Consider the following 576,716-nt stretch of genomic DNA (forward strand, 5'->3'; position numbering starts at 1 on the left):
GATTGGGTTGTTGTAGTTTTTCATTTAGTTTAATCACAGGATATATAATACTAAGAGATACCTAGGGCATCTCCTGTGTTGCAGACATGGTCTTTCTTACCTCTGTTATGGAGTAGCAGCCCAGTTTTCCCTTGGTAGTCGAGATGAGTCACCCCAACCAGCAAAGTAACTCCCTTCTTTGCCTATTGATTCAGAGGCATGAGGAGCCCAAAGTGGTGGGGCAGCTGGTCTTAACTCCCAGTTCAGTGGAATCATTGTTGTGTGTCCTTGTGGAAGCATTCCTCCCTTTGGGACTAAGCCCTCTAGGCCAACAGAGCATAAGGTCATGGGAACGGGAAGCAAACATTTTGCTAGTGAGTCACCAGGGATAATTTGAGTGGTGCCATTCCTGTTTCTACCCGATTCCTGGACCCATGAATCCTGACTATGGGAGAAACAACGCCACATACTGCTCTAGCCCTGCAAGGCATTGCCACGTAACTGACCCTGTAACTGACTCTTCTAAAGGCCATTCAACTATTCATCAGGCCAGCGGCTTTGGGATGGTAAGGAACATGGTAACACCAGTGAATTCCATAAGCATGGTCCCATTGCTGCACTTTTGGTGAGTTCCTTTATCAGAATCAGTGCTGTGTGGAACACCATCATGGTACATAAAAGAAAGCATTCTGTAAGTCCATGGGTAGTGGTTTTAGGAGAAGCATTAAGTGTAAGGAAGGCAAACCCTTATCCAGAGTGTCTATTCCAGTAAAGACAAAATGCTTCCCCTTCCGTGATGGGAGTGGTCCAGTGTAACCAACCTGCCACCAGGCTGATCACCCTGGGGAATGGTGCCGTAGAGGGGGCTCAGCGTTGGTCTCTGCTGCTGGCAAATGGGTTATTCGGTGGTGGCCGTAGCCAGGTCAGCTTTAATGAATGGAAGTTCATGTTGCGGAGCCCCTGCACAACCCCCATTGCTGCCACCATGGCCACTTTGTTCATGAGCCCATTGGGCGATGAGACAGGGGTAGCTGGGGAAAGAGGCTGACTGGTGTCCACAGAATGGGTCATCCTATCCACTTATTATTAAAATCCTCCTCTGTTAAGGTCACGCTTTAGGGAGCATTCACATGGGATACAAATATCTTCATGGTTTTTGCCCATTCAGAGAGGTCTATCCACATACCTCTTCCCCAAATTTCTTTGTCACCAATTTTCCAATCATGTTCTTTCTAAGTGCCTGACCATGCAGCCAAACCATTGGCCACAGCCCATGAAACGATATGTAATCACGTGTGGCCATTTCTTCTTCCAAGAAAAGTGAACAACCAGGAGTACTGCCCAAAGTTCTGCCCACTGGGAGGAATCTCCTTCACCACTGTCCTTCAGGAATGTCCCAGAGAGGGGCTGTAGTGCTGTAACTGTCCTCTTTAGGGTGGTGTCTGCATGTTGTGCAGAACCACCTATAAACCAGGCCTGAGACTTTTCTTCCTGTCAACTGATTGTAGGGAACTCCCCATGAGGCCATAGGTGCAGGAGAGAAGGCAGTGTAGGGGGAGAGAAGGCAGTGTAGGAGTGGGGGCCGTGGACATTTGGGCCACTTCTTCATGTAACTTACTTGTGCCTTCAGGACCTGCCCGGACCCAATCATATATTGTATATACTAATTCCATTTGGTGATGGAGTGTTGCTGTGCACGCCCAACTTTATGACTGGTGGGTCACATATGCCTAGTTCATGATGGGAAGCTCAGGTCACATGGTAACTTGGTGGCCCATGGTCAAGTGTTCATTCTCTACTAAGGCCCAGTAGCAGGCCAAGAGCTGTTTCTCAAAGAGAGTAGTTATCTGTGGATGATGGTAGGATCTTGCTCCAAAATCCTAAAGGCCTGGGCTGCGATTCACTTATAGGAGCCTGCCAAAGGCTCCAAACAGCATCCCTATCTGTCACTGACACTTCAAGCACAATTGGACCTGCTGGATGGCATGGCCCAGGTGACAGAGCAGCTTGCACAGAAGCCTAGCTCTGTTGCAGAGCCTTCTCTTGTTCTGGGCCCCACTCAAAACTAGAAGATTTTTGGGTCACTTGGTAAATGGGCCAGAGTAACACACCCAAGTGACTATGTTGCAGCCCAAATCCAAAGCGGCCCACTAGGCACTGTGGCTCATTTTTAGTTGTAGGACGTCCGGCTACAACAATTTACTCTTCACCTTAGAAGGGTTATCTCAACATGCCCCATGCCACTGGACCCCTAGAAATTTCACTGACATAGAAGGCTGCTAAATTTTGTCAGATTTATATCCTACCTTCTGATGTGTAAATGCCTTACCAGTAAGTCTAGAGTAGTTGCTACTTCTTGCTCACTAGATCCAGTCAGCATAATGTCATCAAGTGTGATGGACCAGTGTGATATCACATGGAAAGGAAAGGTGATAAAGCTACGTGCAAACTAAATTATGACATAGCGCTGGAGAGTTGTTATACAACTGTAGGACAGTGAAGGTGTATTTCTGGCTTTGCTGGCTGAAAGCAAAGTGCCTCTGGTGGGCCTTATGGACAGGGATGGAGAAGCATTTGCTAGGTGAATAACTGCATACCAGGTACCGAGGGATGTGTTAATTTGCTCAGTGAAACCACATCAGGTACAGCAGCTGCAGTCGGAGTCACCACCTGGTTAAGCCTGCAATAATCCACTGTCAATTCTCCAAGATCCATCTGTCTTCCACACAGGCCAAATAGAGTTGAATAGGGATATGATGGGAATCACCACCCCTGCATCTTTCAAGTCCTTGAAGGTGAAACTAATCTCTGCAATCCCTCAGGAATGCAGTACTGCATTTAGTTTACTATTTTCCTAGGTAGAGGCAGTTCTAGTGGCTTCCATTTACAATTTCCCACCATAATAGCCCTCACTCCACAGGTCAGGGAAACAATGTAGGGATTCTGCCAGCTGCTGAGTAGATCTACTCCAAGTATGCATTCTGTGACTGGGGAAAGAATCATAAGACGGGTTTGGGAACCCACGAGGCCCACTGTGAGACAGAGCTGAGCTAAAACTCCATTGATCCCCTGACCTCCATAAGCTCCTACTCTGACTGGCGGACCAGAGTGGTCTCCTGGAAACAGTGTCAGTTCAGAGCCACTGTCCAGTAGTCCCCCAAAGATCTGATTATTTCCTTTTACTCAATGCACGGTTACCCTGGTAAAAGGCTGTAGGTCCCTTTGGGGAAGGCTGAGAGAAAGATTAACAGTATGAACTTTTGGCAGTGTTCCTCAAGGAGACGTGGGCTCACCATTCCAACTTTCAGGATCCTATTCGTTCCCCATCCATGCTCTCTCACTTTAACAGGGGACACACCCTGTAAGGCCAGGAATTCAACTTGTGTTGAAATTCAGCCAGTTGCAGGATGAGATTCTGGGTTTGATTTTCAGCAATCTCAGCCCTGCAACTACAGGAGATAAGGGTCTCCAGGGCACACCTAGAAGCTTTCAGGTCATTTATGTGGCTCTTGTGCTGGGAATTCAAATCCTTGAGCTGGTCTTTACTTTCCCCACTTTGTAGAGCAACATTAGGAGCAACCAGCCAAGCTCATTATAGTCATTAATTTAAGAAACATGTTCAAAAATACAGAGTCACCCAGATCCTTGCTTCTTATGAGTGGTTGATTATGAGTATCCACTGGTAATATTTTGTGTATCTCTATAAGCAGTTCATGCCATGGAATATCCGTGCTCTCTTTACTACTGGGATAGTCATTAGTGTCTCTAAAATCTAATCAGATTAGAAAGCCAATTCCAGAAACCCCAGAACCAATTCAGAAATTCATCCTTAAAATTCTGTTCCTCTAGGGGCTTCCCTGGTGGCGCAGTGGTTGAGAGTCCGCCTGCCGATGCAGGGGACACGGGTTCGTGCCTTGGTCCGGGAAGATCCCACATGCCGCGGAGTGGCTGGGCCCGTGAGCCATGGCCGCTGAGCCTGCGCGTCTGGAGCCTGTGCTCCACAACAGCACAACGGGAGAGGCCACAACAGTGAGAGGCCCGCGTACCGCAAAAAAAAAAAAAAAAAAAAAAGGAAAGGAGAAAGGATAAAGTACTCAGTATATGGCCTTAGGAACACTGGTTATCCACTTGGTTTTTCCTCTTGGCCCACAAATCCTAAAATAGTATCTGACACTGTTCTCCCCCACCACAGAGAAATGCACTTCAGAAACATGTTTCCAAAAAATGTTGCTAAGGGTTTTATTTCTAACAAGAGGAAAATAATAAAATAAAATTAAAATAGGCTTCAGTTGGAACCAAGTTTCTTGTTTTGCTTTTTTTTTCTTTTGAACAAATTAATTACACACCAACAATCTTCTTTTATTACAACATGAACCCAGGAGGAGGAAAGGAGACAGGGCAGGACATGGAGGGAAGATCAAGGTGGTAGTGAGGACAAGCACCAAAAGCTTTCTTCAGATCACAGGGAGCCCTGCTCAGCTCCCCAGCCAAATTCATTTAAAATAAAAAACTGTGAGCACAGCTATGTGAAGTTTCCTCCTCCTGGGTGGAACAGTCAGGGGAAGGGAGGAGAAGGAGGCAAAGGGAGGAGGGAGGCAGGAGAAGGGGGGAAGGAGGAGAAAGAGTGAAAGGGAGAGGTGAGGTTAGTGTAGCATGGCCTGGCGAGGGCCACAACTGGGGAGAGAAGGGAGAGGAGATTCCCCCAGTTTGCATATGCACTGGCCGTGTCTCTGGAATGGTGCCGGCCCAGCCCCAGCCACCCCCCTGCCCACCTGCCCATCTGTCTATCTGCCTCAGGTGTCTGGGAATGCTGGTTAGAGGCTACCAGGGAGGGGGACTCCAGGGGCCGGCCCCCAGGAGCTGAGGTCTGAACAATACCTTGGAGTCAGAATATAAAAGTCAAGGGACTCGGGGATGGGCTGGGGTGGGGGGGTGGCCATCCCCCCTACTCGCCCACCTCCCAAGAAGCAGGCCTGATGGTCAGAAAGAGGATCCTTGAGGCCAAGGGGTCTCTGTTGGGGTCTGTGCTAGGCTCAGCCACTGTCACAATTGTTGCTGAGGCGGCTGCTGCGGGCAGGGCACGTGCAGCCGGGGAGTCAAAGTGGAGAAAGGGGCCGAGGAGCCTGAACTGGCCCCTAGCGCCGGCTCCAAGCCATTCTGGTTCTCCTGGGTGCCGGGGCTGTCAGTGGTGGGCAGGGGTGGGCCCTCACCCCCAGTCTCCTCCTCCAGCTCCTCCTCCTCCTGGGCCTCCTCGGCCTCTGGCCCTGAGCTCCGTACCCTCTTTGGCTCTAGCTCCTCTCGGGCTGGGTCATCGCCCTCCCCACCCCGATCCACCTTCCGCCGCCGCCGCCTCTCCAGCGCCCGGCCCCGTGCTCGGCTCCCATGGCGCTCTGCCTTCTCCAGCTGTGATCACCAACGGGCAAAGAGAAGTGCGGGACAGTGGTCAGGCCTGGGCTCCCTGCCTGCTTGGCCTGACCTCCCATCCCTGCCCATGATCCCTCCTCTCCTCACCTCCAGAAGTGTGCGGATCCGCTCCAGGTTTGGAGGCTGCCCAGCCTGCAGCAGCTGCCAGATGCTGTGGTTCTCATCCAGGGTCACCTCAAGCAGATCCCCCTCCAACATGAGCTCCTCCAGGGGGGCCCGGGTTGCCTCAGGCAGCTCCAACACAGGGCCAGTCAACTGTGGCAACAGCGAGGACAGCAGCTCCAGGTCTGAGGGGTTGCGGGGACAAGCTGGGTTAGAGGCTGCTCCCGGTCGTACCCCCCACGACAGAGCCGAGGACCACGTGGGTCACTCTGGTGAAATCCAATAAACAGCCTACCCACACCTAAACCTACCTCTCTTACCTGAGCCCTCCCCCGGGGCTACCTTCTCGGGACTGGTCATGCTGTCTCCATTCTCCAGCAACCCCTGCACCTGCCGAAGAGAGCAAGGACAGGTAGCGGTAACTGAAGAACCAGGCCCGATTGCTCCCCCACAACCTCAGACTTGGGACCCTCCACCTCCGGGAGGAGGGCAGACACAGGCTGCCGGCATGGAGCATTGCAGGGATCTGGAGAGGAGGCAGAACGGGGCAGGGAGGCCAGGCCAAAGGAGACCAAAAGTCATAGAGCAGGGACAGGGCTGGAGCCTAAGTAAGGGTGAGGGCTAGGAGACAGGAATTTGAGGGCGAAAGAGCTGGGCTGTGCAGCTCACCTTAGGCATATCCTTGCCACTGCCTTCTCTGACAGGGTCAGAGGCAGGGGCTGAAGGGTAGGTAGGGGGCTCCTCGGGCCTGGGTTCAGCCTGCAGCCGCTGGCGAAGCTCGGCCAGCCGTCCCAACACAGCAGTCACATCCTCAGAGGCCAGAGCCTGCCTGGCACGGCCTTGCCAGCTGATGGCCCTCTCTGTGAGGCACTGCAGGGCCTCACCCTCAGGCAGCCGCACAGGCAGTCTCTGCAGCGCTACCAGCAGTGCCAGGATGGTCTCCAGGCGTGGGCGCCGTGAGCGCATGCACAGCGGACACAAGAATTTGGTGTCCCACTCCCACCAGGCCAGCAGTGGGGATGAGGTGGGACTGGGCCTTGGGGAACTGAGGAGGCGGGGTACCGACACACATCGCCCATGGAACCAGTCCTGACACAGGTCACACTGCAGAGCTCCCACCCCAGCTGGCACCTGCCCACACACACAGATGGAGGTTGCAGAGGAAGCTGTGGTCGATGATGCCAGTGGACTGGGCTTGGCGGAGTTGGTGCGACGCAGCTGCAGAATTCCCTCCTTCTCCTTCTGTTCCCCCTCCTTGAAGGCCACGATCTGCCGTGCCCAGGACAGGGGAGGAGAGGTCAGCACCCCAACCCTCCTTCTCTGGCACCATGAATACCCCATTCCCAAACCAGGAGAACTGAGGCCCAGGGAGCAAGCAGTCTGCTGCTCATGGCCACCTGGCTCAGACACTATTGTCACCAGGCTCTTCTCCCCATCTGGGCCCAAGCTCCTTACCACAGAGCCTGGGTCCCTGAGGTCCTGCGCAGACAGCCCCAGCAACTCTGTGTCAGATTTGTACAACCCCAGCTCCTTCTCCATCCACCGGCTGCGCTTGGTGCTGTCTGAGCCGGCGTCTGCACATGGGCAGAGCACCTGAGGCAAGCAGACAAAGGAGGAATGTCCAGGCTTCCCCTCACTCCCACCCCCTCCCTCCCCTGCCCAGCACCCCCAAAGCCCCACTCATATGAGCTGTCTCAACAGCTGGGCCAGAGGCAGGAGAGGCTGTGGGTCAGGGTCCTAGGCCTCACCTCCAGCAGAGTGTAGCAAGAATTCTTCTTGAGAAAGGTCTTGGAGGCCTTCTCCCTCCAGGAGTGCGCCGTCAGTACCTGCAGCTCTAGCTGTCTCAGCTCCTCCAACCCCACAGGTAGGTCCCGGCCAACAGCCACCAGGCCCTCCAAGTCATCCAGGCAGGGGTAGTGATCACCATTCTGGGACAGGGGCAAGAGAAAGCTCAGTTCAACTTGCCAACATCTATGATGCTACTCTGTGCCTGGCCCTGAGCTGGGAAGACAGACTGGAATCAGTCTTGAGGCAGAAAAAACAGGGATCATCCTAAGGAAGGCACACCCACCTGGCTCTCTCTTACAACTCCTACATCCATTGGCTCAGCCTCTGGATATCCAGTCAGTCCCCAGGACCACCAGACTAGTTATTTTGTTGTGGTTTGCCTCTTCTATCCTCCCTGCCCCCCACCATTCTCATCCTAACCAGCATCCTAACTTCCCTCAGGCCAGCCTTGCAACCCTTCTTCACAATGCTCACCAAGCACGTTTTGCCTCCTCACGATGTGCTGTGACCCCTTCCTCTCTCTAGCCAACCCAACTCAACCCAGCGCAAGGCAATGTATGCCATCTCTCCCAGCTGGACTGAAGGTGTCGGGTAAACGGGGCGGGGGCGGGGGGGGGGTGTGCAACAGGGTCCTCACTTGGATCTCGTCCACATCAGCAATCCAGGCCCGGGCCTTAGCAAGAGCCTCCTTGAGAGCCTGGATGTTGGGCAGGTGAACAGGGATGTTTTCTGCCTCATGAATTATGGCCTCAAGCGTGGCTGGTGGATGCTTCTGCCTAAAGGTAGGGAAAAGAGAGGCCTCAGTGTGGGGTGGTCTGCCTAACCAGAAGCCCAGCCTGACTTCCAGATACAGCGATATGAGCCCCTGGGGCTGCTGCTTGGGCCTATTTGCTTGTATTCTGCCTACGCATGGCTGTCAGTCCCTGCTTGCTCCAGATTGCACGCACCCAACTTCTGCCATACCTCCATGCCTCTGCTTGTCCACCAGTCTGTCAGCCTGTTGGCAGTGCCTACACACACAACCTGCAGTATTAACCTGGTGCTGCACTTTGTCAGATTGTCCCATGCATGGTGTCTTTCTACTGACACCTGTCCATCTGCCTTTTGGTACTTGTGCTTGTGAGTGTGTGCACACGTCAGCCTGTGGAGCTAGTCCTCTATATAGCTCTGTATCTGTCCATCTCTGCTTCTCCGTAAGACTATCTCTGCCTCTACGTGTACTATGGAGTTTAAAAAAAAAAAAAAGATAGGAAACAAAAAAGGCGAGGATAGTCAATACACCAACACAGGAGTCTGGTGCCCAAGGCCACCCATGGGAATCATCTTCAGCTTCTCTGCTAAACTTTGAAGGTTGTGGTAGAGCAGGGAGGGGAAGAAGCTAGACCCACCTGGCCTCCAGGCAGAGATGGGCCTTCTCCTCCCAGCGTTCAGCAATGGTCAGTAGCTCCTGCAGTTCAGCTCGGGCCTTGTCCACAGCAGGGCTAGGGGCTACACTGGCACCCGCGACCAACAGTCCCCGCATGACAGCCAGGGTGCCCCTTCGGGCTGAGGGGGCCAGTGTGCGTTTCATCTCATCCAGCCATCGCGCCTGTTCCACCTGCCGCTGGAGCTGCTGGGCCTCAGGTACCTCCACCCCCAGCTGCCGCCCTCTCTCCAGCAGGGACTGCAGGAGCCCCGGACTGGAGGGCAATGAGGCCAGGGCCTCACGGGCTTCAACCTGGTAGGCTTCCACCTGTTCCAGAATACCCTACCAGGACACAGATAAAGAACAAAATCCTCAGCAGGGCTCACACAGAAGTTCCACCACTACGTACCCCTGCCCTACCTACCTTCTTACCCTCCAGTAATTGCGAGGAGAGCCTAGCACGGGCTGGGCTCTCTTCCTTTGCCAGGCCCTAAGCAGTGGTTCCCAACACTCACTGCCCGATAGAATACCCTGTGGCATCTGTTAAAATGCAGATCTCTGGGTCCACTCCTTGAGATTCTTAATAGGGGTTGGTCAGGAGCCTGTGCTTTATTTAAGTCCCCAGAGGATTTTGATGTATAGCATCAGGAGACCCTCTGTCCTAAAAATGCTCTGCTATGCTTGGCCTTCTCACAATCTCTACACTCATACTGGTGTCCACTGCCCTCTCCATCCCACTCCTCTACCTTCCTGAACTTGACTCAGCTTTCCAGGCCCACAAACATCCTTGTTACTTCCTTTCTCCTCTTCCACCTCCACCAGGAAACCTTCCCTTGACTATGCATCCTGTACCTGTACCCTTGTCACCTGCCCCTCAAATCCCATTTCTAAGAGGCAATTTGCTAAAAACCCGTTGCCTCTTACCTCCTGTTATTCTCACATGTGCATCCTGTCTTGCCCAAATACTTGCAACTTTTGAAAGAAGCCAAGAATGGCCTACTGCTCAGGTCCCCCAACCCCCCACCCCGATCCCTCAGCAGCACTTCAAGTCCACCCTTCCTCACCTTGACATCCCCAATCTGGTGCATGGCACAAGGCAGGTTGTTCATCTGGTCCAGAAAGGCTCGGAGCTCAGCCAGGGTCATCTGTAGACCAGCCACCCTGTAGGGGCTATGGAGTTTCACATGTAGGGTTTCAAGTCCAAACCCAGTCCCCTCCCTCCATCTCTGTGCTAAGGCCCAACACCTTTCCTCATCCCTGCCCACCTTGACCTCTCATACTTCACAGTTCCCCACAAATGCCCAGGTTAGAGGGAGGGTTTTAAGATACATGCAAGTTCATATGATAGGGGGAAAGAATTAGAAGAGAGGAATATGTATTTGGTGGGGGAAGCTTAGAAATTGATGGTAACAGAAGCTGGACAATTTTAATCCATCTTCTACTGTGAACTCTATGATCAGTTTATGCTTCTGTGTCCTTTTCTTGTCCCTAAACCTCCCACAACACCTCCCTGCCCACAAAATCCCTCAGCCTCTCTGAAATCAGTACCTTCAGGTACTGATAAAAAGAAACATTCCTAGCTTTCTTAGCACTGGGGCGCTCCCCTCCATTCTAGTTGCCTGGTCTCCTTGCCCTCCCCAACGCCTCCAACTGCAGTGCTTGTCAGCTTCCTGCTGATGTCATCTGCCTAATGGTACTCAGAGTCCACCCCTCCCCCCGCCATAGTCCTTCTCCTAGGTGCTGGCTCCTCAGCAGGCTACCTGTGCCCAACGCCTCATGCTTCCATACCCAGCTTCCTGGCCGCTGACCAGCCCCAGAGCCCGGGACACGCAAGCCTCTGCCTCGCTCAGGCAGTTCTTTAGTCGCTGCAGCAGCTCACTGTTAGGAAATCTCCGCTCACGGGCCTCAGACTCTAGTGCCCTCAGCTCTTCAAGGCCTGGAGAGAGAATGAGAGCAGCAAGGAGTAGGCAGTATTGAGTAAAGGCAGAGGAAGCGGGTGGGGGAGTACAGAAGAAAAGGGAATAGAACTTGCCTGTGGAGTCCCTCCGTCCCCCCATCACTCACTGCGCTTCCGCCCATCCTCCACCTCCAGGGCCACTCGCACTTTGTTGGCCCAGGTGTCAAAGGACTCAGCCCGGACCTTCAGCTTATGGAGCATGGCAGGGAGCTCATCCAAGGTGTACCGATATCTGGAGGAAGAGGGCAGGGAAGAGCACATCTGGCCCAGTTCTGCATCCCCCTCCTCAGCCCACTTCCTCCAGGTAGGCCCCCTGCTCACCGCAGGTACTGCCGGCTACTGGAGCACTTGCAGAGGTCATTGATGTGGGAAAGGCAGACAAGGCCGTCTGGGCAGTCATAGCAGGCTAGGGCTGATAGAAAGCACGTGGTCTTGCACTTGATGCACTGGCGCTCATCATCCGGGAGCAGCTCAAAAGCCTCTCGCTCAGCTTCCGTGATGCCCTGGGGGTGTTCATTATATAGAACAAGAAGAGGGCTGCAGAAACCCCTAACTCAGCCACCACTGAGCCCCACAGTAGACTCACTGAGCCCCACATTAGACTCAAATCTGTGCTAAGAGCTGTGGGGGAGACAAAACTCCACAGAGCACACTGCCTTTGTGAAGTCCAAACTCTCAAAGCTGGGGGAATCACATGAAGCAGGGTAAGATCAGTGTGGGCTGAGAGGGAGAAAAATCAGGTAAGATTCAGATCAGCAGAAAGGACCTTCGGGGTGAGAGAAGGTGAGGAAAGTGGTGGACCAAGGCACCAGAGAGATGGCAATATGTGGAAGTGGCCAAGAGAAGTGCCATGTACTGGGGAATAATGCTAGCTTCCAGGCACTCAGCGCCCACTGTGTTCCAGGCACTGTGCTGGCTGCTTTATCAGCACACTGCACACACATCTATAACTTAGAGAAATAAACTCTACGTGCTTCTGTTCAGTGTTTAAAGATACAATTTTTCCCCCCCAAAAAACATGGCCTCCAAACCTAAGCCAATGACTTTATCTGTTGATTATATGAAGAAAAAGCAATCCCTTCCAAAAATGGAGGAAAAGCCAGCTATCTTGGAGTAATTGAAAGACAATATAATGCTATACATTATGGGCAATTTTAGGGATTTTAGAGGGAAATTTTGATTCTAACGTTTTTGTCTTCTATACCAACCTAACTTCTGCGTAAGTCCATTGTACATTACAAATCCCGCTCCGCCACAAATGCGCTCTGCACATTACAAATCCTGCTCATAAGATGAGTCCACTGCACATTACAAACCTAGCTGCGTTGATATTGAGTAAATTATTTAAACCTCTCTGGGTTTCAGTTTCCCTGCTTTGTGAAATGGAGATAATAGTACTATCCTCATTGGGTCGTTATGAGGATTAACAAAGGTAAAGTGACTAAGGACTTAGAAAAGTATCTTAGCACTTAGAATAGTGGAACTACAAAAGGCCCTGAACAGCCAAAGTAATCTTGAGGAAGAAAAACAAAGCTGGGGGTATGAAGTTTCCTGATTTCAAACTATATTACAAGGCTGTAGTAATCAAAACAGTATGGTAATGGCATAAAAACAGACCAATGGACAGAATTAAGCCCAAAAATAAACTCTCGTATATATAGTTAACTAATATTTGGCAAAGAAGCCAAGAATACTCAATGGGGAAAGGATAGTCTCTTTGATAACTGGTCCTGGGAAAACTGGATAATCATATGCGGAAGAATGAAACTGGACCTTTATCTTATATCACTCACAAAAATTAACTTGAAATGGATTAAAGACTTAAACATAAGACCTGAAACCATAAAACTCCTAGAAGAAAATATAGGGAAAATGTTCCTGGACATTGGTCTTAGCAATGATTTCTTGTACATGATACCTAAAAAGCACAAGCAACAAAAGCAAAAATAAATAAGTGGGACTACATCGAACTAAAAAGCATCTGCACAGCAAAAGAAACTATCAACAAAATCAAAAGGCAACCCATGGAACGGGAGAGAATATTCGCAAACTGTCTATCTGCTAAAGGGTTAATATCCAAAATATATAAAGGAATCATACAACTCAACAGCAAAAAACCAAACAATCCGAATAAAAATTGGGCAAAGGACCTGAATAGACGTTTTTCCAAAGAAGACATACAAATGGCCAATAGGTACATGAAAAGATGTGCAACATCACTAATCATCAGGGAATGCAAATCAAAACCATAATTATCACCTCACACCTGTCAGAATGGCTTATTATCAAAAAGACAAGAGATAACAAGTGTTGGAGAGAATGTGGAGACAAAGGAACCTTTGTGCACTGCGGTGGGAATGCGAATTGGTGCAGTCACTTTGGAAAACAGTATGAAGGTTCCTCAAAAAATTAAAAATAGAACTACCATATGATCCAGAAATCCCTCTTCTGGGTATATATCCAAAGGAAATGAAACCAGGATCTCAAGGAGATATCTGCACTCCCATGTTGACTGCAGCATTATTCACAATAGCCAAAATATGGAAATAACCTAGGAGTCCATTAGTGGATGAATGGATAAGTATGTGGGATGTGTGTGTGTGTGTGTATTCATACATACACATATAAAATGGAATATTATTCAGCCATAAGACATAAATCCTGCTATTTGTAACAACATGGATGGACCTTGAGGACATTATACTAAGTCAAACAAATCAGACAAAAAAGACAAGTATTATAGGATATCACTTATATATGGAATCTAAAAAACCCAAACTCATAGAAACAGAGTAGTGGGAGTTCCCTGGTGGCCTAGTGGTTAGGATTCCGGGCTTTCACTGCCAAGGCCTGGGTTCAGTCCCTGGTCAGGGAACTGAGATCCTGCAAGCCAGCTTGCAATGCAGCCAGAAAGAAAAAAAAAAGAAAGAAACAGTAGCATGGTGGTGGCCAAGGGCTAGGGAGGTAGGGAAAATATGGAGACGCTGCTCAAAGGATACAAACTTCCAGTTAGAAGATAAATAAGTTTGGGGGATCCAATGTACAACATGATGACTATAGGGGGGGAAAAAAGAATAGGTGCCCAACAAATATTTACTGATATTGGCTCTAATCTTCAGATAAGGATACCTATTTCACAGGCCTGTCTCATTTTGCTAAGGAGGAAACTAAGTCTCAGAGAGAGTAACTTGCCCAAAGTGAGAATCTGTCTGCAGCCTATTTTGATTCTGAAGCCAGAGAATGCTGCTAAAAGGTTGAAGCCCCTAGGTATTCTTGGATCATGGACTCCTTTGAGAACTGGATGCAAGCTATGAGCCCTCTCCCCAGAAAAGGACTCAAACACACACACACACAATCTTTTACAGAATTTATGGGGTCCAGAACCCTTCTCCTTAGGTAAGGGCCAAGTGTAAAGAATTCTGAGTGTTAGGATGGAAACATCTTTTCCCACCTTGCTTTGACTCCTTCTGTAGTGTAGCACAGCCCCAGAGTGATCATCCAATAACAGTACTGAACAGAGAGAGCAAATGATGCCTAGAAAAGCCCAGGGGCTCACCAACTAATACCACAGACTGACAGGCCCCAGACTTCCAACACTTACCATAGCTGCAATTCTCCTTACAACCCATGCTCATAGGAAAGTTATAAATGAGCTTTAAAATAAGAAAGTATTACCCTAACTTTTCTTATTTTAAGAAAAGGGATCCAGCAAGGGATTCCTCAGGACCAGCATTCCTTTGTAATCCTATGGAGGACTCTCACTAAGTCAACTCCCTAACTGGACAAGTTTGGAGCTTTAAAAAGGCAGCTGGGGCTTCCCTGGTGGCGCAGTGGTTGAGAGTCCGCCTGCCGATGCAGGGAACACGGGTTCATGCCCCGGTCTGGGAGGATCCCACATGCCGCGGAGCGGCTAGGCCCGTGAGCCATGGCCACTGAGCCTGCACGTCTGGAGCCTGTGCTCCGCAATGGGAGAGGCCACAACAGTGAGAGGCCCACGTACCACATTAAAAAAAAAAAAAAAGAAGGCAGCTAAACTACATGAATAGCGGTGCCACTCATCTACAAACCAAACTGACATGTTATGAGAAATCTATTAAAGGAAGACCGCCTTCTACTCAGTAATATTAACCTAGTTTGAGCTACTGAACTATATGAGTGTAATAAAATGGCATTTCTTAAGAAATGTTCCATATTTCTATCATTTTCTTCATGTACTAATATTACCAATAATAGCATCTGCTACACTGCAAGTGCAGCAATAGATGCTTTGACATAAATCACCTTACTCAAGCTTTACAACCACCCTGCAAGTGAGGTATTTATTCCCATTTTACAGAGTGGGAAAGTGAGACTATGAGAGGTTAACTAACTTGAAAAGGTTATCCAGCTTACCAGCAAGTGGGGGTTTCATATGTCAGTTGGTCTTGGGTTATTTAAATAATGATGCAATAACATCATTAGCAATAACAGCACCTGCTATGGGTCACTTACTTAACAAACATCTTAAATCCACTCAACTGTCCCAAAAAAAAGCACTATTATCATCCCCATTTTTTTTCAGATGGGGATACTGATGCTCAGTAAAGTAAATTAACTTACTAACAGTTATTAGTAAATGGTAGAGAATGGAATTGTAGTTTCCAATCCAGATGTGTCTAGTTCTTTTCACTACTCCCTAAGAGAAGTGGCTACATCTTCTACTTCTTCCTCCCCCCCACCTCTGCCAGACTAGGGCACCCAATCCAGGGCACTCTCCCCACCACCCACCTTCTCTAGCAGGGCCTTTCGTAGACGCCGCTCCTCCTGAACCATGATGAACATCTCCTTATGCACAGCTGCTGCCAGGTTCAGGTCCAGCTTCTCTGGACAGGCAGCCATCTTGCAGATGAGTTCCTCATGGGAGAAGACACAGTATCTTCGGAGCCGGCGGTAGTGCTCAATGCACTGGCGCCCAGCTGGCAGCTGTGGACAGGTTCAAGGTTGAGTATGGCCAAGTCTGGAGGCGATGGTGCCTCAGCCTCCCCACAACCCTCCTGCTTCTCCCTGCCATCCCATCACACTCCAGACTCACCCAGTCAGCAGTGCAAAAGTTGACAGCCTCAGCAAAGTTGTAGCCTTGGTTAAAGCCACTGTGGTAAGCACGAGGGAAGGTAATGACAAATTCTCCTGCACACTGGTTTGTGCGGACAACCTGAGGAAGAAAAGCCAAGGTCATTGAGACAGAGATCTAAGTCCAGGGTTCTTAAGGAGAAGAAGGAAAGTCTCAGGGAACACAGTCTGACAACAGATTCCCAGACCCTCCAACTCCGAAAGAAAGGACCATTGGTCTCTGCTCTCAAGGTTTTGATTTGTGATGACAGGAAAATTTGAGTCAAAAGCAGGAAATGTACATATACCAAAATATTTCAACTTCCCTAATAATTTTTTTTTTTTTTTTTTTGCGGTACGCAGGCCTCTCACTGTTGTGGCCTCTCCCGTTGCGGAGCACAGGCTCCGGACGCGCAGGCTCAGTGGCCATGGCTCACGGGCCTAGCCGCTCCGCGGCATGTGGGATCTTCCCAGACCGGGGCACGAACCCGTGTCCCCTGCATCAGCAGGCAGACTCTCAACCACTGCGCCACCAGGGAGGCCCCCTAATAATTTTTTAAAAATTCAAAACATCACTTTTCATTAAGCTGGACATGTTTTTTCATTAATTTTTGTTACCAGTCATGTAAGCAGTTTCAAGAACCAAGTGGTTCTGTAAGATTTGTTATAAAGTCAGCAGACCCGGGGCTTCCCTAAATAACATGCTTCTAGACTATATTAAAAATAGCCTTCTATGTCTCAATTTGCTTACTTTTCTGTGTATGTATTAGTAATTTAATCCCAACCTTTTGGACAAGTGTCCAACTTTCCTCTCTCCTATCACTTTTCACCTTTCTGTAGCAGTCTCTCATGGAGCCTTATGATCTGTTTCAATTGGGACCAGCTGCCCTCCCTGGATTGTCACTCTCCCACGACAGATCTCCTGTTTCCTAGATCCCATGTCTTCCTCTTTCTTGGTTTGTTCCTTTGCTGTGCTTAAGCACATCGTCCAACAGCTTCCTGAGAAATGGTGGGAAGAACTTTTTAAAAAAATGCCTCTATTCTACTCTCAACCTTGATAATCTGACTGCCCATAAAATTCTAAGTTGAAAATCATTTTGGAAAAAAAAAAAAAGAAAGAAAGAAAATAATTTTGAAGGCATGGCTCTAGTCTTCTAGATTCCAGTGTTGCTTTTGAAGTCTAAAGCTGTTCTGACTCCTAATGTTTTGAATGAAACCTGTTTTCTCTCTCAGAAAGCTTGTAGGAGTCTTCTGGTCCCATTGTTTGATATGAAAATTCACCAGGTATACCTTGGTGTGGATCTATTTGCATTCATGTACTGGGTAGGCCCTCTGATTCTGGAAACTGTCATTCAGTTCAGGGAAATTTTCTTGAACAATTTCTTAACAATTTGATCCTTTCAGTTTTCATTTATTCTCTTTTCAGAGAGAATTATTTGAATATTGAACCCCCAGAACAAATTCTCTAACTTTTTCTACCTTTTTCCATCTTTATCTTTCTATTCTATTTTCTGGGAGATCTCCTTAACTGTTTATCTTCTAAGCTTTTTATTTTTTTTTCGTCTTCCACTTTTGCTATCTTAATTTTCGTTCTCAGCATGTTCTTTTAAAATAGCACCCTGTTCTTATTTTATGTTTGCAATATATGCTCATCTCTGAAGGTATTAATAAGGTTTCTTTTCCTTTTCTTTTTGAAGTTTACTTCTCCCTGCCTAGCCTCTGTTTGTCCAAGCTGCTTTTTTACTATTTGGTTCTACTTTGTTTATTCTAGAATTTTCTCAGTTGTCTGTTAATCTGTGGCTATCTAGTTATATTCAAGAGTAAGAAATGAAAAGGCTAAATGAAAGTTCTGAGTACAGAGGTGAAGTTTGTCAACTGTGAGCCACTGTAGAGTGAAACCACTTAGTTTGGGAAACTCTAGGTCTTTCCTTTTGGGCCAGTCAGATTCCCCAGAGAAAACTCCTATTTTTTTGCCTGAAGGAAAAAGGTCTGGCTTGCTATTGTTCTAAGAGCCAAGTGGAGGAAGATGGCTGGGAACCTCAGCATTCAGTAGGTATACAGTGAATCCTACTAGTTTCACTATACTTCTACTCTCAACTGTACCTAGAAGACCTCAATCCAGAGATCTATTTCAACCTCTTTGAAAGTAAATCTCACAGTCTTTTGCTAGAGTGAGGGAGGGTCACGTTTCCAGCTGCCCAGTGTGGGTGAGGATCCCATAGCTGCTGCTTTTTAAAAATATTTATTTATTTATTTATTTATTTTTGGCTGCTTTGGGTCTTCGTTGCTGCGTGTAGGCTACTCTTTGTTGCGGTGCTTGGGCTTCTTATTGCGGTGGCTTCTCTTGTTGTGGAGCACAGGCTCTAGGCGCGTAGGCTTCAGTAGTTGTGGCATGCGGGCTCAGTAGTTGTGGCACACGGGCTCAGCAGTTGTGGCACACGGGCTTAGTTGCTCCGCAGCATGTGGGATCTTCCCAGACCAGGGCTTGAACCCATGTCCCCTGCACTGGCAGGTGGATTCTTAACCACTGTGCCACCAGGGAAGTCCCTCCCATAGCTTCTTATATAAATATGAACCAATCTTTATTTTTACCCCATTTGTCTTTACTCCCTGGTCTTTACTCCCTGGAATGTCTGCTGCAACCAACTACTGAACCCTTGGGGGGTACTGAGGTATAAATCAGATTGGTTCTCAGATATTCCAGAACTGGCTTAAGATTCAGTTTTCTTATTTGTTTCCTAGTTTCAAGAATTTTGTTTATCATTGTCTCTTTTCTTGTTTTCCCCATCTCTGTGATTTTTTTTTTTAACCTTAAAAAAAAAATCACTGTGGCATTTTGTGAAGTTTCAGTAAGGAATGGAAGTAGCCATGTGTACGTTTAATTAGCTGTCTTTACCAAGAAGTCTTGCAAAGTTTTTTAAAATGAACATTCCATGCTGATGAAGACACAGTGAAATAAGTACAGTGCTGTTATGGGGACCAATAACTTCTCTCTGGAAAGCAAAATCGCTGACACATAACCAAAAACCTAAAATGTTTATAGCCTTCAACCCAACAATTCATCTGCTAGGGTACTAGACTAATGAGGAGAGAATCAGCATCCTAACAATACTGAATCTGCACATTTATTCAGGCCATGTATCAGTTCCCACCTCCAGTACATTTTCTTCTCAAATCTTTCCCTACTTAGAGGCAACATCAGTATTTACTGCTTGTACTACTGCACTGGCCCCCATTACCAACCACTAGAATTGTCTTCCCCAACCAAAATGCAAACCTGATTATGTAATGTCCCTGTTGAGAACCCCTCACTTGAATCCCCATAACTACATGATAAAGCCACGGCCCCAATAGGCAAACTCTTACTCTTCCTTCAAGTGTCACCACTTCTACAAATGCTTTCCTGACCTCCCCCCGCCGCCCCTACTTCCTAATGACCCAGTCTGTTGTCCTTTTGTAGCACCTCTAATATTTTATTCCAGTTGTTTACTCACCTTTGTCCTCTACTCAACTGCACATGACTAAAGGCAAGGATTAGTTTATTTGCTTTCAGGGTGCTGACCAGAGGTCCTGCACACAGAGGGAGTTCTAGCAGTATTTGCTGAATGATCTAGTCCCAGCCTTAATTTTACAGATGTGAAAACTGAGTCCCACAGAAGCCTCAAGTAGCAGAGCCAGAAATAGAACCTAATGCACCCTCATTTTGGCAATGTCACTTTACTGTTTCCTATGCAGTTTTTTTTAGAAAGCTCTCCTCACATTCTGCAGCTATTAAAAAATGACCCAAAAGTCCATCAACTGGTGAATGGACAAACAAAATGTAGTATATCCATACAATATAATATTATTCCATCACAAAAGGGAATGAAGTTCTGAAGCAAGCTATAACATAGATGAACCTCAAAAATATTATGCTAAGTGAAAAGCCAGACAAAAAAGACCACATATTATTCCATTTATATGAACTGTCTAGAAAAAGCAAATTTTTAGAGTTAGCAGATCAGTGGTTGCCTGGGACTAGGGGTTGGAATGAAGAGTGACTGCAAAAGGGCACAAGGGATCCTTTTGGGGTGATGGAAATGTTCTAAGACTGGATTGTGGTGATGGTAGCACAACCCTGTAAATTCACTGAATGGTGCATTTAAAATGCGTGATTTTTATGGTATGTAAATTATACTGCAATAAAGCCGTTTTTCAAAAAAGATGGTTATAAATAGTTCATGGTGAGGAAGTAAAAAATTATTCTAGACGAGCATTGTCCAATAGTAATATAATGCCAGCCACATATGTACTTTTTAAATTCTCCAGTAGCCACATTAAAAAAGTAAAAAGAAACAGGTGAAATTAACTTCAATGTATTTTATTTAATATATCCACAATATTATCATTTTAATGTGTAATTGGTATACAAAAGTACTACTGAGATATTTCTCATTCTCTGTTTCATACAATGTCTTGAAATCCAACATATGTTTTATACTTTCAGTACATTTCAGCTGGGACTAGCCATGTTTCAAGTGCTCAATAGCCACATGTGGCTAGTGGCTACCAAATTGGACAATGCCATTCTAGATGATCAAACTTAACAAAAGAGATTATAAAATCCATACACTGATTACTGTCATGTCAAAACTTACATAAAAAAGATGGAAATGTAACAAAATGTGGAGGATATAGAGATGACCTCTCTACTGCCATTTTTTGGAAAGGGGGGATGTTTCTTTTATAATAAAAATACTTATACTATATATCTCTATAAAAAGAAATGGCCCTCTCTCACCAAAGGGGAAGATGGGTGAGGTGGGGGGGGGAGTGCGGCCAAAGATAGCTCTGAGGGACCTCCAGCTGGCTAAACTGCAGCCTGCCGACATGTGAATATGAAAATCAGATGTCCTGGATTGAGGGGATACTGCCAAGTCCAAAGAGCCTGGAGATGCTGGGAACTACCTATAGGAAGGGCCTGGCAGACAGAGGGTGGGGTGGTGAAACAGCAGCTGGCCAGAGAAGCTGGGGAGCTATGAGCAGGAGAAATGCTGTGAAGGTGGAAGCAAAAAAGTCTGTGATAAAAGTTTTTTAAGAAGAGGGCTTCCCTGGTGGTGCAGTGGTTGAGAGTCCGCCTGCCGATGCAGGGGACACAGGTTCGTGCCCCAGTCCGGGAAGATCCCACATGCTGCGGAGCGGCTGGGCCCGTGAGCCATGGCCGCTGAGCCTGCGCGTCCAGAGCCTGTGCTCCTCAACGGGAGAGGCCACAACAGTGAGAGGCCCGCGTACCGCAAAAATAAATAAATAAAAAGAGATTAGAATTGAATGAATATATATATGTGTGTATATATATGTATGTATGTATGTATGAATCTTAGCTGTCTGAATCCTTAAGGAGAATCCTCTTCTACTCTTATAATTCTCCTTGACACTGTGGGAAAGAACTGATGCTGTGGGTCAGGAAGAAAGGAGTCTGAGGAAAGGTCAGACCCAATGTCTACTTGTGAAGAGCATAACTTGAAGGGCCCTTGGTCATTGCTACATCTTGAGTCCAGTAATTCTTTTTTTTTTTTTTCCCAGTAATTCTTAAATGAGGTGATGCAGAGAGGGAAAAGGAATGCGTTTCCTCTAATTCCCTAGATATCTCAAACCTTGGTTAAGTATCACTAAAATGCATAATAAAAAGTATTACTCATAGGTTATATAGTATAGCAAAACAAGCTGAAGGCAAGAAGAAATTCAGGCAAGAACCACTGACCTACTGTACAGATGACCAGGGATTTCAAGGAGATATTAATTCAATATGTACTGACTGCTTACTGTCCCACGCACTAGACTAAGCAGTAAGGTAGCCAAGGATGGTTTTGGGGGCACGGGGTTGAAGGGAGTGGGGAGGAGTAGCAGCACAGAATGAATAAGACTGAAAGCAGAGGTGGAAGATGTACTCATTCCTGTTTCTACAGGACTGTTGATCAGGTTATTTTAAGATCCACACCAGAAAACTGGCCGATACTATTCAATGTCAGAAATTCCCAGGAATATAAAGCCCCTTATAGGTAAGCCAGGATGTATACCCACAGTGGGAGAGAAGTCCACAGAGAAGGAGAACAGGACAAGTCAGGACTCTGGGTTCAGCTTTTTTTTTTTAAATGCTGAAAGATATTGGCACCTTTTTTTTTTTTAGGTTACTTCCCCCCACCCCGTCCCAGCTTTACTGAGATATAGTTGACATATAACATGTTGGTGTACAACATGTGGATTTGGTACACTTATATATTGCAAACTAATTACCACCACAGAACTCTGACCTGTTAAATAAATAAACAGACCTACCCACTGCTCCAAGAAGGGTCACAATATGAAAAGGATAGCAGAGACTGCTAGTTGTCCCCTTATATTCATTCTCACCCTCTTTCTTAATAGCATGACCTCCAATTTGTAGCTGGTACATGACCATCCTTAATAAAAATCAGATTGTCCAGTTTTCCTCACAGCTAGATGTGGCCATGTGACTAAGCTGTGACTAACCAGAGGTGAATGGAAATGATGTGTGCCCTTAAGAGTAAGGAGACTTGTCTTGCCCAGTCCTTCCTCTATTTCCCTTTTCCACTGGTGGAAGCCATCCCTAAGGTGTTGCCCTCAAACATCAGGCCCAGAGGGCTCACCATCACATTGTATCTCTAATCACTATTATTTCTGTCAAACCTATAGCCTGATTAAGACAGAATAGGAATGAGAAAGGGGCAGGGGTAGATTCCAGACAATGACCACCACCACCACCACCACCACCACAAAGGACACCACTAACTCATTCCTACACCTTGCCCTATTTCCTGGACACTCACCGGCACACCATGGGACATGAGGGTATTGGGATTCATGAGGGTGACAAGTTGGTGCAGAAGGTCAGGCTGGCTATCAAAGAGCTCAGGTGTCAGCTTCTTCATCACCTCTTCCAAATGTTCTGCTGCAAGTGAGGGTACCCCATACCAGGTCTTCGGCTCACCCCTGGCCAAGCAGAAAGGAGACATGTAGAGTGGACACACCTATGGTACTGAAGGAGCCCACCCTGACTGCTTCCCTGGCTCACCAGGACCCCACTCACCAGTGGAGGTAGTTAATGGAGTAACTCCAGTGATCCTCAATATGCCAGCAAAAGGCTGAGAAGACCATGCCCACGTAGAGCCAGGGCACCTTCATGCCGGAGATATCTGCATTGATGTGGCACAGTACGGACTGCTCCAGCACCGGCATCACATTCAGGTTCCAACCACTAGTAGCATACTCCTGTCAGGTCAGGTATTTGTGGAAAACGGATGAGAGTTTTGCTAAGGAGTGGAGATCTTTAGCCCAGGGAACCTTAATTTCGAGGTCATAGACCTTTCTGAAACATCTAAGAAATAATATAGGTGTTCTTCCCCCTGCCTCCGTCAAATGCATACACACAAAATTTCAATCCACTTCACTTTACCTCAATTTTAGGGAGGTTTATAGATGTGCCCACCCACCAAAATATCTGCAAGTTAAAAGCCCCTGCTCTGGACCAAAATGCACCCTTCCCTTGATACAGGCCTAGGGCCTCATTATTTCCTGAACTTACAATCCCAGTCCCTGAACACTTCTTATGAATGAGCCAGGCACCCTGCCAGGTACTTCATATACCTTCTCATTTAATTCTTTTTTTTTTTTTTTTTTTTTTGCGGTACGTGGGCCTCTCACCGCTGCGGCCTCTCCTGTTGCGGAGCACAGGCTCCGGACGCACAGGCCCAGCGGCCATGGCTCACGGGCCCAGCCGCTCTGCAGCATGTGGGATCCTCCCAGACCGGGGCACGAACCCGTGTCCCCCGCATCGGCAGGCAGACTCCCAACCACTGCGCCACCAGGGAAGCCCTCTCATTTAATTCTTATAAAATTTGTAAAATGGATACTGTCCCCATTCTACAGACAAAATAAACAGCCAATATCATGGCTGGAGATGCCATGCCAGATATTAGGCTGTGTTCTTTACACATATCATCCCATCTACATCTCACAGCAACCATATAAGGTAGGCATAATAGTCCCCATCCTATAGAGATACTGAGTCTTTCAGATACTAAATGACTTGCTTAAGTCACAGAGCTGACATAACCATGAATCACCTACTCACCTCCTCCTCAGGGGTTAGGTGCCGCTTACTGTCACTGACGGGGAAACCGCTACCAAATTCTTTGGAATGGATGTCAGCCCCATACTCAACAGTCACATCTTCCTCAATGCTATTCACCAGCCGCCAGAATTCCTTCTCCACGAGTTCTGTGGGCACCATCTAAGGAACAGGGGTAGCAGATGACCATGGCCCATCATATCCTGGCCCCACTGACCCAGGAGAGCTATTGACCATCAGGCACCTATGACCCTAGCCCTGACACTACCCCAGCCCTCCATCACCTACGTGTACGGGCATGTTGAAGTAATCGGCTTTAAAGGAGTCAGCCATCTCGCCAAAGCTCTGCAGAGTGTATTCCCGGGTAGCCTGCTCAAAGCCAAAGGCTTCGGGGGGGCGCTTACACTCCTGAAACCCAAAGGAGAACACGTCACCAAGGCAGAGGCAAAGAGGTGGAGAATCCTCAAAAGCGGAGCTGGAATATGGGGTAGGAGTCAGAAGGAGAACAGCCCTAGGTCTGTACTGAAGGCCCCTGAGGCAGGTCTCACGTCATAGCTCTACCTTTTCCTCCTAGCACTTGAGCACAGTTAGTCTCTTCATTCCCCACATGCACTTCTACCATGCTCTTGCTCTTCTCTTCCTTTAGGACTTTACTATCTAAACCATGGGCTCTGACTTAAATATGCTACCCCATGCTCTTCTGCCAGTATTTTTTCTCTCAAGATAAAATGTGACTTTATACAGGATGCTTAGAGAAGTTTTATGCCCAGACTGGAACTACAGACCTGGGAAAATGACACTGAATATTCTAGTAGCTTGGAGGATGGGAAACAAAGGCACCAACTCCTAGTGTCAAACCCCACACTATTCCTGTTCTTTACACTGTCTCAGAAGACAGGACGTGTGTCTAACTCACTTTGTATCTATGTTCGTGGTTTTAGATGAGAGATGTATGTACCCCAGTCAGACACACCTTCTGCTCATGTCTGAAAACTAAAAGTCAATCTGGTCCACTGGCCCACAACCACTTAGAGAAGAGAGCCAAGTAGACCTGACAGTCTGTTGTCTATGATACTTTTGGTATCCAAACTCCTCCCTAAAGGAATCCCCACCACTACCAAGGCAATTATGCACTGCCCTGGTCTCTTTCCTCATTTGTGTGTGTCTAGTGTGTGTGCACGTGCACACCTGGTCTCTGTGACCACAGTTGACAGGGCAAGAAACTGTCAGCGTCTACTCTCCAGAAACCGAGGGAGAGATGTAGACAAGCACCCGGAATTTGGATCAAGGTAGGAGGCTCATGAAATGGAACTGAAAGACTTCCCAGGCCTCTTAGCCCTCACTGCAGCTACAGCTGCTCTCCTCACTGCCTCTCTTGCACTAGGTACACTATCCCCATGTATCCTTACTCCTGCACTCCTCCATCCCCCAGTCTAGAAAGCCTGCCCACCTCTTGTAGTTAAAATCTACAACACTGCAAACCAATCTAATTATCACAACAGAAGGAAAATACCTAAATAAATATTATACCCACATGATGGACCCCCTACAAGGAAAAAAAAAATCATACCCATGAATAAATTTAATAATATAGAAAAATGATTATAAAGTAACAAATGAAAATATACAGTAAGATCCCAAACTTGTTAAAGATAGTTATATATAGGCAACAACGAAAAGATGAGAAGAAAATATACCAGACTATTAACAATGGTTGTCTCTAGGTGGTGAGATGATAGGTAATTTGTCTATTTTCCAAGCTTTCTAAAAGAAACAAAGAATAAAAAACTTGGAAATCAAAAGAACATTTTTTTTCATATTCCTGTCCTCCAAATCTCATTGCTGACACCTTCCCTGATTACTACCCTTAGTCACTTTCCTGTCCTCTGAACTTCTACATCTGAATTTCTAACACACAATTTAACATCTGATTATATGTCATCACATATGATCTGTCTAATCATGACTCTCACCTCCCGGGGTGGTCCGAGAGCTCCCAGAGAACACAGGCTGAGTGTCCTCCTTTTCTTTCTCCCAAAGTTCTGCCCAACCTAGCCCCACCCCAGGGACCCAAAACATAAGACTGTGGCTGAGCTAGAAGGCTGCTTTCAATAAGACCGGATGAAGGAAGGCAAGGATAGCCTATGAGGCAGACATAGACTGGGGCTGGGAAGTCCTTACCGCCATGACACACTTTGGGCACCGCCAGACACCCTTGGGAATCTCAGGCAAAGGAGGCAGCAAGCAGAAGATGTGGTAGTTGTCATCACAGCCATCACACAGCAGGAGCTTGTCGTCCTCATCCCCTCGGGAACACATTCGGCATACATATGACTCAATCTGCCAGGGGAGGGAGGCAACAGTTCATCAACCTAAGCCCTGTCCAGCCTTTCAAACATCAGACTCCTCCAGACTGCACCCTAGTCCACAAAGATCTCCATTAGAAACCCACCTTGCCTGCTGGCTGGATCATTCATGGCCCTGTACAGGTTAGTCATGCTAGGCCTGGAATTTAACTGCATGCACGTACCACCTCCCCAAATAAACTAACTGTAGAGCTGTGACAGCAGAGTCTTTATCATTCAGTCCTGAATCCCCCATTTTTATTCATTCAATACTTACTGAACACTTATGTGTTCAACATTACGCTGGACTCTTCAGTACAGCGATAAATGAGACATGGCATCTGCCTTCTAAAGGCATACAGTACTCCAGAGGCACAAGTTCATAAAAATTAAAGGGCAGTGTGGAAACTGCCAACAGCAGCCCATAAAAGGGTACTATGGAAACCTAAAGGAGGAAGCACTCGAATCAGCTGGAGATAAGGAGGAACAGCCTTGAGAAGAACTTCACTGAAACGGTGACACTTGAAACTGAGACCTGAAGGCAAACTGGAATTTGGCAATGGGGCAGAGCACAGGCGAAAACTCTTCCAGGCAGAAGAAACAGCATGTACAAAGGATGGGGAAAGAAAGCATGGCACATCTCAGGAAAAAAACAAACATACCTACAAGCAGTTCAGTGTGGCTATAGCAGAAGGAGTAAGGTGGGCAGTGCTGGGGAATGAGGCTAGAGGTCTGCAGGGACTGGATCATGCATTGTAATGAGGAGCTTAGCCTTTATCCTGAAGCAATGGAGAGGGAGTCTCCTCCTCTGCACCCTTCCAGCACTTCATGTTGACAGCACTTGATCACCCTTTCTTGTTCTTTGTTCCATGTGAGTTGGCCTTGTTTCCCCAATTAAGTGAGCTACCTGAGGGCAGGGCCCACCAGGCCCACTTTTCTGCTTAATGCCACCTGGTCCAGTGCCATGCTGGGGAAATGCTCGTTGAAGGGATGAGAAGCAGAGCATTAGGAAGGCAGGGCTAGGTCCTTACAAACTGGGCATTGCTGTGGTTCCTCCGCAGCCTCATGGTCATCTTGGTGCAGGGCTCTGGGCTGTGACTCAGCTCCTCCTTGCTCTCCAGGAAGGTCTTGGGTGAGGGTGACTCCACCTTCACGTCCCCGCCTGACTCCTCCTTCACCACTATGGTGGGGGGGCACTCGGGCCCTTCCTTATCTGGGAGAGAGGAGAATGGCTCTAAAGTACAAGTCTGAAAGTCGCGGCCCAGGCTCCTCTCCCCTGGTGAGGCCATTCTTCACACTGCCCCAGCCTGTCAGGCCTCACCTTTTTTCCGCAGAGTCTTATCCTTGGCCATGAGGCCCAGGCCCATCATCTTGGGGCCTGCCCCATAGATCTGAAGCTTCTTCAGCTCAGGATTCTTTTCAATGTCTTCCTCTGTGGGTTCCGGCTGGAAGGAAAGAAGGAAATGAATCAAGACTATCTTGGGCAGACTGCCCCATCCTAAAAGAACAACAGCCTGGACTCTACCACATGAGTTCATGCCAGGGTGGAGGCATAGGTGGGCCCAGGCAAGAATTCAGATTGCTTTTTGGAGACTGAGGGTAAGTGAACTCCCTCCTCATTCCTCTCTTGGAATGGAATTAAGATGGGATCTGTTTTTCCAACTGTAAAATGAGAATATTAACTCCTATCTCACAGTTACAAGGGGTTTGAGGAAAACATATATAAAGAAATCTAAGTATTTGAATCTACCAATAAATGGCAGTGACTAATATGATCTGGTAAATTACATGCTTCGGTGAGCCCAGGGACAGTGTGTATCTTGTTCTCTGTTGTATCCCCAATGCCCAGAAGAATGCCGGCACATAAGCTTCTTCCTGAGGCTAAGATATAGTTATAAGGAGAAAAAGAAGAGTTCTTCCCCTATGAGCAGAGTGAGTCAGGAAAGGAACAAGGCAGGCAAGAACACCAGACATAGGAAAGATATTATACAAACAGATCAAAACCCAGCTCAGAAGCTCAGCTGAGAGTAGAGGAAGAGCAAGAGTGAAGCCAGAAAGAGGCACACTACTGCTCAGAACTCAGAGAACCAAGAGAAGGGAGAGTGGAACAGGGAAGAGAACCTTGGTCAGAGGGAAGGGAGAGGACTCTTCACCACCAAAGCTCCAAGTTAGAAGAAGGGAAGTACTCACATCAGGCTGTAGTCTCTTGGCTCGCCGGCCATAGCTGTTGAACTTGGAGGGCTGCACAGACTGTCGAAGGGGGATACTGTGGGGTTTGTATTCCTTGTCCTTCTCCTCATTATCAAATGGACGTGTGTTGCACTGCTGGGGACAGGTGAGGGGTAAGGGTCAGGGCATGGGGCCCCAGCTCCCAACAGCAAGGACCTCCCTTTACCCTCACCCAATAGCAACCAAAGCCGTGGTTTCACACCGCCCGCCACCCACCCACCCAACAGGCCCTGCTCAACTGGCCACTGACACCAGCACACACTTTGGGAATTCTTCTCATGCCTCTGCTTATGCCATCCCTCCTTCCAACCCCCTCCCCGCAACCATCTCCCCAACTAAACCAAACTCCATCTCTTCCCAGACCTCTCCAGGTCTCCAGTCCACTCCACTGAACCAGTTCCATTAAGAACAAGTGTGGAAATTTGCATCTGGCAGGGGAAAGCCTACTCCCACCCCGGCTCGGCATCCTTACCACCAGGTTGGCTCCAGACTGGTACATCTCATAGGGGTAAACGATGCGTTCATAGTGGGAGCGTAGCAGGGAGCCAATGTTTTTGCCTGGTGGGTAGTTGAGGCGTTGGGCCACCCGAGCCCATCGACGGTCCTTGCAGATGGCTTCATAGCCACCTTCCTCCACCACGATCTGTAAGGACAAGCAGAAAGGGACGTGGATGTGCTGTATGTATGTACAGAAAGGACAACGAGGACAACTCCAGCCCCTCACTTCACTGGAGGCTACCCCCTCCTACCTCCACCACTCAGACTCAAATTGCAGCCAAGAGATGCCAAGAAGTTCTGATGACAGCTTGTGTGCTACCAGGCTGTGCCCCTTCCACTGTAGCCTAGAGATCCAATATCCAAACCAAGGTGGCCCCCAGAGTACCAAGGATATTAAGGTGTGGGGTGGGGAGGGGTTTGAGAAAAACCTGTTCTTACTTTGCTGAGGCTGTAGAGGTCCAAGATCCGCCGTTCTACATTGGGAATCTTTAAGGAGGAGCCCTGGATTTCCCAGAATTTGGCAATCTGATCCAAGTAGTTCAGTTTCACTCTCGTCTGGGCCTGGAGAAAAAATGGCTCAGAGAGGCCGGCCTCCCCCTCTACCTGACCCCTATCTTCTGGCCTAATCTTAGGGGAGGAGAAGGGATGCAGAGCAGCCCACTACCCAGGGCCTCTCCCAGTGAACTGGATCCCCAACTCTAGGTAGCACCTCGCCCACCTCTCTTATCTTTGCCACCTTCCAGGCAACAGGAGAAGCCCAAGGTCCCAAAACAGAGCAGGTAGAGTCATAACAGCCAAAACTTTACATATACTCTTTCTCAATCTCCCTGACAGGGCTGTAGAAGTATTGTCATTTCTTTTACAGAGAGTCCCTGCTTCCTCAAGTCACACAGCAGGTACCAAGAGATCTGAGTGTCAAATAACGTACGTATTTGCTTTTCCTCTGCTAATAATCTGCTGTATAGTCTTGAGTAAGTCAGTTCTATTCTCTGGACCCGTTTTCTGATTATGAGGGAAATAAAAAACTGCCCAGTCCACTCACCCCAGAAGGGTAGACTTATGAGAGGAACAGTGAATGCCCTCTGGAACTTTGGAATTAAATCTAAGCTCTAGGCATGTTTCAGAGAATGAAGGCTCCAAAAGAAAACATTCACCTCTTCACATGCACCATGAAATTTGTTCCATGGTAGCTGAAGGGTGAGAGTGTATGCTAAAGATAGAATGGCCTAAAGAACTGAGATGGTGTACCAAAGCAGCACTGCCACCTGGCCTACCCAGGAACCAATGTGGGCCAAAGATTCTAGGAACAAGGCATGTACCATGCTTTCCCGAAATCTCAGTGACCCAAGAAGGGCTCCCCAAGGCCCCAAGTCTATAACCACCTCACCCTAATCAGAAGGCCTAGTTCTAGGGAGAACTGGGTGAGTCATTATCATTCATTACCTTGCTCTGATCCCATTAGGGGGAAACAGGGACAGTTCTTTCACAGATGAGGAAAAGTAAGGTCTATTTGTGGAAAGGAACACCCTATGGCTCCTTTGCTATGAGAATCCCTAAGGGGCCAGGAACCCTACTCCCTCCACCTCAACCCCTTAGCTTTCCAACCTTGGCCCATCCCTGTCCCTCCCCCTCATTAGCCAGCACTATCTCTCTAGAAAACCTGTCCCTGTCCCATGGTAGGCTACACCTTGTCCTAGCTATACCCCAGCAGATCTGGTCAGATCCATTTCTCTAAGGACCTTGTACCCCATACAAGAGATGATTTTTGCCCTGACCAGCACAGCACCTAGACCGACTCTAGAACAGTGATTCTCAATGAGGGGCAATTTTGCCCTCCAGGGGACATTTAAGTAATGCCTAGAGACATTTTTGGTTGCCATAACCGGGAGAGGGTACTATGTGGGTAGAGGCCAGGGATGCTGACAGACATCCTACAATGCACAGGACAGCCCTCCACGACAAAAAATTACCTGGCCCAAAATGTCAATAGTGCCAAGGTTGAGGAACTGTGGTCTAGAAGACAAGTACGCTTTTAGGTAACGGGTATTCGGTTGGGCCTAATAGTCACCCCCACACCCCCAGACATCTAGTAAGGCTTGAGGATACATAATAATGAGGGAGAGGAGTGGTAGCATACCTCTACCCTACACCTTCCATGGGAAACTCCAGAACTTTACCTCTGGAACTGGCTTGAGGGCATCTACTCTCATTGCCCTGGGGCATTCTCAAGTCCTTAGTGGAGAACCTCATCTTACCCATGCAAAGGGCCTAGATTTCCTGTATGGAACATAAAGGAGAGGGAAAAGCCTACCTGCCTGACTCTCTGTCCAAGTTTGTAACCATTCCAGCTTCCTCACAGACCAGTTCTTGTGTTGTTCCTACCCATCCACCTCACCTCCCACCTTACCAAGCACCATGGAAGAAAGGTAGGAAGCACAGGGTTGTAGATGAATTGGATAGATGAGGACACATTCAGCTGGCCAAGCAAGAAAGGGTCTCAACCAGCCCCATGTTTCTCTTTTGTTGACCCAAGCAGGGTAGGTTAGTTGACAGGGGAGCTTCAGAAGTAGCAAACCTTTGTGGGAAAGGGCCACCCCCAGCCTTGGGGCTATCAGATTTGGGATGCTAAATGCTCCTGCTCTAGGTTACATTCAGAGCTCTAAAGCTTCCTCCATGCCCTCCAGGCAATTTCACAGAAGAGAGAACAAAGGCCTAGTTAGGTAAAGTACCTTAGACAGAGAAGGTAGGAGGGAAGTGGGATCAGAGCTCAGGTATCCATTCTCCCAACCCCACCACCAGTTGCTAGTCATCTTACCTCTAGTTCATTCAGCCTCTGGATTCGGGGAGTAAACCTGAAGTTGTCCACTTCTACAGCAAAGGGTGGCTGCCAGTCCTGAGTGGGTACAGAGGAAAAAAGGGAGTTGGGTTATTCCAGTATAGTGCAAGACCAGAGGGGCGCCAAAAGCAGCTCAGCACCCCATTCATGCCTTCCCAGACCTCTAGCCACATCAGACCTTTTAACCTGGCAAACACCCAACCCATACACACACAACTCACTACAGGGCTTTAGAAGCCCCTCAAGTCCACATCCAATACCCCATGCACATACCCTAGGAAATGTCTTCAGAGTCCCTGCAACAGTACAGTGCTAGGATTTTAAGAAATAGAGAGATGGGGCCCAAAACAGCTGACTTCAAACTCTCCCTATGCCCATATTAACTCCTCATCCCCTAGGCATAGGACACACAGTCTGGAAGTACTGGAAAGCACACAGGATCTGGAGTCAGAAAACCTGGGTTCATGTTTTAGCTCCACTACTTACTAGCTAAGGGATTTTACCTTTCTGAACCTGTTTTCTCAACTGTAAGGTGGGAATATGAACTCCTGCCCTGGCTTCCTCATAAGACTGATATGAAAATTAAACTGGTTTTCAAATGAAAATGTTATTCAAAAGAATCATCATTAAGACTTGACATCTAAGGCTGACCTCACTACCCAATACATATGCAGGGTAGCTCATCTCCAATTTGGGCAGAATTTAAAGGTTTGGGCCTTTAGTGTCTGTTCTCTCAGTTTAAAAGGCCTGAGATAGACACTGCAGGGAAGAGCAAGGAACAAGGAGCAAGAATTTGCAATACTCACCTGGTCAGAAAGGCTTCCTGTGGGTCCACTCTCAAACACCTGCCCAGTACAGGAAGAGGCAGGGGAGGAAGCGGGGAGGGGTGTCCTAAGTGCTGGGATGCACCACTGACTGTGGTAGCAAAGAATTGGGAGGATTTGGGGAGAAGGAGGGAAGTCAGGGAAAGATAATGAAAGTGGGGGAGACTCTGTCCTGCCAAGTCAGAGCTTGTTGTGTCCTGCCCAAAGGGCAGCTGTGAAAAGCCTTCTTCCCAATGCCCGCCTGCCCCCCCCCCACCACCACACCCCACGCAGTCCTTTCCTCCTCAGAACCCTGGCTCCTGCTTGGGTGGTGAAAAGAACCTCGAGTAACCTAGACCAGTGCCCTCATTTAATGAATGGAGAAAGTGAGGCCCAGAGAAGAAATATGATTTCTCCAGAATCACATGCTGAGTTAGTGGTAGAGCCAAGACTAGAACCCCTGTCTTCTGACCTCCAGTCCAAGGCTCTTTGCACTACACCAGGCTACGACTGTTCACGCACATGTGCATACATATGGAAGCGGGGGAGGAGGATGGTAAAAGAGAAGAAAAGCTGTTGGCCTCTTCTGTACACACACTTTGAGAAAAGGGGCCAGGGACTTCCCTGATGGCGCAGTGGTTAAGAATCCACCTGTCAATGCAGGGGAATGGGTTCGAGAGCCCTGGTCCGGGAAAATCCCACATGCCGCAGCGCAACTAAGACCGTGCACCACAACTACTGAGCCTGTGCTCTACAGCCCACGAGCCACAACTACTGAGCCCGCGTGCCACAACTACTGAAGCCCGCGTGCCCTAGAGCCCATGCTCCGCAACAAGAGAAGCCACTGCAATAAGAAGTCCGTGCACTGGAATGAAGAGTAGCCCCTGCTTGCCACAACTAGAGAAAGCCCGTGAGTAGCAACGAAGACCCAATGCAGTCAAAAATAAAATAATTAATTTTTTTTAAAAAAGAAAAAAACAGAAAGGGGCCAGAGGACTCATACTTGCATGCACACATATTCCCCCCGCCAAAGCAGGTAGCAAACACATGGGACTCAGTGAAGCTGGGGCAAAAACAAACAAACAAACCCAACAACGACAAAAAACCCTCAAACTAAAATGATATGGCTCAAGCCCAGACAAGCTCCCCATGCCCTCTTGCCTCCCATCAGTAGGGCACTCCCTCAGCGCAGGTAATCCAGGCAGAAAGGTGCTCAAACCCCAAACTCCAGGCACCTTTCTTTCCTGCTGAATCAAGTTCTAGATAAGAATAAGCGCAACATCAAGCAACCTGACAGGAAATGGCAGAACTGAAATCCTAGAGCAGGAGCTGTGCATGCAACAGATAGCTGGGAAAGGTTCAACAAATCTCCCTGCCTGGCTCTCCCTGGGACCTACAAGCTCCCTCATCCTGCCTTCAGTCCCATACTCCCATGTGCCAAATACTCACTACGTCATGATGGTGATAAAAAGGTTGGCTACCTGATGCAGGAAGCAAGACCCTTCCAAGCTCCCCTGCGTCTACTCCAGTATACCAACACTCTCCTCTCACCCATCTTCCCCAAGAGTAGCAGTCACCTGCCTAGCAATTCAGAATCCAAATGGCCCTTCAGGCAAACCTTCAATTTCCAAGCACCCACTCATACAAAGGTTCTCACTCTGGGCCCAAGCACCACTTGGGTGAGTGCTTTAAATTCCAGCCAGAAGTCCTGGCTGCCTAAAGGAGGCCTAGGAGCAGCCCTACCGGAGGGGAAAACAGAACAAAAACCAGAGAGAGCCAGGTCTCCTGGATTAGAGGGAAGTACAGTGTTGGGGTAGAGAAGAGAAGCGTAACAAAGGACGGCCCCCTGCAGGACACACACACACACACACCCCAGGGACATGTCACCTATCCCACCCCTGGTCCCCCAAAGAAGGGTAACAATACCCACACAAGGCCAGGCTGCCCCAAGAAGTCCAAGATAGAAAAATGGGATAGAAAATTCAAGCCTCAACTACCCCTTATGGCAGATATGCCTCTTTCCCACAGGCCTGCCGGGCCACTTCAGGGAATGCCTCCTTGATGCTGTCCAGGACTCCAGCCTCTCCTTTCTGCTGGCCTTCCCGACCTCTCACTACCCACTGCCACTTCCTCACCATGGACAAGGAAACCTCAGAGATCTGTGGCCAAGCTCCAACAAGGAAGAAATCAGCTTACCCAACACCTCTCAGAGGATCCATCTGAAACCAGCCTAGATGTATGGCTGAACACCAGAAAGCACCAAGTTGAATAAGGAGGCCTATGGTGCCCTCCTCAGGTGGCAGCAGGGTTTCCCATTTGGTTTCAGCCAGGAGACACCTACTCAAAAATACCCTGTTGCAGACAAACTCAATTCCTGCCCTTGGAATCCCAAGTGGTGACTGAACAACGCATATCATCATTTCCCCTCCATGCTAGCAAGGTGGCAGCCTATCCTAGCCCTTGGGGGACTTCTCCTGGCCTGAAGCCAGGCCTAGGAGCAAAGATATGCCCTTTGTCACTGACATCTGGGAATCAAGGGTTCCAAAGGAGGCAGACTTCCATCCGTCCATTCTGTTTCTGGGAGTCCAAGAATATCCTATTCTCTGGGACCTCCTACATCCTGGGACAGGTCAGAGTAGAAATCTTCTGGGAAGGACTCATATACCCCACTCCAAACTGACTGGTCCAAGACTCTCCACAGAAGTCAAGCCTGGGCGGTGATGTGCAGGAAAGGCCCAGATATTGCCTTCGACTAGGAAAAGAAGGGAACAATTCCCTGAACCCATCTCAGGGGAGCCAAATAGAGCCTGTGAGACTGATTTCCTGACTGGCTTACCAGCCCAGAATATTATCATAAATGGACTGGCCTGGCAGGGTGTGAGTAAATATGAGTCAACCCACATAGGAGCAAACCAATGACCACATCAAACACCTTTGCAGTCACAATAATTACCACTTATCTAGTGCCTACTACACACAGACGCTACCTAGTTTAATCCAATTCTCGAAATAACCATTCATGGGACCCATTTCACAGGCTCAGAGAGATTACGTTACTTGTCCAAGGTCACAAAGCTGGTAAGCTGCAGAGTGGAGTTCTGAACTAAGATCTATCTCCCTTCAGAGCTGTGATCTTTCCATTACACCACACTGCCTGCCTGAAGAGAAATGATGCCAGTAAATGGGAGAAAAGCCTTATTTAGAGCAGCCTTGACCTAGGTGGTTTGGGGTAACCAAGAGATGTGCGGGGTGCCTCTCTGGGAACTCTCCCCGGGGCCACTAGGCATCCCTGTCTTGAACCTTACTAGGAGTAGTTCTGAAGGGCGGGGTGGGAGTTGGGGGGTGGGGGGTGGGTCTCCGACTTAGGGCCCTCACACCACGAAAGGACCCCTGGCCCCAGCACCCTTTCTCCGACCCGCGTCGCATCCACAACGGTCCCAGCCACCCCATCTCCCCACAGCTCGAGCTGCCCTCCGCTCCAGACTTCTCCGCCCGCTACCCTAGTTCATCATCCCCGGCCTGGTCGCCGGCGACCACCAGCCCAGGGCCTTACCGCGGGTGGGCGGATCTTGCAAATGCCCGACTTCTCGGCGATGGGCCTGATTTTCGCAATGTAGCCGAGAGGGTCTCGGAACTCTGCCCAGCTAGGCTCGAACACCGGGCACTCCGGCGGCGGTAGGAAGTCGTCAGACCCCGGCTCCATGGTGGGCCCTAGGACTGGAGGGCTCGGACGGCCCTTAAGGACTCATGGCGGACGCCGCTGTACGAAGCCGAGGCACTGCTCGGGGACTAGGCCCTAAGCGGGGCGGCCGCCGCCCGCCGAGGGCCTAGGGGGCGTGTAGCTGCCGCGCTCTGAGAGGCTCAGGCTGACGTTACTGCTACCACCTCTTCGTCCTGCTCCGTTCCTTCCAAACTCTGCCGCTGCCTCGGAACTACCGCAGCCTTCAACACCACAGTTACCTCCCAACCACCGCGGCCTTCATCGCCGCCGCCGCCATCTTGGTTTGTCAGCGTCTCCCCCCTCCCTTCACCACAACAAACCAGATCCCTCCGCAGGGTGTCCCTCCGAGCCTCGTGTAACGTGCGTGAGGCCAAGCCCTAGGGAGCCTTCATCCCGTGGAGACTGAGCTGAATCGGCAGGCGTGGGTTCCCTATCAGGAAGCAGGAACTCAAAAGTGCTTCCCAGACTGAGAGCAAATAGTCCGCCTCAGCGGCGGAGGAACAAAGTGTAATTAACTGCCGGATCCTCTTTCCGGTGGACCGGCGGTGCACGTTTAAAGGCCAGTGCTGCGCATGCGCGTTATGGAGACAGACCGGAAGAGGAGTTGGCGTTGGTGGGTGGTGGGTCCGAACTGGCACCCCCTCGATGACCTCAGCCCTGGCGCGAGCCCCGCCCCAACACGCTCTCTTTCTCCCGGGTCTTTCCGGTGTGGGCCACAGAAGGCGGCTTCGGGTGCCTGACTGCAAGGCACCCTTCTGCAGGCCCGCAGATTAGGAGAGGAGTACACAGCTCCCAGCTCTAGGCGCTGATACCTCTGGGGCTTTGAACGAAGGAAGTCGGGATGCTGCTCCCTCCCCGGGGATTGCGGATTTTTTGAATCCTGGGTCCCGAGGAGAGGAAGAAAATATTTATTTTGTCCAAGTTTGCGTGTAGAGACCTCTCAGAGATGGGGCTTCCATTCTTAACCCCAAAGAGTCATTGTCAGTCAGCATTTGAATGAACACTTTCACCTGTTATGTGTGCACTTTTATCGTGTCCACATTTGTGGCATGTACACCTACAAAATAAGCCTGAGTGTATCCTACCAGTGCCCACCGTTTGAAGCACCTACTGTTTGCCCATTTGTGAGCCTACAGTGTACTTATCAAATATTTGTGTACATGGATTGTATTTATTGTGTATAGCCTGTCTTGCATTTGAGTACCTACTATGTGTACATCTGCTCCTATTGTGTGCATGTTTGTGAGCAGTTTCTGAATAGGTTTATTGCATCTACTTTGAGTATCAGACCAGTACTTTGCCCATATGTCAGACGTCTACTGCATTTGAGGAGCTCTAAGTTATTCATCAGTTGTGGGCCTACCACATGTAGTATGAACACCTACTGTGCACATATTAGTTACATACATGCTGATAACGTGCTTATTTTGTGTTCCCCCATCAGACTGTGAATTCCTTAAGGGCAGGGACCTTGTGACCTTATACATCCTTAGCACTTGGCATGGTAAGCAGTACATTAATGTTGAGTAAACAAAAGAAAAATGAATATTTTTGAGCAGCCTTAGTATATATTGACTAAAAATAATACATACTCTTTGCAAACATTTCCTGGATATATTAAGCATCTGCTGTAAGCTTGAATATGTTTGAAGGTGATGGAGAGTGTCATTCCTCCATTCAGTTAACTGTTTCTAATCACATACCATGTCCCAGTTAGGTATATCATTCTGCCTACTTCACGACTGAGCTAAGGGCATCCGCTCTGAGGGAGTGGGGAGCACTGGTAAGAGCTCACACCCTGGAGTCAGAGAGTCCTGATTTCTAGTCCCACCAGCTCTGCCATTTTCTAATTATGTGCCCTTGGGTAAGTCCCAACTTATGTAACTGAATGATGTTGTATGGAGATGATAATCCCTACCTTGCAGGATTGTTGTACAGTACCTGGCATATAGAAGGCCCTCAGTATCTGTTAACTGTTATTTTTACTTCTGAGAGTCAACAATGTGTCAAAACCCATTAAGAATCTCCTTTGTGTCAGGCATTGTGCCTAGTGATTTCAGATTTTTTTTTTACCACCTGAACCCTTAGATTGCCTTGAATGTTTGGAACCTTTATCCCTACTTGTCTTGTGAGGAAACTTGTCCCAAGTGATACATATAGTAAGTGACAACTCCTTTCTAGTTTTCTAGGTGTCAGGGGAAACCTCAACCCTTCTCCACCTGAAACACAGGTGAATGACCCAACTGAACAACTGTCTGGACAGGAAACAGAAAGCTAGGTGAGGTGATGCTAATAACAGTAAAAAAAAAAAAAAAAAAAAAAAAAAATCACTAGTCTCTCACATGTGTAAGCATTTAACAGCCCACATAGCTCTTTCATACCAATTATCTCCCTTAATCTTTGCAACAGTCTTGGGAAAGATGTAGGTCAATTTACCCATTCTGTAGATGAGGAACCAAGTTCCAGACAGATTAAACAACTTGCCCACTGTTACACGGGAAGTTGCTGCCTCGGGGTCAAATGCTCTTCCTGTCATTTGCTCCTACCAGTGATAGAACTAGGCAGGAGAAGGGTGAGGAGAACAAAGAAGATAAAAGAATATGCCAAATCCTAGGTTAAAGGAAGTTTGGCCTTTCCATCTTGAGGCAGCTCAGTGAAGGGCAAAGAGCATGAATTAGGAGTCAGGAGACCAGGTTTGGGGTCTCAGCTCAGCCTAGCCTTCCCAAAGCCTTCTCTGAGGTCCTTAGCTGGGACACCACCCGCACCATCCTGGAAGGGCAAATGGAAATTGCATAGAGTCTTTGAAGCCAGTCAGATCCAATTCATTCATTCATAAACATTTATCAAATTCCTACTATGCACCAGGCACTCTTCTGGGCCCTGGGAATATAATGGTGACCAAGACAGACATGGTCCCTGCTTTCTTGCAGCTGACATTCACCTACTGAGATCTACCAAGTACCTCACCTCCATGAACCTTGATTTTCTCATTTATCCAATGAGACTATGTAAACCCTTCCTCACAGGGTAGTTATGAAGATTAGAGATCATGATAACTACCATTCATCAAAGGCCAGGTGCTATGAAATAGGTATTGGTATCCCTGTTTTACAGATGAGGAGACCGAAGTTCAGAGAAGTATAAACTTAAGCAAGTCACATGGCTAGTAAGTGGCAGAGTTCAAACCCAAGTCTGTCTGACTGCTGTACAATTCTGCCTGTAAAAATCTCAGATGGTGCCCCCTCCCCCCTCCAAACCACAGGTGCTCAGGAAATGGAATCCTTTCTCAATCCTTGGATCTTGCTGGAGACCTGCCTGAGTCTGGGCACTGCAGGGTTAAAAACTGGGACGCACCAGGGAGCTCACCCTGGACTGGGGGTTCGGTTGGCCTCACCCACCCACCTGGAAGAGAGGGTCTGGCATGGAACTGGTACGGAGCAGTGATTGGAATGCTCAGCTGTGCTCTCGACCACACTCAATCCATCCACGTTTTCTGGATGAACTGTACAGTGACTTTGTGCCTCACTTTCTTGATTTGTAAAATAGGGTCCCTTCCAATTCTGAAGTAGGTATGAGCTGTGAGTTCTAACTCCTAAATAGCTCTGAAATTTACCCCCTCCTCCCCATGCCTTTTTCTAATCTTCTGCTCCCCATGAGAGCCATTTACTAACTCTAGCCAAGATTATTAAAAGAGCCTCCTCAAGATATCAAGGTCTCTATGTGAATTTATGGAGATAAATATATATATATATATATATATATATATACACACATAGAAAGAGAGAGAGAGAGAGAGAGAGAGAGATGCATATTATGTGCTTAATACATATGCATGACAATAAAATGATATATTCAAAATAATGATAATTCCAAATGAATTATGATAGTAGTGGATTATAACTCATTAAAATAAGAATCCGTGACTCCACACTGATAGAAATAAATAAAATGAGGGAAAAGGGAAAGCTCTTCCTTCAAAGAATGATGGAGTTAGAAAATCATCAATAGATGCTCAAACTTTTTCCAAATAAAAAAGCAAACCCTGAAAACGTAGCTATAACACTTAGTGCCCAAATCTTGGTTCCTAGATGCCATTGTCAACCAGGCATTTCCAGGTCTCCTTGGAAAAAATGGTTGACTCCAGGGCTGGGGCAGGGAAAGTACAAGATGAGACTGGAGCATCTTGTGGTGCCAGAAAACAAGGAAGTGCTCAAGGAAAGATGGAGACCTGCCAAAAGGACACAGGAGCCAGCTTGGAGGGCCTCTTGCTGGCCAAATCTGGGACATTTTGAACATCAAAATAAAGAATGACATTAATGTGTTATAACTCACTGAAAATGATAGACAAGCATGGTCCATGAGAATATAAATACATAAACATAGGAGAAGGGAAAGCTCTCCTTTACACTGGAGAGCCAACTAATCCATGTCAAAAGAATGATGGCATTGGACAGTCACCATTTGGCAACCTCAAGAATCATCAGTAAATGCTAAAACTAGTGAGTGAAAGTTTGAGGAGTAACAAGACAGTTACATAATGCCAATGCATCTCCCCTCAAGATACTCATTAATTACGGAGGGAAAAATAATAGCTTTACAACAGAGACACTACGTAGCCCAACGTGTCACCTGGTCTTTCTTCAGCTTCTACGGAGACCCTGGAGGCGCGAAGCCTGGGTGAGAAAACCTGCTGGCAACAGAGGAATGAGGATATGGGGGCTGCTCACCTCTGCTTTGGGATGTGCCATGCCCACCACCTGGGCTGCCCTCTCGCATTTCTTTCTCATTATTCTGCTAACATTACATACTCGCACACCTCCAGGCTTTTGCACATGCTGCTCCCTTTGACAAATGCCCTCCTTTACTGGGCTAATTCCTACTCACCCTTCAAGACTCAGCTAAAGGAGCGGTTCCAGAAACGCTTACCTGACCCCTGCCCCAAGTTGGGTTTTCCCTTTCTTTGTGCTCCCACACATGCTGTGCTTCCTTCTGGGACTGCACTTATTACTATATTGTATTGACATCATCCCCCTAGGCTGTCTACTTCTGAAAGTCTTGTCCTGCATTGTCCAATATGGTAGCCAGTACCCACATGTGGCTATTTAAATTTAAATTTAAAAATTCAGTTCCTCAGTTCAGTTGCAACCAGCCACATTTCAAGTGCTCAATAGTCACATGTGGCTAGGGGTTACCATACTGGACAGCACAGGTATAGGACATTTCCATATTCACAGAAAGACTTATAACAGGACAGCACTGGTCTAGATAAAGATAAGAACTCCGTGAGATTCTAGGACCTTTGTCCTTTCTTGTGTGTCATCCCTCCTCATCCACATTGCCAAAGAGATTGGCAGTAGAACGTTTGAGGACAGCCAGTGAACTCCTTGTCTTCAGGTCCTCAGGGAAATGGGGAGGTGAGGAGCCCAACACCCCTCCACAGCCTGGATGGTGAGCCTCCAGGGAGAGGGGGAGGGTCGAGCAGGGATGGCCCAGTGCTGGGACTGCAGTGAGGAAGGGAGGAGGAGGAGAAGGTAGGAGAGAGCTGAGAGAAGCATGAGGGGGTTCCAGAGGGGCCTGAAAGCTTGCATCAATCAATAACTCAACCAATGCCAAGATACTTTAAGATTTAGCTTAGAAAGAACTATTCATTCATTCAAATCAACAAACATTTTAGTGTCATCTGTGCTGTGCCAAGCACTGTGCTGGGCAATACTCTGGACAGAGGTGATTCAGACCAGTGTCATATCTGTGCCAGCTATGGCCTAGTGGGGAAGATAGATAATGATGTGAGGGATCTCAGAGAATGTGATCAAGGGCACTTTGTGAGGGATGGGTCCTTTAAGGCCAGCTCATAAGAGTGAGAAAACCTTCATCAGGGATGTTAGGGGAGTACATCTGGCAGCGGGGAAGGCACAGGTAAAATACTGAGTTTGGAAATTACACACAGATCTTTTCAGGGAGTGGTGAGTGGATGGCCAAAGTGTAGGCGAGAAATGAGAGGATTACAGAGATTGGCCAGGGCCATGTGGTGGAGGACTTCCAACGTCAAGACAAAGGAGTTTGTACTTGTTTCTGTAGGTGGCCGAGAACAGCTGACTGTGTGTCTGGCAGGAGGTAGGCATTTCACATCCATCTATTAACAACTGTCTTGTAAGACTATTATCCGTATGCTACAGGTGAAAGACCAGGCTCTGAGAAGGTGACTTGCCAAAGGCAACAGTCAAGTCTGACTGAGTACTAAAAGCTGAGCTTTGGGAAGACAAAACGAGCATCAAGCTGAAGGTGGGAGAAGTGGGAACAACCAAAGGCAGTCCAGCTTGGTCCACCAGGGAAGAAACAAAAAAACTGCTGACTGGACTTGATTCTGGACCAAATGCTTAGATGGCCCCAACTGCTGCTTTTGCTTAAATGTGCGTATGAGGAAGAAAACAAAGACATTGATCCCAGCTGCTTAAGAGTGGGGCCATCCAAACTGCTCCCTCTTAGAGGCCATTCCACACTCTAAGAAGGCCCTCCAAATATTTACTGACTGCTGCTTCTGGGGACCCTGCTGACCCTAACCAAGAGCCAGTGTCCCCCATTCCTCCTAGGCTCTGCCGAGACCCAGGACATGATTAGTGGTGCTGGAAACATGTCCATTTTATAGGGAGGCAGTTTTGGGCACTGGAAAAGGGCCTGGACTAGAAGTCAGGAACGCCCCATCCTGACTTGCTGTGTGACCTTGGGAAAGACCCTTCCATTCTCTGGGCCTGACCCTTCCTCTGTAAACTAAACAGAGCTCAACTATTTGTTATCTAACATCCCAAGTACGTACACAGAGCTCTTAAAATGGATGTATCTAGCCCTCACTTCCTGGCCCAGGTCACCATCCGCCCCCCCCACACACACCCTTAAGGACACAAATGTGGCCCAGCTGTGAGGAAGGAGAGAGGGCTCCAGGGCAAAGCCTGGCCAGTCACAGGAAGGGTGAGAATAGATGCCACAAGAGTAGAGGAAGTATCCAACCTGTGAAAGCAAGAGAAGGGAACTAACTTGCTGAGCACCTACTCCATGCTGGCTGCTGGACATTCGTTACCTCATGCCTTCATCACAATCCCACGTGGCAATGGCTTATCATCCCAAGTTTTCAACTGAGGAAACAGAGACTCAGTTTCCCGAGGGCGCTAGGAAGGGGAAGCCCCAGGATCTGAACTGGATCAACTCCAAAGCCCAGACCCTTGCCGCTCTGCTCTGTCATGCAGATCGTTAATGAAACGAGACAGGAAAACCTCCCTCACCCCCACCTCCCACCCAACCAAAGCATCTCACCCACCCAGTTGCCTGAGCTTCTACCATCAGCGCCTCACCTCCCTGGGCTAAGGCCTCTCTCCCGGGTCTCCACTGTGGGGGAGGGGGCACAAGTAGGAGGCAGAGGCGGGAGGTGAGCACAAGGTCTTTTATGAGGCATCAAATATACATTCTTATATACAAGGAGGAAAAAAGACAATGCCTAAACCCCAGCTCCTCTCCATACAGCCCCTCCCGCTGCTGCCCTTCCCCACCCCCAAGCCCTGGGGTCCCTGGCCCTTCATACAGCCAGGGTCTATCTGTCTGTCTGTACTGCAGCCCATGGTGGAGAGGGGAGAGGGAGGCAGGAGCTGAGAAAGGAGCTGGATATGCGGGGCAAGAAGAGGAGCTGGGGCTTGTAAAAAATATATTTATAATAAATAAACAGGGCTGTAAAAGGGCTGGAGAGGCAGCGGAGAGTTTGACGGACAGAAGGACTCAGGCATCCTGGCTCCCAGCCCCCACTTTGATGGCTCCAATCTCTGCCTCAGGAAGGACATCTCAGGCTCACGGTGGCCCTCTGGGAGCCCCTCTCCCCAGGGCTGATGCTGGGTGCCCTGCCCCAGCAAGGTGTGTGTGGGCAATATCTATAAAGTGCATTGTCTTCAGCTGTAGGTGGGGTAGGTGTGAGGGAATGGGGGGCATGCAATATGGGTGAGGGAGGGCAGCGCCCTTCTCATCCCAGACCTGAGCCCCCCCGCCCCAAACCTGTCTGGACTTTGATCAGGATAAGAACGTTGCAAGGAGAGGCAAGGTCCTGAAGCTGAAGAGGTCTGGGCTGGGGCCCACTGGAGAGAGGGCAGAGATTGGCTCCAAAGAGGACGCACTGCCCCACCTGGGGACCAGCATAAGTGGGGGCCCACCCACCGCGTGCACTGACGCTCCATGTCCTCCAGCAGGTGGAGAGACACATGGAGGTGCGTGGTCAGGCCCTGAGGTCAGAGAGAGGGCCGAGCCAGCTGAGGTTTGGCCACAACTCTACAGAGCTCCCTCCTGGCCCTACGCGGCCAGAGGTGCCCTGGGGAAGCCTTCACCCTCATTGTTCCCGACACCTGCCCTTCCCCACCAGCCAGAGCTGACAGGGAGCTCACACTGGCCCGGAGGTCTGAGGCCACCCAACTAGACCTCCAGGGAAAGGGAGGGGGGAGGGTGAAGAGAGGAAAGAGGACGAGGATCTCTGAAAGGTCCTCACCACTCCCCAGAGCTTGAGAGCCTTGCGTATAGGCTTCAAGTGGCAAGGAGTCTCGAATCTGGAAGGAAATCCCATGGAGACTGTTGGGGGTTAGAGGAGGGGTCCCAAGGCAGGGAGGCAGTGGGGAGGAGGACATGTCTATGTGTATATATGTTTTGGAAAAACTGAGGAAGCAGAGAGGGTGTGAGGCCCCTCTCCTGCAGATTCCCCAGACCTCCCTAGTCCCCAGCTCACACTCTCCCTTCATCAGACCACGGTGCTGATCCGGCTTGGCTTGGCCTTGGGGTTTGCAGTGGGTGGGTTGGCCGTGCCAGGGGGCCCAGAGGCGTGCAGTGGGCCGTGGGGGGAGGTGGGCGGCAGGGGCGAGTGTGGGGTGTGGGGTGAGGGTGGGGGCAAGGGTGGGTAGGAGGGGTGGGGTGGGATGGGTGAGTGCGGTGACAATGGTGACTGGGGGTGGTGGGGGTGGGAGTAGGAACCCCCTGGTGGCCGGGATCCAGGGCCCCCAGCGGCCCCTGCTGCTGGCATCATCTGTGGGTGGTGGCTGAAGATGAAGTGCTTGGGGCCCTGTTTGTGGGCTGGAGGGTGCTGGGGGGCAGGACTGTACAGGGGCAAGGGGGAGGTGGGCTGGTGCAGGGGGTGGCGGCCATGTGGAGCAAACTGAGGGTGTCCTCCGGCCCCCCGTCTGGGAGCTCTGCCTGGCCGGCCCAAGGTATAGTGCTGGGGGCCTGGGACTGGGCCATGGGCATGGAAGTGGCGATGCGGCCCCACGGGAGGAGCTGAGGCAGGAGGCGGTGGAATGGAGCCCAGCTGCGGGAGGGGCGGGGGCTGCTGAGGAGGTGGGGGGAGAGGGGGCTGCTGAGGTGGGAGGTAGGGGGGCGGGGCCGGGCCCGGTCCTTGGCAATACTGGGCATGCAGGGCCTGGAGCTTGGACTGCCCATCAGGCAGCACCCCCAGGCCGCCGTGGCTGTGACCGTGGTGGTGGTGGTGGTGGTGGTGGTGGGTGGAAGAAGCAGATGAAGAGGAGGCAGAGGCCTGGCCTGTTGGCGGTGGTGGCATCTGGAAGGGCCCCTTGCCCCGCTTGCTTCCAAATAGGGAGCCCAGGAAGGATGAGGAGTTGGAGACGGGCCTCTGGCTCTTGTACTCCTCTGGCGGCGGGGGTGGGGGCGGAGGTGGCATCCTCTGGTGAGGGCGTGGACTGCTAATAACAGACCCCTGGAAGGGGGGAGGGGTGGAAGTCAGGCCGGTCTAGATGTCCTAAACCCCCAACCCTAAACTCCACCCGGTCCCTGAGGGCTGGAGCTGGGGAGACAGGGCCCTCCCACGGCATAATGAAAACCAAGTCACAGTCCTGTACTTGTACATGGAGCGCCCCCAGCTTGCAGAGCTCTGCTGTCACATCCACTATCTCATCTGAGCCTCAGCTGGGAGAGGAAGAGTTAGCAGTACCTCCTCCTCATCCCCATTTTGCAGACAGGGAGCATGTTAGGCCCAGAGAGACAGAGTGACTTGCTCAGGGTCAAAGAGCAGGACTTGGAGGTAAGAGCTTCTCTGGGCCCAACTCCAAGGGCATCACTACTTGGAGTTGGCCCTGGGGTTGAGAGGGGGCTTGGGAGAGTGGAAGATAGACTGAGAGACAGGCAGAGTGAGGACAGACAGAGTTGAGGACAGATTGAGAGAGTGGTTGGCTGGGAGAAGTAGCCGCAGGGTTCCCGGCAGGGAAGAGGGGGAAGCAACAGGTCCCCTCCTCTTCTGGGGCTCCGCGGGCGGCGGGGCAGGGCTCATGCAGAGGACAAGTGGGGCAGGAGCTGGCACTTACTTCGATGGTGCTGTCCAGCGATCCCACGCTGTTACGCCGCCCCCGCTTCCCTGCACCCACAAGCAAGGAGCCCAGCGTCAGAGCAGCAACCCCCCCTCCCCACCCTGCTGGGCTCCAGAGCTGGGCACCAGGTCTGGGCCCCTCCCGGGGACAGACACCCCTATTCCCTTTCCCCCGCTGAAGAGGGGGAGGTGGGGAGGAGGAGAGGTGGAGGAGGAGGAGCGAGAGGAGGAAAAGATGGAGGAGGAGGAGAGGTGGTGCTGGACAGACAGAAGAGGAAAGAGAGGAGAGGTGGAGCGGCGAGAGAGCGGGGCTAAGACTGTGGCCCCATTCGCGCTCCCTGGCCCAAACCCTGGGCTCCGCCTGTTCTGACCCGGCTCCCAGGCCCCCTGCGGCACGGCACCCAGGGCTCTGGATGAAGGCAGGGTGCGTGCACGTGTGGCGGGTGCAAGGAAGGCTGGCAGTCAGTGATAGGAGGCGAAGAGGACACCCGGTCCCACGGCTCCCCAGCCTGGGCAGGGGCCCCAGGAGACTTGCCTGCATCAGAGAGGTCTCGCAGGGAACTGCTGAGCGCTCCCCGTTTGAGCCCATCGCCTGCCCCATACGTGTCCTCCAGACTGCTTCGGGCCAGCGTGCCATTCACCGAGTCCTTGGCCCCTCCGGGCTGTGAGGCGTTAGGCCGCATCATACCTTTCTGCTTCTCCAGCTCCGCTGGGTGGCAGGTGGGGAGACAGGGAGCGAAAGTCAGGGACAGGAGTGAGAGGCCACCTGACTGACCCCAGCCCTCCGTGGGCCTTCCCCCTCCTCACCTGCTCTGTCCTCAGGCCTCCTGCTTCACCCCCTGGACGGCCAAACCTCAGCTACATCTCCTAAGCACTGCGGCGCCCAGCCCGTCTCGTGCCATCTCCTCTGGCTCAGTCTCCCCTTGTCCCTCTCAGTGTCTGCTGCTCCGGCTCCTCTCCCCTTCCCTGCCTGGTCTCCCAGACCACCCCTACCTTTCAAAACTGAGCTTTACATTGGCTGCTTTGTTCCCAGGAGGGGCAGGAAGGCCCTTCGAGCCTATAGTGAAGGGCACTCACTCCAGAGCCTTCTCCATTCTCAGATACCTTGTTCCAGAGCAGAGGGCTCCTGGAAGGACAGGAGCAGGAAACCAAAGGGAATCAAATCATCTATCATGTGCCAGCAGTATGCTGGGTGCTATGCGTACTCGATCTCTCTCAATCCTTACACCAGTTCAGAGGTAAGTATTAGTAGCCAGTTTTCAGAGGAAGAAACTGAGGATCCAAGAAGTCACAGAGATTGCCCAGGGTCATACAGCTGGAAGTGGGGGAGGCGACATTCTGGAAGCAGGTCTGCCTGAGTACAGAGCCCATACTCTCAGCCTTACACTCCTGCCTCCTTGCGGAGGTCACGGAGACTTCTGTCTATCACCCTCCCCTCAGCCTGGCATGCTCACCCTCTCTCTGAATGTCCCCAGGGTCTCAAGGATCTGGTGAGCTGAATGAGTGACCCTGCCTTGCTGAGGAGCACAGCAGACCCTGGAACTGTGAAGGCCTCACCGAGGAGCTGTCCGCCGCCTCTGTCTCTGTCTATGTCTTTCTCTGCCTGCCTCTTTCTCCTTAACACCATGTTACTTAACTGTGACTGCTTAGCCTGGAGAAGAGAAAACTTAGAGGGCATTGGGAGGAATGAGATGTAATCACTATTTTCCATCATATATGAGCAAAATGACTTGATATGGCCCCTGGAGGCTGGGAGGATGGGTCACCAGGACTCAGCTCGGGAACTAGAATGTGGGGAGAGGAAAGGAGAGGCTGGGATGGGGGCTAACATTTGTTGGACACCTAGGATGTTCAACACTCATGTCCTACGAACATGTAGGACACACATTCCACCTTATCTCATTGAATCTCCACAACTCTGCGAAGGAGATTTCACCACCCCAATTTCATGTATGAAGAAATTGGGGCTCAGAGAGTCAGGCACCTTGCCCCAGTTTACCCAGATAATAAGTAGCATACCTGGCATCTGAACCTAGAGTCCTACCTCCAATACCCTGATTCTTTTCCCTGCTGCCTTTCAATAGAAGGAAGAGTTGGCTCATAATTAGGGCTTGGAGTAATAATCTGAGCCCCTTGTCACTGAAGCTATTCAAGCAGAGGCTGAAGTGTTCCTGGAATGAGGGTAGGAAGGTTGGACAAGCTAACCCTCAACTCTGAGCTTCTCAGAGGACAGGATTCTTAGTGTTTGCAAGGCACTGTATCAGGAGACGGGGAAGGAGACGTGGCTGGGCTACTCACACTCCACGCGGTATTTCTCCATCTCCTGCACCTCAGCGATGGATTCTCGCAGGTCGGATGTGAAGCGCAGCCGGTCCTGGAGGCTGGGGGCATTGAAGATGATGAGGACTTTGCGCTCCCCGCCAGGTACTGCAGACAGCAACTTGATCCCAAACTGGTAATCTGTGGGGAGAGGGGAGGTCAGGCACCTCTGTCAGGACTGAAGCAAGGTGGCTCATATGTGAAATAATTTTTTCTAATGTCCAACTCTGACCCAGCCTCTTCTCTGCATGAGCATCAGCAGCAGCTCCCCTTTGCTCCAAAGCCCCCAAACTCCTGGTAATCATGGCCCTGGGTTGTAAAGGCAGACCGAACTCTGGCTGCTCTCTAGAACCCCTTTTCTCATGCCTCTACCTCTACTCACATTGCTTCTGCTGCCCAGAAGGCCACCCATCAAAGCTCCTCTGGTTTAGTCCTTCAATGCATACCATGATCGCCATGCCTCTGGCCCACCAAAAAACATACATGCTGCAGTTCTCTGCCAGACCATAGCTCCCCAGGGCACAAGTCATACTCCACCCTGGCCTGTCTTACATCCTGGGACCAAGTAGGTGCTTTGGAGACCTTAGCCCAGTTGTAAAGGAGTCCAAAAACTGGAGGTTGGTGTGGAAAAAGGATGAGCATGAGGGCCACGGCAAAGACTCTTGGGATGCTGGGATCCGAGAAGGGACTCACATGAATTCTGGAAGAGCTGCATGTGCATTTCCACGAGGGGAAAGGACTGACGGAAGCTGTACGTCACCAAGATCTTCTTCTTCTGGAAAATTTTGGTGACCTTCGGCAGGGGCGGGGAAAAAGACAAGAGGCAGGGTGTGGGGTGGGGAATTTCCACATGGCACCTATTGCTTGCAGCTGCCCTCCCCTCTACCCCACTGCCACTAACAGACATATACACACAAACACACATACCCACAAGCTGGGGCGAACTGAAGCTTGTGAAGCAGAACAGGAAAGACGGGAGAAAAATGCAAGTTCCTGATGTAATGATGATGCACAACAGGCACTTTCGATTTTTACAGGAACTAACTGAATGCTGCTCCCTCCAGGAAGCCTGTTCTAACACCTCAATAGATTTCCCACCACTTTCTGAGCTTCCAGAGTGCTGGTTCAGTGCCTTTCACTGCTAGGCTTTAGGAGAGTACTCTGAGTGTGTGATTGCTGGACTGGGAGCGCCAAGAGGAGTCTGGTTTTCATGTATCTTGCCCACCTGGACCAGACCCGGGGCACATTAGCAATCTTCAATAAAGCAATGTATAGAGTTAACGAGTCTTCTTCTCAACAACCAAGGTCTTTGTCAAGTACTTGGGCACTCTGGACTGAGCTAATATAAGTTGTAAACACCTCAGACCACCTGCAAATGGTGTTTAAAAGCACATGATTTGATTTCAGGATGGTTACAGTGCACAGTTATGCGAAGCATCTTTTTAGCCCTTCAGACTGTGAGCTTCCCGAGAACGAGGACCGAGTCTCCCTCATCTCTGGGAACCCAGTGCCTAGCATGGGGCTGGGCACCCACAGGTTTCAGCACATGATGGATGGTGAAACATTTACTCAATACCTGCGTGGGCCAGGCCCTCCTCTGGGTTAGGCTAGTCCGCATCTAACCTCTTATTTCATCCCCATGACAACCCTGAGATAGGGATTAGCTCTACTTCATAGAGGAGGAAATAAAGGCTCAGAGAGGGCACTGGAGGAGCTTCATCTAAAGCAGCAATTCTCAACTAGAGGTGACTTTGCCTTTCAGAGGACATTTATCAATGTCTGGAGACATTGTTAGTTGAGGAGTACTACTGCTACCTAGTAGGTAGAGACCAGGGATGCCGTTAAACCTGCTGCAATGCACAGGACAGCTCTCACAACAAAGTATCCCACATCTGCCCCAAATGTCAATAGTGTCGAGGTTGGGAGACCTGCTCTAAAGGACAGAAGACCAAGGGAGGACAGGTCACTGTCCTCAAACCCCTGAGGAGCTGTCTCAGAGCAGAGGGAGAACACTTGTTCTCTGTGATCCCAAGGGTTGAGTGAAGATTATTGAAGGAAACCCACTGGGAGACACAGATTCTAGCAGTCAGAGCTGTCTGAACGGGAAACTGGCTGCCTTGGAGGAAGGCAGCCTTCTGTGCCTGCACTCATGCAAATAGAGGGCCATGCAGGAAGCTGGCTCCTGCGTGGGGCAAGAGGTTGGACAGGAGACCCTGAACTTCCCTTCCCACTTGCAGAGTCCTAAGAGTCCTAGTTCTAAAAGACACACGTCTACACTGGTGATGAGCTCGGTTTTAAGAATCACTTCAAGCTGCCCGACCACCGGAAGGTTTCAGACTGACCCCAGGGTCACAGGTTCACTTCCTCCAGCCAACTCACTGGGCTATTGAGGTGGGCAGGGACTTTTTCTACCACTTCCCAGATTGTAAGCCTGTCATCTGCCCTGGTTCTCACATTTTCTGCCCCCGTGTGGCTGCCACTACCTCCAAATGGATCCTCCAAATGGTGAAGTAAAGGAGGGGCTGAGGCACTCAGATCACATGGCAGAGCTCCTTACCTGCCACGCCTCCACCCACCAATGTTAATATGGTTCACACCAGACCCGGGGTCCAGGCTCACCACCTTCCCTCCTTCTCCCCTCAGTGCTCATACCACAAGGAGATCGTTGAAGAGGAAGACCTCTCGCTGATGCAACCCTAGCCTCTGTGGGCGGTTTGGATCTGGCACCTCATAGAGCTGGCAGCAGCAAACCAGTCGACGGTGAGGAAGAGACAGGACCTAGATAGGCATGAAGAAATAGGTGTCCGCAAGGCCAGCCCACCAGCTTCAGGCATCTTAACATTAACTGCAAGAGGAAGTTCACCTCTGGTACATATCACTGTCACTGTGACACACGAGTCTAAGCAACTAAGCCTCGGCTTATCTTTGTCCCGGCAGCTCCCTGTGTCTGGAATGCCTTTCTTGCCCAGCTCCCTATGGCCACATTCCACCCCTCCTCCAAACCCCAGTTCTAGGGTTCTCTTTTCCAAGAAGCCATTCCTGATCTCCCTGGGCTGAAAATGACCTCTCCCTCCCGTGTACTCCCCTAAATTAACCTAACTATAAGGTGAAGGTATTGTGTCTTTGTCTGACACCTCCCCACCCGGTCTGGGAGTGCTTCCAAGGACAGAGATCACATCTTATTCATATCTGTGTCCCCAGTGCCAATCGAAATGCTGGGCTCAGTGGAAAGGCACCTGTAGATGTTTGTTGACTAAAAGACTAGAGTGTGTTCTTGGCTTTGGTCATCAGCTAATTATTATCTTGGCTGCTCACTCGGGATGGACAGGCAAAACCAGAGGTGTGAAGGATGCTAATGTTTATACAGCACCCATGATGTGCCTTGCCATGTGCCAGATGCATTCCCATAGAGCATCTCACTCAACCTGCCCCACCACCCCTAAGGAATGCATCACCACCCACTCCATTAGGCAGTTGAGGGGAGCCTGGGGCTCAGAAAGGGGCATGGACTCACCTCCCAAACCCTGTCCCTTCTGCAGTCTCCCAAGGCGCTTACCGGTTTCTTGCCCACAATCATGCGCTCCACGGCCTGCACCTGGGACACGTGGTCGTCGTTGGTCCGCAGCTCACGCCCCTGGATGCGCTGGTAAATACCCACCAGGAGGTCTCGGGGGATGTCTTCACCGTTGTCAACCCCTGGGTGGAGGGAATACACAGGAATATATAGTATACATGTGGGGAGTGGGTGGCAGGGATTCTCCACAACACCCCACACCCAAGCGTGGGCCATAAAAATGGCCAGGACTGGAGGGAGTGGGCACCCTCGGTCCCTTGGTCAGGATCGGGCCAAGAAAGGGGCCCTTCAAGATAGTCAGTTGCTTTCTTCCCCAAGGTGGGGATTTTATCTAAACAACTCAGAGTACAGTGTGACTAAAACAATCAGACACTTTTTTTGGCCTTTCTAACTAGCAAAAATAATGTTAAATGATAATATCCAGTGTTAGTAAGAGTTCAGGGAAGCAGGCAGATATACTGACGTTAACTATTTTGGAAGGTAATTTGGCAAGCCTAAGTATTCAGTGATTCCTCTTCTAGGAACCTACTCTAAGGAATTACTCAGAAATATGTCCAAAGATATATGTATAAGTACAACTTATGGGAAAAATTTGAAACAACCTAAGTTCTAACAGCAGAATACTTAAGTAAAGTTGAGTATACCTGTTTCATAAAATAATTTACAGCTATTAAAAATTTGATGTTTATCAAAAAAGCATGAGAAAATTCCTGTAGCAAGTTAAGTGAAAAGAGCAAGATAATAAATTGCATGTACAGCCTGATCTTAACTGTAGAAAAAGTTACATATGCACAGGAAAAAAAGACTAGAATACACCAAAATATCAACCATGGTTGCCTCTAGGGGGCAGAATTTTGGATGGTTAAAATTTTTAATAACTTCCTATATTTCTAAAATTTCCAGAATGAGCAGGTATTTATTTCATTTGTTTGTTTGCTTATTTATTTAATAATTGGAGGGGGAAATATATACACATATACATACATATATAAAATATGTATATGTATACACACATACATATACACACATATACATACACACACACACACACACACACACACACACAAAGAGAAAGAGAGAAAGAAAGAGAGCTAGAGAGAGAGACAGGGAGGGGGGAAGGGAGAATGGATGAAATGAATGAAGGAACAAACGAACGACTAATGGCAGGATTCTGGGAGACAGCTCCAGATGGCCTCTGATCTGTCTAATTCCCTCCTCTCAAGTCTACCATCCTTCTGATTGTCTGCTGAGCGAAGCCCACTCACTCTTCTCTCTAAACCTTCCGCTAAAGAAAATGTTTTCTCCTTTGGAAATGCCACACCTCCTCCTTGGACACCAGGTGCTAAAGGAACAGCCTTCATCACACCGCCTTTTTACCTCAGCTGCCAGAGAGCTTAGAGCCCAATTGTGCAAACCGCGACAGTCAGCAAATTTGTCTTGTCTGTTTGTTTTTCCTCAATTATACTTCCCTCTTTCATTTCTGTCTAAATAATCCTAACATCTGTGCCATTTTTAGTAGGCTGCTCTTTGGTGAGAGGCAGGGCTTGACATCGATACAATAAACTGAGAAAAAAGGTCAAGGTGACGCCTTTCATCTGGCACTCAAGGCTGCTGGATACTGCTTCCAACTGACCTTACCAACTGGATTGTCCACCCCCTCTTGATTGTTCTCCAAACAACTTAACGTTTTCCTACCTCTGTGCCTTTGTTATTCTTACTGCTAGGTAAGCCTCCTCTATCACTGTTCCATCACATTATCTGTGCCTTCAAGAACCACCTGAAAATGAAAATACTGCTTCCTCCAGGAAGCATGTTGGAGGTAGGCTCTCTCTCCCCTGAGCTCTGACTGTACTTTTGGCCTGACATCACAGTTCACTTCCTGTCTTGTGCTGGGTATCTCTCCCACAAACCGGGAGCCCTCTTAGGGTAGGGACTGTGGCAGATGCCCCTCCCCAGTCCTTAGCGCCCACCACAGGGACTGGGACACATGAGGCACCCAGTGTCAACTGCCTGGCTGGTTGGTGGAGTGAATAAATGAATGCATAAGTGGAGGAAAGGGTACCTAAAATAAACGAGTCTTTATGGGCATAAATAAACAAGGGAGGGAAAGAGGGAGTGATGAGTAAACAGACATGTGAGTGAATCAGTGTAAGTTCCGTAAGAGCCAGGGCTTGTACCTCCTGTTCAGGACCTCCTAATCAGTCAGTATTCAGTGTGGGAATGAATGGATGGACAAATGACTATTTGAGTGAATTAACAAGTAAATGCTGTGGGCACATCCAGCCTTGGCAGAAATTCAGGTTAATTTCCAGGGAGGAGATGTGATCTCCCTCTTCCTTCCCCACCCCTGCCACCCAGCCCACTTTCCCTTCCCAGGTAAAAGATAGGGAAAGCTGATGGGGAGGTCTGGGGTCACCTCTCAGGTTCTTGATGAAGTCATCTAGTTTCATCTTGCGTTCAGCCTTGACGCTGGGACTGTACATGTCGGTATTGAGGAGGATGATGGCAAAAGCAAGGATGAAAATGGTGTCTGGATTCCGGAACTGGCGCACAAGAGCTGGGTTACACACACAGTACCGCTGGCTGCAGGACAGGAGGGGTCAGGGCCAGGGTCAGGCACCAGTAACCTCCACCTACCCACTATCCTCCCATCTGGCACCACCAACTCCTTCCTCCAAGACATACTCCCAAACCCTTTGGGTCTCTCGTCTTTCTTCAGAGTTTCCTCAAGACTAGCATGTAAAAATCACAACCGCTACCTTTCATGGAGTTTTGTACATTATCTCATGTAATCCTATCACAGTCCTGCAAGGTAGCTAGTAGCAGCCCCATTTTACAGATGAAGTGACTGAGGTCCAAAGTGGTAAGGTAACTTGCCCAAGGCAACAGAGCTGATAAATGGTGAAACCAGGATGAAAATGCAGATCTTTCTGACTACAAAGCAAATCCTTCTCCCATGTTGGGAAACAAGCTCTCAGTAACTCTTCTGTTTCTCCTCTAAATACCTCAAAGTGGTGGAGCCAGGGTTTATACCCAGGTCTGATGCCTGATCCCCGAAGCATTCACAGAGGAAGATAATAGTTAAGGGCATGGGTCATGGAGTCAGACACACGAGTTCAAATACTGGTTCCACTGCTTATTCACCACATGACTCTGGGCTAGTTACTTACCTTCTCTAAACTTCCTATTTCTCATCTGCAAAATGGGAATAATAAGAGAAGCACCTACCTCACCAGGTTGTTGTGAGTATTCACTGAAATAATCACGTAAAGTGTCCAGCTCAGTACCCAATATCTGGCGAGCACAGTATCAGCTCAGTGAATATAAGCTGTTGTTGCTGATGCTGTTGTCACTTGTTGGATGCCCATGTCCCAGATGCTGAGCTGGATACTTTAGGCACATTACCTCTGATCCTCACAACTGCCTTGCAAGATAGGATTTATAACTTCCATTTTCTGGTTAAGAAAGTATAACGCTCAGAGAGGTGACTTGTAGACACGTCCTACACTGCCCCCCAAAGTAGGGAAGGGCAGCTTCAGGAGTGGGAAGTGGGCACACCTGAAGGCTTCGATGAGTCGTTCCACTTTCTGGGCCTCACCCTGAACCCGGATATGGGATTGGAACTTCCGGAGTGCATCATCCAAATCCATGGAGGAGAAATCCATCTCATCCACCACACAGCTGAGGAGCAGAGAAGGGTGTGTGGAACTCTCAATTTCCCTGCAGAAAACCTCTGACCCACCCTGACCTGCTCCAATGAACCAAACCCCCCACTGATAGACTTCCAAAATCTGGACCTGTGGCCTAAGCAAGTACTTATGAGGATAGAACGTCTGAAATGGAATCCATCCCAAAAAGTCCAGGCCAGACACATGGTTACTAATGGTCTGTTCCGTCAACCCACTCATATCAGGGATGGGAAAACTGAGGCTCAAAGCAGGCCAAAGGACAAGCATGCCTTGCCTGGGGCCACCCAGAAGACTTTAGGACTAGTTCCAAGAGAGATCAGATCTCTTTGCGGCAGAGAGGTATGGGAGCAGGAAGGTCTATTCATCCTGTTTTGCAAAGTTTATCTCCCTCCTGCCCTCCTTTTCCAGGAACCCCTGGCCCAGTCTGCCCCAGCCTGGGGTCCTCACTCCAACACATCTCTGTTGAACTGCTTCTGCCGGTTCCCTAGGAATTCCCCTATCATCTGTCGGCTCAGGCCTTTCCGTTCCAGGATGAAGTGAGCCACTCCCACCGGCGTGTCTGACAGGAAGCCCCGCTCGATCAGATACTGGATACCCTTCTCTGGCTTCCTGCAGAAAGAGGGGAGGTAGATGAGATGACTGTCCTCCTGGAACTCTGCCCCCGTCCCATTTCTTGAACTAATTTTGGGCCCAACCGTGTCCTCAGAGAACTAAGGAAGTCGAATATATAACTTGGTCCACTCCCTTCATGGTACAGGTGAGAAAACTGAGGACCAAGGAGAAGAAGACAGTTTCCCATTTCACAGTGCTTCAAAATTCCAAGGTATCCTCAACCCAACTTCCTCCTGCACTGGAGCCACACTACAATTGAAAGAAAATTAAGATCTAATGAGAGCCTGCTGTGTGCCAGGACCTTTGATATTCCTCACAGGCACCGAGGAGTCCTGGGAGAAAGCCTGAGTTCCAGGCTAAGTCCTTCTCCCTGAGTCACAGACCCTCAGAGTAGGAGAGAAGTGAAAAGATTACTTTGTCCTCATCCCACATCCCACTCAGACAGGTATCACGCAGCCTCTGTGAGTGTTTCTATAGACAAGCTGCTCCCCATTTTCCACTAGGTCATATCTGGGTCTGAGCTATCCCATATTCAGAACCCCAGAGCCTTAGGGTCCTACGAGGCTAGAATTTGGAAGACTTTGGTGCCACAGGAGTCTCAGATCCATCACTTACTACGCATGACTTGGGACAATTCCCTTTACTTCTCCAAGCCTCAGTTCCTTCTCTATAAAATAGGGACACGACTGCCAACCTTCCTGAGTTATCCTGAGAACTAAATATAGAAGGCCGTGTCTCATAGGCTATGAAGATGTTAAGCATTTGTTTTCTAATTATTTTCTCATCAAACGTCACACTCCCATTCCATTGCTAAGCACCTGGCACAAGACCAGGTACCTAGAAAGAGCTCGGTCCTGGTCACTGACTAGTCCAACACAGCACCCTGCCCCCAACACCTCAAATATCCACACCCTGCTAGTTAATAGATAGAAACACTGAAGCCCAAGGAAGGGACACACCTTGCCCAGGGCTACCCAGTGAGTCTGGCCCAAGTCTCCCGTTTCTGAGAACAGGGTTCTTTATACACCACATCGCTTCCCTACCAAAAATGGAAGGTGGGCAACCCAAAGTTCAGAATCCATCCATCCTATAGACAGAGAACTAGGGCCCAGAGAGGGAAGCATCTCACCCAAGATGACACAGCCAGTCAGAAGCAGAACTAGGACCAGAACTGCCTCTCATGGGGGTGGGGGCAGCTTTCTACTATTGTCACCCTATTGCCAATTCTTTTCCCTGAACAGCTGAAGAGAAACACCATCCACAAAATGAGAGGATAGTGGCAGCAGGATCACTGCCTCCAGGGGTCAAAGTGTCCGCAGCAGGGTAGGAAGGGGTGAGGGAGTGGGAACGGGAGCACGTACTTATTGAAGAGGTTGAGGCCGATTCGGTAGTGCCGCCTCTGCACCACGTCATTGTTGAAGGCTGGCGAGTCCCAGCTGTGCCTGGTCTCCCGCTGGTAAGTCTGCTTGCACAGGCCGGTGGCTGGAGGCTCCCTCAGGCTGTCCCGCGAAGAGGAGCCAGAGCTGCAGTTGATGGTCTCGTTGGAATTGCTGGAGCTCTCAAGGCTCTCATTATCTCCACCATCAGAGTTCTCGCCTGCTGCCTCGCACTTCCCCAACCTCCGACCCCCAGCCACACCACTGGGCCCAGTGCCACTGTTGGGGGCTGGTGGCAGGGGCCCTGGCGGGGCTGGGGCTGGGCCCTCCGGGGCTGGGTAGTGGCGGTGTGGGATCGGGGCCCTGCCTGGTGGCCCCTTGTGCTTCAGGGTCCCATGGGGGCTGCAGCCATCAGCCTCATACACGAGCTGACGGTGGACAGAGCCGCGATCTGAGCGGTCACTCAGGTCCACGGAGCTGTCACTAGGAGGCTCAATAGTAAGCAGGGGAAGGTGGGCAGCTCGCAGCCGGAAATCCCGGCATTCCAAGCACCCAGGACCCCTGCGAGTGCCTTCCTCACGGCTACCATCTTCCCGGGTCCCTGGTGGCACTGGTGGAGGAACTGGTGGGAGAGGGGCGGGTGCCCAGAACTCAGGCCGGCCCTGGGGTGGGGGCTCTGTGCTGGGCAGTCGCTCAGGGGATGGCGGGGGAACTGGGTCATCCAAGTAGAGGGGAAGGTCACTGAAGGATGTGGCCGAGCTGTCCTCTTGCTGTTCCTTTGACTCTCGCTTCTCCAGCTGGGCTGACCCTGGCTCCTCAGACATGGGCCCCGATGGGTGGCAGTTCAAGGCCTCGTCAATGGATTCAGCCAGAGACTTTACCTGTATGGGAGAAAAGGGGAGGAGGGAAAGGGAGGAAAGATGAAGGATGGTGGGATGGTGGAAGGGTGGGAATGAGGGAGGGAGGGAAAGAAAAAGGGGGGAATCTTCCTGGTGGGGCAGCCAAAAAAAGGGCTTCCCCTCCCCGACCTCCACAGATTCTCTGCAGCATATAAAATAACTCCCAGGGAGCCACTGTGAGCTCACAGGAGCTGGAACTAATGCCCACAAGTTCCCTTCTCAGATATCCCAATACCTCCTTCATGTCCATGTAGACCCAAGCCAAATGCCACCTCCTCCCTGATCCAAGCCACATTCCTGCCTCTGCCTTCCCTTAGGGTAAACCAAAATCCCAGCTGCCTCTGGGCTCCCAGAGCCCTCTGTCTGGTTCTCTCTTAGGAAATCCATAATATTTAGCCTCGAGAATCTGGACCATGGCTGGTAACTCTGCCTATGGTTTTCAGCCTCCAAACTGGCCCCTAATGATCCCTGCCTCCTGGTATTCACACCCTCGTGTACCATAGTATCCCAGGGTTGGTCTATGGGACTGACAGCATCCGGCAGCAGTGATGGGATGTCACTTCTGAGATTAGGTTATGAAAGACTGCAGCTTCCATCCTGAGCACTCTCGCTCACTTGTGCTCCCTCTCTTAGACCCCTCACTCTGGGGAAAGCCACACCGTGAGCAGTCCTATAGAGAGGCCCACGTGGTAAGGCCCTGAATCCTCCTGCCAACAGCCAAGAAAGTGAGCTTGGAAGCAGACCCATCAGCCCCAGTCAAGTCTTCAGAGACTACAGTCCTGCCCTACAGCTTGATCACAGCTTCATGAGAGACCCTGAACCAGAACAACCAGTCAAGCCACTCTGAGATTCCTGGCCCTCAAAAACTATTTGTTGTTTAAGCTCCGTCTTTACATTCAGTTTTAAGCTACTAAATTTTGGGGTCATTTGTTATGCAGCAATAGATAATGAATACACTTCTCCATCAGACTTGAATAGCACTGAGAGTTGGGCCCAGGCCAGATTGTGAGCCCAATGCTCCATTACCCCCTTGAGGGATGGGTCCAGGCCAGGTTTCTCTCTTTTTAGCTCAGCTCGACACACATTGCTTGACACAGAAGAGATGTTCAATTAAATGTGTTGTATGAATGAATAAATGACTGATTTAGATCTTCCCTTTAATACTTCTTTCCTTCCCTCTACCCGCCCCTGCCCCCCCCCCCAACACACCTCCAGGGAAGCATGCCCAGGTTTATGGCAGGGCCAGATCACAGAGGTTAGAGCAGAATAACTTCTTCTCTTATAAACTTTCTTTTATTCATTCATTCAACAATTTCTGCCAAATACCTCTTTGGTTTTAGGAAGGAAACTAACATGTACTTAGCAGCTACCATGTACTACGTGCTTTCAGATATACTACCTAGCTGAACTGAACCTTCCAAACAGCTCTAAAAAGAAGGTCTTATCTCTATTTTATTGATCATGTTTCAGTGGGGTTAAACAGTTTGCCCAAGGTCACATAGCTCGGAAATAGCAAAACTGGGATTTGCAGCTGATCAGCTATGCTGACACACCACAAGCCTAGAGTGATCTCCTACCACTATCACTGCCGGTTACATTCCCACCCTTTCCTGCTTTTGCTGATGCAATGCCTATGCAAGCAACACCCTCCCGACTATCTCTAACTTGCTAACTCTTAACTGTCTACTAAGGCCCAGGTCCAGTGCTGTTTCCTCAAAGAAGCCTGCCTGGTCCTCCCAGAAGAAAGTTTCCTCTCCCTCCTCTGGGTTCCCATGTGATCCCTTCTCATGGCTCTGAGCACATTCTTTCAGGAGACAGTCCTGTGCACATGTGTCTGCTATTTCCTACTGGCTTGGGGAGATCCTTGAGAAAAAGAACCCTGGCCGGTTCACCTGTCTCCCACATGGCGCCCAGCACAGAGCCTGGTCCATGGTCGTATGGTATAAGGGAAACCTTTGGAACCAGTCAGAGCTGAGTTCCAATCCAGTTTGGAAGTCACTTCACCTCTCAGGGCCACAGAGCCTCAGTCTCCTCCCCTGTAAAACCAGGATAACAACACCGGTCTGGAAGGTCATTATGAGGCATATACAGCACCTGGTACAGAGTAGGAGCTCATCACCTGTTAGGCCTTTATCTGATAGTGGCTCACGTTCCAAAGAGTGAGAACTTTAATTTTCTTATGTGTTCTAGACACCCAGATTTTTAACTTGCTTGTTTAAACGATATAATTTTTCTCTTGCCAATCCTTTCTCATTATTCTCACAGTCCCTACGCAGATGGTAGCTATTCGTTGTTATCAAAAGCTTGTTGGGCAACTTCTTTCGGTTTGAAGTACAGGTAAAAAGGCGTAGGAGTAGCCAGAGCACAGGGATGGGGAGGAAAGGCCCTTTTCAGGGATGCTGACCTGTTTGGAGAAGGAGTCCTCAAGCTCTGTGATGTCATTAGAAAACTCTCCAGATGTGGTGACGGAGCTTCCCCCACCATCGATGCCCCCTCCACAGGAGCCTCCATATGGGAGCCCCCGTTCAAGCCGGTGGCTCCGGGCACCAGCCATGGCACCCTCGTCCAGCGAGGCAGGCTTGCCCTCGAAGTACGCGGGGTTCTGTGCCTTCTCATATTCCTCAAAGGAGAACTGCATCCGCATGTTGGAAAGGATGATGCGGCGGGACATGCGGCTCTCTGAAGCTGAGCTGCGGAGCCGCTCAAAGTTCTTGTTCATGCGGTACTGACGGAAGGCCGTCTGGATGGTCCTGGCAGCCCTGCGGCTCAGGAAGGAGCCCCCATACTTCCTCTCCAGCATTTCCACCTGGCAGGGGAGGGTGGAGGGGAACAAGGTCAGAAACTCACTACAGCCTCCTCATCTCCCTGGGCCTCAACCACACCACCGCCCGAGTCACAGCTAACTGCTTACAGCTGCCTGGATGCGCCAGGCTGGGTTCTCAGTGTCGTGTTCTCACTTTAATCTCAGATAGCACATGTCACACGGGACTGAACTGTGGTTTTTTTTTTTTTTTTTTTTTTTGCGGTACGTGGGCCTCTCACTGTTGTGGCCTCTCCCGTTGCGGAGCACAGGCTCTGGACGCGCAGGCTCAGCGGCCATGGCTCACGGGCCCAGCCGCTCTGCGGCATGTGGGATCCTCCCGGACCGGGGCACGAACTCATGTCCCCTGCATCAGCAGGCGGACTCTCAACCACTGCGCCACCAGGAAAGCCCCTCTTTTTTTATTTACAAGAAGTAGATGTTCAGTATTTTAAAATAAGAAAAGAAAAAACACAGAGAAGCCAAAAAAGGAAAGAAAGGAAGACATAAATTGAAAGCAAGAAGGAGAAAGAGAGGGGAAGAGAGGGAGGGAAGAAAGGAAGGAAAAAAGGAAAGGAGGAAGGAAGGAAGGAAAGAAAATTGAAAGAGAGAGGAAGAAAGGGGGGAGGACAGGGGGAGAGGGAGGGAGGGAGGGAGGGAGGGAGCGAGGAAGGAAGGAGCGAGGAAGGAAGGAAGGAAAATTGAAAGAGAGAGGAAGAAAGGGGGGAGGACAGGGGGAGAGGGAGGGAGGGAGGGGAGGGAGCAAGGAAGGAAGGGAGGAAGGAAGGAAGGGAGGAAGTTTGGTTCACCTAAAGTCCCAACACCTGGCATAACCACAATTACATTTTGGGATATGTCCTTCCAGTTTTTTTCTTTTGTACATTAGTATTTTGTGTCCCCTGTTGTAGCTAAACAATACCTTGTGTGATACATGTGATATTTTGTAACACACTGTTCTGAACTTGTCAATTTATGTGTGTGCTTCTCCCCTTACACTGAGATTTTTGAGGACTAGGTCCAGGTGTTTCATCTTTACATCTCCAGTGCCCAGCATGGAGCTCCCTCAATGTTTGCTGAGTGAATTCAAGACTCAGTGGATGGATGGTGAATGGGTCAGTGAGGCCCTAGTAGGGTGAAGGGTTCTGGAGCCAGTCTTCTCCTGTTCTAGTCTCACTATCCCTCCCTGGACACCACCTTTGAGTGCCACATTCCAATCCCTCCCTTGGTCCTCTCACACCCCCACCCCCACCCCCACTCCCGGCCAGAGCCATCTCGTCGGCACCTTCTTGTCCTGCAGGTCCGTGGAGAGTTCATAGCTGTCCGACAGGGCCTTGGAGCGCTTTATCTCCTCTTCTTCCTGCTTCCTCAGGGCAACACTGGCTGGCTGGAGGCGAGCCCGCTGAGCCCAGGGAAGGCCCACCCCAGCAGGGGGGCCCCCCATGTGGCTGCTGGTGGGGGGCAGCTGGCTCAGCCGGTAGGGGGGTTGGCTCCCGGGACTATCAACCGCTGTGCTCAGGTCACTGCCTGGGGCATCACCCTCCACACTGTGGGGATGAGATAAGATGAGCCAGGATGTTGAAACAGGAGACAGGGCTGCTGGGCCAGACTGAGAGTGGGTGGACCAGATCCCTTCCCACAACCCCATCCTCCCCAGCGTCCTCACAGATACAAGGACCCCAATACTTAAAGGCCAGAGGGGAGTCCTACCCCCCCAAGTAGTCTCCTCACTGCCCTCACAGTCCTGTCCTCGCCCCTTCAGCCCTGTCCCCTCACAGCTCCATCCTTTTAGACTCCTTTCCCTCCAGCCATGTCTTCTCACAGTCTTGTCCCCAGTCCTACTCTACTCTCACAGCCTGGTCCCCTCGTGGCCATGTCCCCTCACAGCCTTATCCTCAGACCAGTTTCCTCCCACTCCTGTCCCCTCAAGTTCCTTTTTCTAATCATCTCAGCCCCTTAACAGCTCCATCCCCAAACCCTTCCTCCCCCGAGGGACCAATTCCCTTGTATCTCCACCCCCCCAAACCTCTTCCCCTCACAGCTCTGTCCCCAAGAGGAGACAAGACGAGACATGCATCCCTCCCAGCCCTATCCCCAGCACCACCCCCGATCAGCACTGTCCCCAGGCCTGAGGCCCACTCCCACATCCTGCACATCTAGGCTCTCCCCTGCTCGCCCAGCCCTGCCCCCTACAGCCCTGCCTCTGCCCTCAGAGGCCTGGACTCCGGGCTTGGCCAGTTCCCAGGGTTCCCTGGCCGCCAGGACATGGGCTCAGTGACAGTGGGAGGCACCTCCCATCCAGCATCCTCACAGGTAAAGAGCTGCCCTGTGGGGCAACTTCCTTGTTCTCCTCATGGCCTCCTCTGTTCAGCTGGGGGAGGGGGACAAGGGTCTCAAGGCTGAAGAGTGGTAGGAGCTGGGCACTGGGTCTTGCCCGCCCTGGTTACCCGGAGCTGTTGTTCTGCCACACCTGCTCCCACGGTGCCATGGCAACCAGGCTGCCAGGGAACTCAGGTGGCGACAGAGCCCAGGCGCCCTGAGCTGGGCAGGCACGATGAGCAGCCGCAGAGACAGGAACACTGGAGGGGGGTTGGGAGGGGGCGACAGGCAGGGGGAGGCATGGAGGGGGTTGTGGGGAGAATAGATGTGGCTGAGGCCGGCAGGCACGGGGGTGAGGGGGCTCTTGGCTGGCGAAAGGGTTAAGGGGCCATTCCCCAGCCCCTACTTGCAGAGGCCCAGGGCGCAGAACCAGAACGGGGGCAAGCTGGGGTGGGTGGAGGGGGGCTCCCTACCGTTTCAGGAGCTTGAGCTACAACGGGCCTGCCAGCCTGGCAGAGAAGAGCACTTTGGTCTGGGGGCTGGGTGTGGTGGGTTACAGCGTTGGCGCTGGCTCTGTCCTGGTGGAGGCTCCCGCCCACTGCTCACCCTCTACCCTCCTAAGTGTTAATCTGCTACACTGTCAGGAGCGGGCGGAAACAGACTGAGGGGCTGCCCTGCCCAGATGCTCTCTCCTTCTGGTCCTCTGGGGCCTGTGAAGTCCCCCTTCAGGGGTCAGACCCAGCCCAGCGCCCCCCAGGCATCTAAGATGCTCCTCTTCGCCCCTTCAGGACTGCAGGATCCTGCCCACCAACCTCTCAAACCTCTCCCCTCCCAGCACATGGTTCCCAGTTTTGATCAACTGTCGTCTCCTTTGTTCACGAATCATCCATGGTTCCCACTGCCCACAAGAGATAGCCCAAGTTCCTTATTGTGGCATTTGAGGCTTCTCCAAGATACAGTAGCTAATGTTTAGTAAGGCACTGTTCTTACCACCTCACATTTAATAACTTTAATACTCTTCAAAACAACCCTATGAGGTAGGCATTGTTATTCGTCTTCATTTTACACATAAAGAAACTGAGAGGTTAGTAATGTATCTGTAGTCACACAGCTATTAATGATACAGCCAGGATTCAAATCCAGGCAGTCTGACTCCAGAGCTCACAGTCTTAAACATTAAGCCATACTGCAGGGTTGGCTGCCAGCCCCCCACCCCATGAACCCTTCCCTCCAGCCAGCCCAAATCCTGTTTCTCCCCAATACTCCTGTCCTTTCCACCTCCCAAACTGCTCATACAGTACTTTCTACCTGCAATGCCATCCCTATCATCTTCTGCCATCTGCAATCTGAGAACCCCCCCACACCCTAGTGCCATCAAGATTCAGGTCATATGCCACCACTAAGAAGCCCTCCCGAAGCCCACCTCTAGCCAGAAATGATTGCTGATCCTGTTCAGGGCTCCCACACACAGCACATGTCTGTCCTTCTTTTTATGGAGCAGGTTAGCTTTGGCAAAGCGTGACAGCTATTTGTGTTCCTGACTCCCAGAATCCCAGCACAGGAAGAGAATTTGGTAATCTCTCCGCTAGCACAGAGCACAAGGCCTGGAACAGAGTAGGTGCTCATTGAAAGCTTCTGGAGGGAGGAAGTCAGTGAATGAGCTCTGGCGGCTGCGGTAATATATCCTCTCACCTGAACTTTGACCTCAGCCTCCAGTCTCCTCGTCCCAATCCGTTCTCCATCCTGTGGCCAGAGAGAGCTTTCCAAAGTAGAAATCTGACCATTTTGCTCCCCCACTAAAACCCTTCCATGGCTTCTCATAACTCATTCAACAAACAACAACTGAACCCCTTCTACATGCCAGGCACAGTGCTAGGTGCTGGAAATACAATTGTGAGCAAGACGTGTAAGATTTGTTCCCTCGTGGAAGTGACATTCTAGTGGGAGAAGAAGACTATAAATATATACTATCATTTCAGGTAGAGAGAAGTGCTAGGAAGGAAAATACAGCAGGGTGATTAAAGGTGCTGTTTTAGACGCAGTGGTCAGGGAAGGGCTTTTTGAATAAATGGCATATAATCAGAGCCCTGATGGAAGTGAAGGAGTGAGCTGTGTGGTTATCTGACACGAGAGCAGTCCAGACAGAGGGTAGAGCCAGTGCAAAGGCCCTGAGATAGAACTGTGCTTGGCATGTTTGAGGAACAGCCAGGAGGCCAGTGAAGCTGGAGCAGAGTAAACGAGGGGAGAGTGATAGAAGATAAGATCAGAAAGGTAATTGGGGCAAAATTGTGAAGGGCATTGAGCCCACGAAAAAGACTTTGGCTTTTGCTCTGATTGAGATGAGCAGAGGAGGGGCGTGATCTACTTAGGTTTTACAGGAATAATCATCCATAGGATAACCTCCAGCTTCCTTACCATAGCTGAGGATGGTTCTCCTGACCGGACCTCTGCCTCATATACCTTCTGCCCCTTTACCCCAACCTGGCTACCTCCTGCTCACCCTTCAACATTTAGCTCGGGTGTTCCCTTCCATGCCTGCCTGAGCCCTTCACACAGGATTGCTTACAGGCCCCTCCTCTGTGCTGCCATAGGACCCTAGAGTCACCTCTATCCCTAGGGCAAAGGCATTAATTAGCTCATTGAAGCCTTACAATTTACTGAGGCAGGCACCATTAGCCCCATTTTATAGATGAGGACACTGAGGCAAGAGGTGATGTAAACTTGCTCAAGGTAACACAGCTATTAAGTGAGAAAGTCAGGATGCAAACCCAGGGCCTAGGCTGGCTTCTCATGACATGACATCTTGTTGCCTATCCCCACTTCTAGCCCCATGCTGCCCCTGGCCCTCTACCCTTTGGCAGTTCTCCTCTCCCTTCTGTTTTGGTTGCAAAGGTAATAGTGGCAGGGAGGTCAGGCTGTCAACACAGCCCCCCAAAAAGGACAGAGCTGGAGGGCATCATACACACTGCTAAAGAAATGGGACCTGGGGACGTGGGATCCCTTAACTCAGAACTCCCAAACACTCAGCGCACTTACAGCGCACCTTCCCTGCGTCAGGCACTTTCTGCACATTATTTTAACTGCGTGGCAAATGCTGATCACATGGAAAAATCTCTCTTCTCTTTCTTACATCTCACATAGACTCATATTCATTCTCTCTCTCTCTCTCTCTCTCACACACACACACACACACAAACACACACACAGAGAACATGTTGTGCAATAAGAAGCTGGGCAGACCTAGGTTCAGGTCCTGACAGCCATTTATCCGCTGTGTGAGCCTGGGTGTGTCCCTTTACCTCTATGCACCTCAGTTTCTCATCCGCGTGGAGCTCAAAATGCAATTCCCTCTTTGGATTCCTGCACTTCAGAAAGGGCCTGGGAGATCTACCTCTCTGGGACTCCTCCCAGCCGGGAACAGGAGCAAAGAAAACACACACACGCGCACACGTGCACCCATGTGTGCTGTCTGCTGGGCTATTCTGTGAGGGAAACTGGGGAGCATCCTCTGCAGCGGGGGGAATAAATCACGTTACACAACTAACCACAGTATAAAGCTGAAAGTTCTCAGGGCTGGGGAACGGAGGAAGTGCTAGGAGAGCTCAGGAGAGATTCCTCCTGCTGCGGGGTGGGGCAGGGGTGCTGAGCGGAATAAAAATAAACTCGCACTTACAGCGCACCTTCCCTGTGTCAGGCATTTTCTGCACATTATTTTAACTGCATGGCAAATGTGAAGGAAGAATTAGGATTCCAATTTGGCAGGTGAGGAGAAGGCTCTGAGGGGGAAAGTGATGCCAAAGGTCTCAGGACTAGCAAGTGGCAGAACAGGGATTCAAAGCCCAGAGCCTGTGCTAGTTCCCCTGCCTCGAAGGCTTCATGGGGCAGTGGTGGGGTGGGGGAGCTATTGAATAGGGCCTTTCCTAGGAGGAGTTGGTAGAGAGAAGGAGTGAGGGACCTTGTGAGCCAAGGCATTACGATGGGGAGAAGCGGGGCAGAACGGGCAGTAGGGATTTGGGGTGGCCTGCCCTTGGCGGGGGCACTGACCCACTCTGGCTGCTGCTATTAATGGGAGGTATCTCTCTCTCCTTCCCTTTATTGGCACTGACCGGAGCCAGGCAGCCGGCAGGGGATGGGATCAGGATGCAGTTGCCATGGAAATGAATGGGGGCTGTTGCTATGGATACCATAAGATGAGGGCAAGAGGAAGCTAGGGATGCTGAGGACTATCCCCATGACAACTTGGGCTGAAAGTGGGGTGGGGGGGACCGGAAGTGAGACAAGAAAACAAGACAAGGAGGTCAGCACACCTAGATGAGGCCAGGGGCATTGGGCTCTGGAGGAAGACTGGGCAAGGAGACCAGACCCAGCGGGGGGTGGGGGCAGAGGGGCAGAGGGATTCCAGTCACCTCCCTCTCCCCCGACAGCTTTTCAACAAGCTGTTTCTGCTGTCCAATCCCAGCGCCACAAAGACTCCAAACCTGAGGCCAGCCCGGCTTGGCACAGGGACTGGCAGGGGAAGAGGAAGCCATCGGAGGGGCTGATTGGGTACCCAGCAGGCAAACATAGGCTTGGGAGCACACAGATCAGGGTTTCAATCCTGGCTCTGCTTCCTTTGCAGCCCTAAATATAATAGTTGTCATTTACTGAGGACGTACTTTTAGCTAGGCCCAGCAACTCTGCAAGGTCTGGGTTGTTCCCCTTGAAGGGGATAACACAGATGAAGAAACTGAGGTACAGAGAGATGAAGTAATTTGCCTAAAGTCTCAATGCTCAGCAGTGGTGGTGCCAGGAGTCGAATCATCGCTCATGCCTGTACCCACCAGCCCAGCACTGAGCAGCCCCTCTGAGGCAGAGTCCTTGCATTCTCCAGCTCCCTGTGCCTTCCCACAGTGGCACACAGAGGGCCAGATGCTGAGTAAATATTTGTGGAGTGTGTGAGTGAGGAAGCGATCCAGGAGGAAGCAGGAAAGACTGAGGTTAGATGGAAGAAGTACCTGACTTTGAGAGCAATGACTCACTGGTTTGGCTGGCCAAGAGTAGAAGATCCACAGAACTGGGATGGACTTTTCGAACCATCTAATTCCACAGATTCAAATTAAGGCTCAAAAAATCTAAGTGACTTGCTTGCTCAGGGTCACACAGGACAAGAACCCCAATCCCCTATCTTCCAGGCCAGCGTAACTTTTTAGCTGAATCTGTCCAGTGCCCACCCCCGCCCCCCGGCACCTTTAAGCTCCTAGATGTTGGTGGCAGCAGGCTCCTTGAACTTTCTAGGCAAGGCAAGCTGATCCACAGCACCACGCCTGTGCCCAGGCTCTTACTGCCCAGGATTTCCTCCCTCTCCCCTCTACCTGCAGCCTTTGTCGGTCTGGCTGAGCTTTTCTGAATCTTGTGGCGCCCTGAGCCAGCCAGCCCTCCTGGGAAGTTGGTTCTGACTCACTCCCACCCCCCACAGAACCTGACAGGGTCAGTTATCCCCCCTCTATGTTTTGTGCACACTCATGTCACCGGCCGTCCTTATCACCGGCTAACTTGAGATTCTCTCTTGAAGTGTCCATTCCCTACACTACTCCCGTTTCCCATGGGCAGTGGCCTGGTATAATTCACCTCTGTGGACCCTCCCTATGCCCAGGCCAGGGCCCAGCAGCCACCTTGGTCCCCTAAGACCACAGGTGGCAGTCATGTGTGTCTGTGTGACCATCCTGTCTGACAACTGTCACCCTAAAAGCCACAGCACCACATGCTCAAAAGCCACTGACACACATTCTTGTGATTATCTCCACCGGGGCACATGCAGAGAGACTGCCAGGCACAGAAAGTTGCCACCTCACACAATCAACCTCACACACTCAGAATCCCTCACACCCAGCCTCACACAATCACATTCCCTCAGATACACAACAGTGCACAGCCTCTCACTCTTCTCTCACCTGCCAGCCTCATGCACACCCGTGCACAGGCACACACATTTCCCTCACAACAGATAGAAACCTTCCCCTTTCCCATAGCACAGGCCCTCAGCCAATTCAGTTGCCTACACAGGAGTCTACACCCCCATGGCTCCCACAATGGCTATCTGACCTTTCGTTGAGCCCCTGTGCCCCCTAACTTGTTTCTATCTCCAATCAAATGAAGGGTAGAATGGTCTCCCCCTCCACAGCCACAGGTCACCTAGACTCACACGCCCAGCTTGAACCAAGCAATGTATGTATCATTCCCCAACACAACCCCTGGGGCTTTCCACCAGGTTTTGGTCCATGCTGTCTCTGACTCCTTAATGCCTCACCTCTCAAACCATCTATCCAAACCCTTCCCGGCCGTCTACTCTTGCCCCTGTTCCTCCAGCAATCCTTGGACACCACCACCCCCAGCTCATCTTGACATCTCCCTACTCTTTGGGCCAGGAACATATTTTGCTCATTACTGAAGCCATATCTGCTCAATCACTTCTGCCCTTCACACCCTGCCTACTTTCCCAAAGGAATTCTCATCTCCCCTGATAGATGGAGAACTTATGGAGAACACAGCCACTGTCTTACTTTCGGTCCCTCACTGTATTTAGCTTGAAACCTTGTACACAGTAGGTGTTTGAGCAATGCCTTCTGGAAGAGTAAATAAAGGAGAGAGGAAGAGAGAGGGAGGGAAGAAGGGAGGGGAGAAATAAATGAGAATTTGAATGAGTGAGTGAGTAGCTGAGTTGAGTGCCTAAGTGAGTCAAGCAACGAGTGAAGAGTGAGGCGAGCCTCTGGAAAACTACCAGGGCATGTGATGGGGATGCTGAAGGGAGGGGGGAAACAAAGGAGAGGAGGGACTCTCACCTGGGCCTTAATCAAAACAAGAGCCTCCAATTAGTACACACTTGGCAGCTGTGCACTAGACCCTATGCTGAGCTCCTTGTGCTTTTTCTTGCTAATCCTCATGACAACGCAGAGAGGTAGATCTATTCTCACTGTACTTGGGAAGAAAATGAAGCTCAAGGAGAAGAAAATACTTGTTCAAGGTTATACAGAGAGTAAGTGGCAGAACCATAAGGTAAACTCAGATTTGTCTAATGAAAAAAAAAAAGGCTCAGAAAGGGAAAGCAGGGGTATGAGCCCACCTGGGAATCTCCTGGCTTTGCTCCTAACACAGACTCATCATGGAAGGTGTGGGTTCTACAGTGCATAGAGGACACCTTCTGCCTTCCTGCCAACAGCCTCTGGGGATTCTTAGAACTAGCTTTTGGCAGGTGCAGGAAATACTTAGGGTTATTGCATCTGGGGGCAGTGGCTTTCCCTCAGACTCAGAGATCCCTAAAGCTGTAGAATCAGAACCTTGAAAGTACAGAATCAAGGACTATTAACATCACAGAATGTTAAAATCACACCATCAGAATTTTTTCTAAATGGTAGAATCATGAAATCTTAAAACCACAGTATGGTAGAATCCCCAAATCACAGCGTCATAGAAAGAGAAACCACAGAATTGGATGGAATGTGTCACTGAATTACCCTCTCTTAAAGTCATGTAATCATAGTTTCTTAAAATTGTACCATCTCAGATTCACAGAATGTCAGAGCTGGAGGAGCCCTTGGAGATCCTCTGGTCCAGACTCCCTCCTCCTTTTACACATGGGGAAACTGGGTAGCAGGGAGGCCAAGCAACGTGTCCAAGTTGACCAGCTCGCACCACCTCAGGCTGAAGAAGGCGCTAGGCTTGCACATGGTGAGAGCGCCACATCATTCATTCATTTATTGAGTGCCTTCTGGGTGTTGACAATAAAATCAAACCCTACTCTCTCTCCCAGCCCCTGTTCCCAGCCCTGGATAGGAAAGAAGGTAAGACCCTGGTGGGGATGGGGAGAGGGAAGTGGGGTGGGGTGGAACATACATCAGACAGAGAGAAGAGATCAGCTTTTATTGATGGAAATTCTTTTGTACACAGCGACACGCACTCTGAAAGGCCTTTTCCTCCTGATCATATTTACAGAGCGCTATGGGAGTGGCAGGAGGCACGGGACAAGGCCTCCAAGCAGTAGAAGAGATGGCAGCAATGGCCACAGCGAGGGAATGAGCAGGCTGGGTCCCGACCCCGTCTGGTCCTCTAAGCCCTAGGCACCCTGCATCTCTGTTTGTGCTCACAGAGGACAGAGGTAGGTCCTTGGGATGTCATTTGGAGACCTCTCCAGGAGTGGCAGGCTCCAGGGTGCCTGGGAAGTGGGGTGCGGGTATGGGAGGGTCCAGGTTTCAAGCTCCAAGCTCCAAGCTCTGCTGCTCCCACATTTTAGTCAGACCTAGGGCTCCAGCCTTTATAATTTGGGGGCTGGAGTCCAGGGGAGACAGCAGTGAGGGTGGGAATTCCAAGAAGGGGGTGGGTGAGGACGGGGCACTATGCCTGCCCATCTGGTTCCTGAAGCAGGGACGGGGTCCCATGGGGGATCGAGGGGGCAGGGGGCAGGGGGCTGGTTAAGGCTTTTGCTTCTGCATAGAAAATGACCCTTGTCCTCTCAGTTACCGAGAGGAGGGACTACTGCACTCGGAGGCCGGACAGCAGAACTGATGAGCGTCTTCCTCTTCCTCTTCCTCAGTCTCCTCCTCCTCCTCCTCTTCCCTGGGGCCAGGAAGGGCAGGGTAGAGGCCACAGGCGGCGGGTGACAGAGAGAGGCAGAGGCATTAGTTTGCAGAGCAAGGGAGACACAAGAAGGGCTGGAACCAGGGAGGTAGGGCTAGGATGGGGGTTGGAATGGGGAGGCCAGTGTGACCAATGGGGCCACATCCATCTCAGTCTCCAAGCAGCCTGTTGCTGGTCCCCCTCCTGGAACGGCCCTCCCCCACACTCAGGCTGGGCTCAGGCTTAAGGTTACACCCAGAGTATGTAAACTCCCTTTCTGACCTGACAGGTGCCCAACCTTAATTTTAACATAAATAGTAGCAATCAGCTCTCTGCTGGCACTTTGCATGCATCATCTCATTTAACCCCTGCAACAACTGTGCAACATTTTAAAGATGAGGGAATTCAAGCTCAGAGAGGTTAGATATCTGCCCAAGGTCACACAGCTGGGTGAGCGGTAGTCAGGATTTAAACCTGGAAGTTCTTGGAGCTCCAAGTCTCAGACTCTTCCCAGCAGGTCCTTTGGGTGAACTTGGTACTATCTCTAGAAATCCACTGTGCCCTTGAAGGACAAAGATTTGTATTTCCTGAAGGCTTCAGCGTCGGGAATGTAGGAGATGCTTAGAAATGGTGCGTGGAAAGTCCACAGCTTTGGAAGCAAACAGACCTGGGTTCCAAGGCCAGCTCTACAAGTGCTTCTAGGCTGCGGCCCCAGGCATGTTAATGCCCCTCTTAGAGCTTCAGTTTCCTCATCTGTAAAAATGAGGCTTATGATGCCAACCCCACAGGATTGTTCAAAGGACTGGAATACATGTCAAATGCCTGGCAAACAAGAGTGATGGGAACATGGTGGTGGTTATTGTTAACTGCTCATGAACTGAACCTAATTACCAAGGTGGCCGTTTGCACCCACACAGAAGCGCCACAGCGGCGGGGAGGAAACATTGCAGGAACAAGCACCTGTTCCTCGGGTCCTGCGGAGCAGTACCAGGGGCCAGTCTGCATGTGGCAGTCACTGGAGCTGGACTACATTTTCATGGGGTGGATGGACAGGCAGGAGGGCTGGGGTGGGACCAGGTGTCTTGGGAGTGAAAAGGATGATCTTCTAGAGATTTCCAAAGAAACAGTCTCAGCCCACTCCCAGACCCCCTTGGCTCAGGAGATGTAGGAAATATGGAATCCAGGATGCTGGAGTATTGGGAAGACATGGGAAGGAAAGAGAAGGCAAGGGAAGGCACTGCTGTCCAACTGACAGACAAGCGCGTGCAGGGGTGCGCACGCGGGGACACACACACACACACACACACACACACACACACACACACACACCCTCCTCATACTCAGAGCTCCCTCTGACACATTGTTCCACAGAGTCACTGAGTCAGCAAAACCACATGAACCAGTGCTCAAGTCCTGGGCAAGTAGCTCCTCCTTTCAGAGTCTCCCATTCCTCATCTATAAAAGGAGAAGGAAACTCCACACCTCTCAAGGCTGTCATGAGGAACAAATGATCTTCCAGTCCCTCTGCTCACTCCCCTCCTATCCAGGCCAGGCCCCTGCTACCCTTCACCCTGACACTGCAGTCACCTCCTGATTTCTTCTCCCTACTCTCTTGGACCACATTAGCCTTCCTAAAGCCCACCTTTGAGTGTGAATCTCTTCTGCTCAGACACCCACCTTGGCTCCCCTTAGCTTCCTGGATAAAGTTCAGATTCCTCTACTTGGCATTCAAGGCTCCCCCACCATATGGCCTCACCTGGCCTTTCCTGTCAGGTGGAAAAAGCCCAGGCTTTAGAGTCAGACAGACCTGGGTTTAAATATCAGCCCCACAACCTACTAGCTGGGTGACCTTTAGTCCATTTCTTCACCTCTCTAGGACTTATTTTCCTTATCTGCAAAATGAGGAAATACCTATTCTGCAGGATGTGGTGGGGATTAAATGAATTCAAGTATGTAAGGCACCTGCCACAGGGTAGGTTTGGTGCCTCATACGTGGTAACTATTACTGTTACTGTCAGCATCAGTGCCATCAATGTTATACCACCCAGCCTTCATCAAACTAGCTTGTTCGTTATTACATCAGCACGTCCAGCCTTTTCACGCCTCTATGCCTTTGCTGACTGTTTCTTCCTTCTGCACAGAGCTTTGCCTGTTGAAATCCTGTCTGAACTTCACAACCCAGCTCAAATGCTGCTTCCTGCAGGAAGTCCTCCCTGACTTCCAACCAGAAGTATTCTTTGCTTCCTCCTAGCTCCAGCATCCGTGCTCTTTGTCAGGGATCTCCATGTGTTGCTTTGAACTTTTCTGAAGCATTTCTTTCACTAATCCCCTCAACGCCCTTGAATTCCCCCGACCACCACTATCTCTGCTTTCCTTCCCTGTGAGAAAAAGAGGGCCCCTATACTATTTAAGGCCAGTCCCTACACCCAGGCTCTGGAGCCCACCCCTGCTACCACCTCCATAACAATCATCCCCTCTCCCTCCAGTATTTCAACCTCTCCCTCTCTGTTGCCTCCTTCCTACCAACATTTATAGAAGCTCAAGTCTCTCCCATCTGGGAATAAAAACCCTCGATCTGCCCCCACATCTCCCTCTAGCAATCAGTGTCCCTCTCTCCTCTTCACAGCTAAGCTTCTTGAGAAATTCGTCTACACTGGCCATCTCCACTTCAGTACCTCCCACGGGCTCTTCAACCCACTGCAATCTGCCTCGTGCGCCCACCAAGCCACAGAAACTCTTCTTAGTAAGGTCGCCCAGGACCTCCCACTGGTTAAAGCCAATAGACTCTCTCCCACCCTCATCTTACTTCCCCCAGCTGTAACATTTGCCACTCTTAACAAGCCCCCCCGTGCGCAGACGGCTCTTTCCTTCCTCTGCTTCCGTGAGCCCACTCCCTGCTGGTTTTCCTCCTACTTCTCGGACCACCCCCAGCTCCTCTTCCTCTCTCCATTCCTTATGTACCTCTTCCCCAGTTCTGCTCTGGTCCTCTTCTCTTTCATTCCACACTCTCTGTCAGTGATCTCATTCCATTCCATAACTTCAGGTATGGCTGAGGACCCCACATCTCTCTCTCTAGCATGGATCTCTCTCCTGGGTCCCAGACCCATCAAGCCTAATTAATGCTTGCTGGAAGCTCCACCAAGATGGCCCTTAGGGCCTTCAGAGTTCACAGGGACCTCTAATGCAGCATCTTACCGCTGCAAACCCGTCCTCCTGCATTTCCCACCTTCGTGAAAGGCACCACCACCCAGGGGCCCAAGCCCAAAACACACCTGGAAGTCACCCTAGGTTCTTCCTGTTCCCTTACCAAGTCAGCCACTGAATCCTGATGATTCTACCCCCTAAATAGCTCTAAAAGACTACACATGATCTGGCCTCTGCTAACTCATCATCTACTCCCCTTGCCCCTCGCTCACTCTTTCTCCAATCGTACTGGTCTCCCTGCCGTCCCTCAAACATAACAAGCACACTCTTGCCTCAGGGCCTTTGCACTCGCTGGAACATCATCCCCCAGATAGGTGTGGCACCAGACACATTCTGTATATTTAGTTGCTTATTTATTTAGTATCTGTCTCACCCATCGTAAGATCCATCAGGACAGGCATCTGTTTTGCTCAGTGCTATATCCTTAATGCCCAGCACAGTGTCTAGCACTCGATAAATATTTGTTGAATGAATGAATCCATTGCCAGGCCTGAACACGGGCAACTCACCGTGACCATCCTCAGTCATCTCCACCCCCAACTTCCACCCCCATTATCTATTCAGTCTCTCTGACTCCAGCTCTCTCTTCTACCCCATCACCTCTCAAATCCACCTCCTCTGCTCCATCCCCACAGCCACTACCTCAGCTTACCTCTCTTGGATTACTGCAAAAGCCTCCTCCCTAGTCTCCCTTCCTTCTAAAATGCTAATTTGATCATGTTACTTTCCCTCCTCAAGAACTGCTCATGGCTCTCCAGCTGCCTACCACGAGAAAGGACCCTGGGCTCCCCAGACAGCTGTTTGAGGCGTGTCTAACCTCCGCATCAGTGTTCAGCCTTACCATTTCTCACCTCCAGGCCTCTGTGTTCACTCTCAGAGCATCCTCTCCCATCTCTACCACTCAAAATCTTTACAGACCCTGGATGACTGGCTCAAACACGACTTTTTTCAGGAAAATACCTGACTCACAAACCAGAAGTAATTCCTCCCCCAAATACATAGAGAAATAAGTGTCTCCAGTGTCACTCAGAATCTCCGAGAACCAGGAGTAGGATGGAAGTTAGTAATTATATCTGAGACCACGGACTTTGGGTGCTGGGCGAGCCTTAACAGAGGTTCCCTTCTCCTCCTGCACTATTACCCTGGACTCATGTCCCTCTGGCCCTCTGCTAACACTGATCCATCCTTGCCTCCTCCCTTTCTCTCACCTGCTGTTGGGTCTATCTCTCAAAGAATTTAGATTCCATAATTTGAAATTAAAATGGTTCTTTGCGAATGGTGCCCACGGGAATAGTGCAACATAGTAGCCCTGCTCCAAGCCACTTCTTCTATGCCAATATCCCAGTGTAGGCCTTCCAGCTGGCCTCCATGCATACGATCCATTTTTCATACCGATTGCTAATGTGATATGTCTAAAACACAAATTTTACCAAATTTCTCTCTTATTTAGAATCCATTCACATGATACTTCATCACCAGCAACATTGGTTCTTAACCTTTTTTGGAGGAACCCAAAACCCTTTAGGCATTTAATGAAAGCCACAAACCACCTCCCCAACAGAAAATGCACACAACTAGACACACACAACATTTTGCATTCAATTTCAGGAGGTTCATGGGCCACCTGAAGCCATTTGGGACCCATGCAACCCAGGCTCGTAACAAACCTCTGGCTCTTCCCAAGAACATCCAGGTTCTTTTGCATATGCTGTTCCTTCTGCCTGGAACATTCTGCCATACTTCACCCTTCTGCCCCTGACTGCCTCTGACTCATCCTCTAAGACTCAGCTCTTAGGCTGAGTTGACCTGCACCAGCCCTAGGTGGGGCCAGATCTCTTCCACTGGGCTTCCACAGCAGCCCCCCCACCCTGTGCTCTCCTCTGTCATAGCCCTCCTCAGTCTCCCCAGCTGACTGGGAATTTGTGGAAGGCAAGAACCATTACCCAGCATAGGCCCTGCTGTAGCAGAACTCCCTAAGTGTCTACTGAAACAAACACTAATAACAGCTACCCTGTTTTGAGTACTCATTATGTGCCAGGCACTCAACAACATGAATACTATTTATGATCTCTTCTACTCCTCAATAAATAAACCCCATGATGTTGGTATTCTTTTTAACAGATAAGGAACTAGGCTCAGAGATGTGAAGTGAGTTGTTTAAGGTCACCCAGTTAGTGAGTGACAGAGGCGGGATTGAATTGAGACATGTTGACACCAATGCAAGTATTGGTCCACCATGCTTCCCTGCCCTGCACTGTGAGATTAGGAGATGGTATCAGTAGCAGAATAGGACCAAGAACCAGGGTCAGAATGCCCTCTGGGCTCCATTTCCCAGGGCCGCCTACTCTTATTTTCCCTCCTGTGTCACCTTCATGTCAACACCAGGGACCTGGCTCTCTCTCTCTCTCTCTCTTTTTTCTTTTGGCCATGCTGCGAGGCTTGCAGGATCTTAGTTCCCGGACCAGGGACTGAACCCGGGCCCCAGCAGTGAAAGCACCAAGTCCTAACCACTGGACTGCCAGCGAATTCCCTGGCTCTCTCTTCTTACGGTGCGATCCCCTCCATCCCATGTACTACTCTCAGCCTCCTCATCCCAAAGCCCCACTATGGTCAGGCGCATCCTTTGTTCCAGAACCATCCCTAGACACGTACAGCTTTTAGATCCAATCCAATCCAAGGCTACATATTAGCTACGAGGAAAACAAGACATGGGTAGTCCCTGCCCTTCAACAGTTGATAGTCATCCAGGAGTTTTACATGTACCTTCTCCAATCCCAAAATCAGCCCTGAGAGGTAAATAGGCATTGTCCTCATTCCACAGATGAGGAAATAGAAGTTCAGAGGCTTGCCGAAAAGTCAAGCTTGGAAGTAGCCGAATTTGGACTTGAATAAAGATACTGACCCAACTATTTTCCCCCATTAGGTCATCCTGCTTGAAGAGCCAAAAAGTAGGCAACCATTTCCGGCAGGATTGGGGGATAAAGGAAAGCTATTACTTTTTCAAGACTTAGTACACATGTCCCCTCCTGTAGGGGACAGGTGGGGTTAGGTACCCCTCCTCTGGCAGCCCTCTGGGCCTACTTCTGTTCTATCCCAAACCACACTATGCAGTCATTGTCTATGTGTCTCTCTCTCCCTTCCAGACTTGAGCTCCCTGACTGTAGGACCAGATACAGCTCATTCCCATATACCACCAAGGTTCAACACAAGGCCTAACTGAGAGCAGGCAGAACAAATGCTTGCTGAATGAATCAGGTGGTATTTGAGCAAGTTATTAAAAGGAAAAACAACAGGTGGATACAGGAAAAAGGTATAGAGGAGGAAGGAAACAAGTTAGTAAAGGCAAGGAAGTGGGACCAAGAAAAAAGGCCAGTAATTTTAAAGTTGTGACAGGGTATGTATAACATTTTTTTCATTGTTGTTATGGGGGTTTTCTTTTCCTTACAAAAATGGGATCATACTATAAGCCCTGTTCTGCAATTTGCTTTTTTCATATAACAATAAGTCTTAGAGGTCTTTCCAGGTGAGTATCTAGAGATATATCTTTTTCTTTTGATCTGCTACAGAGTATGGATGGATCATGAAGGAAAAGCTGTTTCCTACTGATGGACATGTAGGTTGTTTTAATTGCTTGCTATTATAAACAATGCTGCAGTGAACATCTTTGCATGTGTCTGAAAGTAGTTTTGAAGGATTCCTAAAAGTTGAATTGCTGAGCAAAGGGAATGAACATTTTGTTTAAAATGTAGATAAAAGTTATTTCCGTGGCTTTAACATTTTTATAAACTGGCTAAAAATAAAGATTATTCCTACTCATATAATCCTGTCTTTATTTAAGAAGCATATATCATGCAACCTTTTCATTAAGAGTTGGTTGAGAATGCTACCCTACAAAAGGGCGTGTGATAGAGTTGCACAGTATGGCTTATGTTTGCAGTTGGGGTTGGGGTATTTTAGAAAAGGCTTCTGGCTGGCCAAATTGGGGTCTACCTAGTAGTAAAACTCTAGAGAAACCTAACTCTAAGACATAGTTCTCAGCTTGGAAGTATATGCACATTTAAGTTTCTGGGGGCAGCTAACAAACTGGTCCCATAATAAAATGAAACCAATTCGTACTCTTATCAAGGAATATGAGAGATTCTGTTTCCTCACAACCCTTTCAATCTTTTAAATTTTGGTACTTTAAAATTAGTACTTCGCTGTTGTTTTAGTTACATTTCTTTGGCTATCTGTAAGGTTGAACATCCTTTCTCATTCATTAGCTGTCTACTTCTTCTCTGAATTGTCAAATCACGCTATTTCTCCACTTTAAATGGGTAGGGCACCTTTCTCTTATTGATTTCCAGGAGATGATATAGACAGATGTCTATGTAGCAAATACTTTCTTCTAGCCTGTTTCTGTTTTAACTTTGTGTATAGTATCTTTCTCCACACAGAAGTTCTTAACTTTAATGTAGTTGAAATTATTGCTCTTTACTTTATGGCTCCTGAGTTCTTAAACCCTGATCAGAAAGGCTTCTCCACCCTGTTATAAAAATATTCTGGATTTTCCTCTGGTACTTTTACAGCTTTATTTTTTGCATTTGTTTTTGTACAAGGTAGGGATTTAACTTAAATTTTTTCCAAATGGTAGCTAATAGTCCCATCCTATTTACTGACTTCCCACTGATCTGAAATGCATTCTTTGTCACAAATTAAATTCCCATATGAATATATGGGTTTGTTTCTAAATTCTCTATTTTGTTCCATTTATGTATTCCTCTATTTCTGTGATGATATAATATTTGTAATTTCTGTAGATTTATGGTAAGTTTTTATATCTAACGGGGCAAGTCCCCCCTCATTGTTCTTCTTTTTCAAAATTTTCTTAGTAATTCATGGGCATTTACTCTTCCAAATGAACTTTAAAATCCAATTGCACAATTACCAAAGAAAATACCACTGAAATTTTAATGAGAAATACATTGAATCTTTTGATCAAATTGGGGTAAAATGTCATTTTAAACCATATTGAATTCTTCCCATCCAAGAATAGGATATGACTCGTGATTTATTCAAGTCTTATAGCCTTTGACGAAATTTTAGTTTTCTACAGAGAAGTATTTTAAATTTCTTATAAATTCGTAGGAATTTTATCTTTTTTTTTTGCTATTGTGAATGGGAATCTTTTTCTATTATGTCTTCTAATTAGTTATTGATGGTATTTAGAGAAGTTGATGGTTTGGGTGTATATTTATCTTGTATCTACCCATCTCACTGAATTTTCTTATTAGTTCTAATAATTTTTCCTTTTATTCTCTTTGATTATCTAAGTAGACAACTATATCATCTTCAAATAATGCTAATTCTGACTCTATTTCTGATATTTATACCACTTATTTCTTTTTTTAATCCCAATGATTAAAACTTCCAGAAAACACTGGTTAGTGACAGTGATAGTAGTCATCCTTATTTTGTTCCCAAATTGAATGGAAATTTATCTAGCACGTCATTGTTACATTTGATGATTGTTTTTGGTTTCTGATAAAAATTCTTTCCAAGTTAAGGAGGTTTTCATTCATTCCTAGTTTACTGTACTAGTTATCTATTGCTGTTTAACAAATTACCCCAATGCAGCAAGAGATAACTAAGGCACTAAGGGTTTTTAAATCAAGAATGGATGTGTGATTTTGTCAGATTATTTTTTCAGCATTTATGGAGATAGAGTAAAAAGATTGTAAAACTATTAGCATAATCAATTACAATAACAGCTTCCCTAATGTTGAACAATCCCTGCACTCCTGGGACAAACCTTCACTTGTCACGATACAGTCTTCTTTTAATATACTGATGGATTCAGTTGGAGAATCTGTAATTTAAAACATGTGTTGCTCTATTAATATGTGAGGTTAGACTATAGTTTTCCTCTTTTTTGTCTAAACCTGTCCAGTGATACCAGCCTTCTAGAATGAACTAGGAAGCTGTCCATCTTTTCCTATTAGCTGATCTTTCAATATTGGATAGAACTTCCATGATACCTGAATTTCCATAATACCAGCTGGGCCTGGTACCATTTCTGAGGAGAAAACTTTGACCATCTTTTAAACTTCTTCTATACTGTTCCATTCTATTCAGGTTTTCTGCCACTCCTTAAGTGATTTTGGTAATTTATATTTTCCTAGAAAACCACCCATCTCATCTAGATTTTCACATTTATTGGTATAAAATTACACAAAGCATTTTCTTATGACTTTTTCATATACTCTGAATCTGTGGTTAAATCCCCTTCATCATACCTTATTTTATTTATGTTTTCTTGCCTTTTTCTCAATCATAACTGCCAGAGGAGGGTCTGTCTAGTTTGCTGGTCTTTTCAAAAAACACCTCTTAGCTTATCAAACCTTTTGTTTTCTATTTCATTAATTTCTGGTTTTATATATAGTAATTACTTGATTCTGCTTTCTTTTGGTTGTTCTTTTTCTAGAACTTTCTAGACTCTTGATCAGAATAATTAGTTCATTTAAACTGTCTTGTTCTCTAATAAAAGCATTTAAGACCACGAACTTTCTTCTGGGAACCCCCATGGTCATATCCCATAGGTTTTGATCTATGACATTCTCAATTGACATTTATTCTAAATAGTCCACAAATTCCATTCTTATTTCCTCTTTAACACAAGTATTTTTAAACTTTCAAATGGACCTAGCCTTTTTGCCATTGCTATTAATATTTTATTTCATTGCATTATAATCAGAAAATGTAAAATGTGTTTTCAAATTAACTTGGAAATAATCTCCTTCCCCAAAAGTATAAGCAGATTGTTCTCTCTGTCTCAACACCCTTCCCCATCCTATCCAACTGACAAACTCTTACTCATCCTACAAAACAGCTCAAATGTTATATATTCTAGGACCAACCACTCCCACTTCGGGGGGGAAGGTATCTAGAGAAGGATTTTTAAGGAAGGACAAGCTACAAACAGGCTGTGAATGTCCTCTTTGGTCTTCTGGCCTGGTCCCCCAGTCACTCTCCTCACACGCTCAGACACCCATTCCACAGTCACTCCAGAGGCTAGAGGGAGATGGGGGAGGGGCTGGCAATGATATTGATATTTGTCTGGAGGGGTGAGGGATTGGGGGAGGGGTGGGTCTAGCTCTTACCTGCTCTCTGCCAGCCTGCCTGAGGGGGTAAGCTTCATGGAGTCAAGGACCTGAGTAGGACAGCAATACTGGTGTAGAGTATGAGACGCTGTGGACCTGAGAGACAGCAAGAGACAGAGAGAGAAAGAGAGACAGAGAGAGAGACAGGGAGGGAGGGGAGAGGCAGGGTGGGGAATGGGGACAAGGAGGCGAAAGTGAGTGGGGTAGGGGAAAGGGGAAGACTGGGAGGAATGGGTGGTGGAGGATAGGGAATGGAAGAGGAGGGGTGGGAGGGAGGGAGGGAGAGGGGGAAGGCAGGAAGGAAGGAAGGAAGGAAGGAAGGAAGGAAGGAAGGAAGGAAGAAAAAAAGAAAAAACCACAAAGTCAAGAAAGAGAGGACGGCACTCGAACCACAAACAGAACACAACGACAACAGGGGGCAGCAGAGACGAAAGAGCTGGGCTGGGCCTCCTGTGTTCCAGGTGACTCCGTGGGGACCTCGGCCTCAGAGACACTGGGACACCACAGTAGGGAAGGGGGAAGGGAGCCCTCCTCACACCAGACGCCACGGGTAGGGAAGAGGGGAGAGGGAAGGGTGGATGAAAGAGAAAGGGAAAAGGTGTATGGGGGGGTTCCCCCTTAGAGAAGACCCCTCACAAGAAAGGAGGGAGGGATGGGGAGAAAAGAGGCTCTGGGTCCAAAGTGGGGGAAGAACCCAGGCCAGGGCGGGGTGGGGGTGGGGGTGGGGGGGTGCAGGAGACACTGGAGGAGGAGAGGGAAAGAGACAGAGAGAAACCGAAAGAGACAAGACAGAAAAGGAGAAAGACAGAGAAGGAGGAAGACAGTGAAAGGGCGAGACAAAAGACACAGAGAGAAGACGGGGAGAGGCAGAGAGTGCCAGAGCAAAGGACAGGAGAGGCGAGGGCGGAGGAGAGCTGACAAGGTCTCAGTGGTCTTGGTGACAGGATGGGACTCGGGCTGAGTGGGCGAGTGGGGCCCAGCGAGCCAGAGGACAGGGTGGTTCTTTGCTTCCAAGGCCAGTGCTGCGCCCCCAGCCTGGGGCAGGGCCCAAGCTCCGCCCCCCAGCGTTGTGCTCCCACCCTTAGCGTGGGGTCCAAAGGCCCCTCTGCCTCCTGCTTCCCACGATTAAAGTCCAGAGAAGGGGAAGGGGGAGGAGAGACAGCAGGGTAGTGAGGCCGAGGGCCCTGTCCCTGCCCTACGCAGCACAGGGCAGATACTGGGAGTGAGTGCCAGGTCAGCCAGCCCCTGCCCCCCACGAGCCCCTGAAGGCAGGTTGTGGTCAGGGCCTGGCCATTCAAGAGCCGAAGTAAAGGCGGGAGATGTGGCTGCAGGCCAGGCCAGCTGCCCACTATCTCGCTTGCTGCGAATTGGAGAGGATGCCTAAATCTTAGAACCTTAACAGAGAATCCTGGAATCTGATACTCTTCTTATCAGAGCCTCTGGAATAATTGTCATCAGCAGAATGACTGTTTCTCAAGTGCCATCTAAGTGCCAGTCACTGGCCCAAGTCCTTGACTCATTAAACCTGAGACTCAGAGACCCTTAGGCTGCTGGAATGTTGGTATCAGAGAGTCTCAGCTGTTGTGGACAGCCCCGCAGCACCAGGCTAGGAGCCAGGGCAGCCACCAATCACACCCCTCACAGGCCACCGACTGCGCTGCTCAGGGCTCCAGGGTTCTTACAGAGCTGGGCACCCAGATGCCCCTGGGCTCACCCACTTGAGCTGGCTCCCTCCCCCAAGCCAAAGGCCTCCAAGAATCCAAGAGGAGAGCCAGGAACCAGGAAGCCAGGAGGCTGCTGAATCAGCAGCCCAGGGACCAGGTCCAGGCCTGGGCAGGAAGGGAGGGGGTCGGGCTGCAGGGTTGGGGGTGGGGGCCAGGTTCCTACCTGCTACTCCTCCCGGGGGGCTCCATGGGTCTGGACCTGTCCCGAGGGCAGGCCCCCTGGCCAGGGCGGTGCCTCCACCGCTGTTGCCACCCCCTCCTCCCCAGCCCTTCCCTAGAAGGAGGAACCAAGGAGGCGGGGCCAGGCCTGCTGGGCTATAGGCCAGACTGCAACTGGAAACTTTGCTCCTTCCCCTGCTCCCCCAGGAGGGCTGGGAACTCCTAGTACGAGGAAGCAGCTTTGAGAGCTTGAAGTGACTCCTCTCGGCCAAACCTCAGGCTGTGCTCACTATATGCACCTCTGTTGGAATCTCCCCAAGTACCCTGTCAAGTACATGTCACTAGCCCTATTCTCCCGAAGAGAAAATTGAGATGTAGAAACATTAAGTAACTCGGCACAGGTAATAGAGCTAGTAAGTAGCAGAACCCCAAGATCAGGACCTGGTTTGGCCATTCCCAAATCAGGACTCTGTCCCCTTGGCCATATTGCTGCCCTGTGAATACAGAAACCTTTCCATAGAAGCTTTTCACAAACATTTTCATCTTCCACAGAGTTAAAGAGACTCTGTGTGGTGGTTATGCTGGGATGCTCCAGTTCAAGTAAAATTCAAATCACCCATCTGGGGAAATCAAGATGAGGGCCCAGCCGATTTCTTGACCATTGCAATAAGCTCTCACTTTCTTCTGCGTTGTTTTCTGAACTGGCTAAGAGAAATGCTCCCTGAAGAGAAAAGCAAAAATCAGAAGACACGCCATTCACAACCTATAGGCTGTTCTTCCAAGGAAATTGGCCCACCTGATTTTACAGACGGGGAGAGGGGAAGAGTCTTACTAAAGTTCATACAGCCAGTCAAACTAGAATCCCCATCGACCTACCACAGTAATCTCTCTCTCCTCCTTATGTGGGGGGCTGGAGAAAGGGGACAATTTGGAGGATTTGAAGGGTGTGGGGTTCCTGAAGAGTACCCCAGATCCAGCTCAGAGGGCTCCTGTCCTTTCACAGCCCCAGAGCCCAGGTCCCTGGCTGTTCTGAGCAGAAGGCAGCCCTGGGAGGGGCCAGGGGGCCAGTGATCTAGAAGGAATAGGAGTTGACAGGCAACAGGCCAGCCTTCCTGCCTTCCTGCCTTCCTGCCTCCCTGCCGGGGCAGCTGGTTCCTCTCAAGAAAGCCAAAGCTGCTGAGAGAGATAGGCCCTATGGACCACCGCAAAGTTGGCATCTATGGGCTCTTCATGGCCTCTTCTCCCTCTGCCCACCCCCTAAAGCCCCTTGGTCTTCAAGGCTCTGGTCTCAGCCCCTGCTTTTCTTTCTCTCTCCCTCAGGAACTCTCTTGGCTCTTGTGGCAGCCACACCTTGTGCCCATTTGCAGTTATTGTCCTAAGGGTGGCACCTGTGGCCCAAACCTTCACCTTGGCCTGGCAGAAGTTGAGAGACAGAAATTCTAGTCCTGGCCCTAAGGCTGATGCTGTGTGACCTTGAGCAAGCCCCTTCCCCTCTCTGGTGAGGCAAAGGGCTTACATTTTGGTGCCTGGCAGAGCTGGATACAAGTCCCAGCTCTACAACTTTTCAGCTGGGTAACCCCTCTGAGGCACGGTCTGTTCATCTATAAAAGGTGAGTGGCAACTCCTATCTCACAGGTTCTTGTGAGGTTTCAATGAGACACATATGCACATGCTGAAAAGTCTCAGTCTGAGCCTGAGAGAGTATGATCCTTCTCCCAGGGAGGTACGGGAGACTCTTGGGAAACCTGTTTGTTTCGGGCAGGGGAAGATTTCTAGGAAGATACCTCTTCATATGGGCCACTCTTGGAATTCAGGCATATCTGAGCCTGTTGGGGCGACTCATGTGATAACCCTCTAGGGGCTGAAGGGAAGAAGGAGCGAAGGGTGAGGAGCCTGACCCAGCCGCAGGGCACTGGCAGGGCCTTCGTTCACTTACACTACAGATCCTGTGAGCCAGGCACTGAGCTGGGTGACAGATACGGCAGTGACTAAGGGCAGTCAATGTCCCGATCTCATGGAGCTCATATTCAAGTGAGAGGAGACAGACATTATTCAACCACTAATGGAATTAAGCTGGGCAAAAAGTGGAGGTAGTGGGGGAGAGTGTTCCAGGCAGAGGAAACAACTTGGGCAAAGGACCTGAGGTGGTATTTCGAGGAACTACAAGGAGGCCAACGTGGCTGAGTGGCAAAAGCAAAGGGGAGATGAGCGAGACTGGAGATGTAGGCGGGGGCCCAATCATGCAGAGCCTGGAGGTCCTGATAAGGTTTCAGTATTTATACTAAGAGGAATTTGGAAGCCTGTGGTTCACGGATAGGCCTGGGGCGGGGAGTGTCTCTGAAGCCCCTAAAGTTGTATGAAAAATATGAGTGAGTATGAGTGCATTTCCGGGGAGAACATTGCTTTCATTAGATCCTCAGATGGGTTTGTGATCCCAAAAGGGCAGGGGAACTCCTTATATGAGTCCATTCACTAAGTGCTGACTATGAGCTAGTGTCAGGCATCCCAGGACCTTCTGTGAGCTGCCCCTCCCCACCACTTCCCCGTGGTCTCAGCCTCCCCCCACCCCACCTTCAACCTGTGCTCCACCCAAACAGAAGCGCCTACAATTCTCTGCCACACTCTGCTGTCCGCCCTCACCTTTGCCTCTGCTCAAAAGACCATTCCCCACCACCCTGCCCCCAGTGCCACCTCCCCACCTCGTTAGCTCCCCCTTGTTCCTCACAAGTCTGCTCAGAGGTGGTGCCCTCTGGGAATCTGACTCTGGGATCCCTCCCCTGTGTCCTTCCCACCCTGCGTTTCTCCAGCGCTGTCTATTCACATGCCGTTGCCCCTTCTGGTCCAGGAGCTCGGTGGGGACAGACACCATGTCTTATTCATTCCAGTGTCCCCAGCATCCGGCACAGGGCACCTAGTCAAACAGGTCAGCAGGTATTGAGAGACAGACAATCCACACTGAGGTAGAGGCTGCAAGATGGGCTGCTGGACACTAGAGGGCACTGTGGCCACTGGAATCCTGGCCTGCCGCTGGCACTAGCCAGGCTGGCCCAGGCTGGCCCCTGGGACCAGGCAGGCGGGGAAGCATGGAAACTCTGCTCCTGGGTCCTGCAGCTCCTTGGCTCTGGGTCTAACTGACCGGGGTCCCAGTCCCAGCTTCCCAATTTACCTTCTGCCTCCTTTCCAGATTATCTCTCATGACAGTGCCATCCCACTGCAGATACAGTTACAGTTCTTCACGAATTCAAGTACCAAACACTGCTCCACAGCCCTGGCACACTTTTTTCTCTGTCTGCAACACTCTCCACTTCACCTCACACACACCCCCACCCCTCACCAGGCTAACTTCTACTCATCCACCAAGTCACAGTTTAGATGTCAGCTTGGAGAAGCCTCCCTGACCCTCAGGTTGTGTTGGGTACACTTCTGAGGTTCTCCCACAGCACCCTACACTTCGCCTGTAATTGTCTGTTTCCTTATCTGCTTTCCTACCAGACGGTGAGCTTCCTCAGAGCAGGATTCTATTATTCATCATTGTATCAACTGCATTTAGTTTAGCACAGTGCCTGGCACGTTGTAGGTACTCAAGAAATTGTCCCATGACTAAGTGGATGGATGGATGGACAGATGGATGGATGACCTCGGGCAAGTGACTCTACCTCTCAAGGTTTCAGTTTCCCCCTCTGTAAAGTGGATCCCATCACCCTTACTTGGCAGAGCTGCCAGGAGGATTAAAGATAAGGTGTGTGGAATGCTCCTTAACAGTACCTGATACATAGTACACATTTTCTGAATCAAAGCATTTATTAAGTTGAAGGAGGCTTTGCCCTGAGCCTGGGATGATCTCTCCCACTCAGGCTTACCACCTATATGTGGAAGATGGACTTAACAATAATAAGAAAACTATCCTTTTTATTAAAAAATAACAACAGCACCTGCTATGTGCCAGGCCAGAAGTAGGAGCTCCCTAAGGAGGTGGGCAGTCTCCAGTCTCAGCCAGAGGATGCAAGGCCCGGGCCGAGGTCAGAGCCATGGGCATTGCCCCTACATCTGGAGAACAGTCATTACGTGCACAGCTGGTTCCAAACTCTTTACTCATAGGTGAAAACCTGTCTAAGGTTCCCTCTGTAATTAATGTAAAAACTGCAGGGTTTGTATTAATGGAAAAGTGAGCTCGAGCGTCAAGTTGATAATATTGATAATGTATGCTTGTAATTCTATACTGAAGATAACTATAAATTCAGTCACTGCACTAATAAAATGTGAAAATTCCTGAAACAACCAAGAACTTGGTAGCAGCTGTACCATGAGTAGCATTATGCCAGTTGTTCTGAGACTATGAAAATCACCGCACACTGGTGGCGATGGTAATATTCACTGTGCACTTAAAGGCTGTTTGGGCACAAAATAAGGGGAAAGTTTTAGATAAAACAGGGTATTTTGATGCAAGAGCATGGAACTTGAAAGCATAGTGAGCTAAGGTCAACTTGCATTAGAGTAGGAACCAAAACCTTGATGGACGAGCAAGCTTATAATCGTGGGCCTCTGAGCAGACTACTCCCCAGGCTCTGACCTCGCTTGTGAACACATAAAAGCTGTGGGCACTGTAGAAGAAACACCAAGTCCAGAGTATTTGACCTCTACGCTCACCCACTTCTAGGAGAATCCACTCCCACCTACAGCCCCTTGCCACCTCGTTTACCACAGGATGGACAGAAACAGTGCTGTCCCGTGGGGGTGGGCCCTGAAGCTGGAAGGTCACATAGCTTCTAGGTTGGTGGCCACATCAGGCCACCTGAGAGCAGAGGAAGTCAGTCCAGAGAGAGGAGTCAGTGACAAAGAGATGACAGGGACCAGGCAAGTCATGAAAGATGGAGAGAGACAACGTATGAGCCAGGGAGATGCAGAGATGCAGAGAGAGAGAGAGAGAGAAAGAGAGAGCAATTTTCCTCCTTGACTTCTTGGTCCCACTTCCAGTTGGCATGAGGCCTGGCTATACGTCATTTACTGCTCTTAGATTCTGTGAGATGTAGCCTCACAATAGTCTCCCCCCCCCACCCTTTATTCTTGAGCGCGTTTGAGTGGGTTTCAGTTCCCTGCAACAAAGTGTACCCAGACTAAGACAAGGGAAAATTGGGGATGTAAGTGCAGGGCTTGCATAAGCAAAAACGCATAAAGAACACTTAGGTAGGGAGGGGTGAATGCAATTATAAAGCATTTGTGTTTGTTCACCCAAATGCTCCCTCATTTCCTGACAGTTGCGACCACAGATACATGCTAAGTCGCACACTCACATACACTGACATTCAGTGGACACCAAGACAAATGCAGCAACAACCAGATCTGCTTCTATGCAGACACCCTGCCGTGCATGGACACCCACCAGCACGCAGCGCTGCCCCTGCGTTCCTCACACCCGCACAGATGTGAAGCCACACCAAGAACACAGTGGTGCTGCCCGGGAGGCTTGGGCCAGGAACCGAGGCTCAGGCTCGACTGGGTTCTGAGCAGCCTCCCTCCCCAGCTGCCAAGTGACTCATCCCCAGGGCTGCTAATTAAAGCCAGGACAGAGGGGACAGAGAGGAGGGGAGGGAAAGAGAGAGAAGGCAAGTTTATTTTGGTGCCAATCAGGCATGCAGCCAGCTTAGGGGTCACCCACTTCCTGGGGCTGGGCCAGGCCGGGGCAGGGAAACACTAACAGGAAGGGGAAGGAGGACCCCCTTACCCCTTCTTGCCCCTCGTGAGCTTCCTGGAAAAAGGTAACTCCTTTGGGAAAATTACCCATCTCCCTCCCCCCCCCCACCTCCCTCCTCCTCCATCCCATAGTCAAATTCAAGTTCTACCCCCTCCAGCCTCTTGTCCTTACAACTGGCTTCTCCTCATCAACGCACTCCCATTTGGGCTTGCCAGAGCTGGCTCATCTGTGTCTGTAGCCCGCTTCCATCTCCCCCATGGATCACCCAACACAGGCCTGGTACACAGGGAATGCTCTGTTCGTGCTTCTGGAAAACAACTGGGTTAACCCCGGTATAGCATGGTGACCGCAACTCTGATGGTCTGGATTCTGATCTGAGTTCTATGGGGGGGAGGGGGTAAATTATTTTAACTCTGAAAGCCTCAGTTTCCTCACCTGTAAAGTGACTAGAATATATACTCTATAGGATTATTGTGAAGATGAAGTGAGAAAACACAGGTAAAGTGCCCAGCATGGTGGCTAGCATATATGGGCTTTAGCTATCACCTAGCAAGTGCTGCTACCGCTGATAAATTATGCCCTGCCTCAGGCCTGGGGTAGCAGCAATTATACAGAGCTGAGTTCCAAGCCTGGCTCTACCACATAGGACCCGGGGGAACTCTGACAAGCCACATAAGCTCTCAGAGCATTGGCTCATATGTAAAATGGGGATTCACAATATGACACCATAAATTTACTGTAATGATTTGAGCCTGTCAAGGGGAGCCCAGCTCTCAGAAGTGGCTCCATGCATTGCAGCAGCGATTACTAAGGATAGCAGGAGGAGCGCAGACCTGTGGGGCCGAAGAAGCCCAGGAGCGAGGAAGCAGTCAGGGTGGACTCGGGCAGCCAGGGAAGGCATCCCAGAGTGCACAGGGCTGGAGTTGGACCCACCAGAGCCAGAGAGCATTCAGCAGGCGGTAAGTGACAAGGTTCCAGGAAAAGGAAGTGGTGGGAACAGAGAGCTGGGCAGGGCAGGCAACCAGGCTGCGCTGAACAGAAGGCAGCACGCAAGGGAAGATTTGGAAGCAGCTGGGGCAGCTCTGGGGACTGGCAGTGTCTGGACATGTGGATGGGGGAGCCATGGAAGGTCTGTGAGGTCTCAGCTACCCCAGATTGCCAGGAGGTCAAAACAAGAAAAAATCTTAGAGATTACCTAATCCAAACTCCCGTTGGACAGATGGGGGCACTGAGGCCCAGAGTGGGAGGCCTCCTCTGGGAACAGAGCCAGCGTTGGCTCCTCCTCCCACTTCTCCTCCCGACAGCAGCGGCTCCTGTTGCCATGGGGACGTCCCTGGCTCTGCGGGTGTCAGCAGCTCCCCCACCTCCTCCCTCCTTCCCTAGCAACAGGCCACCTCCTCTGGCTCTCATCCTTGCGTGCCTGTCAACCCCGGCCTGGTCCCCAGGGCCCCCAAGTTCCAGCCAGACCCTCACTGCAGCGGTAGCACCTCTAGGCCTGGGCTCCCTCCTCTTCTGGTGGCGGAGGTATCAGCCCCTCCTGCCCCTCTGTCTTCAAGTTCTGCACCTCTCCACATATCTCAAGCTTGACTGCCCCATAAATGACAATGCATTGGGTTAGGGGATGGCGGAGGGCACTACAATATGTTGAGCCACCATTTTATGCTGAGCATTGCTTTAAGTTCTCTCATCAATCCAAAGAAGTCAGAATTATTGACCTCATTTTACAGATGAGGAAAGTAAGGATCAGAGAAGCCAAGTGACTTTGCAAACAACACACAGCTAGGAAGCAGGCTCTGCTGAGAGCTAGTTTGTGACCTTGAGCCATCGCCAGTCCCTTTCTGGACCTGGATTTAAGGCGCCTGTAGGTCTGACAACTTCTCATGGATCTACAGGAAGTCCAGGCACCTTCCTCTGCCCACAGCCCTTTAGCAACACCAGCTGTTCAGCTCTAATTAGACTCCACACTTCCTCTGGCACCCCATACCTGGAAGCCCTCATGCCTGGGCCCTGCTACGGGGGGTTTTCAATCCACCGACCCTGCTCATTCCTTCCCATTCCACTTCCACAGCAGCCGAAGTCTAGCTCCTTTCCTTCGTGTTCCTTCTACCCTCCTAAACTTTCCCCTCCACACACACAATGTTTATTAGATGACAACCCTGGGGCTCCAGGGGGGAAAAAGATCTGTTCAAAGTCACATAACTAGAAAGCGACCTGGCCATAAATGGAACCCTTTGCCCAGATCCAGCTGCTGCCCTTTCTGTGCTACAGAGCCCCACCTCTCTCCTCCAGCCTCCCCCGGCTCCCACTGATGACAGAAGGTATCTGTGACCCAGTCCCGACCAGACCAGTTCTGAACTTTAACACTTGCTCCTTTCCTGCCCAGATCTGTTTTAGCCCGACTGACTGCCCCCACCCAGCCCCCCTCACCTCCGATGCCTGCTGGTTTCATTTACAGGGATGCCCTCCTTACACAGTCTGCGTGTCAGTCCTCCATGACCCAGCTCAGACACCACCTTCTCCAGGAAGCTCTCCCTGACCCCTAACTGAAGTGAGCTCAAGAATTCACATGCGGGTCCTGAGAGCATCCTCAGATGACCCCACCCAGCTCTGGTTCCAAGTTAAAGGATCTTCCCACCATATTTGCAAGATTTTGCCCCACAAGTGCTATTTTAGGCCCCTTCCACAGTCCAAGTTTGACCCTTGCTTCCACAGTTGCTGAGTCTGCAAGGTCCCTGTAGCCTCCTTGACTGTAGGTCCAGGGTGGATGTCGGGAAGTACATCTCAGTAAAACAAATACCAGCTTTGGCAGCAGACAGCCCAGGGTATGAGTCAGAGTGATGCCATCCTGCCCCATTTCTCTTATTTCCTTGGGCAAGGCACTGACCCTCTGTGGGATCTCATTTTCCTCATGTGTAAATCAGAGATCCCAATCCATGCCTAATAGGGCTGTTGTGAGCATTAAATAAGATCATATTCAGAGTTCTTAGTATGTGAGGAGCAAATGATAACTGCTATGATTACTAATATTAGGATGAGGATGAGGATGATTATTATTATCTGCAAGGCTGTCGAAAGCTCCTGCAGGGATGGCATGGGCAGGGCTCTGGGCTTGGTGCCAGGCAGACCTGGGTTTGAATCCTGGCTCAGCCATAAATAAGTTGCATGGCTGTGGGCAAAACCCATAACCAGCCTGAGCCTCAGTTTCCTCAACTGTAAAATAATGATGATAAGGGCAGCCCAGGTTCCACCTACAGTGTCACTGGGAGGATCAAACAAAAGAAAGTCCCTGACAACTTCTGTAAGTTGTAAAGGCCCAACGTACATCATCATATGATTTATGATCATAATAACTATTAAAACCCTGAGCTATAGGTCCTAGGACCTCCCCTGTCGGGAAGAGCTAGAGACGCCTTCAGTCGCATTCCTTGACAAGTCGCAGGCATATCAACGGGGATGCCTGGGAGCCTGTGCTCAGAGTCAGCCCAAGCTGTCTTTCTCCAAACCCACAGTGGGGCACTGGGATCAGTGTCCTTTGCTAGACCAGTGCCTTCCTAAAGGCTAGGACAGGCTATTCCCAGGCCATACTCCTTGGCTGCATGCCAGGACTAATTGCATCTCATCATATACCCCTTGCCTGGACACTAGGCCTGACTGTATCTACCACACTTCCCCTGCTTTCCTGCTGGCCGAAGTGTGCTCCCATCCCACAGCCCCTACCTTGGCCCAGGGCACCAGTGTGCTCATCCCATCCCCCCTGCCTGGGATGCAAGGACACAGCATGTCTCATTATGCACCTCCGTCTGGATGCTGGGATCCTCTGCCCCCCTCCCATATCCACTGCCTGGATGCCAGGACCTGGGCTGCTGCATATGGTTGGACAAGCAGTGCCTTGCACAAGGGTTCACAGCCAAGAGGGCATGAGTCGCGGCTGAAGTTCAACCTGTGCTCTACTCACTGAGCCGGGAACCCTGGTGAGGGGCTGCAGGAGCCCTGTGGAAAGGGAACATTCCTCCAACTGATCCACGCAGTGGGTTCTACTCTTCACATAGGTGTTATATATGTTAGTTGCAGCCCTGGCTGGAACCGAGTGAGCCCATCTCATGCCTCTGCTGCCTGGACCCATCTCATTTCAGAGGCCAACTGCATCACCCCTGGCCTGGATGCTCTCTGACTGGGCCCTACCCTGAGCCCCGCATCATTCCCACATAGTCCCTATCCTTGACACTTGTGTTTTCATGAAGCTTCTGTTGGGTTAAGGCCTGGGAAATGCACTAATAGTCCTTGTCCCTAACCCCAGTTTTACCCCCAAATGGCAGATTGATCACACCCTGAAAACTTACTGATTGATGCTTGTAAACCTTTTTCACCAAGCATGCAAAAAAAAGGGGGGGGCACTTGTTACACTTAAATATAAGGTATATTTAAGTGTAACATTACCTTAAATATAAGGTATATTTCTAATGACTGGAATGTGTCACATCAAAAGTCCATCCAAACCACACTACTCAGGGCTAGTGCAGGTCAGGGTGGAGCACAAACGCCAGACCAGGGAAGCCCCGTTTCTATCGTGTCCCCTTCTCCCGGGAAGGGAGGGGGAGAAGGTCCCGGGTCCAGAGCTGACCTCTCTGCAGGTCAGCTTTCCCATCTAGGTAGCTCCCATGAGCCCCTCCAGTGTTCAGCTGAGCCCCCAAATCAGCTAGGGTCAGAAAGACTAAGGAAGAGTTTTCAACCCCCTCCCTATGCTTGCCTCCTCCCCACCCCTAATACCAGTGGGACAAAACCCCTGGAGTTGGCCCCCGCCCCTCCCATGGATCCCGAAGTGACAAGCCAGAGTCCCCCACCCCAGTCCCTGCCCCAACTCCCAAGCACTACTAAAGAAAGGAGGTACTGACCTGACTGTTCTGGAATTCTCACCATCAGATCTGAAAGAGAAACAGAGAAAAAACCCGACAGTCAGCATATGCCCTCTACTCCTCTCCTCCCTCTGCCCAGCCCTGACACCTAGTACGCATCGTGAAAATGAAGGGTAGGGCATTTCGTGCAGAGAGAATGGCCAGTGCATAGGCCATGATGTGGCGGAGGGCCTGGCCAGTTGCTGGGACACGGAGGAGGACAGTGTGGCCGGGGTGGAATAAGTGAGGGGAAGAATGGTTGGAGGTGAGGTCGAGGAGGTGTCAGGAACCAACCATGTTCTAGCCTAGTGGGTCATGGTGAAGAGCCTTCCTCGGAGTGGCTGAGAGGCAGCCTGCAGCGGTGGCCAGGGGCAGAGCCCGAGGTTTAAACACAGAGAGACCAAGCCTCAGATACTGGCTCTGCCACTTACCAGCCCTGTGACCTGGGCAAATCACCTCCCTGCTTGGAATCTGAGCCTCAGTCTCCTCACTTGTAACACGAGGCCAATCCTTGCAGGGCTGTTGGGATGATTAAGCCCTTTGCAGCCCAGCAGACAAATGCCAGGTATTATTAACAACATAGAAAAGGCTTTGCCAATTGCCTGGTCCAACCTGCTTATTTTCTGGATGACAAGAATGAGGCTGAGAGGGGTGAGTGAGTCAGCTGCTGGGCTCCTTTCTACTACATTGGTCTGCCTTTTTCATTGTGAGGCCCCCTCAGAGGCAAAGGAAGGGCAAGAGAAGAGAGTGGCACTGGGGACAGCTTTGAGGGGACAGAGAATGAGTGAAACCCGACCCACACCCACTCCGGCTGTTCCTCCCTAAAAGAATGTGTGTGTGTGTGTGTGTGTGTGTGTGTGTGTGTGTGTGTGTGTGTGTGTGTGTGTGTGTGTGTGTGTAGGGAGGAACAGTGGAACTGTCCTTGGGGGTGGGGAAAGGGAGGAAGAAGGACCAGGGCACTTGGAAGAAGCGGGGAGAGTGTGTGAAGTGGCTTCCCTGTCCCCTCTGTCCTCTTCTTCCTCCTTTTCTCCCCTCCCTCCCCCACCCCCACTCCCACTCCCACTGCAGACGTCGGAGGAAACAGAGATGAACACATCACAGGCTCTGTCCTCAGGTGAGAGAACCAAGAAGGGACCTTAGTGAGGGGACCTGAGTGGGGGGAGAGTCGTCTATGCTGATTGCAAAGTGAGAGGGACACGCGGGGAGGGGAAAGTGAGTATTTGTTGGAAGAGTGAATGGAGCACCCACCGGCCAGGTGGGGCAGGCAAGCATCTGGGTGCAGGAGCGCAGGCAGTGGGTGAGGCCAGTGCTTCCAGTTCTGCTACTTACTAGCCATATACTCCTAGGGAAGGCACTCCCCGATGTCCAGCCTCAGCTTTCTCACTTGTAAAATGACATGACAGGGGAGGGGAGGGGGGCAGGAGGGTGGGGTGGCTGTGAGGTTCAGCCTGGCACAGTGGACAACAGTGGGTCCAATCGTTAGCCTTTGCAGCCCCCTAAAGGGACAGAGGAGCAGGGCCACAGAGCACCTTTTCACATTTATTAAAACTTTCCATCTCACTCTGCAGCAACAAGATTTCTTCTCAGGCCTGGCTCAATTATTCGCAGGTACCAGATCAGGTGGGCTTAATTCAATGACTCCCCAACTGTCAACAGAATGGAAGTTAAGCCCCTCAGCCTTTCTCCCTAACACAAACCCTCTGCTCCAGGCAGGCTGGTCTCCTCGCCACCCCACCCCAAAAACCCCAGCACACACGTATTCAAACTACTATATACCAGGCCCCGACTCAGGAATATAAACCCTCAAGTTGCTCACAGACTGGCCCCTTGCCTCAATCTATTATACTTCAGAGCATAAGCCACATATATAATCGTCTCCATTGGCATGTGAACAATCACCGGGCACCTACTATGTACCAGGCAGGGTGGCAGGCTCTTTTGGTACATGACCTCCTTTGATCCTGCAAAGTGGGAATTACTCATGCAATTTTAAGATGATGAAACTGAGACTCAGAGAAGTTGAAATGATTTGCCCCACGGCACACAAGTAGGGGCAAAGCTTGGCCTGGACCCCACAGCTCGTGCTCTTACCACCACGCTCCACTGCACCAGCAGCTCAGTGCTGGGCACTTACGCATCGTTAAGGTGAGTTCCCTTATCCTCGTCCCCCAAAGTCAGGACAGGCACTTCCTGACAGGCTCTTTCTTAGGAGAGATTACCAGATATGTACTTCTGCTCCAAAAGCACTTCTGTATGATGTTACAGTCCTCAAGATGGCAGCTACGGGGAGCAAAAGAGCTCCACGCCATGAGGCAGAGTGAATTAGCCAGCTCTCCTCACTGTGGACTGATTCTTACTAGTTCGAGGGTATACAGCATCTTATGACCCTCAATGCGGGGGTGCATGCCACCTCAGGGGTTTACAGGCTCTTATGCGTTTAGTATACAAATTGTTATTTACATCTAGATAACCATCATCATTAACACTGTGCTATCCTACACCTCTTCAGGACTAATGCCCAGCCCAATGGTCAATCCACCCCTTACTCCATGAAGCTGGACCACCATTCTTTTGTGAAGTAGCACAGACGTAGAAAGAATGCTGGGCTCTATTATGGCTCATTCCCTAACTGGCAGCATAGAATTGGAGAAATCACTGCTCTCTGGACCTTGGTTCGTCATCTATAAAACAAGGGGGCTGTGTTAGTTGAGTTCCAATCTTCAGGCCCTAAGATACTTAGTGTCTTCAGAATCCCAAAGTTTCTCTCTTTTATCAATTGGGTTCAGCTACCTATGGGTAGAAACAAAGACCCAGGGTACCAGACCTCCCTTTATCAATCCATGTCAGGAAAGGAGATGGATTTCTCCTGCTACTCCTATGGCTTTCTCCCAATGGAAGGCCACTTCAGACCCCAGGGTTCTCAAAAGGCTTGTCTAAGCCAATTCCCATCCTCAAGAGTAATGCTCAATAAACAGTAACTGATTGAAGCCTATGAGTATAGTGACCATATTTTCTGAACCAAAAACGCAGGCATGTAATGAGACCAAGGATTCTGACGTTGCTGCTTCCAGGTACAAGGGGCAATCTGGCAGATGGGAGAATAAATGGCAAAATATCGACAGTTCTTGAACCTTTGGGGGACTTATGGCGACAACAGGGCAGAATAACTCAAAAGAATATAAGCCTTTGAGTTGCCATACTGGGGTTTCTGCTCTCACCTCCTGACTGGATTCCCTGCCTCTCATTTTGACCCTCCAAGCTATCTATAAACAGTGCCTGGGAACACAATAAGGTGCCTCTCTCCCAAGAACCTGGAATTGGATAAATAAGGTTGTCCTCTGAGACCTAAACTAAGAAACAAAAAATGCATCAGAAACGAGATATGCAAAGTTACGTGAGAAAGAGAGACTGTTTCTCAAGCCAGCATTTGAGCAACATGTCTACAAAATCAGGTGTCCAACAGAAAGGTGATTGGACACGAACAGAAGTACATTTTTTAATGGAGACTTGAAGAGCTGCTGTGTACAGGGCTCCTCCTAGAAGTGTCCTGAGGAGAAAGAGGTGGGTACCCTGGCCCAGGGATCATACAAGTCTCTCTAAAAGCTGAGAACCAGCCCTGGGGCAGCCAGGCAACTGATCTCCCAAACATCAACTTGTCTAACTGCAAGTCTCTTCAATGGGCAACCACCTTCTCTCACTGGCTGCTAAAGGAACATCTCTCAAGCACAAATCAGTTGATGTGGTTCTGCTGCTTCAAACATTCAATAATTTTCTCACCGATAGTTTTCCCACAATTTTCCCACAAACTTCCGTGCCAGTCGAGCCCAAACTCTCCAAAGCTCTAAATCTTACTCCGCCCTCCCATCTACTTTCTTAGAACATTTGGTATTTGTTCCCTGGAACACTCTTGCTCCCCTTTATGTTTTTAAAAATTATTTTAAATTTTATTAAAGTGATATGTAAACTAGTTTAAAAAGTCAAATTCTGAAAGGATCTTAAAAATAAAAGTTTCCTTTTCAACTCTCTTAGTTACCTTTTTCTGAGTTTACTTTCATATTTCTAAAGTATACGCTTATATTGCTAATCCATTTTTGGCATTTTTGTGTGTGTGTGCCCTTTCAATATTTTTTTTAACCAAAGTAATACATGCATATAGATTTTCAAGTCACATAGTACTGCAAGGATTAAAACAAAACAAAACACACAAATTCCCCACTCTACCCCTCCTCACCCCCAACTCCCACTCTCAGAGACAAACTGTTTTCAAGTCTTTTAACTACTTTTTCGGGTATTTACCTCCTCATTTCTAAGGAACACATGCGTACTTCTATTTCTTGATTTACTTTTTTCAGTTCTGTATATCATGTACTGAATTCCTACCGTGCAGAGAGAGGGTGGGGCTCCCTAACACACACAACCACCTCTAGCCCCCAGTTCTTATGTGGGTGCACCGTCCTTCCTTCCCATTCTACCACTGTAGTTATAGCACAAAGTTTTGGTTAAATCAATATTGGTGGCTTACATTATTATGACTGCATTGATATTAATAATGAGTAAATCATTTGCTATAATTACATTTTCCTTCCCATACAACTTTTTCTTTTCCCTGGTGTTGATGACTATTCTTTTTTTTTTTTTTTTTTTTTGCTTGCTTAGTTTTTTTCATGTATATGATCAATTCTCCCCAAACTCTGTGAGTAGTGCATTTCTCTTCTCAATGTGTTCTGACACATCAGGTAATCCATCAGATTTTTTTTTTTCCTTTGAGACATCATTCTCGCTGCAATCCAGACTGGTTGCTCTCCAGGCCTGCACAAGGTTGCCCATAGATCTGCTCCCTTCTCCATCACTCTGGGATTCCCTTCACCTGTCTTCTGTGTTAATTTCCTGTTTCCTGGATTCCTTGGCCTTTTTTCTGAGTTTATGCCTGCATTTTGCTGGAGCACATTCTCCAGTGCTTCCTGAGAAAGGAGGCCTAGGACATAAAATCTTTAGCTCTCCTTTGTCTGAAGATGTCTCTATTGCACCCTCACCCTTGATTGATAATTCAACTGAGTATAGGCTTCTAGGTTGGAAATTATGGTCTGTCAGAATTTTGAGAACACTGCTCCATTGCCTCCTAGCTTCCAGTGCTGCTGTTGAGCAGTCCAATGCCATTCTTTTTCCTGATCCTTTGTACATGATATATTTTTCTTCTGGAAGCTTTTAGGATCCTCTCTTTATCCCTGGTATTCTGAAATTGCGCTGTGGCATAACTTGGTGGGGTTTTTCTTTAATCATTTATGTTGCTGGTTACTCGGTGGGATATTCATTCCTTTAGTTCTGGACTTGTTCTTGTATCACGTCTTTGATCCTTTCCTTTCTGCTGTTTCCTCCATTCTCTATTTCTGGAACTCCTATTGTTGGATGTTGCAGTTCCTCAACTGATCCTCCCGTGTTCTCATCTTTTCTCTTCTGTTGTCCATCTCTTTGCCTTGTTATTCTGCTTCCTAGGATATTTCTTCAACTTTATTTTCTAATCCTTCTCTTGAAATCTTTATGTTGGCTCTCACTATCTTAAATTTCCCAGGTTTCTTCCCCTCCCTTCATTACCTCTGTTCCTTCCAAGTTTTTTGGTTTGTTTGTTTGCTTTTTGGGTCATTCTTGCAGGTTGATGGGCTTCCTCAAGTACCCTTGTACTATCTGATCATCTCTGGCTACCTAAGGCTTGTTTTTTTTTAATGCCAGTTACACTGAGGTTTAATTTACATAAAATGAAATATACCTACCTTAAGGATCCTTGGCTGGTGAGCCCCGGCAATCAGTTCCCATGACGGGAAGCTCTGTGTGTAGATGGAGCTGGCCAGGTGATGGGCTTCACTACAGAGTTTATGGGCTGAGAGCCTGTTCTTTTGTTGGAGGACTCCCACATGTCATCTTTTGGAGGGCTCTGTCTGGGGCCTTTCAGTTTCCCCAGAGAAGAATCTTTTTCTGTCTCATGTGCTCCTGACTTTGGTGTTCTGGAAGTAGGCAAGTGGAAGGAGGCTGGGGTTCCACTGCTTTAGGGTACAGATCCCTTTGCTTGCAGCCCTGTTTCACCCCCATCCTCCACTGTGCCTGGTGTCCCCAAGCCTGGAGGCTCCTAACTTCAATTTCTCCAAAGAATCACCCTCCATCTATAGAGATGGAGCTGGGGAGGGGTGTCCCGACTGAAAGGGGTCGGGGAGGGGCCAAGAGGGTCTGTTCACAGACTTTCAATATTCTCCTTGCTTTCTGCAGTTCCATGCCTCATCCTGCCTTCTGTGCTTCACGGGACCTCTGATTCCTGGGGCTTGCTGGGTGGAATAGTTTACTTCTGGTCAGCACCCCAGACCTTGTGTTTCTACCTTTTTTATCCTTTACTCATATTTCAGTGGGATTTGGGGAAGCAGCAGAGATAAAGAAGTTTACTCAATTAGTTGTGTTTAACAGGAAGTTCCCCTTTGTATTCCAGCCAACTCTTATTCATCCTCCGTGACTCATTTAGGCAAGACCTCCTCCAGGAAGCTTATCTTAATGTCCCTAAGTTGGATGAGGAGCCCCTCCTCTGTTCTCCCACAGGCTCCTTTTCTTGCCTCCATCACAGCTCTGATCAAACTGTTTTGAAAGTGTCCGTTTCCATGCCTGATTCTCCCTGCAGACTGAGGCCTCCTGGCAGTCTGGGGCCACGTCTTAGTCATGCCTGTGCCCCCAGTTCCCAGGGTCTGGTCCACAGGGGTACACAGTAAATATGTGATGATGGGCTTCCCTGGTGGCGCAGTGGTTGAGAGTCCGCCTGCCGATGCAGGGGACACGGGTTCGTGCCCTGGTCCGGGAACATCCCACATACCGCAGAGCGGCTGGGCCCGTGAGCCATGGCCGCTGAGCCTGCGCGTCCGGAGCCTGTGCTCCGCAACGGGAGAGGCCACAGCAGTGAGAGGCCCGCGTACCGCAAAAAAAAAAATAAAAAAGTGATGATGGATTGAATTAATAAATGAATGACTATACGTATGAATCAGACCCAGCCAGAGGGACCATCTAGAAAGGGAAATAAGCGGAATACAACTGTTCTTATACAAGGCCAGTTCCCTAAAAGCTCTAAGTTCCCTAAAAGCTGTATGTGCAAAGATGCCTACTGCAGCATGATTTAAACCTGTGAAGGACTTCCCTGGTAGCACGGTGGTTAAGAATCCACCTGCCAATGCAGGGGACACAGGTTTGAGCCCTGGTCCGGGAAGATCCCACATGCTGTGGAGCAACTAAGCCCATGCGCCACAACTACTGAGCCTGCGCTCTACAGCCCGCGAGCCACAACTACTGAGCCCGCGTGCCACAACTACTGAAGCCCGTGTGCCTAGAGCCCAGGCTCAGCAACAGGAGAAGCCGCCGCAATGAGAAGCCTGTGCGCCGCAATGAACAGTGGCCCCGCTCGCTGCAACTACAGAAAGCCCGCAGGCAGCAGCAGAGACCCAGCGCGGCCATAAATAAATAAACAAACAAACAAACAAATAAATAAAAACCAGTGAAAAAAATAGGCCCAGCATGTTGAGAGGATGGTTAAGTACATTATGGTATATCAGTTGCCATTAAAAATGATGCTTCTGAAGAATATGCAATTACATGGGGAAATGTTCAAACGAACAAAGCAAGAAAAAATTGTATGTGCTGTATTATTTCAATCAGATGAAAAGAATGCAGAGAACAGGGAAATACATCAAATGTTCAGAGTAGCTGCCTCTGTGTGTTGTAATTATGGGTAATGTTTTTCTCCTCTACTTTTCTAAGTTTTTATAAATTTTCGAATGGAAGAATGCATTAAGTGTATACTTTTAAAAATTTCCTAAGAAATGAAGTATCCTGAGATACTTATGAACAAAATATTGTGAAGGGGACCCAAGGGTCTGTGTACACTTCTAGCGGCACTTGCTGGAAAGGCTCCGTTCTTCACTGGCCAGAGACCCGGAAGGCCCAGGCCCATGGAACCCCAGCCCCACTGCAGCCCCCACCCCCACTGCAAAGCAGGACCTAGTTCAGGAAGCCAAAGGAGGAGGATCACAGAGCCCAGCTTTTTACAAATTGCAATATCATAGGCTGTACTGGGAAACAGAAGGTTTACCCTACACTGGACATCACACTTCAGAGGCCTCTCTCTGTGAGGTAAAGGGTCTGTGGGGCCAAGAGAATATGCCCATCAGGATCTCTGGCCCTCTCCCTTCTAGACTGCACTCAGGTACCTGGAACCCAGAATTCTCTGTCCATATTTCTTGAGCTTACTTGCAGGAATTGTGTGGTCTTATTATCCAGGTCCATCTGCTAGGCCCAGTGGGTGGTCAATGGGAAGGGAAAATAGACAGGGTTTGGATGTGGGCTGGGGTATCCATACACATCTCAAAGCTCCATATGAACTACAGGTGGGAAGAGAAGGGGGAAGGGCCAATGGCCTCAACTGGTACCTTGCATGGGCTGCACAAACACAGAGGCAGGCAGGTCCGTAGGTCCCTAGGCCTCAAGGTTGGTAGAAGGGCCTACCTTGAGTGTTAGACAGATCTAGGTTCAAATCCATTTATTTGCTGTGCAACCATGGATGAGTCCATTCCCCTCTCTGAACCTCAGCTTCCCCAACTATAAAATAGGTATAATAATTCCAATCTCAGAGAGTTGTTGTGAGGCTTGCTGGGGGCACAATGGCTTAGAGGTTATGAGCACAGGCTTTGGGTCAGACAGGCCCAGGTTTGAATCCCAGCTCTGCCCCTCCTAACTATGTGATTTACATCTCTAAGGCACAGTTTGCTCACCAATATGATAAAGAAAATAATAGCACTAACCTGATAAAGTTGTTGGAAGGATTATGGTTGTAATGAGTATGTAATAACATTAGAAAATGCTTAAATGAGAAAAGGCTGCTTTTATTAATGGGTGTGCAAATATTGGCTATGGTAGGATTGACCAGACTTCTGCACTCCCATCCTCCTGCCCAGCTTTATTTTTCTCCATAGCACTTACCACTATTTGACATATTTTTGTATATTCTTGTTTATTTGTTTCTTTTCTTTCCCCACTCCCTACATTCACACACTAGAATGTCAGCTCAGCAGGAGAGAGGTCTGTTTTGTTCACTGTTTCCAAGTGCCTGTATCAGTGAGAGACTGAAGATGTTCCTCAACAGTCGAGTAGATATCTGCCATGTAGACAGGGGTAAAAGGTATTCTTGGCCAAGAGAACAGCCAGAATATAGGCATGGACCCATAAAGAAGTCCACTTTGCCGAGGGTATCCTAGATACTTCAGTACAACTTGAATGCAGGTCAGGAAGGGAACAGAGTGGCTAGAAAGATGAGTGGGGAAAGCGGGAGGGGGGAGGGCGGGGGGGGGGCAGGGGGATGAATTGGGAGATTTGGATTGACTAATATGTATAATATTGTATAAAATACATAACTAATAAGAACGTGCTGTAGAGCACAGGGAACTCCACTTCGCTGCACAGTAGAATTTAACACAACATTGTAAAACAACTATACCCCAATAAAAAATAAATAAATAAAAACTAAATTTAATTGAAAGGTGAGCGGGGCTGTGGCCTGACCCAAAGGAGCATGCGAGAGCTTCCCTAGACCACAGGTGGTGTGAAAACCAACTTGTGACAGCCAGGAAGTGGAAAGGCACTAGGGGAGAGGCAAAGATGCCTCCCAAGTTCAACTGTCACCTAAATCATGATGATGTGAAAGGCCAAAGTTAAAACCTTTTGAAAGATAATTCAGGTGGAGGGAAGACTTCTTTCTAAGGGGCCATCTGAGCCAAGAATCAGACCTAGAAATGACAAATAGGCAAGTATAGAAGTCATGTGGATGAGGTAATAGTGACATGCAAAAAAATCTTAAAAGGTTAATTAAAGAGAAGAAAAACTAGATGAACCACAGAACAAATCAGAAACCTTGTTGGATAATGTAACCATTTTCAGCATTTTTCACATGATATTGAATGGATCCACATGATCCACAGGCCAAGATCGTGGTGGGGAAACGAAATGAAAGCCCATGGTGGTTTCAGTTGCTAGTTATCTTTCTGTTGATGATTACTCTTCCTCTAGTCCTTTGTTACCACTACTCATTGAAAAGTCCTGGGATGACAATGACGATGATGATGATGATAAAGATTGCTGCATCAGAGGAAATATCTGTCTATCACTTTTCAAATTTCTTTTTCAGAAAATAAAGAGGCAAGTATCACTTCACATTTTTATTTTAAAGAAAAGAAAGACAGGCAGAGACTACAACAAAAACAGCATTGAACACCAGGCAAGAGTGTGAACCTCATTGTATAATTGCCAGGAAGCCCCTGGGGGTCTCGAACCAAGCAGTGACAAGGTCAAATGCTGCCTTCCTAACCTCCCGCCCCTTTCAATCACTAAAGCGAGCTTTATTTGGTCCTTAGCATCTCTGCCTTCTAATAATCCAAAAAGAATAAAGTGATTATTAAGCACCTACAATGGTCCAGGACTTGTGTTATCTTCATAACAGCTGTGCAAGGTCATTATTATTCTTCTCATTGTATAGATGTGAGAACTGGGGCTCAGAGTAGCAACGTGATTTACCTAGAGTCACACGGCCAATAAGTAGTGGAGCCGAGACTCAAGTCTAGGTTTGTATGATTCCAAAGCCAATGCTTTTCACTGCTACAGCTGTGGCTTCCTTCTGTCATGCCAGAGCTAGGCAGCACTTCATCTCCCACAGCTTGACCTCTCTCCCTCAACTGGCTCCAAACTCCCCTCCACACCATGAGCATTCAGGGGGTGCTTCTGGAAGAGACAATCATTCAAGGATGGAAGGCGGGGCACCAAAAAGGGAAGGTGGGGTTAGGCACAGGTACTGCAGCCCAAAGCAGCTCAGCACTATCACAAAAAGAGAGAGAGAGAGAAGGAAAATGGAACTGGCTCTCCAGCCCTCCCTTCTTGCTTCCCTCTGCTGGCGGCAGAAGGATGGAGGTTCAGCCATGATGGCAGAGAGAGTGGGCGGAAGGGGAAGCAGCAAGAGCAGCCTGCTATTGCAGAAGCCTCAGCTCAGCCTCAAAGCCCCCTCCTGTGTGCTTGGGGCCCATCTCTGGCCCACCTGCTCCCACTGCCTAAGCAAAGGAGGCTAGGCTGTTCTCCAAGCACCCACCCAATCCTGCCAAAGCATAGCTTACAGCAGACCCAGACCCTCTCAAGTCACAGTGAGGGCACCCTGAGAGGTGGAGGGACTAGCCCGGGGGTTCAGAGGAAGGCAGTGGCAGGATGGGGGTCAGAACCCAGGTCTCCAGTCCCTCAGCTGAGGGCTCTCTTGATTGCGTGGTCTAGATGGCAGAGGTTGAGGAAAAGGGGTGCTCAGGAGGCTGCCACAGGAAGGCTTATGACAGGGCTGGAGCCAGAGGCAACACATGCCAAAATGAGGCCATACAGGGTTGGGTATTTTGGGGGTTGACTAATAATTTCCATTCTCAATCTGGATTGAGAAAGCAAAACAACCACTTTTTAAAAGTAGCTTTAGCCTTAGTTTGGACCTCAAGAGCATAAATCTTTATCTCTCTCTTCTGTCAGGACCCTGCTGAAAAGAATGTGAAGGAATAAAATAAGGTAAGAAATCATAACAGTGAAGAGGATGGGAGAGGGTGATATCAATGGGTGAGCGATTTCAACCAATTTCTGGGAGCGAAAAACAAAGAGAAGAGTGTTCACAGTTGAAGGAGGGCCAGCAACGCCACTCAGGGGGTTGCAGCTGGAGAGGGAGCCAGTCAGGCCAGCAGAGGCCCAGAGAGAGTCCAGACTTGAAGATGGTAGGTACAGGGGAGGGTAGGAGCAATCAGGGGCTGAAAACGGGGGGATAAACTGAAGGTAAGTACACGAAATCCTTCCCTGTGCCCCCACTGACAACTCCCAGATCCAAAACACAAGCTGCCTGGCTTTCATCCCTAGGCAAAATATCAAAGGAATTAAACTATCTGGGATTACTCAGGGCACCTAGTGGCATGTTGGTGCTCCCAGAATAAAGTGCTTTTCATTCTGGCATTTGGGGGGCACCCATTACAACTGCCAGCTCCCCGGCGGCTCACCTAAAATAAAGCCAGCAAGTGGACAAGTCAGCTGGATATACAGACATCTCACTTTGTATCAACTCATTCACAAACTATAAAATAGAAAATATGAGAGAAAAGGTGAGCAGCATAGAGGATCAATCCAGGAAGTTCAACATCCAATTAACAGACATTCCAGAAAGAGAAAACAGAGAAAATGAAGGGCAGGAAACTACCAAAGAAATTATGTAAGAAAAGACAAGGTGCATCAAGTTGAAAGGGCTCACTGAGTACCAGGTAGGGTTAATGAAAAACAGACCTTGAGCTGAGTGTTGGTTTTATAGGTGTGTTTGGCTTGTGGAAACTTGACCATGTGATATGAGCACTTTTCTGTATACATATTTCAGTATGAAGTTTTTAAAAAAATCCCCCTCCTAAAAAATTTTCAAATAAAATGTCCCCAGAAGATGTGCTATGATTATCCTGTGGTTTCAAGGAACACCACACAACAGTAAGTTTAAGTAAGTACATAAATAAATAAATAAATCGATAAGGTGGAAAGTCCTGATCCAAATATGAAACAAAGTAACAAGCGGCATGACTTTGAGCAATTCGTAGAGCATAAGAAACGAAAATTCATTTGATCTTGATGCTAGGAAAATTTTCCTGGGAGTACAGAGGTTGGGACAGTGGACCTGTGGGAAGTGAGGTGTAATTATAGTACACTATTTAGCCCTGCAATTAATAATATGACATAGTCATAATCACATAAACACCGTGTATTGGTGGTCAACTTTTAAAGTCAATCTGTCCAGAAAAGCACTGAAGACCTAATTATTGTTACATAACAGAATGCAAATGTAGTCAACCTTGCTGGATGCAAAAGTACAGAACACAGAAAGTGGGAGGTGGAAAGGTGGAGGAGAGATGGAGGGAAGGATGGTGCACTAATAACTATATCTTACAAACTGAGTGGTCAAGAGATACTGTGGAAAATTGATGGAATAAGAAATTACAGTCTAAGTAGTATCTAGCAAAGTTACAAAGGTAACTAATAGAGGAACCAAAATAGTAATATAATTATTAAAGTTTGGAAGGGGGAAAAAAGAGTCAAGTGTTGTAAACAAGCTAAATTCTCACTTGTCATAGTAGAAAGAAGTCAATAGATGATGTTTAAAGTTGATAAATGAAGAAATAACCGACAAAGGATGTTTATTTGGAGATACGAAGTCACCACCAGAAAGCCTCAATGGTAAAAGTGGTCACCTCTGGGGGCTGGGAAGTGGGGGGCAGGGAGACATTGGCTTACTAGTATGCATGTCCTTGTGTACTATTTGCCCTTTTAAAATTATGTATATGGGGACTTCCTTGGTGGTCCGGTGGGTAAGACTCTGTGCGCTCCCAATGCAGGGGGCCCAGGTTTGATCCCTGGTCATGGAACTAGATCCCACATGCATGCCACAACTAAGAGTTCGCATGCCGCAACTAAGAAGTCCACATGCCACAACTAAGGTCCCGAGTGGTGCAACTAAGACCTGGCGCAGCCTATATAAATAAGTATTTTTTTTAATAAATAAATAAATTATGTATATGTACTGCTTTGATTTAATTTTTCAAAACAAGTCCCTCCTCTTTCTTTGGACCTCAGTCTCCCACACGGTCCATATAAAATGGGGAGGTTGATGACTCTAGGTGATGCGAAGTCTTGTTCTCCAAAATCCATGCTTCTTTCTAGAGCAGAAGCAAGACACGCCAGTGAAGGACCGACTCTTTCCTAACTAACCCCTCGACTCCTCACAGTATCATAATCATCCGTTACAGATGCCTTCTCAGGTGCCCCAGCCTGCACCACCCTCTGGTCGTCTTCAAACCCCACCATCACCAGTCCAGCCTCACCAGCCTTCCATTCATTCAACTATTTACACCCATTAGTTATTTATACCTGCCTGAGTCACAAAGGATTTGAGGTGGCTTACTCTAATAACACAGATAAGGAAAGAATAAAAATTGAACTAGAAAATAAGAGCTCAGAAAAAGAGATCAACAAAGATGCTAGAGCTGTACTTCAAATTAACTGGTAGCTGAGGCAGAAAGCAAGATACAATGAGCCATGACAGCCTCATATTAGGAAGGAGGAAATATACCAGTTTTCAGGGGAAGCAAACCTTTGCCGAGCACTGAATTCTTCAAGTCATTGTCCATTGTCCATGGGAGATTTCATGAAGGAGAAGGAAATGACTGTTTTTGATTTGTTTTGTTTTTGTTTTATTAAACTTCAAGCTGTCCTATTGTAATGATGTGCTATCCAGATCTGGATGAGTTATCTCCTATAAAAACTGAAGAATCCTAGGTAATATCATGATTATGAAATGAGGTATAAGAGCATATGTTTTGGCACAATCATGAATTATGTCATTGCTTTTCTTCCCCCGGAAATGACTATTTATTGAGCACCTACAAATATCAGGGGATGCCATTCAAATGATCTTGGTCAATCCTGAGAGATGGGCATTGTCATCCCATTTTACAGATGAGGAAACTAAAGCTCAGAGAAGGTAAAATGACCTAGCTGAGGTCATCCAGTTGGTTGGGGCAGAGCCGAGATTCAAACTTAGGTCTGTCGGTCTCCAAAGCTCATTCTTTACGTATCATACCGGGGGCCTCAAAACAAAGCCACCCAGGCTAGAGACACCCTGCCTAAGGCAATGGGGACACAGTGATGACACAGGCCCGCCCTCTTCCATGAAAACAGAAAAAGGGGGATGACAGGCCTTGCTGTCAAGCCAGAAACTGCCTCTGAGCTGCCTCAGTTACATTAAATGAGGACCTGCAAGGCAGAAAGCAGCAAAAAGAAAGCTGGGCCTGGGTGGAGAAACGGAAACCACAGACCCCAGCTATGAATCTACCTGATCTGATTTCTGAGGGGCTGAACCAGAGCAGAGGGTCTGTCTGCCACTGAAGCAAGAGATCCTTTACTTAGGTGATGCATACTCTTTACCGTTTCCTCCCCAGCAAATCAGCCAGCCTCCTGGAGGCCTGGTTTTCTCATCTGTAGGACAAAGATAATGATCCCTACAACCTTCACAGGATTTCAAGGCATAAAATAGCACATTTAAGGAATGATGCTTTAAACACTGGCATTAACACTAGAGTGACTTTTCTAATCAGAGCTCTTCTGCTCACACGTTGAGTGGCCTCCTACAAGTCCTTTCTTTAGGCTTCAGTCTTCTCATCTGTAAAATGAACATCCTGATTTTTAAGGGTCCCTAAAGCTGGAAGGTTCTTCACGTTCATGCTGATATTATTAAAACCCTACTGGTCATGAGTGGCTGCACTCCCTTCTGTCACAGCACTTATCAGTGTGTTGCCACTGTCTTTCTCCCCCAGTAGATTATCTCTACTCCCACCACCCAAGTTCAGGCCTTATCACTTCTCATCTAGACTGTCGCACAGCTTCATCACTGAATGCCCTCCAGTCTATCTTCCAAATTGCCCTGTAGTAGGATCTCTCCAATACACTGCTCTCAACACGTCACCCCGTACTCTACAATACACACCTCTTCCCTCAGCTTAGAACTCTATGTTGGTTCCCAATTTGCAACAGAATAAAGCTCCTTATCCCGCTACTCCAGTGTCCTCATGATCTGCACCAGCCAAGTCGTCAGACTCTTCTCTGGATCCTCCCTGCCTCCCTGTTTGTGCTCTAGTTTGTACTGACCTGGTAAAAGTGTTCCCCTCCTCACCTCCACATACCCTGCTGGTCTCATACTTCTGTACATTTGCTCGTGCTGTCCCCTCCGTCTTGACCTCCCTTTGGTTCCCAATTCCCACTGACCCACATGCCGTCCTTCTTCACCTAGCTAGCCCCTACTCATCCTCCAAGCCTCAGATCAGGCATCACCTCAGTCTGGGTAGATGTCCCTCCTTTGGGCACCCGTGGCCTCCCGTGCTCCCCTCTGGCATAGCACACAAGACACCACGTTACATTTGTCTTCTCCACCCAACTGTGAGCTCCCTGAAGCCAAGAAGCATATGCTATTAATCACGGAACTCCCTGCCTGCAATAGCACAAGCTGTGGCACATCCCAGGTGCACAATATTCACTGGATGGCCCTCTATCTCTCAGAAATGTGATGAGCTCGCACATGACCTCTCGCTCCTGCCCTTCCATGGCACGGAATTTTGCAAAATTATCATTATTAATAATAAAAATGCCTATCACCAAGTAAACACACACTCTCTGCTGAACACTTCTCTGTCATCTCACTGAATTCTCACAACAATCATGACAAGATGGGTCATTTATGAATTGTCTAGCATATCAGATGTACAGTTGTGAGGCATGCCTCCCAGTTTTGTAAGGAAATTTGGGGGAAGGAAGAAATTAGGTACTTTTTAATCACAGATATAATGACAATAATTCTAAAGTGGTTCTATAGAGGAAAATATTGGTTCTATTCAGGTGAATGCAGTATATTGCATCTGGAATCCAGTAGAAAATCACAAGGCCCAGCCAGATATGCAATCTTATTATCCCTTAAAATATATATGTGTGTGTGTGTGTGTGTGTGTGTGTGTGTATCATCACATAGCTACAAAGAAATACATTTGATATTAGTGAAATGGTACATATCAGGTGATAATTGTGATAAATTTCCCTCTAAAATGTTAGAGGAATCATCGTGATCTGTCGTGTAGCCCTGGCTTGTCATGTTTGTTTTAAAAAGGATGTGATGAGACAATCTTGGCTGGGTTGCTTTGTCTGCTACACTCCACCTCTAGAGGGCAGGGCAGCCTCACATATTGTTTTCCACCCTTATCCCTTGGTTTTTTCATCCTGATCAGGACCTTGCTGGGTGTGCTTGGCAGCCAGGAAACTTTCTGATATATTTTTGTGGGGCTGGGGGGAGGCGGGCAACAGGAATCGCACCCATCAGAAAATACAGTTTTATCCCCATTGACTACTTGAGAAAACGGAGGTTCTGAAAGTTAAGTGACTTGCCTAGAGTCACAGAAATTCCTCCTTCCCACGGCACCACATTTTTCTCCAAATGCGAAGGTCCCAGAGAGCAGCTCCTAAGTGCTTAAGAACAGGCGTCCCGGGACTTCCCCAGCGGTCCAGTGGTTAAGACTCTACACGCCCAATGCAGGTGGGCACGGGTTCAATCCCTGGTTGGGGAACTAACATCCCGCATGCCACACTGTGCAGCCAACACAAAAAACAGGCATCCTTGCGTGAGTGCTTTTCAACATGGATGCCTGGAGAGAGACCTGACACCACAAGGAAGTGAGGGTAACTAGCAAATGATCTTGCCCTAAATGACTTACCACAACAGAGGAATAAGTCATTTACTCCTCATTCCTCCCCATGACAAGTGTTGATTCTTCGGCCAGGGAACATAGCAGAGAATGAGCTAGAAGGGCTGTGTCTTATTCTGACTCCAAGACGCCGTGCCTAGCCCAGGGTCAGAGCCCAATAAAGATTTGATGGGTAAATAAGTAATTTCCCACTGGATGAGGCAGAGGGCACACAGGTCCTATGCAGGCCTCTTTGCTCCTTTCAGGACAGAAGATCCCGCACTAAGGGAGAAGAACATGGTATGACATGGCCATGGCATGGGAGGGACAGGTAATGATGAGCAGATTGGCCTAAATGTCTCTGAAGTCTCATCTGACTCTGCTACCCTGACATCCTATGAACTGGGAGACTGGTGAGTGGGAGGAACACAGAGGGCAGAGGCCAAACAGCTCCAGGGAGCATGAGGGAAAAGCCACAGAGAAGCCAAGAGAACCCTGAAGTTGAGTCATCTCTCTCTACAGGAGTCCTGAAAGGAAGAACACCTTAGGCACCCCTGGCCATTAGTGCACCGGGACTTAATCTGACAATCATTTGTCTACTCAACATTTACTGAGCAGCTACTATGTGCTGTGCTATGTTTTTCCAAGCTTCTAGCTCCTTCAGTTACACCCACAGCACCTAGCAGAGGGACTGACACAACGTGCACATGATATATGTGTATGAAATCTTAATCTGACGGAGCCCTCAAGCTAGTAGAGATGACACGAGGTGTAAACAAATAAAGGTATAAAAGGGGGCAAAGTGCTCATTTCAAGGGTCAGGGATAGACCTGTGCACAAACACGGGAGAGGCAACAACAGTGGAATGCAGCCTGGGCACTGGATGGAACAGCCCAGGAGAAGCAAACAACATGAGCAAAGACCCAGAGGCTCTCAGGAGGCTGAGTGGGCTGACAATGGGGCACACAGGCCAGTCTGGCTGGAACTCGGTCTGTGTGAGGGGGACTGTAAAAAGATGAGAGGAGAAAGGTGAGATCCTAAAGGGTCCATGCATGGCAGGCAAAGCAGTCTGAACCTTCTCCTGCAGGCAGAGACAGCAGGAAACTGCTGGAGCCCCACAGAAAGCTTGGTCTGTCTGTACCTCATCAGGGGCCCGAGGGAACAAGAGCAGGAGGGCATCGATTAGGAGACTGTGGTCAAAATCCAAGAGGCTATCAGGAGAGGAAGCTTGACTCAAGCAGTGGTCCCAGGAGCTCTGCTGGGGGAAGCCCAGAGCCACATCCAGAGCATCTTTACCGTCTTCACACCCGCCTGCAGGAGGCATTGGTGGACCAAAGGCTCAGGAGCCAGATAGTTCTGGGCTTCATGCAGTTGTGTAACCTTGGGCAGGTCATCGCACCTCTCTGACCTCTCATTTCCCTGTCTGAAAAAAGAGGATAATACCAATATCCACCTGGTATGGACTCTGTGCAAATGAGATAAGAAGCAACATGGAATGGTGGGTGAGAACGTTGTGGATGGACTCTGGAGCCTGGCCACCTGGGCTCCTTCTAACTCCTTCTCAGTTCTGCTACTTATTCACTGAGTGACCTTGGGGAAGTTACCCAACCTTTCTGGGCCTCGGTTTCCTCATCTGTGAAATGGACTTAATAACAGTATCTACATCAAAGGTTTCATATGGCGATTGAATGAATTAATACACAGAAGGCACTTAGAACAAATAGTGCTTGGCACACAGTAAATGCAGGTTAAAAAAAGACGTTAGCTATTGTTACATAAAGCCACATAGGGTGGTGCCTGGCACGTAGAAGGCTGAGGCTCACTCAGCACATGTGCGGCCCCTTCTCCATGCCCCAGGCCTCCCCTGTGCTCCCAGCAAATTCAGAGGCCACCAGAGGCAGAGGTGAGATAGATGAAAGAGTAGCAGAGGGCAAGCCTGGGTCCGGTCTTCCTCCCACCTCCCCCTCCATCCTCCACCCACTCTCTTCAAAGTCCCCTGCCCAGGTCTTAGACCAGTGGCCTGGCCTCCACTCCTCACTGCCCTTCCTACTCATTTTGTCCTAAGCACCGGCACTACAGTGGGTCAGGCTTGGTCCCCTGTGTCTTTGGTCAGGGAAGGGGGTGGGAGGGTTCTCAAGCGCAGAGAGTCTGGTGTTTGCTCAGCCTGGGGGCCCCTCCTGCTCTGTGCACACAGCCAAGAAATGTTTGTGGATGACAACAGCCCCATTCTCGCCCCAGATCTAGACTGAGAAGCAAGATTCCTCTAATTCTCATTCAATTCGACATTATCATTGCCTCCCACGTGAGTATAATGCTCCCAACACAGTGGGGGGAGAGAGGGCAATGGTATTCCCTCCTGGGAAGAAGGAAAGACCCCCACCCCCCGCCCAGGAAAAGTGCCCAATACCCCAAAGGAGACAGACTTCCCCAGGGCCCCTCCCTGGGCTCCCTCCCTCCCTCCCAGTGCCCTCAGCCCCTGTGGGGAGCGCACTGACACTCCAGCGCACACACAAGACAACCCGGCAACTGTGCCTAGAGCCTAGACCACGCATTGTCCTGGCTGCTGAGAACACCAGGCCAGTCCTGCTGGTTGCTGTCCCCCAACGCAAGCCAGCCTGCTGGCGGGGGGGGGGGCGTGCAGAGGATGAAGAGTTACCACCAAACCAGCTTCAGCCCACCACCGCCTACGGCAGAGCCGGAGCTGGGCCCAGGCAAAAATCAAGGGAAATGCAGCTCTCTTCAGCGTGGAGGACTCAGCAGTGGCCCCCAGCACGCCTGTAAATCATTCCAGGTGCCAGAACGGAAAGGGGGGGGCCAGGCCAAGATCAACAACGAAAACAGAGCTCTTCTCTAACCATGGGGAGTGGGGGTGACAATTCCAGGGAAAAAGACCTAAGCATTGCAGACCAGCAGCTGCTAAAAAAACAAACAAGCAAGCAAAGACCTCATGTACAGAGGCCCAGTGGCCAGAAGGAGGTCGGGCCTCATCGTGCGCTATGCTGCACTAGAAAGGCCACACCCAGAGCACAGCAGAAGGCAGACTGGCATCCGGGAACCTGTCCAGAAGAGACAGTGAGGGAGGATGTGGGAATCCTGGGGGGATGACATAGGTGGGGGTGGACATGACAGCTGCTATCAACTGCGGTAGAGGGCAAGTTCACAGGCTCGGGAGTCTGTCTCACAGATAGTGTGACCCCTGGTGTGTTACTTCACTTCTCTGAGCCCTCGGTTTCTTCAGCTGTAAAACGTGGGTTGTGGTGACAGACGGACAGCGTCGCTGGGCAGAGGGGCCCTTCAACAAGCAGCAGCTGGGCCCAGGCCCCTCTGTCCCCTCTTCCTCCACCAGAGGGAGCCTGGGGACCAGGAGCGCCCAGCATGTACCAGCTCTACCTAGCCTCCCCCAATGCTGCAGCCTCTGCTGCTCAACACCCACCCTGCCTGCCCTGGCTTCCAGCGGCAGCCTCTCACCCACTCCTTACAAACCCAGAACAGGCCTGGCAGGGGAGTAGCTTGCAGCAGCTGTGGCGACAACAATGGCTAGTGCATCAATACGCCCTCCTGACGCCTGGTCGAGAGAGAGGGAGGGAGAGCAGAAAGAAGGGAGACAAGGCCTTCTGCCCTCCCCCATCGACTCCCCTTCTCATCACTCATCCCAGAGCAATCTCCCCTTGCTCAAATCCTCCAGATACCTCAGGCTCTCCTGGCCTCTCCCAGTTGGTGACCTGGCCAGGTCCTGAGGCCAAGAGACTCCTTCAGGCTGGAAAGCCCCAGTGGAAAAATAACAGGCCTCGGAGACAGGTGGACTTGGGTTCTAGCCCCAGATCTATTAGGAACTGGCAGTGTAATCTTGAGCATGTTCCCTTCATTTTTTTGGAGCCTCAGTTTCCCCATCTCTAAAATGGAATTGCTAGTGCTCACTGCACAGGCCCTGTTGTGAGGACCAAAAGAGGTAATAATGGGTGTACAATCAAAGTACCGTCTAAATTCCTGTATTAATCCAGTAGGAAATGTGAAGCAAGGGAATCCAACAAACAGCCTGGAGGGTGCACAAAAAGAGGGAAAGACCGAAAGGCAGGCCTGCCCAGATGGCAGAAGCACAGAGCTCAAGAGCAAACAGGCTTCCAGCCAGCCAAGAGATTCAGACCCACATCTGCAGGATGGAGAATCTGAGAAGAATGGAATCCTAGAATTTGGGAAGACCCAGGTCATTTCATTGGGCTTTCCACCAGTTCAGGAATTATGCTTTCTCCGGCCCTCCCCGACCCCCTTGAGGCAGTCCACTGCATCACCAGACAGCCAGGTTGGAAAGTTCTTCCTGATTTATCCCAAAATTTCCCATTGCTCCTGGTTCTGCTCCCTGGAGCCACACATAATGAGGCTGCTTCCTCTGTCACAGGTTTGACCACTCTGGAAAAGTCTTCGGCAGCCAGGCTAAAGGACCACAATGCCCATACAGTCTCCCTCTGTCCCCACCCCATCATGGCCCTCTCCTGAAAAGGCCTTGCTTGGTCAGTCGACCTGGCCCCTCCCTCCAGTGTGGGGCCCCAAGCTGCACACAGTCAGTCCTCCTGGAATGGGCTCCCAGCAGCCCTGGCTGGGCAGAAGAGTCCATCTCCCTCTGGGGCAGCCCACACCAAACCTCAACTGAGGGTGCACTGCAGTGAAGCCCAGCCGAGCCCTTGAGCTGCAGCTGCTGCTCCTGGGGCCCAGCCATCTCAACCCAGCACCCCAGCCTGCTGCCTCACCACGGGGGAGTTGCAGAGAGCTGTCTCCCGGCAGATTTCCTGAGGCAGAAGGCTTCCCCACCCCCAGCCCAGCCTCCAAGAGACACTCCACTGGTTGTGGCACATGGTAGGACCAGCTGAGCAGTGAGAGGAGGGGGAAAGCTGTCCATTCGCTAGAGGACTTCAGACTTGCTCTGTAGTGGTGGCTGGATTAGTCATAGAACCATCAAATCTAAGCTGGAGGGGCCCTTAAAGAGCATTCAAGGCAGACCTTGCCTTTTAAAAAGATATGGGAGAACTGATGGCCTGAGAGAGGAAGGGACTCAGTCAAGGTCACAAAGCCAATCTGCAGCAGAGCTGGAAGGGGAACCTGGGTTTCCTAACTCCCAGGTCAGTATTGTTTCCAATCCAGCAGAAGAGAAATCAGGGAGCCTTTAGGGCAGCCCTGTGAGCCTGCACGCCCTTGACTCTCTTGGCCTGACATTTATCCCAACCAGCTCACCGTGGTATCTGCATGGAAGAAGTGGACCCAGCCCATGCCCCACCAACCCAATAGATGTTGCCAAGGTGTCCCAAATAGGCAGACACACAGACCCCAGCACAGAAACTGGCACTGATCCAACAAGAGGGAAGATCTGTAGACTTCCCTTGCTGGTATGCTCTTTAATTGGGTGGTTTTTCCTTGAGGGTGGAGAGGGGGTGGTCTTTGAGGAACTAGCCAAGGGCCGGGCCTCCATCTTTGCTCCCCGACCAGGATGTGCTGCAGTTCCCCTCAGAGGGATAAGAGCCTCCAGCAGCCATTCTGGTCCCCACCTGCCTCTCTGCGAAAGGATGGAGCTGAGGCCGCCAGAGGAGATCAGATCAGGCCTGTGCTCAGGACCCGCAGAGGAGACCCGAGGTGGGGGGGGCCTTTCTTTCCCTTGGGGCTCTGATCTGACACCGTCGGAGACAATAAAAATCCCAACCGGCACATCCAAATAAAATAAATAAATGAAAAGCCATCCTCTGGCAAGGATACAGCGAGGGGGTGAAGAAGTGGAGGGGGTGATGACTGCTCCAGGCCCTCACTGGCCACGGTTTTGAGAAAGAAGAGACGCCTGCACTCATCGGGCCAACCCACTCTGGGGTAGCTAGAGAAGGGGTGTCGGCTGCACGAGGGGGACCCGGCTTCTCCCGGCAGGTTGGGACTGGAGAGAAGGACATGGAATCAGGCACCGGCTTCTTACTTTACCAGCCGTACAAGTTGGAGAGGGAACTAGCGGGGAAGAGCCAGGGAAGACAAACACGCGTTCCTTACTTTCTCTGGAGGGTTGTGGCCGGGCTGGTGCTGGTACTGGTACTGTGGCCGCCGCCGGCCCCGGGGCTGGAGCTCCTGGATGCGCCACGGCTCAGCTGGCCCCGCTCTCGTGATGGACGGGGCCCCACGCCCACCGCCGCCGAATAGCCGGATTCCTTCTCGCGGCCCGGGTGCGCTGGCCCGGCCTCCCGCCCGCCACGCTCGCGACCCAGGGCTGGGTTCTCGTGGTGCAGGTGGCACTGGGCCACGTCGCGCTCGCGGGCAGAGTAACCAGCAGTGTCCTGGAGTGGGTAGGAGGCGTCCCGCTCCTTGTCCCGATACACAGCCTCCCGGTTCTGATAGGCGCCGTCCCGGTTCGCGTAGCCCACGTCCCGGGCCGCCTGGTGGAACTGGCTCTCCCGCAGCTCGCGGTGGTGGAACTGGGTCTCGCGCAGGTTCTGGTACTGGCTCTCGCGGCTCGGGCTATCCCGCGCGCCGTGGGGGTCCCGGTGCAGCTCCCCGCGGTGCAGCTGGCTCTCCTCTCTCAGGTCGCGGTTCTCCTGGGTGAGCTGGTCCAGCTGGCCCTCCAGCTCTTCGATGCGCCGCCGCTGGGTCTCCAGCAGCTGCTGCTGGCTCTCTATGATGTTGTTCAGCTCCAGCAGGTACTCCACCGCCCGGTTGGGGCTCTCGGATCCCGGGCCGCCCGGGGGACCCGACCCCGCCTCCATCCTGGCGGCCCAGGGGCAGGGGAAGGGGCAAGAGAGCCCGGTCCCCGCTCGCTCACGGCGCCACCCTCCCCCGGGCCCAGCCGGGGGAGGGGGCCGGCGGGACGCGAGGGCGCGCACCGGGCTCGAGGGCCCGGGGGCCCGGGGGGGCCCGGGAGACAGCGCTGGGGCAGGCGGCACGGGGAGCAGGAGCTGAGGCTGCCGCTGCCGCTGCCGCCGCCGCCGCCAACCGCCACGGCTCTCGAGGACGCGGCCCACGGCGCTCCGCCCGCTGCGCAGTCACTGCGCAGCGCGGCCGCGCGGGACCGCCCCGACCGCCGGCCCGCCCCCCGCCCCTGCCCCCACCCCGCGCGCCCGGCCCGCCCCCGAGCGTCCCACCTGCCACCGCCGCCCGCACCCGAAGCCGGACCCGCCCCAAGGCACCCGGGCCAGCCCCCTCACATTCCACCGGTCCCAGAGTCTTCCCTTAATGCAGCCTAAAGAAGCCCTCCATCCCAGTCCGTTCCAATGTCCCTTGGGTCCACCAGGCCCAAGATCCTCGTCTAAGACCTCCCAGAAAACTCCATCCCAGGCAGCTCCCAGGTCTAGGCATCACACAGACTCCCCATCCCCTGGGTCTGCCAATCCCAAGTGTCAGATTCCCCATCCCATCCAACCCCTGGACCTCCTACCTCAGGTGACCTCTCTCTAGTCCACAGCATGGGCAGTCCCAGGATCTCCCACCCCAACAAGCCCTGGGACACCCCATCACAGCCAGTCTTAGGATCAAAGCCCCATTCATTCATTCAACCCCCATTTTCTGCTCTCCTTTGGAAATGCTCACCTCCATTTACTCCATCACCTCCATCCAATGAAACTGTACCCATCTTTCAAGACTTATATGCCACCTTACTGAAGCCAGCCCTGGTCTCCCCAGCCAGAATCGCTCGCTTCCTCCACACGTCTTTTGTGGCACTTGTGGGACAAGTGGAACTCTGCTTTATAGCGCATTCGTTTTTGTTCTTGTGTCATGTCCTCTGCCAGACCAAGCTCCTTAAAGCCAGAAACATGTCTTCATTCATCTTTGTGAGCAGGTTGGGGTAGAAGAGAAAGCTTGAGTTTTACAGTCAGACAGAACTAGATTTAAATTTCATCTTCTCTCTGAACTTCCATTTCCCTATCAATAACACCTACCTCACAGGAGTGGTCTTGGGAAACAGCATGCAAAAACATTTGTCACAGAAAAGATAACACAGAAAATGGAAGAAAATATTTGCAAATGATATATCTGAATATGTAAAGAACTCTAAAAGCTCAACATCAAAAAAACAACCCATTTTTTAATGGCCGAAGGACTTGAATAGATATTTCTCCAAAGATATACAAATGACCATTAACCACATGAAAAGATGCTCAACATCATTAGCCATCAGGGGAATGCAGATCAAAACCACAATGAGCTTTCCATCGTAACTTAAAGGGAATCTTTCACAATGTCCAGAGCCCTTGATATCCTGAGATGAAGGAGGATGTCCTTAAATTCCTTGCAGCAGGAACCCACTTAGGTGGCACCAACCTTGACTTCAAATGGAACAGTATGTCTACAAAAGGCAGTGATGGTATCTACATCACAAATCTAAAGAGAAGCTTCTGCTTGTGACTCGTGCCACTGAAAACCCAGCTGATGTCAGTGTCATATCTTCCAGGAATACTGGCCAGCAAGCTGTGCTGAAGTTCGCTGCTGCCACCAGGGCCACTCCTATTGCTGGCCGCTTCGCTCCTGGAATCTTCGTTAACAAGATCCAGGCAGCCTTCCGTGAGCCACAACTTCCAGTGGTCACCGATCCCACCGCTGACCACCAGCCTCTCACAGAGGTGTCTTATGTTAACCTGCCCACCATTGCTCTGTGTGACACAGATTCTCCTCTGTGCCACGTGGACACTGCTACCCCATGCAACAACAAAGGAGCCCACTCAGTGGGTCTGATGTGGATGCTGGCCTGGGAAGTACCATGCATATGTGACACCATCTCCCATGAGCATCCACTGGAGGTCATGCCTGATCTCTCCTTCTACAGAGACCCTAAAGATATCGAAAAGGATAAACAGGCCACTGCTGGAAAGGTGTGACCGTGGAAGAATTTCAGAGTGAATGGACTGCTCCAGCTCCTGAGTTTACTGCTACTCAACGTGAGGTCACAGGCTGGTCTGATAGTATGTTGGTGCCCTCTGTGACTATCCAGCCGTTCTCTGCTGAAGATTGGAGCACTCAGCCCACCATTGAAGACTGCTCCCAATGCTCAGGCCACTGAATGGGTAGGAATGACCACTGGGTAGTTTGAAGCTGTTCTTCCATAGGCTCTTAAACAGAAAATGGAAATAAAGTTGTTGAAAAATAAACATCAGTTTCTTAAAACACACACATACAGATGCCACTTCACACCCACTATGATAGCTAAAACAAAAAGGACAGACAAGGAGAAGTATTGGTGAACCTGTGGAGCAATTGCTGGTGGGAATGTAAAATGGTTCAGTTGCTTTGGAAAACAGTTTGGAAGTTTCTCAAAATGTTAAACATAGGGTTACCATATGACCCAGGAATCCACTCCTAGGAATATACCCAAGGGAAATGAAAAGTGTTTACACGAAAACTTATACATGAATGTTCATAGCAGCATTATTCATAATAGCCAAAAAGTGGAAACAATTAAATGTTCATCTGTTGATGAATGGGTAAACAAAATGTGGTATATCTACACAGTGGAATATTGTTCAGCCATAAAAAGGAATGAAGTTCCAAAACATATAAACAGCCCATCCAACTCAATGTCAAAAAAGCAAAATAATTTTTTAAATGGGCAGAAGACCTGAATAGACATTTTCCCAAAGAAGATGTACAGATGGCCAACAGGCACATGAAAAGATGCTCAACGCCCCTAATCATCAGAGAAATGCAAATCAAAACCACAATGAGATGTCACCTCACACCTGTCATAATGGCTATCATCAAAAAGACCACAAATAACAAGTGTTGATGAGGATGTGAAGAAAAGGGAACCCTAGTATAATGTTGGTGGGAATGTAAATTTGTGCAGCCACTGTGGAAAACATTATGAAGGTTCCTCAAAAAACTAAAAATAGAACTGCCATATGATCCAGCAATTCAACTCCTGGGTATATATCCAAAGAAAAGGAAAGCATTACTTCGAAAAGGTATATGCACCCCAATGTTTGAAGTAGTATTACTTACAATAGCTAAGATATGGAAGCAACCTAAGTGTCCTTCAACAGATGAATGGATAAAGAAGATGTGGTATATGTACAAGATGGAATACTACTCAGCCATAAAAAAGAGTGAAATTTTGCCATTTGCAACAATATGGATGGACTTGGAGGGTATCATGCTTAGTGAAATAAGTCAGACAGTGAAAGCCAAATACTGATGATATCATTTATATGTGGAATCTAAAAAATAAAACAAAGCAATGAATACAACAAAACAGAAACAGACTTACGGTTATAGAGAACAAATTAGTGGTTACCAGTGAGGAGAGGGAAGCAGGGAGGGGCAAGAGAGGGGTAGAGGATTAAGAGGTACAAACTACTATCTATAAAATAAATAAGCTACAGGATATATTGTACAGCACAGGGAATATAGCCAATTTTTATAGTAACTATAAATGGAATATAACCTTTAAAAATTGTGAATCGGGCTTCCCTGGTGGCACAGTGGTTGAGAGTCCGCCTGCCGATGCAGGGGACACGGGTTTGTGCCCAGGTCTGGGAAGATCCCACATGCCGCGGAGCGGCTGGGTCCGTGAGCCATGGCCGCTGAGCCTGTGTGTCTGGAGCCTGTGCTCCGCAACGGGAGAGGCCACAACAGTGAGAGGCCCGCGTACCGCAAAAAAAAAAAAAAAAAAAAAAAAAATTGTGAATCACTGTATTGTACACCTGAAACTTATATAATATTGTAAATCGACTATACCTCAATTCTTAAGAAAGGAGTGAAGTACTGATACATGCTAAAACATGGATGAACCTTGAAAACATTATGCTAAATTATGCTAAAGGAGACACAAAAGTCCACATATTGCATGATTCCATTTATATAAAATTCCAGAATAGGCAAATCCATAGAGACAAAAAGTAGCGTAGTGGTTGTCAGGGGCGAGGGCATGGGTTGGGGAAAGAAGAGTGACTGCTATGGGGTTTTGGGGAGGGAGAATGAAAATTTTCTAAAATTAGATGGTGGTGATGGTTGCACAACTCTGTTCATTAAAAACCACTGAATTGTACATTTTAAAAGGGAGAATTTTATGGTATGTGAATTGTATCTCGATAAAGCTGCTTTTTAAAAACACTTTGCACAGAGTCTAGCATGTAACAGCAACTACAGTAATAATAACACATCTATGGTGCTTACCATGTGTCAGGCACTGTGCTAAGTACTTTACATGCACGAACTCAATTTGCATGACAATCCTATGAGGTAGATAATGTTATTACCTCCACCTTACGGATGAGGAAAGTGAAACCCAGAGGTTGAATGACTTGCCCAGGGTCACACAGAGGCATAGCCAGGATGCTCAGATGTTTCCTCCTCATTTCTCTGTATCTTTCCTTATACTCTGTACAAAATAGGTGCTCCATAAGTGTTAAATTAATATATCCATCAAATACTTTTATTCATCCAGCAAACATTTACAGAGCATTTATTATGTTCTAGGCAAACCTGCATTCCCATCCCTGTCCCTGCTTCTCTCATTCAGATTCTCTGCGAGGTAGGAGGCAGATGGGTATAAAGTTTCAGTCACAAAATATTTATTGAGTGTTTACTATGTGTCAAGTAGTATTCTAGACACTGAGGATATACCAACAAACAAAACAGACAACAGTTCCTAACCTCATAGAGCTGACATTCTACTGGGGGAGAGAGACAATAAAGAAATAGAATAGGTAGAACATGTTGGATGGAGTACTGGGTTGAATAGTATCCCCCCAGACTTGATGTCCACCCTGTGAATGTGATCTATTTTGGAAATTAGGGTCTTTGCAGATGTACTCAAGTTAAGGTGAAGTCATATTCTATTGGCATGGGTCCCAATCTAATGACTGGTGTCCTTAAAAGAAGAGGGAAATTTGGACATAGACACACACACACACACACACACACACACACACAGGGAGAGAGAGAGAGGGAGAATACAACGTGAAATGGAGGCAGAGTTTGGAGTCTCCAAGCTAAGGAAAACAAAAGATTGCTGGCAACCACCAGAAGCTAGGAAGAGGCAAGGAAGGATTCTTCCCTCTAGCCTTCATAGAGAGCATGGCCCAATTTCGGACTTCTAGCCCCCAAAACTGTGAGAGAATAAATGTCTGCTGTTTCAAGCCACCCAGTTTGTGGTACTTTGTTACGGCAGTCCTAGGAAATGAACCCAGATGGTGCTAGATGCTCTGGAGAAAAACAAAGCAGCAAAGGATGATGGAGAGCTCTGGGCGAATTACACATGGCCTGTGCCCTAAGGGAGCTCCCAGCCTAGTCAGATTACAATCCTAAATCACACACAGGACTAACAAAATGGAATGTGCAAAGAACAAAAGTGGAGGCACCAGGAGTAGGGTGCTGGGAGGTCTTTATGGATGTGAAGGTATTTGAGCTGAGCTGAGGATTTCAACAAGTGGAAGTGGTAGAGCTGAGAAACACCTGTTGAAGGGAGCCACATGCCATGGCAGGAAAGAAACAGAATCGGGAAAACTGTGTGTTTAGGGAACCACACGTAGTTTGAAGAGAGAAGGAGAAGTGCACGCGTGCGTGCGTGCAATTGTAAGAGATAGAAGGAGATGGGAAGACATGGCTTGATTCCGCTTGGAGAAGACTCCAAAGCCAAACTAGAGCATCTGGACCTTCTGTTATAGGCAATGAAAAGTCATGGAAGGTTTTTGAGCAGGAGAGGAACATGCTAGGAGGGGAGGGGTTCCTGGACGTGGACATTAAGTGTACCGAATATTACACACTACAAAGTGGGTTTTTATTGGTTCATTGTTGTCGTTCACCAGAGACTGTGGCACTACCTTTTTTTCCTGCCTGCTGCCTCCCAGAGTCGTTTCCCAGAAGCCTCGGTCCCTCGTGTGATTGTTGCAATTCCCCTTACCCCAGGGCCAGCTTTGCCAAGGAATGCAGAGCTAAAGCAGGAAAGAACCCTGAAAACCACATCTCACTGCTGCCAGTATCCAGTCAACAAGAACTCATCATGATGATGAGAGCCATGAAATATTTTCCTCAGATTTGAAGGCGGCATCTGTTCAAATTGGTTTTTCCTATTGGATTCTCACAGCTCTACCACAAGCAGATCTTCTCCTATACTGTTAGCTGCCAGACACAAGATGGGAAAATAAAATTTTTTTAAAAAATCATCAGTCTTTTCCCTCAAAGACTTTACAGTCCAGAATATCCGACCTGAAGCTTAGAGTGCTTAGAGATGAACTCATTTTTCAGATGAGAACACTGAGGACCAGAGAGAAATGATTTGCACATAATTGCTGTGTGACCACTAGGCTATAACTCCTTACTTGGGCTATTTCCTGAGGTCTGGTATTCCAAAGAGTCTTAAGATCAAAGACTGTAAAGAGAAGAATGGTAAGAAAGTGACCATCTGTAAGGCACATAGAAGGAAAAAGGAACAAAAAAAGAAGGCTCATCCCTGTGGGGATCCCTAAAGAGATAGCGGTGCTTAAAACTGAGACAGCATTTTGCTAATTAATTAATTATCCTTCCAGCCCCTTTCCCCCTAGTGGGGGAAGGGGCAAGATGTATGTAAAGTACCAGTCAGCCTTTGAACAGTCTCACAGAAAGCAATCCTAATAGGCCAGTCTGGGTTTCGTTTAAGGAAAATTTTCTCTCTGAAGATGATTTGTAAGCTCAAGTCTGTCAGAACATAAAACCACGTAACCCAATGCATTTCCAATTTTGTCCTAGCTGCCATAAAACTTCGAGCCAAATTCAGAGTCCAATTATAATCCAGTTCATTTTAGGTACCTGGCAACATCTATTTGTGCTTCCTTTACATGGTCTCTGGTCTGTTTTCTTCCACATTTTTATCCCTAATTGTCTTTCTTTCATGTTGTAACTGATGAGTTGCCTAATATCCTCTTTAAAGTAGATGGGATATAAATCTTACATAAACTAAACTATATTACAGATGCTAAGGGGATTTGAACCAGTGAAGAACATTTGAAGGAACAGAGGATATTAGGCCTAGAGGAGAGCACGCTTATGAAGACATGATTCCTGGCTTCAAATATCCAATAGGCTGTCAGTGGGGGCAATGTAGTGGAATTATTCTGCTTAGCTCCAAAGGGCATAGCCAGAAGCAATGGGTGAAAATTACAGGGAGACTCCCAGAGGGAAGAAACATCTCATAGGCGAAGCCTAGTGAAGAGGGTGAGTTCACCATCAAAAGGAGGTCTTCAAATAGTGGCCAGACGGATTCACTTGGAGGGTCTATTGCCTAGGGAATGTAAACACTGGATAGAGGGGTTAGATAAGCTGATGTTAAAGGCCCTTTGCAGCCCTGATATATGAACACAGTTCTAGATGTAGAAAAGAAGACTGGGGGGAGGGGGCAGGTGGGGAGAGGAGAGAGGAAAGAAAGAAACAAAGGTTCATGGAATTCTGAAACATTCTCCCCAAAAGCAGCAAACCCTAACTGCTCCTGAGACCCTTGTAAAAGGGAGAATGGTCCATAAACAGAACTCAAGTCTATATTTCCCCAGTCCTATTCTATGTGACGCCTATAAGGCAGGAGAAATGGAAGCATCGCTCCACTGTTCCCACTGCCATCTAACCAGCTGGTATTCAAGGAAGAGCGGGTCAAGACTGTTAGAGATAGAAGGGGCCTTAGGAATTTTGGAACCCCAATCTTTCATTTTAGAACCAAAGAGAAAGAGGGCCAGAGAGTGGAAGGAGCCTGTCTGCCTGTCAGCCACTTCACCTGACCCTGTGCTGCTGAAGGGCAGAGACCACTTTGTTTACCTTTCAATCCCCCAGCCCAGCCTGGCCCCAGGTCCTTGCACATGATGTGTGCACAGTAAGCAGTTGGAAAATCGAATTACCCAGAAGGGATGGAACCAGAAGTTAGGTCTTTAGACCTCCAACCTATGATGATTTCCATGACCAAATTTCATCCAATTCAAGTCCCCGGGCATTTATTTGGCATCTCTGTATGCCAGGCCTGGAGCTATAGCAAAAGATGAACAAGAGGCAGGTTGTGCCCTGAAGAAGCAAACGGCTCCTCCTGGGAGCTGGGCTCTTCCCCTCTCAGGCCCTGCACACCTGCTGTTCTTTTGGCATAGAAAGCTCTTTTCTGCTGCCTTTGCCTACTTACCGCTTATTCATTCTTCAGATCTCAGTTCAAATGTCAGTTCATCAGCAGCGCCTTCTCTCACTCCCAGATGAGGCAGATCCCTCTGATATATGCTTTTGGTGAGTCCTCCTTCCTTGAACTTAGCAAGTGTGTAATTACACATTGATTTGTGTGGTTCTTTGTTTGCTTCCCTCCTACCTCCCTCACTAGACTATTAGCTCTACAAGGGCAGATATTCCGTCTGTTTTGCCCCCCACTGTACCACGAGTCTGGCAAAAAGCCTGGGACATGGTAGGTAAGCAGTAAGCAATCCATGTTTGTTGAATGCATGAATCAACAATCTAATGGAGTATATAGATAGACAAATTACAACTACAATTTGATGTGATGACAGCTATAAGGTAATACAGTAATCAATTCTTTATTTATTTATTTTTTAAATATTTATTATTTGGCTGCACCGGGTCTTAGTTGCAGCATGGGGATTTTTAGTTGCAGCATGCAGGATCTAGTTCCTTGACCAGAGATCAAACCTGGGCCCCCTGCATTGGGAGCACAGAGTCTTAACCACTGGACCACCAGGGAAGTCCCACAAATCAATTCTTTAGGAAGGAGAAAGCCAGCTCCTGTATCAATGGAGCTGGCCTGGTGGAATGCATATACTGCCAGGTAGTCAAAGCATGCAAGCATAGCACAGGGAGATCAGCTCAGTGCTTTGTGACCACCTAGAGGGGTGGGATAGGGAGGGTGGGAGGGAGGCTCAAGAGGGAGGGGATATGGTGATATACGTATAGCTGATTCACTTTGTTGTACAGCAGAAACTAACACAATGTAAAGCAATTATACTCCAATAAAGATGTATTTTTTTAAAAAGCATGCAAGCAGCAAAGCCTTGTGAATGTTCCTGTTGTGTTCAGACAAGCCAACACTATGTGCCAGCATCTCCTATGTCACCAGTACCCTGAGAAGCAGGGTAGTTCTGCCACAGTGAGACAGACTAGGCAACTGGCTGCTGGTTGGGGTTTGGACACAGTTGGCAAAGTCAGACCACGTGGGGCTGGCAAGGCCAAAAGGAAGCTCCTGGAATTCAAGGTCCACAGATCTTTCTGTTCCTCAGTGTTCTCTACAAGAGAAAGCCTGAGAGGATTGGTTGGTCCTGGAATGAGGGGACACTTCCGTACCTTTTCTTTGGTGGGGGGTGGTTAGACCTACTCCCAGGCATAAGAGTGTGTTGCCCTCTAGTGGTAATAATAATGGTAATGATAACAATAATGATAGTGATAATAACAAGTAGGGGATGTGGGACTTGCTGAGGTGACCAACTATACCAGTTTGCCCAGGATCGTTTCAGCGCTGAAGTTCTGCTTCCCAGGGAACCTCTGAGTCCCAGGCAAAATGGTACAGTTGGTCATCTAATCCCTTGATGGTGTTCAACACACTCTGGATACACATGATCTCATTAGATGGCTCATAACCGCCGCCCCTCCCCGCCCAAGGCCAGGATTCAGGCTCCACAAATCTGTAGAGCTTTAGAGATTCTGCTTATTTTCCAGATAAGGAAAGACGGCCCAAGAGAAAGGAAGTAACTTCCTTTTTCAACATCACATTACAAAATGGCAGAACTGGGATCAGCATCTAGGTGTCCAGACCCACAACTCCGTGCTCTTGGCCTCTGCCTGGCATGTCCTCACCTACTTTATCAGTTTGTCTCTGTCCCACATCCTCCAGGAAGACTTCTGTAAATTACTCACCCCTTAATTCTTTCAGAAAGCTTCCCCCTCTGAAAGCCTGAAACACTCATTTGGCACTTAGCATGTGCTATAAGTACTGTTTTTTTTTTTTAATCCTTTAAATGTATAACTAGAAAAAAGAAAAGCTCCTCAGCTCCCCACCCCCAGCCCCCGGCCATACTGGAGAGGAGAGCAGCCTCTGGGTAGAAGAGTCTCACGGGTGCCCATAGTTTGTCCAGGGCCCTGAGGAAAGGGCATTTGGCATTGCAGAGCAAGGAAAGAAGCAGAGAAAACCTTTTGCAATCACCAGGTGGGATGAATTTGAGAGCTAAGAGTTGAACAGAGGTGAGAAGGCGCCCCTGCAGCCTCAAAAGGAAAGAAGAGAGTGAGAGCCTTCCTCGCCCTAGTGATACTATCAGGGAACGGACCCTAGTTTTCTTGTTACCAGAATTGCAGTGTCCTTCTCTGCTCCCCTGGTCCCTGACAAGGACCCCCAAATCGGCTCTTGCCTCTCCCCTCCACTGAGACAAATTTGCAAACTCCCACATCTCTGTGGAAACGGCAGAGAGCAGGAGAGAAGAAAAAAGGAGAAAAATCCACCCACATGCCAACAAACTGGAAAAAAAATAACCCAGGCCTTGTCTCACTCAGCTGTTGGCTTGCTGCTCCCTCCCACTGTGGCGGCTGCTCCTGCCTCCTGGACAGGGACCTGGCTCTGTGCAGTCTCCCTTCCCACCCTGAGCTGGCTTGTGTCAATCCCCTCCCTCCGCCCAGCTATGGGGAGAGAGGGTCTTGGAGCCCAGCGTAGAAGAGCTGGAAGGAAGGACTGATAGAGCCACCAAATGCTTGTGGCCAACTACAAACTCAGTTCCCATCACTGTTCTCCCAAACCATGCAGGGGACCCTCTTCTCATCCCAGGGAAAGAAGTCAAGGAGCTCTCCCTCACCAGGCAACTTTTTCCACAGATGCTGTCCCCTGCCTCCTGCCAACCCGTTCCTTCTGCTGCCTCTCTCTACCATTTCATTTCTACATTCTGTCTGCAGTCTAACCAACTCCCTCTACTCCAATCTTTTCATGTCCTACCCTTTCTTCACCTTCTGCCCCAGTTCTGGGAACCATATATTTTTAAAAAATGGATGTGCTGATAGGAAAGGAGAGCTCTGGAAATCATCACTATTAGGAACTATTGAGGAAAACAGAGATGCTTAGCCTGCAGGAGAGATGATATGGGCTCAAAGAATTATGGAAAGATGGAACCACAAGGACCTTTTTGGATAACATTGTCCAACCCTTCATTTTCTGGGTGAGGTGACTGAGACCCAGAGATGGAAGAAGACCTGGGCTGTCATGAAGAAGAAGGGACAACTTTGGTCTGTGGGCCTCCAGGAAACCGAAAGAGAACCAGCGGGTGAAAGCTATGAGAAAGTAGATTTAAATGACAGTTTTGTTTCTTCCTTCCAAATCCCTATTCCTGTTATTTCACTTCCTTCCCTTACTGTGCAGGATCTCCAATTCAATGCTGAACAAAAGGGTTGACAATGGGCATCCCTGTCTTCTTACTTATCTTAAAGGGAAAAGTTTCAGTGTTTAACCATTATATATGTTTGCTGTAGGATTTTGGAGGATACTTTTTTTCGGTTTAAGAAAGTTCCTTCTTATACCTAATATGCTTAGAACTTTTTTTGTCACTAACTGGTGTTAAATTTTATCAAAGCCTTCTCAGCATCTTTCGTAATGATCATATGTTTTTTTTTCTCTTCTAATCTGTTTATATGGTCAAGAATGCAGTGCTTAGCTCAAGAGAAAGATGAAATTTCTAACACAGAAAACCATCCAAAGAGCCATCGGCTGCTTTATGGATCAAAGTAGTCAGCTCCAAGTCACTGGAAATGTTCAAACAGAAGTGCAGCCATTCAATAAATATTTAGGTGCCAGACTCTGTTCTAGATGCTGACAGTTCGGTGATGAAGAGGGTCCCTGCTCTCCTGGTGGTCACATTTTAGAGAAAGGATGACAGATACAAACAACCAACAAATACAGGAACAGGATCATTTCAGAAAGTAAAAGTGCTTTGAAAACAAATGAAAATAATGTGCAAAGGTAGTGTGACTGGGTAGGGCTGGGGAACAAGATTAAATAGAATAGTCAGGAAAGGTCTCTGGGCAGATTTGGGATATATTTTTACCTGAACAGCACTATCAATCAACTTGATCACATTGTCACTTACAGACTACAAGATTAAATAGAGTAGTCAGGGAAGGTCTCTCCGAGGAGGTGACAGTTGAAGTGAGATTGAATGACAAGAAGGCAATCATTTCAGGAAGATCCAGAGGCATGGCATCCCAGGCAGGGTGAAACACAAGGGCAAAAGCCCTAGAGTGGGAATGAGCTTGGTGTATTCAAGGGATTTCAGGAAGAAGTCTGACTAAAGAGAGCAAAAGGAGAGACTGGTACTAAATGAGACAGGAGAGAAATTCTGGAGCAAGCCTGTGTAGGACCATGTCAGCCATGGGAAGGTGTTTATTTCAAGTACTGTGACAAGCCATTAGATGGTTTTGAGCTGGGATTGACATGTCTATGATCATTCTGTCTGATGTGTGGAGAATGGATTATAGTGGGGGCAAAACTGGAAACAGGTAGAACAGTTAGGAGGCTAACGATGAGACCAGTTAGGAGGTCTAAGCAAGAGACCATGATAGCTTGGGCTAGGATAGTGATTATGGAGAAAGATAAGTGGAAAGATTTTGGATCTGTTTTTTTTTTTAACATCTTTATTGGGGTGTAATTGCTTTACAATGGTGTGTTAGTTTCTGCTTTATAACAAAGTGAATCAGTTATACATATACATATATTCCCATATCTCTTCCCTCTTGCATCTTCCTCCCTCCCAACCTCCCTATCCCACCCCTCCAGGCGGTCACAAAGCACTGAGCTGATATCCCTGTGCTATGCGGCTGCTTCCCACTAGCTATCTACCTTACGTTTGGTAGTGTATATATGTCCATGCCTCTCTCTTGCTTTGTCACAGCTCACCCTTCCCCCTCCCCATATCCTCAAGTCCGTTCTCCAGTAGGTCTGTGTCTTTATTCCTGTCTTACCCCTAGGTTCTTCATGACATTTTTTTTTCTTAAATTCCATATATAAGTGTTAGCATACGGTATTTGTCTTTCTCTTTCTGACTTACTTCACTCTGTATGACAGACTCTAGGTCTATCCACCTCATTACAAATAGCTCAATTTCGTTTCTTTTTATGGCTGAGTAATATTCCATTGTATATATGTGCCACATCTTCTTTATCCATTCATCCGATGATGGGCACTTAGGTTGTTTCCATCTCCGGGCTATTGTAAATAGAGCTACAATGAACATTTTGGTACATGACTCTTTTTAAATTATGGTTTTCTCAGGGTATATGCCCAGTAGTGGGATTGCTGGGTCATATGGTAGTTCTACAGCACTATCAATCAACTTGATCTCACTGGCACTTATAGACTACTCTTTCCAACAACAGCAGAATGTACATTCTTCTCAAGCTTGCAATGAATGCTCACCAAGATAGTCCATATTCTGGGCCATAAAACACATTTTAACAAATTTAAAAGAATAGAAATCATACAAAGTATGCTCTCAGACCACAATGGAATTAAACTAGAAATCAGTAACAGGAAAATTTCCAGGAAATCCCCAAATGTTTAGAAATTAAACAATATATTTCTAAATAACATATAAGTCAAAGAAGAAGTCTCAAGAGAAATTTTTAAATATTTTGAGTTAAATGAAAATGAAAAATACAATTTATGAAAATTTTGGGGCTTGTGGAAAATCCCAAACAATCTACCAAAAAAAAAAAAAAAAAAACGCTTCTGGAGCTAATGAGGGTGTATATAGATAGCAAGGGTACAGAATACAAGGTCAATGCACAAACATTAATTTCTTTCCTATATGTCAGTAGTAAAAATTAGAATTTGAAATTTTAAGAAAATGGTACTACTTAACAGTAGCTGCAAAACAATGAAATAGGTATAAATATAATAAAATATGTATAGTATCTGAATGTGGAAAACTACAAAACACTAATGAAAGGAATCAAAGAAGATCTAAATAAATGGAGAGATATTCCATGTTCATGGATAGGAAGTATCAATATTTTTAAAATATCAGTTCTTCCCAACTTGATCTATAGATTCAACATAATTTTGGTCAAAACCCTGCTAAACTATTTCATAGATATAGACAAAGTGATTCTAAGGTTCATATGGAAAAGCAAAAGACCTAGTGCAACCAAAACAATACTGAAGAAGAACAAAGTTGGAGAATTGACACTACCCAATTTCAAGATAACTACAGTGCCAGAAGCTACAGTACACAAGACAGTGGAATGGAATAAATTTTAAGGTAGAGCTAAAAAACTTGTTGATGGAGGGATGGGGTGAAGAAAAGAAAGGAATCAAGAAGGACACGATGGGAGGAAGATTGGGTTAGATATCTTTAAATATTTCTTCCAAACTTTGTTTTAATAAAAAGCTGTAAGGTCGATGATTCCTTGACCTGACCCACGTATTTCTCCTAACCCACTATAGTTATACTTGGGGCTGGGGTCTCCCTAGTTATTGACCCCATACCTCCAATCTCAGCTCCCCCCCCACTCCCCTTTCCTCTTCTTTGGAGGGTATGCTGGGGACTCTGCAAGTAAGAGCCAATGAGCAAGGTGAATGCTGCAACTAGTCTTTTTATTTATTTATTTATTTATTTATTTTTGGCTGTGTTGGGTCTTGTTGCTACGTGTGGGCTTTCTCTAGTTGCAGTGAGGGGGGGCTACTCTTTGTTGTGGTGGCGGGCTTTTCATTGCGGTGGCTTCTCTTGTTGCAGAGCACGGGTTCTAGGCACGGAGGCTTCAGTAGTTGTGGCTCACGGGCTCTAGAGTGCAGGTTCAGTAGTTGTGGCGCACGGGCTTAGTTGCTCCGTGGCATGTGGGATCTTCCCAGACCAGGGCTCGAACCCATGTCTCCTGCATTGGCAGGCAGATTCTTAACCACTGCACCACCAGGGAAGTCCTTCATCTAGTCTTTATTCTAAGAGGCTTCAAGCTCTGTGGTCAAAGTCCGATTACCCTATAATTAATGTGTTAATGAAGCAAGAGGGAGAAGGTGGGGAAGAGAAAGAGGAAGAAAAGGAGAATGAGGAAAAGAGAAAAGGAGAAATTGAAGAAGAGATGGGAGGGAAAGGAAAAGAGAAAAAATAAATGGTCTGTTGGCAGAAAGGGGAGAGAGGAGCAGGCCTTTATGGCACACAGGAGGCCCCTGAGGCAGAATGCACCCAGCCCTGCTAGCCTCAGTCCATGTCCTCCGCAATAGCCCCTTCTTATTTGTGGCCCTAAGAGAGCAGAGAGACTGTTATATGGAGAAGTAGGTCTTTGTAGTGACTGCATGTGGTCAGAGTGGGCGGGGTGGGGGGGATGAAAATAAATGGATGGATTTAGAGCAATGGTGTTTAACTTTTTTGTTGAGTCACAGGCCTGTGTAAGAATATAATGAAAGCTACGGCTTGTACACTCTCCCTAGAAAAATGCTAATACACACAATCATACCAAATTTTGCCTGCAATTCAGCATGTGCGTGGATCCTTTGAAACCTTCCAGGGTCCACGAACTCTTGATAGAATTCTGAACAATAGAATATTTAGGAGGTAAAAATCAGCATGATTAGTGAGTGGATTTCATGTGGTAGTTAACAGAGTGAGTCAGAGAGGAAGTCTGGATTTATGACTGAGGTGGCTGGATGGATGATGGAGCAATTCACTGACACAGAGTAAAGAGTAGAACCAGGAGAGTGTGGTGTCACAGAAACCAAGGGCAAATCATCTTCCAAAATGGAAGGAATGGTTAACATGCCAAATAGTACACAAAACAAAGTCTGAAAACCAACCACTAATTTAGCAACAAGATCACTGGGAGTCTTGTAGAGAACATGGAGTGGTGGGGGTGGATGGAAAATTACAACGGGCTAAGAAGGAAGGAGTGGAAGACAAAATGCAATGGGTTAAGAGGTGATTAGAGGAAAAAAAGATAAAAATGAAAACAGTGAACAGGAAGTATGGACAGGAGTGCAAATAATGTTCTCAAGCTGTTCGCCCATGACAGTGATAGAGATACACTGCAGAAGCTAGAGGATGATGAGGTGTGCTGAGGCAGTGTTGTTGTTATCTTTTTGTGTGTGTGTGGTGAGAACATTTAAGTTCTACTCTCTTAGCCAATTTCAATTATACAATACAGTGTTATCAACTCTAGTCATCATGTTAGACATTAGATCCTCAGACCTTCATCATATAGCTGAAAGTTTCTACCCTTTTACCAACCTCTCCTCATTCACCCCCTCACCCCCCCAGCCTTTGGCAACCACTTTTCTACTGTCTGTTTCTATGAGTTTAACTTCTTTTTTTTTTTAAGATTCCACATGTAAGTGATACCAGGCAATATTTGTCTTTCCCTGTATGGCTTATTTCACTTAACATAATGCCTTCAAGTTCCATCCATGTTGTCGCAAATGGCAGGATTTCCTTCTTTCTCATGGCTGAATAATATTCCAGTGTGTGTGTGTGTGTGTGTGTGTATCACATTTTTTTCATTCATTGATGGACCCTTAGGTTGTCTCCATATCCTGGCCATTATGAAAAATGCTGCAGTGAACATGGGAGTGCAGATATCTCTTTGAGATCCTGTTCTCATTTCCTTTGGATATATACCCAGATGTGGAATTGCTGGATCATAGAGTAGTTCTAGTTTTAATTTTTTGAGGAAGCTACACACTGTTTTCCATGGTGGCTGCCCAATTTACAGTCCCACCAACAGTGCAAAAGGGTCCCCTTTTCTCCATATATATCTTCGCTGACATTTGTTATCACTTGTCTTTTTGATGATAGCCATTCTAACAGGTGTGAAGTTATATCTCACTGTGGTTTTGATGTGCTTTTCCTGATGATTAGTGATGCTGAGCACCTTTCATGTACCTGTTGACCATTTGTATGTCTTCTTTGAGAAAATGTCTATTCAGTTCCTCTGCCCATTTTGTTTGGGATTTTTGCTACAGAGTTGCATGAGTTCTTTATGTATTTTAAATATTAACCCTTATCAGATATATGATTTGCAAATATTTTCTCCCATTCTGTAGGTTGCCTTTTCACTCTGTTGATGGTTTCCTTTGCTGTGCAGAAGTTTTTAGTTCCACTTGCTTATTTTTGCTTTTGTTGCCTTTGCTTTTAGTATCAAATCCAAAAAACTCATTGCCAAGACCAACATCAAGGAGCTTACCCCCTATGTTTTCTTCTAGGAGTTTTATGGTTTCAGGTCTAATATTCAAGTTGTTAATCCGTTTTTAGTTGATTCTTGTGTATGTTGTAAGACAGGGGTCCAGTTTCATTCTTTTGCATGTGTCTATCCTGTTTTGTCAGCACCATATACTGAAGAGATTACTCTTTCCCCATTGTGTATTCTTGGCTCCTTTGTCACAAATTACTTGACCAATATATGCATGGGTTTATTTCTGTGTTCTCTGTTCTCTTCAATTGATCAATGTGTCTGTTTTCATGCCAATAACATACTGTTTTTCTTCCAGTTTAATTGAGATATAATTGACATACAGCACTGTATAAGTTAAAGGTGTACAACATAATGACTGAACTTTTAGGGTCTAATAGCATGCTGTTTTGATTACTATAGCTTTGTAATATAGTTTACAATTAGGAAGTGTGATGCTTCCAGCTTTGTCCTTCTTTCTCAAGATTGCTTTGGCTATTTAGGGTCTTTTGTAGTTCCAACAAATTTTAGGATTGTTTGTTTTGTTTCTGTGAAAAAAAGATTTATTGGAATTTTGATGAGGACTGCATTGAATCTGTACATTGCTTTGGGTAGTATGACCTTTTTAATAATATTAATTCTTCTAATCTATGAGCATGGAGGATCTTTCCATTTTTTATGTGTCTTCTATTTCTTTCATCAATGTCTTATAGTTTTCAAGGTACAGATCTTTCATTTCCTTGGTTAAATTTATTCCTAGGTATTTTATTCTTTTTGATGCAATTGTAAATGGAATTGTTTTCTTAATTTCTCTTTCTGATACTTCATTGTTGGTGTATAGAAATGCAGACGACTTTTGTATATTGATTTTGTATCCTGAAACTTTACTGAATTTGTTGATTAGTTCTAACAGTTTGTTTGTTTGTTTGTTTGTTTTTGTGGAGTCTTCAGGGTTTTCTATACATGATATGTCATCTGCAAATAGAGGCAGTTTTACTTCTTCCTTTCCAATATAGATGCCTTTTATTTCTTTTTCCTGCCTAATTTCTCTGGCTACAACTTCTAGTACTATGTTGAATAAAAGTGGTGAAAGTGGGCATCCTTGTCTTGTTCCTGATCCTAGAGGAAAAGTTTTCAGCTTTTCACCATTGAGTATAATGTTATCTGTGAGCTTGCCATATATGACCTTTATTATGTTGAGTACATTCTCGCTACACCTAGTTTGTTGAAAGTTTTTATTTATGAATGGATGTTGAATTTTGTCAAATGCTTTTTCTGCATCTATTAGGACGATCACATGATTTATATCCTTCATTTTGTTAATGTGGTATATCACACTGATTGGTTTCTAGATGTTTAACCATCCTTGCATCCCTGGAATAAATCCCACTCAATCATGTTGTATTATCCTTTTAGTGTGGTGTTGAATTCAGGATATTGACCTATAATTTTCTTTTTTTCTAGTGCCTTTATCTGGTTTTGGTATCAGGGTAATGCTGGCCTCATAAAATGAGATTGGAAGTGTTTCCTCCTATTTTTTGGAAGAGTTTGAGAAGGATTGGCATTTATTCTTCTTTAAATGTTTGGTAGAATTCACCAGTGAAGCCATCTGGCCTGGGGCTTTTCTTTGTTGGAAGGTTTTTGATTACTGATTAAATCCCCTTATTGGTAATTTTTTCTATTTCTTCATGATTCAGTCTTGGTAAGTTGTATGTTTCTAGGAATTTATCCGTTTCTTCTAGGTTTCCCAATTTGTTGGAATGTAATTGTTCATAGTAGTCTATTATGGTCCTATGTGTGTCTGTGGTATTAGCAGTAATAACTCCTCTTTCATTTCTAATTTTATTTATTTGGGTCTTCTCTCTCTTTTTCTTGGTAAGTCTAGCTAAAGTTTTGTCTATTTTGTTTATCTTTTAAAAAATGGCTCTTAGTTTCATTGATCTTTTCTATTTTCTTTTTTGTTTCTATTTCATTTATTTCCACTCTGATCTTTATTTCCTTCCTTCTACTAACTTCGGACTTAGTTTGTTCTTCTTTTTCTAGTTCCTTGAGGTGTAAAGTTATATTTTTTAAATTTAAGATCTTCTTTCCTAATGTAAATGTTTATCATTATGAACTTCCTTCTTAGAACTGCTGCATCCCTTAAATTATAATGTGCTGTATTTGCATTTTATTTGTCTCAAGATATTTATTTCTCTTTTAATTCCTTCTTTGAGTCATCGGTTGTTCAGTAGCATGTTGTTTAATCTCCATATATTTGTGAATTTTCCAGTTTTCTTCTTGTAATTGATTTCTAGTTTCATATTATTGTGGTTGGAAAAGATGCTTGATATGATTTCAGTCATCTTAAATTTATTAAGACTTTTCTGTGGCCTAACATATGACCTATCCTGGAAAATCTTCTATGTGCACTTGAGAAGAATGTGTATTCCAATTCTGTTGGATAGAATGTTCCTGTGTTGTTCTTAAAAAAAACAGCTTTATTGGGGTATAGTTACATAGCATAAAATTCACCTGCTTTAATTATACAATTCAATTAATTTTAGCATATTTACAGAATTGTACTACTATCACCACAGTCCACTTTTCGAACATTTCTATCTCTCCAGAAAGATCCCTTGTGCTCATTTATAGTCACTCCCCATCCCCACCCCCAGCCCCAGGCAACCACTAATCTACTTTCTGTCTCTATAGATTTGCAACTTTTGGAAATTTCATATAAATTGACTCATAATATGTGCGGTTTGGGGTGTGTCTGACTTCTTTCATTAAGCAAAATGTTTTTAAAATTCATACCTGGAGTAGCATGTATCAATACTCTATTGCTTTTTATTGCCAAATGGTATGGATATATCACATTTTATTCATGCATTCACCAGCTGGTAAACATTTGGGTTGTTTACACCTTTTGGTTATTATAAATAATGCTATGAATATCCAAGTACAATTTTTTTTTTTTGTCCAAGTACAATTTTTAATGCAGATATATGTTTTCATTTCTCTTAGGTAGATACCTAGGAGTAGAGTTTCTGGGTCACATGGTAAATTTATGTTTAACTTTTTAAGAAATGGAGGCAAGTATTTTTAAAATAGAGGTAAAGGACTTCCCTGGTGGTACAGTGGTTGGGAATCTGCCTGCCAATACAGGGGACAGATGTTTGAGCCCTGGTCCAGGAAGATTCCACATGCAGCGGAGCAACTAGGCCCATGCACCACAACTACTGAGCCTGCACTCTACAGCCCACGAGTCACAACTACTGAAGCCTGTGCACCTAGAGCCTGTGCTCTGCAACAGGAGAGGCCACCACAATGAGAGGCCCATGCACCGCAACGAAGAGTAGACCCCACTCACCACAACTAGAGAGAGCCCAAGCACAGCAACTAAGACCAAACATAGCCAAATAAATAAATAAATTTATTTTAAAAATAATAACAAAATAAATGAATAAAGGTAAAATGCACCAAACAGAAAAGTAAGCATTTTAAAGTGTACAGTTCAGTGAAAATACATAGATAGTGTTGTGCAACTACCACTTTTATCTAGTTACACAATATTTTCATCACCCCCAAATGGAAACCCTGTACCCATTAGCCAGTCACTCCTCATTCCCTCTTTCTGCCCAGCCCCTGGAAACAAACAATCCACTTTCTATAAGAATTTACCTTTTCTGGACATTTCATGTAAGTGGAATCATACAATATGTGGTCTATTGTGTTTGGCTTCTTTCACTTAGCATAATTTTTCAAGGTTCATCCACATTGTAGCATGTATCAGTACTTCATTCCTTTTTATGGCTAAATAGTATTCCATCATATGGGTATACCACCACTTTGTTTATCCATTCATCAGTTGATGAACATCTGGGTTGTTTCCACCTTTCAGCTATTGTGAATAGTACTGTTATGAACATTCATGTACAAATATTTGTTTGAATACATTTTTTCAATTTTTCTGGGTATATACCTAAGAGTGGAACTGCTGGGTCATGTGGAAATTCTATGTTTATCTTTTAGAAAAAGTGCCAAACTGATTTCCACAGTGGCTACACCATTTTACATTACCATCAGCAATGTACAAAAGTTCCAATTTCTCTAAATCCTTGCCAGCACTTATTTTCCTTTATTTTATTAGAGCCATCCTAGTGGGTGTGAAGTGGTATCTCATTGTGGTTTTGATTTGCATTTCCCTGATGATTGATATTGTGAATTTTTTCCCATGAGCTTCATGGTCATTTGTATATCTTCTTTGGAGAAATTTCTACTCACGTCCTTTGCCCGTTTTTCAATTGTGTTGTTTATCTTTTTGTTGTTGAGTTGTAGAAATTCTTTATATATTCTAGATACAAGTCCCTTATCAGATGTATGATTTGCAAATATTTTCTCCTATTCTGTAGGTTATCTTTTCACTTTTTTAAAAAAAGATTTTTAAAAATATTTATTTAATTTATTATCATTTATTTTTGGCTGCATTGGGTCTTCGTTGTTGTGCACGGGCTTTCTCTAGTTGTGGTGAGAGGGGGCTACTCTTCATTGGGGTGTGTGGGCTTCTCATTGCAGTGGCTTCTCTTGTTGCGGGGCACAGGCTCTAGGCGTATGGGCTTCAGTAGTTGTGGCACGTGAGCTCAGTAGCTTTGGCTCGTGGGCTCTAGAATGCAGGCTCAGCAGTTGTGGCGCACAGGCTCTGCAGCACGTGGGATCCTCCTGGACCAGGGCTCGAACCCGTGTCCCCTGCATTGGCAGGCAGATACTTAACCACTGTCCTACCATGGAAGCCCTCTTTTCACTTTCTTGATGGTGTTCCTTGATGCACAAAAGAGTTTTTTATATAAAGTCCAATTTATCTTTTTTTCTTTTGTTGCTTGTGCTTTTGAAGTCATATATAAGAATCCACGGCCAAATCCAAGGTCACAAAGATATACACATGTTTTCATCTAAAAGTTTTATTATCTTTGTGCTTGCATTTAGGTATTTTATCTGATTTGAGTTAATTTTTGTATATGGTGTAAGGTAAAGGGTTCAACTTCATTTATTTTGCACGTGGCTAACCAGCTACCCAGAACCATTGTGGTGAGGCTGTTCTTTCCCCCACTGAATGGTGTTGGCATCCATGTTGAAAATCAATTGACTATAGATGTTTGGGTTTATTTTGGACTCCAAGTTCTATTTAATTGATCTATATGTCTATCCTTATGCCAGCACCACACTGTTTTGATTACTGTATCTTTGTAGTAAGTTTTGAAACTGGAAAGTGTGAGTCCTCCAACTTTGCTTTCCTCTTTCAAGACTGTTTTGGCTATATGAGGTCCCTTGCAATTCCATATAAATATCAGGTTCAACTTTTCCTTTTCTGAAAAAAATGTCAATGGGATTCTGATAGAAATTGCATTCAATCTGTAGATGGCTCTGGGTAGTATTGCCATCTTAACAATGTTAAATCTTTCAATCCATGAACATGGGATATCTTTCCACTTATTTAAGTCTTCTTTAATTTCCTTCTGTAATGTTTTGTAGTTTTCAGCATGCAAGTCTTGCAGCTCCTTGGTTAAATTTATTCCTCTGTCTTTTATTCTTTTTGATGCTATTATAAATAGGTTAATGGCTTTTTTATGATACAAGAGACTTGAACATGTTTAAAGCCTGAGTCAACAGAGAGAGAGATACTGAAGATACAGGAGGGAGAGGGGAAACTGATATATCAAGGTTTTCCTGAGTGGGGAATGGGGCACGGAGCACCAATGGAAGGATTAGTCAGCATGAAAAAGGGCACCTCTTCCACTGTGACAGGGGGGAAAGAGCAAGGATAGGTCAGTTGGGGATGCTTACGAGTTTGCAGGTAGTTTGTGGCAAGAAGTTGAGAACATTGCTGTTTGGGGGTTTGTATTTTAAGTGCAGTAGGAAGTGAAGTGAGGAGGGAAGGGAGCGGAACATGTAGGAGGGCTGAGGAAATGAGGATTTAGCAAATCTGCTGTGGAGGCTTGGAGAGCAGATCAGGGAAACAAGATTTCCAGGGCCCAGTAGAAGTTGGGGACCATGACTTTTAAGTGGCTCCCATCTGAGCAATTGTGTGAGCCTAGGATTGACACAGAGAAGGTGGAAAGTTGTATTGATCTGGGGTTGAGGATGTGCTGGAAAAACAACAAGGCATGTAATTGAGGGCATTATTGGCTAGAGAATGGCAGTTTGGGTAAATTTCCACTTTTCAGGGGAGAGAGGTAAGTTTCAGTTAAGTCAGGAGGTAAAAGTTGGTCAGTGAAGGATCTGAAGACTGGAGTGAACATTTGTATTTTGGCTGCTCAACATCGAACACTCTTCCTATTTGGGAGGAAACCCAAGATAGGTTTGGAGGCAGGGCCCTACCATGCACTACTGAAACCAGGGAAGGCGGCACATATTTCTTCTCCCCATCCCCTGGTGGCTAGTGAATGGGCACATGACCTCAGCATGGCAAATTACATGATCCTGCCTGGACCTTTCAGTGTTGAAGGAGCCATACAAAGTTATGCTGGGTCAATTAATGATATTTTCAACCAGCTGCTGGAGAGTTAAAAATCTGATAGTATAGCAATAGTATCAAGGGATAGCAAGGTCCAGCTGTAGTGAAAAGTGTTAGTTGGCAACGGGGGCAACAGCGTCATCCTATCAAACAATTCCTGCAGCAAAATCTTTGCTGTGTCATATCATGCCACTCTTGGTTCCTGACCCTGCCTGGTTCTCCAGGCCTCTCATGGAACCTGTGGATTACTTGATGCCCTTTTCCGTTATTCATGATAGGTAGCTTATGCTTTGATAATAAATAAACCCCAAAACTCAATGACTTAATACATATGAGTTTATTTCTTGCTCATGCAAAATCTATTGCAAGTCTAGTGGTTTTTCAAGACAGCTCCTTTCCAAGAGGTAACTCAGGGATACAGGCTGACATCTTGTGGCTGCCTCATCTAGCACCTGAGGCCCCCTGGTTGCCATAGCAGAAGAAGAGGGAGCAGGAGGACTGAGCACCAGTTCTAAAATGCACAGCCCATTGGCCAGAACTAGTCACATGGCCCCATCCAACTCTAAAAGGACTGGAAATATGGGGGAGCTTGTGGATATTCAGCAAACAGTAAATGACTCTGCCACATCTTCCAGTAGTTTCATATTCTGCTACAGTTAACCAAAGTTATTACTAATACTGTTTGCAATCAATACCCATGCCTAGTAAAGGATATAGGTGGTTAGAGCATTTAAAAATATATATCTTTGGGCTTCCCTGGTGGCGCAGCGGTTGAGTCCGCCTGCCGATGCAGGGGACATGGGTTCGTGCCCCGGTCCGGGAGGATCCCACATGCCGCGGAGCGGCTGGGCCCGTGAGCCATGGCCGCTGAGCCTGCGTGTCCGGAGCCTGTGCTCCGCAACGGGAAAGGCCGCAACAGTGAGGGGCCCGCGTATCGCAGAAAAAAAAAAAAAAAAAGTAAAAATATATATCTTCATTTTTCCTGATTATAAAAGTGATACATACATGTTTTAAAAATTTGAACATTACATAAACATTTAATGTAAAAAGTAAAAAGTCCCTCACAATTTCACACCCCCAAGATGACTGTTATTAATAGTTTGTTATATAGCCTTTCTCTATATATTTTTCTATGCTAAGAGTAATGTTATATCAAAACTAGGATCATACTATAGTTACTATTTGCAAGGGCCTTCTTCACTTAACTCTGTATATTTGACCTTGTTCCAAGGCATACAGATCTAAACTTTTCTTGTTCTTCCCCCCGTTTTAATTAAAAAAAAATTTTAATTATACAGGTATTGATAATATAGGAGTAGGTTATCCTTTTAAATTTTTTAAAGCTTTAAGGTGAAGCAAAAGTTCTTTTTGACCACCACCCAATTCTAATTTCTTCCCTGCCTTTACAAGTGTTTGAATGACTCCATTATATGAGTGCAACATAATTCTGCAATTCCCTTTCAGTGGACAATCAGCTTTTCCTTTTTACTGTGGGTTACATGCAAATATTTTTCCAAGTTTATCCTTCAACTTTACTTATAATGTCATTCACTAAAGTTTACATTTTTCTATGGTTAAATTTATCTATCCTTACATTGTTATCTGGAAAAAAAGTGAGAGGCAGAAAAGTACATATAGTATATTACCATTTGTGTCAGAAAGGAGGAAATAGGAATAAATATTCATATTTGCTCATACTGGCATAAAGAAACATTGATTGAATGAATGAGCAAGAAGTTAACAGAAATGGTTACCTATAGGGTTCAAGGGGGAAAAGGTGAATGGGGACAGGGTGCAAGCAATGCATACCAGTGTACACTTATTTATACAGTTTTTATTTTTTTAACTATATGCATTAGACTTCCTATTGCTGCTGTAACAAATTACTACAAACAGAGTGGCTTAAAATAACACAAATTTATTATCTTACAGTTCTGAAGGTCAGAAGTCTGAAATGAGTCTTTCAAGGCTAAAATCAAAGACTGCAATCCTTCTAGAGACTAGGGGAAAATCATTTCCTTGACTTTTCTAGTTTTTAAGGCCACCTGCATTCCTTGGCTCATGGCCCCTTCATCTTCAAACCCAGTACTATAACATCTTCAAATCTCTCTCCTTCTCTCTCATCTCTGCATCTGTTGTCACATGTCCTTCTCTGACTGACTCTCCTTCCTCCATTGTGATTACACTGATCCCATCTAAATAATCCAGGATCATCTGTCCATGTCAAGGATCTTTTTAGTTCATTCCTTTTTAGTACTGAGTAATACTCCATTCTCAGGCTGTACCGCATTTTGTTTATCTATTCACATGTAGATGGGCTTTGGTCCAGGGTTTTTTTGTGATTATGAATAAAGTATGGGTAGTTTTTGAACATTTACATTTTTGATACATCTGGAATTTATTTTAGTGTAAGGAATGAGATAGAGGTCCAACTCTGTTTTTGCCAAATCACAAGCCAATTATCCCAACACCATTTATTGCATAATCTAGCTTTTCACGGATGATTTAAAATATCATCTTTCAACATACTAAATTCTCCATAGACTACTTTTTTCTTAACTTACTATTGTATTCCATTAATCTAGCTGTCAGTTTTGAACCAATACCACTGAATTTTAATTCCTGTGCCCTTTTAATGTTTTTCAATAATTCATAAGACTGGTTGGTACTCAATTTTTTTTCAGAATTTCCCTAGTTATTTCTAAACGTTTATTTGTCTAAAGAGATACACTTCAGAACTTTAATGTCAATTAAAATTGTTTGGATTGAATTAAATTTATAAATTAATTTGGGGAAAATTCACATGGTCTGTCCATCCAGGTACTAGGTATGTCCCTCTGTTCAAATATTTTATATCCTCCAGCGGAGCTTGTTAGCCATATGATGAGATTCCCAGAGGGTACGGTAGAAAGGTTTTAGAGGAAGAGAGGCAGTTCAAGTTTGGTTCAAGGGAGGGAAAGCACAGAGTTGTATACAGGAGAGAATATATGATTAAAGGAGCATCTATAAAAGATGGTTACTGTATTAGTTATCTATTGTTGAGTAACAAGGAATCACAGCAGCCTTTATTCATCTCGTAGTTTCTGTGGGCTTAGCTGGGTCCAGGCCCTCTGTTGGATCCTCTGTTTCAGGGTCTCTCACAAGACTGCAATCAAGTTGGCCAGGGCTGGGGTCTCTCTCATCTGAAGGCTTGATGGAGAAAGGATCCACCTCCAAGATCATCTGTTTGTTGGCAGACTTTCAGTTCCTCAAGGACTGTCGGACTGAGAGACTCAGTTCCTGGCTGGATGTTGGCCTTCACTTCCTAGGCAGATGAGCCTCCCCAGTATGACAACTTGCTTCATCAAAGCCAGCAAGGGAGAGGGTCTGCTAGCAAGATGGAAGTCACATTCCTATGTAAGCAATCCCTAAGTGACATCCTATCTCCGTTGCCACATTTGATTGCTCAGAAGTAAGTCAGGTCAGCTCACACTGACCTAAAGGGAGGAGATTTTTACACAGGGTGTGAATACAAAGAGTCAAGGATCATTGGGAGGTCATCTCAGAGGCTACCTGCCACAGTTACTAAGAAATGTAAGGTATGGTAGGTTTGGTAGCATTAGCTAACAAAACTTGTGAAAGGAATGTCCCAGAAGCCCCCTGGTACATGGGGATAAAGAGGGACACAGGTCTTCAGGGTTCTCCTATAATCTAGATCAATTGCATTTCCAAGAGAATTGCGATCTCTGGTGGAAGAGGAGACTCCAGGTGCATTAGGCCAGCTCGATAATAACCATTTCCATTTCTGTAGCACTTCACGGTTTACACGTCTGCTTTTGGAGCCATTATTTAATTTGATTCTCATGACAACCTTATGAGGTAGCCAGGTTCAAAGAGGCCACATGGCCACCTCAGATCTCACAGTCAACGGGTGGCGGAGCTGAGACTAGCGCCCCAGTCTTCAAATTCCTAGCCTGTTACACCAGAGTGTCTTCTCCCAAAACACAAAGGTATGCTGTTTTTCCTCTTCAAAGGCTTCTCCTATCATCTTCCTCCCTCTCTGGGTTCTTATTGTGGCTCAGTTATTATTAGTCAGTCAGTCAACCTTGCTGCACCTTCCAGAATTACTGTGGGGATCAGAGGTAATGTTGTAAAGTTCTCAGCCCACTGCCTGGCACACAGTAAGTTCTCACTAAATGGAAGCTATTATCTGCTATTATTTTTTCAACTCTTCCAGGCCAGCCTCATTGCCACTCACCTTCAGTTCTGCTCCTTCCCATGAATCTCTGTAGTACCACATCTCAAGGTAAAACTTACTTTCAAAAGACATCAATACCCAACAACTTTTAAAAAAATATTTTTTCTGATCTAATATCTGATCTGATATTTCCATAAGGGTGTGTGTGTGTGTGTGTGTGAGAGAGAGAGAGAGAGAGAGAGAGAGAGAGAGAGAGAGAGAGAGAGACAGAGAGAGACACAGAGAGACAGAGACACAGAGACAGAGACAGAATGCACAAATGCACAAGTGCATGCTCTTTGACTAACACTCAACAACTTTTACAGGCAGTCATTGCCCATCTACCAACACTTCCAACAGGGAGTATTTGGTTGTCAGTGGTGTGGCTTCAGCTTTCTTTCCCCCTAAATAAAAAACCAAACTCTTAAAATATAGGTATAACACCTAATGCCCAAATCTTGGTTCCTAAATGCCATTCTCAACTGAAAAGGAAAGGACCAGGTCTTCTAGGGAAAAATGGTTGATTCTTGGGCTGGGGCAGGGAAAGAGCAAGATGAGCCTGGAGCACCTTGTGGTGCCAGAAAACAAGGAAGTGCTCAAGGAAAGATGGAGACCTGCCAAAAGGACAAGGAGTCATCTTCCTGCTGGCTAAATATGGGATATTTTGAACATCGAAATAAAGAATGATCTTAATGCATTATAACCCACTGAATATGATAGACAACCATAGGTCCATGAGGATATAAATAAATAAATGTAGGAGAAGGGAAAGCTCTCCCTTACACTGGAGAGCCAACTAATACAAGTCCAAAGAATGATGGCATTGGACAGTCACCATTTGGCAACCACAAGAATCATCAGTGAATGCTAAAACTGGTGGGTGAAAATTTGAGGAGATGAGGATATATATATATATATATATATATATATATATATATATATATACATATATATAATCTCAATGTATCTCTCCACAAAATATTCACCAATGACAAAGGGGAAAATAGTAGCTTTACAGTGGAACAACACAAATAGTCATCATGTGCCTCTGATATGATGCACTGAAAAGGACACAGCATCCCTTCTGTGATATTCCTACCAAAGTAAAATCTAATCATGAGGGAACATCAGAAAAAACCAAATTGAGGGATAGTCTAAAAATATCTAGCCTGCACTCTTCAAAAATGTCAGTGTCAGAAGACACAAAGACTAAAGAACTCTTCCCTACCGAAGGGAACTAAAGAGATATGATAACTGAATGCACATGGTTCAGTTTTCTTTTGCTATAAAGGACACTGTTGAGGAAACTGGTGAGCTCCAAATAAGTTCTGTAGAGTATAATTATAATAGTATTGTATCAGTGTGAATTTCCTGATTTTGATGATTGCTCTGTGTTTATGTAAGATAATTTCTTGTTTTAGGAAAAACACATTGAAGTATTTAGGAGTAAAGGGGCATCACGACTGCAACTGACTATGAATTAGTTCACAGGAAAAAAATATATATATATGAGACAGAGCGAGAAGTAGAGTAAGATAAGTGTAGTAAAATGTTAAGATTTGAGGGATTTGGTTTTTTTTTAAATAAATTTATTTATTTTTGGCTGTGTTGGGTCCTTGTTGCTGTGCGCGGGCTTTTTGTAGTTGTGGCAAACGGGGGCTGCTCTTCGTTGAGGTGCGTGGGCTTCTCATTGCAGTGGCTTCTCTTGTTGCGGAGCATGGGCTCTAGGCACGAGGGCTTCAGTAGCTGTGGCACGTGGGCTCAGCAGTTGTGGCTCGCGGGCTCTAGAACGCAGGCTCAGTAGTTGTGCACGGGCTTAGTTGCTCTGTGGCACGAGGGATCTTCCCAGACCAGGGCTCGAACCCCTGCCCCATGCATTGGGGCAAGCAGATTCTTAACCACTGAGCCACCAAGGAAGTCCCCATTTGAAGAATCTGGATTAAGAGTATACAGCAGTTTTTTGTACTATTCTTGGAACTCTTCTGTAAGTCTGAAATTATCTAAATAAAAATTTAAGAGAAGAAAATCCTAATTTAAAAAACACAGTTAAAAAACATTTACAAAAAACCTAGAGCTAGTATCATACCTAGTGGTGAGAAACTAGATTTTTTCCCACTAAGATCAGGAAAAAGGCAAGAATGTCTGCTCTCATTATTCCTTTTCAACCTCACACTGGAAGTCCTTGCTAATGCAATAGGCAAGAAAAGGAATTAAAAGGTATACAGATTGGGAAGGAAGAAATAAAACTGTCTTTGTTCACAGATGACATAATTGTCTGTGTAGAAAATCACAAAGAATCAACAAAAAGATGGCTGGAACTAATAAACAATTACAGCAAGCTTGTAAGATACAAGGTTAATATACAAAAATCAATTGCTTTCCTATATACCAGCAATGACCAATTGGAATTTTAAATAAAAAACCCAATACCAGTTATATTAGCACCAAAAAACTAAACACTTAGGTATAAATTTAACAAAATATGTACAAGATCTATATAAGGAAAACTATAAAACTCTGATAAAAGAAATCAAAGAAGATAAATGGAGACATATTCCATGTACATGGATAGGAAGACAATATTGCCAAGATGTCCGTTCTTCCTGACTGGATCTATAGATCCAATGCAATACCAAGCAAAATCCCACCAACTTATTTTGTGGATATCGACAAACTAATTCTAAAGTTTATCTGTAAGTGCAAGAGATCCAGAATAACCAACACAATATTGAAGGAGAAAAAGAAAGTCTGAGGGCTGACACTACCTGACTTTGAGACTTACTATAAAGCTCCAGTAATTGAGACAAATGTGGTATTGCTGAAATAATAGACAAATAGATAAATGGAACAGAATAGAGACCTCAGAAATAGATCCACACAAACATAGTCAACTAGTCTTTGACAAGGAGTAAAGGCAATTCAATGGAGAAAGGATAGTCTTTTCAACAAATGGTGCTGAAACAACTGGACATCCACATGCAAAAACATTAATCTAGACAAAGACCTTACACCCCTCACAAAAATTAACTCAAAATGGATCATAGGCCTATGTGTAAGATGCAAAACTATAAAATTCCTAGAAGAGAACATAGAGGGAAAATCTATGTAACCTTGAGTTTGGCAATGACTAAAAACAACACCAAAAGCACAACCCATGGAAGAAAAAATTCGATAAACTGGGCTTTGTTATCAGTGGAAGACACTTAAAAAGAATGAAAAGAAAAGCCAGAGAATAGGTGAAAATATTTGCAAACGACACATCTGATGAAAGGCTGGTAATCTGAATATACAAAGAACTCTTAACGCCCCCCCCAAAAGAATCCAATTTATAAATGGGCACAAGATCCCAACGGACACCTCACCAAAGAAGATATACAGATGGCAAATAAGCACATGAGAAGAGGTTCAACATCTATGCCATTAGGGAAATGCAAATTAAAACAACAATAAGATACCACAAGAGACCTATGAGAATGGCCAGAATCCAGAACACTGACGTCACCAAATGCTGGTGAGGAGGTGGAGCGACAGGAACTCTCATTCGTTGCAGGTGGGAATGCAATATAGTACAGCCACTTTGCAAGACAGTTGGGCAGTTTCTTACAAAACTAAACATACTTTTGCTGTACAAGCCAGCAATCATACTTCTTGGTATTTACCCAAATGAGTTGAAAACATGTCCACACAAAAACCTGCACACGAATGTTTATAGCAACTTCATTCATATTTGCCAAAACTTGGAAGCAAGCAAAATGTCCTTTAGTATTTGAGTGAATAAATAAATTGTGGTACATCCAGACAATGAAATATTATTCTGCGATCAAAAGAAGTGGGCTATCAAGCCATGAATAGACACAGAGGAACCTTAAACACATATTACTAAGGGAAAAAAGCCAATGTGAAAAGATTACCCATAGTATGGTTCCAACTATATGACACTCTGGAAAAGGCAAAAGGATGGAGACAGTAAAGAGATCAGTGGTTTCCAGGGCTTCAGGGAGAGGAAGGAAGGGGTGAATGGGTGGAACAGGGGATTTTTAGGGAAACTACTCCGTATGACACTGTAGTGGTAGATACATGTCATTATATATTTGTCAAAACCCATAGAATGTGCAACAAAAAGGGTGAGCCTTAATGTAAACTACGGACCTTAGTTAATAAAAATGTATCAGTCAATTATATCTCAATAAAGCTGGAAAAAAGAAAAAATAACAATGCATCATCATTGGTTCATCAATCGTAACAAATGTACCACACTAATGCAAGATGTTAATAATAGGGGAGACTGGGTTGGGTGAGGGGGGTATATGGAAACTCTCTGCACTTTCCATCCAGTTTTTGTGTAAACCTAAAACTGTTCAAAAAAATAAAGTCTATATATAAAAAAAGGAATGAAGTATTGATACATATTACAACACGGATGAACCTGGAAAACATTATGCTATGTGAAAGACGTTAGTTGCCGAAGGTCACATACTGTATGATCCCATCTATAGGAAATGTTCAGAATAGGAAAATCTACAGAGACAGACAGTGGTTTCCTAGGGAAGGGGAGATGGGGGCTTTGGGGGTGACAGCAAATGGGTACAGGTTTTTTGGGGGGAGTAAGGAAAATATTCTAAAATTGATTGTGGTGATGGTTACACAACTCTGGATATACTAAAAGTCATTGAATTATACACTCTAAATGGATGAATTGTCTAGTGTGGAAATGATATCTCAATAAAGCTGTTAAAAAATAGAAACAGCTATGCACACAAAGAACACACAGGGAAGTGCTAACAGTGGAGATCCCCAGTAGAGAACTGGGGAACTGAGGGTGGGGTGAGAAAGAGACTTATTTTTCACCGTGTACCTTCATGTGTCATTTGAAGGTTTTATCCTGTGCGTGTTTAACATAATCCTAAGTTCCCCTCGAATACTGTTTCCAACAAGCCTACCTTGCTTTTCCTAACTGCATTCAAACAACTATCTCTCTCAGCTCGGTCCTTTGTGACCACCTAGAGGGGTGGGCTAGAGACGGTGGGAGACGCAAGAGGGAGGGGATATGGGGATATATGTACAGGTATAGCTGATTCACTTTGTTATAAAGCAGAAATTAACACACCATTGTAAAGCAATTATACTCCAATAAAGATGTTAACAAAACAAAACAAGACAACGATCTCTCTTATGCTATCTCTCAAAATAAGACACAGAGGAAATCAAACCTAAAACCTGGCCAAACAGTTCTAAAGGAGGAAAGAAAAGTAATAAAAGGAATGCCAAAACCCATGCAGAAAGGAGTTCCATAAGTATACCCACTCAATGGAATATCGTGCGGCTATTTGAATGATGTTTATAAAGACTTTTAATGGGGAAATGCTTACGTAAAAATGGCAATATAGGGCTCCCCTGGTGGCGCAGTGCTTGAGAGTCCACCTGCCGATGCAGGGGACACAGGTTCGTGCCCCGGTCCGGGAAGATCCCACATGCCACGGAGCGGCTGGGCCCGTGAGCCATGGCCGCTGAGCCTGCGCGTCCGGAGCCTGTGCTCCGCAACGGGAGAGGCCACAACAGTGAGAGGCCCGCGTACTGCAAAAAAAAAAAAAGTCAATATATAATTGACTATACAGCCTGATCTCTAATATGGTTTTTAGGCCTAGAATACACCCTAAATGCACCAAGATGCTAACACTGGTTTTCTTTGGGCAGTAGGATGTGGCTTTTTTCCCCAAATTTTCATCAATGAGCATGTATTACTGTTGGAGGGAGGGGCGTTTATTTTGTTGTTTGGGGACTTCTGAGCAGAGGGTGAGAGAGAAAGAGAGAGAATGTATACATATATATATATTTTAATAGAAGCATATAAAAATATATTTTTTAATGGAAAGTGCCCAGTGTGGGTCCGGCATTCTAGCTCCGGACCCTCCAAGGCCACACTCCACCCTTTCTTTCAAAGCACAGCCCCCACCGGTCCCTCCTATCGGCCAGGCCTCTCTCAACCCAGCCACTCTTGTCCCAACCCCTTGCTGAAGCCATGATCCATTTCGCTTCTGAACTTTCCTCATCCCCTTTCACTGTGAAGCCTGACATTCCTATGCAAGTCCTGCCCTTGCTGCTGATTAGGTGTCTAAACTTCTGTAAGTCACTTCCTGTCTAGGAGCCTCAAGTTCTTCAGAGATGAACCGGGATATTAAGTTTCCACATAAAGGAGCTGCTGTGACTGTTAAGAGGTTATGTATAGCAAGACCCAGCAAGTAATAGAAGTTCAATAAACGTTCACGCTCCAAACCCCCGCCACCCCGCCTCGATACGTCTTGGTGTCACCACAGCACAAGGTCACAAGTAGGTGTTCAGGATATGATTTCTTCTCTCTCTCCTGCCTTGACAATTGCTTCTCTAAGACGCCGGTTCGAGGCATGACTCCACCATTAACTACCGCAAATCTGTTGTCTAAAGGGGATGTTGGGGACAATGTGGAAGTGACTTGGAGTTGATCAGAGTTGGAGTCTCACCATTGCTGTACTTAGCTGTGTGGCTTTGGCAAGTCATCTAAGTCTCCCTGTGCCTCACTTTATTTACCTATAAGGGGGAGGGGAAATAAGAGCTCCTGCCTCGGTGGGTGCCCTCACCTTCTATCCGCACTGCACCCCGTCTCTCCCACCACACCTCACCTCCCTGCTCACTTGGCTGGTTTGCCTCACCCTGCGTCAGCTGGTGAACCAAGCCACGCCCCCTCCCGGAGCAACCACGCCCCGGAGCTGAGAGGAACCTGCCAGAAAAGAGGGACTTCACGCAAGCCCAAAACTTTTGGGCAGGAGTGCACAACCACGGAGCTGAACCCAAATTTCGTTCGTCATTCAACCATTCACGCACCTGAATGCATGCGATGAATATTCGCTAACCCTTCCTCTAGGACCAGACAGGTGCTGGGCTTTGCTGGAGACAGAGTCAGCTGCCCTCTCGGAGCTTCCCATATGTAGGAGAGAGAACCCCAGACATCAATTCCACAAAGGGCAGGGCAGAGTGGAGCTCTGGGGGCTGTGGGAGCCCAGAGAACAGGATCCAGTCCTGCTTGGGAATCAAGGAAGGCTCCTTGGATGAAGTGAAACTTGAGGTGAGTTCATTAGGTTTGGGGAGTCATTGTGAAGGGCCTTCCATGCGGGAGACATTGCACAGACACCGAAGGGAGAGCCTGGTACATTGAAGGACCCACGTGTAGTCAGTTCAGTGGCCAGAGCACAGTGTGTGAGGCCAGGGTGGCAAGAGATGAGGCTCGAGAGGCTTGGCAGGGGCCAGAACTGTGGGTGGCCTTAACTGCCCAACAAGGAGCTAGAATTTTATCCTTGTGGGGGGATGGGGTGTCACAGAAGGAAGTGACGTGTTGACTTCTAAACCAATGTGGTCTCACTGCTAGTGCCCAGAATAGTAGGTTAAAGGCGGCCAGTCTGGAAGCAGGGAGCCGGGGAGTAGACTTGGGGTCATTCATGTGAGAGGTGTTGAGGCTGGAGCAGGGCAGTGGCAGAGGATGAGGAAAGAGAGTGGAGTATTTGGGAGACAGAAAGGAGAATCAGCAGGACTTGGTGAGGGATTGTCTTTGAGGAGAGAAGGGGAGTTTGGGCTGCACGTAAAGCAGAGGAAATATATAGCACATGTGCCAGGGAGTGATTGAGATCATGGTGGGAGGAACTCTGAGGGCTGAGAATTCAGCGTGGGATAGCAGGGGCAGAAACACCTTTCTGGAGGAGGAAGGGTTCAGGTTAAGACTCACCGTGTGTCCTTGAGCCAGTCGCTTTATCTTCCTCTGGTCCTTTAGGTTCCCACCTGCTAAATTGAGAGACAGAGAATGATTATTGTGAGGAGTGAATCACATAAAAGAATGTCCAGGAGGTGCCGAGCCCTGTGGGTGATTTGGAGGGGGAGATGTGGGGCAGGTGTGTTTGATCCACGGTGAGGTGAGTCTGGGCTGCCATTTGTGCGACAGCATTGCCATTGGCAGTGGGAAGCACCTACTTACAGAAGAAGGAGGTGTGTGGGGAGGGGATATTGTGACCTGAACACATGTGTGTTGGATTTGAGAGCATCAAAGGCCAAGGCAGTCAAATCACTCTTACCCTGGGAGGCCGTATCTTGACAGTCAGGAGCGAGGGACTTCTCTGAACAGTGAACCCCAGACTGCTACTTCCTCAGGAAATACCTAGACCAAAGCCTCTGGGTTCAGATCTCAAGTCGTCACCCGAGTTGCCGTGTGAGCCTGGGTCAGTTCTAACCCACTTTGGGTCCCAGGTTTTCCATATGAACAACAACGACGATAAAAGCATATGTGTGTTGGTGGAGAGGTGGATGAAATGTTTTCAGAGGTCCTCTCCAGGTTTGTTATGCTTCAGTTCTATGACCCTGAGCCCTTTTTAAAAAAGTCTAGTCCTGTCTCCGTCCCTGACTTACTGTGTGGCCTTGAGCCAGCTGCTGAACCTCTCTGGGCCTACTTTCACACCTGGAATATCAGGAGATTGGGCAAGAGAGTCTCCAACATCCAGTGATTCTCCCTGGAGGATGCTCACCCTCTTCTCCAGCTGAAAGCTTCAGACAAATCAGAGGAAAGTGAGGCGCTGGTCACAGACGACCCCCTCCTTCCAAACCTTCCGTCTTCTCCCTACTGTCAGGAGCTTGCAGCACCAGCTCGCTTGCCAAACTTGTTGCTATGACAACGGGTTACAAATAACTCAGAGGCAGACAAAGATTTTAACCCAAGAGCTGCTGCGCCAATGGGTTCTTCCTCTCTCCCCACATCAGACTGAGGGAACAATCTGACAAATTCTTTGGGATCAAATCACTCACCTGCTCACAAGCCTGCCAGGGCTCCTCGGTGTCACAAGATTAAGTTCTGGTGTCTGAGGCCCTCCTGGAACCTGATTCAAATCCCTCCAATTACATTTCCCACTTGCTCCCATTAAAAAGTAGTCACTCCCATTTTTGAGCACCTACTGTCTGCCAAGCCCTGTGTTGGATGCTTTACATACCGTAGCTAAGAAAATCTTCCCAGAATTCTATCAGATAAACATTATTATTCCCATTTTGTAGAGGAGAAAATTGAGGCTCACGGACGTGACTTGAGTAAGGAGGTCAGCGAGTCAGAATTCAACCTCAAATCCACCAGATTCCCAAACCTGGGCTCTTTTCATTGTGGTTCACAAATGTTGGTCTACACACTTGGGGCATATTCAGACAATCTGGGGCAGTTAAAAATTCAGATTCTAACTTCCATTCAAGAAGGTGGAACACGTCTGTCTCCTCTAACTCCTGAGACGTCATAAATAAGAGTAAAGGAATCATGTGTATAAACCCACATCTCCAAAGAAAACTGGAGAAGTTTCCATCAATCAGGGAGAGATTTTAGCAAGTTTCTGGCAAGCAGAAAGGGGCTGGAGGGGTGGTACTGAGAAAGCCCATCAGGGAAAGGTGAGGCACAGTCCACACACGGGAGGGGATCCATGAGAAGAGCACTGGTCTATCCTGCAAAATTCTGGCGAGGCGGCTGTGGTGCAGAAAAGGTATCCTGACAGTGGGAGTGAAGTGTGGAGCCCCCAGCAGGGGGAGAATTGAAAGTACGTGTTGGAACAGTTGACTCCCCCACCCTCCCTCTAACCTTCCCTGTGCTCGTGGGTAGAAACCACAAGAGCCAAACATCTATACTCAAGCAGAAAACAGAGAGTTCCCCCAAAGAAATCAAACAGACCCAGAGCAAAGCCTCCACTTTCTGGACATAGAGATCCTCCAGCAGGTGGTCCCCACCCAGTCACCTTAAGGGGAAATTTAATAGCAGACTTGACAAACCCCTACTCCTTCCACAGGCTCCCAACCAATCAACTTTTTATTGATTTCGTCTTAAATCAATGGGCTGAGAGGTTTGAACACTTGTGGGGAAATATGCTGATAGGTTTATGAACTAACTGATGAAACAAACGGTAAAAGCTAAGGCTGGGCACATTCCGAGTGGAAAAAAAAGAAAAAACAACCCAAGCAATTATTAAATTCAGTAACACACCTCAAACAAGGCCGAAGCCCCCCCCCCCAAATCCAGGTAATAATAGTACAATTCTTGGCTCGGTTGCAGCTACTGATTCGCTAGGAATTGGGATATAAACATATTGGAAAAGTGAAGGGAGGGAAAATAGGAATGTGTGTGTGGAGGGGGATAAAATCTTCTTCTACCATAACAAGCTGTCAAAAGATAATGTCTCAAATTGCTAAGTTAAGAAATAGTAGCATAAGCACATAATAGAGAAGCATGGTGGTCCTTCAGTGAAAAATCCTTTCAGCTACAAGTAACAAAAAACCCAACTGACAGTGCCTTCAACACATATAGCATTATTTATTCATTTGTTTATTTATTTATTTTTCAGGAAGTTAACTTATATTTACAAAAGTGTGGCATGTGTTCAGCTGCTCAGTGATGCCATTAAGGATCCAGGCTCTTTCTAACTTTTTCTTCCTTAATGTGTGGAGTCTACATCCTCATGTTCATCCCCTCATGATCACAAGATTTCTGTCACAGCTCCAGGCAGCACAGCTATGTTCAAGGCAGAAAGAAGAAGGAAGGGGACATTGTCAGATATGTGTGTCTCAGGAAAACAAAAGCCTTTCAGAAGGCCCCAGCAAACATCTGAGGGCCATAACTGGAACACATAGCCATCTCTAGCTTCAAGGGGGGCTAAGAAAGTATCTGACTCTTCAGCCTCTGAGTGGGAGATGGCAAGGGAGAAGGGGGTTTTGGAGTAGTAAGTGACAGAAGAAAAAGCCAAAGACTGGCAAAATAAAGTTCTTGCCTCTAGGGAGCAGGACTTGCAGTGGGAAGGAGTGGGACAGGATATTGCTGGGGTTTATTATAAGCTCTTTAGAACACTTTTATTTTTCAACTATGCGCAAGTCTTACTTTGATGAAAAGTAAAAACTTAGAAATAATGTGCTATGGTTTCTATGAAAGAAAAACATTTAAAAAATAAAAACTGGTGGCAGTTTTCTGTTTCCAGAGAAAAGGACATCCATTCACCTTAGAAGCAAACTAACCAGAATTGGGTCTTTATTGGGCTAAGGAATCTCGGGTATCCACACACTGATCTTACAGAAAATTGTGCCATCACTATTAACCTGAATGTGGCTGCTGGAAACCAGTACAGCACTGTGTAGCAGTCACATGGGTTGACTGTGGTTAGACAGTCCTGGTGCAATTTCCTGTCTGCCGTTTTATTGGCTTTGTGACCCTGGGCAATTGACACCTGGGAGCCTCACTTTTCTTCTTTAGGGAATGAAGGTAATCCAAGTGCCTGGTTCAGAGTAAGCACTCAGCAAATGTTACCTACTGTGATACAAATGTTAAACGTCCTGAGCAGTGACATAATTTGGGTGTACTACAACAGTATTATGCTTGTACTGAGTTCGTTTCTCTTTTTTATTTTTTCTTTTTGTCCTATTCATGGGCTTGGACCGAACTGTCCCTGAAAATTATTTTTTGTTCCTGAGAGAAGTGCATGCATATTTTTGCCCAGGCTTATGCTCACAGGAGATACGCAGTTTGGACCATCAAAAAATGTGCAGGCTTGGATTGCTGTTGGCTCCTATTGGAGGACGGACCATAAAAGGAACTAGTCTGGATTATTGTTTCCACAACATATATTGCTATTTAACATTAAAGACAATCCACCCTATGAAATGTGCTGCTGACTACTGTGATTGCCTTGTGTAGGACACAGGGACCAGGTCACCACTGTGGGAAGTAGGTGTGAGAATATCCCAGAAAGAAAATGGATATGGGCAGTGTCGTGCTGGTGCAGGAAATACAGTTGGCCTGGGAGTGGGGAACAGAACAGTGACCTCCTCTCTCTGATGTCAAGGTGAGAGCTGGAGATCTGGCCTCCAGGTAGGGAGCATATGGCCAAAAACCATCCAGTTGGTGGATAATAATCTTTCCCACACATGATATCAGGCTAGGGGGCTAAGGAGAGGGACAGCCAATAAGCGGTCCCTTTCAGAGGAGCGTGGGTGACATTCTTGTGGAGAGGTAATATCTGGTATCCATTTACAGTTTTCCTTTGTGGCCTGGTAATTATCATCTGTTATCCCCAAGACTCCTGTAAAATTCTATTAAGCACACATACAGAGAAGATATTGCATCCATTAAAAAACAAAACAAAACAAAACGATGCTATGAAAAAGGCATCTTTGGAGAATAAGAAAGAGTGCTTAGAAATTTTAAATGACTGCCAAAAATAAAAATCTTCAATAGAAGATAAAGTCAAGAAAATGTCCCAGAATGCAGAACAAAAAGGCAAAGATATGGAAAATATGAGAGAAAATAAAAAGACAATCACCCAGGAGGTCAAAATCCAACTAACAAGAGGTCTAGAAAGGGAACAGAGAAAATAGAGGAGAGAAAATTTGCAAAGAAATAAAACAGTGATTTCTTAGAGGAGGCGGACCTGAGTCTTCAGATTGAAAAGGCCCAACCACCAGGTGCCCAGTAAAACAGATGAGGAAAAAACACACTTTTGGGCTCATCGTGATATTTCAAAACACTTAAGTATGAAGGGAAAAAAATGTAAGCTTCCAGAGGTAGGGAAAACAGGTCGCCAACAAAAAATTAGAACCCAGCTTCTAATCAGCAACACTACATGCTAAAAGCAATATGTGCAACATTCAGAGGAAAAATATTTTTAACGTAGAATTCTAAAGACAAACTATCATTCAAATATAAAGGTAAAATAATGCTACATTTTCAGACATGCAAAGACCCCAAAATTTACCTTCTTAGGAAGTTACTTGAGGATGTTCTCCAACAAAATATGTGACGTATCAGTCAGGATTGTTGGATGCAAGTAAGAGAAGCTGACTCTAGTTAACTAGAGCAGAAAAGGGATTTATTGCGAGGTCATTATTGTAGCTCACAGAAGTCTGGAGAATCGGGCAGGAGAAGCCACAACTAAGGCCATGCTGGGGGGACAGCTGGGTTTGAATGCTGCTACTGTCACTGCTAGCCCCACTGCTGTGACCCCTGGACATGACCCCAGCATCACATGCCATTGAAGATGAACTCTAATCATCTTTCTGTCTGTTCTCATTTATTTGTGGTCACCTTCAGCATTGTGTTAATCATGCTCTTCAGTCCATGGCACATTATTTTCATCAGTCCATTCAAGGCTCCTTTTTTGCTTGATTTCATTGTAGTATTATTTTTCCCTGTCAGTCCCCACCCCACCCCAACTCCCACTCTCCTGCCCACTTCAGTGAACAACTCCAGTGTTTGTCATGTATATACACTTCCAATCCATCTTCCACAGATCTCCTTAGATATATGCACAGCCATCATATTATACAGTGTTGTTTTACATTTACACAGATGGTATTATGCTGTAAGTCTCATTCTCTTTTTCACCTTTTCCATTCAACACTGGGTTTTGGAGACCTATCTATGTGACTATATGTAAATTTAGCTATTTTCTTTTTACTGTTTTATATATTCCATCTTATGAATATATCAGTTTGCTTATCCAGTCACACGTGATGGTCACCTGGGTTGCTTCCAATTCTTCACTATCACAAACAGTGCTGCAACAAACCACCTCAACTATATTTCCTTAATGACCTGTGTAAGAATTCTCTGGAGTATATACCCAGGAGTGCAATTGCTGGGTCGTAGGGTATACACCTACTGAATTTCAGGAGGTACTGCCAACTTAGTCTCTGGAATACCTGTACCAGTTTACACTCCCACCCACACTTTTCCTTTTCCTCACATCCTCATCAGCACTTGATAATATCTGACTTTCTACATGTTGCCATCCTTTTATTGATTTCTCAATGTTATTTTAATTTTCATTTCTTTAATTATTAAGAGAGTTGAAAATCTTTTAATATATTCAAGTTTCCTCTTGGGTAAATTCAAGTTTCTCATTCTGTTACTCTTCATATCCTTTGCCTATTTTCCTATTGAGTTTACTATCTTCTTTTTCTAGTTATTAATCTTTTGTCAGTTTTGCTCATTGCAGATATATTCTCCTAATCTGTCATCTACCTGTTAATCTTGTGTATTTCTGTCTCCTTTGTGTTGCTTACTCTGGATTCAAAGCCATGAACAGAGTATCCAGCCCTTGCTGCCTGGTGGGCAGGGAAAGGAAATCTGACCACCTTCAGTTTCCATAGAGGAAGTGGGGGCCTGCCTTCCACCGAGACTCACATGATGGGGAATCCCCCCAATCAGGATGGAGATTTAGATACTAGGCAGTCAACAGAGTTCACTCCTTTGGTTGGCCAACATCCACATATACCCTTCTTCCCAGACTTACTCTAAAAAAACGCTTTCACAATATAGTGCCTCATATAACCAAAAAATGCACTCATTCCTTCTCTGAAGGGTGAGACCAGCAAGTATAAGTTATAATGGTTTCTGGTGCAGGTGATATAAAACCCAACTCAAACTGGTTTAAATAACACAAGCAATTTATTGGCTCGCTTAACCGACAAGCCCATAGGTGGGGAAGACTTCAGGCCTGGTATGATCAGGAATATGGTTCCATTTCCCTGTAATTCTCTTGGCTGTGCCTTCTCCATTTGTCAGCTCCATCCTCAGGTAGGCCTTCCACATGTTCACAAGATGGTTAATAGCAGCAACCAGGCTACATGCTTCTTTGTTCATGTCCAAGGGAAGACAGGCTACCTCTTCCCTCAAAAACTGAACAAAAGCTTCATTGTGACTGGATCATCTCTGAACCAATCATCACTGTGGCAAAGGGGAGAGAGAGATTATCCATAAAGTTCTATACCTAGAGCTGGCAATGGGGTCAGTCTCACTCAAACTGCATAGTTGTTGTACAATGGGGGAGGAGAGGAATGGATATTGGAGAACAACTACAAAGTCCACTACAAAGGAGTAAACTAAGAAAGAGGAAGATATGGGGTCCAGGAAAGATTGGGTCCAACCCAGAAGAGTAATGAAGGGACGTCCCAGGATGACAGTTGTGCTGCAGGCCTATAGAGCAATAAGTCCAAATTGGAGCAGAAGACGGAGGGCTCCAGGAGGGAGGTATCTGGGAAAAAAGGGGATTCAAATGATTTTATACTTTCCTTAAGAATTTGGAACAACTTAAGAAGGAGATAAAGTCAGACAATGCAAGGAAAACAGAAAAGCAATTAGAAACTCCAGGAAAAAAAATTGTATAAGAAAAGAAATGTAATCCAAGTACACTGATTGGAGCATTAGGAACAACATTTACATAATCATAATAACATAAACATTTTATTGACTTTAAGCTTTTAGAATGACCTGTCAGCAAAGTATGGATGACTTAATTTTGGTTATAGAACAGAATGTAAATATTATTAATCTTGTTAATATAGAAGTAAAAGTATAAATGTTAATAGATTGAAAGAGGGAATATAAGTCTATTACTTAAAGGTACAAAGGTAAGAAATAGAGGATATATAACTAGTGATATGTTTATATTGGGGCATTGGAGGAGGGCAGTTGGGTGGTATTAATAAGCAGGAAGTCAACAGATAATGTCTGAAAGTGATAAGTTGATAAATAGAAAAAATTGTATATTATTTAGAGATATGAAGATTATTATCAGAAAAGTAAAAAATAAGCAGTTATAAGTAGACTAGTAGATTTCCAGGACAAGATAGTAGACTTACCACATGTTTATCTCCACTCCCACCTGAAACCTTGCTAAAATGATAGTAAAGGAATTTTAAAAAAGTATAAAAACACAATGATGAAGAGAATGTCCATCAGGAGCAGATCCATCAGCAAAAGAGAGATTCCAACAAATGTCTGGAAGATAGGAAGTAAATGGAGAAATGGTGACTGATGAAGCATGGTGGAGGAAGCCACAGCCTGGAGTATGCATGGAGGTGATGTCACCGAGGAAGGAGTTGATCTTTCTCTGTAGAAGCCTGGAGTGTCTTGGGTCTTAACAATGCCAGGTATGGTATAGAGTGGGAGTGAGATGTGGGGCTGAAAACAGGGAGATTAACTGGAAGGCTGTATATCAAACTGTTAACCCACCACCCTGTGTACAATTCACAGCAGCCAGGTGTCTACCCATTAGGCAAAACCAGAGGTTTCTTATTTAAGGAAACTGAACAACCTTGGAGAAAAGATCTTTGCATTTTGGCACAGCATAGTAGTCAGCTATTCTCCAGTCATCCTAAAGGTAAGCCACCAGTCACCTAGCTCTGTACCCCATATACAGAGCTTCCAATCAAATTTTATTGCTACATTCTTAAATATGAGTAAACAACTATAGATCACTGGGTATTTGAGAAAAGACTACAAATTGAAAGAGATCAAAATACACAAATGAGGGAAAACAAATCCCAAAGGAAATAAATATTTCAAAGAACACAATGAAATATAAAAATACCTCTATTATTCTCAGAAAGATTCAAGATAATAGTGCATCCATTAAACAAGAACAGGATGCTATAAGAAAGGAAAAGATAACATGAATGGATATTTGGAAATTTTAAAATGTGATTGGCAAAATGAAAAGGAATGTTAATAGAAGAGTTGGAAAATAAAGTTAAATCTTCTTCCAGAAAGTAAACAAAAGGGAGAGAGAGAGAACTAGGAATGGAAGGGAGAGGGAGGGAGCGGGGAAGTGTGGCAGCAGTTGAGAGAACAGATAAAAATACAAAAGATCAGTTCAGAAGGTCTAACATCCAACTTCAAGGAGTTCCAGGAGAGAACAACAACAATAACAAAAACAAAAACAGAAAAGAGGAATGTATCAAAGAAATAATATAAGAGAATTCCCGGAGTTAAAGAACTTCAAAATGAAGGGACCTAACCAATGACCATCACAATGAATGACAAATCCCCAAACTTAAACACATAATTAAGAAATTTTAGGACACCAAGAATACAGTTTTAAAAAAATAACTATTTAAAGGTGTGTGGGGGAGTGGCTGGAGTAAAAGTACTTTTCCCTATTCTTCTCCCCAAGCACAGCTAAAATTCTGGGATATTACATATAAACATAAGAAGACTGAGAGGTAGAGAGAAGGCAAACCTCCCGGGGACCTCAGTAGCAGAGGAGCAACATGGTAGTGAGTTCCCTTGGTTTGCTTTTTGCCTCATATAGCCAAGACTTGGTGCTGGAGAAGATGGCAGTTAGATAATAACCACTCTACTCCAGCCAAACACAAAAGAAAAAACTGTGGCCCCACCAGCAAAGGCCAAGTGGGGAGCCTAGACTTCTACCTTTGCTGGCTATAAAGAATAACTCTTCCCCCTTCTCACTGGGGTGCTGTCAGAGAAGGCTGTGTGGGGAGCCAGAACTACCACCCTCACCCAAGAATCATGAGGAAACCCTCCTTCTGGGGTGTGAACAGAGATTGAGTGAGGATCCTGGACTTCTATGCCCATCTGGTAGTAACAAGGCAGTGTCCCCTCTTTCACTGCTGGAACAGTGTCTAAGGAGACAAGCTAAAACAATTAAATAATCCTCGTATTGGACTTCCCTGGTGGCACAATGGTTAAGAATCTGCCTGCCAATGCAGGGGACATGGGTTCGATCCCTGGTCCAGGAAGATTCCACATGCCATGGAGCAACTAAGCCCATGCGCCACTAACTACTAAGCCTGTGCTCTAGAGCCCGCGAGCCACAACTACTGAGCCTGCGCGCCACAACTACTGAAGCCCGTGTGCCTAGAGTCTGTGCTCCTCAACAAGAGAAGCCACTGCAATGAGAAGCCTGTGCACCGCAACGAAGAGTAGCCCCCGATCGCCACAACTACAGAAAGCCTGAGTGCAGCAATGAAGACCCAATGCAGCCAAAACTAAATAAATAAATCAATTTATTTTTTTTAAAAAATCCCCGTATTTAACACCATACCCAAAGTGCCCAGGCTTCAATAGAAAATCACTTATGTTATCAAGAACCAAGAAAATCTCAACTTGAATGAGAAAAGACACTCAATAGACTCCAACACCAAGATGACAGAGATGTTAAAAATCATCTGACAAGGGTTTTTAAGGAGACATCATAAAAATGCCTCAATGTACAATTAGGAATATGCTTAAAACAAGTGGAAAAACAGAAACTGTCAACAAAAAAATAGAAGATATAAAGAAGAATCAAATGGAAATTTTAGAACTGAAAAATACAATAACCCAAACAAAAACCTCAATGGATGGGCTAACAGCAAAATGTAGGGGACAGAGGAAAGAATCAGTTAACTTGAATATAGAACAATAGAAATTACCCAATCTAGAAAACAGAGAGAAAATAGACTGGGAAAAAAGTGAACAGACTCAGGGACCTGTGACAGTATAAGAAAAAATATAACATTCATGTCACTGAGATCCCAGGAGAGAAGAAATAGAGATGGGTAGAACTATGTAAAAGCAATTAGACTCAGACTAATATTAGGCTTCTTATCCTCAAAATTGGATGTTAGAGGAAAGTGGAGCAACGCCTTCAAAGTTCTATGGGAAAATGATGTTGAACCTCAAACTTTAGGGGACATCCCTGGTGGTCCAGTGGTTAAGACTCTATGCTTCCACTGCAGGGGGCATGGGTTTGATCCCTGGTCAGGGAACTATGATCCTGCATGCTGCATGGCCAAAAAAACCCAAAAAACAAACAAACAAAAAAACCCAAAACAAACTTCTGCCGAGTATAAGAATGGAATATGGATATTTTCAGATATGCAAAGACCCAGGAAGTCTACCCCCGACACAACCTTTTTTGAGAAAGTTACTTGAGGATGTATACTATCAAAACAATGGAAAAAATAAACAAAACAAAAACCCTGGGAACCAGTAAACAGTAAATATAACCAAGGAAAGCTGTGAAGGAAAGTCTCAAAATGACAGCCATGCATCAGGCCTAGAGAGCAACTAGTACAGATTTGAGAAAGGAGATGGAGGGCTCCAAGAAGAAGGTCTTTTTCTTTTTTGGTGGGGGGGTGGACTTGATGTACTTAATGTGATAGAGATTTTGGGAAAGAAAAAAATGGAATATATGAAAAAGTAAAATAGTGAAAGAGAAGCAAAGAATTAGAAACTTCAGGAAAAATGAAAAACTGCTACAAGGAAAAAATTATAAAAGTACATAATTGGGACTTTCCTGGTGGTGCAGTGGTTAAGAATCCACCTGCCATTGCAGGGGACACAGGTTTGAGCCCTGGTTCGGGAAGATTCCACATGCCGCGGAGCAACTAAGCCCACGCACCACAACTACTGAGCCTGCGCTCTAGAGCCTGCAAGCCACAACTACTGAAGCCTGTGCACCTAAAGCCCATGCTCCTCAACAAGAGAAGCCACCGCAATGAGAAGCCCACGCACCACAACAAAGAGTAGCCCCCGCTCGCCACAACTAGAGAAAGCCCGCGCACAGCAACGAAGACCCAATGCAACCAAAAATAAAAAAATATAAATTTATTTTTAAAAAGTACATAATTGGCTCTGCAATGAACAATTAGTCATATTAATATAATAACTGCTTATTGCTTTTAAACTTTTAGAATCAAACTATTAAACTGTAGACAAAACACACAGAAAAAGCCTTAATCATGTTTACAGAACAGAATTCAATGTTACCAACTTTGACACATAAAAGACCAGATGACAGAAGTTGAGAGGTTGAACTGTGGGGAAGAAAGGGAAAAGATATTCTCAGCTAACAAAATTCTGGTCAAGAAAAATTGTCTCATGGAACAAGGAATCACAATGTTGCTTAAATTCAGAAAAGTATCTAATAGAGAAACTAAATTATATTAGAAGCAGGAAGGACAAGAGTTGAACTTGGTGTAAATTATCTAAATCCTCATCTGTCATAGCAGGACATCAATGGGTAATGCCTGAAACTGATAAAAGACAAATCACATGGCATAGTATTTAGATATGGAGATAAAAATCAGAAGAAATAACTAAAAGTGGTTGCTAATAACTAAAGGTGGTAGAACGGTGGTGGGGATGTGTGGGTCAGTAGACTCTTTTCATTTCCTTTTGTACTAATTTGAGTTTATTGATTTGTTTTCTGAACAACGTGCATGCATTACTTCTATTTTAAAATGAAAGTGTATTTAAAATTAATTTTTAAAAGCAGAAAAAGGACACTCCTCCCCACCACTTACTCCCTCCCCGCAAATTCCCTTGTCCCTGCAGACCTAATGGCAGCAGAATTTACAAATATTTGAGAAACCTTGCAGTCTCCCTTCCTGCCTCTCCCTTAAATGTAGCTCTACTGCAGTCAAACTTGAATATTCGTTAGCCCAAGCTTGCCATACTTATGCTCATCTCCTTGCTTGGAAAAAAAATTACTCCTTATCTCCAGTAGTTGGAGTCTTCCTTATTCTTCAAGGCTCAGCTCAAATTCTACCTCCTCCAAAAAGTCTTCCTTAGTCCCCTGGCAGAACTTCCTTCCTCCTCGGTGACTCCCGAGTCTTCATTCATGCCTCTAGTTATGACACTTACATGTTGTTTCTTCAAGTATGTTATTCAGGTCAATGTTTCATGCCCCCACCATCCTTCAAAGCAGCTATCAGAGTGATCTTCCTAAAATACCAATCTGACTCTGTCACTTCCCTGCTTCAAACCCTTCTATGGCTTCCCATTGCCCATAGAATCAAAGCTAAGCTTGACTCCCTGGCTTCCACCATTTCTTCCACTGCTCCCCCCAAAATCCATGTGCTTTCACACTCTTTATGTAATTTTGCTTAGGCAGCTCTTCTGCTTGGAATATTCTTTCCCCCATTTCTCCATGGTAAACAGCAGCTCTTCCTTCAAGACTCAGTTCAAGTACCCCCTTCTCTATAAAGGCTTTCCTGATTACTCCCTCCATCCCACCCCACCCTAAGGAAGAACAATCCGATGGTCTTATATTCTCTACTCTGCCTCATCTAGACTTCTGTTAGATCATTTGTCACAGTTGGTGCACTTATCTGCTTACTTATCTGAGTCTCCAGGTAAACTGTGACTTCCTGGAGTTCAGGGAGTATATCTCATCTCCAGAACCAAGCACAGGGCCTGACATGCAGCAGGAACTCAATGTATGCTTGCTGAACAAATGGATGAAAAAGTTATGACCGAGTGAATACTGGAAAGAAATGAGCAAATGCTTATATTAATGCATGAATGAATAAGTTAATAAGTGAATGAATGAGTTATACATGAATAAGTGAATAAATGAATGATGACCAGATGAATGAATGAGAAAAAGAAGCCAATGAGTAAATGATTGAAAAGTGCCTGTGCCAGTGAGGGTATGAGAGAAGAATGAATAAATTCCCACCTCTGTGTCTCGGTTCAAACCCACCTGGAAGACCTTCTGCCCTGCTTTTCACCCATCTAAAGTGCACGCCACAGAGTTAACCTCTTTTAGATTACAAGGAACAGACACACTCAGGTTAGTGATGGAGATTTATTGAAGCATTCACAGGGAAATAAGGAAGACAAAAACAGCTACACAGGCAGCCTCACAGAACAGAAACTTGAAAATGGTTCATGATCCAAAGCAGCTCTAGAGCCTGGCTTATCTTGTCACCCCCTCAGCTGCAGGCATCTGTTGCTCCCTTCTCTAGTGCTTCCCAAAATGGTGACTCAACTTCTTTCTGGCAGTATTTATACTCCTCCTACTGCTACTGACTACCTTTTCTCTGCTCCCCTCCTCCCTAGCCCATGGCCTTCAGGGCCTCAAAGCTTCTGGGCCTCCTGGCTCCTACAGCTTCCTGGCTTCTGGGGCTTCAGTTCCAATTAATCCAGGGCTTCTATGTGCTGTAATTTCTGCTTGCCTTGTCTATCCTGCTGCCTCTTTGATTCCTGATGCCTTGCTGCCACGTGGTTGCAGCTACCTTGTGGCTCTTGCAGTCTCATCGCTTCTGCTGCCTCATGGATCTTGTCTGTTCAAGCCGTATGCTGCTTCGTTAATCTCACAGATTCAGGGTTTTGTCTCATGATTTCTGTTCCTCATGGCTACTGCTACATCGTGGCTCCTATTGCTTCATGGCTTGTGCCCTTTTGACCCATTGTCTTGCTGCTTCATGGCTTCTGCTACCTGTGGCCCCACATTCTAATGATGTCTCATTATTTCTGCAGCTTTCTCCTTGCTTTCACTGTTCAGTTTCTGACACCCTTCATCCACCACCACTCCTGCCTTGATAAATTCTAATTAACTGTTCACTTCTTCTGAATGCCTCACATTCAACCTCCCTGAAAAAGCATCTGATTGTTTCATATATTTGCCATCCGATACAGCCCATCACTAGGAGGCAGAGTTCTTACATCAGTCCACCTAGTAGGCCACTGGCCAGCTTAGAGACTGGCTGTCCTTGAGTAAGATACTACCCCAACTTAACCATCTGTGGCCAGGACTGTGAGGTCACATGGTACAGAACATGGCAACTCATGCTTAAGAAACCCCTTAGAAGGGACTGTGGGCATGGCAGGTCTGCTGAGGGCTTCCAGAAGGGGGCAGTGTAATTGGCAAGCTGCTTCTTGGGCTGTCCAGTACATCGACCTTCAAGGCCAACCTAAGTCCCACCTTCTCCATGGCCTCCTCTCCCTGTCCTGATCTGCAATGGGAGAAATCAAGGCTCTAGGGGCAATGTGGAAAGGGAACTTAGGTTCCAGTTCTGGCTCCAACACTTCCTAGTAGAGGGGCCTTGGGCAAGTTCCCTCCCCTCTGAGAGCCTCAGGAAGGGGTTAGACAAAATCCTAAATTCACTTACAGGTCTGACATCTGGGTATCTCCCTTTAGGTTACTGTATAAGGGATATAAGTCTTATCTGGGGAAGCCCACAAAAACATCTGAGGTAGGAAAGAGGGAGTCAGAGTCCTGGCTTGGAAAAGCACAGGAGGTGCTTAGCCAAGATTTATTGAACTTGATGAATGAATCAATGGCGGGGGGGGGGTGGGGGGGTGGGGGGTGGGGCGGGGGGAGACCACACAGCACACAAAGAATGTTTACCTAACTTGAGGAATTCCAGTTGCTGAGGAGGCTGGAAGGAGATTCTGAGTCAGATGGGTAAGGAAGAAGAATGACTGAGATAGGGTAGGAATCTTGGCTATTAACGAGTATTCATTCTATCCTCTCAGTCACCCTCCACATCCAATAATCAGTCACCAAGTCTGCTTCATCATCTTCCTTTAACAGCTCATCTCCAATCCATTCCCACTGCCCTTGCCCTTGAGTGGGCCTAGTATTTTCAACTGTTCCCTAACTAATGTCTCCCCTCTCTCCCTCACAAATGCATTCATTCATTCAAAAACTATTTATTAGGTGCCTGTTTGGGGTCACGCACTGTGCTTTTTGCTGGGGATATACCAGTAGCAGGATAACCCCAGGCTGACCCTTGTGGTGCTTACAGCTTATTCAGAGAGACAAAACAAGCAAATATAAAACAGTGTGAGAATTGAACAAGGAAACTACAGGCATGGGAGCATACAGCTTGAGCATCTAACCTAATCTATTTCCACACTGGCTGGCCAGAAAGGGGTTTGTTAAAATCACATCTTATCTGGAGTCTCCTCTGCTTAAAACTATTTCACGGCTCCCCTGCTGTTTCCAACCCACAATCCCCAAACCTGGCTGCACCCTGGAGTTGTGTGCAGACCTCTATAAGCACTCCAGATCCTAAGGCCCCCACTCCAATTATGGAAATTGAATTTTTAGAAGTTGGGGCCCAGGATGCCCCAAGATGCACAGCCAGTTTGAGAACCACACTGTCCTACGAGGTAAATCTGCTCTGTAGCCAGGCTCTTACGACCCTCTTCAGATCTGGTTCCTGACTACCTCTCTAGCTTCATTTCCTGCTGCTTTTCCCCAGCCCAGGAAACCTTAAGCTTCCGTATTTCTGAATTGCTAGGATGTTTCTTGCCTTCAGGTCTTCGTGCATACTGTTCTAACTGGAAACTCCTTCCACTTCCTCCTCAACTGGCTAATTCCTGCCAGTCCCCCAAGAGTCAGCTCAGGTGTCACTTCCTAGACTAGAGGACGTCTTCCCTGAACCTCTACCTAAGCTAGATGCCCCTCCTTTATGCATGCTGCTGTCAGAGCACTGATCACACTGCTTTATGAATTGCCTCCCCAACTAGACAGTGAGTTCCTCAAAGACAGGAGAAAGATTTGACTCATGTTTGTGTCCCGAGACTAAGGCTACCGGGTCCAGAACATAAGGGAGTCAACCAAGTGTCCTCCAACTAGCCCTAGGGATTCTCCTTAGATCCAGCTGGCTCTTGGAAACACACCATGGTGTCTGCTCTTCTCTGGGCACAGCCTGCACTGAGCACGTGTTGCCTTGTGATGATAGGAGGTGGTGTGGCACAAGGGAAAGCACTGGGCAAGCACAGAGGAGATCCCGGTGGAAGTCTAGGCTCTGCCAGCGAACCACTGGAATCTCAGACAAGTCATCTCACCTCTCTGATCCTCAGGATTTAAATCTTTTGGAGCACTTCTGTTCCTATGTGCCAGGGTCTTATCCTAAGGCATCTCATGTAATGCTTTCTACCTCGTGAGATAGGGATTAGTTACTCAGATTATCATCCACACCTACTGAATTAGATTTCCAGGGGTGGGACCAGAGCAAGGAGCTCCACATCCTTTGGACATGGGGGTGCAGCAGGGAACTGCTGCTTTTCATTATAAGCCCTTCTGTACTATTTTATTTTCTAACTGGTGTATATATTGCTTTGATTTTTAAAAAGGAAAAAGAGGGAGTTCCCTGGTGGCCTAGTGGTTAGGATTCCAGGCTTTCACTACCATGACCCGGGTTCAATCTCTGGTCAGAGAACTGAGATCCTGCTAGCTGCGTGGTGCAACCAAAAAAAAAGGAAAAGGAAAAAGCTTCGCAGGTAAGGTTGATAACCACCCTTAGAGGGGAGAAAGCTCAAGACTGAATTGGAGGGTGTGGGTTCAAACCCTCACTGTTATCTGGTAGCTGGGTGATTTAACCTTGCTGGGCCTCAGTCTCCTCATCTGCAAAGTGGGAAGAATAGCAATCACTTTTTAAAAAATTAATTAATTAATTAATTAATTTTTGGCTGTGTCGGGTCCTCGTTTCTGTGTGAGGGCTTTCTCTAGTTGCAGCGAGCAGTGTCCACTCTTCATCGCGGTGTGCGGGCCTCTCACTATCGCGGCCTCTCTTGTTGCGGAGCACAGGCTCCAGATGCGCAGGCTCAGTAGTTGTGGCTCACGGGCGCAGTTGCTCTGCGGCATGTGGGATCTTCCCAGACCAGGGCTCGAACCCGTGTCCCCTGCATTGGCAGGCAGACTCTCAACCACTGCGCCACCAGGGAAGCCCAGCAATCGCTACCTTTAAAGTCCTGTGATAATCTACATGCCAGCCAAATTGCTTCAGATATATTTCATTTCATCTTCCTTACACCGCTGCAAGGTAGGTGTATATTATCTGCTTTCCTACATTAGGAAACTGAGGCTCAAGGAGGTGAACTAACAGGTTCAAGTTTCTACAGCTAGTATTTGAACCAGGGTGACTCCCCAGTTGTGCTGTTCCACATATGCCAGCATTTCCCAAATTACAGCACACATACCACTAGTGGTATGTGACTTCTTTGGTTGAACACAGACAAATTTATTTTGTTTTGATAGCTATCCCTTTTAATATGTATTAGAAAATACATACTTATTAGCACATCTCACCCATGGTTTCACGGTTATCACTACTCAGGATGAAATGAAGTAGATAACGATATTAGACCCAAGACAACCTCAAGAAAAATACTGAGTAAACAGTACAGAAAGGCAATTTGGAAGTATCTATTAAAAACAAAAATATAAATAACCTACGATTCTGTAATTCAACTTGTAGGAATCAACCCTAGGTAAATTTTCACACACGCACACACGATGCTCCTGCGTAGTATCCTTATAACAGCAAAAACAGAAGTCTTACTGTCTATCACACGAGAAATAGGTAAATAAAATGTGGCAGAGTCACATCATGGCAATTTACATAACAATTACTAAGGGTGAACTGCATCTACATTTAGCAACATGCATATATCTCAAAAACATTGCTAAGAAAGAAAACTGCAGAATGATTCAATATACCATCTGCATTAAACACAGTATTTTCAATGAATTCATACGTAAAAGTCTTAAAACAAAGTCAAGATGGATGTACAACAGACATTATAGGAATTGAGAGGGGGAGGGGGAATGGTAGTCGAATGAAGTTAGCTTTATTTGCAACAATCTAATTTCTTAAAAAGAAAATGGATTCATGCATTACTTGGATAATTAGAACTATTTAACTTTTAAAAAGAAAAAATGTAATTACAGATCGGACAAGGTGATGGTCTGACAGTATACATGAACAAGCAAAGACCAACCTCATGGCAGCAGACTGCACTGCCTCTGCACAGTGCCTGCAACTAATGCGGTTAGTTCCCAGAAGGAACATTACACACAGCCAGGATGCGGCCCAGGCTACCTCTCCCCTACTTCCTCACAACCCAGGTTGGGGCTTAGGCACCCAGTTATCATACATGATTGAAGCGATAGGGTTCCTTAGGTCCTCCACTTACCAGGTAAACCCCATCAATGCCCTGGAACTTTCCCAATAACCAGGGCATTCAACACTTCCCAGATTTGGAGGCTCCTTCTGTCCCTAACAACTGGGATCAGAAGCCCTCAGGGGTTAGGCATGAGAAGGCTTGGATTCTGAGGGGTTGGCACCTAGTGGGCTCCAAGCAGGGATAAGGCCTCCAGTGAGGAGTTTGACATCATTAAATCCTACGAGGTAGGTAAATACTGTTAGCCCCATTTTACAGTTGAGGAAACAGGCACAGAAAGGTCAAATGACTTGCCCAGTGTCAAGCTAGTAAGTGATAAAAAAAATGGGACTAGAACTGTCCCTAGAGCCTAGGCTCTGCTCCTAGCACCCAACCAAATCCTACCAACTTGTCAAGGTCCAGCTCAAATGTGACCTCCAGGAAGCCTGGAGCTGATCATCCTCTTCTCAAATTCAAAGCACCTATACATGATTCAGCTAACCACAGGAACTCATGAACCCACTAGCATCTCCTTAGTAGGAGGGTAGAGATCATGTCTGATTCAGTTCTGTATTCCTAGCATAGAGTCTGACAAAGAGGGTGTTCAGTATGTATTTGATGAACACAGGAAATGAATGAAAGCATTAATGAGTGAATGAGGGTGGTTTCACGTAACGGCCTGAATCCTGAGGTCTGGAATAACTATGCCCAGCGCCGGGGTGCTGTCATACTAAGCTCTCTTGGAATCAAATTCAGCCTAGGCTCCTTCTAAAATGGGTCTCCAATATCTTTATTATTTTGCAAACACACCCACATGCGCACATGTGGACACATATACACACATGTACATACCACACACAAGCAAAATGCAGGGGGCCCAAGGAATCCATGATTATGGGTGACGGGGTAAGGTCCAGGGTGGCGGAAGGGGGGATGGACAGATGGCCCTGTTCAGCTCAGTTCAGCTCAGCACCTCGTTCCAGAGGTCAGGATGCTCCCTGAAGCTCAGGAATTTTTGCTCCAGAACTAACATCACCTCTGTTCCTCTTCATGCTTGACAGCAGTGCCTAAATCCCATAACTATACCAAACAGGGACAGGAGGTAGGGAAAGGTTGGGAGCCAAATATCCAGAGATTGGGAGAGGCGTAACTTAGGGATCCAGACCGGGCAGGAGGGCAGAACTACTGCTACTGCTCATTGGGGTTGGGGTTGGCATCTGGGTACTTGGTGAGGTCGAAGGTCAGGACTTTGCTGATCACACAGTCCCCTTGCTGAAGGAGGAGGGAGAAAAAGAAAAATAAAATTGTAAGGAGAGAATTAAGAGGGGTCAAGTGCCCCAGGATTGTGGGGCCTCAAACCCTCCTCCCTACATACCTGCCCAAAGCCCAGGCAATGGTTCTCTGGGTATGAGAGGATGTGCTCAGTCCCATGTGCCTTTCCTGCCTATCTCTGCACTCTCCTCCTTTTCTCTGCTGTCTGGCTGCCTCTGCCTCGCCTTTCCACCTGTCCCCAAATGCAATGGCCCTGCCCAGCTGAGCTGGCTAAGCCTCCAGGGCAGGGCTCCAACAAGCCCAGATGGCCATTCAGGACCTGAGTCCCTATGCTCCCCCACCCCTGTGCCCCTCCACTGCAGCCTTCCCTTCCTGCCCTGGGAAGTCAGGCAGGGAGTGGGGCTGGCTCCTGAGCCAGGACCGCCCTACCTCGGGGTAGACTCCAATGAGGCTCTCAGCCTTGGTGTAGAACTCCTCCTTGAGAGAAATGACGATGGCCTGGAAGTTGCAAGTCGACTGCTCCTTGATGTAATTTGCTACCTGTGGGAGGGGCCATGGAGCACTTAGCAGGGCTGAAGCCCTAACACTCCCTGTCTTATCCAGTCAGAACCAGAGGCAGATGGGGTGGGGTACGGGGCGGAGGGTTGGGGGAAGAGAGGCTGAAAGGAGGCCACTGACTAGCACAGGGCGGATGACCCTAGGCCCAGCCTCCCAGGCACAGAGAAGAGGCTGCAGGAATGGCTAGGGCGCACTCAGGAGTTGTTCCCTGAAACCCAGCCCCGACCTGGGGGCCTCCCTCCCGGGCCCCACTTTCCTTGCACCCACCTTGCCAATGTTGGTGTTATCCAGGGCAGCATCTATCTCATCCAGGACGAAGAAGGGGGCTGGCTTGTAGCTGGGAGGGAACCAGTAGGTGAGCTGACACTGATGGGGGCAGGGGCGGGGCATGACAGCCCCAGAGCCCATCATACAGGCCAGCACCCCCTTCCATTTCTTCAGAGATTAAAAAACCCAGGTCTGAATGTTGCCTGAGCCCCTAAAGCCCAATATACCAACTGAGTCCTCCTTTGCATCCAGCCCTGCGCTCCAGGATCCCACAGAACAGAAGACATGATCCTCTCTGGAGCCTCCAGGTTGGCTGGGGAGATAAAGCTGTCCTAGGCTCTGGCCATACTGACCAAGCTACCTGGAGGTCTACCCCACCCACTCACACCATGTCTCCCTGCCTCTGCACATGCTGTACCCTCTGCCTTGGAATGCCTACTGGTCTCTCTGGCTAACTTCTACTTATCCTTTGCATTTCCTGCTCAAGTGTTGGCTGCCCTTGAAAGGCTTTCCCAGATTGGGTTGGTGGCTCTCCTCTGTGCATCCACCGCTCACACGCTCACCCGGTTACAACATTTAGCTCACTGTTTGTTTACACATCTGGCTTCCAGTAGACCATGAGCTCCTCGAAGACAAAAACCATGTCTGACTCATCTGTGTCCCTAATCCCCCAACAAGGTCTGGTACAGAGCAGCCCTCAAGAAATGCTCACTGAATGATGCTGTACAATCAAGCACTAAGTTGTGGGGGGGAGTCAGATTCAAGTACTGTTGGCATTCAGGAGGGGGAGGTCAGGGTATGCCACAGTGGTTGAAGCAGGCTTCCTAGAGGAACAGGAGGAAGAGAATGAGATGTGAAGGGGTGGAAGGTGATGGCCAAGCTAGATTTGCATGAAAAGGGCTTATGAGCCAGCAACCATGTAAGCAAAAGCCTGGAGGTGGGACTGAATACATGCAGGGGAAGGCATGCTGAGTGGATGAGGTTGGATTGGGAAGACAGGTCCAGGAAACCAAGGCCAGATATGCTGTAGTCGGTAGGGAAACAGGGATTCAATCCAGAGTCCACCAGATCATCTTCACCTCGGCATAACTTTGCATATCCTTGGACCCCAGAGCCTCCAGTGGCCTCAGTACAGTCTCCACCAACTGCCCTGGAGGGGCACAGCCATACCTGTGGATGGCAAAGAGCAGTGCCAGAGCTGCTACTGTTTTTTCCCCCCCTGACAAGTTGTCCATGGGCCGGAAGCGTTTGCCAGGAGCTACACAGTTGTAGTTGATGCCATCCAAGTAGGGCTCCTCAGGGTTCTCAGGGCCCAGGAATGCCTAGGGTGAAAGGAGATGGGTCAAGAGTCTGGGTCTAGATGGGGATGAGGACAGGAAGCCTAGAGGGAAGGGCAAATGAGGATGGGTAGGGGCTAGTTGGGTAAGGGGCTCCAGCCTACCTGGGCACTGCTGTTACGGGACAGGGCCTTGTAGATCTCATCAATGTTGGTGGCCACTGATTCAAAACAGGAATTGAAGCGGTCAAAGCGTTCCTTCTTGATCTGTTCAAATGCCTGTTTGGCCTTCTTGGCTCGCTTTCGGGCTGCCTCAAACTCTGCCACAAGGGAAAGACAGGTGACCCCTCAGTACCCAGGCTCTGCCAAGGCTGAGGACCATGCCCTGGCAAAAATGACCTACAACTGACAATCCACAGAGCAGGGACATCCCACATGAAGAGGAATGCCTGCGGAGGGGCCCAGGAAGACAGTTCCACGATCACCTGTATCCAGTGGGCCAGCCACATAGTGCAAAGGAAGAAACATGGGCTCGCAGCCACATAACATGGATTCTTCCCTGGGCTCTACCAGCAACGAGCTGTGTGACCTCAGGCAGGTCACTCATTCTCTCTAAACCTCAGCAGTTTTCTACTCTATAAAACAGGTGTGATAATCCCTACTGTTTAGGGCTCTTGGGAGTTTCGAGCAAGAAAGCACGTAAAAACAGGAGCTGTTGTGATGTATAACAGGCCCTTGCCATACCTCTAGCCTCCTGCCTTCATCTTAGAACCAAGAAGAAGAGGAAACCCTTACCGTCTGAGGTTTCCTGGAACTTGTCTCGGACACTTTCCAGCTTTTCCATGGCCTTCATGTTGGGGGCAGCAATACGCTGGAGCACACTCTGCTGCTCATTCAGCTTCTGCTGCAGTGTGTTCATCTCCTGCTTGATCTCCTCCTCGGCCTGGGCATCCTGCAAATCCCAGGCCCAGCAACATCAAGAAGGGCCAGGCCCCTACAGAGATACCTGATCCGGGCGGGGGCCTGGGGACCTACTCCCACGCAGAAGGCAGGTTCTTTTTCCCTAACCCTGCTCCTCTCATCAGGTCCTGCCAACAGTAACCATTCCCACCGTCCCTAGAAATTACAGGCTGACGTCGCTTTTCTCATCTCTAGCCCTTCCCCCAGGCCCTGTCAACCTCTCCATCTCTCAGGAGGAGCAGCTGGTGGTGCCCCTCTCTGGCTCTCAGCCCAGGCCATGAGCCAGCGCCATCCCAGGGTGACCTAGAGGCTCCCACACAGGCTGGTCTGGACTCCACTTACAGCTCTACAACGAATAAGGCAACTCATGTTTTCTGCTCAGATCACCACACCTGAGCAAATTCCATTTGAACTTGGTTTTAGGTCTTATGGATATTGTGATGCATGTCTGGGCTTGTGCCTTTCTGCCACTTTTAGTCAATAAATATTTACTGAATGCCTTCCAATGCCAGGCACTGGCCACTCATATCCTGTGAGTCATGGCTCCTGTGTTCATAGAGCTCATGGACTAACAGAGGAATGCATATAAGCAAACAATCAGAACATTGTATGGTGAATACCCAAACAATGATAAACAGATGGTGACGGGTCAGCACACAAGAAGGGCACCTAACTCAGACACTGGGGCTAGGGAAGGCTTCCAGGAATATTTTTAAGCTCAGGCCCATAGGATGAATGGTGAGGACAGAGAGAAGGAACAGTCTTCTATGCAGACAGGAGTATCACATGCGAGACCAGGGTTTATTCATGGTTCATTCAAGGAAATCAAAGAAATTCAAAAAAGTAATCAACTTTAATGAACTTCAAAAGCCAAACAGGGGAATTCCCTGGCGGTCCAGTGGTTATGACTCAGCGCTTTCACTGCCCAGGCCCAGGTTCAATCCTCGATCAAGGAACTAAGACCCCACAAGCCACACAGCACAGCAGAAAAACAAAAAGGCCAAACAAATATGCAAAGGGCAATTCAACATGGCAACAGTAGCAACTGTGTGTGTGTGTGTGTGTGTGTGTGTGTGTGTGTGTGTGTGTGTGTGTGTGTGTGTGTGTGTGTGTGTGTGTGTGTGTGTGTGTGTGTGTGTGTGTGTGTGTGTGTGTGTGTGTGTGTGTGTGTAAGCACACACGTGCCTGTCCGCTAGGCAAAGAGACAAAGCTGGAGGCACATGAAGAAGCCCAATGATAACAGGTCTTTTAAGAAATTTGGACTTTATCCCAAGGGAGGTGAGGTACCACTGAATGATTTCAAGCACAGGAAGGACATGAATATATATATATATATATTTTAGAAAAGCCTTTCTGAACATCTCTCTCTATATATATGTATGGAGTGATTCGTGGATACAGTATAAAGGTACACAATAGAATGCTATCTTTTATCTAAGAGAGGAAATGTGAATAATTTACATACAAATATATTTGTATTTTAAAAATACAACAACAACAAAAAGATAATCCAAAAACTAAAATGGTCACACATACAGGAAGGGGGGTGAAGTTGGACAGGAAAAGAAGCTAAACTTCTCTTCACATACCTTGTATTATACTTATGGTTTCAGAATCAAATGAAGAATTTACATAATTATAAAACAAAATTAAACTGAATCAAAATGTGAAAGCCACTGGGTAAAAAAACTGTTGGGGAACAAGATACTGACAAGATGCCAAAGAATCACCCTAAAGATTCCTTATTACTTACAAAGGTAAAAGTGTATGCTTAGCACTGAGATCTGGCAATTGATACCTTAACTGAGGATCAAACCTACCATCATGAATAGTGGGATACCCTAACACTATGTGCCTCCTGGCATGATGCAATATAAAGTACACAGTGGGGAGTTCCCTGGCGGTCCAGTGATTAGGACTTGGTGCTTTCACTACCATGGCCTGGGTTCAACCTCTGCTCGGGGAACTAAGATTTGGCAAGCCACGCTGCACAGCTGGCGGGGAGGGGGAGCACACAGTGAAATATTTTTGCCAAAAAATTACTTAACCCAAATCTATCAAGCCTCTAAAATAGTTCAAACTTCCAATTCATAGGAAACACAAGGTTAGGTGGAACAAATTAAACAGAGTAATGAAAGGAAACTGACATATCCATAATGTACCCATAACATATCCTGTTCTTCGAGACAACATGTAGACTGTTCAAAAGACCGATGTTATGAAAAAAAGTGAGGGGACTGTTCCACATTAAAAGAAACTAACTAAATAAAAGAAACTAAAGAGACAGAACAACCAAAAGCAATGCATGAATTTGATTGGGTCACAGCTTAAAAAAAGCAAACTACTACAAAAGACACTTTGTAACAACTAGGAAAATTTGAATATGGGTGGAATACTAGACATAAAATTATTAATTTTCTTAGGTATAAAATTGAACTGTGGTTATGGAGGAGAATCCCTTGCTCCAGCATGCTGAAGAATTTAGAGTTGAAGTCTACAACTTCCTTCAAAAGGTTCAGCAAAAACAAAAAAAGTGTGCAGTACAGAGGGAGGGAGAGAGTCGAGAGATAAGAGAGAAAGCAAACTGGGAAAATGTCCATTGGTCAATCTAAGGTGAAAGGCATATGGGTGTTCAACTGTACTATTCTTTCAGTTTTTCTTGTAGGTTTGAAAAGTTTCAAAATTAAACTTGGAAAAAATAAAGGAGAATAGTAAAAAGCAAAATCCTTTAAAAATTGAAAACTAAACAAAAGAAGTCTGACTATATATTAGCTGGTTAAACACTCAGAAGATTCTTTCAAATCACTTTAAAACATAGGAACACGACTATCCATGCTCAATGAGCCATTAGCTTAATGAGCCATTAGCATCAAGGAAATCTTAAATAGCATTCAATAATTGAATTGTTACTAATAATATCTTATTATGAGTTTCTACATATATGATAGGCTAAAGTAAATATACTATTGAATACTTGCTAGAAACCAGATTTTTAGCAAGAATAATTGGAAACTCAAACATAAAATCAATGTTAAACTGTGAAAATTACAATTTCAATTGGAAGTATCAATATGAACTCATGATACATTTTTCCCTCAAATAAAAAATGCATTTTGTAGCCCAGTCTACTGAAAAGTTCTAGAAGCACCGAGCAACCAAGCAGTCATGAACATTCCAGTGTCCAGATGGTAGTTGCTAAATAATAGCATTCCCTACTAAAAGAAGTCAGAGCTTCTCAGAGAAATGGCTAATTCCAGATCTGGGGTGGGAAACGTAAAGGATGAGCCTGGACATACCAGAAAGCAAGGAAGATATCAAAGACTACAAGAGGGGACTTCCCTGGTGGTCCAGTGGTTAAGAATCTGCCTTCCAATACGGGGGGGCGGGTTCAATCCCTGGTCAGGGAACTAAGATCTCACATGCCACGCGGCACAGCCAAAAAAAAAAAAAAAAGACTACAAGAGTTGTGTCAAAATTATTCAGAAGCCAACTTGAACGAGTTCCCACTGGCCGAAGATACAACACCTTTATGCAATGAGAAGGATAATAACCACAAGAGTGCAACACATCAAATGTGTTTAAATCCTTAAGTTCATAATAACATGAAAACAACTCAGTGGACAAATCTTGAGAATGCCAAAGAACCAACTCATTATTTTATAAACTGGTAAATAAAGGGAAAGAATCAAGCCATATATCCTGCCTTTCCTATACAAACTACCTCAGGGTAACCAAATAATTGACGGAGGAAATCTCTTTACAGTATTCCAGCTAATAAAGAAATGATAGAATAAGATGACCATTTTGCAACCCCTGACAAATTATGTAATGGATCTAGGCAATAATCATCATGGCTGCAAGCCACACAAAAAGAGCCAATGACCAGACATTATAAACCTCCTGATGGAAGTAATGACGTCATATGAAGTAGTCTTGACCAAAATAAACCCCAAAACTTGAATCTAATCAAACCTCTAGATCTGAGCTGTCCAATACAGTGGTCACAAGCCACATGTTACTACTGAGCATGAAAAATGCAGCTGGTGTGACTGAGGAACTAAAGTTTTAATTTTACTGAATGCTAGCTAATTTAAATTTAAAAACTGATACTCAATTCAGTTACTACAAAACTTCTAAGTATATTTGGAACAACTTGGGTATGTGGTTCTCCTTTTTCAATTGTAAATTTTAGGATATCTAAATACAGATCAAGTATTTCTGAGTAAAATTTAGCATCCAAATTGAGATGTGCTGGAAGCTTAAAATAGATAATGAATTTTGAAGACTTAGTACAGAGATGGTTAAATTTCTCATCAATAATTTTTATACTGTTTACACATTGAAATGATCATTCTTTTGGATATACTCGGTTAAACAAAATATAGTATTAAACTAAATTTCATGTTTTAAAAGTTACACATGTGGGCGATACTGTATCTCTATTGAACAGCACTAATCTACATCTAACTACCCACTTACAGGAACTATGGGGGACAGCAGAACTTATTTTTTTTTGCTTTGTTCTGGGGGAACATTTTAAAAACCACAGGATACAATCAACAAAGTACAGAATGTAGAAAATCCTTCAGGAGAAATGAGCGAATTTCTTCAACAACAGTAAATATTGCAGAGAAAAATAAAAACAGACAGAGGGGGAACTTTTGGATTAAATGAGACTTAGGAGACATCATCAACCAATCACTATATCAATCATCTATCTCTCTTTCATCTTACTTGACTCCCAGTTCAAGCAAGCAAACTGTGAGTGTGTGTGTATAACAATCAGGGAAATGTGAATACTAATCATAATATTATTATTAAGGAATTATATAATAATATATAACTCCAATGTTAAGTAATTGGGTTTTTTGTATGATAATGATTCTAAATATTTTTAAGAATTTTCTCTTATAGAGATACATTCTGAAATATTTACAAATGAAATGACATGGTGGCCAGAATTTTTTAAATAACCTGGGGGTGGGAAGGGGAGGATGGAGTGTGGGGGGGTGCATATGAAACAAGTTTGGCCATGAGTTGCTAACTGCTAAAACTGGTGATGGCCACATGAGACAGCACTGTACTATTTTACTTCTGCATATGAAATTTTCCATAATAAAAAATCTAATAAGAACAATAGCAAAACTCAACTTGAAGTGGCTCCCTCTGGCCAAGAATGGGACAATTTGAATATCAAAAAGAAAAATGACTCCAAATAGACTGAAACATACCAAAAGACATTTAAACACTTAAGTTTATAATAAATATAAATTAGAAACCTCACTGGTCACTAACTTTAAAGGTTACAAAGATAACCAACTCATTCTGAAAGCTGGTAAATAAAGGCAAAGAATTAAGTATTTATTCTACCTTTTCTGTACTAACTGAATTTCAAGGGAACTAAACAGTTGATGTGAGAAAGTTCTTTTTTAGAAATCAAATTAATAAATGTAGGAGGAATGAAAGAATCAGAAAATTACCATTTTGCAGCCCTTAATAGATGTAGGCAATGATCGTTCATTAATAGCTGCTAAAACCAGCTGTGAAAGGCTGATAGGGAACTTTATAAGATTGATGGGGCTAACAACACCTGAACATGGTGATCATGATTGTTTTTCCTTTTTTAACTTTACATTACGTAAATTTTTAAACATTCACAGAAATGCAGAGAATAATACAATGAACCCCACGTACCCAGCTTCAATAATTATCAACTCATGGCCAATACTCTGCCATCTATACCCAATTTCTTTCTATATTCAACTATTTTAAACCAAATCTCAAATGTTTCATCCATAAATACTTCAGTATGTACCTCTAAAACAGGGTTTCTGCATCTCAGCACTAATGATATTTTGAGCCAAATAATTTGTTGTTGTGGGGGCTGTCCTTTGTGCACTGTAGGATGTTTAGCAGCATCCCTGTTGTCTACCCACTGGATACTGGTAGCAACCTCTGCCCCAGTTGCGACAACTAGCTGTGACAAGAGTATCTCCAGACATTACCAAATGTCCCCTGGGGAGGCAAAATCTACCCCACCCATTGAGAACCACTGTTGTAAAAGGTAAGGACATTTTAAAAATAAAACCACAATACCATTATCACCTAAAGATATTAACAGCAATTCCTGAACATCATAAACTATCTGGTCAGTGTTCAAATCATCCCAATTGTGTTAACATAAAAATTTTTTTACAGGTTTTTTTCAAAGCAGGTTCCAAATAAGGTGCCCACATTACAATTGGCTGATACGTCTCTTAAATCTCATTTAATCTATAAATTCCCCTGCCTTTCTTTTCTTTGCAATGGATTCAAGGGAAGGCCACACATTGTAATTGGTTGATTTGTCTCATAAGCCTATAAAAGTTCTCCCTTTCTGTTCATTTCTTTCTTCCCATTTATTTATGGAAGAGACCAGGTCTTTTGTCCTTTAGAGTTTCCCACAGTCTAGATTTAGTTAACTGCATCCCTGTGCTTTTACTTAACATGTTCCTCTGGCACCAGTGTTTCATATAATTGGTGGACATAAAAGCTTAATCAGATCCTTGTTTGAGTTTTTGGCAAGAATATTTCATAGGTAGTGTTGAGCATTCATCAATCTTACCATTACAAAGACAGAGAACTGACATTCAGTGTCTACTGATGCGATGCAAAAGGAAGTTCATGAGTACATGGTACCACTTATGATATATTCTTGCCAAAAATAAAAAATGAATCTGAATCCAATCAAACCACAGATTTAACTACCAGTTTATAGGAAACACAAAGATGGAAGAACATGTTAAAAAACATCATGGGACACAATCAGCCAAATTCAGAGTATAGAAAATTGTACAAGACCAATGACCCAGTTTCTTCCATAAATAGCAAGAAAAAAATAAAAAGGGATAAAAAAATGTTATAGACCATAAGAGACCAACTTTAACACATGGACCTCACTTGAATCCTGATTTAAACACAGAAATTTTTTTTTTTTTTTTTTTTTTTGCGGTATGCGGGCCTCTCACTGTTGTGGCCTCTCCCGTTGCGGAGCACAGCCTCCGGACGCGCAGGCTCAGCGGCCATGGCTCACGGGCCCAGCCGCTCCGCGGCATGTGGGATCTTCCCGGACTGGGGCACGAACCCGTGTCCCCTGCGTCGGCAGGTGGACTCTCAACCACTGCACCACCAGGGAAGCCCAGAAAAAATATTTTTAAAAAAGATATTTATGGGACATTCATGGAAATCTAAACATTTATTGAATATCAGGTGACATTACAGAGTTAGTGCTAATTTTTTGGTATAATATCATGGTTACATTTTTTAAAAAGGAGTCCTAGAGATATATACTGAGGTAATTATGAATGGAATATCTAGAATTTGATTTAAAATGTGCCAATCAGGAGGGGGAAGGGTATAAAAAACAGGATTGACCATATGTTGCTAATTATTGAAGCTGGATGATGGGTACCTGGGGTTCATTGTATCATTCTCTCTACTTCTGTATCTGTTTGAAATTTTCCATAATAAAAAGGTTAAAAAAAAAAAAATCAAGTCCCCCTGCCTGGCTATAAGGAAAGACTGGAAAGCATCAGAAACTATTTAGAAGGCTCCTACAGTAGTCCATGTGAGTGGTGAAAGCAGCCTGAACTACAGAGACAGTGGAAACAGAGAAAAGTAGAATTCAGTAGATATCTGGAAGGTAGAATTGACAGGGCTTGGTAATTCACTGAATATGCAAAGTGAGAGAGAGAGTTAAGGACAAGGCTCAGATTTCTGGTTTGAACCTGGGGCTGGCACTGAAGAGAAGAGGCCGATTTGGGGAGGAAGGCTGGGGTTTGAGGTACCTGTGGGCCCTAGCACAGAGATGGCAGCTGAAGCCAGGGGAGTAGAGGAGACACCCAGGATGAGAGCACGCCAAATGAGAAGGAAAGGATGCCTGGGACAGAGCCCTGAGGAACCCCCGAGGTCTATCTGTTCACTGTACAGGAGCCTGTTCTCCATGTATCTGGGCTGAGATGTGTACACAGGTGGAAGGGGAAGACTGGCAACAGGCAGGGATGGGGGCAGCTGGGGGTGGAGGCGGAAGATGTGCCTGTGTCTGTGTGTGCATATTGGGGGAAGCCATGGATCACAACTCCACCCCGCCCCGCCTTGCCAGCTCGCCCCTCTTTCCAGACATGGTCTGTCTCCACAGGGCCCCCAGATGAGCTGACCCTCTCTCTGGACAGCTGGGAGGATGTACCCACTCCCCGAGGCTGAGCCTCACCTTCAGATCCTCACACAGGTCGCCGTAGTCAATCTCGATGAGGGCCTCTCGTGCATAGATATTGGAAGTTCGTTGGGAGCCACTCACTGAATCCTCCCCCTGGGAGCTACCCTGCAATGGCGAGAGGGAGAGTCAAATGGACCCGAATGGCCATAAGAGCACTTGCTCCTCTAGAGGGGGCTGAGGGGCTCCTTTGCAGCCTTCGATGTCTTTGAGAAGCACCTTGCTAGAAAGTACTTGTGGCAAAAGGAAAAGCAGCTCTGACAGCAGAAAGATCTGAGTTCAAAATTGGGCTCTACCGCTGACTAACCGTGTGACCCTGGGCAAGCCATGCTGTTGCTTGAATCCTCATTTAAACACACAAACCCTCATCTGTAACACAGGACGATGCCTGCCTGGCAGGGCTGTGCTTAGGATTAGGAGTAATTATATCACATGCTACCATGATGCCTGGCACACTGCCAGTGTTCAAAATATTTTGCTGAATTAAATGGAAATGCTATTTGGGAAGAAAGGAGGGAGAAAGACATGTGGGACTGAAATACATGTTCAGGTCAAAGACAAGATATCTGCAAACCTCCTCTCAGTTAACATTCCCACCCCCTTGCTACCAAGCTTCACTTCCAGTGGATAAAATGCCTTGGCTCTTCTATTGGCTGGTGTCCCTCCCTTTCCCATAACTAAGCTTCATCACCTCTGTATTGCTGATGTCCCTTACCCAACTCTCTCTTGGCCAACCTCCCTCACTGCAGCTAAGTTACCATCCCTCAGGTCCCTCAATTCCACCTTCCTTTGCTCTTGGCTAATGTCCCTCAATTCCCACTCCTACCAGTATCCATCACCTGCTGGAACTATCTTAGCTCAAGTCCCTAAGGTTAATGAATGACTTCCTCTTCTCCTGGCTTACCTCCCTCACCACCTACTGACATGCAGCCCTACCCCCAACAACTTCCCTCTCACACCAAGGCTATTACCTTTCACCTCACCTGCCTTCACAGCCTCACCCTGCCTCATCTCCCCTGCATCCCTCCTTTTGTCTCTCACCACCTGCAACCACCATCCTTTTCTCTCTCTCACCTGCCCTCCCTAGCCACCTTCATCCCCCATTCCTGGTTATGTTATTCACAGCCCACACCCACCACCAGCCTTAATACTCACCTCTTCCTGACTAATATCGTCCATGGTGCCCTTAGACAGTGGCAACTTGATGTCTTGCATCTTGCAGGCCTGTAGCAGGTTGTGGCGGTCACTGCGTTTCTGTTCAAGCTTGGTCTCAATGGCTGTCACCTCCTTCTGTAAATGGGTCATTTCCCTAAGAAGATCCAAGGAGATAGGTGAGACCCAAATCCAGCAAGCTGCCCGTACTACGTACTTCCCCCAGGCCCAGGCCTGAACCCACTCACTTGTTGGCGCCCCCCAGTTTCTTACGAATCTCCTCCATCTCATGGTTCTTGTCATTCACCTCTGACTTCTTGGCCAGGTGCTGATTTTTCAGGTCTTGTAGCTGGGCCATGGTCTCATCTATGATCTTCATGTGTCTTTGTTCCTCCTGGTCCCAGCACGGTGAACAGGACAAGAAGTGAAGGCTTTCCCCAGCTCACCTTGGGATCTTCTCCCATTGTCCCCACCCTTTCCACCAGACAGTTTGCTGGAATCTGTCTTCAATGAGCTCTGCTTTTACAAACCCCATCACCCCTCTGAGTTCTTTTACCTTCTTCCAAATTATTTTGTTGACCTCCCCTTACCCCAATATACAAGTTGCCTGCTGTAGAAAACTTCAAAGTATAGGAAAAGTATGAAGTAGGAGGAAAATAAGAAATTACTTGTAATCCCACCAGCCAGAGAGAACCAATTAACATTTAGCCTATTTCCCCTCAGCATTACTTATGGACAGGTCTACATAGTTGAGACTAGATTGTAATTAAAAGTCTATATTCTGACTTAATGTTATTTAAGCATCTTTTCCACACCAAGACTACTGTCATGAGCAATAACATCAATGTTTTTAAAACACCCACAAAAACAATACTGTGTACTTTCCATGAGTACATATATATGAATGCAAAAGTATTTAAGTAGGGCTTCCCTGGTGGTGCAGTGGTTGAGAGTCTGCCTGCCGATGCAGGGGACACGGGTTCGTGCCCCGGTCCGGGAAGATCCCACATGCCACGGAGCGGCTGAGCCCGTGAGCCATGGCCGCTGAGCCTGCGCGTCCGGAGCCTGTGCTCCGCAACGGGAGAGGCCACAACAGTGAGAGGCCCGCATACCGCAAAAAAAAAAAAAATTAAAAAAAAAAAAAGTATTTAAGTAAATGCCTATAAGGTCTGGAAGAATACACCCTACGTGAGATTAGCCCCAGGAAGAGTAAGGGGACTGGGATTGAGAGTGGTCAGTCAAAGGGGACTGTCATCTTACCTATTATGTTCTGATTTTTTTTTAAAGGAGAATGTTTTCATTTTGATCTGAAAGTCACAGAAGGGGACATATCTGCAACTTCCTCTCAAATGGCTCATAAGAAATAATATACAGGGCTTCCCTGGTGGCACAGTGGTTAAGAGTCCGCCTGCCAACGCAAGGCACACGGGTTCAAGCCCTGGTCCGGGAAGATCCCACATGCCGCAGAGCAACTAAGCCCATGTGCCACAACTACTGAGCCTGTGCTCTAGAGCCCAGGAGCCACAACTACTGAGCCCGTGTACCACAACTACTGAAGCCTGCTCGCCTAGAGCCTGTGCTTCACACCAAGAGAAGCCACCGCAATGAGAAGCCCACGCACCGCAACGAAGAGCAGCCCCTGCTTGCCACAACTAGAGAAAGCCCATGTGCAGCAATGAAGACCCAAAGCAGCCAAAATATTAAAAAAATAATAATAATAATTTTTTAAAAATTAAAAAATAAACAACCTGGGGGACCTCCCTGGTGGTGCAGTGGATAAGACTCCACACTCCCAATGCAGGGGGCCTGGGTTCAATCCCTGGTCAGGGAACTAGATACTACACGCATGCCGCAACTAAGTTCGCATGCCAGAACTAAGGAGCCCGCCTGCTGCAACTAAGACCCGGCACAACCAAATAAATAAATAAATAAATAACAAAACAAAAAACAAAAACATCAACCTATGTGCCAGCATTTTGGATTTCCTCATGTATTACTGAGGAGAAATGTATTCTGAAGACTCTCAATGCATGGTGCCATATGGCCTAAGAATGCTGGTTTTGTGCATCATGGCCAGTATCCTTTTTTAAAAAAAAAAAAATCTTGGGTGATGTGATAGGAAACAAATTACACATAATTGTTCTAATTTGCATTCCTTTGATTTCTACTAAGGCTAAATTATATATACGTGTTTATGGGTTATTTGAATCTCTTCTTGAACTGTTTGTGCCACTTACTCATTTTTTCTCCCTATTTAGGTCTTGGTGTTTTTCTTATTTAGAAGAGGGCTTTATAAAGTATGGATATTATCTCTTCCAATTTTTCCTCTTAGCTTTTAGTTTAGTTTTTCATGGTCTCCTTCCTTACCTTTTTGAGCTTTTCTATCTCATTTTCATCTTTTTTCACTGTCTGCTCCCACATGTGTACTTTATCCTGGTCCTCCTTCAGTTGGTTCTTTTCAAAATCCAATTGGATGCCCAAGCGAGTCTTCTGATTCTCGAACTCCAAACTGTGGGGAGAAAGGAGAACTAGGCCTAGGGCACAGGGACACAGTTACTGCTGAATTTTAGTCACCACTCAGCTCATCCACATAAAACTGTCCCCTGAAGTTACAGAACTAAGTTCCTTGGCCTCGCTTTGTAGATATGGCACAAGGCAGAGGAGATTGGGCCAAACTCCATGAATCCTCCTTTAAACACTGGAGCCTTCATTCTGAGTTCCTAGAAGGAGGCACAAAAAGGTCCACCTGAACCCACCAGCTATGATAATTCCTATTTATTAAGCTTCTATGTAATTTACATACATTACCTCTAATCCACTAATGAACAGCTCCACAAGAAGGCATTATTATCCTAATTTTACAAATGAGGAAACTTGGGCCAAGAGGTAAAAGACCTTGCCCAAGGCCACAGAGCTGGCAAAGTGAGATTAGATCCCAGGTGTAAACACCAAAATCTGGGTTTCTTCTCCTGGCATCCTTGCAATATAATGTGGTGGGATAAGGGGACTGGCATCTCAACTCTGCCATTTACTAGTAATGAATCTCAGACAAGTTAGTCATACTCTCCATGCCTGTTTCCTCACCTGAAAAATGGAAATAATAATAGTACTTACCTCAGAGTTATTGGGAGTTAATATGTATAAAGTCTTTAGAACCATGCCTGGTACACAGTAAGCACTCAACAAATTTTAGTTATCATCACCATCTCCAGGTATACTGGCTGTATTCAGTTCATATTCAGTTCATGGGCTTTCACTCTTTCCAACTACCCCCAAACCCCCGCATACACCCCTGCCCCAACATTCCAGAATCTCTAAAGGGCAGAGCTTGGGTAGTAAAAAAAAAAAAAAAAAAAATGGAGAAAATAGATTTCTGCTAGTTCCCTCCTCCCCATCTCTATAGAAACTCAAGAGTATGTAACCAGCATATGCAGATACTAGCAGGACAGGCCGGTCTAACTTCCAACTGTCCCTCCACCCCCCAATATGGTGTGACAGATGCTGCCAGATGTCATGCTAGCAGCTTAAACCTATTAGTCACTATAATCCAAATGGAATGTAATTAACTCTATAATTTTGAGCTATGCAATTTTAAGTTCAATCTCCTAAGCGTGACTCACAAAGTCTTCTGTGATCTGGCCCCTGCTGACCTCTCCAACACCTCCGCCTTCCTCCTGACCCCATTTTTCTGCTCCAGACATTCAATACTTAGTTTGCAGAACATAGTATGCTCTCTCACACCTCTGCGCATGCTGTTCTCACTGCTTGGAACTCCTTTCTTCTGTCTACTGCCTGGTTGGCTAAATCCTACTCACTCTACAGGTCTCCAGTTCATCACTCCTTGGTCTATAAAACCTTTCTTCACGATTGTGAGCAGGTTCTTAGTTTCTATTACAATTTGTTGGGTTCCTCCCTTTTTGGTGTAATCATACCCCATAGTCCATAAAACACTTACGATCGCTGTCTGTACAAGACCTTTCCCTTTTCTCCTTTGGTTCAATCTGATTTCTACTCCTATTATCTTCCCTACAGTGAGCATGTACACCAAAGTGACATACAGACATACATACACACACATACATACACACACATACATACGTACGTATATAACCTTAAAAATGCATATCCTTGTAAAATGTTGTTTTGTTTTTAAATTTATACAAATGTACAGTGTTATAAATTTATCCTATTACTGCCTGTAAATCTAGTTCTTGTCTGAACTGCTACACAGTATTCCATAGTCTGTATAGTCATCACATTTAACTTATACTTCTCTGCAGTGATGGCCGTCTACATTGCCACCAATGTCCCACTATTACAAATTATGCCAAGATGAACAACTTTGAATGTGTCTCTTTGTCACCCTGTGGCTAAGACCCTCTCTGGGATATAGACTCAGGAGTGGCTTTGCTAAGTCATTGGGCTCGTGTAGACTTATTTTCACCAAATACTGCTAGATTGTTTTAATTCGCATTTTCTCTAATTAGGAATGAGATGGAACATCAATTCACAGTTATTAGCCATTCGAGCTTCTCTTTCCATGAAATGCTAATACATCCTCTCTCCATTATTCTACTGGGTCTCTAGGTTTTTATTTTTCCTTTTGTTGATTTGCAGCTCCTTGAACATTTTCCTCTGTATTTTCTATCTACCTCAAGTACAGCATCATTCTGAAACTGCTGATCTACTTGTTTGTCTCCCTCATTACTCCAAAACTCCCTGAGGACAGGAACAGTCTCTGATTCAATTCTATATCCCTTGAGCCTGACTTGGGGGTAGGAGAGCAATGAACAGTTACTGTATGGGTGATGGGCTAGACGAACTGCTGACTGAAGCCCTGGGTCCAGGGGGTGACCTCCTTCAGACAGACTGTGTCATGTTCATCTATCTTACCCTCATCTCCCCACCCTCTCCAATACCTAGCACAGGACAACTGGGCACAAGTAGGTATTCAAACAAGGTTTGTTGAACAAATGAATAAACTAAAGTGGGAAAGAAAGGAGAAACTTGCTTTGTTCTTACTATTCTTCCAACCTAGAACTTTGGTCCTCCTCTCCCACATCACCCATCAGGACAATGACAATAATAAAAGCTAATATCTATTGGGAGTTCCCTGGTGGTCTAGTGGTTAGGATTCAGTGCTTTCACTGCCATGGCCCAAGTTCAATCCCTGGTTGGGAAACTGAGATCCTGCAAGCCACATGGCGCAACCAGAAAAAAAAAAAGCTAATACCTATTGCTCTTAGTAGGTGCAAAGTATCATGCTAAATACTTTATAAGGATTAAGCCCAACCTCTGATCCACCCCAACAATTCTATGTGATAGGTATCACAATTATCTCACTTGACGCATAAGGAAACTAGGGCTTAGAGAGGTCAAGTCACTGCCCAAGATAAATGAACCATGGAGCTGGGATTTTAACCCAGGTAAACCACGTTTAAAGCTGGTACTCTTAATCCCTATACTGTGCCACATGCTTCCATGATGTCCCTGTTAAGGCTGACCTACCATAAATGCCCATCGCTGTAAAAGCTGCTCCCTGCCTTACGATGGCATTTGACTTCCCAGATGTCAGGCTAGGGGCTCAAGGGCACCCCAGTCTCCCCTTCTAACCACACTTCCACCTACCGCTTCTTGGCGATTTCATTCTGCCGCTTCACCTTCTCTTCCTCAAACTCCCGGATGTTGCGCACACCAATCTCCCGACAAAACTCTTCAAATACCTCATCCTCTACCTGAGGGGAGAAGCAAGGGAGAGAAAAGGACCTCTGGGTCAGAGTGCTGCTTCCAGCCTCAGTCCTGCCCTGATGCACATGCTGGCATGGCTCATCCTCTACCAACCTGGTTCATCTTCTCCTTCAAGTCTTTCATTTCCCTCTCTCGACTCTGGATGATCCTCTTGATATCATTGATTCGAGGCCCAAAGTTGGCTAGCTCACTCTCCAGCTTGGACTTTTCCTGAAGGAAACAGGGTTGAGAGGACAAAAGAGACCAGGATCCTTGGAGAAAAAGAGCCACCCTGAGTATACTGGCCCCATGGACAAAAAGGGCTAACTCGCCACATGCTGAGAGAACCTGACTTAGCACTGCTGTTAAGGCTGCATCATCTCTCACTTGGACCATCACATGGCTTCCTCCCTGGTCTCTAGTCAGCCAACTTCAATCCAAAAGGCTGGGCACACAGTAAACATCATTACTTACAGGCCCACACTCCCTCATCAATAACCCCTGGGGCCAGATATGTTTTGGAATTCAGACTTTTTGATTTTAGAAAAATGATACATATACTACATATTACATAACACCTCCAGGGTTAGCTGGGGAAGCACCCATAATCAAACACATTAATATATCTATAAAAGTACCCCCACTCACAGGGACTGAAATATCTGTAGCTCACTTTGAAAACTTTCAGAAGAAACTCAAATATTTGTTGAATGAATTAGTTATGTTAATAGCACCTAACATTTACTGAACATTCACTGGCTATGAGGAATCACTCTAAATACTTCACATATATTAACTCATTCAATCTTTGTAAGGACCCTATAATTTTACCTCCCACTTTACAGATTAAGATGAAAAAATTGACACTGAGAGGTTTATTTTGTTTTTTTTCCTGTTTTGTTTTGTTTTTTGAGTATTTGCAATACATATGCTTGACAAAGATATTGTTTCTGGAATATATTTTTCAAAAAACTTACAAATCAATACAAAAATGAGCAAAAGATTTGAACAGATACAACACAGAGGTTTAGTAACTTGCCTAATGTCATACAGAGCCAAGATCTGAACCCCTGCTTGTCTGACTCTATGCTATGGCTGGTTCCCCAAAGCAGTTCCCCAAAGGAAGTGGGACAAGTTCCCCACCCCCAGAAAAACCTAGGCCAGGAATGTGAGGATGGCCTTTGGCAAACAGGGCTGAAGGCCAGGCCCCACCTGCAGATTCAGGGCCAGATGTCGTGTCTTGGTCTGTTCTAGGTCACTCTGTGAGTACTTGAGCCGCATCTGCAGTCCGTGGGCCTGAGACTGCACCTGACGTAGTTCTGCCTCTTTCCGCTTTGCCTTCATCTGCTCCTAAAGTGGACGAGAGGGGCTAGGTGGTAAGAAGGTGGCCGGCTGGCCTGGGCTTCGGACCCCCATTCCTAGGGACAGCCCTGCCTATGGCTTACCTTCAGCTCTTCTGTCAACCGCTCTTTCTTCTCTTTCAACTTGTCTACTGCTTTCTCATCCCAGCGCCGGGCCTTGGCCTTCAGATCACTAGCCCCGCCAGAGATCACCCCTGACTTCTGGAACAGGGTCCCATCCAGTGCCACTGTCTACACACAGCAGGGAGAAGAGAGGAGAGGGGAGAAGCTAAACAGAGGAATTGCCAATACTAAGCCTGTCCAGCTCCAATATGGGCAAGGGAATCCATACCTTGTGGCGCTGGTGGCCTCCAAAGGCAATGCGGCGGGCATCCTCCACATTGTCACAGACAAGGGCATTGCCACAAGCGTACTGCAGGGCCTTTTTGATGTGAGGTGGCTCATAGCGAATAACGTCAATCACCAGCTTGGCCCCCTTCAGCTCCCGGAGTTTCTCATCTGTAGGTTTCACCTGTGAGAAGAAGCTCAGTTAAGTGGCAGAACACGGAGGGCTAGGAGGAGCAGCCCTCTCACACTGCCCCGACCCCATGACCACCAGCTTCACCTCCAGGTAATCAAGAGGCAAGAAGGTCTCAGGCTCCCCACGCTGCTCCTTGATATACTGAATACAGTCCCGGCCTGTCTTCTCTGAGTCCACGATAATGGCATCCATGTTCTTACCCAAAACCTTCGTTACTGCAATCTGATACTTCTTTTGTGTGGGTTGGCAGAGGTCAATGAGGCGGCCGTACTAGGGAAAGTCAGAAGAGAAAAGTGAAGCATGAGGCTTTTGGGAGATGGCTTGGGAACCCCAATTCCCAGCTTGGAAGGGGGTGGGAGCAGGTCAGAATTTCTATCAGGAACACAGCCCCCACACTACGGAAGAAAAACCTACTCTGGCTTTAAAGCAACAACAACTTCAGGCAGTCATGTCTGAATCCAAAAATCATCTTTCTAAACCTCACTTTTACCATTTCGCAGACCACTGCCACCCCAGGCATTATGCCAGAGACCCTATATGCATTATATCAAATTCTCACAAACACCCAGCAAAGTAAATCTCTTTGTTCAGTTCACTTCCCCCATGTCTCCCAAATCAACCATGGTTCCCTAAGAACTATCAGATAAAGGGTAAGATCTTTAAGGGCAGTGACTGAGCCTAACTCCTCCTTATCAACTCCCCAGCAGTGTCTATAGGAAAGATCAGGAAATAGTTGTGGAACTCAATTAAGTTGAACCCAGGGATGGAATTACAGCAATAGAGGAATAATATTTAGGGAATCTGGGGACTCAGGATTTGGTTTAAGAGGCCAAGAGATCTGATAAAGCCTAGTGAATGAGCTGGTTGTTACATGCCAAAGAAGCTCATACTGAAGCCTGCACAGAGCTACTTCCTGGGAGCTAATTCCTGCCCTGTGGCCCCTTCCCTTCCCAAAGCCCTCTCCAGTTTCCCCACCTCCCACAAAGGAGTGGACACAAGCAAGACAAAACTTTCAGGAAGATACAACTGGTGTGATGCAAAGAACACGAGGTTAAGAATCAGAACAAGTTGGGTCTGAACTGCAGTTTTTTTTTCTTTTTTTAAATTTTATTTAGTTTGGCTGTGTTGGGTCTTCATTGCTGCACGCAGGGTTTCTCTAGCTGTGGTGAGCGAGGACTACTCTTCGTTGCGGCGCACGGGCTTCTCACTGCGGTGGCTTCTTTTGTTGCGGACGGGCTCAAAGCACGCGGGCTTCAGGAGTTGTGGCGCTCGGGCTCTAGAGCGCAGGCTCAGTAGTTGTGGCGCACGGGCTTAGTTGCTCTGAGGCATGTGGGATCTTCCTGGACCAGAGATCGAACCTGTGTCCCCTGCACTGGCAGGCGGATTCTTAACCACTGCCCCACCAGGGAAGTCCCTGAATTGCAGTTCTTATACTTATAAGCTATGCTGTTTTGAGCAAGTCATTTAACCTCTCTGACCCTCAGTTTCCCTAGCTGTAAAAATGGGATTAGCAATCCTGTCCTCACAGGGCTGCTGTGAAAATTATCTGACAGTGAGTGTGAAAGTAAGTGCTCAGGAAATGAGTTCCCTCTCCACTCTTACCACAGAGCCAGGGTACAGGCGCTTGATGCTTTCCATAATTTCTGCCTTACGCTGTTGGCGGCTGCTCTCCTGGCGGTCAATGCGTGCATCCCCCAGCTGCTCCATCACCTGGTTCAGCTCCTTATTGATCTCATCAATTCGCCGCTTGGCCATCTCCACCTCCTCTGTCAGCTCCCCCTCTAGCTTCTTCTGCTCCTCGAGGGACTGCCTACAAAGTAAGGAAACACAAGGGTTACCCTGGCTGGCCAGAAAATATTCCTGGCCGAGAGGGACTCTGTGGGTCCTGCCTGGAGAGAGGTAGGACAGGAAGGGTTCACAAGAACAGGCCTGGAAGTAAGAGGGAAGGTTACAAGGCCACATACTTGCTAGTTGTGATGTATTCCTCCAGTTTCTCAATCCGCTTCTGATTCTCTTCAATCTCCCTCAGCTTTTGCTTGATCTTGGCCTGGGAGAAAGACAAATACACTACATCACCATAGGCTGAGTAAGTTAACTCCAAGACCATGGGGCCCTGGCTCATCCCCCTCCCCATGTGCCTGCTCATCCAAGAGCCCAACAGTCACGGACAATGGGTCACTAGTGCAGGAGGCCCATTAAAAAGCAGACACACAGGGACTTCCCTGGTGGTGCAGTGGATAGGAATCCGTCTGCCAAACAGGGAACATGGGTTCGATCCCTGGTCCGGGAAGATCCCACATGCCGCAGAGCAACTAAGCCCATGAGCCACAACTACTGAAGCCCGAGCACCCTAGTGCTCGTGCTCCGCAACAAGAGAAGCCATCGCAAGGAGAAGCTGGCATACCGCAACAAAGAGTAGCTCCCATTCGCCACAAAATGAGAAAGCCCGCACGGCAGCAACGAAGATGCATCGCAGCCAAAAATAAATCAAACTAAATCTTAAAAAAAAAAAAGCAGACACACAGATGGTGTTCAATGTGGCTCTGCTAACTGATGGGGTCACCCTGGGCCCTATGAAACCCTCTCATAGGTGTTCTACCCAGCCTGGGCTAACTTCCTCACCAATCAAGACAGGCTCAAACCAAAAAAGTGTGGGCTAGACTGCCCAGGTTCACGTCCCAGTTCTGCCACTTAATAACCTTAGGCAAATTACTTCACCTCTGTGCTGTACTTTCCTCATTTGGAAAATGAGGAATTAAATGACTGCATACATGTAAAAAACAGTGTCTAGCACACAGTGTTTGCTAGATGTTAGCTATTGTCATTACTGTTAAGCTATCATTACTTCCTTTTCTCTGGACCATCATTCCTAATCTTGTACAGCATGCCCACCTCTGTCTCTACTTTCTTCCGCTCTTCCAGATCCAGCCGGTCCTGGTCGGCCTTCTGGTCTCGATTGAACTTCTCAAGCTCCTGCGCCAGGGTAGCTGCTCTCTTGCTGGCTTCTTCTTTCAACCGGTGGTATTTCTTCACCTGTGTCAGGGACAGGGAAAGAGGACAGGGATGACCAAGTCAGTCCATGTCAGCCCAGCGATCTCTCTACTCCCGCCCCCCCAACCCCCGCCCAAGAGCTTACCTGATTCTCCTCCAGGGTCAAATCTCTGCCCTGACTCTGACTCTCCTCTTCCATCCGTTCCTCAAACTCCTGCCGGGCTTTCTCCACTGACAGCATCTCCTTTTCCAGCTCATCCATGTCACCTTTACGCTTCTTGTAATGCTTCTGAGCATTCTGTAGGGACTTCTTGGCTGCTTCCAGCTTCTTGATTTTGTGGGAGGTATTCTCCTTGGCTTTGATGTACTGAGGCCGCTTCTGGTTCAGCTCTGAGTCCTTCTCCCTTTTGCCAGAGGGGAGGGGGAAACCAGTTAGCACTGTGGGAGAAGGGAGGGTTCCAAGGCTTTTTAATCCAAAGGGGGCCTAAACTCCAAGCCTCAGGGAAGTGCCTAAAAGAACAAGGGCCTGATGCCCCACAGATCCTCAAAACAGGGGCTATTCCCTAGAAATGCATTCCAGCCACTCTATAAGGTAAAGCTACCACCCCTGCCTCAACCCTAGCCAGGCCAGGGCCCTCAGTAACAACTCCCAAGAGTAACCTGTGTTCACGTAATCTGACTTAACCTTTTCAAATTTCTGTCCTTTAAACTTCAAGCTCCAGTTTTCCTCTTCTAGGAAGAGACTACCAGCCACGAGTGGCTTCCCATCACTTCCTCTCACTTGGCAAAGCCACCACCCCTTTCAAGTTCTCATCTTCTGAGTACCTATCCACCCGGAGTCTGAGTACTTAAATACTCTATTTGTCTAAAATGCAAGTCAACAAATGTGTCTGATTCTAGCCAAAGCAAGTCAAGGGGAAGACAGAGAAACTAGTACAGGCACTGGGCTCTGGGCTCAGAGGAGCCCAAGGAAACAGCACAGCCTCTTGGCTTTCCACATGTCACATGCCCAGGCCTGCCACTTACTTGATCTCCTTCTCAATCTGCTGCTGTTCCCGCATCATTTTGCCCAGCTCCTTCTTCTTCTCCTTCAGCTCATCCTCTACCTTGTCCATCCGCTTCTTGTCCTTCTCAATCTCCTTGTTCTTAGAGGCCAGTTCTTTGTTGAGTTTCTCGATTTCCACTTCATTATGATAAAGTTTGAAAAGTTGCAACTGTACCTGAGCTCGCACCACCTCATCCTTCAGGCGCTGGTAGCGGTCAGCCTGTGCAAATAGGGGTGTGGAGGCAGGGGTGCATCAGTAAGGCACTGGCTTCAATCTGGCCTCTCAGAGCCCAGAGGCAACCTGGCCACCTACCTCTTCTTTTTCTTGTTTGGCCTCCTTGCGTTCAGCTGCGATGTTTTTTTTGCGATGGTAATTAAACTGCGTGTCCTCTTCAGCTTTCACCATTTCCTTTTTTCGCTTGTCATATTCCTGGGCCAGCTCCCCAGAGCGACTGATCTCTTCAAAAAGAGCTGTCCTCTCTTTGGGGTTCTTCATGGCAATAGATTCCACAGCGCCCTAGTAAAGGTCAAAACACTCTCCCCACTTAGACCCTAGCCAGCCCAGTTCCCGCTACCCACTCCCACTCAATCATTCAGAAAAAGTTCACTGATCCCTTCCCCACACTGGGTGCCACATTTCACCATTGAGCTTTGAGGACATATTCCCTGCCTTTTGAGGTACATGGGGAACAGAAGAGATAGAAGCAGAGACAACACCGTGTGTTACGTGCAGTGACAGCAGTAGCACAGAAAAAGAACTAAATGAAGCTTGAGTGTAGGAGACTGGTAGGGGTACCTATGTAGGAAGGTTTCCCAAAGGTGACATCTAAGATGAGTTTGGAAGATGAGGAAGAAACTAACCAAGAAAGTAAGAGAGGGGGCTTCCCTGGTGGCGCAGTGGTTGAGAGTCCGCCTGCCAATGCAGAGGACACGGGTTCAGGCACTGGTCTGGGAGGATCCCACATGCCGCGGAGCAGCTAGGCCCATGAGCCACAAGTACTGAGCCTGCGCGTCTGGAGCCTGTGCTCCGCAACGAGAGGCCGCAATGGTGAGAGGCCGCAATGGTGAGAGGCCCGCGCACCGCGATGAAGAGCGGCCCCCGCTCGCTGCAACTAGAGAAAGCCCTCGCACAGAAACGAAGACCCAACACAGCCAAAAATAAATAAATAAATTTATAAAAAAAAGAAAGTAAGAGAGATGAGGTTATTTCACGTAGAGGAAAATTAATATTGCAAAGGCCTGCAGGCTAAAGAAAGCAGGTGAATTTGGGGAACTGTAAAAGCCTTAATTAGGCTGGAGGGCAGGGCTAGAAGGGAAGAGTAATGGCATATGAGGCTAGTGAGGTAAGCAAGAACCAAAGGGTGGTGTTTCATGAATGACAGGAGTTGGATTTCATGCTAAGGCAATGGTTCTCAAACTTTAGTGTGCATCATAATAACCTGGAGAGCCTGGGAAAACACAAATTGCTGGGCCCCACCCCATAGTCTCTGCCCCTATAGGTCTGGGGTAGGGCCTGAGAATGTGCATTTCTAACATGTCCCCAGTTGATGCCGATCTGGAGACTACAATTTGAGAACTGCCATCAGAAGGCAATGAGAAATCACTGAAATGTTTTAAGGAGAGGAGGGAAAGAAACATATTTGTGCTCCCATAAGATGATCCTGGCCTAGGGGATGAACAGGAAGGGGCAAGACTGGAGTCGGGAAGCACAGTGAGGAAGCTGTTACATTAGTTCAGGGGAGAGATGATGAAGCCAGAGATGGAGCAGGTCCAGTGGGGATAGAACAAAAAGCAGGTAGCCAATAATTGTTAAAAATGCCCACCTGGAAGACGAGGAAGTTACGAGCTTTGATAAGAATGCCCAACTTCTCTAATTCCTCACTGTACTCATGTAGCTGGACCACTTTGTTGTTGATCTTGTACTCAGAGGAACCCCCTACAAGACAATGCATGAGTCAGCCGAGGGTTAGGCCTCCCTCCTACCCCAACAAACTAGTCTAGCCACCCCCCGATGCCCGTGGACCCAAGGAGAACCTCTGGCCAGCCTCACCTACCAACAATGACACGGGCAAAGGTGCGGTCCTCAGCACCCTCCTCAGAGTAGACCATGCTGACAAAGGCCCGGTTGGCAGCTGGCTTGCCCACAGGAGCTCCATGGATCAGGTCCCTCAGGGTCTTTACCCGCAGGTTGCTGGTTTTCTCACCCAACACAAAGCTGATGGCATCCATGAGATTTGACTTACCTAAGGGAGGACAGGACAAAGTAGAGGAGGGGAAGTCAGGAAGAAGGGGAGAGGAAAAGGAATAAAGGAGACATTGACAAGAACATAAATGTTCCCTAATCACTCAGTGCACAGACTAACAGGAGGACAAAATACTGCTTTGCCCCTGTAAAGGCTAGGCCTGACCAAAGCCCTGGATCAAAGGCTTAGAAAAACAGCTCCTTTGCAGTTACCACTTACAGCAGCCAAAAACTAGAACCCCATCTAAGGAAATGGTATATTCACAGAATAAATCATTCTACAACATTTTTTTTTTTTTTGGCCATGCCGTGCAGCCTGTGGGATCTTAGTTCCCCAACCAGGGATCGAACCCACGCCCCCTGCATTGGAAGTGTGGAGTATTAGCCAGGGAAGTCCCTCTACAACCTTTGATGACATGGGAAAATACCCACAACAGGAGAAACAAGCATGATACAAAACTCAACATAGTTTGATCTCAACCAAGTTTAAAAAAAAAAACACACAGGGGCTGAGGGAAGGGGGAAAATGCAGAGCTGTTATTTGATGAGCATAGTCTCAGTTTTGCAAGATGAAAAAGTTCAGAAGATTGGATGCACAAAAATGTGAATATATTTAACACTACTGAACTGTACACTCAAAAATGGTTAAAATGGTAAATTTTATGTTATGTGTATTTTAACATAATTTTGTTTAAAAAGGCATATTCCTATAGTGATACATGAAGCAGACAGCATCACCTATGAAGTATCTTACCAAAAATATTTGACCTGAATCTAAACAAACGTTTAGACCTACCTTCCAGTTTATAAGAAATACAGTAGTTAGAGAAACATGGTAAATGACACCATGAAGAAACCTTAAGACAAACACAGAATGTGGGATATTCTACAAGACAACTGGTCTGGTCTTTTTGAAAAGTCAATGTCTTTTAGGGAGAACCATTCCAGGATACAGAGATTACTGAGACAAGCAAAGGCAGCACACAAACTTTGACTGGATTCTGGTTCCAAAAAAATCCCAAAAAGACATTTTGGGGAGCAATTTGGGAAGCTTGAATATAAACTGGATAACTGATGACATGAGGAAATTAATTCTCTCAGGTATGATAATGGTATACTGGTAAACAGGAGAAGAGTGATCTTAGTAGATGAATGCTGAATCCTTTAGGGGTAAAACGTCATTATGTCTGCAATTTACTTTCAAATGATTAAGTAAAACACAGGTGTAAGTTTGAAAAGTTTCATAATCAAAACTTGGGGGGACTTCCCTGGTGGTCCAGTGGTTAAGAATCCGTCTTGCAATGCAGGGGATGCCAGTTTGATCCCTGGTAGGGGAACTAAGATCCCACATGCCGCGGGCAACTAAGCCCGCATGCCACAACTAGAGAGCCCACGCACTGCAACTAATGAGCCCACGCGCCTCAACTAGAGAGAAGCCCACACACCGCAACGAAGAGCCTGCACACTGCAACGAAAGATCCTGCATGCCACAACTAAGACCCAATGCAGCCAAAAAATAAAAATAAAAAACTTGGGGAGAGGGAAAGGCATAAAAATATAAACAGTATAACAGTGATCATTTCTGGGAAAGAAAATAGGTAACAAGTCAGGGAAGGGAGAGAATCTTCTTTTTTACTGTACATCCTTTGGAATTTTCTGAATTTTATACCATGTGCATATATTCACTATTCAAATAAATAAGGTTTTTAACGTTAAACATGATTATCTTTTCAGTAGTGGAGTCACAGTTTTTACCTTCTCTATTTTAGACTCAGAAAAAAATATATTAAAAAAAATTTAGACTGGGGTTGGGGGTAGGGAATAGTTTAATCTCTATAAATTCTATCTCAAGATTCCCCCCAACATGCTATCTGACCTTGAACTGAGGACCTGATTTCTAAAACCCTTCTACCCAACTATAAAAATGGCAGCCCAGGTCCTTCCACAGAGGCAGTACAAGACAGTGATTAAGAGCTTGGGTTCTAGGGGCTTCCCTGGTGGCGCAGTGGTTGAGAATCTGCCTGCCAATGCAGGGGACACGGGTTCGAGCCCTGGTCTGGGAAGATCCCACATGCCGCGGAGCAACTAGGCCCGTGAGCCACAACTACTGAGCCTGTGCGTCTGGAGCTTGTGCTCCACAACAAGAGAGGCCCGCGCACCGTGATTAAGAGTGGCCCCCGCTCGCCACAACTAGAGAAAGCCCACGCACAGAAACGAAGACCCAACACAGCCAAAAATAAATAAATAAATAAATAAAATTAAAAAAAAAAAAAAGAGCTTGGGTTCTAGTCCAACAGACCAGGTTCTAATCTTAGTTTCACCACTTCTTAGCTGACCTTCCTTTCCCTCACCTGGAAAATCTGAAAAACCAAGACTCATGGGTAAAAGCATCTAAAACAATGGTTGGCACATAGTTCTCTGTGGGAGTGGCAGGAGCACAGGTATGACAGGCACAGGTTCTGATCCTGGCTCTGAGAATCAAGTGTGCAAGTGATCACAACTCTTTGTGCCTGGGTCTTCTCATCTATAAAACAAAGATAATGGTATCTCCCTCCTAGGGTCACTGTGAGAATTTAAATGTAAAGTGTCCTAATAAATAAAGTACTTGCCACACAGTGAATGCTCAATAAATGGCAATCCTATCCTAACCAGGTCTGGACTCTTAGCTTAGTCTCCCTCATCACAGCAGGACTAGCACATCATGCTGACCAGGAGTCAGCCTTTTAGGCACCCATTTCCAACTTTTGGGCTTCTCCCATGCTCTCCAAGGATGGCAAGAACATCTCACAACCAAAGGCCTCCCTACTCGCAATCATTCAACATTGTAAACATTTTTATAACAAGCATTATGACCTGAACGACGATATAATGTTTCAAGGAATGTCTTCTTTGGGGCACTCCATAGACCAGTGATGAAGATACAAAACAGAACAAACGTTAACATGTAGCAAGTGTCTACTATGTGGCAGAGAGAAATTCACTGAGGGGAATCAAAGAATGCTTTGTGGAGCTGGGCACTGAAGAATGGGGTCGGATGTAAGCCTGACATCTACTCGAAGAATGAGGAAGAAGGCGGTCTCTTCCCCCTCCCCCACTTTCCTTTGATTATAAAAATGTAGCTCAACTTAATCCTTGGAGCAGAGCTCCCTCACCTTCCCACTTGTATCCCTCACAAGCATCCTATAAATCTACTTCTTGCCTGTCAAAAAAAAAAACACAGGGTACGGGAGGGCCAGTCAGACCAAGGGCCTTTTCGGAATACCTGGGTATACAAATTTACCCATGTTGAGGAGACTGAATGCCAAGAGGTGCATCTCAGCTCTTTCCACAGGGGCCACCACACCAAAATCCTAAGAAACTGCAGTGGAACCCCAAGCATTAGCCGTCTAGGCCAGTAGTTCTCAAATGAGGTGGGAGAGGGTGGAGTGATTTTGCCCCTCCCCCCTGGGGACATCTGGTAATATCTGTAGACATTTTTTTTTTTTTTTGCGGTACGCAGGCCTCTCACTGTTGTGGCCTCTCCCGTTGCGGAGCACAGGCTAGGGACGCGCAGGCTCAGCGGCCATGGCTCATGGGCCTAGACGCTCCGCAGCATGTGGGATCCTCCCGGACCGGGGCACGAACCCGTGTCCCCTGCATCAGCAGGCGGACTCTCAACCACTGCGCCACCAGGGAAGCCCTGTAGACATTTTTGATTGTCACACCTGGAGGGGGTGGGGGTGGGGTTGCTACTGTCACCTAGTGGGTAAAAGCCAAGGATGCCACTAAACATCCTACACCTTACAATGCCACTAAACATCCTAGTGGGTAAAAGCCAAGGATGCTACTAAACATCCTACAAGCACGGACCCCACAGCAAAGCATTATCTCACTGGAAATGTCAATAGTGCTGCTGTTGAGAAACCCTGCTTAAAAGAGAGCCATATCTAGGCAAGACTCCAGGGAAGGTCATCAGTTACAGCTACTTCAGCAAGAGCAGCCCCTCAGGCTAGAAAGTGATTTAGCTGGAACACCTCTGAGGTGAAGGAACACAGCAGGATTCCAAACAGACCTCTAATGTCCGTAGATGGGAGGACTCCATGGTGTATAATTTAGAGATGGGGAATTTAGATATGAAATAGAGGCCTTATCTGACTACCCTTTCTTTCCTCCTTTGCTTCCTTTTTCTTTCTTTTTATTTTTTCTCCCAGTTTTAACAAGATGTAACTGACATACAACACTGTATTACTTTCAGGTGTACAACATGATTCTGTATTTGTATATATTGCAAAATGGTTGCCACAATAAGTTTAGTTAGCATCCATCACCTCACAGTTAATCTTTTTCTTGTGACTTTTTAAAGATCTACTTTAAAACATACAAAATATACAATACAGTATTGTTAACTAATGACCACTCTTCCTAAAAAGCCATCCAAGTCACTCTATCACATCACTGTATCACATCAATCCTGCACAGCACTTATCACAGCCGAAAAATAACTTATTTCCTCCTTCATTATCGTCTTTCCCCTCTGGAATGTAAGTTCTCCGAAAGCATGGCTTATTCTGTTCTCCGCTGTTTCCACAGCACCTTGACTGAATAACTCCTTATAAAGCAGTAAGCATTCAATAAATTTGACGAGCGAATGAGTTCTGACTTTTGATGGTTTCAGTGGTAAGAAAGGCATGCCTCGAATTCGAGGCATCCCGACCTCTCAGTTGAGGCCGGGGAGTCGAGACCCCAAGCACTCCGGAGACGCGAGCACGGAGTCCGAAATTCAAAAGTGCCGCCTCCAGAGAAGAGTTTTTAAAAGAAAGAAAAAAAAAAGGAATTGGAGTGTACCAACGCGAGGCGGGAGGGGGCACTGGGATGAAGCAGAAGTACACCGTTTGGCCCGGAAGCTACGGGAGGGCCACGAGCGGTCCTACATCTGCAGAGGGGTTCAAACAATGCGTGGAGGCCGGATGCAGCTGCTCCGGGGAGGAACTGCGTGGCCAGCGACTGGCAGCCGGCTCCGGACGCGCCACTTTTGGCTGCAGGGGGCAGTGGGCGGGGTAACGTACACTTCGGCCCGTACCACTCGGGCCGGGAAGGGGGTCGCACAAAGAGCGGGCAACTGACACCTGGGGAAGAGGTTCGCGTCAGAGCACCCGAGCGGGAAAAGCGGGTCCAGGTCGAACCCCTCAGGAGGGCAAGGAACCTGTTAGGGTTCGCGACATTTCAGGCTGCACAGGCTGGTTTGTACTACTGTGCAGCCGGATAGGGGGGGTCCAGGCTGGGACGTTAAGGAGGGCCGCAGCCGGGTTTATCTCACCAGAGCCATTGGGTCCAATGATGGCGGTGAACCTCTGAAATGGTCCGATAATCTGCCGACCCTTGTACGACTTAAAGTTCTCGATCTCAATCAGCTTCAGGAAACCCATGACCGTGGCGGCGCCGGCGGCTGTTAGAAAGGCCGCGCCGTACGCCCGCGAACTGGGATAGCCCGCGCGGGAAACACCGCAGTGCAGGCCGGGCGGACGGCAAACCTCGCGATAATAAGTCCAGGCCTAACGGGATTTTCGGCTTCCGGCGCGGGCGGGGCCTTCGGGCTGACGTGGAGGTTTTCTAGATCCGTTGCCAGGGCGCGAGGTTACGACAGGCGTTTGGGCTCCTCCCCACTTTCTCGTCGCACGGCAACGCAAACCGCCGCTACACCCAACATAGTCTTGGAGGAGGCAGGCGGGGCCGGGAGGAATCTGCAGCTGTTGGGATGAGGGAAACCTGAAGGAGCAGATCCTTGCGGAGACAAGCCAGGAGTCACAGCAGGATTATGCCCTCCAGGGCAAGAGGAAGGTGGGAGCTCGGCTGCGGCTTTTGCCTGGCCGGCGGGAAGGCTCAAACAAGAACGGGGTCGGGAATTGGAAGGACCCCAGGGAGCGGAGGGCTGTACAAGAAGGAGGGGCCAGCGGGAGGATTCCGTGTTAGAGTTCAGATCTTGCTGAGAGTGGAGTAGGGTTGGAAGTGGAGTGGGGTGGGGTTATAGGTGGGATGGGGTGTGAAGGGGGATGGGGCGTGGATGGAGATGAGGATACTCTGGAGCGACTGGGATACGGGCTGGGGAAAACTATGGCCAGAGGTACTGTCCCTATCCCCCGCCTCCCTCCTGTTTCTCCAAGCAGAGTTCAGAGACTGCCGCTATAGCTGCTATAGTCTTGGACCTGATGCTAGACCCAACCTGGAGCTTCAAAATTGGGACTCCTTGCTGAGAAAGATATTTTGTGTGAACCCCTGGGAGTCAGGGTCCCTAAGCCAATGCTCTCCACCTCTACCCTTCTTCCTTTCTCCCCACTTCATCTCTCTCTCTCCATGCCTCACCCCCATCTCATTCCCTCCTCTCCATCCCCCTCTGCCGTCCCTTGCTTCCTCCCTTCCTCTTCTCTCTCTGCCCTCCACCCCTATCAACCGCCCTGTTGCCCTCCTTCCTCTCTTCTGCCTCTGCCCCTGACTCTGCCCTTTCTGTCCCTTCCCCTCTGTTTCCCATGTTTCTATCCCTCTCCTCCATCCCCTCATCCCCCATCACTTTATACCTGCTTTTTACTAAGCCATGGCCTTAGCAGTCCAAGAGGCTGTCTGTGGAATCTTCCCCTTCAGTGTGACCTTATATTGTGGTGACAGATGGAATGAGTAGGCTGGCATTGGTGCTTAGACTTAGACATGAAAAGGGTCTGGTGGCTGCCACAGCCATTCCTGTAACTATTTTTTAAATGATGTCTGGAGGCTGGGAAGAGTCTTAAAATCTTAGGACAAGTCCAGGAAAGTGAGAAAGCTTGGTTGATGCAATCTAGTAAATGAAGTTTAGTTGGGAGAAACAGTCATGATCAGGCTGAGGGGATAAAATGACCAAAGGACAGCAATCTCATATAATTGACAGGAACTACTGTTCCATTTAAGATGAAATGGAGCTCGGGGGGAAAAAAATCAAATTGGATCCCTACTTCTCACACCATATACAAAATGCAATTCCCAAATAGATTAAAAACTTAAATGAGAAAAGCAAAACTTTAGAAATTTTAGAAGAATATATAGGAGAATATCTTTATGACCTCAGGGGATTTCTTAAATAATAAAAACTTTTGAGCTTAAAGGAAAAGATTGGTAAATTTGACTACATTCAAATTCCTCCAAATTACAACATAAAGTGAAAAGATGGTAAGTGCACACAGAAAGCTTCTAAAGTATTGATACTGTTCTATTTTCTGGGTTCTGTGGAGGGTTCACAGGTGTTCATTTTGTTGTTATACTTCATAACTTACATGTGTTAACCATATTCTTTTGTGTGTATCAACTGTTACCATAAAATTATTATAAAATAATAATAAAGTGAAAAGACAAGCCACAAATTGGAGATATTTGCCACAGGTAAACTAAGAAATGATTAGTGTGTAGAATACAAAAGGAACTCCTAAAATTAATAGGAGAAGGACAAACTGATTTTTTTTAATGAGCAAAAGATATGAATGGGCACTTCACAGAAGAGAAAGAAAAATGGACAAAACACACATGAAAAGATGTTGCAACCTCATTAGCAATAAGGAAAATTCCAATTAAAACTGATAATTATAATTTTATACCCACAAGTTGGCAAAAATTAAAAAGTCTGTAATATCCAGTGTTGCTGAGGATGTGGAGTGGCTAGAGTTTTTATACACTATAGTGAAAGTATAAATTGGTACAATCTCCTTGGAAAACAACATTATCTCGTAAAGTTTAAATAGGCTTATGCCCTATGATCCAGCACTTCTGCTCCTAGGTATATGCTAGGGAAACTTTTCCACCTGTATATATGTCTCTTTTAATCTACAAGTTCTTTCTCTTTTCCTCTTGCAATTAAAAAATAAATAAACTGGGTTGTTTGTGCTGCTGGGTTGTTTGACTAGAGTCCTAGTCTCTCTTGAACCCAGTTCAGTCAGGCCCCACCAAAAATGTTCTAATCAAGGTCATCAGCAACCCTCCCCTTCAAATTAGTCAGTTCTCAGTCTTCATCTTACTTAACCCATCATCGGTTGCCCACTCTCTCCTCCCAAAAGCACTTTCTTCACTTGGCTTCTCAGGCATTCCCATTTTTTCTCCCACCTCACTGGCCACTCCTTAGCCTCCAGTGCTGGCTCCTCCTCTCCCTGTCTCCCCTGAGGCATTCTTAACTATCTACAGTCCCTTAGAGATCTCTCACTGCCTCATAGCTTTAAATTCCTTATATCAGTCAGGATGGGCTAAATTATGCTGAGGTGACAAACAACCTCAAAATCTCAGCAGCTATATGTGGAAGCTAATAAATACAACAAACTAGTAAATATGACATAAAAGAAGCAGACTTACAGACATTGAGAACAAACTAGTGGTTACCAGTGAGGGGTAGGGGCAATATAGGGGTGAGAGAGTGGGAGGTACAAACTACTGGGTGTAAGATAGGCACAAGGATGTATTGTACAATATGGGGAATATAGCCAATATTTTGTGATAACTGTAAATGGAAAGTAACCTTTAAAAAACTGTTTAAACGTGTGTGTGTGTGAGTTGTGAAAAAAAATAATATCTACTTCATAGAAATATTAAGAAGAATACTAGTAGGTCAAAAATAGTCAAATATCAGCATTTTTATATGGTGCAACCTAATAAATGAGTTACTAATACAACATGCTTATAATTGCATGTTTACAGTAAATACTCAGTAAATGTTAACTGTGATGACAATAAAAAAAAGACAATCATAGGCTATATAAAGCTTAGTAAAAATATGTGCTACATAAGAACAAATTGTTTCTGACACAGGCCCTGAGAAAGCCTTAAGTGATCTATTTTTGTTTATTTTTAGTTTCAAGCTATGTTATGGGTGGGTGAGGTTGCTGGTTAACTAAATTCCAGTTAGGTAAGGTCTTGCTATACAGAAGCAGAATAATAAAATTATTTTTTAAAAACTGTTTAAAAAAAAAAAACCTAAGGACAACCAATCCAAACAGCCACCTAGGCTTTCTCAAATAAAGCAAGCGCTTCAGCTATAGCCAATCAAATAATTTCCTTGCTTTCCATCTCTTCTCTTTAAAGATCTTTCCCTGAACTCTTCTTAACCACTTCTGGTTTGGCACTGCCCGGTTTGTTTTTTGCTCAGATAAACTCTTAAAAAATGTTTTTTTAAGTCTCAGCAGTTCATAAAAACAAAGATTTCTCACTCCTGCTTCTTGTCCACTGTGGGTTGGCTACATCTCTGCTCTGTCATCACTCCAGGACTGAGGCTGAAGGGGCAGCACTCACCTGGGACATTGCCGGTCCCACAGCAGAGAGTGAAGAGAGAAAGTGGCTATAATGTAATGGCTCTTAGTTCTGCTTGGGAATGGCACATGTCAATTCTCACATTGCAGAGGGCAAAGCAGATCATGTGGCTAACCTTGAGGACAATAAGATAAGGATATAGAATCCTTCTGTAAGGAGGAACAGCAATTTTTTTTTTTTTTTTTTTGGCCACATGGGGCTTCTGGGATCTTAATTCCCAACGAGGGAACAAGGGATCTAACCTGTGTCCCGTGCAGTGGAAGCACAGAGTCCTAACCACTGGACCACCAGGGAATTCCCAACAGCAAATCTTTTTGAACAATAACAAAATTTACCATACTATATGTATGCTATCAGTGGGTATCTAATCGACCTCTCAAACTCAACACTTCGAAACTGATCTCCAGATCCTCATCCCATTCTGTTCTCCCCACACAGACTATTCAGTTGATAGCAACTCCTCTGACTGCCCCAGCCAAAATCCTTCAAGTCATTCTTAACACTGCTCTCTCACAGCACATCCAACCCATCAGGAAGTTCTGTTGGCTCTGCCTTCAAAATATATCCAGAATCTGACCACTTCTTGCTACATCCACTGCTAACAACCTGGTGTGAGTCATCATCATCTCTTGCCTGAACGACTGTAATAGCCTCCTGTCTGGTCTCCCTGCCTCTAGTCTTGCCTCCCCTCCCCTCCAGTCTCTTCTTAACAGAGCAGCCAGAAAGATCCTTTAAAAATCAAAGACAGGACACATCACTCCCACTGCTCAAAATCCTCCAATGGCTGCCCATTTCTCTCAGAGTAGAAGCCGCAGCCTTTACAATGGTCTATAAAGTCCTACATGCTCTGCACCCCCCCACCCAATCTCTCTAATGTCATTTCCCACTCCTCCTTGCCTCCCTGCTGTCCCCTTGAACGTGTGCCTCTTCTGTCCACCTTAAGGCCTTTGCACTTGTTCCCTCGGCCTGCAGTGCTCTCCTAGTTATCTGCATAGGAGACTCTCTCACCTTCTTCAAGTATTTGCTCAAATATTACCTTCTCAGTTATGCCTCCCCGATGTCCATATTTAAAATTGCAACACGCCCCCCACTTCCTTGGCACTTCCAATTCCCTTTATCCTGCTCTATATTTTTTCCTGAAGCACTTATTATCTTCTTACAAACTATTTAATGTACTCCCCACTAGAAAGTAACTTTCACAAGGACTCAGATTTTTGTCACTTTTGCTCCTTGATGTCTCCCAAATGCTTAAAGGATCATCTGACAGTAGGTACTCCATAAATATTTGTTAAATGATAGAATGAACATGGGTGAAAAAAGCAAGATGCAGAAGAATGCATACTGTGTGATATTCCATAAAATTCTGAGACAAGAAAATGTTTTAAAATATTGTTCAGGGAGTTACGCACACACAGTACATTAATGCATATTAGTAAGGGAATGGTAACATTTTGGATAGTGGTTATCTCTTAGGGTAAGGATGAGGGAGGAGAGACATAAGACCCTTCAATAGTATTGATCATTCACTATTTCTTAAGTTGGGGAGTTGGTTCATGGGTCTCTTTTATCATGCTTCCTAACTTACATATGGCTTATATATATATTCTCCTGTATACATCAAATATTTTAGTTACAAAATGGTTAAAAGAGAGAGAGAGAGAGACTGGAACTAGTTATACAAGGAGTTGAAGAATGGTGTTCCAAACAAAGGAACATGGTGTACAAAGGCCCTGAGGTGGGAACAGTTGTAGTGTTGGAGGACTTGATAGGAAGCCAGTGTGCCTGGAGCACCGTAAGCAAGGGATAGGGAGGCATGAGATGAACTGGAGAGGTGTGCAGGAACCAGATCTTGAAAGCCCACAGTAAGGAGTTTGGATCTGATTGTAAGTGCAGTAGGAAGCCAGTGGAGGATTTTAAGCAGGTGCAAGACATGATCAGATTTAAGTTAGCAGAAGTGGTTTGGGCTGTGGCTTTGGCTGGCTCACGTGCCAGAACTGGGCCTCCCAAAACATGAAGGAACACAGGCAAATTTAAGCCCTCTAGCCTTTCATTTGACTGGAGAATAAGTAATAAAAATAAAGGGGGAGTGGTGGTGGCATTTACTGAAACGGGGAAAACTAAGTAGAACATAATGTAAAAGGGATGTTGTAAATGAGTTTGAGACTTGGAAAGGTGAGCAGGGGTCAGATCATGAAGACTCATAAATCTGGCAAAGGGGGTTGGACTTTATCTTGTAAACACTGGGGAACCATTTGCTTTAAAGCTGCCTTTAAGGGTTTTAAGCTGAGGCGTGCCATGGTCAGATTTGCTTTCAGAAAAATCACTTTGGTAGCCAAGGCAGAGAAAGAGGTAGAGAGCATAACACTAGAGCAAGGGAGGCCAGTAAGGCTCCTGGGAATACTGTCTGGCACCAGTTTGTGAGGCCTGAATTAGGGTGGTGACAGCAGAGATGGAGAACACAGATATGAAATATGTCAGGAAGTAAAATCAGTAGGAATCAATAACTGGTAAGATACTGTGGGGAGAATGGAATGGGGGTGGGGGTGTAGTCAAGGAGGATGGTTAGCACTGATTGGCCATTCACCTCACTCTTGCTCCAGATGTATAAGGTAGACCCACCACCACATCCCAAGGAGGTGGCAGCCATAGAGGCTAGAAGAAATCAAGAAAAGGAGCAACAGAGCCAATTCTTCAATGTGTGGACCAGAGAAATGCGGGTGAGTGGGCAGCAAGGACTTTCTCTGGACCAGGGGCCACCTCACTCTTACACCTGGAGAGGAACATAGCAGTGCCCATCACAGCCCCTCCCTGATTCAAGCAGACTGTAGGGCTAGAAAGGAAGGAGGAGGGTGAAAAGGCACTCACCCCCCACGTGTGGGAAGAGCCTGGGAAAGGGGACTGGGGGTGCAGGGGAAGAGACTGGGGTTAGAGGAGCCAGTGACAGCTGACTTCTCCAGTCAGCTCTGGGCCAAGTGGCCTGGTTCTCAAGAGACAGGCAAATGGAGCCGAAAGAAGTCTATAAAGAATATTTGGGGGCTTCCCTGGTGGCGCAGTGGTTAAGAATCTGCCTGCCAATGGAGGGGACATGGGTTTGAGCCCTGATCCGGGAAGATCCCACATGCCGCGGAGCAACTAAGCCCATGTGCCACAGCTACTGAGCCTGTGCTCTAGAGCCCATGCTCCACAACAAGATGCAATGAAGAGTAGCCCCCACTCGCCATAACTAGAGAAAGCTCACGCCCAGCAACGAAGACCCAATAGCCAATATTTTGTCAGCCATAAATAAATAAATAAATATATTAAAAAAGAAAAAAGAATATTTGGTATTGCATGCATATGCCTAAACTCTTTCTGGAAGGCTACATAAGAAACTGTTAACTGTTCCCTGGTGGTCCAGTGGCTAAGACTCTGTGCTCCCAATGCAGGGGGCCGGGGTTCGATCCCTGGTCAAGGAAATAGATCCCGCATGCCACAACTAAAAGATCCCATATACTGCAACGAAGATCCTGCGTGCTGCAACTAAGACCCAGTGCAGCCAAATAAATAATAAAATAAATAAATATATTTAAAAGAAAGAAACTGTTAACCAGCCTGAGGGACAGAGATGGGAGGGACACTTACTCTTCACTAAACTGTATTCCCTTTTGCACTATTTTGAAATGTTTTAAATGAATTATAATCAAAATAAAGAGAAAATATTGACAGTTTAAGAAAAAATAGATTGCTGGCTGGGTGGATGAGTGGTGTGACCGAGATCTAGTTGGTAAGCGTTTCCTCAGGGCCTGCTCTGTGCCAAGCACTGGGTTGGGCAGTAGGGATACAAAGCTGACTAAGGCCCAGTCTCTGGCATTAGCAGGCTCACAGTCTGGTGTAGGAGATAATCAATAGAGGCAAACTTCATTATAGTGTGGGCAGTGGGCCCTAGATTCTATAGGAGTAGCACCTGCTGGAGGGGTCAGGAAAGTGAAGTCTGAGCTGGTCTTAAGGGATGAATAGGAGTTTGGGTAAAGAGGGGAGGAAAGAGTGTTCCAAGTGGAGGGAGATGCTGGAGCAAAGGCTATCAGTATGAAACAGCCTAAGATGTGCAGGGAACTGTAAGCAGAGCTTCTGAGGGTGGGAGAGGGGAAGAGGGTGAGATGAGGCTGGAGACAGAGGAAGAGGCTAGACCACTGAGGGACTTACAAATCATGCTGAGATGGTAGAACATTATCCAGTAGGTACTGGAGATCCTATAGGAGGATTTTGAAGCACGTAAATTCTGAGCAGTCTATGTTAGAGCATTCGAGGCCCACTGCTGGGCCCGTACCTTGATTTAACTCATTTCTTTGGGATCAGGTGGATGCTGAAGCCCTGAACAGCCAGGTGGAAGAGAAAAAGCTTAGGAAGGCAAAAAAGCAGAGCAAGGTGGCAGCTTATGGTAAAAGCCCAAGGCCAGGGACCAGCCAAAGAAGAAAAGCAAGGGCCGAGTGGGATAAGGCAGGGCAGTTCTGCTTCGGAGTGGGGCCTGAGGCCTGGGGTGTGGTAAGACAAACCAGATTGACCTTTGGGAACAGTGGCTGTGCTGAGTGGGCTCTGTCCCTCCCCTGGGGCCTTCTCCATGCCCCTACCCACCACCCCCAGGTACCAACCAGGTGCAATATGATGTGGTGGCTCAGATACTACAGAAGGAACAGGCAGAACGGACAGGTCGGCTGGCCAAGAAAATGCAAGTTTCGGAAGCAGAAGCAGCAGCTCAAGAAAAGGCATGAACTTGACTTTTGGGATTCAGACCGACTCTGGAGGGAGTTTCCAGCTCATCTTGGTGACAATGATCCCCACTGGGGCCCAACCAGCCTGCAGTGCTTCTCTGGGGAAGATTTGGACAGGGCCATATGCCTGAGAATGCAGCAGGAAGAGTTCATGCACAGCCTGGAGAAGCCGCTGCAAGAGCAACAGCAAGCCAGAGTTGAGGAGAACTGTGCAGGTAAGCAGCGGGGCCCTCCAGGCTGTGACCTGAGGCCTAGTGGGGAGTCATCCTGAGCTGGATACAGCGCCCAGAAGACCAGAACTGTGTGGGGAGGTCCAGTTACCCATAGGGGCTGATGCTGAAAGGTTAGACTGAGCAGGCCCCAACCTCCCTGACTTCCTTCATCAACTGACAGTATAGCCACTGATCCCCAATCAGCCTGGCACTCCATTACCTGGAGGCAGCACAGTGAAGACAAACCTAATGGCTCTGCTGCTTACTAGCTGGTTTGGGCAAATGAATTTTCCTCTCTGTGCTTCAGTTTCCTTATCTTTAAAATGAGGAAATGAATCCATACCACAAAGAGCTCGTATGAGAATGAAATGAGATACTGTAAGTAAAGCACAAGCGTCAGTGCTCAATAACCAGTAGCTATTATCAATATTACTATGACATCTGTGGCTACGTCCCCCTTTTCCATTAGAGTAAGCCTTTCACAGGCAAGGACCATCTCTTATCTACTCACACTGCTCACCTTTAAAACCACCCCTGTTATAGCACCCTGTTCTGTTATACCGCTTATCACAGAGGTAACTAAGTATCTGAAAGTATTTGTGGAATGTCTGTCTTCTCTCCAAAATGTCAGCTCACTAAAGATGAACCACATATCTCATTTCCACCCCTATATCCCAGTTGCCTAGTACATTGTCTGCCACAGTGTCAGGAGCTCAATAAATCATTGTTGAATGAACAATTGACCAAAGTAAACAAGAAAGGCACCCTACCCTCCAGGAACCCACAGAACCATGCCTTCCAGAAAATCAGTGTAGAGTAAGAGGAAAAGATACATGCACAAGTCATTTACCAGCACATATCTATACTTTAACGCTGCGTTAGGTACTATGAGCGATACTGTGATAGAAGTATATATAGGACACGGAGGAAACATCAATATGGGAGTGGTCAGTTCTCACAAAGGAAAGGAGGCAGGGTAGGGGGTTTGCACAGGCCCGCTGTCAGGAAGCAGTTTGGGAAAGTTGGGTACAATTTCGGCAAGGTAGAGAGTGGGAATGAGAAAAGGTCATTCTAGGCAGAGCAGGTAGCAAAAGGAAGAACTAACCTTTGCTGAGCACTTACTGTGTACCAGACACTGTGTCAAGCTTTCTACCATGTATTAACTCAATTTATCCTCACGACAACCCTATGAGGCAAGTACTAGTAGTATCCCTATCTTCGGTGGAGGAAACTGAAGAACAGAGATGTTAAATAACTTGCCCAAAATCATACAGCTAGTGGGTGATGGAGGCGGGAAGTGCGGGAAGTGAACTCAGGCAGGCTGGCTCCAGAGCCTGCACTCTTGACTGCTATGCCACACTTGCTGTCAGTCACCATGAGAAACTGGGAACTCAGAGGCCAAGGGAGAAGTTTCAGAGAGGGAGTCATCAATAACGTCAAATGCCCCAGAGAAGTTCAGATAGGAAAAGAATGAGACTTGAAAATGAGATTTGGTAAATGAGATTTGGAAATTAGGAGTATTTGGTGATTTTTGTCAGAACAGTTGCAGTGGAACCAGGGGCCAGCTGCCCAATGGCAGCAGGCAGGTTTACGAGAAGGTAGAGCAAGGCAACAGGGACAGCAGAATGCTGGGAGAGAGTCTGTGTAATGTCATGGAAGGAACATGGGCTGATTCCTCGAGAGATCCGGATTCAAATCCCAACTTACTACTTGCTGGCTGTGTAACCTTGGGCATTTTACTTCACCTCTGGACCTCATCTGAAAAATGGGGCTTATCTTTCCTCTCTGGGTTGCTACGAAGAGTGAAATGAAACAAGGCACCCCTATCCTCCCTTCCCCCGCCCTCCAGTCTCTGAAATCTGTGTCCCTGTGCCTCTCCAGAGCCAACCCCTCAACCTATGCTCTGGACCCCATTCCCCCTGCCTCCCACACAGGCTGTGCTCCCTTAGGTACTCCCCGCTGGGTTCTCAACACTTGCCCTTCCACTGGCCCCTTCTGTGAAGGCTGTAAGCATGCTTGTGTCTAACCCTTCTTAGGAAAAAAACAAAAGTCTCCCTCCACTCTGTGATTCCTCTAGATGCTGTGAGCTAGCTGTTTTCCTTTACAACCATACTTTCTGAAAAATCTGCTTCCACTTGCTCTTTCCTTCTGAACTTTCCAGTCACACCTCAACCCCTGAGATTTCATTTCTCCCCACACAACTTCACTGACACTGCTCTTACTAAAATCAATGCCCTTTGTGTTATCAGGTACAAGAGGCTCTGTTCAGTCTTTTCTCCTTGACTGGGACTTTCTTGCTACACTTGACTATGATCACATCTTCCTTCTTGAACCTCTCTCTTCCTTGGCTTCTGTGACAGCACATTCTGCTTGTAGCTCTCCGATCATTCCTCTTCTGTCTGCCCTTTATGGATTCCTCTTCCTTCTACTTCTTCCTTCTTGAGACTCTGTCCCTGGCGCACTCCTTACCCTGCATACTTGCCTCAGGCACCCTCGGTCCTCATTCTGGTTTCAGCTAAAATGTCGCCACCTCTGTGCTGAGGACTCTTTACCTGCAGAATCAGATATCCAGGTGCCTGCGGACCACCTCCAACTCAGCTTCCTAAACAATTCATCAGTGCTCCCTAACCTGCTCTAAATTCTGTATCCTCTAGTTCCAGTGGTGGCCACACGATGCATGGAGTCATCCCAGCCAGGACCCTGGAAAGCATCCAAGTCTTTCTTCTCCCTTACTCCCTCATCCAATCCATCAAGTACTGCTGATGTAACCTCCATATATTTCCCCTCCATCCTTTCCATCACTGGCCTGGTTTGAGCCCTCCCAACTGGCCTACTGCCTTAGCCTCCAAGATGGCTTCCCTACATCAACTGTCTCCCACCAGCCTGACTGTCCTCTATACTGGCCACCAAAAGGAGCTTTCTAAAATGCAGATCTGTGTCACCCCCCTTACTTAAAATCCTTCCATGTTCCCCACCACCTTCAGGGTCAAGTTTTTAGTCCTTAGTCTGGCCCCTGTAGAGCTCCCTAGTCACTTGCATTTTATGCTCTAGGAAGAGCAGACTATTTGTAATTTAAGATACAGACCATGCTGTTTCTTGGCTTCCTTCATTCATTTGATAAATATTTACTGAGCACCCACTATGTGCCAGGCTCTGATGCAGGTGCTAGGGCATGGTAGTGGATAAAACAGACAAAAATCCCTGCTTTCACAAGGGTTACCTTCTAGTGAGGAGAGAGACAGGCAATAGACAAAAATAATTAAGTAAAATGTAGGGTATACTGGATGGTGACAAATGCTAGGGAGAAAAATAAATCAGAGAAGGAGGATAAATGTTGGGGGCAGGCAGGTGGCAATTTTAGGTAGGAGAGACAGAAGGCCTCACTGAGGCGGTAACATTTGAGCAAAGACCTGAGGGAGGCAAAAGAGCATGAGACAAGAGCAACGTTTATTGCAAATCCCTGAGGCAGGAACGTCTGGCATGTTCTAGAAACAGCAAGGAGACTGGTGTGGCTGGATTGAAGCAAAGTTTCAATACATTTGCTCATGCTGTGCTTGCAGCCTGGAATGCCCTTTGCCCTTTCTGACTATATGCAACATGTATTTCAAGGATCACCTCCTCCTGGAAGCCTTCCTCTCACCCAAAGCTCTCTTAATGCCCTACATACATCTCTGTCATTGCCCTTACCACATTGTGGTATGATGATCTACATTTGATCCATCTCCTCCATTAGACAAGGAACTCTCTGAGGACAGGATCTAATTCATTGGTATCCTCAGAACCCAACACATGGCCCTTAGACTGAGGCTCAGAGATGAAATGATTTCCCCAAGGTCACACAGCCCAGAAGCAACAGAGCTGCATTGAGACTCCGGTCCATTGGAGGCATCTTTCAGTGAGGGACCTGAGAAATTCTTGTTGCTGTCACTTTGGTTATCCCTGGCCCCAAAGAGTACCTCCTTCCACACATCCCTCCAATGAGGACATTACCCCCTTCCGAAACATACATACACATACATCCACAAAGCTTGCTGAACAAATGGCTGAATGAGTGAACCAGAAATGCAGCAAGCCAGTACAGTGCCCTGACCATATTTCTCTGTGTAGATATGCTCAGTGAACAGCTGCGCCTAGCCATGGACTTGCAGGCCACCCAGCTGGCCAAGCTGGAGGACTGCTGCCACAAGGCCATAATGTCTGCCATGGCCAACGCCAACAAGGCCCAGGTACGTATGGCCAGAGCCATCCAGTGCACCCGGCTCTCCCCAGTCCCCTGAACAAAGTCCTGGGGAACCTCAGCCACATCTTTCCCCTCACAACCCTTCTTGAATCAACACCAGCCCTCTCATCTACCTGAGGATTTCCTCCTTCACCCAAGGGCCCTCTTAGGGCAGACGGTCCCCTTCCCCACCTCCAGACTCAGGATGACCTGAGAACAGAACACTGCCCTCCCTTCCCCAGCCTCTTAGTCTAAGGGCTTCCAGAGGGCAGGGGAGTTCCCTGCCCATTTCACCCCTTCCCCCACCTTAAGTCACTCAAAGGCCATGCAGTATCTGTTCCTTCTCTCCCTGAGATGGAGGAGAGTAGGGCCATGTCTCCCCCTCCCCTGTGACTGAGAGTTCCCTGAGGTTGGGCATCCAAATGCTCACATTCGGGGGCCCCACCAGGTAGCTAAGATGGCTAAGCAGCAGCGCCGTGAGCATCAGCACCAACAGGAGGACAACCTCATGGAGAACCAAAACCAGATCACAAGTGAAGTACTGACTGAGAACCCCCAGGTCGCCCAAAACCCTATGGCTCCCCACAGGGTCCTGCCCTATTGCTGGAAGGGCGTGATTCTAGAGCAGAGAGCTGCCATCAGGAAAGTACAGGAGGTGCAACACCATGAAAAGGAGGCACAGCGCCAGACCGAACAAGCACTGGATACCAAATGGGAAAGCCAGCCCATGTGCTTGGCCCAGGCAGCAATGGAGCTAGAAGAGCAGGAGAGGGAGCTGTGTGCTGAATTTCGGAGGGTACTAGGCTCCTTCAACCAGCAGCTGGCTAAGGAGCAAAAAGACCAGTGAGTTCTAGGGGGTGGCAGCAGGGATGAATGCCAAGGGAGGGTGGAGACGGATGGCAAGGGCCAGGGAGAGAGGGAAGGCTCATCACCTGAGGCCTCTGGATTTCTATCTGAATTCAATAATCTACACCAATCAACCTACAGCCCAATATCACTTGCAATTCAACACCAGCAGCCGCTGAGCTCTGGATGGTCATCTCTCCCTCCTCCATCAATCAAGCTCACAGAGGCTGAGTCAAGAGAGGAAGATGCTCCATTTCCCAGTGGGAGAGCTGAGCCAGCACCCCCACCTTTGACCCTAGGTAATAAAGTTATTCACTAAAATCAAGGCCACGTGTTGTAATAGGACACAAAAGGTGTGAGGTACTGCCTTTCCCGCCCCACCCCTGGGCTCTGAGCATGCAACCCTGTCAGAGTCTTCACCCATTCACCTTTCTTCCCCATGCCAGTTCCCCCAGCACACAGTGCTGCTCGCTCCCCTGTGAGAAAGAGACTTTATTAGGCACGAAGGGTGACTGGTGGGCAGAGGTTACAAAATGGCTACTGGGCTTCCTCCCAAGCTGGAGTAGAGTACTCCAGGAAGAGGAGGGACAGAGGAGCCTGTGTTTTCTCTGCCTTCCCCCTTCAAGGCTGCATGCGGATGGCCCCATCCAGCCGGATGACCTCTCCATTGAGGAATGGGTTCTCGATGATGGCCTGTACCAGATGAGCATACTCAGCAGAGTCACCCAGTCGGCTGGGGAAGGGCACCTGGCTGGCCAGGAAGTTGCGCACTTTATCTGGGAGGGTGGTCAACAGCGGAGTGCCAAATAGGCCTAGACAAGACAACCAGAGTCAGAGACCCACCCTCGCTTTCATATTTACCTGGTCCCTCCTCACCTTAACCCTACTTGTGGTGCTTCCCTATGCCCAGAGATAGAAGGCTGCTGCTGTTTAGATGGTAAATACCTTCCCCTCTCAATTGCCCACAGATCCCATCCAATCCCAGGTGTGGCAGGGAGGGGATATGTCTACCTGGAGCAATGGTCATCACCCGGATGCCCATGGGAGCCAGATCCCGAGCAATGGGCAGTGTCATGCCCACTATGCCCCCCTTGGAAGCAGAGTATGCAGCTTGTCCAACCTGGAGAAGGAGTGGAGGTCACAGGGGGAAGGGGCCCCAACAAGTCACCAAGGCACAAGCCTTGCCCCTACTCACACACCTGGCCCTCAAAGGCAGCTACACTGGCTGTGTTGATGATGACCCCACGTTGGCCTCCCTGGTCTGGTTCATTCTGGCCCATCTCACCAGCTACCAGGCGGATCACATTGAAGGTGCCTATGAGATTCACCTGGAGGACCAGTAGAAACATGGTGTAGAACCTAAAGCAGAAGCAGTCTTTTGTCCCCTAAAAGCTTTGGGGACACCCACAGCCAAATACTTCTTACTACTACCCCTGGAGAACCTCTAAGGCCTTACATTGAGAACTCGCTGAAAGTCCTCCAAGGTATGGGCCTGGCTCTTCTTTAAGTTGTATGTCTTGCTGGCCACTGCAATGCCTGCACAGTTGACTGCGACATCCACACGGCCAAACTTTTCTTTTGCTAGAGTCAGGGCTGCTTGCACGTCCTTCTCTGAGGTCACCTTCAAAGGGAGAAGTGGAGAAGGTATTCATCTCCCATCACACACATACCACTAAATCTTGAGGAGGGGAGGGCAAGGCAGGTTCACTCTTTGAGTGACAAGAGAATTGTGTAAGCAAGGGAGAGGCCAGGAGAAAGAAAACTCAAGAGTGGGACAAAGGTGAAAATGTTAGGTAATACAGAGCAGTGTTTCAAAACATTTTTGAAATCCATACCCTCTTCTGATAAATTCACATACCCCTGGAGATTCTCAACTGCTGTGGATCAGAGAAGTTTTGAGAATTATTGATATGAAGATAAACTAGCTTTTTTGTACCCGTACCTGCTAAGATAATTTCGTCAAGCTTTACTTCCTGTAGTTTGTTTCATGAAAAGTTTTTTGACTTTGTAAATATAAAATTACAGGGCACAATATGCATTTTCAAACTATACATACTTCCTTGAAGAGATTCTGATATGGCCAATTCCCAACCCCTCCGTTGTGAAACCCAGCTTTAGAAATTCCTTACCGCAGGCGTTTTGAAAATGGCTCAGGCCAAAAGGGAAAAGGAGATGGGTCCACTGCCCACATAGACGGTACCCTTATGAAAAGGGACCCCATGGGAGAGGTGAGGTAATCCCACTTACGTCCGCTGGGGCAAAGGCGCAGTTCTTCCCTAACTTCTTGGCCTGGGTCTCCCCATCCGAGTTGGGCAGGTCGAGAAGTACAGCAGTGGCCCCCTGCCCCACCAGTCGCTCCGCCGTGGCCAAGCCGAGGCCCGAGGCTCCACCGGTTATTACGGCGACCAGACCCTGTGAAGAGGGGCACGGTCAACAACTATACTGTACAGACCACCCCCACCCTTGCATCTGCCCATTTTCCAGGCTTCTGCGAGGGAGGCTCCTGGTCACCCCTGCGGTTTGACCCAGATGTGCCTCCTCACTTTAACGATGGGACCTCTGGGTGTCTCATACCCCAGAAGCCCATCCAGACACCCCGCATGCACGTGCCCCAGAGAGTTGACCTTCACCTCCCGAGGCCAACCGCCGCAACAGCAGGCCTCGATAAGAGTAACCCTTTCTGCCAGCACCGACCTCTCCCCCCTAGTTCTACGGCCGCGCCGTCCCAGCAGGTGCAGCGGGGCAAGAAGCAGGGACGAAGACCCGGTTACCTTCACGCTCCGACACGCAGCAGCCATTTTGCGCCGGCCTCTCTACAAGCAGGACTGCCGGGCGCTCGCTGGTTGGCCGAGGCAGAGCCGCGGGGCGGGGCCGGCGAGACTGGCTGTCCGCGGCTAAGGACAAACGGCGAGTGCCGGCGGCTAGCGTCCAAGACCCGAGAGCAGGCCCAGGCAAGGTCCCGGCCGAGAGTTATTTCACCCGGGGGAGAAAACAACGAGTAGCAGCATCGCACCACCACAACCTCCGGCCTTTGGGCAGACGGCCAGCTCCGCTGGGGGGAGGGGGACAGGAGATTGAGCATGTGTACCTTACTCCTCGGAAAAAGCCTCCATTCAACATTCATATGTTTATATCTGAGAGACTCCTATATGCCGGGCTCTGTGCGGGGCACTGGGGATAACCAGAGGAATAATAAAAGGTTCATGCCTTACAAGAGGGAAGTTGGAAAAAGTTCAATTGGAAAAAGAGATAATTACAGTACAGACACACGAAGGAAGGGACAAAGAACCAGATTCTAGAACCCAGACATGGATATCCAAAGATGGAGATTCTGAGAGCCATGTACAGAGAAACATGTCGAGGAAGAGATTGAGAGGAACAGAGATGACCGACAGATTCTCAGAGATATGGATGTGGGGAGCCATTAAGAGAGAAGCTAGGAGACAGACATTCTGATACAGCTGCTGAGAAGCACAAACCCAAAGAGGCATAAACAGAGAAGCCAAAAACATCTTTCATCAGGTCAGCCTTTGCTACTGTCTTTTTTGTCTAACCTATTTTAAACCCCAAAGCCCAGATGAGATTGGAAACATTTCAGATTGGACCTCAACGAGAGACTGTCATTTAAGACCCAGAACATCCTAGAACATCTTTTAACCAGTATCCCAATTAGAATCCTGAGCCCACCTAATCTATCTAATCTGATTTCTTTCTATGGAAGTATACTTCTCCCCAAACCAAGGTCTTCAGACCATAACCTTAGTCTACATTTTCAGCCTCATTCGGTTGTATGTTTAATCTATCTGAAATATCTCCCTTTGTGTTTTCCCATCCAGGAAGACTTCCCTCTGGGCCTCCTAAATGTTGACCACCGCCACACTCATGGTCACTACACCATATTCATCAAAGGATTTAATACCAGATTCACAATCTTTCTAACAACATGAAGCCCCCCAGCAGTCTATAGCACTCTTCACTGAGCCCAGTATGCTCCAACCACAGTGCCCTCTTTGTGTTCTTCTTTGCTTGTTTTTTAATTTTTATTGGAGTATAGTTGATTTACAATGTTGCGTTAGTTTCAGGTGTACAGCAAAGTGAATCAGTTACACATATACATATATCCACTGTTTTTTTAGATTCTTTTCTCATATTGGCCATTACAGAGTATTGAGTAGAGTTCCCTGTGCTGTACAGTAGGTTCTTATTATTTATCTACTTTATATATAGTAAGTAGTGTGTATATGTTAATCCCAATCTCCCAATTTATCCCTCCCCCCTGTGTTATCTTTGAATTAGCTATTCCCTCTGTTTGGAATGCTCTCCCCCGATCTTTGCATGACTGTATTTGTTGCTGTTGTTGTTGTTGTTGTTTGGTCATTCAGAGCTAAGCTTAAATGTCACCTCCCCTCCCGGAACTCTCAAGCTGTAAACCACCTAGTTACTATCCCATTGGCTTGGAAGATGTCATCAAGAGGACGTGACCTGGGCTTCCCTGGTGGCGCAGTGGTTGAGAGTCCGCCTGCCGATGCAGTGGATGCGGGTTCGTGCCCTGGTCTGGGAGGATCCCACATGCCGCGGAGCGGCTGGGCCCGTGAGCCATGGCCGCTGAGCCTGTGCGTCCGGAGCCTGTGCTCCTCAACGGGAGGGGCCGCAACGGTGAGAGGCCCGCGTACCGAAAAAAAAAAAAAAAAAAAAAAAAGACTTATTTAATAAAGAGATCTGCATTCCTTAGGACTTATGCTTAGACATATTAAAAAGAGGACGTGACCTCTGGTTGACCACAGAGCTGGACCCAGGCATTGGGAGACTCCTTACCCCTCCTCTGTCCTTGGAATAGATCCACCATTCCCACAGGTGGAACTGTTTTAAGGACGCAGTCTTGAAAGAGTAAGGTGTTGAGACCATCTGGACTGAATACATTACTGAACCCCCTTAACGCCTCTATATAAACTTTTAAGATTCTGGCAGGTGGGTGTGGAGATCTATTTGCCTTTCGGCCACCCAAAACAAACCTTGGAAGTTCCCTTGCTCATTAAATCTGCCACCTACCAATGCGGAGTGGTCTGCCTCTTTCTTCAGTTTCTCCTTGCCCTCCCTGTTCAGGGGCCAGTTTTTGAATCAACACATTGCATGTTTGAATTCTCTGCATAGCACTTACAGGCCCATCATCTTTTTTCCAAACTTGGGGCCAGATATGCTTTGGAATTCAGAATTTTTTCAATTTTAGAAAGGAAGACATGTACCCTATATTACATAACTCTATATACCGCATATAGTCTATATTACATAACTACTTAGAAAGGTCTGGAGCATCACTTATAATTGAACATTAATTTCTAGAGTCAAAAGTATGAAAATTCACACTGAGTGACTCAAGACTACAAATAACGTCATGCTACTTCAGATCAGGTTTTGTCACCTAACGAGTTTGGGCTCCAAAGTATGAAAAAACAACCTATACTTTTCAGAACTTTTGGCATTGTGGAATTGTGCCTCAGAGGCTTTTGAGTCTTGTCTAACCTGGCCTCGTCTGTGTGTGTATTTGTGTTGTTCTCCCTGTGCTGGAAGGTAAACCCCATGGCAGCAGGGTCTTGTCCTGCTGGTTTACCTCTTGGCTACCTAATGCCAAGAACACTGCCTAGCGTGTACTAGACACTCAATACAAATGAAGGAATGAATCAATCAATCGATCAGCCAATCTTGGAAGAATTTGCTGGCCCAACTTCATGATTCTTTCATCTGCTCAGCTCCAGGGACTTTCACCTCCTCTCTACTTTAACCACCTCTGTCTAAACCGCATTATTAACCTTGTCATGCCCTGGAATGACTCCCCCACATCTACACACCACTGTCTCTCACTCGGACCGTGTTCTCCCTGTCACCTCAGGTCTCCTCCTCTCCACCACTTCTTTTATCTCCTTGAACCCTGTTGATCTGTGGACCTTTCTATTTTCTCCAGCCCAGCAGCCTCTTCCTACTTTTCTTCTGGACAGTGTAGACCCTCTCTCATTCCTCCTCTCTCTTTACCATTCTCACCAGTGCCCTCAACCCATTTACCCCTTGGCATTCTACCAATTCACCTCCTTGACTTTTCAACAAAGGCTCTGAAGCCAGAGGTCTGGGTTTGAATCTCAGCTTCATCATTTACTAGCTGGATGACCTTGGGCAAGCTACTTTACTGTTGTGCCTCATTATCCTCTTCCATAAAATGAGTGTAATCAAAGCACCTCCCTCGTAGGGTTGTTAGGAATAAATGAGTTAACAACTACATAAGGAAAAGAAAAAGGTACTTAAAACAGTACAGGGCCTTTAGGAAGAGCTATGTAAATGTTAGCTACTGTTACTCTTCAGAGCAGTGTCTCTTAGCCTTTTTTATGCTAAGAACACTTCTGGCAATCTGGTGAAGTCTAAGGAACCCCTTCCCAGAATAATGCATGCATGAGATAAATAAAGAGTACGAAAGAAATACTATTACCAAAATAAGAAAGACATCTGTAATGTAGTTATATAAGTGCTTCTTTATTAATACATTAAATACCAAACTCTATCAACAGGTCTAGTGACTACCATGATTTCAAATAGTGATGTAATTTTGAGAGATCTGCAACAGCCATGATATGCTATGAAAATCTGATTTCTATTGGTTACAAAGCCACGGGTACTGCTAATACTACTGTAGTTCGTTACCCACATGCCCTAGAAGGACATGCTATATATCTGTTGGTGATAGTGAAAATAAAGATGCAATTCCCACTCCCACCTCCAAGTCCATGGGCTCCTTGAATTCTCTCTACAGACACTGAAAGGGCTGTGGACCCTGGGTTAAGAACTACTGCATTTAAAGCAAACAGAGGCTATTGGGTGAACACTTCCTCTCTTTTCACCTCCAACCTTGTCTCTACCCACACTCTTCTTTCCTTGGGTCTCAGAGAAGAGAGGTCCTGTCTGAGGCTTGCCCTTCCCACTGGGCTCTGGATCCCAACCCCTCCCACTTCCTTGGGGATTTGTGCCATTGAGCATCCCCTCTCTTATTGTTCGCGCCTCTGTCTGAAGATAATTAGAAAATAGGGAACAGGACTTCCCTGGTGGTCCAGTGGTTAAGACTCCACGCTTCCACTGCAGGGGCATGGGTTCGATCCCTGGTCGGGGAGCTAAGATCCCACGTGCTGCACCACATGGCACCGCCAAAAAAAAAAAAAAAAAAAAAAGGAAACAGCGCAAACTCAACTTTTGCACACACTCATCAGTTAGGGTGCATGAGGGCCAGAGGTGAGCAAAGAGTCATGTCAGGGACACCAGAACCAGCAACATCCAGCATTACCCAGGGGGTATTAGCTCTACCAGGAGGTGAGCGAAGAACAACAGTGGTCTTCACTCCTGGGAGATAAAAACCACAGGATAACCCATTTACCCCTCGTGGGTGCCTGCAGTTATCCCTGCAAAGGCAGAGCTGCACTAGCTCCGACTCTGAGGTGACATTGGCAAATATAAAGGCCCCCAGCTGATGAGTATGGAGAGCATCTGAAGGTGTGCCTGTAATTTCCGAGTGAGTTGGGGCACAATTCAAATGAATGGCTTAAATTCTGAAGGAGTGTGTGGGATGTGAGAATGACTGTGATGTTTATCTGAGAGCATGCTGAGGACGCATGCTAGCTGAGTGTTTATCATTTGAAGAAATGGGTCTGATGTCTAAATGAGCCTGTTTGATGCCAGCCTAAGGTCATGATGACTTTACCTGTGTCCAAATCAATGGTCATTGTTCAGCCTTTGTGTAATCAGGACTTTCTGGCTGCATCTGACATGGTCGATCACTTCCCTCTCCTAGAAACCACCCCTTGGCTTCCATGACACCTCACTTTCCTGGTTCCTCCTGCTTCTTCTTGGCCTTCTGCCTGAGTTCCTTTTCTGGGGAGCTCATCCATCTCCTGGTTTCAATATCGCCTCTCTGCTGAAGACTTCCTAATCTCCAGGCTTACCTTTTCCACCAAATTTCAGAATGAGATAGCCAATTATTTGCTGGCCCCCTACACCAGATGTCCCTTAGGCACCTCCAACACATGTCCTAAACTAAACTCAGTCCTTGCCTCCAACATTTGTTCTATCTCAGTTGGTAGCAATACCATCTTTCCAGACTCCAAAGCTGGACGCTGGGAATGATGCCCTCTTCACTCCATCTAATCAATTGCCAAATCCTGTTGATCTAACTCCTACATACATCTTAAATCTGGCACTTCCTCTCTCCCATCTTCCTACTATCACTGTCCAAAATCTCTTGCCTGTACTATTATAACTAGTGAGATCCCACTGTTGTCACTCTTAAAAGGATCCTCCAAGAAGCCAGAAGAAACCTCTTCCTAAAACTAAAATTTTATTATGTTACCCCCTCCTTGCTTTAAACCCTTTGAGTGGTTCTCCCCCACTTTTAGGGCTCTCCATAAGTTGCTGCATTCTGACTGTCTGACTTCAGCCTGTATAACACTGTACTTTCCAGCAATGACGAGTGACTTGATACCCCCCACAGTAGTGCTGCCAGATGAGATACAAGATGCTCAGTAATGAAATTTGAATTTCACATAAACAAAAAATAATTTTTAGCATAAGTATCTCCCATGCAATATTTGAGACATACGTATACTAATATTATTTGTTAATAATTAAAATTATTTGTTATTTATCTGAAATTCATATCTGAGTGGGAATCCTCTATTTTTAGTTGCTAAATATGGCACCCCTACCCCACAGATAACCTCCAGGATGGTGAGATATTCCTCTTCAGGCTCCCACGGCTCTCTATGCCCACCTCTGAACCAATACAATACTTACACTCCTGAGAGATCAGGGATGTATTCTTATCTCTTTATCCTTCATTTGCCATACAGGGCCTGGCGCAGAACAGACGGCAGTTTGCTGAGTGAATGAATGCATATGTGTGACATCCCAATAAACCTGCATCATTTGGTGGAATCGATGTGTTGTGATCAGTACACAGCATCAGTTCCACTTGTAGCTACCTTCCCTTCACAGACTTGGAAGAATTACCTCATGGTTTACATATCCACCCAGCAGGCGAGCTAAAAAGCTGGGAGTCATCTGCAGGCTTAGTGAAGCCATCACATGACCAGTTGGGTTTGTTTTTTGTTTGTTTGGAGGGGAGGAGTGGGAGGGAGACAACAGTATTCTGGCAATATGGAGGTCGAGGAAGGCAAAGAGGACGGGAGCAAGGGAGAAAGTGGGGAAGGAAGGGAAAGGGATGTGGACAGCCGGTGGGAAGGCAGGAAAGCGAGCAAGTACGCATGAAGAACCAGGAGAACCAGGAGCCAGCTGGCGCCGGAGCGAGCAGTGACAGCCGCCGCCCGCAGGGGGCGGGAGCCGGGAGGAGGGAGGCTCCGGCAATGCGGGTGGAAGCGTTCTTCTCCCTCCGGGCTCCTCATCATCCCTCCTCCAGGCGGCGCGGAACCCCCCCCCCCCCCCCCACTCCTGGTCAGAGGCGAACACAGGGGCTGGCCCTCACAGGGGCTGGCCCTCTCAGGGCCTCCCAGCTCTCCAGCTAAGGACTTAGACTAGTTTCTCCAACAACTCTGCCGGCCCCCAAATCCCCTCCGCGCCCGCCTGGGTCGAGTTAGGAAAGACTCGGAACAGAATAAAGGGTGTGAGGGAGATGAGTCAGCCCGGGCGGGGCGGCAGTGCCAGTGAAACCCCCGCCAGTGTGACTGGGCGACACCCAGAAGTGGGAGGCCCGCGGGGGCAGGGGTGCCCATTCCGGGTGCGAGACTTTAGAGGCCCTATCTGTGATAAGTCTTGACCATGCACCCACTGAAGGGGCGGCTGGAGGCTGTGGGATCTGGGTCGAGTCTTCTTCGTCTTCCGGCCTCAGTTTCCTCCGCAATCAAGTGGGAATACGAATACTCGCTTTATCCTAGTGTATCATGTCTGGTATAAAAGGTGTCAGTCAGTAGTAACTGTCGTGCTTAGTGCTTGTGCCCTCCACCCTAGGCCACCTGCGCCATGTGAGACTGTCCCATTGGCGGGGATATGGGACACAATGGGGGAGACCCTGATCCGTCGGCACAGGTAGCCCAAAGGTGGCTCAGGCCCCCAAAGAGACTGGCGAAGGGGCTCGTTAGGAGGGAACCCAAAGAGTCCAGCGAAGGGGATTGGCAGGGGACAAGTTCCCCTTTTATTTCTGCCACTCCCAGGTGGGGAAGAAGAGTCGCCTGCTCTGGAACCAAGTACTGGATGGCGATGTACAGGCTGCACCCACTCTAAGCAAGTGAACAGATTCAATATGCTTGTTACTCATTCTTTTTCTTTATTAGAGGGGCTGCTAGCTAAACGGAAGGATTCACACTAAGATTCCAATACGGGGCTGTCCTATAGTCCTGACTGAGTGTGGGAAGACCGGACCCAGGGAGAGGAAGGAGGGCGGCAGGGGGCTCGGAGATGGACAAGTATAGTTTCGCCACCACCCACTCAGCCCATCTCCCCTTCTGGAGCGGTGCACAGCATCTGCGCATGCGCCATCCCCCCCCCGCCCTCCAGCGGGGTCGAGCTGGCCTCCGTGGAGGTGCTGTCCGCGCATGCGCGGCCCCCTCATGAGCTCCCAGTGGGGTCGGAGAGTCCCTTGAGGAGCTGGAGGTGCGATTGAGGGGAGGATTGCGGCCCAACTCATAGGGGGTGGCTGTTAGGAGATGTGGACAAAGCGGCGTGTGACAGCGACAGGTCACAGAGAGAGGAGGAGGAGAAGTGCGGCCGCTCGGGGCGGTTTAGGCAGGCGCAGAGCCCTCAGAGGTAGACAGGCACTAGTGGTTGCTCCTTTCTCCCGGATTGCAATTTGCGGGCCCCTGGGGAGGCAGAAAACCAGAAGACGGAAGGGGGTGGGTGTATTAGACCCGGAGGAAAGCCCTCTCGATCCCGTCCTCACATCTCCATGCCCTAGAAGGGACTCAATCTTAGGTCCAGTGGACCCCAGATCATCCCCCCGAAGAAAAGCTAAATTTGGACAGTAACCGCGCCGGACCCCACCCCCAGTCTTTCGGTCAGTTCCAGGCGCTCACACCACTCTCTGGGGGACTTTGAGTCGAAAAGGGGGTCCCTGGGGCAGGGCAGGGTTGAAAATTGCTGTGGAGTCGTCTCTGTGGCCTAGGAAAACCGCTGCTTCCTCACTGGCCACTGAGGTCGAGGAAGATCCCAGACACGACCAGCCAGCGCCTAGAAGAGTGACTTCAGACCACCGATCAGGCAGTGAAGACTGAAGGAGATTCAAATGGCCCAGTGGGAGACTGGGTTAATGACTCTGACCTCTGACCCCCAGACCCCTGTAAGGAAAGGGAAGGAAGCCTTCGGCTGCTCCAGCTGCAGGTGTGAAGTCACCGAGGCTCCAGGGACCTTGAAGCCTGATGCTTCTTATGAATGAGGATCCCTAGGCCCGGTCACACTATTTAACACTTATATATGATGTTATATATGGTGTTGTGTGTGTTGTCGTGAGGACTAACAAAGTAAATACACTCAAAGTGAGTGTATTTACTTTGTTAGTCCTCAAAACAACGCTATGAGGTAGGGATTACAATCATCCCCAGTTTACAGATGAAGAGAGTGCTGAGAAGTTAAGCCACTTTCCAAAGTCACATAACTAGTAAGGAGCAAAGCAGGACTTGAAACTCAAGGCAGTCTGGCTCCAGAGTCTGCACTCCTAAGAGCACAAGCTATAGGCTCTGGGTAAGAGGCCAGATAATAGAGACCCAGTAAAAGGTCAAGCTTGGAACTCGTTTCCTGAGCATCTTCTCTCACACTATTGTGTTTCTCTCACCCCATTTCAGTCTTCGCAACAATCCTGTGAAGAAGGAATTGCTTGGTAACGGAGAAAAAGAGAGGTTCCATGTCCTGCCCCAGATTACACAGATAGTAGTTGGACCAAGTTGATGAAGCAACTTTTTTTTTTAATGAAACACCTTTTCATTTATTTATTTACATATTTTTGGTTGCGTTGGGTCTTTGTTGCTGTGTGTGGGCTTTCTCTAGTTGCGTCAAGAGGGGGCTACTCTTTGTTGTGGTGCGCGGGCTTCTCATTGCGGTGGCTTCTCTTGTGGAGCGCGGGCTCTAGGCACGCAGGCTTCAGTAGCTGTGGCATGTGGGCTCAGTAGTTGTGGTGCACAGGCTTAGTTGCTCCGTGGCATGTGGGATCTTCCTGGACCAGGGATCAAACCCATGTCCCCTGCAATGGCAGGCAGATTCTTTCTTTCTTTCTTTAATTAATTAATTTATTTATGGCTGCATTGGGTCTTCGTTGCTGCGCACGGGCTTTCTTCTAGTTGCAGCGAGCGGAGGCTACTCTATGTTGCAGTGCATGGGCTTCTCGTGGTGGCTTCTCTTGTTGCGGAGCACGGGCTGCGCGGGCTTCAGTAGTTGTGGCATGTGGGCTCAGTAGTTGTGGCTCACGGGCTCTAGAGCGCAGGCTCAGTAGTTGTGGCTTGCGGGCGTAGTTGCTCCATGGCACGTGGGATCTTCCCGGACCAGGGCTCAAACGTGTGTCCCCTGCATTGGCAGGCGGATTCTTAACCACTGCGCCACCAGGGAAGTCCTGATGAAGAAACTTGATTCAGGTAACAAGTTAACCAAGACAAATGATGAGACTAAAATCTAGGTCTCCTGTCTCACAATCTTGGGGTCTGTATGGTCAGACCACTGAAGATGGCTGTTCTCTTGCTCTCTGTACATCCCCTGCTCTGCCAGTGCCTGCTTCACCTATCCCCTACTCACATGACTGATCTTCCTACATACTTGCCCCAAGCCCCAGCTACTGACGAATGTTCTTATCAGTGGGGCAATGAGGGGCATGCTCCTCTGCTAGTTTCCCTGGTAACCGATGAGCCAACCTGACGTCAATTCCCCCTATAACTGGCAATCTCCTCTTCCCCCGGAGCAAAGATTGCAGCTATGTCCTGCCCGCCATCCGCAGCACACGGTGGGATGTCGCTCCAGGACCTTGCTTCAGACATGTAAGATCCCCCCATCCATTAAACCACTGATGTCCCTGTCTCAGACTCTGGGCTCTTTCTTCAGTCTTGAAGCTGGGCAAGCACAGGGCTTATAGGTCTGCGGGGTGCAGCCCAACAGGGTCTTTTTACTATATGCATTTTAACAAACATTTATTTGTTCATTCAGCAAATGTTTGTTGTGCCTGTCATTCTTGGAGACACTTAGGATTCAGCAGTGAACAAAACAGACGTGGTCTCTGTCCCTGAGTCTCTGAGGGAGGGTGACGGTGGAGAGTGTCAAAGATCAACAAAGTTGGACTTTAGTTAAAGCAGTGAAAACAGATTTTGTTCAGTAACTACTGACAGTAGGGGAAAGAGCTGAGCTCCGTTCCAATTTGTGCAGCGTGTTTTAAAGGGAGAATGAGAGAGGAGGGAGGAGAAGGAAGCAGGGGCTCAAGTAGAGTGAGGGAAGTGAAAAATTACAAAAAGCAGGTAAGAGGGTTGGTCAGTGTAAGAGCAATTATGTTGCTCAAAAACTAGGTTCGCCTCTTGGTGGGTGTCAAGCCAAAAGATACAACCAAGTCAAAGAGCAGGAGAAGGAAGGATTTATTACTTGCAGCAAATAAGGAGAATGCTGGGGATTTTTTCCAAAGCGGTATCTCCCTGAACAGCAAAATTGGGGAAGTTTTAAGCTAAGGGTGCATGCATATTCATGAAGGGGATTGGGTGGTGTATGCATACACATGGAGGGGCTTGAGCAGAGGAGATTTCAGCATAGAATTGGGGCAAAGGTCATCAGAGTCCAAGCTATAGTTGAAGTCATGACATCAGCAAAGGTCAGCATCATCATCCTTTAGGTTCCACTTGATCTGGTGGTTGAGCACCCGAGGGGGTTTGAATTCTGCAAAACAGCTCAAGAAAGTGCTTCTGGCTAATCTTTACCCTTGAAACAGAACTGGGAGTCTTTACAATTGATTTATTATCTTTGCTATTATTACTTCTCTTGCCTTACAACAGTTTGTTCTTTTGTTCCCTTAAGATCATTATTACTGAGACCTGTTCAAGGGCAAGCATTGTGGCCAGGCTTAGATCACAAAATGGTTTAGGCCTAAAATGGCTTCTCTCTCTCTTTTTTTTATTGAAGTATAGTTGATTTACAATGTTGTGTTAGTTTCCGGTGTACAGCAAAGTGATTCAGTTATACATACATATATATTTTTTCATATTCTTTTCCATTATGGTTTATTACAGAATATGGACTATAGCTCCCTGTGCTATACAGTAGGACCTGTTGTTTATCCATCCTAGATATAATAGTTTGCATCTGCTAATCCCAAACTCCTAGTTCTTCCTTCCCCCACCTCTCCTCCCCCTTGGCAACCACAAGTCTGTTCTTTACATCTGTGAGTCTGTTTCTGTTTCATAGATAAGTTCATTTGTGTCATATTTTAGATTCCACATATAAGTGATATCATATGGTATTTGTCTTTCTCTCTCTCTCTCTCTTTTTTTGGCATGCCGCATGGCTCGAGGGATCTTAATTCCCCGACCAGGGATTGAACCTGGGCCCTCGGCAGTGAAAGTGCCGAGTCCTAACCACTGGACTGCCAGGGAATTCCCTGTCTTTCTCTTTCTTGATTTACTTCACTTAGTATGATAATCTCTAGGTCCAACCATGTTGCTGCAAATGGCATTATTTCATTCTTTTTTATGGCTGAGTAATATTCCATTGTATACATATACCACATCTTTTTTGTCCATTCATCTGTAGATTGACATTTACGTTGCTTCCATGTCTTGGCAATAGTAAATAGTGCTGCTATTTCTCTGAATATATGCCCAGGAGTGGGATTACTGGATCATATGGCATCTCTTTTTAGTTTTTTGTTTTTTGAGTGAAAGCAGATTTATTCAGGGAAATACATACTCCATAGACAGAGTAGGCCATCTCAGAAGGTGAGAGCTCTTTTTAGTTTTTTAAGGAACCTCCATATTTTCCATAGTGGCTGCACAAATTTACATTCCTACCAACAGTGTAAGAGGGTTCCCTTTTCTCCACCCTCTTCAGCATTTGTTATTTGTAGACCTTTTAACGATGGCCATTCTGACTGGTGTGATAAAATGGCTTCTTTTTTTTAATAGTTTTTTATTTTTATTAATTATTTGTTTATTTATTTATTTTGGCTGCATTCAGTCTTCATTGCTGTGCACGGGCTTTCTCTAGTTGAGAAAATGTATTTTATTTTGCTTTAAAAATGTTTATATCTTTCTGTTGTATATTTATTTTATTATCTTCTTTTCAAATGTGCAGAAAAGTAAAGAATAGTATAAAACACCCCCAGTTTTTTTTTAACATCTTTATTGCGGTATAATTGCTTTACAATGGTGTGTTAATTTCTGCTGTATAACAAAGTGAATCAGCTATACGTATACATATATCCCCATATCCCCTCCCTCTTGCATCTCCCTCCCACCCTCCCTATCCCACCCCTCTAGGTGGTCACAAAGCACTGAGCTGATCTCCCTGTGCTATGTGGCTGCTTCCCACTAGCTATTTTACATTTGGTAGAAAACACCCCCAGTTTTATCAAACCTTCACATTTTGTCATAGTTACTTCAGATTTGGCTTTTAATTTTTTATCTATTTAATTTTATTATTTTTCCTTTTGGCCACGCCCCTCGGCTTGCGTGATCTCAGTTCCCTGACTAGGGATTGAACGGCACTGAAAGCACCGAATCCTAACCACTGGACCACCAGGGAACTCCCCAGATTTGGTTTTTTAAAGAGAGCATTAACAGTACAGTTGAATCCCCCTCAGCAATTCCCCAGGCGCATCCCGTTCTTCCCCCAGTGACCACTGTCCTGAATTAGGAATTTTTCATGTCCATGCATGTCTCATTATTTTGCAAACATGATATAGTCTTTTTTTTTTTTTTTTTTTTTTTTTGGCTGTACTGCGCAGCTTGCAGGATTTTAGTTCCCTGAACAGGGATCGAACCTGTGCCCCCTGTAGTGGAAGCTCAGAGTCCTAACCACTAGATCACCAGGGAATTCCTGATATAGTCTTGTTTCGCATGAGTGGTATTAACACTGTGTGGCCCCTATGCTGGTCGTGCAGCTCTAGATATTCCCTACATCTCCACAGAGCTCTCTAGCACCCAAAGAACTTTAGGGTCCAATATTTCCTGTGCTCCTCACACAAGCCTCTTAAGAAGGCAGAACAAGTGTTATGATCCCCCATTCGACTCAAGAGGAAACAAAGATCCAGAGTGAAGGGCCAAGACCACAAAGGGGCAGAGGTCCAGGCTCGCTGCAGGCTTTCCCAGCTCAGTGCGGTTTCCACTACTCAGTTGCCATGCGGGTCGTATCAACGCAATAAGTATGAACGACTGGAGAACAAGCCAGTGAGAGGGAGAGGAGAGGAGCGTGGAGACAAGGGTAGGAAGGAGGAAAAAATAAAAGGGCAGAGCCGGTGGTGAGAGCTGTATGGCTTTAAATCTACCAGTGGCTCTCAACCTTGACCACTCTTTGGGATCGCCTGGGGAGCTTCAAGAAACACTGATGCTTGGAACCCTCCCCCAGATGTAACCGGCCTGCCAGGCGTCCTGAGCAGCAGGATGTTGAAAAGCTCTCCAGCTGATTTTTTAATGTATAGCCTAGGTGAGGACAATTGACTAAGCAAAACAATTTGTCAGGCAGTGAATTGGTTGAGGGGGTGGTACTGAAAGGCTGGCTTGTTAATCTTAATGAGATCTTAGACCTCAAAGCCTGGCTTGATAATACAATGTAAATAAGGTATTGAGATCTTAGCCCTAGAGTCTATGGACAGAAATGGGCTAAAATGAAATAGGTGATATAAACCGGTTTCCTCAGTGATGTTCATACTAGTCTTAGATTATTTTGTTCAGTTATCAGGGCTTTAACTTGAAGGAAGGGAAGACCAGCAATTTTCAGAATGAATACCCCCACAGAGTAATAGAATTCGTCAAACATTCTCTAAGTACTTCCTTTGTTCAGGGTCTGTGCTATAGGGAAGTAAGAGAGATGGAAAAATCACAATCCTTGCCCTCCAGAAGCTCAGACTAACTGGCAACCCAGACAAATATACGACAATTAACACAATGTGCTGAGTGTTAGAAATAAGTCCAAAGTGTGAGGGAACAGAGGGCAGAGAATACCTAACTCTACCTCAGGGAGACTAGCAGAGGGGCTCAGAGTAGGCTTCACAGGAGTGCTGCATGAGCTGGGTCTTGAAGGATGAGTAGGAGTTGGTTAAGTGTGTGGTTGAGGCTGGGGGTTTGGAAGAGCATTGCAAAGGCTGAGGCATAAGTGCGGCTGCAGGAGGGCAAATAGTTTGGTATGGTACAAGCACAGGGAATAAATATGTGGTGGGGGAGAACTTTATCCTGTAGGCAGCAGGAAATCATCAAATGGAGGAGTGTGCGGAGAAAAGCAAGGTCCTTATGGAGGCGAGGGCATCTAAATTAGGTCTTGGAATATGAGCAGAAATTCAACAGGCAGGGATGTGGGATGGAGAAGAAGTTTTCCCAAGTCGGGGTGGGAGTGGGACGGGGAATAGTGTGAGCAAAGGCGTGGAGGCAGGAATGAGCCTGACGTGTGTCAGGTGCATTGAGGGAATCCATAATCTGGTAGGCATGATCACAATCATCTGGGGTGTCGTTTAAAAATGTCAATGCCTGGGCTCCACTAACCCACTTCCCTAGAGATTCTGATTTGTATGGTCTGGGGTGGGGGTGGGGCCCAGGCCTCAGTATTTTTTTAAAAATCCCTGTGATCCTAATACACAGTTGGGCTTGAAAGCCACAGCTGTAGGGAAGTTGTTGAGGACACGGGTGGGAAGGTAGGCTAGAGCCAGATACTTGTGATGATAAATGAGCTAACGTTTATTGAATGTTAACTATGCGCCAGACACTCCATTAGTCCATTTTATCCTCATAACCCTATGAGGATAGGTACTATTATCCTGTGTTGCAGGTGAAGAAAGAATAATTTGACCAAAGTAAGTGGCAGGCAATCTGGCTTCAAAGCATATCCTTGAAGGATTTGTATTCCAGGCCAAAGAGCTTGGGTTTTCTTCTGTAATCATCTTTATTAGTTTAGTGAGTATCTGTCCAGAATACCTTTATGCATGTACAAACAAGTATGAATACATATTCCCCCTTTCTTACACAAAAGGTAGCATACTAGATACACTGTTTTGCATCTTGCTTTATTAACCATATATCCTGGAAATCTTTACAAATCAATACATAGAGAACTTTCTCATTCTCTTTTTACAGTTCCTGAGCATTTCTTTGTGTGTATGTACCATAATTTACTTATTCTTGAGTTGTCCTCTGTTTCTAACTATCAAAATGCTGTCATGAATAATCACATATGCATTGTTTTGTACATTTCCAGAAATGAAATTGCTGGGTCAAGGGGTATATGTGCATTTGTAATTTCAATGAATACTGCCAAATTTTTCTCCATAGGTCCTGTATTATTTTGCATTCCTACCTGCAGTGTATGACAGTATGTAGGCACATTTTTTTTCATGAAATAAGTTTTACTAATCATTTCAAAGGTCAAAAAAATTGAAAATTTTCTAGCAGGACTGATCAAGAGAAAGAAGTGAGAATTCAAATTACTAACACCAGCTATAAAAAGTAGGATATCACTACATATCCTACAGATATATGAAGGATAATAAGTAAATACAATAAACAACTTGAACAATTTGATATCTTACATAAAATGGGCAAGTTCCCCGAAAATAAAATGACTAAGATTGACATTAGAAGAAATAGAAACTCTTAATTGTTCTATAACTGTTAAAGAAGTTGGATTCAACAACATTCCCCCACAAAAAACTCTAGGCCCAGATGGCTTCACCAGTGAATGCTATCTAACATTTAAGGAGGAAATATCAAGCCTCCATGGTTATTTACAGAAAATGGAGAATAAGGGGATATATCTTACCTCATTTTATTTCAGCTTACTGTGACCAAAACTTGATTGTCTATACCTTCTCATGTTCATTTGGAGAGCTGTGTTTTTCAAGGAATTTACCTATTTTAATCTAAATTGTGAAATTTATTTGCATAAAATTGTTCATAACCATGTTTTAATACTTGCAATGTCTATAAGATCTGTAGTGAGGTCCTTTTTAAAAAAAAATTTATTTATCTATTATTATTTTTTTGGCCACACTGCACGGCATGCAGGATCTTAGCTCTCTGACCAGGGATCGAACCTGTGCCCCCTGCACTGGAAGCATGGAGTTTTAACCACTGGACTGCCAGGGCGGTCCCCTGTAGGGATGTCCTTTTTATTCCCGATATTTGTTATTAATATCTTCTCTCTTTATTCTTGATTAGTTTTTCTAGGTCTTTATCAATTTTTTTTATTTTTTAATTTATTTTATTTTTGGCTGTGTTGGGTCTTTGTTGCTTTGCGTGGGCTTTCTCTAGTTGCGGCGAGCAGGGGCTACTCTTCGTTGAGTTGCGTGGGCTTCTCATTGCAGTGGCTTCTCTTGTTGCGGAGCATGGGCTCTAGGCACCTGGGCTTCAGTAGTTGTGGCACGTGGGCTCAGTAGTTGTGGCTTGCGGGCTCTAGAGCACAGGCTCAGTAGTTGTGGCACACGGGCTTAGTTGCTCTGTGGCATGTGGAATCTTCCCAGATCAGGGCTTGAACCTGTGTCGCCTGCACTGGTAGGCAGATTCTTAACCACTGCACCACCAGGGAAGCCCTTATCAATTTTTAAAATAAGTTTTCTAACAACCAACTCTTGGTTATTAATATATATTTTTTGTACATTTGTTTTCTATACTTTGTTTGTGTTTGTTTTCTGTACTTCCTTTTTTTTTTTTTGAATGTTAACTATGAGCCAGACACTCCATTAGTCCATTTTGTTTTCTGTACTTCCTGTTTTTTTTTTTTTTGTTACTGCCTTGGAATTTCAGGCTTTTCTTTTCCCAACATATGCACTCAAGATTATAAAAATTTCTTTAAGGACCGCTTTGGCTGTACCCCCTAGTTTTCTAATTTCTAATTTGATTTCTACATTGATCCTTCTGTTATTTAGTGATGTACTACTTAATTTCCCAGCAGTTCTGGATTTTCTAGTTATCATATTGTTATTTATGATATCACATATTTCTACTATGATCAGAGAATGTGCTCTGAATTATTTCAATACTTTGAAATTTATTAAGCTTACTCTATAGCTCTGGATATGGCTAATTTTGGTAAATGTTCTATATGCATTTCAAAAAGTTTATTCTGTTTTCATTGGCTCTGGTGTCCTGTATATGTCAAATGTTTCTTTTAAAGGTGGGTGTTTTTCTTCTTTTAATTTTATTTATTTTTTGGCTGTGTTGGGTCTTCATTGCTGTGTGTGGGCTTTCTCTAGTTGAGGCGAGCGGTGGCTTCTCTTGCTGTGGAGCACGGGCCCTAGGCTCACGGGCTTCAGTAGTTGTGGTTTGTGGGCTCAGTAGTTGTGGCACGAGGGCTCTAGGGCACACGGGCTTCAGTAGTTGTGGCATGTGGGCTCAGTAGTTGTGGCTCGCGGGCTCTAGAGTGCAGGCTCAGTAGTTGTGGCACACGGACTTAGCTGCTCCGTGGCATGTGGGATCTTCCTGGACCAGGGCTTGAACCCATGTCCCCTGCATTGGCAGGCAGATTCTTAACCACTGTGCCATCAGGGAAGTCCCTATGTCAATTATTAATAGTTGTTCAGGTATTTTATATCCTTCCAGATTCATGGAGTGGAACTGGAGATGTTTGGGTCTAAGTTCTTATTTTTTATATTGAAGTATAGTTGATGTACAATGTAAGTTTCAGGTGTACAACATAGTGATTCAAAAATTTTAAAGGTTATACCCCATTTATAGTTACTGTAAAATATTGGCTATATTCCCTGTGCTGTACAATATATCCTTGTAGCTTATTTATTTTATACATAGTAGTTTCTACCTCTTAATCCCCTACCCCTCTCTTGCCGCCCCTTCCCTCTATCCACTGGTAACCACTAGTTTGTCCTCTGTATCTGTGAGTCTGTTTCTTTTTTGTTATATTCACTAGTTGTTTTATTTTTTAGATTCCACATGTAAGTGATATCATACAGTATTTGTCTTTCTTTGTCTGACATTTCACTTCATAATACCCTCCAAGTCTCTCCATGTTGTTGCAAATGGCAGAATTTCATTCTTTTTTATGGCTGAGTAGTATTCCATCGTGTATATGTACCACATCTTCTTTATCCATTCATCTGTTGATGGACACTTAGATTGCTTCCATATCTTGGCTATTGCAAATAATGCTGCTATGAACATTGGGGTGCATGTATCTTTTCTAATTAGTGTTTTTGCTTTTTTTTCAGTTAAATACCCAGGAGTAGAATTGCTGAGTCATGTGATAGTTCTATTTTTGTTTTTTTGAGAAAGCTCCATGCTGTTTTCCATAATGGCTGCACCAATTTATATTCCCAACAACAGTGTACAAGGTTTCCCTTTTCTCTACATCCTAACCAACATTTGTTATTTGTGGTCTGTTTTTGATGATAGCCATTCTGACAGGTGTGAGGTGAAATCTCACTGTGGTTTTGATTTGCATGTCTCTAATGATTAACAATGTCGAGCACTTTTTCGTGTTTTTGATGCACTCCTACTTCCAGAGGTACCTGATACTGTTAATTTTGGAGTCTTTTGGTGATTCCACTTTCAATATTATGCTGATTTTTATCCTCCCACCTGCTAGTATATAATTTTGCTTTCTCTGGTCTGCTATATCTATTACCACTCATCCATATGCCTCCCACATACCAAATTACATTCCAGAATTTTCTTCTATAATTCTTTTTGTCCTTATGGGTTGAAGTCTTTTTTTTTTTTGTAGGCACAATTTAAAGAATTACTTAAATTTGGAATAGGTGATATGCATTTACTTCAAAAATGAAGATTAAAAGGTGTGCAGTAGACGGACTTCCCTGGTGGTCCAGTGGTTAAGACTCTGTGCTCCCAATGCAGGGGCACAGGTTTGATCCCTGGTCAGGGAACTAAGATCCTGTATGCCACACGGTGTGGCAAAAAAAAAAAAAATGTTGTGCAGTGGAAAACTTCCTGCCATCACTGTCCATCTACCTGATGTCCACCTTCCCCAACATTAACATTATTCTTTTTTTTTTGCCACAAGGCTTGTGGGATCTTAATTCCCTGACCAGGGATTGAACCTGGGCCCTTGCCACTGAGAGTGCAGAGTCCTAACCACTGGACCACCAGGGTATTCCCTAACATTATTCTTTATTAATAATATTCTAGTGTTTTCATTCTCTCACCACACACACCCCGCCCCAACTCTCTCTCTCTCATAGGGATTTAAAAAAATTTATTAATAGAACTTTCATACATACACAAAGATAAAGAATAATTCTGAAAAGGAGGAACAGTCTGAGTCCTATGAACTGTCAAAACAACCACACTGGAAACACTGGGAATAGAATCCAATGTGAGTAGGAGGAACATAGTGTTAAAGGAAAAAGAAGGTCCAGATAAAAGTGAGGGAGGAGAACAGAAACCCCAATATCTCAGAGAGCAAGTACCCATAGTTTTGAGCTCTTTACAAAAAATAGAAGAGGGAGCTATAGAGCCATGAAGTTAAAAAAGCCATCCTGAACCATGCTTCCCTTCTAAACATTCAAGAAAATTGATTTCATATAAAAGAGAGGAGGTCAAATCCCATATAACGTTATTATAAGAAAAAAGAGGATAAGGAGCAGAATAACATCCCTATGGATAATGAGAGAATGCCAGAAAGACATGCCTACGAAACCAATGAAAATTCCATACTGGTATTTCCAAATGAGCTAAGAGATTAACAAGTGATACAAGATATGAAAAAACAGCATAAATCAGAACGTGAAAAATCCAGCAATCGGACTTCCCTGGTGGTGCAGTGGTTAAGAATCTGCCTGCCAATGCAGGGGACATGGGCTTGAGCCCTGGTCCGGGAAGATCCCACATGCCGCGGAGCAACTAAGCCCGTGCGCCACAACTACTGAGCCTCCGTGCCACAGCTACTGAAGCCTGCGCACCTAGAGCCCATGCTCCGCAACAAGAGAAGCCACCGCAATGAAGAGTAGCCCCCGCTCGCCGCAACTAGAGAGAGCCCGTGTGCAGCAATGAAGACCCAACGCAGCCAAAAGTAAATAAATAAATAAATATTAAAAAAAAGAGAAAAATTCAGAAATGAAGTGATAGAATTAAAGAATTAGAAACAAAACAAAAACTCGTTTCAGAAACAAAGACTAAACTAGAAGGAATGTAAGAACAAATAAACACAACAGATAATGGCTTAAGAGAAATAGATGAAAAAGAGGAAAGCTGTTAAGATAAAAAATAAATGAAAAAGGGACTTCCCTAGTGGCACAGTGGGTAAGAATCTGCCTGCCAATGCAGGGGACATGGGTTCGAGCCCTGGTCCGGGAAGATCCCACATGCCACAGAGCAACTAAGCCCGTGTGCCACAACTACTGAAGCCCATGTGCCTGGAGCCCGTGCTCCACCAACAGGAGAGGCCACCGCAATGAGAAGCCCGCCCACTGCAATGAAGAGTAGCCCCCCTTTGCCACAACTAGAGAAAGCCTGCATGTAGCAACGAAGACCTAACGCAGCCAAAAGTAAAATAAATAAATAAATAAATGAAAAGACTTCTGGTTTCAACTTGGACATGTAAGGAACTGAAGAAAAGAAGCTCCCATCCTTACAACAAGAAATAAGTTGGACAGAGAGCAAATTAACAACAGTGTGAACTCATCAGAGAACTGAGATCACAGGACAGATGGTCATCCTGAAATCTGGAGAGAAACTAGTGCCTGCAGGGAGACACAGGACCAGAGCATTTGCTCACCTGGGGCAGAAGCCACTGGAAGCTATATGAGATGAAAGGAACATTAAACCAGAAATTTTGACAGTTTGCCGGAGGCTGAGTGCAGGCTAGGGAGAGAGTGTGAAGCTTCTGGGGGCTGAAGTGCAGGTTTTTACCTCAGGAACCCCACCAAACTCTCATCGGAAGGATAAGGGAGAATCTGGAGAAAGTTCCCTCCCTGGCCCCATGGTGGGAGGAGGGAGACAGCAGCCACAACACCAGACCACCTACACTGTCCCCTTACCTGCAGGGGACAGAGTAAGGCTTCTAGACTGGCTAAGGGGCAGTGTCCCAGGTGTGAGATCTCTTAGTTCTTTGGGGATCTGTGTCCTAGGGCGCAGGGTCCATGAACTGTTTGGGGCTCTGCTTCTCAGTACGTGAAGACTTTGAGTACTTTGGTCTATATGTCCAGGGTATGAGCCCTCTGAAGTATTTGGAGGTTGCTGACCCACAGTCTGAGGTTCTGAGATGTTTGGGAGTCATTGCCACAGGATGTGAGGTCACTGAGATATTTGTGTTTCTTTGTCTCAGGCTGTGAATTCCTTGGGATGCCTGGGGGTCTGTGTCTGAGAGTGTGAGGTCTCTAGGCTGTATCTCAGGCTGTGAGGCCTCTGAACCCTTTGGGGTTCTACTTCTCAACGTGTGACATCTCACACTTCCTAGCTTGTGCAATCTCTGAGCTGATTTGTTTTTGACCATGGCATGAGTTCTCTGAAGTCTTTGTGGGTCCATTTCCATGGTTGTGAGGTGTTTGATATTTTGAGGCTTGGCGTTCCTGACTATAAACATCTCTGTATTTTTGAGGTTCTCTCCTTGAATTTGAGGCCACGTTGCTGTTCCAAGGTGGTGTTTAGCCATGTGTCAGGTTTCTGAGCCGATTTAGCAATTATGTCCAAAATGTGAGGTCAATAAGCTTTTTAGTCTCTTTGCAGGATGTTAAGTGTACAAGTAATTTTGGGAGTCTGTCTTCCAAGTTGTGAAATCTCAAATGCTGATGGGGGCATTTTATCATACGGTGATACTAGGTGTTTAGGGGCTCTGTGTCCCAGGGTGTGAGCTGCTTGAGGGCCTTCGTCTATGTCATGATATCTTTAATCTGTAGTTTATTTTATTTTTTTAATACTTATTTATTTATTTGGCTGTGCTGGGTCTTAGTTTTGGCACGCAGGATCTTCGTTGCCGTGTGCGGGATCTTCAGTCTTGGCATGCGGGATCTTTAGTTGCAGCATGCGAACTCTTAGTGTGGCATGCGAACTCTTAGTTGTGGCATGTGGGATCTAGTTCCCTGACCAGGGATCAAACCCGGACTCCCTGCATTGGGAGCGCGAAGTCTTAGCCACTGGACCACCAGGGAAATCCCTAATCTATAGTTTGATATGTAGAGTCTCAATACCATGGTGTGTGGTATCTGAGTTACTTGCGTCTTTGTTCCACAGAGTGAAATCTCTGAGCTCTTCTGTGTCAGGTGTGAGGTCTCTGGGCTTTTTGGGGATCTGTGTCCTAAGGTACGAGGTCTCTAAGTTGTTTGGTGTCCTGTTTTCTTTTTTTTTTTTTTCTCTCTTTTCTTGGCCACACTGAGCAGCGTGTGAGATCTTAGTTCCCCGACCAGGGTTAGAACCCTTGCCCCCTGCACTGGAAGCGCGGAGTCTTAACCACTGGACCGCCAGGGAATCCCTGGTGTCCTGTTTTCTAGGTTGTGAATTCTTCAAGCTGATTGTCCATTTTCTACCTGGGTTTGAGGCCTCTGAGCCCTTTGTGCTTTTGCTATCCAGGGTGTGGGGACTCTAAACTTTTGTGAGACTCTCCCTGATGGTGAGGTTTCGATATTCTGTGGGTCTGTGTCCCTGAGTATGGAGGCTCTGATTTTAAGGTTTTCATTCCTGGTTCCTGTTCAGAGGTATGTTTCAGGCCTCTGAGCTGTGCTGATTTAGTACCTATGTCCAGAATGTGAGGTCACTCAGCTGTCTGGGTTTCTGTTCAAGATGATAGTGCCCAAGCAGTTTGTGGGTCTGTATCCTTGGATGTGTGGCATCTACAGGTGTTTGGGGGATTTTGTCATAGAATGAGATGTCTCTCCTCTGTTTGGGATCTGTTTCCAGGATGTGCTGTCTCTGTACTCTTTCTAGGGCTGTGTCTCTGGGTGTTAAGTTCTCTATGATGCTTTTGTGGAGATGGGCCACGTAATGAGGATCTTTGAACTGATTTAAGTTTTCTGTCTTAGGATCTGATGTTTGTGTTCTTTCAGGGTTTCTGTGTCCCAAGGCGTAAGGTCTCAAATCTGTTTGGGATTCTGTGTCCATGGTATGAGATGTGTAGGCTTGGGGTCTGTGGCCACCATATGTGGCCTATGAGCTTTTGGTGGATCTGTGTTTCAGGGTGTGTAGTTTCTAAGTTGTTTGGGATAGATCACCAACTGAGAAGATCACTGGTGTGAGATACCTCTGAGCTCTCTGAGGATTTGTGTCTTATGTGTGAGGTGTCAGAGGTGATTGGGGCCTCTGAGGTTTAAACAGGCAGGCTTGTGTCAGGGTTGGAGGTCTCAGAACTCTTGGGGACTATGTGTCTAATGTATGAGGTATCTAAGTTGTTTGCTGCTGTGTTTTGGAGGATGAGGTCTGTGCTATTGGTGGTCTGTACCCCAGGTGGTCTGAAATTCCTGTACTTTTGGGTGGGTCTTTGTCCCAGGGTGTGAGGCACCTGGGGGATTAGGGGGTTATGAATTTTGGGGGTTCAGTCCATGTGGGAGGTTTCTGAGATTTTCACGGATCTTTGTCAGGATTTGAAGTCATAAAGATTTGGGGGAATGTTTTCATGGTGACTTGTCTCTGATATGCCTAGGTGTCTGTATCCATGGGTGCAAAGTCTTTAAGATGTTTTGGCGTCTGTTTTTTAGCGTGATTGGTTGGGGTACTAGAGGGAATGAGCTGAAGCAATGGGAAGAAGTTGTCTGAGAGTGGGATGCATGAACTTAATATTGTACATTTTCCAGTTTGGGTGATGATGTCAAGGTTATTTCTGTGGGAGTGAGTGACTGAGAAGATCACTGGAGGAGAGAAAGTCAAGGAAGAGAGGCCAAGTCTCTGTGTGGAAATGGAAGGGTCATTTAAATGGAAATGAAATCAGTAAGGTTCAAGGGAGGGGTGATATTGGAGAGAGGCATAGCAATCTAGGAGCTAAAATTCCACAGAAATGAGAGTTGGTAGATGACTTTGACCAAACTGGGACTCTTGTAACATGAGCATTGAAACTGAGGAGCTTTGGGGGGAGGGATAATATAGGGGTAGGGGAAAAAAGGGGTATTATGGGATTATATGAAATTATGGCTGTGAAACTTCTTTTTATACAAATTTATTTATTTATTTTTATTTTTGGCTGCATTGGGTCTTTGTTGCTGCATGCAGGCTTTCTCTAGTTGCGGCGAGCGGGGGCTACTCTTTGTTGCAGTGCGTGGGCTCTAGGTGCGTGGGCTTCAGTAGTTGTGGCTTGCAGGCTCTAGAGTGCAGGCTCAGTAATTGTGGCGCACGGACTTTGTTGCTCTGTGGCATGTGGGATCTTCCCGGACCAGGGATCGAACCCGTGTCCCCTGTATTGGCAGGTGGATTCTTAACCACTGTGCCACCAGGGAAGTCCCTGTGTGAAACTTTTGAAAATTATAAAGCACTATAGAATTTAAAGAGTCTTTCATTCAATAAAAAAAATTTTTTTTTGAACTGAGGGGCTTTAGGACAAAGGGAGGCAGAATTGTTTGAAAGTAATCTCTGTGTAACAAGGATTTTAAAAATAACTCTTATACTGAAGAAGGAATGATGGACTCTCATCACTTTGCACACCACTAATGAAGCAGTGGATCCAGGCAATGACTATCTAGGGCCACAGCATCACAAGAGAGAACCGGACGTACATGCTTCCTGATGGAAGACCTCACAGCACCACCTATGAAGGATTCTTGCCCCAAAACTGAACGTGTAGAAGGTCAATTTCTAGATCCAACTACCAGTTTATAGGTCTCCAGGCGTCAGAAGAACATGTTAAACTAGACCATAGGAAGCAGTCAGCCTAATAATCCAGACTTCCTTCAGGTCTCCGCTTGAATGTCACCTCCTCAGTGAGCTCTGCCCTGACCATGTCATATAAAATAACAAGGCCTCCCTATCTCAACGACCCGGCACTCCCTCTCCCTTTGCTCTGATTTGCACTCAGTATCATCATCTGAGTTTCTTATTTTTATTGCTCATTTATTATTTGTCTCTGTCTTGTGAGAAAGTGACATTCATGAAGGCAGGGGCTTTGTCTGGTTACTGTGTTGTGTGTCCCCAGCAGCCAGAACATGGCCGGGTACAGAGTTAAGCAATGCATAAGCATTTGTGATGTACATGCATGCATGAATGAATGGATCTGGCAGAGCATCAGAGCAGTAGTTCTAGCCCAGCTCAGCGCTCATGATAATTCTCCCACCTGCTTTCTGTTCATCAAAAGGCCCTTCTCCCCACCCCAAGGATGTTAAGGCAGATGTGGGCTCACAGCTCATCTTCAAAGGCTATTGTACCTTTTGTCATAAGACATACTTCCTCAATCCTAACACAATAAATATAACTTCTGCTTCTCTTTTCCTGGAGTGGGGGTAGGTGTGGAATAAAATTCTATCAACAACTTTAAAAGTAGTTAAAGCAGGTGACCCCTGTGATCTTAGAATATCGAGACAAATGTAGCCATTCCTGTTGATATTTGGATGATAAATTCTTATGGTAAATGCAACCTGGTTTGAAGGGGTAGTCTGTAGGAAGATGAATTGTCAAGAAGAATACACCACATTGATATGGGTTGTCATTAGGTCCCATAATTGTGACTTGTCAATGAAGCATCATCCCCAACTGGACCTACAGAACATTGTGCTGGAGGGTCGTGGGCCAAATCACTAAGTTCCTTATTAATTCGTTTCAGCGCCATAGTCTGTGCTTTTCGTCTGACTCCTCACTATCTTGGTGTGTGCTCAAAGGTCCGGCCCAAACTCTTGATTATCCGGGCTGCTGGGAAGGGTTGCCTCTTCATCTCACACCAGCTCTGCCAGACATAGGCACAGAGGGGCTGCGGGGTCCCTCAAGCTGAGGCCTCGTCCTCCTCCCCACCCACCTGACAGCTGCTGCATCCCTGACCCTATGGTGCTCATGCACACAACACGAGGTGATGGTATTTTTCAATACTATCAAAAGGTTTGATTTTTTTTTGTTTTTTTTTTGGTTGCACCCAGTGGCCTGTGGGATCTTAGTTCCCCAGCCAGGGATTGAACCCGGTCCTAACCACTGGACCGCCAGGGACTTCCCAAGGTTTGATTTTTTTTTAAATATAGAATTAGGCTTTTTATCTTGTGTCATGTAACCATCTATTTCCTTACCACCAATTTATTTTAATTTTGGATTAAATAAATGATTTGGATTAAATAAAAAAAATTCTATCAACATTCTTTAGGTGAATTCCTAGTACATAGAGTTACTTGAGCCATAACAAGTCCATTGGGGAATTTCCTTTTTCTCTACTCTAGAACAGTTTATATCGAGTTTGAGACAAAGTGATGGAAGAATATTATCTAGAGCTGCACTGTCTAATATGGTAGCCACTAACTACATGTGTCTATTTGCAAATAAATTAATTAAAATTAATTAAAAGTATTTGACACATGCTACAACATGGATGAATCTTGAGGAAATTATGCTAAGTGCAATAAGTCAGTCACAAAAGGACAAATACTGTATGATTCCACTTATATGAAGTACCTACAGTGGTCAAATTCATAGAGACAGAAAGTAGAATGATGGTTGCCAGGTGCTGGGGGAGAGGGTAATGGGGAGTGATTGTTTAATAGGTACAAAGTTTCAGTTTTGCAAGAGGAAAAGAGTTCAGGAGACGGATGGTAGTGACGGTTGCACAGCAATGCGAATGTACTTAATACTACTCAAATGTACACTTAAAAATGGTTAAGATGGTAAATTTTATGTTATTTTGTATATTTTACCACAGTAAAAAAATTAAAGTAAGAATTCAGTTCCTCAGTCACACTTGCCACATTTAAGTCCTCAATAGCCATATATGGCTAGTGGCTACTATATTGGACAGTGTAAAAATAGAACACTTCCATCATTCAGAATGTTTTATTGGACAGTGCTGCTCTAGAGTTATGGGAGAAAGCACTGGAAGAACTAAAACCAGAAAGAGGTTGAAGAGGTATAAATGGTTGTCTCTGGGCCTGAAATATGGGGTGAGCAGGGTCATGCAGAAACCTTGTTTTTCACCAAAAGTCCCTCAGGACTGTGGGACTTATTCCCATGTTCATGAATTACTGTGATGAAAATGTCTGAAGGTCGAAGGGTACAAAATTTCACTTATGAGTAAATTCTGGGGATATAATGTACAGCGAAATGACTATAGTTAACAATACTGTACCGTATACTCGAAAGTTGCTATGAGAGTAGTTTTTATGTTCTCACCATAACAACAACAAAATGGTCATCATGTGAGGTAAAGGATGCATTAACTAACCTTATTGTGATAAGCATTTCACAATATATAAGTGTATCAAACCATCACATTGTACTTCTTAAACTTACACAATATTGTATGTCAGTTACATCTCAGTAAAGCTGGAAAAAATGTCTGAAGGAAAACCCACTCCCCCAGGCCCCACCAGAGAGTTAGATTCCTTCCTCCTTCCCCTTCTTTCCTCCTCCTCCTCTTTCCCTCTTTTTTTGCTTTCTTTTTTAAATTGAGGTGAAGTTCACATAACATAAAATTAACTATTATAAAGTAAGCAATTCAGTGACAACTAGTATATTCACAATATTATGCAGCCACCACCTCTATCTAGTTCCAAAACATTTTCATCACCCTCATAAGTAAACTTTGTACCCATTAAGCAGTTGCTCCCCATTCCATCCCTGCTACCCTCCCAACCCCTGACAACCACCAATCTGTGTTCTATCTCTGTGTATTTACCCATTGTAGAATCATACAATATGTGACATTTTATGTCTGGCTTCTTTCACATAGCATACTGTTTTCAAGATTCATCCACGTTGTAACATATATAGTATGTACTTCATAACTTTTTATGACTGAATAATATTCCTTTGTATGTATATACCACATTTTGTTTATCCATTCATCTGTTGGTGAATATATGGGCTGTTTCCATATTTTGGGTACTGTGAATAATTATGCTATTAACATGTATGCATATCTATTTGTTGAGTACGAGTTTTCAGTTCTTTTGTGTGTCTACCTAGAAGTGGAATTGCTGGATCAGGTGGTAATTCTATATTTAGCTTTTTTGTTTGTTTGTTTAGCTTTTTGAGGAACCGCCAAACTGTTTCCACCGTGGCTGAACCATTTTACATTTCCACTAGCAGTGTACAGGGGTTCCAATTTCTCCACATCCTCACCAACATTTATTTTCTGTTTTTTTTTTTTTTTAAATTATAGCAGTCATATTGGGAATGGTACCTCATTGTGGGTTTGATTTGCATTTTCCTAATGATGAAAGATGTTGAGCATCTTTTCGTGTGCTTTCTAGCCATTTGAATATCTTCTTTGGAGAAATGTCTATTCAAGTTCTTTGCCCATTTTAAAAATTAGATTTTGTTGTTGTTGTTGTTGACTTGTAAGACTTTTAAAAAATATATTCTGGATACTAGACCCTTATCAGACATATGATTTGCAAACACGTTCTCCTATTCCGTAGGTTGTCTTTTCACTTTCTTGATAATGGTCTTTGATCCACAAAAGTTTTTAATGTTTATGAAACCCAATTCATCTATTTTTTCTTTTGTTGTCTGTAATTTTGGTGTTATACCTAAGAATCCATTTTCTTTTTTTTAAAAGAATTTTTATTGAAGTATAGTTGATTTACATGTTAATTTCTGCTGTACAGCAAAATGATTCAGATATATATATATACTTTCTGTTTTTTGGGTTTTTTTGGCTGCACCACGCAGCTTGCAGGATCTTCCCCGACCAGGGATTGAACCCGGGCCATGGCAGTGAAAGCCCAGAATCCTAACCACTAGGCAACCAGGGAACTCCCTATACATTCTTTTTCATATTCTTTTCCATTATGGTTTATCACAGGTGGCAGGTGCTTCCCACCCAGTGGATCACCTGACTCTTGCAGTGCATGTCTTGGCCTATAGGAGTGGGAGGGGAGAAGATTCTAGATCACAATCTTCTTGCTATGTCTCTCTTTCAGTCAGAGGTACAGACACAGCCCCCTGAGTGACCCAGACACACCCACGTACAGTGACCATGCGTTGCTCACACACCCATGGCACACAAACCCAGACATAGGCACACACACTCTGGCACATGGCAACAGCAAACACAGACACCTGCAGATACAGTCACCCAGAGACACTCAGTATAGTGACCATTAGTCACTCACAAAGAGACACAAATCCCATAGAGACCCACATGCCATGTGGACACACAGCCCGTGAGCACAGGTATGAGCAGAGCCCATGCAGGCTAACACACAGCAATGCCAAACCAAACCTATACAGACACAGTCACACAGGTACATACACAAGCGAAGGTGCTGAGAAACAAAGGGGCATGCAGACTGGGGTCACACACACCCAGAAGTAGCCATAGAAATTTTCCTAAAACACACTGTCAGACACAGGTACACAGAATGGAATATAGTTTTCACATCTGGTGATATCCAGTATGTCTCTTTTTGGGATGTGGCAATCATTAGTGATCACTGCCTGGATCTATATTTTCATTAGGAGATAGGCTGTAGTGAATCCAATGAAGTAAGAGAGGTACAATCAAACATAATTATGGACCATAGAATTTAAGCTGGGTAAGGAGGAAAGTGAGGACATGAGAGAGGTCTGGAACAGGAAAAAGGTAGTGGCATCAATAAATTCTGGGTCCTAATGGGGTTGAAGGGTGTGATGGTTAATTTTATGTGTCAACTTTACTGGACCATGGGGTGCTTCCTGTTCCCACACCGTGTGCTCTGCTGGCCCAGAGGCCTTAGCTCAAAAGGGAGGAATGCTTCCACAAGGAGATGCAACAGTAATTCCATTGAAATGAAAGTTAAGACTGCTGCCCACCTCTTTGGTCCTTTTGTGTCTCTGAATCAACAGTCAAAGAAGTGAATTACTGTGCTGGCTGGCGTGAATCCTCACTACCAAGGGGACATTGGACAACTACTTCACAATGGAGGTAAGAAAGAGTATGTCTGGAATACAGGTGATCCCTTAGTATTACCATGCCCTGCGATTGAGGACAATGGAAAACTATAACAACCCAATTCAGGCAGGGCCACTAATGGCCCAGATCCTTCAAGAATGAAGGTAAAGAACCACAACAAGCTGAGGTTCTTGCTAAAAGCAAAAGGAATATGGGATGGGTTGTGGAAGAAGGTGGTTATGAATACCAGCTACAAGCGCATGACCAGTTACAGAAATGACGACTGTAATTGTGAGTACTTCCTCCTTATTTTGTGCTATACTGAATTTTTGTGCCCCTCAAAATTCATATGTTGCAACCATAATCCCCAATGTGTTGGACTTTTTTTTGAAATTTTATTTATTTTTAAAATAATTTTTAAATTTTATATTGGAATATAGCTGATTAACAATGTTGTGTTAGTTTCAGGTGTACAGCAAAGTGATTCACTTATACATATACATGTATCTATTCTTTTTCAAATTCTTTTCCCATTTAGGTTATTACAGAGTACTGAGTAGAGTTTCCTGTGCTATATAGTAGGTCCTTGTTGGTTATCTATTTTAAATACAGCAGGGTATACATGTCAGTCCCAAACCCCCAATCTATCCCTCCCCCCCACCCTTCCACACTGGTAACCATAAGTTCGTTCTCCCCAGTGTGTTGGACTTTGGATGTGGGGCCTTTGGGAGGTAATTAGGTCATGAGGGTGGAGCCCTTATGAAAGGGATGGGATCAGTGGCCTTATAAATGAAACTCCAGAGAGCTCCCTTGCCCCTTCCACCATGTGAGGACACAGTGAGAAGATGAACATCTATAAACCAGGAAGCAGGTCCTCACTGGACACTAAATCTACCAGCACCTTCATCTTGGACCTTCCAGCCTCCAGAACTGTAAGAAGTAAATATTGTTTGTAAACCACCCAGGCTATGGTATTTTTGTTATAGCAGCCCAAATGGAATAAGACATTTTGTTATGAACGTGTGTGTGTGTGTGTGTGTGTGTGAAATATCCTTTTCTTCCCGCTTGTATTCTCTTATCATGGAACATAAGATGTATTCACTTTATATCATAGTATTTAAGTATCGTTAACTTTACATCATAGTATTTAAGTTATGGGATATCAAGGAGAAGATTAAACATCACCCAAGGACTTTACCTCCTCTTTTGGGGAAGGAGTTAGTGCATTTTTGGTGTACGCAGGATAGCTGAATCATGTTAGGTAGAAGGATGACCTTGTTATTACCTTCATTTGGAGATTAAGTATGACTTAAGGAGATGTGTATGTGTGTCAAGTTGACAAGGGGTGGACTTGTGATGGTTAATTTTATATGTCAAATTGGCTGGGCCATGGGGTACCCAGATATTTAGTGACACATTATTCTAGGTGTTTCTTTGAGGGTGTTTTTGGATGAGATTAACATTTAAATCAGTAGACTGAGTAAAGCAGATTGCCCTCTCTGATGTGAGTGGGCCTCATCTAATCCATTGAAGGCCTGAATAGAACAAAAAGCCTGACTCTCCCCACAGGTAAAAAAGAAATCCTCCTGCCTGACTGCCTTTGAAGTGGGACATCACCTTTCCCTGCCTTTGGCTGTGAACTGAAATATCTACTCTTCCTGGGTCTTGAGCTTGCTGGCCTTTGAACTGAAACTACACCAACAGTTCTCCTGGTTCTCAGGACTTCAGGTTTGTACTGGAACTACACTATTGGCTCCCCTGGCTCTCCAGATGGCTGAGTCACCACCGTGAAGATCTTGGGACTTGTCAGCCTCCATAATTGCATAGGCCAATTCCTTATCATAAATCCCTCTATATAAATCCTATTGGTTCTGTTTCTCTGGAGAACCCTGACTAATACAAAAGGAAAGTGAGTTGGAAGAAGAGGTGGTGGTCAAAGAGTGAGAGCCTTTTTTTTTTTTTTTAAAGATTTATTGTTTGTTTGTTTATTTATTTATTTACTTATGGCTGCGTCAGGTCTTAGTTGCGGCATGCAGGATCTTCGTTGAGGCATGTGGGATCTTTCGTTGCGGCGCACTGGCTCTTCATTGTGGTGCGCAGGCTTCTCTCTAGTTGTGCCGTGCAGGTTTTCTCTTCTCTAGTTGAGGCGTGCAAGCTCAGTAGTTGTGGCGTGCGGGCTTAATTGCCCCGTGGCATGTGGGATCTTAGTTTCCCGGCCAGGGATCGAACCCACGTCTCCTGCGCTGTAAGGCGGATTCTTTACCACTGGACCGCCAGGGAAGTCCCAAAGAGTGAGAACCTTGAAATTGATATTGTAGAGAGGCTGCACTTAAAGTTATCCATACAGGTTAGGGTATAATGATGGGAGTGGGTGGCTGAAGGAGGGTGGGCACAATATTAATGGAGAAGAAGAGCTCATGGAACAGAGAAGCCAGAGGTTTGGAATGTGTATTTTGAATCCACCATCATGTAGATTTTGAAATCACCAAGGTTCTGAACAAGAGAGGAACTGGAGAGAGTGACAGTGAGCCAGGGGAAAAAACCCTCAAAACCTAAAGAGGAGTGATGAGGGGTGTGGTAGATGACTGTAACAAAGATGCAGAGAAGGCCTTGTAGACTGAAGCTTGTGCCTCAGTCTGGAGGAGGAGCTAGAGGACTTCCTGAGTAGGAAGGGAACATGATCTGGGGGCTGTGTGTGAAGTGCAAGGACATTTATGCCTCCTAGATCTGTGGTCTGAGAGCTGTGGGAGCGAATTCACTGCTCAAGAGGACTGCACTATTGTCCAGGAAGATTCATGTTCCCACTAGAGTGAGAAGGCAAACTCAACCTTCAGAGAAGAGGTTGAGGATGGAGGGATTCTGCTGATGACTAAGTGTGAGTTCCAGAAGGCAACATCTCAGGAGATGGGTCAGAAAAGAGAGTTTGGGGACTTCTGTTTCCAGCCATGATGCAGGAACAGGGACTAGAGTTAGTTTCTTGCCTTAAACAACTAAAAAACCAGATAAAATAATATGCAATGGTGGTTTATAGATATGAGACAACAGGAAACATGGGACCATGTTTCCTCAGAGAAGGGAAACATGAATAAACCATATAATTACCTGGAGAGAATTTCCATGTGCAGTGCAAGGATGTGGCAGGGAGGACTCAAAAGGAGCCTGGTGGTCTCCCTGAGTTTAGAAGACACAGTTAAGAGTTTGTGGAGGTCACAGCAGCTAGAATTTGCAGGACAGGTCAGAGTGCTATGGAAGAGAGAGCTGCGCACAGAGAGAAAGCTGTGGAGACCTACAGACGGTTCCCTTCAAGTCTTCAACAAAGTACCGATCAGCACGCCTATGTGATAAAACTGCCTGAGGCCAAGGAAAGGCCACTGAAAAGGATCTGGAGGAACAGTCCTCAGAGGCAGGAATAGTTCATTTCCAAATCAGCCTGAGTGGAAAAACCTCCTCAGAAACGTATTGCCTCAGTACTAAAGTAGCTCTAGACTAACAGTCAAATTAGCCCTGGACCAAAGGCTCTTCAGGTCCTGCCTAAAAAAACTTAAAAGCAAGCCTCAAAAGTATTAAATTGATTAACTGTGTCCTAGAACAAAGCCCACCCCCGTCTCCCAAATTTTTAAGTACCAAAAATTTAAAAAAAGCATTCAGCAAGGTAAAATTTACAATGTCTGACATCCAATAAAACAAAGAAGCAGGGCTTCCCTGGTGGCGCAGTGGTTGAGAGTCCGCCTGCCGATGCAGGGGACACGGGTTCGTGCCCTGCTCCGGGAAGATCCCACATGCCGCGGAGCGACTGGGTCTGTGAGCCATGGCCGCTGAGCCTGCGCGTCCGGAGCCTGTGCTCCGCAACGGGAGAGGCCGCAGCAGTGAGAGACCCGCGTACCGAAAGAAAAACAAAGAAGCAGGAAAATACACCCATAATGAGGAGAAAAAGAATTCATAGAAAATGACCCAGATGAGAGAACCAATAGACAAAAGGACACTAAAACAGCTATTACAAATATAATCCATACGTTCAAGAAGGTAGAGGAGAGCATGAGCAGGTCTGAAATACAGCACCCAAGGAAGACCTTACTCTGCCCTTGCTCCTCCCAAACTGAGATCCAGTCCTTGTTGGAGATAATATGGTCGTGGTTCTCTGAGTGGTGGAACTTGCTGGAAATCTGCTTTCTGGAACTTGGCAGAAATCCACCCTCTAGGGTGCCAAAGAAGGTTGTTCATGGGGAGGTGTGTCATCAGAGGCACTCTGATACAAAACTACCTGAGGGAGGGTGCGGGGGTGGGGGGGGTGGAGGGAGTGGCCGGCCACTAGGCACTTCTGGTTGTTATGCATGTGCGTTGCAAGAACTGGAGAATGAAGATGCTGCGTGAGTGCTTCAGAAGCCGGGGGCAAACTGCTAGTGAGCTGGCTGATGGGGGATTCCAGGGAGGAGCTGCTGGCCACTGGGTGCTGGCGGTCACCACGCACTGCAGGAGCCAGGCACTGGAAAATGTGTGGGTGCTTCAGGCCCCCGGTGCTGGAGAAAGCTGTGTGTGCTGCAGGACCCTGCTGAATGGGCACCCCAGAACCAGTAAGCAAAACCATTTTCCACCTTGCAATGCCTCTCTAGCTCCCTCTACTGGCAAAGCTTCAGTGCGGGTTGGCAAAGGAAAAGATATTTAAATGGACCAGATCCATTTGCGCAGAGCAGGCATAAGGAGTGGATTTGAAGCCAAGAGGCAAAAATCAGTAAGTGGCACAGTCTACCGCTTTGACTACTCAGCTTCTGTGTGCACCCTTTTTGAATTCTTGCACAACAAAACAATTTTATTTCTTCCTAACAAGATATAACTATTCTTCTCGTAAGAGAGGAAGTTATCACTCTCTCCCCCAAATGAGGAGACACCACACAGTTCCAAAAGTCATTGTATCCATTACTGGCTGTTAGTTATTCCTCAAATTTAGTCACAGTTCCACTGATATTCTATTATCTAAGGACTAAATTGTAAAATTAACTTCCAACAACTATTTGTACATAAAATAAAAATGATATAAAATAAAAATGGGAAGGAGAGAGAAAAAGAAAATGGCTAGCATATAAAAATAAATACATAAATATAACAAGCAGAAAGAAAATTGGCAAAACTACAATAATACTCATTTCTGTATTTGATCATGAGGCTGTAATCACCATCGATGTCTTCTTTCTTCTTTCTTCCACTATCCATTCTGTATTTCCCCCTGCCTTCTTCCAGAACCTCAGATGCTTTTTCACCTGATGGAGTGACTCAAACTTTTATTCCTGAGTTCTCAATCATCCTGCCAGTTTTTAGTTGCTGTAGTTCTCTATTACTTCTTACTATTGGGCATGGAAGTACTAAGAGGCACACTACAGGAAGTACTATGAGGCACACTAATAATCCTCTGGGTTGCAGACATAGTCCTCCTTGCCTGTGTTGTATAGCAGCAAATCAATTTCCCCTTGGTAATGAAGATCAATCATTCCAGCCAGTAAATTAACTCCGCTCCCCCCCATTTTTTTTGCCTGTAGTTTCATTGGCATAGAGCCTAAAATGTCTCACCTTCCCATTCATTGATGTGCCTCCTGGTAGAGGCCTCTCCCACTGGCAGAGAAGACTCATCAGAATTTAGGGCACAATGCCCCCAGCTTCATTAGGGTCTTCCCACATGTACCCATTCTATCTTACAGGATCCTATTCCTTCCCCATCAGTGCCCTCAGTTTAATAGTAGACACCCTGAGAGGCTAGGAGTTCAATTTGCATTGTAATTCAGCCAGTCACAGGATGAGATTCTGCATTTGATTTTTCAGCAGAAGACTGATCCCAGCTCAAAGATAGTCAGGCAGTGAGGGAGTGAATTCTCCATCACTCAGCCTTCTTGTTCTATTCAAGATTTCAGTTGACTGGATGAGGCCAATTCACATTGGGGAGGGCAATCTGCTTTACTCAGTCTACCAAGTCAAATGTTAATCTCATCCAGAAACAGTCTCAAAGGCATACTCAGAATAATATTTAACCAACTATCTGGGCACTCCATGGGCCTGTCAATTTGACACATAAAAATCAGAGGGACTTGAAAGTGAAATTAAGAAAACACTTCCATTTACCATTGCAACAAAAAGAATAAAATACCTAGGAATAAACCTACCTAAGGAGACAAAAGACCTGTATGCAGAAAATTATAAGACACTGATGAAAGAAATTAAAGATGATACAAATAGATGGAGAGATATACCATGTTCTTGGATTGGAGGAATCAACATTGTGAAAATGACTCTACTACCCAAAGCAATCTACAGATTCAATGCAATCCCTATCAAACTACCACTGGCATTTTTCACAGAACTAGAACAAAAAATTTCACAATTTGTATGGAAACACAAGAGACCCAGAACAGCCAAAGCAATCTTGAGAAAGAAAAATGGAGCTGGAGGAATCAGGCTTCCTGACTTCAGACTATACTACAAAGCTACAGAAATCAAGACAGTATGGTACTGGCACAAAAACAGAAATATAGATCAATGGAACAGGATAGAAAGCCCAGAGATAAACCCACACACATATGGTCACCTTATCTTTGATAAAGGAGACAAGAATATACAATGGAGAAAAGACAGCCTCTTCAATAAGTGGTGCTGGGAAAACTGGACAGCTACATGGAAAAGAATGAAATTAGAACACTCCCTAACACCATACACAAAAATAAACTCAAAATGGATTAAAGACCTAAATGTAAGACCAGACACTATAAAACTCTTAGAGGAAAACATAGGCAGAACACTCTATGACATAAATCACAGCAAGATCCTTTTTGACCCACCTCCTACAGAAATGGAAATAAAAACAAAAATAAACAAATGGGACCTAATGAAACTTAAAAGCTTTTGCACAGCAAAGGAAACCATAAACAAGATGAAAAGACAACCCTCAGAATAGGAGAAAATATTTACAAATGAAGCAACTGACAAAGGATTAATCTCAAAAATTTACAAGCAGCTCATGCAGCTCCATATCAAAAAACAAACAACTCGGGCTTCCCTGGTGGTGCAGTGGTTGAGAGTCCACCTGCTGATGCAGGGGACACGGGTTCGTGCCCCGGTCCGGGAAGATCCCACATGCCGCAGAGCGGCTAGGCCCGTGAGCCATGGCCGCTGGGCCTGCGCATCCGGAGCCTGTGCTTCGCAACGGGAGAGGCCACAACAGTGAGAGGCCCACATACCGCAAAAAAAAAAAAAAAACCAATCCAAAAATGGGCAGAAGACCTAATAGACATTTCTCCAAAGAAGATATACAGGTTGCCAACAAACACATGAAAGAATGCGCAACATCATTAGAGAAATGCAGATCAAAACTACAATGAGATATCATCTCACACCAGTCAGAATGGCCATCATCCAAAAATCTACAAACAATAAATGCTGGAGAGGGTGTGGAGAAAAGGGAACCCTCCTGCACTGTTGGTGGGAATGTAAATTGATACAGCCACTGTGGAGAACAGTATGGAGGTTCCTTAAAAAACTAAAAATAGAACTACCATACGACCCAGCAATCCCACTACTGGGCATATACCCAGAGAAAACCATAATTCAAAAAGAGTCATGTACCACAATGTTCATTGCAGCTCTATTTACAATAGCCAGGACTTGGAAGCAACCTAAGTGTCCATCGACAGATGAATGGATAAAGAAAATGTGGCACATATATATACAATGGAATATTACTCCGCCATATAAAGAAACGAAATTGAGTTATTTGTAGTGAGGTGGATGGACCTAGAGCCTGTCATACAGAGTGAAGTAAGTCAGAAACAGAAAAACAAATACCGTATGCTAACACATATATATGGAATCTAATATATATATATATATATATATATATATATATATAGTCATGAAGGACCTAAGGGGAAGACGGGAATAAAGACGCAGACCTACTAGAGAATGGACTCGAGGACACGGGGAGGGGGAAGGGTAAGCTGGGACAAAGTGAGAGAGTGGTAGTGTATATATGGACATATATACACTACCAAATGTAAAATAGATAGCTAGTGGGAAGCAGCCGCATAGCACAGGGAGATCAGCTCGGTGCTTTGTGACCAGCTAGAAGGGTGGGATAGGGAGGGTGGGAGGGAGGGAGACGCAAGAGGGAAGAGATATGGGGATATATGTATATGTATAACTAATTTACTTTGTCATAAAGCAGAAACTAACACACCATTGTAAAGCAATTATACGCCAATAAAAATGTTTTAAAAAAAATCAGAGGGACTTAGATATACAAACTAGCAGAGATCAGAGTTGCCAAGATGGGAAACAAAAATTCTGTGAGTGAGTTATAAGATGTACTACTTAGAGGGACCACTCCTAATTCTACCCCTTGATTTCAGGACCCATTTATACTGGCTATGGGGGGAGACAGCACCATATAATGGTCTCTGATTCAAAGTATATACTGCATCCTATAAAACAGAATCCCATCCTTTTAGGGTGTTGTTTCCCAACTAGCATCATAACTGAGTCTTCAAAGCTAATCCAGAAACTCAGTTCACAGCAAAGGACGTGTAGCAAAGTGTTCATGCCTATGGAATTAACTGGTCTTACCACATACAACATCATCTAGAAGCAGCTAGCCTAACTGAGAGGTGGAATGGCTTTGAAGACTTTGAGATTAGTGTCTTTATAAGAAGAGACATGAGAGAGCCCTTTCTGTCCACTATGTGAAGACACAGCAAGGAGATGGTTACCTGTAAGTCAGGAAGAGGGATCTCACCACAAACCAAGTTGGCCTGCACCCAGATGGTGGAACTTCCCAGCCTCCAGAAGTGTGAGAAATATGTTTCTGATGTTTAAGCCACCCCATCTATGGTACTTCTGTTATGGTCGTCTGAGCAGACTAATACATATGGGCCCATTGTTTCTTTTACCAAACACTGGAGAGGATGGTGAAAATGGCTAATTGATAGGCAGAGAGCACATCATTTTATCCACCCAATTATTAAGAGTCTCCTCTGCATGTATGCCTTTTGGTGGGCATTCGCATGGGACACAAATATCTCCACTGTCTGTGTCCATTCAGAGGTCTGTTCACCTCTCTCCTCACTAGACTTCCTTGTCACTAATATTCCAGTCCTGTTCCTTCCAAATCCCTGACCACACATCAGCACAGATCTATACTTTTGGCCATCTCTCACTCTAGACACAGTGGACAATGAATATACTGCTCTGTGTTCTGCTCACTGGAGAGGATTTTCCTTCACTATGGTCGTTCAGGGTCACCCCTGAGTAGAGCTGTGATGTGCATCTGTCCATTTTCAGATGGTACCAACATATCATGCAGATGCGTATGTAAGTCAGGCTTGAGTCTCTTCATCCTCAGTTAACTGGTCATAAGGAATGCCCCATAACATCATAGACATCAACTGAAGGAGAGGAGGCAATACAATAGGAGTTGGTGTCAAGAGTCTGAGCCACTTGCTCAGGCAACTTACTTGGACCTTCTGGACCTGCCCAACTTGGTCTCTTCTATACCATTTTCATTTGATATTAGATTGCTGCTACACATGGCTTATTTATGGCCCTATGGCTGTGTGGATCACACAAGACACCTACGTGGGGATCTTAGGCTGTATGGTTACCTGCTATCTCATGGTTAGGTGTTCAGTCTCTGCCAAGGTCCAGTACTAAGCCAGCAGCTGTTTCTTAAAAGGAGAATAGTTATCTGCAAAAGAGGGCTCAAATTGCTCTAAAATCCTGGAGGCCAACACTGTGATTCTTTCATTAGTGCTTACCAGAAATGTCATACGGCATTCTACTTTGTCATAGACACTTCGAGTATCATTGGATCTGCTGGATCATAAGGTCCAACGTGAAGAGCAGCTTGTCCTGCAGCCTGAACTGCAGAGCTTTAGCTTGTTCTGGCCCCATTCAAAACTGGAAAGCTTGTGGGCAACTCTGTAGATAGGTTCAAAGTAACACACTCAAATGTTCTTTCCAAAATCCAAAGAAGCCTGCAAAAGTATCTTAGTCCGTTCAGGCTGCTATAACAAAATACCACAGATTGGGTGGCTTATAAAGAACAAACACTTAGGGGCTTCCCTGGTGGCACAGTGGTTAAGAATCCACCTGCCAATGCAGGGGACACGGGTTCAAGCCCTGGTCCAGGAAGATCCCACATGCCGTGGAGCAACTAAGCCCATGTGCCACAACTACTGAGCCTGCGCTCTAGAGCCCACGAGCCACAACTACTGAGCCCACATGCCACAGCTACTGAAGCCTGCATGCCTAGAGCCTGTGCTCTGCAACAAGAGAAGCCACCACAAAGAGGAGCCCACGCACAACAACGAAGAGTAGCCCCCGCTCTCTGCAACTAAGAAAGCCCGTGCACAGCAACGAAGACCCAATGCAGCCAAAAGTAAAATAAATAAAATAAATAAATTTATATAAAAAAAGAACAAACACTTATTTCTCACAGTTCTGGAGGCCAGAAGTCCAAGATCACGGCGCTGGCAGATTCAGTGTCTGGTAACAGCCCGCTTCGTCATTGACAGCCATCTTCTCACTGTAACCTCACATGGTAGGAGTGAGGGAGCTCTGTGGGGTTTTTTTCATAAGAGCACTAGTCCCATTCATGAGGGCTCCATCCTCATGACCTAAGTACATTCCAAAGCACCTCCTAATACTGTCACACTGGGAATTAGGATTTCAACATACGAATTTTGGGGGGGACACAAACATTCAGACTATAGCACAAGAATTATACCTCTTTGTGGTAGAAGGTGTGAAGTGTGGCAGCTTGTCTTTCCCCTTGGAGGGAATTTTCAACATGCTCTAGACCATTTATTCCTAGAGACTTCATTGAGGCAGCAGGCCCCTGAATTTTTGCAGGGTTTATATACAACTGTATTCATCAGGCTTCTCCAGGAAAACAGAACAAAAAGGATGTGTATATATTAGAGAGAGCTTTATCTTGAGGAATTGACTCATATGATTATGGAGGCTACCAAGTCTAAAATCTGCAGGGTGGGCTGTCAGGCTGGAGACCCAGGGAAAAGCCAATGTTGAAGTTCAAGTATGAGGGCCATCTGCTGGCAGAATTCCTTCTAGCTCAGGAAGGTTAGTTCTTCAGCTGATTGGATGAGGCCCACCCACATTGTGGAGGATGATATGCTCTATTAAAAGTCAACCAATTTTTTTTTTTTTTTGGCCACGCCACGCAACATGCGGGATCTTAGCTCCCCCACCAGGGATAGAACCCGTGCCCCCTGTAGTGGAAGCATGGAGTCCTAACCACTGGACAACCAGGGAACTCCCCACCAATTTAAATGTTAATCTCATCCAAAAAAATCACCTTCACAGAAACATCCACAATAACGTTGGACCAAATATCTGGGCACTGGCCCAGCCATATTGACCCTTAAAGTTAACCAACACTTTCATTCTTACTAAGGCATCTAAAGTATTTGTTACTTCCTGCTCACCAGATCCAATCAACATGTCATCAATGTAGTAGCCCAGTGTGATGTTTTGTTGAGTGTCAATGTTATGGAGATCTCTGCAGACTGTATTATGGCAGAGATCGAGAGATTTGACATAGCCCTGAGGCAACACCTTGAAGTTATACTGTTGTTCTTATCAGGTAAAAGCAAATGGTTTCTGGAAGTCCTTGAAAATTGGTATGGAGGAAGAGTCATTAGCCAGGCCAATACCTGCATACCGAGTTCCAGGGGTTATGTTGATTTGTTTCAGTAAATATACTATAGCTGGAACAACAGCTACAATTGGAGTCACCATCTGATTAAATTTATCATAGTCTATGGTCATTATGCAAGATTCATCTGACTTCTACACAGGCCAAACTGGTGAGTTAAATGGAGATGTGGGAGGTGTCAGCACATCTACTTCTTTAACTTCTTCTACAGGGCCATTAATCTCTGCATTCCCCTAGGGATGCGTTACCACTTCTGGTTTACTAACTTTGAAGGGAGTGGAAATTCACTTCCATTTAGCTCTTCTTACCATAATGGCTCTCATTATTATCAGCAAGCTGATGTGGGGATTATGCCAGTTTCTAAGTATGTTTATTCCAGGGATAAATTCAGAAATTGGAGAAACAACTACAAGGTGGGTTAATGGACCAACTGGGCTCAATGGGAATCAGATCTGAGCTAAGACTCAATCACCTGACCATCGTAAAGCCCCCCACTTTTACTGTTGGGCCACAGTAGCATTTAAGGTCCCCAGAAATTAGTGTCAAATCAGAGCCACTATTTAGTAATCCTCATAAGGTCTGGGTATTTCCTTTTCCCCAATGCTCACTCACTCTATTAAATGGCCACAGGTCCCTCTGGGGAAGGCTTGGAGGAAGATTTACAGTATGTTCTTACAGCAATGGTACAGGCTGCTTCCTCGAGTGGACCTGGCATCTCCTTCAATCAAGGGGCTCTGGGTCAGTGAACTGACTTCTGAAAACAGTGAGAAGCTGACTCTCCACTGTGGTGACTTGAGTCAGATTTTTAGCCACTAGATCTAGAACTTTTCCTATCATATAGATTGAGTGATAATCTAGTAGGCTATTTATTTTATCTATTTTATTTTATTATTTTATCTATCTATTTTATTCCTAGGGACATCATGATCAATTTGCCTGTACATCCATGCTGCCCTTTACAGATGTGCCCACTTTGTCTTTGGCAGTTAAGTGCTGCTACTTGGCCTCAGCTTCTCTGGGTTTCCATCATCACCATTGAAGCCAGGAAACCTATCTTAGCCTGTTCTGGCTGCTATAACAGAATATCATAGACTGGTGGCTTATTAACAACAGAAATTTACTTCTCACAGTTTTGGAGGCTGGGAAGTCCAAGATCAAAGCACTGGCAGATTCAGTGAGGGCCTGCTTCCTCATTCATAGACGGCTGTCTTCTTCCTGTGTCCTCACATGGTGAAAAGGGCTAGAGATCTCTCTGGAGCCTCTTTTATAAGGGCACTAATCCCATTCATGAGGGCTCCACTTTCATGACCTAATCACCTTCCAAAGGCCCCCATCTCCAAATACTATCACATTGGGGATTAGGTTTCAGCATATGAACACGGCGGCGGGGGGGGAACATATTCAGTATATAGCATTCTGCCCCTGACCCCCCAAAATTAATGTCCTTCTCACATGCAAAATACATTCATTCCATCCCAACAGCCTGAAAAGTCTTAATTCATTCCAGCATCAACTCTAAAGTCTAAATTCCAAAGTCTCATCTAAATATCATCTAAATCAGATATGGGTGAGACTCAAAGTACAATTCATCCTGAGGAAAATTGCCCTCCAGCTGTGAACCCAACAAGTTATGTGCTTCCAAAATACAGTGTTAGGACAGGCATAAGGTAGACATTCCTATTCCAAAATGGAGAAATAGGAGAGAAGAAAGGAGTGACAAGGGCCTGAGCAAGTCTTCTTTGGCCAGGTGCTCTGCTCTCCAGGCCCACTGGGGTGGTGGCCCACCTTCCAGATACACTGGGGTGAAGCACAATGGTGTGGCTTTGCTGGGCAAGGGCTGGACCCGCAAGGCTTCAGACAGCCAGCTCCCAGGTTGTTCTGTGCCACGGCCCCATGGCTCTTGCATCTGGAGTCCTGAGCCTGCAGCTCTGCCAGGAGGCCCAGTCCTTTGAAATCAAGGTGGAGGCACCATGTCCCCTTGGTTCTTCTGGATGTAGCCCATACCACCCCAGGCCGCCGGAGCTGCACCTGGGGCAGTTGGGGAGCCCAGTGCCGAGTGCAGTAGCAGAACCCACCACCACATGAGGCGGTGCCGGGCAGTGTGCCAGCGGCTCCTACTTTGAAATTACTCTGCCCCCAGGGCCCTTGCACTCTGGGCCTGTGATCAGAAGGGCAGCCCTGATGATCTCTGGATTGTCTTCAGGGTCATTCTTCCCCTACGTCATTCCTGGCCTACAGAAGAGAGCAACCACAGAGCTTTCCAAGTTTGCATGTGCGCTTCTCACTAATGCTTTCTCAATGTCTCGGTGAAAGTAGTGTCTTCTGAGCCTTGTCATGGAACATAGTTGGGGATTGCATTCAAGTCATACATGATAAGTTCTGTCCAACACTCCCATTACCCAAAGCCTTTGGATTCCCTCCTCCATATCATGCCAGGACACCTCTGGCATCTCAACCTCATTAACTGTAGGCCACAATTGAGTCTCAGTTTCAGTTAGCCAACCAAGTAAACCCTTAGAGCATGTGCTGACACATTAAATCCAGAATCTCTAGTAAGTGTACCTATATCAATGAATTCTGCCTAATCTAGAGTTATATTCTGCCCTCCTTCATCTAACACCCTTAGAGTCCTCTTCTGCATATATTCCCCAGATTTCTGCCAATATATATTAGCAAAGTCTTGTGATTATTTTGGTGTATAAGCACTTTCCAACTTGGTCATAGTGTGCACTTGTTCCCCTGGACCATGCTGAGATTTGACCTCAGTCATGTGTCTATCAGCAGTAGGGGTGGTTGTGGTGGGTCTTGAGGAGAATGAGTATCCCTTTTCAAGGCACCTGGACCAGGTGAGTTTATCACAGCATTTTCAAGGAGAGAAAGGTTAGTTTCGGACACTGAAGGGCAAGCTACTTCCATTAGTAAGGAAGGCTCAGAGTGACTTGGTAGTTCAAGACTGTGAGTTTCATTTGGGACCAAACAGATGTCCCCATTCCAAGTTTCAGGATCCCATTCTTTAACAGTCAATACCATAACTTTCACATGGAAAATTGTCAAGACTGTGAATTCAACTGTCGTTGTAATTCAACAACTTATACAATTAAATGTTGTGTCTGATGTTCAGCAATATTAGCCCTGCTGCTAGGCATCATGAAAGTTCTCTGGTTCTTAGGCTGTGACTTGAGCTGAGAAATTAACAGACCCAAGCTTGTTATTTTTCTCTTTGTAAGCGCTCAAGTGCATTCAAAATAATCTATCCCCCATCACGGTCTTCATAGTCATGATCATGGCCATAATAGTCAAGTGCAGCAGCCATTTCAGCTTCCAGGGAATGTGCTTCAGTTGGCACTTCATCACAATCAACCATAGGTTGATTAATTGTGATGCAACGGCATGCCATGGATTACTAGCATCCATCTCTCATTGGCAAGGAGTTCAGCACCGTGCATAAGCCAGAGGTGTGAACAAACCAATCTCAAAGTCCAATCTTTGCAGATCTCTTTCCTGGCACCACTCCTGGTAACAATTCTGTATCAGTCTGAGTCCTATCTGGAGAGAGGAGTAACACAGTAATTTGAACAGGGAAAGTTAATATAAGGAATTACCTATAACAGGGGATTGGAATAATGAGGGATTGGTTAGTGAGATGTGAAGAGAATTCGAAAGAATATAGAAATAGCAGATATAAGAAGTAGTCACAAGGGAATTCCCTGGTGGTCCAGTGGTTAGGACTCGGCACTTTCACTGCCGAGGGCCGGGTTCGATCCCTGGTCGGGGAACTAAGATCCAATAAGCCATGCAGTGTGGCAAAGGAATTAGTCACCATCCCTAGGCTGGCATAGAATGCCCCTGGGGCTGAGATCCAGATCTTGTTGGAGAGGCATGACTGTAGTTCACTGCAGGGCAGAGAAGTCATTGTGGTGCTGCATTGGTGGAACTTTCCAGAAATCTGCCTGCTGGGAGGCAGGAGAAAGCTGTTCACTGAGTGCTGCTGGCCTCTGTGCACCGCAAGAGCCAGGCCCTGAGGAAGCTGTGAGTGCATCAAGATCCAGAAGCATTCTTCTTGCTACCAAACTGCCTGAGGGTGAGTTCTGGAGGGAGAGGAAAGCTGCTGATCACTGGGTACTACTGACCACCATGCATGGTAGAAATCAGGCACTGGAAGAGTTGTGAGCACTGCAGGAGACTGATTCTAGAAAAAGCCATGCAGAAGGAGCCTGTCAAGCGAACATGCAGGAGTCAGGAAGAAAACCCCTTTTCCTCTTGCAATATCTCTCTAGCACCCTCTACTGAGAAAGTTTCAGTGCCAGCTGTCAAAGGAAAAACAGTTAAAATTGCTTCATTATCACAGAAGAGGCAGAAAGGGTGAATTTGAAGTTGAGAGGCAATAAATTGATAACCAGCACACCATGGGTCAAACAAGAAATCCTAAGAAAAATTAGAAAGTATTTTGAATGAAATTAAAGTGAAAATATAATGTATCAAAATATATGGAATGCAGCAAAAGCAGTGCTTAGAAAGAAAATTATATGCTTATTATTAGAAGAGTAGTCTCAAACCAATGACCTCAGCTTCTACCTTAAGAAATTATGATAAAAAGAGGAAATCAGGGCTTCCCTGGTGGCGCACTGGTTGAGAGTCCGCCTGCCGATGCAGGGGACACGGGTTCGTGCCCCGGTCCGGGAATATCCCGCATGCCGTGGAGTGGCTGGGCCCGTGAGCCATGACCGCTGGGCCTGCGCGTCCGGAGCCTGTGCTCCGTAACGGGAGAGGCCACAGCAGTGAGAGGCCCACGTACCGCAAAAAAAAAAAAAAAAAAAGAGGAAATCAAACCTAAAGTAAGCAGAAGAAAGAAAATAAGAGCAGAAATCACTGAAGTAGAAAACAAAAAAAATAGAGAAAAGCAAAGAAACCAATAGTTGGCTTTTTGGGAAGATCAATAAAACTGATAAACCTCTAGCCAGATTGATGAGGAAAAAAAGAGAGAAGACCCAAATGCCTAATATTAGGAGTGAGATTTTGGACAACACTACAGATCCTACAGAAATTAAGATAATAATAAAAGGATATTATTTATTTTTTTAATTTTATTAAAGTATAGTTGATTTACAATGTTGTGTTAATTTGTTGTGTACAGCAAAGTGACTCAGTTATATATATATATATATGTATATATATATGTATTCTTTTCCATTATGGTTTGTCACAGAATATTGAATATAGTTCCCCTGTGCTATACAGAATGACCTTGTTGTTTATCCATCCTATATATAATAGTTTGCCTCTGCTAATCCCAAACTCCCATTCTTTCCCTCCCCTACCGCCCCCCTGTCCTGGCAACCACAAGTGTGTTCTCTATATCTGTGAGTCTGTTTTTGTTTTAAAGATATGTTGATTTGTGTCATATTTTAAATTCCACATATAAGTGATATCCTATGGTATTTGTCTTTCTTTTTCTGACTCACTTCGCTTAGTATGATAATCTCTAGGTCCATCCATGTTGATACAAATGGCATTATTTCATTCTTTTTGATGGCTGAGTAATAGTCCATTGTATATATGTACCACATCTTCTTTATCCATTCATCTGTCAGTGGACATTTAAGTTGTTTTCATGTCTTGGCTATTGTAAATAGTGCTGCTGTGAACATAGCGGTGCATGTATCCATTTGAATTATAGTTTTGTCTGGGTATATGCCCAAGAGTGGGATTGCTGGATCATATGGCAACTCTATTTTTAGTTTTAGTTTTTGTTTTTGTTTTTTTTTGCAGTACACGGGCCTCTCACTGCTGTGCCCTCTCCCGTTGTGGAGCACAGGCTCCGGATGCGCAGGCTCAGCGGCCATGGCTCACGGGCCCAGCCACTCCGCGGCATGTGGGATCTTCCTGGACCGGGGCACGAACCCATGTCCCCTGCATCGGCAGGCGGACTCTCAACCACTGCGCCACAAGGGAAGCCCCTATTTTTAGTTTTTTGAGGAACCTCCATACAATTTTCCGTAGTGGCTGCACCAATTTACATTCCTACCAACAGTGTAAGAGGGCTCTCTTTCCTCCACACCCTCTCCAGCATTTGTTCTTTGTAGACTTTTTAATGATGGCCATTCTGACTGGTGTGAGGTGATACCTCATTGTAGTTTTGATTTACATTTCTCTAATAATTAGCGATGTTGAGCATCTTTTCATGTGCCTATTGGCAATCTGTATGTCTTCTTTGGAGAAATGTCTATTTAGGTCTTCTGCCCATTTTTCGATCGGGTTGTTTGTTTTTTTGTTGTAGAGTTGTATGAACTGTTTGTATAGTTTGCAAATTAAGCCCTTGTTGGTCTCATCATTTGCAAATGTTTTCTCCCATTCTGAAGGTTGTCTTTTTGGTTTGTTTATGGTTTCTTTTGCTGTGCAAAATCTTGTAAGTTTGATTAGGTCCCATTTGTTTATTTTTGTTTTTATTTCTATTGCCTTGGGAGACTGACCTAAGAAAACATTGGTACGATTTATGTTGAAGGAATGTCATGAAGAGCTTTATGCTCATAAATTTGACAATTTAGATAAAATAGAGACATTCCTTAAAAGACACAAGCTACTGAGCTCACTCCAGAAAAAGACAATCTGAATAGCTACGTCTTTTTTTTTTTTTAATTTATTTTTGGCTGCATTGGGTCTTCGTTGTGGTGCGTGGGCTTTCTCTAGTTGTGGCGAGTGGGGGCTTCTCTTCATTGCGGTGTGCAGACTTCTCATTGTGGTGCCTTCTCTTGTGGCGGCGCACAGGCTCTGGGCACATGAGCTTCAGTAGTTGTGGCACATGGGCTCAGTAGTTGTGGCTCGCGGGTTCTAGAGCGCAGGCTCAGTAGTTGTGGCACATGGGCTTAATTGCTCCACGGCATGTGGGATCTTTCTGAACCAGGGCTCGAACCCGTGTTCCCTGCATTGGCAGGTGGATCCTTAACCACTGTGCCACCAGGGAAGTCCCTAGCCATATGTCTTCAAAGAAATTTATTTCATAGTTTAAAACTTTCCTACAAAGAAAACCCCATGCCCTGATGGCTTCACTGGTGAATTTGACCAAACAGTTAAAGAAGAAATAATAGCAGTTGTACACAAACTCTTCCAGGGGATAGAAGAGTCATGTATTAATTTTCTATTGCTGCATAATAAATGACTACAAACTTAGTGGCTTAAATCAATATCCATTTATTATCTCAGTTTCTGTAGGTCAGAAGTCCAGTATAACACAACACTGTCCAATATAAAATAAAAATTCTTTAAAAGTCCAGTATAACATGACTCTGCTCAGTATAACAAGGCTGAAATCAAAGTGTTGGCCAAGCCAAGATCTTGTCTGGAGGCTCTGGTGAAAAATATGCTCCCAAGCTCATTCTTGTTGTTGGCAAAATCCAGTTCCTTGCACTTGTAGGACTAAGGATCTCACTTCCTTGCTGACCATCATCTGGGGCTGCTTTTATCTCCTAGAGGCCGCCCACATTCTTTGCCATGTGGCCCCCCTCTGTCTTTGGGACATCAACAGTGTGTCAAATACTTCTTGTCCTTCTGATTTTGGACCTTTATTACATCTGCAAAATCCCTTCACAGCAGTAACTAGATTCATGTTTAATTAAATAACCGGGAGAAAGTATGTGTACACCAGGGGCTGGAAATCTTAGGGGCTGTCTTAGAATTCTGCCTACCACAAGGAAGGCATACTTCCCAACATATTCTATGAGTTCAGTATCACCCTGATCTTATATCAAAACCAGACAAAGAAATCCCAGCAAGTTATTTTATGGATATCAACAAACTGATTCTAAAATGTATAATGGAGAGGCAAAAGATCTAGAATAGCCAAGTCAATACTGAAGGTAAAGAACAGAATTGGAGGACTGATGCTACCCGATTTCAAGGCTTACTATAAAGCTACAGTAATTAAGACAGTGTGGTATTGGCAAAAGAATAGACAAACAGATCAATAGAACAGAGGAGAGAGACCAGAAATAGACCCACATAAATGTAGTCAACTGATCTTTGACAAAGGAGCAAAGATAGTCTTTTCAACAGGCTGTTGACACCTGTCAGGATGGTAATTATCAAAAACAACAGCAACAACAATGACAAAAGACAACAAGTGTTGGTGAGAATAGGGAGGAATTAGAACCCTTGCACACTGTTGGTGGAAATGCAAAATGGTACAACTACTATGGAAAAATGGTATGGCAGGTTCTCAAAAATTAAAAATAGAACTATCATAGGATCCAAGAATCCCACTTCTGGTTATTTATCTGAAAGAATTGAAATCAGTATCTCAAAGAGATATAAGCACTCCTATGTTCATTGTAGCACTATTCATAATAGCCAAGATGTGTGAAAAGCCTAAATGTCCACTGACAGGTGAATGGATAAAGAAAACATGGTATATACATACAATAGAGGGACTTCCCTTGTGGTCCAGTGGGTAAGACTCCAAGCTCCCAATGCAGGGGGCCTGGGATTGATCCCTGGTCAGGGAACTAGATCCTGCATGCATGCCGCAACTAAGAGTTCGCATGCCTCAACCAAGATCCCACATGCCGCAGTGAAGATCCTGGCGTGCCGCAACTAAGACCTGGTGCAGCCTAAATAAATAGAAATATTTTACATACAATGGAATACTATTGAGGCTTTAAAAAGAAGAAAACTGCAATATGCAACAACATGGATGAACTCTGAGGACATTATGCTAAATGAAATAAGCCAGTCACAGTAAGACAAATACTGCATGAATCTACTCATATGAGGTATCTTAAGTAGTCAAATTCATAGAATCAAGGAATGGAATGGTGGTTGTCAAGGGCTGGGGTGAGGGGGCAATGGAGAGTTACTAATCAATGGGCGTAAAGTTGCAGTCAAACAAGATGAATAATCTTTAGAGAGCTACTGTGCAACATTGTACCTATATAGTCAGCAATAATAATTTTTACACTTAAAAAATTGTTAATGGGGTAGATCTCATGTTAAAGAGTTCTTATCACAATAAAATAAATTGTGCTGAAACAACTGGACATTCACAAGCCAAAAAAGTAATCTAGACACAGAACTTACACCGTTCACAAAAATTAACTCAGACCCAAATGTAAAATGCAAAACTATAGAACTCCTAGAAGATACCATAGGAGAAAAATCTAGATGACTTTGGGTTTGGCAATGACTTTTTAGATAAAACAACAAATGCATGATCCATGTAAGAAAGAATTGACAAGCTGGACTTCATTAAAATTAAAAATTTCTGCTCTGTGAAAGACACTGTCAAGAGAATGAAAAAACCAGTTGCAAACTGGGAGAAAATATTTGAAAAAGAGATATCTGGTAAAGGACTATTATCCTAAATACACAAAGAATTCTTAAAACTCAACAGTAAGAAAATGAACAACCCAATTAAAAAATGAGCCAAAAACCTTAACAGACACCTCACCATAGAAGACATACAAATGGCAAATAAGTATATGAAAAGATGATCCACATCCTATGTCATTAGGGAAATGCAAATGAAAACAGTAATGGGATGCCACTACCATCTATCAGAATGGCCTAAATCCAGAATGCTGACAACACCAAATGCTGGCTAAGATGCGGAGCAACAGGAACTCTCATTCATTGCTGGTGGGAATGGAAAATGGTACAACAACTTTGGAAGACAGTTTGGTAGTTTCTTACAAAGCTAAAGATACTCTTACCACATCATCTGGCAATCACACTCCTTGGTATTTACCCAAAGGGATTGAAAACTTATGTCCATACAAAAAACTGCACGTGGAAATTACCAAAACTTGGAAGCAACCAAAATGTCCTTCAGTGGGTGAATAGATTTATAAACTGTGGTACATCCAGACAACGAAATACTGTTCAGTGCTAAATAGAAATGAGCTATCAAGCCATGAAAAGATATGGAGGAGCTTTAAATGTGTATTACTAAGTTAAAGAAGCTGATCTGAAAAGCTATGATTCCAACTATATGACATTCTGGAAAAGGCAAAACTATGGAGACAGTAAAAAGATCAGTGGTTGCCAGGGGCTAGGGGGAAGGAGTGAGGGATAAAGAGGCAGAGCACAGAGGATTTTTAGAGAAGTGAAAATACTTTGTATGATACTGTAATGGATACATGTCATTACATATTTGACCAAACCCACAGAGTGTACACAGCACGAAGAGTGAACTCTAATGTAAGCTATGGACTTTGAGTGATTATGATGTGCTAATGTAGGTTCATCAATGGTAACAAATGTACCCCTCTGGTGCAGGATGTTGTTAATGGGGGAGGCTATGCATGTGTGGGGGCAGGGGGTATATGGGAAATCTCTGTACCTTCCTCTCAATTTTGCTATGAATCTAAAATTGCTCTAAAAATAAAAAAATCAAAGAAAACTACAGATCAATATCCCTCATAAACATAGATACACAAATGAATGGATAAAAAAAGATGTGGTATATATATTTACAATGGAATACTACTCAGCCTTAAAAAAGAATGAAATCTTGCCATTTGTGACAACATGGATGAGGGTATTGTGCTAAGTGAAATAAGTCAGACAGAGAAAGACATATACTATATGATTTCACTCATATGTGGAATATTTTAGAAAAACAAAATAAATGAACAAGCAAAACAAGAACAAACTCATAGATACAGAGAACAGATTGGTGGTTAGCAGAGGGGAACAGGTGTGGGGAGAGGGAGAAATGGGTAATGGGGGTCAATTGTATGGTGATGGATAGAACCTAGACTTTTGGTGGTGAGCATGCTCTAGGGTATACAGAAGTCAAATTGTAATGTTGTACACATGAAAATTACATAATGTTATAAACCAATGTTACTTCAAAAAAAAAGAGAGGAGTAGACAGTTGTGGGGATCCTTTCACAATGTATATAGATATAAAATCATCATATTGTACACTTTAAATACATTACAATTTTATTTGTCAATTATACCTCAATAAAGCTGAGAAAACCCCCACAGATACATGAGTTTTTAAGAAAATTCGAGCAAATCAAATCCAACACAATATATGAAAAAGATAATACATAATGACGAAGTGGGTTTTAATCCCAGGAATACAAGGTTAGCTTAGCACTTGAAAACCAATCAATGTAATTCACCATATTAATGAACTAATAAAGAAAAACCATATGATCATCTTGATTGATGCCAGTAAAGCATTTGACAAAATCCAACATCCATTTCTGATAAAATAAAATAAAAAAGAAGCAATAAACAATCTCTTAGAAATTTGGGGGCTACTTTAATCTGATAAAGGGCACCTACATAAAAACTACAGCTAATTTCATTCTTTTTTTTGGCCATGCCGCGTGGCTTGCAGGATCTTAGTTCCCTGACCAGGGATTAAACTTGGGGCCACGGCAGTGAAAGTGCTGAGTCCTAACCACTGGACCATCAGGGAACTCCCTCATTCTTTTTTTTAATTGAAATATAGTTGATTTACAATGTGTTAATTTCTGCTGTACAGCAAAGTGATTCAGTTTTATATATATATTCTTTTTTTAATATTCTTTTCCATCATGGTTTATCACAGAATATTGAATATAGTTCTGTAGGCTGTACAGTAGGACCTTGTTTATCCATTCTATATATAATAGTTTACATCTGCTAATCCCAAACTCCCAATCCATCCCCCCACCTTGGCAACCACAAGTCTGTTCTCTATGTCTGTAAGCCTGTTTCTGTTTCATAGATAAGTTCATTTGTGTCATATTTTAGATTCCACATATAAGTAATATCATATGGATGGGATGCTTTAATCCTTCCTTCCTTCCTCTCCTCCTCCCTCCCTCCCTTCTTTCCTTCCTTCCCTCCTTCCCTCCTTCCCTTCCTGATGCCCGCTTACCTGGGGCTGCGGCTCTGGCCGAGTCCACGGGGCCAGGCCCTCAGGCTGCTCTCCCACTAGGTGGTATGCTGTTTAATTTTAATTTTATACTGTATTGGAGTATAGTTGATTAATAGTGTTGTGTTAGTTTCAGGTGTACAGCAAAGTGATTCAGTTATACATATTCATGCATATATATTTTTTTCAAATTTTTCCCATTTAGGTTATTACAGAATATTGAGCAGAGTTCCTTGTGTTATACAGTAGGTCCTTGTAGGTTAGGCTGCGGGATCTTAGTTCCTTGACCAGGGATCGAACCTGGGCCCCTGCAGTGAGAGCATCAAGTCTTAACCACTGGACCGCCAGGGAATTCCCTAGGCTGTTTATTTTTTTTTTAAGTTTTATTTATTATTTACTTTAATTTATTTATTTTTGGCTGCATTGGGTCTTAGTTGCAGCATGTGGGATTTTCTTTGAGGCATGTGGGATCTTTCATTGGGGCACAGGGCTCTTCATTGTGGAGTGCAGGCTTCTCTCTAGTGACATGCAGGTTGTCTCTCTCTAGTTGTGTTGTGCAGGCTCCAGGGTGCGTGGGCTCTGTAGTTTGCGGCACGCAGCCTCTAGTTGAGGTGTGTGAGCTCAGTAGTTGTGGCCTGCGGGCTTAGTTGCCCCGTGGCATGTGGGATCTTAGTTCCCCGACCAGGGATCGAACCCGCATCCCTTGCATTGCAAAGCGGATTCTTTACCACTGGACCACCAGGGAAGTCCCAAAGCTGTTTATTTATTTATTTATATTTATTTATATATTTTTAACATCTTTATTGTAGTATAATTGCTTTACAATGGTGTGTTCATTTCTGCTTTATAACAAAGTGAATCAGCTATACATATACATATATTCTCATATCTCTTCCCTCTTGCGTCTCCGTCCCACCTTCCCTATCCCACCCCTCTAGGTGGTCAGAAAGTACCGAGCTGATCTCCCTGTGCTATGTGGCTGCTTCCCACTAGCTATCTATTTTACATTTGGTAGTGTATATAAGTCCATGCCACTCTCTCCCTTCGTCCCACCTTACCCTTCCCTCTCCCCGTATCCTCAAGTCCATTCTCAACGTCTGCATCTTTATTCCTGTCCTGCCCCTAGGTTAGTCAGAACCATTTTTTTTTATTTTAGATTCCATATATATGTGTGAGCGTACGGTATTTGTTTTTCTCTTTCTGACTTACTTCACTCTGTATGACAGTCTCTAAGTCCATCCACCTCACTATAGATAACTCAATTTCGTTTCTTTTTACGGCTAATATTTCATTGTATATATGTGCCACATCTTCTTTATCCATTCATCTGTCAATGGACACTTAGGTTGTTTCCATGACCTGGCTATTGTACATAGTGCTGCAGTGAGCATTGGGGTGCATGTGTCTTTTTGAATTATGGTTTTTTTCTGAGTATATGCCCAATAGTGGGATTGCTGGGTCATATGGTAGTTCTATTTTTAGTTTTTTAAGGAACCTCCATGCTGTTCTCCATAGTGGCTGTACCAATTTACATTCCCACCAACAGTGCAAGAGGGTTCCCTTTTCTCCACACCCTCTCCAGCATTTATTGTTTGTAGATTTTTTGATGATGGCCGTTCTGACCGGTGTGAGATGATATCTCATTGTAGTTTTGATTTGCATTTCTCTAATGATTAATGATGTTGAGCATTCTTTCATGTGTTTGTTGGCAATGTGTATATCTTCTTTGGAGAAATGTCTATTTAGGTCTTCTGCCCATTTTTGGATTGGGTTTTTTGGGTTTTTTTTGATATTGAGCTGCATGAGCTGCTTGTTAATTTTGGGGATTAATCCTTTGTCAGTTGCTTCGTTTGCAAATATTTTCTCCCATTCTGAAGGTTGTCTTTTCATCTTGTTTATGTTTTCCTTTGCTGTGCAAAAGCTTTTAAATTTCATTAGGTCCCATTTGTTTATTTTTGTTTTTATTTCCATTTCTCTAGGCGGTGGGTCAAAAAGGATCTTGCTGTGATTGATGTCATAGAGCGTTCTGCCTATGTTTTCCTCTAAGAGTTTTATAGTGTCTGGCCTTACATTTAGGCCTTTAATCCATTTGGAGTTTATTTTTGTGTATGGTGTTAGGGAGTGTTCTGATTTCATTCTTTTACATGTAGCTGTCCAGTTTTCCCAGCACCACTTTTTTTTTTTTTTTTTTTTTGCGGTATGCGGGCCGCTCACTGTTGTGGCCTCTTCCGCTGCAGAGCACAGGCTCCAGACGCACAGGCTCAGCGGCCATGGCTCACGGGTCCAGCCGCTCCGCGGCATGTGGGATCTTCCCGGTCCGGGGCACGAACCCGTGTCCCCTGCATTGGCAGGAGGACTCTCAACCACTGCGCCACCAGGGAAGACCCCAGCACCACTTATTGAAGAGGCTGTCTTTTCTCCATTGTATATTCTTGACGAGGCTGTTTATTTTTAATTGTGGAAATACATGCTCACCATGAAAAAGACAGCAAAAATGCTGCTACTGCCTCCACCAGCGCCGCCACCATCACCACAATAATAATAATACAGATAGGGAATTCCCTGGTGGTCCAGTGGTTAGGACCCTGAGTTCTCACTGCTGAGGGCCCAGGTTCAATCCCTGGTCAGGAACTAAAATACATTACAAAATGACCATCATGTTAAGTCTAGTTACCATCTCTCACTATACAAAGTTATTACAGTATTACTGACTATATTCCCTATGCTGTATGTTAGTTTCCTGTGACTTATTTTTCTAGGTTGAAGTTTGTGTCTCTTAATCCCCTTCACCTATTTCGCCCAAACCCCCCCACCCCCCCACCCCCTCACCCCCACCCCCCTTCCCTCTGGCAACCACCAGTTTGCTCTCTGTTATCTGTAAGTCTGTTTCTGTTTTTTGTCTTCCTATTTTTTGACCACGCTGTGAGGCATGCAGGATCTTAGTTCCCCGACCAGGGATCGAACCTTTGCCCCCTGCGGTGGAAGCATGGTGTCTTAACCACTGGACCACCAGAGAAGTCCCTGTTTCTGTTTTGTTTTGCTTGTCTGTTTTGTTTTTGAGATTCTATATATAAGTGAAATCACACGATATTTGCCTTTCTCTCTGATTTATTTCACTTAGCATAATACCCTCTAGGTCCATCCATGTTGCTGCAAATGGTGTTATTTCGTTCTTTTTTATGGCTGAGTAATATTCCATTGTATACATGTATCACATCTTCTTTATCCATTCATCTGTTGATGGACATTTAGGTTTCTTCCTTGTCCTGGCTATTGTAAATAGTGCTGCAATGAACACTGGGGTGCATGTATCCTTTTGAATTATAGATTTCTCTGGGTACATGCCCAGTAGTGGGATTGCTGGGTTATATGGTAGTTCTATTTTTAGTTTTTTAAGGAACCTCCATACTGTTCTCTATAGTAGCTGTATCAATTTACATTCCCACCAACAGTGCAAGAAAGTTCCCTTTTCTCCACACCCTCTCCAGCATTTATTGTTTGTAGATTTAAACAAAATGTTTTTGTTTATTTTTGGCTGCATCAGGTCTTAGTTGCGGCACACAGGATCTTCGTTGAGGCATGTGGGATCTTTTGTTGTGGCGCGCGGGCTTCTCTCTAGTTGCGACGTACAGGTTTTCTCTTCTCTAGTTGTGGCGTGCAGGCTCCAGAGCGCATGGGCTCTGTAGTTTGTGGCACGCAGGCTCTCTAGTCGAGGCTCACGAGCTCAGTAGTTGTGGTGGGTGGGCTTAGTAGCCGCGAGGCATGTGGGATCTTAGTTCCCTGAACAGGGATTGAACCCTCATCCTCTGCATTACAAGGTAGATTCTTTACCACTGGACCACCAGGGAGGTCTCTGTTTGTAGGTTTTTTTTATTATTTATTTATTTATTTTAGTAAATTTATTTATTTATTTACTTTTGGCTGCGTTGGGTCTTCGTTGCTGCGTGCAGGCTTTCTCTTATTGTGGTGAGTGGGGGCTACTCTTTGTTGTGGTGTGCAGGCTTCTCATTGTGGTGGCTTCTCTTGTGGAGTATGGGCTCTAGGCACACGGGCTTCAGTAGTTGTGGCACACAGGCTCAGTAGTTGTGGCTCGCGGGCTCTAGAGCGCAGGCTCAGTAGTTGTGGCGCACAGGCTTCATTGCTCCACGGCATGTGGGATCTTCCCAGAGCAGGGATCGAACCCGTGTCCCCTGCATTGGCCGGCAGATTCTTAACCAGTGAGCCACCAAGGGACGTTCCTGTAGATTTTTTAATGATGGCCATTCTGACCGGTGTTAGGTGATACCTCATTGTAGTTTTGATTTGCATTTCTATAATAGTGATGTTGAGCATCTTTTCATTGTGTTTGTTGGCCATCTGTCATTTGTGTTTCTTCTTTTCTGAATTGCCTTTTCATGTCCTTGGATGTTTTTCTGTTGGGAAGTTTGTCTCTTAGTGATTTGTAAATAAAAAAATATATATACAGTAAGGATTAACCCATTGCCTGTTAGAGATGTATTTTTTCCTAGATTGCCGTTGCTTTTTAATTCTTCTCGTGGTGTTGCCAATGTTTTAGTAGTCAAATATATCAGTCTTTTCCATTATAATGTCTTTTGTAGTTTTTAGTGTTAGATTTTCCATATCCCAGATCACTTGTTATTTGCCCCCAAAAATAAGTTCACGTTTTTCACACTTGAATCTTCCATTTGGAATTTATTTAGTGTGAATTGCAGAGCAAACTTTCTATTTCTCCCCCTTCCAATACTTAGGCAAGTTTCCCAAACTTAACATTGACAAAGCTATTCCTTCCCCAACTGGTTCTTGGTGCTTCATTTTCTCTTTACAGTAGACCATAGCACACTGAATAGTCATGGCTTGAAGCCATTCTCTGTCAGGTCTGCTCATTTCAGCTTCCACCTTGCTTAGCATGTCTGTTTTCCAAAGTCTCAAGGCCAGCTATACTTGCAAATGAAGACAGTAAGCCTGTTCATTTATTTGCCTCTTTTTATGCTTCTCACACGAGTTTTGCAGCATCCTTCTTCACATGGATCCCAAACACTGCTTCTTAAGATTATTCCTAGGTATTTTATGTTACTGTTGTGAAGGGAATCTATTTCCTGTTGTTTTCTAACTGGTCATTGCTTGTATTTGAGAAAATGTTTAATCCTGCTACCCCTGCCTATCGAGTCTTTGTGTATCCATTGCTCCCTGAACTTTCCCAACACCTAACCCCTTCCCTTCAGTGAGTTTTTGGAAAGCAGTGACTTCTCAGTGTTGTCAGTACATGGTAAGCACTCAGTAAAAATGTTTGTTGGGTAATAATTGTTTCTCCAGCCAAGACATATTATGTTTCATAAGTATAGAGCCATACATCCCAGTTTATCTGGGTTTGTTTGCACTTGTGGCCCAGCATAATTTTTTTTTTTGGTGGCTGTGCCACGTGGCATGTAGGAATCTTAGTTCCCTAACCAGGGATTGAACCCGCGCCCCCAGCAATGGAAGCATGGAGTACTAACCACTGGACCACCAGGGAAGTCCCACAGCATAATTAATAACACCCTTTTTATTTTAAAATTTGCCCAACTTTGGATGATAAGTTATATGGTCACCCTAATTATAAGAAAAGGGGACTATTTTAATAAGGAGATAACCAGTAGTAATTGTAACACACACATCAGTGGAGGGAATTATTAGGGGGCAAAAAGAGACATGTTTAATCATATCATGAAAGCAGCTATTAATTAGCCTTCACGTAGAATTAGGCCTGTTATTGACTTCCCTGATACCTGCCTCAAATTCATTTGGAACTATTAAATTGTCCATCTCAAAAAACTTACTTTGAAATACCTCAGGTGTAGAAAAGTTATAAAGTATTATAGTATTATAAGAAATACTTATGTACCCAGCACCACCCAGCTTAAGAAATAAAACATTTAATTTAAGCCCTCTGGGTAATGTACCTCTTCCCAACTGCATCCCCTTTTGTCCCCCATAGCTCATCCTGAACATCATGCAGTACTGTCATACTTATGCATGGGCTTCCATACTCTTCATACATGTGTTTTTTCATGTTCTTGGTACACATGTACGTAGTATTGTTTTGCAATTTTTAAACAGGCAGGTCTCATACATTTTTGCTTATCTTTGAGATTGTGTATGTTGATATATGCAATGGATATTTTTACTATTGTACAGGATTTCTTTATATTAATTTATCAGATTATACTTGTTGGACAATAAATGTTTACACGAATGTTTTGTTCATTATAACCAGGCCTCTTGCTGGACTCACTTAAGCTCTAATAACTTTTGATTCTCTTGGTTTAGCAAAATAGTTTCTCTTCAACAGCTATACCTTGTTTCCTGCTTTATGGAAATGGCTAGAACTTGCAGAACAGTGTTAATGGTGATAATTGACCACTTTATGCTTGCAGTGTGATGTTGACTGTTGGTCTGATGCTACCTTATCAAGGTAGTATCTTTACAAGTTACCAGGAATAGTTACTGTTGGCAAATGCCTTTCATCTACTGTCAAAAGGTTTTTCTCTTTTGACATTGAGGTGATGAATATCCCATAGGCAAATCATACTCAGTCACATTAGGTTTTTGTGGTATGCCATTGAGTTAGATTCATTTATTTCCTTCAGGATTATTCCATCTGTACTCCGAACTTCCACACCCGACTCCCAACCCTTGCACCCCTTTCAAATTTAAATGGTCAGAGCTTTATTCTACTTTGATTTCTCAAAGAACCAGTTCTTAAGTGTATTGATCAATTCTACTGTATTTCTGCTTATTTGTTCCTTTTATTTTAAAGCCCTGGTGGACTCCCAGCCTCATCTCAGGCCACTATCCTTTGCTCAAGCCTTGCCCTATCAACTGGACTCTTGCTGCATTGAGCTAGATTACCCTGTTCTTCTTAATCTTCACTCTCACACAGACTTATGATTCAACCCAAATGCCACTGACAATAGAAAGCCTTTCCTGATCTCCCAGGCTAGACCAGGTACTTGTGCTGGGCACCCAGATCCCCTTCAAAACTGATCTGTCTCTATCCCTTGACTAGAAGCTCAATAGGCCGGACAGGGTTGATTCATCTGTCTTCTCAGTGGTCAGGAGGGCCAGGAACAGACAAGTGTGAACATTGGAAGGAAAAAAAAAAAAAGATTAGCTGCCATTTGCATCAGGACAAAGGGATCAGTTTAAGGACAGACACACCACTGCTTTCCTAGATCCACACTTTGGGACATGGTCAAGGGGAAAAGAGAAGTAGAGCCTGGGAGAATGAGAAAAACCACACAAAGCAAGTACCACTTGAGGTTATTTTTCTAACTGAACTTTTATTACTTTTTTCTTTGAAGGCTGGAACCATCAAAGTCCTTAGATCAACTTTAAGTGCTGGATGGAGTAAAAAAAACCACAAAAGACTGTTGGGCGATCTGTGAACAGACTGGCAAACAAGCAGATGACAAAACAAAACCAAAAAGGATGGAAAGACTGTTCTGGGGAGCTAGTCAAATTATTTGCTTATGAAAATTTGTTAGAAATAAACTAAAACATTAATAAATGAAATCAAAATTTTAAACTGAGCTCCAGGCTTGAAACTGTTATAAAGGCTCAGGAAATAGAACCTTCAGTTGGGTTGAGTGAATTCTCTTACAACCTGCTGGTTTGTTCCCCTAGAGCAAGGCGATGCTTTGTCCTTGGCTGCAATCTCTAACACCATCACCACCCCCAAGTGCAGATCCCATTCTGAAAAAGATCCCCCCAGTTCCTGATGACTCTGAAGGAGGAGGATGCACCCATGTGGTGACAGAGATGGCTTTCTGGAGAGTCCACTGGATTTCTTCTCCAGCCATCTAACATGTGCTCAAGAGGGTTTATTTCTTTTTAAACTTGAAAAAAACTCCATTGTGAAAAGTGAGTTATGAAGAGTGCTCTTTATTTGAAACCTCCACAACACAGACGCCAATCTTGTCTCGCATTGAATCATTAGCTGTGCACATCAACACATTCCAAGCACAAATTAAGAAATGCAAACAGAACAAAAAAATATATATATATATAATTTTTTCCCCTATCCAAAGGTTTCAAGTCTCAATGCAGCAAATCCTTCTGAACACAGAATCTGAGGAGCACACTGTTCAAACAGTTGGGACAAACGGGTCCCTGTAAAGGCTATTGCCTTTTCAATACATGGGTGAGGGATCCTGGACGGCATGGAACGGGGAGAGGAGGTGAGAAAAAGGGAGCGGGGAGAGAGAATGAGCAGGAAAGGGGGAACGGGTATGCGCTGGGGAAGATGGGGCAGCTGGGACACACACATGGTGAGTTGGTGGATTTTCACTTATTGGTTTTTGACATTTTCTTTCTGGTTCTTTTTTGTTTTCATTATTCCATTTCCCCCCATTCCCAGGTCCAACAATGGTAGAAAAACCCCACAGTGGTGGGCGGGGCCTTATTAGGCCAGCCCAAAGCCTTCAGAGCACTCCTGGATGGCCAATAGTAGCATGTGGCGGAGCTTCTCAAAGCTCTCATAGGCAGGCAGGTCCAGCTGATTAAAACTAGGGAAAGAAGAAAGATCAATTCATGACAAAAGATGATAACCAAATCTGTGTTCCCATGGTGCCCACTTGACTTTTGCTTGTAGACTCCCAATCCTGTCCTAGCCTTGTCTGCCCTCCTCTAATCTGGCCCCAATACTGGCCACCAGGCACCTAAAACATCATCTGACCCTGTCACTCCTCCTTAAACACCACGGCCCTACATGAAAGCTCCAAGGAGGTATTCAGGGTCACTGGTCACCCCTGCCGAGTTCTTTAGCATTCTGCTCGTGCAACTCCTTGCTCTGGCTACGTTGAGCCCTGGAATACACCTTGTTCTCACATCGCAGTGTTCACCTGCAATGTCACCCCAGCCCCACTGTGAGTCTGGGCCAGCTTCTCATCTCAAATATCATCTTCTCCACAAAACCCACCAAATTGTGAGTTACCCCAGGTCCAGGGTACCCGGGGCCAGATTTGCGCTCCTGACCACGGGTAGGGGCCTAGAAGTAGCAAATATGCAAATTCAATCTAAATGCTGAAAAGGAGAACAAACCCTTCCTCTTACCATGTGTGAGCTGAAGGCAGGCGGTCTGTGGACCTGTCATCTCGATGGATCTGAAACTTCTGAATGCCATTCATGCCTTCAAGGGCAGCAAAACCTTGCAGGGGCACCTTGGAAGTACCCGTGACAAACTGGAGGAACTTGGCACGGTCAGCTTGATCGAAAGAACGCAATGCTCTCCAGAACCACTGGATCTACAGGAATGAACATAAGAAGCCAGTGTTAGGTAGAGAGTTCTTCGAAGAAAGGGGGATGGGATTTGGAATGTTAGGCAAGTCTCTTCTGTGAGACAGGTTTCAGTTCCTCCATTCACAAGATGAGCAAGGAGATCACCTGAAAACTGAAACTCCAGAAGAGTGAAGAGTTAGGTACAGGTAAGCTGTCACTCAAAACTCCCTTCCCCTAAGAGTACTGGTTTATTTGGTGTCATATAAACTAACACTGCTTAAAGATATAGGAAGGGATGCCAGCAGCAGCTCACCTGAATAGAGTTGGACTGGTACTTGTGGTATTCAGTGTTGGATTTCAAATCGTCAATGTCGATTGTGGGCAGTCCTGATATGAGCAGCTCTAACTCCTGCTCAGTGAAGATGGAAATGAGGCGCTTTGGAATGATCTCATAGAAACCTTCTAAGAAAGCCGCCAGCTGTTTGCGGATGGCTCCTGGGGAGAGAACCAACAAGCCACGTGGCATCTGAACTCATACAACTGTTAGAGGTCAGAGATCCCCAATCTGGCAGGATGCTGACTGATCTGCCTACCTCACCTACCACTCTGTTTCTAGGCCCCCATATGAGGGTGGATGAAGGGAAATATTTTTTGGTCAGGTTTTTGGACTCCTTTTATGCAAGGCATTTGTGGCTGGCATAGGGGAAGAGAAGAAACAATGTCTGTGAAATGAGTGAGGCCTGACCTTGCCCCATACTGAGCAACTAGGGGGTCTAACGGACATTTCCCCTACCTGTCATTCTCATCTGGCACACCAGGTGTACATACTCCTTCTTATTCTCCTCTGTTACCAAGATGTTGGCCCCATTGGGTTTGAGGTCACGAACTTCACACACTCCAAACTCTTGGACCTAGAATACCCAAAACCAATAATATGAATCAGGCTTGGTCTAGGATGGAACTTACATAGATACCTGGAAACACACCCTAAACTCTTTGCTGAATCCTGGGCAAGGAGATGCAGCAAGGTCATAAAAAACAGTGACTTTCCTCATGAGCTCATAAATCCCTAATAGGGAAAGGCCAAGGGTTTGGTCCTAAAACATACGGAAACTATCAATAGTAAAAGGGAAAAGGGCATGGATAACATACATAATGTAACACAACAGAATCTTTATGGAAAGCAATTTGGGCGAAGAGTAACCTTGAAATTTGTTTTTCATTTATGTCTATTTGTACAATTTTTCTAGAGTGAACTGACTTTGGGAATGAAGAATAATGTACTAGAGCATTTTTTCAAAATATAGAGGAAACTAGGAAACAGCCTGGATTGTTTTACAAATTCTGGTTTTTCTGTTTGTGCCATCTCATGCAAATACCCACTGTTCTCTGCCAGATGGGGAACGGGGAATGTGACTTAAGACATCAAGATGCTTCCTTAGAAGCATTAGAGGTTATCCAATGCCAGTTCAAGGACAACCCCATAATGGGTTTCCTAGACTAGCTGGGATGTGCTATGGTCAGGATCTCCGGACCTACCTCAGTGCTGAAGGTGAGGTCGTAGCCTAGTGTGGAGACATCATTTTCCAGCAGATAAACCAGGCCCTGGTAGAAGTGGTAATCTTCGCTCTCCATGTCTGTATATCTAGATAAACAAAATTAGGGCCATGGGTTGGGGTGGAGGACAGGCAGCCTAGTGATGGGACACAAGAAAAGGGACCAGATTTCCAGGACTGAAGACAGTCCCAGGTTTGTGCCACCTCCTCACCTGACAGACTTGCCCAAGATGTGTTTGTAGAAGGACCGAGTAAAGTAGCACTCCAGGAGGCGGTTGTCATATACAGCTTTGGCCACGATGCGTCCGACAAACTTGAAGTAGCTAAGGTGGTTGGGGTTGCAGTGGGAAGATGGATTGATGGTGTATGTGACCCGATCACCAGGTGAGGTACGGAACAAGGCATACATAGGGTTAAACATCTCCCGAGAGATGATCATATACCACTCCCGCAGGAGCCCTCCAGCATCTTGCCCTTCTTCTCCTTCAAACACTATATACCTGTATAAGAGAGCAGAAACAGGGATGTGCAGAAAGCCCAGGACAAATCCATTCTTTTGCATAGCATGACCTGAGAGAGCGACTGTGAAGGAGTAGCTGGGAGACTGGGTGGAGAAGACGGGTGACAGTTCAGTGAGATTATCTAAGCTGGATTCCTCTTAGGAATTCCTACTGGGGAGGGCAGCACCTCCCTAAGTTCCCCTGCACATTTGGGCCCCAAGTAAGCCTTCACTACCACGTAGGGAGGGTCCCAACCCTCCCATCCTATTTATTCTCTGCTCTGGGCTCTTACAATCGATTCTTCATTTCTTCAGGGGATTTCCGGTGCAGCTCACGATAGGAGTCTTCAAACACGTGGTCACGGCGGACGTGCACAGCCATGTCTTCTTTCCGGAGCCCCTCATCCAAACGCTCCAGCTCTTGGCGGAAATATCTTGGGAGGTAGGAAAGGAAGGAAAGTAAGATTAGGAGTGGCAGAGTAAACTTTTGTTTGCCTGATTAGGATGAAGATCCGCAGTGATGTTCCCCTCATCCTCCAGACACTTTGATCCCTCCAGTGTTTGGGAGAGGCAGGTCATTCACTACCAACTCTAAATTTTTCCCATCTCCATCGAATAGGGGCCCACAGACATTATGGCATGGAATTTCTGCAATAAGCAGGTAAGCATGTGTAGGTGCACAGGAAGGAAGAGAAGAGTAAAAAATGACAGGAGTGTTGTGGAGGCTCGCCCCCCCATGAGCCCTGCTGTGGCTACCTACACCTCCTGTATTACCCCAAAGGAAGGACCGGGACTTTAGAAATCATGTGATTAAACAAAGGCTTGCATTTCTCTGATGAAGAATGGAGACTGGGTTGGAGAAGGCCAAGGAGTATTTAGGTACAATGATTGTCCATGGCACAGATGAGTCTCTCCCCGCCCCCCGACCCCCCAGCACCATTCTAAGGGCTGCCACCAAGGGAAACTTCTTTCCCTGAAAACATCATCCCAGGAGAAATTTTGGCTCCTTTCTGGGAGAGGAGATACCATTTAGAGAGTTCCCATCCCCCCAACACCAGGGCACATACTTGCGCTTGACATCAAAGTCGAGGACACGAATGTAGTCTACCAGGACAGCAAAAGGCCCGTCAGCAAGGTGGGTGGTGGACTGCCGTAGGATCTGGTTTAACACAGTGCGATGAGTCTCTGGGGGGAGAAAGGACAGCAGGAATCAGCACATCATGGGTCTCAGAAGAATGAATGAAAGCCAACCAGCCAGCAACTCTCTCTTCCTTGTTTCAGGGGAAAAAAACGTAGTGTGGCACACAAGGACTTCCAGATCCAGTCCTTACCTCACTAGCCTCACTTTCCAACACACACACACACACACACACACACACACACACACACACACACACACACTCACTCACTCTCTCTCTCTCTCTCTCTCTCACCCTGCAAATCAGCTAAGAACAAAATGTATGAATTGACCCTGTAAAAAAAATGAAGCCTTCTACATTTGGCGGCCTAAGAGTTCTCTGTACCTGCAAAGCGAAGAAACTTCTGTGTGTCAGGGGGCAGGCTTGATGAGATGTGCATAGACGAGGGCTCCCGGGAGAAGAATGGGTCAAGGGAGGAAGGAGTGGCTGGGGTTAAGGGAGCAGGGGAGAGTGGAGGAGGCTCGTCCTTGATGTGTGCCAGCTGGCTCTCACGGGTGTCTCGGACAGGAGGCTTGCTCTCCCGCTCTGTGGCATGGACCAGAAAGAAGGCCTCGACGGCAGGCTGTAGTACTGGGGGTAGGAACGATAGGATAGTGACAATTTACTTTATAAACTTCAACATACAAACCTCTTCCCCCCTCATAATCAAATTTCAAAAGTACTACATGAAAAAGTAATGAAAACTTGCAGGAGAAATATAATGGTGCCACAGAGGAAGTCAGAGCTTCCAGAGAAAAATGGGATAGGCAACCAGTTATAAAGATTCCCCCTGTCTAAAAAGTAAAAGATACCAGCTACCAAAAGAGAAGGCTAGTCTTTTTTCTGACAATGAAGTCAGAGAAAAAAAAAATCCTCTTCTTTAAACTCCTATTATGGAGATCCGACGGAGAAGAGTAATCTGGAAGGAAGAAAATTAAGCTGGCAGAAAGGGCCCCAGAGCAGATCAGCGGACCTGGGCTCTCCCTCAGGCCACAACTCACCTAGCACCGCATGCTGGTCATGGGATTCCTCCAGTTCCTTTAGGCACTCTCCCAGCATGTCCCATAGCTCATCTAAGCTCAGTTGCTCGCTGAGCAGGGGTAACTCAGGTGGCCTCTCCTCCTTCTCCTTCTCCCCCTGTGGAGTTCCATCTGAGCCTAGTGGGCACAGAGAGGAGAGACTGGGAAGCCCCTGAGGCTTTTCCTTCATTCAGACCAAATGCACAGGCCATTAGACAGATCAAGTAAATTGGTCCACTGGCCACTGAGTAATTGAGTGACATCTGAAAGCAAGCTCTAGTCCTATACTGGATGGCATTTCAACTTAAACTGAATAAAATTAATACAAGAAAAAGTTTGTCTAGTTGCACTAGACACTTTTCAAGTGCTCAATAGCTACATGTAGCTAACGGCTACTGAAGGAAAATTCTACCAGACAGCATTGGTCTTCTCATTGCCTTACTAGCTCCCAGAAAACCTATGGATTATTAAATGATTTAATATATTTTAAAAACTGGATGTCCTATGACAACACTATCCCACAGGAATGTGTTAAAAGGGTGCCAAAAAGCATTCTATATGAAATTAACCTTGAGAAATGCTGATAATAATAGCATCCACTGTGTGCCAGGTACTGCTCTAAATGCTATATATACACGTGTTAACTCAATCCTAACTATGAATATCCCTATTTTAAATGAGGAAACAGAGAGGTTTGCCTCAGGTCCCAGAGATAGTAAATGGGGAGACAAGACTCAAACGTATGCTGTCTCCACACAGTATCATCATAGTTTCTTGTTTCTTTACTACAGAAATTGCAGTGTGTGCTATGATTCTCCAATGAGGACCAGGTGGTGATGGTTAGTGATCTTAGTTGATTGGTACGGGCCTATCAACATACAGAAACCAGGGTTCACTTGAACAAACTGGAAAACACTGAGCTTATGTATGTTGGAAGGAGGGGATCCAGCAGCCATTCCATGAAGACTGGTTCTCCCTTTTGTTGGGCTGGAAATGGGAAGTAGTACTGACCAATGGACTGAGTATCTTGAGCACTGGGAGATGGCTGGTCCACATCCATGGGTGATTCCTCCCTTCGGACAGATGCCTCTGACTGGCTTGACTCCGACTGGATAAAAGGGAGACAAAGTCACATAAAGGGTGCAACTCTGCTTTCCTCAGGGACAGGCGAGAGGCTGTCCTACAATCTCTCACATATCATAAGCTTGGAAAGAAGCCTCCCATGTTTTCCCATATGGAAAGAAGTTTCCTTAGGTAGCTCTCCAGGACAAAACAATGGCCTTCCCACCTCCTTTGCTGTCCTCCACCCTGAGCTAGCAAGTTTTTGCAAAGAGCTCCCTGGATGCCCCATTTGCCTCCACTCTATTCCAGGCCTGTGTCCAGTCAGGCACCATCCTCCTGGACTTCAAGACTTCTAGGGACAGTTTACACACGTATATATACCTATATATAAAACTCAGATGGGCAGAAGGTAGGTTTACTCTTTGTTCCTTTTTGCTCACAAAAGGGGAAATAACGGCAAAGAATTAGTGCAATCTTTGATGGGTGGGATTGGCTTTTTAAAAAAGCCAACATCTGTCCTATCAGGTGTGGGAAAGAGACTGGGCAGAAAAAATACTCCAGAATAATAGTTCTCTATCCCTTTCTACCCTGCCAGAACTACAGCCCTTAAATTCTAGGCTGTTCCCAGCATGCTCAATGAAATCACACTGTATAACAGTAATTACAGACAAAGAAAAAATAGGCCTCAAGATATTCTTATTTCCCGGGTCTTGGGAAGGCAACTTGCATGTTGTTACAAGGACAGGAAAACAATGAGTGCCACAGCATATATACATGATGCCAGGCTTTCCCTACAGCCACTCTGTGCTGAGATCCCAACAATGAACTGACTACCTAGGAACCTGAAAAGGCTTCCTCCTAAAAGTGCCCAAGTGCCTGGGTGCCAAAGGAGTATGAAGAATAGAGGCAGAGACCAGGGTGGAGGGATCAGCCATAGCCAGAAGAGGCTGTTTGGGATGTGTACCAAGCTTGGGGGACTTTCAAGGGCAGGATTCCTGACGTGTCTCTGAGGTACTTGCATTGTTCCATGAGACTGAAAAATCTTTTATCATGAATCCCCTCAGAACCCAGACACTTAGCATTATGCAGTTTGCAAAAGCGCCACTGTTGACTGGATAGCTGGGAGTGGGGTATGATGGCCAAGCTTTAAATCAAACCAAACCAAACCAATAAACAAACAGTAAAGAAAGCACCAAGAGAAAGTAACCCTGTTGCCCAGAAGCATTCATATAGCAAACTTAATGCAAAAGCATACAAGGTAAGGGCAATGAAACCCCACTGATGATGTGGTGGGGGAGGGAGGAGAGGCAAATGAATGAGGGGCCACAGGCATCATGCTAACCGTTGCTGCTTGTTGCTGTCTCCGCGCCCTTTGACCCTCACGTACCATTTGTATAATGGCATCAGCCTCAGCCTCCAGCTGCCGAACAGCTGCCTGGATGCTGCTAGCTGAGCCTAAACCGGAAGAACCTGGGAGAAAGAAAAAAGAAGGTAAGATGTAAACTGTAGAAAGAGAGAATGCTCAATATTCTCTCCCATCTCCTGGGCCACCACAGGGCACCTTGCCTTTGAGCTTTAAGCTCAGGCAGTCTCAGAATGCTCATCGTAAGGCACTAAGAACTACCTTTACAGATAAGGGCAGGTGACATGGGGCTGGGCAGACGGATGGTGGCAGGTGAGAGAGTTCTGCGGGACAGGGGGAAAGACATTGGATTTGGCATGCCATAGCTGAGGCAACATGGCTACAATATTTTAGCCAAGAGTGTTCAAGGAAGCAGAGAGGAGACAAACTCAGTGAGTTAAATCTTGTTCACCAAAAGATCTGTCCCCAATTTCCTTGCCAGATTTCCATTCCCCTTTAATTCCCACTTGCCCTAGTGAAATTTCCTATGTAGACGGCTTGAGTGAGATACAGAATGCAGCCACCAACATTTTAAGATAGGATCATCATTTTCCTTAGAAAAGATCAAACAGGAAGGAGACATGACATTAAGTCCTGCCCTCCAGGGTCTCTTGTTTTTCCACCACCAACCTTGCCCCTCAACTGGACACCCCAGTTCCATACCTAGCCTGCCTGTCTGCTTGGCTTTCTTGTTAGCTCGGCGTGTGTCGTCCCGGAGCTGGATGATGACCTGCAGTACCCTCAAGAAGAACTTCTGGGTAGATGTCTTGGATGTCAACATGGACATAGAAGGCAACTGGAGCTCCCGGCCACCCAGAGGTCGCTTCTGAGATGCCACGATTACCACATTCTCAGCCATGTCAAACCTGGAGAGTGTAGAGGTGGCTTGCGTATACTGAGAGCATCAAAGCATCAACACCCACAGCAGGCACGGCTTTCTTGTGTCAAGCAGGGGGTAAGGAATCTCAGAAGAAAATCACACAAGTAGGAAAAATAGGGCCGGGTGTGTACAGGACAGAAACAAAATCTGTCCAGTGAAGAGGGAAAAAATAACCAGGAAGCCAGGAAGAGCCACTTTTCAGAATGTCCCTGATCCCAACCCCACAGCCAAATGGGCAGCTGCCACCTACCTGCTCTGCATTTTGCCTTTCAGCTTGGTGGTCTGTGGCTGCTCCTCAGGCAGGCCATCAGGGGAGAGGGTCTCACACTGGGCTCGCCGCTGCTGTTCCAGATTGTATTCCCGTAGTTCAGCCAGAAGGGTTCCTGGGCAGGCAGAGAAGCCAGCAAGTGTTCAGAGACTTCCCTAATGAAGCAGTGAAAAGCCAAACCTTTCCAAGAAAACTTCCTAGGTGCTTTGCTCAGCTGCACTGAACCTGGAGTAAGCAGAAATTTTGCTCTGTTCATTTTACTATGTGTGCTCACAGATCAACTAACTGCTCAGGGGCCACTGGTTTATCTAGCCTTGAGAATTTGCTGAATCTACAAGAAATAACAGCTCAGTGCAGAGGGGAAAAAGTATCTCTTCTGAAGCCCGTATACCTCTCAAACTTCTTAGGTTTTTGTGGTAATCTCAGGCAAATTGCTTAACCTCTTTCCCAATTTGCTTACCCATCTTAATAATGGGGCTCATACTGCCTAACCTCACAAGGCTGCTTTGAGAATTAGGAGATAACTGTCTAGCAGAGTGCCTAGGATACTGCCTAACCTATGGATGTTGAATAAATGGTGGCAGTCAAGAAAGATCAGAGGCCTCTTTTGGAAGAACTCTGTAATTCTCATGCAACAAAGAAGATCCTAGGTCACACAGTTTAATTGACTCTCTTATCACCTCAGCTCCAGGGATGTTTGTGAGAAGGAGATAACTACACAGGTGGTTGAGATCTAGGGAGACCCATGATTGGGATGGGGGGTGGGAGAGAGCAAAGAGAGTCTCTATGCTGAAAGCAAATCTGGCCCCACTCCTTGATTCAGTCACCCCGTCACCTGGGTTTTAGTTTTCTTCTTGGTGAAACAGGAAGACTGAAACTAGATAATTTGCAAGTATTCTTGGAATTTTTGTACCCTCAAAACTGCACAAAGGCAGAGGGTATTATTCTTTCAATTCCCGAGCCTGAATGTAGCATAGGTGCATCTCTGAGGTGGCGAACTGCCTCAGCAGGCTCATCATAGGGCTCTTATGAGTGCCCAGAATGGAAAAGCAATGTCGGTCCTATGGGTGCTCATTTTCCTTCACTAAGCACCAATTACCAGCTGTGTGCCGGGGATTGGGAATGTAGAGAGAAGACCAGCCCTGCTCTCAGAGAACTGGGCAGAGGAAAACAGATGACAACCTAGTATTTTCAGTGCTGTGACAGAAGAGCTCATGGGGCTGTGCTACAGATGCATAGAGGAGTTTGATTCAGCCTGGGGGTTCAGGGAAGGCTTCCATAAAGAGATGACACCTAAGTGGAGGGTTTCAGAAAAACAGGGTGCTTTACTCCTATTATTACCTATCTGTTTACAAAGAGTATAACCCAGATGGCGGGCTCCATTCAGTAGCAGCTTCAAAACAGTGTCCCGCGTCCCAGGGTCCCCCCGAGAGAGCTGCAGTAACACATTGGCTGCATCCTCTAGGCCTTCTTCAGAACAAGAATGGGATGTCAACACCTGGGAAAAAGAAAGGAGATGGGGTGAACCCCAACTTGAGAATTAAAACATTATCTATCCCAGTCAACTCTTTCTCCCCCAACCAGAGGGAGGTCAGAAGAGCTTGGACTCACCTCCACAGAGAGCTGGAGCTGATTTTCAGTGAGGCCAGAGGATACCATCTTAAAGTCTGTGCTGCTGCCGATATCACCCACCTTCGCTGGAGATTTGCTGGCCTTAGTAGTAGTAGAAGCTTTGAGGAAACAGAACACTGTAAGCCTCTGAAACTCACATGCCAGAGACTTAAGTGGCAGAGCCAATCGCTGCACTGCCCAGGGCTTCAAAATGGAAAAGTAGTGAAAATGAAGATCCACCCCACATAGCCAAATCCAAATGACTTGGGATACCAAGGACTCTTATGACTGTACCTTCTAAAGTGACAAAGAATCCCAGATATTTCTCACAACTGTTCCCCTACCATCAGAGGGCCCTCTGAAAGCCCCCCTTCCTTCAAAATCTGTTTCTTCAAATGATTATTAGTGTGCCACAGGGCTCATTCCCTTCACTTCCTGGGGTGGCCTGGCTACTTGATTCTACCCTGATTCCCACTGTATCCTGCCTGCTCTTGAACTGCTTCCTCTGAGAACTGGCTCCCTCAACTAGGCTAGAAAGACTGGGGATTCTTTAAAGACAGGGACTTTCTCCCCATCCTCCTTTTTGAGCTTAGCCTAGGGGAAGCCACATTCAGTGGTCTCCACAGGAGTGGTGGAGGGGGGAGGGAGGGGAAAATGGAGAGAGAGAACTTGGACCAATGAGGGTGAGAATTAACACATTTGGCTCTCACAAACACAAACCACGCTGATCGCTGTCATTTAGGGAGGAATACCTGGGTGGGGCAGAGTTGGGGGTGAGGTGGGTGTACACACCCCACAGCTCCCAGCCTATATCCATACTTACTTGAAACAGTAGTGGTAGAAGTCGTGGGGGTAGTCACTGTGGTTGAAGCGGCTACAGCAATGGTGGATATAGTCGTGGCAGCAACCAGGGACGGAACAGAAGTGACAGGGATGGTTGCAGCAGGGGGAGTGGGTGTGCTGGAGGCAGCAGTGGTAGTGGTGGTAGATGTGGTTGAGGTGGCAACAGTGGTGGAGGAAGCACTGTTGCCAGAATTAGCCTGTGCTTCCGACACTTTGTTTTCTGGGAGAGCAATTGAGATGAGAGAAAGGAGTCTGAGGAGTTTCTCAGTTAAGAGAGAGCTCCGGCGGATGACTGGGTGTGACAACATGTTCATGAGCTGCCCCAGTGGAGAGGCCTCGAGGCTGTATGGGGAAGTTTCCCCCTCACCACCAGCGCTCACTGGCACTGACTTCACGGAGTTCTTGCCTTTCCGGCTGACATTCATGTTGTCCAGTTTTACCAGTAAGTCCCAGAAGTCTGTGCAAATGCCACTGCTCGTGGACTGTGAAGAGCATGGGCTGCAGGCCTGCTTACTGCCCCTCTCCCGATCACTCTCACAGTTTGTTTCTTTGGTCCGCTGCTGTGTGAAGTGGCTGGGAAACACCTGCCAGGAAAAGAAGGACAGGCTTGGTCTAGGAGGTCTACACAGAAAATGTCTTGTGACAAGGAAAGACAACTGGCTCCTAGACTCTCCACTCCTTTGGACAGCTTTAGTAACACTGGAGAGATGTAACATAGGAGTTTTATCCAACTGATGTTGTGAAGCAGCCTAGAGAAACTAACAAAAGCTCTGTAGGGAGACAGACGATTAGCAAACTTTTCTGAACATCTATCTCTATACTTAGAAAATGGGGAGGATACCTACACGGCTGTGCAAAATTGTTGAGATTACCAGGCATTTTGCATAGTGCCTGGTATAAGGCAGGCCCTCAACAAATGGCAGCAAAGCTTATGAAAAAGAGGACTGAAAAAAAAAAAAAGATAAAAAAAGGACTGAATTAAGTTCTAGGTCCAGCCAGCTCCATCACTTACTAGCCACATGACAAAGCCACTAAAGATTTCTGTATCCCAGCTTCTTCATCTGTAAAATGGGAACCATGCAGACCACTGAGGGTTGTTTGATGGCTGAATGAGACAATGCATAAAAATTGTGAAGAGTGAACACAAAAACCCCACAAAATTATTTACTGGACAACCTCCCAGAAACAATACAGGCCTCAGCACCAATGATGAGGACCTGGTAGCTCCCTCAGAGTTCAGATTTCACTACACTATGGCTGACAACCATCTTCCATCCCCAGGAGTTGGGTTCCTCCAAGCTCCTCACCTTGGCTAATTGAATGAGTGTATCCAGAACGTGTCTGCAGACAACAGGAGCAGCCTGGGGGTGGATGTGGACAGTGGAGCCACTACTTGCATGCTTCTCAGTATGTTTGCGCCCCCCTGAACGCTGGATCTGGAATATATTAGTCCTGCAGCCTAGGGCTGCATCCATGGATACTGAGAGCCAGGAAAGCTGGTTGGAGCTCTTAGACTCCATCTTGTGTAGCAGGTCCAGGGGCCGGTTCTCATGGCTGCTTGACCCGCAGCTCTTGCTTGACTTTTTGCCCTTTTCCTCACTTGAGGAGAGCCTGGGTGTTTCAATGCAAAGCTCACTCTCACTGCTGCGCTGCAAGATGGAGAGCAGGCTTCGGATGACCCAGTGGCGGGTCTGGGCATGGTAGCAGAGATTTCTCAGTACTCGATGTAGACGGCTAGTATTGAGCTTCGGCTCATCCACAAAAAGTAGGACCAGGAGACAAGAGAGGGCTTCGTGATCCAGGAGGAGCCGTCCTCGGAGGCGTAGGAGAGTGTCCACATTACTGCCAGAAGGCCTGGAACAGAGCATGGTTTCTGGGTAATACTTCGGCTAGAGCTCTGGGATCAGGCATAGGCCTAAGGGAGGGGGATGAGCTGGATACATCCAGGAGGCTCGAGCAGGGAGGGTGTCCAGTCCAAGGACTCTTAAGGATTCTTAATAGTAACAACAGCTGTCTCCTTGAGTGCCTACTATGTTCCAGACACCCTACAATATCTGTAACAGCTTCCTCATGGGGCTCCTGTAAAGACTAGAGAACCACCCAATTTTGAGATGATGAGCAAGAGGCTCAAATAGGTTAAGTGACTTGTCCTACCATCACACAACGATTGAGAAGAGAGCAGAGATTGCAGCCCAGGTCTGTATCAACTGCTAAAATTGGACTGCCCATAAAGTCCTAGGACACAATGCTTACTTTGGCTTTCTATAGACTACCAGGAGGTTGCCTGCTGAATAGGGACTGATCACTCTACGCTCTGGCCTCGTTAATAATGAACTCTTCTGCAGCCTAGATATTGTAATCTCAAGGCAAGCGGTTCTCACTGTTTTCCTATTTGTGTGGGAGGCAGGTGGCTTTCCTTGTAACCACAGCTAGAGCCTGCTGCCTGCCTACCTTACTTTGTGATTATGGTCTACAGTAGCTACACTAACCAGAAGTGTGGCTTTCTGAAGGGGGAGTCCAAAGATCTGGCTTCCCCAATTCATTCAAGTAAACATCCTAGAGAGGTCATTCAGCCTCTCCACCTATAAATAAAGGGAGTTGGACTAGTAGTAGACATGGAAGGTGGTATGGCAAGGAAAAAAAGACAGGCAAAGGGTACCTATTATGGCTGCTGCTACCCCCCATCTGGAAGGTGCCGCCTCTCTGCACGGCAAGCCGAGTGTATTGGACCCCACGGTTGCCACTCAGGCGACTGGTGAAGGCTGGAAGGAAAGAAAAAGGAAACTGAAATTGGGGAGGAGGTGTGTGCTGAGCTGGGTCCAAGTAATACAAAGGGGAACAAAGAGTCTCATGTGGCCAAAGCCAGACATTCCAGAGCCCTCCCACTTGCCTCCCTCTGTACCCGGGCTTCGAAGAATGGCAGAGAGTGCAGAGGTGCTGCTGTGCCCAAAAAGCCGCTCATGCATGAGCTGCCTCTGCCGGGCTTCTTGCTCTCGCCTCAGGGCTTGAGCCTCAGCTGCAATGTCAGGTGGCATCACGGCCAACACGCTGTCCTCCATGTCCTCTAGGACACTACGGCGCAGGTCTGAGGGCAGAGTCTGGATGAAGGTCACAGGGTCCATGGGGGTGTCTGAGCTGGCATTCTGTGCCAGTTCCCGTCGCTGTTGCTCAGCTCTCTGCTGTGCCAGTACCTACAGAGCAGGAGGAGTCAATGGGGGCATACCCACAGCCAGGTAGCCTGGCACCACCAGCCCCCCCGCTCACATACTTCCTCCTGGATGGCTGGAGGCAGGGCAGCCAGGAACTCAGGGCTCACTTCGGTCACACCAGGATTCCCCACCACTGCAGGAGCTGAGCTATTTGTCGAGGGGGCAGTCCGCGTTGGTGGACGAATGCCCAGCTGGTTCTGTAGAACTTCTCGGCGAATGTCATCAGGGAGAGCGGCCAGAAAAGAGGGGTCCACGCCTTCGGGAAGACTAATACCTGAGGGGATATGCAAGATGTGAAGGGACTCTCACTTCTACTGAAGCCTAAAGATGTACTTGGATCAAAGAAACCCATGGCCTTGGATGAGGGAGACCAGCTTTCTCTGTCCTCATTTCATGCCAAGGACACAGGGGACAGAGAGAAGGCCCACCCACCCTTCCCTAGGCTCAGAACAGCTGTTATATGCCAAGTTCTGTGTGTGCACTGTCACTTAACCTTCAAGACCCCACCATGTAGCTATCATCACCCTCTCAGTACCAATGAGGATCAGGGAAGTTAATGGCTCCAGGTCCCAAAAGTAGGAGGTGGCAGAGAGGGGATTTGAGCTAAGATCAGTCTGACTCCAAAGGCCTGGGTTCATTCCATTGTGTAGCATCAGCTTCCTCTTACTGCAGGCCCTCCCCCCATATATATGCCACCCGCCATCTGGATGGAACGGTTCGACTGGTGGGCATTTCCATGCCAAGGGTTACTAGAAGCCTAAACAGCCCCAGGATGGCCTGAGCACACATGAAGCTCACCTGCTAGAGGATCTTCTTCTTCACTGCTTGTTGAAGGCAGTGGTTCTTCTAGGATTCCCCGGGAATCTGCTCCAGAAATGGCCACGGCAGAATCTCTGGTGGAAGAACTCTCAGAGGATGCAGGGGTAGAGCTAAAGGAAATCATTTTCAGGTTCTCTGTATTATATTTTCCCACTTATAAAATATTCCTATAGTACCCCCTTTCTCACAGAAGCCAAGTTGATTTCCCCAGTATACAAAGCATGTGTACTGGTTACTAAGTATGAACGTGGCTTGAAATACCCACCAACACACCCTGCCCTCCTCTCACTCACACAGTGCTTACCTGTCCTCAGGGGGCTGGGTAGGTTCCCCTGACCCATCACTCCTGCCTTGCACTTCTGTCACAACTGGTGGGGCATCCCCAGGAGTGGAGCTGCCTGCTGTGGGCTGCTCAGAACTGCCAGGTGCTGAGGTGTCACCCACAGCTTCCTCCAGGGTGCAGGAAGCCAGGCTGCTGGTGTCCATGGGAGAGCCTTCCAGTTGACTGCTGACAGCTGTCAGAGCATCAGAATCTTCAGCTCTCTCTGGGGAAAGAGAGGCTAGGAGGAAGTCACATGGAGAGGTTAGATCTCTGCTTCGAAGAGGGGGAGGCTGAATTAAGAAGCAGCCAGATCAGACTTCTCACTTCTTCACCTTCACTTCACGCTGGCCTGATGCTCCCCCCTCAATCTCATTTGCTTTAAAAAACTCATCTCAAGCCCTTTCTATTATCTGTTGAACATTTATGGTGTTCCAAGCATGCCTGTGAAACATCTTCTCTAGGCACCCAAGGTAAGGGATCCTGTCACTTTCAGATTTCCTGCAGGCATCATTTACACAAGCTCTTTGGTTCTGCTCGTCTAAACAAACAAGGTTCCTTTAAGGCAAAACCCCCTACACCCTAAGGTTTTTCCAGAGCACGTCACAGGCAGTATAGTAAAGAGCAGGAACGGCAAACAGGCTTGTTTACCCTGTTGGAACACTGCTGAGAAGAATTTTGAGGCCCCATTTCAAACCAGTGGGAAATAGTGCCATGAGATAAATGGTGTTGCCAGGATGGGAGAGCTGCTAAGTGTGCGGTCACGTGCTTGCCCATTCCTGGAAATGTTGAAGAAAAGCAAGCTTCAGAGTTACACAGATCTGGATTTTAATCACAGCTCAACCACTTACTGAGTGACCTTGGGCTAATTATTTCACTTCTGAGTTTCAGTTTATTCATGGAGATGACACCCTCTACTTTGGATGATTGTTTTTTAAAGAAGTTAAATAATAAAATAAGCATGGCATGATAGCCAGGAACAGAGTGATCACCTCAAACTGTTGGCACCATCACTAGTATCATTAAGACACTCCGATGTATATATAATCACTTGAGGACACAGAGAAGAAACCTCAACTTTAGCTAAAAAGGTAATGTGCAATGTGAGACCCTACTATGAGGGCTTGAGCTTCTACTTTAGAAATTCTCTAAAGTAAGAGAGTAAAGAGAAACTACAAAGATGTCCATTCTTCCCCCCTGTTCTACCCCTACCCGCAAACCTTGAAATTCTACTCACTTATAGTGGGAGCTGGGGATAGCTCCATCTGAGTTGTTTCTGCTTCTCCACTTGGCCTTGTGGGACCCAATTCCTCTGGCTCTACAGGCATCAATAGCTGGGTAGAGCTTCCCGCTTCTCCAGTCGGGGACTGCAGCTCTTGAGGAATCTCTCCCAAGGCTGGTGGGGGTGGGAGTGTTGGTTGCTGTTGTGAGGGCTGCAGAGTGACAAGGGTCTCCTTGGGCTCAGATGTAGCTGCATCAGTTGAAGATGGGGTTGTTGGGTAGCTTTCAGGCATGGGAGTCCCATCTTTCTCGGAAAGAACGACAATGGGGTTGTTAAAAGGCAATCAGCCAAGGACCGGGGGAGCCACTCAATCAGCACATGTGGCATGACAAGTATCCCACTCAGTCAGTGATGCAGGATTCCCCTCAGTCACCAACTGCTCCTAGGAACAGCTCGTGGCTGTTCTGGTATACTCAGGATGAGGGCTAAGGCACAGTGCTATCTTAGTCCCAAGAACCAAAAGATCTGACTCTTTGTAGATCCCTATGAATTAAATCCATTCTGTGCCCTGGGTGGAAGGGGGAGAGTTCAAGTCACTTTATAATACTTGCCTCACCCTAAATACCACCTGTCCCCTTCCACCTCCCTTTTCTTGCAGTCCTGATTATCCAAGGAACATCTACAACTCTGTCTGATGGAGGCAATGGTGTTAAGACTAAATGTGAATATGCAACACACCAGGGAAAGTAGTAAGTTGTATAGTTATCTTCTAATTGGGGCTTAAAATCCCTACCCCACAACAATACAACTTACTACCTCACCCCGGCATGAACAGAATCCTCTAGCAAGGGCAGTAGGCAAAAGGCCATTTTACCTGATGACAGACCCTTTCAAAGACCTTCTACCAGATTCAGGGCACCAGGACACCTACCCTCTTTCACTGCTTTAAAAAATACTGTGTAGGCTTTGGTACAATCATTTCCCAACTCAAGTGCCAAAGGAGACAGAAGGTATAGGGAAGCAGAAGAAAGTTCTGAGGAAATAGGGGTGGGGGAGACATATAATACCATATGGACCAGTTATTAGAATCACAAAATGGCTACTGACGTTAGGAAAATTAGGAGAAATAGAAAGCATATAGTAGTAATACCAGTTAGCCCACCGAGCTACCTTCCCCAAAAGCAGATTGCTCAAGGCAACATTATTAGACTTTTAGATTCCACAGACCCACGAAATTTATAGAAAAAGGAAAAAATAAAGAGACAAGAGACTAACACAGGATCACCAACTTTTAATTTAGCCAAGAAAAAAATCCCATTAATATCATTTAATAAAAATATTTTGATACCAAAAAAGTAGGAAATACATAATCTCTGTAATTTATAATAGTCCTTTAAATTGAACAAACTCGGCTTTTTGAAAAACTCATTAAACCTCCCTTATTCTGTTCATTTCCACTGAGGACTAGCATTTAGGAACCACTGTCATCAGGTGTTCTCATTAAGCACCACACCATGGGGGTCAGTAAAGGGGACAGGACACATGGCCTCACTACACATGCCAGAACGCAGTACAGCATAATCAGAATGAGAACCTAAAAACACAGCACGTCGGAGGGGAAGTGCACCACCGTGGGAAAGACAGTAGACTGTATAGTTATCTCCAAGATGGGGTATGACCCTAAAACTATACAATCTACTACCTCATCCCACAGAGCACCAGTGTTCATCTTCAGCCCACCTGGGCCAGCTATTTGGGTCAGGATAAAAAACCAATCAATTAGCAAGAAGGGGAAAAGGGAGGGAGAGTTACCTGAGAGGTTCTGTTCAGTGGAGTCATTTGTCTTAGATGTAGTACACTGCAAAGAAAAGGGACAGACCAATGTGGGACTTTGCAAGCACATGAGATAGAGGTCAACTTTAAAATAGTTGCCATCTCCCACATATGACACATATGACCTGGATGGAAGATGGGCACTTGAGCATGCAAACATACCTCTAATTTCTCTAATACATACTCATGCTCAAGGATTGCTTGGGGACAAGGGAGAAACTGTCAGGGGGCTGACTAAACAAGGAGAGGAAAGGATAATAAAAACCACATTGGAGATGGGCTTGGACATAGGACATGACCTGAACACAATCGTTGAGACAAGCAAGAAATTCTTAAAAGTTTCATCTACATATATTTCCCTTCCTTGAGCTCATTTTGTACACTCTGGCTTTTTCAATCATATGCCAGGCTTATTTCCTATCCCTTTACATGTGCTTGAAACAACGTTACTATTTATTAGGCAAAAGTTCTATACAAAGGTATATTTGTTAGATCAAGCTTGTTATCATTAATTGAACATTACAATATCCTTTTAAATCTGATGCCCTGTTGAGTGCGGTATAATAAAGTCTTTCACTCAAGTTTTTTAGTTTCCTCGTATTTTTATCAGCATTTACTTCATTTATTTCAAAGCTATACTATTCAAGGTTCCAGAAGTTTCAGAAAAACCAAAATCATGTTAGAGATTTCACAAATTGAGCCCTAGAAAATGACATGTGGTCATGGGGTTCAGGGTAGGAACATTTTCTCTGATCTGAAGCCTAAGCCCAACTTATTCAAATGTTGGAATGGAATCATATTGGTAAGGTTTCCCTGACACTTAAGAAGGCAATCCACCGAAACGGAATTGAACCATTAAGAGCATGGGCTTAGTCAAGGTCATTGTTCTTGTCTAGCTGTAGTCACTGAAAGTAGAGACTGTATAGTGTAACTGGTGAGTCAGGAGCTGCTCTGGTTCTGGCTCCAGTTTTCCCCAGCAAAACACCGGAGAAACAATTTTCCCTCTGGGTTTGATTTCTTTTCCCCTAAAAACCATTCAAGTGTACAGTGAATTTGAAGTGGATCATTTCTCAGTTTCAGTGTGAACGTCCTAGAATCTTCAATGACTCTTGGGGCCAGCCACATGTATGCTAAAACCGTGGGAAAGTTAAGGCAGACATAGCCAAAGATGAATCCTCCCAGCTCTTGGGAATCACCTGTGCACTCTGATCCCTGTTCTCCTTATCTTCTTTGCCTTTGTCGGTTATCTTTGTTTCTTCCTCAGCTAGCTGTTTCCTGCGTTTCTCCCGCCTTTCTTCCAGCTCCTCATCCCTCAGGAATTCCAGGTGATTGACAATGGGCACTTTAACAACTGGACCAAAGAAGCAAAGATCGGAGGCTGCTCAGGGGAGGTGGGGGAGAAAGCCAAGAGGCAGAGCTTGGGGCCACAGAGAACCAGGGAAACAACTTTCCATGCACTGTCCCAGCCCTGGAAGACTCACTACTGCCCTGATAACCGAACTGCCACACACCTGAAACACAGTCATGCATGCTCTCAGCATCAAGAACTTTGCATTCCTCTGTCCAACGGGTCAGGGCTGTGGGGATGCTGGACAGGGTCCCTGTAGAGAAACAAAGGAGAGTGAGACTCTTGGCATTGTCATGCATCAATTGATCCAAAAATTGCAGTATTTCCCTAACAGGACCCAATGTCTATCACAAGGTTTGGAACATCATAGGTATCCAGATATAATACGGTTTTTATTGCCCTTGGCTAAATCACTGAGTGGTTCTGGTTCCTATAAAATGGGATTTCTCCAGGCAGGGCAGATACTGTTCTGCTTTCCCTCAGCAGGGAAAAAGAACCAGACAAACGTTACCCTCTCTTTCACCACATAAACTTGCCTGCTTGGCTGGTAGCTGTACTCTGATCATGGAAAAAGTCATCCAGTAGTTCATCGTCAGACCGGGCGATGATGTGGACGTCATCGTTGCCCACTAGGAGGCGGGCCCGGCCTCGGCTTTGTAGGGGAAGGCTGCTGCTCAGCTGAAGGATGTCAGCAGCAGCAGAGGGACCAAGCAACCTGTAGGGTGATGGTGGGGTACCATGGTCACTGTACATCCACAGGGACACTGCAAACTGTTATTGTGAGATCCTTTCTGTATCCTCTACGAAATGCATGACATTATTATGGACCTGATCATATTGCACATAAGTCTTAGTTACTTTTCTAACTACTCCATCAGTTTGCAAACTTGTTTTGGGCTAAGGTTGCATATTACTCCATAGTTCTTGGAACAGAGTGAGCGTCACTGATAATACCAGGCACTGTGTTAGGGTATAGTATCTCTCTTATACACCCACTACCGTCTGTGCATTGACCATTATGATAACTATATTCCTTCCTTTCACTTCTAAAATTGTTTCTCCCTAGTGGGAGAAACTCTAAGCTAAAGGGCAGGGATCCTGTCCTGACCATATCTTAAGTGCTAAGTGTTTGGCGTATGAGATGCTTAGTGACTGCTGACTGTATGTACAGGACACTTAAGCAGAAAAACATGTTATACAATTTGGTATTCTCCCAAAGGCTGCACATATAATCCACAAAGAAACAGGACAAATACATTATCTGTGTGTGTGACAAGAGCATTATCCCCCCAGGTCAAGACAATGCTGAAGCTCACCGAGCCCAACAATCTTCCTTGTAACTCACCTCTGGAGTATAAGAGGAGGATTGGGCTGACGATTCCCAGGGTAGTGAACGTGAATGGTGTGGCCTGTGTTGGCCGTCAGCTGCCTCAGGGTCCTCTGACTGCGCCCAATGCCCTGGGTGAGACGCGTTGTAGAAGAGCCACTGCCCAGCGTCAGGGAACTGTGGTCTGCATGGCGTACCATCAGTGGGTGGGTGGTAGGGATATTTCCTGGGGATGGGGGGATGTCTGCTGCAAGGACAGTATGCGAAGGGGTCAGTGCCAAAAAGAAATTTCTTCTGTGGTTGTTCAAGCAGAACCATGTCTCCTGGGCCTTACTTCCTCACACGGAAACCTGAGCTTTGTCCTTTCTCCCTCATTCCCACGCCTTATCTACGATCACTGACACTACCATGGCTTATGCCACCATCTCTCACCTAGATACTGCGACAGCCTCCTAAATAGTACTTGCTCCCAATCCATTCTCTATACTAAGCCACAGTGATGCTTGTAGGCCCCTCAGAAACATGCTGTTCTCTCCACCTTGACGACTCCTCTCCCCCTTCTTCACCTGCACTTTTGTTTTTGGCCTAGATATCACTTTTTCTGATTCTACAAATGGGTCTAAAAACCCTTTACTCTGTGCTTTCTTACCATACTACAATGTAATGCCTGCTGACTCATAATTCCTAATAGACCATAAGCTCCTATGAGGGAAAAGGATTGTTTTCTTTTTTATTGCCGTATCCCTAGCACCTAGGACACAGTAGGCACTCCTCAAATATTTGTTCAATTTGCTGAATGGACAGAGGCTCAACTTAATAAGGAAGATTGATGGAAATCACAAAAATGCAAAGAAAATCACAAAATAGAAAGTATCTTGAAAATTATGTAATCCACCCCATTTTTTTTTTCTTTTCACATTTTTCATTTACAGGTGACAAACTGAGGCTCAAAGGTGACAAACTGAGGCTCAAAGAGGTAAGAGACTACTTGGCCAAGACAACAGACCAGAACAGTTCAGTGTTTTCTGCTATATCATGCTTGTGATTTGGGAGTAAAGACCTGCCTTCTCAAGACAGCTTGGTTTTAAGAACTGGATGCTAAAAGGGAACTCTGACGTTGATGGGGGAAGAGAGAAGAGATTCACTCTCTCCTCCGAAAAGATGCATTTTTGATGAACAGAGTGAATGTGTTCAAATCTACTCCCCAATGCCAAGCTCAAAGGTGTCTACCCAAACTCTCAAGATCCAGTGTTACAGACATAAGGATTAGTGATTGCCCTATCACTGTAGCGTACACATGGGTGCCTGATGCAGTCAGCCTTGGTCTCACTTTTTTTTTAATTCAAGCAAATCATCAAGTTGTCCAGGCTCTAAAATGGCTGGCTGCCTGTTTACTGAGGTGGAGAGAACAAAAGGAGCCTCTCACAGTTCCTCCTTCTAGGTATACACTTACTGAGAGAGATGGATTCAGATATCCCTTGCCCCAGGAAGTTGGCATAAGAAAAGAGGTGCTTTCTGTATCAGATTGATAGCTGCTCTAGTTCAGGGTATAAGAAGCAAGAGATAAAACCCAGCTGAGCCCCTGTGTCTTACTAGCACTGGAGAACATGTTGTCAAACTCAATGATGAGATCATCCTCCCGGTCAAAGCGCTCAAATCGGACCAAGGGAGAAGCGTTCATATCAGGGTAATCCTCATCCAATTCCATTTCAGAGCCATCGTCGTCATCGTCTTCATCTCCCTCTTCACCTTCATCATCCTCCTTAAGGGGAAAATAGGAGATGGAGAATTGCTGGAGGTAAGGATTTTCTGAAGTCTGGTGTCATGGCCACATTTGCACATGAGGGAGGGAGGCGTTGAGGCTAGCAACCCAGACTGTTGGTTTTCTCCAGCTGTGTGTTCCCATGGAAGAGGACGTCTGAACCAACCCAAACACAGTCCCCCCTCACCTGATCATCTTCCTCATCTTCCTCCTCCTCCTCCTCTTCATCCTGACTATCATCCTCATCCTCGTTACTGCCACTGCTGTCCTCTTCCTGAGTGTGCTCCTCCTCATCCTCAGGGTCCAGGATATTCATGGAATCTAAAACAAAGGGAGCACATTGGAGGACTATACTGAGTAGCTAGAAAACAGGCTACTGTGCAGGCCAGCAGATTGAGTGGGAAGGCGATGGGGTATTTGACTCTAGGAGAGGAAGAACCAGATCTGGGGTGATGTACAGACTTAGTGAGCCAGCCCCGATTTCCTGAGAGTGCCAACCAATGCATCAATATGCTGAGCCATGCGGCTGAATGTGGAGGCTGGCTATAGGGTGGTGCTTGAGGAGCCATGGTCTAGGACTTGGCCAAGTCTGTTGGTGCCCCCTTGCCTTTCCAGCCCTACTTTGCTACTGACTGCATCCTGTTGGTAAGAAGGAATCTGGAGCGATGATAGCAGGTGGGTGAGAAGAAAGCGAACCAAGTAAGAAGTGACAAACTTTTGGGCAAGCAGTAGTTAACATGTTATTTGAAAAACTGGCTGAGGATAAAGTGGATGGTGTATGTCAGCGCATGCAGACAGATGCTTCCTTATTCTGCACATGTGGGCAGCTGCCTCCAGGAAAACCCTAGTATAGTGTCTGTCAGACGTGCAGGGCAAGAAGGGAGGCCTTTCCGGCCTCGGCACTCTCACCTTCTCGGTTGGCCTGCAAGGTGGAAGCTTGGCTGAGGTTGGAAGGAGCTTCATCCATCAGCACGTCCTCTTGTGATTCATCCTCTCCACTTCTGCTCACTGAAGGTTACAGAGCAGAGCCTTCACTGAACAACAGAGGACTTCCCTTTCCAGATTGGGTGGGCCTAAAGTAGCTATGTACACCCAGCAGATATCCACTATTTTTCTGGATGAGGAAGACCTGGGTTCTCTGCTGTTGACTAGCTAGGTGAGCTTGGCCAGTCACTTTACCTGTCTGAGTCTCAGTTTCCTCATACGTAAAATGGGATGATCACATCTGCCCTGCCAATCCCACTAACTGTGAAACCACAGAGGATAATGGGTGTGAAAAAGCCTTGTCAAGTTTAAGAATACATGTCTACTTCTGTTTATCCTTTGATTTTCTTCATCAATAAAATAAAAACAAGTAACATACCCTTGGAGCCAGGTGACAGTAGAGTACCTTTGCTGTTTTTCCTGGGTTGTAAAAAGCAACTTTTTTACAACTCAGCTGTAAAAGTTGTAAAAGATCCTTAGGGAATGATCACTCTTTTTACACTACTGAGACTTAGAGGCAGAAAGCTCCTGGATTCACTGAAGAACTGAAAGGAAAGTACTTTCTCACCCTACAGCCTCCATAGCCTCCTCTAGGCCTCCATGAATAAACACTCTTGATGTGCCTGTAGCCTCCTCTAGGCCTCCATGATGTGCCTGATGTATTATCTATACTGATGGCCACCCCCTCCACCTCCCCGACACAGGCAACACTTCAGACCAGCCACAGGTCTGTAGATGGCTTGTGAATTTCTCATCTGTAAGACTGTCAACATCAAGACAAGCAGCAATCTAGGCTGGCTATGAGCCCTTAGGCAGAGCTGAGCAAGCAGATGATGAGAAAAAGGGTCCTCCCGAGAGAGACTGAGGCAAAGGAAGAGGCTATACTCAGTTCTGGGGCTCTCACCTATAATTGTACTGTTCCCAGATCCGCCATCCCTCTCAAGCAACTCATCTATCAGGTCCTCCAGCTCATTCTCAACCTGGAGAGAAATAGAACATATATATGGATGCACACAAGTCTATCATTGTGCTGGTGCTCAACCCTAAAAAAAGCCAGCAAGGGGGCATATATTTCTAGGATAATATGTGACAGAGGATGTTACAGAAACACCACACACTTGGTGCTAAGAGCACAGCAACTACCACGTGCTGCCAATCCACACTCAGACTGCCCTTCAAATGGGTCCATCCCAGGTATCTGAGACCAGATTAAGTCTTTATACTCTTCAGGAATTCAGGAATACACGCAGATCTCCTTAGAGCTAGCAGCTCAGGACTGTAGGCCCCATTTCTTACCATTGCTACCAGCTCCAGAAATTACAATGCTTTCTTTAGGGTCTGTAGAAGACTGCCATTTGAATGCCCCAGTGAGAGCTGGTGCTATAGGCACAACAGTGATGTTAAGGAGCGTCCATTAATGACCAGAACCAAGTAAATCAAAGACCCTAGGCCCAAAGGGCTCAGGCCAGCTTTCTATATCAACATTTCACCCATGCCTATGTTTTCTTGTTGGGATCTACGCCATTTTATAGATAGTATATGGCATCCTGGCTCTGCACCCACCCCTCATTTAATACAATTCAAACACATTTACTGAGCATCTACTAAGCATTATCATCTGTGCTCCTCTGCAAAATATACAAATGAATTAGGCAAGGATCTAAAGTACTCACCCACCCACACCACTTGGGGGTTTGGTTCAGCACCACAACAGGGGTATGCTGGGTGATCTGCCTCCCTACCTGCATCTCTTGTGAACTGAGCACCTCAGGCTGCCCAGCAATCACCACTGAGTCGGTTTCAGCCTCCCCATCCATGATATCCCCATCTGCCACCTCTGTCTGAGTGACATCATGATCCTCCTCCTGCACTTCTGCTTCCCCAGGCTCGCCTGAAACAATCAACCAACCAGCAAAATAATCAAAGGGTGCCTATGTGCAGGGCACCATGAGACAAGCGTAAGACAGTAAGGTCCCTTCCCTGGGCAAATTTACAAGTTCTCAGAGAATACATGAATGGGTGACAAAGGAAAAGACAAGGCTACGTGTGAGGATAGCCAAATAAGGCTGCAATTTTAAGGAATTCTTTGTGGGGCAGATTCCCACGCCACTATGACAGATCTGTGGAAGGCCAGCAAGTTCCCAGGGAAACAATACCAAGCTAGAACAGTTGTGATGCCATGCCCATAAAATAACTACACCCACCCGGCCAGCTCTCCAGTCCATTGGCTGATTCCCTACCTGGGTCCTGTTGGTTGCTATTAGAGTCTTGAGCAGCTCCTTGGGCATCCTGCTCAGACTTGCTCTTGCTAGAAGCACTCTTGCTGCCAAAAAGGCTACTGGGCTGGTTCACAATCCGGGAAAGTGTTTCCAAAGGCTTCAGAGCAGCATTGACTGTGTTGGCCATGTTGGGACTGAGATAAAGGAAGATACAGAGATGAACTGAGCACAGAAATCCATACTAAAAGGAACCAAGGCTCATCAGAGTAACAACTGATCCCAGGAATGGGACATGGAAGGTACAAGGTGAGCCTGAGACATCTTGTTGTGCCAGAAGGCCTTCAAAAGCAAGAAGGCTTTAAAGAATTAATGGGGTCATTACCACAGGCCAAACCTTAGCATCAAAAAGAATAATGATGGTAATAGATTATAACACATTAAATATAATCTGCAGCCACAGGGAAACAAATGCAGGCAGAAAAAGGTCTTCATTATATAAGAATGCCAGCTAATAAACAGGAATGAGAGAATCAGAAAACTATCACTGCAACCAGCAATGTTAAGTGATCTAGGTAAAGACCACTAGTGAATGCTAAAACTAGTGAGTTAAAAATCTTCAGGGCATAGGATATTCACGTGATCTTCACGTGAACTTAAAGCATCACCTCACGGATAATTTGTTAATACAAAGTGGAACTCTAACCATTAACTATGTGATCAAACTTAGTATCACCCAATAACGGGACCAAGTGGCATTATGCGTCTCCTGATGTGATGCACTGAAAAAGGCAAACATCACCTATGTAGTATTCTTGCCAAAAAAAGTTTACCCTGAACCTAACCATAAGGAAGCAATTAGACAAATCCAGACTATGGGATGTTCTATAAGACATTCGACCTTCTGGACTCTTCAAAACAGTCAAATGTCAAAAAAATAAGAGACACGTGGCAATCAAATACAATGAATGATGCTCTCTGGATCCTGGATCAACACACTCACCTCCGGGATATAAAGACATTCTTGGAATAATTGGAGATAGATGAATATGAAGTACATAGTGAGTATTATTATATTAATGGTAAGCTTCTTAGAGGTGATGACGGTATTTTAGCTATGTAATGGAATGTTTGTTCTTAGGAGACACATGCTGAAGTATTCAGAGGTTAAGCATCACGTTTATAACAAATTTCAAATGATTTACCTCACGAAAAGAGGGGGGGGGAACTAAGGCAAATAAGGACAGAATGCTAACCACTGGTTAATCTAGGTGAGACATACAGTGCTCATTATACTGTGAGCTCAAAATTTTTAAACATTTAAAAAAACTGATGAGGTTGTTATCAAATGAACAAAGAAGTCAGTTTGAAGAGGTCCCACAAGCCCAAAGGTGTAATGAAAAAGAACATGAAGAATGAGCATGAAAAGAAGGATAACTGTAGTGATCCAAGTAATTCAATCAGATTTTAAAAATCAAGGAAAATTCATGAGTCCATAATACTACACAGAAAATAGAAAGCCAGAGCTCGTATTTGAGGTGGAGTTTAATCCATTTTTGACTTTACTCTGAAAATTGGTGACTGAAGGGAAAAAATTAAGTTTTTATCCTGGCTTTTTAGTAGGAACTGTATTATAGGGTAACCAACTTTCCCTCTTGAACTGGAGCTAGAATCACAGAAATATAGCAGCTAATAATGTAGAAGGAATGACAGAAATTACAAAGTTGTCATCGATAACCCTCTAAGAAATTAAAAGACACAGGCAAGGATTATCAACTGGTGTTAAGACCATTAATTAGGTATATGGTTGATAGGGAACTAGACATTTGTACAGTGCTGAAGTAATAACACTGTTATTTTCTGGTAAGAAGGAGGAAAATGTAACAGTACAATGATGATTATCACTCTACCCTAGTGGTCAATCTTATCATGATTAATGGTAGTTCAAAGAGATGCATTTCCCCATGATACAATATGAAATGTACATCATCATCTATGATATATCCTAGCCAAATAATGTTTAAATTGCTCCATTAAGCCTCTACCTCTAAGCTTACAGCAAACAGGGAGTAAAAGCAACAAGTTAAACTACACTTCGTGGAACCAAGTGGACCAAATCTAGGAAAACATTCTACAGGTCTGATCACTTCAATAAATTCGTTCATGAACAACAGCAATAAAATGAAGATTAAAAAAATTAAGGACCTGTATTAGAATAACAGAGACTCAGAGGACATAACCAGATGTAATACAAGGTCCATAATAATCTTCTTACAATAATTAAGAGGGGGGAAGCTTGGGAAAAAACTACTGATACAGACCAACTCATGAGTTTGTGGCAAATGAGAGAATTAAGGCCCAAAGAAAGGAAAGTGCCTTGCTTAAAAGCAACAATACTAAGAACTCAGGTTCCCGCCTACATCCAAACTCTTCCTATCACACTGGCTGCTAATTACTTATCTGGCAAGGATACATGAAATACTAGGCAAATGGACAAGTATGAAGCACGATTAAGAAGAGGGCAAAAGCCTGGTGCTGGAGGTCAGGAATAATTTTACCTGGACAGGTCCAGGCTGTGAGGCACTCTGGCCAGGTCATTAACCAGTCCCTTCTTCAGGAAGAGTCGAATGATGTTGTTCATGCCATTGTGTTGAGTCTTGGCTGTTGCACTGCTGTAGAAACTGGAGGTGGAGGGGCAGGACTCCATGATAGTACTGATGATACACATCACTGCCTGAAGCCTAGGAGAGAAGTTTGACATCTCTATCACGTGAATACAGCCCATTCTTAGGCCACGTCTTCACTAACTTGCCTCAGATAACCCTCCTGGTTTCTTCTGTGTTTCCTTCTGGAAGTAACATCTAAACAAGTAAGAAAGAACTCACTCCCTGGGTGGAGGCATTCTTCATTTTCTTTAAACATAATTTGAAAAAGTAAAGTTGAATAACCCCCTCAACTTCTTACTTGAAGACCCTAGAAATATAATGAAAACATCCCTTTGTTTTCTCTAAGCCGTTTACCCACCTCCTCCAAGTGTCATTAGTACTTTGGGTATTTGGTAGCACTAGAACTATCTGAGAGAACCAGAGAATGTACAGTGCCAGGATAACCAGAACTCTTGTTCAAATGCAAGGAATCTATGGGACAAGAATGAAGTTAGGGGATGCTACTGGTTATTAGCACTAAGTCAGGCACGGATTTTACCTGGCATGTTTCTCTGTACTCTCAGCCATAGCCAGTGCCCTTCCCAGGGCTGCTTTTACTTCATTCACAAGGGCCACCTGGGCATCTGTGCCACTCCCTGCGGCAGCCAGGCTTGCGAGGAATAGGCGGGCCAGGGCAGGTGTATCCTTGTCTTCTGCATTCTGGGTATGTGGGAGGAGGTGGTCCAGGACAAAAGCTAGCACACTGCAGTCCTGAAAAGTCATTAATCGTGACATTTACTCACAAGCACAATTACGCCATACTGTTTGCACATCAACAAGGTACACGCATACAGAACTGATCCTTGGAGTCATCCAGTCAATGATTATCAGGCCCACTTTATAGACGAAAAAACCAAGACTTAAAGGTGCAAGCCAAGTGAGTAACAAATCTTGAGTTTATGCTTCCAAATTCCATTCATTTTTCACAAGCTTACACATCTTCATTAATCTGAGGCCTAAAGAAATGTGGCTTGCCAAAGAACTTAAGTCAATGGCGATGATTCAAACCTTGATCCCTAATTCAGTGCTACAATTACTCCAGTTTCTAATTAAATTGTAGTATTTACTGAAACCTACAATGTGCCCAGGACCCCGGGCTAAAAATTGGCAGGGGTTGAATGAGAAACACACAGCACAGTCACAGATATGGATATGCAGAAATAGTTAATGCAGTGTTACTTATCAAAAAAGGCCCAATAACAGGGAAGGAAATTAAGTCAGACTTTCCCTCTCCCTCTAAAAATGATTTCTGCCCTGATAATTCTTTATCTTAGAAAGAAACTTAGTTCTGTTGTCATTCAAGTAGATTTTGGATCAAAATGCAGTGGCGATTTTGGAACTAGATAGAGATGATGGTTGCACGACACTGAATGTAAAATGCCACTCAACTGTATACTTTAAGATACTTAGTTTTATGTGCATTTTACCTCAATTTAAAAAATGCATTGAAGGGACCTCCCTGCTGGTCAAGTGGTTAAGACTCCGAGCTCCCAATGCAGGGGGCCTGGGTTCGAGCCCTGGTCAGGGAACTAGATCCTGCATGCTGCAACCAAGAGCCCACATACTGCAACTAAAAGAGCCCGTGTGCTGCAACAAAGACCCGGTGCAGCCAAATAAATAAATAAATAATTTTAAAAAATGCATTGAAGAATTCTAGGCTCTGGGTAATAAGATAAGGTGACCCTGTTAACTATTAGAAATAAAAATTTCCCAGTAGTGAATAAAATACAAAGTTAAAACAGTTTTCTGAAAAAAAGTGTAACATTACCAGTAAAAACTGAAAAAAAAAAAAGCCTTGCAATTTGGGCAACTGAGTGGATTCGTGCAACCATGACTGAGTGGAAGGAATCTGGATTTGAAACCAGAGACCTGGGCTCTAATCCTAGTCTTGCTACTCTGAAGTGTGGCCTTGGGCAAGTTACTGACCTCTCTGAGCCTTCTCTTCTCTCTGTTAAGGGGAGCAATACCAACAACCTTGCAGTGCTGAGGTGAGGATTATCAATAGTATCTATAAAGCACCTATGAGTACCCAGTACCAGTAAGTGGGTGACTTGACACATATTAAAGCAGATACTTAATAAATTTGCAATTAAGTGTCTTATTCCATAAGTATGCTATTATAACTACAACTGGCATAAATGAGTATAAGCTTTGAAATAAACGCCTAATGTATACTTAATACACACATTCCATAAAGGGCTTATATCCAGAATATATAAAGAACTCAGTAGAAAATAAGAATAAAAGACTTGGACACTTCACAAAAAAGAATATACAAATGGCCAATAAAGACAGGGAAATTTTAACCACAATGCAATACCAGTATGAACCTACTAGAATGGTTAAAATGAAAAACAGGAATACCAAGTATTGGCAAGGAGATGAAATAATCCAAACACCCATATGCTGTGCTGGTGATAATATAAATTGACACAACTGCTCTGGAAAATTTGTTATCAGTTGCTAAAGCTGAACAGACCAGCAACTCCACTCCTAGGCACATAGCACCCAACAGAAATATATGAACTCACGTATGAACGTGTGTTGAGTGTGTGTGTATAAATACACACACAGACACGAACTTATGTATGTACCAAGACATTTGTATGAGAGTGACTGTAGCAGCACTACTTTTAATACTTCCAAAAGGAAAACTAGCCAACTGTCAATAAGCACTAGAATGGATAAGACTGTGTTACATTCACACAATGGAATGCTATACAGCAATGAAAATAAACTAAAACTACACACAAAGATGTAGTTGCAAACATGTTAAGCAAAAGAAGCCAGACACAGAACATACTGTAAGATTCCACTTATATAAAGCACAAACCCAATTCACGAACACAAGATAATGGTGACCTTATGGAAGTTCAAAGGGGAAGGGGAGATGTGCAAAGGTGTGAGTGGGATTAGTTTTTGTGGAGTTTCTAATGTTGAATTTAGTGGTAGTCATCCAAGAAAAATTAACTGGTGAATCACTTAGGAGTTGTGTATTTTTGTATGCATTTTAAAAGCTTGCATTAAGATAAAAATAGCTTAAAAAATGGCAGCTGCTGTCATAGATTCTTTGTCTGCAACATTATTGCCCCTGTTCCATTCTCACACCCTTTACTGCTTACTAACCATAAAATAACTATGTGACCTCCAAAACAAGGTCTCCTTTATGAAAAAAACCTCCTTGGGTACCCCTTTTACATATATGGGAACATGATATGGTTTCTTAAAGTGTCCTTTCACTTGAAAAATCCAACCTGAAGATAATTCTGTATCAGGACATATAAAATATGACTTCATTCTTTCCCATGCTCTACTGATGAACATTTAGGCTTTTCTTATATTCTATTTATTACCAATACTATTACCACATCAGGTGTCTTTGCACAGGTGTGAGTACATCTGGAAGATAAGCTCCAATACTGTGTACTTCATTTATTCTCCTGTCTCCTAGATACCTTTACCTAGGTGATCCACAGATACCTCTCAAATTCTATATTTTCTCTTCAAACCATTTCCTCCTCTAACAAAAGGAATAAAAAAAAACCAAAACAAGAAACATCTCTCGAGTCCTTGATTTCACCTTTATCCTCCAAATCCCATCTCGTCCATTTCTACTGTTAAAACATCTCTTCAACTCATTCATTTCCCCCACCAACTTCATCAAGGTCCTGTATTACCTAGACTACTATATCAGCGTCCTGACTGGTCTCTCTGACTCCAACCTTGCCTTTTGCAGTCTCTAATAAGGCAGACCAAGTGATTTTCTACAAAACAAATTAACAAACTACATCAACTCACTCCCTGCAAATGAGCCTGATGGCTCCACATCATGGAAAAAAAGGCCTAGCTCTTTAATGTGTCTTAAGAGGCCTCTGCCTCTCTCATCACTGGGTTAGCATGCACGGGCTCCTAGCAAAACATCCAACACATAGCAGGTATCCAAATGATTAACAGTATAAAATATTAAGCAGAAATTAGAAATCTTACCTCTTTGATCAGCTCAGACTGGCCCACAGTATAGCTGTAGTTGGCAATCAGGGTAGCAATACCAACATAGGATCTCACCAACTCTGCCAGAAGCCGAAGAATAGTGGAGGTGGGCATTAACGGTTTGCTGCCCTTGCCTTTCTGCTTGCCTTCCTCAGACGCCCGGTCCCCTTCTTTATCTTTCTTCCCATCCCGAGACTCCTCCGGAGTTGAAGCTGTTGAGAAAGAGCCAAACACTGGTTCAATTCCACACTGGAATATTGGCAAAATCAAGTCTTAGGTGGAAAGGATACTTCAGGCCACTAGTACAAATTGAATGCCCTCCTCCTACTGCAGTGGAAAGACAGATAGCTAATATGACACAGGTCTCAGATGTGCTCTACGGATATAGTTACAACAGACAGGCTTTACCCAACTGTTCGCACATCTTCCGCCATTTCCCTCCTCTTATACATTTTATGTTCCAGAAATACTGTACTAATGGTAGTTCTCCAAACATGCCTTGTATACACTTTTTACCTCTTCTTCCCACATGTCTGTGTGGCACACATTTACTTAATCTAGCTAAGCTCAAAAGATGATCTCCTCTATAAATGCTTTCCTGCTTCATCCAGGCATACTGACATGCTATCATTATCACGTGCCCACTATATCTTATCCCAGCACGCCTCCATTCCAGCAGTTATCTTGTACTAAAAGCATTGCATGTCACCCTCACTAGACAAAATTCTTTAAGTGCAGGGAATGAGTCTGATTCATTTTGGTGTCTACTATAGTCTGCCACATAGTGGGCAATGATGCTTCCCTTGAATGATACTGCCATCACCCACACTATACACTACATATGAGCAGTAAGTCCACCAAAATGAGTTAACCAATATTTTACCAATTATTAGCCTTTTAAGCTTATCCTCCAGGGACTAAACTGGCATTAAGTACACCTCAACTTAGATTTCAAAGATCCTTCCTGTCAAGGAGGAGCTCTTGAAAGGTCTCATTAGAATTGCTTCCACATGACATTTCTCTAATTCTTGGCAAGTAGCCAATGGGCTCTGTTGAAACTGCTAGAAAGTAAGAATCCACCATATAAATCTTGTAGCCAGAATAGTGTCACTGGCACCAAAGTTCTATAAGCTAGCATGGACGCTACCAAAAGAAATATACGGAGAGGTTTAAAGAGTAGAACTAAAGGATGTTACCACAGCAACCACTACTGGGTTAGTTAAGTTACAGTTCCATTAACTTTATTTATTCTATATTCCCCATGTTGTACAATATATCCTTGTAGCTTATTTTATAACTAATAGTTTGTACTTCTTAATCCTCTACCCCCTATACCATCCCTCCCCAATTCCTTCTCCCCACTGGTAACCACTAGTTTGTTCTCTGTATCTGTTGAGTCTGCCTCTTTTGTTATATTTACTAGTTTTTTAAAGATACACACATATATTTAAAAATTTATTTATTTTTTGGCTGCGTTGGGTCTTCATTGCTGCACGCGGGTTTTCTCTAGTTACGGCGAGTGGCGTCTTCTCTTTGTTGTGGTGCATAGGCTTCTCATTGCGGTGGCTTCTCTTGTTGTGGAGCACGGGCTCTAGGCACGCAGGCTCAGTAGTTGCGGCGCGCAGGCTTTAGTAGTTGTGATGTGCAAGCTCAGTAGTTGCGGCTCGTGGGCTCTAGAGTGCAAGCTCAGTAGTTGTGGTACATGGGCTTAGTTGCTCTGCGACATGTGGGATCTTCCTGGACCAGGGATCGAACCCATGTCCCCCGCATTGGCAGGAGGATTCTTAACCACTGCGCCACCAGCAAAGTCCTACTAGTTTATTTTTTTAGATTCCATGTATAAGTGATACCATACAGTATTTGTCTTTCTCTGTCTGACTTATTTCACTTAGCATAATGCCCTCGAAGCCCATCCATGTTGCTGCAAATTTCATTCTTTTTAATGGCAAGTTCCATTAACTTTGGCATATAATGAGGAGTGGGTGCAGGGCCAGGATGCCATATACTATGAAATGGAATAGATCCCAATAAGAAAACGTAGGCACACGTGAAATGTTGATATAGAAAGCTGGCTTTTGGGCCCAGGGTCTTTGATTTACTTGGCTCTGGGTCATTAATGGACACTCTTTAACATCACTGTTGTGCCTATAGCACCAGCTCTCACTGGGGCAATCAAATGGCAGTCTTCTGAAGACCCTAAAGAAAGCATTGTAATTTCTAGAGCTGGTGGCAATGGGGCCTACAGTCCTGAGCTGCTAGCTCTAAGGAGATCTGCATGTATTCCTGAATTCCTGAAGAATATAAAGACTTAATCTGGTCTCAGATAACTGGGATGGACCTTTTGTTTACAGAACGCTGTGCTCACCCCCGAGAAAGTTCACTTACGCAAGTAAACGTGACAATTATGCCTGTATTCCCCTATTGTCTGCCCAGGACACTCCGTTTCTTCAAGCTGTCTTCTCAAGAAATAAGAACAAGAGAAAAGCAAACCATTACCTTCTCCTTGGGCTGTCCCAGATGTGGAAGTCTCAGTGGAGGCACCATCTGCAGCAAAGACCTGACTCTATGGAGGAAGAAAACTCCTGAGCCATTATTAATTTCAAAGAGAGTTGTCCCCAAATGGCAGGACTCCTTTTCAGGGTACTGGCTGTAAATGTTATAGACTCTCTTTATCTTTTAACCACCTTTTCCTTCTGTATACTATAATCCGTGGGAAGCCATCATTATAAACAGCGACTGGAAGCTTGAGGGGAAAGGGAACGGGGGAAGATGAGAATGAAAAATGAATTAAAGAAACATTTCTAATCCAAGGAGAAAAAAGAAAATCCCAGGGACAACCCGATCTTCATTTTGAGGCAACAGATAATTTATAGATACATCAAAATTAGTACCTTTGAAATATCCCTGGCATAACCCTATATCCTGTAGTAGGTACTGAAAAGGGAGAAGGCAGATAGAAGGCTGGAGCTGACTTACATTAATGGAAAATCCTGGCTGTGTGTCAAAGTCACTGCTCTGACGGGTAAGTGACCGGTACTGCTGGTATACATCATCACCCATGTCTTGCAGGAGCTGGCCAACCTCTTGAGTCATACCCCCAGGTTTAGGATCAGATTTGTCTGCTAGAAAAATAAAAACAAAACTCTTTAGACTGTGCAATGTTAATGACCATCTGGTAGCCTGGTCAATTTTGCTCCAAGTTGCTACAAGTGTTTACAAGGTAATTTGCTAGGCTTTGATTTAAGAATGAGAAATGTAGAGAGAGCATGGTTGAAAGCCTCATTCTGTAACTAGTTTTGTGACCACAGGCAATTTACTCTCCTCACTGTCCTTAGCTGTCACTACTAAGCTTAAGTGAACATACCTGACATTTTGCCTAGTACAGTGAGAGGTCAATAAATGGTTGCTATATATAGCTAAATTATTATTATTATTATTTTGGGGGGAAGGAGGGTTTAGGAGGTGGGGTAAAGCAAGGAGCTCTATAAGGATTAGAGTAATGTATGGATGAAAAGCACTAAAGTAAAGACTCAGATTTTCTTGACTTGTTAAATGCACTATTCATCAACTTTTGGCAATTCTGTGGGACCTATCAAATAAGTATGTCCTGAATAAAATCCAGAAGGATCTGACTGGAATGGAACTTGAGTTCCAGGCAATTCATTCATGACTTTCCCAATACTTAAAAGCAGCACCTTAACTAAGGACAAAAGATAGGGATGGTGGTCTCAGAGGTCAGGAAGCCTAGCCACACCTTCTAATATTGTTCCCAGATCTTTGGGCAACAACTATGTTTTGTTTCTGAGAGTGAAAACATTGGAGACTTCTTGGTATTTTATTTTCAACCTGCTCAACCTGCTTATTATCTCTTTTTTTTTTTTTTTTTTGCGGTATGCGGGCCTCTCACTGTTGTGGCCTCTCCCGTTGCGGAGCACAGGCTCCGGACGCGCAGGCCCAGCGGCCATGGCCCACGGGCCCAGTCGCTCCGCGGCACGTGGGATCCTCCCGGACCGGGGCACGAACCCGTGTCCCCTGCATCGGCAGGCGGACTCTCAACCACTGCGCCACCAGGGAAGCCCTCTCCTTTTTAATCTTTGTTCATTCTTTCCTCTGTATGGGATGTACTCTCATACAAAAGATTCTGGCAATCTCCTTATCCTTATCATTCATACTGTATGACTATTAACTTCTTCAGAGAAGTGACTATGTGTCTTATTCATCTTGATTCCCAGAGAGTGGGCAAATACTTGAGTACTCACTAAGCCATGAGTTAGCTGAAGTGACCTAAACAAAGTGCCCAGCCTCCTCAGGTGGGCTAGTTACATACCTTCCTCTGGAGCATGGTATGCAGCCAAGGCATTTAGCATGTCATAGATCACTTCCTTGATAGTATCAGGAATGACAGGCAGAGGTGAGGGCTTCAAAGGGGTTGTCTTCACCAGCTGTACAGCATTAGGGCCTTTAATTCTAAGATTCTCAAATTCATCATCTGAAGCTAAGCCAAAGTGAGACAGGGAAAAATTAGTTAATAATGAACGGGTACCTACATTTGGTTACTGATAAAGACTCAGAAGCGGGGGGGCCACTTCCAAACAATGTTCAAGTAGTCTACTAGAAAATCTGGCTTTTACCTTCCCTAAATCCCACAGGATTTCATACAGCAATATCAAATAGTAAAAAAAAAGAGTATAGGCTTTGGAGTTGGGGACACTTGGTTTTGAAATCCAGTTCTGTTATAGGATCATGGCCAAATTATTTCAACAAACCTCAATTTTCTCATTCTTGAAAATTTGAGGATTAAAGGAGACCATACATGAGAAATGCCCAGCACAGAGCCAGGGTGGGGCTGCCAAAATAAGTAGTCCCTTTTCCAACTTTTTTTTTTTTTTTTTTGCGGTACGCGGGCCTCTCACTGTTGTGGCCTCTTCCATTGCAGAGCACAGGCTCCTGACACGCAGGCTCAGTGGCCATGGCTCACGGGCCCAGCCACTCCGCGGCATGTGGGATCTTCCCGGACCGGGGCACGAACCCGTGTCCCCTGCATCGGCAGGAGGACTCTCAACCACTGCGCCACCAGGGAAGCCCCCTTTCCCAACTTTTAATTTAAAAAACAAACCAACCAACAAACAGAAAAAACCCCAAAGCCCCACAACCCCACAGAAAAGTTGAAAGGTTAGTACAAAAAAATCCATATACTTTTCATCTAGAATCACCATTTGTCCACCCCTAAATATGTCTACCTGCATCTAAGATCAAGGATATTTTTCTACATAGCCAGAATACCATAATACCCAAGAAATTTAACACAGATACAATTATATTATCTAATATATAGTAACTGTTCTAACTTCTCCAAATCTCCTTTATCTAGATTCAGCATCCCATCAAGGTTGGTGGTTTTCTCTCATCTCCTTTTATCTAGGAGATCCTTGCATTTTTCCCTTTCACGACATTAATATTTTGGAAGAGTCTAGGTCAGTTTTTTTATGGAATGTCTCACAATTTGTACTTATCTAATTGTTTCCTCATAATTATAAGTCAAACATTTTTGGCAAGAATACACTGTGATTCTTCCTACTGTATCACATAAGTCACATGTCCATTTGTCCCTCAATTATCACTCTATCTGTAAACCATTCACTGTTTACATTCACTGTTGTCACATCAAGCTAAGTTATTTGAAGGCAAGGACTAGACTGAATGAGTCCTTGGAATCTCTGGCAGGAATTACCACAGGGCAAGGACCAGAGAAGCTACTGAACTACCCCTGAATTGACCCACTTGATCAACCAGCCAATGTCCCAATGCTTGCCTAAGGAGGTTTTCCAAGTTATAGGCTTCCTCACAGAAAATTTTTGGAGTTATACTAAGCCACAGACCTCAATGTCTCAAAGGCTAAGAGAAGGGTAAACTTACCAGTTCCTGAGCCTCGAGGGGCTGGAAGGGCAATGCGGATACAGCAGTTGGCCACTTCTGTGAAAATGTCTGGATTGCGGCATGCGGCTGGCCCAAGGACACGAAGGATGTAGTTGATCTCCCGAGAGCCGAGGCTGCCAGATACAACACCAGAGGTAGTGCTACCAGCTCCACTTGTAGCTGCTGAGCGAACAACCTAGTAAAGAAAGGGAGAACACTGCTGATTAAAGACCACTTTCTAAAACACAACTGCATTCAAGGAAGAGCTACCAAGGATTAAAATACCAACCAAGTTCTGCCTCAAGACAGTGGATGACAGCCTTTGATCTTTGGGAGAAAGATACACTTGGTCTTTCAAGTCCTATTCCTTCCCAATTCAAAAAATGTGGCTTACAAGAAAAGTTACAGCATTCAGCATACCCCCAAAATTATCAACTATTAGACTAGATGATACGTGACCTTTATATAAAATGGGTAACGTATATAGATCATTGATCATCCAGATTATGGCTCCCAAATTTAAGTGCTAGCTCCTAGCCTTCCCAAATGCCATCCCGATTTTAAACCAGAATGGTTCAAACTCTAAAAATATGTAATACTGACATCCACTTAGTATGTAAGAACAAAATTAAATGCTTTCTTTATGTTTCAAAGTCAATAATCAGTCTTGGATAATGACAGCCAGGAGATATCAAACTACTTATGGACTGTTTGCTTTGATACCACAGGGCTTAGACATTGTCATGCTTTTGTTCTCATAAAATGACTTGTTAAATCATGGAAAGTATAGGAAAGTATAAAGAAAATAGTTCCACTGTATTTTCCACGATCTATTGCTTTGTGAATTATGTTCATAAAGGTAAAAATCTTTTGGACTCAATGCTTTTCTTACCAAATTGGTCATGCTCTTCCGTTTAGCCTAACAACTTCTACATCTTGCCTGCCAGGCTGCAATCGTAAAATAACTCCCATTTTTTAAATACAGAAAAGTGTAATTCCACTATGTGCCATCGTTTATTCAGTCCTCTGCTGGACATTAGATCTCTAGTCTTGATATTACAAGTAATTCTACAGTGAACATTCTTGTATATGTACTTGGCATACTTGACTTTAGTTATCAGATAAATTCTTAGCCACAGAATTTCTAGGTCAAAGGATATCTTAAACTGACAGTACCAAATTGCCCTCCAATGTGGTTGCACCAATTTCCACTCCTACCAAAAGTAAGAGTATGCCTGGTTCTTCACACCCGTACCTGCAATGGACATTATCAAGCATTTACATTTTGCTACTTGATACGTTAAACCTGCCACTGATCTTCCTTTGTTTCCCACACCCCCAAATAAAATTGCCTTTAAGCTTACAAAGTTTTCTGTCATCCAAAAAGAACCTATATTTTTTCATAGCATTTTAAAAAGTTGTATAAGCTTTAAACATTTTAAGTATGTTTGTTTTTAAGTCAGAATCCTGTCTGTATATAGTTGTTTCTTCTCTGTTGGGCTGTCTCCTGACCCTGAATCAGTGTACATGTTGTCTTTAACAGCCTTCTTTTGGTTTTGCTCATGTCAGGTGAAATCAAACAGGCTGGCTAAAGAAGAACTGTCTGAAGAATGTGAGATATATACTCATATACGCATAGAAGTATGAAGCGGCACCACCTTTCTGGCAAGCAAGCTAAAAAACAATATATACCTTTTGATCCAATTTCTAAGCATTTATAAGAAAAACGACCTTAAATGTGACAAAGCTATGCACAAAAATACAAATAGCAACACTATATATCAACTTGGGAAACAATGTTCCAAGAGAGGAAATTGAAAGTGAAGTCAGTAGCATTCACCTGATGATTGCTGAGAAAGAAGTAGGAAAGAGTTTGTAAAAGTACTGTGGAGAAAAAGCCTTATTGGTGAGATGTTAGCCCCCAATCCCTCTGCTGATGTCTTAAAGTTGATGACATAAAGGTTTTTATTTTTCTAACTGCTTTGTTATTTCTTCTACTGCTTTATATGTTTCCTAAAATAAACAAATAGACCTCAGTTTTCTCATGTGCACAATGCATATTTGTAAAGAGCTTATCACAGTCATAAACATTCCAAAAATTTTACTACGGCTGACCCTTGAACAACATGGGGGTTGGGGTACCGACCCTCCATGCTGTCGAAAATCCACGAATAACTTACAGTGGCCCTCCACATCTGAGGTTCTTTATCTGTGGATTCAACCCACTGTGGATTGTGGTAGTACTATAGTGTTTACTATTGGAAAAAAAATCTACATATAAGTGGAACTGTGCAATTCAAACCTGTGTTATTCAAGAGTCAACTGTACTTTTACAACCCCAAAACACAACGTTTGGAAAACAGGCTCTTGGGTGAAGTACTCCTATAAGAGAATGACCTTTAAAACATGAACTTGGTAGAGGGTATCCTAGTTCCTTATTAACAAGTTTTGGAGGACACGGGGAGTGGGAAGGGTAAGCTGGGATGAAGTGAGAGAGTGGCATGGACATATATACACTACCAAATGTAAAATAGGTAGCTAGTGGGAAGCAACCACATTGCACAGGGAGATCAGCTCAGTGCTTTGTGACCACCTAGAGGGGTGGGATAGGGAGGGTGGGAGGGAGGGAGAGGCAAGAGGGAAGCGATATGGGGATATATGTATAGCTGATTCACTTTGTTATAAAGCAGAAACTAACACACCATTGTAAAGCAATTATACTCCAATAAAGATGTTAAAAAAAAAGTTTTGGTTCAAGAAACCTATATTGCTAGAGAGGACTTTCTAGATAAGAGCTATCACTATAGTAAATTTAAGGGTAAAAAATGTATTTTCTAGTACCTTTTAAATGTCACTCAATGGGATAATGAGTGACCTACCATACCTAAGCAAGCACCTGAGCACACAGTTGGGAAATTTTGCTGGGCAGAGCATATCATCTGTAACACCTAGCTATATATACTTGATGAAGAATCGGAAGTCTATCTGCTCTGAGAGCAAGGAGAACAAGGTATTATGTAAAGCTAAACCAGCATCGGACACCAGAAAAACTCACCTTTTCCATGGTATGGCGGAGGGTGCAGGGGTCCTCAATAATGTGTCTTAAGAGAAGGGTGACCAGGGGAGTAAACCCATTGAAGCCTGAACTCTGGGTCAAATTCAAGATCATGCGGGTACTCTTCAGCTCTGCAAACATCATGGCATATTTGTGGTCTCGGGTGAGCCTCAGGCAGAGGCGAAGGGTGGCATGCAAAGTGTCTGGGTCCACAGGGACCCCTAGCATGCTCACACAGGCCCGGATTAAAACAGTCACCATATCCTCTGTCAGGCCCTGGATCAGGATCTCCCCAATTTTTGTTTCTTCCAGGCTTGTCTCCTTTTCAGTATTTGTACTGTCTAGGGCCAAGGGGGTATCTATAAATGGGAAAGTAAGTGTTCAGACAGTTAACTTGACATTTCCTCCCATCCTCTCCCTCTTAAGGTCCTATTAAGAGAAACAGACCAAATACCAATTCAAAGACCAGATGAAAAGGCACATAAAGAGGACTGTGTATCTTTAAGTCACCAAGCAATCTGATGGATAAGAAATCACTCATGATGAAATCTGGCCAGAATTTAAGCCATAAAGGCACACTAGCTTTGTGTAAGACACTCCTTGAAAGATTCACAACTAAAAGTACATACCATTGGCTTTATTTTCTTTACGTTTGATATCCATTTCTTTGCTTTCTTCCAATGTCTTCTCTAGTTCTTGCCCATTGCTGTTTTTAGAATTTTTATTCAGCCGTGGTACCCTCAGGAGTGTCAGCATCACCGGGCGCCGGTTCCCTGTTTCCTCATTAACCTAGGAATTCAAGCAAAAACATCTCTACTGAAAAAAGAATTGTAAGGGGGGTGGGAGAGCTGGAACTCTGTAGCAAAATGCTGTAACAGGAAGGAACCTTGGCAATTTATCCCACCCCTATCATTTACAGAGAGAAAGCCTGAAGGTCCTCAGAAGAAAAGTGGCATACACAAGACCCTACAGCAAATTATAAACTTTCCAATAGAGCAGACTCCATCCCCAACCACTCCCTAATCCTTGACTGAACACTTAAAATCATTTCCGGGTGGGACAGTATCAAATTGCCACAGACTCATGGCCTAACACATGGCTGTAAGAAGACTCAGTTCTCTGAAAACTATACCCCATTTAGGAGTGGTAATACTGTTCTTATAACAGGACTGCTGGTTCAGGAAGAAGCAAACGGAAAGGCATACTCAGCACCTTCCCCTCTTTTCAACCAAGTTTATGGCATTGAGTGAGCATGTACCTGCACCATTGTAGTGAACTGGACAGTGTATCTTCTTCGGCCTGCTGTGAAACGCACACTTGTCTCTCCAGATTTCCAGGCGGAATCAATAGTGCTATTGTTGCTTGCACTGTAACTACACCAACGTCCAGAGCGGTCATCAAACCAGCGCCAGTTGTTGTTGTTGGACTGTAGGTACTAAATACAAGAACACAAAGTTTCATTGTACTTCCTTACAAGGTTGATTGTTAGAAGAAATAGTAATTTCATCAGTGTTCATTGCTAAAGCGAACCCAAGAAAAAGAAATATATTGGACATTTTAAATGTTTTGCAAACCAAGAGAGAAGTTTTTATATACCTTAACCCTCGCATTCCTAAGCCTCTCCATAGGCACAAAACACTCTATAAATACCCTTATCCTGTGATGCTCTGCTTTCCTTTTGTTTCCAACTATTTTCCACAAAAGGTAAACATTTTAGATGTACTGGAGCAAAACTTCTGTTTCTGGGAAGGTACTAAGATGATGTGGCGTATATAATTTGCGTATAAGGAGCACTTGCTTTTGGAGGAATCCTTGCACACTCAGTCCTTCACATAAAAGAAGAGCCACTCCTCCTCTGGAGACAGAACACTTCTTTAACATTTACTTCCAGGGTAAGTTCTTAGACCCTTTAGCCAGCAGCTCCATTAAAAAAAAAAAAAAATTCTAACTCCCAATTCAAAAGAAAACTCTAGCTATCAAGATCCCTCAAGAGATTTATGCCTTGATCAGAGAGCTTTACATTTTTTTTTTTTTACCACTATCCCATATTCTCTTCTGGTCTATTCTTGCCTCAAGAAACTGAGCTGTTCTGCTCACCACATACACCATATTACGTACCTTAGTCATTTGGGCTCTCCTTTTTGAGGAGATGGCTGTCTTTTCATAGAAATCAATCAGAAGCAACACTGGGGTGATCCACCTAAAACAGGAGAAATGATTTACTCTGGGCAAGCCAGAAACCTGCACAACATGGGAAAATTTATCTTGATTTCATCAGGTACCTCACAATTTTCAAACCACAAAAGGTATCCAAGATTTGGCCCGTACATGACCCAGAAAACTCCCTGATTCAAGCCCTAAGCTTGAGGGCCCAAATCCCCAGGGCAATAGAAATGAAAACAAGAGAGATTACAGGGTCACTCACTTTGGGGTCTGGACTTCCTTTTGTTCCTTGGCGGCCTGTAGGCAGGGCTGAACCACTTCCAAGAGTTTGATTAGGACATTAAGGATGCCACTAGATTCAACCACCCAAGCACAAGGTAGCTTCAACTCCTGATTGATTAATCAAAGGAAAAAAAATAAAACAAATACCAGCTTCTACTCAGTATCAAGGATTAGCATGGTATAGAACATAAGAGCGAACGCTAATAGAATTGGTTGAATTCAAATTCCATTTCCACCACTTACCAGCTATGTGGTCCGAGATTAGTTACTTAAATTCTCTAGGCCTTGGTTTCCTCAAGGGTCAAAGGGAATAATTTCTATCTCCAAGGTAATTGTGATACACTGTGCCAAAACAGTGGCTGGTACATTAGTATGTGCTTAATATGGAAACTGTTACTAGCATCATTAATATCATTAAGAACTGTTACCTACACTAGTTGAAAAGCTTCTGATTTACAGAGAACCTTTATAACCTTCCAAGGAAGATGGAATAATTAAACACAGCAACATACTTAATGGTTCCCCTTACAAGGGCTACATAAAGTGTTACTGATGTAACAGGAAATCACTGGAAGTAATTTAAATGGCTGACAATAGGTAGTTATTTAAACTAGGGGACATCAAAAAAATGGAATATATACATGACGTGGGAGAATATTTGTAACATAATACTGAGAGAAAAGAATACAAAACTTTCTAAATACTCTGATCCCAACTGTTTAAATGTACAGAAAAAAAGACTAGAAGAAAAATATTAGGCTGTCATTTGTGAGTTTATAAAAAAGGGGGGCTCATGAGTGATTTCTTTATATTGTAATGTTTTGGGGGACCCCCAGCATTCAGTCCTTTGCAACATTTCCCACAAGTATCTATTCACAAGTGCTATATAATAAGAATCACCACTTTTATCACAAAGGAAAGCCCTGAGACTGTAGACACACAGACTGACACATATATTGGACTTAACTCCTGAGTTGCTATAAGGGTTTACTCCATTAAATCCAGGTTTTACCATTAAACATGATAAGCTAAGAATGAAGAATCACTTGTTCAAGGTTAGGTGCCTCCTAATTCCTATGATGGCTGGAACAAGAACATGTCCTGGCCAAGCCATGCTTTACCTCAAATAATCTGCTGACTGACCAGGTAGGAAAGAAGAGTCAGATTCTATCTGAAACCTATTACCAAATTTCCACATCCTACCCCATTCTTTTTGGCTGCTTGTTTTCCTCAGAGAAGCCAAAAATATTCCACAACTTAACTGCTAATAGTCATTCTAAGTACTGTCTTATAATTACACCCCATCCCCCAATCCTCTAAGACCCAATTCAATTAACATTTGTTCTGAGAAGCCCTCCTCTCATTATCCAGAAGTGATGCATACTGCCCCCCCCCGAACTCAGATAAAACTGTTTATGCCATTCACGTGGCATAGAATGCTGTATTTTGTACTTAATTGTGTACGTTAAAGTCTATTAGAAGCTGTAGGCTATGAAATGCAGACATGTCCTACATTTCTCTCTACCTTCTTCAATGTCTCAAATGGTAAGTGTTTGATGATTCTTTGATGAATGAATCACAAGGACCAAAAGGTCTAAATCTTACCTCAAAAAGCAGTGTTAAAAGCAAGATTCTAGTAGCCAAATTGGAGGCCTGGGGCAGGGTGGCCATCTGACTGATCCACTCTGACACTGTTTTTGTGTCACTCGTTGTCAGGGGAAGAGCGGCTTTGATCAATACATCAGCAGCTTCCCACACCTAGGAAAGCAGAAAAGTGGCCAAGTCAAGAACTGTAGATTGAGTATGATGAGGTATGTCAAAACATTCTCAACCTTGTAAAATACTCCCTCCACCTCTAATACATTCACTGAAGGAGGGGGGTAAATATGAACATATTTACTATAGGGTGTCTGTATCAAAAGATGTATGCTACTAAAGGAGCGCCTCTAAAAAATTATTTTCTTAGGCTAGATTACAAGAAGTCTAAATTAGAAGTTAAAGAAAATGAATATTTTTAAAAATTTTCTGGTGCATATATAGTCAATCCCACAAAGGTTCTACCAACTTAAAATCTTTCACTACACCCGCCCCAGAATTATCATTAAAAACAGAAAACAAAAATCCCAGTTAGAAACATTGGTCTTGCTTTAGTATGCATGTTAAAAATTTCTTGTAATGAATTTTATGTAATTGCTCTTGTCTATTAAGGTTTTAGTTTGCTTAAAATCACTTCTATAAGCTCTTAATATAGATTAAAGATAACTAAACATTGGTCATATCTTGTGGGGGGAAGAAAAAAGGTTTATTCAGTTTGCCTTTTACTCTTGTGATGTTTCCATACACTAAAGCTATGTTTACATACAATACTTACTTTCTTCCTCTGTCTCTAAACTTAAAAAAATATATAAAACAAGATTCCAATGATTTAAATACATAAATCATAAAAAATAGTAAAGGAAATAAAACCAAAATGCTAACTGGCTATGTGGGAATTTAGGGTAATTTATTTCTTATTCTACTTCAACAACTAGCATACATTAATTTCATAATGAGGAAAAACACTGCTTAAAAAAAGACAATAGGTCACAACTACTCATTAGGATGGGGACTCATCTGTCAAAATGGTTGTTGCATAGGAGGAGAGGGAAAAACATTTATTTAGGCCAGAGGGCCTAACTTGGCTCAAGAGTGAGAGACATTTTTGACATTTTAGATGAATCTAAGAAGAGATACCTAGAAAAAGAGAGCTTTGTTTTTTTCTTTCAAAGATATTTTGTGTGTGAAGCAGTTAATTCATGTTTTGCAGGAAAACACTCAAGAAAGAGCTAGATTACTAGATCTACAGAATTCAAAGAAAGAATACATCCATATCAGATAAAATGCAAAGATACTGATTAAAAAAATAAAAAAAGAAACCAGGTTTTGATAGATGGCAGGAAAACCATTTTACATACTCCCCTCTTCTGGCCCCTGGAGAACTTACCTGATTGACTACTTGCTTCAGAATCATGTCTCGATAGTCTGCTCCATTACGTTTGATTGCAGTCATGATCAGATCACACACCCGGTACACTGTGTCTGGGAGCTCATCAAGAAGGTGAAAGCAGCCTGGCAACATGGTATCTGTGAAAGTGTGGAGTTCATCTTGCTCCAATGGATCAGCATCCTGGAACTTCTCTAGACATTTAGCCTCTTCCTCTTCCTGCTTTTCCCGAGCTTTCCGTTCCTCCTCCTCCTTCCGGCAAGCAACTTCCTGGAGGCAGGGAAGGAAGAAAGTGAGAAGACTCTAAAAATGTATCTGCCCTACCATATGAATATTCTCTACCTTCTCCTCAAGCAGGTGATACATTCGTTAGAGTGTGGCAATGAGTATGAGGGCAGCCACACAGGCTAAGGCAAGACAGGCGAAGGACACCTCCAATCCTCAAAGCACTGGCAACTTATGTGCATCATCCTACATCACCCCCCACAAATAGCATTGGTAGACATTGTGCTGCATTCTCTGCAGGTATGGTAAACTGAAGTAATTATTACCTAGATTCCTAGGTAATAAAGACAGCCAAGTTTGGCCTAATGGGTACTACCAAGGACATTTTGGGCCTCTTATTTGACAATAAATATTAATGCTTCATCTGTTTCACTTAAAGCTTCAGGTCAATGTAATGTAGATTACTGATGGCAAGGTTGGGATGAATGAGTATTCACACATGTCTTTGTTTACACTTTAATTCGACCAATTACTCTGCAGTAGTAGCAGAAAGTTCATAGAAATACTAAGATTAATGTGTCAGACCCTCTTGGAAGCCCCGTTTCCTAGTTACCTCAGGTGACTCTGCCCTTTGATCCATTGGGATATCCTGTCCCAGAGACATGGCAATTGCTCTCATCATCTGGTCCTCTTCAGACATACTCAGATCCTAAAGAGCAACAACAGAAATTCCAGCAACTACACACACTCCAAGGAACTACACACACAACTCATAAGGAACCAGACATCCTGTGTTCAAGCTTTAGAGAGGAAGAGAAGGGGCTCTGAATGCTGCTCTCTAGAGTCAAACTCAATTAGCCTTACCTGGTCACTTATGAGAACGAGAGGGAAAAATCACAACAAAATTAAATATAGGAAAGGAGCTTCAATGTGACCACCTATTTGGCATCTCACAAAAGAGAGCCTTCCTATTACTTTCTGATTATGCATAATTTAAGAGTTCCTCTGCAAAGTCCAGTAATTTGCATGACTAGGAGACAGAAAGCTTCTGCTCCTTATATTCTAGAGCTATTAGAGTTAGCATACAAAGAAAATTTCGGCACGGAGAAGTAAAGCACATCAGCAGCCAAACCAATGCCATGAAAGATTAGAGCCCCTGAGCCAACTCACCCGAACAACTCCTCCCATGATCGGAGGAGGGTGGGTTAGAAGGTACTCTGTGGCCTGCTCCATGGTGCTGGTGTTCAACAGGGCCTCCATGGCATGTTCTCTTGTGAAGCCCATGTCCATGAGCTACAAAAAGAAGGCAGGATCTCAGAACCATGGTAAAAGAGAAATCCAAATGCATTTTAAAAAGAGGAATCCTTTTAAGATGTAAACAAGTTTTCCTAACTTCGTATGAACTGAGAACATTTATAAGGTAAGGCAGTTAGATAACATGAATGATCCTTTCTGCCTGGTGCCTCCATACTATTTACATAGAGCTACACATTGAGGCAAGGAGCCAAGGTGATTCTCAGTTCCATCCTTTAAGAAAATTCACCTAGATGGTTATTATCATTAGGAAGATTATTCTAATTCAAAGACTGAGACTCACACACAGAAGCAAAACTGGGTCCCACTTTTCTTAAAGACAAACTGGCAACAGAACAAGAGCCTGAAAAACTGACCCAGGAAATCTACAACTAGGAAATAATCATGAGATGCATAGAAAAATTTGTAGAAAAAGAAACTATACATCACAGCTTTACAACATCAAATAATAAGAAAATCAACATATCCAGCAGTAAAAGAATGATTAAGAAGTAAAAAAGACCCATTTTCTTAACGACAGCAGTATAAGCCTACATACTGTATGATGTTACTATGTAAAAATTAGGCATAGAACTAAGTGATGAAAAAAAGGACATGACTATTCTGTGTGGTGATATTAAGAATGCCTTTAAAACGTATTTGCTATATTTCTAACTTTTCTTTAAGTGAGCACTTTTAACTATTATAATAAAAAAAGTTGCATGTACATATAGAAGACATGTTTGAACAGGACTCTAGATATAAAGAGAACACATATACATACACACAAATTGCAAGAGGAGTATGCTAAATGCTGTTTGAGACTGAAATGTGAGGATCTAAGTGCACCCCCCCCACACTTCTAGCCTCCAATATTTTAAAATTTAAAAATGAAAACAAAAGTTTTGTAGGTGACTAAGGTTTCCGAAAGCTCTTGATGGAAAATAAATTTGGGCCACAATATCCCTTCTCTTTATAGATTAATGAGAAAGTAGCTGAGGACAGTTTGCCTCCAAAGAACATGGCAACCACAGCCTACTGAGAATATGTAAAAGACTTCCAATACTAAACAATATGCTTGGGAGGACACAAATCTTTTACCTATTAGGAGTATTGAAACTATTCTCCAGCTTTCTCAAGAGAAAAAAATAAAGAGTAAAAGAGGGAACAAATTTAAACCTATCCCCTAACAGGACCAGGCATTAAGAAACTTAGAAACCCCACAAGCAGTATACTCTCCGGGGCAAAGTCTTGATCCTGGAGTGTGAGGCCAGAACCCCACCTGTTGTAGTTGTTGCTGGTTGACTTGAGGTTCCCGGCGGGAGCCACCTTCCTCTTGTCCTGTATCCTCTTCTCCTCGAGACCCCTCCTTCTCCTTGCTCAGTCTCTCTCGAATGACAGGTTCTCCTCGGAGGATGTGGCACAGGATGGCCAGCATGGACTCAGCCATTCGCCCACCATACACCTTCAAGGGTTTCCGGTTCCACAGGTTCTTGATGCAAGTAAAGGCTGCCTGTAAGTCATTTGAAAGGCTGTGTAAAGATCATTTTGTCTCAATTCAAAACCCCAAGAAGAATAAGTCAAAGACTTATGAGACAGTCCTTCCACAGTCAGTGCCAACAACAAAATCCTAGGCAGTACTGAGGTTGGGGGGGCCCAAGGAAGTACAGAGAAGGGGCATTTAACCCAACCTGGAAGTACCAATCTGAAGTTTACAGTTCAAATGTTTACACCACAGAAAATTATCAAGTGGTCTCTATCCCATTCTGCAAGGCAGCCCTATCTGGGAGTAGGAGCCAGTGGTTCTCTACCGAATCGAGTTATTTCACTAAGGAGGACAAAACAGAGTGGGAGCTACCCAGTTGGCATGAGAAATTGCTCTTGGTTTTAGAATGCTAACTACTCACTTTCTGAGTTACCACAAGGAAGCGGAGGGCACTGAATTGTGGAAAGTTCTGAACACCTCCAGGCAATTTGGCAGGCAGTGAATGTGGAGATTCAAGCACCGTGGTGGGATTCACCATCTTTTCCACCAGCATTAGCCAGGCATCTAGGAATTCTCCTGTGCCATCAGGTAAGTCTGAATGTTCTAATCCCTCTGCAACAGGAACTTTGCCTCCCATGGACAGAGCCCAATTGAATGTTCTAAATTCAAATAAGAGAAAGTATAGAGATAGAATATTAGTATTTTAGATTGGGGATGGGGAGAGAAAGGGACACATTCGAAAGCTTCCCAGTCCCTCCTCTTGGAGCTATTGCTTCCAGTCTGTCCAACATTTATTAGCTTTACCGCCCCCCCCCGCTTTTTTTTACTTTAAGTATAGCTGGTTTACAATGTTGTGTTAGTTTCTGGTATACAGCAATTCAGTTATATATATATATAAAAACTTCTTTTTCCTTATAGGTAATTACAAGATGTTGAATACAGAGCTTTACCTTTTATTTGGGTTTTTATTCCAGCTTTATTGATATATTATTGACATATATTTGTTATACACATATATGGCAAAATTACTACCACTTCTAGCTTTACTTTTAAAGCCAAAACAAACAAAAACCCCAAAGTGAAACTTAGCTTAGAATCTTCTGATCAAAAGAAGCAGAAAAATGATCATATTCAGAGAAACAGCAGCAAAGGACAAGTCTATTAGAAAAATATGTACCAGACATTACAAGCCAAATGAAGAAAAACAGAGACCCTTACAAACATTCCTAGGACAGGCTGAATCACACCCTCCAGGAAGATGGAGATACATACAGTTAGTTCCTGAAACGTGAAAGGGTATACCCAATGGCTGTCTCTATGTATCTCACTGTCACAGGATAGGTGGCTTAGAAAGTTGTGGGCTGCTAAGGCACACAGAAAAGACCAAACTCCAAACAATGCTTCTCTGTAAAGCAACATGATCCTTACTCAAAAAGAGCATTGTGGCCTCCAGAGCAGAGAAATTTCTGCAGCATGAGGTGGTAGGGATACTTCCTCTCATCAAACAGCATTGGGGATGTAAAACCAACTGAACAGATGAAGAATGTCAGCCTGGAAGAGGGAAAAAGCAAAAAGTTAACCTTCTCTGAGGCAGACACAGAAGCGATGGGAAATTCAAGTAGAAGTCAAAAGTAAAATTTAATATTGCACTGGGTGACTAGTTTGGATATTAAAATTTCTAAGGCAGGGCTTCCCTGGTGGCGCAGTGGTTGAGAGTCCGCCTGCCGATGCAGGGGACACGGGTTCGTGCCCTGGTCCGGGAAGATCCCACATGCCGCGGAGTGGCTGGGCCCGTGAGCCATGGCCGCTGAGCCTGCGCGTCCGCTCCGCAACAGGAGAGGCCACAACAGAGAGAGGCCCGCGTACCGCAAAAAAAAAAAAAAAAAATTTCTAAGGCAAAAAAGGGTGACAGTTCCCACCTACTAGTAAATACGAGGTTATTGGAATGCAGTTTGATTACAAATGCTTTTAAAATTTCTATATCTTAGACTAGGCAGAACCAAAACAAGTAGCTTAAACAGTATTTGGGGTACACATTTAAGAGTAAAACAAGGGACCTCCAAGTCCTCTAATTCAGTGGCTCACTCTACATTCAAGTGGAGAAGGAACCAATTAGATTCTGCATCTCAAGCGGAACCTCACCTGAAGCGTGGAGTAGGTGTATATGGTGGAGGCTGCCAAGATAAGCCCTTTGTGAGGAGCTTAGTGAGAGCTGAGGCCGTTGATCGAGCAGCGGGTGTTGGTGCTGTGGTGGTGCTGGCAGCATGATGGCTCCTTCTCTGGCGGACAGGAGACCCCACACAAAGTTTAACAAGGAGTCCAAATAGCTCAGCCAGTGCTCTGCCTAATCTAGAGGAAGCTGGAACCCAAAAGTCAGAATAAGGCTGTATAGTACTTTCAGAATGGTTTCATTATAACAGACACATTACTGTTAATACATTTTAATGACTGACTACTCCCTCCCACTCAAACATTCTATGGAACACCTGGACTTGTCTCTACATATGATATCTGAAAAGGAAGCTCCACAGGGAATAAATGCCTCTTTTGAAGGCAGGAGACAGAGAAGTATGTTGGCATTCAATATATAATAAATATGAAAGACAAACAAGATAAGCACTCACACTGTTAGGAGATATAAACTGAAACTACCTTTGTAGAAAGCAATACACAATATGAACTTATTAAGTAAATGATATATCTATGTATTGAATTATGGAGTCACTTAAAATGCCTACAGAGAACTTTAAAAATGGCAAAAATGCTAACAACTTAGACCAGAAAAGAACATCTGTAATATACTAGTAACGTCTCATCACAACATTAAATGTATGGTCCCCAAAGGAAAAAAGATTGTTAGGAAAAGCATAAAAACTTAAAAAGCGGTCTTCTTATAAAAATCTTGTAAGGTGTTAGGTAGATTACAAGTATTTCAAATTTTCATCTTTGTAGGATGCTTTTTGGTATATACTGCTGAACCAAAAAAGCAGAATCCTGGGGCTTCCCTGGTGGCGCAGTGGTTGAGAGTCCGCCTGCCGATGCAGGGGACATGGGTTCGTGCCCTGGTCCGGGAAGATCCCACATGCCGCGGAGAGGCTGGGCCCGTGAGCCATGGCCGCTGAGCCTGCGTGTCCGGAGCCTGTGCTCCGCAACGGGAGAGGCCACAACAGTGAGAGGCCCGCGTAACGAAAAAAAGAAAAAAGAAAAAAAAAAAAAGCAGAATCCAAATATAAACATGTAAAGGAGATGTACAGAAAAAGGGAAAGAAAATATATCTAAACACATTATATTTGGGCAATTTCCTTGCTTTCCTTAAAACATTTCTCTGTACTTTTTCTATAGTGAATATTTATTACTCTTAAAATCACAAATGAAAACGCTGTCACAGAATGCCTGAAATAAACATTATTTCATCACGATTCAGGTCTGAATCAAAGCACATCTCTTAATTATATACATGTATATATGAACCCACTGTAAACAAATAGGCTCTACTTGAACTGGTGCCACATATCGTACCCCAAAAACTCAGTAAGCTCTGAGATATACAGCATAAGAAGAAAGGAACAGGTCTCTTCTTTTTCCCAATCCACCCAAATTAGGATCTCCCAATCCTAATGAGGGATCAGGCTACAGATACTCGCACTGCCTGGCTGGAGGTTGGGTGGGCCTAGACTCTGAAAGCCTAATGCATGTACACATTAAGTTTGTACTTTTCCACCACCGTTTTCAGGTGAACAGACAGCAAAGTGGCTCAAAGGTAGTCAGCAAGGATAAAAGAGAAAAACAAAAGGCCAGTAACCACAGAGAAACAGACATCAAAAGCATGGGCTGGGCCCACACAGAAACCCCAGAATGTGCCAAGGTCACAGAGGTCTAACAAAGAAAGGGGAGATAAACATTAGCATCTTCTTGGATGGTCAGTTTTCCTTCAATTTGGGGAAAGTGGCAGTAGACTTTCAAATTAAAACAAAGGAGCAGAATTAAACAAGTTAAAACAGAACATAAAATTCAAGGGGGTTTAAAGTAACAAATGGAAACACCAAAGGCCAAGTTTTGCTTGCTTTTGGGCAGAGCCCCCAATTCCCAGGAGTTGTCTACATTTTTCCTTCACATTAAGGTGTCAGAAAGTGGCAAATGTACAAAATTGGTAGAGGTACAGAACATAGAAAATAGGCTCCCCACTGATTTTACATTAAGGGGCAAAAGATGGCAAAGACAGATCAGTGCACATCTTTATTCACTGTTTTGGTTGCACCACACAGCACGCGGAATCCTAGTTCCCTGACCAGGGATTGAACCTGCACCCCCCACAGTGGAAGTGCAGAGTCTCAACCACTGGACCGCCAGGGAAGTCCCCAGTGCACATCTTTAATGTGGTCTTGCATCATATTACTGTAGTCTCCACAGAGCTGGCAAAGTAACTACTACAACACAGATCAACTATGTCACTTGCCAGCTACATCTGAGGGACAGAGAAAGGAAAAGGAGACTGAGTGCAGTAGCCAGACAGGTAACAGGAAAGCAGGAGGGCTTAATATTAATACCACAAAAGCCAAGAAAGGAGTATTTTGAGAAGGAGGTGACAGGTCAACCATCATGCTGCGGAAAAGTGAGAAGTGGACTGAAAAGTATCCAATGGACTTAGCAACAAGGAGGTTACAGATACCTTGGTGAGACATTTCAGGGAAACGGTAGGAGCAGAGGTTATTTGCAGTAGTAGAAGAGTGAGCAGGAAGAAAAGGAGGGGTAGACTTGGCTTTCAGAAAGCGATTCTCTCATCTCTGTATCCCTAACAGTTAGTACAGAGCCTGTCACATGGCAGACACCTGAAAATGAGCCACCAAGTTTAAAACTTCCTTAAAGGAAACAATACAGCCATACCAGGCTCTAAAAGGGAGCAGAAGGAAGAGAATCACTCACCTGACAATAACGGCTTGATTTGCTTGATTCTGGCAGCCATGGCAGGTGTAATTTTAGATTTGCCCTTAGAGTCTGAAGCAGTAGGTTCATCTGTCTCCATAGGAGCCAGCGTGTCACCATCAAGCCCAATGCCTTCCAACAAGCCCTGGGTAGAAGCATCCATACTTCCAGTGGTTCCATCCTGTTCCCCATCTGTAGACATAAGAGGGGAGCAATAAGACCATGTTGAGCCAGCACTCACCTGGTTTCTTGTTCTGAAGAGTCCAAAGAAAGAGCTATCTATAGTGCTTGTTACTCTTTAAGTGTCCACAACTTCCTAAATCTGAAAAGAAAAAACCACAAAACTGTACTTCTTTCCCTGGAGTCCTTCTAAGTAGCTAACACTGACATCTTCCAATGAGAGCATGTTAAAAGTCTTAACTTTCAAGGACTACCTTGGAAGACTGTAGGCACACTGCATGACCCAGAAACTTCACATAAACTACAGTGTGTGTGGTGACCCCATGCACTCAAGGCGCACACCCTGCTAGAATTTTAGAGCTCGTTAATAAACTCAATTTGGACATCACAGATTACCACTGGAGAAATATATTTCCTAGAATTTAAGATTTTTGTATATGAATGTGAGATGAGTCTTTTCTGGGGGGGGGCGTGTGCTCTTGACCTAAGAATCAGCATTAGGCAAACTATAAAACACATCAAATTTTCTGTGTAATATTCTGGAAAAACTATGTGGAAATGAAGACACCTTTGTTAAATGTGTGAAAGAAACTGCTGGGAAAAAATGTATCTAAATTGTTATGCAAGGCAATTCTTTGACTGCGAGTCTAATTTCGTTCTTGGTTTTTAGTAAATTATTTTATTCTTTCCTTGACTTAAAGTTGGTATATTTAAGACTCTGACAAAATTTGTGATTCTAACATTTGGTTTCATCCATTTTCGTGTATATTTTATTAATTCTGTCCCCTTCCTCCACAATACAATAATTAGCTGTCATATAAATCCTTATTTGTTGTTTCAAAACTTATGTCTGCTTTTTTTATTAGTTCCTTATCATTTTCTCTATCTTTAGCAATCTCAATACAATTTTTAAGCATACCTTTTTTCTAACATCTTTATTGGAGTATAATTGCTTTACAATGGTGTGTAAGTTTCTGCTTTATAACAAAGTGAATCAGTTATACATATACATATGTTCCCATATCTCTTCCCTCTTGTGTCTCCCTCCCTCCCACCCTCCCTATCCCACGCCTCTAGGTGGTCACAAACCACCAAGCTGATCTCCCTGTGCTATGCGGCTGCTTCCCACTAGCTATCTATTTGGTAGTGCGTATATGTCAATGCCGCTCTCTCAGTTCATCCCAGCTTACCCTTCCCCCTCCCCGTGTCCTCAAGCCCATTCTCTATGTCAATGTCTTTATTCCTGTCCTGTCCCTAGGTTCTTCAAGACCATTTTTTTTTAGATTCTATATATATGTGTTAGCATACGGTATTTGTTTTGCTCTTTCTGACTTACTTCACTCTGTATGACAGTCTCTAGGTCCATCCACCTCACTACAAATAACTCAGTTTCATTTCTTTTCATGGCTGAGTAATATTCCATTGTATATATGTGCCACATCTTCTTTATCCATTCATCTGTCGATGGACACTTAGGTTGCTTCCATGTCCTGGCTATTGTAAATAGAGCTGCAATGAACACTGTGGTACGTGACTCTTTTTGAATTATGGTTTTCTCAAGGTATATGCCCAGTAGTAGGATTGCTGGGTCATATGGTAGTTCTATTTTTAGTTTTTTAAGGAACCTCCATACTGTTCTCTATAGTGGCTGTATCAGTTTACATTCCCACCAACATTGCAAGAGGGTTCCCTTTTCTCCACACCCTCTCCAGCATTTATTGTTTGTAGTATTTTTTTTTTTTTTTTGTGGTACGCGGGCCTCTCACTGTTGTGGCCTCTCCCATTGCGGAGCACAGGCTCAAGACGCACAGGCTCAGCGGCCATGGCTCACGGGCCCAGCCACTCCGCGGCATGTGGGATCTTCCCGGACCGGGGCACGAACCCACGTCCCCTGCATCGGCAGGCGGACTCTCAACCACTGCACTACCAGGGAAGCCCTGTTTGTAGATTTTCTGATGATGGCCATTCTGACTGGTATGAGGTGATATCTCATTGTAATTTTGATTTGCATTTCTCTAATGATTAATGAGCATTCTTGCATGTGTTTGTTGGCAATCTGTGTATCTTCTTTGGAGAAATGTCTATTTAGGTCTTCTGCCCATTTTTGGATTGGGTTATTTGTTTTCTGGATATTGAGCTGCATGAGCTGCTTGTATATTTTGGAGATCAATCCTTTGTCAGTTGCTTCGTTTGCAAATATTTTCTCCTATTCTGAGGGTTGTCTTTTCATCTTGTTTATGGTTCTCCTTTGCTATGCAAAAGCTTTTAAGTTTCATTAGGTCCCATTTGGTTATTTTTGTTTTTATTTCCATTTCTCATAGGAGGTGGGGTCAAAAAGGATCTTGCTGTGATTTATGTCATAGAGTGTTCTGCCTATGTTTTCCTCTAAGAGTTTTATAGTGTCTGGCCTTTCATTTAGGTCTTTAATCCATTTTGAGTTTATTTTTGTGTATGGTCTTAGGGAGTGTTCTAATTCCATTCTTCTCCATGTAGCTATCCAGTTTTCCCAGCACCACTTATTGAAGAGACTGTCTTTTCTCCATTGTATATTCTTGCCTCCTTTATCAAAAATAAGGTGACCATATGTGCATGGGTTTATCTCTGTGATAGGTTTTTATACACAGAATTATCTTCACTGTTTTCTTAATAGTTTATCAAATTCATTTTCTCCTTGATGCAGAGTATAGGAGAAAAAAACTTTCTAGAAAAGCTACTTTTATTAATTTTAGGTTTGCTGCATTACGGTCAGAAGATTGTATTGGGTGGGCCAAAAGGTTCGTTCGTTTTTTCCCATAAGATGGCTCCAGTAGCACTTAGTTGTCTTTAACTTCCTTCAAAACAATTTTGTTAGATTTTATGTGACAGCTGTCATATCAGCACACATTTAAAAAGAGACTTATCAAAATTGGTGAATTTCTGTGTAGCCATTTTAATACTGAAGATGGGAGGGGGAAAAAAGCAACATTTTCAGCATATTATGCTTTATTATTTCAAGAAAGGTAAAAACGCAACTGAAATGCACAAAACGATTTGTGCGGTGTATGGAGAAGGTGCTGTGACTGATTGAATGTGTCAAAAGTGGTTTGCGAAGTTTCATGTTGGAGATTTCTCACTGGATGGTGCTCCACTGTCGGGCAGACCAGTTGAAGTTGACAGCGATCAAACCGAGATATTAGTTGAGAACAATCAATGTTATACCACGCGGGAGATAGCCAACATACTCAAAATATCCAAATCAAGCACTGACATTCATTTTTGCACCAGCCTGGTTATGTGAATCGCTTTGATGTTTGGGTTCCACGTAAGTTAAGCGAAAAAAACAATTCTTGACTGTATTTCTGCATGCGATTCTCTACTTAAACGTAACAAAAATGTTCCATTTTTAAACAAATTGTGACGGGCGATGAAAGTGGATATTGTACAATAATGTGGGACGGAAGAGATCGTGGGGGCAAGCGAAATGAACCACCACCAACCACACCAAATACCGGTCTTCATCCAAAGAAGGTGATGTGTATATGGTGGGACTGGAAGGGAGTGCTCTATTATGAGCTCCTTCTGGAAAACCAAATGATTGATTCCAACAAGTACTCCTCCCAATTAGACCAACTGAAAGCGGTACTCGACGAAAAGTGTCCAGAATTAGTCAACAGAAAACGCATAATCTTCCATCAATGTAATCCAAGACCATATGTTTCTTTGATGACCAGGTAAAAACTGTTACAGCTTGGCTGGGAAGTTCTGATTCATCTGCCCTATTCACCAGACATTGCACCTTCGGATTTCCATTTATTTCGGTCTTTACAAAATCCTCTTAATGTAAAAAATTTCAATTCCCTGGAAGACTGTAAAAGGCACCTGGAACAAGTTCTTTGCTCAAAGAGATAAAAAGTTTTGGGAAGATGGAATTATGAAGTTGCATGAAAAATGGCAGAAGGTAGTGGAACAAAAGGGTGCATACGTTGTTCAAAAAAGTTCTTGGTGAAAATGAAAAATGTGTCTTGTATTTTTACTTAAAACAAAAAACGAAGGCACTCTTTGGCCCACCCAATGTAATTTCTGCTTACTGCATTTTGCAACTTCTATTGTAATATAACATAAAAGCTATTTTATAAAACGGCACTGTCCAAGAGAAATATAATGTGAACCACATATGTAATTAAAAAATCTCTAGTAACCACTTAAAAAGTAAAAAACAGCTATAATTTTTAATACATTTAACCCAATATAATAAAATTATTTTAACATGTAATCAAATATAAAAATGACTGAGCATACATTTTTAAATTAAGTATTTAAAAAAACAGGTATCAGTGTTATGCTTACAGAGCATCTCAATACAGACATTAAGTTTTCATTAATCGATCTATATTTATATTTCATATAATTTACTGGGGAAAAAAAGATTCACATACCCAAGTTTTCCAAACATACTTAAAAGTCCTCCAACAACTGAATAGAGTTAATAGTTGTTATATTTAAATTAATAGGGGCTTCCCTGGTGGCGCAGTGGTTGAGAGTCCGCCTACCGATGCAGGGGACACGGGTTCGTGCCCTGGTCCGGGAAGATCCCACATGCCGTGGAGCGGCTGGGCCCGTGAGCCATGGCCGCTGAGCCTGCGCACCCGGAGCCTGTGCTCCACAATGGGAGAGGCCACAGCAGTGAGAGGCCCGCGTACCGCAAAAAACAAACAAAAACCCCAAACAACAACAACAAAAATTAATAAAAATTCAGTTTTCTCCATCCAACCTATGACTTCATCTTAACTACATCTTCAACAACCCTATTTCCAAATAAGGTCACATTATGAGGTGCTGGGGGTTAGTACTCCAACATATAATTTTTGGGGGCGGGCACACAATTCAACCCATAACACCCTCCACTTAACAAGAGGGGAGAGAGAGAAAAAGAGAGACAGACAGACAGACGGGGTGGGTGGTGGGTGGAGGTGGGGGGGAGTGTGAGGCAGCACGCACAAGGACAAGAGGAAGGAAGGAGGGAGAGCGAGGGAGCAAAGAAGAAAGAAAATTCAGTTTTTTAGTTGTACTAGCCACATTACAAGTAGTAATGTAAAATAGCCACATTACACGTGGCTGGTGGCTACCATATTGGACAGTGTGGGTCTAAAGTGCTCCACAGCCACTTAGAATAGTCATTTACCATTTTAACGTAAGAAATTAAGCTTCTGAAAAATAAGCATACAAAAAATTAAAGACCCACTATAATCTTTGTTACTGTAACTTCTAAGAATCAATCTTACATTCTCAAAAAAACTACATATAAAGATGTTCAGTTTTCAAAATAGTACATTAGAAACTTAACAGGGAATGGTTAATTCATGGTACCTTTACATGGCACTTAATATTAAGTGAAAAGAGACCTGTAAAATATTACGTCTAAGATAATCACAACTATGTTAATAAAACATACCTTCAGGGAAAAAGATTAGCAGATATTTCCAAAATATTTTTTGTGGTATAAATATCGGTGATTCTTCTTTCTACTACATTTTCTAATTTTTATCATTGTGGGTATGTATTTTTTTAATAGAAAAAATAACTGAAAATAGTTTAATTTTAAAATAAATAATTAAAAATTAATGAATGGAAAAAACTGAAGACTACAGATGATAGACCTATAAAGACAGAGACAGACAGAACTTAAGAGAATTAATGGCTAGGATTTTAGTTTCTTGGAGTTACCTGATCTTTTTCCGCCCTGGGTCGTACCTGCCTTCTCATCCTTTGGAACCAGTTTCTGCATGTCCGCCTGACCAAATTCACACCCAGATGGCAGGCTGCAAGAAGAGAAACAGTGAGCAAAAAAACCTCTGATAACTCATCTTTTTAATGTTGTGCTTGGTCTCTGACCTGCTTGGCTGACACTATCCCCCTCCTATAGCAGGTAAGTTAACCTAATAAAACATCTGCAATGACGGAATTCCTGAGGTAGTACTCAACAGGTTTCCAACTCAACTCTTTATATCTGGCTAACAACAGGACCAAACTGTAAACACCCACCATGCTGACACAGCATAATTGAGATATCAGGTCAAAGATGACACATTTGTAAGGAAGTCCTTTGGCTTATAAGTGGGAAGGACAATGCTATTGGTTAAATGTGTGTCTCCTCAAAATTCAAATGCTGAAATCCTAATGTCTGATGAGATGTATTAGTAGTAAGGCCTTTGGTAGGTGCTTAAGTCTTAAGAGTAGAACCCTCATGAATGGAACTACTGCCTTATAAAAGAGGCTCCAGAGAGATTCCTAGTCCCTTTTGCCATGTGAGAATACAATGAGAAGTCTGCAATGTGGAAGACAGCCCTCACCCAACCATGCAGACTTCCAGCCTCCAGAACTCTGAGCAATAAATTTCTGTTGTTTATAAGGACCCAATCTGTGGATTTTGTTATAGCAGCCCGAATGAACTAAGACAGACAAGGAGGCCTGTGAACTCTTTACCTTTCTATCCTTGACCAAAGTAATACCCCAGGCTCACTAAGCTTAGTTTTTCTGTTAGCAAAGACAACAGAGATAGTAAAAGAGATGACCATTTCCTTACCTGTTTGGGGTACACAGGGAGAGAAGGACAGTGCTTTCCCACACCAGGGAACAGTATAACTGGCTCAGCTTGCTCAGAACACTCAGACCCAACTGAGAGCCCCACTGGTTTACGGAGATGGAACGAATTTCACTCTGTAGCCAAAGTAAAAAAGGTGATCTTTGGGATGCCCTCTGAACATTTATATTCAAAATCAACTTTTAGTTATTTACAAGGGATAAGGGATTCTACTTTTCCTTCCTTACTATTCTCAGAGTTGTGTACTTCATCAAAATTTCCACACTTAAGAGATCATAGTTCCAGAGGGTATTCTTGTACAATATTTACAATATGTCTCTAACATCCCTTCTCATTTCTTCTTTGTAAAGTGAAAAACAGGAGTCACAGGCAACTCTGTTCTTCTAAATGGAAGAAACAGTTTTATAGACTCATTGGCAGCTTACTAATTTTTTTAGATGGTGAGGGGGCTTGTTATTTCCTGTTTATTTCTTTATTTCAATCAATCAATCAAATCAGTCCCTAAAGCTTTTCTGTGTAATTTAATTATTTTCTAAATAGTTTATAATTGTGCTTTTCACTTAATTTGATCCAAAGAACACACCCTAGCTCAACAGCATAAAACAGGGCTGCTAAAAATACGACACCAATAATCTTTAGACTTGATTACTTGACAACTAAGGGTGGCAAAACTGTGAGCACTCAAAAAACAAATAAACAAACCCCCCCCGCCCCCAAACTTCAACTTTCTGGAACCATAAGAGGATCCTCACATGGAGTGCAAACATAAGGTTTGATATTTAGGAAATCTTTAGTAATCTGTTAATCACCATTAACTTAAATGTTCTGTGGTCACATTTCCTTCTTGCCATCTTATTATCAAGCCTACAGGCATTTGTAGAAAGATTAGGAAGTAATACGGTCAGATGAGCATCCAATTGAGCCTTGTCTGCTAAAAGGAGTGACTATACATCCCTAAGGCCTATATGGATGATACAGATCTATTAATACCTGTATTTATCTCAATCTCTTTCACTCTCAAGAAGGTCCAGTTCACAAAACAAGTTATATGGTCACCCAACTTCCAATGAAAAAAATACTAAGGGGAAGTGAAACTAGACAGCAACTTGAAGCATAAATTTAAGTCATCCACCCAAAAGAACTCACCCTAAAACTGTTCTTCCAGCAGCTCGCCTACGTAGAACTGCTTCTAAGTACACTAAGATGCCACGTATATACCCTAGGTATTTTACCGACTTTAAGCCAACATAATTCTTACCTGTCCAACTCTACAAGTATGAACAAACATCATGATGTAGGCGTGGGCAGCAGTGAGCGCATGCAGTAGAGGTGTGGCTTGAGCTGAGAGGGTAGCATCAGCGACATTGCCAGCACAAGCCAGTTCTCGCAACAACACTGAGCCCCCAGGGGATTCTATTGGGCGGTGTAAGGGCTCCAAGGAGGAAAGAATGGAGTCCAACTGAAGGAGACCCTCCTGAAGGACTTTGGGTTCATGTGACAGTGTCTGAAATAAGAAGAATAATTACAGCATTAATGTACAATGAACTTCATATGCATGTCTTAATAGTCACAGTGAAAGAAGTGGAAGACAAGTCTCACAAATTTCAGACCTGGCCATGGTCTTGCACCTGGTAAATGGTGAAGCCAAAACATGAACGAAGGTATGACATACCTAAACGCCTTTTAGAGCAACACATTACTTCTCTTGAATGAGAGGCTTTCAAAGGTGGTAGGCCAATCAAATTTAAAAGATTGTGATGGCCAAACTGGACTACTGTTACAGCAAGGACTCCATGCTGTAAGATTAATTCCAAATTTTGCACAACAGGGAGCAATGTTATTAGGCAAGGTTCCAAAGCATGGAAATGAACCACTATTACAAATGTTTTTTTCTTACCACAATAAGAGAGACAATTCTAGGATAGGCATCAGCTAGGCATTTTATTTTGGAGACAACTCAAGGATTATATGGCCCCTGCAATTTCTTTCTGAGTAGGAAGAAAAATCTTGACAGTGAACACTATCACTTGCCATTCAAAGATAGGAGAACTTATGTGCTTTTCCTATGGCTTTAAATAAATCTATCCACCCTCACACGGTATCTTACAGGTAGGATAAAGATGGAGCAGCCCTTTCCCCCCTCTCTCTCATAAATAGCACTTAATTAAATATTTTCAAAAAGGAAAGCAGAATAAAATATCAAATGCAGATGTCACAATTATGGATCTTTCCAAGTCCGCAAGAAATTGGATTTCTGATTTTTAGCAGAAATTACTTATCATTGCACAACTCAGCTAATAAATAAGCTTCACAGATTTAATCCAATTCCTACAGAAATCCCAATGGCTTTTTTGCACAAACAGAAATATCTCTCTTAAAATTCATACAGAATCTCTAGGGACCCCAAATAGATATAGCTATCTTAAAAGAGAACAAAGTTAGAGGTCTCACATCCCCAGATTTGCAAACTTACCACAAAGCTACAGTAATCAAAAGTGTAGTACTGGCATAAAGACAGACATCAACACCAACAGAAGAGAGAGCCCCAAAATAAACCCTTGCATATATGGTCAAATGATTTTTGACACGGTTGCCAAAACAAGGGTACAATAGGGAAAGGACAATCTTTTCAACAAATAGTGTTGGGAAAACTAGATACCCACATGCAAAAGAATGAAACTGAACCTTACCTTACACCATACAAAAAATTAACTCAAAGTAGATCAAAGATCTAAATATAAGAGCTAAAACTATAAAATACCTAGAAAAAGCCATAGGATAAAAGCTGCACGACACCGGATTTGGCAGTGATTTCTTAGTTATGACATGAAAAGCACAGGCAATGAAAAGTAAAAAGCAAAAACTAAACAACAAAAAACCCCCCACAAAAAACAAACTGGACTTCATCAAAATTAAAACCTTTTTTTCACATCAAATGACACTATCAACAGAGTGAAAAGCAACTCATGGAATGGGAGAAAATAATCTGCAAATAATTTATCTGATAAGGGATTAATATCCAAAATATATTAAGGATTCTTACAACTCAACAACAAAAACAGACAACCCTATTAAAAAATGGGCTCTCCCTTTTCCTCAGAAGCTCTAGGCTGATGAGAGAAGGAAAGCATCAGGCAATTGAGGGGAAAAAATAGTGCCAGGCTATCTAGAGAAGAGTGAAGAGAGGCTCCAGGCCAATGAGAAGAATTAGGCAAGAAACACACAGATGTGCCAGCCTTCTGAGAAGCACCAGCCAGCAACACCTTACCTCTTTAAACTTGGAGGAACGGCTTCATCTCTACCCTTCTACCTCAAAGGGAATCTATGCCAAAATGCTCCAGTGAATGGAGGACACACTTGGATTTGTGAACTGAAGTGATACGCAGAATCTCTGAGCCTTGGTTGTTTGGAAGATTGAAAAATCTTGTTCAGCATGGGTGACCACCAAAAAAGCAATCTAAAGCCATCTATTTGTCACAACTGAGACAAACTGGGGAGTTTGTTGTCAAATAAAATGTACTGTTCCGGAAAAAAAAAAAAATGGGCAAAGGCCCTGAACAGACATTTTTCTAAAGAAGACATACAGATGGCCAACAGGCACATGAAAAGATGCTCAACATCGCTAATCAACAGAGAAATGCAAACGAAAACCACGAGATCTCATATCACACCCATTAGGTTGGCTAGTATGAAAAAACTAGAAAATAACAAGTATTGGTGAGGACGCATAGAAATCAACCCTTGTGCTTTGCTGGTTGGAATGTGAAATGGTAGAGATGTTGTGAATAATACAGTATAGCAGTTCCTCAAAAAATTAAAAACAGAACTACCAAATGATCTAGTAAATCCTACTTCTGGGTAGATAACCAAAATATCTGAAAGCAGAGTCTTGAGTATGATTTCACTTTCAAGTCAAACTCAGAACCAGAGAGTAGAACGGTGGTTGCCAGGGGCTGGGGGAAGTTGCAGAGATGTTGGTCAAAGGGTATAAACTTTCAGTTATAAGATGAAAAAGTTCTGGGGATCTAATGTATAGCGTGGTGACTATAATTAATAATACTGTATTATATACTAGAAATTTGCTAAGAGAGTAGATCTTAAGTGTTTTCACCATACAAAAAAGCAGGGTCTGGAGAACACACCCATGTTCGTAGCAGCACTATTCATAAGAAGTGGAAGCAACCAAAATGTCTATCAATGAATGAATGGATGGATAAACAAAATGCAGTTTAAACATACACTGGACTATTCAGCCTTAAAACAGGAAGAAAATTCTGACATATGCTACAACATGGATGAATCTTGAGAAAATGCTAAGCAAATTAAGCCAGTCATAGAAAGACAAGTACTTCATGAATTCAACTTACATGACATACCTCGAACAGTCAAAATTCAGACAGAAAGTAGAATGGTGGTTACCAGGGGCTGGTAGGGAGAGGGGAATTGAAAGTTGTTGTTTAATGGGTGCAGAATTTCAGTTTTACAAGAGGAAGAGAGTTCTGGAGATGGGTTTCACAACAATGTGATGTACTAAACACTATTAAACTATACACTCAAAAATGGTTAAAGCGGTAAATATCATGTTATATCTCTTTTACCACTACTTAAATAAAGCAACTTCATTTTTGGGCAAAATTTGAGCAATGAACTACAGGTCAATCATGCTTAAAATACACAACTATCAAGCCTGAGAAAGGAAAAAAAAATACATGGCTAAACAAACCAGACTGTGTTAAAACCCACTTCCAAAGCTTTCTTGCAGATTTATTTTCCCTTCCAAAAAACTCATATGTTAGAACTATATACCAAACTCAGGAACAAAGAACACACACTTTGACTTTTCAATGAGAAATAACGTAGCACACTATTATTAGTCACAAAATCCACTTACAGTACATAACCGCCAATTTCTTCATTATGTTTTAGTTGAAGGGGAGACCACAGTAAAAACACGTATACAGAAGTATTGCAAAATTGATTTCTAAAAGAAATGAAAATATTTGGCCAGATGCTTCTTACCAATATGGATTTGCAGACACCTGCAACAGCCTGACAGGCTGCAGATGTGGGAAAGTCAATGGGCAGATTGGGAAGACCCAAAATGGTAACCAAAGGCAAGAGTCCTTTCTGATTCACAAATTCCTGGCAGTGGTCATCGGTTGTATTGTTGCTCAGAATAGATTCCACAAATTTCATCTAGGTAATAAAAATTAAAAAAAAAAGTTAGAGCCTGACACTTGGAACTAAAATGCCAGCTTGGAATTAGGACAGGGGTAACCTTATAGTCATGAAATCAGTATTTTCTAGAATATCAAAACCTCAGGTAAGCAGTAATAGGTATATGAAATGACCCCTAAACATCCAGAAAATAAGGAATTACAACTTCTTCCCAATGTATCTTTTCAGCCACACCTAAAGTCACATAATCTGAGAAGCACAGAGAGGTTAAATGACTTGCTCAGGGCCACACCATGAATTAGTGGCAGAATCAGGTCTAATTTCTTAATTTGCTCATTTAGTGATTCTTAAAGATAATGTGTTGCCTCTCCCCTAGAAGCAAACATCACGGATACTTTTCTTCAAATGTGCTCATAATGCAAATGAAACCTAGAACTCTGGAAGTGATTCAGACTAAACAGAGCATTTTGTAAGGGTAAGAAAGTAAAATACGGGAAACAAACACACAGGCAAAAGAGAAACCATCTCTGGAAGTCTGGAAGTGCTTACTGGGCTAGAACAAATGCTAAATGGGCTTCCCCTTATAGGTAAATAACTCTGGGAAAATTCAAACTCTTCCTTTTTTCCTGTGAGACACACAGAAGTTAAAAGAAAACACCACATTATTATTATTATTATTATTATTATTGGTAAAAGAGAAGTTAATGAGAAAAAATGGCAAGTAACGGGAAAAAAATATGCTGGGATGCACTCAAAGAACATAATACTGGACTGGTCTAACAAAGCCCATTCTCCTCCTGTTTGGATTCCAAAGGGGAATGAACAGAAAATTGGGAATATTAAAAAAGGAACTGTTAGCTAATTTTTGGCAAATCACACAGAACAAGGTTTATACATCTTTCCCCGCTGCTCTCTGCACTTGAAGGGCCCCAGTGAAAATAAACACAAGTCATCAGACTATTTGGTAACCCCACACATTTTCCAGAAGAGCACACACCTTTACTCAGATTGCCCTACCATTAATCTTACCACATTAAGGATGTAATCCATGAGGGGAATAGGAATACGTTCCTCTGTACCAACAACCCTGTTAAGGGAGAAAAGAGTGAGTTTCACAGAAATTCACAATACCAATGCAAGAGAACAAAGCGAAGAAAAGGAAACCGTGAAATTCTAGTCCTTTCTCTCAGTTAGACTTATAGCCTTTAGTATATAGCACAGAAAAAAAAAAAAGAAGGAAAAAGAAAAGAGCTGAAATCAATTCTGAAGGTAGCTTTCCTAGCCTGAGTAGGTTGAGAGCACAAAAGGAAAAACCAAGCTTTCACAAACTCAGCACTTATACATATCTCAAAAGAAATTATTCTATTTTAGGCAAACTATTATAGGAGGAATTCATCAATATGAAAATACTAAAAATAAGCATGTTCAATTAAGAGACTATTTAAATATTTGCTTGAAGAAAGGAGCTAGGCAAAGAAACAAATACATAAACATCTTACCGTGTTCTTGCATCAGATTTAATGTTATAGAGAGCAGGAAATGGAATTTAATTTTGGTCAAGATTCCATGCTTAGATTGGTAAACCATTCAGAAAAGTCAAAGTTGGTCAAAGATGAAGGCAACACCCAAGGTCTCCTTCTCTAACAACCTTTTCCTGAACTACCCCAAAATTGTGATCAGGTCCTTCTGCTTCAGATGCTTCAATGATGCATTGAAGATAAGAAGGCTGCAATAATGCCATAGCTGCAGAAAATGCAGCCTTTAGACCAATGGCTACACCTTGGCTTTTGTAAGAAATAAACAGAGGGAAAAACCCCACAAAGTATATTGAAATGAAACAAAATCTACCTAAAAGATAAACCCTAGAAAAGGACAAAACTTGAGTTGAATAAGAACATTTTAGATATAGGCCCTTGGGAGAAATTTGGGAGAAAAGGGCAGAGATAGAAGAAGGGAGAGGTAGGGGGAGAAGGCAGAAAAATTGGCAAAAAATAATTTCGTCTCTGAGCAAGATAAAATGTGAACAAAGATTTGCCAGGCATGGGGATATGTGGCAGCAAAACAGAGACTAGGCAATAGGCAAAGAGAGTGGAGAGGCATGACGAATGGCTTTAGAGCTAAAATATCTCGAGCTAGGGCTTGGGTAGGATGTTGTGAACATGCTCAATGAAGAATCTGGGGAAGAACTTTGTACAAAGGGAGGACCTATACATAAGCCAGGAGTGAAATGATTCCATGGGAAGATTGCAAACCCTTCCCTGACTGTAAACTTCCTCCGCAGAACCACTGCCACATTCCCTGCTACTTACACCAATTATCCGCCCCAGCTTGACTGCACTTCCTTGGGAAGAACTCAAGAGATCCATCTCTACAGCTAAGAAGTACAGGTATGGCTCTAAGCCCAGGGAGATACCTGCCCCTTTGCAGAAGCCAAATATAATGGTAAAGACTCAAAGCACCATCATGAAATGTACTTTCTTCATTTGCTAGATGGAAGTTGGAGGGAACAAGAGAGAAAACAAACCAACAGTGGTTCTTAAACTCCAGGAATGAACTTGTTCAGTAACCACTTTTCTCCCCACCCTCATCTTTTTGGCTTCTAGGCTCAGGGCATCATATAGGAATAGTAAAAACGATCAACTTTCTTCAGTAGAAATCCCCCTACCACTAGTTTTAAGAAAAGTCATTCTAATCCTAACCTGATATGAAACTTTGACCCATAGCATCTTTGAAACAATGAAAGACTGCATTTCCATGAAGAATGAAACAAATTTATCTTAACTGTCAAACTAAAAACTGCCGCCTCGCCGCCTTCTCCAAAACAGACACACATTCCCAAACTTAATTTTAACTCTAGTCACTTTTACATGGGTATTTATGATGTTGGAGCCCTTAATCAGATGTGGAGGAGAAGGATTCCAATTGAGTGTCATAGTACACGGGTACAGGACAACAGATCTCATGTTTTGGGGTTTTTCGGGGGTGGGGTGGAGTGGGGGGAGGAAAATCAGGTCTCTCTTACCACTCCTGAGGAGACACAGCTGCCTTTGGCAAAAGAGCCCTCCCAGTGGGCCACAATTCAGGGAACAACTGCTTCTCTGCATTTGATGCCTTTAAAGCCCAGACAGTTGCTATTCAAGTTCCAAAGACCACATGGATATATATAACCCATTTCTTTCAAGTTGTTCAGGGTAGGTGGTTAAGTTAGGCAAAATAAATGGAATCAATCACAAAAATAAACCATGGTGCCCCAACTGAAAACCTTGGTTACTTACTGGCAAGTATATTCACCCCCAGCAATATCAGTTTTGCTGAGCTCAAACAATTCAGAAGGCAGAAGAAAGAGGCCAAAAGCCAAGTATTTAGAACTACTTGTGGTGAATGCCTTTGAATGTACAACAGAACTCCATGTATTTGGGGTAGACTGTAATGCCTAAGTTTCCTTATTGCAGATTTGTAGCACAAAACCACGTGTCTCAAGATCAAATACAATCAATCATTTTACTCAATGCTAGCTGCTGATTTTGGGGACAAAACCAAGGGAGAAGAACACTGTCTTAGTCTGGAAAAAAAAACAAACTCAAAACTTCGTCAACAGGTGAGTGGATAAATGCTGTAGTATATTCATACAGTGGAATACTGTTCAGCAACAAAAACAACATACTGATAGACACAACATGGATGAATCTCAAAAATACGCTATGCAACAAAAGCCAGAAACAAGAAAGTACATACATTAGATATGATATACATATAAGACTCTGTTTATTCTATTTATACGATGTTCCAGAACAGGCAAACTTATTCTGTGAATGACAGAAATAAGATAGGTAGCTGCCCCATTTTAGGGTAGGGAAATAGGAAACTTAAAATCTGTACCATTTACTGTATAGGAATTATACCTCAATTAAAATTAATGGAAAAAATTACTCATGCGTGTATTTAAGGCATTGGAAAACAGATGTGGGCATGGGAGACCAGAATTTGTTCGGGAGTCCCATTGAAGAATTTTGCGTTGGGTGGGGGAAGGATACAAACAAGACTTTTGGGGAGAGGGGTGGCACACACTGCAAATTTTTCAAAGCCACTTTCCCATATTGGCAGAAAGTACATAGCAACTCCCACCATAACAACTACCTGGGATAAGGAGATAAAAGAATTTTACCTATAATAGGTAGTGGCTTTCAAAATGTAGGTTGAGTTTAGATAGTCTTTTGTGTTCCCTTCCAGCCCTAATAATCCACGTAATGACCCAATTGAAGCTTGTGAAGGTGGCAGAAGTGGAAAAGTACATGTGTCAATATTTGTGAGATTCTTAGATATGTTATGTGAATGAGGTGCTGATGAACACCCAGACCATGCAGAAGAACATCAATACCATGGAACAGCAACTATTAGAGTCCTTTGCAGCTTAGAAGCTACATATGACTAATACTATGATACAGTATTAATGTTGTGGGTCTAGATTTTAACTATTTCTTCATTCTTGTTCATGTTTCATTAGGCCCAGATCTCTTGGCATTTAAGACTCAGGGACTCCTTAATCTAATACTCTTGATTCATTTTATCAACTCAATAAATAAACAGTTATTAACTGATTACCTACTATAAACAAAGTGATCGGGATACACTGTTGAATGAGACATTGTTCCTGCCTTGGAGAACTATATAGATTAGTGGGGGAAACCATTAGAATATATAAATGATTTTTAACAAAACTGTTGGGAGAACACAAAAGATCAACTTCCTATTTAGAGGTTAAAAAAAGTTCTTTTAAGAATAAGACATTTGGGCTTCCCTGGTGGCGCAGTGGTTGAGAATCTGCCTGCCAATACAGGGGACATGGGTTCGAGCCCTGGTCTGGGAAGATCCCACATGCCGCGGGGCAACTAGGCCCGTGGGCCACAACTACTGAGCCTGCGCATCTGGAGCCTGTGCCCCGCAACAAGAGAGGCTGCGACAGTGAGAGGCCTGTGCACCGCGATGAAGAGTGGCCCCCGCTTGCTGCAACTAGAGAAAGCCCTCGCACAGAAACGAAGACCCAACACACCCAAAAATAATAAATAAATAAACTTAAAAAAAAAAAACAAGAATAAGACATTTGAGCTAGACTTGTAGGAATTTGGTAGATGGAAAAGAAGGAGATAGATAATTTGGGGATGGGGGATAAATATGAATAGAATATACAGTGACTCATGATATTCCAAGAAAAGCATGCAGAGTGAAGACATATGAGGGCTTGAGAAAATGTCAATTTACCAAGGCAGCTTAAAATCTGGGCATGTTAGACAAAAGGTATTAAGAAATCCAGGTAGAAAAGTTATATGCAGATGAATGTACACAGCTTGACTCAAAACCACCACCATTACTAACATTCAAGAAATCCATCCCTAGTTTGTAGCCAGGAACAGGAATCCTATACCAGCAGGACGGCTGACAATCAAGGATGTGGCAAAAAAGCACTAAGATTCCGACTCCTTTGCAAATAAAGTCCTGCTTTCTTTTAGGGTACCCTCCTTTTCCAGAAAGAGAACATTTTTTGTGTGTGCGCGTGTAAACATTTTATTGACACACAACATACAAGCAAAAGGTGCACAAACTTAAGTGAACAGCTTGACAGTTTTATACAAATTGAACTCACTATGTTACTACCAGCACTCTAAAACACCTCCTCTCAGAAAGACAACATTTTAATCAAAACAGAAGATGGTGCTAGATGAAGGCAGGGTTGCCTTCTCAGACAATGAAAATATATCTGCCCAAGAAAGCAACATACTTAAAACGTAATGCCTCCCCTCCAAAAAATTCACACCAACAGGCTCATTACTTTCTAGAGTTCCAAGAGGGCATACCTGTTTTGGATTCTAGACCTTCGCTCCTGCTGTCTACTCCACCATAATCTTCTCTTAAGTCCCAAGCCACCCTTTGAGATGAGCTCAAACCCATTCAAATCCACACCTAAATAAAATGCTCATGCTTTTCTCAGAACTACTTCTATATATACACCAAAAGAGCACTTATTAAAGAATGCATGACTGTCCAGAGGGATCATGCCCATTTCGAGCATGAAGGTGATTAAGAGTTACAGCTACAGCAGTTGCTTTTCATCCCTTGCATGCGAACACTGTAAGCTCGAAGAACCAGGTCTACCAGCAGTCTTTAAGCTCACCCCCCCATCCCCATCTCACCATCCAGGTAATCAATTTTCATGTAGAACAAACCTCAAATAAATAGAAGGAAAATCTACTGTGCCTAGTTACAATCATATAGTACATTCCAAAGCCTTCTGATGTATCTGGAATGAACAAATGAAATAAACAAAAACAGAGACCAACCAACAACAAATCCCTGTAACTCTTATGAACTTCTTAGGAGATAGGCTTCAAAAGTGCAATGTGTTTAATCTATGCTCACTTATGGAAAACAATCAAGCAGTCAATGACATGGAATACCAAATCAACAAAGGGAAATCCTCTGAAGAAGGCCTTTTAATTTGATATACTGAATTCTGATTGAATTTCATGAACAGCGTTTAAAAAAGAAAGCTTGCTAAAGCAACCAAAACAAACACCAAAGCACAAACGACACACAAGGGTCAAAGAAAGATAAATTACAGACATTTAGGGCCGGAAGAACCTTATAACTGGATCTAATCCAACTCCCTCATTTTTACAGATGAAAACAACATGCTCAAGATCACAAGGCTAGAGAACCTGTCTTGTGAACACTTACTGCTGATTAGGCTCAGTTTCATTCTGCTGGGTAGAATTAAAGCTCTGCATGGCCTGTACTTCCTCTTCCTCCTCATCCTCACTAGAGGCCTCTTCTGCAGCATGATTAGATCTTGGGGGAGGAGCAGTGGCAGTGCCATCTGCCTTCTGGATTGATGGCTTCTGACAGATGTATTTAGGGTCTCTTCCAAGGTTACAGATTTCTTCAAGTAACTGAAAGGCAAAGGAAACAAGATTACTTATTAGTAATTAAGGAATGGGGAGATGACTAACATTTTTGGAGCACTTTCTATGTGCTATATACAGAAGTGCCAAAACACTTTATATACACTATTCCTGGAATATAGTCATTAATTTCATTTTACAAACAAGGAAACTGAAGTTCTGTGAAGTTAAATAACTTCTTCAGGGTCACATGGCTGTTAAGTGACTGACTGATTGATGTGACCCCATGTTCTAATTCACCAACCACCAGTAACTCATTTACCAGTTTCAACAATCCTAAGAGGCAACCGGCAGGGCTAGTAAATGTGGAAAAAAAAAAACCCCAAAACAAAAACCAAGCAACAAAGATTAGAAAGGGTAATATGCTTTTACAAACAGAAGCTAAGCCTTGGCAACTTCTTAATATCCTGTATAAGAAAGCAATACTTAAGTGACTTTTTTGGGGGGTGGGGTAAAGGACCAACCCAAGGACTTGGAGAAAATGAGGCAGAATAATCCTCTTATAGGCACAGTCTAAGAATCCAAATGACCTCCAGTAGGTCTTGCCTTTTCCTAAAAACTCCCACTTCACTGCTCTCTCATGCCCACGGTCACAGCCGTATCACTTCCCACCTTGATGATCGCAGTCGTTGCATCTGTTTTGAGGGTTGGCTGATGTCTCATGAGCTCATCAACAGCACTCCCGAGGTTGGAGGCAGTATCCCCTTAAAGTCAAAAATGGAATTGTTAGAAAGACTGAAGAAAACAGAGCTTGGGCTATTTTTTTTTTTTTTTTTTTGGTGCCAATATAAGGAGGAAAGAAGAAACTGAACTGGTTGTTGTGATTTTCTAATGCCATGCTTTCTCAAATGAATTCACACCAACCTCTGCAACCAAATCACTGGGGAGGAGGAAAGAAATTTATCAGTCTAGTAAACACATTTTAAAGTAACCATGTATGCTACATTCTACCGTAGTAATCTCTACTGTCAAGGTCTGAACTAGTATTGTAGGGTGAAGAGAGAACGAGAAACGAAAGAACCATAAACCATTAACCCTGACTGCCCCGGTAAAGAATGGTAGTGGCTAAAATGCTACAGTGGTGACAAAGCACATTTTTGAAAACTGGATTCTTTCTGGAACCCCTCCTTCTTGCTACACCTCAATGATCTGGTCTCAAATACACTGAGAAGGAAATCTATTAATTTGTGACTATCTTAGGGACTTGGATATTAGAACAGAAGATTACCAGGATCTCCTGTTGCTGAAGACTAGATGGTGGACCTGAAAATCTACTGCTGGTTTTCTAATACCTATTTCTCACCAGCATTGTAACAGTACATTTAACAGTGAACTGTTGAGAAGCATGGAAATATTATAAGCAGAGGTTAAGGATGAAGTATTCTTTTCTCCCTGCAATAGACTATATGGTGATAATTCCCATTAAGCTTAGCACACCTAGCCAGACACATGATGAAGTGAGGTCAAGGAAGGGTTTCCTTGCCAACTGGTGGCTTGATAATCACCTAACTCTTGGCACAACAGCCAACCAATTATTTATTTAAAGGCAAATCCTTACTTACCTAGAGGATCGGAACTCCTCCTCCTCCGCATGGCTGGGAGGTAATCTGGAGACAGAAGAACTTTGAAGAGACGTTCAAAAGGCTGACACTGTACAAATGACTGAAGACCTCGGGCATTCAAGCAGAGTGCACTGAATACATTTGGGAGGGAGCCAAGGACTTCACGGGTAGCAGGAACCTAGAGAGAAAATAAAGTGAGCTTGAAGACATCTGAAAGAGTCCAGGTACAAAGTTAGGAAACTTTGGCCAGGGGTACTACACAGAGAGATCAAACGGATCTTGATGACCAGGTCCAAAGGTTTCTTTCTTTTTTAAAAACTTTTAATTTTACATTGGAGTATAGTTGATTAACAGTGTTGTGATAGTTTGCAGGTGTACAGCAAAGTGATTCAGTTATACATATACATGTATCTATTCTTTTTCAAATTCTTTTCCCATTTAGGTTGTTACAGAATATTGAGCAGCGTTCCCTGTGTTATACAGTAGGCCCTTATTGGTTATCCATTTTAAATACAGCAGTGTGTACATGTCAATCCCACACTCCCTAACTATCCCTTCCCCACACCCTCCAATAATTTCAATACTACACGTAGAAAACAAAAGATAGGATTTTCATGCCATAAGACTGCTTTTCAAGTGTGTGTGTGTATATGTCTGTATATTTTATGGAAAGGGGTATGCATGGAACATTCTTTACAGATCAGCAGAAAGGTCTCACGTCTTTGATCAGCAGTGCATGCAGCATGACATCTGTCAATCCATTGTCCTGGAGTGAGGAGAGCAATGATGGTTCTTGAAATACAAACACAGTCACCACTTCAGTAGCTAAAAAAAGGATGAAAGATATAAGAAACTGAGAGATTCTTCACAGGTATTAAAAGCAAAACTTCAAAGGCTCAAACAAAACAAAATAACAAAAAAAAACAAACCCAGAGCTCAATGTACAACAATTTAATCGCGTGCATGAGCTTAGTAAAAGTACTAATATTGCCCATCAGAGATTGATCACCATTAGGAATTTAGTGACTACTCTTCAAGATTTTTATGGGGCAATGTATAGGCATGACAGTTATAGTTAGTAATATTGTAATGAGTAGTGGAAATATGCTAAGAGAGTAGATTTCAGGTGCTCTCATCACACAAAAAAGGGAAACTATGTGAGGAGATAATGCTTGACTGTAGAAATCATTTCACTATGTATATCAGATTATGTTGTACACCTTAAATATATAAAATTTAAGAAAAAATATATAAATAAAACCTGAAAATTTCAAGATTTTTATGAGCATATTTTGATAAGAATGAGGTTAACTTGTTTTTTCAATTGTAATATGCACCATATAATCTCCTTTATCTTTCCCACGTCACTACAACTCATTCAATTTGAATGGCTGCATACTGTTCTACTAAATACATGTACCACCATGCATATAAACCAGTCCATAATGGTAAGAATTGATAAACCTAAAAATATACCCTTTTTTGTCTGCTTAAGCAGGAAAAAATGTAACATGGCAGTGTGTGTTTGCTGGGTTAAAGTGAATGTAAACTTACTGATGAAAATGGACAAAATGTCTTCTAAAAAGCCCTTTCAGCAATTTAAAAATACCATCAGCAATGTTAAGAATCCTTGGGTAGGGACTTCCCTGGTGGTGCAGTGGTTTAGAATCCGCCTGCCAATGCAGGGGACACGGGTTCGATCCCTGGTCCGGGAAGATCCCACATGCCGCGGAAAAAAAAGAGTCCTTGCGTATTAATCTGACCAATTTTTGACAGTATATAGAAACGTGCCTTAAGACTACCATTAATGCAAATATGGCAAAAAGAATATGGAAAAAACTCTATGCAAGAGAAGACAGTACAGCATTAATGCATTCATTAAAAAGTAAACAAAAGAGAAACTAGAAAAAACAGAAGAAAGTAGAATTTAGTGAAATTGCAAGCAAAATGCACAAATAATTAAAACCAATAACCAGCCCTCTGAAAAGACTGAAAAAGCTTACAAACTTAAGGGAAATCTAATAAAGAGAGCAATATATATTAGCAATGAAAAAAAGAGATTTAACTGGATTCAGAACAAATAAAATTTTACAAACTGCGTGTTAACAATGAAGTGCAATGCTTTTGTAAGAAAATGTCATAAAAATCGACTATCAAGAAATGATAGCAAAGCAGACTAGACCATTACAAGAATTTTTAAAAAATACTGCCAAGTAACAGAAAGGAACCAACCCAACAATTTTAGATGTGTTATTAAACCTTCTAGGAGCAATTAAAACAAGGCTTCCTAACTCATTTAATGAGATTTTTAAAAGTTTCATTTTAAAACCTGACAAGGAAGGCACATGCACATACAATATCCATAAACCATGTATAAAACAAACTCATAATTGCTGATGCCTGAGATCTAAAAGAAACCAGAGGATTTTCAGTTCATGATGGTCAACAGAGCACCTCTCATCAAATGCTATTGAAATGGCAGATATATGACAATTACTGGGACCAACAGTTGTCAATGGCCTTTGGTATTTCTGATGAGCTATAAACTTATGGAAAATTTAAGTCCTTTTTTTTGGGTTTCTATTGGTGTATGATAGACCCTTCAATAGACTTCCATTCGTACAAATGTCTAAATTCTAAGGAGCTATTAAAATTGAGTATTCATAAACTAAAATTAGTGTTCTATTAGAGGTTACTAAGACATCAAGTCTGTTATTTTAAGGAGGTCTAACTATTTAATATAATGCTATGTCATAATGCTACTGTGCAACGGGGACAGTTTAAGCCCTCTTTTAAAATTAATAGATGATTAAGAATTTGAATGAACACACTAAAACCAATTAGTTCCAGATGGAACCAAGCAACTAACTCCTAAAAGAAACAACTCTTAAAAAATTTATGATTAAAATCAAATTCTAGGGCTTCCCTGGTGGCGCAGTGGTTGAGAGTCCGCCTGCCAATGCAGGGGACGCGGGTTCGTGCCCCGGTCTGGGAGGATCCCACATGCCGCGGAGCGGCTGGGCCCGTTAGCCATGGCCACTGAGCCTGCGCGTCCGGAACCTGTGCTCCGCAACGGGAGAGGCCGCAGCAGTGAGAGGCCCGCGTACCGCAAAAAAAAAAAAAAAAATTCTAGAAACCACAAAACCCATAAAACAGCAATAATCTAAGACAAAGGGTCTCTGAAAAATAAGGTAATAGTTGGCGATCAAAAACATTTGTAAGGAATTAAAGATTTGACAATGCAATAGGCATCTTGAAAGATTATAAAGAAATTCTCTCAGAAAGTAAGTGACATGAGATCAATATGGTAGTCTAATTAGCTAAACCACAGGGTTTCCAGGAGAGAACATGTAAGTTAAAAGGAACCAAAGGAATTTCCCTGAAGCAGGAAAAAATATTTAGATTTTTAAAAGAGCCTAACCAAGTGCTATGAGGGAACAATGAAAAGAAATAGAACTAAATACATCCTGGTAGGGCTTCCCTATTGGCGCAGTGGTTAATAATGGACAAAAAATGGACAAAATGTCTTCTAAAAAGCCCTTTCAGCAATTTAAAAATACCATCAGCAATGTTAAGAGTCCTTGGGTAGGGACTTCCCTGGTGGTGCAGTGGTTTAGAATCCGCCTGCCAATGCAGGGGACACGGGTTGCATCCCTGGCCTGGGAAGACCCCACATGCCGCGGAGCAACTAAGCCCGTGTGCCACAGCTACTGAAGCCTGCGTACCACAACGAAGAGAAGCTCCCGCTCGCTGCAACTAGAGAAAGCCTGAACACAGCAATGAAGACCCAACACAGCCAACCACCGCCCCCCCCCCGCCAAAAAAACCACAAAAAACAAAAAAATACGTAAATTTATAAAATAAATGAATACATCTTGGTAAAGTTTGTGAACTTCAAGGGTAAAGAGAAAATGAAGTTACCTACAAAGGAACAAAAACCAGTTTAACAACATGGTTATTTACAATATGTAACATAAGACAGTGGAGAAACGTCCACAAACTTCTTAAAGGAAGTATAACACCCTAAAGATTACCCAAAGAGGTACTCTAACAAAATTAAAAAATGCATCGAAGAGAGGGAAAGCCAAGGGTTACTAAAAAGAAAACAAAGAGAATGCTGAAAAAGAAGTGACGTTAAGGCAAGCTAATGGTCTTATTTTGTCCATTTTGGCAGAGGATTTTAAAAGTTTAGATGTCGATAAAACAATATAAGGATAGCAATTACAAAAAAGAGGAGTAAGAAAATTAAGATTCAGAATATGAAAAAAGCACCAAGAATTTAGAGCCTCCGGCTTTTGTCCTGCAGATAATTTACCTAACCAAGTGACCTTGGTTTTCAAGACTGTTTAGGGTACTTGGAATAGGACATAAAAGCACAGGGACATACCTTTGTTGAGTAGAAAATCCAGTAAAAAGGGGATTTCATTTATATTATGGATGGCAATCACACGTGATAGAGCCTGCTGGAGAGTTGCTGCTTTCCACCCCTTGACTGCGTCACTCTTGATAAAGGATGGGACTTAAGAGTCAACTCAACTTGAGAGCTGACTGTAGTCATTTTGGCACTGGAGAACACACTTCAATAATGGTTATGTCCATTTTCCATGTTTATAGATTCCTGGGTGGTAGCTAATGGCCTCACTGTTTATTTCTGGTCAATGGGCTCAAAGTAATTATCCCATTCAGGATCATGCCCTATGGGGCCTTCCACATTGGGGATATATTACTGCTCATACTTTGCATATTACAATTGAAGTTTCGTGTCTCAACTCATGCTAAGGCCACCAAAGAAGAAGTTCATTTTAATGCCACAGCTGACTAACTTGCTCACACTTTTTAAATAAGCTCAGATATTACTACCTGTCCTTGGTTCAGTGGGTCCATGAGATGTCCAGTCACCGCAGTCCCCAGACCCTTAAATATGGGCTAAACACCATGGCATCCCCATGACACTGGCCTTAGCCCAAACTATGGCCTCTCATTGTGATCTTTGTGTCCTGTCCTGTCATTGGCATTATGGCCAATGGAAATCCATACCAAGGAATGAACACCCCTTCTCTGACTGGCAAATTCATTTTGTTAAGCCACTGCCTCAATATGCTGGCGCAAATTGCTATGCCCTCAACAAAGATTGATTGTTAAGACAGGCCTGATCTTGGTTTATCCTTCCTGTCATGCTACTGCTAACAATAGTATTATTATAGGCCTCACAAAATGTTAGTTCCCTTTGGGCTTCCTGGTAACACTGACTCTGATGAGGGTACATATTTTACTGCTCATTCAGTCTGGACATGGGCTGTAAAAACAAGGCATCACTTGAGCTTCCAATCTGTCTTACTGTTGGCAGACAGCAGGCTAACAGAGAAACATAATGGCCTACTCAAGGATGCTCTCTTAAATTTACAAAATGGACAATGGTCTCCTAAATGGGTCTCTCTTTTGCCCACTTTATTCTGAACTCTTAACCTTTTAATTCATAGGGCATCCTAATTAAACGCAATGAGGACCTCTCCATTCCCTTTTCTGGCCACAAAAGGGGACATTCCCCATATATGAATCTATGATCCCAAAGAAAATCCCCCCTCACTTAAAGACCCCTTCCCTTTTTGATCCTGGTGCAATATATAGACTGGCACTTACACAGAGAGTGGATAATAGACTGGGATTCACTGGAAATTGAGGGCCCTCACACTCCCAAACAGACTATTCTGTATGCCACGAGAAAGGTCTCTGCCAAAGACCTTGCCCAATATATTGGGTTGGCAAAAAAGTTCGTTCAGTTTTTCTTCCGTTAAGATGGCTCTAGTAGCTTAGCTGTCTTTAACTTAATTCGAAACAATTTTGTTAGACTGTATTGTGACAGCTGTCCTATCAGCATGCATTAAAAAAAAACCTTATCAAAATTGGTGAATTTTTGTGTAGCCATTTTAATATTGAAGATGGGAGGGAAAAAAAGCAATGTTTTCGGCATATTATGCTTTATTATTTCAAGAAAGGTAAAAACGCAACTGAAATGCAAAAAAAGATTTGTGCAGTTTACGGAGAAGGTGCCGTGACTGATGAACGTGTCAAAAGTGGTTTGCAAAGTTTCATGCTGGAGATTTCTCGCTGAAGAATGTTCCATGGTCGGGTAGACCAGTTGAAGTTGATAGAGATCAAATCGAGACATTAATTGAGAACAATCAATGTTATACCACACGGGAGATAGCCAACACACTCAAAATATCCAAATCAAGCACTGACATTCACTTGCACCAGCTTGGTTATGTGAATCGCTTTGATGTTTGGGTTCCACATAAGTTAAGCAAAAAAACAATTCTTGACTGTATTTCTGCATGCGATTCTCTACTTAAACTAACAAAAATGTTCTGTTTTTAAACAAATTGTGACGGGCAATGAAAGTAGACATTTTACAATAATGTGGAACGGAAGAGATCGTGGGGTAAGCGAAATGAACCACCACCAACCACACCAAAGACCAGTCTTCATCCAAAGAAGGTGATGTTGTGTATATCGTGGGATTGGAAGGGAGTCTTCTATTATGAGCTCCTTCCGGAAAACCAAACGATTGATTCCAACAAGTACTGCTCTTAATTACACCAACTGAAAGCAGCACTCGACGAAAAGCATCCGGAATTAGTCAACAGAAAATGCATAATCTTCCATCAGGATAATGCAAGACTGCATGTTTCTTTGACGATCAGGCAAAAATTGTTACAGCTTGGCTGGTTCTGATTCATCCGCCGTATTCACCAGATACTGCACCTTCGGATTTATTTTGGTCTTTACAAAATTCTGTTAATAGAAAAATTTCAGTTCTCTGGAAGACCGTAAAAGGCACCTGGAACAGTTCTTTGTTCAAAAAGATAAAATGTTTGGGAAGATGGAATTATGAAGTTGCCTGAAAAATGGCAGAAGGTAGTAGAACAAAAGGGTGAATACGTTGTTCAATAAAGTTCTTGGTGAAAATGAAAAATATGTCTTTTATTTTTACTTAAAAACTGAAGTAACTTTTTGGCTAACCCAATAGTTTTAAAGGTTCACTAACTGGAGATCCCTCTTTGCAGGAAATGGAGGTCTTGGTGCCTGGCTGGCCCCACGTCTACAACTTTATGGTTCTTCCAAAGAGGAAAGGAAGATCTTAAATTAGTTCCCAGTACCAACACTCTTAAATAGGATGCTAGCTCTGAATCCATGCTATTACGGAGATACTGACTGAGAAACCACTACATAATCTGGGATAACAATGCCCGTGGCCCCTATAATATATAGGCACCTCTAGCATGCCAAGGCCCGGAGACCACAGGGTTGAAAATATTATGCAACATTCTAGCATAACATTATGCCAGACTCTGGTTGGCCTGGCAATGCCTCATTTGGCTGGCCTGGGTCTGGGATTCTACCACTCCAGCTCAATGCCAAACTCCTTGGGCCCTTTCTTGTCTATGCTGTGACTTCACTTGTTTGGGGTATTCAATCAGTCCACAGTTTTCCTGTAAGAAATTACATTATAACTCCTGGGGACAAAGGAATACTGATATTCAGTCACTTCTCTAAGTACTTCTCCAATGTATAAAACTTTCCATCAAAGTTTTGGGGCTAGGCCAGGACTCCCATCAACCCAGCATCCTAGATAATGATTTCAGCATAATTGATAGTCCCAGACTCGATGCTGACACCCTCAAATGTTAACTGGTCCCATATCTGCTGCTATACTCATCACAACTCCATGGCCCCATGAGCTGATTTCCCCTCATCAGACAGTCTCATACTTCACTCTCTATTATTCCCCTATGACGACCCCACATTTCCTTCTTCCTCAACTTGATGGACATTTTTTGTAATAGTAACAGAGAATGTCACTTGAGCACTAAACCTCCAGCAATGTTACCAGGTGCCCCAGGAGACGCAACCACTTATACAAATAACTCTTGCTGCTCTGGAGGTCTTCAATATTCATACTGACTACCTGTCACCCTCTCCAGTTAAGGAGTCCACAATAACCATGTTGGTACTAGTGTCAGCTAGGCTAGGAACAGAGCATATGCAGACTTGAACAGATTAAAATGTGGCAAGGCTAAGACAGGAGGTGAGAGAGAAGAAAAGGCAGTTGAGGAAGTTAAAGGGGACACAACTGGGTATAAAAGTGGGGTAGAAGAGCCAGAGGTAGGATATGAAAGGAGTCAGAATCTTTATTTGGTGGGTTTTAGCATGGAATTGTTGCAGCAGGACACCACAACCTCACCAGGTGCTTCCTCACTGACTTCCCCTTCATGCCCTCCCCCTAGGCTGCAACATCAACTGGCTACAAAAGGGAGCACTGAGACATCTTTTTACCTATTATATTTGGCCTCATCACCAGCTTTGGTGTAATAGACACAAGGTGTTTAGGTCTTTTTAATTCTGTAACAGATTCATCTCATAGAGGCTACCCAGATAATGGCATAACTCCTGGCCGACCACATAAACCAAACAACTCAGGTCTTAGAAGCCCTTAATGAGGGACAAAGCAATCTATTTGCTATGACAATTGATAATACATTACATTAAACTACCTACTGGTATTTCGAAGTGGAGCTTGTGCCTTGAAGGGGACCTCCTGTTGCATGTGGGTTAATAATATAGGAAAGATATCCAGAATAGTTCAACAAATAAAATAACAAACCAAAACAGCCAATTATATTACTAAAATACTCCAAGAGATTCTCAAACCCCCATTAATTTCTTTTCCTGGCCATCTCCTTCTGCCTGGGGTGAAAGGCTCTACACTATTATTTATGGAGCTAAAATAATTGCCGGACTAATTACTTTGGGCTGGCTTTGCAAATCTGGTCCCTTTCAAGTACAAGTTTATTTACAGGGAACCTGGGAGGTTGTTATGCTAATTCAAACGCCAGGGATGAATCAAGACTTTAAAGAAGGAATTTTGACCTACACTGACGTTTGCTTTTATGCTCTAAGTCTCATTTACTGCTTCCTTCATCATCTTGAGAGGGCTCACCTGCTCCCCACCCCAACCCACAAGAACATGTATCCTCTTGCTGCCTTTTAAACTTCCCCTTTATAAATAAAGGCCTGTGCACTTGCTTTTCTCTGTTCTGGGGCTTTCTCCCAAAGAGAGCCATCCTTCCCTGTCCCTTCACCTGGGACTTCTCCAACTGTGTTAACAAATCCTTTTTTGATCATACCAAAGGACTACTGTCAGGAGTTTTTCCACCTGAAACTAACCTTGGGAGGGAGCCTCTCCATGTCAAAATGGAGTTGCTGTAACACAAGGGAACATTTCCTCAACCTGATCAAGAGGAACAAAACAGTCAACACAAAATCTTCTGCTAGCCTCAAACTTTTTTTTTTGGCTAACCTCAAACTTAATGGTGAAATACTGACTGAATGCTTTCCCCTCTGAGTTCAGGAACAAAAAATAAAATAAAATAAAATAAAAAGCATTTAGTAGAGTCACAGGATACAAAGTTAATAAACAAAAAAACTCCTAAATTGCTTCGGCAAGGCAGTTAAGCATCTGAGTCTGTAGTAGCCAAAACTTCCCCCTCTAGACACCCCAAAGTATTAAAATATGTGTGCTACTGGTACAAGGAGGCTTTCTCTATTTCTACACCTCCCACTAAATTCCTTTGCAGTTTTAAGGAGAATTCTAGAAGCATATACATCTCGTGTATTGTCCTGAATATGTATGGCACTCAATAAATGCCAGTTAATAAATATGAGGTTTTAACAACAGCAATACTCAAAGTAGTGGTGATGTCAAAATGCAAGGACATTTTCTATAAGTAACTACAAAGTACCCACAGGTTCCAAAACAATTTTCTACAGTAAGAAACAATTTTCTATACTATAGCTTACAGGTCTGACATTTAATTCTGAGAATGGAAACCATTCTGATTGGGCTTTTTAGACCAAGGTTAGGGACTAACCATTGAATAAAGACATGTTTCCTATCACACCTGCAATGTAAGTGTAGCACAAAAATCCAAGTGTACAATAATACTACTGATTACAAATGATTCACAATACACTGCAAAAAAGAGTTCTGTAGTGTAGTAGTTATCACATTTGCCCGACACAATACACTGCAAATGGATATTTATTTGAAACTGGACTCTGACCTTTCTCTATTTCATCACCAACTAGAAAGATACATAATCACACAGTGGACAAATGTGGATAGTAAAATTCTACAAGGATATAAAACACACAGAGAACACTGCTAGGTTATTCCAGCTTGGTATGAACAAATTCAACTCCACTTACCTAGGAGAAAAAGTGATGGGCCATAATATTCTGCATTGCTGATGATGTGTTTCAGGGAGGTAGGCAGAGAACCATCCATCACTAAGAGAAAAGCAAACATCAAGAAGAATATGATGAGACCAGTAGTAGTTTGATGGGTGGGGATGATGGATCGATATATTACATATACCACACACGGTGGCAAAGTCTATGTTGATTCCAATTTAATGGCCTCCACTTGTCTCCTCCTAATATTCTATTATTTATTCCTTGTCCCTGCAATAACCTTTTAACAGTAGGTCAAAGAATAAAAGAATACAGACACTGAGAGACAGAGTAGGGTAGCAGGCTGGAAGTGAACACAGATTCAAAAGCTGGAAAAGGAAAAAAAATAGGTGAATCATTATTAAATAGTTGAACGAACAATCCTTAGGTCTAGGAAAAGTGACACTAAAGGACTAAAAGCTATTCAAAATGGCATGGCCTTTTCCTAAAAAGTATGAAAAGGACCAATTTTTGAGAGAATCAAACACCCCTCCAGAAAGTATCTAGAATCAAATACCATGTCGTATGCCATCTGAGAAAGCAGGGTCTTGAATGGCCTTCTTGAGGAAATTCAACATGGATTTCAGAAGTGCGGCTCGTTGTGGAATACACTGGACTCCTGGCAAGGGAGAAAGAGGATTATACTGGTTCACCATTATGTACAATGAGCAGGTACATAAAACAAATTTTTAGATCCACATGCACTATAGCAACACTAGCAGACATGCGAAGTGAAATCTCTGGATGTTGGGAAGAACATTTACCTAAGCTTTAAAACTGGAAAAAATAAATCACCAAGGACTACACAAAACCTATACTAAAATTAAAAGTCTAAAGTAAAAAAGAAAAATTACAAAGTAAAAAGATTAACTCTGATCCTCAGTTACTATTTTGAATATTATCTGCCCTCAAACATGGATGTTTTGATAAAATAATCAAAGTATGAATAGTTGGAAAATTATAAAATGCTATGAAATAAATGTTAATACGAGAAAATGAATACCAGAATGGCAAAGTAACAGTCACAGTCATAAGAAGCAAACCTCCAAATGTACTGCTTAAGCTCCCCCAAAGCACCTTGCTTCACTAGTTTAGTAATTCAATCACTGTTATCGGCTGTGTCTCTCCACGTCTACATACCAGGACGAGGGCCAGGGCCAGAGGAGATGCTAGTGCTGCTGGAACTTGATGCCCTTAATTCAACATCCAGCCGGTGCTCCATAGGGATGGATGAGCCGGGACTACTTTCCATAGTCACATCTGCAACTAAAGTAAAAGTTATGATAAAGAAATTAGAATAAAAGGCACCACCAAAGAGAAGGTTATTTGAGAACAATTTTTTTCCGTAAGGTGAGATGAATGATATCAAAATGGAGAAGGATTAGAATATTGAAACCCAAAATGAAAATACAGTTGACCTTTGAACAACACAAACGTTGGGGCCCCAACCCTCTATATAGTCAAAAATCTGCATATAACTTTATAGTCAGCCCTACATATCCGAGGTTCCACATCTGCGGATTCAACCAACTGTGGATTTTTCTTCTGATCTTTTTTATACGTACACAAACATACATACATGTGCCTACTTATACACAGGAAACACAAACTCATGGTTTTCTAACCTGCTTTTCAGTGAATATACAATTTTCTCTACGAGTATATCACAATCACCAAGATTAGTTTTTAAAAATGTAGATTTCCTGGTCTTACTTACTAAATCAAGCATTGCACTAAATCTTTATTTTAGCAAGCACTTTAATTTATTCTTATGCTTATTAAAGTTTGACAACCACTGATTTATAGTGAACAGTGAGTCTTTAAATTGTCTTCTACACCACCACATTTAGGAGATGTCACATTTTAATCAGCACTCAGGACCACATGACCACACCCATTACCTCAAATGCCAAGTCACCCACTGTAGACTAGAGATAGAAATTGGGTAAAGGGGCTTCTAGGGGCAGCAATGCACATAGTTAATTGTGTTCGGGAAAAAAAGGAATGAAAACTTAGGTATATTTAGTGTAAAGAATGAAAGCATTATAAAAATTCTAATACCTTTATTATTAGCATGATAACAGATATATGTAATGACATCCTGCGTCAAGGTAAGATTGAATTCTAAGAAAGCTGTTTTGTGGAAGTTTTTTATTTTTGGTACTATTAAGAGCTACGAACTGGGGGAAGTTTTAAAAATGGACTTACCTGATGCACCCCAAGATTAAGAATACCTTGTCTTCTATCTTTCAGATTTTATGATTTAAAATTTGTTCCCTACCCAACAACTTTTTCACCTCTCCCTTTCCTTCTCAAAATGGCCAGGTAGTTTCACAGGGTCCCATTTTAGTGTCTACATTCTCCTTATCTTTCCCTAACACATATTTAAACACTTATGATATACGTATCAGGCACTACTGGAGATTACAGCAGTGAACAAAACAGTAACCTGATCTCACGGAGCTCACACTTTATTGGGAAAAAGAAGATAATGAACCAATACTTATAGTAACTGTTAATTACCATCCATATCAGTTTCCATTTCTTCTCCTTCTTGTGTAGTACTGGGTCTCTGGATCTTTGGCTTGATCACAAAAGGACATTCTTTTCGGCACAAATCCACTTCATGCTACGATCAAGGGGAAAACAGTAAGATAATCCTACATAAATAACAGAGATTAAAAATATTTATAACAAAAGAATATCACAGGCAGATTACAGAACTGGTTTCTAAAAACAAAAGAGGGATAAAATGGCTCTTTAGGGTTATAAGGATAGTTCCTAGGCTCAGCTCTCACTACATACAAGTATATGCAAAGTGCTCCGAAGTGCTCCTTGTATACCTCAAGTCTATAAATGAAGATAGAAAGTCCACTATGGGATTGAAAAGCTGCCATGTCCAGATTGGTGATGAGGTCAACCACTCTGACAGCTCTGGTGACAAATGTTATCTGGTCCTGTTCATCACCAAGAAACTTTATGACCTATGAGGGAGAGAAAAAGGTAAAACCAATCAAATGAAAAGACACAAAGCTGTAAATAATGTGCTCTTCTGGAAACATGCAGTCTAGGGTTTCAGAGAAGCAGCATGGTATAGAAGGAAAAAAATATATGTTTGATTTTTGGTGCTTGCCAAATGATAGCTCTATCACTTCTGAGACTCAACCTCCTGAGGTGATAGGGACATAAATTACCTTTCAGGATTAAATAAAATATTCAGGGAGAAAAGAGCTGGTGCCCAGTGCCCAGGCACATGGCAAAGCCTATCATGCCTAAGGTCACGATAAGATGTGGCAATATCTTAATTAGTACCCAGGGCCTCCTATCACATCATGCTGGACTATGAGCAATTCTAAATAATGGAAATAGCTGCTCTTAAAAGTTGTTAATGAAGATAACTAGAAGGCCAAACTTGAGAAATTAAGTATAACATTTTCTGGGTTAAGCTTTCTTATGCTAACTGTTCTCACTGCAAACCATTCACAACTCTGTACCCTCTTAGTTGATTTCCCCACAAATGTATTTTTTAAAACAAGTAGAGCACCTTCAATAAGGCTTCCATCATTCCACAGGAGACCAAGGCTTCGCCACCAGCATCGTAGCTGGCCAGATGATATAAAAAAGAGAAGAGAGCAGTGGCAAACTGGTGAGGGTATGGATCCATGGAAGGATCTACAAGGGAAGTGGAGAGAGAGAGAGAAAGAACAAGCTCAGAATTTGGTGTTAAGTTGGCAGGATGCTAAACAAAGGCAGACAAAGCAAAGGGTAGGGTTCCTCTTGGTGGCTAGGACAATAACCACCAAAACTTTACCAATCATGGCCTGGATACAGTTCCGCACAAGTACAGGCAAAAATCCATGGTAGGAGGCAGTTCCAGTACAGTCAATAATACTGCTGAGCTTGGGAGTTCTCTCCAGGTGGACAATTGATGTTAATGTTCGTAAAGAAGCAGCTTTAATCTCCTTTGAAAACAGAAAGTAAACATGGGATGTGTTAAATAAGAAGTAGATGACTGAACCAAGTTGCTAATACCCACTCTAAAATTTAAGTTATTCTACTGGTAATTGCTTGGAGTAGATGGAGGTCTGTTGAGAATAACATTGAAAATCCTGCGTTTGTTAAATTTGCAGCGAAATATCCAAAGAGGAAAGGGCTAAGTTTCCCTCTTGGGGTTCATTTTAACCTCTGGGAAAAACCAAAAATCAGATAAATACATATGAGCCTGATATACACAGGAAAATATTAATAAATACTTACCATAAGCTGCTTATCTGTTATCTGAAGGACATCTACCAACTCTTCTATCAACCCATTATACAAGATACTGTTTGCGGACTCCTGCAAGGCATTGGAATACACTGCAAAAGGAGAAATAAACACTTTAGGCAAGAAGGCAGTGGTCAAGCCACTGCCCAATGACAAACCTTTTGGCACCTACTGGTTCTGGGGAAGGACTCCCTTCCCACCAGCAATGGAGGGCAGAATCACTGAATTCTAGAGGACTGGATCAAACACAGTGATAAGCTCTAAATACCCACCAAACTGACAGATTCTCCTATTAATGATATTGTCTTGGGCAAAGATTTTCAGGAATCAAAAGAGAATGAAGAATTAATATTTTATAACATCACTACTTGATAACTCTATTACACCCAGGACTTCCATTTTAGTCTCTTCATGTGTTTCTGTTTTACACTGGAAACACTTATACAAACTGTAAAGAACAGAATTTATGGACTATTGCAGACTAAATCAGAAACTTGTATGACACTGTAGTAAAATTTGAGAGAATGCATGTAATCTACTTCCAATAAATCCCACACAAAGGTAATACTGAACACAGTCTCCTGAAGTGCAAACTAATGGGATTTGAGCACATTCAGTTTTCAACAAACATTTCCTGGGTACCCACTAACATACCAGAAGTTATGCTAGGTATGTTATGCTAGGTATGAATACAAATAGAATAGTAGGAATTTCATTTCAAGGAACTCATAGTTTTAAAGAGTAGAAAAACAAGTAATTACATAATGAAGGATGGTAATATTAACAGGAGCTACCATTTTATACCTATGTGCCTGGCCTGTGCTAGGTACTTTACAGGTTTTCATTTAATCCTCAGATCAGCTTATAAAATACTTATTAAATGAGGAAACTGAGGCCAAAAGGATAAACAGGTGCCTAATAAACTGCAGTCAGGGCGAAAGCCCAGGACTGATTTCAAAACCAGTGTGCTTTCCACTGTACCACCCTACAGTTAAAAGTAAAATGCACAGTACTATTTAATGAATTTCAAAATTATACTCCCAAAGAAGAGGAAGATGAAATGGCAAGAGGAAAAATAGGGCCCAGAGGAAGACGACTATCTGAACACTCATTAAGAAAAACAAAACAAAAACCGCCCCACCCAAATAAAGACTAAACCTATGTGATATATGTCAATCATATCCTCTTTCTGATCCAACATTAAGGAGCCCAAGGATGATGAATACAGTGAACACTAGGAATGCTAGCAATTTTACAATTTAACTTGCCACCTAGGTAAATACAATAAGCCCCATAGCAACAAAGACAGATGAAGTTCAAAGGAAATCAAGTCTAAACTGCCTAACCAGGGCCTGTTAATTATAGGGTGTTATTCTCTTACCTAATATAGATATTGCATGCAGCCTGGCCTGAACAGCTTGCAATCGCTTCCTGTGATTAGAAAAGCCATGGGCCAGCCGTATGTGTGTAAATAACAGCATCTGTAGAGACATAAGACCTAAATTAGGAAACCAATGGAAAAGGTGACTATACTTTCTGAGGAAGGGCTAAATCTTACTCACGGGGCTACTTGACATTTGGCAAGAGTTCTGATTGTTATTAATCAAATCAAATATTTGATCACCATTACAATGAGCAGAAAAAAATAACACAACTAAACATTTTCTTCTTTGGTATCCAAAGTGTTGAGCTACCACCACTTATTAGATATTCATGGTGAATAAGGCTGCTTCTGTTTTCCTCAAAGTCTCACCAGGACCTAGGAAGTCAGTTTAAGTGTTGGCCTCATAAAAGATGAGGAAACTAAGGCCCACGGAGGCTAATTTGCCCACTGTCTGACTCCATTCTTTCTGCTATGCTATATCCCAGCCCCAGCACATATCACTGATCTATATGGATAACAACCACACCCTTTAGATATTTTTAAGACATATCATACCTGCTTATCCTTAGGAATGCTGTACATTTTGGTAAGAGATTCCATGATTTCAGAAGGGCTTTCTGAAATCTACATTAGAAAAAAAACTGTTAGGAACAAAAAGTGAACCAAATGTTAAGAACTAACCCATAGTCAAAGATTCCTCTTACCTTGTCAAGTTGCTCTATGTGAATATAATGTAGTGTGTTACTAGATGTCTGAAATTAAAAAGATAGGAGAGTTGTTAGGAGTCACTGTATACCTTAGCTTCCCCCTGCCATAGGACTGCAAGAGCTATCTGAAAAACAAGATGTCACCCCTAGGTTGAAGCCTCAACTGAATGCTCTCAAAAATCAAAATATTCTTTAGAATCCCCCCAAATGTTCATTTTATATATTTTCAGCAAAGCTTCTTTGAAACCAGTAGATTAAATATATAATGCACATAGCCAGATACATTTCATGTTCTTCCTTATCCCTTTTTAACCTGTATTGACTTAATACCTACAGCCTCTGTATTCACAGTAGAGTGAATCCATGTAAATGGTTTCTTTCTAAATATGCATTAGAGCTGTTCTCAAGGCACCAATAATCTAGAAAGATTATTTATTATTATTATATATTTTAAGTAGAAAGGAAAAAAAAAGTTCTTGTTCACTAGGCCACTTCTAAACCAAAGTGAATTTTGCTATCTCCTCAAAGAATATGCAATGTCCAGATAATTGAAGCAGGACCTTGTAAGCAATACATAGACTTCTTGCAGGCTGGCTTAAGTAGAGAAAGTTCAGCCGATCACTACCTAGACTATTATACCAAACAGTGGAATTCTCAACTGAGACTGAGAAAAATACACCAGTCCTAACAGTGCCACATAAACAGAGTCCTGTCTTTTGGCAGTTCCAACGTAAGTAAGATTCAAACCTATCAGAGCTGGGCAAACAATGAACACTTATTCCTGAGAAGCTGCTGGATATATTTAGCTTGGAAGGGCAGCAACGTAGCTCAACATCATTCCCTCTTTTTACTGAGGAGTCCTAGAAAAGTTGACCCCAGCTACGGATTACTGACTTTATTAGAACAAGTGTGAATGAGACTCACCCTTCTCTCGATTTTGACCTCGGCCCCAGGGTCTGCATAGAATTCAAAGTGTAGTGTAGTTGCACTGGGTGGGTATTTCTGTGTATAAAGCACATGAAAGAATGAGATACCATCTTCTCTTAAATCTTCCCTCGGACTTAGCCACTTGTCCAACCCAGTGTGACAGCAGAATGAGCAGTGTCGTCAGCAGCTACAGTGCCTTCACTCCTTGTTTTAGCAGAGCTCAGATGTCTTGTAACAACACAGAATCAGGAGGGTGGAGCCCAGAGCTCTAAAAGCTTTCATATTCCTTACTTGATAACTCAAGTTATCAGTTGTTCTTTCTTTCAAGAGATCAATTTTGACTGCAGCTATTCTCAAGAGGAAAAAGAGAGGCAAGTCTGCCCCGAATAATTAATAAGAATCCAAGGATGAAGGACAAATACAAGGGTCTAGGTACCAGTTCGAGAATGGAAAAGAACACTCTTATGGAAATCTCAGTGAATATAATCACCTTTTGAAATATTTTATTCAAACTATGCCTCATGGGCCTACCTTCATAATTCTTTAAATACTCCTTTCCATACCATCCTACATCATTTCTCATGATATCCAACTGCTTTTCTGCACAGGTAGATACCAAGTCAATATAAACCAGACCCTGACAACAAATCCTATTTAACTCTAGAAAAGCAACATGAAAAACAAAGTAAGACTGCAAGAGCATGTCCATTAAAGCATATCTTTGAAAGAAACCGGTGGCAGTGGTTGCCTCTGGGGATGGAGAATTACTGTATACCCCTTTCTACTCTTAGAATTTTTTAACATGTATATGTATTACTTCCTTTCAAAGTACACAAAGTTTTCAAAGTCCTATGACATGCCAAATATCAATAAATAAAAGAATGCATGATTTCTTAATATAGGCTGAGACCAAGATGGGCAACAGACATCACGCAAGCCTAGTAGAGTATGTCATACTGTTTTGCTCAAGTGGCCAAGAACAAGCTTGATATACATAAGGAGTCTCAGAATTAATCAACTAAACTTTAAGATGAAAAATAATTTTCTCAGAATTAGAATTCCAAACTGAATACCCTTTAAGATTTATATAGCTTTGATTATTAAAACAGACAACATTCACCTCTCATATTACCCAATATCCACTCATATAATGTACACTAAAGAAAGTATACCAGCTAAGGTGGGAAAGTAATTTGTTCTATTTGTAGTTTTCTGTGACCAGAAAAAGAACCATTCTCCTAGCGGTAAAAAGGCTTGTTAAGATAAATATACTAAATTTCACTGCAGCCATTTGTCCTATACATGACAAATTGATAAAAGAAGCAGTACATCTGTTGGAAAATACAGCTGCTTCTTGGCATGGAATTGTATCATAATAATCCAGTTGTGCTTTGTGGTTCTACAGCAACGTATCAAAGCAGAGGGGAGGATGGCCTGAGTTCATAGTCTAAACATGGGTTAAAGGTATGAGCAGGACAGGCATGAGGGGTAAACGTGGAAAACACACAGAACACTACAAGTTCTCAATAACCAAAATGGCAGAACTGTTCTCCAAGCAGCCATTCTTAAATCATGCCAGACTGCCCAGAGTTCTGATAGTTCCAGTGAAAAAGTACAAGGAAGGGGCTTCCCTGGTGGCACAGTGGTTGAGAGTCTGCCTGCCGATGCAGGGGACGCGGGTTCGTGCCCCGGTCTGGGAAGATCCCACATGCCACGGAGCGGCTGGGCCCGTGAGCCACGGCCGCTGGGCCTGCGCGTCCGGAGCCTGTGCTCCGTAACGGGAGAGGCCACGGCAGTGAGAGGCCCGCGTATCACAAAAAAAGAAAAAAAGAAAAAAGAAAAAAAAAAGTACAAGGAAGTGTACTTTCTGGGATTTTTCATCACTTTCAAACTGACTCACCAAACGCAGTTTCTTACTCAAGAGATGGGTATGATCATATACTTTGTTTCTGAGATTCTTCATTTACCACCAGTACATTGAGAGCCCAAGCATTTCTAGAAAAGGTATGCTATATCTCAATTGATCTCAGGTTCCTCAAAAGTCCTGATGTGAAGTGGCAACTTTAAATACCATATATTCATTGTAAAGTAAGGCTCAAAAACAGATCACGCACAGCTCTGTCAAAAGACACCCATATCCCAAAGAGTCACTTACCATCATATGCAAGTCTCTGCAACATTCTGCAAGTCCAAAGCCATTCTCCTTTCCACCCCAGCTCTTGGAAAAAGAGAAAAGACAGTGTTAAAACAGTGCCTAAGGTAGCTTTGTGTATAAAATATTTATGAGTATGTGGCTGCCTGGAACACAGTGTTGAGAAGACATCCAATGTTAAAGTCAAACAAAAAGAGGGAGCAAAGAGAAGCAAGAACTTCAGTAAGACTCAAGGCAAGATGGTCTGCCTAAAGGTGATTTCTCCAATGAGATCAATTTCATTATTCTGTGAGGATGCTACTGAGAACATGAACAGCTCCTGCAAGCAAATGTATTTTATATGCCTGCAGTCAGGCTTGCTGAAAGGTCAGTCTTGATCCATTGGGTCTTCAGTACTGTACTGTGCTTTCCATGCTCAGCCTGCTCACCTCTCACATAGGGTGGAATTACATGCTCTCCAGTTTCTTACTTTTTGACATGAGCCAAAGTGCAAAGTAGAAGATTCTGCATTGCTTACTACTACTATACTCTGCCACCACAAAGTCTAAAAAACTCATCAACAAGTACTAGCCCTTAAGGTAATAGGGGAGAATGGCTCAACTGTACACTATTATTGACTTCCAAATCCAAAACCTCAGCCATACAATCTTGCTTAAAAACTAGCCTGCATTTTCAACAGCGTTTGAGATATCCATCATTTTTGCCTAATTCTGAACTCTCCCAGGGGTGGGGCGGGCACTTGTTGAAAACATTCAAGAGTAAGTGCATTAGTCCCCTGGGAGAGGCATACAATTGGGGTAAATAACAGACAAAGTGAAAAGCTTGGGAAGAAAGGCTGGGGCGTGCAATGCTTTGGGGAATAAGGGCTTTGAAAAGCCCTTTCCACACACTCCTGGGAATCTAGAAGGCCACATGTATGCCCAAGGTTGGGCACATTCTCAGAAAAGACCTGAGAAAGCACTAAGTTCCCACATCTCTGGCTGACATCAGGCTCTATGCAAGCCAGAAGTGAAGGCTAAGTCAGAGCTGTAAACTTCCTGAGTACTGAAGACAGTGAGTATTCACGTTGAAGATACCAACATACACACAGACCCCACCGGCAAAGACGGAGATATTTCGGTTCCAGGAGTTTAAAGCAAATAAAACTAGCTGACCACTAAGCTAATAGAATAGAGACTTCAATGACCACACAAAACAAAGAATTACAAAGTCAGTTCAGAAAAGTCTAAACAAACAACGACAAATCATAACAACAAACCCTGGGGAGGGGTGAGAATCTGATTTCCAGAGTTGCCACATATAATATCCAAAATGCCCATTATAGCAACATAAGGAGTGATGCCAGCAAGATGGCCAAATAAGATGTCTCTCACTGCACCCCCCACCCCTGCAACAATTTGGCATCCATTCATGGAGAAGAGTGCCTTTATGGGAGCTGTGGAAACCAGCCTCATATGCAAAGGGACCTGGGAGGAGGCATACAGACCTCAGTCCCAGCTGTGGACCCTGCAGTGGCCTGTGAACCAGCTGTAGCCACTCTCAGCAGCTGTTTGAGAGCCCGAGGAGAACACTGTCTTAAACAATCATCCATGGATGATAAAGGTTAAAGGACAAAATTTAAAAAAAAAATAAGAGCTAAAATAATGTTAATGAATACACAATATAAAAAGAGGTAAACTGTGACATCAAAAACATAAAATGGAACGGGAATAAAAGAGTAAAGTTTTTCAGATGCAAAGTTAAGTTGTTATCAGTGTTAAAATAAAACGATTATATCTTTTTCTAAAAAATAAATTTATTTAATTAATTTATTTATTTTTGGCTGCATTGGGTCTTTGCTGCTGCGCTCGGGCTTTCTCTAGTTGCAGTGAGTGGGGGCTACTCTTCATTGCGGTGCGTGGGCTTCTCACTGTGGTAGCTTCTCTTGTTGAGGAGCATGGGCTCTAGGCACGTGGGCTTCAGTAGTTGTGGCACGTGGGCTCAGTAGTTGTGGCTTGCAGGCTCTAGAGTGCAGGCTCAGTAGTTGTGGCACACGGGCTTAGTTGCTCTGCGGCATGTGGGATCTTCCTGGATCAGGGATCGAACCTGTGTCCCCTGCATTGGCAGGTGGATTCTTAACCACTGCACTACCAGGGGAAGTCCCAAAACTATTATATCTATGTTTTATGTAAGGTTCATGGTAACCACAAAGCAAAAACCTAGATTAGATACACAAAAGGCGAACAGTAGGGGATGAAAGCATACTACTACGAAAAACCATCATTCACAAAGAAAGGCAGCAAGAGAAGAAAGGGACAAGGGAAGTACAAAACAACAAAAGACGAACAGTAGGGGATGAAAGCATACTACTATGAAAAACCATCATTCACAAAGAAAGGCAGCAAGAGAAGAAAGGGACAAGGGAAATACAAAACAACAAAAAAAGAACTAGTAAGATGGCATTACTAAGTCCCTGCCTATCAATAATTACTCCAAATGTAGATGGACTGATTTTCCAATCAAAAGGCATAGAGTAGCTGGATGGAAAAAAAAACAAGATCCAACTATATGCTACCTACAAGACTCACCTCGGCTTTAAGGACACACATAGGCTCAAAGTAAAGGGATGGAAAAAGATATTTTACACAAGTGGAAACCAAAAGAGCAGGGATAGCTACTTATATCAGAAAAAACAGGCTTTAACTCATAACCTGTAATGGGAGACAATTAAGGTCATTATAGAATGATCAAGGGGTCAATTCAAAGAGGATATAACAATTGTAAATTATATGGACATAATGTTGGAGCATCTAAATGTATTAAGCAAATACTAATAGATATGAAGGGAGAAACAGAGAATACAGTAATAGTAGGAGATGTCAACATCTCACTTTCAACAATGGCTAGATTGTACTGAGAGAAAAATCAAGAAGGAAACATTGGATTTGAACTATACTTTAGACCAATGGACCTAGTAGGCATATGTATAACATTTTATTTAACAGCAGAATACACACTCTTCTCAAACCCACATGGAACATTCTCCTACATAGATTATATGATAGGTCACAAGACAAGCCTTAGCAAATTTAAGATAGAAATCATACCAAGTATCTTTCTGGACCCCAACAGTATGAAACTGGAAATCAGTAACAGGAAGAAAACTGGAAAAATTCACAAAGATGTGGAAATTAAACAATACACTACTGAACAACCAATGGGTCAAAAGAAATCAAAAGGCAAATTAAAAACATCTTGAGACAAATGAAAATGAAAACAAAACACATGAAAACGAATGAGATGCACCAAAAGCAGTTCTAAGAGGGAAGTTTATAGGAATAAATGCCTACATTAAGAAACAAGATCTCAAATAAACCTAATTTTATACCTCAACTTGAAACTTGAAAAAGAAACTAAGCCTAAAGTTAGCAGAAGAAAGGAAATAACAAAGATCAGAACAGAAATAAATGAGACTAGAAAAAACACAGACAAGATTAATGAAAATAAGAGTTCTTTTAAAAAAAACTACTCAACAAAATAGACAAAACTTTAGCTACACTGATAAAAAAAGGCTGAAGACTCAAATAAATAAAATGAGAAACAAAAGAAGAGACATTATAACTGATACCACAGATACAAAGGATCATCAAGAGACTACTATGAACAAACTGTCAACAAACTGGATAACCTAGAAGAATTGGATAAATTCCTAGAAATATATAATCTAACAAAACAAAATCATGGAGAAATAGAAAATATGAATATACCAATAATGAGTAAGCAGACTGAATCAGTAATCAAAAAATACCCCAAAAAGAAAATTCCAGGACCAAATGGTTTCCTTGGTGAATTTCTCCAAACATTTAAAGAATAACCAATCCTTCTCAAACTTTTACCAAAAAATTGAAGAGGAAGGAACACTTCCAAACTCATTGCTTGAAAAGTTACCATTGTTTGGCCAAAATTACCCTGATAACAAAGCCAGATAAGGACACTGCAAGAACAGAAAACTACAGGCCAGTATCCCTGATGAACAAACTTGCAAAAGTCCTCAGCAAACTACCAGCAAACCAAGTTCAACAGCATATTAAAAGGAACATACACCACGATTTAAGTGGGATTTATCCCTGGGATGCAAAGATGTTTCAACACATGCAAATCAGTAAGTGTGATACCCCATTAAGAGAATGAAAGACAAAAATCACATGATCATCTCAAAAGTTGCAGAAAAAGCAATGTCAAAATTCAACATCCTTTCATAATAAAAACTCAAAAATGGGGTATAGAAGGAACATACCTCAACATGATAAAGGCCACATATGACAAGCCCACAGCTAACAGCATACTCAAGGATGAAAGGGTGAACCCCTTCCCTCTAAGATCAGGAACAAGACAAGGGTGCCCACTCTAACCACTCCTATTCAACACAGTATTGGAAATACTAGCCAGAGCCAATTAGGCAAGAAAAAGAAGTAAAACGCATACAATTCAGAAAGGAAGAAGTAAAACTATTTCCATTTGCAAATGATATGATCTTATATATAGAAAACCCTCAAGGCTCCACCAAAAAACTGTTAGAATTAAATTCAGTAAAGTTGTAGGATACAAAATCAACATACAGAAATCAGTCACATCTCCATACACTATCTGAAAAAGAAATAAAACATTCCCATTTACAATAGCATAAAAAACAGTAAAATACTTAGAAATAAATTTTACCAAGGAGGTAAAAATCTGTACACTGAAAACTATAAAACACTGATGAAAGGCATTAAAGAAGACACAAACATCCTATGTTCATGGACTGGAAGAATTAATACTGTCAAAATGTCCACAGTACCAAAAGCAATCTACAGATTTTAATTACTATCAAAATTTCAGTGACATTTTCCCCAGAAATAGGAAAAACAATCCTTAAATTTATATGGAACCAAGAAGATCCCAAATAACTAAAGCAATCCTGAGAAAGAACAAAGTTACAGGTATCATACTTCCTGATTTCAAACATCATTACAAAGCTATAGTAATCAAAACAGTATGGTATTAGCATATTAAAAACACACACAGACCAACAGAACATAATCAAGAGCCCAGAAGTAAATCTTCACATAGTCAACTAATATTTGAAAGGGAGACAATAATTAATGGGGAAAATATACTCTCTTCAATAAATGGTGCTGGGGAAAACTGGATAACCAGTTTTCTGGATAACACACAGAAAAATGAAATTTGACCCCCTATCTTATACCATCCAAAAAATTAACCTAAATTTGGGGCTTCCCTGGTGGAGCAGTGGTTGAGAGTCCGCCTGCTGATGCAGGGGACATGGGTTCATGCCCTGGTCCGGGAAGATCCCACATGCCGCAGAGCGGCTAGGCCCGTGAGCCATGGCCGCTGAGCCTGCGCGTCTGGAGCCTGTGCTCCTCAACAGGAGAGGCCACAGCAGTGAGAGGACCGCATACCGCAAAAAAAAAAAAAAAAAAGAATTAACCTAAATTAAAGACTTCAACATAAAACCTGAAACCATAAAGCTCCTAAAAGAAAACACAGGGTAAAAGCACCCCAACATTGGTCTTGGTGACAATTATTTGGACATGACACCAAAAGCAACAAAGGCAAACTGCATCAAACTAAAACACTTCTGCACAGCAAAAGAAACAATCAACAAAATGAAAAGACGACCTGCAAAATAGGAGAAAATATCTGCAAACCTTAGTAATTTCTTATAAGAAATTACTATCCAAAATATAAAGAACTCATGTTGATATAACTGAATAACAATAACAAAAGCCAACCATCTGATTTTAAAATGGGCAGAGGAACTGAATAGACATTTTTCCAAAGACAATATACAAATGGCCAACAGTTACATGAAATGGTTCTTAGCATCACTAGACATCAGGGAAATGCGAATCATAGCCACAATGATATATCACTTCACACCTGATAGAATGGTCATTTTCAAGAAGACAAGAGATAACAAGTATTGGTGAGTATTTGGAGAAAAGGGGACCCTTGTGCGCTGTTGGTGGGAATATAAATTGGTATAGCCACTACAGAAGACAAACAGTATGGAGGTGCCTCAAAAAAGGAACTATTATATGATCCAGCAATCCCAGTTCTGGCTATCTATCCAAAAGAAAGGAAATCAGGACAAAGAGATATCTGCACTCCCATATTTACTATAAAGTTATTCACACTAGCCAAGGTATGGAAACAACTTAAGTGTCTGTCTATGGATGAATGGATAAAGAAGATGTGCTGTACATACACACACACACACACACACACACACACACACACACACACACACACACAATGAAATATTGTTCAGCCACAAGAAAGAAGGAAATCTCCCCTTATGTGACAACATGCATGGACCTTGAGGGCATTCTAATAAGTGAATAAATCAGACAGAGAAAGACAACTACTGAATGGTATCATTTATACATGGAATCTAAAAAAGCTCAACACATAGAAATAGAGGTTAGAATGGTGGTTGCCAGGGACTGGGGATTGGGGGAAATGTGGAGATGTTGGTCAAATCGCACAAACTTCTACTGTGGTAATCACTATGCAATATATTAAGTGTATCAAATCATCATGTTGTATACCTTTAAGTTACACAATGCTTTAATTCAATTATATCCCCATAAAACCAGAAAAAATTAATTAATAGAAACCATTCCTGAGCAAGTCCAGACACTGGATTTAGTAGGCAAAGACTTTAAATCATCTTTTTTAAATATGCTTAAAGAGCTAAATGAAATCATATAAAAAGAACTAAAGGAAACCATGAGAATGATGTCTCATCAAACAAAGAATGTCAATAAAAAGTCAGAGGTTATAAAAAAGGAAGCAAATAGAAATTTTGGAGCTGAAAAAGCACAATAACAGAAATGAAAAATTCACTAGAGTGGTTCAACAGCAGATGTAAGCAGGGAGAAAAATGAATCAATGAACTTAATTAAATATATATAACGTTAGGTGGTAATATGTGCTACAGAAAAAAATGAAGAAAAGTGTAATAGGGAGTACGGTAGGTGTTCTAATTTTAAAACAGGATGGTAGGGAAGACTTCACTGAGATGGTGGCTCTTAAGACTTAGAGAAGATAAGGGAGCAAGCCATAGAGACAACTGGGGATGTAGCTGTGCAGAGGCCCTGCAGCAAGAGTGTGCCTGCCACTGTCCAGGAAAGCAAGGGTGCCAGTTATCTGGAATGGACTGAGCCTGGGGGAAAGAAATGTGAGGTGAGGTCAAAGTTTGATTTTATACACATTACAATTGATATCCAGCAGAGATTTTGAGAAGGCAGTAAATATACAAGTTTGAGGTTCAAGGAAAACATACAATTTTTGGAGTCAATGGTCCTTAAAACCATGAAATTGGATCAGATCACCTAGGCAAAATGTATTGATAGCTGGATAAGACACAGAGCCTGGGGTGGAGCCCTGGGCCACTCTAACACTCAGAGGCAGCAGAAGAGGAGGCACCAGTCAAGCAGACATAGAAGGGCAACAATGGAGGACCAGGAGGGTGGTTCAGAAGCTAAGACTTTAAAAATAGTATTTTCAAAGAATATTTAATGCTGTGGGAAAATACTCACCATAGGTTACATGGGGGGGGGGGAAGCAGCATATGAAACACAATGTTAGTTATTTTTTCTACATGGTGGTGGTTGAGGATTATTATTATTTTCTTCTTTATACTTTTTTGTACTTTCTTAATTTTCAACACTGAACATGCATCACTTTTATAAAAATTCTGACAAATTTATTTGAAAATAAATATTGGAAGGTGGGAAAAAAAAGAATCAATGAACCTGAAGACAGGTCAACTGAGATTACCCAGTCTGAAGAGCAGATAGAGGGAAAAAAAAGTAAACAGAGGTTAAGAGATCTGTGGGACTTCACCAAGTATACCAACATATACATAATGGGAGTCCAAGGGGAAGAGACAGAAGAAGGGGCAAAGAGATTATTTAAAGAAATAATGGCCAAAACATCAAATTTGACAAAAGACATGAATCTATAAATCCAAGAAGCTCCATGAAATTCAACAAGATAAAACAACACAGATCCACAGAAAGACACATTATAATCAAATTGTCAAAGGCCAAGACAGAGAGAATAATCTTGAAAGCAGAAGGAGAAATGTGACTTGTTATGTACAAGGGATCCTCACAGCTGATTTTTCATCAGAAACGATGGAGGCCAGAATGCAGTGGGAAGACATATTCAAAGTGCTAAAAGAAAATAACTGCCAATCAGATTCTATATCTGGCACAGTTATCTTTCATAAATGTAGGAGAAATTAACACTTTCTCAGATAAAAGCTGAAAGAGCTTGTTGCTAGCAGACCTGCCTATAAGAAACGCTAAACGGGAGTCCTTCAGGCTGAAATGAAAGGACACACCACAGTAACCTGACTCCATATGAAGAAATTAAGAACACCAGTAAGTTAATTTCATAGGTAAATATAAAAGGCATTATTAATGTATTTTTGGTTTGTAACTCCTTTTTTTCTGAGTGTTTTAAAAGACAACTACATAAAAAAGTAAATTCTACACCTATGTTGAATGGGCACACAATATATAAAAAGGTAATTTGTGGCAACAACATACAGTGGGAGGAAAGTGCTATATAGGAGGAAAGTTTTTGTCTACTCTTAAAACTAAGTTGGTATTAATTTGAACTAACTTTTCATTAATGAAGATGTCAGTTGTAATACACAGGGAAAACATTAATAACTAGACAAAAAACAAGAAAACTAAGACTTGAACATTAAATCAACTAGACCTAACAGATATATACATATATATAGAACAATCCACCCCACAACAGAATATACATTCTTCTCAAGTACATACAAAACAGTCTCCCATATAGACCATATGTTAGGCCACAAAACAAACTTTAAGAAACTTCTAAAAAAGAATAAAATCATACAAAGTATCATCTCCAACAACAGAAAGAAATTAGAAATCCGTAACAGAAGGAAATCTGGAAAATTCACGAACACATGGAAATTAAACAATATACTGTTAACAACCAATGGGTAAAAGAAGAAATCAAAAGGGAAATTAGAAAATTCCTTAAGATGAATGAAAATGAAAACACTTCATATCAAAACTTATGGGATACATTTATGGGATAAAGCAGTGCTTAGAGGGAAATTTACAGCTGTTAATTGCCTACAACATTTAAAAAAGAAAGATCTCAAATCAGTAACCTAACAGTCTACCTTAAGGAACTAGAAAAACAGCAGCAAACTAAACCCAAAGCAAACATAAAGAAGGAAATAGTAAAACTGGAGCAGAGATAAATGAAACAAAATAGAAAAACAGAATCAGCTAAACCAAATTTGTTTCTTTGAAGATATCAACAAAAATAGACAAACCTTTAGCTACACTGACCAAAAAAAAAGTATGTTCTTGCTCTCTCAAGCTTGTTCTTTTAAAATATACATATAGGGCTTCCCTGGTGGTGCAGTGGTTGAGACTCTGCCTGCCAATGCAGGGGACACGGGTTCGAGCCCTGGTCTGGGAAGATCCCACATGCCGCGGAGCAACTAGGCCCATGAGCCACAACTACTGAGCCTGCGCGTCTGGAGCCTGTGCTCCGCAACAAGAGAGGCCGCGATAGTGAGAGGCCCGCGCACCGCGATGAAGAGTGGCCTCCGCTTGCCGCAACTAGAGAAAGCCCTCACACAGAAACGAGGACCCAACACAGCCAAAAAGTAAATTAATTAATTAAAAAAAAACTATTAAAATATACATATAGGAGGAACCAGTGAAAAGGGAAAGATTTAAGACAGCTATTCTGTTCATCTTCAATAACGACCAGAACAAGTTACTTGATTTCTCTGATCTTTACCTCAAAATTGAGCCTATGCACAGGGGCATACCTTATTTTACTGTGCTTTGCAGATACTGCTTTTTTAACTGAAGGTTTGTGGCAACCCTGCATTGAGCAAGTCTACTGGTTTTTTCATTTTTCCAACAGCATTTGCTCACTTCATGTCACTGTGTCACATTTTGGTAATTCTTGCAATATTTCAAACCTTTTCATCATTATTATATTTGTTATGATGATCTGTGATCAGTGATCATTGTTATTACTATTGTCATTATTTTGGGGTGCCATGAACCATGCCCATACAAGATGGCAAATTTAATGGAAAAAAAAAATGTGTTCTGACTGCTCCACTGACTGGCTGTTCTACCATCTCTCTCCCTCTCCTCAGGCCTCTCTGTTCCCTGAGACACAATAATACTGAAATTAGGCCAATTAATAAACTTACAAGGGCCTCTAAGTATTCAAGTAAAAGGAACAGTTAGTTGCACATCTCTCACTTTGTATCAAAAGCTAAAAATGATTAAGCTTAGTGATTCTTACACATTGGATCCATTTCTGGAAATTTTCCACTGTTATTACCACACTATTTTAATTACTTTTAGCTTTATAAAAAAAGTTAATACCCAATAGGAAGAGTACTTCCTCATTTCATTTTCAATATTTTCTTGGCTATTCCCAGGACTTCCAGTGAAGAAACATGGAATTTGCTGAAAACTGTGAGGACAAGGGATATATAAATACTTGATGCCACATAGGGGTGACAGGTAAGTCAAACCAAGGATCTGAATTTGCAAGGCAGAATAAGCTCGAAAGGCTATGTATCTCCACAATTATTTTCCTTTTGTTTCTTCTGTTGTCACAACTAACTGTTTTTTAGAATAGTTCAACTATTACTGTCACCACTAAATCTATCTTTTGTAATCTAATAAAAATCAAGTGCCTACGATAAGAAAGTTGTGGTAAGCTGGGATCCTTAAAAGACCATGTCAAGCCAAACTTGATTCATGAAAGTCTGTGATGTTGTGACATTTCTGAGATATTACCATTATTAAATACAAAGAAACATTTCTTACAAAATTATGTAAAGTTAATATGGGAAAACACTGATGCTAGTATGTTAAGTAAATAAAGTAGGATATCAAGTTACATATACTATATGCATTCAGCTATGTAAATATGCATAAAGACTAAGAAAATGTACCAAAATGTGAAGAGCAGACACATAATTATGATAAATTTTCTTCTGTACATTTCCAAAATTTTAAAATACTAAGCACATATTTTTATTATGTTTGTTTTGCAGCCAACAAGATAAACCTATGGAATGTTTAAGATTCAAGGGTACTTATTAGTTAGTACTAAGAATAACTAGTTCTTTGTCCTTTTAATTATGCCCCTATATCACTTTCTCAACTACTATGTGAGCTTTTTAAAGAAAAGAACATGTTTTATACTATATCCAGCACAGGATTAGCCATATACTTCTTGAATGTTATCAAGTGGAAGAGTTGGGTGTGGATTCAAGGAGCTGGGTCTCAGGCTGACACCCAGGTTTGGAACATAAACCATGCTTAATCAACTCTACAAACAGCAGTTATCACATTTCACACTTTATCAGGGGCTAAAAGCCCATGGGCTTTTCCTAAAAATAATATAACTTCGGAATCTCATCGTCCTCACCTACTCCACAGTTACCATATGATCCTGGCAATTAAGTAGACACCCAATAAATAACATTTATATCAACCATGTCATATTTGACACCATCTCACTAGATGGGATTTGCTCAAGAATGGGTATGTATTCAGGTATCAGGGAAAAGGTCTAGATGCCTTTGAGATGGAACTGTAAGAATCTGGTAAGATTTTGTAACTTTGCCCAATAGGATAGATTAAACCAATGGTTCTCAAAGTATGATCTCTGGACCAGCAGCCTCAACATCCCCTGGAAACTTATTAGCAATGCACATTACTGGGCTCTGCCCTAGGCCTACTGAATCAGAAATGGGGGTTGCAGGAATTGAGGTAAAGGGGTATGAGCAGACAGGGGAGGGAGACTAATCTATGCTTTAATAAATCGACTCTTTCTCATGCATGCTCGAGTTTGAGAACCAGTGTACCCAGACCCTCACAAAAATCAACCAACTGGCTTTTAACTGATTCAAGTCTTCCTGGAGAACTTCTGCTACATTTGCAGTTCACTAATATCTGTGCATAGTCACAACTGGCTCACATCACTGAGTTAACTGAGTCACTAAAAAACTATCGTGAGAAAATGGTTAAAAATAATCTTGGGGCTTCCCTGGTGGGCGCAGTGGTTGAGAGTCCGCCTGCTGATGCAGGGGACACGGGTTCACGCCCCGGTCCGAGAAGATCCCACATGCTGCGGAGAGGCTAGGCCTGTGAGCCATGGCTGCTGAGCCTGCACGTCCGAAGCCTGTGCTCCGCAACAGGAGAGGCCACAACAGTGAGAGGCCCGCGTACCGCAAAAAAAAAAAAAAAAAAAAAAAAAATCTTGTATTTGCAAATCCAAGAAAATACGCTCAAATTCTAAGGGAGGCTCCATCTGGATGAATAACAGGTGATTAACATTCTCTTTATACTTTCCTATACATCCTAGAATTTTTGCAATACATGTTACACTTATAATCACACAAAAATGATTTTAAAGTAACCATGCACCTAACAATAGCCTGAAACTTGAGTTGTATGACTTGTGAGGTAACCATTTATTATTCAGCTTTTAAAAAGTTAGCCCTACCAACTTTCTTCCAAGAAAGCTTTCTAGCAATGGCTACCTCTCTCAAACCTGAGTATGCATTATCAGTTTGCCTCTACAAACACTGGACAATAGTTTGACTAAGCTGAATTTAACATGAGCTTTTTTGCCTTCAATTAACAATCATTACCACCACAGACCAATTACTGAGCACAGCACTAAGAACCCTACATTTTATTTTATTCTGAAAATACTCTTAAGGTAGATATAACTAAATTCTCAGATGAGAAAACTGCTATCAGAGCTAATAAGGTAGGCCAGGACTCAAAATCCAGATCTTTTATTGCAGCTAATATTTCCCTCCAAGTAGAATCGGATTCTAAACTTTCTTTCCAGAAGAGAAGTGGCCATTTTTGAACAAAGAGAGATTCTCTTTGTGAGCAGAGATTCATGAAATCCCTCAAAATTACTTCATAAAATTGAGAATACTTCCTAGGATTTGGGGGTAACTTAGTTAAATGGGCCCCAATAGTTCTACTCAATTAGGCCAGTAAAGTTAACTTACGGATTCCTATTCATTTTGACACTGCAAGAAACACCTGTGAAAAGGAATAACAGGGTCCAACTTCTGTGTCCTTCCAACTCTTCACCCATGACTCACCTCTGCCAAATGCTGCAGCCGGGTTAGCAGTGGGGTTCTCTTGTCAGATCCAAGGCGTGTGATATAATTTGATCTTTTGCTAAATACGTACAGAAGGTTGAGGACTGCCAGCACCACTTGCATATCAGAAGAAGCCAATAAAGTTGTCAAATGCTACAGGGGACAAAAATGGGGGGGGGCAAGTTCATGGTATCAGGCATACAAGACCTTGAAAACTTGAAATGCCATGGATTTATAAAGCTATCAAGAAGTTTAACAATACAAAAAAATTTATAAATATCTGAGCACCTACAACATGTAACCTTATGCCCAAGCAGCTTACAATCTGGCAGCAAGCCAGAAAGTCCAATTTAAGTTAAAAAAATGTGAACAGTTCAAAATTACATAGGTGTCTCCACAGGAAGAAACAGATTACAAAAGAGACAAATGTAATATATTCTGATACATAGCAGAACTCAAGAACATTAAGTTTCCAACTAGACTAAAAGTATAGACTAAGATAATTTTATGCTCCTTCTGTATCCTTTACAACAAATACAAAATTGGAATTAATTAAAACACAGGGCTCTTCATATAGAAACTAAAAATAACAACAGCTGGTGGCACCTTTGACTGTTACAATACAGTGTATGTAACAATAACCCAAGAGTAACTATTTTTGCTTTTTAATACAATCAAAATTCACCAATATATTGAAACATTTGGTTAGTGTTAAAATCAGTATGTAATTTAGCTGGAAATGAACCAAAGTATTTCTGGTTGCTGATTATCCACAGAAGGCTATGGATTTCCTTTTGCAGCTTATCTACTTCATCTTCAACAGACTGCTTAGCCATCCCCTACTTAAAACTTTAGGCACTAGGTCTTTAATTCAGTTATTCCACTTCTCTTCTTAAACCATTTACTTTCTGTTTGTTCTGATTCTGTTTCTTTAATGAAGACTTAGGAAAAGTAACACATAACAACAGGGCACTAAATCAAGTGATAAAAACTCTAAAGTTAGGCTAAAGGAAGAGAGTTTCTTCTTATACTGATTTTTGACCAATTCAAAAGTTCACTAATTCCTGTGCCCACTTTACTTTTTAAGAATACATAGCATGAAGCAAGAGAGAGGCATGGACATATATACACTACCAAACGTAAGGTAGATAGCTAGTGGGAAGCAGCCGCATAGAGCAGGGAGATCAGCTCGGTGCTTTGTGACTGCCTGGAGGGGTGGGATAGGGAGGGTGGGAGGGAGGGAGACACAGGAGGGAAGAGATGTGGGAACGTATGTATATGTATAACTGATTCACTTTGTTATAAAGCAGAAACTAACACACCATTGTAGAACAATTATACCCCAATAAAGATGTTAAAAAAAAACAGAATATATAGCATGCTATTAATATACATTTTGGGGAGGGGGAGAAGAAATTAAAAAGCACACTAAAAGAAAAGCAGTAAGTGCAGTAATGTGTCAAGGAAATCAAATTATGTCTAATATTTTAAAAGTAATTTGGGGCTGCTCTGATAACCTGGGACCAAGATCAATTCCTGTAAATTCCCAAGAATACATCAATACATGTATTACATTCTCATTAATTCCTTAAATCTTAAAAGGCAAGGTGAAGGTGACAATAAAGAACCTTCCCATCAACCCTGTGAAGGGTATCTTTAGCCAAGAAACATCCTACCATTGTCTTTGACATTGAAAACCCCAGAACTCCATAATGAAAAGGAAAGAATCATCAGAAAGAAAGAACAATTTCCTTATTCTGGACGTGAACAATTCTAGTTAAGAACAGATCACATAGGCTTGAACCTCTCCTACCTCTATGGAACTATACAGATGCCGGGAAAAGCTGTACTCAATGAGCAAGGCTGTGAAGTTCAACACAGCCAAGAGAAGCATCTTCAGTTGTTCTCTTTCTGGCCTATCACACACGAGCATCCATGACATATTCTCCACTGTCTGTCCAGCGTCTGCCAGAATTCCATCAAAGCGGTCCAACAGATCCACCCAGTGATATAACTCGCACTGGAGAGGGGAAGAGAAAGAGGAAGATATAAGAATAAGGTAGGGCTTCCCTGGTGGCGCAGTGGTTGAGAGTCCGCCTGCCGGTGCAGGGGACACGGGTTCGTGCCCCGGTCCGGGAGGATTCCACATGCCGCGGAGCGGCTGGGCCCGTGAGCCATGGCCGCTGAGCCTGCGTGTCTGGAGCCTGTGCTCCGCAATGTGAGAGGCCACAACAGTGAGAGGCCTGCGTACCGCAAAAAACAAAAAACAAAAAACATACATGTGCTAACACCGGGAGACACCACAAAACTCCTACAGCTAGGTCTTCAAAAGGAGAATTCTGGCTACCTCTGAGGTCTAAAAACACAAGGACTTTCCCTGCCAGAATCCACTTTATCTGAAGTGCTCATTTTTAGAGTTATCTAAAGAAGAGTCTTTTAAGCTAAGAGTAAAAATCCTGAGACTATCTCAAACTCATACTGTCAGTCAAACTAAAGGAATTTTGTGGTTGAGATTCTTTATCATCACCTGTATAAACATTCTTCATCCTTGACTAGCAAAATTTTCCTTTTACATTTCTTTCAAAATTTCCTTGGCAACCATTCACAGGCTAAAAATTACTGGTCTAGAGCTGTGCCAGACACACACTAGATGCTTATTAAGTAATTGCTGAATGAGGCTACCTCATTTTGGTTTCTCTTTTGGGAGTATGGGTTTACATACCTTTCCAATGTTCCATGTTTTGATCTGCTGCAGTTCCAAGAGGAGTTGCTCATCATTACAAACTTTGAGTTTGTCTATTAAGGCTCTGCAGTCTGCAGGCTGAGAAAAACAAACAGGTATTCACAAAAGGGTGTTTTGGAGTATGAGGGAGACACAACAAGGAAGAATAGGAAAAAAAACCCTTATGTCAACACACTCAATGATTTAACTTTTGATAGAACGCACTACTTAAGTGGAAATTTGCCAGATGATCACTTGAGATTAATACAGAAATCTTATAATGAAACAATCCATCTGTGTATTTTTTTAAAACCTGGATGAACCTGTAGATGTAGACAAACTACTTGGAAGTGTACAGACAACAGAAATAAAGGAAACAAGCTAAATATCAATAAAAACAAAATGAAGGAATCTGTATCATAGTCTGAAAGTTAACCAGAATGCCTGATAAGAAATGTTCAATTAGAGGAACACTGAGGAGCCCTAGTGAATTCACAAAGGTGAAGATTAGCACTAGCTATATTTTTCTGCAACATTAAACCGTCCAATTATAGGAGGCAAAGAATTTCTGAACTGTGTAAAACTAGGACTCCATTCTTACTTGGGGTTTCCATTTCCATATATTCCTGCTCTGTTTTACTGATGAAAGGGCCTGTTTGTCAGGTAACAAGGTGTGGATTCAGAGTTCATAGTAAGTTTCCAAAAGTGGAGCTGGTGGCGGGGGGGATAGAGACTGGGACAGAGATGCTGCTACTAATGGATGGCAGCTGGAAGTGATTACACTTGCTCTTTGACTCTGTAAAGCAGTATGGTATCCTAGGAATGGGCCTAGATTTGGAACCAACCAAATCTGGGTTCAGTTTTTCGCTTGATGTTTACAAAGTTGTTTGATCATGAGCAAATCCAACCTCTTAGCCAGTTTTCTTACCAGAAAAAAGACCTAAGAACCACCTTGGAAATGTGAAGCTCAAGTGTTTGCATAAAGCACTTATCTCACATAATAGGAGCTTAAATACTGAAAGACAGCTTACTGTTACAAAGAGCATGGACTTTAGAATTAGGTAGTTGGTAAGCTACCTCTTTGAAACTCAGCATCCTCTTCTGCAAAATGAACTTAACGTGACCTATTTACCCAGCAATGTTGTGAGATTTAAACTAGGGGCATTTTCAGCAGCCAAAATGGAACGTGGAACAATAGGGGCTTAAGGGCAAATTTTTTTTAAGCTAAGTCTGAAACCTTTTCTCTCTCTAAAGTAAGCATTATTAAGATCTATCTCAAATTTCTGTGGTAATTAAAGGCATGCAAAATTCTTGGCATAAAACCCTTCAACAAACCAGACCTGCACTTTTTCTTCCTCTCCTTGAAGTCATACAGGTTGAGGGAGAGGTAGTGAAGTAGTAGAAACAGATAACAAAGGAGTGTGAACCACCTGCTCATGCAGTTCACTTGTACCTTCTGGACCTACCTGGGCCTACTATCAAATATACCACTTCAATTTCTAATGGACTGCAACGATGCAGATCCAATTTTATGATTCTGTGGGTTAGATAACACCCAGTTCATGACAAACATTTGGGTCCTGTAATCATTTGGTATCTCATCATCAGGCATTCAGTCTTTATCAAGGTCCAGTAGCAAGCCAGAAGCTGCTTTTCTGCATGTCAGAATAGCTGTTGGCAGAGAATAGCACGGCCAAACTCTACCCCCTAGGTCTTAAGCTGTGATTCTCCTATTGGGGCTTGCCAGAGGCATCCCACAGCACCTTTGGCCGACACTTAAGTCAGACACCTGGATCTACTAGGCCATAATGTCCACGGAGTAGGGCAGCTTACATCATAGCCTGAACCTTCTGCAGTCTTCTCTAGATCCAAACACTACTATCACTTTAGAAGTTATCCAGTAAATGGATCAAAACAGCATGCCTAAATGTAATACATGCTGGCTCCAAAATCCAAAGAGGCACCCCATACACTGTTCCTCTTTCTTCATGGTGTGTGGTACAAGGTGCAAAAACATGTCTTTCACTTTAGAAGGGAAATTTTGACACTTCCTAGAGCTTTGAACCCCTAGAAAATTTCCTGACGTGGCAGGCCCTCAACCTTCAAAGGGCACTCTCTGGCACACATGCCTAAGGCATCTAAAGTGTTTGTGCTTTCTGTTCACAAGCCCCAGTTAGCATAACAGCATCAATTTAACGTACCAGCACCGCGTTGTTTTATCAGGAGTATCAAGATCCCTATGGACCTTGTAGTCTGCAGAAGGCACCAGGGACAAAAGTATATCTTTACCGTCTTGTCCCTGCTGCATAAATGCAAACTGAGTGTGATTTTCCTTACTCATGGTAGTGCAAAACAAAGCACTTGCCAGTTCAATGGCTGCATACCAACTGCCATGGTTTATATTGATTTGCTCCAATAAAGATGTCAAATCTAGGGAAAAAATCCTCTGCACAGCTGCCGATACATAAAGTGATCAATAAATATCTTTCTTGTGCAGTCACTATGGAAAACAGTATGAAGGTTCCTCAAAAAATTAAAAACAGAACTACCATATGATCTAGCAATTCCACTTCTGGGTATTCATCTAAAGAAAATGAAAACACTAACTTGAAAGGATATATGAACCCCCATGCTCACTGCAGCATTATTTATAATAGCCAATATATGGAAACACCCAAGTGTCCATCGATGAATGGATAAGAAGATGTGGTACATATATACAATGGAATACTATTCAGCCATAAAAAAAGAATGAAATCTTGTCATTTGTGACAATATGCATGAACCTTGAGGGCATTATGCTAACTGAAATAAGCCAGGAATCTGTACATAAGTGTGACTCCAACAACAAATCTCTAACAATCTACTAGGTAAAAGAAAAAGAAATTGAATTTCTCTGATTATCTACAAGGTTGAATTATCCTGGAAGTTAAATGACTTCAGGCAAGTTTTCTTTTTGCTCTTCAGTTTCCAAAAAATTTGAGTATGTTAACTGTCGAAAATTCTAGATGCCAAAACATATCAAAAACAAAATGAAAAGGAAATGAACAGGTATGTAAAATGAATATACTCAATATGTATGGCATATTCAATAAGAAACTGACGTTACAACGTCAAATACAAAATAAAACAGCATGAGCAGACAACTAATATAAGGCCAATAAATGTGGAAATATATGTATTAATGCATACAAATCAGAACAGTGAAATATTTTTTCTCCACCTATTAACAAAAATTTAAAAGATAAATCTGCAATGCTGGAGAGGATGTACGAAGACAGCACTTCTCATATTCATTAGTATAACACTGAATGAAAAGGGCAGGAGAACTGCCCATGCAATACTGGAATAAATATCAATAGTGATACCCTTGGGTGATACTTGCCAGGTAGTTACAGTTTTTAAAAAGCCAAGTGGCTTGTATTTAGAAAATGAACCAACTAATTATGTGCCAGATACTTTGCTGAGCAGCTGCCTCACATCAAGGAGGGAGGAATTTTCAACCCCATTTTACAGCTGTGGAAACCAGGCAAAGTTAACTCTCAGACACAAAAATCTAGTAAGATTCAAACCCATGTCTAATTCCAAAGCTTGTGCTTCTTGAACTACAGCACATGGGGTCTATGGGAGTGTCATAACAATACAATACTGTCTTAATTTCAGAATGCAGTTTAAGCAGGCCAATAGAATATTGGACAGAAGCTGGGATTTCTACTGCTGACAGAGGATCAACTGACATGGCCATCCAATACACAGGTTAATATAGGTTAAGCTGAACTGTATGATTAAGAATCAGTAATAAAGAAAGCTAAAACACTGGCCTCACAAGAAATCTAGTGAGAAAGGTGTTACCATTTTAATTTTCTAGATAACAAAATTGAGAAAGATCCCGCAAATACAGACAGAATTTGAATCCATACTTGCTCTTTCCATTATACCATGCTGCCTTTCAATGCACAGAAAAAGCAGCCAGACAGCCTACTTCAGGTACATATAGCTATAAACTGTTTAGTGCTCACTCTCCACTGATCACTAGCTTATTCACCTTTTTAACCAAGGGAAGTTCAAAAGAAAATTTGACTGTTTCAAGACAAGTTGCTGTTTTACTGCACTGTGTGTGTATAAGTGATGATATATTTGGAAGATCAATATGAGTGAACTGACGGCAAAGATTTTTTTCTGAAATGAAAAAACAGGCAAACTTTTGGATACTTACAGCCTCAGTAGGTGTCTTTTTCAGTTTAGTCCTGTCTACTTTCATGTTTTCGATTTTCTGTTTTATGATCTGAAAAGAAATTCCCCAAAAAGTGAGACTTAAAGCTGCAAGCTTGAGCTCTACATGCTTGGACATAGACAATATAGAACAAAGAGCATGCAAAATGTTTAAAGTAAAATTGGAGTTATAATGCAGGCCAACTCAGAGGCACAGATACCAGGTAAGGAGTGGTAAACAATCTCTCCAAATAAAACTGGCCCACATTCAAGTTACACAAGCCTGTAACCAACTTAAGCCAAAATTAAAATGCCCCCCACCCTGACCTCTCAAACTCATACTTGAAAGTAAGAGTAAAATGTTTTAACACACCTCAGGATGGAAAAATTCACCATATCCTGCAGCTTTTTGGAAAACTCAGCAATTCCACTTCCGGGAATTTACCCAAAGAAAATCATAAGAATGTATATAAATATTTAATAACAAGAATCCATACTGCATGACCATGTATAACAGTGAAGAAGTGAAAAGGATCAAATATCCAAAATAGGGTTGGTTTAAAACAGACTATTACACAGCTGTTAAAAACACTACACACAATTACATAACAGCAAAGCTGTTCCTGGTGAAATAAAAAGGTTACAAAACACATTAAATAGTATAAACCCATGTTTAAAGAAAACAGCTTAGAAGGGGTATGCATCAAAATGTTAATTTAATCTAACCAAAAGGATTATGTATGAATTGTTTTACCTGTGCTTTTCTGTATCTTTTACTGTTTTAACCCATAAAGATATATTATGTCATAAGAACAAAGGAAACAAAATACTTTTATTTTTTTCATTAGAAAATGAGGTATAAGATTCCCACTAGAAATATCCTGAGCACAGAACACAATCATTTTACTAAGGTCCATCAAGATGCTCCGGCCAAGGCACAGGAAGAAATAAAGGTTTCCTCCATTAGCAACTAGCACATATGCAAAGGAAGAGGTGAACTGCAGGGCTCTTTACCTATAATAATGTATTTGCTATACAGTAGTCACTGGGGGTCAATGTCCCTCCTCCAAGAAGGCTGGCATAATATAAAGCTGACCAAGCACAAGTATAAATTTTAGGCAGCTTTTGGTCTAGAGTTAGTCCAACATGCTCGGTATTTTGGAAATAACATGTATTTGTCTGTATGGCTGGCATCCATTCAACCAATGGGCATTCAGAAAGAGTTGGTACGAAATCCAGAATATACTCTAAAATGTTGCTGTAGGGATCATTCCTGAAGAAAAAAAGATGTTTCCCCTCTAAAGTTCACATTTAAGGTATGTGATTCCAGATTACTTTTTAAAAGAATTACCTCAGCATCTAAGAGAAAATAAGCAAGATGCCTTCTGCCAACAACTTCCAAATATCTAAAATGAGGCCAACAGGATCCTGGCAACAATTTGATACATGTAGTGGAAACTATAAGTGAGCTACTTGTACACTTACTCTCAGGTTTGCTTTGTCTCACAAAACCTCACACCAATTACTCAGAGCAAGTGACTGTCACATCATTGTGGCTGTAGTCATTTGTGGAAGGCTATTACATTGCCTCAGCTACAGGAAGTAGCAGTTAGCCCCAACACCATACAAACCGAATCACTGAATTCTCTCCCTCCAAAATTAGGAGCAAAGAAGGTCTGCCCTCTCCAGTTTCATTCAACACAGTGTTGGAAGTTCTAGCCACTGAAATAAGGTAAAAAAAGGGAAGTAACAGGTATACAGATCAGAAAGAAAGAAAACTGTCCTTATTTGCAGGTAACAAAGGATTATCTAAGTATAAAATCCCAAGGAGTCTACAAAAAACTCCGCAGAACTAACAAGTGATCTCAGCAAAGTTGTAGGATACAAGGTAAACATACACAGATCAATCATATTTCCGTATACTGGCAATGGACATGTGGACTCAAAACTTTACAACACCGCTCATAATTGCTCAAAAAAAAAATTGAAATACTTAGGCGTAAAAATAACAAAGCATGTACAGGCCTTGTATGCTAAAAACCACAATATGTTGATTTAGAAAATCAAGACCTAAAAATATGAAGTGATACACTATGTTCATGGACTAAGAAGACTCATATTAAAGACAATGGAACTACAATAGCTCAAACAATTTTGAAAAAGGAGAGGGAATCATTCTATGCAATTTTAAGACACACACACACACACACACACACACACACACACACAGAGCTACAGTAGTCAAGACTGTATACACAGTAATAGAGGAGGGATAGACACATATGCCAATGGACCAGAATAGAGAACCAAGAAATAGACCCACACAAATATGCCCAACTGATTTTTGACAAAGGTGAAAAAGCAAGACAATCAAAGGATATTTTTATCAACAAATGGTGCCAGACCAAGTAGACATCTATAGGCGAAAAGATGAACTCTGACCTCAGTCTCATATTTTATATAAAAATTAACTCAAAATGGATCATGTGGCAAGGATGTGCAGAAAAGGGAACTCTTGTGCACTGCTGGTGGGAATGTAAATTGGTGCAGCCACTATGGAAAACAGTAAGGAGGTTCCTCAAAAGATTAAATATATGATCCATCAATTCCACTTCTGGATATTTATCCAAAGGTAATGAAAAAAACTAACTTGAAAAGATATATGCACTCCCATGTTTACTGCAGCATTATTTAAAATAGCTAAGACATGGAAGCAACCTAAGTGTCCACTGATGGATGAATAGAGAAAATGTGGCTGTAGACAGATAAAATGTACACCACATTTTATGTTTTTATATATATTAAAGATATATAAAATGTAATATTATTCAGTCTTACAGAAAAGAAGGAAATCTTGTCATCTGCGATAACATGAATGGACCTTGAGGGCATTATGCTAAGCGAAATAAGCCAAACAGAGAAAAGACAAATTCTGTATGATCTCACTTATATGTGGAATCTCAAACAAACAAAACCCTCAAAAACCAAAAATACAAAACTTATAGATACATGAAACAGATTGGTGTTTGCCAGAGGCAGGGGCTGGGGGGTGGGGTGGGTGAAACAGATGAAGGTAGTCAAAAGGCACAAACTTCCAGTTATAAAACAAAGAAGTCATGAGGATATAACGTGCAGCATGATGACTATAGTTAATACTGTATTATATGTTTGAAAGTTGCTAAGAGCAGACCTTAAGAGTTCTTATCACAAGAAAAAAATTGTTACTATGGTGATGGGTGTTAACTAGACTTATTGTGATCATTTCACAATATATACAAATATGGAATCATTATGTTGTATACCTGAAACTAATATAATGTTAAACGCCAATTACATCTCAAAAAAGAAAAAAAAAGGATGATGGACTTAAATGTAAAACTATAAAATCTACTCGGAGAAAATATTTGCAAACCATACATACTATCTAGAATATATAAAGAACTCTTAAAACCCAACAATAAAAAAAAAATCCTCCAGACCAAGAGCACAGACTAAAACTTGTGCAAATAACCAACTCACAACGATTTTACTAGTTTAAAAAAATGTAGATGAAGTCACTGGCAAATCTTCACACAAATATGTATCTCACTTTAACTAAAGCTATTTTGACTTATTCTGTACCATTCAAGGGTCTGGGTTGAAAACAATAGACTCTGGCTAACTAAAGCAAAAATGTGATTTACTGGAAGGGTAACTGATAGCTCACGCAATCAATAGGAAAGCTTAGAGATCCACATTCAGAAAACAGACAGAACCAAGGAAGCTAGGCATCCTGGAACTACAGCCAAAGACCTCCCACAGACACAGCTTAGTTGGGGGTGCCTATGCTGCCAACACCGGACTCTGGATGCCTAGAAGCTACTGCTGGTGGCAGTATGATTTCTAAATGGTCTCAGGTATTTGCATCAGTGGCTCTAGATGCACTGTCCCAAGTGTGAGCATCTGATTGGTCAAGCTGAGGTCCCATGCCTATGCTCTAGCTGTCAAGGTTCTGGGAGAGCAAGTGCATTTGGCTTTTTCAGTTTCCACATTGTTCAGGTTCCAAATTTTTCATAAACAGATTCAGATGATAGACACCCAAATAAAAAAAAACAAGCCAAAACAAATGAATGATCAAGCACACGTTCCCATAACAAGTACAATGTTAACCTGGCCTCTATAATTTTGTTGCAAGAAATACCTGTAGTTAGAAAAGAAAGATATCACTGCCTGATATCAATTAGGAAGATATGTGAGACATCAATTAAGAAAATTCAAGTCTTTTTTGTTCCTGTTCTATTTCTAAGCTGGTTTCACAGAAGGAAGGGAGAATACTTTTTGATTGCCCACTACAAACCAGGTAATACTTAGGCTAGTGTTTCTCAAAGCATTCTAGAGCATCTTGCTCCATGAAGACTAGGTTCCAGTAATTTAGGAAATGTTACAAATTTCTCTTCCTTTAGGACAGTCACATGGCTGACTGACATTACTAACAGCTCCAAGAAATCCCGGGTAAAGGAAACTTAATAGGACACAGAAACATTTTCCCTCCAGGTGGCATCTACTGAGAGTCCAATTTAAGAATCCCAAAGAATACACTTTGAGACATGCTGCTCAGGGGCCTCATATTTGTCTTTCCTACAATCCTCACCATTCAAGCCAAGTTCTTTCCCCATTTACAGATAGAAAACTGAGGCTCAGAGAAATTCAGAACCTTGCCTGGTTAGTGAATGTTGGCTCCAAGATCTAAATCCAGGCCCTTCTGACTCCCAAGTCCATGCTTCAATAACATGCTGTTCACTTTATTTACTAGTTTTACAACAATAAATGCTTGCAGATGAAAATACAAATTTGTGATAAATTCCTCTACACTGTTGGATCCTATTGTTCAAAAAAAATATTGTAAGAGAGGAAGCTGGGACACAAGGTGAAAAGCTGAGATATTATCAATCTCACTAATGATGGAACAGTAACTAGAGAATGAGTTCTACCTAATGCTTAGAAGTTAAACAGATGAAAATCCCATTACATAAACAAGTCTCTAACAAAAAGAAGTTAATTCTAAACAAATCCCTGGAAATAGCCTACTGCCTTTGTTGGGTCAGACCAGAACTCTGTGCACCAAACAATCTCTACACATAATAAATATTTCTTCCTAAACTCAGGTTAGAAAGATCAACTTTCAGAAAACTAATGAATTATTATGAATCACCATCTGTAGCGATTACCATTACACTTAAATACTTCCATTTAATTAACCATTTCTTTTTTCACTCCTTCATTCCCCCCAACTTCACTTATCTTTGAAGTTGGAATCTTGGTTTTATAGGGTTTACATCAAGACAAGAGGGTACAATTAAAATACACTGAGGGAAGTCACTCTTTAAAGGGTAACTCACTCTGTAGTAATCACCTCCGGTTGATCAAATTTAGAATGACTTTCAATATTGAAATTAGCTTAAGGGCAGAGGACATCTATAGTTCCAAATCTGGGTCAACAGCAGTTGAGTACAGTGGTGGACTAGCCTTACTATTCAAAGTATGGTTGAAGGATCAGCGGCACTGATATCACCTGGGAGTTATTAAAAATGCAAAATCTCAGGCCCCACCCAGACGTGAAGAATCAATCTGTATTTTAATAAGATCATATATTAAAGTTTGAGAAGCACCAGATTATAACACAGGCTCCAAACCAGGAAACCCAGGTTAGAATCCCTGCTATTATCAACTTACTCACTGTATGAGCATGGACAAATCAGCGTATGTGCACTTCTGTTTTCTCAACTGTGAAATATGGATAATGGATCTCCCCACTTCCATACTCACTTTCATCCAATCCATTCTCCAGACAGCAAAAGTAATCTTCTTAAAACATATATCAGCTCACGTTACTTCCTTGCTTAAAACCTTTCAACATTTTCCCTACAATTATTTCCAAATTCTAACCATGACCCAGAGGGCCCTGGCATGATTTGGCTCCTGGAACTCTCTCCAATCTCCTCTCTGCACAACCACATTAGTCTTTCCGTTTAGTTTCTGGAACACTCTAAATTGTTTCTGGCCTCTAGACCGTTACAGGTGCTATTCCTACTGGAATGCTTCTGCTCCACACTCATTCTTCCCACACCTAGTTCTATTTGATAAGTTGACTTTAAACTAAGACCCAAAGCGGCTTCCCAAGGCAACCTGCCTAAAGCTGTCTGTTACTTTTTTTAATGATAGTAACCCTACTTATTTCTCTCATTGCAAGTATCAATTAGTGTAACTGGTTTGATTTTCTACAGTGTTAAGCTCTCAGCATCTAGCACAGCATCTTCCATGTGATAGATATGCAAATATTTATAGAATTGAGTTCAGGAAAGAAGTATGCACTGACAAAAAAAATCTGTGATTGTAAGCATATAGACAGTACTTGAAGCCATGGGAGGAGAATCCAGCAAAGGAGAGGCTGGTGAGGTAGAAGCAAAACTAGTTCATCACGGCATCATGAAAGACACAAGATGGCAACGCTGATCAACTGGGTCAAATGTCAAAATGAGGTATGTCCAGGAAAATGTCCATTGAAATTGGGACTAGAGATAACTTGACAAGCATTAGTTCCAGTGGCGTGGTTGGAAAGGAAGTCAAACTGGAATGAGTCAAGGAATCAATAGGAAGTGCGGCAATATAGATGGCATGTGTAGAACACTCTTGAAAAGGCTGATTGTAAATACAAGCAGAAAATTATGGGGTCTCACTGAAAGGCAGAGGGGTAAGGGAGAGGAAAAGGAGATAATGGAAAGAAAATCCCTAAGAAAGCTGAGGGTAGGGGACTATTTAGAATCTCACTATTTCACCTTAACATAGTGAACACTTACGTGGGTTTTCAACAGCACAAATAGTACTAACCAGAATTAGGACAATCCTCTTCTTAATCTCTTAAAACTTGACTGAGTGTCCCTCCTACAAGCTCACACTATACCCTGTACCTATCACTCCCTGACATTAATGAGAAAATGTATGCCACAGGGTGAGGAAGAAAACCAACCAACCAACCAACCAACCAACCAACCAACCAACCAACCAACCAACCTTGGGAAGGGAAGAAATATACAACATTATCAGTGGTTGCCTCTAGGTGGCAGGATAACACAGTTTTATTTATGCTTCATGCTTTTCCGAGCCTTCCAAATTTTCTATAATCATGTATCCATTTATAATGAGAATTTTTCTTTTGTACAATTTTTCTTAAGGTAGAAAACAGTGGCCCCTGAGCCAAAGGGCATGCATCAAATTAAGAAAAATATTCTCTAAACAAATGTCTTGGATTGGCTGCTGTTGGCTCTTGGAGCCTCTTTCCTATACCTCTTGCTGGTTAATCCTGAAGTATGGCACACAGCAAGCATTCAGTATTTATTGATTTGGTTTATTATTGGTAGGTTAAGAAATGCTGCACACACGTATGGGAGTGTGGATGAATCAGAGTCAGCCTACCCATGGGAATGTCTGCTCCATGAAGGCATTTTCCCTATTTGTTTTGTTCACAGCTTAGCTGTACACTAAGCTCCTACAGGAAACAATAAATATTGGCTAATTAAATGAAAAACAAAAAGAACAAAACAAAAATCAGCCTAAAATTCCCACTGAAATCATGGAAAAGCATTATGGTGGTTTTAAAGTAATGCTTTAGAGAATACTAAACTCCAACGTCCTACAAAGCAAAATACTTAATTATATTTGCCTTTTGCCTCTCTGCAGTCTCTGAAAGTAAATTCGGGTGAGAAATGCCCAGACCGTCCATCATGTCAGGAAACAGCAAGCTGAATCTTGAAACCCAGCCTGCTATTGACCATTTGATTAGAGACAGAGACATCACACTGACTGATTTGTAAAAGGGGACAAGGGGACACCACCTGATTATCAGGCCTTTCCATCCAGTCTAGTTTCTGATTATTTACATTAATACCCACCAAATATTCTGAGAACCCATTTATCACCATAATAACAACAGATAACATTTACTGACCACCTATTATGTATTATCTCTAATCCTTATAACACCTTGGAGATGAAGATCATTCCTGGTTTACTGAGGCCAAGAGTAGCCACATACCCAGTAAGTGGTAGAACCTAGATTCAAACCAAATTTGCTCCACAACTCTGCAGTACACAAAATGTATGCACAGTCCACCCCGCTACACCCCTCCTACAGACACCGATATCCCTGTCCCTGGCCACATAAAATATGACCCTGAGAACTGCTGACCTAGATTTTATTGGACATTTGATAGTAAGATGTAATAATAAAGCAAATGAGGTATAGCCTTTACTCACCCAAGACAAATCTGGAAATTATCTGCAGAAATACGTCGACAGGGTCTCTCCCTCAAAATCTGAAAACACTATACCTCAGATAAGTTTTCATGCTTGCTCTTGGTGCTTTTCTGCACTGCAGTATACTCAAAATAAGGGCAGGGATACCGAGGAGGAAGAATCTGAAACCTCCAACACTGACTTTGGAGGTGAGAATAGCATCACCTCCAATGACTGAGAAGTCATCCCCTACACGTCCCTCTACCCTACAGTCCTGGGAAGCTGCAGATCCAGGAGTTATCCTTCTGGTCATTACTCCCAATTACTTAGAGAGAGAAACTGGCATCAAAAGAATTCAGGCAACAAATAGGGCTCACCAAAGTTGTAAATCAGTTTTGCCAGCAGAGAGGAAATGGCAGCATGCCAAGGAGACCTCCCTTCCTAGCATTCCTAAGAAAAAAAAATAAAAACGGCAATGCCTGTGTGAAAGTTATGCTTATTAAGGAGGAGAGGAAGAGACTCCTTGTCTACACATTTTAAATTGGTGCTCTGGAATAATCTTAGTCTACCCTTTAAGAATGCTCTGTCTCCCATCCCCATCTTTACTTGTGGCTGGATTTGGTGCAAAAGATCAATTGTAACAATGATGGATTATTCCCTATCTCATCACATCCAATTTCAAAGATGGAAGTACTTCTCAGTCTTGCCCATCTCTAACAGAAAATTAAGACATCAGCCTTTAAACTAATATGCTCTAGTGAATTGTCAACAACTTAACCACACAAAAGCCTGCCACTATCTAATAGATGATCTTCACTCAGAAGAGCCACAGGCAGCATTCAGTGAGTTCAGGAAAACACATCCATCAGAAGTCAATGCTAATTTTAAAATATCTTTAAAATAATTTACTTAAAAATTAAATCTGGAGTTCTCAACTCTAGCTTATTTTGAAAATGAATAATGTCTGGCCATATAAATATCTGACTCAATAGATAAGAGGTGGGAACTTTTTTTTTCAAGCTGTGTAGGTGATTTGGCTGCACAGCCAGACTTGAGAGCCACTTTGTTATATATTGTTAATTATGCTTTGCCAATCTGTGATTCATTTAGGAATATGCTTAAAAATAATGGGGGAGGGAATGGGATATAAATAAGTATAGCCATGTGTTGACAACTGTTGAAGCTGGGTAACAGGTACATGGGGGTTCATTATACTGTTTGCAAACTTTTGTGTATGTTTGAAAATCTCATAAATTAGAAATATTTTAAATTAAGACTTTATCTTGCTAGATTCCCCCATTCCATCCTCCACATTGCTCCCAGAGCAATCTCCCTCAAACTCAAAATCTACCTACAACATCAAGTGTAAACTCCTTACCTAACCAGTATCCAAGACCTCTAGGACCTAGTGCCTGCTTACCTCTCTTACCAGGGCCATGACATTACATAATATTCCTCTTGGCTCCCCACGCTTTAACCATGTCAAGTTTTTACAGTTTCCCTACCATTCAAGACCTTTGATACCTTGACTCAGATTGTTCTCTCTGCTAAAATGGCTGCTCCCTGCATATATTCCCTAGAGCTCAGCTTAAATGTCACTTCCTCTGTCAAGCTTTTTCAGATATCCCCTCCCCCAGAGTAACACTGATCACTCTCTCCTTTGTGTCCCCACTGTATCCTGCACATACCCTCAATCAACACACCTCTCTTTATTTACATGTCAGTCTCCCCACTAGAGTGAGTTCTGCATGAGTGGGATTCTATTTATCTTTGCATTCCTGTTGCCAGCATAGGAACTGTCACTTAGTAGATTAATAAATGAATGAATGACTACCCAGTGAATGTTTAAAAAAGCTAAAAATTCCAAATCACTTTAAACGCTTTTTTAAAGTGACATTTTCAACTGAGAAAACCAATTTATACAACTCATTCAATCTTCATCTTTCATTCCACAAATAGTTATTAATATGCTACATGCAGGGCATTGTGATAGGTGCTATGAGATGGTCAGGTGTAAATCAGAGAAAAAGGAAGACTAGAAGCAATCGTAATATAAAAGCAACAAAAAGCCAGTACACAAAACATACAAATTACAGCTTCCTAGTGGTCAAAGCAAAGCTGGAAACACAACCAATTACAAAATCAACACACTACATTGGATAAATCCTTATGTAACACCAACCATAATCTTCTTGCTTTTTAAAAAAATTTGGATTTTTAGAGATTAAAGTTGCATAAAGCAGAGTACACCTTTAGCGAAAGTGAAACAATTTTAGCCCAGCTTTCACCTTTGGGCATAATGCTTTGGTCTAGGAAAAAAAATACACACACACACACACACACTAGGAAATATAAGCACAAACAACAGCAACTTGGACATCCTCTTAATGACACTTGGAGAAATCTTTAGATTTCTTTGTGTCCTATATTGAGGGAGCACCACAAAAATCCTAAATTCTATGGAAAATTTTCACCTATGTGGGTATTTTTCTGAGAAGATAGTTGATAGCTTTCATTGGCTTCTTAAAGAGATCTGTGACCTGAAAAACATTAGGAACTATCACCCCCAGAAATATCTCCAAGACACTGTGTGCTTAGCCACTACAGTGTTTTCACTTTCATTTATGAAACACAGGCGTACGGTATTTCCCTTAAAGCCACATGACAGGCCACTGTCAAATACAATAAAGACAGTACAGGAAACCAAAGAAACAGAATTCCAACCCTTGTGCATTATTCAGCTCCAATTCTCTCATGTCCCTAGGTTTATAAAGAAATATTCAGCATCTCTAAAATTAAACCTCCTCTATGTAAGGGGGAATTCTGTATTCCTGGATAAAATACTCTAGTTCTGTATCCTGAAGACAGGTAGAAAAGGCACAATCCTTTCATAAAAAGGTTAGATTAAGTATATTTCTAAATAAAAGCTAGGTTTTAATGCCTTAAAATATTCTGACAAAAGATATATCTATATGACGGGAAGAGAGAACTTAGTATTTATCTGCTACCATACATGAGGATTATTATTTTTTTTAATTTAAAAGTAGAAACTGAGGAATACTACTTGGAAGAAAGTAAAAGTGAAATAGAGGACAACAACAGAATGGAAAAGCCTGGGAGTCAAGCTGGGCTTAAATTCCACTTACTAGGTGTATAATCTCAGACAAGTTACTCCAAGTCAGTAACCTCTGTAAAATAAACAACACAGTCTATCTCATAGGATTGTGCCTGGCGAAGAGTAAGCCATATTATTATGTCTTATTTCTTTTAGCTCCAGATTAATCTAAGGGCAGCAATCTTATGCTGGGTATCACACACACACACACACACACACACACACACACACAATCTTATGCTGGGTATCTCACACACACACACACACACACACACACACACACACACACACACACGATCAAGAGCCAAAAAAAGCTGTTTTTTCCCCCAGCCTTTCTACATGTTATCTGCATATGAAGAACATAAAGTATTTATTAATCTCCAAACTGTCTGCCTTAATTACGGACATAAACTTAACTTTGATGACAAGATTAGGAAGCTCCAGGTCTCACTCTCAAGTTAGTTATAGTTCTCCAAAGGTTAGTCTACTAAATAATGTTCGGGCCATGCCACTTAAGAATCAAAAATTTTAAGTGTACCTCAACTATTCTGAGCTACTTTTAATGAATTTGGAAGGAACAAAGATTCTTATACATGGTTAATAAGTTATTTATAGCAATTATCAACATGGCAGCAAACTCCTTTCAGAATTGAGAACAATTCCAACTTCACAGGTTTGTTACAAGGATCAAATTAGTTCACTGATAAGAAAGCTTTAAAACAAAGCCTTTAGAAAAAAAGATTATGTCCCAACATATAGACTAAACTGGCTCTGTTTGAGTAAATTTAAACACCACTACATACAGCCCGGCACACAGTCATTTCCAATGTTCTTTAAATAAACCAGACAATGTGAACAATCTGCTGCTTTAAAACATTTATAACTGAAAGGTGTTTGCTAAAACTGTAAGAATAGTATGCAAAGGCACTCTAGTTCCCTGACACAAACTGACTTTGTGACTTTAGGACAATCTGGGCCTCAAACATGTGTAAAATGGAAATATAATAAATAAGATCCCTTAAAACACTGTCTATAACACTATGCCTTCAGTTCAAGACAAATGTTAAAGGTATTAAACATGAACAACCTGAATTATTCTCAAAACCTATAGAGCAAAAAGTAACCAACCCAGTTTGCTACTTGGCCAAATTCCAACTTAAAAAAAAACTATTAAAAAATATTAGGGGCTTCCCTGATAGCGCAGTGTGTGAGAATCCGCCTGCCAGTGCAGGGGACACGGGTTCGAGTCCTGGGCCGGGAAGATCCCACGTGCCACGGAGCAACTAAGCCCATGCACCACAACTACTGAGCCTGCGCTCTAGAGTCTACGAGCCACAGCGACTGAGACCACATGCCACAACTACTGAAGCCCGCGTGCCTAGAGCCCAGGCTCCACAACGAGAAGCCACCACAATGAGAAGCCCGCACACTGCAACGAAGAGCAGCCCGCGCTCGCTGCAGCTAAAGAAAGCCTGCACGCAGCAACGAAGACCCAACACAGCCAAAAATAAATAAATAATTTTTTTTAAAAAAAGTATTAGAAGGGGCTTCCCTGGTGGCGCAGTGGTTGAGAGTCCACCTGCCGATGCAGGGGACACGGGTTCGTGCCCTGGTCCGGGAGGATCCCACATGCCATGGAGCAGCTGGGCCCGTGAGCCATGGCTGCTGAGCCTGCGCGTCCGGAGCCTGTGCTCCGCAACGGGAGAGGCCGTGACAGTGAGAGGCCCGCGTACCGCAAAAATAAAAAAAAAAGTATTAGAAGATAAAACGCAGGGAATTATTCTTGTAATCTTGGCAAAGAAAAGATCTCCCAAGAAAGATGTGAAACCTAGAAACCATAAACAAAAGAATTTGACTACATAAAAATTCCAAACCACAGAAAATATCTGCAACAGGAAAAATAAAGGGTTAATATTTCTAATATACAAAGAACACCCAAAACTCACTAAGACAATCTTATTGAAAACCAAGTAAAAGGGAACTTGTAATTTGCAGAGGATATAAACATTTGCTTATCCTTATTAGTAACTACAAAAATGCTAATCAAAACAAGGAGATGTGATTTCTCGCTCAACAGACTGGTTAAAATTAAAAGGACCAACTGTATCTTGTTTTGGCAAATGTAGGTGGAGAAAAGGACACTCACAAACACTTCGGTGGAAATGGCAATTCTATATAGCCTTTCTGGAGGTCATTTTGGCAGTACCTATCAAAAAATTAAATGGGTACCACCCTTTGATTCAGGATGAATTCTATTTCCAAGGCTCAACAACAGGGAATGATGAAATTATAGCAGATTCATGCTTTTGGGATGCAACGCAACCATTAAAAAGAATGGAGTCCAGCCATGTATTCTAATGTATAAAAATACGTATAGTACATAAATGGATAAGCATAGTATGTAAACGTTAAAGCTATAAAAGAATATGTACACATTGTTAACAGATATAAAAGGAGACCATCATTTGTGGGGGGGTACTAATTTTTAACTGAAATGTTTATTTTGTTTGAATCTTTTTTTTTAATAGCAAACGTCACTTTTATAATTTAAAACAGTTGAAAAGGAAGGGAAAAAAAGATGAGCTTAGAAAACATCACTTTAATTTGAAAGTTTTACAAGCAGGAAATTTAGTCACATCTATAGATTTATAGCATCCATAAATATGCATGAAAACATGCAACCAAATCAAATTGTCCCATGAAAGAGCTCCAAATTGACCTTATGTTGAAAAGTAATAACCATAGTCAAAAGGGCAAAAGAAACTAAGCCTTCTTTGAACTTCTGACTTTCTCATTTACCTTTCTACTCCCTTAAATTTCCTCCATTTTTGGGGTTAACTTTCTTATAGGAAGGGGGCCACTTATTTTGCACTTCTATGGATGACACCTGCTGGCATATTTAGAAATACAGATAATAAATTCAGTTTCAAGGAAAGATACAGCATAGTGGAAACATACCAAACTAGATAACCTGGTTCAATGGCCAACTCCACCCCTAAGCAGCCATGTTACCTTGGGCAAGTCATTTCCCCAAAACCTGTGCCTATAAAATAAGGAGTTTGATGTAGACAATACCAAATATAAGGGTCTTATCCAGCTCTTCTGTTGGACATGGAGAAGACTACCGCCACTGGTAATTTGTTTTGCTAGAGGTAGATATGTGAATTCACCCATGCAGGCAGTCTGCCTTTACTTTTAAAAAGCAAAAATCTAAAATCCTCTATGTAAAAGGTTGTATTCAAGTGACATCTATACCTCTCCAGACTATACTTCCTTTTAAGGCTGGCCTCACCAAGACAGTTAAGGAAATTTGAGAAGCAGGGAACTGGAGCTCCAGATTAGGTCAACAGACTGCAAGGCACTCTAAGCTGGAGTAGTCAAGCTAGTCCCTGTAAAACATGGCAGCAGATATAGATACAAAGAGAGAGGCATCTATAACAATGATACTGGATATATCCAGGTTTATACTCTTCTCTTATACTAATGTATGTCCCTAGCTTCTTGTACTTAGAAACACTCAGAGAATGCTTGTTGAACTGAAGAGAAGTAAGATGTGAGAGGGAAAAAGAAGATATAATATTAACAACAATAACAACAAAACCAACAATGGTTTCCAGTTTATTGAGGCCTTACTATGTGCCATATGCTATATTTTATACAATATATGAAATGTTATAAGCGCTACTCAAGGGCTTCCCTGGTGGCACAGTGGTTAAGAATGTGCCTGCCAATGCAGGGGACATGGGTTCAAGCCTTGGGTCTGAGAGGATCGCACATGCCACGGAGCAACTAAGCCCATGCGCCACAACTACTGAGCCTGCACTCTAGAGCCTGCGAGCCACAACTACTGAGCCCACGCACCTAGAGCCCGTGCTCCGCAACAAGAGAAGTCACCGCAATGAGAAGCCCATGAACCGCAACGAAGAGTAGCCCCCGCTGGCCACAACCAGAGAAAAGCCCGCACGCAGCAACGAAGACCCAACACAGCCAAAAACAAAAATAAATAAAAATTTTAAAAAGTGCTACTCAAGTATGTTAATAGTGGTGATACTGATAACCATTAGGAAGTCTCATGGGTTACTAAGGTTACAGGAGAACCTTGAACAAACTAAAACACTAGGGGGCTGTGTAGCTGGAGGGTGGGAGATCAAGGCAATCAATGTACTGCACACCACCACAGAACTGGGTAGGACCATTCAGGGGGTATGAATGTGACTCCAAAGGCTTGGCAAAGCAAAAAACTACTCTGGTGGAACGTTCAGTTATCACTGGCCAGAGACTTAGCCCCCAAATGATCAAAGAACAAATACCATTCCTCCTTAACCACAGACTTGAAGGATCCAGACAGGCTGTGCTAACTGGCCATCAGTTCACCACTGTGACTGCCCATCTTTGAGCTGTCAGAGGGGTTAAGTGAAATAGTATGTTAAAGAAATTACCATATACTTAACCACCTACAGTATACTAACACCTTATATTTTCACATTTAACCCCAATAAACCCATAAATAAGGTATTTTTCCCAGATGAAGCAACTGATAGGTTAAGTTAACTTGTCCAAAGGGACAGAACTAGTTAAGCTGCCAGAAAAAAATTTAAAACCCGAGCATTTATTCTGCCTTTCTTATATAAACTATAAATTATTCCAGCCAATACATGAAAAGAAAATGAGAGTTAAAACACCATTTTGCAACTCTCAATGAATTAATAATGGATCTAAGCTTTGGGCAGCAGTGGCTGTTAACATCAAAAAGAAAAAAAATCCAAGACACCACTACAACCTAACAAATGTAAATGAACACACCACCGCCAAAGGGAATGAATCTGAATTTATAAAGCCTCTGGATGTAGCTATCAATTTTTAGGAAATATAGAGGACAGAAGAACATATTGAACTATACTGAGTATGCAATCAGCAAAATTCAGTCTGGGAAATTCTACAGGTCAAATGGCCTGAGTTTGTCAATAGACAAAGTATAAAGAAAAGGAAGAAAGGGAAGCTACAGATACTTAAAAGACAAACTGAGTTTTTAAAAATGGACAAATTACACTGTCCAGGGATGCACACTTGTATGATTAAAACCATAAAAGAATGCAAAGAAGTGACTACTATAAAGTCAGAACAGTAGTCACTTTCCAGAGGGAGGGAGGATACTGTGATGGGGATGGGCACATGGAGGGACTTCTAGGGTGACAGGCAAAATTCTATTTCTTGACTTGGGTGGTAGTAACAAAAGTGCTTTAAGATAATTTATTAAACCATATATTTGTTTGGGGATAGTTTTCCATATTTGTTTTCTATTTTTTTAACAATAAAAGGAAAACATTTTAATCACATTAAAGTTTCCCACATATAGTAAGATTCCATTTTGTATGAAATGCCCCAAATAAGCAAATCTATAGACATAAAATAGATTAGTGGTTGGTTGTGAGAAAGGAGAAGGGGAGTGATTAATGGCCACTGGGTTTCCTTTAAAGATGATGAAAATGTTCTAAAATTGATGTAGTAATGGTTGTACAACCATGAACATACTAAATAAAAACCACTTGTATACTTTAAATGGATGAATTGTATGGTATGTGAACTATACCTCAATAGAGATGTTAATAAAAGTCTAAGACACCCCAATTAAGTCAAGACACACTTTAAAAATAAAACTGGGGCAGAGCCTGAGAATCTGCATTTCTGACAAGTTCCCAGGTGATGGTGCTGATGCTGATCTGGGGACCACATTTTGAGAACCACTGCAATGAAGGATTTCAAAACTGCTTCTAGCTGAAGGCAGTACTAATCAGCACTGAAGAGTCAAGTGTTTTACTCAGGGACTGGGAAAGTAGTCCTGAATAAAAAGTTAACACTTTGTGCCAAGCACTGTTCTATTCTACTGGTTCCCTGACCATTAACACCAGCATCTCCTTGGGAACTTGTTGGAAATGCAAAATCTAGCCCCACCCCGACCTACAGAATCAGAAACTCTGGGGATGGGGCCCATCAATCTGTGTTTTAGCTAGCCCTCTAGGTGATTCTGATGTTCCCTAAAGTTTCAGAACTACTGTTCTATGAACTTTATATGCATTAACTCAGCTAAACTTCTCAAAAACCCTATGAGGTAGGTAACACTATTATTACCATTTTATAGATTAAAAACTGTGGCACATAGGTTAAGTAATTTTCACAAGATGACACAGCTGATAAGCAATGGAGTTGGAACTTGAACCCAGGGAATTTGGATTCTTAATCACTGTGCTGAAAGCTCTTTCCACCTATAAGAATTCAATCAGCAGAATGCAGTAATAGAAAATTAGTAGGGGAAGTTTAAAAACAAACAAACAAAAAAAGCAAAGACGGGAATTCCCTGGTGGTCCAGTGGTTAGGCAGGACTCCACGCTTTCACTGCCAAGGGCCCAAGTTCAATCCCTGGTCAAGGAACTAAGATCCTGCAGGATGCGCGGTGTGGCCAGAAAAACAAACAAAAAACAAAGACCAGGAAAAATACACCTCACTATAAAGACAGGAAAATAAGAAAATAATTGTAGCAAATAAGTAATCATTAAAGCAATCTTCCAAGTGTGTTCCAAAATATAAGCAGCCACCAAATACAATATACCCAAGTATTTCCAGAGCAATTATCTTGGTACCTAATTATAAGGACTTAAAATTTGTGTTATGCTAAAGATGGTACATAAATTCATGGCAGTATGTTCACACTTACCAATCTTTAAAGTCTAAATGATTATACTAAGAAGTCATTCCAGAATAATTTGCATCTCCCTACTCCTTGTCCCTTTCAGTCACTACTTAAAGATTACTGAAAAGGAAAAACTGCTTTCTTTCAATATCTAAGATTATACAATCAGAATCTCAGAGTTGAAAAAGAATTTTCACATTCACCTAGTCCAGTCAGCAATCCAAACTGAATCAATCTACAATACTAATCTCCATTTAAAGATATACTAATAAGAAGTTGAAAGAAATTCCAATTTTCTGTAAAATCACATTCTGGAACTAATCCATGTCATCACTGTAATTTTTAAAGCCAAATGACTAAAACTTTTAACTAAAAGTTGAAAATGCTCAGGTTAACAGCTCAAACAAAACCTACAGCTGTTTTACTCAGAGAGAACCACTCCTTCACTATCTGAAAGTGTTTCTATACCAAGCTGGTCAACAAGTACATCACGTTTTAGCAACTCAACCCTTATGACACATCAAATGAGAGGGCTTCCAAAGAATCTGAGCTGAATTATCCCTGACATTAACATATAAACATCTGATAACCGGTCATTGAGGAAACAAGTCAGAGAACAATATAGCAAAACACCCAATTGCTTGTTACTGTCAACTTTACAGATAGTGAGATCACTGTAAAGCAGCCAAATATGATTACAGCTACACATCAGATTTTAACAATTTAATCAAACTGCAAGAGAGGTAACGTAGAATGTGAAAGGCAAATATATTCAAAGCAACCAATTCTGGCATTTCAGTAATACTCTGAATCCATGGTTGAAAACACACAACAAAAGGGAAAAGCAGCAATAGATTTCCATTGTAAACTTGTAATTCTGGAAACAATTCAAATATTGAAATGTCTACTGTGTGCAAAGCTCTCTCCCAAAACTCTAGTTATCCTAGTTTCACAAACTCAGGATTACAAGGTTTAAGCGATATTGTTCAAACTTCCTAACTACAGAAAACTCAGGACAAGGGTAAATGACTAATCACTATACATAATGTGCTCAAATTCTTTTCTTGAACAAATGGATTTCACTGTAATTCCCAAGAAATCACTTCTTTAATACCTAGTCAATTTACAACTAAGGATCTGATTTCTCCATTAATGAACAAAGAACTGAAAAGCCTGAACTCATGATCCATAGCACTGATGATTCACAATCATATTTCATCTAAATACCTCAGAAACTTTCATTCATGACCTCTAACCTTCTCTGCCCCTTCAACTTGTAATCACTCTCATTTCAAAGGTAGGCACAAGTGGCCTTGCTCTGCCCCCAACGTGTGCTTAAGTCAAAGGCTGACTGGAGCATATGTGCCCAACTTCCATTCTCAGGTTTTGACCATGGAAGGGACATGCAGTAGATCCTACGATGGCCAATGCTGAACAAGGAAAGAAATGAACAGTTTAAAGGACTCTATGTTGGGGGAACAGCATTTCCAGAAGAAATAAAATGAAACAATAAATAACCACAGGAAAACTACAGTTGTGTATAATAGCTGAAAATCAGGATGTCTAAGTGGAAGCTCTCAAAAATTGTTTAGTATTGCCATTTCAAAAACTGTATTACAGCCAGAGGAACTCATCACTAAGTCTTAAAAGCTTAGAAGTTATGGGTCAGAGCAGCTGAGATACCAACATCAAAAGAATAAAAAGCAACATTATAAGATAGTATAAAAATAACTAAACTACCTAAGGAAATTGAAACCATGATGAAAAACCCCAAAGGCACAATCAGGTCATTATCTAGGAAACATTAGCTTCTTCCACAAGGAGGCCTACTTTTCATGTGCAGCAGTAAGCAGGGCCAAGACATGGAACTGAAGTCAGGTATCAATTAAATCAGACTCTGCCACAGAAAAAGGAACCCATGACTAGTTATTTTGGGATAGTGCCTAGGCCAGCAGTATCAACTCCAACTGGGATATAGGAGATTACTGCCATTGTTCCATTATAATGGGGTCCTCCAGGGTCTTTAATTTAGTAAGAATGGGTTAGATACCACTTTGAGAATGTAATCACCAAATGTGGGGGAAACTCTACAGGATAAGTTCTTCAACAAATAAATTGGAAGAAAAAGAAAAGGGAGGGAACCTGCAGATTAAAATAGATTTAAGAAAGATATCAATCTTCCTTTGTGATAAATGGACTTTCTTTGGATCCTGATTCAAACTAAAACTTGAACACTAGCTTCATATTTGATATTTTAAAAAATCAGTTAATTTTTTATCATACTGAAAGTCTTAGCCAGTGCAATACAGTGAGAAAAAGAAAAAAAATCAGTTAATTTTCTGAGTTGTGGTAATGGTTTTGATGTTTAAAAGAGCCCTTTATCTTTTAGATACAAATATTTTGCAAATAAAAAGAGAACAGCAGGGGTTTATTTCAAAATAATCCAAGGGGTAGGGAGTAAGGGGCCTCAGTGGGTAGAAGTATAGATGAAAAAGAATGGCTGCAAGTTGGCAACTGTTAAAGCCGGTGATGGGTACACAGGGGGATCATTATATTATCCAATTTTTATATGTTCGAAAAATTCCAAAAAATTGGTTAGACATAGTATCTTGCAATTTTATTTTTTGAATGATTCTTAGAGTGACTTAAAAAATCATGTACAGACAGAATTCATTTAAATTTTAATTTAGTAATGAGCGCCATTTAAACACAAGAAACAGCCAGTACCACATCAGATCCAGACAATGGAAGAAACCAAAGTATCTCAATTACAGAATGGAAATACATACACCCCCACCATCTCCATTCCAGGAAGTATAATACAAATACTACCCACAAAGATCCACAAAAACTAACCTAAAATCACAGCCAATCATACTCATCCTGGTAGGAAATCTCAACACTGCTCCAACAGCTTCCTGAACCTTCCTGACCAAGTTGGTCTGCTGGTTCCTCTGGAGTGCTAACCCACTCAGGTCAGACTACTGGAGGACCTACAAAAAAAAAAAAAAAGGAGGGGGAGAGATACACAACACATTTATTAGGGTGTGGGGGAGCTAACCATTATATCAACGTTCAAACATAATCACAGTTATTATTTCTTAAGCAATAACCCTCACATAACAATTTTCATTTTTTAGGACCTGCTTTGAGCAGCAACAAGAATTCAGAACCAAAGCTAAAGCAATTCTTCTGACATTTATACAACATCCCTGAAAACTCAGCTCTCAATTCCAATGAAATTATAGGGAATAGTGATTATTTTATAGACGAAGTTATATCCTTGTTGTGAATTGACACTAAAACAATGTTGAATTTTTTGTGAAAAAAACTGCACACATAAATTATTTTTCACCTTCATACATGCTTTTTTGGCCATACTGGGAAACAAATGATAAACACCCTGGAAACTCAGGTTGAACTCTGCCACTGAACCTTAGACAGTTTTTAACTGGTATTGCCACTCCTTCCTCCCTTCTCAGAGACCACCTAGAATAAATTAAACCTTTTAGAGGTCACACCTAGATTATCATTCCCAGATTTATTCTAGTTCCGAATGACAAAAGTCAAATTAAGGTTTAATTTCTAATCACTACTTGACCCACTGTGAAAAACACCAAGGCAAAATCTCAAAACAGAAAGCGATCTCTTGTCCTCCCATGAAAAAGGGGGAAAATTACATTACCTCCAAAGCACTTCAAACTAAATAAAGCAAACCCTAAAGCGCAAAACCAGTGTCTGCATATAGTTAATTAACAGATGGTTACCCATGGTAAAATTTTAATCCTATGTAAACTTTTCACCATCATATTCCTATTTCAAATCCCATCATCCATCCAAGGTAATTAGAAAAAAGCACTCATTTTAATATTGGTCTAATTAAAATATAAACAGTAAGGAAAACTAACATCCAAATTGAATACAGTAACTTCTACTTAGTAAAGAGTATTAGAAAATATAAAATGGCAAAAACACAATAGGGGATAGTGTATTAAAGAACTGTCAGTAATTCACTTTGGAAAAGAAACTTGGTATCCCAAACAACCTTTCTAAATCCTCTCAGATAGAATTATCCTGCTCAGGTAAGCCCAAATAACAGATCCCCACACTGATCTGAGGGACCAAAGAAAGGAGGTAGGGGAAAAGCAGTAGGAACACTTAAAAACTAGCTAGCAGATGTTCTCTTTCTTACTGTGAAAAGCACAGCACCAAATTTCATTACTTTCACAGGGTGAATGACAGGACAGACCGACTTTGAAGGAGTGGAAGGAGGGAGTAGGCAAGAGACGAAACATCCCTTCCTAAAGGCAGAACACCTGGGTGTGGTTCTTGACAGGAACATTATGGCCAGGGGTCATTCCAGGAAGGTGATTTTGCATTAAAACTCCTAGACCAGAAACATAGGTAGGAATCACATTCAAACATAATAAACCACTGGAGATAAAAAGTTTGGCTTACGAGGGGGGAAAATATACAAAAATGATAGGACTGGCCTAGAAATATACTAAAAATTTACAGTTCTTTAACTGTTTCTTTAAACAAAAATCTCCTTTCCCAGGTCATAAAACTACCATATGACACAGGTGCATCTGCCAACGTATTTTTACACCAAGAAAAAGTAACCACAATTTACTGTATGCCTACCATAAGCCAGGTACTTTATAAATTGTTTAATTCTAACAACTATTAAGAGCTACTATCCCCATTATACAGATGAAAAACTGAGAATACGAAAAGTAATTTCCCCAAGGCTACAAAGTTTGATGTGAACCCAAAGCACACAGTATTTCTACCATACCAGGCTGCCTCCCTTGAGTGGGAAATGTTGGTGTCTCCTCAATATACGCAACTCTGGGGCTAAAAGAAAACAATGTAATCTAAAAAGGAAACAAATGATAGGGAATTGTCTATAGTAATCGTGGAATGGCGGGGGGGAGAAAAAAAGTAGAACAGGGCAATGATTGAGGGGCAAGACATAATCTATCAAAGCTATTTTATTTTCCAGCACATGGGGGGGTAAATGTAGTGGAGACTGACAGGAGGCTACCTTTCTCTCTAGGGGATTCAGCTCCCAGAAAAACAGCATGGGGGGGCGGGGAATAGAAGAAGTAATAAATCCTTAACAATTACATGAGAAACATGTAAGAGGTGGTTAGCAGCAAAAAAAGATGTCCAGACCAAGAGGCCACAGGAACTCAGAGCAAGGCAGGGAAAAGGGGCGGTTCCCAAGCTTGCAAAGGGGATGGGCGGGGCGGGGGGGGGAAGAGCAAAAAGTTAGTTCACTGGAGGGTTATTCTCTACAGCCTTTTTAGAAGTTTTTTTCCCCCTTTTTTGAGAGGAGTGGGTGTTTATGAGGAAGGAAAGGCTAACGGCCCCGAGAACGAAGAGGTCACAAAGACTGCAATCATCCAACCACCAACCCATTCATTGTTCCACCTAAAAATGGTTGAGCAGCAGAGTTGGAGAAATCAGTGCCCTGTGCTCCGATCAGGGTCATACAGGCTTGAAGGCTACTATGACTCCATCCACGAAGACGGAATAAATGCAGGGAACAGGAAAGGGTCTCTAGTCAATGCCTGTGTCAAGTGGATCAATTGGGGGGGGGCGGGGGCGGGACGGATTAGGAGACTTGGGCTAAGCTCTGCCTTAGCAGGACCGGGGAGGGGATGACAGGAAAAAGCTTTGACTCTCCCTCTTAAATACGAGCCTCAAATATCCATGTAGATGAGGAAAATTCAAAGGGACGGTGGAATTAGGGGAGAATGGGGAAGGAATACGTCAGAGGCACCAAAGCTTGACCCGCTCTATCTTAGTTCAAAGACCATGGGAGTTGGGGAAGTACAGCCCACCTCAAGAAAAACTAGAGGATTCATTTGGGCCCCGAAGGAGCGGAAAACCGAGGCGAGCCCACAAAAAGGTAGGAGGAGGGAATCAGTCATCGTAGGTTGGTCCCATCTCCCCCGCTGCCAAATCTAACCCCCCACCCCACTCCCCAACGAACTTCAGGACTCCCGCCCCCCACCCTTCCCAACCCGCCCACTGCGGCGGCGACAACGGAGGCGTTGACCGATTGGTGGGGTAAAGGCGGGCCCACACGCGGCTGAGGCCCGGGAAATGGTGTCGCCTCAACCAACTAGAGACGGAGTGGTCTTCGCCTCAGGTTCGGCTTATTGGCACCTCGGCTTTTCGCCAATCGTCACCGCCTTAACGTCGGGTACCTGAGAGGTGTCACAAACGCGGAAAGCCAACATCTCAGTCCCGGGTCCTGGCCGGACAGACATCAGCTTCCGCCGCCATCTTAACAGCAGGCGAACCGACCCTAGTCACTGCCACCCCCCACCCGAGGTACCTCCGCCATCGCCAACGGATTCCAAGAGAACGTAACCCCGCTCCCGCGAGAACTCACCGGCTAGGAACAGCATGAGCCGAAGACGCTGCCGCCGCCTCCGCGGCTACTGCAGTCTGTAGCCGAACCGCAGCCGCCTCCGCGCGATCCCGCGAGAACCTCTACCCGACGGGAACAGCCTGAGCCCAGCCCTTCACAGACCCCTCCTCCCACCAAAGCTGAAGTCGCTACGGCTCCGTTCTCACCCTACGCGAAGCAAAAAGCAAATGACGCACAAACTCACGGAGAGCCAAGGGGCGGAGCCACTCTGCCGCCGCCGGCTCTCGCATGCGCGATCAGAACTATCGCGATAATACGTTTTGGTCTCCGCGAGACCTTCGACTTCACCGCAGGATGCCGCCCGCGCCTCGTCTTTAGGAAATGCGAGATCTCGCGAGACCTGGGGCACGCTCCTAAAAAGGAGAGAGGCGGGGCTCCATGAAAATGACTGGGAGTTTTCAGGGGAAGGGAGGAACCTCCCGTCCTGCAGGGATCTCGCCTACCACGAGGTTTCCGACCCACTGCGGAGCTGGCTGCCAAACCTCGCGATGACACAGCTCAGCGCCAAATCTCGGCCATGTCCTGAAAACTGCCTCCGCCCCCGATCTAAGGTGTCTAGAGCCTAGTGCTTGAGGAAAATTTAAAAAGTCAACCTGTTTATTCTCACGCTTCCGGGCAGAGCTGTACCAATTAACCAAACTCCATGCTGGAAGAGGAGCAATAGATCTCCCATTGTTACCTAACTCCAGGAATCACATATTATTTTGGACTAACACATAAAAGACGTTCTATCTCACAATAAGCACGCAAATGCAAATGAAAACAATGACATAACATTTTTGGCCCATTAGATCGGAAAAAAAATTTTTTAAGACCGATAATATCCACACTCCTTCCCTCGCCGCACTGCAGGCTACTGAATCCATCTTAATCTAACTAAAGGCTCATATCGTTAGTTCTAGCTCCAAAGCCACAAATTTTAACTCCTGAGGCTTTACCTTGGCATAACCAAAAGATCCAATAAAGTGGTTTTCTCCAAACAAAGAGGTCTGCCCTCAGGAAAAATTCAAGCTTCCAAGGCGGGGGTGGGGGTTGGGGGGGAGTGCGTGCTTGAAGCTTTTAATATGGCAGTTTTTCCACGTCTAGCCAACAATGTTTCTCCAATAAATCTTGGGAGCCAATCTGGCTCGATTTGTGGGCTTTCCTATTCTAATGCATTGTTCTGTCTATTCTAATTTATATAATGTTCCTTTAGAGTACATTTTAATAGCTGGTAGTACGAGTACCCCATCTTTACTTATCTTTAAAATATTTTCTCGGTTGTTCTTAGCCATATTTTTTCTGGATGAACTTTAGAATCATATTAAGTTCCAAACACTTGGTATATTTATTGAAATTGCATGAACTGTATAAATCAACACAGAAAAAATGGACATCACTACAAAATTGAGCCTTCTTATACAGAAGCACAGTATCCCCTTCTTCACGTATGCAAACGTTCTTTCATTATATTCCTCAATAAAGTTTTGTAGTTTACTTCTAGGTATTTTTATTCTTTTTTCTTGCTATTGCGAATGGGGTTTTTTTAGTGTTAAATTTTCGAAATGCTTACTGCTTATAGATAGGAAAACTATCGATATTTGCCTATTTAGTTTTGTAATCGTACAAATAAAAAATATGTTCAACTTCACAAGTAATCAGGGAAATGCAAATGAAAACAATGATATACCATTTTTTGCCCTTTAAATTAGCCAAAATTACAAAGGTTGATGATAATTCGTGTTGGCACAACTGTGGAAAAATGGGCATTCTCGCACAACATTGAAGAGTGTAAATTAGTATAGCCTTTTGGGAAGGCAGTTTGGATAAATTTATCAAAATTCAAAATGCATAAACATTTTGACCCAGCGATTACTCTTCTAAGAATTTCTCCTACAGAAATACTCATACATGAAATATACACACACACACACACACACACACACACACACACACACAAGCCCATTCATTATAGCATTGCTTGTAATAGCCCCTTCCCTCCCCCAAAAGGGAAACAAGCCAATGTACATCAATCGGGAAATAGTTAAATAAACTGTAGTACAATCATACAATTCAGCTGTTTATAAATGAGATAAATTTAGATTCCCTGATATAGGAAGATCTACAAGACATATTGTTAAGTTTTTAAAAAGCAATTAGCCGAAATGAATGTGTGTGTGTGTGTGTGTGTGCGCGCGCGCGTGTGTGTGTAGTACCATTTAGATACCAAAACCTACATATACGACGCCTAAGTAGTTACCCGCGAAGCCTGCCTGCCAGCCCCTCACCTTCCCCCTCCTCTGAGGCCGCCTTCCTCGAACCCCTGAGAGAAACGCCGAAGGCCCGGCCTTTACTCCCTCTCTAGGGCCACTTGGCCACGACTAATGCCGGTACCTCGCATCCCCACTGTCGGCCGCTCTCTCGCCGCACTGCCGGCCGCTGCCGGGCTGCCCCCGAAGATGCGGCGAGCTCTCTTCACTGGCGCCGGCCGAGGCCTGGGGGAGGGGAGAGAAGGCGGGGTTGAGGGAGGGCTGAGGCAGGCCGCCGGGTTCCTTCACCAGCCTCTCCCGCAGGCTCCCCAAGGCCGCCACCTCCGCGCCTCAGCGCAGGGTCCCGTGGGAACATCCCCCAGCGAGGAGCAGAGGACGGCTGCGAGAGCAGAGCCCGCCCCCCAGCCCGGAGGAAGACGCTCACCTCGGCGGCACTAGCAGGAGCGTGCCGGGTCCGCGGCCCTGCTTCAGACCTGCTTCCCTCGCTCGCCCTCCGTCGAAAACCTCCCCCTCCGGCTCTCCTCATACTCGTTCTGAGGCTCCGCCCCCAGCTCGAGAAGCCCCGCCCCTGCCCCCTGGGAGGGCACTCCCTCCGCGGTGAAGCCGGGTCCCCTACGGGGGACCGCGCCTGAGGTACTCCAGGCCCAGCAAACACAACCGTAGAGGATAGTAGGGTCACTAAGGAATTGGGAGTTGATTCGAGGCACGATGGAAACCGCTGAAGGGTGACGTGATTTGATGTGACTAACGTTTAAAAATTAATCTCTCCAGCTGCCTAGCGAAGAATGGGGGGCGAGAGGGCAAGCGGGGACACTGTGTGGAGGGCGGGAGATGATGGGGGCGCCTACCATAGTGAGTTTACACAGGTAAAACTCTTACTTCAGGGAGGTAGTGAGACCTCAATAAACATTCTCTTTTTCTCCTTGGTATTATTTGGGGTGACAGTGCGATTGGCAAAGAGCTTATAGAGGATCTACATCTGTGAATGCATAGAAATAAAAAGGTAGGAGTTACCACTATTAACCGTGCTTTTCTTCTGGGGTGCAGAAGAAGGGAGCTTTGACTCGAAACTCTAGATACTTCGGTAAGATTTGAATTTTTAACAAAACGCATGTAAAGTATAGAGACAAAAGCACTATCTGAAGTACTCTTGAGACATAGAGGATATAAAAACTGTAATTGTATCCTCCAATTCTAATTCCAGCCCTCCAAAGCAGTGGTTAATGCCCCAAATTGAGAATCTGATGAATGGATCCACTGCCTGCCAAATATATACATATTTACACATAAAATTTTGTGTATAATCTCAGTTTTATGGAGGCCCCTTTGAGGTAGATTGACCCATTAAATATTCTTACAATGCTATTTTTAATGGGTGAATGTTACTCCATTGTAATGCTAATTATTTAACCAAGACTCGATGTTTGTCTTTTATAATTATAAAAAATACAGGTATAAAGGCTTCCCTGGTGGCGCAGTGGTTGGGAGTCCGCCTGCCGATGCAGGGGGCGCGGGTTCGTGCCCCGGTCCGGGAGGGTCCCACGTGCCGCGGAGCGGCTGGGCCCGTGGGCGGTGGCTGATGGGCCTGCGCTTCCGGAGCTTGTGCTCCGCGGCGGGAGGGGCCCCAGCGGTGAGAGGCCCGCGTACCGCAAAAAAAAAAATAATAACACAGGTATGAAATTTGATGTAACTAAATATTTGGATATTTCTGAGACTTTTCTCGAGAAATTTGTAGAAATGAAGTAGCTAGGGTCCCACCAGAAATATATGAGAATTCCAGTTCATTCAAATATTCCCATACCCTCACCGATATTGCCATTATAGTTTTCAAAAAACCTTTTAGGGCTTCCCTGGTGGCGCAGTGGTTGGGAGTCCGCCTGCTAATGCAGGGGACGCAGGTTCATTCCCCGTCCGGGAAGATCCCACATGCTGCGGAGCGGCTGGGCCCGTGAGCCATGGCCGCTGGGCCTGCGCGTCCGGAGCCTGTGCCCCGCGCCGGGAGAGGCCACGGCAGTGAGAGGCCCGCGTAACGCCCCCCCCCCAAAAAAAAAAAAAAACAAAAAAAAACCTTTTAATTTAATACGGACTTTGATTTTAATTACAATCTCTCACAGCATCTGAATAAATTCTAATAATCCATGGTCTCTACTCCTAATTCTAACCCTTAAATTTCTATTGTCAATTACTAGGCCCCATAAAGTCTAGTTCCCCAACTCCTAATTCTAAAATCCCACATACCCCACAACTCTAGTTTTAATTTCAGTCTGCAGCACCCTTTAGTTCTCTTGCCAGCCCCACTCCTTTTGCAGTCTTAATTTCAACTAATATCCCCCTACACGCACATGCACACACCTGTTGTTTCTATTTTTTTTAATTGTAGACTATTCAGAAATTATATGAAAGCATAAAGAAGATACCAAAAGATTAAAAACTTATAATCCTACCCCATAGAGAGGACCACGCTTAATGTTTTGGTTTTATGTCCTCCCAGCCTTTTTCTATGCATTACATATGTATTTATTGTTCTAAACAAAAACAGTATCATAGCATGTTATTATTTAATAACCTAGTGAATATTTGTCATGCCATTAAATATTAGTCTGTAACAATTTTTTTTTTTTCGGTACGCGGGCCTCTCACTGTTGTGGCCTCTCCCGTTGCAGAGCACAGGCTCCAGACGTGCAGGCTCAGCGGCCATGGCTCACAGGCCCAGCTGCTCCGCCGTATGCGGGATCCTCCCAGACCGGGGCACGAACCCGTGTCCCCTGCATTGGCAGGGGCACTCTCAACCACTGCGCCACCAGGGAAGCCCTGTAACAATTTTAATGGCAACATTAAGCATTCCTTTCTTTAACATGTAATTAGTTTCGTTTTTGTTCTTTTTTCATTTTAAAAATGTTTGCCTAATTACACATGAATGAATACATTATTGCAAAACACTCAAAACAGAAAAATGTAAAGTTCCTCTTATATACACATATAGAAATACATAGCAGTGTTTTTTACTTTTTAAAAATATAAATGGCATCCTATTTTATGTATCGTTCTAATTGCTTTATTCACTTACTATGTCTTGAAGATCCTTCCATGTCAATATATATAAATCTACCTGATTCATTTTACGTACTGCATAGTATTCCATTGAATGAGTGTACTAGAGTTAACTATTGATAAGTAACCTATTGATAGATACAAAATTGTTTTCAATCTTATACTGTTACAGTGCTTTTTTAATTACTATTAACAGTGCTATGCTAAAATATTTCTGTAAGATAAATATGAAGAAGTAAAATAGGTGGCTCAAACAGCACTTTTTGGAATTTTAATAGGTAATGCCAAATTGCCATGCAGAAAGACCCAGTTTACACCTACATCGGGAGTGAATAAGAATAACCATTTCCCTAAATTTTTATCCATGCCGGTATTAACCAATCATTTCAATGTTGTACCAATGTGATGGTTGAAAAATGTCTCATTATTTGTGTTTCCCTGATTATTATCGAAGTTAAGGAATATTTTCATATGATTTTTTGGCCATTTGCTTTTGTTGTTTGGTGACTTTGCCTGTTCATATCTTTTATCTGTCTTCCAATGGGATTTTTTGACTTCTTATTAAATTATGTAGTCTGGATATAAATCTTTGTTACAGGTATGGGAAATTTTTTTGCAGACTTTTCCTTATTTTTAAACTTTGCTTATGGGATCTTTTTGAGTATAGATGTTTTAAATGTTGACGTATTCAAATTTATCAATGGTTTCTTTTATGGCTTTTGCATTTTGAATCTTGTATAAGAAGACTTTTCTACTCCAAGATTAGAAACGTTGTTCTATATTTCCTTGTAATATTTTAGAATTTTATAGATTTAGCTCTTCAATTTTCTGGAATTTTTTTGGTAAACATTTTTCTTAGTCATTAAATGTTCTAACAATGGTATGTTTCATAGGTGAATATTATTCCATTGTAATACTAATTACTTATTAGTATTTTTCATAGGGCCCTAAGCATTAATTAAACAGATCATTCTTTCTCTATCAAAAACCAAATTCCTGGGACTTCCCTGGTGGCGCAGTGGCTAAGAATCCACCTGCCAATGCAAGGGACACGGGTTCGAGCCCTGGTCCGGGAAGATCCCACATGCCATGGAGCAACTAAGCCCATGCACCACAACTACCGAGCCTGCTCTCTGGAGCCCGTGAGCCACAACTACTGAACCCACATGCCACAACTACTGAAGCCCACGTGCCTAGAGCCCATGCTCCACAAGAGAAGCCACCGCAATGAGAAGCCCATGCACCGCAGCAAAGGTAGCTCCCTCGCCACAACTAGAGAAAGCCCACGCGCAGCAACGAAGACCCAACACAGCCAAAACTAAATAAATAAATAAAAACCAAATTCCTAAGTATGTATATGGGTTTGAATGTAAATCATCAGTTCAATAGTCCTAAAATCCATACCAGCATCAGTGCCATACCTTTTAAAAACATTTGAGCTTTAAATTATTTCATCTCTGGTAGGGCAAGCTCCTCTGTCTTTTTTCCCCACAAATTTCTTGGCTATTCTGGTGCATTTTCTTTTCCAGATGAATTTTTAAATTAGCTGGTAAAGTTCTATAAGAATTCCTATTGGGCTTTATATTGTGTAAACTTATTTCATCAAATGGGTGTAGGATATTATATTTGACAAACTAGTCTTCTATTGCCATATATTCATGTTGTTTCTAATTGTCCACTGTTAATAAGCAATTCTGTAAAGGACATTTAGAAAAATCTTTCCTCACCACTATAATTATTTAACTACAATAAATTTCAATAAGGCACAGCATATCCACATTTTGGGAGAGGTTGATAGGCATAGCTCAGTGTACTTTGAGAAAGATTTTCCCGATTTACATTTCCGTGGGGTGTATGGGATGTTATCTCCCTATCCTGCCTTATGACTGGGTCATTAACAGATTTTGAACTTTTGAAAATTTGATAGAGGACACATCATTGTTTTGCTGATATAATGTATTTTGTATTTGTTTTCTATAGTTGCATTACAAATTACCACAAATTTAGCCATTTAAAACAACACCTTATTGTCTCACAGTTCTGTAGGTCAGATGTCCTGGTGGGCTTGATTGAGTTGTCTGTTTAGGATCATACAATGCCAATATCAAGGTGTCCCCAGACTTAGCTTTTATCTGGAGTTCTCTGGAGAAGAATCCACTTCAGGTTCATTCAGGCTGTTGTCAGGATTTAATTCCTTACTGTTGTAGGACTGAGAGCCCCATGCTCCCAACTTCTAGAGGCTGCTCACATTTTTCCTTACGTGTCCCCTTTCATCTTCAAGCCAGCACTGGCACACTGAATCGTTCTTTTGCTTGAAATCTCTCAAAGCCCTCTGCTTTTAAAAGGTTTATGTGATTAGATTAAGGCTATTGGGATAAGACAAAATAATCTCCCTATTTTAAGGGGAACCTTAAATACATCTGCAAAATCTCTTTTACCAGGTAATGTAACATAATCATAGGCATGGTTATCTCATCACATTCAAAGTCCAGAAATTAGGGTGGGAAATCTAGGGAGGGGGCATTCTAGGATTCTGCCTACTATAGATTTATTTTCCCCTTTTCAAACAACTACGTGAATCATTCTGGTTGTAAAAGATTCAAACATTATGGAAGTACCGTTCACGGAGCAACACATGAAAGACGTGTTTCACCACCCTTCCCCATCACTACCACCTCTATTTAGAAGTAGCCCTTTATATTTTTCGTGCATAATGGGATGTCTTTTTGTAACTGGCCATCCTTACTTACCTTCCTTATAAGTTCTAATAGTTTTTCTGTTCATTTTCTTTGGTTTTCCAGGTGGATAATGATTTCCCCTCCTTATCATATTTATAATTCCTATATGCATTTACTTGACATATAATGTTTTATTGAATTTCTAGGAAAAAAAGGTTAAATAGAGGCAACAGTGGACATCTTTGTCTTTCTCCTGGTTTAGTGAAACTTCTAGTGCAGTGTTTCACAAACTCATGTTCTGGATGATAATAGGTTTTTAATCTATTTAATTATGAACATTTCAAATACGGAGCAAAGTTGAAGGAGTTTTACAGTGAACACCTGCATACCCACAACATAGATTTTATCATTAATGTTTTGCTATACTTTATCACATAGCTATCATCTATCCATCAATCAAACCATATTTCTCAGATTTATTTTCCTATTCTACCACTTTCTCCCATCTTATTCTCTACTTAATAAATTATTTTCAGCTTTTATATTTATTAATATCTTCCTCTAGTTCTCTCTAAGTTTGTTTTGCTGTTTCCTTTGAAATGACTTACATTAAATATGTGGCTTATTCATTTTCAGTCTTCCTTACTTATTTCTAAAATCATTTAAGGTTATAAATTTTTTCTGTTTGACCTTAATATGTAGTACTTTCATTCTCATTAATTTCTAGTCTATAATTTTGGTTTTGATTTCTTCTTTGACCATGAGTTATTTAGAAGTGTTGTTTGATTTTTGAAGTGACAACTTTTTTTTTTGGCTGTTTTTGTTGTTAGAAGTTAGTTGTATTGCACTGTGGTCCAATAGCGTGACTTTTATGATTCCTACTATTAGAAATGTATTATGCTTTCTTTTGTGACTTAGTACATGATCAACTTTTGCAAGGGTTGCATAGGCATTTTTTTAAAAGTTACCTTATCAAATATAACTTACCTGTTTTTCTGATTTCTTTATATATTTTAATGGAATATCATTTGGTATATATGTTCATGACGGAAGATATTCTTGGTAGATAGTATCTTTTATCAGTATCTCTTTTACCCTATTTACAATTTTTTGCCTTGAATACTAACATTTCTAATGTTAATGCTGTTGCTCCTATGTATATACATCTTTATTGGTTTTTTTCTGATTACAGAATGTCAGACAAACAAATTATTCAAATAGAGTTAACAACTGTTAGTATGATATATATTCTTCCAGATCTTTTTCTATCTATACATTGATAGATATATGTATTATACTATAGATATTTTAATCATAAAAAGGGAGAGAATCATGCTATATCTGTTTTACAACTTGCTTTATTGACAATGTATTCTTGACATACTTTCTATGTCAGTGTATATACATCTACCTTATTCTTTTTAACTAATCTCTGGAGTGAGCATTTGTACAAAGTGCCTGGTCCATCACTATCTTTTTTTAATTCAAATATCACTTCAGGGAAGCCTTCCCTCACTCCCCCAAAAAACTAGACAAAGGAAGCCTGTAATACACTTTCATGATACTCTGCTATTTTACTCCATAGGCACCCAAGACAGTTGTACAGCTGTGTGATTAATGCGTGTTCCCCCCACCACATACAGACATACATATACCCTACACATACACCTTATAGTGGACAGTGAGCTCCTCGAGAGTAGGGACTATGTCTGTTTTGTTTATATTTGTACCCCAGCACCTAGCACAGTACCTAACATTTGTATCTATTCAATAAATATTTTTTGAAAGAAAGAATGAATAAACAACCCTATGAGGCAATTATTACAATTATGCCCATTCTACAGGTTACAAAGCTGTGCTAATTTAAGTAATAGTCACCCTATAAGAATCCCCTGAGGATCCTCAGAAATAAGTGGATAAGGTAACAGTAGATTATGGGTTTCTTAATATATCAATACTTAAAACTTTACCTTTTCTAAAAAATTAGTTGCATGGGGTGGGTGCTCCTTTGGATTGTTACTGATTTTTCATTATTATAGAGTGCTAAAATGAACATCCTTGTAAATAGCTTTGCACATGTGTATAATTCTTTTTTTTAATTATTTTATTTTATTTTTGGCTGCGTTGGGTCTTCGTTGCTGTGTGCAGGCTCTTCTCTGGTTGCAGTGAGCAGGGGCTACTCTTCGTTGTGATGCGTGGGCTTCTCATTGCAGTGGCTTCTCTTGTTGCAGAGCATGGGATCTAGGCGCGTGGGCTTCAGTAGTTGTGGCGCATGGGCTCAGTAGTTGTGGCTTGCGGGCTCTAGAGTGCAGGCTCAGTAGTTGTGGCACACGGGCTTAGTTGCTCCGCAGCATGTGGGATCTTCCCGGACCAGGGCTCGAACTCACGTCCCCTGCATTGGCAGGCAGATTCTTAACCGCTGCACTGCCAGGGAAGCCCCACATGTATGTACTTCTGTAAGACAAATGCTGGAAATGGAATTGCTCCAATGGGTATGCACATTTTACAATTGGATAGCTATTGCCAACTTGCCCTCTAAAAGAAATTATACAAATTTATATTTGTAGTACCAGAGTATGAGAGTGATTTTCCCCCATACCCTTGCCAAAGCTGTGCATTTTCATTCATTTTTTCTTTGTTAGTCTGATAAGTCAAAGTGATATGTCATTGCTTTCATTGTTTTTGATTTTTGGTAAAGTTGAGCACCTTTTCATTTGTTTCTTAGCCATTTGTATTCTTCTCCCTTTTTCAAATGTGTAGCCTGTTTGTGTTGTTTGCCCATGTTTTTATTGAATTTAGTATTTTGTTACTGATGATGAATAGTTCTCTTTTTTTAATTTTTATTTAAAAATTTTTTATTGCAGTGACATTGATCTATAACATTATATGTTTAATCCATACTACATTATATTTCTACTTCTGAATACATGCCAGCATGCTCACCACCAAAAATTTATTTCCCATTTACCACCCTGCAGTTGATCCCCTTTACCCAGTTTGCACTCGCCCCTGCCACTTCTCCTCTTGTAACTACTACTCTGTTCCGTATATACGTTTGTTTTTGTTTTGTTTGGTTTATTCATTTATTTTGTTTTGTTTGTTTGTTTTTTGTATTCCACATATGAATGAAACCATGTAGTATTTGTCTGACTTATTTCACTTAGCATAATACCCTCAGGACTGATCCATGTTGTTGTAAATGGCAAATGTTGTGATTACTAGATATTTTCCTCAGTTTGTTATTTAACCTTGTAAACTTTTTTCATTTTTTTTATGGCTGAGTAGTATTCTGGTGTGTGTGTGTGTATATATATATATATATATATATATATATATATATATATATATATGTAAAACATCCTCTTTATCCATTCATCTGTTGACGGGCACTTAGGTTGTTTCTATATGTTGGCTACTGTAAATAATGCTGTGATGAACATAGGGGTGCGTATATCTTTTCAAATTAGTGTTTTTATATTCTCTGGATAAATACCCAGAAGTGGAATAGCTGGATCATATGGTAGTTCTATTCTTAATTTTTTGAGGAATCTCCATACTGTTTTCCAAAGTGGCACAAATAAATGGAAGGATATTTTGTGCTCATGGATTGAAAGAATCAACATTGTTAAAATGTCCATATTACCTAAAACAATCTACAGATTCAATGAAATCCTTATCAAAACCCCAAGGAAAATTTTCACAGAAACAGAACAAAAAAATTCTAAAAGTTATATGGAACCACAAAGACCTCAAATAGCCAAATCAATCCTGAGAAGAAAGAGCAAAGCTGGAGGTATCACACTCCCTGATTTCAAACTATGTTACAAAACTATAATAATCAAAACAGCATGGTATTGGCAGAAAAACAGATACATAGATCAATGGAACAGAATTGAGAGTCCAGAAATAAACCCACACATATATGGACAATTAATTTACAACAAAATAGCAAAGAATATACAATGGAGAAAGGATAGTCTCTTCACTAAATGGTGTTGTTAAAACTGGACAGCCACATGCAAAAAAAAAAGAAAAAGAAAAAGAAAAAGAAACTACACTATTATTTTATACCATACACAAAAATCAACTAAAAATGGATTAAAGGCTCGACTGTAAGACCTGAAACCATAAAACTCCTAGAAGAAAACAGAGTCAGTGCACTCTTTGACATAGATTTTAGCAATATCTTTCTGAATATATTTCCTCAGGCAAGGGAAACAAAAGCAAAAATAAACAAATGGGACTACATCAAACTAGAAAGCTTTGCCTAGCAAAGGAAACCATCAACACAACAAAAAGGCAACCTACTGAATGGGAGAAGATATTTGCAAATCACATAGCCAATAAGGGACTAATATCCAAAATATATAAAGAATTCATACAACAACAACAAAACCTCAAACAACCAGATTTTAAAATGGAATAGCTCTTTTTTATATTATGGATAATAACCTTTTGTCCTCCTGTCTCAAATATTTTCCTCAGTTTGTTATTTAACCTTGTAAACTTTTTTCTTAGAATATACAAATTTAAAATGTTTTATATAATCAAATTATTGTTCATTTCATTTATAATAGCTGGCATATGTGTTGTACTTTGAAAAGCTTTCCCTACATCAAGATTATAAAACTCTTTCTCCATGTTTTCTTCTAGCACCTTTATGCTTTTAATTTTTACCTTTGAATACTTGTCCCATATAGGTTTTATTTTGATGTACAGAACAAATGTAGATTTCCAACTTTAATTTTTCCCAATGGCTATCCAATTGTTCCTACATAATTATTGAATAGTTGACATTTTACTCATTCATTTGAAATGCCCCCTTTATTAAATGCTAATCTCCCAGATATCTTAGAGTCCGCTTCTAGAATCTTATGTTGCATTGTGTAATAGTAAAGCATGCAAGTGCTGAAGCCAGACTACCTGGGTTTGTACCCAGCTCTGCCATTTACAGTTTCTGCATCTGTAAAATGGGGAAAATAGTACCCATATGATAGCGTTGTGATTACCAGATAAGTTCATTTATGTACAATTATTAGAGCAATCCCTGGCACATAGGAGTACTGGTATTTTTATAATATTTATTATTAAAATTTTAATTATTTTATCATTTTTCATAGTATATGATATCATCTGCATATGTATTTCTATTATCTTGTTGTAGAATGACTTCTCTTTTTTTTTTAAACATCTTTATTGGAGTATAATTGCTTTACAATGGTGTGTTAGTTTCTGCTGTATAACAAAGTGAGTCAGCTATACATATACATGTATCCCCATATCCCCTCCCTCTTGCATGTAGAATGACTTCTAAGCAACTTGAATAATTTGAAGATGACTATAACAACTCTACTTATCCTCCACTCTTATATTTCTTCCAAATTAGGCATCTTAATCCTAGGCAGTTAGGGAGGGGGAGGAGAGGAAAGAAGGGAGAGGAGTAAAACTGTCCCTATTCAGAGATGACATGATTGTCTACACAGACAGTCACAAATAACACACACACACACACACACACACACACACACACACACTCACCCCCCTGGAACTAATAAATGAATTTAGCAAGGTTCAAGAATACAAGATCAACACACAGAAATCAATCACATTTCTATATACTAGCAATAAACAATACTACTTATAATAGCTCCAAAAAATGAAATAGATAAAAATCAAACAAAACATGTGCAGGATCTATATGCTGAAAACTGCAAAACACTGATGAAAGAAATCTCCAAAGGCCTAAATAACTGGAGAAATATACCATGTTTGTGGACTAGAACTCTCAACATATTAAAGATGTCAGTTTTCCCTAGATTGATCTGTAGATGTAATGCAGTTCCTATCAAAATCCCAGTAAGATTTGTTGCATATACAGATGAGCTGACTCTAAAATTTATGTGGACAGGCAAAGGAAGTAGAATAGCCAAAATGATAGTGAAAATATTGATAAAGTTGGAGGAATCACACCATCTGATTTTGAGACTTACTATACAGCTACAGTATTCAAGACAGTGTGGTATTAGAGAAAGGATAGACATATGGACCAATGTAGCCAAAGAGAGAATACAGAAATAGACCCATACAAATATGGTCAATTGATTTTTGACAAAGGTGCAAAGAATTCAATGGAGAAATGACAGTCTTTTCAACAAATGATATCGGAAAGATTGGACATCCATGTATAAGAAATGAACCTTGAACAAAACCTCACACCTTGTATGAAAATTAACTCAAAGTGGCTAATAGATCTGAATATCAATCATAAAACTATAAAATTTTCAGAAAAAAGCATACAGAAACATCTGGAACTCTCTTATGTTGCTGGAAGGCATGAAAAATGGTACAGCCACCCTGGAAAAGAATTAGGCAGTTTCATATAAAGTTAAATATACACTTAACATATGACCAAGTAATCCTAGTCCTAGGTATTTACCCTGGAGAAATAAAAACTTATGTTCACAAAGAACCTGTACATAAAAGCTTAAAGTGTTCTATTCATAATCACCAAAATCTGGAAACAACAAATATCCTTTGTGGAATGAATGGATAAACAAACTGTGGTACATCCATCCAATGGAATACTACTCAACAATAAAAAGAAACGAACATGCAACAACTTGAATCAATCTCAAAGGCATTGTGCTGAATGAAGGAATATGATCTCGAAACATTACATATTGTGTACTTCCATTTATATGACATTTTTCAAAGGATAAAAATATAGTGATGGAGAAAAGATCAGTGGTTAGGAGTGGGGGGAGGGTGTGACTTCAAAGCAAAAGCATGATAGAGTTTTATGGGGCAATGGAACTGTTCTGTATCATGATTACAGTGGTGGTTACACAAATCTATGCATGTGTTAAAATGGAACTATATACACAAAAATTTTAATTTATTGTATGTTAATTAAAAAATAAAATACAAAAAAATGATGCTAAAATTAGAATGACACCTGCTATGTCTGGTGAGTCCATACACAACTGCAGCTTTGTTTAACCATTTTTTATTTGAACAATTTCTTCTGAGAATTCTAAGCTCACAATAAAATATCCTAAGTACAGCTAGGCCTCTGTACTCTGTAACAGACTAGTTAACCCTGTCATGTCCTGCAAGGTGCATCAATTAGAATTCTTTTGGTTGCAAGTAACAGCAAAGCCAACACAAAGTGGATCAACAAGTAAGCCCATTTTATTATCTCCCATATATACATAGAGGAAGGGATTCAAAAGTAGGTGATTCAGCAGCTCAACAACATCATTAAGTACCCACTTTACCTCCATCCTGTACCACTATCCTCAGCCTATTGGTCCTTCACCTTATGATCCCGAGATGGCCGCAGCTACTCAGTCATCACGTGGTCATATACCAACATCAAGAGGCTGGAAGAAAGAACATAACTGTCATGTGTCCCTTATTAAGACTAAGAGAAACTTTTTCCAGGAGCCCCCAGTAGACATCCTCTCTTAGCTCAATGGCCAGAAATCATGTCTCATGCCCATGCTGAAACCAACTATTTGGCAAGGTAAATAGAATTACCATGATTAGTTGCCTCAGACGAGTGCCCCTCTCAGTATGGTCCCTAGCCTGGTACTAGTCTGCAAACTGTTGGTTACCAGCTAGGTGCAGAAATTGAGATTATACATTTAGAAACTTTTTTTAAAAAAAATTGAAGTATAGTTGATTTACAATGTTGTGTTAGTTTCACTTGTAGAGCAAAGTGATTCCGTTATATACATTTCAGTTATGTATATTTTCAGATTCTTTTCCATTATAGGTTATGACAAGATGTTGAATATAGTTCCCTGTGCTGTACAGTAGGTTCTTGTTGGTTATCTATTTTATATATAGTAGTGTGTATCTGTTAATCCCAAACTCTTGATTTATCCCTCCCTCCTTTCCCCCTTTGTCTTCTATGTCTATCATTTGGAAACTTTTATAACAAGTTGACTGAGTAGTTGTTATGCCTTTTGAATGTAATAAAAATTGGGGGCTGGCATTTTGTAGGTAGGTCTTCATTTGAGAATCCCAGCTCCCATGATGCACAGGGTTGCCCTAAATGTTCACAAAAATGGGGACTGTAAAGTGAAGTATGGCCATTGGGTAGGGTACCAACAGTGCGGGCCATGCAAAAAATGATGAGAACGATGTTGCTCCTAGAACCCTGGAAAATTCCAGACAAAAACAGATTTGGGGTCCAGCACTGCAGAGCAGTCTCTCCTTTTGGCTTCACTTGCATACTCACCTGCGGTGCTACCACTCCCAGGAGGGAGAGTCTTGAGCAGCCAGGTGGAGTTGTGCCTCTCCTGAGAAGCCACACCCCAAAACCTGTTTCCCAGCTGGCCCAACATTACCTGTGTTTTTTCTGATACTGGAGAGTCCTCTTTAGAAGGGTATAATTGGCCTACATCTGCCATTCTTGCTCACAACAGCAAAAACAAAAACAAAAGAGAAAAAAAATCCACTAGACTTGCCAAATTAGGCACATACAGTCAGCTGGCCACAGTGACTCACTCTAGCCTGTGGCAGGGGCTCTCAAACCTTTCTGAGCTCAATTCACAGAGTAAGAAACATATCCGACATCACAACCCAGTATACACGCACCTGCGCACACAGGCACACACACATACCTGAAACCAGCGTTTCACAAAACAGTATTTACTGTGTGTAATACAACTCTGTTTTTTAAAAACTTGTATTTATTTCTTTTCATTAAAAAATTATGATCTTGTCCCACTAAATCAACTTCACAGCCCACCAATGTGTTACAACCTATAGTTTGGAAAAAGGTGCCCTTAAGGGGGGAGATGTAATGGTTTTCAATTACAGAGGCCTTTAGAGTGGCCACCATTGGCTCTGTGTGGGACGTTGTGGCTCCCTCTGTATCTACTACCAACACTTGAGCCCTAACCTCAGGACAATGCTTCTGCAACCTTATCTTTTTCCTCATAAGCTTCCCTGACCTCAGAGCTCTAGCCTCCTAAATCAGCTGCCTTAGCAGTGAGAAGGCCAGAGGCCCCCAGGCTGTTCATGAAGCCTGAGTTGCCCTAGCAACACTTGGCTGTAATTGACTCCCGCTGTCACCTGCTCCAACCTAGCCTGCTTCTCCACACTGCGGGCTCTGGCTCCCTTTTCTCCTGCCTTTCATAACAATCTCTCCATCCTCATTACATAGACAGATGTCTTCTCATTCTTCCCCCTCCTGATGGATGGTCAGATTCTTGCCACACACCTCCCTGGCACTCTCCACCTTGCCAAATACTCACTCTGACATGATTAAAAACTTATGGAGATGGATGATTTGCATGTCTTTCAGATCACAAACAATATCTGATGCTGGTCAGTTTAAATCGGCGATCACAAGCTCAAATGTAGGCAAGGGCTAGGCAGGTCACACAAAAGCCTACATGGAGATTGTGCCTCTTCCTAAAAGAAGCATGGCTTCTTTGTACAGCTGATTTTGGCATACAGAAATGCACATCCACGTAGCCAGAATCTCCCGACTTTTCCAGAGAAGCCATAAAATCTGAGTTTTTATATGAACTCTACCAATTTTTATATGCTGGCAAGTTCTTTAAAATATATTTTTTAATTCTTATAGGCCAAATCAAACACATCTGTAGACTGGGTCTGTTCAGCAGGCTACCAGTTTGCAAGCTCTGTTTTAAGCTCTCTTTTATCCTCTGTCTTGCATTTGGACTTGATGTCTTCTGCCATCTGGGGCAAAAGAAAAAAACCACCACGAATAACTGGGCTTAAATTGACTTTAAAGTTCTCTCTCTCCCAGATGGCCACAGTAATCAGGCACGACTCTTAAGAGATGTTCATGGGATGAAAGCAGTATGTTACACTGTTTCTCCTGAGCACTGGGGCACCCATTTCTACATATCACTGTGTTCTAGTTTGTTCCAGTCATGCAGTGAGGATGTAAGCCACTGGAGAAAGCCCTGCCCTCTTGGGGAGGGAGCCCTTCTCTTGGTGCTTCTCCTTTGACCATATTTATTAATGATGTAATATTTCCCTTTCTAGTATTCCCATCTGCACCTGAACTAGAAACTTTTGCCCTGTCAGAAGTATTAGGAAGAGAGCTCCTCAGCACCCCCTGCACTACACCCGCCTTCACCTCTTCCCCACAGTGACTGCTGGGTGAGATTCCAAAATGTCATCGAGGGTTGTTGAGCATCCTGCTCTCTATTTTTCAGAGCTCCCTTGTTCATAGCATGTTTGTGTCCTCCTCTCTGCCCCTATGTGTAGTCATCCCCACTAGGGTGAGCTCAGCAGAGTGAGGGTCTGCTATACAGACCCACCTATTCCCTCAGAAAGGTGCAAAAGTCTAGGCTTAGGATGAAAAAGTTGAAAACCTGATTCAGACTGCAGGCCATAGACTTATTCTCCAAACCAGTCTTGTCAACAGTAAATCTCAATATTCCTATCCTTCTTTGACTCCTATATATATCTCTCAATTACTTTGGAATTCAAAGGGAGAGATTGGACTGATTATAGGACCTTTAGAGAGATCCCATGGGTCGGGTCAAGAAACTTTGGAAATGGATACAGTGTCTGGCCTTTGAGATCTAGAGTAACATTTGAGGGAGACAGTTCTCCTTGCAGGAGTGTGGTGGCTGGCATGCACATGTGTTGCAGCTGCTTTTTTTTTTTTTTTCATAAGGGTAGGCCTTAGAAAGCATTGGCCATGCACATCATTGACTTTGGGAGCTTGCAGAAGTTTATATTATGATTGGCGTCTGCAGGCACACAACTGCTTCTAATAGACAGCAGCTTTAGAAAGCACAGGCCTCATAGGTTTTTGACCTTACAACTGTGGCTGGTATCTAAAAGCAGGTGGGCCCAAGTGAACCCTAGCAAGAACAGACTGTGCATGCTTTTGTGGCAGAGACAGGGATTAGGGTATCAGGAAAATAATATTTTGGTACCTCTTGAGGTTCACCTCAAAGCAGCTTCAAAACAGCATCAGAGGGCTGAAAAATTTTTGCTCCCCTTTTCCTATTTCTGAGCCAGGACCATAGGCTGGGGCTTTTAATTGCAAAAGTAGCTAAGTTCCAGGTGAGTACTAAGGAGTGAGATTATATCTTTACATTCAGTAGGTGGCATTCCATCAGTGCTGTTTCTCTATCTTGATTTGAATTGCATCCTGTCCCAGAGGCAAGGAAAAACTCTGGAGGAGCTGCCTTCTTGAATTTTTGTGGCACATCCACAGACTTCTAGACTTACCCCACCAAACATACACCACCTCCACATGGTCTCAGGTTGGCTCTGAATTTACTAATGACATGAGCCATGACCATGACTTTGGATTTTAAACACCCAGACTATGGGCTTAACCTAGGAAAGCAGGTGATTTTTTATCAAGGTACAGATAGAGAAATGGGAGCCCTTACCATATATAGGATATAGCATCATCTTGTATTGAGGTGGAGAAACATGTCTTAAAATTATTAAAATTCCAGAGGCTAAGCAAAAAACTTTAAAGACCTCCTTCTCTAGGAATACAGTTTGCTCACAAAATCAAGGAGGTACTGGATTTCTTTCAAAATAATGCTTCATACTAATTTATTTGTGAGTGATATGACATGATGTTTGAGATTAGCTTAATATTCCAGAAAAAATGTATGAATAGATGAATTTAAATTGGCAAAGGGTTCTCCTGAGATATCTGTGGCCAACATGGAAGGTGCGTGAGAAGGGCAAGTTTCCCCAGGCAGGGAGGGTGCCATTGTTATAGTTTGATCTTTGGGCTGGACTGAGGCCGGAGGCCTCCCGGGTTGAATGGCGGTCCATCCCTTGCCCCAGCCCAGCCCACTGGCCCTGATCAGGCTCTGCGGTCGGCCCGGGAGTCAGTTTTGCCGAGCCTCGATTTTTTCCTGTGTAGAACGAGATGACGCAAAGGAGTGTCAGCAGATCCTGACACTCAAATTGTAATTGTCATTATAAATTAGCACCAGCGGAGCACTTTCCCTGAACTCCCCTCAGAATTCCCGGCCACAGAGCTTTCTGCTTGTAATAAAAGCTATCATTCAGCGAGTGCTCACTGTGCGCCAAGTCGTGTTCTAAGTACTTTCAGTGGATCAGCTCGTTTGAGGTGCACAGCGATCCCATGAAGTAACGTCAACAGGTGGGGAGTCGAGGCTTGGAGGGGATAAGTAACGTAGCCACTATGCTACTGCCCTGCCCTATGATTGATAACTAATCTCTTTCCCAGCTAGACTGTGAGTTTCTTGAAGTCAGAACATTGTTTTTGGTTCCTAAATATGTGCTGGGTATGGGTCAGACACGATGAATCACATGTGATCCTCGCCCACAAGGAGCCCCTACTGGCGGAGGGAAACCCTCAGAAGATGATAGTACAGGTGGTAAGAGCTTTTCCTCCGTTTAACACATTTTAGTCAGCACCTACTACATGCTGAGATTATGAGAGGGACCAAGACAGTCTTAGTCCCTACTCTCGTGGAATTTAACAGTCTATCAAGGAATGTACTAGACATTAAACAAGCAAATACAAAAAAAAAAAAGAAAGAAATTGGCAAAGTGTTGATAATTGTTGAAGCTGAGCGATTCATTATTGTTCATAGGGGCTTGTTACAGTATTCTAATTTTGTGTATGTTTGAAATTTCCCATAATAAAACATTAAAAAATAAAAATAAGCTTTGATCTTACTATCAGAACAAGATCAGTGACAGAGTGAAAGAAAAAGATCTAAGAAGATATACTATTTAAGCTGGAGAAAGAGAGATTTTCTTAGGAAAATGTGATCTTGGAGAACAAACTACACAAATATGAAAGGGAACAAGGAGGTACACTCAGATCTAAAGGTTCTTAAAGATGTAACTAGAAAACAGAGATATTTTAATTGTTAGTAAGTCAGAGAGGTTGTCTGGGTCCCAAAGAAACTAAGGAGAGATAGAGAAGAAAAAAATGCACTGGAATTACTCTACCAACAAGAGTCCTGATCTATAATGCTATGAGGAGGTATTCCCACAGAAAACTGTTCTCCAAAAGCTGACCCTAGACAGTATATTTAGAACAGCTGGGAAAAAACCCCCACATAGTATAGGCAAAATATACCCCCCCAAGATGTTCACACTCTAATCCCTAGAACCTGTGAATATGATACATTATATGACAAAAGGGACTTTGCAGATGTAAATAAGGGTACAGACTTTAAGATAGGAAGATTATCCTGGATTTTTTGGGTAGGCCCCATCTAATAACGTGAGCCTTTTAAGAGCAGTGAACCTACCCTGGCTGTCAGCAAGAGAGATATGGCAGAAATCAGAGGGATTCCAAGGGTAGGATGTAGGCGCCCATGTGCGAGGACTGGAAAGGGGCCTTTAGGAGCTAAGGGCTACCCTCAGATGATAGCCAACAAGGAAACACGGTTCTCAAGTCTACCAGAGTATAGAACTAGATTTTAACAACAATCTGAATGAACTTGGAAACAGATTCCAGAGCCTCTGATAAGAGCCCAGCTGGCCAATATCTTGATTATGGCCTTGTGAAACCCAGAGCAGAGAAACCAGTTGAGCCAATCCAGACTGCTGACTTACAGAACAGTGAGATAACAAATTCGTATTGCTAAGCCTTGAAGTTTGTGGTAATTTGTTGCAACAGCAATAGAAAAATACTATATACCATATTACGTGGATATAAAACATCTGAACTGATTTATGAAAGGGAGATAAGAATATCATTATAAAATACTTCAAGCATTTTATTTTATTTTTCTTAGAAGCAATATAAAATATTTATTCAAATTTTATACATTTATAGAGACCTTTACTTCAAGCATTTTAGACGAGTTTCAAGGCAAAAAATTTATGGGTGGAGAAGCAGGTACGACATGTCCTTGTGAGCAGAAGTTCAGAACAAGTATGGGGTTAGGACTCCAAGAGAAAGAAACAAGGAAGATGAAACACATAACAAGAGAGTGAGGCAAGACAGTAATAGATTGAGTTAAGCCTGGAATAGACATTGATTTTAATGGGAGAATACTTCCTTGTGGAATTATCCAATTCTGGGAGGTGAAAGTAGATAAGAATTGTTGAACTGTGGATGCTTTTCCAGATCCAGAATTTCTTTCTTCCCCCTGCCCAGTTTTATTGAGGTGTAATTGACATATAACACCTTTATCACACCTAAGGAAATGAACAATAATATTCTCACAATAAAATTTTAATATCATCCAAGCCATATTAAGATTTCCCTGGTTGTCCCCCAAATGTCTTTTCATAGCATTTTTAAAAACCAGGATCCAGTCAAGTTTCATGCATTGCATTTTGTTATATCTTTTAGTTTGCTTGAATTTGAAACATTTGTTCCACATTTCTTTGTTCCACATTTTTATAAAATATTTTTGAAGTTAAAAAAAATGGACAGCTGAACTTGAAAACTAACAAAAAAAGGAGCTCTCCAGGGGTCAACAACAGAGAGAGTCCAGTCTAATCACAATCACATAAGTCTTTAAAAGTGGAAGAAGAGTGGGATAGAGAGATGTGACATGAGAAGGACTTGACCCATGTTGCTGACTTTGAAGGTGGAGGAGGGGCCACAAGAGGAGGAATGTAGTTAACCTCACTTTATAGCCAGCAAGAAAATGGGGACCTCAGTCCAACAACTGCAAGGAACTGAATTGTGTCAACAGCTCAAATGAGCAACGAACAGATTCTGCCCTGGAGCCTCTAGATAGGAACAAGCCTGGTGACACTTGATTATCAGCCAGTGAGACCTGTGTGGGACATCTGACCTCCAGAATTGTAAGAGACCACACGTGTATTTTAAGCTGCTAATTTTGTGGTAATTTGTTTTGGCAGCAATAGGAAACTCCTATAGCAAGATTCTGAACCAGGCTCAGAGCTATGCTTACTTTACTTTAGAGGGAGGAAGCTGCTCACAAGAGTGTGGAGGCTGGGTCAGCACACCAAGCCCATCCTCAGGGCAATGTTGGGATGCCAGGAGCTTGGGGTTCTAAACAGGGATGTCAGTGGTTTCAAACAGAAACAATGATGACCTGAGGATTAGGGGTGCCACCCCAGAATATCTCTTAACTTTTCAAGAAGACAGGTTGTCCCAAATGCCATTTTCCAAGAGAGGAAACAGTAAGCATACATGGAATTCCACTCTCCCTTGTATGGTAAACTGAGTGCCATTGTTAATCTCTTGATAAATCCCAGTAGAGTTTAAATTGAGAGGTTGTGAACCCTATCCTAGACAACTAACACACTCTAAGTTGCCTCCTATTGAGGCTGAAAGCAAGATGATCCCCTCTTTCTCTCACATTTTCTATGGTTACCCTTCTTTCCTCCAGATATCACTGTCTCGGATATACACTTGCTTTCTGACAACAGTGTGGGTCTGGACACTATTATGTACTAGTTTCTAGCAACATAATTCTGCTTGGGATAACTGCTTCAAGGCCTGAGTTTTGTTTGTGGCTAAGAATTTTTTCTTTTAAATAACATTTTATTAATACAGAAGCAGTGCAGATGGATTGTAGAAAATTAGACAATATAGACAAGCAGAAATATAATAAATGATAAAAAAGTAAAATTTCCACTACCTAGAAATCACCACTGTAAGACCCTAGTGCGTAACCTGCAGTTTCTCCCCACACACCGTGTGTGTGTGTGTGTTTGTGTATACGTGCTTTTATTTTATTACCAAACTGAGATCTTACTACACACACTGTTCTATAGCCTGCTTTTTTTCAGTCATCAACCTGTTTTCCTATTTTAGTAAATTTTCAACTTATCTAACACCCATATCATATTCATATTTCCCCAAATGACCTAAAAATGTCCCTTATAGCTGCTTCATCCAAAACAGTAGCCAATCCAGACCATGCATTGCATCTGATCCTTATGCCCCTTAAGTCTCTTTTAATCTAGACAGACACCATTTTTAATAATAGTGATTGACCAAAGATACCAGGCCAATGGTTCTGCAGAGTGTTCCACTTACTGGGTTTGTCTGATTGCTTCCTTGCATTATTTTCATCTAAAGTTTGTACATGTGGCATTGGTGTGGGGAAAATCTTATGTGTCCTTTTTGAACTCTTAGACATGTGAATCTTGGAGTTGGATTAATTCTTTTTTTGAAGGTCCTGTATGAACTTCACCTATTCCAAACTGGGATGACAGCCCAGTTTGCAGTTGCCAAAGGAACTTACACTCTCCTCATACCTCAGAGTGAGATCCTTCTAGCTGAAAGTGAGCAGAGACAGAAATTGGGGAGGAAATGATTTTGGACTTAAATTTCTTTGTAATTTTGGAATTTATTTTCTTCCCAAGGATTTCAGAAGAGGAGAGATCTCACATTGTTCAAATCTAGGACATTTATATATTATTTGGGACATTCTAATGCTATCATTTTGGCTGAATGTGTAACTTCTGGTGAACCGTATTGGACAATGTGGCTGGGCTTAATTTAGGATGGGAAAATACAACAGGGATAGACCTTATGGCCTAGGATGTGGCAGGAAACTTGGAGTTAATTTGATTAATGTCCTATTCTGATCCACTTCGGAGCCTTCTGGAGACAAAGCAGAGGTGCCCAACATTGGTCCTAGGAGGAGCAGGGGTTAGTACTGGGAGAATGGTCTCGTGAAGGTGAAACCTGGACTGCCCTGTTGAACTCTAGTTCCTCCCCCTGATGCAGGCAGCCATACTCCCAAAGAATCATCGGTTTGGCTATTAAACCCAAGAGGTTAAGATAACAAAAAGTTTGAGAAGTCTTAGAGGAACCTCTCCTTTGTAATGGGCTGAATTATAACCCCCTCCATTCATATGTTGAAGCCCTACAGTAACTCAGAATGTGACCATATTTGGAAATAGGGCCTTTAAAAAGGAAATTCACTTAAAATGAGGCTGTTAGGGTGGGCCCTAATCCAATCTGACAGTGTCCTTATAAGTAGAGGAGATTAGAACACACAAAGATACCAGAGGCAAGTGAGCACAGAGGGATGACCCTGTGAAGAGGCAGCAAGCCAAAGAGAGAGGTCTCAGGAGAAACCAACCCTGCTGATACCTTGATCTTGGACTTCCAGCCTTCAGAACTGTAGGAAATAAATTTCTGTTGTTTAAGTCACTTTGTCTGCGGTATTCTTTTTCCTTTGTTCCTGTCAGTCCATGATATAGAAACTCACCCCCTTTCAGAAGTATAGACATCACGTGAAGTGCTTTTAAAAACTACTGCTATTTGGGCTCCACACCCCAAAGATTCTTATCCAATTAGTCTGGGTGGTGTCCTTGGTGTCAGGTAATTCTAAACTGTTGAGAGTTCGGGAACTGTTAGGATAGGAGGTCAACCAAGAGTTGTGTGGGACAGCAACTGGAGATGAATGAAACCAGGGCTTCACCAACAAAGCAAGAGAATGGTAGGAATCCAGCCACTCCATACAACGTTTAGGGAAAGTTGGTCCTATTACTGGGAATTTGGATCCTGTGGACTGTTGTTCAGTGCAAACTGCTTTCCTGGCATTCAGTGATTCTACCAGGCCTGTTATTATGCACATAGATGTCAGTTTTTAGGGTCTAGGAGTAAATAGTACTATAGCAATACAAAAGGGGAACAGATTCAGCCTTCCGCAGGAGCTTGAAAAAAAGCCATGCTCATTACCCTCCTTACAAATTTGAATTCTTGGCCCTAAAAAGGGCAGTCACTCACAGGTCTTAGAATTTCATGTTTGAGGTGGCTATTGAGCATGAACTGATAGCCACATAGTACTTTCAGATTAGCTGGAGACACTGTCTTCCACTGTGGTCTTGTGCCTGCATGCTGTGCCACTGCACAGCCATAATTCACGAAAATGGATATTATAGCACTCATATTCTTTAAAATTTTTCAATTCATTTTTAATTTACATGTAATAAAATTTACTCTTATTAGTATACAGTTCTATGAATTTAGACAGAGCCTAGAGTCATATAACCACCACCACAATCAAGGTATAGAACAGTTCCTTTACCCCCCCAAATTCTTTTACCAGCACATATATACTTGGTATGCATCCCCCCAAGCCCCAGATGCTTAGAGCCTTTGTAGACAGTTTTGGCACAAACCCCAGTGCAGCCCACTTTTGACCGTCCTGAAGTGGGCACAGCAGGTGGAGATAAATACGAAAGGTGAGTCCTGGTAGTCATGCAAGGGGGGGGGGACCCCAGAGCCTTCCCAGATAGACCCACATGGCTGGAATTCAAAGTTTTAGCAAGGGATGGCCCTATTTTGGTCAGGTTTTAGGGAAATGTTAGTACCTTATCATTTAGGGCTAGATTCTGTACCAGAGCTTAGAGAGAGAACCAATCGCTTACCAGATTTCAAATGTATCAAGCTAAATTTTGAAAGCCTTCCTGCCAGCGCACTCTGGAGCAGCAGACTCAATGCCAGGCAGTTATTGCATCATCTCGAAAGAAACACTCATAATCAATTAAACTCATTATATTTGAATATTTAGTTCCTGCCAAAGCACATTTTAAATACCCATTTCAAAATAATGTATTCACAGAGATCAGGTCTACTATAAAAAGGATGTCATGAAACTAATTATTTCAAGAAGCGTTGTAAAGTTTTTTGCTGGGGCAAAATATCTTTAAAAGGGGCTTTCCAACATTGCTCAGAACATATATGCTCACTGATACTAAAAGAGATACTGTGGGACAATGGTGGGTAGACTTACTGTTTCTAATTTTAGCATTCATAACAGAATGGACATCTACAAAGAATCCCCTTCAACTCTCCCTAGGGACAAAAAAAGCCCTTAGGGGCTTCTCAGAAGTAGAACAAATTCTTGAAGGAGATATAGCTGTCTATCAGTCCAGATCTTTGACTGTAAGCAACAGAATTTGACTCTGGATGATTTAAGCAGGAAAAGAATTCATTAAAAGGATATTGGGCAGCTCCCAGAATCTGCAGGTGGTCTGGAGAAGCAGGTTTCAGACAGGAACAAGCACTCAAACCACGCTGCAGAACTGGTCTGGTAAGGAGCCCACTGCAGCACCTCTGAGCACTCGTCTGCAGCTTTCACCACTGTAGCCCTGCAAAGAGCTCTATCCTTCTGTGAATGCTAGTGCTGCCCACGAGAGAGACTCTGCCTGTGTCCCTGATTCTTTGTCTCTAACTCTGACAAAATCTAGGGTGACTGGTCTAGGTTATGTGCCAACACCCTAGCTGCAAAGGAGAGTAAATGTGGCATTTTCAAGTATGTAGTGGGAGGCAGGCTCTGCCTCCTTCCAAGAATCGTAAGATGGGGAAGTCCCTAACCAGAGGAAGTGGGTTCAAATGCACACCCAGAAAGAGTAGCAAAAGATCCAGCACAGGCTGACAGTTGGGGGGCTGCTTGTTGTCATGTGGCACCAAGTCAGTAGTCATTGCTACCTCATTTGGGTGCAGAGTACAGGAAGACAGAGTGGGCTGACCCTGAGCTGAGGAAAGTTATCAAAGAAAGAAACAAGGGCTCTATTTCCCTTGGGGCCTTAATATTTTCTTGCAAGGTTGGAGGGAATGAGAAGTGCCTAATCGTTGGAGGTGGAGGATGTATCCCGAGCTTCAGTGCCCTGTACAAGGCAGAGGAAGCAATCAGTGTCACCCTCAGAATATATAACTTCCTTGTCTAGAGACCATGGCATGATGACTTGGGTGATCTGGGAGCAAGTGGATGGTGGTGGTGGGTGGAGGGAGAGAATTTAGAGTACTTTTCTCAGCAAGCCATTGCCGTTGATCCTTTGATGAGATGCACCTGAACGTACCTAGGGACAAAATCAGGCACCACAGTATACGTTCTGATTATAGCCATTTGGTTCCAAAACTAAGAGGTTTATGCATAACAACTTTAGGAAGTTCCTGCCCTAAAATTCTCAGTGAACGAACTCTCCCCTAGATTGACATTTGCTGACAACAGTACTTCAATTAACTAGGGTGCAGAGGTTCAGGACTAAGCCCCACTGTGCCTGGGGAGACCCACAACCAGAGGGGTTTAACTAATTTTTTTTTTTTTTTGCAGTATGCGGGCCTCTCACTGTTGTGGCCTCTCCCGTTGCGGAGCACAGGCTCCGGACGCGCAGGCTCAGCGGCCATGGCTCACGGGCCCAGCCGCTCCGCGGCATGTGGGATCTTCCTGGACCGGGGCACGAACCCATGTCCCCTGCATCGGCAGGCGGACTCTCAACCACTGCGCCACCAGGAAAGCCCTTAACTAACTTTTATTAAATATATTTGGGATGCTCAGGCCTGATCAGAAAATGCAGTGAAACCAATATGAGGCATTCTTGGCACACATCTGAAATGCCACCAGGAGGAATTAATGCCATAAGTTTTGCTGCTGCTTTTTGGTGTTTGGAAAATACACTTGGCTGTTCACTGATCTCTGATTTGGAATGGGTGACGGAGACAAGGCTACAGGGAACTTCACTCATTGTTCATCTACCGTTAGTATCCTCAGTAGTGGCTGGTAAGCTAGCCACTACTGCCTCTTACCGTGAACAAGAGGAAAAAGCAAGGGGAACTACAGGATAAGGGGCCTGGGTGCTGCTGTGAAATTTGGGGCTGCCCTGTGAGCAGCAACTTCCTAGCATGTGGTAAGGAAACTTGGGTCCCTCTGCTGTGTACAAAGTGTAGTCAGAAAGTGGGGCAAGTCCAGATAAAGTGATCTACCAAAATAACTTATTGCTCATAAAGGAACTACCCCCACATACCCCAGTGTAGACAGGGAACAATCTTTCCACACCCAGAACAGAAGGCAAGAACAAATCCTTTGAGGGACTCAGCTTTATACTAAATTGAAGGAAACAGCACCTTAACCATCAGAGAGTGAGGAAGTTGGGTGGTGAATTCAAGTGGGAATATGGAGACAGCCACCTATCAAGCTGCCCACCCACCTACAGCCTTGGAGAATCCTGTGCAGCACTCTTTGAACCAAACAGTCCATATGTGGGGAATCTGGATGTAGGTGGGTAAAGCTGATAAGGCCAGTTGTTTGTTTGCCTACATCCATTTCTCCCTCTTCTTCCTTGCTGGTATGGTCCTGAAGTGGTCATGTGCTTAGGGATGGGTCGTACCCCAGCCCCATGTTGAGGTGGTGGTGGAATCTTGAATAGTCAATGCCAATCACTGATGGCCTGATTCTCCTTGCCAGTGATTGGTTTAGGTATGGGAATGTGACCCAGTCCTAGGACCTGAGGGGAAGTCTACTGGGGGAATTTTGGAATGGTTTTCCTCAGTAATAAAAGGAGATGTATAGGAGGAAACTCCCCCCTTTTTTAACAGGATGTTGCTATGTCTGCATGCAGTGCTGGAACTGCTACAGCCATCTTACAACCAGGAGGAAATATCTGCTGTCAGTAGAGGAAGGCAGAGAAAAAAGAATGGAAGCCCTTGTGCCTTTGATGATGTCGTTTGATTACTGAATCAATCAACCCTGAAACTACCATGGAGGAATTTTTGAACCAGTTTTAGAAATGATGTTTTCTATTTTCTCATGGAGATGGATGTGGGATGTAGAGTGAGTTTTCTTTGTGGAGGCATAAAGATTTTCACTGGGAGCATAGGGTAGTAGGTTATGAGAGCTCAAATCGTGGCACACATATTGTGTCAAGAAGTCCTTCTTGGGGGTAGGCTGAGATCATGAAAAAATAAAAACATTTACCTGTCTTTTAAGGTAATGGAGACCAGCCACTGGGTGTAGTTACAAAGCTGATCAGTGGCCTGAGAAAGGCGAGGTCAGTAGATGAGGGATATTGCCATGAGAAACACTGATTTGGACCAGAGAACCAAACCCAGAACTATGTCCAGGAGCTAAGTCTCAAGAGTATCCATCCCATGAATGGAAACATCACCTTATTTGTGCTTTGACATCTTGCCACCTGAGCATATGCATAAGTGAACTGTTGCCCCACCTGTACCTCCAAACCTCACCTTCTCACTGCCTTCTTATTACATGAGTGGAAACAAGATCCTGTCTGTGCCTCACGACCTTGTACCACAATCATCTAGCCAATGTGTGAGGACCCTTAGCCATGGCACTTGAAGGGGTGCTTTCTGGTCACCCTGGACATCTACAGGTGTCAGAGAGGAGCTCTTTGAGACAAGAACTGGGGCATATTAATATATCACTAGCTAGGGACAGAGGGGTATAGACACTATTATACACCTGACAACTGAAATAATATGTTTTAGTATCAACCTTAGTACCAAAAGCAGTGGTAACATGGGTATTAAAATTATTTGGCTGGACTTGACTATAAGATAATCATCCAAATCTAGAATCATAATTGTTGTAATTAGATTATCATCAAAAGAAAAATACAAAATTAAAATATTTTATGAAGAATATGTGGACAACTGAGAATATGCTTTTGGACCCCTCACAGGCCATGGAACTTAGTTTGAGAAACATTAGGTTAGGACAGCCTCAGAAGGGATTATCAATATGAGATGAAATAATATTGAAACCTAAATTGGACTTTTCTTTGTATGAAATGAGAGTGACAATTCAAGGCTTAATCCAATGTTTCTTAACTACAATATACCTAAGAATCACCTAGAATGCTTAGTGAAATGTAAATTCCTAGGCCCCTAGCTATTCTGATTCAGTAGTTCAGGAGTGAGGCCCAGAAGCCTGCATTTTAAACAGGTGATTCTGATTCAGACACATCAGGGATCATACTTTCAGAAACACTGAATCTGCCAACAACAAGTGGGCCACTAAAGTGATACAGCCCCAAGAAGAGGAATTCTCCCCAATAATCCTCTTCTATGGGGCCAAGGGGGACAACAGGCTGGAGAAATTTTCCCAAGACAGACCCAGAGGTGGGAACAGACAGATTGGTTGATCAAGGGATGCATTCTACTGGCAGAGGAAGGGAACCTTTGCTACCCCAGTAGAGTCTGGATTTTGGACTGGTAGCCGACTGCTATGTGCTGTTTCCTTTCCTCTTTTCCAAATGCTAGTTTTAATTTCAATTATCTGGTTTTCCTTTCACCATTGTGCAACTGGGTATATTAGAGGTTGGTTAAATGTATCATTTAGACATAGTTTGCCTAACTATGACAATTGTATCAGTTAAAAATTTTAGTTAAAAATGATAGAAAACCCATATGAACTTGTGTAAGCAAACAAAGATTATTTTAATACTTTTATTGAGATTTAATTGATATGTAATAAATTGCACATATTTAGAGTGCACAATTGTGATAAGTTTTGACATATATATGTATATATATACATACATATATGAAATCATCACCACAACCAATATAATGAATATATCCATCACCACCCCAAATTTCCCTATGCCCCTTTGTAATTTCTCTCACCTACCCTTGCCCCCCTGCCCCCACAGGCGACCACTGCTCTGCTTTCTGTCACTATAGATTAGCTGTAATTTCTAGACCTTTATATAAACGGAGTCATGCAGTATGTACTCATTTTTGTCTGGCTTCTTTTACTCAGCACACTTTAGTTTGAGATTCATCTGTGTTGTGGTATTGTAATTCACTCATTTTTATTGCTGAGTAGAATTCCATTGTATGGATGTACCACAATTTTTTTAAATCCAATTCACCTGTTGATGGACCTTTGGCTTGTTTCCAGTTGGAGACTTAAAAATAAAGTGGCTATAAACATTCTTGTACAAGTCTTTATGTGTGAAAATATACTTTCATTTCCCTTGGATAAATTCCTAGGAGAAGAATGATTGAAGCATATGGCAGATGTATAGCTAACTTTTACGAAACTGCTAAACGGTTTTCCAAAGTGGCTGGACCGTTTTATATTCCACTAGCAGTGTGTAAGAGTTCCAGTTCCTCCACATACTCCAACAGTTGGGTTGGTTAGTTTTTAAATTTTAGCCATTCTATATGGTAGTAGTAGTATCTCACTGTGGCTTTAATTTTCATTTCCCTAATGACTAAAGGTGTTGAGTGCCTTTTTTACGTGCTTATTGCCATCCATATATCTTCTGTGGTAGAGTGGTCAAATATTTTGCCTGTTTTTAATTTAAATTTTTCTTTTTAAATTTTTTAAGTTTTTTGGCTTCGTTGGGTCTTCATTGCAGCATGTGGGCTTTCTCTAGTTGTGGTGAGCGGTGCTACTCTTCGTTGCGGTGCACGGGCTTCTCATTGCGGTGGCTTCTCTTATTACGGAGCACAGGCTCTAGGCGCGCGGGTTTCAGTAGTTGCAGCACGCAGCCTCTGTAGTTGCCGCACATGGACCCTAGGGTGCGTGGGCTTCAGTAGTTGTGGCTCAGGGGCTCTAGAGTGCAGGCTCAGTAGTGTGGTACATGGGGTTAGTTGCTCCACTGCATGTGGGATCTTCCGGGACCAGGGCTTGAACCCATGCCCCCTGCATTGGCAGGTGGATTCTTAACCACTGCACTACCAGGGAAGTCCCTTAATTTTTTTTTTTATTATTGAGTTTTTGTTTTGTTATGTTTTTATAGATTAAAGTAGTCATATTTGACTTATAGATGCTTCACACTGATCAATTAACAGAAAAATAAATATAACCTAATCATGAGGAACAAATATGCTGCAACTTTAATGACACAGAGGGCACTCCTACTATGAAAAAAATTAGAGAATTGTGCTCCTCCTTGATGGGAGTTTTTTGTTTTTAACATCTTTATTAGAGTATCATTGCTTTACAGTGGTGTGTCAGTTTCTGCTTTATAACAAAGTGAATCACTTATACATATACATCTCCCCATACTCTTCCCTCTTGCATCTCCCTCCCTCCCACCCTCCCTATCCCACCCCTCTAGGTGGTCACGAAGCACCGAGCTGATCTCCCTGTGCTACGTGGCTGCTTCCTACTAGCTATCTATTTTAGGTTTGGTAGTGTATATATGTCCATGCCACTCTCTCACTTTGGCCCAGCTTACCTTTCCCCCTCCCCGTATCCTCAAGTCCATTCTCTAGTAGGTCTGCATCCTTATTCCCGTCTTGCCCCTAGGCTCTTCTGACCATTTTTTTTTTTAGATTCCATATATATGTGCTAGGATACAGTATTTGTTTTTCACTTTCTGACTTACTTCACTCTGTATGACAGTCTCTAGGTCCAACCATCTCACTACAAATAACTCAGTTTTGTTCCTTTTTATGTCTGAGTAATAGTCCATTGTATATATGTGCCACATCTTTTTTTTTGACATCTTTATTGGAGTATAATTGCTTTACAATGGTGTGCTGGTTTCTGCTTTATAACAAAGTGAATCAGTTATACATATACATATGTTCCCATATCTCTTCCCTCTTGCGTCTCCCTCCCTCCCATCCTCCCTATCCCATCTCTCTAGGTGCTCACAAACCACCGAGCTGATCTCTCTGTGCTATGCGGCTGCTTCTCACTAGCTATCTATTTTATGTTTGGTAGTGTATATATGTCCATGCCACTCTCATTTTGTCACAGCATACCCTTCCCCCTCCCCATATCCTCAAGTCCATTCTCTAGTAGGTCTATGTCTTTATTTCCGTCTTGCCCCTAGGCTCTTCATGACATTTTTTTTTCTTAGATTCCAAATATATGTGTTAGCATATGGTATTTGTCTTTCTCTTTCTGACTTACTTCACTCTGTATGACAGACTCTAGGTCCAACCACCTCACTACAGATAACTCAATTTCATTTCTTTTTATGGCTGAGTAATATTCCATTGTGTATATGTGCCACATCTTCCTTATCCATTCATCTGATGATGGACACTTAGGTTGCTTCCATCTCCTGGCTATCGTAAATAGAGCTGCAATGAACATTTTGGTACATGACTCTTTTTGAATTATGGTTTTCTCAGGGTATATGCCCAGTAGTGGGATTGCTGGGTCATATGGTAGTTCTATGTGTAGTTTTTTAAGGAACCTCCATACTATTCTCCATAGTGGCTGTATCAATTCACATTCCCACCAGTGGTGCAGGAGTGTTCCCTTTTCTCCACACCGTCTCCAGCATTTATTGTTTCTAGATTTTTTGATGATGGCCATTCTGACTGGTGTGAGATTACATCTCATTGTAGTTTTGATTTGCATTTCCCTAATGATTAATGATGTTGAGCATTTTTTCATGTGTTTGTTGGCAGTCTGTATATCTTCTTTGGAGAAATGTCTATTTATGTCTTCTGGCCATTTTTGGATTGGGTTGTTTGCTTTTTTGTTATTGAGCTGCATGAGCTGCTTGTAAAGTTTGAAGATTAATTCTTTGTCAGTTACTTCATTTGCAAAGATTTTCTCACATTCTGAGGGTGGTCTTTTGGTCTTGTTTATGGTTTCCTATGCTTTGCAAAAGCTTTGAAGTTTCATTAGGTCCCATTTGTTTATTTTTGTTTTTATTTCCATTTCTCTAGGAGGTGGGTCAGAAAGGATCTTGCTGTGATTGATGTCATAGAGTGTTCTGCCTATGTTTTCCTCTAAGGGTTTGATAGTTTCTGGCCTTTCATTTAGGTCTTTAATGCATTTTGAGCTTATTTTTGTGTATGGTGTTAGGGAGTGATCTAATCTTATACTCTTACATGTACCTCTCCAGTTTTCCAGCACCACTTATTGAAGAGGCTGTCCTTTCTCCACTGTACATTCCTGCCTCCTTTATCAAAGACAAGGTGACCATATGTGTGTGGGTTTATCTCTGGGCTTTCTATCCTGTTCCATTGACCTATCTTTCTGTTTTTGTGCCAGTACCATACTGTCTTGATTACTGTAGCTTAGTAGTATAGTCTGAAGTCAGGGAGCCTGATTCCTCCAGCTCTGTTTTTCGTTCTCAAGATTGCTTTGGCTATTTGGGGTCTTTTGTGTTTCCATACTAATTGGGAAATTTTTTGTTCTAGTTCTGTGAAAAAGACCAGTGGTAGTTTGATAGGGATTGCACTGAATCTGTAGACTGCTTGGGTAGTAGAGTTATTTTCACAATGTTGATTCTTCCAATCCAAGAACATGGTATATCTCTCCATCTATTTGTATCATCTTTAATTTCTTTCATCAGTGTCTTATAATTCCCTGCATACAGGTCTTTTGTCTCCTAAGGTAGGTTTATTCCTAGATATTTTATTTTTTTTGTTGCAATGCCAAATGGGAGTGTTTTCTTGATTTCATTTTCAGATTTTTCATCATTAGTGTATAGTAATGCAAGAGATTTCTGTGCATTAATTTTGTATCCTGCAACTTTACCAAATTTGTTGTATTAGCTCTAGTAGTTTTCTGGTAGCATCTTTAGGATTCTCTATGTATAGTATCGTATCATTTGCAAACAGTGACAGCTTTACTTCTTCTTTTCCGATTGGGATTCCTTTTATTTCCTTTTCTTCTCTGATTGCAGTGGCTAAAACTTCCAAAACTATATTGAATAAGAGTGGTGAGAGTGGGCAACCTTGTCTTGTTCCTGATGTTAGTGGAAATGCTTTCAGTTTTTCACCATTGAGGATGATGTTGGCTGTGGGTTTTTCATATATGGCCTTTATTATGTTGAGGAAAGTTCCCTCTATTGGCCTTTATTACGTTGAGGAAATTTTCCTCTATGCCTACTTTCTGCAGGGTTTTTATCATAAATGGGTGTTGAATTTTGTGAAAAGCTTTCTCTGCATCTATTGAGATGATCATATGGGTTTTCTCCTTCAGTTTGTTAATATGGTGTATCACATTGATTGATTTGTGTATATTGAAGAATCCTTGCATTCCTGGAATAAACCCCACTTGATCATGGTGTATGATCCTTTTAATGTGCTGTTGGATTCTGTTTGCTAGTATTTTGTTGAGGATTTTTGCATATATGTTCACCAGTGATACTGGCCTGTAGTTTTGTTTCTTTGTGACATCCTTGTCTGGTTTTGGTATCATGGTGATGGTGGCCTCATAGAAGGAATTTGGGAGTGTTCCTTCCTCTGCTATACCTTAGAAGAGTTTTAGTAGGATCGGTGTTAGCTCTTCTCTAAATGTGTGAGAGAATTCTCCTGTGAAGCCATCTGGTCCTGGGCTTTTGTTTGTTGGAAGATTTTTAATCACAGTTTCCATTTCAGTGCTTGTGATTGGTCTGTTCATATTTTCTATTTCTTCCTGATTCAGTCTTGGCAGGTTGTGCATTTCTAAGGATTTGTCCATTTCTTCCAGGTGGTCCATTTTATTGGGATAGAGTTGCTTGTAGTAACCTCTCATGTTCTTTTGTATTTCTGCAGTGTCAGTTGTTACTTCTCCTTTTTCATTTCTAATTCTATTGATTTGAGTCTTCTCCCTTTTTTTCTTGGTGAGTCTGGCTAATGGTTTATCTATTTTGTTTATCTCCGCAAAGAACCAGCTTTTAGTTTTATTGATCTTTGCTAACGCTTCCTTCATTTCTTTTCATTTATTTCTGATCTGATTTTTATAATTTCTTCCTTCTGCTAACTTTGGTGATTTTTTGTTCTTCTTTCTCTAATTGCTTTAGGTGCAAGGTTAGGTTGTTTATTCAGTATGTTTCCTGTTTCTTAAAGTGGGCTTGTATTGCTATAAACTTCCCTCTTAGAACTGCTTTTGCTGCATCCCATAGGTTTTGGGTTGTTGTGTCTCCACTGTCATTTGTTTCTAGGTATTTTTTTATTTCCTCTCTGATTTCTTCAGTGATCACTTCGTTATTAAGTAGTGTATTGTTTAGCCTCCATTTGTTTGTGTTTTTTACAGATCTTTCCCTGTAATTGATATTTAGTCTCATAGCGTTGTGGTCGGAAAAGATACTTGATACAATTTCAATTTTCTTAAATTTACCAAGGCTTGACTTGTGACCCAAGATATGATGTATCCTGGAGAATGTTCCATGAGCACTTGAGAAAAATGTGTATTCTGTTGTTTTTGGATGGAGTGTCCTATAAATATCAATTAAGTCCATCTTGTTTAATGTATCATTTAAAGCTTGTGTTTCCTTATTTATTTTCATTTTGGATATCTGTCTATTGGTGAAAGTGGGGTGTTAAAGTCCCCTACTATGAATGTGTTACTGTCGATTTCCCCTTTCATGGCTGTTAGTATTTGCCTTATGTATTGAGGTGCTCCTATGTTGGGTGCATAAATATTTACATTTGTTATATCTTCTTCTTGGATCGATCCCTTGATCATTATGTAGTGTCCTTCTTTGTCTCTTCTAATAGTCTTTTTTTAAAGTCTATTTTGTCTGATATGAGAATTGCTACTCCAGCTTTCTTTTGGTTTCCATTTGCATGGAATACCTTTTTCCATCCCCTTACTTTCTGTCTGTATGTGTCTCTAGGTCTGAAGTGTGTCTCTTGTAGACAGCCTATATATGGGTCTTGTTTTTGTATCCATTCAGCCAATCTGTGTCTTTTGGTGGGAGCATTTATTCTGTTTACATTTAAGGTAATTATCGATATGTATGTTCCTATTCCCATTTTCTATATTGTTTTGGGTTCGTTATTGTAGGTCTTCTCCTTCTCTTGTGTTTCTTGCCTAGATAAGTTCCTTTAGCATTTGTTGTAAAGCTGGTTTGGTGGTGCTGAACTCTCAGCTTTTGCTTGTCTGTAAAGGTTTTAATTTCACCATCAAATCTGAATGAGATCCTTGCTGGGTAGAGTAATCTTAGTTGCAGGTTTTTCTCCTTCATCACTTTAAATATGTCCTGCCACTCCCTTCTGGCTTGCAGAGTTTCTGCTGAAAGATCAGCTGTTAACCTTATGGGGATTCCCTTGTGTGTTACTAGTTGTTTTTCCCTTGCAGCTTTTAATATGTTTTCTTTGTATTTAAATTTTGACAGCTTGATTAATATGTGCCTTGGCGTATTTCTCCTTAGATTTTTCCTGTGTGGGACTCTCTTTTTTTCCTGGACTTGATTAACTATTTCCTTTCCCATATTAAGGAAGTTTTCAACTATAATCTCTTCAAATATTTTCTCAGTCCCTTTCTTTTTCTCTTCTTCTGGAACCCCTATAATTCGAATGTTGGTGCATTTAATGTTGTCCCAGATGTCTCTGAGACTGTGCTCAGTTCTGTTCATTCTTTTTTCTTTATTTTGCTGTGCAGTCGTTATTTCCACTATTTTATCTTCCAGGTCACTTATCCATTCTTCTGCCTCAGTTATTCTGTTATTGATCCCATCTAGAGTTTTTGTTTTTTATTGTGTGTGTGGTATGCAGGCCTCTCACTGTTGTGGCCTCTCCTGTTGCGGAGCACAGGCTCTGGATGCGCAGCCTCAGTGGCCATGGCCCACAGGCTTAGCTGCTCCACGGCATATGGGATCCTCCCAGACCGGGGCACGAACCCGTGTCCCCTGCATCGGCAGGTGGACTCTCAACCACTGCGCCACCAGGGAAGCCCCCATCTAGAGTGTTTTTAATTTCATTTATTGTGTTGTTCATCATTTTTTGTTTCATCTTTAGTTCTTCTAGGTCCTTGTTAAATGTTTCTTGCTTTTTTGTCTATTCTATTTTCAAGATTTTGGATCATCTTTACTATCATTATTCTGAATTCTTTTTCAGGTAGACTGCCTATTTCCTCTTCATGTGTTAGGTCTGGTGGGTTTTTATCTTGCTCCTTCATCTGCTGTGTGTTTTTCTGTCTTCTCATTTTGCTTATCTTACTGTGTTTGGGGTCTCCTTTTTGCAGCTGCAGGTTCGTAGTTCCCGTTGTTTTTGTTGTCTGTCCCCAGTGGCTAAGGTTGGTTCAGTGGTGGAGGAGACTAGTGCCTGTGTTCTGGTGGATGAGGCTGGTTCTTGTCTTTCTGGTGGGCAGGTCCATGTCTGGTGGTGTGTTTTGGGGTGTCTGTGGACTTATTATGATTTTAGGCAGCCTCTCTGCTAGTGGGTGGGGTTCTGTTCCTGTCTTGCTAGTTTGTGGCATAGGTGTCCAGCACTGTAGCTTTCTGGTCGTTGAGTGAAGTTGGATGCAGGCATTGAGATGGAGATCTCTGCGAGATTTTCGCCATTTGATATTATGTGGAGCTGGGAGGTCTCTTGTGGACCAGTGTCCTGAAGTTGGCTCTCCCACCTCAGAGACACAGCACTGACTCCTGGCTGCAGCACGAAGAGCCTTTTTTCCACACGGCTCAGAATAAAAGGGAGAAAAATTACATAGAAATAATTAGTAGAAGTAGGAAGAAAGAAAGAAAGAAAGAAGAAAAGAAGGAAAGAAAGAAGGGAGGGAGGGAGGGAGAGACTGAGGGAGGAAGGAAGGAAGGAAGGAGGCAAGGAAGGAAAAAAGAAATGAAGAAAAGATAAAGTAAAATAAAATAAAGTAAAATATAATAAAGTTATTAAATTAAAAAAATAATTAGTAAGAAAAAAATTTAAAAAGCAAAAACAAAAAACGGATGGATAGAACCCTAGGACTAATGGTGGAAGCAAAGCTATACAGACAAAATCTCATAAAGAAGCATACACATACACACTCACAGAAAGAGGAAAAGGGGAAAAATCATAAATCTTGCTCTCAAAGTCCACCTCCTCAATTTCGGATGATTCGTTGTCTAAAGGAAGGAAGGAAGGAAGGAAGGAAGGAAAGAAAGAAAGAAAGAAAGAAAGAAAGAAAGAAAGAAAGAAAGAAGATAACGTAAAATAAAATAAAGTTATTAAAACAAAAAATAATTATTAAGAAAAAAATTGAAAACAAACAAGCAAAAACGGACGGATAGAACCGTAGGACAAATGGTGGAAGCAAAGCTATACAGACAAAATCTCACACAGAAGAGTACACATATCCACTCACAAAAAGAGGAAAAGGGGAAAAAATCATAAATCTTGCTCTCAGAGTCCACCTCCTCAATTTGGGATGATTCGTTGTCTATTCATGTATTCCACAGATAAAGGGTACATAAAGTTGATTGTGGAGCTTTAATCCGCTGCTTCTGAGGCTGCTGGGAGAGATTTCCCTTTCTCTTCTTTGTTCTCACAGCTCCCAGGGGCTCAGCTTTGGATTTGGCCCCGCCTCGGCGTGTAGGTCACCGGAGGGCGTCTGTTTTTTGCTCAGACAGGATGGGGTTAAAGGAGTCGCTGATTCAGGGGCTCTGGCTCACTGAGGCCGGGGGGAGCGAGGGGCACGGAGTGCTGCGGCAGAGGCCGGCGTGACGTTGCACCAGCCTGAGGCTCACCGTGCGTTCTCCCGGTGAAGTTGTCCCTGGATCCCAGGAACCTGGCAGTGGCAGGCTGCACAGGCTTCCCGGAAGGGAGGTGTGGATAGTTACCTGTGTTCACACACAGGCTTCTTGGTGGCGGCGGTAGCAGCCTTAGCGTCTCCTGCCCGTCTCTGGCGTCCCCGCTTTTATCCGCGGCTCGCGCCCGTCTCTGGAGCTCCTTTAAGCAGCGCTCTTAATCCCCTCTCCTTGTGCACCAGGAAACAAAGAGGGAAGAAAAAGTCTCTTGCCTCTTCGGCAGCTCCAGACCTTTTCCCGGACTCCTTCCCGTCTAGCCGTGGCGCACTAACACCCTGCAGGCTGTGTTCACTCCGCCAACCCCAGTCCTCTCTATATATGTTTTTTAATTAGTTTTCTTTCACTCTCATCCATTGCTATATATAGACGTGATGGATGTGATGGTGAACTTCATCATTTATTCTGAAGGTTACAGACTATAAGATCAGGATGGAACTGGAAAAGGAAAGACATCACGTAGAGATCCTCGACTTGGGGCTGGATATAGTAACTGGTGAGACTTTTGTTGATTGTCTATGAAGAAGGAGTAAATGTACTTTCAGTTGTACATGGAATAGTTGCATTATATAAGGGGTTGCATTATGCAATTTTTAAAATTACAAGTATAGGAAGATGGCTATTGGGCAGACAAGGAGTGGCCTGTGGTGGACAGCAATTGTTTGTGCCTGTGCAGCATCCTTCTTTTAGTACTAACTCCTCCTTTTTCCTATGGGGAACTATCCCACCCCAATAATTACACACACTCTTGTCTTCTTTTTCTGACTTACTTCACTTAGTATGATAACTTCTAGGTCCATCCATGTTGCTGCAAATCACATTATTTCATTCTTTTTTTATGGCTGAGTAACATTCTATTGTATATATGTACCTACACACACTCTTTATGAAACTGCCATTTAAGTCCTCTTATTTCCCATGGTGAAAGGGTGAGCATGTGATCTAGTTTAGGTCAGTAAGACTCTCTCAGGAACTTGAACTTTTGTGTAATAACACAAAGATAGGAAAAATATCGTTGGAGCAGATTCATCTTGACAATGGCATATGGTCAATTAGAACTGACTAGCTAGATCCTAGGAGTTGTCCTGGTTCTTGTTCTTTCTGAGATTCAGTTGTTGGGTTTTTTTTTTCATTAATTTTATGAGTTATCTCATTCTTCTTCCAGTAAATTCCTTTGGTTCTTTTGCTAGAATAAATCAGGTTTGGTTGCTTGCAATCAAGGGACCCTAACTAATACCCCAGTATGTATTGTTGAGTGAAAACGGCAAGTCATAAAGCAGTATGAAGGAGAGCAGATCAAGATGGAGGACTAAGCACATGCTCCAGCATCCTGCTCCTACTCTAAGTATTTGGAAAGGACAAAAATGATATATTTTAAAAAGAAATAAATATTGTGCTTAAAAACTGGAAAAGGCACTCCCAGTAGACCCAGAATTATGAGGTATCTGTGGAAGATGGAAGGCAAATATAATTGGAAAGACAAAGGAAACCAAACCCTTGAATCGCAAAAACAGGCAAAAATTGTTGCAAAAGGTGGAGGCATCTTAGAGGAGGAGATATTCCAAGCTTAGAGATAATAGAAACTTGTAGCAAAAGAGAGCCAAAGGTGTTTGCTTGAAGGATGAAACAAGGGCAGCTGTGTGAGGAGAAGCACTTGGGCTGCAGAGGCAAGGTAGTATCCAGGCAGCTGATGCCCCCAGAAGGCAAGGAATTCTCCTATCCTCAGAAGACTACCTAGGAGTGTACTCTGTCCAGCAGTACCCTGACCCCATACCCTAACACTGAATGCAGGCTCTGGTTAACACAGTGTAGCACTCATGCAAGGTTCAGAGAAAATTCAAAATCAGCATACAGTATGATTCCATCTATTTGATCTTTGTGAAAAAGGAAAAAAACTCACCAAACCTATTTATGGAGAGTATATATACATTTTATATGCATAACAAAGGGTCTAGAAGAATATACAGTAACCAATTGACGGTGGTTACTCGTTAGAGGTGATAAGGAAACTACTTCTACTTTTTACTTTGTGGAGTTCTTTATTGTTTAGATTTTTTAAAAAACATGATTTTTTAAAAACATCTTTATTGGAGTATAATTGCTTTACATTGTTGTGTTAGTTGCTGCTGTATAACAAGGTGAATCAGCTATATGTATACATATATCCCCATATCCCCTCCCTCTTGCGTCTCCCTCCCACCCTCCCTATCCCAGGAGATATGGGGATATATGTATATGTATAGCTGATTCATTTTGTTATAAAGCAGAAGCTAACACACCAATTATACTCCGATGAAGATGTTAAAAAAGGTCTCTTTTATTTTATTTTTTAAAAAAATATATATATATTTATTTATTTTTGGTTGCGTTGGGTCTTCATTGCTGCGCGTGGGCTTTCTCTAGTTGTGGCGAGCAAGGGCTACTCTTCATTGCTGTGCGCGGGCTTCTCATTGTGGTGGCTTCTCTTGTTGCGGAGCACGGGCTCCAGGCGCACAGGCTTCAGAAGTTGCAGCATGCGGGTTCAGTAGTTGTGGCTCACGGACTCTAGAGCGCAAGCTCAGTAGTTGTGGCACACCGGCTCAGTTGCTCCACAGCATGTGGGATTTTCCCGGACCAGGGATCGAACCCCCGTCCCCTGCATTGGCAGGCAGATTCTTAACCACTGTGCCACCAGGGAAGTCCTAAAAGGTCTCTTTCATTATGTTTTCTCATACAATGATTTTATTGAATTATTATTCACATACCAAAAATTCATCCCTTTAAAGTGTACAATTCAATGATTTTTGATGTGTCCACAAGGTTGTGTAAATCATCACTAATATCTAATTCTAGGTATTGAATGTTCTAGAATATTTTCTTCATTTCATGAAGAAACACTATGCCCCTTAGCAGTCACTCCCCATTTCTCCTTCACCCAGCCTCTGGCAACCTCTTCTAGTCTCTATAGATTTGCCTCTTCTGAACATCTCATATAAATGAAATCATGCAATATGTGGCCTTTTATGTTGCTTTCTTTTACTTAGCATGTTTTCAAGAGTTTTCCATGTTGTAACATGCATTAACACTTCATTTTTATGCTTGAATAGTATTAAATTGTATGAATATACCACATTTTGTTTGTCTATTCATCAACCAATAGACATTTGAGTCATTTCCACTTTGAGGCTATTATGAATAGTGCTGCTATGAACATTTGTGTACAAGCATTCATGTGGACATGTGTTCTCAATTCATTTGAGTATATACACAGAAGTGGAATTTCTGGGTGATATGGTAACTCTATGTTTTATTATTTGAGGAACTGCCAAACAATTTTCCAAAGCAGTGGCACCATTTACATTCCCACCAGCGATATATGAGGGTTCTGATTTCTCCACATCCTCACCAACATTTGTCATTGTCCAATGTATTCGTTTTTGTTATTAAAATAATCTACAGTAGACACCTCTAAGGAGGACTTTTGGAACCACCCTAGATGCACAGGTGTGGGCTTCCAGACACCAAGTTTGTAAACATGACCCTGTTCTCTGGCCACAGATGATTGGACTGGGAGTGGGCATCTGATCCAAACAGAAACAATAAGCCCTTTCCGTGGGGCCCTTGGAACTGAGACTAAGAGAGTCCAGTCTCAGTTTGATAACTCTCTTAAATGATGGAGGAGATGGAAACTCTCGAGCTGTTGATAATCATTTCCCACCCTGTAGACCAGGAAGCAGCGAGAATCAATTGGCAGTAAGAGAGAAGAATGAAGCAAATATGTGTTGAGTAGCAGAGACTAGAGATGGAAAGAGAGGACTTCCTGGGTGTTTGAGAATTTGATTCCTTCCTGAGGCCCAGTTTCTGTCTTTGGATTTCTTTAGCTACTCTTGTATCTTTATAAAGTATTCTCTTTCTTGCATAAGTTAGAATTTGTTTTTGTTACTTGCGTCTATAAGAACATTAACTACTACAGAAATAAAACATGAAAATGACAAAAATGGATTTTATAAAACAAAAACAACAGGTGGCCTCTTTAGATAATCAAGGACAGGAAAATAAATCATTGTTTCTATTTCCTTTCTCTCTCTGGATCCACTCCATCCTCCTTTTCCTTCTGCAAATCAGGTTCTTCCTCCCTCTCAAAGCCCCACTGCTCCACCATAATTTCAGCTTGAGGGTCTACAATGCTGGTGACTCCCACGCTGACTCTAAATGACCTTTCAATTCAAATGCCCAGAGTTATCTCTTTGACCAATACCTCAGGGTCCCATTTCTAGCTCTCAGAATAACCTGATTGGTTCAGTTTGGGACATGTGTCCAGCACTGGTCCAAAGAACTGTGGCGAGTTGTCTGGGGCCACCTTGCATGGTCTGTGCACAGGGAAGTTTCTCTACAGAACAGGATTAGACATAGAGGAAATGAATGTGTATACTTTCCGAGTCCCTGCATATCTGGGAATGTCTCTTCTTCTGCCCTTATACGTGAGTGATAGCTTGGTGGGATATAGAATTCTGGCATCACAACCTTGGCTCCATAGATAATGCTCAATTGTCCTCTCACATTTTGTGGTGTGAAAGAAAATCTGAGGGTGACCTGATTTTTTTCCCCCTTTGCTGTTTTTCTTTCTGGATTCTTATAGGATTTCTTTCCTTACTCATGAAATTCTTTCATGTTGCTTTTCTTTTTACTCATTATCATCATCTTTTTATTTTTTAGGTTATAGAAGAATTTCTTTCAAGAATAACAGACCTGGTTTGCAGCGGGATCCAATGTACTGTTCACTATCTCCACTGTGTTTTCAAATTTGATAATTAAATTTTTCATCTGAAAGTAAGCTTGACTTGTTTTTGAAATGTCCTCTCAAATCTCATTGAGAATACCTATTTGCAATTTTCTAAAGTTGTCACCTATTATCAAAGGTAAACAGTTCCTCAGAATGGTCTCCTGTCTTAAATTATTGAATCTTTTTGTGAGCTCATTACTTGTCTCTGACTGCTTATTCTGAAGAGGGGGCCTATATTTGTCTATTACTGACGTTAGAGATCGGTTCCCTCTGTCTAGGATAGATGCTATCCAAGACCAAGGGGAAGAAAGAACGTTTATATTTCCTTTAGTTTTATTTTTCTATATTGGGGGAATTCAACTGGGACACGAAGAGGATGGAATGAGCTACCAAAAGATGATCATATGCTGGGGAAGTTAACTGTTTTATAAAATGATCAATGTTCCCCCCAACCATTCCATGTGCCAGCACCATGTCCCAATGTCTCTCATGACTCGAATTTTCTCCCTAGAGTGACCTTTCATTCCCTTCACCTCAGGCTCCTACTGTCTGAGATTTGGAACTCCTGTGACTGGTCATAAGTCTAAATGCCCATGGAAAATAGGGAGCCTACAGTACAACAAGGAATGTTCCTGATGTGCCGGTGCTTATTGTGATAGCCTGAAGCTAGTTGGGGCACAACAGCCCTTCTCTAACTGGTTCAACTACCTATTTTAGAATCTTGCTATGGTGATGCCTCCAACTTTGCTTGCCATCTGCAGCAAATGAAGGCTAGAGTCAGACTTCAGCCAGTTCATTCACATGTGGCATGCTGGAACAGTTACCCCAATCCTTTGGTTTTCTCCCTGGCACCTGTCCTATGGCCTGCCTCTGTTCCAAGGCCCTGATGCCGACTTTGGACATTTCCAAAGCTCTTCTGGGGAATAGCTCTCTTACTTCTTACTACTTTGCCTGAATTGAATTGTAGTTACTCACTGCTTTTATCAAACTGTCTTTTAGCTGTTTTAAAAAGTTTATGATCTATTCATTGTTAACTCATAAAGACTTTGTCCTATTTTTATAGTTCTTGGGTTGTTTCAGTGGGATTATGAAGGAAAAAGACAAACACATGTGCTGAAATCATTATCTTTTATGCATACTGAAATACTTAGTGAAAAAGTATATTGATGTCTCTAACTTACTTTGAAATGCATCAAAAAGTAATATGGGTTGATGGATAGATATATGATAAAACAAATATAGCTAAATATTAATTATAGAATCTAGGTGGTGGGTATGTTAGTGTTCACTGTATAATTCTTATGATTTTTCTATATGTTTGAAAAAATCGTAATAAAATGTTAAAAAATAATTATTTTCAAACTGGAAGCCAATTCTTAAACTTTGCTTCATCATTTGTTTGGAGATCATATTCAAGTAATTTTCACAAGCAGGTAATGAGGATGTATATTTTTGAACCCATCATTATCTTTTGCCTTCTAAAGGACTTCTCTCCTTGGGTCATCCCCTCTGCTGCATAAGAGTATTTCCTTTTCCACTAGATTACTGACATACTCTAGTTTATCCAACCTTAAAAACCCTCTTTGGAGTCCTTATCCAGATACTTTTCCACATTAGGACATGTGTCGCCCTGTCTTGTTCGCAGATATATCCCCAGAACCTAGAATAATGCCTAACCTATATTAGTCATTCAGTAATGACTTGCAGAGTGAATGAATGAATATCTCTGTTCTCCTTCACAGCCACACTTCTCAAAATGGTTCTCTATACTCTTATTTATTGCTGCCACCTCTTGATTTCCCTTTACTCATCAGCCCATTCAAATTGGGCTTCCACCCTCATAATCTAACAGAAACTGCTCTTGTCAATATGACAAATGGACCCCACGTTGCCAAATCCAATGGCCACCTTGCTGACTTCTAATTCCTGCTTTCATCAGAATTTGGTAGTTTATCATTCTTTCCTTCTTGAAGCATTTTCCTTTCTCATCTTCTGTGACAACACAGTCACAGAAGACTTGTAGGTTTGCCCCTATTATCACTGGCTTTCTTTTCCCATATTTCTTTTATGACTTCTCTTCTACATATTCGAGCTCCTCAGGACTTTGTCCTGGCCCCTTTCTTTCTCTACATGTCCTCCCTAAGTGGTTTTGTCTACTCTCATGGCTTTAACCTGAAGATTCCCAATTTAAACTCTCTAGCCCAGACCATTCCTCCAGGCTCTAAATTTATACATCCAATTGCCTACATGACATCTCTGCTAGGATATCATACAGACATTTCAAATTCAACATGTCCAAAATGAAAATGCTGCTTTCCTTACTCCTCCCCTTGAAACCCATCTCTGCCTCTGTCTCCTCTATCTCAGAAAATGCCGAAGATATTGAACAGTTTCTGTTTGATTCCTTTCTTTTCCTCATTCCTCATACCCAGTCCAATAGCAAGTCCATCTAATTCTATTTCCAACATGTATCTCAGATCCATCTGTGTCTGTTTGATTCCACTGCCATCACTCTAGTCCAAGCTACCATCTCTGCCCTGGAACAACTCAATGGTCTCCTAACAAGTATACATGTTATACTATCTTTGCCTCTATATAAGTCAAACTCTTACAGAGCAGCCAGAAGAAACATTTAAAACTAATTTTTGGACTTCCACTTCTTTCCAAGATGGAATAATCCCATTCCTCCCAAGTCTTCCCTCCTACAACTAACAAGCCCTGAACATAACACAGCAAATAAGCAAAGGAAGACTCTGAAAGGTGGAAAGAAGATAGACTGCCTAGGGGCCTTGGGACTTGAGGAACAACACAGCAGTGAGTTCCCTGGGTTTCCTTAGTGCCTCCCATATATCCCAATTGGACACGGCACTGCAGAAACCTCCACCTCTGAATTGCCAATAGGCACACACACAAAAACTCCAAGAATGGCCTGGTCCCCTAGCCAAAGGACTAGGAAAATAGTGGCCTAAAGCAGAAAAACTTTTGGCTTTTGTTTTCAACCCAGTCTCCTCAGGGGGCTGCCACAGCTTCGGACGTCAAACTCCCATACAACCACATCAAAAAATAGAAAAGAAAAAGTTCTCTTTTGCATTTTATCAGGGAGAGAAACCTTTCCAAGAAGCCTCACAGCTGACTTCTCAGGTCCCATTGGCCAGGATTGGTTCACATGTCCACCCCTTAGTTGCAAGGGAGGTTGGGAAAGTGGGTGTTTAGCTCTCTCAGCGTCTGTGATGAGAATGTGTCTCTGTCAACAAATAAAGGGGCTGGGAATGATTTGGAACAGGAAACCAATAGTAAGTACTAGTTCTTGTGTAAGTGCAAGTTCACATCTTCTAAATTAGGTTTTCCCATGTTATTCTGAATCATGGCACTCTATTTGTTTCCTTTATGGAATCTATCTCAGTTTTAAAGTATTTCTTCATTTGTTTCTTTGCTTATTTATTCTAAACCTACTTCACAGTACTTTTGGGGGGTTTCATGAGGGCAGAAAATATATCTTTATTTTCACTCTTTTATCTGCAACACATAGCACAATCCCTGTTATGGAATAGGAGCTCAAAATATCTTGTAGAACAAATGAATGAAGTTGAACACATATTTATATTTCCTTCATATATGAGAGACAACTTGGCCAAGTATAAAATTCTTGGGTCACAAGCATTTCCATTCAAAAATAGAGACAAAAGTCTCTTGTCTTTTGGCACTTAGTGTTTAAGAGAAGGTCAGCTTAATTTGTAAGCAACCTGATTTGTTTGTTAAAGAAACTATTTTGAACTAACTATAGATTCACAGAAAGTTAAAAAGATAGTACAAAGAGGTGAAGTGTACTCTTCACCCAGTTTCCCTAATAGGTATTAGTATAAAGTACCTAGATATGTGTAACCATCACTGCAATCAACATACAGTACTATTCCATAACCACAATGATCCCCTGATGCCTTTATAGTTACATCCATCCCTTCTATACCCCCTACCATCTCTAACCCTTGGTAGCCACTAATCTGTTCTCCATGTCTATAATTTTGTCTTTTGAAGAATGTAATATAAAAGGAATTGTACAGTGTGTGATATTTAGGGATTGACTTTTTTTTATTTGGTATAATGTCCTTGAGGTCCATCCAAGTTTTTGTATGTATCAATATTTCATTCCTTTTTTATTGTTGAGTATTAGCCCATTACATGGATGTATCAGAGTTTGCTCAGCCATTCACTAATTGAAAGATATTTTGGTTGTTGCCAACATTTTTTCTGTTAGGAATAAAGCTCTTATGAACATTTGTGTACAGGTTTTTGTGTAAACATAAGTTTTCATTTTTCTCAGATAAATGTCCAAGAGCGCAATTCCTGGGTCATTGTAGGTTAGTTTTATTAGAAACTGTCAAACTATTTTTGAGAGTGGCTGTACCATTTTACATTCCCACCAGCAATGCATAAGAGATCCAGTTTCTCCACATCCTTCCCAGCATTGAGTTTGCCACTATTTTTTATTTTAGCTGTTTTAATAGTTGTGTAGTGGCATCCCTTTATGATCTTAATTTGCATTTCTCTAATGGCTAATGGTGTTGAACAACTTTTCATAAACTTATGTGCCATCCTCTTGTCCTGTTTGGTGAAATGTCTCTTCATATCTTTTGCCTATTTTCTAATTGGATTGTCTATTTTTTACCATTGAGTTTTGAGATTTCTTTATAAATTTTAGATAGAGGTCCTTTATCAGGTATGTGGTTTGCAAATGTATTCTCCTAGTATATAACTTATCTTTTCATCATTTTAACAAAGTCTTTTGCAGAGCAAAGGCTTAAATTACTGATGAAGTCCAATTTGTTGATATTTTTCTTTTTTGGATCATTTTTTTGGTGTCAAGCTTAAGAACACTTCAACAAGTCCTAGGTTCTGGAGATTTTTCTCCTATGTTTTCTTCTAATATAATTTTACATTTTATATTTAAATATATGATCCATTTTTAGTTAATTTTTGTGTAAGGTTTGAGGTTTAGGTTGAGGCTCCTCTATTTGCTCCAGCACCATTTGTTGAAAAGGCTCTTTCCTCCTTTGAATTTATTTTGCATCTTTGTCAAAAATCAGTTGGCTGGACTTATGTGGATCTATTTCTGGGTTCTCTACCTGTTCCATTGATCTATGTGTCTATCCTTCCACCAATAACACACAGTGTTGATTATTGTAGCTATACACTATGTTTTGAAATCAAGTGGAGTGGGTCCTCTTTATTATTCTTTCCCAAAATTGTTTTACCTATTATAGTTCCTTTGCTTTTCCATACAAATTTTAGAATAATCTTGCCTATATGTACAAAACATCTTGCTGGGATTTTGATAAGAATTTCACTAAATATGTACACCAATTTTAGGAGAATTGATTTCTTTATTAAAATTTTCACAGAATTCTCTCCACTTATTTAAGTTTTAAAATTTCTTTCAATGATGCTCTGTAGTTTTCAGTGCACAAGTGTTGCACTTCTTTTGTTAAATTTATTTCTAAGTATTTTATTCTTTTGATGCTTTCATAACTGGAATTGTTTTCTTGATTTCATTTTTGAATTATTTATTACCAGTGAAAAACAATTGATTTTTATATATGGGTCTTGTATATTGTGACCTTGATGTACTCACTTATAAGTTCTAATAAATTTTTTGTAGTTTATTTAGAATTTTCTAAATACAAGATCATGTCATCTGGGAATACATGTAGTTTAACTTCTTCCTTTACAATCTAGATGCTTTTTATTTCCTTGCTTGCCTAATTACACTGGTTAGAACTTCAGTATAATGTTGAATAGAAGGGGCAAGGGTGGACATCATTGTTTTCTCCCTGATCCTAGGGGAAAACATTCAGTCTTTCACCATTAAGCATGGTATTAGATGTAGGTTTTTCATAAATAGCCTTCTTTTATCAGGTTCAAGAAGTTCCACTTCATTCCTAGTTTGCTGAGTTTTATTGTGAAAGGGCGTTGTATTTTGTCAAATGCTTTTTTTCTGTGTCCATTGAGGTGACCATACGGTTTTTGTCCTTTATTATTGTGCTATGTTACATTACTTGATTTTTGTATATATTTTATTTTTTATAAATTTATTTATTTATTTTTGGTTGCATTTGGTCTTTGTTGCTGCACACAGGTTTCCTCTAATTGCAACGAGCAGGGGCTACTCTTCATTGCGGTGCATGGGCTTCTCATTGCAGTGGCTTCTCTTGTTGCAGAGCATGGCTCTAGGTGTGTGGGCTTCAGTAGTTGTAGCACGTGGGCTCAGTAGTTGTGGCTTGTGGGCTCTAAAGCACAGGTTCAGTAGTTGTGGCACACAGGCTTAGTTGCTCCATGGCATGTGGGATCTTCCCAGACAGGGCTCAAACCCGTGTCCCCTGCATTGTCAGGTGGATTCTTAACCACTGCACCACCAGGGAAGTCCCTAAAAGCCTATATTTTAAAAGGTAGAGAGATCTCAATTCAATAACCTAACCTTCCACCTTAAGAAACTAACCAGAGAAGAGCAAACTAAACCCAAAGCAAGCAGAGGGATAATATAATAAAGACTGGAGAGGAAATGAAAGAAAGAGAGACCAGGAAAACACTAAAGAATATCAACAAAATCAATAATTGGTTCTTTGAAAAGTTCCACAATATTGACAGATCTTTAGCTAGACTGACATAAAAAGAGAAAATACTCAAATTACTAAAATCAGGAACGAAAAGAGACATCACTCACAACCTTAAAGAAATAAAAAGGATTATAGATTAATACTATGGAAATATGTCAACAAATTTAATAATCTATATAAAATGGTCAAATTTGTAGAAAAACACAAACTACTGAAACTGACTCAAGGAGAGAATATATGAATATACCTATAACAAGTAAAGAGATTGAATTAATGATCAAAAAACTTCCCACAAAGAAATTCCCAGAGCCAGATGCCTTCACTGGTAAATTCTATCAAACATTTAAAGAAGAATTAACACCAATCCTTACAAACTCTTCCAAAACATAGAAGAGGAGGTAACACTTCTTATATGAGGCCTGATACCAAAACCAAAGACATCACCAGTAATGAAAACTCAAGATTAACATCCCCTATATATATAGATGCAAAAGTCATCAACAAAATATTAGCAAATCAAATTTAGCAGGACACAAAAAAGATTATACACCCTGACCAAGTGGCATTTAATCCAGGAATGCAAGGTTGGTTTAATATACAAAAATCGGACTTCCCTGGTGGTGCAGTGATTAAGACTCAACACAGGCAAAAATAAATTAATTAATTAAAAAAATTTAAATATAGGCATTTAGCAGGTGGGGTCAAGGTGGCGGAATAGGAGGATATGGAGTATACCTCTCCTCACAAGTACATCAAGAATACATCTACAGGGCTTCCCTGGTGGCACAGTGGATGAGAGTCCGCCTGCTGATGCAGGGGATGTGGGTTCGTGCCCCGGTCGAGGAAGATCCCACGTGCCGTGGGCCCTGTGAGCCATGGCCGCTGAGCCTGCATGTCCGGAGCCCATGCTCCGCAACGGGAGAGGCCACAACAGTGAGAGGCCCGCGTACTGTAAAAAAAAAAAAAAATACATCTACAAATGGAACAATTCTCACAGAGCACCTATTGAACAATAGTGGAGGACCTTGGACACCTAAAAGGACAAGAAAAATCCCTGTGCAGCCAGGTAGGATGAAAGAAAAAAAAAAAAGAAAAGAGGAAACAGGATGGGGCCAGCACTCCTTGTGGGGAGCTGAAGGAAAGGAGAAGTTCCCACAATCAGGAACGCCCCTTCACAGTGGGGAGATCAGCTGGAACAGAAAGGGGGCTTCGGGGGACCAGAGGGCAATGCAGCAACCAGTCTGTGAAAGGCAGGACAGAGTAAGACATATGTGCATGGTCCATGCCGACACCCTGGCACCCCAGCCTGAATTGTGTGTCTCCTGGTGTAGAGGGGGGCTGGGTGCTGGAAAGTGATGTTTGGAGAGTGGACCCAGGGAGGGGACAGCTGTTGGCTGTGAAGAGACAGACTGAAGGGATGGGACTAAGGAGCTCCACAACCAGGAAAGTTTGCAGAAGAAGCCCGAACCAACGTAGAAACAAGGCGCCATTGTTGAGTGGTGTGCAAAGGGAAGGCTGCCATTGCAACCCACCTCTCCACCTGCCGGCCCCTGCCTCTGCAGGCAGTAGCAGGGACATCCACGTGAGCAGACTCGCCCACACCTCAAGCCAAAGACTCCTCTGCCTGTGCAGGCCCCAGTGGACCTGAGCACCACCCCTGCCAAAACTTCCTCTGTGCAGGCTCCAGTGGGCCTGAGCACCATCCCCAACAAAGCCTCCTCTGACCATGCTGGCCCCAGCAGCCATGCCCATCATCAACACCTGTGCCCCTGCCAGCCTGCACGGACACGTGTGCTCTGGAGCAGCCTTGGGAGCAGACTCTGGTGGGAGGAACACATGCAGAGGTGGGGCTGAAACCACAGCTGAGCCCCAGGGACTGTGCAACTAAGGAAGAAGAGCTGAAATCTCTCCTCACGGTTACACGAGCTACAGAGTTACACCTCTGCTGATAGCTTCCTAAATTTAATGCCCGCAGAATATCCAAACGGACAAGTGCTCCTGCAGCTGAGACAGGTCTGGCTTTAGCAGCTGTGGAATTTGTGGGCACGTACACACAGGGTTCTGTGCTGCTTTGATAGCTCCCACAGTGGGTCCAGGTGCACAAATACTGCAGTCCTGGGACCTGACCTCAGTGGATCTGTGCTGGTGACCTGGTGAAAACAACACCTGAGAGTCACCAGGGCCAATTGCCAGTATACCCATGGTTAAGATGGGACTGAGAGCTGTGCCAACAACAGTGTACTTTGTGAGCCCACACAATAGGTGAAAGGAGACACAACATAGCACACTCACAGGTGAACAGCCCAAGAGAAAGAATACTCAGAGGCTTCTCACACAGTGAGAGTGCTCCAATCCCACCTACCTCACCCTGCAGATCAGAAACACAGCTAAGAAACAGACCTTGGGGCCTCTACTTCAACAACTAGGGAGCACACCATGTCCCTGATAGGACAGTGACAACCACAGAACAAATGGGAGGGCCTGCTCAATATCCACCTCACCCACCGGGGGCAGACACCAGAAGCAAGAGGAGCTATAATCCTGCAGCCTGCAGAAAGGAGACCACAAACACAATAAGTTAGACAAAATGAGATGACAGAGAAATCTGCTGCAGAAGAAGGAGCAAGATAAAAACCTACAAGAACGACTAAATGAAGAGGAGATAGGCAATCTACCTGAAAAGAAATTCAGAATAAAGATAGTAAAGATGATCCAAGATCTTAAAAAAAAAAAAGAGAATGGAGGCACGGATTGAGAAGATGCAAGAGATGTTTAACAGAGACCTAGAAGACCTAAAGAACAAACAAACAGAGATGAACAATACAATAACTGAAATGAAAAACACTCTATAAGGAATCAAAAGCAGAATAACAGGCAGAAGAATGGATAAGTGAGCTGGAAGACAGAATGGTGGAAATCAATGCTGCAGAACAGAATAAAGAGAAAAGAATGAAAAGAAATGAGGACAGTCTCAGAAACCTCTGGGACAACATTAAATGCACCAACATTTGAATTATAGAGGTCCCAGAACAAGAAGAGAGAGAGAAAGGGCCTGAGAAAATATTTGAAGAGATTATAGTTGAAAACTTCCCTACCATGGGAAAAGAAACAGTCACCCAAGTCCAGGAAGTCCTTTCCAGGATAAACCCAAGGAGGAACACGCTGAGACACACAGTAATCAAACTGATAAAAATTAAAGACAGAGAAAAAATATTAAAAGCAACAGAGGAAAAACAACAAATAACATACAAGGGAGTCTCCATAACGTTACCAGCTGATTCTTCAGCAGAAACTCTGCAGGTCAGAAGGAAGTGGCATGGTATATTTAAAGTAATAAAAAGGAAAAACCTACAACCAAGATTACTCTACTGAGCAAGAATCTCATTCAGATTTGATGGAAAAATCAGAAGCTTTATAGATAAGCAAAAGCTAAGAGAATTCAGCACCCCCAAACCAGCTTTACAACAAATGCTAAAGGAACTTCTCTAGGAGGGAAACACAAGAGAAGAGAACAAAAGAGGAAGGGAAGAAAAAAGACCTACAAAAACAAACCAAAAAAAATTAAGAAAATGGCAATAGGAACATACATATTGATAATTACCTTAAATGTAAATGGATTAAACGCTCCAACCAAAAGACAGACTGGCTGAATGGATACAAAAACAAGACCCATACATACGCTGTGTACAAGAGACCCACTTCAGACCTGGGGACACATACAGACTGAAAGTGAGGGGATGGAAAAAGATATTGCATGCAAATGGAAATCAAAAGAAAGCTGTAGTAGCAATACTCATATCAGACAAAATAGACTTTAAACTAAAGACTGTTAGGGCTTCCCTGGTGGCGCAGTGGTTGAGAGTTTGCCTGTCAATGCAGGGGACACGGGTTCGTGTCTCAGTCCGGGAAGATCCCACATGCCGTGGAGCGGATGGGCCCGTGAGCCATGGCCGCTGAGCCTGTGCATCTGGAGCCTGTGCTCCGCAACGAGAGAGGCCACAACAGTGAGAGGCCAGCGTACCACACACAAAAAAAGGAGTGTTATAAGAGACAAGGAAGGTCACTACATAATGATCAAGTGATCAATACAAGGAGAAGATATAATAATTGTAAATATATATAACCCAATGTAGGAACACGTCAATATATAAGGCAAACGCTAACAGCCATAAAAGGGGAAATCGACAGCAACACAAAAATAGTGGGGGACTTTAACACCCTACTTACACCAGTGGACAGATCATCCAGGCAGAAAGTTAATAAGGAAACATAAGCCTTAAAGGACACATTAGACCAAATAGACTTAATATTTAGAGGGCATTCCATACAAAATCAGCAGAATACACTTTCTTCTCAAGTGCACACAGACATTCTCCAGGATAGATCATACCTTGGGTCACAAATAGAGCCTCAATAAATTTAACAAAATCGAAATCATATCAAGCATCTTTTCTGACAACAACGCTATGAGATTAGAAATCAATTACAGAAAAGAAATGTAAAAAACACAAACACATGGAGGTCAAACAATATGTTATTAAATAACCAAAGGGTCACTGAAGAAATCAAAGAGGAAATCAAAAAATACCTAGAGATAAATGACAATGAAAACACGTCAATCCGAAATCTATGGGACACAGTAAAAGCAGTTCTAAGAGGGAATTTTATAGCAATACAATCTTACCTTAAGAAACAAGGAAAATCACAAATAAACAACCTAACCTTACATCTGAAACAAGTAGAGAAAGAACAACAAATAAAACCCAGACTTAGTAAAAGGAAAGAAATCATAAAGATCAGAGCAGAAATAAATGAAATAGAGATGAAGAAAACAATAGCAAAGATCAATGAAACTAAAAGCTGGTTCTTTGAGAAGATAAAAAAATTGATAAACCTTTAGCCAGACTCAAGAAGAAAAAAAGGGAGAGGACTCAAATCAATAAAATTAGAAATGAAAAATGAGAAGTTACAACGGACACCACAGAAAAACAAAGGATCATAAGATATTACTACAAGTAACTATACACCAATAAAATGGACAACCTAGAAGAAACAAGTTCCTAGAAAGGTACAAACTTTCAAGACGGAACCAGGAAGAAATAGAAAATATGAGCAGACCAATCACAAGTCCTGAAATTGAAACTGTGATTTAAAAACTCCCAACAAACAAAAGTCCAGGACCAGATGGCTTCATAGGCAAATTCTATCAAACATTTAGAGAAGAGTTAACAACTACACTTCTGAAGCTCTTCCAAAATATTGCAGAGGAAGGAACACTCCCACCATCATCCTGATACTAGAACCAGACAAAGATACACACACACACACACACACACACACACACACACGAAAATTACAGACTGATATAGAACATAGATGCAAAAATCCTCAACAAAATACTAGCAAACTGAATCCAACAGCACATTAAAAGGATCATACACCCTGATCAAGTGGGATTTATTCCAGGGATGCAAGGATTCTTTAATATACACAAATCAATCATTGTGATACACCACATTAACAAATTGAAGAATAAGAACCATATGATCATCTCAATAGATGCAAAAAAAGCTTTTGACAAAGTTCAATACCCATTTATGATAAAAAGTCTCCAAAAAAGTGGGCTTAGAGGGAACACACCTCAACACAATAAAGGCCATATACAACAAACCTACAGCTAACATCATACTCAGTGGTGAAAAGCTGATAGCACTTCCTCTAAGATCAGGAACAACATAAGCGTGTCCACTCTTTCCACTTTTATTCAACATAATTTTGGAAGTCTTAGCCATGGCTATCAGAGAAGAAAAAGAAATAAAAGGAATCCAAATTGGAAAAGAAGATGCAAAACTGTCACTGTTTGCAGATGACATGATACTATACATAGAAAATCTTAAAGATGCCACCAGAAAACTATTAGAGCTAATCAATGAATTCAGTAAAGTTGCAGGATATGAAAAAAATACACAGAAATCTCTTGCATTCCTACACACTAGCAACGAAAGATGAGAAAGTGAGATTAAGGAAACAATCCCATTTACCATGGCATCAAAAAGAATAAAATACCTGGGAATAAACCTATCTAAGGAGGCAAAAGACCTGCACCAGAAAACTGTAAGATGCTGAAGGAAGAAATCAAAGACAACACAAACAGATGGAGAGATATACCATGTTTTTGGATTGGAAGAATCAATATTGTGAAAATGACTATACTACCCAAAACAATCTATAGATTCAATGGAATCCCTACCAAATTACCAATGACATTTTTCACAGTACTAGAATAAAAAATTTCATAATTTGTATGGAAACACAAAAGACCCCGAATAGCCAAAGCAATCTTGAGAAAGAAGAATGGAGCTGGAGGAATCATGCTCCCTGAATTCAGACTATACTACAAAGCTACAGTAATCAAGGCAGTATGATACTGGCACAAAACAGAAATATATATGAAAGGAACAGGATAGAAAGAGTCCAGAGACAAACTTATGCACCTATGGCCACCTAATGTACGACAAAGGAGGCAAGAATATACAATGGAGAAAAGACAGTCTCTTCAATAAGTGGTGCTGGGAAAACTGGACAGCTACATGAAAAAGAATGGAATTAGAACACTCCCTAACACCATACACAAAAATAAACTCAAAATGGATTAAATACCTAAATGTAAGGCCAGATACTATAAAACTCTTAGAGAAAAACATAGGCAGAACACTCCATGACATAAATCACAGCAAGATTCTTTTTGACCCACCTCCTAGAGAAATGGAAATAAAAACAAAATAAACAAATGGGACCTAATGAAACTTCAAAGCTTTTGCATAGCAAAGGAGACCATAAACAAGATGAAAATACAACCCTCAGAACATGAGAAAATACTTGCAAATGAAGCAACTGAAAAAGGATTAATCTCCAAAATATACAAACAGCTCATACAGCTCAATAGCAAAAAATCAAACAACCCAATCAAAAAATGGGTGGAAGACCTAAATAGACATTTCTCCAAAGGAGACATACAGATGACCAAGAAACACATGAAAAGATGCTCAACATCACTAATTATTAGAGAAATTTAAATCAAAACTAGGAGGCATCATCTCACATCAGTCAGAATAGCCATCATCAAAAAATCTACAAACATGGCTGAGTCATTGGCAGTGCACCTGAACCTATCATAATATTTTTAATCAGATATACTCCAATATAAAATAAAAAGTTAAAAAACTTCTATGTTTGAAGACTATAGGATTGTGAAGGAAAATTTATGATGAAATGTTAAGTGATGTGCAAAATATAAAATAGATTACAATAAAAAATATCTACAAACCATAAATGCTGGAGAGGGTGCGGAGAAAAGGGAACACTCCTACACTGTTGGTGGGAATGTAAATTGGTACAACCACTATGGAGAACAGTATGGAGGTTCATTAAAAAACTAAAAGTAGAACTACTATATGACCCAGCAATCCCACTCTTGGGCATGTATCGGGAGAAGACCATTACTCGAAAAGAGGCATGCATCTAGATGTTCATTGCAGCACTATTGGCAGTAGCCAGGACATGGAAGTAACCAAAATGTCCATCAACACAGGAATGGATAAAGAAGATGTGGTACATATATACAGTGGAATATTACTCAGCCATAAAAAGGAATGAAATTATGCCATTTGCAGTGACATGGATGACCTAGAGATTGTCATACAGAGTGAAGTAAGTCAGAAAGAGAGAGACATAATATAATATCGTATATCATATAATATCACTTACATGTGGTATCTAGAAATAATGGTACAGATCAACTTATTTGCAAAACATTAATAGAGTCACAGATGTAGAAAACAAACTTATGGTTACCAAGGGGGAATGGGAGTGTGGGATGAATTAGGAGATTGGGACTGACATATATACACTACTATACATAAAATAGATAACTAATGAGAACTTAGTGTATAGCATGGGGAACCCTACTAAATGCTCTGTGATGACCTAAATGGGAAGGAAATCTATAAAAGAGTGGATATATGTATACGTATAACTGATTCACTTTGCTGTACAGCAGAAACTAATACAACATTGTAAAGCAACTATACTCCAATAAAAATTAATTAAAAAACAAAACAAATAAAATATAGGCATTTAAAACCGTATTATAATTTATAATAAGCAATACTCTAGCTGAATTCTATAAGTTTTTGAATGTTGTGTTTTCATTCTCATTTATCCCAAAGTATTTTCTAATTTACCTTATGGCTACTTCTCTGAACCATTAGTTATGTAAGAGTATAGTGTTTAATGAAAGGATGCTCAACATCACTAATCATTAGAGAAATGCAAATCAAAACTACCATGAGGTATCACCTCTCACCAGTCAGAATGGCCATCATCAAAAAAATCTACAAACAGTAAATGCTGGAGAGGGTGTGGAGAAAAGGGAACCCTCTTGCACTGTTGGTGGGAATGTAAATTGATACAGCAACTATGGAGAACAGTATGGAGGTTCCTTAAAAAACTAAAAATAGAACTACCATACAAGCCAACACTCCCACTATGGAGCACATACCCAGAGAGAAGCATAATTCCAAAAGAGTCATGTACCACAATGTTCATTGCAGCTCTATTTACAATAGTCAGGACATGGAAGCAACCTAAGTGTCCATCGACAGATGAATGGATAAAGAAGATGTGGCATATATATACAATGGAATATTACTCAGCCATAAAAACAAACGAAATCGAGTCATTTGTAGTGAGGTGGATGGACCTAGAGACTGTCATACGGAGTGAAGTAAGTCAGAAAGAGAAAAATAAATACTGTATGGTAACAAATATATATGGAATCTAAAAAAAAAAAGGTTCTGAAGAACCTAGGGGCAAGACAGGAATAAAGACGCAAGTGTAGAGAATGGACTTGAGGACACAGGGAGGGGGAAGGGTAAGCTGGGACAAAGTGAGAGGGTGGCATGGACTTATATATACTACCAAGTGTAAAATAGATAGCTAGTGGGAAGTAGCCGCATAGCACAGGGAGATCAGCTTGGTGCTTTGTGACCACCTATAGGGGTTGGGATAGGGAGGGTGGGAGGGAGATGCAAGAGGGAGAAGATATGGGGATATATGTATATGTATAGCTGATTCACTTTTTTATAAAGCAGAAACTAACACACCATTGTAAAGCAATTATACTCCAATAAAGATGTTAAAAAAAGAGTATAGCGTTTAATTTCCACACATATGTGAATTTCTCAAACTTCCTTCTGTTACCGATTTCTGATTCCATTCCATTATATTCAGAGAACATACTTTGTATGATTTCAACATTTTCAATTTATTGAGGCCAGTTTTATAGCCTAGAATGTGCTCCATCCTGGAGAATGTTCCATGCATACCTGAGATGAATGTATATTTTCCTGTTGTTAGTGGAGTGTTCTCCAGATGTCTCTTATGTGGTGTTTGTATGTAGTTGTTCAAGTCTTTTATTTCCTTGTTGATCTTCTGCTTAGTTGTTTTATCTTAGTTGTTTTATTTATATTTGAAAGTGGGCAATTGAAGTCTCCAATTAGTATAATTAAATTGTTTGTTTCTCCCTTCAATCTTGGCAGTTTATGCTTCATACATTTTTGGGCACTGTTGTTTGGTGTACCTATATTTGAAATTGTTATATACTCTTGACAGATGGACCCTTTTATCATTATAAAATGTCCTTTCTTGTCTCTAGTAACGATTTTGTCTTTGAGTCTATTTTGCCTGCTGTTAGTATAGTCACTATAGCTCTCTTTTGGGTACAGTTTCCATGGTATATATTTTTCTATCCTTATGCTTTTAATCTATGTGTGTCTTAGAATTAATGTTTGTCTCTTGTAAACAGCATGTAGGAGTCATATTTTTTTTCTTCCACTTTGCCAATCTCTGCTTCTTTATAGGGGTGCTCAATCTATTTACATTTAATTTAATTATTCACAAGGTAGGATTTTATTATTTGTTTTCTGTATGTCTTTTGTGTTCTTCCATTCCTCTATTACTGCCTGATTTTGTGTTAAATTGATATTTTCTCGTATACCATTTTTATTGTCTTATTGTTTCTTTTACTATATTTTGAGGTGTTTTCTTATTGAATGTGCTGAGGTTTACAATTAACATCTTTACTTTAAACACTTGAGTTGGGATTAATTCCAGCCTAATTTCAATGATATAAAAAATATGTTCCAATATATTCCTGTTTCCCCCTCCCATTTGTACCATTATTTTTGTAGAAATTACATTTTTATGAGATGTAAAACCAAGAATTGTAGACTCCACCTGAATTTACTTTTATGAAGTCATATATGTTTTAATATATTTTAAGTAATCTCCCTTTTCTTTCTTTTCCTTTTTCCCCCCATTACTTCATGTGGGAGATGTTGGTAGTGAGAGTGAACTTTACAATTTACACCATAGTTGCCTAATATTGAGTTAGTATTGCATCAAAACTAGAAGAGGGATGAATATTACCCAGAGATCCTGGAACTGGAGTCAGATTCAGTAACTAATGAGACTTTGAAATGTCCTTCATTTTAAGGAGAGGATGAGTCTGTTTTCAGCTGTAGGAATTTTAGCTGCATGAGTTTAGGTTGGAGCAGTTTGGGGCACAAAGAGTGAAATGGAAAGAAGGGTGTATGTAGACTTTGAGCAAATTGGCAAACTTCAGTGGGAATTTATAATCATGGGTATCATATCAGAGCACACTTTCTATGCAAGTATCATCTCCTATTGTGAGTCTTAGTAAGAGATAGGACCTTGGGCTTTTCCCATAAGATGCTTCCATAACAATATTGAATCTTTAAAAAAATATCTTTATTGGAGTATAATTGTTTTACAATGCTGGGTTAGTTTCTGCTGTACAACAAAGTGATGCAGAGGTACAGAGACTGTTGAGAAATTATTCACAGAAGTTACAGCAGCATCAAGAGTCCATTGACAGGGACTTCCCTGGTGGTGCAGTGGTTAAGAATCTGCCTGCCAATGCAGGGCACACGGGTTCAAGCCCTGGTCTGGGAAGATCCCACATGACGTGGAGCAACTAAGCCTGTGCGCCACAACACTTGAGCCTGCACTCTAATGCCCACGAGCCACAACTACTGAGCCCATGTGCTGCAATTACTGAAGCCCGCGTGCCTAGAGCCCGTGCTCTGCCACTGCAATGAGAAGCCCATGCACTGCAATGAAGACCCAACACAGCCAAATATAAATAAATAAATTTATTTTAAAAAAGGAGTCCATTCACAGTGGTGGCATGCCAGGAGTAGCATCCTTACCAAACTTATGATGGAGTGATTTTAGATATACCAGTCAATTCTCATTCTTGGATCTAGTATTTGTGAATTCACTTACTATTTAAAATCTATCTGTAACCCTAAATCAATACTCACAGTACTCTCACAGTCATTTGCAGATATGAACATGAACAGAGTGAAAAAATTTGAGTTGTCTAATGTGCATGTTCCCAGTTGAGGTCAAACAAGGTGACATTATGTCTTCTTGTTTCAATGATCATACTGTAAGCAAGTATACTTTCTGTGGTGTATTTAGTGCCATGCTTTTCACATTTTGTGAATTTTGTTGGTGATTTCACTGTTAAAAATGCCCCCCAAGAATAGTGCTGAAGTGCTATCTAGTATTTCTAAGCACAAGAAGGCTGTGATGTGCCTTATAGAGAAATTATACATGTTAGGTAAGCTTTATTTAGGCATGAATTATATCGCTGTTGGCTGTGAGTTCAGTTTTAATGAATAAATAATATATATTAAATAAGGTGTCATTAAACACACTTGGGAGATCAGGGAAGATGGCGGAAGAGTAAAACGTGGAGATCACCTTCCTCCCCAGAGATACACCAGAAATACATCTACACATGGAACAACTCCTACAGAACACCAATTGAACGTTGGCAGAAGAGCTCAGACCTCCCAAAAGGCAAGAAACTCCCCCGTGCCTGGGTAGGGCAAAAAAAAAAAAAAAAGAATAAACAGAGACAAAAGGATAGGGACGGGACCTGCACCAGTGGGAGGGAGCTGTGAAGGAGGAAAGGTTTCCACACACTAGGAAGCCCCTTCGCAGGCGGAGACTGCGGGTGGCAGAGCGGGAAAGCTTTGGAGCCGCAGAGGAGAGCACAGCAGCAGGGTGTGGAGGGCAAAGCGGGGAGATTCCTGCACAGAGGACCGGTGCTGACCGGCACTCACCAGCTTGAGAGACTAGTCTGCTCACCCGCCGGGGCGGGCGGGGCTGGGAGCTGAGGCTCGGCTTTGGTCGGAGCATAGGGAGAGAAATGGGGTTGGCGTTGTGAACACAGCCTGCAGGGGGTTAGTGCACCATGGCTAGCCAGGAGGGAGTCCGGGGAAAAGTCTGGAGATGCCGAAGAGGCAAGAGACTTTTTCTTCCCTCTTTGTTTCCTGGTGCGCGAGGAGAGGGGATTAAGAGCGCTGCTTAAAGGAGCTCTGGAGACGGGCGGGAGCCGCGGCTAAAAGCGCGGACCCTAGAGACAGGCATGAGATGCTAAGGCTCTTGCTGCCACAACCAAAACGCCTGTGTGCAAGCACAGGTCACTATCCATACTCCCTTCTGGGGAGACTGTGCAGCCCGCCATTGCCAGGGTCCCGGGATCCAGGGACAGCTCCCCCGGGAGAATGCACGGCACGCCTCAGGCTGGTGCAACGTCCCGCCGGCCTCTGCCGCTGCAGGTTCGCCCAGCACTCTGTACCCCGCCCTCCCCCCGGCCTGAGTGAGCCAGAGACCCCGAATCAGTGGCTCCTTTAACCCCGTTCTCTCTGAGCGAAGAACAGAAGCCCTCCGGCGACCTAAATGCAGAGGCGAGGTCAAATCCAAAGCTGAGCCCCTGGGAGCTGCGAGAACAAAGAAGAGAAAGGGAAATCTCTCCCAGCAGCCTCAGAAGCAACGGACTAAAGCTCCACAATCAACTTGATGTACCCTTTATCTGTGGAATACATGAATAGACAACGAATCATCCCAAATTGAGGAGGTGGACTTTGAGAGCAAAATTTATTATTTTTTCCCCTTCTCCTCTTTTTGTGAGTGGGTATGTGTATGCTTCTGTGTGAGGTTTTGTCTGTATATCGTTGCTTTCACCATTTGTCCTAGGGTTCTATCCGTCCGTTTTTTATTTTTTAAAAAAATTTTATCTTAATAATTATTTTTTATTTTAATAACTTTATTTTATCTTACTTTATTTTATTTTATCCTCTTTCTTTCTTTCATTCTTTCCTTGTTTCTTTTCTTCCTTCCTTCCTTCCTTTCTTTCTTTCTTTACTTCTTTCTTTCTTTCTAATTTTTCTCCCTTTTATTCTGAGCTGTGTGGATGAAAGGCTCTTGGTGTTGCAACCAGGAGTCAGTGCTGTGTCTCTGAGGTGGGAGAGTCAACTTCAGGACACTGGTCCACAAGAGACTTCCCAGCTCCACATAACACCAAAAACAATGGGAACTACGAACTGCAGCCTGCAAAAAGGAGACCCCAAACACAATAAGATAAGCAAAATGAGAAGACAGAAAAACACAAACCAGATGAAGGAGCAAGATAAAAACCCACCAGACTTAACAAATGAAGAGGAAATAGGCAGTCTACCTGAAAAAGAATTCAGAATAATGACAGTAAAGATGATCCAAAATCTTGGATATAGAATAGACAAAATGCAAGAAACATTTAACAAGGGCCTAGAAAAACTAAAGATGAAAAAAGCAACGATGAACAACAAAATAAATGAAATGAAAAAGACTCTAGATGGGATCAATAGCAGGATAACTGAGGCAGAAGAATGGATAAGTGACCTGGAAGATAAAATAGTGTAAATAACTACTGCAGAGCAGAATAAAGAAAAAAGAATGAAAAGAACTGAGGACAGTCTCAGAGACCTCTGGGACAACCTTAAACACAACAACATTCGAATTATAGGGGTTCCAGAATAGGAAAAGAAAAAGAAAGATACTGAGAAAACAGTTGAACAGATTACAGGTGAAAACTTACCTAATATGGGAAAGGAAATAGTTAATCAGGTTCAGGAAGCACAGAAAGTCCCATACAGGATAAATCCAAGGAGAAACACGCCAAGACACATATTAATCAAACTATCAAAAATTAAATACAAAGAAAACATATTAAGAGCAGCAAGGGAAAAACAACAAATAACACACAAGGGAATCCCCATAAGGTTAACAGCTGATCTTTCAGCAGAAACACTGCAAGCCAGAAGGGACTGGCAGGACATATTTAAAGTGATTAAAGAGAAAATCTTACAACCAAGATTATTCTAACCAGCAACGATGTCATTCAGATTTGATGGAGAAATTAAAACCTTTACAGACAAGCAAAAGCTGAGAGAGTTCAGCACCACCAAACCAGCTTTACAACAAATGCTAAAGGAACTACTCTAGGCAAGAAACACAAAAGAAGGAAAAGACCTACAATAACAAAACCAAAAGAATTAAGAAAATGGGAATAAGAACATACATATCAATAATTACCTTAAATGTAAATGCATTAAATGCTCCCACCAAAAGACACAGACTGGCTGAATGGATACAAAAATAAGACCCATATATATGCTGTCTACAAAAGACCCACTTCAGACCTAGACACACATACAGACTGAAAGTAAGGGGATGGAAAAATATATTCCATGCAAATGGAAACCAAAAGAAAACTGGAGTAGCAATTCTCATATCAGATAAAATAGACTTTAAAATAAAGACTATTACAAGATACAAAGAAGGACACTACATAATGATCAAGGGAACAATACAAGAAGAAGATATAACAATTATAAATATTTACGCACCCAACATAGGAGCACTTCACTACCTAAGGCAAATACTAAAAGCCATCAAAGGGGAAATTGACAGTAACACATTCATAGTAGGGGACTTTAACACCCCACTTTCACCAATGGACAGATCATCCAAAAAGAAAATAAATAAGGAAACACAAACTTCAAATGATACATTAAACAAGATGGACTTAATTGATATTTATAGGGCATTCCATCCAAAAACAACAGAATGCACATTTTTCTCAAGTGCTCATGGAACATTCTCCATGATAGATCATACCTTGGGTCACAAATCAAGCCTTGGTAAACTTAAGAAAATTGAAATTGTATCAAGTATGTTCTCCGATCACAATGCCATGAGACTAGATAACAATTACAGGAAAAGATGTATAAAAAATACAAACACATGGAGACTAAACAATACACTACTGAATACGAAGTGACCACTGAAGAAATCAAACAGGAAATCAAAAAATACCTAGAAACAAATGACTATGTAGACATGATGACCCAAAACCTATGGGATGCAGCAAAAGCAGTTCTAAGATGGAAGTTTATAGCAATACAATTCTACCTTAATAAACAGGAAACATCTCGAATAAACAACCTAACCTTGCACCTAAAGCAATTAGAGAAAGAAGAACAAAAAACCCCGAAAGTTAGCAGAAGGAAATAAAACATAAAACTCAGATCAGAAATAAATGAGAAAGAAATGAAGGAAACGATAGCAAATATCAATAAAACTAAAAGCTGGTTCTTTGAGAAGATAAACCAGATTGATAAGCCATTAGCCAAACTCATCAAGAAAAAGAGGGAGAAGACTCAAATCAGTAGAATTTGAAATGAAAAAGGAGAAGTAACAACTGACATTGCAGAAATACAAAAGATCATGAGAGATTACTACAAGTAACTCTATGCCAATAAAATGGACAATCTGGAAGAAATGGACAAATCCTTAGAAATGCACAACCTGCCAAGACTGAATCAGGAAGAAATAGAAAATATGAAGAGACCAATCACAAGCACTGAAATGGAAACTGTGATTAAAATCTTCCAACAAACAAAAGCCCAGGACCAGATGGCTTCACAGGCGAATTCTATCAAACATTTCGATAAGAGCTAACACCTATCCTTCTCAAACTCTTCCAAAATATAGCAGAGGGGGGAACACTCCCAAATTCCTTCTACGAGGCCACCATCACCTTGAAACCAAAACCAGACAAAGATGTCACAAACAAAGAAAACTACAGGCCAATATCACTGATGAACATAGAAGCAAAAATCCTTAACAAAATACTAGCAAACAGAATCCAACAGCACATTAAAAGGATCATACATCATGACCAAGTGAGGTTTATTCCAGGAATGCAAGGATTCTTCAATATACGCAAATCAATCAACGTGAGACACCATATTAACAAACTGAAGGAGAAAAACCATATGATCACCTCAATAGATGCAGAGAAACCTTTCGACAAAACTCAACACCAATTTATTATAAAAACCCTGCAGAAAGTAGGCATAGAGGGAATTTTTCTCAACATAATAAATACCATAAATGACAAACGCACAGCCAACATCATCCTCAATGGTGAAAAACTGAAAGCATTTCCACTAAGATCAGGAACAAGACAAGGTTGCCCACTCTCACCACTCTTATTCAACATAGTTTTGGAAGTTATAGCCACAGCAATCAGAGAAGAAAAGGAAATAAAAGGAATCCAAATCGGAAAAGAAGAAGTAAAGCTGTCACTGTTTGCAGATGACATGATACTATACATAGAGAATCCTAAAGATGCTACCAGAAAACTACAGAGCTAATCAATGAATTTGGAAAAGCAGCAGGATACAAAATTAATGCACAGAAATCTCTGGCATTCCTACACACTAAGGATGAAAAATCCGAAAGTGAAATCAAGAAAACACTCCCATTTACGACTGCAACAAAAAGAATAAAATATCTAGGAATAAACCTACCTAAGGAGACAAAAGAGCTGTATGCAGAAAATTATAAGACACTGATGAAAGAAATTAAAGATGATACAAATAGATGGAGAGATATACCATGTTCTTGGATTGGAAGAATCAACATTGTGGAAATGACTCTACTACCCAAAGCAATGTATAGATTCAATGCAATCCCTATCAAACTACCACTGGCATTTTTCAGAGAACTAGAGCAAAAAATTTCATAATTTGTATGGAAACAAAAAAGACCCCAAATCGCCAAAGCAATCTTGAGAATGAAAAACGGAGCTAGAGGAATCAGGCTCCCTGATTTCAGACTATACTACAAAGCTACAGTAATCAAAAGAGTATTGTACTGGCACAAGAACAGAAATATAGATCAAAGGAATAGGATAGAAAGCCCAGAGATAAACCCACGCACATATGGACACCTTATCTTTGTTAAAGGAGGCAGGAATATACAGTGGAGAAAGCACAGCCTCTTCAATAAATGGTGCTGGGAAAACTGGACCGGTACATGTAAAAGTATGAGATTAGATCACTCCCTAGCATCATACACAAAAATCAGCTCAAAATGGATTAAAGACCTAAATTTAAGGCCAGAAACTATCAAACTCTTAGAGGAAAACATAGGCAGAGCACTCTATGACATCAATCACAGCAAGATCTTTTTTGACCCACCTCGTAGAGAAATAGAAAGAAAAACAGAAATAAACAAATGGGACCTAATGAAATTTCAAAGCTTTTGAAAAGCATAGGAAACCATAAAGAAGACCAAAAGACTACTCTCAGAATGTGAGAAAATCTTTGCCAATGAAGCAACTGACCAAGAATTAATCTCCAAAATTTACAAGCAGCTCATGCAGCTCAATAACAAAAAAACAAACAACCCAATCCCAAAATGGCCAGAAGACCTAAATAGACATTTCTCCAAAGAACATATACAGACTGCCAACAAACACATGAAAGAATGCTCAACATCATTAATCATTAGAGAAATGCAAATCAAAACTACAGTGAGATGTCATCTCACACCAGTCAGAATGGCCATCATCAAAAAATCTAGAATCAATAAATGCTGGATAGGATGTGGAGAAAAGGGAACACTCTTGCACTGCTGGTGGGAACGTGAATTGGTACAGCCACTATGGAGAACAGTATGGAGGTTCCTTAAAAAACTACAAAGAGAACTACCATACGACCCAGCAATCCCACTACTGGTCATATATCCTGAGAAAAGCAAAATTCAAAAAGAGTCATGTACCAAAATGTTCATTGCAGCTCTATTTACAATAGCCCGGAGATGGAAACAACCTAAGTGCCCGTCATCGGATGAATGGATAAAGAAGATGTGGCACATATATACAATGGAATATTACTCAGCCATATAAAGAAATGAAATTGAGCTATATGTAATGAGGTGGATGGACATAGAGTCTGTCATACAGAGTGAAGTAAGTCAGAAAGAGAAAGACAAATACCATATGCTAACACATATATATGGAATTTAAGAAAAAAGTGTCATGAAGAACCTAGGGGTAAGACAGGAATAAAGACACAGACCTACTAGAGAATGGACTTGAGGATATGGGGAAGGGGAAGGGGAAGGGTGAGCTGTGACAAAGTTAGAGAGTGGCATGCACATTTATACACTACCAAACGTAAAGTAGATAGCTAGTGGGAAGCAGCCACATAGCACAGGGAGATCAGCTCGGTGCTTTGTGACCACCTAGAGGGGTGGGATAGGTAGGGTGGGAGGGAGGGACTCGCAAGAGGGAAGAGATATGGGAACATATGTATATGTATAACTGATTCACTTTTTTATAAAGCAGAAACTAACACACCATTGTAAAGCAATTATACTTCAATAAAGATGTAAAAAAAAGATGAACAGAGGGATAAAGGTTTAAGAAAAACATGCAGGCGAGTTACTTTCCTGGTGGCGCAGTGCTTAAGAATCCGCCTGCCAATGCAGGGGACATAGGTTTGATCCCGGGTCTGGGAAGATCCCACATGCCGCACAACAACTAAGCCCGTGTACTACAACTACTGAGCCTGCGCTCTGGAGCCAGTGAGCCACAACTACTGAAGCCCATGAGCCTAGAGCCCATGCTCCGCAACAAGTGTAGCCACTGCAATAATAAGTCTGTACGCTGCAACGAAGAGTAGCCCCCGCTCGCCACAACTAGAGAAACCCTGCACACAACAACGAAGACCTAACACAGCCAATAAATAAATAAATAAATAAAAGAAAATTTTAAAAAATAAAAAAATAAACACACTTGAAGAGGTTTCACTGAGGAGGAATGGGACAGGAGAATTTCAAAAAACATTCAATATCATTAGCTGCTCTTAAAACTCTGAAAGGATTGTCTCTCAGATTGCTTCGGAATCCTCTTTAAGTTCTTGCTCCACTTTGAAGAAACCAAAACTGTAACTCATAGATAATACCCTGTGAGTACGGTTTATGTAGGGAAAATGAGACAGAAGGTCAATTGGTAGGAGCATACACAAAGAAAAGGCCTTGATCTTAAATAAAGATTGGTGAATGAATGTATATTTATGTTTTTTTAAATAAATTTATTTATTTATATATTTATTTTTGGCTGCGTTTGTTCTTCGTTGCTGTGCGCAGGCTTTCTCTAGTTGTGGCGAGCAGGGGCTACCCTTTGTTGCGGTGCATGGGCTTCTCATTGTGGTGGCTTCTCTTGTTGCAGAGCATGGGCTCTAGGTGCACAGGCTTCAGTAGTTGTGGAGCACGGGCTTAGCTGCTCCACAGCATGTGGGATCTTCCCAGATCAGAGCTCGAAACCGTGTGCCCTGCACTGGCAGGTGGATTCTTAACCACTGCACCACCAGGGACGCCCCCATTTATATGTTTTAACTTAAAAGTTTTACTATATTAATGTGTCATGCCTATGATTCCCTGCTTTACTAACTTTTTCCATTCACTGGCTGATGACAGTTTTAATAGCACCTGGTAAGGGGGCTTCTATTCTACCAAATCTCCTCTTTAGAAGTCTTGTTTTAATATGCAAGGTTTTCAATAATTTTGTACCTATAAATTTTATCTTCCTAGAAATTTGAAATTTTATACAGTTGCTGCTCAGAGTCTAAGAGTTTTGTACCTGTAGAACAGATGAGACTATTAATGGTGTATTAGTCATCTCATTGTATCGTTTTGAGCTTTGGGAGGACTGATATGATTTACAAATAGACAAGAATACTTGAGTAGCGTGTCCATGGGAACAGTGTGGTGATTATGCATATCATCTCCTTTTCCTTTCGTTCTCCTTACACTTTTCGTTGTTGCTCAGCCCAAACATCCTGGAATTGGCTCCAAAATGTTACCCTGTCAGCATCATTTGGGAAGAGCCTCCAATTTTGCCTTCTATGGCATATTTTATTTTATAATTTAAAAAATACAGAAAAGTACAAAGAATAATATAACAAACACCCATATACCCAGGATTCTTCATTGTTAGCATTTTATTACATCTACTTCAAATCTGTGTTTTTAAAAGTGATAATGGCAATTAAGGAGTTAAGTCGAAGTACCCTTTTTCCACCCATCCTAAATCCTGTTCCCTTCTTTCCACCCAGATGCAAACACTATTGTGAATTTGGTATTTATGTTTTAATACTATTTACAAGCATTTATATCTCTATAAGCAATAAAGTATTGCATTGCACACTTTAAAAAAATTAATTAATTTATTTATTTTTGGCTACGCTGGGTATTCACTGCTGTGCACGGGCTTTCTCTAGCTGTGGGGAGTGGGGGCTACTACTCTTCTTTGCATTGCGCAAGCTTCTCATTGCGGTGGCTTCTCTTGTTGCGGAGCACAGGCTCTAGGTTCACCACCTCCAGTAGTTGCAGTATGCGGGCTAGTTAGCTGTGGCTCACGGCTCTAGAGCACAGGCTCAGTAGTTGCGGCACACGGAGTTAGTTGCTCTGTGGCATGTGGGATCTTCCCGGACCAGGGATTGAACCCGTGTCCCCTGCACTGGCAGGCGAATTCTTAACCACTGCACCACCAGGGAAGTTCCGCATTGTGAGCTTTTTAATTTTACAGAAATAGTTTCAGACTATGCATACATATATAATATATATTATTGCATAATATATATTTATAATATATCTTATTTTACAACTTGTTTTTTTACTCAAATGTTGATAATACATAAATCTAGTTCATTTCTTTTAGCTGCTGTGTAGTATTTGATTATAGGACTATACCACGTTTTATTTATTCATTCATTTACTGAAGGACGTTCACCCATTGTCCAATTTTACAGTATTACAATGCTGCAATGAACATCTTAGTACAGTCTCCTTGTGCACACGTTGAGGAATTTCTCTAGGGAAAATAATTGGAAGTGAAATTACTGGGTAATATGGTAAATACACCTTTTATACTACTAAACAGAGTCAAAATTCTCTCCAAAGTGGTTGTCTCAATTTACACTTCCACCAGCAGTACACGAGGGTTTCTGTTGTTCCACATATCCTGTATCAGAAGACTTAAAAATTTTGCCAATATGATGGATGTGAAATAGTTTTCCATTGTTTTAACTTATATTTTCTTGATATTTAGTGAGGTTAAATATCTTTTCATTTGGCTTTCCTTTTCTGTAATAACCTTTTCATATACTTTGCTTCTTCCTCTGTTGAGTTTTGTTTGTCTTTTTCTTATTGTGCTGTGGGAATTCTTTGCAACAGTGTTTTGGGGGGCAGTCTGTTATGTGTGTTGCAAATACCTTTTTCCAGGTTATCACCTGTCTTATAAATTTGTTAATGGAGCTTTTATTTTATAGAGGTTTTAATTTTAATGAAGTCAAGCTAATTCTTTTTTAAAAATTTTTGTTGGAGCATAGTTGATTTACAATATTGTATTAGTTTCAGGTGTACCGCGAAATGAATCAGTTATACATTCAAATTAATTATTTTTCTTTATGGTTGGAGCTTTTTGTAACTTGGTTAAGAACACCTTTCCTACTCCAAGGTCATATTATATTTTCTTCTAATAGGTTTAAAAATTTGCTTTTCACATTTAGAGCTTTAGTCCATCTAGCTTTGTTTTCTGTGTTAGATACAAGGTAGTGATCTAATTTATTTTTTTCCATGTAAAAATGTGTTGTTCTAACACCATTTATTGGTGTTGAATATTTATTGAATATTCATTCTTTTCCCCAGTGTTTGAACTGCCACTTATATAACATTCTAAGTTCCACGGACCTGTTTCTGGGTTTTTTATTCTCTTTCAGTAATCCATTTGTCTGTTCCTGAGCCAGACTCACACTGTTCTCATTACTATAGCTTTAAAATAAATCTTGATATCTGGTAAAACAAGTCACCTTCTCCCCCCATTCTTTTTCAGATTTGCATTAATTATTCTTGAACAAATCTATTTCATATGAATTTTAGAATCAGTTTGACAAATTTCATGAAAAATCCTGTTGAGCTTGGGAATTTAATTTAATTTAGAAATTAACTGGGGAGAGTTAATAGCTTTGTTATAGTGAGTCTTACCATACAATAACTTGTTATAGATCTCCTTTTATTCAGGTACATTCCCTTTGATAGCCAATAATGTTTCATATTTTTTCTCAAAGGTATGTTGCACATTTTTTGTTATATTTACTCTTAAGTGAATAGGTAGAATTCTAAGATGGTGCCCAAGATTTCAGCTGTCTGGTATGCATGCCCTGTATAATCACCTTCTCTTGAGTGTGGATATGAATATGATGGGATAGTTGCTCCCTTGATTAGATTAGGCAAAGTTGATGGGATAATCACTCCCATGATTATGTTACATTATGCAAGACTCCACCATAGCAGACTGGGATGTGATTCTCCTGCTGGCTTTGAAGAAGTCACCTGCTATGCTGTGAGAGGGCCTCGTAGCTGGGACCCGAGGATGGCTTTTAGGAACTAAGAGCGAGCCCCTGGCTGACATTCAGCAAGAAAATAAGTCCCTCAGTACTAAAATGACAATTCTGCCAACAATGATGTAAGGTTAGAAGAGAAGTCTGAGCTGAAGATGAGAGGACAGGCCCTGCCAACACCTTGATTTCAGCTTGACACCCTGAACGGAGGATCCAGCTAAGCTGTGCCCAGATTCGTGAGCCAAAGAAACTGTGAGGTAATAAATGTGTGTTGGTTTTAGCCTCTAAGTTTATGATAAATTGCAATGAAGCAATACAAAATTAATCCACCAGATATCTCATTTTATCCCCCCTTTATACTGTGAATGGGTTTGTTTCCTTTTTTCTGTGAATGGGTTCTCTTAAAAATTTCATTTAGAAATTGTTATTACTGGTTATAGGAGTGCTATTTTTATATGTTGATCCAGCAAACCTGGATCCAGCAACGCTGGTGACTCTCTTAATCTCTTGTTAGATCTAATAATTTGCAGATTTTCTTGGATTTTTCTATGTGGACCATCATACTGAATAATAATGATGACAATCTTGTCTTTTGTGTTCAAATTCCTATACCTCTTAATTCTCTTTTTTTTTGAATTTTTGCATAAAGTGCTTTAGCACAACATTGTGACAGAAGATATAAGAACTTTTTTTTTTAACATATTTACTGGAGTATAGTTGCTTTACAACGGTGTGTTAGTTTCCATTTTATAACAAAGTGAATCAGTTATACATATACATATATCCCCATATCTCCTCCCTCTTGCATCTCCATTCCACCCTCCCTATCCCACCCCAATAGGTGGTCACAAAGCATAGAGCTGATCTCTCCGTGTGATGCAGCTGCTTCCCACCAGCTATCTATTTTACATTTGGAACTGTATATATGTCCATACCACTCTCTCACTTCGTCCCAGCTTACCCTGCCCCTTCCCATGTCCTCAAGTCCATTCTCTACGCCAGCGTCTTTATTCCTGTCCTGCCCCTAGGTTCTTCAGAACCATTTTTTTTTAGATTCTATATATATGTGTTAGCATACAGTATTTGTCTTTCTCTTTCTGACTTACTTCACTCTGTATGAGACTCTAGGTCCATCCACCTCATTACGAATAGTTCAATTTCGCTTCTTTTTATGGCTGAGTAATATTCCATTGTATATATGTGCCACTACTTCTTTATCCATTCATCTGTCAATGGACACTGAGGTTGCTTCCATATCCTGACTATTGTAAACAGAGCTGCAATGAACTTTGTGGTACATAACTCTTTTTGAATTATGGTTTTCTCAGGGTATATGCCCAGTAGTGGGATTGCTGGGTCGTATGGTAGTTCTATTTTTAGTTTTTTAAGGAACCTCCATACTGTTCTCCACAATGGCTGTATCAATTTACATTCCCACCAACAGTGTATGAGGGTTCCCTTTTCTCCACACCCTCTCCAGCATTTATTGTTTGTAGATTATTTGGTGATGGCCATTCTGACCGGCATGAGGTGATACCTCATTGTGGTTTTGATTTGTATTTCTCTAATGATTAGTGATGTTGAACATCCTTTCATGTGTTAGTTGGCAATCTGTATATCTTCTATGGAGAAATGTCTATTTAGGTCATCTGCCCATTTTTGGATTGGGTTGTTTGTTTTTTGGATATTGAGTGGCATGAGCTGCTTGTAAATTTGGGAGATTAACCCTTTGTCAGTTGCTTCATTTGCAAATATTTTCTCCCATTCTGAAGGTTGTCTTTTCATACTTTTATGGTTTCCTTTGCTGTGCAGAAGTTTTAAGTTTCATTAGGTCCCATTTGTTTACTTTTGTTTTTACTTCCATTTCCCTAGGAGGTGGGTCAAAAAGGATTTTGCTGTGGTTTATGTCATAGAGTGTTCTGCCTACGTTTTCCTCTAAGAGTATTAGAGTGTCTGGCCTTACATTTAGGTCTTTAATCCATTTTGTGTTTATTTTTGTGTATGGTGTTAGGGCATGCTCTAATTTCATTCTTTTCCATGTAGCTGTCCAGTATTCCCAGCACAACTTATTGAAGAGACTGCCTTTTATCCATTGTATATTCTTGCCTCCTTTATCAAAAATAAGGTGACCATATGTGCGTGGGTTTACCTCTGGGCTTTCTATCCTGTAGAAACGATGGTACCAGGATAGTACCGACTGTGCCAGTACCATATTGTGTTGATTACTGTAGCTTTGTAGTATAGTCTGACGTCCAGGAGACTGATTCCTCCAGCTCCGTTTTTCTTTCTCAAGATTGTTTTGGCAATTTTGGGTCTTTTGTGTTTCCATACAAATTGTGAAATTTTTTGTTCTAGTTCTGTTAAAAATGCCATTGGTACTTTGATAGGGATTGCATTGACAATGAGAATTCTTTGGGTAGTATAGTCATTTTCACAATGTTAATTTTTCCAATCCAAGAACATGGTATATCTCTCCATCTGTTTGTATGATGTTTAATTTCTTTCATCAGTGTCTTATTGTTTTCCGCATCCAGGTCTTTTGTCTCCTTAGGTTGGTTTATTCCTAGGTATTTTATACTTTTTGTTGCAGTGGTAAATGGGAGTGTTTCCTTAATTTCACTTTCAGATTTTTCACCATTAGTGTATAGGAATGCAAGAGGCTTCTGTGCATTAATTTTGTATCCTGCTGCTTTACCAAATTCATTGATTAGCTTTAGTAGTTTTCTGGTAGCATCTTTAGGATTCTCTATATTTAGTATCATGTCATCTGCCAACAGTGACAGCTTTGCTTCTCCTTTTCCGATTTGGATTCCTTTTATTTCTTTTCCTTCCCTTATTGCTGTGGCTAAAACTTCCAAAACTATGTTGAATAATAGTGGTGAGCATGCACAACCTTGTCTTGTTCCTGATCTTAGTGGAAATGCTTTCAGTTTTTCCCATTGAGAACGATGTTGGCTGTGGGTTTGTCATATATGGCCTTTATTATGTTGAGGTAAGTTCCCTCTATGCCTACTTTCTGCAGGGTTTTTACCATAAATGGGGGTTGAATTTTATCAAAAGCTTTTTTTGCATCTATTGAGATGATCATATGGTTTTTCTCCTTCAATTTGTTAATATGGTGTATCACATTGATTGATTTGTGTATATTGAAGAATTCTTGCATTCCTGGGATAAACTCCACTTGATCATGGTGTATTATCCTTTTAATGAGCTGTTGGATTCTGTTTGCTAGTGTTTTGTTGAGGATTTGTGCATCCATGTTCATCAGTGATATTGGTCTGTAGTTTTCTTTCTTTGTGACATCATTGTCTGGTTTTGGTATCAGCATGATGGTGGCCTTGCAGAATGAGTTTGGGAGTGTTCCACCCTCTGCTATATTTTGGAAGAGTTTGAGAAGGATAGGTGTTAGCTCTTCTCTAAATATTTGATAGAATTCTTCTGTGAAGCCATCTGGTCCTGGGCTTTTGTTTGCTGAAAGATTTTAAATCACAGTCTCAATTTCAGTGCCTGTGTTTGGTCTGTTTATATTTCCTGTTTCTTCCTGGTTCAGTCTCAGAAGGTTGTGCTTTTCTAAGAATTTGTCCATTTCTTCCAGGTTGTCCATTTTATTGGCATAGAGTTGCTTGTAGTAATCTCTCATGATCTTTTGTATTTCTGCAGTTTCAGTTGTTACTTCTCCTTTTTCATTTCTAATTCTATTGATTTGAGTCTTCTCCTTTATTTTCTTAATGAGTCTGGCTAATGGTTTACCAATGTTGTTTATCTTCTCAAAGAACCAGCTTTTAGTCCTCTTCATCTTTTCTATTGTTTCCTTCATTTGTTTTTCATTTATTTCTGATCTGATGTTTATGATTTCTTTCCTTCTGCTAAGTTTGGGGCTTTTTTGTTCTTCTTTCTCTAATTGCTTTAGGTGTAAGGTTAAGTTGTTTATTTGAGATGTTTCTTGTTTCTTGAGGTAGGATTGTATTGCTATAAACTTCCCTCTTAGAACTGCTTTTGCTGCATCCCATAGGTTTTGCATTGTCAAGTTTCCATTGTCATTTTTTTCTAGGTTATTTTTTTTTTAGTTTTTTTAAACATCTTTATTGGAATATAATTGCTTTACAATGGTGTGTTTGTTTCTGCTTTATAACAAAGTGAATCAGCAATACATATACATATATCCCTATATCTCCTACCTCTTGCATCTCCCTCTCATCCTCCCTATCCCACCCCTCCAGGTGGTCGCAAAACACCGAGCTGATTTTCCTGTGCTATGTGGCTCCTTCCCACTGGATATCTATTTTACATTTGGTAGTGTATATATGCCCATGCCACTCTCTCACTTCAGTCCAGCTTCCCCTTCCCCCTCCCCATGTCCTCAAGTCCATTCTCTACGTCTGCATCTTTATTCCTTTCCTGCCCCTGGTTCTTCAGAACCACTTTTTTTTCTTTTTTTAGATTCCATATATGTGTGTAATTATATGGTATTTGTTTTTCTCTTTCTGACTTACTTCACTCTGTATGACAGACTACATCCACCTCACTACAAATAACTCAATTTCGTTTCTTTTTATGGCTGAGTACCATCGGATTGTATATATGTGCCACATCTTCTTTATCCATTCATCTGTCAATGGACACTTAGGTTGCTTCCATGTCCTGGCTATTGTAAACAGAGCTGCAATGAACATCGTGGTACATGATTCTTTTTGAATTATGGTTTTCTTAGGGTATATGCACAGTAGTGGGATTGCTGGTCTAGGTATTTTTTGATTCAGTGATCTCTTGGTTATTTTGTAGTGTATTGTTTAGCCCTCATGTGTCTGTATTTTTTACAGACTTTTTTCTTCTAATATCTAGTCTCATAGCATTGTTGTTGGAAAAGATACTTGATACGATTTCAATTTTTTTAAATTTACCAAGGCTTGACTTGTGACCCAAGATATAATCTATCCTGGAAAATGTTCCATGAGCACTTGAAATGAAACTGTATTCTGTTGTTTTTGGATGGAATGTCCTATAAATATCAAGGAAGTCCAACTTGTTTAATGTGTCATTTAAAGCTTGTGTTTCCTTATTTATTTTCATTTTGGACGATCTGTCCATTGGTGAAAGTGGGGTGTTAAAGTCCCCTACAATGATTGTGTTACTGTCGATTTCCCTTTTTATGGCTGTTAGCGTTTGCTTTATATATTGAGGTGCTCCTTTGTTGGGTGCATAAATATTAACAATTGTTATTATATACATTCTACAATTGTTACATCATCTTGGATTGATCCCTTGATCATAATGTAGTGTCCTTCTTTGTCTCTTCTAACAGTCTTTATTTTAAAGTCTATTTTGATAGAAATTGTGAAATTTTTTGTTTTAATTCTGTGCAAAATGCCCATGATAGTTTGACAGGGATTGCATTGTATCTGAAGATTGTTTTGGTAGTATAGTCATTTTCACAATATTGATTCTTCCAATCCAAGAACATGGTATATCTCTCCATCTATTTGTATCATCTTTAATTTCTTTCATCAGTACCTTATAATTTTCTGCATACAGATCTTTTGTCTCCTTAGGTAGGTTTATTCCTAGGTATTTTATTCTTTTTGTTGCAGTGGTAAATGAGAGTGTTTCCTTAAGTTCATTTTTAGATTTTTCATCATTAGTATATAGGAATGCAAGAGATTTCTGTGCATTAATTTTGTATCCTGCTACTTTACCAAATTCATTGATTAGCTCTAGTAGTTTTCTGGAAGTATCTTTAGGATTCTCTACGTATAGTATCATGTCATCTGCAAACAGTGACAGCTTTACTTCTTCTTTTCCGATTTGGATTCCCTTGAATAGCCAAAGCAATATTGAGACAGAAAAACAGAGCTGGAGGAATCAGGCTCCCTGACTTCAGACTATACTGCAAAGCTACAGTAATCAAGACAGTATGGTACTGGCACAAAAACAGAAATATAGATCAATGGAACAAGATAGAAAGCCCAGAGATAAACCCATGCACATCTGGTCACCTTATATTTGATAAAGGAGGCAAGAATATACAATGGAGAAAAGACAGTCTCTTCAATAAGTGGTGTTGGAAAAACTAGACAGCTACACATAAAAGGATGAAATTAAAGCACTCCCTAACACCATACACAAAAATAAAGTCAAAATGGATTAAAGACCTAAATATAAGGCCAGACACTATCAAACTCTTAGAGGAAAACATAGGCAGAACACTCTATTATATAAATCACAGCAAGATCCTTTTTGATCCAGCTCCCAGGGAAATGGAAATGAAAACAAAAATAAACAAATGGGACCTAATGAAACTTAAAAGCTTTTGCACAACAAAGGAACCCATAAACAAGATGAAAAGACAACCCTCAGAATGGGAGAAAATATTTGCCAATGAAGCAACTGACAAAGGATTAAGCTCCAAAATTTACAAGCAGCACATGCAGCTCAATATCAAAAAAAGAAACAACCTAATCCAAAAATGGACAGAAGGCCAAAATAGACATTTCTCCAAAGAAGATATACAGATTGCCAACACATATGAAAGAATGCTCAACATCATTAATCATTAGAGAAATGCAAATCAAAACTACAATGCGATATCATCTCACACCAGTTAGAATGGCCATCATCTAAAAATCTACAAACAGTAAATGCTGGAGAGGGTGTGGAGAAAAGGGAACTCTCATACACTGTTGGTGGGAATGTAAATTGATACAACCACTATGGAGAATAGTATGGAGATTCCTTAAAAAACTAAAAATAGAACTACCATAAGACCCAGCAATCCCACCACTGGGCATATACCCTGAGAAAACCACAATTCCGAAAGTGCCATGTAGCACAATGTTCATTGCAGCACTATTTACAATAGCCAGGACATGGAAGCAACCTAAGTGTCCATCGACAGATGAATGGATAAAGAAGTAGTGGCACATATATACAATGGAATATTCCTCAGCCAGAAAAGGAAACGAAATTGAGTTATTTGTAGTGAGGTGGATAGACCTAGAGTCTGTCATACAGAGTGAAGTAAGTCAGAAAGAGAAAAACAAGTACCGTATGCTAACACGTATATATGGAATCTAAAAAAAAAAAATGGTCATGAGGAGCCCAGGGGTAAGATGGGAATAAAGAGATAGACCTACTAGAGAATGGACTGGAGGACACAAGGAGGGGGAAGGGTAATCTGGGATAAAGTGAGAGAGTGGTAGTGTATATATGGACATATATACACTACCAAATGTAAAATAGATAGGTAGTGGGAAGCAGCCACATAGCACAGGGAGATCAGCTCGGTGCTTTCTGACCACCTAGATGGTTGGGAGGCAGGGAGATGCAAGAGATATGGGAACATGTGTATATGTATAACTGATTCACTTTGTTATTAAGCAGAAACTAACACACCATTGTAAAGCAATTATACTCCAATAAAGATGTTAAAAAAACAGATGAATGGATAAAGAAGATGTGGAATATATACACAGTGGAATATTACTCAGCCATAAAAAGAAATGAAACTGAGTTATTTGTAGTGAGGTGGATGGACCTAGAATCTTTCATACAGAGTGAAGTATGTCAGAAAGAGAAAAACAAATACCTTATTCTAACACATATATATGGAATCTAAAAAAAAAAAAGAAAGAAAATGGTCAGAAGAACCAGGGACAAGATGCAGACCTACTAGAGAATGGACTTGAGGACATGGGGAGGGGAAAGGTAAGCTGGGACAAAGTTAGAGAGTGGCATGGACTTATATACACTACCAAACGTAAAATAGATAGCTAGTGGGAAGCAGCCACATAACACAGGGAGATCAGCTCGGTGCTTTGAGACCAGTTAGAAGGGTGTGATAGGGAGGGTGGGAGGGAGGGAGACGCAAGAGGGAAGAGATATGGGGATATATGTATATGTATAACTAATTCACTTTGTTATTAATGCAGAAACTAACACACCATTGTAAAGTAATTATACTCCAATTAAAATGTTTTTAGAAAAATAAAGTCTATTTTGTCTGATATGAGAATTGCTACTCCAGCTTTCTTTTGATTCTGTTTGCATGGAATATCTTTCCATCCCCTCACTTTCAGTATGTATGTGTCCATAGGTCTGAAGTGGGTCTATTGTAGACAGCATATATATGCATCGTGTTTTTGTATCCATTCAGCCAGTCTGTGTCTTTTGGTGGGAGCATTTAGTCCATTTACATTTAACGTAGTTATCGATATGTATGTTCCTATTACCATTTTCTTAATGTTTTGGTTTTGTTATTGTAGTTCTTTGCCTTCTCTTGTGTTTCCTGCCTAGAGAAGTTCCTTTAGCATTTGTTGTAAAGCTGGTTTGGTGGTGCTGAATTCTCTTAGCTTTTGCTTCTCTGTAAAGGTTCCGATTTCTCCGTCAAATCTGAATGAGATCCTTGCTGGGTAGAGTAATCTTGGTTGTAGGTTTTTCCCTTTCATCACTTTAAATATGTCCTGCCACCCCCTTCTGGCTTGCAGCGTTTTTGATGAAAGATCAGCTGTTAACCCTATGTGGATTCCCTTGTATGTTATTTGTTGTTTTTCCCTTGTTGCTTTTAATATTTTTTCTTTGTTTATAATTTTTGATAATAATATGTGTCTTTGCATGTTTCTCCTTAGATTTATACTGTATGAGATGGGACTCTCTGTGCTTCCTGGACTTGATTGACTATTTCCTTTCCCATATTAGGGAAGTTTTCAACTATAATCTCTTCAAATATTTTCTCAGTCCCTTTCTTTGTCTCTTCTTCTTCTGGGACCCCTATAATTCGAATGTTGGTGCATTTAATATTGCCCCAGATGTCTCTGAGTCTGTCCTCAATTCTTTTCATTTTATTTTCTTTTTTCTGCTCTGCAGTCGTTATTTCCACTATTTTATCTTCCAGGTCACTTATCTGTTCTTCTGCCTCAGTTATTCTGCTATTGATCCCTTCTAAAGAATTTTTAATTTCATTTATTGTGTTATTCATCACTGTTTGTTCACTGTTTAATCCTTCTAGGTCCTTGTTAACCATTTCTTGTATTTTCTCCAGTCTATTTCCAAGATTTTGGGTCATCTTTACTATCATTACTCTGAATTCTTTTTCAGGTAGACCGCCTCTTTCCTCTTCCTTTGTTTGGTCTGATGGGTTTTTACCTTGCTCCTTCATCTGCTGTGTGTCTCTCTGTCTTCTCATTTTGCTTAACTTACTGTGTTTGGGGTCTCCTTTTTAAAGGCTGCAGGTTAATAGTCCCATTGTTTTTCATGTCTGCCCCCAGTTGGTAAGGTTGGTTCAGTGGGTTGTGTAGGCTTCCTGGTGGAGGGGACTAGTGCCTGTGTTCTGGTGGATGAGGCTGGATCTTGTCTTTCTGTGTGCAGGATCACATCCGGTGGTATGTTTTGGGGTGTCTGTTACCTTATTCTGATTTTAGGCAACCTCTCTGCTAATGGTGGGGTTGTGTTCCTGTTTTGCTAGTTGTTTGGTGTAGGGTGTCCAGCACTGTAACTTGCTGGTCGTTGAGTGGAGCTGGGTCTTAGCATTGAGATAGAGATGTCTGGGAGAGCTTTAGCCATTTGATATTATGTGGAGCTGGGAGGTCTCAGGTGGACCAATGTCCTGAACTCAGCTCTCCCTCCTGATATAGGAACTCTTGTCCTGTTCTTGACTTAAATGAAATGGTGCCATTAATTCTCTAAGTATGATGCTTGCTGTAAGTTTTTGAAGATACTGTTTATCAAGGTAAGGACTTTGGTGTTTTCGTGGTTTGTTTTGCTTGTTTGTTTTATCCAGTGTGATAATCTCTGTCTCTTATCTGGACCATTTAAGTCTGTTTACCTATGAAATGGTTACTGATATTTGGAGTTTAAATCTTCCATCTTATTTTGTGCATTCTCTTCAGACTCCCATTGTGTTTCTTTTTCTCTCCCTTCTTGCTTTTCATTTTATTTATTTATTTATTTATTTATTTATTTATTTATTTATCTTATTTTTTTTGAACCCACCGATGCAGAGCCTGTGAATACACAGGGCTGGCCATACCAGCACACTACAGATAGAGGGAAGGAAGGCAGGGGGATCCTAATGGGGGAGGGTCACCTGAGAATAAGAGTCTAACTTTTCTCCAGGAGCAAGCAAATTTCTAATATGTTCTTTTTTCCCCTTCTAGCTGCTCCCTTTCATAGAGTAAAAGAAGTGCTTATGGTTATAAGATAATACTGATCCAGAAAGGCTAGACTTGAGGAGAATAGAGCAGCCTGGATTAGTATTATTGGGGCAAACAAAAGTAGGCTAGGGACTTCCCTGGTGGTCCAGCAGTTAAGACTCCATGCTCCCAATGCAGGGGTCCCGAGTTTGATCCCTGATCAGGGAACTAGATCCCACGTGCAACAACTAAGACCTGGTGCAGCCAAATAAATAAATAGATATTTTTAAGAAAGAAAAAGAAGTAGGCTAAATTTTACCTATGAATTCATTAGAGAAAAAATGGAGGATACTTGAAGCTAGCAAGGACAATCAAACTGTCCCAGGCCAACAATCCATTTTGATTCTTAATTCCAAAAATGTTCCCAATTCTTCATCAATCCCTTTGCAATATGACTTTGCAGCTACTACCATCAAGAGATGTGTCAGTCATGCCAATTTCCCTATTCTGGAATATGGGCCAGTCTTGGGACTTGCTTCAGTCAAGGGAATACTGTAGCTGTGTGTCAGTTCCAAGCTCAGGTCTCAAAAGACCTTCATTTATTTTAGATTGAATATTTTTATTTCTGCACTTTTTTCTCTCTACTAGTTTGGAAGTTATATCCTTGGTTTCTATTTCACTGGTTACCCTGCATCTGATCAAAGTCTAAGGTTCATCAAACCTCATCCCAGACATTTCCCTTTGTTCCCTCCCAACCCACATGGTATTGTCTGGTACTTTAATTATTCAATCCTTCTAGATATTATTATTACTTTTTAATATGGCTAATATTTACTTACATATTCCCACATATTTACCACTCTTTTTGCTCTTTGTTCCTTCTTGCACCTCAGATTTTCCATTTGGGATCACTTCCTTTCTTCCAGAAGTACATCCCATAGGATCTTCTTTAGTGGGAACCTAATGATGGTGAACTCTCTAAGTCTGTTGTTTCTGAGAAGATGTCTTCATTTCCTCTTGTTCTTGAATGAGAAAGAGCTGGGTGTATAATTATAGGTTGGCAGACTAAAATGGCTTCCTCAATAAACCCTGGGGTTGAATAAAAGGAGTTTAGTTTTGGTTTGCCCTTATCCTGACAATGCAGACCTTTGGAGTCCCCAGTAAATGTGGGGAGAGTTTCCTCTATCTCTCCCACCCAGAAGGAGGAGCCGAGCCTTCACTTCCATCACCTTCACCATTGAACAGAAGCTAGATGTGATTGTGGACAAATACCCTCAAGGCAAAAGTCTCTCTGATGCTCTAATATTCTCCTTACCTCTATGGATTTGGGCTTGGCTTCAACCTCACCCACTCCCCCCAAATATAACATGGCAGTTTACCAACTATTTTTTCAGCTCTTCAGTATTCTAAGATTTTTATATGCATACGCATTTACATACATGCTATACATATATATATATATATATATATATATATATATATATATATATATATATATATAACGTGTGTGTGTGTGATATATACCTTAAACCTTTTTAGTTTTCTGTAAGACAGTTGATCCAAGTAGCCTAGCCTGGCATTACTGCAACAATTTAAAATATTGTCTCTCTTTCACTGTCTCTCCATTTTCTCCTGAGACTCCAAACATTTGTTAGATCATTTCATTCTATTCTCCATGTCTCTTAACCCCTCTTTAATATTTTCATTCTCTATATCTCTCTATGTTGTTTTTGGAATAAATTCTTCCCATGTATCTTTCAATTCAGTAATTATCTTTTCACCTGTTTCTAATCTGATGTTTAACCTATGCATTTAGTTTTAAAATTTTAACAATTACATTTTTCATTGCTCAAAATTCAACTCATTTTCTTCACGTCTATTCTTTTCTTAGATTTTTATTGCATGCTTATCTTTATAATTGTATCCTTTATTTCTTTAAACATCTGATACATAACTATTACGTACTAGATTGTTCCAACGTCTATTGTCTTGAGGATTTACATGTGTTTTTCTTTTGTCTTATTTCTACTGATTCTTACTAATGGATGAGATCTGGTGTTTGGTAATCTTTGTGAGATCATCCTCCATTTAATCTGTGTAAGGCCTAACTTGGGGAAAACTTTCTTCCCAAAAGAAAGGATCACATCAGCCTCTCTCTTCAAGGTTTGGCTCTGAGTTGGGGTCTCAGACTCAGCTTCCCATTTCCTTGCTATTCCAATAATCATTATCCATACAAATGGTTGCTAGAGGACTCAGCTTTCATGGAAATTCAACCCCTCCCTGGTCCCTGTCACTCTGGCTCTACAGATGTTGGAATTCTTGTCCTGGCCAAGCTCTTGCCTTTGAGGCTTTGTTCCCTAGTGGGTGACTCCTGGATATTACCACTACTTCAGAGTATTACCACCAAGACTGCAGGTTTCCTAATTCTACCCCATGTCCAGCTCATATTGCTTGGTGGCGGCAGTGTGGGGTATTGCTGGAAAGTTCCTCTACCTTTTGTTAGAGGCACGGTGTAACATATCTGGAGTCTAGTTTTTGTGGAGAGCCTCTCAGAGCTCCTACTCACCCATTATACTGGAAGTGTAAACCCATTACTTCATTTTTTTATTTAAAAAATTAAATGTTCATTCTGAAATAATTTTACATTTGTGAAAAAGTTACAAATTTAGTACAAAGAATTTGTGAATACTTTTCACCCGGCTTTCCTAAATGTTAACGTCTTACATAACCACAATACAATTCTGGAAAACAGGAAATTAACATTGATACACAATTCTGGAAAACAGGAAATTAACACTGATACAATATCATTAACTAATCTGTAGACCTTATTCAGATTTTGTCAATTGTCCCACTAATGTGACATCCAGGATTCCATATTTTGTTTAGTTGTCGTGTCTGTCGTGTCTCCTTAATCTCCTCTGTTATTTTTTTACTTTTATTTTATTTTTATTTAAAAAATTTTATTGGAGCATAGTTGATTTACAATGTTGTGTTAGTTTTCAGTGTACAACAAAGTGAATCAGTTATACACATACATATATGAACTCTTTTTTAAATTGTTTTCCCATATAGGCCATTACAGAGTATTGAGTAGAGTTCCCTGTGCTATACAGTAGGTCCTTATTAGTTACCTATTTTATATATAGTAGTGAGTATATGTCAATCCCAATCTCCCAATCTATTCCTCCCTCTTCTTACCACACGGTAACCATGTTTCTTTTCTATATCTGTAACTCTATTTCTGTTTTGTAGATAAGTTCATTTGTACCTTTTTTTTTAGATTCCACATATAAGCAATATCCTGTGATATTTCTATTTGTCTGACTTACTTCACTCAGTATGACAATCTCTAGATCCATCCATGTTGCTGCAAATGGCATTATTTCATATTTTTAATGGCCGAGTAATATTCCATTGTATATGTGTACCACATCTTCTTTATCCATTCCTCTGTTGAATCTACAAACAGTAAATGGTAGAGAGGGTGTGGAGAAAAGGGAACCCTCCTACATTGTTAGTGGGAATGTAAATTGGTACAGCTACTATGGAGAAAAGTATGGAGGTTCCTTAAAAAACTAAAAATAGAGCTACCATATAACCCAGCAATACCACTACTGGGTATATAACTGGATAAAACCATAATTCGAAAAGACACATGCACCCCAATGTTCATGGCAACACTATTTACAATAGCCAGGGCATGTAGGCAACCTAGATGTCAATCTCCTCTGGTTTTTGACAGTTCCTTAATCTCTCTTTGTATATCATGACTTTGTTGTTGTTGTTGTTGTTGTTTTTGTGGTACACGGGCCTCTCACTGTTGTGGCCTCTCCCGTTGCAGAGCACAGGCTCTGAACGCGCAGGCTCAGCAGCCATGGCTCACGGGCCCAGCCGCTCCACGGCATGTGGGATCTTTCCGGACCAGGGCACAAACCCGTGTCCCCTGCAATGGCTGGCGGACTCTCAACCACTGCGCCACCAGGCAAGCCCTGACTTTGATACTTTTGATGAGTGCTGGCCACTTATTTTGTGGAATGCCCCTCAATTTGGGTTTGTCTGATATTTTCTCATGGCAAGAATGTGATAGCAGTGATGTTATGCCCTTCTCAGTACATCACTATTAGGGGATACATGCTCTCCATATAGCTAATTATTCTGACCACTTGGTTAAAGTCAGTGTCTGCCAGGATTCTCTACTGAAAAGTTTCCCCTTTGTAATTAATAAATATCTTGTGAAAAGATAATTCAAGACTATCTAAATATCTTGTTTCTCATCATAAGCCCACTAATTTTAGCATCCCCTGAGATCCACTGAGCATGTTTACCTGAAACAATTGTTCCTGTGATATTTGGCAAATGGAGGTCTTCTATTTCTATTATTTTGTCTACATTAATAATTGGAATTCTACTGTAAGGAAGAGCTTTCTCTTCTACCCTATCTTTTGTTTATTAAATTATTTATGTCAAGATGGACTCTTGGATATTTATTTATACTTTTATTTTTGCTCAAATTGTCCCTGATTTGGACATTGGGAGCTCTCTCAAGTTTGCTCTTAGGTCCTTTTAACATGTCACCATCATTTTTGGAGCAATTCCTTACTTTTTTACACCTCAAGGTGTTATAGCCCTTCCCTCCATATCAAAACCACCTTTTAAATGATTCTTTTCCTATTGTTGTTTGCCTTGCTATGGGTTGATTAGAAAGATTTTTTCATTCCAAATTCAATTTTCCTTCTAATCTTGGAAGTTATACACTTATGTCTTTTCTTCTAATGGCTAATCTAAACTATTTTAAACATTTATATTGAGCTATATTTTATATCATAAAATTCACCCATTTCAACTGCACCGTTCAATGATTTTAAGTAACTTTATTGAGCTTGCAACCATCACCATAAATTAGTTTTAGAACATTTTTATTCCCCCAATAATTTCCCTCATGTACTCAAAGCCCCATTCCCACAAACTGTCACTATTTGATCTGTTTAGCAGCTCCCTGGAAAAGCCTCATTCTCAGGACTTGTCTTGATTTTATCTTGCTCACTCAATGAGGAAAGCTCTATTCAGAGGTCTTTTCTAGAAAATAATTAGTGACAATTGTTTAATATTTCAGACACCTAAGAATGAGTTACCAGTTGCAAATAAAAGGCTAGCCAAAACACTTAAAATAAAAATTTAGTGAATTAAATGTCCATACAGGGGTTTGAAGAGCGCCAATATACTCCTAGGAATCTAGAAGGTGAAGTGCATGTCCACGGCTGTGAGTGCTTCCAGGAAATATCTGACAAAGCCAATATTAATCACCCCCTGCTGGCCTTGAGAGTCTAAACAAGAAAGAAGTGAAAGCTAAGTCAGAGTTTTAAACTGCCAGATTGTTGAAGGCATGTCCCAGCACATACAAATCCCCTTGGCAAATAATAGAACACTTATTTGTTCAGTGTGCTTAAGAAAATATCTTTCCAATCATTAGCTGACAACTAAGATAAATGAGAAGAGACTTCAGTAACTACACACGACAAAAAATGCAGACTTTACAGAATTAGTCCATAAAAGTCACTAAACAAACATAAAGTGGCAAAAACAGCAGGAAAAACAGCAACAAGCTCTGGGGAGAGGGGTATCTGATTTCCAGAATTGCCACATTATATTATTTAAAATATTCAATTTAAAATGAAAATTAAGGGACACAGAAAGAAACAGGAAAGTACGGCCTAAACATAGGTTAAAAAAAGCCAACAACCCAAGGAATCCCAGATGTTGGACATAGAAGACAAATATTTTAAGTCAGCTGTTATAAATATGTTCAAAGAACTAAAGTAAATTTGCCTATAGAATTAAAGGAAAGTATGAAAATGATATCTCATCAATTAGAGAATATCAGTAAAGAGGTGGATATTATAAAACAGAACCACATAGACATTCTTTCATTTTAATGGCATGATAACTAAAATGAAAAATTCACTAGAGAGACTTAATAGCAGATTTGTGTTGGCAAGAGAACAAATCAGCACATTTGAAAATGGGTCTAGACTGCTCCTGAACCAAGATGGCAGAGTAGAAGGATGTGCTCTCACTCCCTCTTGTGAGAACACCAGAATCACAACTAGCTGTTGGACAATCATTGACAGGAAGACACTGGAACTCACCAAAAAAGACACCCCACATCCAAAGGCAAAGGAGAAGCCACAGTGAGATGATAGGAGGGACGCAATCACAGTAAAATCAAATCCCACAACTGCTGGGTGGGTGACTCACAGACTGGAGAACACTTATACCACAGAAGTCCACCCACTGGAGTGAAGGTTCTGAGCTCCATGTCAAGCATCCCAACCTGGGGGCCCAGCAACAGGAGGAGGAATTCCTAGAGAATCAGACTTTGAAGGCTAGTGGGATTTGATTGCAGGACTTTGACAGGACGGGGAAAAACAGAGACTCCACTCTTGGAGGGCACACACAAAGTAGTGTGCACATTGAGAACCAAGGGAAGGAGTCGTGACCCCAGGGGAGACTGAACCAGACTTACCTGCTATTGTTAGAGGGTCTTCTGTAGAGGTGGGGGGTGGTTGTGGCTCACCATGGGGAAAAGGAAACTGGCAGCATAAGTTCTGGGAAGTACACCTTGGCATGAGCCCTCTCAGAGTCGGCCATTAGCCCCAACAAAGAGCCCAGGTAGGTTCCACTGTTGGGTTGCCTCAACAACCAACACGGAGGGAACCCAGCCCCACCAATCAACAGTCAAGCAGATTACAGTTTTACTGAGCTCTGCCCACCAGAGCAACAGTCAACTATACCCACCACCAGTCCCTCCCATCAGGAAACTTGCACAAGCCTCTTAGATAGCCTCATCCACCAGAGGGCGGAATGCAGAAGCAAGAACTACAATCCTGCAGTCTGTGGAACAAAAACCACAACCACAGAAATATAGACAAGATGAAAAGGCAGAGGGATATGTACCAGATGAAGCAACAAGATAAAACCCCAGAAAAACAACTAAATTAAGTGGAGATAGGCAACCTTCCAGAAAAAGAATTCAGAATAATGATAGTGAAGATGATCCAGGACTTCAGAAAAAGAATGGAGGCAAAGATCAAGAGGATGCAAGAAATGTTTAACAAAGACCTAGAAGAATTAAAGAACAAACAAACAGAGATGAACAGTACAATAACTGAAATGAAAACTACACTAGAAGGAATCAATAGCAGAATAAATGAGGCAGAACAGATTCTGGAAGACAGAATGGTGGAATTCACTGCTATGGAACAGAATAAAGAAAAAAGAATGAAAAGAAATGAAGACAGCCTAAGAGACCTCTGGGACAACATTAAACACAATAACATTCACATTATAAGGGTCCCAGAAGGAGAAGAGAGAGAGAAAGGACCCGAGAAAATATTTGAAGAGATTACAGTCGAAAACTTCCCTAACATGGGAAAGGAAATAGCCACCCAAGTCCAGGAAGCACAGCGAGTCCCATACAGGATAAACCCAAGGAGAAACACGCCAAGACACATAGTAATCAAATTGGCAAAAATTAAAGACAAAGAAAAATTATTGAAAGCAGCAAGGGAAAAATGACAAATAACATACAAGGGAACTCCCATAAGGTTAACAGCTGATTTCTCAGCAGAAACTCTACAAGCCAAAAGGGGGTGGCATGAAATACTGAAAGTGAAGAAAGGAAAGAAACTACAACCATGATTACTCTACTCGGCAATGATCCCATTTGAATTCGATGGAGAAATCAAAAGCTTTACAGACAAGCAAAAGCTAAGACAATTCAGTACCAACAAATGAGCTGTACAACAAATGCTAAAGGAACTTCTCTAAGTGGGAAACACAAGAGAAGAAAAGGATCTACAAAAACAAACCCAAAAGAATTAAGAAAATGGTCATAGGAACATACATATCGATAATTACCTTAAACGTGAATGGTTTGAATGCTCCAACCAAAAGACACAGGCTTGCTGAATGGATCCAAAAACAAGACTCATATATATGTTGTCTACAAGAGACCCACTTCAGACCTAGGGACACATATAGACTGAAAGTGAGGAGATGGAAAAAGATATTCCATGCAAATGGAAATCTAAAGAAAGCTGAAGCAGCAATACTCATATCAGATAAAATAGACTTAAAAATAAAGAATGTTACCAGAGACAAGGAAGGACACTACCTAATGATGAAGGGATCAATCCAACAAGAAGATATAACAATTATAAATATATATGCACCCAACATAGGAGCACCTCAATATATCAGGCAACTGCTAACAGCTCTAAAAGAGGAAATCGACAGTAACACAATAATAGTCGGGGACTTTAACACCTCACTTACTCCAATGGACAGATCATCCAAAATGAAAATAGATAAGGAAACAGAAGCTTTAAATGACACAATAGACCAGATAGATTTAATTGATATTTATACTACATTCCATCCAAAAGCAGCAGATTACACTTTCTTCTCAAGTGAGTATGGAATATTCCCCAGGATAGATCACATCTTGGGTCACAAGTCAAGCCTCAGTAAATTTAAGAAAATTGAAATCATATCAAGCATCTTTTCTGACCACAAGGCTATGATATTAAAAATCAATTACAGGGGAAAAAAACGTAAAAAACACAAACCCATGGAAGTGAAACAATACGTTACTAAATAACCAAGAGATCACTGAAGAAATCAAAGAGGAAACCAAAAAATACCTAGAGACAAATGACAGTGAAAACGTGATTATCCAAAACCTATGGGACACAGCAAAAGCAGTTCTAAGAGGGAAGTTTATAGCTATACAAGCCTACCTCAAGAAAAAAGAAAAATCTCAAATAAAGAATCTAACCTTACACCTAAAGGAACTAGAGAAAGAAGAACAAACAAAACCCAAAGTTAGTAGAAGGAAAGAAATCATCAAGATCAGAGCAGAAATAAATGAAATAGAAACAAAGGAAGCAATAGCAAAGATCAATAAAAATAAAATCTGGTTCTTTGAGAAGATAAAAAAAATTGATAAACCACTAGCCAGACTCAAGAAGAAAAAGAGGGAGAGGACTCAAATCATTAAAATTAGAAATTAAAAAGGAGAAGTTACAATAGATACCTCAGAAATACAAAGCATCCTAAGAGACTACTACAAGCAACTCTATGCCAAAAAAATGGACCACCTGGAAGAAATGGATAAATTCCTAGAAAGCTATAACCTCCCAAGACTGAACCAGGAAGAAATAGAAAATATGAACAGAGCAATCACAAGTAACGAAATTGAAACTGTGATTAAAAATCTTCCAACAAACAAAAGTCCAGGACCAGATGGCTTCAAAGGTGAATTCTATCAAACATTTAGAGAAGAGCTAACATCCATCCTTCTCAAACTCTTCCATAAAATTGCAGAGGAGGGAACACTCCTAAACTCATTCTATGAGGCCACCATCACCCTGATACCAAAACCAGGGAAAGATACTACAAAAAAAGATAATTACAGACCAATATCACTGATGAATATAGATACAAAACTCTTCAAAAAAATCCTAGCAAAGAGAATCCAACAACACATTAAAAGGATCATACTCCATGACCATGAGGGATTTTTCCAAGGGATGCAAGGAATCCTCAATATACACAAATTAATCAATGTGATACACCATATTAACAAATTGAAGAATAAAAACCATATGATCATCTCAATAGATGAGGAAAATTCTTTTGACAAAATTCAGCACTGATTTATGATAAAAACTCTCCAGAAAGTGGGCATAGAGGGAACCTACCTCAACATAATAAAGGCCATATACGACAAACCCACAGCAAACATCATTCTCAATGCTTAAAAATTGATATCATTTCCCCTAAGATTAGGAACAAGACAAGGATGTCCACTCTAACCACTATTATTCAAAATAGTTTTGGAAGTCAAAGCCACGGCAATCAGAGAAGAAAAAGAAATAAAAGGAATACAAATTGGAAAAGAAGAAGTAAAAGTGTCACTGTTTGCAGATGACATGATACTATACATAGAGAATCCTAAAGATGCCACTAGGAAACTACTAGAGGTAATCAATGAATTTGGTAAAGTTGCACGATACAAAATTAAGGCACAGAATTTTCTTGCATTCCTATACAACAATGATGAAAAATCTGAAAGAGAAATTAAGGAAGCACTCCCATTTACCATTGCAACAAAAAGAATAAAATATCTAGGAATAAACCTACCTAAGGAGACAAAAGACTTGTATGCAGAAAATTATAAGACACTGATGAAAGAAATTAAAGTTGATACCAACAGATGGAGAGATATACCATGTTCTTGGATTGGAAGAATCAACATTGTCAAAATGACTATACTACCCAAAGCAATCGACAGATTCAATGCAATCTCTATCTAATTACCAATGGCATTTTTTACGGAACTAGGACAAAAAAATCTTAAAATTTGTATGGAGCCACAAAAGACCCTGAATAGCCAAAGCAGTGTTGAGGGAAAAAACTGGAGCTGGAGCAATCATATTCTCTGACTTCAGACTATACTACAAAGCTACAGTAATCAAGACAATGTGGTACTGGCACAAAAACAGAAACATAGATCAATGGAACAAGATAGAAAGCACAGAGATAAACCCATGGACCTATGGTCAACTAATCTATGACAAAGGAGGCAAGGACATACACTGGGGAAAAGACAATCTCTTCAGTAAGTGGTGCTGGGAAAACTGGACAGCTACATGTAAAAGAATGAAATTAGAACACTCCCTAACACCATACACAAAAATAAACTCAAAATGGATTAAAGACCTAAATGTAATACTGGACACTATAAAACTCTTAGAAGTAAACATAGGAAGAACACTCTTTGACATAAATCATAGCAAGGTTTTTTTTGATCCACCTCCTAGAGTAATGGAAATAAAAACAGGTATAAACATATGGGAACTAATGAAACTTCAAAGCTTTTGCACAGCAAAGGAAACCAGAAACAAGACGAAAAGGCAACCCTCAGAATGGGAGAAAATATTTGCAAATGAGTCAACGGACAAAGGATTAATCTCCAAAATATATAAACAGCTCATGGAGCTCAATATTAAAAAAAACAAAAAACCCAATCCAAAAATGGACAGAAGACCTAAATAGACATTTCTCCAAAGAAGACATACAGATGGCCAAGAAGCACGTGAACAGCTGCTCAACATCACTAATTATTAGAGAAATGCAAATCAAAACTACAATGAGGTATCACCTCACACCAGTTAGAATGGGCATCATTAGAAAATCTACAAACAACAAATGCTGGAGAGGGTGTGGAGAAAAGGGAACCCTCTTGCACTGTATGTGGGAATGTAAATTGATACAGCCACTATAGAGAACAGTATGAAGGTTCCTTAAAAAACTAAAAAAAGAATTACCATATGACCCAGCAATCCCACTACTGGGCATATAGCCAGAGAAAACCATAATTCAAAAAGACACATGCATCCCAATGTTCATTGCAGCACTATTTACAGTAGACAGGTCATGGAAGCAACCTAAATGCCCATCGACAGACGAATGGATAAAGAAGATGTGGTACATATATACAATGGAATATTGCTCATCCATAAAAAGGAACGAAATTGAGTTATTTGTTGAGACGTGGATGGATCTAAAGACTGTCATACAGAGTGAAGTAAGTCAGAAAGAGAAAAACAAATATCGTATATTAACACATTTATGTGGAGCCTAGAAAAATGGTACAGATGATCCGGTTTTCAGGGCAGTTGGTGAGACACAGATGTATAGAACAAACGTATGGACACCAAGGGGGGAAAGTCGTGGGGTGGTGGTGTGATAAATTGGGTGACTGGGATTGACGTGTATACACTGATGTGTATAAAATTGATGACTAATAAGAACCTGCTGTATAAAGAGTGAGTAGGAGTCCATGAGGTGAACAATCCTCTGTGTGGCTCATGTGAAGAACAAAAAGTTCTTTTGGTGAATTACATATTTGATAATACAGTGAGGAAAATTTTAAGTTGTTTGTATCTGAATTTGCACTTGCAGAAAAAAAGACTGGATTCAGACTGGAATGGACTGATTTACCAATTTAAAGAATCTAGAATTTACCCAACAAGAAAGTCCAACGTTTAAGTCCATTATTTTGTTGGTTTTCCTATAACAATATATGAGCATAATGTTTGTACCATGAAGAAAGATCTGTTAAAGTTCTCTGCTTTCAATTGTAGGTTATACTGAGTGTGTCTTTTGCAATTTTGATTGGGTTGAAATAAACAGAAGGGGAGATCTGAGAACAAAGTAAAAAAATAAATTGCAGAATGTTATATACTCCTTGCAGGGCAGTGTGCTTTAAAAGATTTGAAAATATTTACAACCACTGCCTTTGTAATTAATTTCTAGAATTGTATCATATCATCATGTTTCACACTAAGATTTATGGACATGTTTCACACTAAGATTTATGTTTACCGTTATTTACAATATGAAAAATATGGAAGCACACATCCATCTAGGAGATTGTTTGAATATATTATGGTACATCTATATGACAATACCATGTAGCAATTTATAATCTTGCTTAGAGGAACACCTTTTAATTCCTATGATGTTATGTTCAAAGCATATCATAGCTACATATAAACTGTGTTTTCCATATGAATATGAAATAAAAGACTATTTCTTTGGAAAAAAACGAATAACCCAATTAAAAAATAGAGAAAGCATTCGAATAGATATTTCTTCAAAGAAGATGTACAGGCAGCTGCTAATAAGTACATGAAAAGATGCTCAACATCACTGATAATTGGGGAAATGCAAAACTGCAATGAGATACCACCCACTAGAGTGGCTACTATCAGAAAAAAAAAAAGAAAATAACAACTGTTGGCAAGGATGTGGAGAAACTGGAACCCTTATGCACTGTTGGTGGGAATGTAAAATGGTATATCTACTATGCAAAAGAGTATGGTGGCTCCTCAAAAATTAAAAACAAAATTATCATATGACCCAGCAATTCCACTTCTGGGTATATACTCAAAGAATGAAAGGCAGTGTCTTGAAGAGCTATTTGCACACCCATGTTCACAGCAGCATGATTCACAATAGCTGATGTGTGGAAGGAACCCAAGTGTCCATCAACAGATGAATGGATAAGCAAAATATGGTATATACATACAATGGATTATTATTCAGCCTTAAAAATGAAGGAAGTTCCGACGTATACTACAACCCTTGAGGACATTATACTAAGTGAAATAAGTCAGTCACAAAAAGACAAACGCTGTATGATTCTACTTATATGAGGTACTTAAGAGTAGTCAAAGTCATAGAGACAGAAAGTAGAATGATGGTTGCCAGGGGCTGAGTAAGTGGGAACTGGGGAGTTATTGTTTAACAAGTATAGCGCTTCAGTTTCACAAGATGAAAAGAGCTATGTAGATGGATGGTAATGATGGTGGCATAATAATGTAAATGTACTTAATACCATAAACTGCACATTTAAAATTGGTTAAGATGGTAAATTTTGTTTTATGGTTTTTTCACAATAAAAATAAATTTAAGCAAAGAAAGAAAGAAAGAAAGAAAGAAAATAGGTCTCATGAGATTATCTACTCTGAAGAAGAGAAAGAAAAAAGAATAGAGAAAAATGAATAGTGCCTCATGGGCCTGTGCCTCATGTGTACTAACCTCCATATGCATAATGGGAGTGGCTATCCAATTATCAGACAAAATAGACTTTAAGTCATATATTATTACTATAGATAAAGAAAAACATTTTATAATGAAGAAAAGTTCAATCAGAAAGCTCTAAAAATTATAAATATATATGTACTTAACAACAGAGTCCCAAAATACATGAGATTTAAAAAAATGACAGAATTGATGGGAGAAAGAGACAATTGAAAAAGATTAATTGGAGACTTCAATACTGCTCATCCAATAATGGATAGAACTACTAGGCAGAAGATCAATAAGGAAATAGAACACTTGAACAACACTATAAATTAAATCTAACAGAACATCTATAGAGTACTCCCCAGAACAATAGCAAAATATATATTCTTTCAGATGCACAAAGAACATTCTCCAGGATAGACCATATGTTAGGCCATAAAACAAGCCTCAATAAATTTAAAAGGATTAAAATCATACAACATATGTTCTCTCATTATAAAGCATGAAATTAGAAAACAATAAAAGAAGGAAATTTGTGAAAGTCACAAATATGTGAAAGTTAAACAATGTACTCATAAATAACAGAGGAATAATCACAAGGGCAATTAGAAAACACTTTGAGATTAAAAACAAAACATAGCAAAACATATGGGATGTGGCTGAAGTAATGTTTACAAGGAAATTTGTAACCATGAACACCTACATTAGAAATGAAAAAATATCTCAAATCAATAACCTAAATTTCTAGTTTTAGCCATGGCAATCAGAGAAGAAAAAGAAAAGGAATCCAAATCAGAAAAGAAGTAAAACTGTCACTGTTTGCAGATGACATAATACTCTACATAGAAAATCCTAAAGATGTCACCAGAAAACTACTAGAGCTAATCAATGAATTTGGTAAAGTATCAGGACACAAAATTAAGGCACAGAAATCTCTTGCATTTCTATACACTAACAATGAAAAAATAGAGAGAGAAATTAAGGAAACACTCCCATTTACCACTGCAACAAAAAGAATAAAATACCTAGGAATAAACCTACCTAAGGAGGCACAAGACCTGTATGCAGAAAACTACAAGACATTGATGAAAGAAATCAAAGACAATACAAACAGATGGAAAGATATACCATGTTCTTGGATTGGAAGAATCAGCATTGTGAAAATGAGTACACTACCCAAAGCAATCTATAGATTCAATGTAAACCCTACCAAATTACCAATGAAATTTTTCACAGAACTAGAACAAAAAATTTTACAATTTGTATGGAAACACAAAAGATCCCAAATAGCCAAAGCAATCTTGAGAAAGAAAAATGGAGCTGGAGGAATCAGGCTCCTTGACTTCAGACAATACTACAAAGCTACAGTAATAAAGACAGTATGGTACTGTCACAAAACCAGAAATATAGATCAGTGGAACAGGATAGAAAGCCCAGAGATAAACCCATGCACATATGGTCACCTTATCTTTGTCACAGGAGGCAAAAATATACAATGGAGGAAAGACAGTCTCTTCAATAAGTGGTGCTGAGAAAACTGGACAGCTACATGGAAAACAATGAAATTAGAACACTCCATAACACCATACAAAAAAATATCTCAAAATGGATTAAAGACCTAAATGTAAGACTGGACACTATAAAACTCTTAGAGGAAAACATAGGAAGAACACTCTTTGACATAAACCACAGCAAGATCTTTTTTGACCCACCTCCTAGAGTAATGGAAATAAAATCAAAAATAAACAAAGGGAAAAAAAACACAAAGGGGACCTAATGAAACTTAAAAGCTTTTGCACAGCAAAGGAAACTAAACAAGATGAAAGGACAACCCTCAGAATGGGAGAAAATATTTGCAAATGAAGCAACTGACAAAGGATTAATCTTCAAAATATATAAGCAGCTCATGCTGCTCAATATCAAAAACGGTACTGATGATCTTAGTAGCAGTGCAGGAATAAAGGCTCAGACATAGAGAATGGAATTGAGGACACTGGAGGGGGGAGGGGAAGGTGGGACGAAGTGAGAGAGTAGCATTGACATATATACACTGCCAAATGTAAAACAGATAGCTAGTGGGAAGCAGCTGCATCACACAGGGAGATCAGCTCGATGATTTGTGACCACCTAGAGAGGTGGGATAGGGAAGGTGAGAGGGAATCTCAAGAGGGTTGAGATATGAGAATATATGTATACATATAGTTGATTCACTTTGTTGTACAGCAGAAACTAACACAACATTGTAAAGCAATTATACTCCAATAAAGATATATAGAAATACAACTTAAAGTTCTTCCTTAAGAAACTAAGTAAAGAAGAGCAAACGAAACCCAAAGCAAACAGGGAAAGATTATAGTAAAAACTAGAGTGGAGTGCTTCCCTGGTGGCGCGGTGGTTGAGAGTCTGCCTGCCGATGCAGGGGACACGGGTTCGTGCCCCGGTCCGGGATGATCCCACATGCTGCGGAGCGACTAGGTCCGTGAGCCATGGCCACTGGGCCTGCACGTCCGGAGCCTGTGCTCTGCAATAAGAGAGGCCACAACAGTGAGAGGCCCGAGTACCACAAAAGAAAAAAAAAACTAGAATGGAAATAAATAAAATAGAGACTAGAAGAATAATAGAGAATATCAACAAAAGAGAAAATTGGTTCATTGAAAAGATCCACAATATTGACAAATCTTTAGCTAGATTGATAAAGAAAAAAAAAGAGTAGTCTTAAATTACTAATATCAGGAATGAGAGAGGGACATCATTAGCAACCTTACAGAAATAAAAAGGGCTTTAGATGAATACCTTGGACACATGCCAACAAATTTAATAAGCTGTATAAATGGGTAAATATGTAGAAAAATACAAACTGTTGAAACTGAGAAGAGAAAATATGAATAAACCTGTAACAAGTAAAGAGATTAAATTATTATTTCTTTTTATATTTTTTCACACACACACACTGTATTTTATTTTTTCAAGAGATAAATAGACTGACACCAAGCATTGTAAATGGATGACCACAACAAAAGCAACAATGATTGCAATTACCAAACACGAAACACAAGGAGACTAAGTTATTGATTTAAAAAACTTCCCACAGGGTTTCCCTGGTGGCGCAGTAGTTGAGAGTCCGCCTGCCGATGCAGGGGACACGGGTTTGTACCCTGGTCCGGGAAGATCCCACATGCTGCGGAGCGGCTAGGCCCGTGAGCCATGGCTGCTGAGCCTGCGCGTCCAGAGCCTGTGCTCCGCAACAGGAGAGTCCACAACAGTGAGAGGCCTGCGTACTGCAAAAAACAAAAACAAAAACAAAAAACAAAAAAAAAAACAAACAAAAAAACTTCCCACAAAGAAAAGCGCAGGACCAGATGGCATCACTGGTGAATTCCATCCAACATTTAAAGAAGAATTAACAGAATGGAGTGACATACTCAAAGTGACAAAATAGGTGTTTTCTACCATCTTCCCCCCAAAAAACCATCAATTCTGACAATCACCCATGGGTGAGAGAGCCTTTGTGGAAGTCTGGAGTCAAGTGGAGAAGTTCCAGCACACCACTGGAGTAAAAAAAAAAAAAAAGTCCAAGATTGGATGCATTAAAGAGGGTAAGAGGAACAGTTTCACTTTACCCACATCACCTCTTCCCCAATGTGGCACAGCTCAGTGCCAAGAGACAACTTCTTGGTCATGAATTCTCCCATGGTGAAAGTGAGAGCATGTGAGTGAGTGTCTGGCTTCCTCAGTGGTGTGGGACAGTGCCAAAGAAATACATTTCTTTCTCACCCCATCCAGAATACTGAGGTGCTGCATCATGACTGGGGTCAGGGAGAAGCTGGGATAACAGTAGCTAGGGCCCTCAGAGAGCTTCAAAGGGACAGGGATACTATAAACCATGTAGTGGACAAGGTCAGTAAACCTGCCCATGAATTGCTGGGGATCCCTTGCCTGTGGATCCCTGTAACTGGCCACAGGTATCCCCAATGCTCCATATACCTTGCCTACACACCTCCCCACTCTGTCGCCAACTCCCTGTGTACACTTCTGAGGGTACTAGAGTGAGTCTTTTCAGACAGGTAGTGAGCATGAACAGAAAGCTGGCCTGACTCTGCAGGATTGGGAGAAAGCACACAAACTTGAGCATTCAGCACTGCATTAGGGAGAGCAAATGGGAGGCTGCTCACTCTCAGACTGACTTTGCAGGGTTAAGAGAAGGCATAGAATCTTATGAATTCCCCTCCAAGAGGGAAAAAGAAGTATAGAGTAGGCATATCCATAGAATAGGTCTGAGAAAGTCTCAGAATCCCTAACAGGGCCAATGAAAGGTATTATGTTCTGGAAGCAAGTCAGTAAAGAATGAAGGTGGTTCTCCTTTTTCAAATACAAAGACAACAATGCAAGACTTCAAGAAACATGAAAAACCAAGGAAACATGATACCATAAAAGGAACAATAATTTTCCAGTAATTGACCCCAAAGAAATGGGGATCTGTGATTTTCCCAATAAAAAATTCAAAATAGTTGTTTTAAAGAAGTTCAGTGAACTACAAGAAAACACAGAAAGACAAGTCAATGAAATCAGGAAAACAATATATGAACAAAATGAGAAGTTTAACAGAGAGATAGAACTTATAGAAAAGAACCAAACAGAAATTCTGGAGCTGAAGAATACAAGGAATGAAATGAAAAATGCAAAAAAGAGCATCAACAATTAGAAGAAAGAATCTGTGAAGTAGAGGACAAAATCATATGAAATTAGCCAGTAAGAGGAGAATGAGAAAAAAAGAATGAAAAAGACAAAGAAAGCCTATGTGAACTATGGGATACCATTAAGACTAAAAATCTATATATATTTTCAGTCCCAGGAGAGGAGAGGGAGAAAGGGGCAGACAGTCTATTAAAAGAAATAATGGCTGAGAACATCCCAAGTCTGAAAAGAGATTTGGTAATCCAAATTCATGAAGCTCATAGGTCCCTCCAAAATTTCAACTCAGAAAGATCTTCTTTAAGACATATTATAATAAAACTGTCTAAAATTAAAGAAAGAATTTTAAAAGAAGCAAGAAAAAAATTTTCTCACATATAAGAGAACCCCTACAAGGCTATCAGTAGATTTCTCAGGAGAAAACTCGAAGACCAGGAGAGAGTGGGATAATATATTTGAAGTTCTTAAAGAAAAAACTGCCAACCAAGAATACTTTCCCTGGCAAAGGTGTCCTTAAGAATTGAGGGAAAGATAAATACTTTCCCAGATAAACCAAAGCTGAGAGAGTTCATCACCACTAGACCTGCCTTACAAGAAACACTGAAAGGGGTTCTTCAAGCTGAAATGAAAGGATGCTAATATGTAACATGGAAACATATGAAAATATCAAACACACTGGTAAAAGATAAATATACAGTCAAATTCAGAATATTCAAATATAGTGATGTGGTAATCATTTCACTCTAGTATAAAGACTAAAGGGAAAAAGTATTAAAAATAACTATAGTGACAGTAATTTGTTAATAGATACACAATATAAAGACAGGAAAATCATGACCTCAAAAGCAAAACATGGGAAGGAAGAGTAAAAAGGTAGTGTTCTTATATATATGATTGAAGTTATTATCAGCTAAAAATCGACTGTTAACTATAAGATGTTTTATGTAAGCCATATGGTAATCACAAAGCCAAAACCCATAGTAGATACAAAAATGATAAAAGGGAATCAAAGCATACTACTATGGAAATCATCAATTCACAAAGGAAGACAGCAAGTGAGGAAGAAAGGAACAAGGGGACTACAAAACAGTCAGAAAACAATAATATGGCATTAGTAAACTTTACCTATCAATAATTATTTTAAAAGTAAATAGATTAAATTCTCCAATCAAAAGGCACTGTAGCTTTAAGAACACACATAGGCTTAAAGTGAAGGGGTAGAAAAAGATATTCCATGCAAACAGAAATCAAGAGAGCATAGGGTACCTATACTTACATCGAACAAGATAGACTCTAATGCAAAAGCTGTAACAAGAGACAACATCATTATATAATGATAAAGGAGTCAATTTATCAAGAGGATATAACAATTGTAAATATATATGCACCCGAAATTGGAGCATCTGAATATATTAAACAAATACTAACAGGGAGAAATAGACAACAATATAACAATAGAAGTGGATTTGAATACCCCACTTTCAGCAATGGACAGATCATCCAGACAGAAAATTGATAACGAAACATTGGACTTGAACTATACTTTAGACTAAATGAGCCTAAAAACATATATAGAACATTCAGTAGCTGCAGAATACACATTCTTCTCAAGTTCACCCATAACATTCTCCTGGATAGATTATTGTTTTGTGCTGGTCTCAGCCTCTCAATAACCAGTGTTATGGTTCAACCAACCCTTGTGGTTCTTATTATGATTGTAAGACAGCTTTCAGCAATAACCATCAGGAAACATTGAAAACATAGAGTTTTATCACTTATAAGACCTGGAAATTACACAGCACACCTGGGGCAACACAGCGAGGTCCTGGGTGTAGGGGGAAGAGAGAGCACATGGGCCTGGGGTTCTGCTTTTATTTAGGTCAAGGGTGGAGTCCCAGGGTTTCACAGGCTCACTCCTTATTGGTGAATTTAAAACATAAGAGCAGGAATTTAAAGTGTGAGAACAGAGAAAACCAAGTAGCCCAAATGGTCAGTTATTGAAATCAACCAAGAACTCTAAAACAAAGGAGCCTCAGCGGGGGAGGCAGCCTGACTCTTTATCTAGTCATGTGGCTGGCAATTGTATTTATTTGAGTTGGCCATCTTTGAAGTGGATGCTTCTTTGAAGTGGATGCCTTGGCAATCAAAGATTAAGTCAGGTACTTGCATTACAAAAAAGGAAAAGAAAAACCCAACAACTGTCAGGGCCTACACTAAAATTATATACCGGGTTGGCCAAAAAGTTTGTTTGGTTGTCCCATAAGATCTTAGAGAAAAACCCGAACGAACTTTTTGGCCAAGCTAATATTATTTCACAAAACAAGCTTTAACAAATTTAAGAAGACTGAAATCATACCAGTTATCTTTTCTGACCACAATGATATGAAATTAGAAACCAATAACTGGAGGAAGACTGGAAAACTCACAAATGTGTAGAAATTAAGCACACTCCTGATCACATGATGGATCCAAGAAAATCAAAAGGGAAATTAAAAATATATTGAAACAAATGATAATGAAACAACATACAAAACCTCATGGAATGCAGCAAAAACAGTTTTAAGAAGAAATTTTATAGCAATAAACATCTACATTAAGAAAAAAGAAAGATCACATAAAAACAACATAACTGTGCACCTCGAGGAATTAGAAGAAGAACAAACTAAGCTCAAGTTAGTAGGAGGAAGGAAATAAAGATCAAAGCAGAAATAAAAAGAACTAGAGAACAGAAAAACAATATAAAAGATTAACAAAACTATGAGCAGTTATTTTGAAAACAAAACCCCAAAATTGGCAAACCTTGAGCTAGACTAAGAAAAAAAGAGAGAAGACTCAAATAAATAAAATCAGAAATGAAAGAAGAGCCATTACAGCTGATACCACAAAAATATGTAAGATCATGAACAATTACATGCCAACAAATTGGATAACCTAGAAGAAATGAATACATTCCTAGATACATAGAACTTACCAAGACTGAATCATGAAGAAATAGAAAATCTGAACAGACCAGTAATGAGAAAAGAGATAGAATCTGTAATCAAAAATCTCCCAACACAGAAAAGCCCAGGACCAGATAGTTTCACTGGTGAAATCTACCAAACATTTAAAGAAGAATCAATCCCAATCCTCCTCAAGCTGTTCCAAAAAGTTTAAGAGGAGAGAACACTCTCAAACCCAATTTATGAGGTCAGCATTGCCCCAATATCAAAGCCAGATAAGGACACTGCAAGAAAAGAAAACCACAGGCCAATATTCCTGATAAACATAGATGCAAATATCCTTAACAAAATACCAGCAAACTGAATTGAACAGCACATTAAAAGGATCATATACTGTGATCAAGTGGAACTTATCCCTGGGATGCAAGGATGGTTCAACATATGCAAATTAATAAATGTGATACACTACTTAATAGAGTGAAAGATAAAAATCATATGATCACCTCAATAGATGAAGTAAAAGCATTTGACAGAATACAACATCTTTTCACAATGAAAACTCTCAACAATTTGGATATGGAAGGAATGTACAACATCATAATAAAGATCATATATGAGAAACCCACAGCTTACATCATATTCAATGTTGAAAGGTTGAAATCTTTTCCTCTAAGGTCATAAACAAGACAAGGGTGCCCACTCTCACCATTCCTATTCAACATAGTACTGGAAGTCCTAACAGAACAATGGGCAAGAAGAAATAAAAGGCATCCAACTCAGAAAGGAAGAAATAAAATTGTCTCTGTTTGCAGATGATATGATCTTATATGCAGAAAACACTAAAGATTACACCAAAAAACTGTTAGGACTGATAAATGAATTCAGTAAAGTTGCAGGATACAAAATCAACATACAATAATCAGTTGCATTTCTATATGGAAGCAACAAAATACCTAAAAAAGAAATAAAGAAAACAATTCCATTTACAATAGTATCGAAAACAATAAAACACTCAGGAATAAATTTAACCAAGGAGGTAGAAGATTTGTGCACTAAAAATTACAAGAGTTTGATGAAAGAATTTGAAGACACAAATAGAAAGATATTTCATGCTCATGGATTGGAAGAATCAATATTGATAAAATGTCCATACTACCTAAAGCAAACTACAGGTTCAGTGAAATCCCTATCAAATTCCAATGGCATTTTTCACAGAAATAGAAAAAAAGGTTCTAAAATTTGTATGGAGCCACAAAAGGCCTGGAATATCCAAAGCAATCTTGAGGAAGAATAAAGTTGGAGGCATCACACTTCCTGATTTCAAACTATATTAAAAGCTGTAGTAATGAAAACAGCATGGTACTGGCATATAGACAGACACATAGGCCAATGGAACAAACTAAAAAGCCCAGAAGTACACAACATATACACAGTCAACTAATCTTTGACAAGAGCACCATGAATACACAATAGGGAAACACTTCAATAAATGATGTTGTGGAAACTGGATATTCACATTCAAAAGAACTACTCAGCCATAAAAAAAGAATGAAATAATGCCATTTGCAGCAACATGGATGAACCTAGAGATTGTCATACTGAATGAAGTAAGTCAGACAGAGAAAGACAAATATATGATATCACTTATATGTGGAATCTAAAAAAAATGGTACAAATGAACTTATCTACAAAACAGAAATAGAGTTACAGATGTAGAAAACAACCTTATGGTTACCAGCAGGTAAGATGGGGAGGGATAAATAGGGAGATTAGAATTGACATATAAACATTACTATATATAAAATAGATAACTAATAAGGACCTACTGTATAGCACAGGGAACTCTACTCAATACTCTGTAATGACCTAAAAAGAGTGGATATATGTATATGTATAACTGATTCACTTTGCTGTATAGCAGAAACTAACACAACATTGTAAGTCAACTATACTCCAATACAAATTAATTTAAAAAAAGAATGGAACTTGGCAAACAAAGTTTCCAAGTGGAAAACAATAATTTGGGGGTTTGCAAAGAGCAAAAGTTTAATAAATACTTGAAAACTTAAAAAAATAACATGAAATGGATTAAAGACTTAATGTAAGACCTGAAATTATAAAATTCCTAGAAGAAAACATTGGGAAAAAGCTCCTCGACATTGTTCTTGGTGATGATCTTTTTTGATGTGTCACCAATAGCACAGGGAACAGAAGCAAAAAAAAAAACAAGTGAGATTATATCAAATTTAAAATTGTCTACACAGCAAAGGAAGCCATCAATAAAACAAAAAGACAGCCTATCAAATGAGAGAAAAAAATTTTCAAACTACCTACCTAGTAAGAAGTTAATATCCAAAATATATAGGGAACTCATACAACTCAATATCATAAAAATAATCTTATCTTAAAAATGGTCAGAAGACCTGAATAGACATTTTTCCAAAGAAGACATACAAATGACCAACAGGTATATGAAAAGGTGCTCAACATCAATAATCATTAGGGAAATGCAAACCAAAACTACAGTGGGATATCATCTCATACCTGTTAAAATGGCTATTATCTAAAGACAAGAGATAACAAATGTTAGCGAGGATGTGGAGAAAAGGGAACACTTGTGCACTGTTGCTGGAAGTGTAAGATCATACAGCTATTATGGAAAACAGGATGGAAGTTCCTCAAAAAATTTAAAATTGAACTACTATATGATCCAGCAATCCTACTTCTGTTTATATATCTGAAGGAAATGAAATCACTATCCCTAAGAGATATCTGTACCCCCCATGTTCATTATTCATAATAGGCAAGATATGGAACAACCTCAGTGTCCATTAAGATGAATCGATAAAGAAAATGTTTTATCTATATATATTTATGTATATATATAATGGACTATTATTCTGCCATAAAAAGGAAAGGAATCCTGTCATTTGTGAGAACATGGATGGACTTCAAGGGCATCATGCTAAGTGAAATAAGTTAGAGAAAGACAAATAGTGTATAATGTCACTTTTGTGTGGAAACTAAAAAATCTGATTTCATGGAAACAGAGAGTAGAATGGTGATTGCCAGGGGCTAGAGAGGTAGGGGAAATAGGGAGATGTTGGTCAAAGGGCACAAACTTCCAGTTAAAATATGAATAAGTTCTTGGGATCTAATGCACAGCATGATGACTATACAGGTAACACTGCTGCAATGTATACTTGAAAGTTGGTAAGAAAGTAGATCTTAAATGTTATCACCACACAAAAAATGGTAATTATGTGAGGTGATGGATGTGTTAACTAACCTTATTGTAGTAATCATTTCACAATACATGCATTTATCAAATCATCACATTGTACACTTTAAACTTACACAATGTTACATGTCATTTACATCTCACTAAAACTGGGGAAGAATGAATTAACACCAGTCCTTTAAAAACTCTTCCAAAATATTAAAGAGAAGGGAACACTTCTCAACTCATTCAATGAAACCAGTATTACACTGATACCAAAAGTAGATAAAGACATTGCAAGAAAAGAAAACTACAGACCAATACCCCAATTGAATATAGATGCAAAACTTTTCAACAGGGACTTCCCTGGTAGCTCAGTGGTTACGAATCTGCCTGCTAATGCAGGGGACACAGGTTTGATCCCTAGTCTGGGAAGATCCCACATGCCACGGAGCAAATAAGCCCATGCACCACAACTACTGAGCCTGTGCTCTAGAGCCCACAAACCACAACTTCTGAGCCCACATGCCGCAACTATTGAAGCCCGCATGCTCTAGGGCCTGTGCTCCACAACAAGAGAAGCCACTGCAATGAGAAGACTGTGCAGCACAACGAAGAGTAGACCCCACACGATGCAACTAGAGAAAGCCTGTGCACATCAATGAAGACCCAACACAGCCAAAAAATAAATAAATAAATTTTAAGAAAAGAAAAATAAATTTTTAATGACCTTAAAAAATCATCAACAAAATACTAGCTAGCTGAATTCAGCAATGTATAAAAAGTATTATATGCCATGATAAAGTGAGATTTACCCAAAGAATGCATAGCTTAACTTCCAGAAATCAATAGAATAAAGAACAGAAACCACATGGTCATCTCACATACTGGAAAAGTATTTGACAAAGTCCAACATCCATTCATGACAAAAAAAAAAACCTCTAAAAACTATAGACAGAAGACTTCCTCAATGTGATGAAGGCCATCTACAAAAATCCCAGAGTTAACATCATACTTAATGGTTAAAGACTAAATGCTTTCTTCTTGAGACAAGGAAGAAGATAAGATGCCCTCCCTTGCTGCTTCTGTTCAACATTGTCCTGTTGATTCTACCCAGGGCAAAGGGGCAAACAAAAGTAATAAAAAGCATCCATTTGAAAAGGAAGAAATAAATTTATCTTTATTCACAAAAGATATGGTCTGACAGATAGAAAATACTAAAGAATCAACAAAAAATTATTATAGATAATAAATTTCAGCATGGTTGCAGATACAGGATCAATATACAAAAATCAGTTATATTTCTTATTCACTAACAATGAACAATTCAAAAAGGAAATTAAGAAAAAATTTATTTACAACGGGATCAAAAGGAATAAAACAGGAGCAAAGTTAACAAAAAAGTGCAAAACTTGATTCACAGAAAGATAGACAAGATGAAAAGGCAAAGAGCTATGCACCAGATGAAGGAGCAAGATAAAACGCCAGAAAAACAACGAAATGAAGTGGAGATAGGCAAGCTTCCAGAAAAAGAATTCAGAATAATGATAGTGAAGATGACCCAGGAAAAAGAATGGAAGCAAAGATCAAGAATATGAAAGAAATATTTAACAAATACCTAGAAGAATTAAAGAACAAACAAACAGAGATGAACAATACAATAGCTGAAACGGAAACTACACTAGAAGGAATCAATAGCACAATAACTGAGGCAGAAGAATGGATAAGTGACCTGGAAGACAGAATGGTGGAATTCACTGTTGTGGAACAGACTAAAGAAAAAAGAATGAAAAGAAATGAAGACAGCAGAAGAGACCTCTGGGACAACATTAAACATAATAACATTCACATTATAGGGGTCCCAGAAGGAGAAGAGAGAGAGAAAGGACCTGAGAAAATGTTTGAAGAGATGAGAGTTGAAAACTTCCCTAAAATGGGAAAGGAAATAGCCACCCAAGTCCAGGAAGCACAGCGAGTCCCATACAGGATAAACCAAAGGAGAAACACACCGAGACACATAGGAATCAAATTGGCAATAATTAAAGACAAAGAAAAATTATTGAAAGCAGCAAGGGAAAAATGACAAATAATATACAAGGGAACTCCCATAAGGTTAACAGCTGATTTCTCAGCAGAAACTCTACAAGCCAGAAGGGACTGACATGATATACTTAAAGTGAAGAAAGGTAAGAACCTACAACCACGATTACTCTACCTGGCAAAGATCTCACTCGGATTCGATAGAGAAATCAAAAGCTTTACAGACAAGCAAAAGCTAAGACAATTCAGTACCAACAAACGAGCTGTACAACAAATGCTAAAGGAACTTCTCTAAGTGGGAAACACAAGAGAAGAAAAGGACCTACAAAAACAAACCCAAAACAATTAAGAAAATGGTCATAGGAACATACATATCGATAATTACCTTAAATGTGAATAGACTGAATGCTCCAACCAAAAGACACAGGCTTGCTGAATGGACCCCAAAACAAGACCCATATATATGCTGTCTACAAGCGACCCACTTCGGATCTAGGGACACATATAGACTGAAAGTGAGGAGATGGAAATAGATCTTCCATGCAAACGGAAATCTAAAGAAAGCTGAAGCAGCAATACTCATATCAGATAAAATAGACTTAAAAATAAAGAATGTTACAAGAGACAAGGAAGGACACTACCTAATGATGAAGGGATCAATCCAACAAGAAGATATAACAATTATAAATATATATGCACCCAACATAGGAGCACCTCAATACATCAGGCAACTGCTAACAGCTCTAAAAGAGGAAATCGACAGTAACACAATAATAGTGGGGGACTTTAACACCTCACTTACACCAATGGACAGATCATCCAAAATGAAAATAAATAAGGAAACAGAAGCTTTAAATGACACAATAGACCAGATAGATTTAAATGATATTTATAGTACATTCCATCCAAAAGCAGCAGATTACACTTTCTTCTCAAGTGTGTACGGAATATTCCCCAGGATAGTTCACATCTTGGGTCACAAGTGAAGCATCAGTAAACTTAAGAAAATTGAAATCATATCAAGCATCTTTTCTGACCACAGTGCTATGAGATTAGAAATCAATTACAGGGAAAAAAACATAAAAAACACAAACTCATGGAGGCTAAACAATACGTTACTAAATAACCAAGAGATCACTGAAGAAATAAAAGAGGAAGTCAAAAAATACCTAGAGACAAATGACAATGAAAATACGGGGAATCGAAACCTATGGAATGCAGCAAAAGCAGTTCTAAGAGGGAAGTTTATAGCTATACAAGCCTACCTCAAGAAACAGGAAAAATCTCAAATAAAGAATCTAAGCTTACACATAAAGGAACTAGAGAAAGAAGAAAAAACAAAACCCAAAGTTAGCAGAAGGAAAGAAATCATCAAGATCAGAGCAGGAATGAATGAAATAGAAACAAAGAAAACAACAGCAAAGCTCAATAAAATTAAAAGCTGGTTCTTTGAGAAGATAAACAAAAATGATAAACCATTAGCTAGACTCATCAAGAAAAAGAGGGAGAGGACTCAAATCAATAATATTAGTAATGAAAAAGGAGAAGATAAAACAGACACTGCAGAAATACAAAGCATCGTAAGAGACTACTACCAGCAACTGTATGCCAATAACATGGACAACCTGGAAGAAATGGACAAATTCTTAGAAAGGTATAACCTCCCAAGACTGAACCAGGAAGAAATAGAAAATATGAACAGACCAATCACAAGTAATGAAATTGAAACTGTGATTAAAAATCTTCCAATAAACAAAAGTTCAGGACCAGATGGCTTCACAGGTGAATTCTATGAAATATTTAGAGAAGAGCTAACATGCATCCTTCTCAAACTCTTCCAAAAATTTGCAGAGGGAGGAACACTCCCAAACTCATTTTATGAGGCCACCATCACCCTGATAGCAAAACCAGACAAAAATACTACAAGAAAGAAAAAGAAAAAGAAAATTACACACCAATATCACTGATGAATATAGATGCAAAAATCCTCAACAAAATGCTAGCAAAGAGAATCCGACAACACATTAAAAGTATCATACACCATGATTAAGTGGGATTTATCCCAGGGATGCAAGGATTCTTCAATATATGCAAATCAATCAATGTCATACACCATATTAACAAATTGAAGAATAAAAACCATATGATCATCTCAATAGATGCAGAAAAAGCTTTTGACAAAATTCAACAGCGATTTATGATAAAAACTCTCCAGAAAGTGGGCATAGAGGGAACCTACCTCAATATAATAAAGGCCATATACAACAAACCCACAGCAAACATCATTCTCAATGGTGGAAAACTGAAAGCATTTCCTCTAAGATCAAGAACAAGACAAGGATGTCCAGTCTCACCACTATTATTCAACATAGTTTTGGAAGTCCTAGCCACGGCAATCAGAGAAGAGAAAGGAATAAAAAGAATACAAATTGGAAAAGAAGAAGTAAAAGTGTCACTGTTTGCAGATGACATGACACTATTCATAGAGTATCCTAAAGATGCCACCAGAAAACTACTAGAGCTATTCAGTGAATTTGGTAAAGTTGCAGGATACAAAATTATTGCACAGAAATCTCTTGTATTCGTATACACTAACAATGAAAAATCAGAAAGAGAAGTTAAGGAAAGACTCCCATTTACCATTGCAACAAAAGGATAAAATACCTAGGAATGAACCTCCCTAAGGAAACAAAAGATCTGTATGCAGAAAACTATAAGACACTGATGAAAGAAATTAAAGGTGATAGCAACAGATGGAGAGATATACCATGTTCTTGGACTGGAAGAATCAATATTGTGAAAATGACTCTACTACCCAAAGCAATCAACAGATTCAATGCAATCCCTATCAAATTACCAATGGCATTTTTTACGGAACTAGAACAAAAAATCTTAAAATTTGTATGGAGACACAAAAGACCGCAAATAGCCAAAGCAGTCTTGAGGGAAAAAACTGGAGCTGGAGGAATCATACTCCCTGACTTAAGACAATACTACAAAGCTTCAGTAACCAAGACAATATTGTACTGGCACAAAAACAGAAACATAGATCAATGGAACAAGATAGAATGCCCAGAGACAAACCCATGCACCTATGGTCAACTAATCTATGACAAAGGAGGCAAGGATATATAATGGAGAAAAGACAGTCTCTTCAATAAGTGGTGCTGGGAAAACTGGACAGCTACATGTAAAAGGATGAAATTAGAACACTCGCTAACACCATACACAAAAAATAAACTCAGGGCTTCCCTGGTGGCGCAGTGGTTGAGAGTCCGCCTGCCGATGCAGGGGACATGGGTTCGTGCCCCGGTCTGGGAAGATCCCACATGCTGTGGAGCAGCTGGGCCGGTGAGCTATGGCCACTGAGCCTGCACATCTGGAGCCTGTGCTCCGCAACAGGAGAGGCCACAACAGTGAGAGACCCGGGTACCTCAAAAAACAAAACAAAACAAAACAAAAAAAACCCAACTCAAAATGGATTAGAGACCTAAATGTAATACCGGACACTATAAAACTCTGAGAGGAAAACTTAGGAAGAACACTCTTTGGCATAAATCACAGCAAGATCTTTTTTGATCCACCTCCTAGAGTAATGGAAATAAAAACGAGTAGAAACAAATGGGACCTAATGAAACTTCAAAGCTTTTGCACAGCAAAGGAAACCAGAAACAAGACGAAAAGACAACCCTCAGAATGGGAGAAAATATTTGCAAATGAATCAACGGACAAATGATTAATTTCCAAAATATATAAACAGCTCATGCCGCTCAATATTAAAAAACTAAACAACCCAATCCAAAAATGGGCAGAAGACCTAAATAGACATTTCTCCAAAGAAGACATACAGATGGCCAAGAAGCACATGAACAGCTGCTCAACATCACTAATTATTAGAGAAATGCAAATCGAAACTACAATGAGGTATCACCTCACACCAGTTAGAATTGGCATCATCAGAAAATCTACAAACAACAAATGCTGGAGAGGGTGTAGAGAACAGGGCACCCTCTTGCACTGTTGCTTGGAATGTAAATTGATACAGCCACTATGGAGAACACTATGAAGGTTCCTTAAAATACTAAAAATATAATTTGATCCAGCAATCCTACTACTGGGCATATACCCAGAGAAAACCATAATTCAAAAAGACACATGCATCCCAATGTTCATTGCAGCACTATTTACAATAGCCAGGTCATGAAAGCAACCTAAATGCCCATTGACAGACGAATGGATAAAGAAGATGTGGTACATATATACAATGGAATATTACTCAGCCATAAAAATGAATGAAATTGGGTCATTTGTTGAGACATGGATGCATCTAGAGATTGTCATACAGAGTGAAGTAAGTCAGAAAGAGAAAAACAAATATCTTATATTAACATATATATGTGGAACCTAGAAAAATGGTACAGATGAACCTGTTTACAGGGCAGAAATTGAGACACAGATGTAGAGAACAAACGTATGGACACCAAGGGGGGAAAGCCGCGGGGGGGTGGTTGTGGTGGTGTGATGAATTGGGCGATTGGGTTTGGCATGTATACACTGATGAGTATAAATTTGATGACTAATAAGAACCTGTTGTTTAAAAAAATAAATTAAATACAATTGAAAAATTTAAAAAACGTGCAGAACTTGTACAATGAAATCTATAATATGTTGTTGAGAGAAATTAACAAGAAGACCTAATAAATGGAAAGAAATTCCATGTTTGTAGATTGGAAGATTTAAGTTTGTTAAGATGGAGGTACTCCCTAAATCCACTACAGGTTCAATGTAATCCTTTTCAAAATCCCAGATGCCTTTTTTTCCAAAAACGACAAAATTATTATAATATCTTATGGAAATAGAAAGGACTCAGAGTAACCAAAAAATTTGCAGAAGTACAAATTTGGAGGACTTAACACTCCCATATTTCAAAACTTACTACAAAATTTCATTCTCCTAATGATTAATAATGTTGAGCATCCTTTTTTGTGCTTATTGGTCATTTTTATATCTTCTTTGGAGAAATGCCTATTCAAATCCTTTGCCCATTTAAAAATTGTGGTAAAATATCATACGTAACCTAAACCTTACCTTTTAAACCTTTTTTTTTTTTTCCCGGTACGCGGGCCTCTCACTGTTGTGGCCTCTCCCGTTGCGGAGCACAGGCTCCAGACACGCAGGATCAGCGGCCATGGCTCACAGGCCCGGTCGCTTCGCGGCATGTGGGATCTTCCCGGACCGGGGCACGAACCCGTGTCCCCTGCATCGGCAGGCGGACTCTCAACCACTGCGCCACCAGGGAAGCCCCTAAACCATTTTTAAGTGTATAATTCAGTGGTATTAAGTACATTTACATTGTTGTGCAAACATCATCCAACTCCAGAACTTTTTTGTCATCCCAAACTAAAATTCTGTAACCATTAAACAACTTCCCCCTCCCCCTCAGCCCCTGGTAACCACCTTTCTACTTTCTGTTTTGTGAATTTGACTGCTCTAGGTATCTCATATAAGTGGAATCATACAATATTTGTTCTTTTGTGTCTGGCTTATTTAACTTATGTTTTCAAGGTTCATCCATATTGTAGTATTTATCAGAATCTCATTCCTTCTTAAGGTTGAATGATATTCCATTGTATGTATACACCACATTTTGTTTACCTATTCACCTGTTGATGGAGATTAAGGATGTTCACATCTTTTGGCTATTTTGAATAATGCTGCTATGAATACTGGCTACAAATATCTGTTTGAGTCCCTGCTTTCAATTATTTTGGGTATATACCTAGAAGTGGAATTGCTGAATTATATTGTAATTCTGTTTCATTTTTTGAGGAACTACTATGCTGTTTTCCATAGCAGCTACACCATTTTATATTCCCACTACTTATGTACAGGTGTCGAATTTCTCTACATCCTTCCAAACACTTGTTATTTTCTTGAAAATAACTATCCCCTTGGATATGAGGTAGTATCTCATGGTGGTTTTGATTTGCATTTCCTTAACCATTGAAGATGTTGAGCATTTGATTCTTCATTGGAGAAATATCTCTTCAAGTCCTTTGCCCATTTTTGAATCAGGTTGCTTGGTTTTCTTGCTGTTGAGTTGTAGGTGTTATTTTGTGTATATTCTGGGTATTAACCCTGCATCAGTTTCCTAAAGCTGCCATAACAACCAAAGGCTGTGTGGCTTAAACAACAGGAATGAATTTTCTTGTGATTCTGGAGTCTAGAAGTCCAAGATCAAGGTGTCAGCAGGGTTAGTTTCTTTCTGAGGCCTTTTTCCTTGGCTTGTAGATGGCCATTTCTCCCTCCCTCCATCCCTCCCTCCATCCCTTCCTTCCTTCCTTCCTTCCTTTCAAATTTAATTTTTATTGGAGTACAACTGCTTTACAATGTTGTGTTAGTTTCTGCTGTGCAGCAAAGTGAATCAGTTATACATATACATATATCCACTCGTTTTTAGATTTCCTTCCCATTTAAGTCACTACAGAGCATTGTGTAGAGTTCCCTGTGCTATAGAGTAGGTTCTCATTATTTATCTATTTTATACATAGTAGTGTATATATGTCAACCCCAATCTCCCATTTCATCCCACCCTCCCTTCCCCCCTTGGTAACTGTAAGTTTGTTCTCTACTTCTGTGACTCTATTTCTGCTTTGCAAATAAGTTCATCTGTACCATATTTCTAGATTGCACATATAAGAGATATTATACGATATTTGTTTTTCTCTTTCTGACTTACTTCACTCTGTATGACCGTCTCTCCTTTTCTTGTCACATGGTCTTCCCTCTACATTTGTCTGTGTTCTAATTTCCTTTTCTTATAAGAACACCAATCATATTGATTTTATGACCCACCTTAATGATGTCATTTAACCATAATTACCTCTTTAAGGACCTTATCTCCAAATACAGTTACGTTCTGAGGTACAGGGCGTTTAGGATTTCAACATATAAAATTGGCAGGAGGGGCAAAATTCAGTCCATAACAATTCCTCAACAGATATATAATTTGCAAATATTTTCTCCCACGGGTTGTTTTTCTACCCTCTTGATAGTGTCCTTTGCTACACAAATGTTTTAAATTTTGATGAAGTCCTATTTAATTAATTTATTAATTTTTTCTTTTGTTGCTTGCGTTTTTGGTGTCATATTCAAGAAATCATTGCCAAATCCAACGTCATTAAAACTTCCCACTATGTTTTCTTCTAAGAGCTTTACAGTTTTAGCTCTTACATTTAGGTCTTTGATCCATCTTGAGTTAATTTTTGTATATGATGTATGATATGAGTCCAACTTCATCCTTTTACATGCGAATGCCCAGTTTTCCCAGGACCATTTGTTGAAAAGACTGTCCTCTCCCCATTGAACAAAAATCATTTAGCCACATGTGTGAGGGTTTATATCTATCTAGACTCTCTATTCTATTCATTTGGTCTATATGTCTGTCTTTATGCACACACCATACTGTTTTGATTACTGTAGCACTGTGGTAATTTTTGAAATCAGAAGGTGTGAGTTCTTCTTTGTTCTTTTCCAAGATATTTTTGCTATTTGAAGTCTCTTAAGACTCATATGAATTTTGGTGTGGATTTTTCTATTTCTGCATAAAATGAACTGGGGAAAAATTCTATCACTTTATTTTGTCCATTTGAATGGACCATGTTTTTCTGGTATATTTTGTATTTCTTGTTGAAAATTAAGCATTTGATAATTATAATGTCATAACTTTGAAAATCAGATTCTCCTTGTTTGCTTTTAGACCATACCATACTATATTTTCAAAGACTGTTCCTTGTTGTGTGTGTTTGGTGATGTCTCTGTTCCTTTGCCTTTTGTTCAGCTAATTTTTGCACAGAGATTTCCTTGAATTTCAGGAGTAGAAACAGTCAAACAAACAAACAAAAAAGAGAGATTAACAACGTCTCCCACGATCTTTCCAGACTGACTCTTTGCTATTGTATTCCTTATGGATTAGATAGGCCTGCTTTGAGCCTAGGTATCACCTGAGGTGAAAGCTTAAGGTTTTCTCAGGTCGTTTGTCAACATGACTGAGCATGTGTGTGGTTTTCTAAATTCTGCCTATATGAGGCTGCTTTTGAATGTCCTTTTCCTTTATTTCCTCAAGCAAGGCGTCCTTTAGTTCTTCAAACATACTTGTAATGGCTCCTTTGAAGTCCTGGCATGTTAAACACAATATCTGACCCCTCTCATAGGCACTTTCTGTTGTCTTAATTTTTCCCTTTTGTATGGTCACATTTTCCTCTTTCTTTGTATGTCTCACTATTTTTTGTTGAAAATTGGACATTTTAGTAATATATTGTAGCAACTGTGGATACTGATTCCCCTCACTTCTTGCTAGTGCTTGTTTTTGTTGCTGTTTACTTATTTATTTATTTATATTTTAGTGACTTAGCTAAACTACTTTAGTGAAGGCTATTTCCCCATAGTATGAAACTCTGGTGTTGCTCCTCAGGGTTCTCAGCCTTGGGCATATGCACGGTCACCATGGGATGACAGTGCTTTTAGCAGGGCTCATTTTGACTGTCTTTTTCCCTGATCTCTCTGTTAAATTATCTATCTCATTTGATATCACACACAGCTGTCGAGCTCTACTAATTATTGGCTGATTGCTCTATAATTTTTGCAATGTCCTGGGGCATAATTTTTTTTTTTTTGCGGTATGTGGGCCTCTCACTGCTGTGGCCTCTCCCGTTGTGGAGCACAGGCTCCGGACACGCAGGCCCAGCGGCCATGGCCCACGGGCCCAGCCACTCCACGGCATGTGGGATCCTCCCGGACCGGGGCACGAACCCGTGTCCCCTGCATCGGCAGGAGGACTCTCAACCACTGCGCCACCAGGGAAGCCCCTGGGGCATAATTTGCTTCACAGTCTGATCTAGTCACTTTTGTGTAGGGGTATTTTTTGAGATCAGACTTGGAGGTCTGTTATGATCCCAGCAAAGGCTCTTAGCTCTATGTTTCCCTGCTTCTGTTTGGTGAACTAGCTGGCCTATGATTTAGCTTATTGCTAAATTAATTAAGATAAATTATTATTTTCAGGAGTGTTCTTAGGCTGGAACTTCCCCATACTCTGTTTCAAATAAAGTAGGTTCTTTTGGGAAGAGCTCTGAAACTCTTTTCCTATAGACAGCCCCTCTCCCTGGGAAAAATCTCTGGGCCACTAATCTGAGTGCTGAGCAGGGCAGTAGACCTTTGTCTTTTCAACTTGCCTCTCTCAGTGTTGAACTTTTGCCCTATGAATGAGCTTGGGTAACGTTGACTGGGCCACCTGTATTTCTGGCCTGTCATGCCTGGGATAGAGTCTCTGCCCTATGAGTAAGGAGTTAGGTAGAGGAAGGAAGCCCCCTGCCTCTTGACTGCACTCACCTCTTCAACTCAGAGTTGGAAGGGATGAGAAATGCTGGTGGCCTGCCTCTCCAGGTGAGATATAGTAATTGTTGGCTGGATGCTGAGGAGAGTGGGAGCCTCAACTTTTTGGCCACACCCACCCACAGTGGAGCTTCCTTCAAGCTGAGTGGGGGAAGGGGAAGGAGGGAGTGGGTCACGGATTGAAAGCCACAGCCTCTTATTGTTCTTACCAAGTTTTAAGAGATTTTTCTTGAATAAATGCTTCATTTGGTGTATGCCTTTAGGACAATTTCCAGAGATTTTAAATGGTTGTTTTTTAAAATTATTTTCACGAATTTTGCTTGTATGCTGGGAAATGGGTCCATGGAACTCATTATTCTGCCATCTTGGAAGTGGACTCTATGTCTTGACAGTGTGTTTTTAAGATGTAGGAAACTCAAACATGTTTAAAGCCTGCATCAGGAGAAAAATTAGAGGCTGAAGATACAGAAGGGAGAGAGGCAACTGACTGATCAAGATTCCTGATGAGGTAGCAGGGAATAGGACACAGAACACTAGTTGAAGGATTATTCAGTAGGAAAAAGGGCAACTCCTCCACTGTTACAGGGGAGGAAGGAGTGAGACGACAGGTGGGGATGCTCATGAGTTTGTAGGTAGTTTATGGTAAGGAATTGAGGACATTGCTCTCTGGTGTCTTCTATTTTCAATGCAGTAGGAGGTGAGGCCAAAGTTATGTATAGGTGTGAGACGGCTGAGGAGAATGAGGGTTTGACAAAACTGTTGTGGAGACTGGGATAGAATTTCATACATCTCTCTGCCTTCAGTGGGAGATGCTCAGAATCATGTGTAAAAATAAAGCTCTTAATGTCTCATGAAATCACAGATGAATTTCTGATCCCAGATGTTTGCTGAGCTGGCCACAAGAGCAAGAGCCAAGAGCAACTCCTCTGGAATTTCAGTCCAAGACAAATGTCCATTTAGACATGTCTATGTTCCACCTTCTATCCAGAAAATTAAAGCTTGGGAATTCTGCTACCCTACCTCTTCCTGCTACAGCTGTCAGGAAGCTTAGGGGCAAACTGAGCTCCCATACTCTCTGAGGCGCCTGCTTACATACATTCTCTTGGCTTCCTTCCTTTCAGAGGTCTTTGTTCTGTTTTATCCCCACAGGATTTGCTCTCCCCTCTGTTTTAACCTTTAAGGAGAAGGGGGGACGCAGCTGTCATTTATAGCTTAGGGTTTAAGCGTGCAGGCTCCAAGGACTCAGATGCTGCCTGTGGGTCCCTGGACAAGTTATTCACACTCTTTAAGACTCAGGATCCTCATCTGTAGGACGGGAAGGATAATAGCTCCTCTTTTATAGATAATGTTTGTGTGAATTCAATGAGATCATTTATGTAAAGCATTTGGAACCATACTTGGATCTTAGTAAGTGCTCGATAATGCTAATGATTACAATTATCATCAGGTCTTCATTACTCTCTACTAGTGACTTGCAGAGAGGAATTTTCATGGGACCCCTGGTGACCATGCAAACTGAGCTGCCCATCCTAGGCTTGGTGCCATCTGATCCGCCAAGCCATAAATTTGGACAGGCAATAACAACACTCCATCACCAAAGAGCAGCGGTATAAACAAAGTCAGTCTGGAGCAGGTCCTGAAAGCAAAAGCAAATTATAGGAGGTGCAAACTCTCATAGTCCCTACTCATGCCACACTGCTTGCTCTCCCTCAGCTCACTTCTAGGCCCTTGTGGTGAGTTCCCAATAACCAGCTTACTGAAGAAGAAAAAACCCAGGAACATGGTTTGCAGATGATGCTGTATGATAAGTAGGGACTAACTGGAATTTAACAGCCCCACTGAGATGTGACCCTGATGGGAAGTAAGGAAGGGAAATTCTCCTAGGAGCAAAACTCGGAGCTGTGCATCTGGTTGATCTCTTAATTCAGAAAGTGACGTAGCTGGGGCACTGATAAATGCCAATTAACAGTCTTGTCAGATGGTCAGACACTGGGAAGGAACAAGATTGGAGAACTGAGCAATAACAACAAGGCAGCAAAATACTTAGAGAGTGCTTATTACATGTAGGTCACAGTCTAATTGCTTTGCGTACGTATATATGAGGAGTAAGTGAACAGATCTCTCGGAATGGGCTGAGTGTGAGAATATTTGTGTCTCGTGTGAATGCTTACAAAAGGGAGCATGATGACCCAGCCTGTAGAAATCTGTCAACTTCTTTCTCTAGACATTCCAGTGCTTGTTAGATGAGTCAGTGAAAAAAACTGCCATTGTAGAAGGGATGGATGGTGCCCAATTTCTCAACAGCAGAATTCCAATATGTCACCAATTCCTGGAGAGACCAACAAGTCCTTCAATGACAGAGGGACTGGACCTCTTCCATCAGGGAGTGGGCATCAATTTATCCTTATGGAAGTAATCACATATTCTGGAATGGATTTGCCTTCCCTGGTGCTTTTACCAGTACCACCATCCTTGGATTTTCTAATTACTTTATACACTTTGTACGCCATTGAAATATCCCATACAATATTTTTTTTTCTGGTCAAGGAACCCATTTCACAGTGAAAGAGGTAAGACAAATGGTCTAACGATAATGGGCTGTCACCCATAAGCAACTGCCTTTGCAGAAGGGTGGGATGGCCTATGGAAGATTTAGTTCTGATGACAGTTAGGAAACAACACTTTGTGAGCTCTGGGGGCCATTCTGCAGAATTCAGTGTGTTCTGTGAATCAACGACCAATATATGATGCTCTTTCTCCCGTAAACAGAATACACAGGTCTAGAAACCAAAGGGTGGAAATGGGAATGGCACCTCTCATCACTTCACTTAGTGAAACAATTGCAAAACTTTGATTCACAGGAAGTTGAGACTTCCACCTGGCCATTTGGAGTTCCTCATGACATTGAACCAATAGGCAAAAAAAAAAAAAAAAAAAAAAGAAAAAAAAAGGGTGTTTACTATGTGGCTGGGATGAGTGGTCCCAACTATCAAGGGGAAATAGGGAATCTCTCTGCTACACAATGGGGTAAGGAAGAGCATGTCTGGAACCCAGGAGATTCATTGCATGACCCTAGCACTGCCATGTCCAGTGGCAAAAGGTCAATGAAGATTACAGCCAGCCAATACAGGTAGGACCTCCAAGAGCTCAGATTCCACACAATCATTGTTTAGGCAACCTCTAGGGTCTTAGGAATATAACACACAAGTTGCAGCTCAGGATTGCTAGATGCACTGGAGCAGGGCTTAATCTACCCTCTATATATGAGTATATGAGTCCCAGGAAATTCCCTTGGTACCTTCATCCTCATCATATCCAGTGATAAAGATTATCCAAAGAATACAGTAGTGATACACACACAGAACCACCAAGGGCCTCACGCTACCAAGAAAATAACCATGAACAGCTAAGGTTCTTGTTAAAGGCTAGGGATGCACATGGATTCAAAACAGAGAAAGGAAAGTCAGAAAGGCAAGCTATGGCCTCTGGAGTAGTTTCAGCAACAAGGACTATAACCATTCTCCTTATTTCCTTCCTTGCTCTGTGTGTGTGTAATTTATTTCCATCATCTTTCTTCATCTTCACCACATTGTAAAATACAGTGTGTGAATGGTGGTTCATTGTACAATCTAGTTCATAGCTTGTAGCATATCTAGAAGGGGTTGCAAGGTAGGTGGAAGAGGAAAAGATATCACCCCAAAACTTCTGGAGTTGGAGATAGTAGGTGATAAGATTTGGGATGATCTCCTTTTGGAGAAGGGGTGAATGGCTATTATGTATGGATTACTAGCATTATGTTGGACCAAGGCATTTTTGTAACTGTAGGTTTGAAGAAAAGTTTGTTATCCATCTTGTTCTCACAAATGATTGGTCTCTAGTAGATAATTCTTTTTTCAAAATTCTTTTTTTTATTGAAGTATAGTTGATTTACAATGTTTTGTTAGTTTCAGATGTACAGCAAAGTGATTCAGATATATATATAGATATATATATATTCTTTTTTAGATTCTTTTCCATTATAGGTTATTACAATATATTTAATAGAGGTCCCTGTGCTATACAGTAGGTCCTTGTTATTTATCTATTTTATATATAGATGGTAGTATGTATATGCCTAGTAGATAATTCTTGTTCTCCCCGCACCTCCCTCTCTCTATCTCTTTCTCGGCTACGTAGCATTCATTCTACCTTGTTTTATTCAGTCCAAATGAAATACTACTGCAGGGCTTGTATTCTCAACGTGGGGGTGGAAGGTGGATGGGCTGGTGGGTAATCACCCCCAAGGGGGGTGAAAATTGGTGTTTGGGGGGTAAAAAGCAGCCATTATGATAGTTTGTGGCCCTCTAAGGCTCAGCTCTAACTGACAAAATCTTTTTCTTTAGTTTTTAATTTCTCTTACTGGGTTTTCTTGGGTCACATGAGCAGCAATAATGCTGAAGTCATGTAAGATACACAAAGTGTATGCAAGCTCAGCGCTACAAAATCATGGCGAATAGATGGCTGTGATTTGAAAACTTTCAAACCATCGCTCATTCTCCCAGACATATGGCAAGTGACCTGTTTGCGCCTTTTGCCTGCCATTGACTGCCTTTATGTTTGATCCACAGTGCCTTTGTGTGTTATTTGCGTTTTGAGAGTTAAATAAAAAAGGCTTCTATTATCCAAAAGTTATTTAATCCACCATTAATTACGTCAAGTAGTGAAAAGAAAAAATGTTGAAAATACCTGAAAGAATATCAAGCAGCTAGTTAAAAATTATTTTCTCACATCAAGCAAAACAAAAGTTAAGTCCACTAAAAGTAATTTTTTTACATCTTTATTGAAGTATAATAGCTTTACAATGGTGTGTTAGTTTCTGCTTTATAACAAAGTGAATCAGTTATACATATACATATGTTCCCATATCTCTTCCCTATTGCGTCTCCCTCCCTCCCACCCTCCCTATCCCACCCCTCTAGGTAGTCACAAAGCACCGAGCTGATCTCCTTGTGTATGTGGCTGCTTCCCACTAGCTATCTATTTTACATTTGGTAGTATAAATATGTCCATGCCACTCTCTTGCTTTGTAACAGCTTCCCCTTCCCCTTTCCCATATCCTAAGTCCATTCTCTAGTAGGTCTGTGTCTTAACTCCTGTCTTACCCCTAGGTTCTTCATGACATTTTTTTTCTTAAATTCGATATATATGTGTTAGCATACGGTATTTGTCTTTCCCTTTCTGACTTACTTCACTCTGTATGACAGACTCTAGGTCTATCCACCTCATTACAAATAGCTCAATTTCGTTTCTTTTTATGGCTGAGTAATATTCCATTGTATATATGTGCCACATCTTCTTTATCCATTCATCCGACGATGGACACTTAAGTTGTTTCCATCTCTGGGCTATTGTAAATAGAGCTGCAATGAATATTTTGGTACATGACTCTTTTTGAATTACGGTTTTCTCAGGATATATGCCCAGTAGTGGGATTGCTGGGTCATATGGTAGTTCTATTGGTAGTTTTAAGGAACCTCCATACTATTCTCCATAGTGGCTGTATCAATTCACATTCCCACAAGCAGTACAAGAGTGTTCCCTTTTCTCCACACCCTCTCCAGCATTTATTGTTTCTAGATTTTTTGATGATGGCCATTCTGACCGGTGTAAGACAATATCTCATTGTAGTTTTGATTTGCATTTCTCTAATGATTAATGATGTTGAGCATTCTTTCATGTGTTTGTTGGCAGTCTGTATATCTTCTTTGGATAAATGTCTATTTAGGTCTTCTGCTTATTTTTGGATTGGGTTGCTTTTTTTTTTTTTTGTTATTGAGCTGCATGAGCTGCTTATAAATTTTGGAGATTAATCCTTTGTCAATTGCTTCATTTGCAAATATTTTCTCCCATTTTGCGGGTTGTCTTTTGGTTTGTTTATGGTTTCCCTTGCTGTGCAAAAGCTTTGAAGTTTCATTAGGTCTTATTTGTTTACTTTTGTTTTTATTTCCACTTCACTAGGAGGTGGGTCAAAAAGGATCTTGCTGTGATTTATGTCATAGAGTGTTCTGCCTATGTTTTCCTCTAAGAGTTTGATAGTTTCTGGCCTTACATTTAGATCTTTAATCCATTTTGAGCTGATTTTTGTGTATGGTGTTAGGGAGTGTTCTAATCTCATACTGTTACATGTACCTGTCCAGTTTTCCCAGCACCACTTATTGAAGAGGCTATCTTTCATCCACTGTGCAATCCTGCCTCCTTTATCAAAGATAAGGTAACCATATGTGCGTGGGTTTACTCTGGGCTTTCTATCTTGTTCCGTTGATCTATCTTCCTGTTTTTGTGCCAGTACCATACTGTCTTGATTACTGTAGCTTTGTAGTATAGTCTGAAGTCAGAGAGCCTGATTCCTCCAACTCCGTTTTTCGCTCTCAAGATTGCTTTGGATATTCGGGGTCTTCAGTATTTCTATACAAATTGTGAAATTTTTTGTTCTAGTTCTGTGAAAAATGCCAGTGGCAGTTTGATAGGGATTGCATTGAATCTGTAGATTGCTTTGGGTAGTAGAGTCATTTTCACAATGTTGATTCTTCCAATCCAAGAACATGGTATATCTCTCCATCTATTTGTATCATCTTTAATTTCTTTCATCAGTGTCTTATAATTTTCTGCATACAGCTCTTTTGTCTCCTTTGGTAGGTTTATTCCTAGATATTTTATTCTTTTTGTTGCAATGGTAAATGGGAGTGTTTTCTTAATTTCACTTTCAGAGTTTTCATCATTAGTGTATAGGAATGCCAGAGATTTCTGTGCATTAAGTTTGTATCCTGCTACTTTACCAAATTCATTGCTTAGCTCTAGTAGTTTTCTGGTAGCAACCTCAGGATTCTCTATGTATAGTAACATGTCATCTGCAAACAGTGACAGCTTTACCTCTTCCTTTCCGATTTAGATTCCTTTTATTTCTGTTTCTTCTCTGATTGCTGTGGCTAAAACTTCCAAAACTATGTTGAATAGGAGTGGTGACAGTGGACAACCTTGTCTTGTTCCTGATCTTAGTGGAAATGCTTTCAGTTTTTTACCATTGAGGACTATGTTGGCTGTGGGTTTGTCATATATGGCCTTTATTATGTTGAGGCAAGTTCCCTCTATGCCTACTTTCTGCAGGGTTTTTATCATAAATGGGAGTTGAATTTTGTCAAAAGCTTTCTCTGCATCTATTGAGATGATCATATGGTTTTTCTCCTTCAATTTGTTAATATGGTGTATCACATTGATTGATTTGCGTATAGTGAAGAATCCTTGCATTCCTGGAATAAACCCCACTTAATCATGGTGTATGATCCTTTTAATGTGCTGTTGGATTCTGTTTGCTAGTATTTTGTTGAGGATTTTTGCATATATGTTCATCAGTGATATTGGCCTGTAGTTTTCTTTCTTTGTGACATCTTTTTCTGATTTTGGTGTCAGGGTGATGGTGGCCTCATAGAATGAGTTTGGGAGTGTTCCTCCCTCTGCTATATTTTGGAAGAGTTTCAGAAGGATAGGTGTTAACTCTTCTCTAAATGTTTGAGAGAATTCGCCTGTGAAGCCATCTGGTCCTGGGCTTTCATTTGTTGGAAGATTTTTAATCACAATTTCAATTTCAGTGCTTGTGATTGGTGTGTTCATATTTTCTATTTCTTCCTGGTTCAGTCTTGGAAGGTTGTATCTTTCTAAGAATTTTTCCATTTCTTCCAAGATGTCCATTTTTTTGGAATAGAGTTTCTTGTAGTAATCTCTCATTGTCTTTTGTATTTCTGTAGTGTCAGTTGTTACTTCTCCTTTTTCATTTCTAATTCTATTTATTCGAGTCTTCTCACTTTTTTTCTTGATGAGTCTGGGTAATGGTTTATCTATTTTGTTTATCTTCTCAAAGAACCAGCTTTTAGTTTTATTGATCTTTGCTATCATTTCCTTCATTTCTTTTTCATTTATTTCTGATCTGATCTTTATGATTTCTTTCCTTCTGCTAACTTTGGGGGTTTTTTGCTCTTCTTTCTCTAATTGCTTTAGGTGCAAGGATGGGTTGTTTATATGAGATGTTTCCTGTTTTTTAAGTTAGGATTGTATTGCTATAAACTTCCGTCTTAGAACTGCTTTTGCTACATCCCATAAGTTTTGGTTTGTTGTGTCTCCTTTGTCATTTGTTTCTAGGTATTTATTCCTCTTTGATTTCTTCAGTGGTCACTTCGTTATTAAGTAGTGTGTTGTTTAGCCTCCTTGTGTTTGTATTTTTAACAGATCTTTTCCTGTAATTCATATCTAGTCTCATAAAGTTGTAGTCGGAAAACATACTTGATACAATTTCAATTTTCTTAAATTTACCAAGGCTTGATTTGTGACCCAAGATATGATCTATCCTGGAGAATGTTCCATGAGCATTTGAGAGAGATGTGTATTCTGTTGTTTTTGGATGGAATATCTTATAAATAATAATTAAGTCCATCTTGTTTAATGTATCATTTAAAGCTTGTGTTTCCTTATTTATTTTCGTTTTGGATATCTGTCCATTGGTGAAAGTGGGTTGTTAAAGTCCCCTACTATGAATGTGTTACTGTCAATTTTCCCTTCGATGACTCTTAGTATTTGCCTTATATATTGACGTGCTTCTATGTTGGGTGCATAAATATTTACAATTGTTATATCTTCTTGTTGGATCGATTGGTTGATCATTATGTAGTGTCCTTCTTTGTCTCTTCTAATAGTCTTTATTTTAAAGTCTATTTGGTCAGATATGAGAATTGCTACTCCAGCTTTCTTTTGGTTTCCATTTTCATGGAATATCTTTTTCCATCCCCTTACTTTCAGTCTGTATGTGTCCCTAGGTCTGAAGTGGGTCTCTTGTAGACAGTGTATATATGGGTCTTGTTTTTGGATCCATGCAGCCAGTTTGTGTCTTTTGTTGGGAGCTTTTAATGCATTTACATTTAAGGTAATTATTGATATGTATGTTCCTATTCCCATTTTCTTAATTCTTTTGGGTTTGTTATGGTGAGTCTTTTACTTCTCTTGTGTTTCTTGCCTAGAGAAGGTCCTTTAGCATTTGTTGTAGAGCTGGTTTGGTGGTGCTGAACTCTCTCAGCTTTTGCTTGTCTGTAAAGGTTTTAATCTGTCCATCTAATCTGAGTGAGATCCTTGCTGGGTAGAGTAATCATGGTTGTAAGTTTTTCTCTTTAATCACCTTAAATATGTCCTGCCATTCCCTTCTGGCTTGCAGGGTTTCTGCTGAAAAATCAGCATTTCAACTTATGGGGATTCCCTTGTGTGTTATTTGTTGTTTTTCCCTTGCTGCTTTTAATATGTTTTCTTTTTATTTAATTTTTGACAGTTTGATTAATATGTGTCTTGGCGTGTTTCTCCTTGGATTTATCCTGTATGGGACTCTCTGTGCTTCCTGGACTTGATTAACTATTTCCTTTCCCATATTAGGGAACTTCACAACTATAATCTCTTCAAATATTTTCTCAGTCCCTTTCTTTTTCTCTTCTTCTTCTGGGACCCGTATAATTCGAATGTTGGTGCGTTTAAGGTTGTCCCAGAGGTCTCTGAGACTATCCTCAGTTCTTTTCATTCTTTTTTCTTTATTCTGCTCTGCAGTAGTTATTTCCAGTATTTTATCTTCCAAGTCACTAATCCGTTCTTCTGACTCAGTTATTCTGGTATTGATTCCTTCTAGAGTATATTTAATTTTATTTATTGTGTTGTTCATAATTGCTTGTTTCCTCTTTAGTTCTTCTAGGTCCTTTTTAAATGTTTCTTGCATTTTCTCTATTCTATTCCCAACATTTTGGATCATCTTTACCATCATTATTCTGAATTCTTTTTCAGGTAGACTGCCTATTTCCTCTTCATTTGTTAGGTGGTGTGTTTTTACCTTGATCCTTCATCTGCTGTGTTTTCCTGTCTTCTCATTTTGCTTATCTTACGGTGTTTGGGTTCTCCTTTCTGCAGGCTGCAGTTTCGTGATTCCCATTGTTTCTGGTGTCTATCCCCAGTGGCTAAAGTTGGTTTAGTGTGTTGTGTAGGCTTTGTGGTGGAGGGGACTAGTGCCTTTGTTCTGGTGGATGAGGCTGGATCTTCTGTTTCTGGTGAGTAGGTCCTCGTCTGGTGGTATGTTTTGCAGTGTCTGTGGACTTATTATGATTTTAGGCAGCCTCTCTGCTATTAGGTGGCATTGTGTTCCTGTCTTCTTAGTTTCTTGGCATAGGGTGTCCAGCACTGTAGCTTGCTGGTCGTTGAGTGAACCTGGGTCTTGGTGTTGAGATGGAGATCTCTAGCAGGTTTTCGCCATTTGATATTACATGGAGCTGGGAGGTCTCTTGTGGACCAGTGTCCTGAAGTTGACACTCCCACCTCAGAGGCACAGCACTGAGTCCTGGCTGGAGCACCAAGTGCCTTTCATCCACACGGTTCAGAATAAATGGGAGAAAAATTAGAAAGAAAGAATGAAAGAAAGAAATTGGATAAAATAAAGATAAAATAAAATAAAGTTATTAAAATAAATAATATTAAGAAATTTTTTTTTAAAAGTAAAAAGAAGAAGAAAAGAAAAAGAAACGGACGGAGAGAACCCTAGGACAAATGGTAAAAGCAAAGCTAAACAGACAAAATCTCACACAGAAGCATACACATACACACTCACAAAAAGAGGAAAAGGGGAAAAAATCATAGATCTTGCTCTCACAGTCTGCCTCCTCAATTTGGGATGATTCGTTGTCTATTCATGTATTCCACAGATGCAGGGTACATCAAGTTGAGTGTGGAGCTTTAATCCGCTGCTTCTAGGGCTGCTGGGAGAGATTTCCCTTTCTCTTCTTTGTTCGCACAGCTCCTGGGGTTCAGCTTTGGCTTTGGACCCGCCTCTGCGTTCAGGTCACCTGAGGGCGTCTGTTCTTCACTCAGACAGGATGGGGTTAAAGAGCAGCTGACTCGGGGGCTCTGGCTCACTCAGGCCGTGGGGAGGGATGGGCACGGAGTCGGGGTGAGCCTGCGGTGGCAGTGGATGGCATGACGTTGTACCAGCCTGAGGCGTGCTCTGCATTCTCCCAGGGTTGTCCCTGTATCACGGGACCCTGGCAGTGGTGGGCTGCAGAGGTTCCCGGGAGGGAGGTGTGGATAGTGACATGTGCTCACACACAGGCTTCTTGCTGGTGGCAGCAGCAGACTTAGCGTCTCATGCCCGTCTCTGGGACCTGTGCTGTTAGCCACGGCTCGTGCCTGTCTCTGGAGCTCCTTTAAGCAGCACTCTTAATCCCCTCTCCTCGCACACCAGGAAACAAAGAGAGAAGAAAAAGTCTCTTGCCTCTTCGGCAGGTCCAGCCTTTTTCCTGGACTCCCTCCCGGTTAGCTGTGGTGCAGTAACCCCTTCAGGCTGTGTTCACGCTGCCAGTCCTATCCCTGTGCTCCGACCGAAGCTGAGCCTCAGCTCCCAGCCCCCGCCCGCCCCAGCAGGTGAGGAGACAAGCCTTTCAGGCTGCTGAGTGCCAGTCGGCACCGATCCTCTGTGCGGAATTCTTTCTGCTTTGCCCTCTGCTCCCCTGTTGCTGTGCTCTCCTCCACGGCTTTGAAGCTTCCCCCTCCGCCACCTGCAGTCGCTGCCCCGCGAAGGGGCTTCCTAGTGTGTGGAAACCTTTCCTCCTTCACAGCTCCCTCCCACTGGTGCAGGTCCCATCCCTATTCTTTTGTCTCTGTTTATTCTTTTTTCTTTTGCCATACCCAGGTACGTGGGGGAGATTCTTGCCTTTTGGGAGGTCTGAGGTCTTCTGCCAGCGTTCAGTGGGTGATCTATAGGAGCAGTTCCACGTGTAGTTGTATTTCTGATGTATCTGTGGGGAGGAAGGTAATCTCCCCGTCTTATTCTTCTGCCATCTTCCCCAAGCCCCCCATTCAAATGTTGATGGAAATTTAGGTTGCTTCCATGTCCTGGCTATTGTAAATAAAGCTGCAATGAACATTGTGGTAAAAGACTCTTTTCGAATTATGGATTTCTCAGGGTATATGCCCAGTAGTAGGATTGCTGGGTCTTATGGCAGTCCTATGTTTAGTTTTTTAAGGAACCTCCATACTGTTCTCCATAGTGGCAGTATCAATTTACATTCCCACCAACAGTGCAAGAGGGTTCCTTTTTCTCCACACCCTCTCCAGCATTTATTGTTTGTAGATTTTTTGATGATGGACATTCTGACTGGTGAGAGATGAATCTAATTGTAGTTTTGATTTGCATTTCTCTTATGATTAACGATGTTGAGGATTCTTTCATGTGTTTGCTGGCAATCTGTATGTCTTCTTTGGAGAAATATCTATTTAGGCTTTCTTCCCATTTCTGGATTGGGTATTTTTTTTTTTTGATATGGAGCTGCATGTGCTGCTTGTAAATTTTGGAGATTAATCCTTTGAAATTTGCTTCATTTGCAAATATTTTCTCCCATTCCAAGGGCTGTCTTTTCGTCTTGTTAATGGTTTCCTTTACTGTGCAAAAGCATTTAAGTTTCATTAGGTCCCATTTGTTTATTTTTGTTTTTATTTCCATCTCTCTAAGAGGTGGGTCAAAAAGGATCTTGCTGTGATTTATGTCATGGAGTGTTCTGCCTAAGTTTTCCTCTAACAGTTTAATAGTATCTGGCCTTACATTTAGGTCTTTAATCCATTTTGAGTTTATTTTGTGTACGGTGTTAAGGAGTGTTCTAATTTCATTCTTTTACATGTAGCTGTCCAGTTTTCCCAGCAACACTTATTGAAGAGACTGTGTTTTCTTCACTGTGTGTTCTTGCCTCCTTTATCAAAGATAAGGTGACCATATGTGCGTGGGTTTATCTCTGGGCTTTCTATCCTGTTCCATTGAACTATATTTCTGTTTTTGTGCCAGTACCATACTGCCTTGATTACTGTAGCTTTGTAGTAGAGTTGAAGTCAGGGAGCCTCATTCCTCAGTCTACATTTTTCTTTCTCAAGATTTCTTTGGCTATTGGAGGTCATTTTTGTTTCCATACAAACTGTGAGATTTTTTTGTTCTAGTTCTCTGAAAAATGACAGTGGTAGTTTGAGAGGGACTGCATTGAATCTGTAGATTGCTTTGGGTAGTATAGTCATTTTCACAATGTTGATTCCTCCAATCCAAGAACATGGTATATCTCTCCATCTATTTGTATCTTCTTTAATTTCTTTCATCAGTGTCATATAATTTTGTCAATACAGGTCTTTGTCTCCTTAGGTATGTTTATTCCTAGATATTTTATTCTGTTTGTTACAGTGGTAAATGGGAGTGTTTCCTTAATTTCACTTTAAGGTTGTTCATCATTTGTGTATAGGAATGCAAGAGATTTCTGTGCATTAATTGTATACGTGTTACTTGACCAAATTCATTTATTAGCGCTAGTAGTTTTCTGGTAGCATGTTTAGGTTTCTCTATGTACAGTATCATGTCATCTGCAAACAGTGATAGCTTTGCTTCTTCTTTTCCGATTTGGATTCCTTTTATTTCTGTTTCTTCTCTGATTGCTGTGGCTAAAACTTCCAAAACTATATTAAATAAGAGTGGTGAGAGTGGGCAACCTTGTGCTCTTGCTGATCTTTGTGGAAATGTTTTCAGTTTTTCACCATCGAGGACTATCTTTGCTGTGGGTTTTTCATATATGGCATTTATGATATTGAGGACAGTTCCCTCTATGCATACTTTCTGGAGGGTTTTTTATCATAAATGGGGGTCGAATTTTGTTGAGAGCTTTCTCTGCATCTATTGAGATGATCATACGGTTTTTCTCCTTCAATTTGTTAATATGGTGTATCACATTGATTGATTTGCGTATATTGAAGAATCCTTGCATTCCTGGGATAAACCCCACTTGATCATGGTGTATGATCCTTTTAATTTGCTGTTGCATTCTGTTTGCTAGTGTTTAGTGAAGGATTTTTGCACCTATGTTCATCAGTAATATTGGCCTGTAGTTTTCTTTCTTTGTGATATCTTTTTCTGGTTTTGGTTTCAGGGTGATGGTGGCCTCGTAGAAGGAATTTGGGAGTGTTCCTCCCTCTGCTGTATTTTGGAAGAGTTTGAGAAGGGTAGGTGTTAGCTCTTCTCTAAATGTTTCATAGAATTCACCGGTGAAGCCATTTGGTCCTGGGCTTTTGTTTGTTGGAAGATTTTTAATCACAGTTGTCCCAGAAGTCTCTGAGACTGTCCTCAGTTCTTTTCATTCTTTTTTCTTTATTCTGCTCTGCAGTAGTTATTTCCAGTATTTTATCTTCCAGATCACTTATCCTTTCTTCTGCCTCAGTTATTCTGCTATTGATCCCATCTAGAGTACTTTTAATTTCATTTATTGTGTTGTTCATAGTTGCTTGTTTCATCTTTCTTTCTTCTAGGTCCTTGTTAAATGTTTCTTGCATTTCGTCCATTCTATTTCCAAGATTTTGGATCATCCTTACTATCACTATTCTGAATTCTTTTTCAGGTAGACTTCCTATTTCCTCTTCATTTGTTAGGTCTGGTGCATTTTTATCTTGCTCCTTCATCTGCTGTGTGTTTTTCTGTCTTCTCATTTTGCTTCTCTTACTGCATTTGGGGTCTCCTTTTTACAGGCTGCAGGTTTGTAGTTCCCGTTGTTTTTGATGTCGGTCTCCAGTGGCTAAGGTTGGTTCAGTGGATTGTGTGGGCTTCCTGGTGGAGGGGACTAGTGCCTGTGTTGTGGTGGATGAGGCTGGATCTTGTCTCTCTAGTGGGCAGGTCCACGTCTGGTGGTGTGTTTTGGGGTGTCTGTGGCCTTATTATGAGTTTAGGCAGCCTCTCTGCTAATGGATGGGGTTGTGTTCCTGTTTTGCTAGTTGTTTGGCATCGGTTGTCCAGCACTGTAGCTTGCTTGTCGTTGAGTGAAGCTGGGTGCTGGTGTTAAGATGGAGGTCTCTGGGACATTTTCGCTGTTTGATATGTGGAGCTGGGCGGTCTCTTGTTGACCAGTGTCCTGAAGTTCGCTCTCCCACCTCAGAGGCAGAGCCCTGACTCCTGGCTGGAGCACCAACAGCCTTTCATCCACACGGCTCAGAATAGAAGGGAGAAAATGTAGAGAGAATTAGTAGAAGTATGAAGAATGAAAGAAAGAAAGGAGGGAAGGAAGGAAGGAAGGAAGAAAGGAAGAAAGAAAGAAAGAAAGAAAGAAAGAAAGAAAGAAAGAAAGAAAGAAAGAAAGAAAGAAAGAAAGAAAGAAAGAAAGAAGAAAAGAAGGAAAGAAGGCAAGAAGGAAAGAAAGGAGGGAGGGAGGAAGGGAGGAAGGAAGGAAGGAAGGAGGGAAGGAAGGAAAAAAGACAGAAAGAAAGAAGATACAGTAAAATAAAATAAAGTATAATAATGTTATTGAATTAAAAAATAATTATTTAGAGGAAAAAAAAGGGGATGGATAGAACCTTAGGACAAATGTTGGAAGCAAAGCTATACAGACAAAATCTTACACAGAAGCATACACATACACCCTCACAAAAAGAGGTAAAGGGGAAAAAATCATAACCTTGCTCTCAAAGTCCACCTCCTCAATTGGGGATGATTCGTTGTTTAAAGGAGGGAAGGAAGGAAGGAAGGAAGGAAAGAAAGAAAGAAAGAAAGAAAGAAAGAAAGAAAGAAAGAAAGAAAGAAAGAAAGAAAGAAAGAAAGAAAGAAAGAAAGAAAGAAAGAAAGAAAGAAAGAGAAGGTACGAAGGTAAAGTACAATAAAGTTATTAAAATTAATTATTAAGAAAAAAAATTAAAAACGAAAAACAATGGACAGATAGAACCCTTGGACAAATGGTAGAAGCAAAGCTATACAGAAAAAATCTCACACAGAAGCATACACATACACATTCCCAAAAAGAGGAAAAGGGTAAAAAATCATAGATCTTGCTCTCGAAGTCCACCTCCTCAATTTGGGATGATTCGTTGTCTATTCATGTATTCCACAGATGCAGGGTACATCAAGTTGATTGTGGAGCTTTAATCCGCTGTTTCTGAGGCTGCTGGGAGAGATTTCCCTTTCTCTTCTTTGTTCTCACAGCTCACAGGGGCTCAGCTTTGGATTTGGACCTGTCTCTGCGTGTAGGTCGCTGGAGGGCATCTGTATTTTGCTCAGACAGGACGGGGTTAAAGGAGCCGCTGATTTGGGAGCTCTGGTGCACTCAGGCCGGGGTGAGGGAGAGGCACTGCATGCAGGGTGGGCCTGCGGCGGCAGAGGCCAGCGTGACGTTGCACCAGCCTGAGGCCTGCCATGCGTTCTCCCGGGGAAGTTGTCCCTGGATCCCGGGAACCTGGCAGTGGCAGGCTGCACAGGCTCCCCGGAAGAGGGGTGTGGATAGTGACTTGTGCTCGCACACAGGCCCCTTGGTGGCGGCAGCAGCAGCCTTAGCATCTCCCGCCCGCCTCTGGGGTCCGTGCTTTTAGCCGCGGCTCGCGCCCGTCTCTGGGGTCCGCGCTTTTAGCCGCGGCTCGTGTCCATCTCTGTGGTTCGCACTTTTAGCCACGGCTCGTGCCCGTCTCTGGAGTTCCTTTAAGCAGCGCACTTAAACCCCTCTCCTCGCGCACCAGGAAACAAAGAGGGAAGAAAAAGTCTCTTGCCTCTTCGGCAGGTACAGACAATGCCCCAGACTCCCTCCCGGCTAGCCGTGGTGCACTAACCCCTTCAGGCTATGTTCAAGCCGCCAACCCCAGTCCTGTCCCTGTGCTCCAACTGGAAACCCGAGCCTCAGCTTGCAGCCCCACCCGCCCCGGCGGATGAGCAGACAAGCCTCTTGGGCTGGTGAGTGCCGGTCGGCACCGATCCTCTGTGCGGGAATCTCCCCACTTTGCCCTCCTCACCCCTGTTGCTGTGCTCTCCTCCACGGCTCCGAAGCTCCCCCCTCCGCCTCCTGCAGTCTCCGCCTGTGAAGGAGCTTCCTAGTGTGTGGAAACTTTTCCTCCTTCACAGCTCCCTCCCACTGGTGCAGGTCCCGTCCCTATTCTTTTGTCTCTGTTTTTTCTTTTTTTCTTTTGCCCTACCCAGGTACGTGGGGAGTTTCTTGCCTTTTGGGAGGTCTGAGGTCTTCTGCCAGCATTCAGTAGGTGTTCTGTAGGAGTTGTTCCACGTGTAGATGTATTTCTGGTGTATCTGGGGAGGAAGGTGATATCCGCGTCTTACTCTTCCGCCATCTTCCCAGCACCCCCTATTCTGTTGTTTTTGATGGAATGTCCTATAAATATCAATTAAGTCCATCTTGTTTAATGTATCATTTAAAGCTTGTGCTTCCTTATTTATTTTCATTTTGGATGATCTGTCCATTCGTGAAAGTGGGGTTTTAAAGTCCCCTATTGTGATTGTGTTACTGTCGATTTACCCTTTTATGGCTGTTAGTAGTTTCCTTATGTATTGAGGTGCTCCTATGTTGGGTGCATAAATATTTACAATTGTTATATCTTCTTCTTGCATTCATCCCGTGATGATTATGTAGTGTCCTCCTTTGTCTCTTTTAATAGTCTTTGTTATAAAGTGTATTTTGTCTGGTATGAGAATTGCTACTCCAGCTTTCTTTTGATATCCATTTGCATGGAATACCATTTTCCATCCCCTCACTTTCAGTCTGTATGTTTCCCTAGGTCTGAAGTGTGTCTCCTGTTGACATCATATATACAGGTTTTCTTTTTGGATCCATGCAGCCAGTTTGTGTCTTTTGTTGGGAGCTTTTAATGCATTTACATTTAAGGTAATTATTGATATGTATGTTCCTATTACCATTTTCTTACTTGTTTTCAGTTTGTTATTGTAGGTCTTTGCCTTCTCTTGTGTTTCCTGCCTAGAGAATTTCCTTTAGTATTTGTTGTAAAGCTGGTTTGGTGGTGCTGAACTCTCTCAGCTTTTGCTTATCTCTAAAGATTTTCATTTCTCCATCCAATCTGAATGAGATCCTTGCTGGGTAGAGTAATCTTGGTTGTAGGTTTTTCCCTTTCATCACTTTAAATATGTCCTGCCGGTCCCTTCTGGCTTGCAGAGTTTCTGCTGAAAGATCAGCTGTTAATCTTATGGGGATTCCCTTCTATGTTATTTGCTGTTTTTTCCTTGTTGCTTTTAATATTTTTTCTTTGTATTTAATTTTTGATAGTTTGATTAATATGTGTCTTGGTGTGTTTCTCCTTGGATTCACCCTCTATGGGACTCTCTGTGCTTCCTGGACTTGATTAACTATTTCCTTTCCCATGTTAGGGAAGTTTTCAACTATAATCTCTTCAAATATTTTCTCAGTCCCTTTCTTTCTCTCTTCTTCTTCTGGGACCCCTATAATTCGAATGTTGGTGCATTTAATATTGCCCCAGATGTCTCTGAGTCTGTCCTCAATTCTTTTCATTTTATTTTCTTTTTTCTGCTCTGCAGTAGTTATTTCCACTATTTTATCTTCCAGGTCACTTATCTGTTCTTCTGCCTCAGTTATTCTGCTATTGATCCCTTCTAAAGAATTTTTAATTTCATTTATTGTGTTATTCATCACTGTTTGTTCGCTGTTTAATCCTTCTAGGTCCTTGTTAACCATTTCTTGTATTTTCTCCATTCTATTTCCAAGATTTAAGATCATGTTTACTATCATTATTCTGAATTCGTTTTCAGGTAGACTGCCTATTTCATCTTCATTCGTTAGGTCTGTTGGGTTTTTACCTTGTTCCTTCATCTGCTGTGTGTTTCTCTATGTTCTCATTTTGCTTAACTTACTGTGTTTGGTGTCTTCTTTTCGCAGGCTGCAGGTTCGTAGTTCCCGTTGTTTTTGGTGTCTGTCCCCAGTGGCTAAGGTTGGTTCAGTGGGTTGTGTCGGCTTCGTGGTAGAGGCGAGTAGTGCCTGTGTTGTGGAGGATGAGCCTGGATCGTGTCTTTGTGGTGGGCAGGTGCACGTCTGGTGGTGTGTTTTGGGGTGTCTGTGGCTTTCTTATGATTTTAGGGAGCCTCTCTGCTAATGGGTTGTGTTGTGTTCCTGTCTTGCTAGTTGTTTGGCATAGGGTGTCCAGTACTGGAGCTTCCTGGTCATTGAGTGGAGCTGGGTCTTGGCGTTGAGTTGGAGATCTCTGGGAGATTTTCACTATTTGATATTATGTGGAACTGGGAAGTGTCTTGTGGACCAATGTCTTGAACTTGGCTCTCCCACCTCAGAGGCACAGCCCTGACACCTGGCTGTAGTACCAAGTGCCTGTCATCCACATGGCTCAGAATAAAAGGGAGAAAAAAAAGAAAGAAAGAAGAAGATAAAATAAAACAAAGTAACGTTACTAAAATAAAACATAAAAAATAATTATTAAAATTTTTTAAGTAATTTAAAAAAAAGAAAGAAAGAAGAGAGTAACCAAACCAAAAAACAAATCCACTAATGATAACAAGCGCTAAGAACTATACTAAAAATAAAAAAACAGACAAAAGGACAGACAGAACCCTAGAATAAATGGTAAAAGCAAAGCTATACAGACAAAATCACACACAGAAGCATACACATACACACTCCCAAAAAAAGAAAATGGGAAAAAAAATATATCGTTGCTCCCAAAGTCCACCTCTTCAATTTTGGATGATTCGTTTTCTATTCAGGTATTCCACAGATGCAGGGTACATCAAGTTGATTGTGGAGATTTAATCCACTGCTCCTGAGGATGCTGGGAGAGATTTCCCTTTCTCTTCTTTGTTGGCACAGCTCCTGGGGTTCAGCTTTGGATTTGGACCTGCCTCTGCATGTAGCTTCCCTGAGAGCATCTGTTCTTTGCTCAGACAGGACGGGGTTAAAGGAGCAGCTGATTCGGGGACACTGGCTCACTCAGGAAGAGGGGAGGAAGAGGTACGGAGTGCCAGGTGAGCCTGCGGAAGGAGAGTCCAGTAAGACTTTGCACCAGCCTAATGTGCGCCGTGTGTTCTCCCGGGGAAGTTGTCCCTGGATCACGGGACCCTGGCAGTGGTGAGCTGCACAGGCTCCTGGGAGGGGAGGTGTGGATAGTGACCTGTGCTTGCACACAGGCTTCTTGGTGGCTGCAGCAGCTGCCTTAGCATGTCATGGTGGTTTCTGGAGTCCGGGCTCATAGACACGGCTCGTGCCCATCTCTGGAGCTCCTTTAAGCAGTGCTCTGAATCCCCTCTCCTCATGCACCAGGAAACAAAGAGACAAGAAAAAGTCTCTTGCCTCTTCGGCAGCTCCAGACTTTTTCCCGGAATCCCTCCCAGCTAGCTGTGGTGCACTAGCCCCCTTCAGGCTGTGTTCACGCAGCCAACCTCAGTCCTCTCCCTGGGATATGACTGAAGCCCAAGCCTCAGCTCCCAGCCCCCGCCCACCCCGGCAGGTGAGCAGACAAACATCTCGGGCTTGTGAGTGTTGTTTGGCACCAATCCTCTGTGCAGGAATCTCTCCGCTTTGCCCTCCACACCCCTGTTGCTGCGCTCTCCTCTGTGGCTCCGAAGCTTCCCCCCTCCACCACCCGCAGTCTCCGCCCACGAAGGGGCTTCCTAGTGTGTGGAAACCTTTCCTCCTTCACAGCTGCCTCCCACTTGTTCAGGTCCCATCCCTATTTTTTCTGTTGCTGTTTTTTCTTTTGCCCTGCCCAGGTACGTGGGGAGTTTCTTGCCTTTTGGGAGGTCTGAGGTCTTCTGCCAGCGTTCAGTAGGTGTTCTGTAGGAGTTGTTCCACGTGTAGATGTATTTCTGATGTATTTGTGGGGAGGAAGGTGATCTCCACGTCCTACTCTTCCACCATCTTTAAGCTCCTCTCCACATTTTTTAAATAATGCTGCAATGAAGATGTCAATGCAGATATCTCATTGAGATACTGATGTCATTTCCTTTGGATATATACCCAGTAGTGGAATTGCTGGCTCATACAGTAATTCAATTTTTAATTTGTTGGGGAACGTCCATTCTATTTTCCATAATGGATGTACCAATTTACATTCCCATGAACAGCGTACAATGGTTCAGTTTTCCCTACATCCTCGCCAACACTTGTTATCTCTTGTGTTTTTGATCACAGAGGTGTGAGGTGTTATCTCACTGTGGTTTTGATTTGCATTTCCATGATGATTAGCTATGTTGAACAGCTTTTCATATACCTGTTGGCCATTTATATGACTTCATTGGAAAAATGTCTATTCAAGTCCTTTGCCCATTCAAAAAGTTGGGTTATAATTATTTTGCTATTGATTTATATGTGTTTCTTATATATTTTGGATATTAACCTCTTATCAGATAGCTTGCAAATATTTTCTGCCATTTCTCAGGCTGCCGTTTCATTTCATTGATTGTTTCTTTTGCTGTGCAGAGTGTTTTAGTTTGATGTTGTCTGACCTGTTTATTTTTACTTTTGTTGCCTGTGATTTTGGTGTCATGTCCTTGAAATCATTGCCAAGATGAATGTTAAGGAGATTTTCTCCTATATTTTGTTTTAGGAGTTTTACGGTTTCAGGTCTTAAGTCTTTAATCCATTTAGAATTAACTTTTGTAACTGGTATAAGATAGGTGTCTAGTTTCATTCTTGTGCAAATGGATATCCAGTTTTCCCAAAACGGTTTATTGAAGAGGCTACCCTTTCTCTATTGTGTATTCTTGGCATTCTTGTCAAAGATTAGTTGATAGGGCTTCCCTGGTGGCGCAGTGGTTGAGAGTCCGCCTGCCGATGCCGGGGACACGGGTTCGTGCCCCGGTCCGGGAAGATCCCGCATGCCGCGGAGCGGCTGGGCCCGTGAGCCATGGCCGCTGAGCCTGCGCGTCCGGAGCCTGAGCTCCTCAACGGGAGAGGCCACAACAGTGAGAGGCCCGCGTACCGCAAAAAAAAAAAAAAAAAAAAAAAGATTAGTTGATAGTATATCTGGTTTATTTCTGGGCTCTCTGTTTATTTCCACTGGACTATGTTTCTGTTTTATGCCAATACCATAGTGTTTTTATAATTAACATGTATGGACCTTGAGGATATAACTCTGTAATATAGTTTGGAATCAGGGAGTGTGATGCCTCCAGATTTTTTATTTCCCAATATTGCTTTGGCTATTTTGGGGTCTTTTTGTGGTTCCATACAAACTTTAGAATTGTTTTTCTTATTTCTATGAAAGATGCCCTTGGCATTTGATTGAGATTACATTCAATATGTAGATTGCCTTGGATAGTATGGACATTTTAATGATATTAATTTTTCCAATCCATGAGTATGAAATATCTATTTATTTGTGTCTTCTTTCTTTTTTTTTAAAACATCTTTATTGGGGTATAATTGCTTTACAATGGTGTGTTAGTTTCTGCTTTATAAAAAAGTGAATCAGTTATACATATACATATGTTCCCATATCTCTTCCCTCTTGCATCTTCCTCCCTCCCACCCTCCCTATCCCACCCCTGCAGGCAGTCACAAAGCACCGAGCTGATATCCCTGTGCTATGTGGCTAATTCCCACTAGCCATCTACCTTACGTTTGGTAGTGTACATATGTCCATGCCTCTCGCTCACTTTGTCACAGCTCACCCTTCCCCCTCCCCATATCCTCCCCAAGTCCGTTCTCCAGTAGGTCTGTGTCTTTATTCTTGTCTTACAAATAGGTTCTTCATGACATTTTTTATCTTAAATTGATATATATGTCTTAGCATACTGTATTTGTCTTTCTCTTTCTGACTCACTTCACTCTGTATGACAGACTCTAGGTCTATCCACCTCATTACAAATAGCTCAATTTCATTTCTTTTTATGGCTGAGTAATATTCCATTGTATATATGTGCCGCATCTTCTTTATCCATTCATCCGATGATGGGCACATAGGTTGTTTCCATCTCCGGGCTATTGTAAATAGAGCTGCAATGAATATTTTGATACATGACACTTTTTGAATTATTGGTTTCTCAGGGAACATGCCCAGTAGTGAGATTACTGGGTCATATGGTAGTTCTATTTGTACATTTTTAAGTAACCTCCACACTATTCTCCATAGTGGCTGTACCAATTCACATTCCCACCAGCAGTGCAAGAGTGTTCCCTTTTCTCCACACCCTCTCCAGCATTTATTGTTTCTAGATATTTTGATGATAGCCATTCTGACTGGTGTGAGATGATATCTCATTGTAGTTTTGATTTGCATTTCTATAATGATAAATGATGTTGAGCATTCTTTCATGTGTTTGTTGGCAGTCTCTATATCTTGTTTGGAGAAATGTCTATTTAGGTCTTCTGCCCATTTTTGGAGAGGTTTTTTTTTTTTTTTTTTATTGAGCTGCTTGTAAATTTTGAAGATTAATTCTTTGTCAGTTGCTTCATTTGCAAATATTTTCTCCCATTCTGAGGGTTGTCTTTTGGTCTTGTTTATGGTTTCCTTTGCTGTGCAAAAGCTTTGAAGTTTCATTAGGTCCCATTTGTTTATTTTTGTTTTTATTTCCATTTCTCTAGGAGGTGGGTCAGAAAGGATCTTGCTGTGATTTATGTCATAGAGTGTTCTGCCTATGTTTTCCTCTAGGAGTTTGATAGTTTCAGGCCTTACATTTAGGTTTTTAATCCATTTTGAGCTTATTTTTCTGTATGGTGTTAGGGAGTGATCTAACCTCATACTTTTACATGTACCGGTCCAGTTTTCCCAGCACCACTTATTGAAGGGGCTGTCCTTTCTCCACTGTACATTCCTGCCTCCTTTATCAAAGATAAGGTGTCCATATGTGTGTGGGTTTATCTCTGGGCTTTCTATCCTGTTCCATTGATCTATCTTTCTGTTTTTGTGCCAGTACCATACTGTCTTGATTACTGTAGCTGTGTAGTATAGTCTGAAGTCAGGGAGCCTGATTCCTCCAGCTCTGTTTTTCGTTCTCAAGATTGCTTTGGCTATTCGGGGTCTTTTCTGTTTCCATACACATTGCGAAATTTTTTGTTCTAGTTCTGTGAAAAATGCCAGTGGTAGTTTGATAGGGATTGCATTGAATCAATATATTGCTTTGGGTAGTAGAGTCATTTTCACAATGTTGATTCTTCCAATCCAACAACATGGTATATCTCTCCATCTATTTGTATCATCTTTAATTTCCTTCATCAGAGTCTTATGATTTTCTGCATACAGGTCTTTTGTCTTCTTAGGTACGTTTATTCCTAGATATTTTATTCTTTTTGTTGCAGTGGTAAATGGGAGTGTTTTCTTGATTTCACTTTCAGATTTTTCATCATTAGTATATAGGAATACCAGAGATTTCTGTGCATTAATTTTGTATCCTGCTACTTTAACAAATTCATTGATTAGCTCTAGTAGTTTTCTGGTAGCATCCTTAGGATTCTCTAGTATAGTATCATGTCATCTGCAAACAGTGACAGCTTTACTTCTTCTTTTCCAATTTGGATTCCTTTTATTTCCTTTTCTTCTCTGATTGCTGTGGCTAAAACTTCCAAAACTATGTTGAATAAGAGTGGTGAGAGTGGGTAACCTTGTCTTGTTCCTGATCTTAGTGGAAATGCTTTCAGTTTTTCACCATTGAGGATGATGTTGGCTGTGGTCTTGTCATATATGGCCTTTAATATGTTGAGGCAAGTTCCCTCTATGCCTACTTTCTGCAGGGTTTTTATCATAAATAGGGGTTGAATTTTGTCAAAAGCTTTCTCTGCATCTATTGAGATGATCATATGGTTTTTCTCATTCAATTTGTTAATATGGTTTGTCACATTGATAGATTTGCGCATATTGAAGAATCCTTGCATTCCTGGAATAAAGCCCACTTAATCATGGTGTATGATTCTTTTAATGTGCTGTTGGTTTCTGTTTGCTAATACTTTATTGAGGATTTTTTAATCTATGTTCATCAGTGTTATTGGCCTGTAGTTTTCTTTCTTTGTGACATCCTTGTCTGGTTTTTGTATCAAGGTGATGGTGGCCTCATAGAATGAGTTTGGGAATGTTCTTCCCTCTGCTATATGTTGGAAGAGTTTGAAAAGGATAGGTGTTAGCTCTTCTCTAAATGTTTGATAGAATTCGCCTGTGAAGCCATCTGGTCCTGGGCTTTTGTTTATTGGAAGATTTTTAATCACAGTTTCCATTTCAGTGCTTGTGATTGGTCTGTTCATATTTTCTATTTTTCCTGATTCAGTCTTGGCAGGTTGTGCATTTCTAAGAATTTTTCCATTTCTTCCAGGTTGTCCATTTTTTTGGCATAGAGTTGCTTGTAGTAATCTCTCATGGTCTTTTGTATTTTCGCAGTGTCAGTTGTTACTTCTCCTTTTTCATTTCTAATTCTATTGATTTGAGTCTTCTCCCTTTTTTTCTTGATGAGTCTGGCTAATGGTTTATCTATTTTGTTTATCTTCTCAAAGGACCAGCTTTTAGTTTTATTGATCTTTGCTATTGTTTCATTCATTTCTTTTTCATTTATTTCTGATCTGATTTTTATGATTTCTTTCCTTCTGCTAGCTTTGGGGTTTTTTGTTCTTTCTCTAATTGCTTGAGGTGCAAGGTTTGGTTGTTTATTCGAGATGTTTCCTGCTTCTTAAGGTGGGCTTGTATTGCAATAAACTTCCCCCTTAGAACTGGTTTTGCTGCATCCCATAGGTTTTGGGTCGTTGTGTCTCCACTGTCACTTGTTTCTAGGTATTTTTTTATTTCCTCTTTGATTTCTTCAGTGATCACTCATTATTAAGTCGTGTACTGTTTAGCCTCCATGTGTTTGTATTTTTTACAGATCTTTTCCTGGAATTGATATCTAGTCTCATGATGTTGTTGTCGGAAAAGATACTTGATACAATTTTCAATTGTCTTAAATTTACCAAAGCTTGATTCGTGAGCCACGATATGATCTATCCTGAAGAATGTTCCATGAGCACTTGAGAAAAATGTGTATTCTCTTGTTTTTGGATGGAGTGTCCTATAAATATCAATTAAGTCCATCTTGTTTAAGTATCATTTAAAGCTTGTGTTTCCTTATTTATTTTCATTTTGGATGATCTGTCCATGGGTGAATGTGGGGTGTAAAAGTCCCCTACTATGAATGTGTTACTGTCGATTTACCCTTTGATGGCTGTTAGTATTTACCTTATGTATTGAGGTGCTTCTATGTTGGGTGCATAAATATTTACAATTGTTATATCTTCTTCTTGTATCGATCCCTTGATCATTATGTAGTGTCCTTCTTTGTCTCTTCTAATTGTCTTTATTGTAAAGTCTATTTTGTCTGACATGAGAATTGCTACTCCAGCTTTCTTTTGGTTTCCTATTGCATGGAATATCTTTTTCCATCCCCTTAGTTTCAGTCTGTATGTTCTCTAGGTCTGAAGTGGGTCTCTTGTAGACAGTGTATATATGGGTCTTGTTTTTGTATCCATTCAGCCAATCTGTGTCTTTTGGTGGGAGCATTTAGTCCATTTACATTTAAGGTAATTATCGATATGTATGTTCCTATTCCCATTTTCTAAATTGGTTTGGGTTCATTATTGTAAGTCTTTTCCTTCTCTTGTGTTTCTTGTCTAGAGAAGTTCCTTTAGCATTTGCTGTAAAGCTGATTTGGTGGTGCTGAACTCTCTCAGCTTTGGCTTGGGTGTAAAGGTTTCAATTTCTCCATCAAATCTGAAGGAGATCCTCGCTGGGGAGAGTAATCTTGGTTGCAGGTTTTTCTCCTTCATCACTTTCAGTATGTCCTGCCACTCCCTTCTGGCTTGCAGAGTTTCTGCTGAGAGATCAGCTGTTAACCTTATGGGGATTCCCTTGTGTGTTATTTGTTGTTTTTCCCTTGCTGCTTTTAATATGCTTTCTTTGTATTTAATTTTTGACAGTTTGATTAATATGTGTCTTGGCGTATTTCTCCTTGGATTTATCCTGTATGGGACTCTGTGCTTCCTGGACTTGATTAACTATTTCCTTTCCCATATTAGGGAAGTTTTCATCTATAATCTCTTCAATTATTTTCTCGGTCCCTTTATTTTGCTCTTCTTCTTCTGGAACCCCTATAATTCGAATGTTGGCACATTTAATGTTGTCCCAGAGGTCTCTGAGACTGTCCTCAGTTCTTTTCATTCTTTTTCTTTATTCTGCGCTGCAGTAGTTATCTCCAGTATTTTATCTTCCAGGTCACTTATCCGTTCTTCTGCCTCAGTTATTCTGCTACTGATCCCATCTAGAGTATTTTTCATTTCATTTATTGTGTTGTTCATCATTGTTTGTTTCATCTTTAGTTCTTCTAGGTCCTTGTTAAATGTTTCTTGCATTTTGTCTATTCTATTTCCAAGATTTTTGATCATGTTTACTATCATCATTCTGAATTCTTTTTCAGGTAGACTGCCTATTTCCTCTTCATTTTTTAGGTCTGGTGCATTTTTATCTTGCTCCTTCATATGCTGTGTATTTTTCTGTCTTCTCATTTTGCTTATCTTACTGTGTTTGGGGTCTCCTTTTACCAGGCTGCAGGTTCGTATTTCCCGTTGTTTTTGATGTCTGTCCCCAGTGGCTAAGGTTGGTTCAGTGGGTTGTGTAGGCTACCTGGTGGAGGGGACTAGTGCCTGTGTTCTGGTGGATGAGGCTGGATCTTGTCTCTCTGGTGGGCAGGTCCACATCTGGTGGTGTGTTTTGGGGTGTCTGTGGACTTATTATGAGTTTAGACAGCCTCTCTGCTAATGGGTGGGGTTGTGTTCCTGTTTTGCTAGTTGTGTGGCATAGGTTGTTCAGCACTGTAGCTTGCTGGTCATGGAGTGAAGTTGAGTGCTGGTGTTGAGATGGAGATCTCTGGGAGATTTTCGCCATTTGATATTATGTGGAGCTGGGAGGTCTCTTGTGGACCAGTGTCCTGAAGTTGGCTCTCCCACCTCAGAGGCACAGCACTGACTCCTGGCTGCAGCACCAAGAGGCTTTCCTCCACATGGCTCAGAATAAAAGGGAGAAAAAGTAGAGTGAAAGAATTAGTAGAAGTAGGAAGAAAGAAAGAAAGGAAGAAAGGAGGGAAGGAAGAAAGGAAGGAAGAAAGAAAGAAAGAAGAAAAGAAGGAAAGAAAGAAAGGAGGGAACTAGGGAGGGAGGGAGGTGGGAGGAAGGAAGTAGGGAAGGAAGGAAAAAAGAGAGAAAGAAAGAAGATAAAGTAAAATAAAGTAAAATATAATAAAGTTATTAAATTAAAAAATAATTATTAAGAAAAAAATATTTTTTTAAAAAAAGGACGGATAGAACCTTAAGACAAATTGTGGAAGCAAAGCTATACAGACAAAATCTCACACAGAAGCATACACACACACACACAGTCACAAAAAGAGGAAAAGGGGGAAAAAATCATAAATATTGCTCTCAAAGTCCACCTCCTCAATTGGGGATGATTTGTTGTCTGAAGGAGGGAAGGAAGGAAGGAAAGAAAGAAAGAAAGAAGGAAAGAAAGAAGATAAAGTAAAATAAAATAAAGTTATTAAAATTAATTATTAAGAAAAAAATTTTTTTAAAAACGAACGGATAGAACCCTAGGACAAATGGTGGAAGCAAAGCTATACAGAAAAAATCTCACACAGAAGCATCCACATACACAGACTCACAAAAAGAGGAAAAGGGGAAAAAATCATAAATCTTGCTCTCAAAGTCCACCTCCTCAATTTGGGATGATTCGTTGTCTATTCATGTATTCCACAGATGCAGGGTACATCAAGTTGATTGTGGAGCTTTAATCCCCTGCTTCTGAGGCTGCTGGGAGAGATTTCCCTTTCTCTTCTTTGTTCTTACAGCTCCCAGGGGCTCAGCTTTGGATTTGGCCCCACCTCTGCGTGTAGGTCGCTGGAGGGCGTCTGTTTTTTGCTCAGACAGGACGGGGTTAAAGAAGCCGCTGATTTGGGGGCTCTGGCTCACTCAGGCCGGGGGGAGGGAGGGGCGTGGCGTGCCGGGTGAGCCTGCAGTGACAGAGGCCGGCGTGACATTGCACCAGACTGAGGCACGCCGTGCGTTCTCCCAGGGAAGTTGTCCCTGGATCCCGGGAACCTGGCAGTTGTGGGCTGCACAGTCTCCCCGGAAGAGGGGTGTGGATAGTGACCTGTGCTTGCACACAGGCTCCTTGGTGGTGGCAGCAGCAGGCTTAGCGTCTTCTGCCCGTCTCTGGGGTCCACGCTTTTAGCCGCGGCCCACACCCGTCTCTGGGGTCTGCACTTTTAGCCGCAGCTCGCGCCCGTCTCTGGAGTTCCTTTAAGCAGCGTTCTTAATCCCCTCTCCTCGCACACCAGGAAACAAAGAGACAAGAAAAAGTCTCTTGCCTCTTCAGCAGCTCCTGACCTTTTCCTGGACTCCCTCCCGGCTAGCCATGGTGCACTAACCCCTTCAGGCTGTGTTCACGCAGCCAACCCCAGTCCTCTCCCTGCGCTCTGACCGAAGCCCAAGCCTCAGCTCCCAGCCCTGCCCACCTCAGCGGGTGAGCAGACAAGCCTCTCGGGCTGGTGAGTGCTTGTCGGCCCTGATCCTCTGTGCGGGAATCTCCCCGTTTTGCCCTCCGCACCCCTGTTGCTGTGCTCTCCTCCACGGCTCCGAAGCTCCCCCCTCCGCCACCCACAGTCTCCGCCCGTGAAGGGGCTTCCTAGCGTGTGGAAACCTTTCCTCCTTCACAGCTGCCTCCCACTGGTGCAGGTCCCGTCCCGAGTCTTTTGTCTCTGTTTTTTGTTTTGCCCTACCCAGGTACGTGGGGAGTTTCTTGCCTTTTGGGTGGTCTGAGGTCTTCCGCCAGCATTCAGTAGGTGTTCTGTAGGAGTTGTTCCACGTGTAGATGCATTTCTGGTGTATCTGTGGGGAGGAAGGTGATCTCCGCGTCTTAGTCTTCCGCCATCTTCCCCTCCAGCCCTATTTGTGTCTTCTTTCAATTTCTTTCATCAGACGCTTAGTGTTTTCAATGTACAGGGCTATCATCTCCCTTGTTACGTTTTTCCTACATATTCATTTCTTTAGATATTTCTGTAAATGAGCTTTTTTTAACTTTATTTCTTTTTGAGATAGTCCATTGATAGTGTATAGAAATGCTGCTGATTTCTGTATGTTGGTTTTGTGTTCTACAACTTTACCTAATTCATTTATTAGTTCTAATAGTTTTTTTGTGGCATCTTTAGGGTTTTCTGTATAAATTATCATGTCATCTGCAAATAGTGACAGTTTTACTATTTCCTCTCTGATTTGGATACCTTTTATTTCTTCTTCTTGCCTAATTGCTCTGGCTATGACATCAGTACTATGTTGAATAAGAATGGTAAAGTGGGCATCTTTATC

General features: G+C 42.9%; 6 protein-coding genes, 1 long non-coding RNA gene and 1 pseudogene across 28 annotated transcripts; 3 read left to right on the forward strand and 5 right to left on the reverse strand.

Moving 5' to 3' along the window:
* Positions 1–4,027: 4,027 nt before the first annotated feature.
* KDM5C (lysine demethylase 5C) lies at positions 4,028–36,577 on the reverse strand. Of its 9 annotated transcripts, none has more exons than XM_082680754.1 (26): positions 36,136–36,577; positions 31,759–31,836; positions 29,382–29,504; positions 28,918–29,088; positions 28,407–28,538; positions 27,538–27,661; positions 27,248–27,429; positions 26,053–26,211; positions 24,160–24,279; positions 23,875–24,033; positions 22,831–23,012; positions 22,571–22,733; positions 15,727–15,846; positions 15,423–15,617; positions 10,977–11,158; positions 10,763–10,887; positions 10,487–10,634; positions 9,763–9,868; positions 8,682–9,040; positions 7,931–8,069; positions 7,254–7,433; positions 6,961–7,098; positions 6,175–6,774; positions 5,826–5,895; positions 5,491–5,690; positions 4,028–5,382 (listed from the first exon to the last, which is right to left on the reverse strand). In XM_082680754.1, the coding sequence occupies exons 1-26, from the start codon at positions 36,283–36,285 to the stop codon at positions 5,023–5,025; spliced, it is 4,665 nt and encodes a 1,554-aa protein (XP_082536880.1). In that variant the 5' UTR covers positions 36,286–36,577; the 3' UTR covers positions 4,028–5,022. The 9 variants fall into 9 exon arrangements, with proteins under 9 accessions (XP_082536880.1, XP_082536877.1, XP_082536881.1 ...); XM_082680751.1 differs by having other exon boundaries at positions 5,817–5,895; XM_082680755.1 differs by having other exon boundaries at positions 5,826–5,889; positions 28,407–28,541.
* A 7,147-nt stretch (positions 36,578–43,724) lies between these two features.
* Positions 43,725–119,690, reverse strand: IQSEC2 (IQ motif and Sec7 domain ArfGEF 2; the record flags this gene model as incomplete). 8 transcript variants are annotated; one of them, XM_082681700.1, is made up of 16 exons in its annotated part: positions 43,725–46,033; positions 46,638–46,687; positions 47,175–47,348; positions 48,938–49,099; positions 49,652–49,751; positions 51,611–51,736; positions 52,515–52,654; positions 54,949–55,115; positions 56,091–56,213; positions 56,669–56,830; positions 58,195–59,090; positions 61,513–61,914; positions 63,191–63,452; positions 83,157–83,252; positions 95,624–95,653; positions 118,984–119,690. In XM_082681700.1, the coding sequence occupies 16 exons, from the start codon at positions 119,688–119,690 to the stop codon at positions 45,068–45,070; spliced, it is 4,563 nt and encodes a 1,520-aa protein (XP_082537826.1). In that variant the 3' UTR covers positions 43,725–45,067. The 8 variants fall into 8 exon arrangements, with proteins under 8 accessions (XP_082537826.1, XP_082537828.1, XP_082537827.1 ...); XM_082681702.1 differs by lacking the exon at positions 83,157–83,252 and having other exon boundaries at positions 51,638–51,736; XM_082681701.1 differs by lacking the exon at positions 83,157–83,252.
* Positions 119,691–121,159: 1,469 nt separating this feature from the next.
* LOC309840044 (small ribosomal subunit protein uS2-like) lies at positions 121,160–122,003 on the forward strand (annotated as a pseudogene). Its single transcript has one exon. The product of its transcript is annotated as a small ribosomal subunit protein uS2-like (transcript).
* A 53,034-nt stretch (positions 122,004–175,037) lies between these two features.
* Positions 175,038–207,333, reverse strand: SMC1A (structural maintenance of chromosomes 1A). The gene is made up of 25 exons (XM_082681236.1): positions 207,174–207,333; positions 201,690–201,878; positions 201,459–201,571; positions 199,949–200,152; positions 199,617–199,855; positions 198,736–198,994; positions 198,492–198,632; positions 197,564–197,646; positions 197,202–197,409; positions 195,684–195,869; positions 195,411–195,590; positions 195,164–195,310; positions 194,931–195,068; positions 193,833–193,949; positions 193,620–193,726; positions 190,359–190,500; positions 188,240–188,385; positions 187,995–188,148; positions 186,837–186,947; positions 178,424–178,580; positions 177,794–177,948; positions 177,523–177,674; positions 176,353–176,422; positions 175,957–176,067; positions 175,038–175,527 (listed from the first exon to the last, which is right to left on the reverse strand). The coding sequence occupies exons 1-25, from the start codon at positions 207,280–207,282 to the stop codon at positions 175,444–175,446; spliced, it is 3,702 nt and encodes a 1,233-aa protein (XP_082537362.1). The 5' UTR covers positions 207,283–207,333; the 3' UTR covers positions 175,038–175,443.
* A 294-nt stretch (positions 207,334–207,627) lies between these two features.
* Positions 207,628–221,654, forward strand: RIBC1 (RIB43A domain with coiled-coils 1). 2 transcript variants are annotated; one of them, XM_082680622.1, is made up of 6 exons: positions 207,628–207,694; positions 213,769–213,885; positions 215,789–216,131; positions 220,236–220,354; positions 220,796–221,190; positions 221,335–221,654. In XM_082680622.1, exons 2-6 carry the CDS (start codon positions 213,769–213,771, stop codon positions 221,510–221,512), a joined length of 1,152 nt encoding a protein of 383 aa, XP_082536748.1. In that variant the 5' UTR covers positions 207,628–207,694; the 3' UTR covers positions 221,513–221,654. The 2 variants fall into 2 exon arrangements, with proteins under 2 accessions (XP_082536748.1, XP_082536747.1); XM_082680621.1 differs by lacking the exon at positions 207,628–207,694 and having other exon boundaries at positions 213,614–213,885; positions 221,335–221,606.
* A 14-nt stretch (positions 221,655–221,668) lies between these two features.
* HSD17B10 (hydroxysteroid 17-beta dehydrogenase 10) lies at positions 221,669–224,077 on the reverse strand. Its single transcript, XM_082680623.1, has 6 exons — positions 223,965–224,077; positions 223,441–223,605; positions 222,650–222,814; positions 222,393–222,521; positions 222,205–222,313; positions 221,669–222,005 (listed from the first exon to the last, which is right to left on the reverse strand). The coding sequence occupies exons 1-6, from the start codon at positions 223,989–223,991 to the stop codon at positions 221,815–221,817; spliced, it is 786 nt and encodes a 261-aa protein (XP_082536749.1). The 5' UTR covers positions 223,992–224,077; the 3' UTR covers positions 221,669–221,814.
* A 10,031-nt stretch (positions 224,078–234,108) lies between these two features.
* LOC309839238 lies at positions 234,109–285,629 on the forward strand. Its single transcript, XR_014298490.1, has 5 exons — positions 234,109–234,191; positions 254,238–254,316; positions 255,115–255,215; positions 255,853–256,011; positions 285,197–285,629. It is a non-coding gene; the product is annotated as an uncharacterized lncRNA (long non-coding RNA).
* Positions 285,630–285,760: 131 nt separating this feature from the next.
* Positions 285,761–429,081, reverse strand: HUWE1 (HECT, UBA and WWE domain containing E3 ubiquitin protein ligase 1). 5 transcript variants are annotated; one of them, XM_082680900.1, is made up of 85 exons: positions 429,017–429,081; positions 428,717–428,817; positions 422,755–422,891; positions 401,829–401,897; positions 397,613–397,711; positions 396,704–396,910; positions 394,891–395,043; positions 381,678–381,740; positions 379,520–379,597; positions 378,593–378,640; positions 378,444–378,512; positions 377,886–377,985; positions 376,496–376,596; positions 376,050–376,200; positions 375,783–375,910; positions 375,082–375,222; positions 374,762–374,867; positions 373,379–373,504; positions 372,756–372,857; positions 372,215–372,295; positions 362,664–362,770; positions 361,946–362,123; positions 360,996–361,087; positions 360,160–360,371; positions 354,457–354,514; positions 353,269–353,445; positions 349,508–349,753; positions 348,232–348,365; positions 347,373–347,467; positions 341,490–341,681; positions 338,709–338,925; positions 337,995–338,117; positions 336,988–337,225; positions 336,363–336,593; positions 334,958–335,080; positions 334,401–334,496; positions 333,563–333,832; positions 332,185–332,337; positions 330,560–330,687; positions 330,253–330,334; positions 329,393–329,569; positions 328,764–328,923; positions 328,135–328,493; positions 325,080–325,275; positions 323,491–323,658; positions 322,140–322,285; positions 321,660–321,726; positions 319,161–319,375; positions 315,673–315,884; positions 315,027–315,209; positions 312,493–312,665; positions 311,995–312,143; positions 311,157–311,232; positions 310,178–310,276; positions 309,456–309,589; positions 309,100–309,268; positions 307,525–307,753; positions 306,716–306,894; positions 306,343–306,432; positions 306,028–306,182; positions 304,811–304,856; positions 303,014–303,301; positions 301,762–302,017; positions 301,437–301,567; positions 300,698–300,912; positions 300,332–300,620; positions 300,089–300,191; positions 298,737–299,283; positions 297,410–298,013; positions 296,587–296,705; positions 296,317–296,473; positions 294,958–295,090; positions 294,491–294,693; positions 293,768–293,895; positions 292,375–292,471; positions 291,346–291,501; positions 290,690–290,935; positions 290,234–290,351; positions 289,460–289,600; positions 288,880–289,167; positions 288,651–288,756; positions 287,905–288,022; positions 287,425–287,606; positions 286,947–287,137; positions 285,761–286,399 (listed from the first exon to the last, which is right to left on the reverse strand). In XM_082680900.1, exons 4-85 carry the CDS (start codon positions 401,871–401,873, stop codon positions 286,297–286,299), a joined length of 13,251 nt encoding a protein of 4,416 aa, XP_082537026.1. In that variant the 5' UTR covers positions 401,874–401,897; positions 422,755–422,891; positions 428,717–428,817; positions 429,017–429,081; the 3' UTR covers positions 285,761–286,296. The 5 variants fall into 5 exon arrangements, with proteins under 5 accessions (XP_082537026.1, XP_082537028.1, XP_082537027.1 ...); XM_082680902.1 differs by lacking the exons at positions 428,717–428,817; positions 429,017–429,081 and adding an exon at positions 426,305–426,510 and having other exon boundaries at positions 347,400–347,467; XM_082680901.1 differs by lacking the exons at positions 428,717–428,817; positions 429,017–429,081 and adding an exon at positions 426,305–426,510 and having other exon boundaries at positions 322,140–322,282.
* Positions 429,082–576,716: the final 147,635 nt, after the last annotated feature.

This window comes from Grampus griseus, assembly GCF_964374135.1.
Source record: "Grampus griseus genome assembly, chromosome: X".
NCBI classification, from domain to species: Eukaryota; Metazoa; Chordata; class Mammalia; order Artiodactyla; family Delphinidae; genus Grampus; species Grampus griseus.

Bases quoted from the DNA above. Each gene is read 5' to 3' on its own strand.
- RIBC1 (XM_082680621.1), top strand. From the start codon at position 213,727: ATGGTTAGCACTGATTGGCCATTCACCTCACTCTTGCTCCAGATGTAT. The intron at 216,132-220,235 runs GTAAGCAGCGGG...TTCTCTGTGTAG, and splicing joins AGTTGAGGAGAACTGTGCAG to ATATGCTCAGTGAACAGCTG. The intron at 220,355-220,795 runs GTACGTATGGCC...GGGCCCCACCAG, and splicing joins CCAACGCCAACAAGGCCCAG to GTAGCTAAGATGGCTAAGCA.
- SMC1A (XM_082681236.1), bottom strand. From the start codon at position 207,282: ATGGGTTTCCTGAAGCTGATTGAGATCGAGAACTTTAAGTCGTACAAG. The intron at 198,633-198,735 runs GTAAGCTCTTGG...TCCCTGACACAG, and splicing joins TGACCCTGGAGGAGAATCAG to GTGAAGAAATACCACCGGTT. The intron at 195,870-197,201 runs GTAAGAGTGGAG...GACTTTCCCTAG, and splicing joins GCCTGTACCCTGGCTCTGTG to TACGGCCGCCTCATTGACCT.
- HUWE1 (XM_082680900.1), bottom strand. From the start codon at position 401,873: ATGAAAGTAGACAGGACTAAACTGAAAAAGACACCTACTGAGGCT. The intron at 329,570-330,252 runs GTACGTAATATG...TCTTGTATTTAG, and splicing joins GGAGAGCCCAAATGACTAAG to TACCTACAGTCCAACAACAA. The intron at 315,210-315,672 runs GTAAAATCCGTG...CTTCTCTCCTAG, and splicing joins AGTACAGAGAAACATGCCAG to GCTTCAGGCAGTGATGTGTA.
- KDM5C (XM_082680750.1), bottom strand. From the start codon at position 36,285: ATGGAGCCGGGGTCTGACGACTTCCTACCGCCGCCGGAGTGCCCGGTG. The intron at 23,013-23,874 runs GTGAGTAGGTGA...CTGACCTGACAG, and splicing joins ACCTAACCCCTGAGGAGGAG to GAGTATGCTACTAGTGGTTG. The intron at 10,888-10,976 runs GTGAGCAGGGGG...CTCTTCCTCCAG, and splicing joins AGTAGCCGGCAGTACCTGCG to ATATCGGTACACCTTGGATG.
- HSD17B10 (XM_082680623.1), bottom strand. From the start codon at position 223,991: ATGGCTGCTGCGTGTCGGAGCGTGAAG. The intron at 222,815-223,440 runs GTAAGTGGGATT...CTCCCTTTGAAG, and splicing joins GCGCCTTTGCCCCAGCGGAC to GTGACCTCAGAGAAGGACGT. The intron at 222,314-222,392 runs GTGTGTGAGTAG...CTCCTTCTCCAG, and splicing joins TAGCTGCCTTTGAGGGCCAG to GTTGGACAAGCTGCATACTC.